Source organism: Penicillium coprophilum (genome assembly GCF_028826855.1).
Source record: "Penicillium coprophilum strain IBT 35676 chromosome Unknown utg000002l_segment0_segment1, whole genome shotgun sequence".
Classification (NCBI taxonomy): Eukaryota; Fungi; Ascomycota; class Eurotiomycetes; order Eurotiales; family Aspergillaceae; genus Penicillium; species Penicillium coprophilum.
Genome location: NW_026622722.1, coordinates 1 through 457,969, shown reverse-complemented (window position 1 = coordinate 457,969; position 457,969 = coordinate 1). Strand labels below are relative to the sequence as shown.

General features: G+C 48.4%; 172 protein-coding genes across 172 annotated transcripts; 83 read left to right on the top strand and 89 right to left on the bottom strand.

The window, feature by feature from the left end:
* Nucleotides 1-1,412: 1,412 nt before the first annotated feature.
* On the top strand, nucleotides 1,413-3,537 carry N7500_002226 (alkaline phosphatase; the record flags this gene model as incomplete). The annotated part of the gene is made up of 3 exons (XM_056673372.1): nucleotides 1,413-1,525; nucleotides 1,579-1,805; nucleotides 1,859-3,537. The coding sequence occupies 3 exons, from the start codon at nucleotides 1,413-1,415 to the stop codon at nucleotides 3,535-3,537; spliced, it is 2,019 nt and encodes a 672-aa protein (XP_056533897.1).
* Nucleotides 3,538-3,837: 300 nt separating this feature from the next.
* Nucleotides 3,838-5,604, bottom strand: N7500_002225 (uncharacterized protein; the record flags this gene model as incomplete). Its single annotated transcript, XM_056673371.1, has 8 exons — nucleotides 3,838-3,924; nucleotides 3,975-4,090; nucleotides 4,156-4,183; nucleotides 4,235-4,438; nucleotides 4,494-5,184; nucleotides 5,235-5,307; nucleotides 5,369-5,382; nucleotides 5,450-5,604. The coding sequence occupies 8 exons, from the start codon at nucleotides 5,602-5,604 to the stop codon at nucleotides 3,838-3,840; spliced, it is 1,368 nt and encodes a 455-aa protein (XP_056533896.1).
* A 2,080-nt stretch (nucleotides 5,605-7,684) lies between these two features.
* N7500_002224 (uncharacterized protein) lies at nucleotides 7,685-8,104 on the bottom strand (the record flags this gene model as incomplete). The annotated part of the gene is made up of 3 exons (XM_056673370.1): nucleotides 7,685-7,897; nucleotides 7,957-8,014; nucleotides 8,064-8,104. The coding sequence occupies 3 exons, from the start codon at nucleotides 8,102-8,104 to the stop codon at nucleotides 7,685-7,687; spliced, it is 312 nt and encodes a 103-aa protein (XP_056533895.1).
* A 956-nt stretch (nucleotides 8,105-9,060) lies between these two features.
* On the top strand, nucleotides 9,061-9,786 carry N7500_002223 (uncharacterized protein; the record flags this gene model as incomplete). Its single annotated transcript, XM_056673369.1, has 1 exon — nucleotides 9,061-9,786. One exon carries the CDS (start codon nucleotides 9,061-9,063, stop codon nucleotides 9,784-9,786), a length of 726 nt encoding a protein of 241 aa, XP_056533894.1.
* A 719-nt stretch (nucleotides 9,787-10,505) lies between these two features.
* Nucleotides 10,506-12,058, bottom strand: N7500_002222 (uncharacterized protein; the record flags this gene model as incomplete). The annotated part of the gene is made up of 2 exons (XM_056673368.1): nucleotides 10,506-11,786; nucleotides 11,849-12,058. 2 exons carry the CDS (start codon nucleotides 12,056-12,058, stop codon nucleotides 10,506-10,508), a joined length of 1,491 nt encoding a protein of 496 aa, XP_056533893.1.
* Nucleotides 12,059-13,352: 1,294 nt separating this feature from the next.
* N7500_002221 (NAD/NADP octopine/nopaline dehydrogenase family protein) lies at nucleotides 13,353-14,579 on the top strand (the record flags this gene model as incomplete). Its single annotated transcript, XM_056673367.1, has 1 exon — nucleotides 13,353-14,579. The coding sequence occupies one exon, from the start codon at nucleotides 13,353-13,355 to the stop codon at nucleotides 14,577-14,579; it is 1,227 nt and encodes a 408-aa protein (XP_056533892.1).
* A 765-nt stretch (nucleotides 14,580-15,344) lies between these two features.
* Nucleotides 15,345-18,117, bottom strand: N7500_002220 (Transcription factor; the record flags this gene model as incomplete). Its single annotated transcript, XM_056673366.1, has 3 exons — nucleotides 15,345-17,018; nucleotides 17,095-17,475; nucleotides 17,539-18,117. The coding sequence occupies 3 exons, from the start codon at nucleotides 18,115-18,117 to the stop codon at nucleotides 15,345-15,347; spliced, it is 2,634 nt and encodes an 877-aa protein (XP_056533891.1).
* A 414-nt stretch (nucleotides 18,118-18,531) lies between these two features.
* N7500_002219 (NAD(P)-dependent oxidoreductase) lies at nucleotides 18,532-19,263 on the top strand (the record flags this gene model as incomplete). Its single annotated transcript, XM_056673365.1, has 1 exon — nucleotides 18,532-19,263. The coding sequence occupies one exon, from the start codon at nucleotides 18,532-18,534 to the stop codon at nucleotides 19,261-19,263; it is 732 nt and encodes a 243-aa protein (XP_056533890.1).
* A 1,289-nt stretch (nucleotides 19,264-20,552) lies between these two features.
* Nucleotides 20,553-21,982, bottom strand: N7500_002218 (neutral amino acid permease; the record flags this gene model as incomplete). Its single annotated transcript, XM_056673364.1, has 2 exons — nucleotides 20,553-21,759; nucleotides 21,819-21,982. 2 exons carry the CDS (start codon nucleotides 21,980-21,982, stop codon nucleotides 20,553-20,555), a joined length of 1,371 nt encoding a protein of 456 aa, XP_056533889.1.
* A 1,669-nt stretch (nucleotides 21,983-23,651) lies between these two features.
* N7500_002217 (Homeodomain) lies at nucleotides 23,652-25,430 on the top strand (the record flags this gene model as incomplete). Its single annotated transcript, XM_056673363.1, has 1 exon — nucleotides 23,652-25,430. The coding sequence occupies one exon, from the start codon at nucleotides 23,652-23,654 to the stop codon at nucleotides 25,428-25,430; it is 1,779 nt and encodes a 592-aa protein (XP_056533888.1).
* A 111-nt stretch (nucleotides 25,431-25,541) lies between these two features.
* N7500_002216 (uncharacterized protein) lies at nucleotides 25,542-26,615 on the bottom strand (the record flags this gene model as incomplete). Its single annotated transcript, XM_056673362.1, has 2 exons — nucleotides 25,542-26,308; nucleotides 26,486-26,615. The coding sequence occupies 2 exons, from the start codon at nucleotides 26,613-26,615 to the stop codon at nucleotides 25,542-25,544; spliced, it is 897 nt and encodes a 298-aa protein (XP_056533887.1).
* A 616-nt stretch (nucleotides 26,616-27,231) lies between these two features.
* Nucleotides 27,232-29,499, bottom strand: N7500_002215 (putative diaminopropionate ammonia-lyase; the record flags this gene model as incomplete). The annotated part of the gene is made up of 1 exon (XM_056673361.1): nucleotides 27,232-29,499. One exon carries the CDS (start codon nucleotides 29,497-29,499, stop codon nucleotides 27,232-27,234), a length of 2,268 nt encoding a protein of 755 aa, XP_056533886.1.
* A 408-nt stretch (nucleotides 29,500-29,907) lies between these two features.
* Nucleotides 29,908-31,461, bottom strand: N7500_002214 (M20 family metallo-hydrolase; the record flags this gene model as incomplete). Its single annotated transcript, XM_056673360.1, has 4 exons — nucleotides 29,908-29,986; nucleotides 30,038-30,865; nucleotides 30,928-31,245; nucleotides 31,298-31,461. 4 exons carry the CDS (start codon nucleotides 31,459-31,461, stop codon nucleotides 29,908-29,910), a joined length of 1,389 nt encoding a protein of 462 aa, XP_056533885.1.
* A 3,211-nt stretch (nucleotides 31,462-34,672) lies between these two features.
* Nucleotides 34,673-37,021, top strand: N7500_002213 (acetate--CoA ligase; the record flags this gene model as incomplete). Its single annotated transcript, XM_056673359.1, has 6 exons — nucleotides 34,673-34,711; nucleotides 34,806-36,050; nucleotides 36,110-36,370; nucleotides 36,423-36,552; nucleotides 36,606-36,880; nucleotides 36,959-37,021. The coding sequence occupies 6 exons, from the start codon at nucleotides 34,673-34,675 to the stop codon at nucleotides 37,019-37,021; spliced, it is 2,013 nt and encodes a 670-aa protein (XP_056533884.1).
* Nucleotides 37,022-38,834: 1,813 nt separating this feature from the next.
* N7500_002212 (uncharacterized protein) lies at nucleotides 38,835-45,707 on the top strand (the record flags this gene model as incomplete). The annotated part of the gene is made up of 6 exons (XM_056673358.1): nucleotides 38,835-38,934; nucleotides 39,230-39,343; nucleotides 39,639-43,426; nucleotides 43,577-43,810; nucleotides 43,867-45,528; nucleotides 45,594-45,707. 6 exons carry the CDS (start codon nucleotides 38,835-38,837, stop codon nucleotides 45,705-45,707), a joined length of 6,012 nt encoding a protein of 2,003 aa, XP_056533883.1.
* A 1,289-nt stretch (nucleotides 45,708-46,996) lies between these two features.
* On the top strand, nucleotides 46,997-48,939 carry N7500_002211 (putative MFS transporter; the record flags this gene model as incomplete). The annotated part of the gene is made up of 2 exons (XM_056673357.1): nucleotides 46,997-48,177; nucleotides 48,246-48,939. The coding sequence occupies 2 exons, from the start codon at nucleotides 46,997-46,999 to the stop codon at nucleotides 48,937-48,939; spliced, it is 1,875 nt and encodes a 624-aa protein (XP_056533882.1).
* A 546-nt stretch (nucleotides 48,940-49,485) lies between these two features.
* Nucleotides 49,486-51,103, bottom strand: N7500_002210 (NADH-quinone oxidoreductase subunit NuoF; the record flags this gene model as incomplete). Its single annotated transcript, XM_056673356.1, has 3 exons — nucleotides 49,486-50,643; nucleotides 50,716-50,787; nucleotides 50,846-51,103. 3 exons carry the CDS (start codon nucleotides 51,101-51,103, stop codon nucleotides 49,486-49,488), a joined length of 1,488 nt encoding a protein of 495 aa, XP_056533881.1.
* Nucleotides 51,104-51,489: 386 nt separating this feature from the next.
* On the bottom strand, nucleotides 51,490-53,752 carry N7500_002209 (SET domain protein; the record flags this gene model as incomplete). Its single annotated transcript, XM_056673355.1, is given in 5 exon segments — nucleotides 51,490-52,694; nucleotides 52,778-53,037; nucleotides 53,111-53,282; nucleotides 53,297-53,658; nucleotides 53,736-53,752. The coding sequence occupies 5 exon segments, from the start codon at nucleotides 53,750-53,752 to the stop codon at nucleotides 51,490-51,492; spliced, it is 2,016 nt and encodes a 671-aa protein (XP_056533880.1).
* A 564-nt stretch (nucleotides 53,753-54,316) lies between these two features.
* Nucleotides 54,317-58,147, bottom strand: N7500_002208 (SAPS family protein; the record flags this gene model as incomplete). The annotated part of the gene is made up of 3 exons (XM_056673354.1): nucleotides 54,317-54,994; nucleotides 55,392-56,066; nucleotides 56,117-58,147. The coding sequence occupies 3 exons, from the start codon at nucleotides 58,145-58,147 to the stop codon at nucleotides 54,317-54,319; spliced, it is 3,384 nt and encodes a 1,127-aa protein (XP_056533879.1).
* Nucleotides 58,148-58,625: 478 nt separating this feature from the next.
* On the top strand, nucleotides 58,626-58,895 carry N7500_002207 (uncharacterized protein; the record flags this gene model as incomplete). Its single annotated transcript, XM_056673353.1, has 1 exon — nucleotides 58,626-58,895. The coding sequence occupies one exon, from the start codon at nucleotides 58,626-58,628 to the stop codon at nucleotides 58,893-58,895; it is 270 nt and encodes an 89-aa protein (XP_056533878.1).
* A 1,832-nt stretch (nucleotides 58,896-60,727) lies between these two features.
* N7500_002206 (Glucose/ribitol dehydrogenase) lies at nucleotides 60,728-61,816 on the top strand (the record flags this gene model as incomplete). The annotated part of the gene is made up of 3 exons (XM_056673352.1): nucleotides 60,728-60,970; nucleotides 61,029-61,532; nucleotides 61,610-61,816. The coding sequence occupies 3 exons, from the start codon at nucleotides 60,728-60,730 to the stop codon at nucleotides 61,814-61,816; spliced, it is 954 nt and encodes a 317-aa protein (XP_056533877.1).
* A 1,536-nt stretch (nucleotides 61,817-63,352) lies between these two features.
* Nucleotides 63,353-64,079, top strand: N7500_002205 (putative SNF7 family protein (Cta1); the record flags this gene model as incomplete). Its single annotated transcript, XM_056673351.1, has 2 exons — nucleotides 63,353-63,418; nucleotides 63,495-64,079. The coding sequence occupies 2 exons, from the start codon at nucleotides 63,353-63,355 to the stop codon at nucleotides 64,077-64,079; spliced, it is 651 nt and encodes a 216-aa protein (XP_056533876.1).
* A 278-nt stretch (nucleotides 64,080-64,357) lies between these two features.
* N7500_002204 (NRAMP family metal ion transporter) lies at nucleotides 64,358-66,207 on the bottom strand (the record flags this gene model as incomplete). The annotated part of the gene is made up of 3 exons (XM_056673350.1): nucleotides 64,358-65,174; nucleotides 65,240-65,511; nucleotides 65,569-66,207. The coding sequence occupies 3 exons, from the start codon at nucleotides 66,205-66,207 to the stop codon at nucleotides 64,358-64,360; spliced, it is 1,728 nt and encodes a 575-aa protein (XP_056533875.1).
* A 934-nt stretch (nucleotides 66,208-67,141) lies between these two features.
* On the top strand, nucleotides 67,142-67,435 carry N7500_002203 (uncharacterized protein; the record flags this gene model as incomplete). The annotated part of the gene is made up of 2 exons (XM_056673349.1): nucleotides 67,142-67,251; nucleotides 67,342-67,435. The coding sequence occupies 2 exons, from the start codon at nucleotides 67,142-67,144 to the stop codon at nucleotides 67,433-67,435; spliced, it is 204 nt and encodes a 67-aa protein (XP_056533874.1).
* Nucleotides 67,436-67,437: 2 nt separating this feature from the next.
* Nucleotides 67,438-70,145, top strand: N7500_002202 (uncharacterized protein; the record flags this gene model as incomplete). Its single annotated transcript, XM_056673348.1, has 4 exons — nucleotides 67,438-68,302; nucleotides 68,367-68,491; nucleotides 68,549-69,126; nucleotides 69,179-70,145. The coding sequence occupies 4 exons, from the start codon at nucleotides 67,438-67,440 to the stop codon at nucleotides 70,143-70,145; spliced, it is 2,535 nt and encodes an 844-aa protein (XP_056533873.1).
* A 567-nt stretch (nucleotides 70,146-70,712) lies between these two features.
* N7500_002201 (uncharacterized protein) lies at nucleotides 70,713-71,577 on the bottom strand (the record flags this gene model as incomplete). Its single annotated transcript, XM_056673347.1, has 4 exons — nucleotides 70,713-70,820; nucleotides 70,886-70,947; nucleotides 71,070-71,376; nucleotides 71,470-71,577. 4 exons carry the CDS (start codon nucleotides 71,575-71,577, stop codon nucleotides 70,713-70,715), a joined length of 585 nt encoding a protein of 194 aa, XP_056533872.1.
* An 822-nt stretch (nucleotides 71,578-72,399) lies between these two features.
* N7500_002200 (uncharacterized protein) lies at nucleotides 72,400-72,669 on the top strand (the record flags this gene model as incomplete). The annotated part of the gene is made up of 1 exon (XM_056673346.1): nucleotides 72,400-72,669. The coding sequence occupies one exon, from the start codon at nucleotides 72,400-72,402 to the stop codon at nucleotides 72,667-72,669; it is 270 nt and encodes an 89-aa protein (XP_056533871.1).
* A 3,744-nt stretch (nucleotides 72,670-76,413) lies between these two features.
* On the top strand, nucleotides 76,414-77,217 carry N7500_002199 (YdcF family protein; the record flags this gene model as incomplete). The annotated part of the gene is made up of 1 exon (XM_056673345.1): nucleotides 76,414-77,217. One exon carries the CDS (start codon nucleotides 76,414-76,416, stop codon nucleotides 77,215-77,217), a length of 804 nt encoding a protein of 267 aa, XP_056533870.1.
* A 797-nt stretch (nucleotides 77,218-78,014) lies between these two features.
* Nucleotides 78,015-79,668, top strand: N7500_002198 (3-ketoacyl-coA thiolase peroxisomal A precursor; the record flags this gene model as incomplete). The annotated part of the gene is given in 4 exon segments (XM_056673344.1): nucleotides 78,015-78,225; nucleotides 78,349-78,799; nucleotides 78,871-79,049; nucleotides 79,067-79,668. The coding sequence occupies 4 exon segments, from the start codon at nucleotides 78,015-78,017 to the stop codon at nucleotides 79,666-79,668; spliced, it is 1,443 nt and encodes a 480-aa protein (XP_056533869.1).
* A 283-nt stretch (nucleotides 79,669-79,951) lies between these two features.
* Nucleotides 79,952-80,984, bottom strand: N7500_002197 (RraA family protein; the record flags this gene model as incomplete). Its single annotated transcript, XM_056673343.1, has 5 exons — nucleotides 79,952-80,119; nucleotides 80,199-80,297; nucleotides 80,361-80,569; nucleotides 80,788-80,863; nucleotides 80,928-80,984. 5 exons carry the CDS (start codon nucleotides 80,982-80,984, stop codon nucleotides 79,952-79,954), a joined length of 609 nt encoding a protein of 202 aa, XP_056533868.1.
* Nucleotides 80,985-82,075: 1,091 nt separating this feature from the next.
* Nucleotides 82,076-83,145, top strand: N7500_002196 (arylamine N-acetyltransferase family protein; the record flags this gene model as incomplete). Its single annotated transcript, XM_056673342.1, has 3 exons — nucleotides 82,076-82,473; nucleotides 82,535-82,580; nucleotides 82,639-83,145. 3 exons carry the CDS (start codon nucleotides 82,076-82,078, stop codon nucleotides 83,143-83,145), a joined length of 951 nt encoding a protein of 316 aa, XP_056533867.1.
* A 151-nt stretch (nucleotides 83,146-83,296) lies between these two features.
* Nucleotides 83,297-83,825, bottom strand: N7500_002195 (NADH dehydrogenase [ubiquinone] 1 alpha subcomplex subunit 1; the record flags this gene model as incomplete). The annotated part of the gene is made up of 4 exons (XM_056673341.1): nucleotides 83,297-83,317; nucleotides 83,386-83,480; nucleotides 83,628-83,724; nucleotides 83,778-83,825. The coding sequence occupies 4 exons, from the start codon at nucleotides 83,823-83,825 to the stop codon at nucleotides 83,297-83,299; spliced, it is 261 nt and encodes an 86-aa protein (XP_056533866.1).
* Nucleotides 83,826-84,489: 664 nt separating this feature from the next.
* N7500_002194 (uncharacterized protein) lies at nucleotides 84,490-88,016 on the top strand (the record flags this gene model as incomplete). Its single annotated transcript, XM_056673340.1, has 4 exons — nucleotides 84,490-84,974; nucleotides 85,053-85,107; nucleotides 85,204-85,793; nucleotides 85,817-88,016. 4 exons carry the CDS (start codon nucleotides 84,490-84,492, stop codon nucleotides 88,014-88,016), a joined length of 3,330 nt encoding a protein of 1,109 aa, XP_056533865.1.
* Nucleotides 88,017-92,893: 4,877 nt separating this feature from the next.
* Nucleotides 92,894-94,821, top strand: vosA (the record flags this gene model as incomplete). The annotated part of the gene is made up of 10 exons (XM_056673339.1): nucleotides 92,894-92,940; nucleotides 93,033-93,100; nucleotides 93,194-93,263; nucleotides 93,314-93,459; nucleotides 93,516-93,600; nucleotides 93,655-93,701; nucleotides 93,756-93,864; nucleotides 93,920-94,262; nucleotides 94,341-94,484; nucleotides 94,558-94,821. 10 exons carry the CDS (start codon nucleotides 92,894-92,896, stop codon nucleotides 94,819-94,821), a joined length of 1,323 nt encoding a protein of 440 aa, XP_056533864.1.
* A 482-nt stretch (nucleotides 94,822-95,303) lies between these two features.
* Nucleotides 95,304-97,943, top strand: N7500_002192 (uncharacterized protein; the record flags this gene model as incomplete). The annotated part of the gene is made up of 3 exons (XM_056673338.1): nucleotides 95,304-95,441; nucleotides 95,503-95,943; nucleotides 96,006-97,943. The coding sequence occupies 3 exons, from the start codon at nucleotides 95,304-95,306 to the stop codon at nucleotides 97,941-97,943; spliced, it is 2,517 nt and encodes an 838-aa protein (XP_056533863.1).
* Nucleotides 97,944-98,122: 179 nt separating this feature from the next.
* Nucleotides 98,123-99,184, bottom strand: N7500_002191 (ribosylnicotinamide kinase; the record flags this gene model as incomplete). The annotated part of the gene is made up of 2 exons (XM_056673337.1): nucleotides 98,123-98,936; nucleotides 99,012-99,184. 2 exons carry the CDS (start codon nucleotides 99,182-99,184, stop codon nucleotides 98,123-98,125), a joined length of 987 nt encoding a protein of 328 aa, XP_056533862.1.
* Nucleotides 99,185-99,471: 287 nt separating this feature from the next.
* Nucleotides 99,472-102,110, bottom strand: N7500_002190 (DEAD/DEAH box helicase; the record flags this gene model as incomplete). The annotated part of the gene is made up of 2 exons (XM_056673336.1): nucleotides 99,472-101,519; nucleotides 101,564-102,110. The coding sequence occupies 2 exons, from the start codon at nucleotides 102,108-102,110 to the stop codon at nucleotides 99,472-99,474; spliced, it is 2,595 nt and encodes an 864-aa protein (XP_056533861.1).
* Nucleotides 102,111-102,313: 203 nt separating this feature from the next.
* Nucleotides 102,314-103,282, bottom strand: N7500_002189 (uncharacterized protein; the record flags this gene model as incomplete). The annotated part of the gene is made up of 1 exon (XM_056673335.1): nucleotides 102,314-103,282. One exon carries the CDS (start codon nucleotides 103,280-103,282, stop codon nucleotides 102,314-102,316), a length of 969 nt encoding a protein of 322 aa, XP_056533860.1.
* A 373-nt stretch (nucleotides 103,283-103,655) lies between these two features.
* Nucleotides 103,656-105,828, bottom strand: N7500_002188 (putative HMG box transcriptional regulator; the record flags this gene model as incomplete). Its single annotated transcript, XM_056673334.1, has 3 exons — nucleotides 103,656-105,164; nucleotides 105,218-105,363; nucleotides 105,492-105,828. 3 exons carry the CDS (start codon nucleotides 105,826-105,828, stop codon nucleotides 103,656-103,658), a joined length of 1,992 nt encoding a protein of 663 aa, XP_056533859.1.
* Nucleotides 105,829-107,339: 1,511 nt separating this feature from the next.
* Nucleotides 107,340-108,378, bottom strand: N7500_002187 (Esterase SGNH hydrolase-type; the record flags this gene model as incomplete). The annotated part of the gene is made up of 2 exons (XM_056673333.1): nucleotides 107,340-108,062; nucleotides 108,142-108,378. The coding sequence occupies 2 exons, from the start codon at nucleotides 108,376-108,378 to the stop codon at nucleotides 107,340-107,342; spliced, it is 960 nt and encodes a 319-aa protein (XP_056533858.1).
* Nucleotides 108,379-110,158: 1,780 nt separating this feature from the next.
* N7500_002186 (40S ribosomal protein eS6) lies at nucleotides 110,159-111,700 on the top strand. The gene is made up of 5 exons (XM_056673332.1): nucleotides 110,159-110,410; nucleotides 110,531-110,603; nucleotides 110,714-110,734; nucleotides 110,847-111,264; nucleotides 111,364-111,700. Exons 1-5 carry the CDS (start codon nucleotides 110,306-110,308, stop codon nucleotides 111,458-111,460), a joined length of 714 nt encoding a protein of 237 aa, XP_056533857.1. The 5' UTR covers nucleotides 110,159-110,305; the 3' UTR covers nucleotides 111,461-111,700.
* Nucleotides 111,701-112,711: 1,011 nt separating this feature from the next.
* tom1 (E3 ubiquitin-protein ligase TOM1) lies at nucleotides 112,712-126,834 on the bottom strand (the record flags this gene model as incomplete). The annotated part of the gene is made up of 9 exons (XM_056673331.1): nucleotides 112,712-112,865; nucleotides 112,925-113,197; nucleotides 113,273-113,645; nucleotides 113,710-113,801; nucleotides 113,862-113,941; nucleotides 114,481-114,527; nucleotides 114,613-118,809; nucleotides 118,859-126,725; nucleotides 126,787-126,834. The coding sequence occupies 9 exons, from the start codon at nucleotides 126,832-126,834 to the stop codon at nucleotides 112,712-112,714; spliced, it is 13,131 nt and encodes a 4,376-aa protein (XP_056533856.1).
* Nucleotides 126,835-127,636: 802 nt separating this feature from the next.
* N7500_002184 (peroxidase/cytochrome P450 family protein) lies at nucleotides 127,637-131,219 on the bottom strand (the record flags this gene model as incomplete). Its single annotated transcript, XM_056673330.1, has 7 exons — nucleotides 127,637-127,963; nucleotides 128,036-128,162; nucleotides 128,213-130,391; nucleotides 130,464-130,656; nucleotides 130,706-130,754; nucleotides 130,818-130,915; nucleotides 130,968-131,219. 7 exons carry the CDS (start codon nucleotides 131,217-131,219, stop codon nucleotides 127,637-127,639), a joined length of 3,225 nt encoding a protein of 1,074 aa, XP_056533855.1.
* A 1,676-nt stretch (nucleotides 131,220-132,895) lies between these two features.
* N7500_002183 (trans-2-enoyl-CoA reductase (NADPH) TSC13) lies at nucleotides 132,896-134,030 on the top strand (the record flags this gene model as incomplete). The annotated part of the gene is made up of 3 exons (XM_056673329.1): nucleotides 132,896-132,935; nucleotides 133,022-133,237; nucleotides 133,348-134,030. The coding sequence occupies 3 exons, from the start codon at nucleotides 132,896-132,898 to the stop codon at nucleotides 134,028-134,030; spliced, it is 939 nt and encodes a 312-aa protein (XP_056533854.1).
* Nucleotides 134,031-134,406: 376 nt separating this feature from the next.
* Nucleotides 134,407-135,510, bottom strand: N7500_002182 (putative alpha-1,6-mannosyltransferase subunit; the record flags this gene model as incomplete). Its single annotated transcript, XM_056673328.1, has 3 exons — nucleotides 134,407-134,637; nucleotides 134,707-135,140; nucleotides 135,219-135,510. The coding sequence occupies 3 exons, from the start codon at nucleotides 135,508-135,510 to the stop codon at nucleotides 134,407-134,409; spliced, it is 957 nt and encodes a 318-aa protein (XP_056533853.1).
* A 514-nt stretch (nucleotides 135,511-136,024) lies between these two features.
* N7500_002181 (carbon-nitrogen hydrolase family protein) lies at nucleotides 136,025-137,260 on the bottom strand (the record flags this gene model as incomplete). Its single annotated transcript, XM_056673327.1, has 3 exons — nucleotides 136,025-136,284; nucleotides 136,351-136,666; nucleotides 136,784-137,260. The coding sequence occupies 3 exons, from the start codon at nucleotides 137,258-137,260 to the stop codon at nucleotides 136,025-136,027; spliced, it is 1,053 nt and encodes a 350-aa protein (XP_056533852.1).
* A 308-nt stretch (nucleotides 137,261-137,568) lies between these two features.
* On the top strand, nucleotides 137,569-140,268 carry N7500_002180 (fungal specific transcription factor domain-containing protein; the record flags this gene model as incomplete). Its single annotated transcript, XM_056673326.1, is given in 8 exon segments — nucleotides 137,569-137,592; nucleotides 137,659-137,808; nucleotides 137,861-137,880; nucleotides 137,893-138,583; nucleotides 138,639-138,701; nucleotides 138,756-139,088; nucleotides 139,162-139,611; nucleotides 139,669-140,268. 8 exon segments carry the CDS (start codon nucleotides 137,569-137,571, stop codon nucleotides 140,266-140,268), a joined length of 2,331 nt encoding a protein of 776 aa, XP_056533851.1.
* A 313-nt stretch (nucleotides 140,269-140,581) lies between these two features.
* N7500_002179 (mitochondrial 54S ribosomal protein bL28m) lies at nucleotides 140,582-141,205 on the bottom strand (the record flags this gene model as incomplete). Its single annotated transcript, XM_056673325.1, has 1 exon — nucleotides 140,582-141,205. One exon carries the CDS (start codon nucleotides 141,203-141,205, stop codon nucleotides 140,582-140,584), a length of 624 nt encoding a protein of 207 aa, XP_056533850.1.
* A 343-nt stretch (nucleotides 141,206-141,548) lies between these two features.
* Nucleotides 141,549-143,123, top strand: rvb1 (RuvB family ATP-dependent DNA helicase pontin; the record flags this gene model as incomplete). The annotated part of the gene is made up of 4 exons (XM_056673324.1): nucleotides 141,549-141,692; nucleotides 141,772-141,991; nucleotides 142,049-142,596; nucleotides 142,659-143,123. 4 exons carry the CDS (start codon nucleotides 141,549-141,551, stop codon nucleotides 143,121-143,123), a joined length of 1,377 nt encoding a protein of 458 aa, XP_056533849.1.
* Nucleotides 143,124-143,633: 510 nt separating this feature from the next.
* On the top strand, nucleotides 143,634-144,508 carry N7500_002177 (v-SNARE protein VTI1; the record flags this gene model as incomplete). Its single annotated transcript, XM_056673323.1, has 3 exons — nucleotides 143,634-143,813; nucleotides 143,915-144,321; nucleotides 144,393-144,508. 3 exons carry the CDS (start codon nucleotides 143,634-143,636, stop codon nucleotides 144,478-144,480), a joined length of 675 nt encoding a protein of 224 aa, XP_056533848.1. The 3' UTR covers nucleotides 144,481-144,508.
* Nucleotides 144,509-144,794: 286 nt separating this feature from the next.
* N7500_002176 (DSC3 family protein) lies at nucleotides 144,795-145,802 on the bottom strand (the record flags this gene model as incomplete). Its single annotated transcript, XM_056673322.1, has 1 exon — nucleotides 144,795-145,802. One exon carries the CDS (start codon nucleotides 145,800-145,802, stop codon nucleotides 144,795-144,797), a length of 1,008 nt encoding a protein of 335 aa, XP_056533847.1.
* A 673-nt stretch (nucleotides 145,803-146,475) lies between these two features.
* On the bottom strand, nucleotides 146,476-147,250 carry isa1 (Fe-binding Fe/S cluster assembly protein ISA1; the record flags this gene model as incomplete). Its single annotated transcript, XM_056673321.1, has 2 exons — nucleotides 146,476-146,513; nucleotides 146,578-147,250. The coding sequence occupies 2 exons, from the start codon at nucleotides 147,248-147,250 to the stop codon at nucleotides 146,476-146,478; spliced, it is 711 nt and encodes a 236-aa protein (XP_056533846.1).
* A 768-nt stretch (nucleotides 147,251-148,018) lies between these two features.
* On the top strand, nucleotides 148,019-150,423 carry N7500_002174 (ARMH3 family protein; the record flags this gene model as incomplete). Its single annotated transcript, XM_056673320.1, has 8 exons — nucleotides 148,019-148,102; nucleotides 148,155-148,277; nucleotides 148,338-148,418; nucleotides 148,472-148,625; nucleotides 148,687-148,799; nucleotides 148,855-149,189; nucleotides 149,240-149,650; nucleotides 149,709-150,423. 8 exons carry the CDS (start codon nucleotides 148,019-148,021, stop codon nucleotides 150,421-150,423), a joined length of 2,016 nt encoding a protein of 671 aa, XP_056533845.1.
* Nucleotides 150,424-150,904: 481 nt separating this feature from the next.
* On the bottom strand, nucleotides 150,905-152,263 carry N7500_002173 (Chromo domain/shadow; the record flags this gene model as incomplete). The annotated part of the gene is made up of 4 exons (XM_056673319.1): nucleotides 150,905-151,056; nucleotides 151,138-151,525; nucleotides 151,641-151,872; nucleotides 152,106-152,263. The coding sequence occupies 4 exons, from the start codon at nucleotides 152,261-152,263 to the stop codon at nucleotides 150,905-150,907; spliced, it is 930 nt and encodes a 309-aa protein (XP_056533844.1).
* Nucleotides 152,264-152,969: 706 nt separating this feature from the next.
* On the top strand, nucleotides 152,970-153,557 carry N7500_002172 (Cnl2/NKP2 family protein; the record flags this gene model as incomplete). Its single annotated transcript, XM_056673318.1, has 1 exon — nucleotides 152,970-153,557. One exon carries the CDS (start codon nucleotides 152,970-152,972, stop codon nucleotides 153,555-153,557), a length of 588 nt encoding a protein of 195 aa, XP_056533843.1.
* Nucleotides 153,558-154,243: 686 nt separating this feature from the next.
* Nucleotides 154,244-154,693, top strand: N7500_002171 (Ctf8 family protein; the record flags this gene model as incomplete). Its single annotated transcript, XM_056673317.1, has 1 exon — nucleotides 154,244-154,693. The coding sequence occupies one exon, from the start codon at nucleotides 154,244-154,246 to the stop codon at nucleotides 154,691-154,693; it is 450 nt and encodes a 149-aa protein (XP_056533842.1).
* Nucleotides 154,694-155,770: 1,077 nt separating this feature from the next.
* N7500_002170 (4-hydroxyphenylpyruvate dioxygenase family protein) lies at nucleotides 155,771-157,137 on the top strand (the record flags this gene model as incomplete). Its single annotated transcript, XM_056673316.1, has 3 exons — nucleotides 155,771-156,444; nucleotides 156,499-156,663; nucleotides 156,753-157,137. 3 exons carry the CDS (start codon nucleotides 155,771-155,773, stop codon nucleotides 157,135-157,137), a joined length of 1,224 nt encoding a protein of 407 aa, XP_056533841.1.
* A 470-nt stretch (nucleotides 157,138-157,607) lies between these two features.
* N7500_002169 (Dabb family protein) lies at nucleotides 157,608-158,106 on the top strand (the record flags this gene model as incomplete). The annotated part of the gene is made up of 2 exons (XM_056673315.1): nucleotides 157,608-157,742; nucleotides 157,894-158,106. 2 exons carry the CDS (start codon nucleotides 157,608-157,610, stop codon nucleotides 158,104-158,106), a joined length of 348 nt encoding a protein of 115 aa, XP_056533840.1.
* Nucleotides 158,107-158,601: 495 nt separating this feature from the next.
* Nucleotides 158,602-161,559, bottom strand: N7500_002168 (putative GTPase activating protein (Gyp5); the record flags this gene model as incomplete). Its single annotated transcript, XM_056673314.1, has 3 exons — nucleotides 158,602-159,660; nucleotides 159,715-161,439; nucleotides 161,512-161,559. 3 exons carry the CDS (start codon nucleotides 161,557-161,559, stop codon nucleotides 158,602-158,604), a joined length of 2,832 nt encoding a protein of 943 aa, XP_056533839.1.
* A 442-nt stretch (nucleotides 161,560-162,001) lies between these two features.
* On the bottom strand, nucleotides 162,002-163,222 carry N7500_002167 (Rab geranylgeranyltransferase BET4; the record flags this gene model as incomplete). The annotated part of the gene is made up of 4 exons (XM_056673313.1): nucleotides 162,002-162,366; nucleotides 162,421-163,003; nucleotides 163,054-163,161; nucleotides 163,214-163,222. 4 exons carry the CDS (start codon nucleotides 163,220-163,222, stop codon nucleotides 162,002-162,004), a joined length of 1,065 nt encoding a protein of 354 aa, XP_056533838.1.
* A 316-nt stretch (nucleotides 163,223-163,538) lies between these two features.
* On the top strand, nucleotides 163,539-166,270 carry N7500_002166 (WD40 repeat domain-containing protein; the record flags this gene model as incomplete). Its single annotated transcript, XM_056673312.1, has 3 exons — nucleotides 163,539-163,791; nucleotides 163,817-164,458; nucleotides 164,628-166,270. 3 exons carry the CDS (start codon nucleotides 163,539-163,541, stop codon nucleotides 166,268-166,270), a joined length of 2,538 nt encoding a protein of 845 aa, XP_056533837.1.
* A 526-nt stretch (nucleotides 166,271-166,796) lies between these two features.
* Nucleotides 166,797-167,476, top strand: N7500_002165 (uncharacterized protein; the record flags this gene model as incomplete). The annotated part of the gene is made up of 2 exons (XM_056673311.1): nucleotides 166,797-167,077; nucleotides 167,224-167,476. 2 exons carry the CDS (start codon nucleotides 166,797-166,799, stop codon nucleotides 167,474-167,476), a joined length of 534 nt encoding a protein of 177 aa, XP_056533836.1.
* A 285-nt stretch (nucleotides 167,477-167,761) lies between these two features.
* On the bottom strand, nucleotides 167,762-170,305 carry N7500_002164 (WD40 repeat domain-containing protein; the record flags this gene model as incomplete). The annotated part of the gene is made up of 2 exons (XM_056673310.1): nucleotides 167,762-169,685; nucleotides 169,743-170,305. 2 exons carry the CDS (start codon nucleotides 170,303-170,305, stop codon nucleotides 167,762-167,764), a joined length of 2,487 nt encoding a protein of 828 aa, XP_056533835.1.
* A 2,055-nt stretch (nucleotides 170,306-172,360) lies between these two features.
* On the top strand, nucleotides 172,361-174,896 carry N7500_002163 (putative transcription regulator BDF1; the record flags this gene model as incomplete). Its single annotated transcript, XM_056673309.1, has 3 exons — nucleotides 172,361-172,464; nucleotides 172,518-174,510; nucleotides 174,564-174,896. The coding sequence occupies 3 exons, from the start codon at nucleotides 172,361-172,363 to the stop codon at nucleotides 174,894-174,896; spliced, it is 2,430 nt and encodes an 809-aa protein (XP_056533834.1).
* Nucleotides 174,897-175,536: 640 nt separating this feature from the next.
* On the top strand, nucleotides 175,537-176,869 carry N7500_002162 (uncharacterized protein; the record flags this gene model as incomplete). Its single annotated transcript, XM_056673308.1, has 4 exons — nucleotides 175,537-175,680; nucleotides 175,755-175,853; nucleotides 175,930-176,510; nucleotides 176,590-176,869. The coding sequence occupies 4 exons, from the start codon at nucleotides 175,537-175,539 to the stop codon at nucleotides 176,867-176,869; spliced, it is 1,104 nt and encodes a 367-aa protein (XP_056533833.1).
* A 383-nt stretch (nucleotides 176,870-177,252) lies between these two features.
* On the top strand, nucleotides 177,253-177,587 carry dph3 (CSL family zinc fnger-containing protein; the record flags this gene model as incomplete). The annotated part of the gene is made up of 2 exons (XM_056673307.1): nucleotides 177,253-177,447; nucleotides 177,531-177,587. 2 exons carry the CDS (start codon nucleotides 177,253-177,255, stop codon nucleotides 177,585-177,587), a joined length of 252 nt encoding a protein of 83 aa, XP_056533832.1.
* Nucleotides 177,588-178,432: 845 nt separating this feature from the next.
* Nucleotides 178,433-179,204, bottom strand: N7500_002160 (frataxin family protein; the record flags this gene model as incomplete). The annotated part of the gene is made up of 2 exons (XM_056673306.1): nucleotides 178,433-178,708; nucleotides 178,842-179,204. 2 exons carry the CDS (start codon nucleotides 179,202-179,204, stop codon nucleotides 178,433-178,435), a joined length of 639 nt encoding a protein of 212 aa, XP_056533831.1.
* A 3,699-nt stretch (nucleotides 179,205-182,903) lies between these two features.
* N7500_002159 (glycoside hydrolase family 128 protein) lies at nucleotides 182,904-183,701 on the top strand (the record flags this gene model as incomplete). Its single annotated transcript, XM_056673305.1, has 1 exon — nucleotides 182,904-183,701. One exon carries the CDS (start codon nucleotides 182,904-182,906, stop codon nucleotides 183,699-183,701), a length of 798 nt encoding a protein of 265 aa, XP_056533830.1.
* Nucleotides 183,702-184,580: 879 nt separating this feature from the next.
* On the top strand, nucleotides 184,581-186,295 carry N7500_002158 (uncharacterized protein; the record flags this gene model as incomplete). Its single annotated transcript, XM_056673304.1, has 2 exons — nucleotides 184,581-185,538; nucleotides 185,592-186,295. The coding sequence occupies 2 exons, from the start codon at nucleotides 184,581-184,583 to the stop codon at nucleotides 186,293-186,295; spliced, it is 1,662 nt and encodes a 553-aa protein (XP_056533829.1).
* Nucleotides 186,296-186,820: 525 nt separating this feature from the next.
* On the bottom strand, nucleotides 186,821-188,210 carry N7500_002157 (uncharacterized protein; the record flags this gene model as incomplete). Its single annotated transcript, XM_056673303.1, has 2 exons — nucleotides 186,821-186,871; nucleotides 186,927-188,210. The coding sequence occupies 2 exons, from the start codon at nucleotides 188,208-188,210 to the stop codon at nucleotides 186,821-186,823; spliced, it is 1,335 nt and encodes a 444-aa protein (XP_056533828.1).
* Nucleotides 188,211-189,652: 1,442 nt separating this feature from the next.
* Nucleotides 189,653-191,280, top strand: N7500_002156 (cytochrome P450; the record flags this gene model as incomplete). The annotated part of the gene is made up of 3 exons (XM_056673302.1): nucleotides 189,653-189,711; nucleotides 189,762-189,962; nucleotides 190,020-191,280. The coding sequence occupies 3 exons, from the start codon at nucleotides 189,653-189,655 to the stop codon at nucleotides 191,278-191,280; spliced, it is 1,521 nt and encodes a 506-aa protein (XP_056533827.1).
* A 120-nt stretch (nucleotides 191,281-191,400) lies between these two features.
* On the bottom strand, nucleotides 191,401-192,941 carry N7500_002155 (fungal specific transcription factor domain-containing protein; the record flags this gene model as incomplete). Its single annotated transcript, XM_056673301.1, has 4 exons — nucleotides 191,401-191,972; nucleotides 192,031-192,257; nucleotides 192,326-192,754; nucleotides 192,811-192,941. The coding sequence occupies 4 exons, from the start codon at nucleotides 192,939-192,941 to the stop codon at nucleotides 191,401-191,403; spliced, it is 1,359 nt and encodes a 452-aa protein (XP_056533826.1).
* A 1,710-nt stretch (nucleotides 192,942-194,651) lies between these two features.
* On the bottom strand, nucleotides 194,652-196,269 carry N7500_002154 (Major facilitator superfamily domain general substrate transporter; the record flags this gene model as incomplete). The annotated part of the gene is made up of 3 exons (XM_056673300.1): nucleotides 194,652-195,322; nucleotides 195,388-195,647; nucleotides 195,701-196,269. The coding sequence occupies 3 exons, from the start codon at nucleotides 196,267-196,269 to the stop codon at nucleotides 194,652-194,654; spliced, it is 1,500 nt and encodes a 499-aa protein (XP_056533825.1).
* Nucleotides 196,270-197,460: 1,191 nt separating this feature from the next.
* On the bottom strand, nucleotides 197,461-198,779 carry N7500_002153 (putative LPS glycosyltransferase; the record flags this gene model as incomplete). Its single annotated transcript, XM_056673299.1, has 4 exons — nucleotides 197,461-198,220; nucleotides 198,282-198,352; nucleotides 198,402-198,545; nucleotides 198,603-198,779. 4 exons carry the CDS (start codon nucleotides 198,777-198,779, stop codon nucleotides 197,461-197,463), a joined length of 1,152 nt encoding a protein of 383 aa, XP_056533824.1.
* A 1,292-nt stretch (nucleotides 198,780-200,071) lies between these two features.
* Nucleotides 200,072-200,923, top strand: N7500_002152 (Aminoglycoside phosphotransferase; the record flags this gene model as incomplete). Its single annotated transcript, XM_056673298.1, has 1 exon — nucleotides 200,072-200,923. One exon carries the CDS (start codon nucleotides 200,072-200,074, stop codon nucleotides 200,921-200,923), a length of 852 nt encoding a protein of 283 aa, XP_056533823.1.
* A 156-nt stretch (nucleotides 200,924-201,079) lies between these two features.
* Nucleotides 201,080-201,408, bottom strand: N7500_002151 (uncharacterized protein; the record flags this gene model as incomplete). The annotated part of the gene is made up of 2 exons (XM_056673297.1): nucleotides 201,080-201,218; nucleotides 201,350-201,408. 2 exons carry the CDS (start codon nucleotides 201,406-201,408, stop codon nucleotides 201,080-201,082), a joined length of 198 nt encoding a protein of 65 aa, XP_056533822.1.
* A 112-nt stretch (nucleotides 201,409-201,520) lies between these two features.
* On the bottom strand, nucleotides 201,521-203,358 carry N7500_002150 (MFS transporter; the record flags this gene model as incomplete). The annotated part of the gene is made up of 5 exons (XM_056673296.1): nucleotides 201,521-201,748; nucleotides 201,803-201,926; nucleotides 201,975-202,221; nucleotides 202,275-202,885; nucleotides 202,940-203,358. 5 exons carry the CDS (start codon nucleotides 203,356-203,358, stop codon nucleotides 201,521-201,523), a joined length of 1,629 nt encoding a protein of 542 aa, XP_056533821.1.
* A 2,340-nt stretch (nucleotides 203,359-205,698) lies between these two features.
* Nucleotides 205,699-207,651, top strand: N7500_002149 (PAS domain-containing hybrid sensor histidine kinase/response regulator; the record flags this gene model as incomplete). Its single annotated transcript, XM_056673295.1, has 1 exon — nucleotides 205,699-207,651. The coding sequence occupies one exon, from the start codon at nucleotides 205,699-205,701 to the stop codon at nucleotides 207,649-207,651; it is 1,953 nt and encodes a 650-aa protein (XP_056533820.1).
* Nucleotides 207,652-207,842: 191 nt separating this feature from the next.
* N7500_002148 (Cytochrome P450) lies at nucleotides 207,843-209,641 on the bottom strand (the record flags this gene model as incomplete). The annotated part of the gene is made up of 4 exons (XM_056673294.1): nucleotides 207,843-207,878; nucleotides 207,937-209,185; nucleotides 209,265-209,415; nucleotides 209,464-209,641. The coding sequence occupies 4 exons, from the start codon at nucleotides 209,639-209,641 to the stop codon at nucleotides 207,843-207,845; spliced, it is 1,614 nt and encodes a 537-aa protein (XP_056533819.1).
* Nucleotides 209,642-210,037: 396 nt separating this feature from the next.
* N7500_002147 (Zn(II)2Cys6 transcription factor) lies at nucleotides 210,038-211,654 on the top strand (the record flags this gene model as incomplete). Its single annotated transcript, XM_056673293.1, has 4 exons — nucleotides 210,038-210,326; nucleotides 210,381-210,664; nucleotides 210,740-210,864; nucleotides 210,919-211,654. 4 exons carry the CDS (start codon nucleotides 210,038-210,040, stop codon nucleotides 211,652-211,654), a joined length of 1,434 nt encoding a protein of 477 aa, XP_056533818.1.
* A 101-nt stretch (nucleotides 211,655-211,755) lies between these two features.
* On the bottom strand, nucleotides 211,756-212,326 carry N7500_002146 (SRPBCC domain-containing protein; the record flags this gene model as incomplete). The annotated part of the gene is made up of 3 exons (XM_056673292.1): nucleotides 211,756-211,989; nucleotides 212,062-212,211; nucleotides 212,273-212,326. The coding sequence occupies 3 exons, from the start codon at nucleotides 212,324-212,326 to the stop codon at nucleotides 211,756-211,758; spliced, it is 438 nt and encodes a 145-aa protein (XP_056533817.1).
* A 433-nt stretch (nucleotides 212,327-212,759) lies between these two features.
* Nucleotides 212,760-214,503, bottom strand: N7500_002145 (Major facilitator superfamily domain general substrate transporter; the record flags this gene model as incomplete). The annotated part of the gene is made up of 3 exons (XM_056673291.1): nucleotides 212,760-213,712; nucleotides 213,781-213,934; nucleotides 213,994-214,503. 3 exons carry the CDS (start codon nucleotides 214,501-214,503, stop codon nucleotides 212,760-212,762), a joined length of 1,617 nt encoding a protein of 538 aa, XP_056533816.1.
* A 1,198-nt stretch (nucleotides 214,504-215,701) lies between these two features.
* Nucleotides 215,702-216,370, top strand: N7500_002144 (uncharacterized protein; the record flags this gene model as incomplete). Its single annotated transcript, XM_056673290.1, has 4 exons — nucleotides 215,702-215,710; nucleotides 215,842-215,989; nucleotides 216,020-216,169; nucleotides 216,249-216,370. The coding sequence occupies 4 exons, from the start codon at nucleotides 215,702-215,704 to the stop codon at nucleotides 216,368-216,370; spliced, it is 429 nt and encodes a 142-aa protein (XP_056533815.1).
* Nucleotides 216,371-216,575: 205 nt separating this feature from the next.
* On the top strand, nucleotides 216,576-216,984 carry N7500_002143 (Aminoglycoside phosphotransferase; the record flags this gene model as incomplete). Its single annotated transcript, XM_056673289.1, has 2 exons — nucleotides 216,576-216,617; nucleotides 216,676-216,984. 2 exons carry the CDS (start codon nucleotides 216,576-216,578, stop codon nucleotides 216,982-216,984), a joined length of 351 nt encoding a protein of 116 aa, XP_056533814.1.
* A 567-nt stretch (nucleotides 216,985-217,551) lies between these two features.
* On the bottom strand, nucleotides 217,552-219,575 carry N7500_002142 (uncharacterized protein; the record flags this gene model as incomplete). The annotated part of the gene is made up of 7 exons (XM_056673288.1): nucleotides 217,552-218,078; nucleotides 218,132-218,186; nucleotides 218,248-218,764; nucleotides 218,821-218,970; nucleotides 219,022-219,141; nucleotides 219,195-219,393; nucleotides 219,443-219,575. The coding sequence occupies 7 exons, from the start codon at nucleotides 219,573-219,575 to the stop codon at nucleotides 217,552-217,554; spliced, it is 1,701 nt and encodes a 566-aa protein (XP_056533813.1).
* A 2,034-nt stretch (nucleotides 219,576-221,609) lies between these two features.
* On the top strand, nucleotides 221,610-221,897 carry N7500_002141 (uncharacterized protein; the record flags this gene model as incomplete). The annotated part of the gene is made up of 1 exon (XM_056673287.1): nucleotides 221,610-221,897. The coding sequence occupies one exon, from the start codon at nucleotides 221,610-221,612 to the stop codon at nucleotides 221,895-221,897; it is 288 nt and encodes a 95-aa protein (XP_056533812.1).
* Nucleotides 221,898-224,016: 2,119 nt separating this feature from the next.
* Nucleotides 224,017-226,059, top strand: N7500_002140 (uncharacterized protein; the record flags this gene model as incomplete). The annotated part of the gene is made up of 1 exon (XM_056673286.1): nucleotides 224,017-226,059. One exon carries the CDS (start codon nucleotides 224,017-224,019, stop codon nucleotides 226,057-226,059), a length of 2,043 nt encoding a protein of 680 aa, XP_056533811.1.
* Nucleotides 226,060-228,847: 2,788 nt separating this feature from the next.
* N7500_002139 (uncharacterized protein) lies at nucleotides 228,848-230,443 on the bottom strand (the record flags this gene model as incomplete). Its single annotated transcript, XM_056673285.1, has 1 exon — nucleotides 228,848-230,443. One exon carries the CDS (start codon nucleotides 230,441-230,443, stop codon nucleotides 228,848-228,850), a length of 1,596 nt encoding a protein of 531 aa, XP_056533810.1.
* Nucleotides 230,444-231,227: 784 nt separating this feature from the next.
* On the top strand, nucleotides 231,228-231,914 carry N7500_002138 (uncharacterized protein; the record flags this gene model as incomplete). The annotated part of the gene is made up of 1 exon (XM_056673284.1): nucleotides 231,228-231,914. The coding sequence occupies one exon, from the start codon at nucleotides 231,228-231,230 to the stop codon at nucleotides 231,912-231,914; it is 687 nt and encodes a 228-aa protein (XP_056533809.1).
* A 163-nt stretch (nucleotides 231,915-232,077) lies between these two features.
* Nucleotides 232,078-233,814, bottom strand: N7500_002137 (TPR domain protein; the record flags this gene model as incomplete). The annotated part of the gene is made up of 1 exon (XM_056673283.1): nucleotides 232,078-233,814. The coding sequence occupies one exon, from the start codon at nucleotides 233,812-233,814 to the stop codon at nucleotides 232,078-232,080; it is 1,737 nt and encodes a 578-aa protein (XP_056533808.1).
* Nucleotides 233,815-235,769: 1,955 nt separating this feature from the next.
* Nucleotides 235,770-237,090, top strand: N7500_002136 (Oxoglutarate/iron-dependent dioxygenase; the record flags this gene model as incomplete). The annotated part of the gene is made up of 4 exons (XM_056673282.1): nucleotides 235,770-235,857; nucleotides 235,951-236,052; nucleotides 236,111-236,271; nucleotides 236,329-237,090. The coding sequence occupies 4 exons, from the start codon at nucleotides 235,770-235,772 to the stop codon at nucleotides 237,088-237,090; spliced, it is 1,113 nt and encodes a 370-aa protein (XP_056533807.1).
* Nucleotides 237,091-237,828: 738 nt separating this feature from the next.
* Nucleotides 237,829-239,789, bottom strand: N7500_002135 (serine hydrolase domain-containing protein; the record flags this gene model as incomplete). Its single annotated transcript, XM_056673281.1, has 5 exons — nucleotides 237,829-238,654; nucleotides 238,705-238,939; nucleotides 238,993-239,019; nucleotides 239,087-239,200; nucleotides 239,264-239,789. 5 exons carry the CDS (start codon nucleotides 239,787-239,789, stop codon nucleotides 237,829-237,831), a joined length of 1,728 nt encoding a protein of 575 aa, XP_056533806.1.
* Nucleotides 239,790-241,343: 1,554 nt separating this feature from the next.
* N7500_002134 (peroxidase family protein) lies at nucleotides 241,344-243,019 on the bottom strand (the record flags this gene model as incomplete). Its single annotated transcript, XM_056673280.1, has 7 exons — nucleotides 241,344-241,674; nucleotides 241,732-241,906; nucleotides 241,971-242,291; nucleotides 242,347-242,496; nucleotides 242,552-242,582; nucleotides 242,635-242,753; nucleotides 242,806-243,019. 7 exons carry the CDS (start codon nucleotides 243,017-243,019, stop codon nucleotides 241,344-241,346), a joined length of 1,341 nt encoding a protein of 446 aa, XP_056533805.1.
* A 1,514-nt stretch (nucleotides 243,020-244,533) lies between these two features.
* On the top strand, nucleotides 244,534-246,233 carry N7500_002133 (putative integral membrane protein; the record flags this gene model as incomplete). Its single annotated transcript, XM_056673279.1, has 8 exons — nucleotides 244,534-244,632; nucleotides 244,694-244,829; nucleotides 244,888-245,072; nucleotides 245,132-245,168; nucleotides 245,234-245,301; nucleotides 245,364-245,746; nucleotides 245,804-245,871; nucleotides 245,947-246,233. The coding sequence occupies 8 exons, from the start codon at nucleotides 244,534-244,536 to the stop codon at nucleotides 246,231-246,233; spliced, it is 1,263 nt and encodes a 420-aa protein (XP_056533804.1).
* A 972-nt stretch (nucleotides 246,234-247,205) lies between these two features.
* N7500_002132 (GMC family oxidoreductase) lies at nucleotides 247,206-249,359 on the top strand (the record flags this gene model as incomplete). Its single annotated transcript, XM_056673278.1, has 3 exons — nucleotides 247,206-247,261; nucleotides 247,326-247,748; nucleotides 247,820-249,359. The coding sequence occupies 3 exons, from the start codon at nucleotides 247,206-247,208 to the stop codon at nucleotides 249,357-249,359; spliced, it is 2,019 nt and encodes a 672-aa protein (XP_056533803.1).
* Nucleotides 249,360-249,675: 316 nt separating this feature from the next.
* N7500_002131 (uncharacterized protein) lies at nucleotides 249,676-251,310 on the bottom strand (the record flags this gene model as incomplete). Its single annotated transcript, XM_056673277.1, has 1 exon — nucleotides 249,676-251,310. The coding sequence occupies one exon, from the start codon at nucleotides 251,308-251,310 to the stop codon at nucleotides 249,676-249,678; it is 1,635 nt and encodes a 544-aa protein (XP_056533802.1).
* Nucleotides 251,311-252,136: 826 nt separating this feature from the next.
* On the bottom strand, nucleotides 252,137-253,687 carry N7500_002130 (sugar porter family MFS transporter; the record flags this gene model as incomplete). Its single annotated transcript, XM_056673276.1, has 1 exon — nucleotides 252,137-253,687. One exon carries the CDS (start codon nucleotides 253,685-253,687, stop codon nucleotides 252,137-252,139), a length of 1,551 nt encoding a protein of 516 aa, XP_056533801.1.
* A 3,557-nt stretch (nucleotides 253,688-257,244) lies between these two features.
* On the top strand, nucleotides 257,245-258,333 carry N7500_002129 (telomere length and silencing 1 family protein; the record flags this gene model as incomplete). Its single annotated transcript, XM_056673275.1, has 2 exons — nucleotides 257,245-257,608; nucleotides 257,663-258,333. The coding sequence occupies 2 exons, from the start codon at nucleotides 257,245-257,247 to the stop codon at nucleotides 258,331-258,333; spliced, it is 1,035 nt and encodes a 344-aa protein (XP_056533800.1).
* A 1,010-nt stretch (nucleotides 258,334-259,343) lies between these two features.
* N7500_002128 (actin family protein) lies at nucleotides 259,344-260,915 on the top strand (the record flags this gene model as incomplete). Its single annotated transcript, XM_056673274.1, has 3 exons — nucleotides 259,344-259,386; nucleotides 259,484-259,979; nucleotides 260,039-260,915. 3 exons carry the CDS (start codon nucleotides 259,344-259,346, stop codon nucleotides 260,913-260,915), a joined length of 1,416 nt encoding a protein of 471 aa, XP_056533799.1.
* Nucleotides 260,916-261,734: 819 nt separating this feature from the next.
* Nucleotides 261,735-262,599, bottom strand: N7500_002127 (ADP-ribosylation factor-like protein; the record flags this gene model as incomplete). The annotated part of the gene is made up of 6 exons (XM_056673273.1): nucleotides 261,735-262,008; nucleotides 262,079-262,150; nucleotides 262,200-262,262; nucleotides 262,327-262,346; nucleotides 262,396-262,468; nucleotides 262,550-262,599. 6 exons carry the CDS (start codon nucleotides 262,597-262,599, stop codon nucleotides 261,735-261,737), a joined length of 552 nt encoding a protein of 183 aa, XP_056533798.1.
* A 951-nt stretch (nucleotides 262,600-263,550) lies between these two features.
* Nucleotides 263,551-267,355, top strand: N7500_002126 (DNA-directed RNA polymerase I core subunit RPA135; the record flags this gene model as incomplete). Its single annotated transcript, XM_056673272.1, has 2 exons — nucleotides 263,551-266,491; nucleotides 266,547-267,355. The coding sequence occupies 2 exons, from the start codon at nucleotides 263,551-263,553 to the stop codon at nucleotides 267,353-267,355; spliced, it is 3,750 nt and encodes a 1,249-aa protein (XP_056533797.1).
* A 358-nt stretch (nucleotides 267,356-267,713) lies between these two features.
* N7500_002125 (MFS maltose permease MalP) lies at nucleotides 267,714-269,342 on the bottom strand (the record flags this gene model as incomplete). The annotated part of the gene is made up of 1 exon (XM_056673271.1): nucleotides 267,714-269,342. One exon carries the CDS (start codon nucleotides 269,340-269,342, stop codon nucleotides 267,714-267,716), a length of 1,629 nt encoding a protein of 542 aa, XP_056533796.1.
* A 951-nt stretch (nucleotides 269,343-270,293) lies between these two features.
* N7500_002124 (glycoside hydrolase family 13 protein) lies at nucleotides 270,294-272,030 on the top strand (the record flags this gene model as incomplete). The annotated part of the gene is made up of 1 exon (XM_056673270.1): nucleotides 270,294-272,030. The coding sequence occupies one exon, from the start codon at nucleotides 270,294-270,296 to the stop codon at nucleotides 272,028-272,030; it is 1,737 nt and encodes a 578-aa protein (XP_056533795.1).
* Nucleotides 272,031-272,474: 444 nt separating this feature from the next.
* Nucleotides 272,475-273,914, top strand: N7500_002123 (Zn(II)2Cys6 transcription factor; the record flags this gene model as incomplete). The annotated part of the gene is made up of 1 exon (XM_056673269.1): nucleotides 272,475-273,914. One exon carries the CDS (start codon nucleotides 272,475-272,477, stop codon nucleotides 273,912-273,914), a length of 1,440 nt encoding a protein of 479 aa, XP_056533794.1.
* A 208-nt stretch (nucleotides 273,915-274,122) lies between these two features.
* Nucleotides 274,123-275,496, bottom strand: pre2 (proteasome core particle subunit beta 5; the record flags this gene model as incomplete). Its single annotated transcript, XM_056673268.1, has 6 exons — nucleotides 274,123-274,458; nucleotides 274,517-274,626; nucleotides 274,693-274,741; nucleotides 274,829-274,984; nucleotides 275,065-275,172; nucleotides 275,365-275,496. The coding sequence occupies 6 exons, from the start codon at nucleotides 275,494-275,496 to the stop codon at nucleotides 274,123-274,125; spliced, it is 891 nt and encodes a 296-aa protein (XP_056533793.1).
* Nucleotides 275,497-275,919: 423 nt separating this feature from the next.
* On the bottom strand, nucleotides 275,920-276,904 carry N7500_002121 (Eisosome component PIL1/LSP1 family protein; the record flags this gene model as incomplete). The annotated part of the gene is made up of 2 exons (XM_056673267.1): nucleotides 275,920-276,345; nucleotides 276,401-276,904. Coding segments are annotated over 2 exons (930 nt in total), but the record flags the coding sequence as incomplete, so codon positions are not given.
* Nucleotides 276,905-277,796: 892 nt separating this feature from the next.
* N7500_002120 (uncharacterized protein) lies at nucleotides 277,797-279,812 on the bottom strand (the record flags this gene model as incomplete). The annotated part of the gene is made up of 5 exons (XM_056673266.1): nucleotides 277,797-278,971; nucleotides 279,000-279,210; nucleotides 279,278-279,373; nucleotides 279,441-279,701; nucleotides 279,777-279,812. The coding sequence occupies 5 exons, from the start codon at nucleotides 279,810-279,812 to the stop codon at nucleotides 277,797-277,799; spliced, it is 1,779 nt and encodes a 592-aa protein (XP_056533791.1).
* Nucleotides 279,813-280,654: 842 nt separating this feature from the next.
* On the top strand, nucleotides 280,655-282,498 carry N7500_002119 (putative MFS transporter; the record flags this gene model as incomplete). Its single annotated transcript, XM_056673265.1, has 6 exons — nucleotides 280,655-280,850; nucleotides 280,913-280,946; nucleotides 281,015-281,179; nucleotides 281,268-281,739; nucleotides 281,804-282,131; nucleotides 282,191-282,498. 6 exons carry the CDS (start codon nucleotides 280,655-280,657, stop codon nucleotides 282,496-282,498), a joined length of 1,503 nt encoding a protein of 500 aa, XP_056533790.1.
* Nucleotides 282,499-283,590: 1,092 nt separating this feature from the next.
* On the top strand, nucleotides 283,591-284,662 carry thiA (thiamine thiazole synthase; the record flags this gene model as incomplete). Its single annotated transcript, XM_056673264.1, has 2 exons — nucleotides 283,591-283,936; nucleotides 284,016-284,662. 2 exons carry the CDS (start codon nucleotides 283,591-283,593, stop codon nucleotides 284,660-284,662), a joined length of 993 nt encoding a protein of 330 aa, XP_056533789.1.
* Nucleotides 284,663-285,027: 365 nt separating this feature from the next.
* N7500_002117 (inositol phosphosphingolipid phospholipase) lies at nucleotides 285,028-286,524 on the bottom strand (the record flags this gene model as incomplete). Its single annotated transcript, XM_056673263.1, has 1 exon — nucleotides 285,028-286,524. The coding sequence occupies one exon, from the start codon at nucleotides 286,522-286,524 to the stop codon at nucleotides 285,028-285,030; it is 1,497 nt and encodes a 498-aa protein (XP_056533788.1).
* Nucleotides 286,525-286,851: 327 nt separating this feature from the next.
* N7500_002116 (WD40 repeat domain-containing protein) lies at nucleotides 286,852-288,545 on the top strand (the record flags this gene model as incomplete). Its single annotated transcript, XM_056673262.1, has 3 exons — nucleotides 286,852-287,386; nucleotides 287,447-287,610; nucleotides 287,670-288,545. 3 exons carry the CDS (start codon nucleotides 286,852-286,854, stop codon nucleotides 288,543-288,545), a joined length of 1,575 nt encoding a protein of 524 aa, XP_056533787.1.
* A 1,184-nt stretch (nucleotides 288,546-289,729) lies between these two features.
* Nucleotides 289,730-290,308, bottom strand: N7500_002115 (uncharacterized protein; the record flags this gene model as incomplete). Its single annotated transcript, XM_056673261.1, has 1 exon — nucleotides 289,730-290,308. The coding sequence occupies one exon, from the start codon at nucleotides 290,306-290,308 to the stop codon at nucleotides 289,730-289,732; it is 579 nt and encodes a 192-aa protein (XP_056533786.1).
* Nucleotides 290,309-292,372: 2,064 nt separating this feature from the next.
* On the top strand, nucleotides 292,373-294,579 carry N7500_002114 (transient receptor potential ion channel family protein; the record flags this gene model as incomplete). Its single annotated transcript, XM_056673260.1, has 2 exons — nucleotides 292,373-294,209; nucleotides 294,278-294,579. 2 exons carry the CDS (start codon nucleotides 292,373-292,375, stop codon nucleotides 294,577-294,579), a joined length of 2,139 nt encoding a protein of 712 aa, XP_056533785.1.
* Nucleotides 294,580-296,195: 1,616 nt separating this feature from the next.
* N7500_002113 (Nucleotide-binding alpha-beta plait) lies at nucleotides 296,196-299,225 on the bottom strand (the record flags this gene model as incomplete). Its single annotated transcript, XM_056673259.1, has 6 exons — nucleotides 296,196-296,329; nucleotides 296,425-297,445; nucleotides 297,501-297,664; nucleotides 297,732-297,772; nucleotides 298,844-299,122; nucleotides 299,185-299,225. The coding sequence occupies 6 exons, from the start codon at nucleotides 299,223-299,225 to the stop codon at nucleotides 296,196-296,198; spliced, it is 1,680 nt and encodes a 559-aa protein (XP_056533784.1).
* Nucleotides 299,226-299,642: 417 nt separating this feature from the next.
* N7500_002112 (GTPase-activating protein GYP1) lies at nucleotides 299,643-301,901 on the top strand (the record flags this gene model as incomplete). Its single annotated transcript, XM_056673258.1, has 8 exons — nucleotides 299,643-299,663; nucleotides 299,734-299,749; nucleotides 299,823-299,832; nucleotides 299,912-300,028; nucleotides 300,086-300,570; nucleotides 300,622-301,505; nucleotides 301,557-301,649; nucleotides 301,706-301,901. 8 exons carry the CDS (start codon nucleotides 299,643-299,645, stop codon nucleotides 301,868-301,870), a joined length of 1,791 nt encoding a protein of 596 aa, XP_056533783.1. The 3' UTR covers nucleotides 301,871-301,901.
* A 47-nt stretch (nucleotides 301,902-301,948) lies between these two features.
* Nucleotides 301,949-303,357, bottom strand: N7500_002111 (dimethyladenosine transferase; the record flags this gene model as incomplete). Its single annotated transcript, XM_056673257.1, has 5 exons — nucleotides 301,949-302,642; nucleotides 302,723-302,787; nucleotides 302,840-303,061; nucleotides 303,121-303,158; nucleotides 303,216-303,357. The coding sequence occupies 5 exons, from the start codon at nucleotides 303,355-303,357 to the stop codon at nucleotides 301,949-301,951; spliced, it is 1,161 nt and encodes a 386-aa protein (XP_056533782.1).
* Nucleotides 303,358-303,556: 199 nt separating this feature from the next.
* On the top strand, nucleotides 303,557-306,541 carry N7500_002110 (U4/U6-U5 snRNP complex subunit PRP6; the record flags this gene model as incomplete). Its single annotated transcript, XM_056673256.1, has 1 exon — nucleotides 303,557-306,541. One exon carries the CDS (start codon nucleotides 303,557-303,559, stop codon nucleotides 306,539-306,541), a length of 2,985 nt encoding a protein of 994 aa, XP_056533781.1.
* A 567-nt stretch (nucleotides 306,542-307,108) lies between these two features.
* On the bottom strand, nucleotides 307,109-308,661 carry N7500_002109 (TADA1 family protein; the record flags this gene model as incomplete). The annotated part of the gene is made up of 4 exons (XM_056673255.1): nucleotides 307,109-307,779; nucleotides 307,876-307,984; nucleotides 308,049-308,323; nucleotides 308,454-308,661. The coding sequence occupies 4 exons, from the start codon at nucleotides 308,659-308,661 to the stop codon at nucleotides 307,109-307,111; spliced, it is 1,263 nt and encodes a 420-aa protein (XP_056533780.1).
* Nucleotides 308,662-309,001: 340 nt separating this feature from the next.
* N7500_002108 (FUSC family protein) lies at nucleotides 309,002-312,411 on the bottom strand (the record flags this gene model as incomplete). The annotated part of the gene is made up of 7 exons (XM_056673254.1): nucleotides 309,002-309,102; nucleotides 309,164-309,325; nucleotides 309,376-310,283; nucleotides 310,533-310,945; nucleotides 310,998-311,302; nucleotides 311,362-312,316; nucleotides 312,367-312,411. 7 exons carry the CDS (start codon nucleotides 312,409-312,411, stop codon nucleotides 309,002-309,004), a joined length of 2,889 nt encoding a protein of 962 aa, XP_056533779.1.
* A 337-nt stretch (nucleotides 312,412-312,748) lies between these two features.
* N7500_002107 (WD40 repeat domain-containing protein) lies at nucleotides 312,749-314,697 on the bottom strand (the record flags this gene model as incomplete). The annotated part of the gene is made up of 3 exons (XM_056673253.1): nucleotides 312,749-314,479; nucleotides 314,541-314,629; nucleotides 314,682-314,697. 3 exons carry the CDS (start codon nucleotides 314,695-314,697, stop codon nucleotides 312,749-312,751), a joined length of 1,836 nt encoding a protein of 611 aa, XP_056533778.1.
* Nucleotides 314,698-315,092: 395 nt separating this feature from the next.
* On the bottom strand, nucleotides 315,093-315,874 carry N7500_002106 (mitochondrial 37S ribosomal protein bS18m; the record flags this gene model as incomplete). Its single annotated transcript, XM_056673252.1, has 3 exons — nucleotides 315,093-315,299; nucleotides 315,394-315,629; nucleotides 315,736-315,874. 3 exons carry the CDS (start codon nucleotides 315,872-315,874, stop codon nucleotides 315,093-315,095), a joined length of 582 nt encoding a protein of 193 aa, XP_056533777.1.
* Nucleotides 315,875-316,111: 237 nt separating this feature from the next.
* N7500_002105 (uncharacterized protein) lies at nucleotides 316,112-318,538 on the top strand (the record flags this gene model as incomplete). Its single annotated transcript, XM_056673251.1, has 2 exons — nucleotides 316,112-318,318; nucleotides 318,370-318,538. The coding sequence occupies 2 exons, from the start codon at nucleotides 316,112-316,114 to the stop codon at nucleotides 318,536-318,538; spliced, it is 2,376 nt and encodes a 791-aa protein (XP_056533776.1).
* A 1,858-nt stretch (nucleotides 318,539-320,396) lies between these two features.
* N7500_002104 (uncharacterized protein) lies at nucleotides 320,397-321,925 on the top strand (the record flags this gene model as incomplete). The annotated part of the gene is made up of 3 exons (XM_056673250.1): nucleotides 320,397-320,658; nucleotides 320,734-320,843; nucleotides 320,909-321,925. The coding sequence occupies 3 exons, from the start codon at nucleotides 320,397-320,399 to the stop codon at nucleotides 321,923-321,925; spliced, it is 1,389 nt and encodes a 462-aa protein (XP_056533775.1).
* An 875-nt stretch (nucleotides 321,926-322,800) lies between these two features.
* On the bottom strand, nucleotides 322,801-324,627 carry N7500_002103 (cytochrome P450; the record flags this gene model as incomplete). The annotated part of the gene is made up of 5 exons (XM_056673249.1): nucleotides 322,801-323,258; nucleotides 323,338-323,910; nucleotides 323,963-324,342; nucleotides 324,411-324,474; nucleotides 324,543-324,627. The coding sequence occupies 5 exons, from the start codon at nucleotides 324,625-324,627 to the stop codon at nucleotides 322,801-322,803; spliced, it is 1,560 nt and encodes a 519-aa protein (XP_056533774.1).
* A 697-nt stretch (nucleotides 324,628-325,324) lies between these two features.
* Nucleotides 325,325-326,164, bottom strand: N7500_002102 (amidohydrolase family protein; the record flags this gene model as incomplete). Its single annotated transcript, XM_056673248.1, has 1 exon — nucleotides 325,325-326,164. One exon carries the CDS (start codon nucleotides 326,162-326,164, stop codon nucleotides 325,325-325,327), a length of 840 nt encoding a protein of 279 aa, XP_056533773.1.
* A 2,065-nt stretch (nucleotides 326,165-328,229) lies between these two features.
* N7500_002101 (MDR family MFS transporter) lies at nucleotides 328,230-329,988 on the bottom strand (the record flags this gene model as incomplete). Its single annotated transcript, XM_056673247.1, has 3 exons — nucleotides 328,230-329,261; nucleotides 329,318-329,462; nucleotides 329,522-329,988. 3 exons carry the CDS (start codon nucleotides 329,986-329,988, stop codon nucleotides 328,230-328,232), a joined length of 1,644 nt encoding a protein of 547 aa, XP_056533772.1.
* A 1,115-nt stretch (nucleotides 329,989-331,103) lies between these two features.
* Nucleotides 331,104-331,348, top strand: N7500_002100 (Carboxylesterase type B; the record flags this gene model as incomplete). The annotated part of the gene is given in 2 exon segments (XM_056673246.1): nucleotides 331,104-331,176; nucleotides 331,188-331,348. 2 exon segments carry the CDS (start codon nucleotides 331,104-331,106, stop codon nucleotides 331,346-331,348), a joined length of 234 nt encoding a protein of 77 aa, XP_056533771.1.
* Nucleotides 331,349-332,143: 795 nt separating this feature from the next.
* Nucleotides 332,144-332,572, top strand: N7500_002099 (FAD-binding type 2; the record flags this gene model as incomplete). Its single annotated transcript, XM_056673245.1, has 2 exons — nucleotides 332,144-332,210; nucleotides 332,394-332,572. The coding sequence occupies 2 exons, from the start codon at nucleotides 332,144-332,146 to the stop codon at nucleotides 332,570-332,572; spliced, it is 246 nt and encodes an 81-aa protein (XP_056533770.1).
* An 84-nt stretch (nucleotides 332,573-332,656) lies between these two features.
* Nucleotides 332,657-333,184, top strand: N7500_002098 (FAD-binding type 2; the record flags this gene model as incomplete). The annotated part of the gene is made up of 2 exons (XM_056673244.1): nucleotides 332,657-332,850; nucleotides 332,914-333,184. The coding sequence occupies 2 exons, from the start codon at nucleotides 332,657-332,659 to the stop codon at nucleotides 333,182-333,184; spliced, it is 465 nt and encodes a 154-aa protein (XP_056533769.1).
* A 661-nt stretch (nucleotides 333,185-333,845) lies between these two features.
* Nucleotides 333,846-336,312, bottom strand: N7500_002097 (Zn(II)2Cys6 transcription factor; the record flags this gene model as incomplete). The annotated part of the gene is made up of 2 exons (XM_056673243.1): nucleotides 333,846-336,015; nucleotides 336,077-336,312. The coding sequence occupies 2 exons, from the start codon at nucleotides 336,310-336,312 to the stop codon at nucleotides 333,846-333,848; spliced, it is 2,406 nt and encodes an 801-aa protein (XP_056533768.1).
* Nucleotides 336,313-337,743: 1,431 nt separating this feature from the next.
* On the bottom strand, nucleotides 337,744-339,620 carry N7500_002096 (cytochrome P450; the record flags this gene model as incomplete). Its single annotated transcript, XM_056673242.1, has 5 exons — nucleotides 337,744-338,189; nucleotides 338,315-338,466; nucleotides 338,529-339,326; nucleotides 339,386-339,449; nucleotides 339,500-339,620. 5 exons carry the CDS (start codon nucleotides 339,618-339,620, stop codon nucleotides 337,744-337,746), a joined length of 1,581 nt encoding a protein of 526 aa, XP_056533767.1.
* Nucleotides 339,621-340,224: 604 nt separating this feature from the next.
* N7500_002095 (uncharacterized protein) lies at nucleotides 340,225-341,336 on the bottom strand (the record flags this gene model as incomplete). The annotated part of the gene is made up of 3 exons (XM_056673241.1): nucleotides 340,225-340,695; nucleotides 340,759-341,209; nucleotides 341,284-341,336. The coding sequence occupies 3 exons, from the start codon at nucleotides 341,334-341,336 to the stop codon at nucleotides 340,225-340,227; spliced, it is 975 nt and encodes a 324-aa protein (XP_056533766.1).
* Nucleotides 341,337-342,207: 871 nt separating this feature from the next.
* Nucleotides 342,208-347,606, top strand: N7500_002094 (type I polyketide synthase; the record flags this gene model as incomplete). The annotated part of the gene is made up of 3 exons (XM_056673240.1): nucleotides 342,208-342,286; nucleotides 342,363-345,635; nucleotides 345,682-347,606. The coding sequence occupies 3 exons, from the start codon at nucleotides 342,208-342,210 to the stop codon at nucleotides 347,604-347,606; spliced, it is 5,277 nt and encodes a 1,758-aa protein (XP_056533765.1).
* Nucleotides 347,607-348,781: 1,175 nt separating this feature from the next.
* On the bottom strand, nucleotides 348,782-349,252 carry N7500_002093 (uncharacterized protein; the record flags this gene model as incomplete). The annotated part of the gene is made up of 1 exon (XM_056673239.1): nucleotides 348,782-349,252. One exon carries the CDS (start codon nucleotides 349,250-349,252, stop codon nucleotides 348,782-348,784), a length of 471 nt encoding a protein of 156 aa, XP_056533764.1.
* A 1,111-nt stretch (nucleotides 349,253-350,363) lies between these two features.
* On the bottom strand, nucleotides 350,364-352,514 carry N7500_002092 (threonine/serine exporter family protein; the record flags this gene model as incomplete). The annotated part of the gene is made up of 1 exon (XM_056673238.1): nucleotides 350,364-352,514. The coding sequence occupies one exon, from the start codon at nucleotides 352,512-352,514 to the stop codon at nucleotides 350,364-350,366; it is 2,151 nt and encodes a 716-aa protein (XP_056533763.1).
* Nucleotides 352,515-353,465: 951 nt separating this feature from the next.
* N7500_002091 (uncharacterized protein) lies at nucleotides 353,466-354,628 on the top strand (the record flags this gene model as incomplete). The annotated part of the gene is made up of 2 exons (XM_056673237.1): nucleotides 353,466-354,482; nucleotides 354,569-354,628. 2 exons carry the CDS (start codon nucleotides 353,466-353,468, stop codon nucleotides 354,626-354,628), a joined length of 1,077 nt encoding a protein of 358 aa, XP_056533762.1.
* A 312-nt stretch (nucleotides 354,629-354,940) lies between these two features.
* N7500_002090 (glutamate dehydrogenase (NAD(+))) lies at nucleotides 354,941-358,330 on the bottom strand (the record flags this gene model as incomplete). The annotated part of the gene is made up of 3 exons (XM_056673236.1): nucleotides 354,941-355,075; nucleotides 355,135-357,965; nucleotides 358,021-358,330. 3 exons carry the CDS (start codon nucleotides 358,328-358,330, stop codon nucleotides 354,941-354,943), a joined length of 3,276 nt encoding a protein of 1,091 aa, XP_056533761.1.
* Nucleotides 358,331-363,243: 4,913 nt separating this feature from the next.
* Nucleotides 363,244-363,465, top strand: N7500_002089 (uncharacterized protein; the record flags this gene model as incomplete). Its single annotated transcript, XM_056673235.1, has 1 exon — nucleotides 363,244-363,465. One exon carries the CDS (start codon nucleotides 363,244-363,246, stop codon nucleotides 363,463-363,465), a length of 222 nt encoding a protein of 73 aa, XP_056533760.1.
* Nucleotides 363,466-364,902: 1,437 nt separating this feature from the next.
* N7500_002088 (TFIIIC subunit 6 family protein) lies at nucleotides 364,903-365,864 on the bottom strand (the record flags this gene model as incomplete). The annotated part of the gene is made up of 2 exons (XM_056673234.1): nucleotides 364,903-365,748; nucleotides 365,799-365,864. 2 exons carry the CDS (start codon nucleotides 365,862-365,864, stop codon nucleotides 364,903-364,905), a joined length of 912 nt encoding a protein of 303 aa, XP_056533759.1.
* A 277-nt stretch (nucleotides 365,865-366,141) lies between these two features.
* Nucleotides 366,142-368,385, top strand: N7500_002087 (uncharacterized protein; the record flags this gene model as incomplete). The annotated part of the gene is made up of 3 exons (XM_056673233.1): nucleotides 366,142-366,301; nucleotides 366,522-367,870; nucleotides 367,927-368,385. 3 exons carry the CDS (start codon nucleotides 366,142-366,144, stop codon nucleotides 368,383-368,385), a joined length of 1,968 nt encoding a protein of 655 aa, XP_056533758.1.
* A 664-nt stretch (nucleotides 368,386-369,049) lies between these two features.
* N7500_002086 (WD40 repeat domain-containing protein) lies at nucleotides 369,050-371,030 on the bottom strand (the record flags this gene model as incomplete). Its single annotated transcript, XM_056673232.1, has 3 exons — nucleotides 369,050-369,201; nucleotides 369,269-370,625; nucleotides 370,695-371,030. The coding sequence occupies 3 exons, from the start codon at nucleotides 371,028-371,030 to the stop codon at nucleotides 369,050-369,052; spliced, it is 1,845 nt and encodes a 614-aa protein (XP_056533757.1).
* A 609-nt stretch (nucleotides 371,031-371,639) lies between these two features.
* Nucleotides 371,640-372,780, bottom strand: N7500_002085 (STIMATE family protein; the record flags this gene model as incomplete). The annotated part of the gene is made up of 2 exons (XM_056673231.1): nucleotides 371,640-372,293; nucleotides 372,358-372,780. The coding sequence occupies 2 exons, from the start codon at nucleotides 372,778-372,780 to the stop codon at nucleotides 371,640-371,642; spliced, it is 1,077 nt and encodes a 358-aa protein (XP_056533756.1).
* Nucleotides 372,781-373,715: 935 nt separating this feature from the next.
* Nucleotides 373,716-374,442, bottom strand: N7500_002084 (putative pre-mRNA branch site protein p14; the record flags this gene model as incomplete). The annotated part of the gene is made up of 5 exons (XM_056673230.1): nucleotides 373,716-373,816; nucleotides 373,886-374,013; nucleotides 374,080-374,136; nucleotides 374,244-374,267; nucleotides 374,411-374,442. The coding sequence occupies 5 exons, from the start codon at nucleotides 374,440-374,442 to the stop codon at nucleotides 373,716-373,718; spliced, it is 342 nt and encodes a 113-aa protein (XP_056533755.1).
* Nucleotides 374,443-375,411: 969 nt separating this feature from the next.
* jhd1 ([Histone H3]-lysine-36 demethylase) lies at nucleotides 375,412-379,683 on the top strand (the record flags this gene model as incomplete). The annotated part of the gene is made up of 2 exons (XM_056673229.1): nucleotides 375,412-378,741; nucleotides 378,802-379,683. The coding sequence occupies 2 exons, from the start codon at nucleotides 375,412-375,414 to the stop codon at nucleotides 379,681-379,683; spliced, it is 4,212 nt and encodes a 1,403-aa protein (XP_056533754.1).
* Nucleotides 379,684-380,745: 1,062 nt separating this feature from the next.
* N7500_002082 (uncharacterized protein) lies at nucleotides 380,746-381,450 on the bottom strand (the record flags this gene model as incomplete). Its single annotated transcript, XM_056673228.1, has 2 exons — nucleotides 380,746-381,101; nucleotides 381,300-381,450. The coding sequence occupies 2 exons, from the start codon at nucleotides 381,448-381,450 to the stop codon at nucleotides 380,746-380,748; spliced, it is 507 nt and encodes a 168-aa protein (XP_056533753.1).
* A 1,346-nt stretch (nucleotides 381,451-382,796) lies between these two features.
* Nucleotides 382,797-384,704, top strand: N7500_002081 (uncharacterized protein; the record flags this gene model as incomplete). Its single annotated transcript, XM_056673227.1, has 2 exons — nucleotides 382,797-383,799; nucleotides 383,899-384,704. The coding sequence occupies 2 exons, from the start codon at nucleotides 382,797-382,799 to the stop codon at nucleotides 384,702-384,704; spliced, it is 1,809 nt and encodes a 602-aa protein (XP_056533752.1).
* A 683-nt stretch (nucleotides 384,705-385,387) lies between these two features.
* On the bottom strand, nucleotides 385,388-387,550 carry N7500_002080 (uncharacterized protein; the record flags this gene model as incomplete). The annotated part of the gene is made up of 8 exons (XM_056673226.1): nucleotides 385,388-385,632; nucleotides 385,685-385,751; nucleotides 385,807-386,290; nucleotides 386,356-386,640; nucleotides 386,690-386,792; nucleotides 386,850-387,027; nucleotides 387,093-387,129; nucleotides 387,189-387,550. 8 exons carry the CDS (start codon nucleotides 387,548-387,550, stop codon nucleotides 385,388-385,390), a joined length of 1,761 nt encoding a protein of 586 aa, XP_056533751.1.
* Nucleotides 387,551-388,565: 1,015 nt separating this feature from the next.
* N7500_002079 (uncharacterized protein) lies at nucleotides 388,566-389,822 on the bottom strand (the record flags this gene model as incomplete). Its single annotated transcript, XM_056673225.1, has 1 exon — nucleotides 388,566-389,822. The coding sequence occupies one exon, from the start codon at nucleotides 389,820-389,822 to the stop codon at nucleotides 388,566-388,568; it is 1,257 nt and encodes a 418-aa protein (XP_056533750.1).
* A 29-nt stretch (nucleotides 389,823-389,851) lies between these two features.
* On the bottom strand, nucleotides 389,852-390,318 carry N7500_002078 (tetratricopeptide repeat protein; the record flags this gene model as incomplete). Its single annotated transcript, XM_056673224.1, has 2 exons — nucleotides 389,852-390,263; nucleotides 390,314-390,318. The coding sequence occupies 2 exons, from the start codon at nucleotides 390,316-390,318 to the stop codon at nucleotides 389,852-389,854; spliced, it is 417 nt and encodes a 138-aa protein (XP_056533749.1).
* Nucleotides 390,319-391,957: 1,639 nt separating this feature from the next.
* On the bottom strand, nucleotides 391,958-393,645 carry N7500_002077 (putative hexokinase Kxk; the record flags this gene model as incomplete). The annotated part of the gene is made up of 5 exons (XM_056673223.1): nucleotides 391,958-392,833; nucleotides 392,890-393,297; nucleotides 393,349-393,374; nucleotides 393,431-393,553; nucleotides 393,606-393,645. The coding sequence occupies 5 exons, from the start codon at nucleotides 393,643-393,645 to the stop codon at nucleotides 391,958-391,960; spliced, it is 1,473 nt and encodes a 490-aa protein (XP_056533748.1).
* A 389-nt stretch (nucleotides 393,646-394,034) lies between these two features.
* N7500_002076 (SIR2 family NAD-dependent protein deacylase) lies at nucleotides 394,035-395,174 on the bottom strand (the record flags this gene model as incomplete). Its single annotated transcript, XM_056673222.1, has 2 exons — nucleotides 394,035-394,994; nucleotides 395,052-395,174. The coding sequence occupies 2 exons, from the start codon at nucleotides 395,172-395,174 to the stop codon at nucleotides 394,035-394,037; spliced, it is 1,083 nt and encodes a 360-aa protein (XP_056533747.1).
* A 442-nt stretch (nucleotides 395,175-395,616) lies between these two features.
* On the top strand, nucleotides 395,617-398,116 carry N7500_002075 (Golgi transport complex subunit COG4; the record flags this gene model as incomplete). The annotated part of the gene is made up of 2 exons (XM_056673221.1): nucleotides 395,617-396,846; nucleotides 396,899-398,116. The coding sequence occupies 2 exons, from the start codon at nucleotides 395,617-395,619 to the stop codon at nucleotides 398,114-398,116; spliced, it is 2,448 nt and encodes an 815-aa protein (XP_056533746.1).
* A 746-nt stretch (nucleotides 398,117-398,862) lies between these two features.
* N7500_002074 (ammonium transporter) lies at nucleotides 398,863-400,692 on the bottom strand (the record flags this gene model as incomplete). The annotated part of the gene is made up of 3 exons (XM_056673220.1): nucleotides 398,863-400,128; nucleotides 400,192-400,523; nucleotides 400,581-400,692. The coding sequence occupies 3 exons, from the start codon at nucleotides 400,690-400,692 to the stop codon at nucleotides 398,863-398,865; spliced, it is 1,710 nt and encodes a 569-aa protein (XP_056533745.1).
* Nucleotides 400,693-402,883: 2,191 nt separating this feature from the next.
* Nucleotides 402,884-403,699, bottom strand: N7500_002073 (uncharacterized protein; the record flags this gene model as incomplete). The annotated part of the gene is made up of 3 exons (XM_056673219.1): nucleotides 402,884-402,940; nucleotides 403,001-403,519; nucleotides 403,571-403,699. 3 exons carry the CDS (start codon nucleotides 403,697-403,699, stop codon nucleotides 402,884-402,886), a joined length of 705 nt encoding a protein of 234 aa, XP_056533744.1.
* A 1,192-nt stretch (nucleotides 403,700-404,891) lies between these two features.
* On the top strand, nucleotides 404,892-405,671 carry N7500_002072 (uncharacterized protein; the record flags this gene model as incomplete). The annotated part of the gene is made up of 1 exon (XM_056673218.1): nucleotides 404,892-405,671. The coding sequence occupies one exon, from the start codon at nucleotides 404,892-404,894 to the stop codon at nucleotides 405,669-405,671; it is 780 nt and encodes a 259-aa protein (XP_056533743.1).
* Nucleotides 405,672-406,219: 548 nt separating this feature from the next.
* On the bottom strand, nucleotides 406,220-409,564 carry pmr1 (Ca(2+)/Mn(2+)-transporting P-type ATPase PMR1; the record flags this gene model as incomplete). The annotated part of the gene is made up of 3 exons (XM_056673217.1): nucleotides 406,220-406,794; nucleotides 406,850-409,346; nucleotides 409,454-409,564. The coding sequence occupies 3 exons, from the start codon at nucleotides 409,562-409,564 to the stop codon at nucleotides 406,220-406,222; spliced, it is 3,183 nt and encodes a 1,060-aa protein (XP_056533742.1).
* A 1,030-nt stretch (nucleotides 409,565-410,594) lies between these two features.
* N7500_002070 (kleisin alpha) lies at nucleotides 410,595-412,411 on the top strand (the record flags this gene model as incomplete). The annotated part of the gene is made up of 2 exons (XM_056673216.1): nucleotides 410,595-410,858; nucleotides 410,912-412,411. 2 exons carry the CDS (start codon nucleotides 410,595-410,597, stop codon nucleotides 412,409-412,411), a joined length of 1,764 nt encoding a protein of 587 aa, XP_056533741.1.
* Nucleotides 412,412-413,243: 832 nt separating this feature from the next.
* N7500_002069 (MFS transporter) lies at nucleotides 413,244-415,863 on the top strand (the record flags this gene model as incomplete). Its single annotated transcript, XM_056673215.1, has 11 exons — nucleotides 413,244-413,653; nucleotides 413,718-413,827; nucleotides 413,885-413,919; nucleotides 413,978-414,222; nucleotides 414,283-414,315; nucleotides 414,366-414,452; nucleotides 414,512-414,921; nucleotides 414,976-415,087; nucleotides 415,205-415,338; nucleotides 415,530-415,602; nucleotides 415,797-415,863. The coding sequence occupies 11 exons, from the start codon at nucleotides 413,244-413,246 to the stop codon at nucleotides 415,861-415,863; spliced, it is 1,716 nt and encodes a 571-aa protein (XP_056533740.1).
* Nucleotides 415,864-417,907: 2,044 nt separating this feature from the next.
* N7500_002068 (Zn(II)2Cys6 transcription factor domain-containing protein) lies at nucleotides 417,908-420,068 on the top strand (the record flags this gene model as incomplete). The annotated part of the gene is made up of 2 exons (XM_056673214.1): nucleotides 417,908-418,133; nucleotides 418,195-420,068. Coding segments are annotated over 2 exons (2,100 nt in total), but the record flags the coding sequence as incomplete, so codon positions are not given.
* Nucleotides 420,069-420,817: 749 nt separating this feature from the next.
* On the top strand, nucleotides 420,818-423,591 carry N7500_002067 (Riboflavin kinase domain bacterial/eukaryotic; the record flags this gene model as incomplete). The annotated part of the gene is made up of 6 exons (XM_056673213.1): nucleotides 420,818-420,934; nucleotides 421,022-421,234; nucleotides 421,324-421,600; nucleotides 422,013-422,402; nucleotides 422,499-423,185; nucleotides 423,251-423,591. The coding sequence occupies 6 exons, from the start codon at nucleotides 420,818-420,820 to the stop codon at nucleotides 423,589-423,591; spliced, it is 2,025 nt and encodes a 674-aa protein (XP_056533738.1).
* A 943-nt stretch (nucleotides 423,592-424,534) lies between these two features.
* Nucleotides 424,535-427,299, bottom strand: N7500_002066 (pseudouridine-5'-phosphate glycosidase/carbohydrate kinase family protein; the record flags this gene model as incomplete). The annotated part of the gene is made up of 7 exons (XM_056673212.1): nucleotides 424,535-425,861; nucleotides 425,933-426,233; nucleotides 426,287-426,517; nucleotides 426,575-426,616; nucleotides 426,672-426,771; nucleotides 426,822-427,030; nucleotides 427,107-427,299. 7 exons carry the CDS (start codon nucleotides 427,297-427,299, stop codon nucleotides 424,535-424,537), a joined length of 2,403 nt encoding a protein of 800 aa, XP_056533737.1.
* Nucleotides 427,300-427,464: 165 nt separating this feature from the next.
* N7500_002065 (dolichyl-diphosphooligosaccharide--protein glycotransferase subunit OST1) lies at nucleotides 427,465-430,339 on the top strand (the record flags this gene model as incomplete). Its single annotated transcript, XM_056673211.1, has 5 exons — nucleotides 427,465-427,925; nucleotides 428,029-429,070; nucleotides 429,130-429,251; nucleotides 429,306-429,335; nucleotides 429,490-430,339. 5 exons carry the CDS (start codon nucleotides 427,465-427,467, stop codon nucleotides 430,337-430,339), a joined length of 2,505 nt encoding a protein of 834 aa, XP_056533736.1.
* A 368-nt stretch (nucleotides 430,340-430,707) lies between these two features.
* cef1 (putative cell division control protein (Cdc5)) lies at nucleotides 430,708-433,257 on the bottom strand (the record flags this gene model as incomplete). The annotated part of the gene is made up of 4 exons (XM_056673210.1): nucleotides 430,708-432,682; nucleotides 432,735-433,075; nucleotides 433,147-433,180; nucleotides 433,232-433,257. The coding sequence occupies 4 exons, from the start codon at nucleotides 433,255-433,257 to the stop codon at nucleotides 430,708-430,710; spliced, it is 2,376 nt and encodes a 791-aa protein (XP_056533735.1).
* A 307-nt stretch (nucleotides 433,258-433,564) lies between these two features.
* Nucleotides 433,565-434,995, top strand: N7500_002063 (ribosome biogenesis protein NOP53; the record flags this gene model as incomplete). The annotated part of the gene is made up of 3 exons (XM_056673209.1): nucleotides 433,565-433,698; nucleotides 433,777-434,724; nucleotides 434,779-434,995. The coding sequence occupies 3 exons, from the start codon at nucleotides 433,565-433,567 to the stop codon at nucleotides 434,993-434,995; spliced, it is 1,299 nt and encodes a 432-aa protein (XP_056533734.1).
* A 294-nt stretch (nucleotides 434,996-435,289) lies between these two features.
* Nucleotides 435,290-436,245, top strand: rex4 (putative 3'-5' exonuclease; the record flags this gene model as incomplete). The annotated part of the gene is made up of 2 exons (XM_056673208.1): nucleotides 435,290-435,564; nucleotides 435,642-436,245. The coding sequence occupies 2 exons, from the start codon at nucleotides 435,290-435,292 to the stop codon at nucleotides 436,243-436,245; spliced, it is 879 nt and encodes a 292-aa protein (XP_056533733.1).
* Nucleotides 436,246-436,684: 439 nt separating this feature from the next.
* N7500_002061 (ribonuclease H2 subunit C) lies at nucleotides 436,685-437,453 on the top strand (the record flags this gene model as incomplete). The annotated part of the gene is made up of 4 exons (XM_056673207.1): nucleotides 436,685-436,847; nucleotides 436,938-437,012; nucleotides 437,102-437,319; nucleotides 437,397-437,453. 4 exons carry the CDS (start codon nucleotides 436,685-436,687, stop codon nucleotides 437,451-437,453), a joined length of 513 nt encoding a protein of 170 aa, XP_056533732.1.
* Nucleotides 437,454-437,871: 418 nt separating this feature from the next.
* N7500_002060 (putative mRNA decapping hydrolase) lies at nucleotides 437,872-439,006 on the top strand (the record flags this gene model as incomplete). Its single annotated transcript, XM_056673206.1, has 3 exons — nucleotides 437,872-437,953; nucleotides 438,012-438,692; nucleotides 438,765-439,006. The coding sequence occupies 3 exons, from the start codon at nucleotides 437,872-437,874 to the stop codon at nucleotides 439,004-439,006; spliced, it is 1,005 nt and encodes a 334-aa protein (XP_056533731.1).
* A 217-nt stretch (nucleotides 439,007-439,223) lies between these two features.
* Nucleotides 439,224-440,644, bottom strand: N7500_002059 (putative integral membrane protein; the record flags this gene model as incomplete). The annotated part of the gene is made up of 4 exons (XM_056673205.1): nucleotides 439,224-439,684; nucleotides 439,749-439,813; nucleotides 439,873-440,375; nucleotides 440,492-440,644. 4 exons carry the CDS (start codon nucleotides 440,642-440,644, stop codon nucleotides 439,224-439,226), a joined length of 1,182 nt encoding a protein of 393 aa, XP_056533730.1.
* A 459-nt stretch (nucleotides 440,645-441,103) lies between these two features.
* Nucleotides 441,104-441,489, bottom strand: N7500_002058 (uncharacterized protein; the record flags this gene model as incomplete). The annotated part of the gene is made up of 2 exons (XM_056673204.1): nucleotides 441,104-441,374; nucleotides 441,452-441,489. 2 exons carry the CDS (start codon nucleotides 441,487-441,489, stop codon nucleotides 441,104-441,106), a joined length of 309 nt encoding a protein of 102 aa, XP_056533729.1.
* A 271-nt stretch (nucleotides 441,490-441,760) lies between these two features.
* On the top strand, nucleotides 441,761-442,524 carry N7500_002057 (ubiquitin carboxyl-terminal hydrolase; the record flags this gene model as incomplete). The annotated part of the gene is made up of 2 exons (XM_056673203.1): nucleotides 441,761-441,809; nucleotides 441,857-442,524. The coding sequence occupies 2 exons, from the start codon at nucleotides 441,761-441,763 to the stop codon at nucleotides 442,522-442,524; spliced, it is 717 nt and encodes a 238-aa protein (XP_056533728.1).
* Nucleotides 442,525-442,837: 313 nt separating this feature from the next.
* On the bottom strand, nucleotides 442,838-444,763 carry N7500_002056 (Major facilitator superfamily domain general substrate transporter; the record flags this gene model as incomplete). Its single annotated transcript, XM_056673202.1, has 5 exons — nucleotides 442,838-443,221; nucleotides 443,301-443,633; nucleotides 443,684-443,840; nucleotides 443,902-444,411; nucleotides 444,549-444,763. The coding sequence occupies 5 exons, from the start codon at nucleotides 444,761-444,763 to the stop codon at nucleotides 442,838-442,840; spliced, it is 1,599 nt and encodes a 532-aa protein (XP_056533727.1).
* Nucleotides 444,764-455,371: 10,608 nt separating this feature from the next.
* Nucleotides 455,372-456,434, bottom strand: N7500_002055 (uncharacterized protein; the record flags this gene model as incomplete). Its single annotated transcript, XM_056673201.1, has 2 exons — nucleotides 455,372-456,141; nucleotides 456,197-456,434. 2 exons carry the CDS (start codon nucleotides 456,432-456,434, stop codon nucleotides 455,372-455,374), a joined length of 1,008 nt encoding a protein of 335 aa, XP_056533726.1.
* Nucleotides 456,435-457,969: the final 1,535 nt, after the last annotated feature.

Here is a 457,969-nt window from a genome sequence, read left to right as displayed (position 1 = left end):
CAGAATTGGACATCCTGTCACAGTCGGGTTAGGCTCTGGGCACTCAATCCATTGCTGTAGTAATCGGCCAATAGCTTGTCGCTTGCCGTATCTGAGAACATGGGGGGTAACGTTGGAGAGGTGTTGTCAAGATTGAAATTGACATGGTATGCACTTTGCTGTAAAAAGGGTGAGATTAATCCAAGGCCAATGGAGGGCATTGCTAAGTTCTCTATTTTAAACTCCATTGATTCAATTCATCTTAGTGGACATGTCAGGACTTATAGACCCGCTGCTTCGGACCGGGCTTTGGCTTCTTCAGAGAGTGCCATCAAAAGACAATGAACAAAGGGGTGGACTCGAGAGTATCGCCTTGATCAAAGTGCTAAATTTAAACCATACAGTGTCTAGGGGATAATACGTACACTGTTTGATTGGTCTCGAGTGTAGACTGCCGATCACAAATAGTAACATGTCCATGCTTTGAAGGATCGAGACAATGAAGATTCCACGGCCTTTGGAAATTCGTAAGCTATGTGGACGGAATTTCATGGGTTCTACTATCGACAATAAAGAGTCGACATGGTAACTTGGTAAAGGTGAGAAATGAGAACAATGAAAGCCAACGCCATGTGGGCTGCTGAGAATAGATTTTCAATGCAAACAGAATTGAATAGAACTCACTCGAGAATTTGAAATGATTTTCTCCGTATAGTCCGTGACAGATTAAATATCATATATTGAGATTGTCTTGGCCCCAAGTTACCCCCTCGACAGAGAGTTACCATCTCCAGCACAGGTTCTGATGGTAGTTGACTTTTTTTCTCAATTCGTTAATGCGTCCGACTACTATCACTACTATATCACACTAGGATTGGTAATATTGGAATTCTTGATCTTCGGGGCTCAACTTCGTTTCGGAGCAGACGACATAGGATATTTCAGCCGAGCACCTAACCCTTCTCTCGGCATCGGAGGGGTATAAACTAGACAGACACCTTGTAGCTCTACATTCGGTGCCCGTTAGGATCAGTCAATTAAACGTCATTCCACCCCATCTCTCATCCATCCCACGTGCAATGACTCGCCAAGCTCACCAATCTTGGCAAAGAACGGGGGTTGGTTGGACTTGGCTTGGCATTCCATTCCTTGGACTTGGCAAGGAGGTTCAAGCTTCCCAGGTAAAGCACAAGGATGACACACGTGTAAATCTTGCTTATTTCCTATTCGTTCTTACACAAGAATCGTACTATATAGCGATAACACTCTCAGAAGGGATTGGGATATTTCGGAGATTTGTGTTGCTATATCACTCTATATATTGTCTTGGAAACTCTTGGCAGTTCGCTTGTAATTAGCTGCGAAGCTCGTACTTAATGCAGGCACTTTCTCTCTAAATGTAACTTGCATTCATCACAATCAGAGCCACCAAGATGCGCGCTTCTGCAATCTCCGCGCTAGCGTGTTTCGTTGCGTTTACGGCAGCTCAGACCTTCCAGCGGCTGGGTGGTTGCCCTGAGTTGGGATGTATCTTCCCACCGGATCAGTATGTAATCTTTCAATTGCACCTGATGTCTAGCTACTAATGATCATTTGCAGAGTTGACTTCCTAGCGGGTCAATTCTTTGACATCCGCCTCGAAGTACACTCCCCTGTCAATGGCTCTGAAGCTCGCGTTGGAGAGCCAGACGAGAACTTCAAATTCACCATCGCCAAGAAAGGCCATGGCAAGGGCAAGGGCAAGGGCAATGCTCCTATCTCTGCAACGGAATACTTCAAGATTGATGAGCCTGAACTTGAGAAGTGGGACTTCACATGGTTTGAAGGTACTATTCTCCTGTCATTCCGTTCGTGGAGATATACAAGCTAACATAAACAGATCGGTTCGCCCAGGATGCAGAAACACCTTCCCTTGTCAACGTGACCTCCAAAATCTATAGAAGAATTGCGCTTTATGAGCCCGGCGAATATGAGGCTACTTTGACATATTACGGGGAACAAAAGACAGTGGCCAACTGGTTCGTTCGTGATCTTCCTACCAAGCGTCGCGCGAAGAACATCGTCATGTTCATCGGAGATGGCATGACAACAAACATGATAACTGCAGCACGTCTCATTGCCCACCGCAGCATCAACGGAAAATACATGACAAAAATGGCATTGGACAAGTTCCCCGTGCTGGGTCACCAGATGACACACTCCATGGACTCGTTCATTACTGATTCGGCCAATTCCGCGACTGCTCTTTACACTGGGCACAAGACTACCGTCAATGCTTTGGGTGTCTATGTAGACTCCTCTAGCGATGCCTTCGATGACCCGAAATTCGAAACAATCGCCGAAATCTTCCGCCGCAAGAACAAGAACGCCGGTGTTGGCATTGTGTCAACTGCGTTTTTGGCAGATGCTACCCCCGCCGGCTTGGCTGCTCACACCAGTGATCGCGGCGAATACGACCATGTCATCGGCTCATATTATGCAGGCGGTCTAACCGACTATGAATGGACAAACTGGGATGGCCCCGATGTGCTCCTTGGCGCTGGTGCGGAGGACTTCCTCAAGAGCGAAGAGACTCGTGATTACTACAAGCTCTTCGCCGAGAAAGGCTACAACGTGGCCTGGAACAATACTGCACTACACAGTGCCTCAAATAAGGAGAAACTACTAGGTGTTTTCCAGAAATCCAACCTCGCTACTTGGCTTGATCGCAACGTCTACCAGTCCAACCTTTACAACCAGAGCAACTACCCAGATGGCTCAGGCCGCGATGCAGACGACTTGCCTGGACTCAAAGACATGACCCTCAAGGCGATCGACGTTCTAGACAAGCGACACCGCAAAGATGGCTGGTTCCTGATGTCCGAGGCCGCTAGCATCGATAAGCAGATGCACACTCTGGACTACGACCGGTCACTTGGCGAGCTTCTCGAGCTCGACGATACCGTACGCGCGACTATCGAGAAACTCGAGAAGCTGGGTCAGCTCGAAGACACCCTTATTGTCGTCACAGCTGACCACGGCCATGGCTTCGACGTGACCGGCTCCGTTGATACGAAGTACATGGAAGCGCAAGAAGACGACCGCAGCAAGCGCAATGCGGTTGGATATTATGAAAACTCTGGCTTATCGCAATACACTGTCGCTGGATCCAACGCCTTGCGATACTCTGAAGGAGTCCACTTCCCGGCCCAATGGGACCCAAGATATACCCTGCACGCGGGTGTTGGTGCCTTCCCTGACCATCGGGAGGATTACCGGGTTCACAGCGAGGGTCCTCGCACGCCTGCCGTGAAGGACAAGAATCATGGCTATGTTGCTAACTACAAGGACGCGGTTAGTGGTTTCATGGTCAATGGAACCATCCCCCTTGACGCAGCGCAGGGTGTCCACTCGTTGACCGATGTGCCGGTCTTCGCACGCGGCCCGTGTCAGGAGCTGTTTGGAGGTGTATATAGCTCGATTGATATTTTCTTCAACATGGCTGAATGCCTGGGTTTGTCGGAGACGAAGGGACATGGAAAGCCCGGGCAAGGTGGGAAGCCCGGGGGTGGACATTAGTACCATTCTGGCGATGGCACTGTTTCACGGAAGTTTGGAATAATTTAAAGCTAACTCGTGAAGAGCTCAATCTGTACAAGAGAAAAGATCTGATACTGAGAATTGATCATGTTCGAAATAATATACATCCTTTAAATAGCAACACCCAGACGCAAGGTTCGTGATCAAGTTAAACACCAGTCTATTTACAATGGCCCAGCCAATTGAGGCGATATATCAGTCAACATCTATCAAATCTATAAAGCAACCGTTTGAAGCACAGGAGAACATATGATATGGTCTCCAAGATAATAACCGAGTCTAGGTGGCGTTGTTGGCACAGGTCCAGCTAGCCTTGGACGAGCTCTCGTTGATAGCCAAGCCCGAGACATAAAGTCCCAATCCACACTAGTCTTGTCAGCACCAAATTCACAGCCCCATAAATGGATAAAACATACAATAGCACAAGCAATTCCAAGAATAATCAAGTTGAGAATAGTCAAGGAGATCTTTTTGATTGACGAGAACCACTGTCCCTTGTTCATCATGAGCCAGAAAATAGCAGGGAGGCCGTCTATATCCTCAGTTAGCATCTTGTTCCTCATCAGAGGTTTCCAAAATTAGTCTCAAGACACTCACAGCTAAACCAACTTCCGAATAGGGCACTCTGCACAACAGATTAGTAGACGAACAGTGAAAAATGATAGGGAGAACATACAATCAAACTCAGCAATTCGTTGAACACCGGAATCGACTCTGCGATGACCCAAGCAATAGTCCAGGTAGACAGGCCGATCGCGACCCATGTGCCTGTGGCCAAAAGACTCTTCTGGTGCATGTGGTGCGAGCGATCACCGCGGAAGATTCGAACATAGATATACTTGCAAGCGACATGGCCGAAAATAACACCGGCAACAATAACCTATTCAAGGTTAAAATAGATCCCCAAGCAAACTGCAAGAAGAAAAGTAACATACTGTTGGGATGGCCAGACCGTAGGCAACCTTCTTCATCATAGGTCCAGCCGACGATAGGGCCGGAGACGAGACACCCGGGCCAGCATAGCAGTAGATGACCATGGCGGTCACAACGTACATGGTAGTATCGACAACCTGGAGCATGGCAAGGGCCTTGGGGAAGTCGCGAGGATCCTGCATTTCCGACATGATACCGAAGAAAGAGACGTGGGCAATGAAGGCGAAGACAATGTTGGTGACGGCCAAGAAACCTTCCTGGAAGGTCGGGGTCGTGGTGATATCGTTCTGGACATCATCGGGGGCCTGTACAGCGATGGAAATCATCGTAACGATAGTGGCGGTCAGAATACTGATGGCGGATATGATGGACATCCAAAAGACCTTCTCTGCTGTGCGAGGAAGGGCGGCAAGACAGCTGACGACCAAGCCGATGACTCCAAAGACAATAGTGCAGGTACCGTGGTTTGTGATGGTGTTGAATAACACGGAGAAGGTGAGAATATGACTGGCCATTAGGAAGATGATGAACAGCAGTTGGCCGACAAAGGCGATCTCGCGCCCGATAGGGCCTAGAAGAAGCTCGCCGGCATCACCCATACTGTGGACCTGAGGATATCGCTGCTTGAACTGGCCCATGGTGTATCCAGTGTACCACGAGATACCGGACAGAAACATAATGATAATAAATGCCCTAGGAAATGGTCAGATTTCTTCCTGGATGGAGGCGGAGATTTCTCTTACGGGACAATTCCGAGGGTTGCCACAGCTGACGGAAGAGATAGAATACCAAGCGAGATGTTTTCAGCAACCATCACTGGATGAAATATGTTAGAGAGTGGTTCCTAATTGAACTGGGGCTAATGATGGGCTCTCACGCGTTCCAGCTTGCCTGTATAAAAAAGTCAGAACTGTGCTATTTGATGCAACAATAACAGTAAACAGAGTGAGATACTAACCACCATGGCATGATACGGTACTTCACTTCCCCAGATTCTTCATTTCCAAAGGGATCATCCGTGGGCTCTACCGGGTATGACTTCTTCTCCATGTCGGTGGAGTCATTGTATACATCGTGGTCCTGAGTAGGACGAAGTGTGTCTTGAACACTCATGTTGAATGGTATATGGAGTAGTGAAGAAAGAGAAAAGGCCAGGGCGAAAAGAAAAGGTACCGAAAATTGTGGAGGCCCAAAAAAGAACGGTTGGCCCAGAGTTTTTGCTTGGCGTTGGCGATTAAAGTTAGAATCTTCTATTACCAGATATTTCAATCTAATACTTGAGATGACTGTGGGTGAACCAACTTTGTATTCCCGATCTCGCTCAATCACTAAGAGATTGGGGTAAAATTGCCGACGAGGTCACAACTTAGACGAAGGGAATCCAAGGGTTTAACCAGCGACCTCCCACACCGGAGATTACATAAACATATCTTCACCGGCGCGACCAGAGAGTTGTGGGGTATTTCTGTGTCAGGTGAGCCAACCCCCATACGTTTTGGGCCTTGGAAGATAGTTGATTCTACACTCCGGCGACAGACTCTACCGGCCCGGCGCACCCGGCCCGGCGTGACCCCAGATACTGTAGGCCCCAACATTGTCTCAGCGATAGCCATTGATTAAGTTTTAGTCAAAGTTTTATGTACTGTCCACATACTAGGTTTACCCCAAATTTCAACCCCAGATTGTACCATTTGTCTCTTAGCAACAAAAGCGTTCTCATCTGGAGTTGAAAAATTTAAAGTAAATTATGCATGATCCAAGGAAATTAGAGTCTGACTGTGGCGCATTTTAACTTTACTGCCGGAACTAGAATTTTCTCGAAGGCTGCCGAGGTCCCTTATCAGCCTGGGAAACCTCGTGGTCCGACCTCGGGATGTCGGGAGACTCAGCCACCTGGCATTACATGAGTGTTCCAAACCCCCGGGTTTTAGCCTGAATTCTAGTCCCGATTTAGGGAATGGGGTAGATTGATATCCATATCCTCGATTAGTATTGCGGGGTGGGAAAATGACGTTTAGCGTATAACTACGGGCTCTCTTCCTATTAGAATCTCGAAACTAGGGTGGTATATTCGTCAAGATGACATATGTATCTTGATCTGAGCGCCAAGCTAGGAACCGCATGAGGCGCAACATGAGGCTGTTGAGGAGCGCCACCGCGATTGTTGTAATTGCTTGGCGCTAGTCTTTTCTTCCTTCCGAACCGGGGCATCAGTGCGCTGCAACCTTACTCAATACCGGGTATCGTCTAAATTCTGATTGCCAAAGAATCGAGGAATCGAGACATGGAAGTTTCAGTTGAGGAGTGTATTTCATTCGCACTTAATTAACGAGAGTTGGGATGCTCTCGACGCTAACCTTAATTCGGCATTCTTCACGCCAAGTGATTTGAAATCCTATGTCGTACGGATCGAGATTAGCGCCTTCCACGCGAAATGGCATTTCATTTCAAACTGCGTTCAAATTACTCTATTATTGTTCAATACGTAGTACTTTGTATAGGGGGGGCACTCATCTCAGCAAGATATGAAATCTAATACTGTTGGTGGCCCAAGGCCACGCTGTTTGCATCCAGTTTCAGCACGTGATGCACCTTGCGAAAAAGGGAAGTGCGACCGGGGCGGGTGAACCCATCACCCGATTGACCACCTGGGCACACTAAACAAACGGTGGGTGGCAAATCAGGGGCCAATGGACTAAACAGTGGGGAGCCGACTCTTCGCCGCCAAACAAGATGCTTCGTTTGCATGGATTACTTCAATTGGAATAAAATGCCGGATATTCAATACACAACCTCTTAGATTGCATCAGACTACTCCGTAGTTGGTTCTCGACTAATTGACTGCAAATGGATATAACTGTACAGTCAATCAAATTTACTTGAACCGAAGTCATCTATCTACTCAACTCTCCCACGGATGACGACAATCCAAGCTTTCCAACTGCACCGCCTACATAAATGATTACTTCATCATACGGCCAGACCTTCCGAGCCCGAAGGTAGCTATCTCTCCGGGTTAGAATTATATTGGCGGGGGCTATTGCATATCTCTAACCACAGTAATCGAAGTAGTGTCAACAGGACACCAGGTTATACATATAGCACCACTCCTGAAGCGCAGCCCGAGCTTTGCAAATCTTATATCGCATCAAATAAAGTACAAAGTCGGTTCTGGCTGCTATTTCCAGCGTCCTCACCAGGCAACGCTGTCCCCTGCACCATTCTGGGTACAGTAATAGTATAATTCATCTCCTCCGATGTGGCTTCCCTGGGACTCGCAATAGTATAACAGGTCCTTCTCGTTCTTGAGCGTACAATCGGGGCATTGGTCCCATTGCTTGCTCCCAGTGTTTCGGTTTTTATAGGCACCACATGCCTTTTCAGTCGCAGCTCGATTGTAAACATCCTAGAATGCAGTTAGAGCTGGTTTTCTCCCGGTGGTGCAAATTTTCAAATTGTACTTACCACTCCTTTGCCAGGGGTATCGATGCAAACACCTTGAGTGTGGAGGTCTGCGAAAGCACTACACAGTATTAATGCTTATCTCAAACATGTCAACTTGGAGATCTTACCCAGCAGCAAGAGTTGCAGCAATAAGTAAAATGGATTTCATCTTCGTAGTAATATTAGGAGAGGTGGCTAGGTTTCTGAGAATTGGGCGGCCGACGCAAGTTTAAATGCTCGAAATGCTGTAGAGGAGGCACATTGAAAAGGAGACAAAAGCCTATGTACTTCTAGAGCGCGTTTGCCTGACTGTCAGTAACTCAGATGATACATTAGCCCTTTCTTGAAATGAAACAGGACAAAATTCCGAGGAATCTCCATCAGAACGATGATCTTTGGCCTTCATTTCTTTAAAGTATACGCCGTGTTTCACGGTGACTTTCGTCATTCCGCAAGGTTCCTTGGGCGTTGTTTCACCACCATGCCTACTTTAGATTTGATTTCCAGGAGCTTACCTAGATATTCAGAGTTCAAAACATGACCAGGTATAAACCGAAGCTGTTGACTGTAGCCTTGCTAGCATACCTCGATCATTGATGGTTCCGATCTTCATCTCAGATGAGTATATACTCGCCAGATGTATTCTCATTTTGAAGGTCGATATTCCTCTCATAAAGGTATTCATAAATGAGGGTTTGAAGAATGTTTTCACTATTCCGTTCTTGGAATGAACTGGGTTTGGCCCCCACGGCATGTCACGGTCCGGCCGTTGAACTCGGGCTCATCCATGGACCATGGATGATCTACATCATCCTTCAGAACTCTACCAAAAGCTAAATCCATTATTTCATCAGAGCTTGTTATCTGCGGTCTATTTCCGGTTAATTCTCGGAAGTATACAAGTGAAACACAGATTGTGCAAAGGAGCGTTCGTACGGGATAGTTCTGGGAGATCCTTGCAAATAATATATTTCTATATGGATATCTCTAGTTCAACGAAAGAATTTCCCTGAAAGACTCTAAATAGGATCTTCTTTCCGCTGCCGACTCGTTCGATACCCCTTTTCTATCTATTCCTGTCCCAAGATTCACGGGGCTTTGCCAAATATCTGCGTGTCTGGCATTATGAAGACCAACATCTTCCTACTTGCTTCGCTCTGTGCGAACAGTGCACTCATTTCTGCCCTGCCGGCCGATACGGCTCTTCTTGTTCTTCACGATGGTACCACAAAGACTGTCGACAAGAAAGACCTAGGGGCCAACCTACCTGGAGTCTCTCTGTCTCCACCTATCGATTCTGTCCCAAAGTTCTTGAAGACCGGATCTAATGATTCCACCCATTCAAACCAATTGAGCAAGCGCTCCGGTGCGCAGTTCATCATTCCTCTTCCTGACGAGAAATTCCTCGGCTGGGACATCCCAATGTCTACCATTGTGCATGCGAACGAAGCCGATGCCACCGCTTCCATGGCACAAGGCCAGTCCATCGCAAACAGCATCTCGGTTAGCACCTCATTTACGGCCACCGTGGAAAAGTTTCTACAAATCGGTACCACAATCAACTACCAGTACACCGAAACGGCTACTCTCACTGGCACGGTTACCATGACCATTCCGAAGAACAAATGGGGTGCCATTATCAGCAACCCCTTGACCTATCGCAAAAGCGGATACGTGTTCAGTGGAAAGCCCGGGAGTGGACAGTACGAGCACTTCCAGGCGGATTCTTTTACCCAGGACACTTATCGCTATGGACAGAATTCTTTGTCCTGGGTTAAGGGTGTTGTTACAACTTGCTTGGGAGACTCTTACCCTCTGAAACGCTGCCTTGGAGATGGTGAATTGGAGTAAGCCTTGCTCGGTTGGAAGGTCCAGGTCAGGTGCCGGTACCGATACTACACGGCAGACGTGGACGGCCTTGAGATATTGTTCGGTGGGAGTCTTTTGTCGTTCACCGGACTCTTAGCGGGTGTGCACACATTTCTGTGTTACCCATCAATACTGCACCTGGCAAAGACACTTAAATTCATTTTATAGCAGATCAAGATATAACTTTAATCAAGACCAATATCGATCGTACTACCAATCTTCGTCTACCAAGGCCAAATTTCCAATCATTTCATTGGTCAAACTTTTCACCCATCCGTCATGGAATACGTGTCTCTTGTATCGTCGATGCCCATATTTGTTTATTTCGCTATCATTTGAGTGGGAAGCATGAAAATCTACGCCTGTATTTGCTAGATAAATCATCTCAAAACTCTATCGTGACGCATGGGGACCCGGAGAAGCCTTGAGAGGCAACTCAAATGTTCTTTTAAAGTATCCAACAGGGAATAAATAGATATCAACCGAGCTCAAGCACGAAAAGGATCGCTCCTATAATTGCAGCCATGTCAATCCGGACTATCAGTCATGATAATGTGACGGTTTTCATGTACATTGTCGCGAGCCTCCGGCATCGTGCGGTCTTTGAGCAGCAAATAAAGAAGTTGATTGCAACTTTACGTGGAATTTCGCCTCATTTTGTTCTGGGGAGATATTTACATTGGCAAGCTGATGATCCTTTCTCATCCATCAGATCGCTCTGGTAAGTCCTTCTTTTGACGCCACATTCCACACAGCAACAACAGGAATGGAATTGTTGCTAGCAAGATAAATGCCACCAGTGTGAATGTCCATCCGCGACCCATTGCTGTCAGCATAGGATCGATAGCAGCCGAGGCCGCGGCCGAGAAGAAAGACCGAACCATGTTGTTGGCGGCAGTAGCGGCGGCTGGATTAGCGGTATGTAGATCGACCAGCAGGGTAGAGGTGGAGATAAACCCACCAGTCTGCCCTACGCCGACGAAGAACAAAAGCACCTCTGGAGCCGCAAGAGGCGCACCATACTTTAAAACCCAACCAAACGCCAGCACAGTGACACTGCCGAGAACAACAAGGGGAATAGTAATCATACTGCGGGCCTTCTCGACAGAGATTGAATCCTTTATTGTGTCTTGTTGGCGGGTAGTAGAATTGGTGGCGTCGTTAGCAGCCATGCGTCTGTAGTTCCAGTCCAGCAGGCGTCCTGTCACAACTGAGGCCACAATAGACCCAGTGCCCAGCGAGATATAACATAGACCAATCTCAAGCTCGTCTAGACCATATTGCTCTGTGTATATCTCTGTAATAGACGAGAGAACCGTCATGTTTCCACCCATGATAATTCCTGTTACCAAGAGAACGATAATCGAGTTTGGATGGAACACAAGTATCAGGGGTTTCAGTGGGTTGGGGAATTGGAGTCTGTGTTCGATGACTTTCTTTGGCGAGTCGCTGCTGTCAGGTCGGTCAAGACTATCCTTGTCGGAAGAATACTGCTTATCCTTATTATGGCGAGAGAACAAGTGAATCAAGGGCCGATTCCACGGCTGTGCAGGAGAAGAGCCATCCCCAACAACGTTCCGGGCCGTCTCGGGGAGAAAGAGGAGCAGAGGCAATAAAAATATGCCAGAGGCGATGGTGAGGAACCAGAAGATTGATCGCCAACCCAGATATTGGGCTAAAAGACCTCCGATGATCGGACCAATGGCAGGGCCCATGAAATTCCCAGCCATCACAAAGCCCATCATCGATCCTCGTTCCTGTTTCGTGCTGATATCGGCCACGGTAGCCGCAGAGAGTGCCACGCTACTGCTGATCCCAGAACTCTGCAAGCATCGCAATATAATGAGAGCAGTGTAACTGTCCTGTAAAGCTAGCCCGATGTTTGAGGCGATATAAATGACAAAGCAAATTATATACGCTGGTCGACGACCTGTTCTGTCCGCAAAGTCCCCAATAAACATTGGTGCGATTCCTTGGAAGATCTAATATACGCTATCCGTTAACTTATGGGCTGGTTGATCTTCGTCAACTGGTTTATCCTCACCATGTAACTTGTCACAGTCAGATTGATCATAGATGCTGAGACATTGAGATCGCTGGCGAGCGTGTTCAAAGCTGGGAAATAGATCTGGGCCGACAAAGAAGAAAATAGACCAGCCCCAGCGGCTGTAGCAACAATGTATCTTTTTTTGGCGGTGCTAAAAGCGCTGTAAGGTGGAGGCACAGCCTCTGCAAGCATGTTTTCGGAATTCATTGTTGCTCAATTTCTTCCGACATGTGCAGAGAAGTTGAAACGGACTGAATGAATCAGACTATTTGACGATGCCGATGTTCCCCTCGTCCCCTTTTCCATTGTTTAACTCGCGATGAACAAATCATCGTCGATCCAGGAGACAACATCAAAAAGACCACAGAACTCGGTGACGTCAAATTAGGAGAAGGGCTCCACTGTGGAAGTCGACAGTATTTGGATGATGTGATTCAAAGTCTCGAACAGACTGATCGGCTGCTCAAAAATCATCCATTGAATCGCCGATCATTGCTCGATGGTCTGTTCGGGGACAAATCACTTCGGCAATGTTGTCGTGCGGTTTTCGGCTCGGCAGCTAACGGAGGCATCATCTCCTAGGGAGTTGATATTCGGAACCCCCTGGACCTGACGATCTGCAGGGTCGACATGGAACCTTGTGGGCAAGCTCACATGGCTCTGACGGGATGATTTGATTGGTCCAAGTATCCCCAGTGGGATCCACTTCGATCTACTCAAGACCCACTTGATTCGGAAGCTTGTTGGTCCGAGAATTATCAGATCGAAGATTTGGATGGCGCATTGTATATGTTGACATATTGTATTCAAAAGAAACAGGAGAATTTGAATGCAAATCCTCTAAAGCTCAATACAAATGTTCAACCGAGGTGCAGACAATAAACTCAGAACATCCATCCCTTATCCTCAATCGTCATGTACTCACTTTTCTGGACTGAACTTCGTAGTGATCTACAGATTTCAATGTGTAACGAATTCACAGTACATAACCAATAAAAGCTATGGGCGGAAGGCTTGTGCCTACTTAAATTTGACGAGATGCTTACGCGGGTCCACACTGGTTTATTCGGTAGCAAGTTATATTGTAATATAAAGCATAGTGCAGAAGATCATAAAATCACATCATCCAGTGGATCTTCCACATGGTCCTTGTTAAGAATGTAGACCGGAGGATTTACATGACGCAAGCCTAGGAGACTTCACTCGGATGATCATGGGTACGTAACATGCAATATACAACGTGTACTGTAGATGGCGCGAGTCGGAAGGCAATTACACGGGTGAATCTTGCCTTCCTGGGCGACCCAGAACGTACAGCAAGATCTGTGCTTGATGTAGACCCATTGAGCCCTTATGCCAGCAATATTTAAACGGGTATGTTGTCTCGAATCAATTTAGCAATCATCTGAACTAAAACTCCCGGACACACTATTCAAGAGCCTTTCTTTACTTCAAGCCACACGGCAAGAATATACTCAGCGAAAAGCTTGAGACCTACATCATGGCTGCTGAAAACTTCGACTCCGTGCCAACAGTCACCATTATCGGCGCAGGACCCTGTGGCTGTGCATTTGCGGCCGACTTGGCCAGCCGCGGAAAGTCAGTCATGCTATACGCTCATCCTGATCATCGCGGCGGGACAGATATGATTGAAAGGAACAATGGCTGGTTAAATGCAGCTGGAGAGATCAGTGGAAAGTTCCAAATCCAAACCACCAGCGATCTCTATCTTGCCATTCGACACTCTCCTTTCATCGTTACCACAGTACCTTCATATGGGCAGGACACCATCTTAACATTGCTGAGCCAATTTGACTTGCGAAATCATACCCTCATCATCAACGTGGGCAATTTCTTCTACCTCTCCGCCCGCTCGAAGATCAACGCCCATGCAATCCTCGAAACCGATATCTCTCCCTACGCCACTCGCATTCAAGGCGACACGGTGTTTGTCAAGGGCTGCAAGAAGACTCTGTCAATATGGGCTGAACCACCAAGCACCACACAGGTCGAACGACTTGACCCCCAGGCCGAGCTGGGCCTCCGACAAAAGGTCGAGATGATCTTTTCTCAGAAGCTAGTGTGGTGTCAGAATCTGCTCGAGGTGGGATTGAACAATGTCAACCCAGTCGTGCATTGCCCTGCGGCACTCATGAATGCGGGATGGATTGAGGCTACCAAGGGTGATTTCTACTTCTACGCCCAAGGGATGTCACCCTCTGTTTCCCGCGTGACTGAAAAGGTGGATAAGGAGCGTCTGGCTATTTCCCACGCCTATGGACTCGAAATCACACCCATCACAGCCTACATGAACCAGAACTATAACAATGATCGGGAATACTCTGATTACCACGATTTTGCCTCCGGCTCTGTGGTCCACAACAAGACCAAGAGCTCCCCGACCACCCTGAATCATCGCTATCTGTTGGAAGATGTTCTATACGGCTTGGTCCCCTGGTATGAGCTCGGTCTTAAGTGTGGTTTGCCTTCGCCGACTATCAGAGCACTTATCGAGATGGCTGCGGCTGTCAGCGGCTTTGACTACTTTGAGCACGGACGGACCCTGAAGTCTGCTGGACTTGACGATGCCACTAGAGATCAGGTGCTTGATGCCTTGGGTGGACCAGTGGACAAGACCCCAAGTGCTCACGCACCCTGGTCAGACTCTCCTATTGGCAACACACTGGAGTTGCATGCTCCACTACAAACGGCTCGAGTCGGGGCGTGATGATCTGTCACATTATTGAAGAATAATCTCGCGTTTCAAGTTCTGATACTATGTGAATTTCCCTTGCTGATTTCTTTCTGTGTCTAGTCAAGTCCATTTTGTGATGATGATACTGTGGTCAAATAAGAGAATACCTATAGAGATAGAATTCCAAGATATAGAGTAAAATAACAGGAGAAATACAAGTTTCAGTTCGTCATTCTCAATGACCACGGCCCATCTTGAGGAATCGATTGATATCAAAATGGGTGCTATCTTAGTGCACACTAAGTTCCTTTTGTTCAGGAGCTAATAGTGAGCAGCAGCACCGGCCGGGGATGACCTTCGCAGGAAGCGTGGATCAATCTCGAATTCTCGTTCACCATCAGAGCCCTTTGTATATGGCAGTCTGCCAGCTTCGCCTCACCAGTAAATGTATAGTCGTGCAAGCGTTGACGGCCAAGTCTTCCAGTTGGCTCACCAGCGGATCGGACTGGGAAAGAGCGTCTACGAGTGTACTGCACTTGCCAACCTGGTGCGAAACGGACAGGGAAGGCACACATGCGGAATCTGGTTGTCCATAAAGGACACCCACCTGACAAGGTATTCTTCACACACGCAGGTATCCTCATTCTCATTGTTTTTCTTGGCATCCGTGCTTTGCAGGTCATGTCTCGGGTTCACAGACAGCACTTGGTGCTATCTTCTGTTACGAGATGCCCCCAAAATTGTAACATAGCCCGTTATCATTGGCGGCATGATGGGTGGTGAGAAGGAAGCAGTAGGCTAGAGTGGTCTACTGTTATAGTTTCCCCCGTCACACTCAATATCCTTAGCAGACGCGGCCCAACTGTACCAGTTCACCTCCTCGTCCATGCTCATGTTGCTATCGGCTTGGTCTTCAGTGCCAGTAAAATCAGTCGACATGCCCTCTTCAGACCATAGCCAAGGTACAACTGCAGGCATTGCAATTTGACCGTCGAATTGGGCTCCCGGCGCCATCGAGAAGTGAGATGATGGGGCAGAAATTCCGGCATCGAATCCAATTGCTGAAGTAGGACCCATGATTGATTCAAAGTTTACAGATTCAAGGCCTGACGCATCATATCCGGACTGTCGTTCCTCTGCAGCAATATACTCTGGTTCAACGGTGAAATCTGAATAGAATGGTTTGTGAGATGAATCGGGAGCAAGATGCGCACTTGAATGCGTCGTATTTGCAGTGTGTACCGGTGGATTCGACGGGTCAGTGACAGCGAGTGCGTCATGTATAATTTTACCCGAGTGTGCTACCAGCTGGCGCCATTGGTGAAGGAAGAGATCTGCAGGATTCGAATCAGATGGAAATGGTCCAGTGCTCGATGGGACTGGGGTAATGCAATAGCCCTGCTCCAGCTGTTGAGCAGCTTGAGGGTCGTTTCTTAGCCGGCTTAGCTCCATAACACGATGATCCCTGGCCTTGGTCATAAGCTTTCGGAGTGGAATCCAGATCCGTAGATTCCTTTCCATGTGTGATTGGTTCGGTATCAACCAGGGACTATGCAGGGCTACCCAGGCCCGTTCGGAAAGAGGCGACCAGGGGCGTCGAGAGATTTCTAGCATCATATAGACAATTGAGTACCAGTGGGTATAGGTCTGGAACACCCAGCGCCAGTGCCGGCATGCTTGCTCATCGCTCAGGGCATGATTGTACTCGGCGACCTCGATACTAGAAACCAATAGTTTTGTCCTCAGCTCCTCCGAAAAATCTTGATTTGGAGAGGAGAACAACAGAGGCAGGTACATGAGCAAGGTCATTTTGGCAATGACAAGCCGAACGACCCTAACTATCACCCAGTGTGTAATGTTTCCTGATTCGGTTGAGTACTGAAGAAAGTCTCTTTGGAATCCTTGGTATAGCTGTTGCAACAAGCGGTTTTGCTCTTCTACGCTCGGTGCTCCGTCTTTAAAATCATGAACCAACATCTTCCGTGTGATCTCACACATGCAAATGGACACGCGCGCAACGGACATATCAGTCAGGCCTTCGCGAGCCCGAGGCATTTCCCTTGAATCAGGATCGAGGTCGGTGTCATTGAGATTCAGAGGTATCTTGGTATCGAAGCTCGCTCTTGTGATCGTGTAATCAGTTCCTTGGTCTTCAGATGCTCTCGCATCCAACATGCACAGGGCCCACCAGACTCTGCGCCGCATCTCAATCTCATATGGACTGAGATAATCGAAATGTATGCCATCACGATGTAGCCCCAAAGCCTGACCCATTCGGATTAACAGCCCTGTCATCATCCACACAAACCTCGGACTGTCATGTCGGCGAACAAGACTAAGAAAAATGGCGAATGCCTGCACAAGAACAAAATCTGGTACATTCAAAAAGTCAGCTCTTGCAAGAGCATGTTCAAATCCTTGACGATATCTGAGATTGAGCTCGACTTTAGTTGCTCCGAAATTCAGTAATATCTAAATGTACCGAGACGTGAGCTTGGAACCATGCTTGGATCCGTCCGAAACTTGAACGTGTAAGGATTTGGCTTACATCTTCTTCTTCCATCGACGTGATGGCAGCGTAGTATATAGAGAACATCAAGGCCTCATTGGCTGGGGTGAGTCCCTTCATTTCACGGCGCCAATCGCGAACCATGTTCCTGACAGTGGGAAGGTGAACGATTTGAAAGATGACGTTCACATTTTCAGAGAACACGTCTAGAATAAATGGAATCTGAGAGGGGAGAGGATGAAGTTCGGTGAGATTAGGAGCGGAACGACCCAAACCGTGCCCAAACAAGAATCCGTGACGCTCTGCGGGAGTCCGTTCAAGTTCTTGTGTGGAAGGGGTCATCTCTGGTGATGCCTCGTCATCCGAGGTATCAGATTCTCCAAATGGAACACCACTAACATCTGCCCTGAGGCCATCGAGCTACAATCAAAGTTAGCCAGCCTTCCATCCCTGCAGCAATGCAAGCAAATCAAGGCGGGATACCTCGTCATTGACCCGAGACCAGAAACCACTACCAACATAACGACTTCGGCTGGAATCCTGAAGCACCAATCTCCCAAACTTGTTTTGCAAATTGGCCGTACTTATGGAAGATGGATTTGACTGTCGATCATGGGCGGAGCTTTCAGGCGAACCAACACCGGATGACCCTTCACCAGCAGAGTTAGCTCTTGATTTGGCCTGTTCCAATTGACTTCGTAGCTCCTGGACAAGGCTTTCAAGGTTGTGCAGTCTCTCCATCATATCTTCCCCCACTGGTTCTGGTTCCTGGGAGGCCTGTAGGTTGGATACCGCGCTGTTGAGGCGGTCGAGATGGCGGGCCCATCTTGGTGGTCGGTCTGTAGGTGGAAGAACACATGCGATGTTCGCTCGTCGGCAGTTGGAACAAGGTGCTCGCTTGTCGCAGCGAACCTTCCGGCTTCGGCATACTACACAGCTGCGTAGCTTTAGGGGTGGTTTGTTTCTGCCTGAGGCGTCAGCTCTCGCGTTTTTCTCGGCGTCCGAGCCCGACGCGAGCCCGCCCCCAAGCGCCCCTGAGGCTGTGACATGCTCTTGTGACATCTTGGCGCCGTTACGAGCTTGTTTCAACGAATTAACAATCATAAACAGGTGCAAAACCTTGATTGTCCATCGCCAGGTAGACGGCCTGGAAGAGTTTGCCGTCTGACTCAGGGATAGGCATAAGCGTAGAGTGAGCAACAGCCAACGAGAACACGCCATTTCCGCCTCACTTTGTTAGGCTCGGGCCTTCCCCTCCTTGTCTACGTCGCGAAAAAAAAGCGAGACCTTCCATGTTGACTCGGATAGCTTTCGCCTTCTTAATATAGTGCTGTTGGCCAAAATGTATATTATAAAGCCCATCATCCCATCCAAGGTAATTGAAAGAAACCATTCACATCTCTAGTATCAAACTATCAGCATCAGGTTATACCCTTCCAATACCTCGCTACTCGACAACCACAGCCCATTTAGATCATGACGTCAAAAACCAAGTCTGTCGCGTTCTTTGGTGCCAGCACCGGCGTTGGCCTTTCTGCCCTGAAACACACTCTCGCCGCCGGACACAAGTGCATCGCGCTGTGCCGTTATCCCTCAAAACTCACAGACATCTTTCCTTCGGGGTCACAACCCAATCTGAAAATCATCGAAGGAAACGCACACGATATCTTGCCTGTATTGCAGTGCCTCCAAACGGACGATGGCCACATCGTCGATACTATCGTGTCCACCATCGGCGCCAAGCCAACTGGATTCAGCGTCGAAGATCCGGACGTCTGCAAGAAAGGTGCGGCGACTATCCTAGATGCTCTCGATCAGCTTCGAAGCTCTGGCATCAGCGGGAAACCACACATAATTGCGACTAGCACGGCAGGCTTCTCCCGTTTCGTCCGCGATGTTCCTCTCGTTATGATTCCCGTCTATAAACTGTTCGTCAGCGTTCCCGGAGCAGATAAGGTAGTCATGGAAGACCGTTTCTCACAAAGCGGGGAATCATTCACAATATTTCGTGCTAGCCACCTCGTTGATGGCGAGTCGAAGAACGTTATCCCTATCCGCGTGGGCATCGAGGATCCGAAGACTGGCCCGGAGTGCATGGCTATTGGCTATACTATCTCCAGGGAGGATGCAGGGAAGTGGCTCGCCGAGAACCTTGTCTTGAAGTTAGACCCGAAGTATGTGAACAAGAATGTGACTGTTACATACTGATGGGGATGGCATCGGTGATAAATGAACTAGCTAGGAGTTTCGGCTTTCTGAGATTGTATAAACTGAGGATCAAACATTGCGATTAATAGAATGCATAGCAGAACGTACCATTTACTTATTGGAACCTCATGCCGTCAATATGTAATCTGGAAGCATCTAAACACGGATATTCAAGAAGGCCATCATCTAAAGGGCATTGCTCAAAGATCCTAGCACATTCCAATTCAATCTTTCCGAATATAAGTGGCGGCGGTAGCTTGAGATGTCTTGTGGACATCCTAAACATTCCAACCCAGCGTAAATACATTCATGCAGAATTCGATGTGCGATCGAGATCCAGCTTTAGAGGGTAACTGATTTACCCCGTCGGATTCCATAGGTAGTGCAACAAAGTGCAACAAAAGGCGCGCCTAAGTTGGGTCTCCTCTTTCCTGTTTATACATAGTCTCTCCAATCTGAGATTCTTTTGCCTTCTTGGTAAGATCGCCCAATGCTTTTGTGTCACAAAGGGTTGCATCAGGGGTTGAACAATCGAACAATGAAAGTTGTCTACGTACATAGCCTCTTCCATACTGAGCATTTTGTGGAGAGTTGATTACCGAGCTTCGGACCTTATCTGATGGTAGCAGGCGAGAATATTCTCAATGTCTTTCACGGTGTATGATTTCAAAAGTTCCATGGACTTGTGAACTGCATACACACAATAGTCACATTACTCAACATTGACTCCAGGTGTAAATATCATACCGTCTTCTGATATGGCATGGTTTCCCTTTCTTTGTCTTGGGTAATACATAGTTGATGGAATTGGAAGTCATGTTGATAGAGAGAGTAAGATGATGATCAATCGAGGTGGATGCCCATGGAGCTATCTATATAAAGCCCCTGGGTACGGAGGCAACCTTAGAAAGAGAAAGGTCGGAGTAATCTGCAGGGGACCTGCAGTGATTCCTCGGTCAAAGAATACACATAGAAAATCCGTGCGCACAGTTTATGCTCTTACTATTGTATCTAGAAACCCGACGGTTAAAAGAGATCGCAAAAAGAATATCTGAGAAGACCAGCAAAAAGATGCGCAAGCGGCCGATTATTCGTGTGCATCATTGATCTCAGTAATTACTATTAGTATGGACAAGCATATTTGAGATATTTCGATACATTATTTCTAATCCAGAGTCAACCAGTGCGCTCTTAGCATAATCTATATGCGATATATGTACAGTACATGCGATGCTAATAAGACGAACAAAATGAAGCAAATGAAGTAAAATGAAACAAGATGCAGTCATCTAAGTGTCGGTGTTGGCGCAGCTGAAGCTGTTGCTGTTAGAATTCTTGCTAATAGCCGTGCCAGAAGCATACAGCCCAAGAACGCACAGCGCCAAACCAAAGCAAGCAATTGCGATGTTGAGGATGGTAAGGGCGATCTTGCGGGGAGAGGCGAACCATGAGCCACGGTTGAGGTGAAGCCAGTAGATACCGGAGAGGCCGTAGCTGAACCAGGAAGCGAAAAGGGCACTGATCAAACTGTTCAGATCACTGAAGACAGGAATGGCCTCGGAGATGATCCACGCCACAACCCAGCAAGCCACGCCAAGACCAATCCAGAGACTGATGGAACGCTTGTTGTTCTGGTGTATCAAACCAGACTTGGAACCGAGGCGGAAATAGATGTACTTCAGGCCGATATGGCCATTGACGACACCGGCGCCGACAATGGTGGGGATAGCAATACCGTAGGCAATCTTGCTCATCAGGGGTCCTGCGGAGGTGAGGGCAGGAGAATGCACATCCGTGCCGATGTAGAAGTAAATCACAACGGCTGCGGTCAGGTAGAGGGAGATCTCGAAGCCCTGGAGCATGAACAAAGACTTCTTGAAATCCTGGGGCGTCTCCATCTCGGCAATCAAACCGAAGAAAGCGACGTGGGCGCAGTAAGCGAAGACGATGTTTGAAACAGCCTGGAACGCGGTGTACAGGTTGGTATCGACGGTGGCGTGAATGATACGCTCTGGGTGACTTTGAACTCCCACGGAAACCATGGTGATCACGACAGCGCTTAAGATACTGAGGAATGATGCAAACGAGATCCAAGTCATACCCTTCATCGTGCGGGGGATAGACAAGACGAGAGAAATAACCATGCCGATGACACTGAAAACAATGGAGCAGGTGCCGTGGTTGGTAAGGGTGTTCAACATGACGCGGAAGGTGAGGATGTGACTGCCCATGACAAAGATGCAGAAGAGGAACTGGCCAGTACCGAAGAGCTCACGGCCAAACTTGCCCAGTAAGATCTCGCCAGCATCGCCGAGGTTTTGAATGTGAGGGTAACGTTCGCGAAAGAGGCCGATGTTGTAGCCAGTGTATGTTGCAAGAACGCCGAGGCCGATAATCAGGATGATACCAGGGACGAGGCCGAGAGTGGCGACGGCTGAGGGTAGTGATAACACACCCAGTGACACTGACTCACAGATCATGAGCAAGCCACATTGCCTGGAGACACGAGGTGTTAGTACGACCGATGAGAGACTCTGTTGCCGAATGATACATACCACCACTTCAAGGTTTTGTACTTAATCTCAGCATACTCCTCGTTACCAAAGGCATCGTGCACCTCGCCAGCCTTGAGTTGGCCCTCCTCCACGAATTGTGGCACATCCTTGCGTTCAGCGATCTTATCCTGTTCATAGACAGGTGGTGCTGGATTGAGTTCCATTCTGTGTAGTTGAAAAAGCAGCGGAGTCGGGTGTTGAAGAAGATGGGGTACAAAGGTAAGTTCCCACGAGGAAACAAAAACTGGGCGATCTGGCCGTCTTATTGTTTCCCCATTTTCGCGTGCCAATTCTGTCCCATGGGAACAGATGGAAAGTTCCACACACTTTCGATGCAACCTGATGGATTCACCAATGACCGTTCTAGTTCCATCCGAATCCGGAGACCTCGACCACACTGTCCACGGGTCTGACCAATCCCCCTGCCGACTTCACCTTGCTGACTCATTCCAATTGGTGATGAAAATTGGTCGCTAAAGCTAATTGTGTCCCCGCCTGAGTCCCACCAGTTGCCTGATCTTTGACACATAGTGGCGATCACTATTCCCGTTGAGGATTCTATTATTTTACCTAGGTACACCTTAAAGGTTCAAATCATGACCTGTTGGGCTGTATAGCCTCCATATATTGTGGCTTTGATTTTTATATGGAATAGCCTTTCTTGCCGAGATCAGATCCTTCACCGGGACCCCGGTCCTTCGGCTACTCACATCAATTTTACATTCTCACCGAGCCGCCAGTGGCAAATGCGCCCCACTTGACCACCGGAGAACAGTGCCAACTCCGGTCCCACCTGTACCGTCACTTACCCCGGGTCTAATATCTTTCTCTATCTGCCGTTGATGCTACATCGGCCTCTATGCCTCTTCCAATTCGCCTATTGTGTCCTTATCCCCCAGACTATGTATCTACGAGGTACAAGTAAGGGGTTTCACTCGATTACGGAGTAGGATCCTGTCCAATCGGTATTGATTTCTCGTAATGCATGGACCGAGCTTTTGTTTTTTTTTTTTGGTCTGGTACATAACATAATATAAGCTTAATTATGATAAGCGTAGGAACGATGATATGCATGGATTCAACATCAGTGATTGGATCACATGGGAGCGTATACGCTCTATCTCAGACCAGAATATTCATGTTGCTTTCATTCAGGGTGATCTACCACTTTTTTTTCGAGGACCTTTTGGTTAATCTATCAGAGAGAACTGACAAGAAAGGTCGACTGCTTATGCAGCCATATTATGTCTGTTATTGTAGTATTTTTGTGTATGGATGGTCGCCTCTCCTCTGTTCAATTATACAAATATTCAAACAAAAAGGCAACGGTACCAGAAAGCATAAGCTGCATAACCTGTACAGATGGGTGCTTTTTTTTAGTATAACCAGGGATTTCGACCCTGGATCGGACCTCGGGAACTCTGAAAGTATGGACTACAGCCTCATGCATAAGCACGCCTTTGAGAATTTTAGGGAGGCAATACGGAAGAATCGGGAAGGATAACCTGGAGAAAGTCAGGCATGGCGAACAAGCAGGCACAGGTTCGCCACATATTGCGGATCCAACCTTTGGCCTCCCGAGATCGGCCCGCGGGCCTGGGGGGCAAATGGAGATTAGTAATATGTTCTCTACCGTTCTTGGACTAGTGGGGCGAAGAGCATTCGCTGGCCCAATATGGATTAGCGTGGATCACCCATCGATATCGGCAAGTTAACGGCAACGAAGGCGACGGGGTCTGGCCAAGCTACTCGTGGATTTTGGACTATATTCCCGACATTCAAGAAAACACTCACTATATACCGCGCTGGTGACTCTGTTCAGCGCTATATGGCATGACTCCACAGCCGCCACCAACCAACCCTTCATGGCCGTTGCCAAAGCCTCTATCGGACATAGAGCTGGAGGACATGCTGAAGACAAATGAGCCAGACCAATGGATGCAGCAGGACCTTTCATTTGACACTAACACTGGCTACGAATTCCAGCCATTTCCTTTAGACATTGGTGATTCGGAATGGTCGCAGTGGACAAATTCTGAGTCACACCTCGTAACATCCTCTGATGCAGAACCTGAACCTCAAGATCGCAATGGTGTAAAGGTTTCAGGAAGCATATATGATACTGCTCCGCCTCTAGCAGGGGAATATGTTGACCCATCCTTATCACAACCAAGCCTCACCAATGTGTCACAGTGGCTCGATGGGGCATATCGGCCTCCTGTATCATGTGCCCATTGTCGCAGACATCGGCTACAATGTCTGATAATTCGCACTGGGCCCGCCAATCCAAATCCCAAAAATTCCTGTTCAAGCTGCGTAGCCCTTTTTCGGGAATGCAGCTTAGCAAAGGGAGAGAAACGCCTCCCGTCGGGCTTTGAAACTTTTTCTCCGGTCTTGGGCCATCTCCACGGTGTACCGGAAAATGGAAACCCATTAGCCGCTATCAGTATCGACAATGGCGATGAACGAAAAGAACCTAAACAGTTCCTCAGAAAAGGGGCTAGAATTCTCCGCGAGTGGTTCTATCAGAATCAAGAATATCCTTATCCAACAGATGCACAAAAAGATCAGCTGGCCCACGAGACTGGCTTTTCTCAAAAGCGCATATCAACATGGTTTGCAAACGCCCGCCGCCGCCAGAAGCAAAAGGCCCAGGCTGCGGGACTCTCTTCAACATCCCGCACCCGCTCAGGTTCCCCCATGGTTACCAGCACGTTGTCTTCCCTAACTCCCATGGAGCGATGGCAGGCTTCCCCGCCAGAAGATGAACCTGTCCCAGAACTGGCAATCCAAAATGCTATTGCCTCTGGCTCGATGGAGTCGTACGACAGTATTGACCCGTTCCAGCTCGATGGGTCTTCCATGGATCTCTTCAATTTCGACGAAAGCTCATCGCATTTGGCGTCCTCAGTGTCAAGCATTGGGAGCAAGTTATCCGAGACATCTGGTAGCACATCTTCAGCGTGGAGCTATCATTCCTCAGCGGATATGGGGTTGTCGTTTCCACTGCCTCCAAAACAAACTAAACCCAAACGTATTCGAGGAAGGCAGCGAGCAGCAGTAGACTATCATTACCAGTGCACATTCTGCACGCAGTCTTTCAAGAAGAAACACGACTGGGCCCGCCACGAGAAAAGTGTCCATATCACCCTTGACTCCTGGGTCTGTACTCCAAATCTCAATGACGTCCAACAAGCGTTCGAACTCCAGTCTTCTGAATGCTCTTTCTGCGACGTGCTTTTCCCAACGCCCGCCCATTGGGAAGAACATGAATTCCACATCTGTGCCGATAAGCCTGCTCAAGAGCGATCATTTAGTCGAAAGGATTATCTATGGCAGCATCTGCGCAAATTCCACAGTTGCACGAAAACACCCGTGACTGACCTCGAAGCCTGGCGTGGATCGGGAGTCAATGTTGAAAGCCGTTGTGGATTCTGTGGATGTTCACTGTCCACCTGGTCAGCTCGGGCAGAGCATCTGGCGGCTCATTTCAAGAAGGGTTCTCGTATGGATCAATGGGAAGGCGATTGGGGCCTGGATGCATCTGCCTTAAGTGTTTTACGCAACGCTATCCCACCATCTCAGCGGGTCGTGGTAAACATGCCTGCTTAGCGTTGACCAAAAGTGGTATACGAATAATGAAATAATGATCACATAATACATGCCATTGAAATGCTCATACCGCGCTGATCGTTAAATAAACTATATGCTCAAGATATGCCATTATGCCGTAGTCTGCCATTCGCGATTGTACCAAGTCCCCATGCCCAGCATAAACAACAGGAGGCTACCATCCCTGACGACGTCTCTGAAAAGCTGCACGGCCAATCCCATCCCACCAGACTTCCCACCAAGCAACACCTTACTACCAGTCAACAGCAACTCGCCCGTCACAAAGATCGCAAAGGGATTCTGTGCCGTCGCAGGTTTTGGCGGGGGACTACCGAACAACGCGACCGAACTCCCAATAATGAAGAGTAGGTAAAAAGCAACCGACAAAGCAAACACAGTGTGCATCGTCTTCCAAATCCGAGCGCGCTTCTGCTCCTCCTCTGTTGGCGGCGTCGCTCCACCCAGCATATTGGCGATGAAAGGCGGCACACCAAGCATTGACGCAATAGCCGCGGGCGAGAATCCGGGTGCCGGTTGGTTCCCTGCAGCTTGGGGTGCTCCAGGTGGTGCATTGGGGTCACCGCCGGGTATAGCACCCATGAGAGAGTTCAGGAGTTTAATGGTGGGGTCTTCCGGGTCACCGGGCGGCTGGCCCTGTCCTTGGTCCTGTCCAACTTGTCTCAACATCGCGCGGAATGCTTCTTGCTGGGCCTCGAGACCGTTTGGTGCTTGCGGGTCAGGGTGCATGCCCTGGCCTGGTTCTGGTGCGGATTGTCGGAGCATTGAGAAGAACGCTTCCTGCTGGGCGCGGATCGCTTCTGGCGACTGCATGTCTGGCTGAGGAGAATTCGAGGGTCGGAATTGGGGGTTTTGCGGTCCTGGGGAGGGAGATGCGGAGATTGAACGCTGGGGTTGGGGGGGATGAGGCTTCCTCGCGCTCTGTTGCAGTTGATTTCAGTTAGCATTGTCTGTGCTGGCATGGCTGACGAAGTGGCATCTGCTTTGCTATCAGGAGCTCCTTGTCCAGTCCCGAGAATGCAGGTTGTATTTCGTACCAGTTTGAGGCGTGCGTCCACTAAGACTGGTAATTTTGTCCAGGCGCGCTGAGCCTCCTTCCTTGATCTTTGCCTCGCGGCGCTCGCGGCGCACTCGGGCGGCTCTTTGTGCTGGTGATTCGTCTGCCATCGTAACTGGATCGTCAAGAAAAGAGATCACAGTTGCTTGGATTATAGAACAACGAGGTGGATGTGCTAGGTAGTAGCGATTACGAGTGGGATGTCGTTTGGTGAAGGTGGTTGATCTGGATGTTGCCGATCAGCCCAGTCCCGTGGCGATAAGAACACCAGCCACAACACTTAATCTACGAGCATCAACGACGACGCCTGGATATCTCCGTTAAAATCGTTCAATTTGTCAATTGATGCTCTCTCTCTACATGTCAGATGTTTGAGTTTGGAGATCTCTTTACAGGAGTATCGGCTTTATGGCCACACACGAATAGTCGACCGCTCATGCGGTCTGTCCTTGACGGTATAAGACTAATAATCTGAAGGTCTTTAGCCCAAGAAGATAATAGGAGTCTTATATGCAGGAAACCTTTGATGTAGTCTTAAATATTCTTTCCATATTTAGTATAAAAACTGCCCGACTCGGGGTAATACTGCGCATGCACAAAGAGCTTTGCTTGATGACTAGGAAAGGTCCTATCCTTCGGTTGCAATTCTGTTGAAACCCAAGGAAAACGTAACAAAATAATTCAGGTATGTTTTTCCTAGTCATAACAATATACAGACATCTATATTCAATAACAAAAGTCCTGCACAAGTTGAGTAAACACCTTCTCAAACTGTTGAAGACTCTCAACTTCAACCCATTCCTCCTTGGCATGAAGACCCTCTCCTGCTGGACCATAGACAATGGATGGGATACCAGCAGCACCAAGCAAAGCCGCGTCCGTCCAAAATGGACCGGCCTTAACGGCAGGCTCGCTCCCAAGCACAGCAGAGGCACAAGCAATGGCCTTCTGCACGAACGGATGGTCAGCTGCCACCTTCTGTGTAGGGCGCGACATGGTGATTCGCGGCTCGGTGTAATTGAAACCAGCCTTTTGCTGAGAAATTTCTTCCAGTAGCGCGCTGATATCTTTTAGAATTGAGTGTTCTGTTTGGGCTGGGACGGTGCGGAATTCGACAGTGATAGTGCACTTGTCCGGGTAAGAGGAAGGCTCTTCGCCACCTCGAATCAAGCCACAATGTAGCGAACCCTGGCCCAGGAGATCGTCTACTGGTAGCTGAGATTGGTACTTTTCTAAAGCCTGCAGGAAGGATCCGGCATACATGATGGCATCTTCTCCTGATACAGGGTCGGACCCGTGTGCAGCAACTCCCAGGATGTCGACTTCCACCCACATAAATCCTTTGTGGGCAGTGAATATCACGCCTTGGGTTGGCTCGGGAAGCACAGCGGCATCAGCACGCCAGCCAGCCTCGATGATATCCCGAGTCCCTTGTGAGGCATCTTCTTCGTCCGAAACTGCAGCCACAATGAGATTACCCCGAGGTATGCAGCCGCTAGCTTTAGTTGCTGCAAGGGCAGCCAATCCTGCAGCCAGACCTCCCTTCATGTCGAGGCAACCCCGGCCAAAGACAACTTCTTTGCCATTCTTGGTTCCAATAGACCCGGACAGGGGATCTGCCTCATAGCTGGAGAGGCTGACGGTGTCTGTGTGGCCATTGAACATGAGAGACTTGCCATCTCCGCTACCTCTCAATACTCCGACAATAGATGGTCGTCCAGCGACCTTCTCAATCCAATGATATTCAATGTCTCGATGGGCAAACCAGGCGGCGAGATAGTTTGCAATTTCAGTCTCGCCCACTCCATCTGTTACAGACAAGGTCGGGTTGGAAGAATTGATTTGAGTAAGAGTTTGAGTTAAGCCCACGACATCCTCAACAGAGACATCTTTTGGAACTGAGTACTCACGCGCACCCTCTGTGCTGAGAAGAATGACCACAGAATCCTTGTTTAGAAGTGACGTAGCTTCCTTTGATGTAGCCAGTCGTCGCAGTGCAGCCAACGATGCACCTCCACATGGCCCAGCTGCCACAGATTTCGAAGTCAGATACTGCACAGCGCAGTGGCTCTCATAGGACGAGACGGTAACGCAGGCATCAAGCAAACGCTGCATATCCGGCCAGGCAGTAGAAGATACTGTGCCGCAGTCCATACCATCCATGATAGTGGAAGAAGTTTGAATGGTAACCAGCTTTCCAACAGCCAAGCTAGAAGATAGACATGCAGCTGTGTCAGGCTCGACAGCGACTACAGACATAGGTGTGCTCTGCGACTTGCAATGCTTCGCAACCGCATGTGCAAGGCTGCCCACACCAGCCGGTGTGATCACCACACTACCCGATAGACCTAACCGAGAAAGTTCATTCTGAACTTCATGCATCATGGTAGAGTATCCCTCCACAATCCACGCAGGAACATCCTCATACCCCTCAAATGCGGTATCCTGGATGAGAAGTACACCCTGTCCCGCACGGGTCTCATCAACAGCCTCCTGCACCGCCCGATCATAATCACCCTGGACGACCATTAAACGAGCGCCCTCCCCAGCGATGAGATCCCGAGTCCACTGGTTCAAAGACCGAGGAACGAAAATCCGCGCCTCAATACCGAGGAGGCGAGCCATGAATGCAACTGCCCGTCCATGGTTCCCCATCGACGCCGTCGTCAAAACAATTGAGGCTTCTTTGGCTCGGTTTGAAAGTTCATCGAGCGAGACCGTAGACGGCAGACCGAGTTGCGCCGCAATCGCTCGGAAACAGCCCCATGACGCACCTAAAACTTTGAATGATGGTAGCCCGAACCGGTTGCTCTCATCTTTCACAAAGACTTTACCAACACCTAGCTCGGCTGCAAGCTCTGGGAGTTGGACTAGTGGAGTTGGCGCATAGTTGGGGAAGGATTGGTGGAATGCTGCTAGGCCTGCGATTTGCGGGGAAGCATTGTGCTCATTTGCTGCCGCAGGGTTGAAGTAGATCGACCGTCGTGATGACATGTTATGCCTTTGTATATTCTCAATTGATCTGTGCGCAATGCAGACACTTTATTGTCGTGCCATTTCTGATAACTTGAGCCTTCTAAAGACATCGCGCCTTCTGACGACATGTCGAGTGGGGACTCCGCCTTCTCATGACACTACACATTTTTGGCATTTGATGAGTGCTTTTTCGGACATTTAGTCTGTTTAGTCCATTGGGCAGGATTCTACCTTGGATTCGGCACTAGCGCTTGTATGCGGGTTGGTAGAAATGTTCAACAGGCATAGTGTGGAGTTTATTGTTTCTTATATTTCTAGATATTCATTTTTTGTATGATGGGGGATACTTTAAAGCAAAATTTATATGATCATATAGCCCATCCAAATCTAGCTACGATTCAATGCCAATGGAGCCAGAAATTTTGCCTAATTTTGCCCTTCGGCCTGTAGCCGGAATTGATCGTAATGAACAACAGCTTCAAGAAGAACTTGCGTACCGAGAGCACTGCGACTGTCAGATTTTGAACGATCTCCAAAAAAAATGAGAGGCACTTACCAATCCTGTGGGCTGCAGTATTCTGTTGGGTGGTGGCTCACACCATCCCGGCAAGGGACAAAGATCATCGCAGAGGGACAGTGCTTGCTAGTATAGACAGTATCATGACCGGCGCCACTGGTCATGAGCATGGATTTCTCACGGCCAACCAGCTGGTCCGCCGCGGCCTGGATAGACGCCACGCAGTTGTCGTCGAACTGGACAGCCGGAGAGTCCGTATCCAACGTCCAGTCAAAGGACACACCCTTTCCATCTTGCGATGCGATAGCCTCAAACGCCTTCAGACATTCGTCCTGCACAGCGTGTACGACACTATCCTGCGGATGTCGGATATCAAGAGTGAAAGTTACTTGAGAAGAGACAGTATTTGTAGACGCGTTCGATGGAACTCGAATGATACCAGTTGAGGCCAGTGCGTCATGTCGCTTAGCAATATCATGTGAAGCGGCAATCATCCTAGACGATGCAAGCAATGGATCTTGACGGGCACTAAAAGGCGTCGTTCCGGTGTGAGCATCCTTTCCGTGAACGGTCATAGTCAACCATCTGTATCCCTGGGCACCCTGAACAACACCGATTGAGCGGTTGTTTCCTGGGAGAATTGGGCCCTGTTCAATGTGTAGCTCGAAATGAGCTCCGAGTGGGTATCCGGTTGCCGGGTCGCTAGAACAAGCAATGTCGCCCAGATATCCATGTCTTTCAAGCTCGGAGCGGAGAGTCACACTGGGATCGTGAATGTCGCGCAGGTCCCAAGCTTTTTGGATTGGGATGGCACCTGCCCAAACACCCGAGGAACACATTGATTTGGGAAATCGCGCACCTTCCTCACTGTAGATTCGTGGTTAAAAGTCTTAAATGGCAGGTACGACGGAGCAAATTTTGGTGCTTACTTGGTCCAGTTGACCACTCCGACATCATAGTTAGTCTGAAACCCGCTTTCCTTCATCGTCCGGAGGATCTCAAGCGCAGCCATAATACCGAGGATGCCATCATACCGACCCCCCCGAGGCTGAGTGTCGAGGTGACTTCCCATTGCTATCATTGGGGCAGCCGAGTTCAACCGGCCTGATTGCCGCGCAAACATATTTCCCATCTGGTCCACAGAAAGAGAGCAACCCAGCTTCTGGACTTCGGCGGCGAACCATCGACGAACACGAGCATCATCATCATTGAGTGTCAGACGGGCCATCCCTGTGTCTGTTGGGTTTCTGTTATGCCGTTAGATTGTATTCAACACATGACGGGCAAATTGGTACCTACTCGCCATAGCGATGCTCAGCACCCCATTCACAAGTCGCGTGTAGCGTGTTCCATAAGCGCTCCGAATTGATCTTGAGACCTGATGGTGCTTGTAGGCGCGTGGCAGTAGAGAACCGCCGTGCATTGGAATGCAGGGCGCGTGTTGCACCTTTTGTGCCGTACATCTTGCGGACAAAGTGACAATGGCCAACCAGCTGGTCTATTAAAATGATGTATGTGCGAGCAGACGGCGGGAGCTGGAGAACTGAAATATATATTTTTCAAAAATCGTCTTGAAGCCCAAGACTACTCGCCTATCTACTGTGACAGCGCCTTCTCGCAACAGGTGTGGATACGGTCGCAGCAATGATCAAAATGGCGAGCCAGGTATTTTGACTGGATACTTGAAGGACGAATGACAAAATTTGAGGCTATTGGTTCTTAGGTTAACGGCTCGGGAGCGACGCCTTCCCGCAACATCTGCCAACCCTAGATTTTTCAGAGCAATTAACCCTATTAAGCCCACGAACTCGAAGGAATCAGACATGCCAGAAAGGCGAAATGCAGACGAAACATATCTTGGCCTTTTTCTAAAACAAAATCTTCCCCTTTTGTTCACATTAAATTCGTACTGGTGCGGACTCGGGGATGGGACTAGCGTTTATACAACCACACCACACCGCTATAGACCCTAGAATGATCTTCGAGTCAACATGCATAAGTTTAATAAACCGTATATTTGAGGATACTCAGAACAATCAAAAGCAGGGATATTCCAGTAAATGATTCTTGGAAACCCTTTGTAGCCTGGTTTTTCCGCCTTTACCCTGATCACACGAGTTAGTCAATATACAACAGCGCCTGTGTACTCAGGCATTATCGCTAACTTCCCGAATTTCTTGACGGCTCCTAGAACCTGAGGGATGATCACCCTTTCCACATCTCGAAATAAGCTATTCGCTATTCTCTATTCGCCGTAAGTCATAGCAAGCTGCAGGTCCAAGTACATTTTTTATTTTGTTTAAGTCTTCCAGAAGGTGGGGTCAATGATCTGCTTACCCCACTCGAATCATTGAAAGATTGGAAAAGCTTCAAGTCTGTCTATAACGGACTATATTGAGCAATTGAGGCCGAAAAAGGCCGTACGATCGACATGAGTAGAATAAAACGGCGCACACAGTACTGAGGGCATCTAAAAACTATGTGAACAAGCAGTGATCTAGCGTTAGATTCTTTGTGTTGGGAACTTTGTCGCAACAGCCTCTAACTTCATGATATTTCGAGTCATCTGGGCCCGTGAAAGTTATGCAATCTTGTGGGCCGTTCGTCTAGGTAAATGTAACGACAGACAAGGGTAGCCGCATGATGGATTTGGCGCTTGTATTATTGTAAAGGAGCCGTACAGGAGCTTGACGCGTAATATATTCTCAACAGATTATATATTCAGGTTCTTTCCCCAGGGTGGAATTGGAATTTGCTATGGTCATTTTGTTGGGGACAATATCGAGTACAGATGGAATTAACACGGCGTTTTCTCGGTCCTCTTTCACTCTGGCTCGTCCCACAATAATCTTTGTTATGGAGAATTCCACTGTGCTCATTGGATAGTTGGGAATTCCCCTCCCGTTATAATTCAACGATCGTACTACTGTAAATAGTACAAAATACCGTTTGATACCCCGTCGGATCCCCCGGTGTAGCATATAGGTCTCGGGTGTGGGCTGGATCATCCCTCTTTTTTCTGTTGGGAAACGAGTGGGAAAAGGTGGAGTTGAAACAATATTGTCTGTAGAGCAGCACTGTGTTCACAAGGTGCTGCTCACGTTCATTTCGTATTTCACATTCCAGTGATCTTCCTGGTGCAGTAACAACATAGAGGGACGAAGATCCTATGTAATGTACGATGCATACTACCTGAGACTACCACCGGTAGGAAATACTAAGAAATCTGATCAACTCCCCTTGAACTGTTTCACATTGAAAAGATCATTTCTATAGTGGAACATTTCCACCAATGCAACTTTGTACTGGAAAAAAAAGTACCAGGTAAGATAGAAGAAACCCTGCAAGGAACCCCCCTTTCTGGCCCACACTCCCCACAATACAGGACCAGAAACGTAACGTGAGAAAAATGATAAGATGGGAAATTAAAGGTGGTAAATACAGTAAATAGTGGACCCATAAGGCTCTCATATCGACTATATTGGATATCGAGATATGTACCTATTGTAGTATACCGTGGGCGACTACCTTAGGGTGTTTGTGATCTCAGTATAAAGTTCTAAACTATTATGATCAACAGATCAACATCATACCGAAGGACACGGGGTCCCTAGTGGTTGTAGCTGACTCATCCCCGCAGTTGACTCCGGGAATCCTGTCCCGAGGTCTGAGGCGATGGCGAACTAACTTATGGGGGATGTTCGGTCCGAAACTGCCTTGACATCATTGCATCATAGTATGACATGCATTCAAACCGAATTCCAACATAGCCGGTAAAATATGGGGGGATACAAATGATCCTATGCATGTACAGAGCACTCTGTACGGAGACCTCAGATGTGTGATACTGGCACGACAAGGCCATTTGATTCAGAAGGGGCTCGAGCATACGCTTGTATCTCTGAATATCTGACTTGCAGGTCTCCTGTGGCCCGCCCTCCCCTGGCCCGCGACTATCCCCGGACCTTGGCCCTTGGCTAAGCCAAGAGTATCATCCTCCGCCTATTGGACTCGGACAAAGGGTTCAGTGCGGCACACCTAGGATGTGGCCGGTTGAACTAGCGTTTCTTTCCGACATGAAACGCCCCAATAGGATGACGGGCATGATCTTAGTCAAAATATTCGGAGGGGCAGCTTACCCCGGAGCAACGGAAGGAATGCCAACCCCCGCATGGCCGAATCCAAACTTATATGTTAATACTTGTAATGCGATGGAGGAGTATGTTTGGATTGGATTGTATTGAGATTGTATCTCATAGGCTCTGATTCAAAGGTGGATAAGATGCATATGTTCATACATTCGATGTAGGCTAGATAGAGTGGTATTTGGGGTATTTTATTGTAAGTGCACGGACCACGGGACATGGAAGGGCCAAAGAAATGGAAGTGGCACATCCACCCGGGAAAGCTGGACTACTAATATTGTCGTGAATCCCCTGGATCTTCTCTTCTTTTTTTCTCTCTCTCTCTAATTACTATAACGGGTTGCTCATAACACTTTATAACTTATAATCCTCAAGAGTAAGTTCCCATTATCTGCATTCTACAAAGAGCTCATCCCACCTTGCTCTAATTTTCCTATTCCGGACCTTTCGCAACTCATTTCTGACTCCGATCTCGCACAGAATTTGCCGTACACTCCTGCATTGATCAATCCTATTGGACCCTGGAATCATGTCGGACGGCCCTATTACGCCTCCCAAGCCTGCAGTGGTACGCATCATCTAGCTCTTAACTGGGATCATCAGACCCCGCCTAGCTCTGTTGACCGCAGCACCATGGGCCAAGCTAACAGTTGGTAATGTAGGTGCACGAAGCACACGAGGTCGATACTTTCCACGTCCCCAAGGCATTCCATGACAAGCACCCCACCGGCACCCACATTAAGGATATCGACGAGTACAAGAAGCTTTATGAAGAATCAATCAAGAGCCCCGATACTTTCTGGGCCCGCATGGCCCGCGAACTCCTCACATTCGACAAAGATTTCGAAACCACACACCACGGTTCCTTCGAGAACGGCGACAATGCCTGGTTCGTCGAAGGTCGCTTGAACGCATCTTTTAACTGCGTCGATCGCCATGCCCTGAAGAACCCCGATAAGGTTGCCATTATTTATGAGGCCGATGAGCCCAATGAAGGTCGCAAGATTACCTACGGAGAGCTTATGCGCGAGGTGTCTCGGGTCGCCTGGACTCTCAAAGAGCGTGGTGTCAAGAAGGGTGACACGGTCGGCATCTACCTCCCCATGATTCCCGAGGCCGTGATCGCTTTCCTAGCTTGCTCGCGTATTGGTGCCGTGCACTCCGTTGTCTTTGCTGGCTTCTCCTCCGACTCCCTCCGGGATCGTGTCTTGGACGCCTCCTCCAAGGTCGTTATTACCTCCGACGAGGGAAAGCGCGGTGGCAAGATCATCGGCACTAAGAAGATTGTCGACGAGGCTATGAAGCAGTGCCCCGATGTGCACACCGTGCTGGTGTATAAGCGCACCGGTGCCGAGGTGCCCTGGACCGCTGGCCGTGATATTTGGTGGCACGAGGAGGTCGAGAAGTACCCCAACTACCTCGCCCCTGAGCCGGTCAACTCCGAGGACCCTCTCTTCTTGCTCTACACTTCCGGTTCAACCGGCAAGCCCAAGGGTGTTATGCACACCACTGCGGGCTACTTGCTCGGTGCTGCCATGACTGGAAAGTACGTTTTCGATATCCACGATGATGATCGCTACTTCTGCGGCGGTGATGTCGGTTGGATTACTGGTCACACCTATGTCGTGTACGCCCCTCTATTGCTTGGCTGTGCCACCGTTGTGTTCGAGAGCACACCCGCCTACCCTAACTTCTCCCGCTACTGGGATGTCATTGACAAGCACGACGTCACACAATTCTATGTTGCACCCACCGCCCTGCGTCTGTTGAAGCGCGCTGGAGATGAGCACATTCACCACAAGATGCACAGTCTGCGTATTCTTGGCTCAGTTGGAGAACCTATTGCTGCGGAAGTCTGGAAGTGGTACTTCGAGTCTGTCGGCAAGGAGGAAGCTCACATTTGCGACGTTGGTTTTATCTTCCCTTGAACCTATTGGAATAATCTCTTAACGTTTGAAATCTACAGACATACTGGCAAACCGAGACCGGCTCAAACGTCATCACCCCTCTCGGTGGTATTACCCCCACAAAGCCCGGCAGTGCTTCCCTCCCCTTCTTCGGTATCGAGCCTGCCATTATTGACCCCGTCTCTGGAGAGGAGATTCTTGGCAATGATGTCGAGGGTGTTTTGGCCTTCAAGCAGCCGTGGCCCAGCATGGCCCGCACCGTGTGGGGTGCCCACAAGCGTTATATGGACACTTACTTGAATGTGTACAAGGGTTACTACGTAAGACGCTTCACGGCCTGACTTCATGAGATTGATACTAATCCAGAAACAGTTCACTGGAGATGGTGCCGGCCGTGACCACGACGGCTACTACTGGATCCGCGGTCGTGTGGATGATGTCGTCAACGTTTCTGGACATCGTCTGTCCACCGCCGAGATCGAGGCCGCTCTTATCGAGCATCGTAAGTGCACCCATTTCAAAACTGCCAATTGAGCACGAACTAACTGTAAACAGCTGCTGTTGCCGAGGCTGCTGTCGTTGGTATCGCCGACGAGCTGACCGGCCAGGCTGTCAATGCCTTTGTCTCTCTCAAGGAGAACCATCCTACCACAGAGCAGATCAACAAGGATCTTGCCATGCAAGTTCGCAAGTCCATTGGCCCCTTCGCCGCCCCCAAGGCCGTCTTCGTTGTGGATGACCTCCCCAAGACCCGCAGTGGCAAGATCATGCGCCGTATCCTGCGAAAGATCCTCAGTGGCGAGGAGGACAGCCTTGGTGATACATCAACGGTAAGCACAAAGCTTCTCAATGACACAACTCCCCCAGTCGTATACTACGAACAATTGCTGACAAACCTTCTCTTCCAGCTCTCCGATCCCAGTGTCGTGGACAAGATCATCGAAACCGTCCACGTCGCCCGCCGCAAGTAAAGTGAAGGTCTATGAATTTGATGATAATGACGTTGGAAAGTAAAATTCCTGGCGAGACTCTTGGAAGTAGCACGATGGTCCTCCGCGGATCATACGCCCCTGACTTCGGTCTAGTCGATTCATGGCGGATTTAGACTTGATCGTGCAGGTTGTTTTCTTTTATTTTCTTTATTTTTTTCCGGCCGGTTTCAGAATCACTACTTGTACTTGAGATTCCCTTGGCTCGCTCAGAAGCGATGTGAATAGTATTTTTTTGGCGCTTCATATATTTTTTTATGGACGTTCTTTTGGAGTTGGGTGCATGTTTACCGGGGATCAATCTCGATCCGAAGCATTTGTCTGATGCGTAGCCAAAGTCCAAAAAAAATATCCCGAAAAAGAGAGAGTATGCTATAGCTTAATTTTCCAAATGGTCTTTGCTCTTCATTGAATAAAGTAGCAGACATCACCCTTGTGTCGAATTCTGTGTTTCCCACTTAATGTAGAGCGGTATAAGTCACATCATCGTCCACGCATCCACGCATGTATTGACTATTGTATGTCTATTGGTCTAGTCAAGGCTTCTTTTCTGATATCAAGTATGACCTACCCAATAGTATGAATTTCTTATGTGACTTGCCTCGGACGAACCTGGGTATGCCGTGTATCATTAGTTTATGTCCAATGGGGTGCTACCTACCCACATCGTCCTGACTCTCAGTGGATGGAGTCGACATGGTGTTATGCACATACTATTACACATGTAGTACATAGTACTCGTCGTGTGTTTGTACCGTAAATATCCTCTGCGGTATCTCAACTCGGCTAATGAGTTCAAGCCATAGGGCCGGCTTGCGATTTCTTACCCAGAATACGAATCTCGTAGGAAACAAAAATTCCATTTTGTTTTTCATAGGTGCGGTACAATTTCTTGGTGACTTGTTTCGTATATTAGTAGTCCTTGAGAGGTCTAGAAGACTGCATGTAAAAAAAAATGGCCAATAGAAACGCTGTTTTATAGTATCTGGATGTAGGCATAACCTTGGAAGCCTCCGGCGCGTGGCCGTCCGGCGGTATATGGTCTCGAACTGCATGAGACCAGCTGATATGCGCACGTGGCTATAATTACTCTTGATTTTGAGGTTGACGACTATACAGAGCTATGATACCAACCATAGAATACTCGAATATACTACCGCTTATGGGTTACTAAACATAAACGGGCCCAGAACACTCCATCTACGTTTCTTCTGTGGTAGAAATCAATCACGTCGATATAGACGTGGGAAGTAAGATTTGGGTCGAAATTTTGTAGGCAAAACTCACATCGAGGATATCTTAGAAATGAAGGATAGCAGTGATGACAAACAACAAACAGAACAAATGCTTTTAGAGAGGAGGCTAGGCTACAGAGTAGGCTCAAGTAGATGAGTATACATCAATGGAGGGTGTTTTACTTCCGAATCACTTGTGACTGACCATGCTGGTCAACCAATGAAATATCTTGCCTAGAGCTGCACTGAGCATCAATGAGTCACTTATCACTAAACAGACCGAAGACAAGTCTATTGTCCTTGGTTTGCACCGCATTCATTAGAGACGTCCGATTTAGGCAGCTATCACGTGACGGAGCGTTGTGTCCCGGACCTTACCTAACACAAGTCTCCAGCCCTGAAGCAAACTTATCTCTTCCTTTTCTGTCGCGTCTTCTCCCTCTTTTCTCCATCCCGCGCACTCCTGCTCGCAATTCTTCTTCTATTAATCTGCACTCTCTTGAAACTGCGCGCAATCAACCTATGACTTCGTGAACACCCGACAAACTCCAACCGACATCATGTCTTTCGGATTTGGAGGGTTCGGCCAGAACAACCAAAGCAGCGGCTTTGGCACTGGCACTGGCTCTGCTTTCGGAGCAGGCGCCAACACTGGTGGAGGTAGGTCCTTTCTATTTCTTTCTCCAAATCTCCCATGTCTTTCCACCTATCCCCATGTTTCATCCTGCTCGTGTCCTCGGCTTTTCCCTATCTCGACAACCGGTGCTCCTGATTCCGACCCGCGATGGTGCCACGCGCAAGGCGAAAAAAAAACACCAACATAAGAACCTTCGCCGTGCGATCGAATATCATCTGCGGACAATTTGGATGCATTAGCGACACCACAACAAGATAAGGAATGCAAGGGCTTCTTCGAATCCAAGTCTCTCTGACCGCGATCCCCTCCGTCATCTAGGCTTTGGCTCGACAGCTTCCCCGTTCGGAGGTGCTACTGGCACTTCAGGTGCCTTCGGCGGTGGCGCTTCCAACACATCTACTGGCTTCGGATCTGGTTCCGGCACTGGCGGAGGTACGTGCTCAAACATCTGAGCTCTCTCGATTTTCCCTGGCGAGATCCCCGTCGCATCACACGACCTTGTGGTTCTGACGCTCCTACACCAATTACGCACCCCACTTTGAGTTTGGTCTTCCGTCCTCCCCCTGGAATGACTCTTGTGGGCCCTCCCCTGGAATTGCCACTAAACTGCGATTTGCGCACATTTTGGCCGACAGTGCACCCGAGGACCTTTTTTTGTTCAACTTGCACTTTTTTGATCGCTTCATTGAAGGTTTGAATGTGTTTGCTAACGTTTACTTGTCACTAGGATTCGGAACTACTCCAGCACAGCAACCTAATTCCCTTTTCGGCGGCCAAACTCGCCCTGGTGGATTCGGCACCACCAATACTTCTAACAGCGGATCTCTCTTCGGAGGCACTCAGACTGCTGGCACCACAGGTGGCTTTGGTACTGGTGGAGGATTTGGTTCCACCGGCACCACGGGCGGTTTTGGCGCTAATGCCAGTGCAGCTCCCACGGGTGGAAGCCTTTTCGGTAGTGCTAAGCCTACAGGCTTTGGCTCTTCAGCTACAGGCACTAGCGGATTCGGCACTAGTGGTGGCTTCGGATCTACTGCTGCTTCCACCACAACCCCCAGCACAGGCTTTGGCTCAGGTACTGCCTTCCAAGGAGCTCTACCTACCTGCGAAGGTACTGGCAGCACCCCGTTCACTCCATGGACCGAGAAGGATACCAGCTCAGCCAACACCACGAACCACTATCAAAGCATCTGCTTTATGCAACCCTACAATAAATGGTCTTTCGAGGAGCTGCGCCTAGCGGATTACCAACAAGGTCGCCGCTTCGGCAATGGCAGTGGACAAGCTGGTGGTTTTGGCGCTCCTGCTTTCGGTGGCGCCACTACTGGTGGATTCGGTCAGCAAAACACTACAGCTACTCCTGGTGGCTTTGGCGCTAGCACCACTCCATTCGGAGGGGCTGCCACGAGTGCGCCATCTGGTTTCGGTTCGACCCAGACCGCAGGAGGATTCGGCTCCACTGGTACTAACCCATTGTTCGGCGGAGCAGCCAAACCAGCAACTTCCCTTTTCGGTGGTGGAACTACTCCTGCAGCTTCTTCGGGATCTCTCTTTGGCGGAGCCACACAGACTACCGGTGGCTTTGGAAGCAACACCGGTACAGGAACCGGATCAGCTTTCGGCAACACCGGAGGGTCCATGTTCGGTGCCAACAACCAGCAACAAAACAAGCCTGCATTTGGTGCACCCGCAACAACCGGCGGTAGCGCCTTTGGTGGTTTCGGCAATACTCAAACAACTACTGCCGCCAATCCGTTCGGAGCTTCGACTGCCACAGCCTCGCCCTTTGGTGGCGGTACTCAGCAGCAAACCCCAAGTGCCTTCGGTGGTTTCGGTGGTGCAACCCAACAGAACCAGGCTCAACCCCAAACTAAGTCATTGTTTGGCGGCGGTGGATTTGGCGCGGGCACCCAGCAACAGGGAACTGGCACAGGTTTGCTCGGCGGCGGCGCTGGCACTACTCCAGCCACTGGATCTTCACTCTTCGGAGGAACCCAGCAGCAACCCCAGCAGCAAGGAGGTAGCTCACTCTTCGGTGGTCAAAACCAGCAAGCTGGTACCGGCAGTTCCCTATTTGGCGGTGCACAGAATCAGCAGCAACAAAAGCCGGGTGGTCTCTTTGGATCTACCCCAGCTCCTGCCGCAGGTGGTTTCTCTGGCTTCGGTGCCTCGCAGCCCCAGCCAGCCGCTGGAGGTAGTAGCTTGTTCAACACACAGAACCAACAACAGCAGAAGCCCGGTGGCCTCTTTGGCTCGACTACAGGAACCGGTGGCGGTATGTTCGGCGGTGGTCAAACCACCACAGGCCAGGGCGCCGGCTCTTCGCTCTTCGGTGGTCAAACCCAGCAACCACAGGCCGGTGGCCTAGGCGTTAGTTCTTTCGGCGCCTCTACGCCCGGACAACAGTCTCAGCCTGCCCCTGGTAGCTTCCAGGCGTCCCTCCTTGATGGAAATCCGTATGGAAGCCAGTCCATTTTCTCTGGTCTTCCTGCCCCTGGTGGATCGACTCCTGGTCCCCTTGCTACGCCACTGTCTTCCAGCATAAAGCAAAAGCAGCGAACCCCATTGCCGGTCTACAGGATCACTCCCAACGCTGCCAATCGCCTCATTACCCCTCCCAAGCGAGGATACGGTTTCTCTTACTCTACCTATGGCTCGCCATCTGGCAACACAGGTACCTCATCCGGTCTTGGTAGCAGTTTGTTGGGTGCTGGTGGCGGCAGTAACAGCCTCCGCGCCAGCTTCAATGGCAGCATCGGTCGTACCTTCAGCAAGAGTTACTCTACCAGCAACCTCAGCAAGAGCTTCGATCCAGAGTCGGACAGCATCCTTTCTCCCGGTGCCCTGCAGGCCGGCAGCGCACGTGGTAACAGCAACTTGAAGCGTCTCACTATCAATCGGGGTCTCAGAAATGAAATACTCTCGACCTCCGCTCGCACTTCCCCTGCCCCTCTTCTTACCAATGGAGAAGACGCCACTCAGTCTGCCGACAAGCTGAGGAAGAAGGTCAGCTTTGACGCTACTACTTCCGGTGTTAACGGCGGAGAACTTGTTCGCGTTGAACCTAGGAGTCCCGAGCCGTCCGCTGAGGAGCTTGGCTTCCTTCGATCTGTGCGCAAGAGTGGTAGCCTCAATGGTTTCGATACTGCTAGTACTACCGATCGTTCTGAGGAGTCTGACCGCCGTGACCTCGCTGCTGTCCCCGAACGCGCACCACAAACCACCAACGGTGCTACCGTCAAGCGCCTTACCTTCATCCCCGGGGGTGATCCTAGGCCTGGTGAGTACTGGATGCAACCTTCTCGCGCTGAGCTTAGCCGATTGAACCGCGACCAACTCAAGCAAGTCGTCGACTTCACCGTTGGACGTCAGAACTGTGGATCTGTCACTTTCAATGGCCCTGTTGATCTGACTACCGTTGACCTGGACAACCTTTACACCAATATTGTGGATATTGGTCTTCGCAAGATTACTGTCTACCCCGACGAGTCGGTCAAACCTGCCAGGGGCAAAGGACTGAACGTACCATCTACCCTGCGGATTGAGAACTCCTGGCCTCGTGGTAGAGATAAGAAGAGCAACTCGCCTGTCACTAGCGGTCCTCTGTTCGACAAACACATTGATCGTTTGCAGAAGGTGGGCGATACTGAGTTCGTTAATTACGAGACTGAGACTGGCACCTGGGTTTTCAAGGTGCCTCATTTCACTACATATGGCCTGGACTATGATGAAGAGGAAGGTGAGAGTCTTGACCAGAGCACCATGAGTGCCCAGGGACCTGACCACCCTACCCCCAGGGCTCACTTTGACCACCCCGCGAGTTTCGACCAGTCCACCAATTTCGATCAGTCCACTACCTTCTCCATCGACGAGTCATTCGTCGGTTCTATGATTGGTGTTGAAGATGATACTTTCGATTTTAAGAAACGCAAGCTTGTTCCTGGCTCTTTCGCTAGTCAGGCCATGCCTGTGGAGAACGATTATTTTTCTGAGGGTGAAACCGAGTCTTTTTTAGAGGAAGGCTCCACGGGTTCAACTACTGAGAATGACGATGACGTCGTCACCGAGAGCCAACAGTCTGGCGATTCGGTAGTTGGATCAGATGAGGCAGATGAAATGGATATGGCGGGTGCCTTTCCGACTCCTCATCGCACCGTGGAGCGGGACGACTACCAGAGCACCAATGGTGACCTGGATACCACTTACCCTATCTCAAAACACTTCGGCAGTCCTGCAAAGCCTCAGCTCGATCTTAGTGGCGATTGGGCCGAGCAGCTGCAGCGCACCATTAGCCCTCGCAAGCAAAACCGTGATGCCTTGCGTGAAATGCAGGCAAACGCGTTCATCGATCGCAACCTCGTGGAGGACGAGTCCCCCACAACCATCGCGACAGCCCCTCCCAAGAAAGGTTTCTCGAACAGCATTGATCTTATGAACTCCTTGTTCCAGCAGCCGCGCAAGCAAGTTGCCTCTTCTCCGCTAAAGGCTCCTAAGGCACCCCCAAAGGGCTTTGAGGTTAGAACTCCCTGCTTATGTTCACACTGATTATCATTCCCTTTGTTTTTCCCCCTGTGTCATTGTATCATGTATCTATGAAATTGCACATCACCCATCAGATAGTTCAACAATGATAACCTGAGCTAAAACTTTTTCTCTTCCTTGCAGTGGCCTTACAACAAACAACCCAAGACGTTTGCTGGCGATGCAACACAAATGAGCGAATCCGATGCCGCTTTCCATGACTCTTTCAAGCCCCGCTGGGGTCCTATGGACTCCCTCATCTGCGCGAAAAACGACATGGATACAATCTTAGGGGTCAACCAGACCTGGAAAGAAAGTTTCTCCATTTTCAGCGAAGAGCGTGACATTGCATTAATGACTTACAACCAATCTGGCGAGGTACGTTCAGTGGCTTTGTTGGTTTTTATATGAACTTGAAACTGATGATGATACAGGCCAGGGAAATGCTCGAGGTCCAACGGCTTCAGTCCTCCATCCAGCGCATCGATGGTGCTCCTTTCGTTCGTATGGCTAAGGTCGACCTATCGCAGTTCCCCCTATCACCTTCTACCCGTTCCCAGTCGGAGGAAGAACGCTTGGTGTGGCAGCTTCTCAACATCCTTTTCAATGACGATATCGAGGACGACATCTCGGCAGGTGTACCGGTGCGACTCCGACAGCAATTTGCGCACCGTATCAAGAAGGATCGACTCACACGTCTTTGGGAGGGAATCATCCGTGAAAAGCACTCTCAGAATCTGGATCTGATCCGCTCCCCCGTGGAGCGCGCCGTTCACTTGATTTGTTCGCACCGAGTGGAGGAAGCGTGCAAGATACTGATCGACAGTCAAAATCCGCACCTGGCCACGGTGGTCGCACAGATTGGCCGCGACGCTACCTCGCGGGCTGACATAGCGAACCAGATCGATGTATGGCGTCAGAGCAACATACTCTCGGAGATGAGTGAACCTGTCCGAGCCCTTTACGAACTGGTTGCAGGAAATGCTCTCCGCAGCGAGGGCAAATCGGGTGGTGCGCTTGAAGACCGGGCCTCCACCTTTGGCTTCACCGAGCGGTTTGATCTAGATTGGTTCCAGGCCTTTGGTCTTCGTTTGTGGTATTGCACTGCTGAGGACGAGCCAATTGAGGTGGCTGTTTTCAAGTTCCTTGAGGACTTGGCCACCGGACATGAACCCGCCTTCCCCTACCCGTCGCACCAGGCCAGTACACGTGCTGTTCCACAGCCTGGCTCTGATACCGTTGGGCGTGAATCTTCTCTTTGGGTTCTGCTTAAGGCCTTCTCGGTGATTCAAGGTCAAAGCGCCCAATCCATTGAATTCCCGGCATCTTTCCTTCCCGAATCCGTCTCTGGTGACCGTCTATCCAACCGACTCTCTTTCCAGCTACACCACGTTCTCGCTGCGACAGTCGGGCAAAACCAGGCCATAAAAATCGACCAACATCAAACTGACCAACTCGTCTGGGATTTCGCTTCTGAACTCAGCGCAGGTGGAAAACTTGACCAAGCACTGTTTGTCCTGTTGCACCTCTCCCAAGCCAAAGACCGCAAGCACGCCGTCCAAGAAACTCTCGCCCGGTTCGCCGCTCAACTGCCCGAGCCCTTCGCTGCCGATGGCTCCTCCCACCCAGCATGGCAATATCTCGTCACTGAGCTCCAGCTTCCCGAGCCCTGGATCTGGGTTGCCAAGGCCCTGCATGCTCGCGACATCGGCGACGCTGCCCGTGAGGTCGATTGTCTTATTCGCGGCAAGCACTGGAACGACGCCCACGCCACATTCTGTCGCATCGTCGGCCCAAGCACCATTATCGAGGGCGACTACCGCACCCTCGAAGCTCTGGTCTCTGGCTTCGGTGACGGACCCGAGCGTAAAATGCGCGGCTGGGCTTCTGGCGGTGGCGTTTACGAAGATTTCCTCCGCCTGGTCAACGCCACCAGCGGCCGTCGTGATCCAACTCGCCTGAACCGCCTGGTGGCTGCTCTTGTTGCAATGGGCGATCGCGTCCAGGGATCTAGCTTGGAAGGATTGGAGGAGCGTGTTGCATTTAAGGAGATGAGCCGGGCTGTTGCCGGCTGGATTACACACGAGGATGTTCACGTTAGTTCCCTCCCTTTTCCATCGATATATTGTTTTATTCATTGCTGACTTCCATGTTTTTACAGTGTGTTGAATCCTCCGCTGTTTTGGGCTTGCCCTTGACAGGCGATGCTCGCGTTTTGCAGACCGCAGAGATGAGCCGTCGGTACTACGGCGTCATCATGGCGGGTGGCCATTAAGTTTGAGACAAGGAAATCTTCCAGTTTGCATATGTTCATTGTGGAATTAGCGGGCACTAACTATCCAAAGCCCAAGCACCCTGATTTTTTTCTTTTGTTTTGCTTTCTTTCTTCCCTCTGTGTTTTGTCCCCCAAATGATTTCAAATGGTTCCCATGACATGTATTGTACTCTACCCTATTGCTGAAAACTACTATTTGAACCAATTCATTCTGTCCTTTTCTTTGTCTGGTGTAGACATTGTAGTATTCTAGAGAATATGTAGTTCGCAGTCATACCCTTGTGGTCACTTACGGCTCCGCTCATTGGTTGTAGCCCTAAGTACGAGCAAAATAGAAGCCATCACGAGTTCCATTGGGTTACGCTGTACTCACATATTCGGATCTTTGTCAAGGGTGGCTTGGTTCATGTGCTCATATATTTGATGCTTGATGTTGTCAAATTTCTACGTATATAACATCTTTCGTGTCTATTACGAGTAAACTGCAGTGACCGGGAGTTGGTTCCCAGCAAGGGTTTGGATGGATCATCAGCGAGCATTGTTCCTGCATTACTCTGGGTTTCTTTAATCAATTTCTTGACTAGGGTTGATTGACGTGTCTCGAGTTGTCGCCTAGACTCACGCTCCTGATTACCCAACTCGGATTCGGTATAATGGAAGACTCTATCCCAGGAATCTCACAGGTCATGTCGCATGTTCCTCGCCCGATCACAACATTGCATCATCCCCAAGGTATTTTGCTCGCTGTGTATGCGCTTTGTAGGGGTTAAAAGAGGTAGAGAAGTTGATACAAAGCGTAACTTTCAATGAGCTCGAGCTGAGAGGGTTCAAAGCTAGGGCTGAACGATGGAATCGGGCATTGTCAACAATGTCTAGTTTATTATGGGTCTTTCACCTGAGCTTTCCCCCTTGAGGGCTTGAGTGAAGTAGTTATGAACCTTAGGCCTGTAATGCTGTCTATTATGGAGAATAATTCACCCTCCCGTTTTCCCATCCAATTCTCGCATTCGCATGTAGTTCAAATTCTGAGCATATCTAGCACGGGGCCAACAGACCGTTGGTAGCAAGTAGGTTGTGGCCACCTCTATGGCCTGTAGTGTGGCCCTCGTATGCGATAGAAGTGTTGTGCGAAGTGTCCGGGGTTGTGCAGAGGGAACGTGTTGTCTGGGAAAGAGCTATGTAGATTCCTCTTCTTTCTCATTCTCTATCTCTCTATCCCTCTACCTCTACCATTCTCATATTTCCCTCTCTCATTTGGTATTTATTTTATCAGGCTATACCTTATTCAGATGGAGCTATACCAGGTCGAAGGAACTCGTGAGGGAGGGACTGTGACTGTACATGGTCCCTTTGAGCACGCCCCAGATCACAGTCTAAGAAGAGTCGACAGCGGATATGGCCCTGGCTTGACTGAAGCTCCTGTCGCAGCTCCTGTCTCAGCCCCAGCAAATTCAATCCCCGAGGCCAACAACGTCCATGATCACCCGGAAGCTGCTGCCGAGAACGGCTCAGGCTCGCCAGCCTCCGAAGCACACGCCGAGGCCACAGAAGCAGCACATGACGATTCTCAGCCATCATTCTCGGCATTTAGCAAATACGAAAAGTTATTCATCGTAGTAATGGTGACTCTTGCCTCGTTCTTCTCCCCTCTTTCCGGTCAAATCTACTACCCCGTCATGCCGATATTGGTACGAAACTACCACCTCACCCCGGAGTTGATCAACCTCACAGTCACAACATATATGATCTTCCAAGGCCTCGCTCCGAGCTTCATGGGCACCTTCGCCGACACAGGGGGCAGACGTCCAGCGTATATCATTGCCTTCGCAGTCTATACCGCTGCAAATATCGGGCTAGCATTGCAGAACAGTTTCGCGGCGCTAATTGTCCTCCGCTGTCTCCAGAGCGCCGGGAGCAGCGGCACTGTGGCCTTTGGATATGGCGTTATCGCAGATATTGCAACAACAGCAGAGCGTGGGAAGTATATCGGGCCTATGGCAGCAGGTGTTATGGTTGCGCCTGCGCTAGGCCCTGTCATCGGTGGTCTTTTGGCCAAATTTCTTGGCTGGCGCAGTGTCTTCTGGTTTCTAGTCATTGTAAGTGGAGGATATCTAGTGTTCTACGTGCTTGTTATGCCAGAAACGGCGCGCAAGATTGTTGGTAATGGTCACGCAGCACCAACTGAGTGGTGGCGCAGGTCGATCATCCAATGGTGGTCGAAGAGACAGGCACAGTCTGACGAGGAAGGAAACACTGGCGCAAAAGGATTCCAGCAGTCCCCGAATACCGAGAGGCTTAGTTTTCCGAACCCTCTCGAGTCCTTACTCATCCTGCTGGAGTGGGATGCCTTGATCATCATCTCATACGTCAGTATTGTGATGTTCTCGAATATAGCCCTGCTCACAAGCACTCCCAATCTCTTTGGTCCCCTGTACGGATTCAACGAGCTTCAGATTGGACTGTGTTTCTTGTAAGTTCCTGTTTTTCCCTTCTTTATCTCTCTGGCTCAGGATTATATTGACCAACACAACTCCTCAGGCCCCTCGGAGTAAGCTCTTGCCTCGGCGCAGTCCTATATGGAAAAGTCATTGACTATAACTACGAGCGAACAGCTCAAAATCTGGGATTCCCAGTGGACCGGAAGAAAGGGGACGACTTGCGCAGTTTCCCGATCGAGCGCGCTCGCCTGCAAACAGTCTTCCCAGTAATGGCCATCGGCGTTGCAGCATTCATCCCATACGGCTGGATCCTGCAGCAAAGAGTACACTTAGCTGCCCCGCTAGTGCTACAGTTTATCATAGGCTTCTGTTTCGTTGCATCCCTTAACTGTCTCAACACACTTCTTGTCGACCTGTTCCCAGATAAGCCTGCCACAGCTGCGTCGGCATGCAATCTTGTTCGCTGTTGCATTGGTGCCGTGGGGGCTGCTGTCATTAGCCAAATGCTGGGTGGCATGGGATGGGGATGGTGTTTTGTCTTCCTTGGTTTGGTTATGGCTGTTGGGATGGGGTTGCTATGGGTTGAGAATGCGTGCGGGATGGGCTGGAGAGAGAAGAGATTTCTCAAGATCGAACGGAAGAAAATGCAGAAAGAGGCGAGAGCTGCTGAGATTCAGATCGAGGGAAAGGCCGATGGGGGAGGGCAGAAGGATATTCACGTTCGAGAATTAGTTGCTGGTGCTGGTGCTGGTGCTGATATCACTGGAGGAACTGATACTCGCTCAAACCAGTGAAGCGAAAGTCAGGAGATCATCGCTCTGGGAATCTAGGGCAGTTGACATTGTTTTTGTCTGTTACCTGTGTCTAGAATTCTTCGCTTTGTGGATACAAGAATAGTCGACCGCCTTGCGGCTTGTGATGTCTGTGAGTAGTCTTTTTCTTACATATCTTCTCTCGCTTATCTGTTTTCCAGCAAAAGCATAGACTATGCAGACAACTTCTTGTGAATGTCATAGAATGGAGAAAATGGGAATATGCTACTTGGGCACGAATGAAGACATCAAATGCATCAAATTTGCTACCGACTGTACAATAAAGGGAAACCTAGGCGCGATAGATGAACACGAGGGGATCGAGCAGAGTAAAGAAAAGAGAAACGCCACCCTCCCTAGCCGGACCAGGCAAGCAAGAAACAAGAAAAGACATTACCGGCTAGGGAGAGGGAGATATAAGAGAGGTCTAGATGTGATAATCATCCCTGACCCGTTCCTGCTTCTTTTTGAGGGGACAACAAAGGAAGAAAAGGGTTGTAAATGGATAAGGAAAGGTGTGAGGTGCGTTTACATGCCAGGGGAGATCAGCTTGCCCTCAGCACGGCTGTTAGGGTGCCAGCCACCGGCGAAGGGGGCAGCGCCAAGCTCCTTCTCGTACTGGCGGATACGGGCCTCCAGCTCGGGACGGAAGTGGCGGATCAGACCCTGGATGGGCCAAGCGAAGGCCTCACCCAAAGCACAGATGGTGTGGCCCTCGACCTGCTTGGTAAGCTCCTGGAGCATGTCGATTTCGCGCTCGCGGGCATTGCCGGTCTCAAGACGCTGCATCATCTGCATGGTCCACTTGGAACCTTCACGGCAGGGAGTGCACTGGCCGCAGGACTCGTGCTTGTAGAAGGTAGACAGGCGGGAAATGGCGCGGACGATGTCTGTGGACTTGTCCATGACGATGACGGCAGCTGTACCCAGGCCGGTCTGGGAGTCCTTGAGGGCGTCGAAATCCATGAGCTGGTTGTCGGCCACGGACTTGGGGATGACGGGAGTAGACGAGCCACCGGGAATGACGGCGAGCAAGTTGTCCCAACCACCGCGGACACCTCCACAGTGCTTCTCGATCAGCTCGCGCAGCGAGATGGACATTTCCTCCTCTACTGTGACGGGGTTGTTGACGTGACCGGAGATACAGAAAAGCTTAGTACCAGCGTTACGCTCACGGCCGAAGGAAGAGAACCAGCTGGCACCACGGCGCATGATGGTCGGTGTCACAGCAACGGTCTCGACGTTGGTGACTGTGCTAGGGCAACCGAACAGACCGACAGCGGCGGGGAAGGGGGGCTTAAGACGGGGCTTGCCAGCCTTACCCTCAATGGACTCAATGAGCGAGGTCTCCTCACCACAAATGTAGGCGCCCATTCCTCGGTGAATGTACACGTCGAAGTCGTATCCGGAACCACAAGCGTTCTTGCCGATCAGGCCAGCCTCGTAAGCCTCGTTGATAGCCCGCTGAAGAACAGTAGCTTCATGGTAGAACTCGCCACGGATGTAAATGTAGGCGGCATTGGCGTTCATGGCACGACCAACCACCAAGCAACCCTCGATCAGCTTCTGGGGGTCCTTGCGCATGATCTCTCGGTCCTTGCAAGTACCAGGCTCACCCTCATCTGCATTGACAACCAGATAACGGGGGCGGGGGTCCTTGTCCCAATCCTTGAAGTTCATGAACGACTATCGAGTAGCGGGTCAGCCCGGGTATCCCAAAACACTCGCGTTCGTCGTAATTGCATGTAGGCCACTTACGTATTTCAATCCTGAGGGGAAACCAGCACCACCACGGCCACGGAGGCCAGATGCCTTGATCTCTGAGATGAGCTATTCATGGCATTAGCAATTGGTAATTTCCCAGCCCGTCAATTGTGCGACAACCCACCCAATCATCACCCTTCAAGATCATATCCTTGGTCCGGTACCAGTCACCATATTTCATTGATGACTTCAAATCCGCTCCATGGTGTGAGTAAAGGTTGGTGAAGATCCGATCTTGGTCCTTAAGTCCGCCATAGTGCTTCACGGGAGGCGCCTCCGACACAGATGCGAAGGAGCGGGCGGCCGCCCCCTGGGCGCGGAGGGAGCGGGTCGAGAGGTGGGAGAGGGAGGAGGTGGAGGGAGCCGCCGCTCTGGATATCATGATGACGGCGGGGGTGACAATGCGTGGTGAGGGTCAAAGGGTCGTGGAGATGGAGGGAAGGGAGTCGTGGAGCTCACGGCAATTCCTGCGCTTGCTGAATGATCCGCCTTTGGGCGCAATATGATTGGGTGGTAGCTCTGCACGTGACTAGGCCGCTGAGTCAGTTTTCCTATTTGGCCATGACGACCTCAAGTATGATCTGTCACGTGACTTGTACGCATTAAGGCATGGCCATTTAACTGGCCTCTTAGGCGAACACTAATGGTTATCGTTTCAGGCCTTCTCTTTTTTCATGTTATTTTCATCTTCAAGTTTGGAGGATAAGATGGCGGGCACAAAGCAAGTAGGAAACAACTCTTTCATTTCCATGTCTACTATCTCTTTCTTCACTCCTGTGGTACATAAAGGCACGCCTGCTTCAACATAGACAATGGGCCCTCCATCTTGAGAATCTCAAATGGCTCAAGAGGGATCATGACCATCTCCGAGCCTGCCACTGTCCATGCCCATTGAAGCCACTTCGAGTCCAACCACCCACTATCTTCAGTGAGCCAATTGACTCCATCACCAGGTGCCAATGAGCTCGGTTGTTCCGCAAGAGTGTATTTTTGAAATTGACGAAGTGTTTCACTGGCCTCATCGACAGAAGATCTGGAAGTGTCAGAAGGCAGAGGATATTGCTCAAGCAGGAAAGTAAACCATCGGTTGAGACGCGAAGACAAGCCCGCCCGTGCCTCTAGTGAATTGTATGTTGCAACTAGCAAGCAAATAACCATTGCAAACAGAGTCTGTGGATCTGTCGAAATACTTGGGACAGTCTGGCTCAACACTGCGAGGGCGTGCTGGAAGCATGTCTGGGCTGGGCCCTGCATTTCAGCCGGGAGAAGGCTAAAAAGCTCGCCTAATCTAAACAGCTCACCATTCTTTGAGATGAGTGACGGACGCTCCAGGATACGCACTCGGATTCGGGACATGACATCTTCTGAGAGGAGGCCGGCCGGGACGCGTGCCATTAGCTCATGTATGAGGACCTTCGTGTCCTCCCAACTTTCACCACGCTTGTGTTCCCTGCCCCGCGTGATGGTCCAAGTGGCAATAACCAAGGCAGCCTGGTCTAATGTAATTTGGCCATTGCGGTAGATTTGGGAGTGGGTCTGGTTCAAGGTGGTGGGTTGCAAAGGCAGATGCTCCGCACTGGCTTTCAGGTTTGTGGCATGGGCCATGAGCTCAAAGCTAATTTGACCGAGGGCAGCATAGATACTATGGCTGTTTCCGTATCCCGGGGGAATGCGAATGCAGTCCTCGGTGATCTCGAGCATTTTGCGCTCGCGTGCGTTTGATTCCATGACGGTCAGTGCGTCGAACAATGCTGGTGAGAAGATCGAGTGTTCCATCATAGTTTCAGGAGCCAGTAGTGGGTAAAATGGATTGAAGATATAGTAGTGGTCTTCGATATTCTTGGCAACCTGAGGGAACAGTTCTAGCTGGCGAACCTTGGCTTCGCCGAGCGGGCTGTCTGGCTTCACACCCAGATGAACAATGCGATAATCAGTTGGGTTGCCGGCAATGCAGAATCCATAGTTCATCAACACTATGTTATGGTCAGTTTCAGTTTCTGTAAGAGCTCAGATATTCAAAAATTGAATATCACATCATGACAAACGCGGTACGTACATTGTTCATTATTACGAGGGCCATAGTTGTTTGAAATTTCTTGACCTGCTGAGTGATCTTCAAGCACGAGAAGGCCAATATCCTTGTCGCCCGCTCGCCACTCAACCTTCGCCATTGGTCGATGGTTCGGAAGGTCAATGAGCGGAAGCAGCGCCGAGACTCCATCATCTGGAAGATCCTCAGGCTCGACAGCCCCAGATAGGACTTTTGACGAAAATGCCCGGGAAGTAATGATAGTTGAAGCCCAGAGATACAGCTCCCTGCATACAAATCAGCATAGTGTTTCCCCGGGCTGACTGGAAGGGACAGGAAGTAGTAGTCTCCCGTACTCACCACGTATACTGCTCACAATCCGGAAATCCAATTGAATCCAACTGAAGATAACCTGAATCATACTTTTGCTCCCAAATCTTAATCCTCTCAACGGCAGCCTCAGGAATCCCAGTGCCCTGGATCCAATCTACATCCTCTTCACCAAAGAACAAGGGGTGGTCAATTGACCCGGCTGAGGCAGGGTACGAATATATGGATACCAGAATCCCTCATTTCCCCGTAGATACTGGCCCATGAGGAAGAAGGCAAAAGTCTCCTCCGGCCCGACCTCGTCGATCCATGTCCGCGGGAGGTCAACACCGTGCTTAGGGAATGAGCCCCGTGGACACTCGTAGCCAACGGCATTATACCAGGACATTGAGACGTTAATTGGAGTGTTGATCACCCGGGTCTCTTTTGGGATTGCTTCTGGCCAGTCTGCTTTCACTTGCAAGTGCACGCCGCGGGAGGCGTCCTGTGCGATTCTCACGCTCTTGTCGACCGTGCCACCATGCTGAAGGAACCAGGTCAATAGCTCTGTGTGAGCTTCTAGCTTTGGGTCGACTTGCCTATTTCGTGTTAGGTATGTTTAATCTTCTTGATTTGCAAATGCCCTGGGAATGACGTATCTCCACACTGCACTTACTCCGAGGAAGCTGCCATTCTTTAGGAAAATGGGTAGATCTTGTTGGACCGATATATTTTTTTCTTGCAGGCCAGTTTACCGACACAGTTATTCAAGAATGACTGGACTTGGTGTATCGGTCAAAGTCCTGAGGAAAGAATTGATGCGGGATGGTGGGGCCCGCTTTTTTCTCCCAGTATGTAAAGAGTTGACGTTCTTTTTTACTACGCATCTTATAAGAATGATCTGTGAGATGAAACATTCTCAAAATCTACCAGAGTGTGCAGTTGCTCAAACTAAATCGACTCGCTTCTCCAGACTTCAACTATCGTACATAGGCGAATGCCAACAATCAAAAACCATCGACTCGTAAGCCGATCCCAGGTGACATGCGATACATGCAAGGACAATATAACATCAGATCAAAAAGCTCTCCATGTAGAACTCGAGAATCATTAATGCAGAACCCATGGCTACTCCATCGATGGAAAGTGTATATACAAACGCCATGCCGCGACGGCGACTCGCATAAAAAAATCCCACGGTTTCTCCTGGTGGGATGTACCGTCACGGCCACGCAATCAAATGCAAAGAGTCCAAGCTTAGTTCGAGGTCGAGGACTTGCGGCCAGGTACCACGATTTCCACCAATCCGTCATCCTCACCATCGCTGCTGTCGTTTTGCTCGTCATCATAATGGGAGCTCACGGCCCGGGTTCGGCGGAAGTTGTTGTATCGTCCAGGCCCCGAGAGGTTGGAGTAACCAAGAGATTCATTAATGATAGCCTCGTCTTCATCGTCGGAGTCCATCATGCCAATCCCACTTGGTCCGACCATCTCACCCATCTCGTCATCGTCATCCTCGACTTCGAGGGGGACACGAACTTGGCGCCTCACGGATTCTGCGTGGCCATCACCTTCATCTTCAGATGAGTTGGTTGACAGCGAGTCTGGAGGGCTGAATCCCGATTCTGGGAAGGTAGGTGAGTGTTTGGCATTGGCTGAGCCAAATTCACTGTTAGGGAACGCAGAGCTGCCTCCCTCGGCATCATCGTCGATCCCTGCAATTACAAATGGGTTGTTCGGCCAGTCCGACCCTCGGTCCGCGCTTTTTTCGGCCCCTTTGTCTTCCCCGTCGCCCTCTTCATTTTCTGATGATTGTTGCTTCTGGGCGGCAAGACGCGCGGCTAATTGACGGCGTGCCCGGGACGGACCGAGACTCAATGGAGCAGGTGGCGGGGGTAAAATAGGAATAGGCTGACTGGCTGAACTTGTCAACACCTATTAGAAAGTCCTGTCAGTAAAGGTGCAATACATCTGACAGCGCACAGTCTGTTAAGGGAAAGGAAACAATGCATAGAAGCCCAGTTCAGAAGAGAAGTGACACAGAAAGATACCCTGGGCTGGGATTTCACATAAAGGGACAATGTAAAACACATCAGCAAACAAGGTTCCAAATGTGCGGCTGGAAGTCGACAGCTCCATTGAACAAGCGCGAACGATCCATCACCCTACCTGGAACCTTGGGCTTGTTGCCTCTTGCTATAGGATTTCATACATTTGGGATATTGAGATCAAAAACTGGAAAGAGAAAGGGAGAAGGGAGAGGGTAAAGGGGGATAACGAAGTCGGTTTAAGAATCGTGGCCCAATATGCCGATCGGGAAGGGGTCACCTACATTGTCGGTGTCGCCTTGATCGACATTTCCGGAGTCTCGGTCGTCCTGGTCCTCCATTTCTTCGTCCTCGTCGTCATCGCTTGAGCTGGCAAAGCCACTCAAAAGGGAGGTGCCACCTCCACCGAATGCTCCGCCGGAAACACTTCCTTGGCTGAGATCAAAGCTCTGGAAGTTTGATCCACCCATTCCTCCATTCAATCCTGCGTCTGACAGCGCATTGGAGTTAGGGAAGCCTTGGCTGGAGTTGGTGTTGTTGAGGCTAGCCTGACGAGATCCAGACATATCAGGACGAACGCCGCCTAGAATGGCATTGTCCCGCTCGCGAGTCTCTGATAAAGTCTGTTCGACGTACTCAATCCAGTCAGGATTCAATACACTTTCCATAACGGCCCGTGAAAGCAACTCTGGTGGATGACGCTCGCTGAACTTGACAACTTCCTCTGCAACAAGAGTAAGATGACCCATATATCCGAGGCGGATTTGTTTGGTCCGCTGGGTCTCATCACTGCGCTTCTGTCCTTCAACAATCGCGGTGGTGATCCGTCCAATATCAAATACATTGACTGCGAGTGCCCGGTTGTAGCCACGCTCCATGGGACCGTTGAAGACTTGTTGAATCACATCGTAAACAACATTGTGAAGGAAATTATTCCATGGGAAACGAAAGAAGAAGCCCTATAAATTATTAGCATAGTTGTTCAACATTTTCCAAGGGTAATACTTACTAGGATCGTTGGGACCACTTTGTTCTCCACAAACTGAATCTTCAAATAATCACCGACGACAGGTCGCCCGTCAGTATCGAGTTGGATGTACTGTTCAGCCGAATCCTCATCGCCTCCGTCATTCAAGGTGCTTCTTTCCTCGGCCTGTGCAGTAGCACCAGATGCTTCTTCCAATTGATCGGCAGGGGGTGGGTTTGACTCCGATGTCGGTTCCTTCGTGAAGAGAGGAGCTGGAACATCCTGAGATGAAGGAGCCACAGGCTCTTGGTTATCCTTTTCGGGCTTTTTATGCTCGCCTTGCGGGTCATTGCCAAGGTTCATGCTCCCAACTTGGTCAGGCAAACCAATACTAGGCGACGAGGGGTCAGTAGTGGCTGCGCCGGAACTTTGAGACGGGTTTGTGGTTTGTTCGGAAGACACTGGCTCTGCTGCTGTGGCCTTTGATGGAGGTATCTCGCTGACGGTTTCCGTTGGCTGCGAGATTGCAGTGGTCGTTGTGTCTGCACTAGCTTTTGCGCCCACTAAAACACCTGATGCACCCACATCTTCAAACCCTTCTTCGTCGCCCGCGTGTGGCACTTCTGCGATCTTGATATCTTCCGGTGATCCTGAATCGAAGGCTGAATCGTTTACAAAATCGGCCGTCGTATCATTACAATCAACACCGGAGTTCTCGTCTCTGTGCGGATCGAAAACTCCTTCACGGATCAACCGCTCACGCTCCTCGTCTCTTTGTTTGACGTACTCATCACTACCTGGCTCATTCAGAAGGCCCATGTTACTGCAATGAAGCAGCTCTGCCATCAATTCACACGTCTTGAATCGGTCGAAACCAAGAGGCTCAATTTGCCCACCCCATGCAGAGCTCAGCTTTCCTCGCTCAACAGTCTTCAGCTTGTTTCCATCATGGATAGTGTGTTGGGAACTTTGAATGAGAGCCATGAACTGGGGAATATGTTTGGCGAAGAGACGCAGCAAGGTTCCAAGGTAGATTGGGTCATAAGTGGTGAGCATTGTATCGGGTCCGCCGAGGGACTCCGGATCATAGTCGGAATTGTTCTTGCGGATTACTTCGATGACAATACCAACGCCCACGGTTAGGGGATTACCACCCATGAGCATAGCATCGATGAGCTGCTGTACGCACCGAGTCGAGACAAGCTGGCGTGTCAGGCTGTTAGGGCCAATACATGACTGATCATTCGGGCTTGCATTCGCAGATATGGTGATGATCGCTTTCAGGAAGTCGCCTGCCGAGGTTTGAACAGATGCCGGACGATCGGGCGACAAGAAACACAGAAGATTAGGAATCAGGTCCTGGGATTTGAGCCAGTCAACAGTACCCTGGCCACCCTCTGCCTTCTCGAGGCTGATAATTTTCAGAAGAAGATCCATGACCATGGGGTTATCAACATGCTGCAACAATGCCGGGACGATTCCATCGAGGGACTTGAGAAACTCTAGCATCTCCTCGGTCTTTTTATCAAGCAAAGTCTCGTTTACTTTTGTGAAGTAGCTTGCTTGCAATGAATCAAGAGGTGGGGCTCGTCGCAGGAAGCCCCAGAAGTCTCGTAAGTATGAAGGGTTTGCCATCATAGATTCGAGGATGGACCAGGTCTCTGATGAGAGAATCTCACAAGCAATATAGGCATGCTTCAGACGGTTCTTCTCGACTTTGTCTAGGTCCTCCGGGTCAAGGATATCCCTCAGCGGATCCCCTTCCTTCTCCTCGTCCGTATCTGTCTGGTCCGCGGAAGCGGCAGCATCCTTGTCCTTCTTTGAAGCATCTTTTGCATCATCATCTTCATCATTCTCTTCGTCCTCATTCACTAAGCTCGGTGCAATGACATAATCCATAAGCCGTTTCAAGACATGATCCTCGCGCAGGTATTCAATGAGTTTCGTATTAAGCTGTTTCAGTTCTTGGATGATTTCGGGCTCATCTAGGAGTTCCTCAAGAGTGACATCGGGTTTGTCGAGCAGGGTATCGATGGTGGAGATATTCGCATATCCCCCAAAGCGCCAAAACATGATGGAGTATATAGCCGAGGGAAATGATTCATAAAATGGATTCGTTTCGTTCGTCTCCGAGATTTCGTAACGGAGCAGTCTATGGTACAAGGGGTGGTCGAAATATCGGGTTCCCAGGAGAAGTTGCGCGACAGGCCAATACACCGGCAAGCCAAGCGTGGTGTCCACACACAGAGACCAGGTCGCGCAGGTCGAGTGGGGTACGCTGGACCGTCACGGCCGATAAATGACTGGAGCTAGAGATTTAAATCGATTGAAAATCAAAGCGATCTAGCGCTGTGTGGATAGATAATGTATTAGCAATCAGGTTCACACGCTTGCATCACCCGGAGTCCCGATGAAGTGTTCCCGTGAAGCAAACCGCCTTCACCGAGTGGGTGCGTGCGACAGAGTTAGAGGATCTGGTCAGGGGGTTTTATGGGAGCTGACGAGCCATAAGATAGAGCCCTAGATATAACGTACCTTCAATCTCGAGGGAATGACGAAGAAAGAGAGAAATCTGGACCTCCCTGTGGGTTTGGGGGAGGGGAAGATGAAGAAATGGCGAGTGGAGTTGGAGAGTCAAAATGAGCAGACTCGAGGGGCACACACACAAACACAGACGAGAATGGCAACTCAACACCTGTCCATCAAGGAAGCAGTTGAGGGGGAGAAGAAAGAGAGGTTCCGCTTCGGGGAAGCTGTGCTGATCGATTACCGATCCCTGATGGCCACGAGCCCTGTAGCAGGGGCGGAAACACGTATGTAATCACCGCGGGGATAAAAACCTCCAGATAAGGATGAACTGACCAAAGATCCCTATATCTGACTTGATAGACATTCTTCTAATTATCTCTTTAATTTGAACTCATATTTATGAATGTGTTTTTTTGAATTTCCATCTCATCTCATCATGGGATCAGCTGCATCCATTAAGATGACGGTGGGTACGGAGTCCTGGGTACTCGGTACAACCCTTCCCCGCCAGATTTGTGTGCTAAAGAAAGTAGCCAATACAGAAAGTGTCCTGTCCCACGTAGCCCAACTTGACTGCCACAGTGAATACAAGGATCTCAATCCCAGGACGAAGTATCATCTGACAACCCCATCGGAAACACACAAGATGAAACAAGCTGAACTTGTTACGGAAATCAAATGAACTGAAACTTTGCATGTACTTTACGATCACGTGTGTGGTATGGCCTCAGGCATTCATTGCGCTATCCATGGTTCTAGAAGCTATTCTTTCCCAGTCCAACTCTTTCTCTCTTTCTCTCTTTCTCTCTGGTCTTGGTCTTAAAAGTAAAACACTTCTATAAGAATTCAGCAGATTGGTTGGTCCCAGCGCTTTCTCCTTTCCAGACAGGGCCCGTGCAGACATCTGCTCAGCCTCATCTAGTTTGTCTGAATCTTGATTCTTGATACTCCGTATAGGACTTCGAGATTACAAACAATATCCGTGGTTGATGGTACTTTTGATCCAAGTACTTTTTCATTTTCGCCTAACGCTTGTTTAGGTACACATATGCTAGCTCAGTTTTCTTTCAGGCAGGTATGAAACATGTGATACCTCATCGAATTGGTCAGGTAGAATAATAGATCATACTATTCCCAATCATGAATCGCTGCACAAGTTGTGTGTTCACGACCAGTTCAGCGGGCGTAAGTGATAAATGGAACAATTTGTATCAACTCCACTACTAGTAGTCGTATCAACGTATTGAACGCATACCAATAATATTCACGTGGCTGTCTATTGTCCCGTAAATGCCCATTATACTTGCTGATGTCTCAATGCAGTTGCATATAGCAATGTTTCTACTTGAAGTGCTCGAGGGGCAGTTCTTTTCTCCTTTTCAGCCCACAGATCTCCCTTTATTTTCTCACTTCCTTTCGGGGACGTGAATTATGTATGTTATGTGCCCCCTTTCTCTATACTTACATAGACTTACATAGACAAGCGTAGACGGTCGCTTCTGCGGCCTTGTGATGTCTTTCTTACAGGGCTTTTCAGTGGTCTTTTCAGTGGTCTTTTCGGCAGTCTTTCCAATAGCCTTCTCAGTGGGCTTCCCATTTTTTCTTAGATATATTTAAAATAGTTTTCCCTTTTCTAGCTTATTCAAGACGGCAGAAAAAGGCGGGAAAAGCATACTCTGTGCAAGCGACTTTTCTATGTATAACTTCTGATGATGATGATATATAGAACGTTGGACTGTTGGGGGAATTTCCTCCTCGTCAATTTCGACCATGATGCCTCTATCAGTCAAAATACGGGAGGTAGCTTGCTCAAGTTCACAGAGCTGCCCCCACCTGAACGCCTATAACCTGGGTATAGATCCAGAGATGAAGACAACGGGATATATACGTATATAATGTACGGAGATATGGAAGCATTGACCCGCTCGGGAGCCGAGCAACCCCAGAGATGGTCCTGACGGACGAATATGCGTTATCAACAGTCAGGATGGCGAATGAGACGCATTATATGTACACTTCCTCGTACTTTGTAATCTCCACCTGCTTATTAGAAATTAGCCCGGGCTAATTTTTAAGTCCACTGGCGTTTCTATGTCGCTCTTATAAACTGCAAGCATGAAATAAATGCTCTATATCACCCATAGGTATCATCTGTTGATCAAGGGAAAAGCATGGCGCCCTTCTCAAGCCTCCGCGCCACCCTTAGCATATCCCCCTGCTCCAGCATTCACGGAGGCAAATGCGCCGCCAGGCTCGCAAACTGGCCGTGTCTTTGTTGTGACTGGTGGAATTGCGGGTGTTGGGCTTGAACCATGCAGGATTCTCTACGCGAGCGGAGCAACTGTATATATGGCGTCTCGGTCCCAGGTCAGTCTAGAGAGTAGTCCTTTAGCCTCCGGCTCTAGTGATCATATTGAAATCGCAGACCAAAGCAGAAGCAGTCATCAAATCGATTACCAAGGCGTCAAAATCCAAGGTTACGAGTGGCAAACTGAAGTTCTTGCATCTGGATCTGAACGACCTCTTGGTCGTCAAGGCTGTAGCGAAACGCTTTTCCCAGCAGGAAGATAAGCTAGATGTGCTGTGGAACAATGCCGGCACCGGAGCTAATATGGTCACGATCGGCCAACGCACAGTCCAAGACTTCGAGCCCATGATAGGAATGCATTGCATTGCGACACTTCTCTTCACTAAACTTCTTCTCCCACAGCTGCGGGCTGCCGACACTTCTGACGAGAGCGGGAAGACTCGTGTGGCATGGACGCCGAGCGCTCTGGTGAAGGCGGGCTCACCACCCAACGGTCTGGATTTCGACCTGTTGGACAAAGGAACAAATAGACGCACCGATAACTACGGGACGTCCAAAGCGGGCACCTGGATCCTCAGCCGGGAAATTGCTCGTCGATATGCCAAGAACGGAATCGTCAGTGTTTGTCTGAACCTGGGGTTCTTAGACAGCCTCTTTCACTGGGACCCCTGCAGCCATCATGTTCGTCTTGAACAAAGTTCCTGGGTGATGAAATCTGCGGCGCGTACACAGAGCTTTATGCTGGATTTTCTTCCGATATCACGCTGGAAAGCAGCGGTTCGTACATCATTCCCTGGGGCCGGATCCGCCCCAACGAGGCTACTCCGCGACAGAACCTCATTAAGTCTGGCGATCCAAGGAGGAAGGGGCCTAGACTATGGGAACAAGCTCTGGGCCTGGTGTGAAGGGAAATGGAATAGTTATGTCTAGATAATTAAATTTTGAGTACGAGAATTGTACAGCACGGGCCAGAGAAACCTTGGAAGAGTTAGAACGTACATAGGCACATCCCACCAGTAGTAGGATATATAGATTGTGCAATATCGGTTCAACATACGACTATCATACCATTTACTCGGCACGCAACGCGGAGAAGTTGGCCATTCTATAGAGGGCTTTATTTCCTTAAGACAGCAGATGGTAGCCTAGAACGAATAAAAGGCTCTCGTCAGATGGTATAGAAACTAGAGTACATTATTCACTAAATATGGAAACCGTCGTAATATCACATCCCATTATTATCCTTCGTCCACAAATGGTTCTGAACGCCTTGCATTGATGCGGAACCGCAGAGTCAAATGAGTTCCATATGTTCATATGACGGTCGGTTACCATATGGTGCAGATATCCCCACTGTTCTCGGGGGTACAGCTAGAGTGGCATTGCAGAGTGGCCACAAGGCCGGTGAGCGACAATCTTGGTGGATAGCTGCACAGTATGGTAGATCTCGTCTTGTTGGATGGACACATTGACTAACGGTGGACCTTGATCTTCGAACAAAAAGACCTTGAGTAACGCAAGGGATGCTTCCCGCCGAGTCCAAGAACCTTCTTCTAGACCCCCAAGCAGACGCTTCTATGCCACGGGCCTAACGTTCCAAGTGCTGCGGTCGTCGTGACATCTCCTAGGCAGAGGCATCAAACATTTAGCCTCCATAGATCGCTAGAAGCTAGGGATGCAGAGCGGTGAAATTGGACTCAGTCCATTTTCAATTTTCACGTCAAACAAATAGCGCTGCTCAGTAATATGAATAGATGGACGGGCCTTTGGCCTAGCGGTTGAGTTGGTTTCGACATTTGGGCGCCCACTTGGAGCCCGTCCATCTTCAGCTTGAGTGCCGTTTGATCTCAAGTTGCCGGATCGCCTACGGGCGATGACTTTTTTATTTTTTGATTCCGATACATTTCCAATGACAAAAATGCTTCCAACTTAATGTCCTTCGGCACAGGTCATTTGCGAGCTTAATCAGAAGGGTGGAACTTGACAAGCCAGAGGAGCCTCAGAAGAATCCACTGCCCAGATGCACCCGGCCCTGGGGGCACCTGGCCCGGGCTCCGGGGCCAGAGCACTGGTCCGGGGGGCTGAGTGAGCTTAGATAAGAAGGAATCGTGCTCAGTTTTACTGAGAGAAAAAGCGGCAAGACCCGAGGACTAAAAGGGAAAGAGAAAGCCAAGAAGTGGCAGAAGCAAACCCGGCCTACATACTCCGTACGTAATACGTACTTGCATAGGGAACAATTTAAGGCTCGTTCCTTAGTATTCTATACTTCCCTAGCTCTTAGAAGCGTTCTATGCCAGTTATTGGTTGAATTACCACCTCGGCCCACCGACCGCGGTTTTATTGAGCACTGGCCACGCGCGGTCTGGAGTCGCTCTCAAGGCCGCTGCCTACTTACCCTCACCTTCACCTTTCACTAATAATCCCCAACACAACCCACCATCATGAACCGACTGTTTGGCACGAAGAGCACCGGTCCTAAGCCGACTCTTGAAGGTGCTATCACCAATGTACGCTGCCCGCACAAGCCTGTTCCAAGGCACCTAGCCCCCGCCCCCTCGAGATACCCCACTAACCATACAACAGGTCGACACTCGAGTTTCCAGCATAGATGTCAAGCTAGCAGCGCTCAACTCCGAACTATCCACATATCAAACCAAGATCGCCAAGATGCGCGATGGGCCCGGCAAGAATGCCCTCCGGCAGAAAGCACTCAAAGTTCTTCAGCGACGAAAACAATACGAGGCGCAGCGAGACCAACTCTCGCAACAATCATGGAACATGGAGCAAGCGGGCATGATGCAGGATAATTTGAAGAATGTGATGACGACGGTGGACGCGATGAAGACCACGACCAAGGAACTCAAGAAGCAGTATGGCAAGGTCGACATCGATAAGATCGAGCAGATGCAGGATGAGATGGCGGATCTGATGGAGGTTGGGAATGAAATTCAAGAAAGTATCTCTCGGGCCTATGATGTCCCGGAGGATGTTGATGAGGCCGAGTTAGATGCGGAGCTTGAGGCGCTTGGAGAGGAATCCATGTTTGAGAGCAGCATGGGCGAGAGTGCTATGCCGAGCTTCTTGCAGGATGAGGTGGCTCCACCGCAGTTTATTGATGAGCCCCCTGAGCAACATAAGGTCAAAGAGGCCGCAGGCGGACTTGGATAAGACTAATGTTAAGGCGTGCTTTTGTTTAGCGGCAACCAGGTGTTCTTCTGTGTCAAGGTACAGGCAGTGGAGTTGATTGGGTGTTGATTTTAACTTGGAATAAGCTACACTCATATTGTATTTGAAGCTCTCATTTCATTTATGTGTCATATCATATCAATTCGCACACGCATGATCAAGCTCCATAAACCTGTTTTCACTCTAATCACAGATCTGCTTGGTCATTGCCATCAGTCCCAAATACATCTGTCTCGCGTCATGGACAGCATCATTAGAGATTAAGACGCTTTTCCCATTCCCACCAGCACCAGCAGGGCCACATTCATCACAACGATGACAATCCACACAAGGACCGCAACCACCGAGGTGATTAGGTTGTTCCGCATCGGAACTGTTACCACATCAACTTCACCCTCTCGTTCGGAAGATTCTTCAGTTCGAACGGTCATGTAGCGGTTGAGACAAGTAAACCAGATGAGAGGCGCTGAAACAAATGGCAGAATAACACTCAAAACAACCTGACTCGCAGTCAAAGTCCTATCAAGGCCCTCCTTACCAACAGCCGCAGCAATGATGATGCTTGGAATGATACTGATCGAGCGGGTAATGAGTCTTCGGAGCCATGGTTTGATGGTCCAATTCAACATCCCCTCGCTCACCATTTGACCAGCGATTGTGCAGACTATTCCGGCGGAAATACCTGACAGTAGCAGTGCGAGAGCGAATACCAAGCCTGCAGCTGGTGCGATCGACTTGGAGAGCAGTTTGTGAATTCCGAAGAGGTCTGCATTGTCTCCGCCAGGAACACCATAGAGAGCAGCACCCGCGACAATAAGGATTGCGCTGTTCACAAACAGTGCAAAGGTAAAAAGTGAGAGCGACAACTCGATGATTGAGTACTTCATGCAGTCGCGGATTGCATGAATCGATGGGCGATATTTAACTTCGCCATCTGCGTTCCCTAGAGGCACAGTGGACTCCACGTAGCCAGAATTGACATCAAATTCCTTGAGACGGGATTGAACCACTCCGCTACCAAGAAACAGGGAGTGTGGCATAACAGTGGCACCGAGGATTCCACAGCTCTGGTAAAGACTGTACATGCGTTAGTAGCTGAAACAGTTACTGTGGCAGTTAAAAGGCCGAGGGGACAGACTTACCCTTCTGATTGAACGATGGCTGAAGATGGTAGGTATCCGCGGAACACCTCCCCTACTGACTGGTCCTTTATAAGAGAGAGCTGAATGCAAAAGCAAACGACAACACCTAACACCAAACCCATTACAAAGAACTCGAACAGTCTGAGTCCCCACATTTTCCCATTAGGTCGGTAAAAAATGAGAATGAAAAGAACATCCGCCAATGTGATAGCGCAACCAGCTACCAAGGGGAGATTGAACAGTAAATTCAACGCGATCGCTGATCCAACCACCTTCCAAGGTTGTCAGTATATCAATTGAGATCCTCTAGATCGAAATCTGGCACTCACCTCTGCAATATCAGTTGCAATAATGGCCGCTTCCGCGAGGATATAGAGAACAATCACTAGCCATTTCGGAAGGTGCTCTCGGCAATTTTCAGCCAGGTTCAAGCCCGTCACCGAGCCCAGCTTGATACATAGGGACTGCAGAAGAATCGCAAATAGATTGGAAATGAGAACGATGAACAACAAGGCGTACTTGAAGTCTGCACCAGCTGCGACATCGGTGGCGTAATTTCCAGGGTCGATATATGCAACCGCGATGAGGAAACCAGGTCCAATAAAGCGGCCGAATTTAGCCAGCTTTCGGGCGCAGTGCAGGGTAGAAGATGTCAAACAAGTAGAAAAAGGGCGGCGAGGTGATCGGCTGCTCCTCGGGGGTGAGTCACCTCCCGAGTCCGCAGCGGTCACCTCGCCGCTGGGGACCTTTTCTTTTCCGGGGTCTGGATCTTGACAACTATTCGGTCTGTTAATAGATATCGAATCATCTCCTGCTGCATTTGCAGAATTGGCATGTCTGCGATGGACTCTAGAATTGGCGAGACCATTAAAGTCATTTCGCATTGTAGTGTCTGGGCTGAAGGGCGGCGGGCTTTGATTCCATTTGGGATTTTTGAGTGTATCGTCAGTCCGCGAGGGGCAATTCATGGTTGTAAGCTTGAAGTTCACTTATGAGATGAGTCTCGGCAAGCTTAAGAGGCAAGCTTAAGAGGCAAGCTTATGAAGTGAAGATCGGGTAACTTGTGAGGCCGGAAATGCCCGATTTTCGCTGCTTCCCGCGTTCTGGGTCCAGAAAAGCTTATATAAATAGGAAGTGTCTCACATTCGTGGCCTCAAAAAGGATGTCCACTTAGGGGGCAATTCTACACATTCTTATGCCGTATGTGTTTGATGTTGGATCGCCTTAATTCCCCGGAAGTCGCAAACGGCTTGTTCATGGGTGGATCAAATTCCACCCTTCACAGTAAACGGTTCGAGGCATACATCTGTACCCTTCTATGCACAATCGGCATAAATATGATCAGAAGATCTTGGAAAAGTGACTTAGGAGTTACCCGACATAATGCATGTACGGAGTAATGAGTGTGTTTATTTTCAATTGGACTTCTCCCGACATTCGGCACACCTGAAGGTCATGACGAAATAAGAATTACACTCAATATCCTATAAGATAATTGGAATATAGACGTATCTTTTTCAATGTTTATATTTGTCGATAGATCAGGTGGGTGCCAATCAAGGATCTAGTCAATATATACGGAGTATACAGCTAGCCTTTAGTGATAACAAAAACAACAAAACAAAAGAACCATGTAAGGACTATATGCACATCGAAGAATAACCCCAAATGAATGGGCAATAATATGCAATATGACATGTCTGGCCACAGAGAAAGACTGCCCACAGTACTATAGAAGGCTAATCACCGCTAATAAACCCCATGTTCACCGCCAAGTCCATCCGTTGCCCCTCGCAACGTCTTTACCCGCACGTTGTTTACTCCTCCACCTTCAATCCAGCCAACCCCAAGGATCGTCTCATGCGCTAAGTCAAGGCAAGTGGATCAACATCTTGATACTCGATGACGGTTGCTGTTGGCAGCAAGACGCCGTTGATTCTTCAAATTCCCCAGCTTGCCCATCTGATCTTTTCTTTTCCTTCCACCAAGCCTATCTTCTTCCCCGCCTTTTTGTGCTTTAAAATTTAGGGGCTATACTTGATCATCATCCTTTTTTGTTTTGTGAATTGCGTTGCTTTTCTACTCTGCGTTTGCTTGCACAGATCCCGTGAGTTCGAACTGCAACTACCCGTTCCCCCCTCTTCACCCACTTCATCGGCTAACAAGATGTACTCAGTTGCTGGCCAAAGAGGATAGCAATGGCTGCGAGTACCTCTGGTCCCCAAATTTTCGACGATGCGAGCCGATCCCCTACCAAACAGTCCATGTTCCGGGCCATGATGTCGTCCAAAACCCATAAACGAGATCAGTCGGCTGACGATGCCGTGGCCCCGCGGCCTCTGCAGAGAAGCAAGCCAACCGAGAATATCCCTTTCTCATTCGGCGGGGAGTCTGATTCCATTGCCAGCTACCGCCCGCTTAGTGAGATTGTCCCCAACCGTGATGCCAGCGACCACGGAGTAGCCACGCCGAAGATGGGCAAGGACGGCAAAGGTGCCCTGCATAAAAAGACTAAAAGCGCAGTCTCATTGAAGTCTCTGAGAAATTATATGGAGCGGAAGGACGGGAAATCGGAGGAGACACCCGAGCAGAGTCAGGATCTGTCGCCCAAAAAGGCAAAATCATCCAATAGTCTTTCGGCCATACTCAAAAGGTCCCAACGGGGAAGAAAGGATGGCTCAAAACAGAGCCGCGATAAGGAAAATCGTAGTCCGACTGACCTGATTGATAATATGAATATGCCATCCCCGGTTATGTCATCCCCGGTCTGGTCACAGGACTCAGCCTCGGGACACAAAGAACCTACTGGTCGATCGAAGCCAGACTCGACCGCCGACATGAGGCGAACCATGGCGGACGAAGTCTCCCTCTATACACCCAAGGGCTATGGGCCAAGCCAGCAACGCAACTTCTATGACTACCACCAACCCTCCCTCGCCAAATCGAACGACACCAAGCCTCGCCCCAAGTCAGACATTTTGACAGGAAACCGCAAAGTGAAGGACCTTCTTGGGTTGCAGCGCGCACCTTCGGGAGAGAGCAACCCTGTCGTGCGATCTGACAGTGCTTCGTCTAAGAGCAAAGGGCCACCGAGTCCACGAAAAACATCCCCCTACCATGACAAAAGAAGAGCCCAAGCGGCTTTCTCGTGTGCAGGCTGCTATCTCGGTATTCAACGCAAAGGAGCGAGATGCTGAAGTGCATCAGCATCTGAACTCCAAGGATCTCGAAAGCGAATTCGAGAAGCTGCTGGTTTGTTGACCGCATCATATACAATCTATTGAAATAGCAAGGCTGACCTTTCTCTAGGATGCGAGGAATATCCCTCATAACATGCGAGACAAGATGCGCTCACTGGACACCAATATCAAGGCCGATTTTATCCAGAAAGATCGGACGGAAAACATCACCCCTCTCAGCGCTGGGACTGGTGATAGCCGTCGAGGACGCGGGAAGGAATCCAAGGAGGACTCCCAGCTTCAGGATCGCAAAGGTTCCCGGTCACGATCTAGGAGCCGCGGATTCACTTTCACTAAAGGCCCCTCGTCACCTGGTAAGAAGTTGCGGCGCGATAGCGAAGCATCAAGCCGTCGTCCAAGGTCCGTGGACCTCTCTCAGCCTGTTGGTGTCTACACCACTCTCTCGGCCAATGCTTCAACAGCGTCACTTGCTGACGCGGCCGCTGTCGATACCGCAGCGGATCCCTCCGACTTTGTGCATTATCTGAGAGAGATTCAGAAACCTGAAATGGTTGAAGTGGGAAAGATGCACAAGCTGCGGCTTCTCTTGCGTAATGAAACCGTGCAATGGGTCAATGACTTTATCACTGAAGGAGGAATGGATGAGATTGTACAGCTTCTCTACCGGATTATGAAGATGACCTGGCGGTATGTATCCTGTGCCTGTCTTCGCCCAAACTGTAGCTGATTTGTTTTACAGTGAGGACCATGAGGACACCCTTTTACACGAGGCGTTGCTCTGCCTGAAGGCTCTGTGCACTACATCTGTGGCTCTGGCACACCTCAGTGCCATCGAGGATCAGCTTTTCCCCGCTCTGCTACATATGCTCTTTGATGAGGAAAAGAAGGGCCCCAGCGAGTTCACCACTCGAGGGATCATTGCAAACCTGCTGTTCACGCAGCTCTCTACCGCTCCTGCTGGTGAACCGGCGATCAAGCGCGCCAAACAGATTCTTTCGTATTTGAAGGACCCTGCTCCACCAGTGGACAACCAGCCGCTGTCCTTCATTGCCAATATTTACCAGTCACGACCCTATAGAGTATGGTGTAAGGAGGTCACCAATGTAACTAAGGAGGTCTTCTGGATTTTCCTTCATCACCTAAATGTGATTCCCCTCCCCAAGTCGGAGGACCTTTTTGGCGACAAGACATCAGTAGACACTCGTCCTTACAGCGAGCGTCACTTCCCTGTCCCTCGCCCTCCTGTTCCGGCTGCCCCATACGTTGGAGGTGTTGAATGGGATGCGACTAACTATCTTGCGGCACATCTCGATCTTGTGAACGGCCTGATTGCCGTCCTACCCACCTCTGAAGAGCGAAACCAGCTTCGGGATGAGCTCCGTGCCTCTGGTTTTGAGAAAGTCATGGGTGGTAGCCTGCGTACTTGCAAGGAGAAGTTCTATTCTTCTGTGCATGACTGCCTGCGAACCTGGGTTGCAGCAGCAATTGATGATGGCTGGCCTTATACTTTTGTGCGCGAAGGCCCGCCCCGAGCAGGTGAGCATGGCTCGCCGACTAAATCCCCCAAGAAATCCGCGCCGGGTAGTCCTAGAAAAGGCCTGGTCGATGAACGGCCGCCCAGGCTGGAACTTGCTTTGGACTTCTCGGATAACCGTTCAGCTGCTGGTCCGACTACCCCGTCGAGCGACCTACGCAGCTGGCTCTAGAATCTGGGTGCGCTAAACCTCCCCTGGTTTTATCTAACGAATTTCCCATTCCTACTTTGTCTTTATTTCCTATCTTTCGTTTGTCTTTCACATTATCATGACTCGGCGTTAGGGCTGGTCCTCAAGCAGCCCCACCCCAACTTATCTTGTTGGTATTTTTTGTTTACTTGACCTTCGGAGTTTATTGATGGTCTGTTATTTCTGACAGGCGTTGGCATACTTGGTGTTATTGGCATGTTGGCTGCATTTCCTTGTCCAGAGAAGTCCTGCGGGCATGATGTAACGAAGCCAAATATTGGCACAGGCGACGGAGCAGAAGGTGAGAGAGAAATTGTTGATTTTGTCTTTTTCTCCTTCTCTCCATGGTACAGCGACGCCTGTTCTTCCGACAGGATTTCTTCATGACAAATGACCTATGAACAGATATGAGAACTGAATGAATCGTCGTTAGCTTTCTTATTTTCGAGATTTTCTAACCAAGGCGAAGGTGGGTTGTATATGCAAGTAGGGAATTTAGTTGAATATTGTACAGAATATTGATGCTAGACACACATCAATATGACTCGACTACGAGCTCTCCTCGGACACTGAATTATCCTTCTGATCCCTCCTCGGACCAGGAGGCGGTGCGCTGGAGAATACAGACCGGAGACCAGTGAAGAAGCTCTCCCGAATCTATCACGCATAGTCATGTTAGCCAAGATGTGAATCAGCATAGCCAAAGGAGAGAGAGCACTTACCGCATGGAACGGAGTATTATCCGACTCCCACTCCATGAACAGCACGGCATAAATAATGACAACTGTGCGGCACGAAAAGTCAGCATGCTTCCTCAAAATCCCTCCACATTATCTACTGCAGGTCTATACGCAATTCGCAATCCCCAGATTGCAACTACACCCGCCAATCTCAGGAACAACTCACATCCAATAACAACCCACTGGCCAATCATAGTAGCCTTCATGAACGTCGGCCGTGCATACTTCAGCGCCGCGCGACGACGGTACTTGCGCTCAAGCCGGAACTGGTGTTTCGGGGACAGCTTCGACATATCCGGTGGCCATTGGCGCTTTGGCTGGTAAGGGCTATAATATACATCTTCGAAGGAGGGCGGTGGGGAGGACTCGGTTTTGTTTGCGGAGAGGCGGAATGGTGAGGCGTCTTTGGTTGGTGGTGATGCTGTGAAGGCTGTGAACGGAGTGGTGGTGAAGAGGCGGGTGCTGCTAGGGCTCTATTGGTGCGGTCTTGCTGTTAGATTTTGCTTTGCTTTTTGACTTGACATGCGATTGCAGGACACTTTAGCCTGATTGCAAGGTGCGCGTACCATGTGCCATGATGGGCGGGTGAGTGGTAGCTTGCTGGAGGCGCTTGCCACTGTGCTTGAGGGTGATGCGCGCGCTGATGAGGCGGCGGTTAAAGCGCGTCGGAACATCTGTGTATTTGCTTGATTCAATTGTCCTGCTCGGTTGGAGTGGGTATGTATGTTATGTCCCGGATTTTCCCTAACGGGTGGGGATTTCCTATTTGGGCTGCCGCTTTAATAAGGGCGCTCTACTTTAGGTAAGTGATGAGCTCAGGATAGTCACGTGCATGATGACTGATACTGCGTAAATGCTTATGGATTGGACCACTGATTAGTAGACTGTAGACTATACCTAAAATGGAACAGCCCTAAAGGATCGTTTGTACTGTGATGTTTAGTTTGTAAATAGTATCGCACCCTCAGACTCTTGAACTTCCTTCAATTACTACTGTTTTCCGCCATTTTTTATTTTCCGCTTTCTATGCCACATCGAATGGTTGCTCCTGATAAATGTGTAGTCATATTTCAGTATGCCTGTGGTGAATTTCTAGTAAGACTGGTTAGTCCAGCTATCACCATTCGCCTCTTGTCAAGTATAACCCATTCTACCAGAGAGTTGCTGTCCATGAATAAAACCAATATGTAGTAATCAATATACATGTCGATCATCCTTGGAGGTTTCTATGTGGTCAGGGTGCAACGGGTCTTCAAGTCCAATCATATTTGATATTGAGAGCACTGTTCATCGGGATTCAATTGAGAAATGGACCCTCGCCAACTGCTCAGTCTCAGTCTCATTCCTCTTACTCACCCGCCTTCCAAGCTTTCATAAATCATCCTCTTGACTCTCCCGGTAAAAGTATGATTGCCCAGGTATCAAGCACATAAACCAGATCGAGAGTTTATGACCTATATATCCATTATATCTGGGTATATATCCCCGCATTGGTCATGTTTACCATCCGCTGTATCTTGATATCTGTTAAATTTGGCACACATATCATCCAGCCTATTCAACTCTGCATGCATAACGGTCGTGCTCCTCGAGAGACATTAATCCTCGAGAACCAGCTACGCAAGATCGCTCTTTACGGAGTGTTTGACACACTTCAAAAATTGACAGCAACAACAATGGCACTGCTCTTTGCGACAGCCAACCCAATCATTTTATCTGGTCTGTTCACTGCTAAATCCATAGGGCCCGTGTCCTCTGTGGACTGATACCTCACAAACGGTAGTGGAAAGCTCAGCCCGGGAGCCATTTGATACAACTATAGACTCAATTCCGCCATTCCCTTCTTTCTCGGGCGATCATGTTATTGGGGGTGACGATAAGTCCCGGGTGCATTTATGGAAGCTCTCGCACAAAGTCGTGGCAGTGTTCCGATAGATGAGCTTCTTAAACTGGGGAAAATAATTCAGCGTATCAGTAAGGCTCACGATACCATCAATAAAATGCGACACGCTGATCCTGTCATGTGTAATCCCTTCCATTTAGATCGCATCTCGAAAAAGGATGGGCGTGACCGTTCGTCTCAGGGTATTATTAGGTGATGCTCAGTTTTACTCAAAGAACAAAAAGTAGCAATAGGCGAGTACTCAAGCGGAAAGGGAAAGGTCTCGAGTGTCAGGCATTATCCGCTGTGTATGTTGGCTGGTGGTGCTTGAGAAGATGGATGGTTGACCAACCTTAATCTTCTGGTAAGAACGTTCATAACGTATAATAAGAGGCCACTGAATATATCCTCCCCTGATAGCTCAGCTGGAAGAGCGCAAGACTGTAATTGTCCTGTTCTTTCGAGAACCTGTCATCTTGAGGTCCCTGGTTCGATCCCGGGTCAGGGGAATTTTTTTCTTTTTCTTCTCAGCTATTTTGCATAGATAGTGTGGAGGGAGTGTCATGTATCTATCTGTCTTTCTAAAAAGCCTTTTGTTTTTTATGTGGGACTTTTTTTGATACCACCAGCCGTCTAGAAATGCCTACAGCATCTCATTGGAAGAGAACCGGAATGTACATCGTCTTCTTTACATTGCAGTAGATATCTACATATCCGCAATACAAGGACAGGTATACACACATGTCTTTATTTCTGTAATTTTCTGACCTCCCACCAATACATCGTATTATAACAACGCTCTGGTATACGAAGGATGCTTGGCTTCCGGCGCCCAGTGCCTGCTCGTCGAGTTACTGAACCACCGGCATTGGAGGTGGGTTCACTCGGGTCCAAATTTTCTAGTAGTATTGGCTCCACCGCCCTTCTGGCCATCAGCTCTAGAGTCATTTAGGTTATTCATGCCATGGAAACTTTCATGATCACTGCTACATCTTCAGCGACGGCGGGAGGGATCTCATCTATTGGTGTTGCTACGGCTGCTGTGAGGCTTTCGATCACTACAGCGCCGTTGGGAGCTTCCGCCACCGTGGCTTTTGCGGCTATGTCCTGAGCCTCGGGTACTGTTTCGCTACGTCCTTTTCATTCTGGTCTTCATTTGGTTGGGACTTTGGGCCTTGGGTACTCGTATATATATCCATTGAATGGATGCCATTAGTGCGTGACACTCATCACCCACCTCTGAAGCTAGGTGGCTCAGATAAACAACCTCCAGTCTGGCAAGCATACGTATATATCTGGTGAGTTGTGAGAGGAACGATCCAAAGGTACAGCCCCAGGTGGCGGTGAACATGTGTGTGGGTTGATGGGTTGAGGAGTTGGTCCACACTTCGTGCAACATATATATCCATGCAACTCACACATCCGAACGGCAATATTACAGAGCCCATGGAATGTTTCAAACAGTCACCGAACCAAATAGCCAAGAAGACCACAGGGCACCTAAAACACAGGGCACCTAAAACACAGGGCACCTAAAAAACCCCGTAGAACGCCTGCCAACGTGTGTATGCCTGGGCTAGTAGGTGAACGGATAAAGGCATCCGCCCGAAAGGGAAAAGCAGCAAAGTTCAGGAAATTCAAGCTAACGAAGGAAATAATAAGATCAGGAGATCTCAGTAAGCGAGGAACAAACTTGAAAATGATAGTGAATCATGTGCCTCCCAATGTTGATATCACAGGCGTTTCCTCAAAGCCTTCAATGATTGATACTCGTAGCACTCTGCCTAGGAACCTAGGGTATAGTCCAGAAACCTCTTATCTTCTTCATTTCCAAAAGGAGGAAAACAGGGCAAATTGCTCGTCCGAGTTACTGTCCACAAAACCATCGGAACAGGTGTTGGTATCGACCCACCGAAAACATTATCTCAAAGGCCTCACAGAAAACATATAAGTGTATCGCTGGGCTACCTTAAGTTTGTTAGAGGCTCGCAACCAGGGCCTAGTTTTGAATAATGATCGGCACGCTGGTAAAGAAAGGGGTAGAACCCAAGGTGCTACTAAGTGATAAAGCCCCAGGGAGTCTATACTGTGCCACCAACGCCCTCGCAGATTCCTCCCATGAACACGGACGGTCATCCACTGCATCAACCCTTGAAGGCCCCGTAGGTCGCGATAGTCGGCGAATGTCCGTAAACGCCCCGTTTACATAGCAATATCCGGCGATACCGACCAAATAGGGCCATAGAATATTCCGACATGACAGTGGAAACTTGCGTACCGCAAAAGAACGAAAATAGCTATCTAACCCGGTAAAACCTACGGGGAAGCATGGCGAATCAGATTTTGATCCCATATACCACTCAGAGCAGACAGTCTAGTCCAAATCCAACAATGGTTGCCCGTGAGTTTTGTCAGGCGATGCACTGGGAGACTGCATCTGGAAAACTAGGTAGTCGAAAGGATCAGCTAGCACCGACGCACCACTTAGGGATATTCAAACAAAAAACACAATTACTTCCAATCTGTTAGAGATAAATAAGCTGAGGGAAATCAAAAGAAAGGTAAGCGTCGAAAGTGGGGTTGTATTTCTCCTAGCGACGCCATTTCTTGCGAGCGAATGACCTGGATCTGTGGAAAAAGATCTCGAGTAAGAGGTTTTTCGTCTATAGCAATTCATTGGCCGTGAAACTTTCTTCCAAACTAGCTCGCCACTCATCACTTGTAATGGAAAGGTGGTACTCTTACCGGCCAAGGGCAAGAGCGAGACAACCGAGTGGAAGATACGGGTTATGAGCACTATTATCAAAAGTCCGGACGCGTAGGAAGAGAATGAGAGTCTACTCTTTTTCTCAGATAGAGCCCTATGGTATTGAGAGGTTTGACACTCGACCCCAGTCTTCATAATCGGAGTTGGAACCCGCAAAAAGATGGAAAATCTGGGAAAAGCCATATCAACCTGTTACTTGACGGCCGAGAGCTATAGCCTTTACCAGACGCCTAAAGACCTAAGGGATTGAGAGAATCATATCTGAGCGTATTGCCCAGGCAGGGGAGAACTGGACTCCCCTCAAGGCTAATATTGAGCCTTTTACATATACGGCAACGGGGCCGCGGTTCCCGGATGATAGCCATGTTGACGTGGATGCCATCACATGGTGTACGGGACTTTGATATAGTGTGCCCAAGACTGCTGCAAAGATTTTAGATAGCCCCCCAAGCTAGATTTTCAACGGTATCAGGAATGGCTTTTGACTATCAGGATCCCACAAGGACAGCGTTGATGCCGGAGCTCTTGAGCTTCTTGACACCCTCATTAGCCTACCTCTTAGCATCGAGAAGGTTCAGATACAAGGGCTGCAGCGATGGCATCTGGGGAATCGGAGGGGGTAGTTGTGGGCTGATGATACGCAAATATTTGAATCAGCCAATCACATCCCCTGATAGCTCAGCTGGAAGAGCGCAAGACTGTAATTGTCCTGTTCTGTATAGAACCTGTCATCTTGAGGTCCCTGGTTCGATCCCGGGTCAGGGGATTATTTTTTTATTTTCACCATATATTCTGGTAATACATCATTGCCTGTGCGGTGGGGTCGTTGGTCGTGCTAAGTAACGACTTTAATCCAACACAATGGCTGCAAATTCCGGTATGATTGCGGATATCAACCTCCTGTCTAAATTTCTCAGCGACAATCAAATACAAGATCTCTCCACCGCATCCCCAGTCGATTGCATTGTCATATGCGCCTCAGCCGTTCTCCACAGTGCCGAGGTCCTCTTTGAGACTCTTCAGCAAAGACCATATCTTACCAGGGCTCTCGTACTGTGCGGCGGTATCGGGCACTCGACCAAACTCCTTTACGATGCAGTGAAATCCCATCCAGTGTTTTCGCAGATCGCCGATGAGATCCAGGGTCTCCCTGAAGCCAAGGTTCTCGAACGAATACTAGATGAGTTTTTCGATCGATCTCTCATCACCAAGCAGGGGTGCCAAATTCTTCTTGAGCCTCAATCCACCAACTGCGGGCAGAATGCTTCATTCTCTCGCAAGGTCCTCGATGAAGCGGGCTTTCAGGCACCAACCACTTGCATTGTCATTCAAGACCCCACCATGATGCTCAGGACCAGGGCTTCGTTTGAGAAGGCCTACGAGGGTGTCCAACCCCCGGTCTCGCTTGTCAGCTGCCCGGTATTTGTGCCGCAGATGAAATTGTCCCATAACGGAGTACTTGAGTATTCAGACTTATCGCCGCCGTCAGAGTTGTGGTCACAAAGTCGGTTTCTGGAGCTGATCATGGGCGAGGTACCGAGGCTGAGGGATGATAAAGATGGCTATGGTCCTAGAGGATATGGTTTTATTGCTCATGTGGATATTCCAAGCCATATTGAGGCAGCTTGGTCTCGACTGCAAATGGTGGCCAAGAGCTCTAGATAGGGATATTCAGCAGAAGCAAATGAAAACAAAATAAAGCTGAACCCATCAAGTACGCCCAACTGTACAACAGCTTGAAGAGAGAAGCATACAACACAGGAGGAAACAATATCCAAGGCTCTCGGTTGGATACATAGAGAAGGATGCCATCAACTGAGATGTATTGTACGTATTGTTATATGGTATGTATGCATTGGGAGTTGTTTGACTCCAATGAGATGGGAACCGAGGCATCTCGTGCAGGCGCCTTCGACGCAAGGAGGGCATACATACCCGTGGACAACCCTACCTACCCTACCTACTACATTTATACAGCATTAGACTTCGATTCATCCAATTTTTTGTATCAAAAAACACATAGAAAATATTGAAACGAGATAAAAAATGATCCCCTGACCCGGGATCGAACCAGGGACCTCAAGATGACAGGTTCTATACAGAACAGGACAATTACAGTCTTGCGCTCTTCCAGCTGAGCTATCAGGGGATGTGATTATAAATGGTTGTTCATCGTTGATTTATGAATATCAAAAGAATCTAAGACGCGCCACTCCGAGGCCTTAAATGTGGAGTCCTATCAACATTATTTTGTGATACATCCTCGCTCTGAAGTAGATTTTATGTAGATGGAACCTGAGACATATTGGAAAAATAGACATCATGCCGAGCCGATCTACTTCCATGACGTCTCAAAACGTGAGTCCGACCAGCACATGCATGTGATATATGCAATCCCTCGATTTCACATGCCCCCTTGATCTCCCAGTCGGAGATCCCGTGACTGTACCGGGTCAACGATGATGCGATCAAACGGACCTCGGTACTTGCTCAGAATGCGACAGCGGCCAGCAACGGCCATCCAAAGGGGAAATATCACCGGTTCCACGGCCCTGATTTATAAACTAACTGATCCCCGGATTTCTGGACCATTTTCCTATCCTTCATTTCCCTCCATTCTTCATCCTTATACCTCTCCCATCCCCCTATCACACATTGACGTCATGTCTACTGGTGAGTGCTGTGCATGTGACAGTCCATGGCCATGTATTCAACAGAATACTTGGTTTCCGATGGCTTGTTGCAACGTTGAAGTTCTAAAAGAAACTGAATAAAAAAACTAATCTTTATCCATAGCCCAGCAACGTCTCAACCAGGTTTCCTCCCACTTCGGCCCTGGCGGCAAGAAGGGAGCCGCCGCCCTCCTCGAGAAGCACGCTGATGACATTGTGGTAACATGTGCCCTGCGCACTGCCCTCACAAAGGGTGGTAAGGGTGGCTTCAAGGATACCGCTGGCGCCGATCTTCTTGCCGGTGTCTTCAAGGCTGTTCTGAACAAGAGCGGCGTTGACCCCAGCGCTGTCCAGGATATTGCCGTTGGCAATGTCCTTGCTCCCGGTGGCGGTGCCACTGAGTTCCGTGCCGCTGCTCTTGTGGCTGGCTTCCCAGAGAGCACCGCTGTGCGGAGCTTGAACCGTCAGTGCTCTAGCGGTCTCCAGGCTATTGCCGATATCGCCAACGCCATTCGGTCTGGCATGATCGACGTCGGCATCGGTGCCGGTGTCGAGAGTATGTCGTCTCAGTACGGGTATGTTTTAAATATTATGTTTCAATTCAAGACCTCTCTCGTTCGATTGCATGGCTAACAAGTTGACATAGACCTGGTGCCGTGACCGAGTTCTCCGACCTCCTCGAGAGCCACCCCGAGTCCGCAAACTGCAAGGTCCCCATGGGTGTCCTGTCCGAGAACATGGCCAAGGACCGTGGTGTGACCCGTGCTTCCCAGGACTCCTTCGCTGCCAACTCATACCAAAAGGCCCTTGCCGCCCAGAAGGCTGGTCTCTTCAATGAGGAGATCGCCCCCTGGACGTGAAGTGGACTGACCCCAAGACCGGCGAGGAGAAGACCATCACCGTGAAGGCTGATGACGGCATTCGCCCGGGTATCACTGCTGAGTCGCTCGGCAAAATCAAGCCCGCCTTTGCCAAGGATGGCTCCATCCACGCCGGTAACGCCTCTCAGATTTCCGACGGTGCCGCCGCCGTTCTCCTCATGAAGCGGTCCACCGCCGAGCGTCTGGGCCAGAAGATCCTCGGCAAGTACGTTGCTGCCAGCGTCGTCGGTGTCAAGCCCCTTCTCATGGGCGTCGGCCCCTGGAAGGCTATCCCCATTGCCCTGGAGAAGGCCGGCATCACCAAAGATGAGGTCGACATCTACGAGATTAACGAGGCATTCGCTTCCCAGTGTGTCTGGTGTGTTAACGAGCTCGGCATTCCCGCCGAGAAGATCAACCCCAAGGGTGGTGCTATTGCTTTCGGTCACCCTCTTGGCTGCACTGGTGCTCGCCAGGTCAGCACACTGTTCACTGAGCTCAAGCGCACAAACAAGAAGATTGGTGTCACCAGCATGTGTATCGGTACCGGTATGGGTATGGCCGCGGTCTGGGTGGCGGAGTAAACGAAACTTTTGTTTCGATTGTACATTTGCACAGCGATTTGGCTTTTTAGCCCTTCTTTCTATTTGGATACACCGATTTCTCGTTATGTATTGAATACCTTCGGATACCAAAATATTGGAGCTACATATATTGGCTCTACATTCTATACCAAGATTGCTGTAGATTTCCTACATGTGCTATTGTGAGATATGTGCGGAGTACTTGGTCCAGGTCTTTCCGGTTCGCCGCTTAATATATCTGGCCATACGTACGCACTATATACATTCGGCTTGGAGTAGGCTGTCAGCGGAATTTCTTAAAAGCATCGGTGACGCTCATTCCCTGCGCAACAGCCTCCTTGGCGTTGCCATCCATTGTAGTGAGTTTCGGCATGAGCTCAAGCACCTGGCCGAGCAGCTCGCGAGGAATAGCCACCACTCCTTCCAAGGGGTCGCAGAAGATAATGTCTCCCTATGATGCATTACAGTGGTTAGACCACGAACTTTGCCATGAAGCAATCAGCGAAGTAAGAAAAAAAAAGCTAACTCACAGGCGAAACAGTAACACCCCCGATTGAGATTGGCACATCACGAGCACCGGCCTTGGCCTCTGCATTGGTGCCAACTGTAGAAGTGGCTCGAGCCCAGATCTATCAGCACGCGAGGAGCAATCAGTAAAGCCAACGACAAAACCGTAAGAGACCACAACAAACCGGAAGCCCAGTAGCCTGCAATTCCCTCAAGTCCCTAACACGGCCTCCCACAACGGTGGCTTTAATCCCGAGGGCTTTCATCCGCGTTGCCATGATCCCACCCGTCACAGCGCAGTACTGATTCTCAGGCTGCTCAATGACGACGATGGATCCGGCGCCGGAAGGATCTGAAGATTGGAATTCACCAACATGATCTACCCAGTGCTTACCTGGGGGAAGCCGTGCTTTTGGGGATTTTCTGTTGCGATTGATGGTGGGCTGGCATCTTTGGCCAGGAATTTGAATGTAGTTGCCGGGGCCGCAATTTTGGGCATTGTTTCATTCCGCCCTGTGGTGGGAGAGAATGGCACTGGTAGGGATATGTGAGAGAGATTCTTGGAGCTATACATAGATTATTTGACGAATTTTTCAAGTATTGATAGCTTACCTAGATCTGCAAGGTACCCTGCTCTTGCTGTGCTGCCCTCAGGCGTCTTTTGTAGCTTGATGAGGGCGTCTGATACCTAAGAGATTAGAAAGTTAATGTATTGTTCGATGGTTTAGTAAGGGAGATCGATGTCAGTATACATCACAAGGTGAGTAGTTATCAATCAACGTCGCGAGTTGCTCCTTTAGTGTAGCCATTGTGTTTAGATGGGTTCACGGTGGGAGGGGCAGTGTGCTCTTGTTACTAAATCTGTAAAGAGAGGTGCACTATACAAAGTGGAATTTGGACCATCAGTGATAGAAGGATATGATGAGCAAAAGGTAGATTGGCTGATCAGTTAAAGCACATGTCCGTAGGTCCGGATATCGGATGAATACTACATCATCGGAGATCTATAACTCGGAAGGTTTCAAGGCACATTTCACAAGATTATTGCTTATTTTCTAGGTCGTTGAAGCCTTAAAGTATACACTCACTTTCAATTGTCTACAAGCTAATAAAATTGATAAATCATGCCTGGATAATCTTGTTCCTTATGAGGGCCGATCATAGCCGAGGTGATATATGTTCCGCGTGCAAGCAACGTGGGGTAACGCTTGGGACAATCTACCTTAAAACACCAAGCAGAAATAGATTGTTTCTTAGTATATAGTGTTACAAGTACCGATATTTGTGTTTCTTATTGCCGATATTCCACTAATGTTTTATACCGGTCTGAGGGGTATATATGATGCAGCATTGTTCTATAATCTCAAATCAGCATTGCTCACAGTCTTAGTATATGTAGGTTAACCCTAATAGCATAAAATGGGCGCATTCTACGCAATATACAATGATAGCTATTAAGTATAATTATATGGATGTGCAACGAGAATAGTTGGCCATTTATGTGTCCTGTCATGGGGCTTTTGGGTAACCTTTTTGGTAGTCTTTTTGGCGGTCTTGAGATGTCTTCTGAGTTATATATTCTTTTTATAGCTTCAAATAATCGTCCAAGTATTCGAGCAGTTGTGTAAATATGAATTTTGCCCGAGACAGTTCTTAATAGAGCTATTGCCTAATCTAGCTATTGCCTAATATAGATCCCTAATACAGCCGCTAAAAACTGCCGGGGTCGCGGAGGCAACCTCGTGGGGAAAACTGTGGGGAGCCAAGGGTAATATTGGTCATCAAATTGACGATACTCTGGAGGAAATGGAATTATTCCGACCTCAGCGTTCTTAGCCGTGGATATGGGCATTTTATATATCACTCGTGCACAGAAACTCAGATAGTAGGAACCCTACCAATGGCACTCAAACCCACATATACCGATCAACAACTGGAGTCATACTTGAACCGCATCGGGTACTCCCACTTCGCTGAATCCAAGGGCAATCTTCAGCATCTTCGCCAGGATATCGAGAATGATGCATTTTCTGCGTTATGTGATTTGCAAAGACGGCATCTCACTACGATTCCATGGGGCAACTCAGGGCTGCATTACTCGCAACATCATACCATCTCTCTGAACCCACAGAGTCTCTTTGAAAAGATGGTGGAGCGGCGGCTAGATGGATACTGCATGGAGAATACGGGACTTTTCTTTATTGTCTTGCGGTCCCTAGGGTATCTCGTTTACGCCACCGGAGGTAGAGTCAGTCATGCTGCGGCGAGGGGATTGAATAATGGATTATATTTGCCATTGTAAGTTCCCCGACAGTTTAGCATTCTGAGCATTTGAGCTGACATCCTTGACCCGACAAAGTGGACATATGATTTTGATTGTGATTATTGAAGGGGAGAAGTACATGGTACGGCATGAAGATCAACTACGGCTACCGTATGAACCATACTTACGAATATGGACAGATTGATGTTGGCTTTGGAAACAATTGTGCCACTGCCCCGCTATTACTCCAAGAAGGTGCTACTGCTACGGCTATCGCACCATCTGAAATGCGCATTGTCAGAGAAAGCATTGCCGAGTTCACGGACCAAAGCCAAAAGGTGTGGATCTACCAAACAAGATACAACTCCGAGAGTGACTGGTTGCCAATGATCTGCTTTGCCGACGTGGAGTTTCTCCCGCAAGATTTCGGGGTCATGAACTTCTCCGTCAGCCAGAGCCGAACTAGCTGGTTCACCCAGGTCTTTGTCTGCATGCGAATGATTATGGACCAAAGTGGCACAGAGATTATTGGCCAATGCGTTATGTCAAGCAAAGAAGTCAAGGAGAGGCTGCGCGGGGAAACGAAGATTTTACAGGTGCTGGGGACTGAAGAGGACCGCGTCAAGGCCTTGGCCAAGTATTTCGATATGCACCTTCGTGAGGATGAGATCCAAGGAATTAGGGGAATGATCTCGGAGCTCAAGTAGACATGGCTGGGCAGACTACTAGGGAAACCTGAGAGAATGAAGGATATGGTACAGAATAGTTTCTAGAGGAATTGCAGTGGATATGTATGATCACGGTGTAAGGAAGGCGCAGACATTGAACGTAAAGGAAAAGAGGCTGCAATTTTTGAAACTAGTAGATCCGACTCTCGATCTATTTCCCTGGTCAGCGTTTCTGCATTGAAACTGGAATCCAAGAGACAAATGAGATATTATTCGTACCTTCCATGGGTTGCTGACTTCGAATCCGGTGGGCGCTTGGTGGTTGCTGGACTGCCCGCGGAATGAGCCTGTGATGCGCTGGTCTCTCTCCATCACTATTGTTGGTTGCGATTAGTTTCATATAATTCTTCCCAGGCACTTCAGGCTAGCCGATAAGCTAGTAGTCACTCACTTTGCTGTGAAATTGTTAGCCAATGTGCTTAATGCAAGTTCCGACCGCAGCCGATAAGGATGGAACCAACTTACTCTATCCCACAGGTCACGATTCCAGCGCGCCTTCTTGCCATCGTTGGCAAAGCGCTTGACATAGTGGAGGCCATAGCCAGTCACACCGAACATCTGTAGCAATTGGTGAGCTATAGTCCCAGAAAGCATTGACCAATAATACGTACGCCCATGATAATCCCGTAGGGAATCAGGGCCTCAAAGGGGACACCCATGTTGTGCAGTTGTATAGGTATGTAGATGATCGGATAGAGGTCTCAAGGTAGAATCAAGAGCCGTAAAGTCTCTCACAGACCGAGGAAAGTGGGTAGATCGCGGAGAGTATGGAGGGGAGTGTCTCTTCCAACAACGACAGGCTTGAGGTCTCCTCCACCCAAAGTGGTTTAGCCCACGCTGACTCAGCGCGCTGCAACGACACTCACAGGACAAGGGGCGTGAAGGCCGTTGCGGATCGCATTCGATTGTAAAAGAGACAGGCCCCGGTGTATGGACTGTCCTTCGACGCGTCTGGTACGCTTTTGAATCAGATTGTACTGGTTTCTCTTGGGGTCAGTTTCTGTTTTGCGACGCGCTTGCGATGTCTAGACACCCCAGCGGCGGACTGACACCTCTTGTTTGTTTAGCTTTCACTTTGCGCCTGGAAACTTTGAGTGTCGATCTCGAACGGTACTTCTGTTTGTAAAAATCTTCGGTATCACTCCACCCAGCCTCGAACCCGCTTTTGATCCAGATGCACCCCCGGATCAGCGCCGACGTCAGCGGGGTGCTTCTGTAACCGGATCGGTTCAAGCTTCTTTCACGAAAACGATACCTCAGTCTGCCTGAGCGCATACACAAAGCACTGCTGTGCTCAACCTGGCGGTGGCGGTAACTTTCACTATGGCGGCGACGGTGCCGCCAGCAAACGATGAACCGGGCAAACTCGACCCGCCTGTGGACCCGACCGACAGTGACCTAGATGCGGAGGGCGAAGAAGAAACAGACTTGTATGAAATGGACCAACAGCTTCAAGATGCCGTTCACAGAGCATATACCGGAGAAGTTGATGAGGATGGCCCGGAGGAAGCTGCAGATGGAAACAACTCGAGCATTAATGGGTTGAATGGAGAAGACGACGACGACAATGACGAGGCTGAACCCGTTGGAGCTGTCAAGCTACCTGACGACGACGATGCGGATTCCGAAGAAGATTATGCGGAGTCTGAGACAGCCGACGCAGATGCCGATCCCGGGTTTGAGGCAAATGACCGTGACGCCTCAGAACCCGAATCAAGTGACCACGAGTCAGACGCTGAAGACTGGGAAGCTGAGAGCAATGGCCGCGAAGATATCGAAACTGATATCCGTAGTGGCTCAAACTGCATGTAAGTAGAAAAGCTTGATGGAGCACTGGGCACAAAACTAGGGTCCAAGTACTAATAACAGACAAATAGATTTTGCAGTCAAGACGAGGAGCACGACCCGAGTGAAGATTTTGAGGAATGGCTCACTTGTATTGTTTGTGGTGATCACTGTACGTTTCTCTCCGTTTGGCGGGTGCCGAGCAGAATAGAGCTTAGCCCCGAGATAATCGCTGACTTGACACCCCAATAGCCCATTGCCAATGTGCTCGCGAACAAGGAGCATATGACGAAACGGAAGGTACGCAAACCCGCGATCATTGATTTCTACCTCATCACCTTTCATGTATTACACCCACTAACATTGCAACACCCAGACCCATGGCGGTGTCCCGGCTGTGTCCATAACAATCTACACCCCGACCCGATCACAGACTCAGCGACAGAATCAGGACTCGGAGTCTCAGCCCTCCCCAAAGAGCTTCTACCTGCGCACGCTGGCACGCACGACAAGGGATTCCACTCTATCTTTAACACAGGCGTCAACGACGAGATGCTTAACAGCTCGCGATCGTTACGCAAGCGAAAGGCTTCGTCAATCGAGGCTGAAGAGCACACACCTGTGCTCCGCAAAAGACTTCGACAAACATCTTTCCGCGCCGACCACCCGAGTCTGAATGATGCGGCCTTGGAGGGTGGACATGGCATTGCTGATGGTGATGTCCACTCTCCTGCTCGGACACGTTCTGTACGCGTGCGACGCACTCGCACAGTGGATCGAGAGCACTGTCGCGTGGTCACTAGGCAGTTTGGGAAATTGATTATTGGATTCCGACTGGAAGAGTCAAAAATGACCAAAATAACAGGCTCTCAAATTCGACCGCAACGCAAGAAGAAGAAAGCACCAAAGCCGCCACCTGTGGCTCCGGAACCCCAGGCACACTTCGTTCCCCTCCCCCCATATCCTACAACTCCATGACTTTGTTCGACCGTGAGACTGACGACGCCAAATCAAAGCCGTATGGAGGCATTCTGTCCGAAACCGAACAAGATACATCCAGAACCCTCCCCACCCAATTCGATCGCGACCGGTTCGAGCAGGCACGCCTGAAAGCCGAAGATGAATGGCAACAGAAAGTGAAAGAAGCTGAGCTGAATGGCGAGGCGACTCCACACGCATCGCAAAAGGTCTCTGGTCCTCCTTCAAAGATCAAATCCATCAACTTTGGTGGCTACGAGATCGAAACCTGGTATGCAGCACCTTACCCGGAGGAATACAGCCGCAACCGTGTTCTGTACATATGCGAGTTTTGTCTCAAGTACATGAACTCAGACTTTGTCGCCTGGCGCCATAAGCTCAAATGTCCTGCGAAGCACCCTCCAGGTGATGAGATCTATCGAGATCGGTCGATCTCAATCTTCGAGGTCGATGGACGCAAGAACCCGGTGTACTGTCAAAATCTTTGCCTTCTCGCAAAACTATTCCTAGGCTCCAAGACTCTTTACTACGATGTTGAGCCATTTTTATTCTATGTCATGACTGAGTATGACGACCTGGGCTGCCATTTTGTTGGCTACTTTAGTAAAGAAAAACGCCCAAGCTCGGCGAACAATGTTTCCTGCATCCTCACTCTACCCATCCATCAACGCAAAGGCTACGGAAACCTACTCATCGACTTCTCATACCTCCTTACCCGTATCGAAGGCAAGAATGGATCGCCCGAGAAGCCGCTCTCCGACATGGGTCTGGTATCGTACCGGAACTACTGGCGATTGATTTTATCATACCAGCTTCGTGATTTGAAGACACCCATCAGCATTGCAGATCTGTCTGATCGCACCGGAATGACGGCAGATGACATTGTGTCTGCCTTGGAAGGGCTGCGAGCCCTTGTGCGGGATCCAATCACCAAGACGTACGCTATCCGTCTCGATCACAAATACTACGACGAGGTCATCAGTGGCTGGGAAAGCAAGGGCTACGTCCAGCTCAATCCAGATGCGCTGCTCTGGACACCATACATTATGGGTCGTAGTAACCAATCTCATTTCGATCGTGCTCCTATGCATACTGTAGCCCCCCGAGAAGATCAGGATGAAGACGAAGATGAGACCGAGGCAAGAGCGACCGACTATGAGAGCAATGTCCGAATGGTGAATGGGTCGAACGGAGACACACTCGCAGATTCCGCTGGACCGCCTTCCACATTGTCCCTGCGGCCTCATGGTATCCACAATTCTGCAGCGAACACTTCTGAACCAACTGCAGTCCCGAACCCTGCTGCTGGAATCCCACCTTCCCGGTTCGAACTTTGGCCTCCGGTGCCTCCTGCAGCACCCCCCAAACGCAGACCTGGCCGCCCATCTGGTAGCACCAAACTCAATAACATGTCAATGACACCCACGGCCGCCCGTAATACCGGTCGCAACACACCTCGACGACCCTCCGGACTGGCAATGGCTACTCCTGGAGGCAGCATTCGTCGCGGGAGAAGTTCTATCCTCACGGACTCGCCCGCAGCTGAAGCAACAGTCAGCCAGGCTAACGGTGGACTGAAGCAAAGCGAAGTTGCCGAGGAAGAAGCCGTCGTTGATGAGGATGCCGAAAATGTGACACCTGCACCCAAGGAGACTGCAGACGCGAGCGAAAAAGAACCAGAGCATGTGAATGGAGATGCCGTCCCCAAGAAACCTGTCAAGACCAATGGTTATGAGGCTGCCGAGCCCGAGCTCGCACTCGAGTCGCCCGAGGCGAAAGACACGGAAACACCCAGGACTCCTGAGAAAAATACCAACCCCATCTCGCGCTCACCTGGAACAGCAGCCTCCCGTCGATCCAACGATAATCCCAAAACACCGCGCTCAGTCAACCGGAAGGCTCTGGTCGAGAAGGTCCACGTTGTGATTCCTGCCTCGCCAGGATCTGCTTCCAAGTCATCAGGCAAAGGCGAGGATCAAAAGGCTCTGGCCAATACCAATGGCACCGATGAAGATGCGGATGCAGATGCGGATGCAGAGATTGACGCCGAGTACGAAGTGGATGGGGATGTCGTGATGCAGACATGATAATCTTGAATTCAGCTCATGATTCGTGAAGGACTTTTTTCGCCTGCACAGCAAGGTACGCATGTGGACAAGGCGTTTGTTTCAACGAAATATCTCATTTTTTTTTCTCTACAATTTTCTTTCGCTCGTCCACGGGAACTGCATTGTCCCAATTTTCGATTTAATACTCTTTCCCCATTTTCTTTCTTGTTCAAAGGCTATGCTACGATAAATGGGTGCCTGGAGGCGATGGAAGTGTTGTGCGGCGCTCGTCGATCCTTTTTGGCCCATTTACTACTAGTCAGTTTCTAAGGGATTTCATCCAGCACGGAGCGGGGATGGGGGTGTCTGGAGTTTTTTTTTTGCTTGGGTGTTTACTCTTCTATCTAGTTGCGACGAATCAGTACAGTGTGTGATTAGCATGTCTTATGTCAGTGTATCAATTACTGGGTAGCTCTTTGCTTTAGTGTATATATAGCGTAGATCTGTGCCTTGAATGCGATATATTCGAGAACAAGTGTAATACCGCGCAGGACACGCTGACTAGGTAGGCAAAAATGATGCAACTGGAAATGATACATATTGATATCTTTCTCGCCCAATAACCAATTGTAATCCTAGGATCTCTTACAGTGTAGTATGCGAGGGAAACGCGTAATACTGATCTATACACGGAGTGGCTGTGGCTAATCCGCGGCTATCTGATGTGTTCCATAGGGGCGCCTCGGGGCACATCCTCAACATGAGTCCAGGATACTCCGTATAATCCTTGCAGTAGACCTGCAGTGGGTTGAGGCTACCGAAAATACACAGGAACATCAAGCAATAATCAAAAAATATCACAATCATTGCATGCGAGTCTATCGGTTATCACACAAGGGAAGTTTCAGACCAATCCTTTTTAGGAAGGTGAAACTTGCATTGGAATGGATACCCGCCCGTAAATAGTCCACGCATTAGGCTAGCAGATACGAATTACGAGTCATTTTGGGCATTGCTGAGAATCATATCATACAGATCAGAAAGAACACAAAATTGTCTTAATTTGCAACATAGTACCAATCATACGAGGAGTCCAAAGCGATGGATCGACATAAGATCGGCTAGGGCGCCAACGTGGACGGACAGCTGTCAGGGAGGGAACCCAACCATGGAACGGACCCCAAACCACCATGGAACCATCACAAGCCATTTTAAGCATAAACACAGTAGCGCCTCTTAGCAGCTTTTGACCACTGGTTCTCAATGGAGATTGCCGCTGTCAGATATGCGCCCCTGATTTTTGACTTTTGTCTTGTGCAATCCGCTGAGGTCCAGTAATTCCACGCCGATTTCAGTCAAAAAAAAACCCTATCCCGCCCCAGTACAGTGCTCCATTGGCTTTTCTTTTCCCTCCTTCGTGCCGAACAGGGGTTCGTCCTACTCTTTTTTTTTCTCTTTTTCTTTTGGATTGTTCTCCACGGGTCCCTTTTAGGCTTCTCTAGGTCCTATTATTATTATTACTGTAGTCAGAAGAACGACGTCGACATTAACAAGTTCCCAGTTTTTCCAATCGGGGCCGCAGTGGATTTTTGGCCAGGGTGTGCGCTGTACTTTTAAATTGGGAAAAAAATTCGAAAATTCGCTTCCTTTTTGGCGGTCACTTTTAATTTTTCGTTTTTCGCACTCGAACTTTCTTTTCTTCTTTTCTCTCTTCTTTTCCCTACCAGTTAGCGCCAGTATCACAGCCACCCTTTGCACAATTATTCCGTCCAGCGTCTGGATAGTCGTGCTAGGTTTCCACATCTGAATCATGACTACAGCAAAGGAAATGATGGCTTTCCCCCGCCATGACCAAGATCAAGACTTGGGAGTACTGCCCTGGCGCGGGAGCCAAGTTCCGGAAGTCAAATGAAAGTGACAGGTCGTGCTCCCAGCGCTGGGGGTTGCTTGTCGCATAATGATGTGCATCTAGGGCTGTGGGTTTTTTTCGGGCCTATCAACTGCATTCCCAGGAACTTGTTGTGGCATAATGCAATGGATAAGAATCACAGCTCAGACCCAGTCAGACCATTAGACAATACCTGTACCCTATGGTGTGTTTTCCGCTCTCACCCCCTCACTTCACTTTTTTCTGTCTTTCTTAGTTGGCCCCCCTTTTTGTCAGCTTCTACTTACCAGTCCAGCGAATCGCAGACGTTGTTCCCTTGGATCTGGGTACTCCGTACCCTGGCGCCGAACCCCCCCTCAGCGGGTCCCTTCTGCTCCAGTCACTTCAAGATGCCAACGCCGCTATCACTCTGGCTGCATGATCCAATTTTGGGAGCAGAACTTTTGTCAGGCTGATCGACGCCCTTGGATCATTTATTCCTGCTCACCCTTGCATATGATCGCTGTTATCCAAGATCCCATCATGCGGAGATAGATCCCATATGGCTCGGGTTAACTGTGACAGGAATGCTTGTCATAGCCAACTGCACCTGCAGCCCTCCGTATCACATGCTGGCGAGTGATATGGTTATCGCCGCGAGGCAACTTCCAACCCAGACCCCAGAATAACTGCATGCACGCTAGAATTTGGGATTTCTCTTCTCCGATTCCAATAACGGGCCCTAATAGCTGATAACGAAAAGCACAAACACATGCTCAAAGAGTGTGGAATGCTAGTACCTCGGCATGACGCGGAAAGAAACTAATACCTTAGGATGTGGGATCCACCTGTGCACTGCCGATGCAGTCAAGCCCATCTGGAAGGTGACTGAAAAGGAAGGGGGAAAGTACCGTACATCCACAGCCGCAAATCGAGGGTCAGCGAGTGTGGCGCAGAGCAGCCCCCGTAGTCCATACTAGAAAGTACCCGGTTTTTTTTTATCATGACGAACGCCCGATCTGCGGTATTGATGTGTTTTCTTTTGGCTGATGCATTCCTGGCCCTATAGCTCGCGGGGATTCTGGTCGCTGGAGCCAACCAGCGTCCATGGCCCCACTGCAGTCGACATACAGTAGCTTGCATGGGATCTCGGGCCTGCATATCTCTCAGGCAATGTGATCCGTCACGGGGGAAGCCCTGCGTGCAGTGATGCGCTGTTCGTGGTTGCATTATGCTCCCCCCCTTTAAACATCCTCTTCAAGTCCCGTTTGTTGGCTTTGTTGTTTTTCCTCGCCTTCGACTCCTTTTCCCCTTTTCGCTTCCCACTGTCGCATCATGACCCGGCATGTGTCGTTTCGTCGTTTTCGGTCAGAATAAGGTGCTTGACCATCGCTATTGGGATTTACAACGTGCTACCGCAGGCGATTGTGTCTGTTGAGATCGATTTCCTTGTCTGTGACAGTGCCGGACCCGAGTCTTCGAACGCGCATTCGGCCCTTTCACCTGGGGCTCCGACATCTCTTCGAGTGGTCGACCCCACAATCGAAGAAATCGCCCGTGATATTTCATTGGATTTGTCAAAACAAGCAGTATTCCGGGTATCAAGATCAAGGTATTGTCTCGATTTTTTTTTTGTTTGTTTAGGTGTCCAAGCGAATGTGGGAGGTCTAGGGCCTAAAGGGCATTCTTTGGTTCGGGATGACATAAGGAACTCAACTCTGGAACCAAAGTTGGAAAACTTTGGTTGACAGGCGGCAGCTATAACCGCCAGGAGATATTCCTTCGCATGTCTATCTTGGACGTTTGGAACATTCAAGCTAATTACAGAATTCAGATCGAGTGTGGAGACCAAGACCACGACCCCCGGACATAGGCAATGCGGCTTGATCGTGCATATCTCCACTTTTGACTGGAATGCTTAGACGCCGGACCAGGGCCCGAGTCCACCTGGCGTTTAGACCACCTTCTGCGGCCGACAAGAAAAAAACCGGGTCTGATCACCCTGCATAGCCGGCGCCAACTTTGTGGGCTTTTTGACAAAGAAACAGACGCGGACTTAAACTAGTTGGACTAGTCTCTATTTCGGAAAGAGAAAGCCAGAAGTTTACTGATCCGGATCGCCCCCTGGACCGTGGGTAGCTGAACCTATTCCACTTTTCTTCCGTCTACGGGTTTGATTTCCTTTTCTCTTTTTTATCGGTTGGGCTTTTCTTCCCCCTAAAGGAACGCTTGAGAAAAAAGAATCCACCTCAGCTGATCTCGTCTTCGAAGAGATTGTTACTGTGTATAATTTGAGGATCTCTTTTTGATTTCGATTTCAACAATTTCTTTTTCTTTTTTTTTTCTAAAAAAAAAGGTTTCTGTATAATTCATCGGGTTAGTTCATTTTTTTTTTTTTTTTGATTTGTGGGATTCTTTGAATCTGATTTGTTCAACACCGTGAGATTTTGGAAGCTTGTGGTCCAATTGATTTTGATCTTTTTTTTTTTTCCTGAATTTGAATCCTTTTTTTTCCCCCAAATTTATTGATAAATATTCTTTAGATTCACGGTCGGATCATCTACTTCCAATATATCGGGGGACCGTTATTACCCAGAGAGAGCCGCTTAAGGTTTTTGTCTGGAACCGTGCTCGGTTGGCTCTTTCCGCTTGCAAACTGACGACACCACTCCGTTTTCGTCACCTTTTGACCATCTCTCTCTCTTTGCACTTCGTGTCGTTCATTTGTCTTCTCTTCCATGGTTGAAGTTCAAGGAATCAGAAGAGAAAAAAAAATCCTTACCCCACTACAGCACCCCTCTTCGACGACATCGTGACTCGTCCAGGGTTCTCGTTCCCTTTATCTTCTTCTGACTGGATTTCTTCTCGGTCCAAAGACCCGTTCCCTTTTTTTCGCACTTTGCCTTGTAAAACCACAGATCACTTCTACCTGGTCTACTGTATTCCCGAGGATCGACCTGCGTATCTGGGTGGTTCACAGTCTTTCAAAGCAACCTCAAAAATTCGGGGTTCCCTCCACCTTTCCCTCGTTTGTTTGTGACTCGTCTTGATGAGTGCGACATTCTCCGACGCCTCTCTCTCGCGCGAAGCTCAGGGGTGAGTTTGTTCTTCCCGTGTCTACTTTGACAGGGTCGCAACTCTTACGCGGTCGTCCAGGGAATCCCACTGACAATGTTGAACAACACCAGTTCTGACTTTGACTTGATCATTCGCCAGCAGCCCAATCGGGCCCGCGTGGCGGGGGGTAAAGAAAAAGGTATGTTCAAGCTCTCTCCTGTTCCTAGTCTCCCGTCTGTGAAGCGGAGAGGGAACTGACAGGGAAGGAACCGGGATCTAATGGCGCCTGCAGAGCGCAAACCTATCGATCCGCCCCCGATCGTCCAGCTCCGGGTGCGAGAGGAAGGCACCTACCTCGCACAGTAAGTGTGCATTCACCGTGGCTTGGAGCGGGTGGCTGACTTGGGCACAGGCATTACCTGCAAAGTCCTTACTATTTCATGTGCTGCAGTCTGTACGATGCAACAGAAGATCGTCCGGTGCCCGTTGCACCGTCGACTGCGTTAGCAGGAACCCTAGTTTCGTCACTTCACCGGTTGAAGGATGTGGACAATAGCGGTTCGTTCTGTCTGGTCTTGAAATCGATGGGGCTTGTTCACTGACAGGGTTTGCAGACGGAGGGTTCTTCGTCTTTGGAGATCTCTCAGTGAAAATCGAGGGCGAGTTTCGCCTGAAGTTTACCTTGTTCGAGATGCGAAAGTGAGTAGCACGGTCGGGAGCCCATTCTGAATCTCAAAAGCTAAGAGCCCACAGGGATCGTGTCTCCTACTTGAAGACCGTAATTTCAGAGCGGTTCACAGGTAAGAATCTGCCGTGGAGAGAGCTGGCATAGTTAGGTTTTGACAAGCTCGCAGTGTCTCCTCCCAAGAGTTTCCCTGGAATGATGGAGTCAACTCACCTTTCCCGATCCTTTGCGGATCAGGGTGTGAAATTGCGCATTCGGAAGGAACCTCGGACCATGTTGTACGTGCGATGAACGTGATGGGAAATGTCAAGCGCGTGTAGCTAATAACCGCAGAAAACGAACGACACGGCCGGACGAGTTCCATCAGCCAGTCCCTACTCGATCCCCAGAGCGTCAGTCGGTGCAGATTCCTCCAGCAGCTAGCTACGGAGGCTATCCGCCGGCGGCCCGGGAGTATGGGTACTACGGTCAGCAGCCGCCGGTCAAACGTCATCGTACTTCGATCGACTATGGCAGACAGCAGAATCTCTATGATGTGGATGGTCGAATGGCCCGTCAGATGGATCCATATGGCCAACCAACAGCTGCCATGTACACTGGTCAGCCAGCAACTTATCAAACGCCTGGTGCTATGCAAACTTACTCCACGGGGCAGGTGGTGCCTGATTATGCGGCGGTGCGTATTCTCAACCCCTTGCCCCCCTCCCCTTTTTTGCAGATCTTGGGAACTCTTTGAGCTGACCTCCGTGAATAGATGTACCCGGGTATGCAAGCATCAGCAGGCATGCAAGCGTCAGCCCCCATGTCCCAAATTCCCGACCCTACCGGTCAAACCCGCTCTAGCCAGCAGCAAGCCACTGTGGGACAATTGATGGCGATGAACCAGCCTGGCACTCCTGTACGGCACCCCTCTGCGAACCAGTGAGAGTGTGGAATAGAATACCTAGCTAAGGATTTTGGACCCGAGACAGACCCCGGATTCGACTGGAGCGATGTTAGCTCAGGGATACACCCGGTCCGGATACCCTCCCACCTCGACTATCCTCCCTCCTCTGCAGCGGAATCGCGACTATCCCCAGGGAACCAATGGATCCACGCGAGGTTATTTCGACCAAACTCAGGCGAATACCCCTATTCTTCCATCTCAAATGGTCAACGAAGGCGATCGATTTGGCTCCGTGGCCGGCCCAGCAACCTTTGATCCCCCTGATTCCACGAATGGAACGCCCCAATGATTTGCTTGACGTCCTTGACGTTCTGGCTTTATGTTATCTTTTTTTCTCTCTTATTTCTTATGTCTTGATAGACTGGGAGGAGTGTTTCATTATTCTTTTTTTTTATGCTTGATGCTTGAACTGGGTGGCTAAAGGTTTTTATTATTTTTTTTTACAGGCGCTGGCGGATATAAAAGGGGGAGGTCTTTCTTTCATGGGATTGGGAGAAAAGTGAGACTATTATTAAGCCCTTCTTGTACATACAGGCCCTCTTTTCTAAAGCAGTATCACTGGCTTGCAAGTGCTGCTTTTATATTTTTTTTATTTGACGATGTATGAGGTGGAAATGCTATGGCTTAACTTGACGTACCTTCCTAGGTTTGCTACCTTCCAAGCTTCCCTTTTCCTCAACTTCTCTTCAATCTTCAACTTTCCTCTCTTGTATCAGTTTACATTTTCATTTCTTCATTCTCCCATTTCATCTTCACTGATTTCATCTCACTATGGAGTCTACTACGGAGCCTACGGAGACTACGGAAACCGCCATGAACCCTAATGACAGCCCTCTCAGCAATCTCGATTTGTGGTGCGACTGGAGTGGTAGCCCAGAGGATCCAGTCTCCATCACAATCGCCATGGAGGTAACACTGAAACATCAAGCCTAGAATCTTCTCTCTAGTGCTGACTCTCGTCTGAATTAAGCTACAGGCCCGCGATCATCCTAACCTGAACTTACCAGTCCTCAACGTTCAGTCGCCAACCGTCGTCAAAAGCCCGTCTTGGGTCATTCGGTTGAAGCCTGAACTCACCCAATATGACGACACTCCACCTGGAAAAGAGACTTGGCAGCCAGGCCAGGAATATGGTGTTGAGAGCGAGAGATATCCTGCCAATAATCCCTCCATCTCGAAATCTGGAAGTGTTGTTGTCCATGACGGTCCGCGGGATGACAACCCTGTCTCTCGCCATACTGCAGGTATCTTGACCCAGGTTGATGGCTCGGATATCTCAATCTCTTCCGACCCTCGCAAGATGCAGAGCCAGGTCAATAGATTCGGTGGACTGAATTCTCCGAACCCTCGTAAGAGAACCGCCAAGGCTGCTTCTCTGCCTGATTCAATCCCCCTGACGATGATTACCAAGGTACCAGGCACAAAGTCATGATGACCAAGACTGACCTACCGGAACTGGAACCTGTGCCACAGGATACTAGTACCAGTATCGTGACCTCCACCCCTAGTCCCATTCGCAGCCTTTCTCCCAGTTTGGACAAAACCAGTGTGACCAACGAGAACATCCCGCCTCAATATTCGGCTCCAGCTCTAGTGTCAAGTTCCCAGGTTACATCTGAGCGTCCTTCGCTAGACAGCAAGGGAGTGACTGTCGGCCTTCAAGATGTGCCCGATGAAATACCTCTTTGCCACAATGCAGAAATTCCCAGAAAGATTGACTTGTCCAGCACCGAACCCCTCACCGAAGCGAACTTGCGGGTGCAGAGTTATGATACACTTTCTACTCGTGTGTGCAACGGAAGCCTTTCTGATACCGAAAACAGTGACGAAGAAAGCGAAGATCTGCTTCTTTGCCTTGAATCCATCCGATCTTCATCATTGTTTTCGGGCCGTGATAAACTCCCTTTCCCCCGAACGTTTGTGGAAATTGCCAAAAGGCCCAAGCTCGTCTTGGAAAATGACATTCTTTGCATACAGACATCTCCCGGTGTCTACCCCGCGACATATCAAATCGCGATTTCGCTTAAGGTCAGACTGCAGAAAGGAAAATCGAAGGATTGGTGGGAGTTGGTTGTTAGTGGGCTGCCTCGACTCGCCCAATTTGAGTCTTGTTATCTCTACTTTCGAACACCCCCGGGCCAGGGAATGGAATTCATGACTTCATCTTTCAAACGACATACACTCGTGGAAAGTTGCTTGATGGCCCAGTTTGACGGTGGGAAAAGCCTCGTGATTTCGTTTCGTAAGTGCAATGCACAATTCTACGGGCCACTTAAGGACCATAAAGTCAATGCAGTCATACAAGCTGAGGTGGAGGAGGCTGATCCGTCGTCCTACTTGGTCAAATACAACGCTGTTTGTGCCATTGATCTCATCAATCACAACTTCTGGGCTGAGAAGTGCAAATTTTCCCTTATTGTACATGGCGGCCCGGAAGGCGAGTTCGAGGCCAATTTTGAAGCTCAGAAACCAGTGATCAACGGTATTCGACTCCAGCCGGCATCGGAACCAACATCAGATGTATATGGAATTGGACTCTCGCGCATCAATATCATCAGCACCCCTCAAGCTCTGGATATGTTCACGGTGTCATGGGAAGTCAAATTGCCACGAGAAAAGGCTCTCACCTGGTTGCCATGGATTAAGACCAGGCACAGTGATATTGAAACCGTTCTCTTAGAAGATTACGCCGCCTGTGGCCCCAGGCATGAATATTTCTCTCCAATGCGCCAGACTGGTCATACTAGGTGCCAATCTCCATGTTGTCTGGAAGCTGGGCTTAACCATTTTCAGCCATCAGTTGAGAAAACTCCACATCTCCATGATGGGACCGGCATTCACGAGCCTGGAGTGTTGAATCCATTTTACAAGGATCCAGCTTCGTATCTCCAATATGAAGATCTTCTGGGGTCTGAACTGACTGGGTCTCTATCCCGCAAAACGCAAGCTTTCAAGTCTACAAGTATACAAACCTTCGTTGAGGAGATTCCGGCCCCCAAGTCTGTAAATACCGAGGCTCCAGTCGCCCGGTCAGAGCCAAAGAAGCCACGCCGTGCTGTGCGTGGACTGTGGACTCTGATCAAAGTCATTTTCAACCTCTGTGCGTTCATGGCCTCTGTTCACACCCTCTACTGGTCACACTTGCTGCAGAATTGCGGGTTCCGTTTTGACTCCGTTGCTCTGCACACTTCGTGCCCCCAAAACGAAGTGTATGTCTATACGGACTACGTAGAGAATTACACCAATGCTGATGCTGAGATTGAGGCGAACGAGGCCCTGGAGGAGTTTGACCTTCGGCCCGCGCTGCGTCGACCTGAATTTCAGCACACACCTGCCGAAATTACCCCAGTGCCCCTGAGAGACCGCATCGATTATCTTCTCGGGTGGCGAGGACCAATTGCACGGGAGTAAATCTTTGACAATGGGGATAGCTCAGTATCTTTATGAAGGGAGATGACCGGGACGTGGATGAGAAACAGCAGCATTGAAGACATCCATGCAGTTAGCAGATCGCAAACATAGAAGACAAACATCTATTGCTTAAGCTCTATTGATACCTTGTCTCCTCCACCATTTAGATCATATATATGCTATTCTACCAAAGTTCGATCCAAATAGTATCTCAGAATTAAGTCAACAGCCCACTTCAGAATAACATCCATCCCTGCACTCCCCCAGCCCGGTGCAACCTCAACTCCAACATCAGTCCTTACTCTAGTCCCATCCCCAACCCTGCGAACTAGATCAGCCTCCCCCAAAGCCTGGTGCCCCTTCATATCATCACCTTCACCCTCAGTAGTCAACAACCAAGCATGATCCGTCACATAGCGCGGCCAAACAACATCATCCACATACCCAGGCGGGTCGACCCAGAAATTCTGCGGTGGACGATCATCCTCAGCATTGAGATCAACCTCCATCCCCGTCTCCCCATGTCCCCCCTCCCCAGTACTCTCTACTGGCGGTTCCGGCGCCGCCCCAACAGTGACATACCCACTCCTCCCCTCCCGTCTAGCCTTCACAAGCTCATACGCCGCAGGCAGGAATAAATGAAGATCTATAGCATCATGAACAGAACGGAGAACATGTTCCTCTTTCTCAGATTCAGACCTAGGAGGCGCGAACAGCAAAAACCCCTCTAAGAACGCAATCGTCTTCTCTTTGCGTTTCCCCGTCTTGTCCAATAATCGGGAACCAACAACACCCCGCAACTCCTGCACTAGCTCGTCCGACACGCCCGAAGAGGTCTGATCATTCTGGTCTTCCTTGCTGCGCAGTCGTGGTGGGAGGGTGCCTTTGTCGCGCACGTAGCGCAGTGCTTGCGAGAGGAAGGGGATGTCGATTGCGGCGGCTGTGTCCCAGTCTTGGATTTTGGCGCCAGAGCGGGTTGTTGTATAGGGGATTCTGGGGTTGTTAGTATGTAATATTGGTGTGAATGTGTAGAGGTTGTATGGGATGCAAGTCATGAGGTGTACGCACTTATCGTCTGGGAAATAGAAGTCATCTTCGTGGATTATGAACGTATTTAGACATTGGTCTTTTGGGTTGAGATTCACCCCGTAGAATACCCGCTGCAGTAAGCGTGCGAGGGTTGTCTTGCCACTGCTCGAGGGACCGGAGATCCCTATAATCAAGGCTTCATGAGACTTCATGGTCAATTGGAAATTTGGAGAATTGAAAGCTCAAGTGGGGTGTGGGGGGATTAGAAGCAGATTTGCTAAGCCTAATTGGGGTTAGTGCACATGTATGTCATCCACATGGATATCCATGCTTCCTTCGACTCTCTTTGCCTTTCTCTTTGGAACAATTTGTTGTGGTGTTCAATTATAATCTAGCAGGCGGGAAATGTGTCTAAATGGTCTACATCTAGAGTCAATGGTACACACATTCCGTTATCCAATGGTGTCTAGAGCTTTATGTTCGTAACTGCAGATATATATCACACGAATGGCCCAAACAACGAAACTCGTTGGTCAACACCACCTCCAGGAAAATCAGACAAGTGCGTCGGCACAGATTGCAATGGGCCAGATTCATCATCATCATCGTTAATAAAAATCGCACTCTCCGCCAAACCAGTCCGCGAAGGCCCAGACACAGAAACCCCAGCACCAGAAGTCGAATTCGACCTGGGCACAGCCTGCTGCGGCCCAGGTGGCGAAACCACGGCACCCTCACTCCTAACCTGATGAGGCCTCAAAAAGACAATCCGTCGCCGCTGGTCTGATGGCCCCTGGATACCAGCCGAATCAGAATTGGCATCTGCATCCGATTCCGGACCCGACCGCTGTCTCTTTTTCCGCTGTCCCCGCTGCCGCAAAGGCACGCGCACAGGGTCTGTCTCATCATCGGGAATCGGCAATTGATGTTGATCAAATAGCCCAATCGGATGTGTCAGCGGAGCCATGCTGGCCGAAGCCTCGTCGAGCATAGGCAGGAAGGGCTCATTCTTTATAATATCGCTCATGGTACTATCTTTCAGCGGGTTATCTCCTGCGTGCTTCGTCTCCTCGGCGGTCATGTTTTTGCTGCGATTGAGCATCCGATGTTCGAGGGTATCGCCTAGGACGAGGGTCTCGACGTAGACAGGTCTTTTCTGTCCGATTCTGTGGGCTCGTTTGATGGCTTGGCTCTCCACATTACGTTCCCAGATTGGGTTGACGATATACATCCGTGAGGCTTCGGGAATGTGGAGACCGTGCGAGGCTTCTTTGACGCTCATCAGCAGGACACGGACCTCTTCGGTTTGACGGAAACTGTTCAAATGTTCGGTTTTGAGATTGGATCCCATGCTTGAGGTACTGGCGTAGGTGCGGAAGTTGACTGCTATTAGATCCAGGCCTTGCTCGACCCAGGAAGCGACGTTGTCATGCTCATAGAAGATGATGATCTTCTCGATCTTCTGGAACTTTAGCACTTGCTCCAACAGGTATCGAAGCTTGGCCGATGTGACTCCTTCCAGTTTTGTTTGTCTCAAGGGCGAAGTCTCTGGAAGGGTGCGGAAGATGTTCTTCGTGAAAGTATGCTCTTTCCTTTTCCTTTTCGAGCTTGATGGGCTTGCAGTGGAACTTGCCGATTCGGGGGCACCACTGTGAGGAAGAGTAGCTATCTGGCTGTGTTTGACTAGCTCTCGGCGAACTTTGATCCCCTCTCCTGCGATACCTTCGGCGGGATCAAGTGTGCGGAGATGGTTCATCACAAATTGTTGCGCGCGACGCGCCTGTGTCATACCCATGAGTAGAGGCTCGTGGTCAGCGTCAAGGGGATCAAGGGCCCACATGTTGCGAGCATGCTCTGGGAAATGCCGAACAAAGACTCCCATCTCATGCATTTTCTTGAATCCATTCCAGCCGGGGGAGGCAATTGCCTTTCGTGCGATCTGGATTCCATGTCTTAATTGATTGAAATCTGCCACTGTCATCTTCTCTTGGTTCTCCTCTAGATATTCAAGAGCAATGTCAACAGTACTCTGGACATCATCAGAGCCAGCCCACCAGAATCCAGCCAGACGTAAGTTTTGTATCAACTCAGTGAGTTTAGACTTGCTGTCTTTGTTATCACCAAACATATAGTCGGGACCTTCACGTTCAGATGTAATGGCGTTGACAGCGAGTGTGAAAAGGAATATGTTGATATATAGCCGGTCGTAGAAGGTTGGCTCAAGGTATACCACTTTGTTATACAGTGGTGGAAGAGTGATCTCTTGTTTGACCGTTTCGTACGGGTGCCGCACAACAAGACTTTGAAGGGTCGCGCGTAGAGAGGGAGATTTTCGAGGAATTCTATCTTCACCCACCGTTCTTGTGTAAGTATCCCACTCCGATTTCCAATCCTTATTGCGATTGTTGGACCAAGGCTTTAGATCGAGGAAATCATGAGCCATCAAGCCTAATTTATCCAAATCTTTGATTTCATGCTTTAGGGCACCGCCTGCGTTTCTGGCTCTCTGCAAGATGGCGCGACCGTCGAGCGACGATTCGGTATCATCTGTGTTTACTTCCTGTGAAGCAATGCTGAGTTCCACTCCATACAATTCCGAGAGGGGGTTCCCGAAATGATCCAGCGGCGCTCAAAGTGTAGCTTTTTTAGCAAGTCGACCATTTCTGTTGTTCTGCCGGCAAGGTCATGTCCTTCATCAACAATGACTCGCAACCAGTGAAGATCGACAATAGGATAATGTCCAGATTTGCCTATTTTTGGGTTCTCTCTGTTGCATCGGCCTTTGGAGAAGAGCACAATATCGAAGTCTAAAAGTTCGTCCGTCGACGGTGTTTTGTCCTTATTTCGCAGAACTAGGACCCTCAAATCGCTAGTGTGAGTAGCGATCTCATGTTCCCAGTGGTCCACCAAGTTTTCCGGGACAATAACGAGTGTACCAGAACAGAGACGAATTTCCCTTGCCGACTGGGCATACTTTGATTCACGCTTTTGACGTTCATTTGGGGCCGGTATAATATAGGAGCCACTGTCGCTCATGCAGGCCTCTATACAGTTAATATGATGTTTCCCCTTGTCCTTCTCTCGGTCAAAGAAGTCCTTCCAGGGCAAGGAAAAACGACCAGCAGCAGAAGCGGCCATTTTCATTAATGTTCCAGTCTTGTTCCTGACGGGATTATTGAGTGTTTGATACTCCACCGGGATTTTAGGAAAACTTCCTCGTGTAGCTAATATCACTGCAAGGCTGATGAGGGTCTTCCCGCATCCCATGGACTCTGCCAAAATTCCTAGTAACAGTCAGAATATTTCACCAAGGTAGCGTGCCCCAATGTTCATTGCGAACATTAGCAGTGAATATATGACCACTCACCTCCACAGGCCTCGGGATACAATATTTTGTTTCTCACGATTCTCCCCTTCACCTTATCAAAATAGAACTCCAACCCAGTCGGACCCCGCCAATGCTGGAATCTCGGATCAAGAGCTAGCGCTGGTTGTGTCTCCCGCTGAACCATCGCAGCAGCAGATTCACGCTGAAAGTCATACAGCGTCGTTTCAAGACCTCGAACAGAATCATCAAGCAATTCCCTCATAACATTTCGCGAGTTGGGATCTTTTACAAGGTTCAAGTCTGCTTTGGGTTGTTGCAGCGTATTGTATATATAATATAAAGATTCTTCTTCTTCGCTATCGGGTTGAGGGTTGATCAGCAGAGAAGCATTGGCAGGAATCACGCCATACCATGCTTCGGCGGACCGGTCAATCTTAGACATGACGCGTTTGAGAGCGGATATGAGCTTGACCTTTGACTTCAAGTGGGTCCGCTGCGCGTCTGGTAGCACGAAAATCTGTACATTGTCGCTGTTGTTGAGAGCGCGTGTGCGAATCCATTCGTCTTTTTCTAGTATCTCTACATCGGAGTCCGGGAAACGGGGCATGAGGGCGGAGTTTCCCAAAACACCGGCTGGGATATAATGATCGATGAGATTATCCATTGCCTCTGGGGCGTGGGAGTCAAGAGGCTCGTTTGCCACTGGGTTGGAAAGGTTGAGATGCCCATCTATCGCTACTGTAATGTGGGAATCAATATTTTCATCTGTCAACTCTGTGATGTGGGAGTCGAGAAGCCCATCCGTCGCCTCTGGGACGAAAGGGTTGAGAGGCTCATCCATTGCCTCTGGCTCTTCAAGCTTCCCATTATGCTGAGGCCTGGGCGGGGCAACGGGAAATCGTGGAAGCCCCGATGGAAAGTCGCTCACAAGTATTGGTAGCCTGTTCGAGTTACCACAAGCGCATTGAGTGAGCTCCGGCATGGTGAATACTTGCAAGAAGAACGAGAAGACAAATGGAATCAGAAGATACACTAGATTGGCAGAAAGGGCGACCGCTTTTGATAAGCGGCTCTGCAATGTCGGGTTGGATGTGGATCTAGGGGGTCCAAGCGCCCACGGGTCGGCTTTTTAGGACAACGTCCCCTTCTCGATACGGAGCGCGTTTACATCTCGATTGTTGGATTAACATCATTACAGAGTCTCCACTATTAATATTATTAATTAAAAGTAGGATGAACCATCAACAATTTACCACGATCTAGTCTATCCGCGCCCCAATCAATGAACCCATGAATCGTTGAATGCACAAAATTCCCATCCAACGGTCTAGCCTCAGGCAGGCTTGAGCTTGAGCTTACTGAGTCAAAAAGTCCTCAATCTCAAAACCCATCCGCTTAAGGGCTTTTTCTTCTAAATCCCGCCCAACAACCTTCCTTAGCACGACCGTGCGTGCATCCTGTAGCCGCACCTCAACAGGATTCCCACCCATGCGGTCCAGCTCCTCCTTACTGCATTCACGAATGTAAACTGTGATATCGGGGCCCACACAGGCACGCCACAGTGATGCCATCCACTGCCAGTGATCGAGCGGCGCGTAGGAGTCGCCGATGGGCGTGGAGCAGGCGAATGCGTCTGCCGTGGTGAGTTGGTAGCGCGGGACGAGCGCGATCGGCACGACATAGTGACTGCCTGTTGTGATGGCGCTGACCTCGGAGCCGTTCTCGCTTGACTGGGCTGGGGAGTGGATTTGCATGCTTGCGGTCTTGGGGATGAGGGTACGGGGGGAGACATTTGGGGCGGTGGTTTCTTCGTCTGTTGTTGTGGAGCGAGCGTCGACGGAGCCAGCTCTTGAGGTTGATTTCACAAAGTTGACGACTTCGTCAGAGATCCGGTGCCAGGCTGAGATGGTGTTGAGGTAGTCGACTGTGGCGTCGCCCATTTGGCCTACTTCTGTGGAGGTGGGTCGGGGTGGCTTGATTTCTGGACCGTCAAATACCCGTACATTGTACTTTGTTTCCTTTTTAAGAAGATTGTTGAGGTATTCGACGGCTGCTTGGACGAGGTCGGGGTCTTGGCCGTCGACGGCGATGACGGGGCCGCGGGCTGGGGGGATGCCGTCGCGGAATGAGGGGAGGAGTGGCGGGGAAATCTTGGCAAGGACTTTGATCTTATTGAGGAAGGGGATTGTCATGACTTTTGCTTCGACACTGGTTCCTTCTTGTGAATAGGGAGTCATGGGAGTCATTGGTGTTGTCTGGAGTGGCGGTAGCTTCAGACTGGGATCGGGATGTGGCTGTCCCGGTACACTTTGATATGGGCGTTGTGGTTGAAGCATGAGGAGATGGCGTGGCGGCATATCAGGGCGAGCACTCCAAGGGGACATCGGGTGCGGTGACTCCGGTATGCTACTACCAGGACTGCGGTCCCGGTAGGAGGGGTGTAACGTCGGCTTGAATGAGCCGTGGGATACTCGGCGCCGTTTATTATCAGGAGATCGACCACCGGAATCCTCCCAGTGTCTTTGGCGAGAACGGGGATCATGGTCCACCTTTGCCGACTTTGGTACTGGATTGGGATCCTTTTCACGGACTTGAACGCTTCTTGGCGGCATTCCATTTGGGTGTGGTGATGATACTGAGAAATTTGATGGTGGCCGATACCCAGGCCCACTACTGGGTGTGAACGGGGTCATAGGGGAAGCGGGTGCATTCATCAGTCGGCCACCACATCTGTTGCAATGTGATGATCCAGATGGATTGTGCCCAATACCAGAGGCTGCACTTCGGGCGCTTCCATCCCGACCATACCGCCGAGGCTGGTAGCGGTAGTCAGGGTATTGTTGCTGGTGCCGAGCTTTTTCTTCCTGGCGTAATTGTCAGCATTCTGAAATCACCTTACTAGAGAGTTTGGTCCTACCTCTGCAAGTGCCTTCCATTTACTCTTATCATCCTCCGAAAGTGATCTCCACTGTTCTCCAATAATTTTGGAGATCTCGGGATTGGCCAAGCCAGGGTTATGAGCGACCACCATGGCCTGATAATGCTGACGATATAGAATAAAAGCTAAACGAAAAAAATTAGTCATGTCCATGAGTTCCGAAAGATCAGATCTGGCTAATGATGACCAAAAAAGAAACAATCGAAAAAGCACTTGCCAAGCTCTAGTGACGGTGCGGACAGTCTCGACTCACCATTACGAGGCCGGGGAATTTTCGGATCCGGTTGACAGAGGCAAAACTGCATGGCACTCTCTTTCTGTGATTTGACGGGACTGGTACTGCTAGCTGACGAAGATGATGATCGGTCTGATCTTTCCCGCATGGGCAATTCCTTGGTGGAGATGATGGGGCCGACAGGTTTGAGAGAACCATTTGACATCTTGTGTGCCTCTTTGGATGCAGTTAGGGAGATATGTTGATGTGTTTGCAGTACCCCGGTCGATCGAGGATCTTGATATCTGACGGAAGTGCCAACTGGACCATCCGGGTGTCTCATGGCCATGCCTGACTTGGACAATTCTTCGTTCATGATTTTGTGGTCGAGTAAATTGCTCGGTCTAGGCAAAGTGACTTGGGCAGACTCATAGCGTAGAGCAACAGGGTTAGGGAGAACTCGATCGTAAGACATTTAATACTTTTTAATGAAAGGGTGTCGAAGGCGAAGTCTGGATCAAAGGAATAGGGCGACAAGGGAAAGGTAAGAAAGTATAACCCTTTGAAAGAGGCAGAAGTGAATAGGTTTGGGGGGGCGACTGGGCCCCAAGAAATAAGAAAGAAAGAGAGGGGCTAGCGAAAAACAAAGAAAATGAATCCAAAAGGAAAATAGAGCAATAATAAGAATTGATTGAAAGACTGGGGGAATATCAGGGATCAGACAAAGCGAAGTATAGCGTTTGGACCGAAAAGCCCTAAAAAGCGCGGGTTTCTTTGTCCTGGGTTGGTTTTCCTCCCCGGAATCCCTGTCTAGCGGCTTATTCTTTGACAATAGTTCCAGATTGCCCTTGATGGTTTGAGCCGAGAAATTAATTAATGGAAAAAAAAAAAAGAAAAACACGTCTAGGAATCAAGTGGTTTTTTTATTACTCGGGAATATGAAGTCTAGATGAAATTTCAACTTATACTCCCAACGACACGGTGCCCTTCAGATATGAATCTCAACCAAAGTACAACCCCCAAAATATGAGGTGTCCAAAAAAAAAAAGTCCCCTAATTTCTAAATCTCTAGGGCCAAGGCACTAGAGTCATTGTTTTCTTTGTCTCCGGATGCGGCGACCCGCTTAAGCCTGTCCAACTATATCGCTTATATTGGTCGGATTTTAGTGAATCGGTTCCCCGTCAAATCAGACATGGACAAACACGTTAGACAATTTCTAGACTAGGCATTGTCTAGTGTATTTTTTTTTTCTGAATATCTGATAATTATAATCACACTACAATAAAAATACTCCGTACACGATTTCAAATCAAGATCTAGGATGATCTCATTGTCGATCTCCACTATGCGTTACAGTGACTTGGAACAATACCACCTTTTCCCGATTTCCTAGATATTGTCTCGGGTAATAGATTGTCTGGACCTTTCTCTGCAAGTTCCAGTTAGACATACTACCCTGCCCTTGAAGATCCACCTTTGAACACTGGAAATTGGGCACTTCTCACCCGCATCAAGTATAGGGCGTTTGACAGTCGGGTACTGACATTACTATAGACCCCTCCCTTTTGGAGACGTCATATTTGTCAATTTTTTTTCTCTTTCATCTCTTTTGAAGAATGGCGTCTCATTGAGGACAATGTCTAAGCTGGAAACCCCCGGCTGTGGCGCTTTGATGACACTCCCTTGGGGTTCAGTAGAATCCCATCAATTCCATGGTAGATCTCCATAGCCATAAGCCGATGAGCTGAAGGACCTAGATTCATTTCGTTCCTGGATATCAACCATGTCTCGATCAGCAAAAAAAGGCATTTTAACTCGTCGATCTCTCTTTCCTCCCCTCGATCCTGAAAAAGTGGCAAAGGAATGACGAGGAAGAAGAAAAGAACTTACCAGAACAGATACTTGTCTGGATGCTCACACTGTTCCTTCTCCTTTGACATCATGACCCGGAACCCACTCTCAACACAGGGCTCCTCGACATTTTCCCACCCATCCAAGTTCTTCCCTAGACCATTCTCCTCCTCGATGCCCGCCGCATAGAGCTGCCAGTCACGGATCCGGTCCATCATAAAAGCATTAGTATCAAAGAGATAGACAGTGCCATGACTCCACTCCCTAACCATCTCACGCAACTGCCCATTCCACTCTTCCAGGATCCGCACTGTATCCTTGTACTGATCACCAGCGAACTGAAACCCGGGCAGGAAAGTCACGTCAATCGTCTGCGTCAGAATGAGTTTCAGCTCCGTTGTGCCCAATTTCTCGGACAACGTGTCGAGTTGACCCATAAGCGTTGCAATACGCCGCTCAACTGATTTGCTCGCTGCGTCGTAGTCCTTCGTAATTAGGCTCCAGATATCCCAGACCCCAAAAGAGATAACAAAGATTGTGCGGTCCTGGCGGGACCGGACCGCTTTCTCAGAGAAATCCTTCGTTGCAGCTGACTCGGCAACTAGCCATTGCTGGAGCTGGGACTTCAAATCTGCGGTGTAGGTCTGAGACCCTCGGCCTAGTAGATCGAGTTCTTTGTTGTCGACCACTGCGCCGATATTCTTGCCTTTTAGAAGTGGATTCGTTGTCTGTGCTAAGTTCTCTTGGTGACAGGAGAGCTACTCGTGTTCCAGATTGTTTCAGTCAGATATGATGCTTGTGTTTCCGCTTCTGATTTTTTCCCGGGCGTTGTCATACCATTGAACAGAGCCAGTCCGTCCATAGTTTGCCCTGTGGCTCGCTGGATTGATTACCGCTCCATGAATCCCCAAAGACGACTAATCGCTGGTCAAATGTACTGGCTACCTGGAACGGGTCTGATACCAAAGGGGTGATATCGGGAACAGTCCGTGACTTCAAAAACCATGCTGATATGAAAATCGTGCAGACCGCGATAGCAGACAGTGCATAGAAACGGTTAAAAAGACGAATCATGGCGACCGTACGGCCAGGTTTTAGGATAGACCCAGTTGGGCAGTGTCGAGTTCGGATCACAGGTCTTCTGCTTGTTTCGGATTTTTTGGAAAGAAAAGTCGCCACAAATGACTCCGATGGCGAAGTGTAAGTCGTCGGACTATGCTCCCAGCAATGACAATGCAACGCAATACAATGAAGACAACCGTCGCTCAAATTCTGCGGGAACCACAAGATCATCCAACTCTGCAGAAATTGGCAACGAGGGAATCTCCACTCGGACAAGAAACCGGCAAGTTCGGATGTGTGGCGGTTTCTCCAGAAACGCTATAGGAGAATGTAAAAAGATAGAAGTGAGATAAAATAATCAGAACGATAGGCTAGAGCCACAATACACGAGAATTAGTACCGAAAAAGGCTAAAATCTCTATATTCGACGTGAATTCGTCACAATTGTAGATTGGCCGCGTGGCTCGGCAAGGGCCGAGTAGAGTATCAACTGGGCAAATTAGTCGTCAAATCTATTTTCTTCTTACATGGTCTGGGCCACAATTGCTTGATCTGGTCTTTTCGGTATCTAAGCCTCTTGATATTTAGGTTCTCCTGTTCTTTTCCCAAGTCCGAATAGTGGACCAGTCTGCTTGCATCACATATGAAGCCCATCGTACAAGGCCACGTCCAGTGGCATGCTGTTTTGCATTGTCTCAGAAAGTTGGTATGATCTTGGCCAATTGGCCGTCTGACATGCAAATTGTTTCTCGATACTATAGACGTGCCAAGACATTATATACTGCAGATCTTCAGAGCGGAGTACGGAGCACTGTGAGACACAATGCTTCTATTGGGGAATAGATGGACAAGAATAAAGTATGGGGAAATGATGTGGATTGAGGAACTAATCATTTTCATCTTTTTGGCTACAGCACCAAGAAAGTCATAGGCATCTAGAAAAGATACTCAAGGAACCTCCCCCCATCGTAGCGTTGTCTTGTGTACCTTCAAAGGCCCTTGAGACTATTGAGCCAAATAGATCGAATTTCTTCAACCCTACCTAAAATGTAAGAAACAGATCACGTAAGCGGCTGACGATTCTTATACATAATATGTATCTGAAATGGTCCTGCAATTAGCCAATCAATATTTGTCGTCCCTGAGTTTTCTACTCTGAACCCCAATTCCATATATCATTGTGAGATATTGAGTCAAAGGGTTGTTTGCATATATGGTACCGCGTCAATGATCCAGGCATTCCGGCGTTTGCAGGGTCTGACAAGCCAATGGTTCACATCATGGTCGGGTGCAGAAATAGATATAGTTAGTGGAGCCTATTCATTTGAAATTGTCGTACGAGTCTCGTGGTGGCTGTCAATGAGTCGCTTTGTGAGACCGTGTTCAGTCTTGATATATCAGAAAGTTGGAGTTCGGCCGGTCGGGGCTGAATCATGACCCGAAACATTCATTCATCATTCCGTTGGCAATTCCAGGTCGGTTATATTCAAAATTCGCATTGGGGGGTCTCACGTCTGAGTAAAAGGACACTGTTGGTTCATGGCGGAGAGAAACTTGTAATTGTTGGCGGTCCTAGATACGTCCTGTCTCTTGTATGCATGGTTGGCGGGGGCAAGATGCGTGTTCATCGTTGAAGATACTGCTGTTTTGGCGTTTCCGGCGCCATGCCGACACCTACACCACAACGTTCTGGAGGAACATGACTGACTTGATAGACGAAGAAAAGAAAATGCCTGGGTGCAGAGGCCAGGTCACATGACTAGCCACATGACGCTAAACCCCATCTAGCGGACTCAAGCCCTACTTCCCACACGTGACACGTGACTTGCACCTCGCTAAGCCGGCGAACTAAAAAATCCACAATACAGACTCCTTCGACGACAATCTCACAAATCGACAACACACGCGCTACCGTCTTGACCGCGCCGCCTCCGTCAAGATGAAGCTCAACATCTCCTACCCGGCCAATGGGTCCCAGAAAATCATCGAGATCGACGATGAGCGCAAGCTGCGTCCCTTCATGGAGAAGCGCATGGGCACCGAAGTCAGCACTCCCTTGAACCTCATCCTTCCCCGACTGTCCGACAAACATATCGACCAACATACACATACACACACATACGACTATGGAGAACGACTGGCTAATTAGGATTTCTTTGATTAGGTTGCCGGCGATGCTCTCGGTGACGAGTTCAGCGGTTACGTGTTCAAGATCACCGGTGGTAACGACAAGCAGGGTACGCATATCAATTCCCTCTATTTCTAGTGTCGGGAGAAAGAACTCGATGATGGAAAATGGAACCCAATGTCATAATGAGATCTACGATGCTGACGATTTTTTTTGCAGGTTTCCCCATGAAGCAGGGTGGTACGTACACATCCGCACAACAACCTGGGGAATGAACAAGAAAAAAAAATTATATTCAACCCCAGGGATACAACCATCCAGCCGCAGGATACTTATCGAATTATTTCTACAGTTCTCCTCCCCACCCGTACCCGTCTGCTCCTCGCCGACGGCCACAGCTGCTACCGCCCCCGCCGCACCGGTGAGCGCAAGCGCAAGTCCGTCCGCGGTGCCATCACCGGTCTGGACCTTGCCGTCCTTGCTCTGTCTATCGTCAAGCAGGGCGAGGGTGAGCTCCCCGGTCTCACCGATACCGTTGTCCCCAAGCGTCTCGGCCCCAAGCGTGCCACCAAGATCCGTCGCTTCTTCGGTCTCGACAAGAAGGACGACGTCCGCAAGTTCGTCATCCGCCGCACCGTCACCAAGGAGGGCAAGAAGGATTACACCAAGGCCCCCAAGATCCAGCGTCTGGTTACCCCCCAGCGTCTCCAGCGCAAGCGCCAACGTGTTGCCATCAAGCGCCGCCGTGCTGAGACTGCCCGCGATGCTGCGTAAGACCCCCCATCTTTTTGCTTGTGTGCTCCGATGAATGTTCTACGAGTGCATTGGTGTGTTTTTCTAAGAGAACATCTGAACTAACGGTTACATAGTAACGACTACGCCAAGCTCCTTGCCGGCCGTGTCCACGAGGAGAAGGCTAAGCGTGATGAGCTCCGCAAGCGGAGGGCTTCCTCCATGCGGAAGTAAACTTCCAGACCCGCGGTTTTATGATTTCGTTCTGCGGCGATGGGGTTTAATGGAGGAGCTTCACGTCTCTGGGATGATTTGAGGGGAATTCACAAAAAATGAATCACTCTCAGGGGCGCGGAGGATACATGTCTGATAAAAAGAAAAGGGAACAAGAAAAGAGACGGGGAACAGGTTTCAAAACGTACAAAGCAGGCTGAGTGGTTGATAACTCCATCTGTGTTGAGCCTACCTTTTTTTGACGACCCTTTTTTTTGAATGGAGTGCATGCAAATTTCAATACTCAGTTCTGTCAATTGCTCAAGGCTTTTTCAAGGAGTAGGCGTAGTTATATTGGGTATGGAGTAGTCTATTGTATCTCGCCTTGTTTCCCTTTATGTGGAATAATCTACTCCACTTGAACTCACTTATATATATACGGAGTACGGAGTACCCTAGTCATAATATCCATACTAGTATTGCCTTAAATTCCTGCTAGTATGTAGGTCACGTGCTCATACAGGCACTCGGGATGATGTTTTTAGGGCATGACTGCATATTGCGGTCAATAGCACATAAGGGGATAACTATGTTGTACAAGGAAGTCCCCGATCGGATGTGTTCCCGGTCATGATATCCCTTGTAACCAGGTAAGAGCTAGTATGGCCATCAAAGCCATGGCTATACGGCTCTGTTACAGTCCATGTCGTTGGCTTGGTGGCTGTGTAACCTGGTTGCTTCCCTTCTGTCCGCCCCATCTTGATGGCTAGTACCCAAGCCACATGAGTTCTACTATAAATCTGCATACTGCTGTGAGACCACAGTAATGTATCAATCTAAAACAGCCAAAGCAACACATTTATAGCAGCACTTCCACAGAAAAACACCATGTCTAATTGAATGTTGTAAGGCGGTCCCGAGACCTTGAAATAATCTAAATCAAATAGCAAGTACTCTGCATATGAAGAGCGCATGCACGATGCAACCGAACCCAGCCAAGGATAACCAACTTCCGCCAGAGAGAACTGCGTAAGTGCCAACATTTAAACGTCGGTCTCTCTCTTAAAGAAAAGAAGAAAAAAAAAAAAAACATAGAAAACAATAATAAAACACCCGGGGACTAACATCCTCGTCCGGCTAATAAAAAGGGTCATAAAAATCGTATTTTTGTTTCCCGCTCACTCCACGGTTTCGCAATCACACTCGTAGGTAATCACTTGGACAATCCATAGATTGAATCCTCTGTCTGATGTATTCATTTCTGCCTCTGATTTATCCCACAGTGTGCGAGAACAAGAAGCTAACAGACTCGCCGTTGTGTGTACGACGGCATGCCTCTGCCAATGTAGGGCTGATATCGATCGTATGGATCTTGTCACACTGCTCTTGCTTGTCGCCCAGTGGAACGGTGTTGCTGACAATAATGCTGCGAGGAGAGGGTTAGTTGAAAGTGAACCTGTCGCTAATATTCGGGTGTATACATACCGCTTGAGGCAGCTACCGTTCAAGTTCTCGATTGCCTTTCCGGACAAAATACCGTGTACAACGATGGCGTTGACTTCGGTGGCACCGTGCTGCATGACAGTTTCGGCAGCCTTGGCGAGCGTGCCACATGTGTCGGCCATGTCGTCGACGATGATAGCGACCTTGTCTTTGACATTGCCGACAAGAACCATGCGCGAAACCTCGTTGGGACGGGCACGTTCCTTGTGAATAAGCGCGAATTGCAAATCCAGGCGATCAGCAATGGCAGTAGCACTAACAGTAATCCAAATTAGCCTTCTTATATTCCCCCGCTATAGTATGTGTAGTATCGAAGTAGAAACAACTCACCGCTTAGCACCACCAGCATCGGGGCTGACAATGACACAGTTGCTGACATCGAGGTTCTCACGGATGTACTTCAGCATGCTGGGCTCCGCGTACAGGTTGTCGACGGGAACGTTGAAGAAGCCCTGGATCTGGCTAGCGTGCAGGTCCATGGTGATGACGTGGTTGCAGCCGGCGGTCTGGAGCATGTTCGCCATCAGCTTGGCAGTGATGGGAGCACGGCTCTTGTCCTTCTTATCTTGGCGGGCATAAGGGAAGTTGGGGATGACGGCTGTGATGCGGCGGGCCGAGGCTGTCTTGCAAGCGTTGATCATGATCAAGAGCTCCATGAGTCCATCGTTAATATCATTGGGTTTCGTCGATTGGAGAATGAAGACTGCAACAAGTCATATATATGAGTGGGGGTTCTTGATATCATGATTAGAGTGGGATGCACGTACCATCTTCATCCCGCACGCTCTCTCCGATCGTGACACTGGTTTCTTGGTTGGAGTATTGCAGGACCATGATCTTGGTCAACTCAATGCCGAGTCTAATTCATAGCGTTCTAATTAGTCGATTGTCCAGTCTTAACCTCGTCAGTTGCACATACCGGTCAGCAACCAGGTTGGCGAGTTCCGGGTGACTGTTGCCAGTCAAGAGCTTGATAGAGTTGGCCGACATGATGAAGGGCTTTTGAAATAGTAACGAGAGAGGGATTCAATCCAAAGGAGCTCAAAACACACTCTTCTCCAAGATGACCGTGTTCGGCTCAAAAATCGTTTTCCTCCGCGGCCCCGCATGTCTTTTTTTTCGATGCAGTCCCGTGACAGGCTCACCGCTTGATGAGATAAGCCCCTCTGCCAACCTTGGAAGTCCTCTCGGAGTACGGAGTACGGAGTATGAAGTTCTACAACATTATACAAAAATACGCATCAGGTTTGAAAGGGGAAAAATAAATGCGGCAATCTAAGTACATAAAGAGGACTCTAGAGAGAACACGGTTGACCTGCACTTCAACCGAATCCCTTGCCAGGCGCCTCAGTTTTCATCTTCTCGTAAAGAAACTTCTCGCTGGCCTATGCCAGCCTTCCATCATCTCCTCGTTCGTCCCCGATAAAAAGAAAATCCCGTAAGAATCGAGAAAAACGCCATACGATGCTTTTGACTTGATGGAACCATACCCATGCCGTAGAAAAGGACAACAATCTAGGCAAACCCGAAGTACTCACTGCCAGTCGTGACAGCTGTGTAAAGGCGTTGACGGAGGTCTTCGTAGCTTTCATACTCAGGAAGATCAAGCTCTGTTGTGGATAGTTAGTAATTTGCGCTAATGCAGCGAAGAGACCGGGGTAAAGACTTACGGTTGAAACAGGTATGCGAGCTGGGAAGGCGATCCTTATGGCCATAGTCGCGATGGATGTTGAACTTGCTCACACCGTTCATACCCTCAAGCTCCTTAAAGCCATTGAGAGGAACCTTACTGGTTCCAGTGACGAACTGCAAAAGCTTGGCACGCTCCTCCTTGTCGAATGAACGGACGGCACGCCAGAACCACTGGATCTGCGAGGAAGACGCGGAGTAGTTGTGATATTCGGTGTTGTTCTTCCACTCGTCCACGTCGATCTCAGGAAGACCAGAAATCAAAAGTTCCAGCTCTTGCTCGTTGAAAATGGAGATCAACTCGGGAGGGATGATTTCATGGAAGCCCTTGAGGAAGTTATCTAGTTGCTCGCGAACCGATTCCACGAGGCGATATTCGACTACGCGCTGAACGTACTCCTCCTTGTTCTCCTGTGTAACGGGGATGTCGCGACCACCGGGCTTCAGGTCGATGACCTGCTTCTCGCCAAAGGCATCGGTTTCAATGGCAAAGGTCTCGGTAATGATATCGGTAATGTCATTTTCGAGCATCCACAGAAGTGATTTGTAGTAGTCCAAGTCGAGTGTTTCCATATCCTTGATCGACACGGCTCGTCCGAGGATGTTCTTGTAGACTGCTCGGCTGAAGTGGCAGTCGAGGACACGGCCTTCGTACAATGCCTTACCAATAATGCGCCCAATGAATTTGAAGAACATGAGGTGCTCCGAGTTGACTCCACTGAGGCGGTTGGGGTGGAAGGTAGTCCGATCAGCGGCGACAGGGATGAACAAGGCGTAGTTGGGGTTGAACATGCCACGGGCAAGGACCTGGAACCATTCTCTGGTGACACCACCAGCATCGACACCCTCCTCACCGTGGAATCGAACGTTCAATTTGCCATACTTCAACTCATCTGCACTCTTGAAGTACAAGGACTTGAAAGAGTCAAGGAAAACCTCAGCTCTGCGCACAGAGAGCTGAAGAGGAGGATGAGGGTGGCGAGGCTCGGCACCGCGGGAGTGGACACGACGAGTGAAATAGTTGCGCTTGTTGTCGAATTCCAGGACCTTGGGGTTTTTAACCAATAGGGATAATGTACCGCTCATCAGGCGAGGGTTCTGGCGGACGAGCTCATTAAGAATCTTGCGATGTTCCTCAGTGAACTTGAAGAATATATTTTCCATGCTGAGACCAGCATCAGTCTGGGCGCTGTTGACTGACAGCTCACGGCTACCGCGAGACAGCGGCTGGTCCTTCAGCGTGGTGTTCTTGCAGACAACCATCAATGCCTCAATGAGAGGGAGGAGGATAGTAGCCACGTTCAGCATATTTTCCTTCTGCCGAATGACTGTCAAACAGTCACTCAGCTTGGTCCAAAGTGGGCCGAAAGTGGCGCTTTCATAGAGTTTCTTTAGTACGTCCTCCTTGGGAGCGGCCCCAGCCTCAACATCTTTGGACTTGTCTGCTCGTGCTTGGTCAAACAAATAATCGAGTGCGGTCAGGATACGTAGCAATTTCGCCTGATCGGAGCTGGCCGGGGAGAACTTGGCCAGAGCAAGACCTTGCATGTCGGTACCGGTCTTGGCCTGGTGGATATGAGGGAGAAGGTCTTCCAAATCACCCAAGATGGTATCACTAAGGGCCTGCGCTTGAGCAACCAATTCATTGCCAATCACGTCTCTAGCTCCAGGAACAGCAGATAGATTGTTGATGGTGGAAAGTGTATCACGGAATATCTTGCCATTGCACTCACGAGCCGCAAGGATCTGGACAACCAGTCGGAAGTTGTGATCCGGAACGACTGGAGGCTCGATTGTTCGCTTCTTGCGCTTCTCGTCCTCGGCGGGCTTTTTGGAGTCTTCAGATTTCTTGGCTTCAGCCGAAGTGGCCTCTTCGCCCTCCACGGTCTCTTGATCAGGGGCTCCAGGACTTTCCACAGTCGGTAGCGGAGCATCAGTCATAGATGTGTCCATACTGGAATCGGCAGCCTCAGCAGGTTGATCGGCAGAGGCTTCGATCTGAGGTCTCTCGGGTTTCTTGCCCTTGCCATCTTCCTGTCGCTCTTTTTCGCGACGAAGAAGAACAGTCAAGGGTTGTGTGATGCTGCTCAGGAGGCTGGACAGTTGCTCCATACAATTAGGGCTTTCCATTATCAACTTGCGGTCAAGAAGAGAAAGCAGTGCATTCAAAGCGAACTTGTTAGCTCGATTTTCTTTGCCTTTGCCCTTGCGCAATGACTTGAATTTACCAGGTGAGGCAGAGTCATGCTCCGTCAGGAAGAACCAAGCAATGTGAGGGTTGAATTGCGAAAGGAAGGACAGTGCGGCGATACACTGTTGAATGACCATGATAGGGGTCACTTCACTGCTGACGCTCGAGGCAGTTTGAATAGCGAGGGTTCGCTTAGATTGTGGAGTCTTCTGTGCTCCTGGTGCCTTTGCACGCAAAGAAAGATGAGAAAAGCTGCGTTCAATCGCAGTGGAATCAACGCTACCATCCTGCAAGATCGAAAGAAGAACGCTGATTACCTCACTCCGGTTCTGACGGTTCTCACAAACATTATGAAGAATATCGTTCAATTGATGGCGAGCGTTGCCCTGCAGGGGCATAAACATCAGGCGTAGAAGGGTTGCAACGCCAGCCTTGTCGAGCATTTGAACAATTTGACGTCTCTGCTCTTTCTTCGGCTCTTGGCCGGCAGCAGGCTCAGTTCTCTGTCGGTGATCAATGGCACCCATGTCACCAAACTGGGCCATGCGTCGGCCGCTACCACCCATACCACGGGCTTCAGTCAAGTACTCTGGACCCAAGGTTGCGAGAACATCCTCGGGCTGATCGGCCAGAACAGCCTGGCGCAAAGAGGGATCGAGAGTAGCAAGGAAACTGACAGCATCCATTTCTTCTGCCGGTTGAGTGCCAGAAGCTGTAGCGCTAGCACCGCCAGCAGTGGCCGCCTGTCGTCGCGCAGTCTCACGTTCTCGCCGGCGTCGATCGGCCAGCTCTTGTTGCAGCAATTCTTCACGGATCTCGGCAGGCAAGGCTTCAAGGAATTCTTGGTTTATCTCAGTGTCCTCCTCGCCCGCGGCGGCAGCCTGGGACCTATGTTCAGCAAGCTGTTGCATGATGACTTCCTCGCGAAGTTCTTCAGGCAGAGCCTCTAGATATTCTGAATCAATCTCCAGGCCGGTGATGTCAACCTGGCGGCCCCTAATGTTTGTGTAGACTCGGCGAGCGGGTTCAGTTGGCTGGGCTTCGAGTTGAGCAGATGGGCCAGCGGCTTCAACCGTAGTATCAGTTTCTTGAACGTCTTCCATGGGCTCATCGACCCCAGCAGCTTGGCGCTCGGCTTCCTGTTGTTCTTTTTCTGCCTGCAGTCGGGCCTTTTCTTCCTCCTCCTTTTGCTTAAGCTGGCGAAGTTCCTCTTCAGCGGCAATGCGATCTTGGCGCTCCTTTTCAGCTCTTTCGGCTTGAAGACGTTTGCGTTCCTCTTCCGCAAGCTTCTGGCGCTGCTTTTCCTCCTCGATAGCAGGGGGAACCAAGAGCCTCAGAATAGAGTTGACGATGCGCTGGGTCCGCTCAACATACTGGTTGCTGAAGATAATGCGGGCCTCTTCCTGCCAGCGATTTCTAGTGGTACCGAGACCAAACTTGACGGCAGTGTGAGGGTCATCGCCGCGAGTGCGTGTTGGAGGGCCTGCTCCTCGAGGGATTCCAAGCATATCCTGAATACGACCAGGCAAGACAGCCCGTCGGTCAACATGGACATGAATACCATCAGGGCGAGTCACAACGCCGAAACCTGGCGCCGCTTGTCCACCGATGGCTTGCATAATGGCATTCATGAAGCTGATGGGGCTATCCATGGCAACAACCCGGCCACTTGCAGGGTCAATAGACTGACCCCAATCGGCGAAAGGATCAGCAGCAGCCCCACGAGGTGGAACAGTAGGATCTGGGCGGTCAGTCCGGACAAGAAGAGGATTAGTGCCATCGTCGTTGCCGCGTGACGGGATTTGGGTTCGATGGACACGGTGATAAGGCTGGATAGGAACAAGACCGGATTGGCGACCCGGCATGATTTCAGTGACGGTAGCCCAGGCTGGTGGTGGGCCTCCGCGGAAGCGGGATTGGTGATTTCCTCGGGCCATTGGAGGCTCATCGCCTTCCCATCCCCATGGCTCAAGAAGATCATCGTCTTCTAAAGAAGTCAGTCATGATGTGAGGAAATTTTTAGTGATTGAACTTACCTTCCATATCCCCATAAGATCCTTGTTCCTCATCGAAATCGTCCATGTCCTCGTCAAGTTCATCCATATCGTCCTCGTCTTCAACTAGACTGTATGTCAGCAAGGCTGATTCTAACAGCGGCACTGGCAGTTGCCAAGGCAGTCTAAGGAGGGACAAACCATCTTCATCGAGATCATCAAGAATTTCTTCATGAATATCACCGCCTAGGGCATCTCCACGGAGATCATCAACACCTGTACCATTTAGGGCACGGAATAGGTCACCAAGATGTTGATCCTCACCTTGGTGTCGGGTGGATTGTCTCATGTCGGCCATCTCATCTTCAAATTGGTTCATCATTTCGACCTCCTCTTCGTCTTCGGTCATTTCTTCGCTTTCCCATTCGTCCTCCTCCCCATCTTCGAGGCTTTCGTTGTCTCTGTCACCCCCGATCTCTCCGTCATACATATCATCATGCATGTCCAAATGGTCGTGATCTTCATCATCATCGTCCTCATCCTCGTCGTCATCTTCGTCGAGGATGACTTCGACTGCATCACCAGAAAGACCTTCAATTGGACCCATGCCATCGTCGTCTTCGTCGCTGACGACTTCACCATCATCTTCAGCGACATCCTCGTCGTAGTCCATTTCTTCGTCATATTCATCATCGTACATCTCATCGTCCTCACCCTCCGATTCTTCGGTGCTACTCTCTTCCTCGTCATGACGAGGCTCTAGCATGCCAAGAGTAGAGTGACGGAAGAGGTCAGGTGTTTCTTCGCGTTCGTCTTCCAAGTCAGAAACGGAGGTGGCCGATGAGATATCATCATCCTCGTTGTCACCTTGGATATTGATATCCGAGTTCTCGCTCAGAAGTACGGCAGTCTGTGTAAGTTTATTCAATGGACGAAGAATATACTTGATGACACGCCGGGAGGACGGGAAATTCAAGTCGACATCGGCGACTGATGAAGTGAGCGCCGGGATAAAATTCTTTTCGAACATGGTTTTGGCGAGCTGCCTAGTTGAAGTTGGGAAGCCCGCGTCATTGGTAAAGGAGTAGCCGCTGAGCATTTTATCGAAGAGATCAGCAAGAGACATAAGCTTCGAATACTTGGCATCTAGAGGTTCGGTAGAGGCCATAGCATCTTTGTAGGTCCGGAGAGCATGCTCCAGCACAAAACGGCGCACAAAAGCAAGCTCAGGCTCGTCCTCCTCATACTTAGGGTCAGTACGACGCCTACCAACACCGCCGAATTCGCCGGTCTTGGTGCAAAGCGCAACAAGCACTTGCATAGTCCATGTGGAGGTAATGCTGCGCTTTTTGAATACCAAACTTTCATCGTGATCCATAGTACCGAGGGGAACAAGTACGTTCAACAAATAGTTGAGGACGCCAGAGCGTGGTTTGGAGGGCGTGGTGGCTAGAGGATCAGCCTTGCGGGAAAAGTTGATGAACTCGACCTTGGTTCGGTTGTATGAGGAAAGAAGTTCTGTCAAGCACTGAAGAAGCAAGCAGCGGTAGATGTAAATCGGATGGTCATCTGCCTTGAACTGAGGCTTCTCTACCTTCTTAGTACCGCGAGACGGAGGGGCTTCGGTAGTGCTCGAATTTGAAGGTGTTGGCTCATCCACAGCCATCTCAACATCAGTTTGAGTATCAGATTGGTCAGCTGCGTGTTCTGGGAATTCAGGACCGGCTTCTTTGTCATCCACATCCTTGTAGGACAAAAGCTCCGAAAGCAGATAATGAATAACGCCATCCGGATTCTCCACGATTGGGGCTTTGAGTTCGGCACCCTTGCTTTGGGACTTGGCCTTGTCCTCTTTGCTCTTGTCCGTGTCTTCGGTGGCATGTGCTTCGGCTGCTGCAGATGACTCTGGATCGTGCTCTTCGAGAAGGATACTGGGCCTTCCTCGCTTTTGTTGCCGATCTTTGTCGGCCTTCAATCCAAGAACCTGTGGACGTTGATGGTTATCATATCGGACCAACCGCAGCTTTTCATTTGTGACCTCCACAAAGATGTCTGGAGCTCTTAGCACGAGGTGATACAGCTGCCGTACATAGCCATTCGTGTCAATCTGACGTGCAGTCTTGGCCTCGAAAGCGGCAACAATTTCACTCCTCATGATCTGCCGTATAGTAGCTTCATCCTCGACGATGTGACGAAGGATGAGCATGAAGGCGCTTTGGAGTTTATCATTAGTAGCACTGGAAAGCTGCTTAACCATCACAAACAATCGCTGAAGATTTCGCTTTTCACCAAAGCGGGCGGCAATGCTACGCTCGCGGGTGAGAATGACCAGAACTCGGCAAATGGAGAGCGCTAGTGTATCGTCCTTGCCCACTCGCGGTAAGATCTCGACAAGAGCTTCAAATAGCTGGGTCTTCTCCCCGAGCGAGACAAGGGGTTCGTCTTTAAGGCGGGCTGGTTCATCGCCACCGGGGTTAGGATCATCAATGTTTGGCAGCTTCCAAGCAATCTCGGGAGGCTGACAATCATCAGACAGCAGCTTCTCGAGAATAAGCAGGACATGTCCAATCCAAGGGAAGGTTTCTTGGTCAGCCTTCTCAGGTGTTGGAAGCTTGATAAATCCAAGGAAAGTCAAAAAGCAATCTTTGAGCTCTTCAAGAGTGGCACGGTACATATCAACATCTTGAAGGGTCAATGCGAGAATATGTGCATATGCTGCAATCTTTTTGCCCGCTGTTTGGAAATTCTCCATCTGCAGGGAAACCAGCGATTGAACAAGGGTCTCTCCAATGTCACGACGGAAGTTAACGGGCTCGCTATGCTTCTTGATGGCGGAGGTGATCAAGTCAGACAGTTCGAACGAGACGTCATAATGTTCGTTTAGAATGTCCAGGGCCCGATCGATCAGGTTTGACCGAATGTTTTGCCTCTCTGCATCCAAGTCTTCGATCGTGACCATATGGCGACGTTTGACCTGTTCTGCCTGGGATGTTCCAGCAGGCTCAGAAGGGTTTGCCCCAGTATTACGACTCTCGGGCCGACGCTGGTTCGATGACTCGTCTTGGTCATCGCTATCCATGTCATCATTGTCGTTGAGAACATTGTCCAGAGCTCTAGCCAATCCATCATGCATGTCAGAGTCAATATCGCCTCCGGGAGCAGGAGGACGTTGTAATGCGTCAGGCACGGGTCGCCTGGTTGCTTGAGCTAGAAGCAACTGAAGTGCTGCAGAGCGGTGATCCAGTAGTGCATTAACGCCATGGAGATGCTGAACCTCTCCAATAGCATGATCCTCGAGGGAGTCGATGCCAGAAGCAGACTCTGGTACTCCAGTTTTGATATCGCCGGGACCAGGGGGGACTCTGGGAGGGGCTCGTAGCCATTGCTGCGCCTTGCAGTATTCTTCGGCGGCAACTAAAAGATTATTACAACGATAAAGGGCTTCTTTGTTAAGATCGACATCCATGTACCCTTTCTCAAGCAAGGCAGTAGCTCGTTCCGTGTGGACGACGAATGGTTTCTTGGACATCTCAACCAACAGGGGCGGGGTATCTGCTTTACGAGCCGCACCAGCCTCGTATTCACCATCCAAGGAGTACCGCATGATATCAATCAACAACCGGACAATCGGACTCGATGACTGGGTGGCAAAATCCGAGTTCCACATGTCTCTGGCCATAGGCAAAATCTCCATGCGAAGTTCCACCAAGAGTTGGCCTGGCTGGAAATAATCGGGACGGTCTCGGTCTCTTTCAGGATGAGAAGTCAAGGCTTGTGTTTGGCTAGAGTCCACGATGAACTTCCCAGAAGTGAGGTCTGCGAATAATCCAAGGATGATCTTGATTCCGCCATACCCGGATGCAAGCCGATCAGCAAGCTCTTTGTCCTGGTCGGGAATCGACTCCGCAGATGGAAGAGACTTGATGTCGGCCAAGAAGACATCACAGATGTCTTTCAGCTCTTTCAGACCTTTGATTTTATTAAACGAAACGAGGACTGAAGTCAAATAGTTTGGGCTGGGACGGTCTGCTGAGACTTCATAGAGAAGGTGCGAGAAGTGGGAAAGAATGACAATGAGATACGCGAAACGGTGCTTAGGGCTGTCACTCGAATTGGCAGGGTTAAAACGCAGTTGGCGGAGAACACCTTCAGCAATGGCGTCTGATACCAAAATAGCATTGGCCTTCTGTTTCTGGAGTGGATCTGTGCGTCTCTTGCCAATGATACCTAGTCCGAGGTTGTGCAAGAAGCCCGTAATCGAGGTTGGCAGAGCGCTTAGAAGGTAGCGTAGCGTACGTGCATTCTTGAAAGCGGGACTTTGCTCATCAACTTCAATGTCGTCTTCTTTCGGGATCTGGCCCGGCTGAGCCGGGGCAGTCTCTGGTGCATCAGTGCCCTCCCGTTGAGGTTCGGCGCCAGGCACTGCTGAAGCCCCCTGGGGGTTCCCAGTAACGGGAGCAGCCTTTGACTTTCCAGAGCCATGCTTCTCAGCAGAGGCCTGTGTGGCTTTTAGCCACTTCTCAGGGATGTTCTTCTCTAGCAAAATTCCTTCCCATACGCAAGAAGCAACGAGGTTGCTTAATGAGGAGATCAGGGAACAGTAGTGATCTGCAAGGTTGGCTTGGCCAAAGATCGAGGTAGACTGACCAGGTCGAGTTTGGTATAGTGGCGACGCGAAAACCTCGCGAAGGACGTCGGTGAGGAGAAGAACGGCGTTCAAATGCCTCACGAAAAACGTGCCAGATTTAGCAGCAGCTGTAGGCTCGAAAGCCGGCTTTTTGGAATTTGCTGGTATGATCAATTCCGTGAAGAATCCCGATCCAGTAGGCGCAGTCCAAAAGGCCGACAGGTTGTCCACTGCTGCCTGTGCGCGTCGAACAAGAGACGGGAGCACAAGGTGAGGCTTTGTTTCTGCAAGCATGTGAATAAGCACAGTAATCTCTTGATTAGCGTTGGTGCCGTGGAAATCAAATGCCAAGCTTTGGAGGGTCGCAAGATCCAACAAGAACTCTGTGCCGCCGGCCATAATGAAGGACGTGCAGTTCGTCTGGTTTTCGAAGAAAGCACCTAGGAATCGCAGAGCTGGGAACAGGTAGTCCGTAGCTGAAAGACCATGATCATCCTGATCTTTAGGCTCGAAGTCGGGGCCGGGCGAAGGAAGAACCTGGTCCAAATGCCCAACAACAAGCTTAGCGCCGTTAGGAAGGGTGTTCACGTTGAGCTGGGGAGCACCAAACGAGGCCGGGTCGTCTACAGATGCATCAACAGCTGTGCCGATTTCTCGGAACAATGAAAAGACATCTCCTGAAAGAGTTGTTTTGCCGTCGACGTCTTGAGTCCACATCTTCGTGCCCATGCCTAGCTCCCATGCCTTGACTCGCCCCAAAATGTTGACGCGAGCAGCCATTACGAGGACGGCAGACATGATAGACGTCTTCAATGCTGGGTGGTGTCTAACAAGCTCATCAAATGTTGTGCCTAACGAACGAACCAGTTCGGGGTCATCCTTTAGGCACTTGACATGCTCAGGGTTCTCGAAGATCTCAAAGAAGCTTTCTAGTGCATCGGAGGACTGGAAGAGGTCCAAACCGGAGGAATTCAAGCAGATGGCTCCAAATGCACCAGGGATACAAGCGAGAGCATCAGCGGCGGGCATTATGCCAGGTGCAAGCGGAGTGTTCTGGGGCCTGACGATAGCATACTCCCGATCTTTCTGCTTTTCCTCAGACTGGGTGGCGGCTTCAACGCTGGGTGGTTGAGTAGCGGGCTCGACCTCAGTCTCGGCATCGGTCTCGCGGTCTTCGGGCTCCACAGCCGCCGGCTTCTCCAACACGTGAAGTTCACGGCCCATCACGGCAGCAAGAAGGCTCTTGCTAAGGCCAGCCTCGGCGATGACAGCATAACTGGTAGGCTCATTATGGATGAAGCTGCTAAGAATATTGACAGCATTGCTCCAAACATGCGAGCCGAACACACGAGCATTTTCGAACACAAGCCGAAGAGAAGTCAACAGCTGAGGAGAATCAATCAAGTTTCGCAGAACTCGATCGAAACCTCCACCATTATGCTGCATGATATGATTGACGAAACGGAACATCCAGCGAAGAGTCTGCTGCTGGAAGTAAGGGATTTGATAGTCTATCGAAGGATTCTTGTATTGGGCAGGGAATCCAACCCCGCGATTGACCTTCTCAAACGCGGTCTTGGTCTCGTGGTCAATCAAATCAGACATGGCGTCAAAGCCCTTTGCTGTTGTCAGGGTACCCAGTGCGTCACGAACCGCGTGCACAAATGTATCGAGGAACTCCATGATTCGAGAATAGACCCGGCGGGATTTTTCAGTCCGCAGGTTCAGAATATCAACAAACATGGGAATCAGACCAGCTGCAACCAAGGTCTCCGGTGTACGTGTGCTCGAGCTTGGGAGAGTGCGCAGGAGTGCAAGTAAAGCATCTCGCCACTCATCGTAGTAGGCATCATCCGGATCGTTGTTGTCAGGGCCTAGTTCATTGACCATTTTACGGGTCAAGAACATAAGAATTCCATGATTTACATTGACGCTCAAAGCTGCACAGACGTCAACAGCACGAGCCTTGTGCTTGGCCAACGCATCCAGTGCCTGGATCGCCAAAGTCTGGACTGACCGGGAGACCTCGAGATCACCACTTGCACCAAGATGAACCACTTCAGCAAGCTGATAAGCAAGCTGCAGACGCTTCGGTTGTTCCAGGTCAGATTGAAGAACCTTTGATTGGAAGGTACTCTCCGGCTGGACATGGGCCAGGTTGGTCACTGCCAGTGCTTTGATGGAAAGGATCTGTTCTCGCGTTGTATGCGACTCTGTCAACGCCCTCGCGACTCGGAGCTTTTGGAGCAGCTCATATTTTGATTCAAGAGGTAGATGGGGCAAGTTGGCTGCAAGAAGATCTTCCAGTTTTGTCGTTGAAACTTTTGAATAGGGAAGCTCTAGAACTTTCCCCGCTCGCGTGGCCTCCTCTGTCTTCCCGCCGACGGCGGCTGGCGATTCATCTCCATTCGAGCCCAGATTGGAATGAGGAGTAGGATGTGTTGCACTACGTCGCAACGGAGTTGGCGTAGTTGGAACGTGGGAGCCCTGCTCCATCTGGCCAAATTCGGAGGTTGTTCTGGTCTGTTCAGAGCCCGAGGGATAGTAAAGAACTCGAACATCTCCCCATTCCTCCCAGCCTTCGTTATCACGCACAAGGGAAACCAATTCATTGGCGTTAATTTTTGTCTGGGCTGTATTTTCTTTCCCCTTGTTTAAAACGGCGGGAGATGCGACAAATGGCGTTTTACTAGCGATGACTGGACGTGGAAAAGGTGCTGCGATCTTCTGCAGCTTTTCAAGATCAAGAGCATAGTGGGACTGCAATACGGACTGTTGATGGGTGCCACGCTGACGAGAGTGGTACCGTTGGGCTAAGCAAAGAGATAGCCGCAATGTAGATTGTAGCAGAGAGAGTGAGGTGGTGTTCAACAGGTCACCTAGGCGATCACTGCTGCTGTACAGGCTTCGATTGCCACATTTCTCGAGCAAGAGACGAGAGAAATCAAGAACTGCTTCCACGAGCTCTCTATCTCCATCAGGGCCGTATCCCAGGGCATTCAGTTTAGCATCAACCCCTTCTGCGGGTTTCTTGCTCTCATCGGCTGAGTATGATTGCTCCAAAACACTTCGGGTGAACAGCTGGGTTTGAGGACCAGTATTCAGGAAATATTTCTCAACGGCCGATGCCAGAATCTCATCGAATCGATCCAGGACCTGGATCCAATGGTAGAGATCACCGCGTGGGAACGGCCATAGCTTAGGGAATGTGTTGAGAAGCGACGGGAGCTCTGGAACGGGAAGAGTTGTGGCACGCGATATGAATTCGTGCAAAAAAGGTGACTGTCATGAAAGGAAAATTTTTTAGTTGGGTTGCATATCAGGCCTCCGGAGAGTAACTTACGATTGTAGCCTCATGCTTTTGGCTAGCTACCTTCTTAATTCTCCCCATGATACCGATCGATTGACCAGCCAAACATGAGGGAGTTGAGAGATTCCAGGAGGGCTGTCTCCTAGAGAGGGTGGAGCGAGAAGGTCTTTAAAGACCGATGTCGCGGAGAAAGCGCGAAGATGCCTTATGACGTTTTTGGTGCTGTTTTGCTGCTTCAACGAAAATCGAATCAACTCAACGTGATGAACACCTGAGCAATGTTTCAACGTCAATAAAAAGCAAGCTAAAGAGATGCTCGATCGAATTTACCATTCAATGAAGGAACTTGAGTAAGAAGCTTCAACTCCGAGAGCTGAGAGAGGTGAGATATCGGAAGTCGGTCAAATAAGGGAAAACGGGTGCAGGTCGTTATCCCTCAAGATTTGACGTAGAGGTATTAAGGATGTCAAAACGAAAAGATGACAAGGAAGGTGTTGGTTGATAGAAGAGAAGAGGGAAAGGACGAGCAACGTGAAGAGAAGCTGCCGGCAGAAGGCAGAAGGGCGGAGCCGCTGATTTCCCCCGCTGGGCCTCAGGCATCTTTCGTCTTTCCAACTTCTAACTTCAAATCTTTGATATGATGCAATTGTTGGATTTTATCTCATGTAAAGAGAAAAATACAAGAAAGCCTGCTTTACTACATCCTCTCAAATATTTTTGAAAAATGTGGTACTTCAGATTAAAAGCCAGCTTCGATTTCATTGATGCGCGCTGAACCACCTCCCTGAGAAAAGTACATGCACACTATACAAACAACCAGCCAACATTATAGAGTTCTCTCAAACAAACTTCATGTTCTTGGCAATTCTCGTATATACGGTGTTTACTCCCTCCTAGCAGGCAGATCCCCGTCCCATTGGATTTTCATAGTCACTGGGAACGGAGAAAAGCTACTGTGCTGGGCATCCATATACATGGCGATTCCTCCTAGTCCATTGAGCCTCTTCAGGTGGCCTTGGGGTCCGGGAGCGCGACGGACATTATCCAGTCGCCCAAGAACCTTGAGCATGGTGGAAAGTGCAAGGGGGCACATTTTGACGCCCAAGCATTCATGGGGACCGAAGCCAAAGTGAGTGTACAAACTCATATCGCGGTCAAGACGGACCTTGTCGGGATCAGGGAATGCAATAGGGTCGCGCCCTGCAACAACCTATATTAAAACACGGGTTGTTAATATATGAATGCCGACGGGGAAAAAAAGCAAGGCTACCAAAGAACCTACCAAATTGCAAATGATCTCCTGGCCAGCTTTCAAAGTGACCTTCTCGCCGTTATCTTCGACCACCGTTGGCTGAGTGACAAATCGTGGCAATGCTACCGAGCATCGAAGTCTCGCTCCTTCCATGAAGCTGCATACCGTTAGTATAGTGTCTTAGATCCTAATTGGGAAGAAACTTACTATCGCACAAGAAGCTCGTCGGCCTCAGGGGTGTTCTCTCTAGACAATCGCTGGATCTCCACCAGATGCTCTGCCGCTTCTTCAGAGAGGTAGTAGTCGATACATTGAGAGAAAAGCTGGCCTTGGTTGGCAACCAATGCACCAGCCGTGGGAAGGATGTGCGACCAGACAATGTCCTTAACGGGCAACTCGCTGTCGAGCAAGCGTTGGATCATGTGAACACCATATTCACTCAAAATGTCATGGCGGTGTAGACGGTTGACCAGGTTGGAAATAAATCCAGTCTTAGAAACTAGTTCGACATTGGCTAGCGTCAACTCACCCAGCTTCTGTGCAACATTGCGAGCAGTCTGGCAAAGTTGGAAAGACTTGGATACGTCAACATCGTAGAAAATACTAGCGAAGATCACAGCCAAAATCTGGTACAACTCCTGCTCACTGAACACGCCTCTCGGATTTGACTCTGTCTTGAGAGACAGGGAGAAGACGTTGGCACAGAAGTGAACTTGGGCGAGAATGGCAACATCACGAACGATATCGACTTGGTTGACGCCAGCAACCTTGAATGAGTTTCGCTCGAGGAGTTTCAAAGTAATATCCTCGTAGAAGGCTTTCACTTCTGACTCCCACTTTTCACGGTGCAGAGCAGCACCGATCATCTTTCGCGAAGCTGCATTAGCAGGGAGATCGCCCGACAAGGCAAAATCTCGCCCATAAGGACGACCGCTGTTCTCCATCAAAAATTGGATCTTCTCACCCCACACTACCTTGAATCCTTCTTGGTCTTTCAAGATTTTTGTGCAAGCAGCGTGGGAGTTGATGAAGAGGGCCGGGGCTTTGTAAAATGGTCGGTCAAAGCTATAGGTTTTTACCTTACCAAGGCTGGTCAAGATCTTCTTGTTCTCATCCGGGACAACCAGCGGGAAGTGTGCGTAGACCGAGTCCCCTCGGAAATGATTAGGGAAGGCCTTCAGGACCAGTTTGTAGAAGATCTGACCGCCATCAACGGAGACGTCATTGTTGATCTCATTGAATGCCCAGTTTGTGAGATGCTTTGGTGTGAAGTCAACAGTGTAGAAGCGATCCCCACGAACCAAGGCGACTGCATCTGAGAGAATGGCCCGTGAGGTTGTAAAATTGGTGCAAAGACCGCTACCCGGGGTCATAGCCTGTTTGGCCTCTTCGACAATGAGGCCAGGGTACAACTCAACGAGGTCGGGGTGGTCATAGAAATGCTTGAGCTGGTTCGCGATATATGGGTCTGGGTTGATCTCTTCAAAGGTTTGATAAGAAGCCAAACCAAAGTATTGACGGAATTCGTTCAAGGTTGCCAAATTCCAAGAGCGTGCTTGTTTGATACCAAGAACCTCGATGCTCCTAAAGACATCCGGTACATTTAGAGCACCGAAAGCTCCGGCGGGATCCTCAACACTCTCCTCGAAGATCTTGACCAAATCATTATCGTCAAATTTCCCATCTGCTTGGCGTTGCAATTTGGCGAAAGGACGCTCTTGGGGATCTGCTGGGAGTTTTGATTCCCATTGGCGAAGACCACCCGTAAATTGCTGCATGCTAATATCCTTCGGATTCTGTCCATCAAATAGCTCTTTGTACAGATCCTGCGACCATTTGTCGTCCCGAGCCGAGACACAAGAATGCCAGCGATAAACAAGATTGAACTCGGCAGATACCTGGTTTCCGGTCGCCTGGGCAGGTGCCTGGCCGAGTAAGCCATCCCTGATCTCCGCACGGGGATCCAAACTCCACACGCTGTCAGTTCGGTTGACGTTGAGAATGGTCCGGACATAATCCTTCAGAATGATGTTAACATAGAGGCCACATGTAACCAGTCTGGCGGTCTGGAAAAGGTCGTTATCCCAGGTGGTATAAGCTTGAGTATTTGACTCATCTGGTTTTGTAAAACGGCCACATTCATTGATAGCTGCCAATTGAGTGGCAACCGAGTTGTGGAAACGGTTGAACATGATAAGAAGAACGCCAACGCCCGGGGGGAACCCCAAAACCCGCTTGGTAGAAAAGCAGTCAGGTTTCAACTTTCCGTCCTTGAATGTTCTGACTGTATCCTGCTCTTTCTGGTTGTTACCATAGAGTGGAGACAAGTCCAAGTACGAGGATGTCAAAGATTTTGTTTGGTCCCTGGGGTCTGTCTGGAATAAGTCTGAGAACTGTTAGCCTCGGTGATTCTGTCACTTCCTATTGCAGAGATCTCAGCCAACAGGCAATGACCTACCGTGGATGATTATAGAGGCAAGATAGAATAACACGCTAGAAATCTTGTTCGGGTGCTCCTTGAAATCTTTCCGAGCCAAGAGACTGTCGAAAAGAGCCTCGGGCTCCGGAAGAGCAGCAGGCTGCATAGTCTTCGGTCGAACAGACCGTGCATATGGAGTATTAGCAGCACCAATCTGAGGCCAAAAAGGGTTCTAGGGTTATTTAGCAGAGATTCTCAACCTATAAGGGCGCAGTTCATACGTTTCCAGATCCATCAGCCTTCCGGTATGCCGCATCGCGTCCAAGATAGCTGCATCACCAGTCAGTCACTAGACATTGTTCATACACACCGACAAGGCATTCCATGACTCACGAGGCAGGCGGGTGCTCCAGATCCCCCCACAATTGGGTGAGGAAGGTATTGGTCAACTCCTTGCCATTTCGAGATGTCGAAGGCAAACCAGCAGCAAGCTATACATGAATTAGAGCGGGAACATAGCCAATCTCTTGCGGAAATACGAACCTGAATCACGCGCTCCATGACATAATCTCTGTCATTTACAGCCTCCCCAGTCACAGCACTTTTGGCAACATCCGCCAAAGTTTTGGCATCTTTCAGATCAAAATGGAGTAGATCCTTGGCGAGGCCAGTCACAGTTGGATTCTGTACATAGCTACCATCGCCAGTTTGGGTGGGCAAGGGCCGCAAGGCTGCAGCCACAGCTTGCTCGACCTGAGCAATCTTGCTGCTGGAATTGGAATCGTTCTCAGACATGGTGAATTGAGATGATATGATACAATGGGAAACTATATAAAAAATTTGAGGGTAAACTGTGATGAATCCGTCAGCTTCAATGCCATAGATACCAGCGAGGTTGTACTTTGCGGCTCAGTGTTGAAGGGGACCTTGAGCAAGACCCAAATCATTCAATGTAGAGGTCGACCAAGGCAAACAAGAGAGACAAGAGAAAAAAGCAGTGTAGCGGTTAGTACGGAGTAGCTTACCGGTCTATGTCAAGCACCGTTGGGTAGATAGAAGTATCAAGGTAATAAGGTAATAAGGTGGACGGCTTAGCAACAACTCAGAGTCGCAAGCATGTATATAGAAAAACAGCAAGAGAGACAGCAAGAGAGGTTGTTAAGAAAAGAAGAAGAGAATCATCATGCGATCATTTCGGCGGAAATGGGATAGGATATTATTATAAGCCGTGGGCATCACGGCGTAATCCGAGAGCTATCAGCCGAGCAATGCGTACGGCTGAATGCACTTCACATCCCCAAGGTTCAGCCGCGCCTCCATTGATCAATGTTAGCGCAAGGTGAGCATCCTGGAAGAAGAGGGTTGCCCCACTGCTATAAACAATTGAAAATCTCTGATTCGTCCATGCTTATCCCCTGTCGAGTTTTATGGGGATTTTTGCCTAGCCACTTATTGGATGGACCGTGGCGGATGATCCGGAATACGAATGGCTAGCTAAACTAATACAAACATACGGAGGACGGAGTAGACACGAGCTATATTAGCACATGCAATAATAATAGCTCAATTTAGTTTCGAAAGATATGGTCTACACTGCGCACTGTGATTGGAGAAAATGACAGCCAAATGGGTCAGAGGATCTGCACAGGCTCTGGAAATCATATTTTCTCACAGAAAAAAATATAAGAACAATGGCAGGTACCTAGAGATCCTCAGTGGACTTCTAAGGTTTGTCTCGGTTGAGGCGTTGATTGGTGATGCTGTTTGGCCAATCTGGCCATGCAAAACAAAGCTGAGACCTCCAGGGCTAGACGGGTCGATATCATTAGATTCTGATTCGACATTGACATTGAAGATTGCAGTAGCTTGATTTTCTCAGCTTACGGAGTACACATAACCCAGCACTGCCCTGCCACTTTGTGCCCCACTGCGCCTCGTTGCCTTTAGCTTCTGGGAACGGGTTGCTCCAGCTGACAGGCGAGATGACTTGAAGGGTTTATAACCTTTGTTATCCCAATAGACAGTGGCACACAAGGTGGCTCTCTGAGGAGATACCGCATTGAACAGAATGTGCCATTGGCGGACAGGCTAGTCCAACCTACAAGGTGAAGTGAGTGCGGAAGACAAAAACCATCCGGAGTAAGAGACATAGCCCCGCGCTCAATGACCAGGATACAAAGATTGTACGACTTCCATTTTTTTTAAAAAAACGGTAGAACGGCCGACATGCCCCTGTTCGCAGTAAGCTGCCAAGGCAACCTTGCCCAGGTGGAGGGCCATCCCAGGAAAGCCCAAACATTGGATATTGGATAATTGGCCTCAGGTGTCAACACGTGACATCAACCGAGGTCTCAATTGTAGATTGTTGGGACTGCATTTTTTAGCCTGTCGCGATTTCAACGATTTATCTTCGTGATCGCAAATAAGCTCCATCATTCAAGCATTATATTTGCTCGAGCTCAGTATTCATCATGGCGGCTGATAAAATCACGCTGGTCGTTCAGCCAAGGGGTATGTGTACATAGCTATCGTTTACCCAAAGCTCTCAACAAGACGACAGCGAGAGTAGCCCACAAGCATCGCTAACCTAAAAGCAGGCAAACCCATTCGAAAGCTTCCTAAGGAAATTGAGATTCCTCTCAATGCCTCCAGTGAAGAATTGCACACTGCGCTCTCCGCAGCATCCGGTTGCTCAACCCACCGGATGAGAATCACCAAGGGTAGTGACCATAGCGTGGTCCCGAACTCGATCAACATGACCATCGAGGAAACTGGCATGCGCAATTCAAGCGTGATCTACGTTAAGGATCTCGGTGCGTGTTTATATCCAATACCATACACAGTGCAATTCCGACCCCTAGGATCAGCGCACTCTCCCCAGCGAATCGACATAATCTAACATCTAGATCCTTCAACCCAACAGGACCCCAAATCGCCTGGCGTACCGTCTTCATCATTGAATATCTCGGTCCACTCCTGATCCCTGCGCTTTTCCTCTTCCCCCTCCGACCCTTCCTGTACTTCACCTTCGACAAGCCCCTGCCCCCGCCATCCGACCTCCAGCTCCTAGTCTGCGCGCTCCTGACTGTGCACTTCCTGAAGCGCGAGTTCGAGACAATCTTCGTGCATCGTTTCAGCAGCGCTACCATGCCCGCCCGCAACATCGTCAAGAACAGTGCCCACTACTGGATTCTGGCTGGTTTCAACATCGCCTACTGGGTGTTCCGCCCCGACGCGAATGCCGCCACTAGTACACCCAACCAGGCTCTTGTGTACGCCGGACTGGCCCTGTTTGTCTTTGGTGAGCTTGCGAATCTGAATGCGCACTACATCCTGCGCAACCTCCGCCGGCCTGGTACTACTGAGCGTGGTATTCCGTCTGGATTCGGTTTCAGTGCCGTTACCTGCCCCAACTACTTCTTTGAGATCCTCGCTTGGTTGGGTATCTTCCTTGTCAGTCAGTTGAACTGGAGTGTGCTGTTCTTCGTTTTTGTTGGTGGTTTGCAGATGTGGAGCTGGGGTTGGAAGAAGGAGAAGCGCTACCGCAAGGAGTTTGGTGACAAGTACAAGAAGAAGCGCGCTGTCATCTTCCCTGGCCTTGCGTAGGAGGTTGGCTGAATGGCCAAGTCCAGGCTGGTATTTGGCATTCCCACATACCATGGTACTGGGCTCAGTAGTTGTGTGGGTGGAGAAGAGGAAGAAAAATACTGCAAGGCATCGGATTGCCTTTGTTGACGACTTGGAAGAAGTCCCAAACAGCTTATCGATCGACCCTACTTGGCATGATAGACGGTATGCGCTAATTACTGATATCATGAGGCGATGTATTATTTTGGTATGGGACATAGAAAAAGTTGAATGATTATTGTGTTCCTTTTGCAGCTACATATGCACGCCAAAACGCCATTTCCCTCATGTGGAGACAGTGGACTCCTAAATGCAAACGCCACTTCAAGAGCAAGGCAGTCGAGCCTCGGGCTGTCTAATCGCCCTGCGTCTTTTTCTCCCATAGCTTATAGTATGGCTCTAGTTCGTGGGCACAGTCCCGGCCCTGTGTATCATCGCACCCATGAAATTGGATCACGAAGTCTCCATCCTTGTAAGTACCATCCAAAGCAGCCCCCGGCGAGTCACTACTATAGGAGCTCAGAATGCGCTGAGGAACCAAGGTGGTTCGAGCGAGGACAGTTGGGTGCCACTGCATGATGTGATCCTAGCGGAATTTCGGTCAGAATCAAGGTTCTCGAAGCAATAGGGTAAAAGAGTAATAGATTCGGCTTACAAGTCCATGAGTTTCTGACTTAGCAAAATTGTAGATGCGGTAAAGCGGGTCAAACCAGACATCTAGGAAGAAACGGGCAAACTCTCCATTCCTCAGAATGAAGCTCCCGGGATTCAAATCCTCGCTGTCTTGGGTGAGAATGAGGTCCACGTCCTTTTCACTCTGGTGCGCAAACGTCTTGATAATACTATCTGGTGGCACAATTGGCACTTGCTTCATCATCAAGTCTTCAAGGCGGCCCTTCTCCAGAATGTGAGATTTGAGTGATTTGGTAGGGTTCATGATCAAAGCATTACTGGCGAGGTGGAAGAAGTATGCCGAGCGAGGATGTGTTGCCATGGCATGACGGGTGGCCGGTGCAACTGCCCAGCTCATTGGAGCATCGCCAACGGCATCGTCGTAATCCGATACTTTTGCGAAGAAGTTGGTGTAGCCTGTTTCCGCGTGAGTGTTTAGGTCCAGCTCATTAGGGAGGAATCTCTGCCGAACGGTTTCATAGAGGTGTTACTTACCATGGCGCTTGGCATAATCCTCCCGGTTTGCAACGATCTTCTTGAGATAGCTCTCGCTGAACCGTTGACGGTCTAACAGTGTGACAATCACCACACCAGAAGTACCCACCGGAGCTACCACGGATGTGGAGGCCGAGGAGTAGAGGTAGTGGAGGAGATAAATAAGGGATAATATTGCGAATACCAGAATGGCCGCCGACTTTAGTTGTTTCCTGCGATAGGATGACATTCGAGGGGAGCGGGAGAGAGGTAGAGAATGCGGGCTTCGCCGCGGAGGTAACGCGAACTGCATGAAGGCGAGTGTACTTGTCCCTATGTGAGTGTATACAAGGGACAGTTTTTCTGCTCAAATCAGATCATTAGACAGAAACCAAATCATAGAGCAAAGTCAAAGAGTTGAAGAAGCTGAAGTATGAGAGTTGAAGATCGACGCGGGTGCGAAGATCCCGACAGATGTGGCGTCCGAATCCGGCCCACCTTCTTGCATTCCAACGGGCTTAGAGATCCCGCATCCAGTTGGAAATTTATATTTGGATTGGAATTAATCAGAGACAAGATGAATGGTATGTCTTGATTGGCGCCATAGTGTTGGGTTTCATTGGACAATATTTACGAAGAAAAATCGAGATAATAACAATAGATGATATATTCAGTAGATCAGGTCTAGTGTATATACATGAACACCGCATCTCACACCACATTGATTGAGCACTCTTTACCTCTTCTTTTTCCCGATGGTCTTATCAATACACAAGGCTTCTTCATGTTATGACAGCTACTGCAACTGCATTGCTTTTACTTGCTCCCTAGAACGGAGGAGGGTTCAAGTCCAACCCATCAACTGTCAACCGGAATGCATCTCTCGAATAACTTCCCGCAACATCCATATCAAGTCGACCGCGCTCACAATCCTCCAAGTCGATATCAGAAATTACAAGCCCATTTTCGATACTAGAGCCATCGGCTGCATCGTCAGTGGAGACTTCCCAGATAGGCTCAGCCAAAACTTCGCCGAAGGGCCCGACGATGCAGGAGCCACCACGCGAGACATAGCGATCTGAAGCTTCTAAGAGACGATGAGTCATTTGAGCAACCACGTAGAAATAACATAGGATGACCATATACTACGTACCTTCTGTAGTTCTATTCTGCTCAGTGATCCAGGATGGTAATTCATTGTAGCGCACACACTGATTGCAAGATAACACGAAAGTTCGGCCTTCGCCACCAATAGTGCGCATGAGAGGGAGCCAAGTGTCGCGGCCATCAGCTGTGGGGGCGAGGTAGACGTTCACGTTCTGTGAATAAAGACTTTGCCGAAGTAAAGGCATATAGCTTTCCCAGCAGATAGCGGCGGCAATAGTAAGCTTGACTCCATTGAGCTCCGTAGTGATAGCTTTGAGTGTAGAAGGGGAGCCTTGGGCCCATACTAAACGTTCTGAACCAGTCTTTTTCAACAATTTTAGGTCAGCATTAGTCTATACCCAAGGTATCTTCCATACCCTGCCTTCATGAAGTCAAGTTGACTATGGTGGGCAGTAAAACTCAATGACCCATGTACTTACTGGCATGACCTTTCTTCTTTTCCCCAGAACACCCCGCAGTGGGTCGACATACAGCACGGAGCAGTACAGACTTCCCCCCGCTTTCTCAATCAACCCAGTTGCAATAAAGACACCCGTTTCTCGAGACAACCGCTCGAGGAACTCTCTTGTCCCATCCCCACGATGTTCTCGACCTTGAGCTACGGGGAGCTTGCGCTCGACCCAGTCATCTCCCGCTCCAGCAGGTGTATCGCCCAGGTCAACGGCAGCACGGAAGTATTCAAGGAATTGATCCCGGCCATGGGGTTCACGAGCGCCAAAAACAGTTCCAAAGTCACAAGTACGGGGATACCCGCCTAAATAAGCTTCTGGAAAGAGGATAAGATGAACACCCTTTGAAGCTGCATGCTGGGTGGTTTGCTTGAGAGCAGCGAGAGTCAATTCAAGTGTAGATAGAGTGCGGGCTTGCGCCACAGCGACAGTGATTTTCTGAGGCATTGGAGTGTAATCTTTTTCGCTGTGCAGTATTTCAAAACAAAAGGTTGAAAGGAGTCAGAATAAGTTGGTACCTCTCTGAGCATTAAGTACTCAATTCGGACTCTTTCCCGGGGCTGTTATGTCCGTCGGACTTTGACATGCCGATGAGCTTGCATGGTAACTTCACCAATAGTTTGAACTTAGGCTTGAATCTAACTGATCTGCTATCGCTATTTACTCACTCAAATGAAGCCAAAGATAGGATGACCAAGTATTCCAGTCCTGATCTTTTTGGCAAATCCCTAATCACGTGGATCGACGGAGTCAAAATGGAACTCTCGTCGGACATCTCAGTCCGATACACTCAGTGAGCTCACCGAATGCCAAGTCCGAATGGAAAGAAACAGAGTTCCCTCTAGGAAGAGACAGAAAGCACTAGCTTGCCGACGGTGTCGATCACGGAAGCAGAAAGTGAGTGTGCTCGATTACAGCCTGAGATGATAGAAATACCAACCAAAGCCAGTGCACAGGAAGCAGACCGTGTAATAATTGCACAGCAGCAAACCAGGGTAAATATGGATTTACAAAAACAACAAGACGATATTTCCTAATCGCATGTAGAATGCATCTCAAGTGAGCCAGTAAGCCGAAAGGCTCGTGTCAGTACCGAGTAGGTTGAGTCGACCAAACTACAAGTACCCTGCTAACTACTTTGATAGATACACTCGAGCTCTTGAAGACAGGATTGCAGACCTTGAGTCTCAAATTCCAGACGCGAGGCCAGGAAATATCTCTGCCAGCCGCAAAACAACTACGCAGGAATCTCCGCATCCAAGAGGCACTGAATCGGACCATGTTTCTCAGGCTTCACTTGGGTCAAGGCCACCATACCCTCGCGATATGAATCAAGCCAGGGCCTCGTCAGATTCTGTTTCTCTGCCAGTTTTAGCTCCCTGCTCATCATTAGCCTTAACATCCCCCTATGCAGTGGAAGGCTTGCCAGATCCTCCTGGCCAGTGTGGACATTCCAGCCTATTGATTAGCATCCTGGCTACTCTGACAAGCACCGAGTCCTCTGGACTTTCGCAACCACAGCTTGAAGGTCGGAATACCCACATTTTCTCGCAGACCACAGGTCAGACATCCCAGGCAGATCGTGTCTCGCGGCTTTCAAATGAGGCATCTGATCGCTTAGTTCAAATATATCTGGAACGAGTTAATCCACGATATCCTTTTCTTCATCTCACTACTTTTCTCGGTTGGTATGAATCGTGGAAGGCTCATTCGCAGATGGACAGGGCCAGGCATCAGCAGTCCCTATGGAAGGACTATTTTGTAACCATGGTATGGATCAAATAGTCATCGTTTCAAAATTATACTAACTTTCAATCCATTTTAGGTGCATGCTGTTGCCCTACTTCTAACACCTCGAGTCTCAGTCGATGACATTGCCACTTCTCAAGTACGTGCACGTTGGATGCTATATCTATGACTGAAGGGAAAGCTAATAGCTTAGTCTTTGTATAACACTGCCATGCAATATCTTATCCACGTCTTTGCGCAACCCGACCCTGTTCTACATGCTCAGGCATATCTCCTTCTGACTTTACATGCACTTCATTCTCCATCATCACATACAATTGTCACCATTGTCTCTGCAATGATGAGATACTGTGTCATGGCCCAACTTCATTTAGCTGAGAGTGAGCCGGTGGTGCCAAATCCCGCATTTTCCTTGAAGATCCAAACCCGCCGTCGCGTCTTTTGGTCTGCTTATGCATTGGATCGATTTACGAGTTGGATTTACCACATCCCAAACAATATTATCGATGAACATATTAGCGTGGAGGTGAGTCATTTCTCGATAATCAGACCTCAGGGTATATAAGTGGAAAAAAAATCGAAGATGCTGACAATACTAGCTTTTTTCAAACGTCGGAGACGCGGATCTTCACCATGAAGGATCAGAGGATAGTCGTATTCAAATAGAAACACCATCGCAGAAAACACACGTCTCACCGGCACTTCACCTATTTCGATGCAGACGTATACAGTCTCGGATCATCAGCACTATGATGAGGTCTGATTTCAAAGAGATAGATGCCTCAACGACATGGCGAGAACACATGTTGGGTGAATTGGACTCTTGGAGGTCTCAATTACGGCTATTGAGCGATGTTGCCTCCAAAAGCTACACGAGCGATCGTTGGGTTGGCATGGCTTACAATTACACGATCCTGCTATTGCACCAGCCAACCAAAGAAAACGTTTGCAGTGGCTTTGGGGATAGATCAGTCCCAGCTTGTGTTCAGATTGCTATGACGTTTAGGACCTTTCAAAAAGACCGACAGACGGCACAACTATGGCCTGGGGTATGTGCTCGGAACCCTTGTTCTTTCCCCCATCAACTGACACAGTCCGATAATCAGCTCTTGAGCCAAGTAGCCGTAGGTATTACTCTTCTATACTGCTTTTGGGCAACTCCACCTCAATATCAAACCACCGCCTACCGATCACGAGAAGTCCCAGAAGCATTACGCGCCTGCTCAACCGCGCTGGCTATCCTAGCGGAGCGATGGGTTCAAGCTGAGCCTTTGCGCGATGTATTTGATGTTCTAGCTAAAGAAATCCCACTATACGGAACGACGGAAGACCCACCACCGAGGTGCATCTCGGCGGAGTCTGCTACCTACATCGAGTCCCTGATGCCTTTGCTCACGTCGATCATCATGCATCGGGGTGTTTTGCGCATGATACGCGAGATGACTACGGAAGATTTCCCAAGGAGTTTAAATGAGGAATTTCACGACCAACTGCCGGCATCGCATGACCAGACTATGCTTGGCAGCTTGAGTAGTCACATGTGCACCGAACGGTGTCCGTTCTTCCGTGAGCCAACGCACCCTGGCTCGATGGGTGGCAGGGATGCCCAAACTTTTTCCTTACTTGAGAACGGAATTGGCAGTGCATATGAGGTTGATGACGAGACGCTCATGTTTCCACTCCTCTTTGGTTCGGCGGAATTTTGATCTCGGGGGAATGTTATATTCTCTTTGAACATGTTATAAACTTGGCATAAAATTGGAGTAAGATGAAACATTTTGATGATTGAACACAATGTAAGATTGGAGTATAAGTACACAGAAGACCCAAGATGCAAATTGAATAAAGAGACCGCACCCAAATTAGAAAGCTGTGGGCATCTTTTCTGCCACGAGAAACGTGATAGCGTAGAAAGATGGCACAAAGTCTGTGGTGCCCAAAAAACCGTCCATCGCTCTTAAGGATAGTGATACAAGCGCCTGTCCTTCCCCCTTGGTGCGCAGGGTCGTCCAAACTGCTCTATTGAGCATATGATCGGGTGCTCCGCGAATGCTTGCGAGGCTTGGTCATTGCGTCAATGTCCAGGTTGTCGATCTTGTTCCTGATTTCCAGCCTGTGGTCCCTCATCCATTTGCCCAATGACGGGGGCTCAGGGATACCGTGAGCCTTGCGCTGCTCTGCAAATTTCTCCTTGATCTTTGGTGTCTGCATAATCTGGTGTCGAAGGTTCCATCCGAAAGGACCGAGCTCCTTGAGGCGTGTTGGCCGATCAGACAGCAAATAATTATCCAGGCCCTTGGCCTTATAGATTGATCGCAAGGCGCGACGAGTGACCTTGATAAACACCGACTCGCCTAGAGCCTCGCTTTCGATCTTCTTTCGGCGCACGTTGGGCTTCCAGCTTCGTCGTGTCTTGCCTGCGTTGCGTCCTTTGGAGATCTTGTTACCAAATCGGATAGAGGCACCTCCGTAGAGACCGGAGTCAGCCTGCTTGTACCATTGGGATGGTCCGTAGGGGTAGACTGGGGCAGTGTCCGGTAGTTTCGGAACCGATTGCGTTGCCGGCGTCGTTGAGAAGGATCGCTTCGGTGTGGCAATGGAAAGGCTTCGGAAGGCCGCAGCCAAAGAGAAGGGGGCCGCCATTGCGGATCGTGTGTGTAAGCCTGCCATTGCTTTCGACAGGTATTCGACCCTCGCAGAGTGTCGAAAATGCAAAGAGCCGGAAAGTCGCTAATAGACCACGGGCGGAGGAGAGGTCCAGCAGGGAAGAATTTGGGGCAGTTCACCGCCCTGGGGGCGGCGTTCTCATTTGACGATCCCTAGCTCGCGAATTTCGGCCAGAAGCATATCTCTCAGATCGCGTTACCTTTCTTCTCTATCTAGGCTATATCCTTCAAGCTTTGATTGATTTTCATTCCCGCTTTCGACCGATTGACTCGTATTCCATCAATACCTGTGGCTCTACTCGGCCGCACCTCTTCTAAATATGGTCCAGATCAGCGAAGTGAAGGGCAACTCGCGCGAGAACAGAACTGCAGCGCATACACACATTCGGGGTCTAGGCTTGCGCTCTGATGGGACTCCAGAGAACAATGCCGATGGATTTGTGGGACAAGGAGCTGCCCGCGAGGTGAGTGGGAAGCAAAGCTGAATCCACCAGTGTATCTGGTTTACAAGAACGACAACTAATGGTTTGAATCATGGGGCAGGCATGTGGTGTTGTGGTGGACTTGATTAAGTCAAAGAAGATGGCTGGACGAGCTGTCCTGCTAGCTGGTGGCCCTGGCACTGGAAAGACTGCACTGGCTCTCGCTGTATCACAGGAGCTGGGAACCAAGGTTCCTTTCTGCCCAATTGTTGGCAGCGAAATCTATTCTGCAGAGGTCAAGAAGACCGAAGCATTGATGGAGAACTTCCGGAGAGCTATTGGTAAGCAATGCGATATCAAGAAAAACGCAATCAAAATCCCAAGCTAACGTATGACAGGCCTCCGTGTTCGCGAAACTAAGGAAGTCTATGAGGGAGAGGTGACAGAGCTTACCCCGGAAGAGGCTGAGAACCCACTGGGCGGATACGGGCGCACGATTAGCCATCTGATCATCGGTTTGAAGTCAGCTAAGGGCTCCAAGAAGCTGCGCCTGGACCCCAGCATTTACGAAGCCATCCAGAAGGAGCGTGTTACCGTCGGAGATGTTATCTACATTGAAGCCAACACTGGCGCCTGCAAGCGAGTTGGGCGATCCGATGCCTATGCGACCGAATTCGATCTTGAGGCTGAGGAGTATGTGCCTGTCCCCAAGGGCGAGGTGCACAAGAAGAAGGAGATTGTCCAGGACGTGACCCTTCACGACCTGGATATGGCCAACGCCCGGCCCCAGGGTGGACAAGATGTGATGAGCATGATGGGTCAGCTGATGAAGCCTAAGAAGACGGAAATCACAGACAAGCTGCGCCAGGAAATCAACAAGGTTGTCAACCGATACATCGATCAGGGTGTTGCGGAGTTGGTTCCCGGTGTACTCTTTATCGATGAGGTATGTGGAAAAGTTTATCATGTGCGCAAGTGGACCACGTTTTAACCCTATCTCTTCTCTAGGTACACATGCTCGACATTGAGTGCTTCACATACCTGAACCGTGCCCTCGAATCGACCATCTCCCCGATCGTCATTCTTGCCTCCAACCGCGGCCACACCGTCATCCGCGGCACCCACGAAATCAGCGCCGCACACGGTATTCCCCCTGATCTGCTTGCCCGCCTCCTTATCATCCCCACCAACCCCTACGCCCCCGAGGAGATCAAGACCATTATTCGGCTGCGCGCCAAGATTGAAGGTCTCAGTATCACAGAACCTGCCTTGAACAAGGTCTCTGAGCATGGCAGCAAGGTCAGCTTGCGGTATGCCCTGCAGCTGTTGACCCCCGCAAGCATTCTCTCACGCGTTAATGGTCACCCTGGTGCAATTGAGGAGGGTGATATTGCCGAGTGCGAGGATCTCTTCCTGGATGCCAAGCGCAGTGCAGTCATTGCTGATCAGGATAGCAAGAACTTCCTGCAATAAATGGCTCTGAGGCTAAAGTTTCATGATCTTGTATACCAAAGGGGTATCTTGGATGTTTATTGAAAAGGCGAATTGTTCTGTGTCGGGCCTGGTGTTACGTTAATGCTATGTATCAAATTTTATTTCCATATTATTTCAATTTCTAGAATATAAACGGTTGTAGATCAAAATAGTGTATAGATGTCATCTGCATATCGCAAATGCAACCCCGGGATGAATCACGTGTGTCTCACCGTCATCCGTTCCTGTTCCAGCCTTTGTTAATCCTATCAGCATCTTTGATTACCTTAACTATTTCTTTTTGTGCTCCCTATTATCCCCAAGAAAGACAGTCTGCATCGTTTGCAAAACAAAGCCACCCTAACAAGTTCCGTTGACCGAACCGCCACTCAACACTATTAACAGCGTCACCCGCCCCAGATAAAGGTGGAGCCTACATCAGCACATCAACCATTGCAGATAGCAGATCTTCACTTCCACATCAGTTAGAACACATATCATACACTCACCATGTCAAACGCGTTGGACACAGACGCCGGTTCGGAGATGTTCGCCAGCTATGAGAACGAGTTGAAGCTGGTGCAAGCCGATTTGAATCAGAAGCTGGACCAAATCGCCGAGGCAAGCGGTGAGCAACGGAAATCAGCAATCGCCAACGCAACACATGTCCTTGAAGAAGCAACAGAACTGGTGAGTCTCCCAAGCCTCTTAACCCATCATCATGCGCCACAATACGAGAACACCGAACAACGATAAGAACAAGAGAACTAACCCAACCAATTCTCATATAGCTCGACCAACTGCGCATGGAGAAGCAGAACATCCCCTCAGCAGCCCGGTCAAAAGTTAACATTCGTTTCCGCAACTACTCAACCGACATCGACGAGATCAAGCGCAAGCTTAAGTCCTTCTCGGATGATCGGCAAGCACTATTTGGCGACCGGTACACCGACGAGCCGCAGGATGAGCACCTCGAACAAAGACAGCAGCTGCTTTCTGGTACCGACCGGCTAGAGCGGAGCTCAGCGCGGCTGCAGCAGAGTCAGCGCATGGCGCTGGAGACGGAGGATATTGCTCGCGGCACGCTCGGTACCCTGTATGAGCAGAGGGAGCAGATCTCGAATGCTCGGAATAATTTGCAACAGAGTGAGGGTTATGTTGATACTAGTATCAAGACTTTGAGGGGCATGGCCCGTAGGTACTGACTCCCCTTTGTTTTGTGCTGATATAGATCCAGACGTGATCGCTGACCTCTCGTGTGTTGTTTAGGATGGCTACCAATCGGATGATCACTATTGCTATCATTACGGTTCTGGTTCTTTTGATTTTCGCTGTTATTTTCAGCAAGTTCCATTAGCGCTTGGGCTTCACGCTGGCGTTTGTATCCTCGGCCTTGTCTTTCATGTCTTTTTATTTTCTGCTCTTACATCCACACTAGCAAGGCCATCTTCTGTCTCTCCCGCGCGTTTCTGCCTCTATGTATGATAGCATCCGGCGAGTCTTGATACAGCTAGACCCAATTCTCTGGCTGAAGCAACGCCGGTCTCTAATATGACGGTTAACACAGCCCAAATAATCCCAAGTCTCTATCAGGTAATACTAAATAGCTTCAATTGGGGGGTATCTCATAACGCCGAAGAACAAAAATGAGACAAACAGATCTCAATACCCTCAGTTCATAATCCTCATCGCCCCGAAAACGACATTTACAATAACACCTACACAAACAGCAACCCCCTTCCTCCAGCTCCAGACCCCCTCCTCTCTTCGCAACCACATCGCACAACCAATAGGCCAGAAGAACCCCATGACAGCCCCCCAAAGCATATCATCCATCGCCCCACGCGATCCAGATCCAATCCCGCCCTCATCATCCCCAATCCCGCCCCCTTCCCCTCCGAGACCACCCTGCACCTGTGCCGCCGTCGACCCCTCATCCATCCAGCGATCCTCAAGATCCCGCAGCTGGTCGCCAGTAGGCATAGTATCCGGCGTCCGGGAGACGGACTGCACAGCTAGGAACTGGGAGCGCAGAGCGGTGACCTCAGCCGCCGTGAATCCCGCCGAGAGGAGGCGGTCGAAGCCGCGGGGTGCAGGTGTGGTGGTAGTTGACTGGGACTGGGCCTGGGCCTGGGTTTGGGAGGGGTGGTGTGGTTGTGCAGATGTTGGGAGTAGAGATGAAGCATCTTTAGCGGAAGATTTCTTGCCTGCGTTAGCTTGCTGCTGCTTCTGCTGCAGAAGGACTGTTGATGCCACGCTTGCTTCGCTGGCTAGGTCTTGTTTTGAGAGTGCGATGTCGCCGATCGAGCAGTGGATATAGAGGCGTGGGCGGGTATCTCGCACTGGCTGCTTTCCCTTGCCATCTTCGTCTGGTGTATCGGGTTGGTCTGCTACGGGGCGAGGGCTCCGGCTTGGTGATGGCGGGAGCTTTAGTGAGACTGTTAATGCGGCTGTGTCTTCGAGACCGCGGCCAGCATAAATGAGACGGATTCGGTTGGATGATAGGGTTTGGGGGAGTTCGGCTCGGATTAGTTGCTTGAGGCCTGCGCCTGTTGTGGTCTCGGGGTTTGGGACGTCTAGTTGGAGGTCGGGGATTGAGGCGGAGAAGCGGACAGTGATCAGGAGCGGGTCGGTGTCTGATTCGCCTACTGCGTATGGAGAGAGGAACGGTGAGGCCATATTTCAGATAAGAATTAATCTTGTGCTTTCATGAGGAATGGATTGAGGCTGCTCTGTCCAAGCAATGACTGGTGGTGTATTTCAAGTTGGAGATGCGGCTTACCCCATTCCGGGGCCTCGGACGATATCCCGTCAGGTGACGTAGGTATACATAGATACGTACGGAGTACGGAGTACTGTTGTTATATATAGATGCTGTCAATTTTATACAACTCTGGAAGGCTATGAAGGAAAGAGAGTTCGAGCATCGAGGTAGTGTTTATGGTAAGACTTTATATTTTTTTCTAGTATGTCACATGTCATCATCAATGTCCTGGGGACTAATCTATAAACAAAGATATCACATGATTGATCTTGCAAGAGTTCAAAATCATTTCTCTGCAGAAAAAGAAAAAAAAAATCATTGGCTGAGCCTCCGACCTGTCTATTGACATGGCCTGTCAACTTGTGAGAGCCCACAGAAACCCACAGTGACCACGAGACACAGTAGAAAAATGTAGAAAAGAAAGTGTGTAAAAGTATCAACTGGATATCAAGCGTATGTACTCAAACAGAAGGGTAGTCATGGAATCCCAAAACCCCCTTTGAAAACGCCGTCCGATGCACCGAGAAGAAAGACGCCGAGAGGTCCCGAATAATAAACATATCAAAAAGGAATGCTCAAGCTTTGTGCTTAAACCATGAAAGATTCACCGCAGCCACATTCTTCCTCTGTAATGATGAGTCAGTAAACCAAATCTATGAGGATGTTGGAATTTTAGTAGGGGCCACATACTGATATTGGGGTTGCGGAAAACAAATCGTCTGCTCAGCTTATCTTCTTGCCAGTCCATTTCGCTGCCGATGATACTGAACAGAGCCTTGCTGTCGATCAAGACCTTCACGCCATCCTGCTCGACTACCTCGTCGAATTTTCCTGGCTTCTCCACGTACTCCAGGTGATAGGCGAGGCCAGAGCAGCCACGGTTCTTGACGCCTACTCGAATGAACTTCGGCTCCGGCTGTGCCATCAATTTTCGAAGTTGCTCGGTGGCCACTGGGGACAACTTCATGGCTGCCTTTCTTGCCCGAAGTGGTCGACGGGGCTTCGGGGAAGTCTTGGAGGCGGACGGAGAAGCGGAAGTCGGCTTCGATTTTTGCGCTTCGCCTTCCCGTAAGCTCATATTGGACGATCTGCTTTGGGATGGGTTTTGGTAGGATTTCATATCGGAAGGAGGGAATTCAGCTGAGATAGAAGTGTCGGCGCCACCGGTGCTTCGGGGAGGCGGGAAGGAAGTTGGAAATGAATGAGGACGGTATGCGGTTGCGGTTTGCATATCCCGCTTGGAAGATAGGTGGGCGTTTCCATATGATGAGAACGTACGCAGGCGTGCTGCCGAGGGCTTTGCCCATCGGATCAGTGTGGCGGATGATGTCACAGGACGTTGCATGGCGGTACAGAAACTCATGGTCGAGGGGCAATCAGTGTGAAATGGGAGTGAGCCTCGACAAAAATTGCTATTGTCTCATACGATTTTGAGGGAGAAAGATGGTGGAAGGATTAACTGGTAAGGTTCAGAAGAAGAATCTCTGACTGTTTTGAGGATTCCCCCGTGGCCCCGGATGGATTATGTAAGGCAGTTGCATGACGCAGATCCAACCAATCAACGTCAAGTAATTTCTACACACCAGCAGTGGCAGCAGTGGCGCCATTCCTCGGCCTCGGGAGGCTCTTTAGCTTATTTTGTGACTCAATAAGCCGCCGAGAAGATATCACATTTCTCTATGCTCTATTCGGTTCACCTACTCTCTGGCCACCTTCAAAAACAACGCTGACCTGATTGATTTCCAATCTTTGTCATCTGCGTTTCTCGGAAGCTGAGTCATCTCATACCGCGGAGAATTCCGTTCCTCGGAGAAACCTGGCTCACCATGAGGGATGCCACACCTCCAAATGCAGTTAAGTGGCGGAAAATAGTAGAAAAATGTAAATGGGCTGTATAGATCCACCGATTGAATATACAAAGATCGTGGGAAGTGGTCCTTTGTTTTCAATCCCAGAATGTTAAAACATTGCCAAGTGTAAAGGACATGTGGCTGGATCGGCTGACAAAGTGGCTGGTGTCCCTTTTTCATGAACCTCGAAGCAATTGAATCAACTCGACTTGAAATTAACCTGACTGTTTTGGTTCCAATGCTGGCGATCTAGTCATTGCAGATCATCCTGTCTAAAGATCATGGACGCCTCACCCCTCACCCAGCAGAGTAGACCCGAGTCCTTTAAACCAAAAATTGTCCAGCTCTATGAGAATCTCTTCAACGTACGGACCGAAAACATCGCTTTGTGTGATATTGCTAACATACCCCTGATAGGCGGCGGATGATGCAGAACCCTCGGAGGGCTTTTGGAGAGAACTCTTCTTGCTGACTCCAGACCGGAACCAATTGCATGCTATCCTGGACCATTTGAGCCCAGACGATACAATCGGTTTACAAGTAAGCCATGATACTGGATGTATCCCAGAAACTAAACAAAATATCTGATGCCATTTCCAGATTCAAACCCGGCGTTTCTTTGTCCGTGCCATTCGCGAAGCGGCAGCTGGGGTCGCCCCGTCAGATTCTAATGCACTAGATGTAAGAACCCCGTGATCAATATCCGGGACATATCCACTAACCTTGTTTAATAGACATTGACTGTTTTCTTGACGAGCATTCTGAGCAAGAAATACACAAATCCCAGTTCGGATGTCATCACTGTCCTTGCAGGACTCGACGAAGTGGACCATGTTATTGCCGATTTCGTGGCCGTCTTGGACAGAATCATTCGCAATGGCAGTAGCTGTAAGACTTTATCTGTTCTACTCCTTACCAATATCATGGTCATTGATTCTAATTTGATCAGTCGATGTGCGGGTCAAGGCTATCAACACGGCCATTGCCATGACTAGCGGAGCATACAAAACTAGCCTGGTCTCTTATCTTACACATAGGGACCTTTTCCCATCGCTTATGAAGGTTCGATTATTTTATATTGCTTCTATGTATGGAAATAACTGACACTTGCCAACAGTATGTTTCTGATTCTGATACTCCACTGCAAGTGTTCGACCCATTCCTCCTTTTGGGGCTGTTGGCCAACTACAACAAGTTTGAATTCCAAAATCCCTACCAACTTCGCCTTGATGATTTTGTGAATGAGTCAAGCATCAAGAAGGTTGCCAAAGGGGTTGGTCTGGCCTGTAATCGCCTGCGAAACGGCTACATTGCCGTCCAGGATGATATCCCAGAAGGCTGGAGCTTGACCAACACATTGATTTTCTTTGGACTACGAGTGCTCGCTCCTAGCGCCAGGGATAAAGTGAACCCTCCTTCGACAGAAGAAGCGAAGGCCCTGTTTGCTGATCTGTAAGTACTCTGCTGATAATCCATTAATTCGAAACTCACAATCCTCGCAGTCCGGCACAAGAGGCCGCAATTCTGATGGCCACATACGACTTCACAAATGCCAATAAGCTCTTTGGTCATCACCTGGTTCATCTGGAGCCAGAAAGCAAAGACGAAGAATCCCCCTTCTCGAGCTTCCTCTCATTGTCTTCCTATCTTCTCCAACATGCATATCGATCCCCGCGGGTCGGGCACTATGCCGAACTAAACTTGTTCACACTTCGCATTCTGGTCGAAGACCCGACCATCTGCAAGCACGTTTGTAGCGAAGATGTCAAGCGGAAGGTTCGCATCTGTCGACAGAAACAGCCCTACCTTCCCCTCGTTAGCGGAGACCGGGTTCTCGCAACCGTCATCTTTGATATCGCCATCGATACTATTACACATAACCTTCGCCGGCGCCTCGACGTCAACATCTACAGGTGTGAAACAATAATCAAATGTGTTCAGTAGCCATGGTATCACTAACAAGTTTCCCAGCCACACAATCGCAATCACCCTCCGCCTCCTAACATACCTCTCAAAGAACAAGATCCGCCTCACCTACCACTGGTCCGAGCTCTGGCGGACTCTTCTCTCCCTTATGCGCTTCCTAACAACCTATGTTTCCGATCTAAGCAGCAACCCCAAGATCCAAACCCTCACGACCTCCCTCGCAGACCTAATCGCATTCTGCGTCTCAGGCGGCGACACTTTCCTCCCAGACCCAGCTTCCTACGACGATCTCTTCTACAAGCTTGTAGAAACAGGCCCCATCATCTCCAAATTCCGCAATGCATATGCATTGTCCCGTTCCAATACAGCGGTAGCGGGCATCTCAGCCTCCAAAACGGCAGATGGAATCTCGCAAAACGAGGTGCATTCAGCCGCAATCGACACCCTCCAATCTGTATCCACTCATTTCTACGCGCTCCTCTTCCAGTCAGATGGTACGGATGCAGCCCCCGCCGCTGCTGCTACTGCTGTTAGTCCTAAAACCGATGAGCCTACGCCGGTGGCGTTGCCGTCGATCAAGAAGAAGAATCTCTCCCCGCGCGAAGTCCACCGTATCATTAAGCAGGGCTATGATACGCTGAGTATCCAGCCGCCTGAGGGTCTAAGTGCTTGGACTAAGTGGCGTGAAGCGGAGTGGAAGAGTGAGTTGAAGCGTGCAGCGCGGTGTGCTGTTGATGATGCTAGGCAACTGGTTGCTTAAGTGTGAGCTTTTTGGGGTTTTTTATTTCATTTTTTCATTTTTATTGATCTTGGATCATCTGGGTTCAATATACGTATTTGTGGCGGTGCTGTAGAGGTAGATCACTAGGTAGTAGTGGTGCTATCATTGAGGTTTCTATCAAAATATCCAAATGAGAAATCGATTTCCTCCCTTCTCGGTGTTAAGTTGTTCTTGTTGTCTTGCATCTGTAGTAACTACCAAGTAATATCAGGGGTTGGTCTCTTTCAATATCAGTACATCCTACAAGAACCTGAGAATGCTCTACGTCGTCTTAGAGATTTAGACATCATTAGGCGAAATATTTTGTATTCCAGGCCCTCGCTTCTCAAACCGAAATTTTAAAAACCCCCAAGTTGCTGCTGGAAGGGTGGCCACCTCCACCCCAGCGCAGACAACAAAAAAGAGACAGAAACCCCCCTCCCCCTTCCCCTACCCCTACCCTCCCAAGAACCTGCCGCACTCAGTGAGTGCTCTCTGCCGGCAGGTAGCTGGTAGCGAAGTACTTCTCGGAGTTCTTGCTCAGCCACATGGACAACTTCGAGATCTCCTCACGCAGGCGGTTTGTGGCCTGCATATCCATATTAGTCTGAGCAATCAGCTCAGGCATGGTGCCTACAAAAACGCAACAATTAGCACCATTCTCAACCCTCACAATTGACTCAGAAGTGAGGTGAAGCGAGACGGTATACATACTGAACAAGCGGATCAGGTGCTCCGCTCCGTAGACATCGATGGGGCCCTTGTCGGCTAGGTCCCCGGTGGCAGCCTCAAACTTCTTACGCAGCCCGCGGTACTGGGGGCGCTCGTGGCGGTAGAGAAGAATCTTATCCAAACACTTGTCAAAGTACTCCTGGATCCCGGCGACAACTTCCTCAAGCACGTCCTCGTCTGCTGACGAGCCCGACCGCTTTGGAAGTTCTTCTTCGTGCCAGTCTTGAAGGATCTGGCGCACTGGGTACTTCGCTGGCAGAGAGACGACGCACTGGTTCTTGGTCACCTGTTCCCAGTCATCGACAAGTAGAGACTTCAAGTTGTCTGGCATGAGAATACGGACTGAGGGGCGGATGTTGAAGCTTTCCTCCTGTTATGGATTGTTAGTATTGAATCATACGTGCTGTAGTTCCTTTGCATTCTTGTTTTTCTTGATTCTGTCCCCATTTGATCAAATTTAGGAGTTAGATGTGGGAATTGCATACCTTTTCAATTTCGCTGTCACGGGCTCGCTTTGTGCCACGGCCGGGCACGGAGGCGCCGCGCTCTTCGCTGTCCCGCACAGAGTCACGGTCGGAACCGGCACGCTTCTTAGCAGTGACCTTGGTGTTCTTCAAACGGAAAGAAGCTTCAGCTTCGCGACGCAGATTGTTGGCCAATTCGCGGTTGTCTTCCGTGTGCTTGCGAAGACGGTCCTCTAGGACCCAGTCGTCCCAGCTGTTGAAATGTCAGCGAATCGTTCCACATCGAATGGTTCTGAACATTTTGATTTCTGAAATTTCTGAATGCATATACAATATAAAACAAGACACATTCTTCATAGCTGAGAGTGTATAGATCAAGGTCCGGTCTTCCGTAGTGGCCCGGCAAGCTTTGGAGGGGACAATAACATTGAATCTCAACACAGCCAGGACGTTAATCAACTAGGAAATAGAACAATCCAGACTTACGTATTCTTCCAGCCCTTGTAGTGAACTTGGTATTCAAAGGGACTCTTCTTGTCATTGGCATCCTTGTGGCGAACATCCAGGATCTTGGCATCGTAAAGGATCTCATGGTGGAAGCAAAGGACCTTCTCATCCTTGCTATACATGGAAATAGGAGCCATTTTTGTCGGAGAAAGATTGAAGGTGTGCGTGTTTCAAGTTGATATGACTGATTGCAGGTCTTTAAGCTCCAAGGTGTAGAGTCTGGAAGATGTTTCCTGTCTTCACGGGAAAAGACCCCGGGGAGTGATACAGGCGGCAACAGCCACAATGATGAGAAGAGCTTTCGGGATTCTTAAGAGACTCCGATGAACTGTGATACTGCAAGTAGATGCAGCCTTGTGCAAATACAGGAGACGAAGATGCACAAAGGCACTACAAGATGGGTTTGATAACAGCAAATTTGATCAAGGTGGATGAAGGAATCCACAAGATTAGATCAAACGAGAGACCAGCTCAGGAATACTCCTAGAAAATATGAAGATTTCAAAGAAAAAAAAGGAGGTTGTTGTAGTGCTGGCGATGTAGTAGAAGTGGAGTGCAAAGGAGAGGAAGGGAAATCAAGCGAAGATATGAGTGGCCCCTTGAGAAGAATTAGGCGCGGCACTTTGTTCCATTCACCTTGACTATTCATACATCTTTTTATTTAGTCCTATTCATTACTATACATCAATTCAACTTTCCAATTCTGATTCATTCTCTTTTCTTCATATTGTCTTCGCGTGAATATTGCCAATCTCGATACGGGAAAACAGAACTACACTCTGAAGAGGGAAAAAAATTACTATACTCATATCGGGGACTACTACACACCACTACACATCCATCATGGCTCCCTCAGAGGAGTCCATCCTAAGCAATTTCTTGCTTTCTCCAGCTCCGCTGCCAATAATCATGTCATTGCAAAAGTTCACAGAGCTCTTTCCAAAGCGTTTGAGATCTCATCCGCACATCAGGACATTGTATCGGGAGTTGCAGCAGGTCCGAGAACAGGACATGGACCGAGTTAATGAGAGCATCGACAACGAGCTCAAGCAAGGTGAACTGCAGAGAGCAGAGCTCCGAAAAGCCATCCTAGCCACTGGAGTCGAAGCCTCCAATCCTGAAGAGCAGCGTGAGATAGACATGGATGTTCATCTGTTCGGCCAGCCACCTACTGCACCGGGAGATTATCACTCGGTGGCTAGTCTTCTGGCTGAAATGGAGAGAGCTAGCGCTAATATTGAGCATGAAATTGATGGGGTTGATCAAGAGGCTGCGAAGATTTTGGCTCAACTCAATACGACTGTGGGTGAGATGAGTGATCTTCGTTACGGCAAATTACAGGGTCCCGCTGGGACTGCGGAAGATGTGGCTGGTGAGGCGATCAAGGGCCTGCAGAACCTCGAAGATGTATGCTACAAGACTAGCACTTAGTTATGCTTGTGGCTCATGGTGTATTGTGCATTGTTCCCTGTTATTCGCAAATGCAAGTGTCTAGTGGCTACCCCTCAAACATTGGTATGTAGTTTGATTCTGGGAATGAAAGGACCTCTAACATCTTTGTCTGCAGATGGAACGCAAAATATCACGGGCGCTTTGGTGCCTAACTCCTGATTTCGAGCGTTGGCAGTTGCGCAGGTATCGAGCTCTTCACGGCCACGTTCCTATCTTGACCGTGTCGCCACTTTCTGCCAGGGTTATATTGCAGAGAACTGCTCTTTATGGCACGAAAATTGTTCTCTTGGAAAGGAATCTATTACACTCTTTTGATATCCAACCCTGGCATATGGCCGTGAAAGAACAATTTTGCGTCAAAGCTGTCGACCTTGGGTCCAAACCCTTGTAGCAAATCTACATTGTTACCAATTCAGACTTGCTTTCTGGAGCTTTCTGGACGCTTTGGACCGGTTGCATATTCCCAAAGACAGAATATAGTGGACTATTGAGGTTGTATCTAAGCTATCTAATCTCAACCCCGTAAATTCCACAAATATTTCTGTACGTTATATGTACGTTGGATCTTTCTGCTCCCATTTCGAGTGATAAGCAATGTGGGGAATTACTGAACGCGGCACGCGTTCGCGTTTTCCTCCTTTCAACAATTGAACGTCAGAGACATTATGCCCTCCATAAAACTGCACCCACACTGTTCAAGTCCAAAAGGGACTGCGACTGCCTCAACGCCAAACAATCCTCTCCCAGCACTCCTTCAAACACCCGCGGGCTTAGCCCTGCTCGAGCTCCAGGGCACAATCAATGTCCCCTCAGGGAATGAAGACATAGATTACTCTACCCCTACGGAAAATGCGGCCACCTTTGAAACTCCGATCGGAAAACTCATGTTCCCTGACTACTCGGTCCACAACCCAGATGACACAAAATGGATGAAGCGCGCATACATGTATGTTGGCCGGTACCAGCGGATGACTGGGGAGGTCAAGAAGCTGCCACGCCCGATTGCCGTGCTACAAAAGCGCCAGGCATCGGAGCACGAGGAACTCGAGGTTGTGGAGATTGTGCGCTACAAAATCTTCTTCAAGAGTCGACCGGAGCCCGTAACTGATGTTTGATGGGCCCGAGTTGGAGGTTTTACTTTCTTGCAATGGAATGAGACAAACTGAGATGGAATCTTCTGGATGTGACATTTGTTGTGTACAACGTATACTCAAGCCGCAGGACTGGACTGGAGGTTACGATGTGCATGGCCAATCCAACTGACAATGGACTCGCGCTTTGCTACAGAGAGTAACAGCTTTCTCTCTACGGCATTGACTTCTGATGTTCAAACATATCAATTCAGCTTCCTCCGGGCGTACAAGCTTGGATTCGAATTTCCAGCAGGTTTTAGATGCCATCGCGCCAACCACGCCCAAGTTTTGACCAGCAGACCAACTAGGCACAACCGGGCCCCTTCCGACACCCCGGGGGCCAGATTACTCAAGAGCTGGAGCCTAATCTCCTATGAATGATATAGAATAGATGTTTGCTCATCAAATTTTGGTATCACTACAAAGGCTAATAATTCTCAACACCGCGTAAAAGTACTAGTCTTACTTAGGTACATATAGCCTTGGAGAACCTATACAGTTAGGTAACTAGGTAGCCATTAACATCAATAGATTTTCATAACCTTTGAAACTTTTTGACCGGTTTTATTTTCTTAGGCTGCGTAATTTAGTAGCTTCTATAGCCCTAGAACTTCCCTGATTTATGATAAATATAGATCAAGGCTGCACGAGAAGCTAGAGAAGCGTATAGGTCTAATTACAAAGGCAAGAATAAAGCGCTGACTCTAAGACCTGCCATACCCACGAAGGTTCACTAAAGAACAAAGCTCTGCTTTATCAGAGGGCCGCATAGGCAGCAGGGCACCCAGGAAGGATGTGGAAATCATGGATGACTTCAGTATTGTCTCATATGTAAGGTCATCTAGCCCTCTATTGATCCGGACATGCGGGCTTGGAATGTGACGCGTTTGGACAGGGATGCGGCCATTCTATTTTTCCCCTTTTGGTCCAGCTGTCTTCACCATTCCTCAATAACTCTACCACAACATATACCGGCGCCAACGGCTGCGGGAGGGATGACATGCTTTTCAGTCCAAACCTGCACCCTTACCAGCGCAGCCACAATCAATAACACCAACCATGACCATCCCCAAAAATGAAGATATCTTTCCCGCCAATATGGGGCCTGAATATGTCGGCTTCGATCATATCCATTGGTATGTCGGTAACCCCAAACAAGCCGCTTCGTATTGGATCACTCGCATGGGTTTCCGCCCTATCGCATACCGCGGCCCGGAAACTGGCTCGCCCTATCTTGTGAGCTATATCGTAGCCAACAGTGGCGCTACGTTCATTCTGACAGGGCCAGTTTCTGGCCCGCCAAGCGAAAGCTCAGAAGACGATGTCTTGCGTCAGGCTTCGCAGTATGAGCGGGCGACGCTGACTGAGATCCATAAACACTTGACTATTCACGGCGATGGGGTGAAGGATGTCGCATTCCAAATCACGGGCGATATACACGCTGTGTGGGAACGGGCTGTACGGAACGGCGCTCGTTCCATCACCGAGCCGCAGACGTCTGCTGTCGAAGGACATGGATGGATCGTCTCGGCAACTCTTGGGACGTACGGGGATACAGTACATTCTCTGGTAAACCGTGAGAAGTATACAGCAGGTGCTCCCTTCCTGCCTGGGTATCGAATGGTCGACAGTGAAGATCCGATCACACAGCTTCTGCCACCAATCAACATTCTTGAGATTGACCACTGTGTCGGGAATCAGCCATGGGGAGGGGTGGACACCATTGTTCAATAGTGAGTAGAGTTAATGTCGTTGTTGGACTCGTCGCTCTAATCAATGAGCTTTAGCTATGAGAAATGCCTCGACTTCCATCGCTACTGGACAGTCGACGATAAAGACATGTGCAGTGAGTACTCGGCGATGCGATCGATTGTCATCGCTTCACCAAATGAAACCATCAAAATGCCTATGAACGAGCCTGCAACTGGCAAGAAGAAATCACAGATTGAGGAGTACGCAACCCCCTTGTTCTCTCTCTCTCTGTTTCTTTTCCCTCGTCTCCTCGACCTTACACTGATATCCACGATTCTAACTCTCACAGATTCGTCGACTACTACCACGGCGCCGGAGTGCAGCACATAGCCTTCCGCACGCACGACATCGTCGCTGCCGTGACTGGGCTCCATGCGCGCGGTGTCCAGTTCCTCAGTGTACCGGCTACATACTATTCCGATCTGCGGAAACGGCTGACACAAGTGTCCTGGACACTAACAGCCGATGTCGACGTACTCGAGCGGCTGAATATCTTGGTTGACTTCGATGAGCGTGGATACCTACTTCAGATCTTCTCCAAGCATGTCGGGGATAGGCCGACGGTGTTTATCGAGGTCATACAGCGGAATTCGTTCAATGGGTTTGGTGCTGGAAATTTCAAGAGTTTGTTCGAGGCTTTCGAAAGGGAACAGGCACTGCGTGGGAATCTCTGACCGATGGGTCATAGAGCGTGGCATGATTGAATTGGTATAGGAGAGGTGTCATATCCAATCTAGGACTCTGATCAACCACCTGGACATCACAGGTGAAGCAGATAAGTTCCTCGGCACGTAAATGTCCATCCTAGACGGCTACATACCATTACCCTTCAGTATCCCATTCCGCACACCAAATACCCGAGCGGAAATCACGCGCTCTCCAAGCAACACCATTCCGCTCAGTCACCAAGCAAAGAGAAATGATTTCAATTCAAGAGACAGATATAGCAGATATAGATGATGCAGAGAATGAAGGTCAAGACCAATACTCAGCTGGAAAAACCCCGGATTAATTGAACAAATCATCAACGGATCTACTCCGGCTCTTCACCCCCACCGACGGAAGTATCAGGAACAATATCATTTGAGATTATTAACCAACCCCGCCATAGAAGCCCATATAAATCCCCCCGGTAGCCCCCCAAATGTCCAGGTTCACCCTTCGCACTATCACAAAAATGGCCCCTATCGAGCGAATCACCCTCTTCAAGATCCCCAACGAGGCGGATCGCGACCGCGTACTGGAGCAGTACAAGGTTCTTGCAAAGACTGCTACAAAGGTGAGTGCATATGCTACACGCATAGTCCTATGCATTCCGTGCTGGCTACATGCGTGTACTACGTTATACTGTCTATCCATTCGGACAAAGAAAGCAGAAGGGCAGAGTCGGAACACGCAATTGAACGGTTACTGACGGGTATTTTCTTTAGGACGGCAAGCCCTACATTGTCGCTGCGGCTGTTGGCGCTTCGATCCCCGATCCTCGCAATAAGGGATACAACTTGTCTGTCAAGACGACTTTTGCTTCCCTGGAGGACATGAAGTACTATGACAACGAGTGTGAGGCGCATAAGCTTCTCAAGGCTTGTGCCGGGCCTGTCAAGGAAGATGTGTTGACGAGTTACTATGAAAATATTCTGTAATTGATTTGAGAGTTTAGAGACATTGGGATTGGTCCATGTTTGAACGTAGTGTAGAATATAGAGCGAAAGGGAGATGTAGGGTACATGTAGAAGCTAGATAATAAGAGAAAAAAGTCCATTGATGATGTACATTGCATACGTCTAGTACGCCCTGCCCGAGGATCGGAGATAGACATATACACTAAAGCAAAGATAATTCAACAGGCAAAACACCGATGCCTTCCAAAAATGGCATGCTGAGAGCTTGGAGAAACAGGAAAATACCAAAGAGGGTCGTAAAAGGCGCAAATCATGATATTGGCTCAAAACAGGGGAAAGCAGGTACAGCAAGGAAAGGAACAAAAGCAAATGACCTGTCCCATAAACATGGTTCAAATGCGCAGGATAGGACGTGATCACAGATCCTCGCTATCTCATCTGTGCATTTCAAATATACAGAAACCGGAAACTCCTATTCGGAGTCGAGAGGTGGAGTAGATAGAAGCGACGATGTGATCAGTCAAGGGCACGACGAAGGTCACTCCATTTCTGGCGGAGGGTCTCGTGGTTCTCAGAAATCTGTCCAAGTTTGTCAGTCTCGGCGTTCCACGTTGAATATTGAAAGATCTTTACCTCTGCCCACTTCATCTTAGTGGCAACCAACTCCTTCTCCATCTCGCACATTGATTCTTCCATCGCACGGTTCTCGTTTTGCACTTCGATATTTCGTGTCATGATCCGTTCCATTTCTAAGCGGAGCTTCTCCTCCACTTCGGCCGGCTGCTTATCTACCACCTTCTTGAGTTCGGCAACCTGAAGTTGCAGCGCTTCGTTGAGGTCGCGCAGCTCCTCGTTATCGACTTTGACGTGCACCAGCTCAGACGCTAATTGCACATGCTCCTTGTCTGACGCTTCGGCACGCTCCTCAAGAAGTCGGACACGCGTGCCCTGCGTGCTCACAGTGTGCCGCAAGTGTTCCAGCTCGACCTCGCGCTCTTTCTCACTTCGAGTCTTCTCCTCCCACTCGGTGGTGTACGTGGCAAGCATCTCGGACGTGAGAGGAATGGAACAGGCGTCCTGCACCATGATGTCGGATCGGTAGATCTCCTTGTCAGAGGCACCGGAGCTTCCGAAGAAGCCTGACTCCAGAATTGACGAGGTGGATGGCTGCTTGTCGATGTAGGCGTCAAACAAACGTTCTTTCAAGAAAGTAGTGAGCACGCTCATGTCTTTCATTTCGAGCAGCGCGTCTGCATTTCGTCGCATGATCGCAATACCAAATTTAAGGATAGTAGTCTCGAGTCCCTCTTCGAAAATCAGGTCATAGATGCGAAGCACAAGTTGCAGCGGGAACCGGTAAGCAAACAGAGTCAAGAACCACTGGGTGGCATAGAGCTGAGGAGGAACTCCACGGCGCCGGAGATGGCAGTAGAGAGCGGGTTCCAAGTCTTCTAGAAGCCGCTCGAATTGGTATAGGCTTCGGTGGAGCCCAGGCATATCCTGAATGAACATATCTCGTAGAGAATACTTGTTCATCAGCTTGACCATCATGGCGAAAGCATCAACTTCGTCCATCTAGATGAAACGTTAGCCTATGAGCTCAGTCAGCTTGAGTGAGGCGGTACTCACATTGAACAACAATGGCATAGCAATAAAGTTCATGCCTTGCGCGTATCCAACTCCAGGATCATACAAGGCGTATGCCTTACACAACCCGAAGAGGCCTTCTTGGCTGCCCTGGGAAACAAAATACTTCGCGTAGCTGGTACGAGCACCCAAGTCTCGCCTGATGACCTTCTCCAACTTTTGCAGCGCAACGGCGTCTGTCTTTGCTTTCTTCAGACGGTCGGCATCATTGGAGGCTTGTTCCTTGGACAGCTTATCAATGTCTCCTTCGTAAGACGGGCTAGGGGCAGCGCTGCTAGACCGTGATCCAGAACCCGAGTGGTGGGAGCGGACTGAAGAGCGCGATGATGTGGTCTCGGTCCCATTTATTGTTCGTCCATCTTTGTCCTGTGCCGTACCACGCGCCACAAGCTCTCGGTATGTGTCTTCCATATCAGCAGTCTGGCAATCCGCCAGAATTTGCCAAATAACTCCTCGGATCGTCTGAGGGATACCTTGTTTGATGGCAGCATTTAGTTCCTCTGAGCTTGCCAAGGCCTGGGGTCCATTGTTTACGAGGTGCTGCCACATCTCCCAGTCCACTGGGATGGAAGCATCAGCCGCGGAGCCCGTTCTCCCAGGAGCAACGGCCCCCGGGGTTGAGGTTGCTCCTGATGCTAAGATGCCCTCCTCTCCTTCCTCTGGGATTATAGGGGGGCTAGCTCCGGACTGGCTAATGCTGGCCTGGCCAGATCTCACGCTCGTTTGATCAACCTCCAGGACGTGGCTCTCCTCGCGCAGGCGCAGCATCTTAAACTGGTCCTTCAAGCTGTTGCGTCTCGGCTTCTTTGAGCCGATGCTCGAGAGATCGTCGCCATCACGAGCGATTTGGTCTAGGTTGCTGGCAAGGGTCGATACGGAGGTGGCAGTATTTCGTCGGCTGGCGGAGGATGGTGGGGATTTGATGTCCTTTATATTGGTTGAGGTTGAGCTTCGAGAAAACCACGCAAAGGGGCCACTGGGCTTTCGAGCAGGGGCTGGCGGGGGAATGGGTGGACTCTTGTTCACTGGAGGGGCCGCCCATGGGATCGAGGGCAGACTACCCGACAGACCCATCAGACCGGCGCTCGTCGGAGGGGTGGGATTGTCCTTAGGAGGCAACGGAGGCGGTTCCGTTTTGTCTCGTGGGCTCTGGGCCTTGTTTGTCGGTTCATCTTCCTTGTTGTTCATCAGGTTTACCTCGTCGAGGGATGATGATGTTGATAATCGGTGGGATGTAAGTAGAGGCGACTTCTGCAGTGGGCTATGATCGTGATTTCCTTCGTTCTTCTCTACCTCTGTCTGCGTAACCTTAGGCCCTTGCTCCGGCTTCTCACCCTGGGTGGGCTCATCGGTCGCGGTGTTCACCTCGCCGTTGGTGTCATAGTGAGTCCCATCCTTCGTATCTATTCCTTCATCCTTCGTATCTATTCCTTCGTCCTTCTTCCCCTGTCTCTCGTTTGGAATCATCTTGTCATTTTGTCCATCCAGCCCCTCGCCATTTGTGTCCTGCTCCTCAGTGGTCTCGTTCTTCTTCTCGTCCTGCGATTCAGAAGGAAACGGAGGTTTCTCCGTCGATTCTGGAGACATATGTGAGCCAATTGGAGGACTATCGGTCAATGAGCGGGTGGAAGTGGACTTGGGAATTGCGACGTTGAGCTTGTTGTTCTCCTGGATTGGGGCCGTTTCCAGGGCGTCGTCAAAAGACTCCTATTCAGACGGTGATGAGCTCGTCTCAATGCAGGCTGGAGTTTTGGAAAGTTATGAGTCAAAATCACTTACCACTTCGTATTCAGGACTGTGTTTTGTAGGCGTAGACATATCGGTCATAGTTATTAGATGACCTCACAACAATCAGAAGACGGAACACTCCATAGGATCGCAAAAAAGCAGAGGCGCAAAAGAGCTGAGGATCAAAAATCCCAAGGGAGTGGAATTCACGAAAAGGGAAAAGAAATATGGAATGAGAGAGGAAAAGGAATTTGGCGAGTTTCAAATGATTGATTCGATGGCCAGGTACACTCGCCGCTGATTGGCGCCTCAGGGCGGAGCAAGAGACGTTGCAAATGCATTTACACATTCGACATGTATATATGACCAGCCTGGAGTTATTATTCTTATTATGTTTAACATGCGATTTAATATGAGAATGTCTCGATGGCATTTTTTGGTCTTTCTAAGGAATTCAAGATGTGGTGGCACTACATGATGGGCAAAGGGGTCAATAAACAAATAATCCACGGTATATGCATACGTATGTAACTATTTATTTTCACAACGTCTTCTCGAAATCAAGCCATCTTTCTCGTCGCAATGGATCCAGCTTCTTCAATTCTGAGAGCCAGCTCAGAATCTGGTCCCGATCCTCGGAAGATAAGCTGCCTTGCACCTTGGATGCGAGAAGGGTGCACTCAATTAAGGACTGATAGATGTATTTGCAGTCTTCAGCTCCATCTAGCATCTCCTGGATCTCTTCGATCTCATTTCTAATGTATTCCAGCCGGTCGGACGCGCTCAAATTGGGAGCCATAGTTCGTTGAGCCATCGATGGGTCAAACACACTCATCAAATTTTGGTGATAGAACCAAAGTGACTGATCGTAAGGATCAATAAATGCTTGGTGAATAAGAGATAGTTCTGACAAAATCCAAATTAGCAGAATCCAGATTTGGCAGGGTATGCTAGACCAACCATCATCCAACATTCTTCTCCGGTCGTCATCGCTGGCAGATTGCTCATCCAAAAGCGACTGGATAAGCTTGGTCCGGTAATGCCACGCAGAGAAGTTGGAAAGATTGGCGCCAATCATCTTGGTCGCATATTCGAATTCCTTCTGGGTCATGCTTGTTGCTTCTTCAGCAGTGCCAAGCTCCTTCAAGGTCTCAACCACGAAGCGGCGATAACCCCACCCGTGGAAATTCCGGCTATCAAGAGTCAACATCTTACCCACAAGGGCAAGCTCTTGCTGCCAGATTTTCCGGGCTTCTGGAAGTGATAGTAAACGGCGAGCCTCGTCCAATAGCCATAAACGATAGTTCCAGATCCAGTAGCACTTGGGGAAGCTCCGGAGAAGGGGGATGAGGAATTGTAAATCATTTATGATTAATTGTGTAATTGAATGGGCAGCAGTATCATCACCCGAGCCTTCTGCTTGGGAGAATTGATACTGCAGCACCTGCCGGCGATAGTTCCAGGCTGTGTAGTATTCTGGGTTGCTAGACAGCAGCTCGGCAATCTTCTTCAAGGTCTCGATTGTGTACTCATGCTCAGCCACCTGTCTTGTGTCAGATTCCGTTTAAAGATCAGATATATAGGATGGCTCACCCTTTTTGATACTGAAAGCTCGAGATCCTTGTAATTTTCTATCTTCTGTAACTCTTGCTGTCGTGCCTCGGCGGACTTCTCAACTGGTTTGTACCGTGGCACACCATGCTATCGTAATTGTCAACCCGGAGCGGTACAGCCATGGAAAATTTAGTCTTACACTGGGCATTTTCACTCTTCGTTTGACAATAAGAAGTAAACCAAATGTGTTAACTAAGTTGCTTCGTGTTGATCAGATGCCAACTAGAATTATCTTATTGGCGCATGAGGCGGTGGGGTAGCTTACGTAATCACCGGCATTCCTTCCCTGAAGGTTTGTATAGCTTCACGTGATCCCTCTTTCTTTATATGTACTTGGCAGGCTTGTCTCTGCTTCACCTTTTTTGTCTTGTGGCTATGCCTTGAAAGAGAGGTCTCCTTATACATTCCTTTTCTTAGCTCTAGGTCATTACTCATATACAGCTTATCCACCTACATTCAGAAGAATGGTAGATATGCAACGTCACTCCTTCGAGGAAACGTCTCCAGGCAGTCACAAATACTCTCGATCCGAGTCCATCAAAGACAAAGGGCCTGTTCAATTGACTGAATTTGCAACTATCAATTTGCCATTCTTTGAAACACCTTCTTCTCAATCATTGCCGGGGAAACCCAAAGATCAAGCTGTTCTGACACCCGTCCCTCGTCACAAAGAAAATCGGGTCTTACCACCCAAAAGAGGTCGCAGCAGAGTCAAAAGTACAGGAAATACAGCAGTAACAAGAGCCACCCTCCGAAGCCCACTCTCGCCTGATAGATTCATCCCAAAGCGAGACTTGGTGGAACCCACATCAACAACATTTCGTGTGGCCAAGCATCCGCAGCGTCTTTCGCCCCAAGAGAGACTGTTTCGACGACTTCCCCCGGGGGGATGATCCATTTCTACCCCCGAGCCTGCGTAGAACTCATGCTGCCAGCGGACGCCAGCAGCCAACTCGACTCCAAAGGATCCCACATCAACGACCTCGTCTAGTCACCGAACCCAACATCGTAGGCAACAATATTGCACATGAACCTTTGAGACAAGTTAGTGCCGGTGCAGTCTGGAACGTGGGTGGGACTTCTGCAGTCCTCGGTGGTTCCGTTATTGGGGCTCTTGATGACACACCGATCACTTCGACCAATGGATCATCAACTGCCCCGATTTTTGTGGCCCGGTTCTTGCCCAAGAAACCCAAACACAGTGAACAAGAAATCCATGAGTCAAGGCTTGCGCTTGCTTTGGGAATCGACCCGACGACTAGACAGTTAGGTACTTGTCTACGGTATCTGGGTGCTCCCCTCAATCCAGCATCTCCAGATTTCGAGCGCCTCTCCCCATTTGTATGGAAGGACAGTGCTTGGAAGAAAGTCGAAAAGGAGCGTTGTAAGTGCAACTGTAGTTTACAACAGCCACCCCCAGTTCGACCTTTGGAATAAATTTACCATTTACAGAAAAAGCATATATATGATTCTTCAATCAAACTTTTGGAAATTGTGAGACTGGCAATATGCACAGCCTTCTTGGGGTATCGACTGACTCGGATTGTTTTCAGGGCCCAGACCTCCTGCTAGGAAAGAGGTTGTTCCACCAAAGCCTTTTCGAATCCTCGATGCTCCATTCCTTCGGGACGATTTTTACTGCAGCACTCTTGCATACTCAACAACATCCGGGATATTGGCTGTGGGCCTGGGCCATCAAGTATATCTTTGGTCTGAAGGCCATGGAGTGGATTACCCTCCCTTTCCAGATTTGCACCCCTCAAATTATGTGACCTCCCTGTCTTTTTCTTCTGAGGACGGCGAGCGAAGCATTCTTGCAGTGGCTCGTCGATCTGGCCAGTTATCTCTATGGAGTACATTCGAGAAGCAAGCCCGGTTTGAGATCAGTCATCCCAGTACCCTTACGTGCGTGGCATTCAAGCCGAGAACATCACGACGACCTTCAGAGCGGTTCATTCATGTGGAAGTCAGCGTGGAAGAGCTTGTTGTCGGTGATGAATTTGGAAATGTCTGGTATTATTTGGTTGAGTGGTCTGACAAGGAAGACCAAGTCAAGTGGAAATGGAACGGGTCCATGACGCTTCTTGCCAAGATCTGTGCACACACTCAACAAATCTGTGGACTGGCCTGGTCACCCGATGAGAAGTACCTTGCCACCGGTGGTAATGATAACGTCTGCCTTCTGTTTGAACTGGCCGAGATACTTCCTTCACGGCATTTGGATTATACGGTCGGTTCCACTACGCCCCCGGATTCTCCTAGCAGCTTCAGCCTTGGTGTATTTCCATACCTTGCTCTTGGCACTGCAGCAAGACGACTATTTCTTAGGCGACCTGCTCTTCCATCATGGCTTGCTACTCCGATTAAGCCTCCAGCCGCGGCCGCACTTTTAAACCATGCAGGCACTCTAATTTCCGGTGGTGGGCGAACGATTCTAGTCCCACACGACCGTCAGAAGCATCGTTTGACACATTCCGCTGCGGTCAAGGCAATTGCATTTGCGCCATGGCAGTCATCCCTGCTCGCGACGGGAGGAGGTACCAATGACAGATCTATACATTTCTATCACACCCGGAGTGGAGCCTGTCTCGCAACCATCAACGTCTTCGCGCAGGTGACGAGTCTTATATGGAGCGAAACTCGACGTGAGATCGCCGCGACTTTCGGTTATGCACAGCCCGATCACCCATTTCGAATCGCCATTTTTGCTTGGCCCAGCTGCGCACAGGTGGCTGTCATTCCTTGGGGGCCCTATGGAACCACCTGGGATGGCCCTGAAACTCGAATCAACAACTTTGACTGCGGAAGAGCACTATGGGCAGTGCGATATCCAGGAAAAGTCTCTCGTTTCTCCGGTGGACACTCTGGTAAATCGGAGCGTCGGTTATCTTCCCCTTCGTCGTCGTCGTCCTCGTCAAATCAGACTCGGTCACCAGAGCAAGAAGCCCCGACCCGTGGCCGCAAGGTCGGTTCTCGGATGTTTACTCCCAAAGAAAAAGAGGGTGGAATGTGGTGCACGCGAACAAAAGAGGAGGGATGCATTATTGTCGCGTCTAGTGATCAAACGGTAAAATTCCATGAGGTCTGGACGGGAAGAAGGACAAGTACTAGCTCTGCTTATGGACTCTTCGGCGGAAGCGACATTCTTGAGGGCCTCGAGGGTATTGAGAAGTCTGGTGGTGAAGTCATTCGTTAGTATTATCTGTCTTCTTGGGTCTGGGTACTGGGTACTCTCGCTATCATTAAGCATTTATATTTTTATCGGTTAAGTACTGCAAAGAGAGAATTTGGCTAGGTTGATTGTTCTCTGCGATGAATTAAATTCTTGTGTTGTTTTCTACAGCTCTCAACCTCTTTTGGCCTCAGGCCTTGACGGACACCAGACCAGACCTGTATGAAGAGATTCCAATCTATACCTCTTGCACAGTGAAACATTTCATAAAACATCCCCAGCGTATCGTATCTCCATCTTGATCTAGGGCAATATCATTGGAACTAAACCAGCCACCTCTGGCAATACTCCGAATGATAAAATCTTACATTCCAAATACATAGGTAGTACTAGTACGGAGTAGTATGCAATGTATTGATATCCGCGTGAGTACACTTTTATGGGCTTATAAGGGACGATCCTACTCCTCTCTTCACCCAGAACGGATTTCAGCTCTCAGATCTCAGTACTTAGATTTTCTTCTTCTTCTATCTTTGCTAGTACCGTCAAAATGCGCCTTCAAACCCTCATCCAATTCACCCTCTCATCAACAATCCTCGCCCGATCCCCCGATCCCTCCCTCGGCTCCACCCTGAACATAACCGTCCTCGGCGCGCGCCACAATCGCTCTACCCTAGAGTGCTGGGCTCTTCAGTCAGGATTTGAAACTTCTGTTCAGCCCGGGCAGGTCGGCAGCGCCGCGCTAGATTTGGGCACTATCGGCGGGAACGCGTCGTTTACGGTCTTGCCGGCTGGGTTTGATGGAGGTAGACATAACGCGCCTGCTTTGCAGTAAGTTAGATCCTCCTTTCTAACGATTCCTTGATAAAGATGTCTTTTGCTATTTCAAAATTGTATGCTATGTACATGTTTTGTTTTGTTTTATACTCCGAGGTGGGTTCAACATTCTTGGCTAAATCTCCACTTTGTTCCTATAGATGGGTGGTCTTCCTGTCTGGTTTAGCGCATATCACGCTCCCTAATTCGACTACCGAGGCCTGGATTGAAGGTGGCAAGAATGGAGTCATACTGGCCCTCGACACTGCTGATGTCAGTTCATTGGGCCACTTCACCACGTACCCCTCGCAGGACCAGACGACATCCGTGCTAATCCCCCTTGGAGAGAAAGGGGTGCCGAGTCATCAGGTCCTGCACAAGGGTCCCTGTCAGGGCGAGGAGTTGCTGGTATAAATAGGAAGAATACTTGGTGACATATCTGCATGGTTATAGCTACTGAGGTATGAAGTACTCTGTACATGAAAGATATCGAGACACCAAGGTAGAATTCAATAGACATTGATAGAGACGCAAGAGGCGCTCGTTAGAGGCACAAGATATCGAAAACAAAAGATAAAACAAAGAAATATAAAATGCAGACCCGTCGGATGCATCAAAGGATAAAAAAATATGTTCTTTTATAGACCGTAACCCCCTTCTCCCATCTCTAATTCGTACAAATTGAAAATAGAGACACGCTTATTTTCTACCGCCCTTGCTCTTCTTGCCGACAGAAGCGGAAGACTTGCTCTTCTTTGATGGCGGGGGCTGCACCTGAGCGGCATCGTCGGACTCGTCGTCCTCTGTGTCGGCAATGAAATCAACCATCGAGCCATCACTGTCCTCGTCATCGTCTTCATCCTCGTTCTCCTCCAGCGATTCCTCGGCGTCGGAAGAACCGACGGACTCGGCAGCCTCAATATCCAAAAGGGGCTCTTCGTCGTCATCCTCATCGTCACTTCCATCATGCTCGTCGTCTTCAGATTCATCGACGTTCATCATTGACTCATCCTCATCGTACGCCTGGTCGCGTATTGACTTCCGCGGCGTCTTGGCCTCGGTCTCACTGTCCTCGAGATCATCCTGGCCCTCCACGTAGATGACATTATCCTCATCCTCGCTGTCCATGCCCTCATCGCCACCGCGGATGGATTGCCGCAGTGCCAATTGGGCATCGAGCATATCAAGCTTGCCCTTGAGGAGCAGGAGGGATGGCAGGGTAGCAGAGCGCTGGTCCATGACCTTGTAGAGGGAAGTCATGCGCTTCAGAAGATCGGGCTGGCCAGCCAGGGCGCCACCGTGGGCGACACAGGTCCACTGCACCCAGACGAGAAGGTGGCCGTAGCGACCAGGCCGGGAGGCGAGACGCTCAGCCAGTTTTTGAAGCAGAGTTGCGGCCAACGAGGAGTCGAGACGCTGAATAGTAGTGCGGATGATGGAGGTGTCACCGGTGTGGAAACAAGACTCGAGCATGCCATTGTCGTTGGTCTTGAGTGACTGTGTGAGAACAGTGGCAAGGGAAACACCAGTGGGAATCTGTTGCACTGCAGCCTGGGGCTTGCCGGGAACCAATGCGCCCAGGAGGACATCATCATCAAGCTCGGCCTCAACGTCGACTTCCTGGCCTGCGTTTGCGCGCAGGAGTTCTCCGAATGATGGCTCTGCACCCTCTTCCTCTTCCTCTTCCTGCTCGGACTCGGATGCGTTCTGCATCTCAACATCCTCGTTCACTGCGACTTGCTTGATGGGCTTTGTCTTCTTCTCGTTTGAAACCTTGGACTTCTTGCTGTCCTCGTCATCTGAGTCCTCCTCGCTGCCAGAATCGGATGCGTCTTGTCTTGAATCCTCCATCTCTACATCATCATCTACCAGGTTTCCCTGCTCGACATTCATGCGAGACTCGTCAACACGGGTCTCGCCTGCGCTCTTAACTCCATTTGTTGTGACGGAAGAAAGTGCTGAGCTGGACTTAGTCTTCACCACAGTCTTAACTCCGGTGAACGAGAGCTCATCAGTGTTCTCATCGAGGAATTTGACACGCTCAAAGACAGGGATCACACCACCCTCGGTGTGTGCAACCACGAGGGTAGGGCCCTGGAATGAGATAGCAGCCACGGGAACGCAGGTGCTCGAGGACTCGGTGTTGGTGATTTTGAGAGTTGCGTCCGCCTTCTGGGTCATCTGTTTCCGGTTGGCCTTGGCACTTGCGGAGGGCGCACTTTGAGGCTGAACAAATGGCTTCGTGAACAGTTCGATGCTACCGTCTGCGGTGACTGCAGCAAGCACTTGCTTTTCCGGGGTGGTAGCGCCGTCGGTTTGCAGTGTAATCGACGAGACCTCCTGGTCTGCGACAAGGTTGCGAACAAGCTTCTGGGTAGTGGCATCAAAGACGTTGACGAAGCGGTCGCCATCGGAAGCAAGGAATGCACCCACACCAGCAGACTCGGAAGAGGACGAAATAACGGTGTGGATAGGATTGCGCATGGCAGGGAACTGAGCCGGCTCGTCGGCCTTCTCGGTATCTATTAAGTACGGGGTCTGGGAAGCGCAGATAAGAGGAGGGTTCGATGGGACGGGACGGGAAAGGGCAGTGAAGACTGAGGATGCGGGGAGGTGGATTGTCCTAAGGATATATCATTAGTTAGGAGCTCGGTATAACGCAGCATGCAGAGAAACTTACTTGGTGCTTTGTCCGGTGCGCAGATCCCACTGGACAAGCTTATTGTCACCACCGATACTCCAAGCCTCCTGAGCGGGCCGATCGGCCGTGAATTTGAAGTCCTTGATACCCTTCTCATGCGCACCAGTCAAGGTGCCGACGATCTTATCTTCAGATGGCGAGTACATGCGGATATCGGATGTGTTTGTACCGAATGCAACCACGATATCGCCCTGGTCCAGGCCATCGGCCCCATTGACATCGGAGCCACGCTTGCGCTTCTTTTTCGACTGATCACGACCCTTGCCGGAGCCACCGTAGTATCCCCAATCCAAGGAAGTCACTGTTTCCTTCGGCCCCAGAGCATGCTCGCACTGGAGGCGTCCTGTCTGTGTGTCGTGAATGCGAATGTGCTGGCCATCGAGGCCTTGGATAACGGACGCAAACAGGGCCAATTGGTACTCTGACGGAGAGAACGCAGCGCGCAGAATGGACGACTTGCTGCCCGCATATGTCATGCCCGATGCCGGCGATGCAGCGGCCGAGGCGACCTTGGTGGATGGGCGAGTCGTCTTCTTTCCCATCTTGGCTGTAACTTTTTTTCTGGTCCTTTTTTCTTCACAGTCGAGGGTGTGGTGATGTGAAGATAAATATCAAAAGAGCAGGCCAAAAAAAGACAGCAAAGATTCCGATAAGAGTCTATTTTTTTCCGCCCCTAAGGAAACAAATGGGGGTTTTGGCTGGTTGTTTCGCAGTTGATCCGGACAGGAAAAAAAATGTTCTGTAGAGCCTTGACAGTCTAGTCCTAAAGGGGTTTAGACTGTCATATGTTCTTATCTAATCATATCATCCCGTGACCTCGGGATACTTCCAAGGTTCCAATAATATCAGTTGAGTGTCTACAACATCCATATATACATAGGTAGGTTCTGGAGTGTCTGTGCCACTCTTTGAATCACTTGAGTACTCCGTAGACTCTCCAGCTTTCCGTGCCGTGAGGTCTGCGAGGGCTTCTTGCTAGTCACATATCAATTCTCTTGATGGAATTTTCAACATGCGCATGTCTTTGAGCGAAAATATATAAACCATGTTTGCAGGCCAACGTGTACTTCCTGCCGGCATCCCCCATTTCTATAAAGCCAAAACGATAATATCAAGTGTTTCCGGTTCATCTTATAACCGAAACTAAATTTAATATATATGAGAAGCAAGAAAGTAGCAAGATATGAGCCCTTGTTACAGCGGTTACAGATAAACCTGAGCCATCTAAACTGTGCAGCACTAAAAATCATATACGGAGTAGGTATAATTGTATACTTCAAAGCACATGGACTCCTATTGGGCAGATCTTCGAGCTCAAAAGTACCTAGGTATCCAGGTACCCCCAACTCCCAGATCATGTGACATGTGTATATTTGCCCAACCTGTAAGGATCGAGGTGCAGTCCTCCATTTCAGTAAATGCAACATGCCGATTTGGAAATGTCCAGGATACTTAGTGGGAAACTATATACTGGCCTCTTCTATGACCTATACGGACTAGATGCTTCGAGATTCTATAGCATATTCCCCTAGGTTGAATGCATACAAAGAACATTGAAAGGTGATGGTCTTCTCAATGTACTATACGTGTACTCATCATGATTTGATCACGTGAAAGTTCGAGTGGTGACGTGACTCAGACCCATCACGGCCTAACCCGGATTCAGCCAAAACCCTAGGGTTCTGAGTCATCCGAGAGACGCACCCGGCGTCCACTGAAGGGGTTTTATACAGTCTCTTATAGGTGAAGGAAGAAGAAAGTGAAAAGATATAATGTTTTTATTGTTTAAGAGTAAGGTGTTCCGGCTTAAGAGAAAAGTTGACAGAAAAGAGAAGAAGAAAAAAGATTCCAGGGGTATATAACCAATCAAGGGGTAAGAAAAGTGAACAGAATCGGGACTAGTGTGGCTGGTGGAACTGGGTAACAGGAGAGTGCAAGGCGGCCGTTTGTACTTAAGGATTCTGGCATCCCCTCCCGACCATTTTTCTGCTTCCGTCCTGGTTTCTCCTATTTTTATTCTCCTGACCGCCTTATAAGAGAAACCCATAACAAACGCGTCTTCGCGTCACGTTTTGTCCCCCCTTTTCCTCTTTTAACCGCCTTCAACCCCCTCAATTTCTTTTTATTTTTCTATTTTTTATTTCTATTTTTATTTTCATAATTCCCTTTTATCCTGATTCTGCCTCAGGCATCTACGGGAACTTTTTAGCTCCATATCTTACCAAGTCATCTAGACCTGGCTTCAAATCTACTAAATCACGTGAGAGCTTTTATACCGCCTTGGCAGTATAAATACCTCGTCTCCGATCGCATTCTCCACTCTTCCTATCTCTCGATCATCTCTGACCTCACTTCCGCCTTCCCGCCCGCGTTTTCTTCGCGACACGTTTGATATCAAGCCTCATCAACCGTTGAGTCCACACTACGTGCCCCCGGTTGCCGCTAGTGTCTGTTTACTCGAGATTGTTTCGCGGCGAGAGCCCCACGGGTGTTTTCAGTTGATCACTAGCTTTCAAAACACCTCCCCATAACTCTCACATCTTGAACACCCTCACCCTTCCCTACCTTGTATTTTTGCTTCTCCCACGCGACCACCAATGGCGACTCCGCCTCCCGAGGTTCCTCCTGTCACGAAGGAGGACAAGCCTCAATTGCCTCCGTCGCCTACTGGCCCTTCTGCGCCTGACTATCCACCCAACAGGTAAGTGCATCAGCTTTAGTATCTGCTCTGTTCTTGATCTGACTGGTGCACAGTGCGCAAAATGTCGCAGTGAATCTCAAAAGTGATGGTCCCGTAGATGCCGAGGTCAAATCGCCTACGCTGAATGGCCACACTCCTGTCGCGTCCTCGAACACCAATGGCACAATCGTTGCGACCTCACCGCCCAAGTCCCCCGATCACCAAATCCCTTCAGAAAAAATTCAAAACAAGCCATCACCTGCTGCGGAATCCTCTGCACCCGCGGAGACACAGCCGACCGAAGAAAAGAAGAGTCCTTTGCAGGACCAGCAATCTACTGCTCCTGCTGCAGCCAGCTCTGTAGTCGAACATGTTGTTCCGTCCGCTCCCCAGGCTGTGGCACCCCCTATAGTTCCTGCATCCGTAGATGGCCCCAATGACACACCTGAGCCAATGGCCATCGATACCAAGCAAGATGTCTCCACTGCCGTGAAAACTGACCTGCCACATCATCCTACCCCGACCTCTGCCCCGCTTGCTCTCACCGCACCGCAGCCCGTTGACCAGGAGATGAAGGATGCATCCGAGGCCCCGCTATCCCCTTCCAAGATTTCCCGGCAACGAGATGCCGATCTCAGCGAAGAACCAGCTCCCAAACGTACGAAGGTCGAGGGCGATGACTCGGTTATTAACTTCCAGACACCGGGATTCAATACCCCGGCTGCTGCAACACCTGGTCCAAACCGCACCAGTGGTGGACCAGGGCTCACCAAAATGCAACACAAGTTCATCTCAAAGAGCCTTACAAGCCTCAAGCGCATGCACGATGCGCGTTTCTACAAGGAGCCTGTGGATGCTGTCAAGTTGAACATTCCGCAATATCACACAATCGTTACCCATCCCATGGATCTGGGAACCATGGAAAGGAAGCTCAGGAACAACCAATATTCTTCCCCCCAGGCAGTCGCAGATGACTTTGCATTGATGGTTAATAATACCACCATCTTTAATGGCCCAGACCACCTGGTCACCCAAGAGGGGATCAAGCTCAAGGCGACCTTCGAGAAGCAGATGACTAACCTTCCAAAGCCCGAAGAGGTTGAAGAGAGGAAACCGAAGAAACAGACCGAGAAGACGTCTGCTGCTCGTCGGGAGCACCGGACTTCTCTTCCAAGCCAGCCCAAAGCTGCCTCTCCCCAGTCTCAGACATTTGCGTTAGGACCCGAAGGCCTGCCCGTCATCCGTCGTGATTCTTCCAACCCAGATGGCCGCCCCAAACGCTCCATTCATCCCCCGAAGCGTGACCTCCCGTATTCTACCAAGCCAAAGAAGAAGAAGTTCCAATGGGAATTGCGATTCTGCCAGGAAGTCTTGGATGAGCTGCACAAGCAGAAGCACTACAGCTGGGTGATGCCTTTCTATTATCCTGTGGATCCTGTTGCTTTGAACATTCCCACATATCACAGCGTTATCAAGAAGCCCATGGATCTGTCGACCGTTCAAAGTAAACTCAAAGCCGGCCAATATGAAAATGCCAAGGAGTTCGAGAACGATGTCCGCCTCATTTTTAAGAATTGTTACCGCTTCAACATTCCTGGTGATCCTACTTTCGTCTGTGGCCAGCGGGCTGAAGAGATCTTCAATGCAAAGTGGGCCCAGAAGTCGGACTACCTCGAAGCGCATGAACCACACCCCGAGCAGAACACGGATTCTTCTGATGAAGACAGTGACGAGGATGCAGAAGAGAGCGAAGAAGACGATGAGAAACTCACGCAGCTTCAGAAGCAAATCGCTGAGATGTCTCGTCAGGTCGAGGCTATCACCAACAAGAAAAAGAAGACCCCTCCTTCCTCCAAGAAGGTTGGTAAGACCAAGCTCGGCAAGAAGGATTCCAAGAAAATCAGCTCTGGAAAGAGAGACAAGAAGAGCAAGAGTTCCCAACCTGGCAAGACCCGTGCCATCACCTACAACGAGAAACAGATCATCTCGAATGGCATCAGTAGCCTTCCGGATAAGAGGATGCAGCAAGCCCTCCAGATCATCCAGAACAATGTTCCTCAACTTAAGGTATGCTTTACACATTATCACTATGCACGAACCGATTCTAACCGATCTCATAGGGCACCGATGAAGCTGAAATTGAATTGGACATTGATGAGCTCCCTAACGATGTCTTGCTGAAGTTACTCAACTTTGTGAAGAAGCACGTGCCAAATCTGATGGATGATGAAGATGAAGACGACCTCCCTACCAGCAGTGTGGCACCTTCCAAACCCAAGAAGAACAAGCCAATGAGCAAGTTTGAGCAGGAAGCGCAGATCAACATGCTTCAGAGCAACCTTTCACGTTTCCAGGGTGGTCCTCACTCTCCCGACCCGGTGGCCTCGGTTGAGCACAACGAAAGCAGCGATGATGACTCTGATTCGTCTGAGGAAGAGAGCGAGGAGGAGTAAAGAGAAGACTCTTCCGATTCGATCCCGCCCTTCTTTCCACGGGGGATGGTTCTTCACCCTGACTTGCGTTCCAAGCGTCGTTTTTCCCCAGTGCCTTTCCGAACAATTTCTCGCCATATCTTTCTTTTTCAGTCATACCGCTGGATCCTGGCGGGTTGCTTGCAATATGTTATGCAATACCCGCCGGCAACGTCTGTACATACTTTGATCTCGAATATCCCTGCGCCCGGCAAGGTTTCCGCTGCCACCGACGAACCTTATGCTCAAGATTGGCCGAACAGGATTTCATTTACTTGACCTTTTGAATTTCCCTCCCCCTATGCTTCAGTGTACACTTTTTTTCCCCGTTTCGTTTCACAGCTAGGATAGGTGGATGAGGTTGCTCTGATTTCTCCGATGACGTTGCGGATGGAAGAGGTGAATCGAAGCTTTAGCTTCAACTTGTATGATTACGAAAGAAACGCGGAAATGCAAAATGAATATGTACTTGTAATAGTAAGGTATTTTAGTCCCATTAGTTGCTATCCAGATGTAGGTTGTATGTATGAAGTACATTGTACTGCATCTCCCTCCCGATTATGCGGCCGTGCGTCGGGTCTTGTTCGGCGGTGAACTTCCCCAGTTTCTTTGCATCGTCAACATGATCCCTCCTTGTGACCCCTCGGTTCTTGAGCACAACCCTCAATTCAAACGACTATATGAGAACTTAACAGCCTCTCTCCTTAATCCAGATGCCTCAACGCGAGCTCAAAGCGCGAGCCCAGCACGCACAGCTGTGGTGGAAGTGAGTAATCGCCATTGCGAAGCACATACCAAACGGACCCAGACATGAATGGAGCCCTGACACTGCACCACTAGGAGCTGAAGCAATGCCAAACTCAAAATACTAAAAAGCGAATCAAGGAGCAAATGCTCCGGAAATTGGCCTTCGCCCCAGACAGCAACCTACCCGCGGAGGTCAGTACAACACCCGCTGCAGGCCACCAACCCATCAACAAGAAAGCCACATCTTTAACGAATCTACTACCTCCAGTGCCATGATAACCTCGCTATAATCACCCTCTACCTGGAGACTCCATCCAGCGTAATCGAACTCACCGACCCAAAGCCAGAAACCGAGCCCAAGAAACTAGACGAAGCACTCTCCCTCCTAGCACCCGACATCGAAGCCTTCTACACCAATATACCCGCCTTTATCCTGCCTTTCTCCAAATCCCTTTCATCCGCTGTTCAGGACCTACGCGCTCTGTCAACCGCAAACACAGACCCGGTCACCGCGCCCGACACCGACGCCCTCCCACAGCACTCGAACCACAATGCACGCGCCCGAGCGCGCGACCGACGAGTCCGTACCTCGATGGCACCCACCCCACCGTTATCGTCACAGCTACAGGCGCGGGTTCGTGCGCTGCGCCACACACAACTGTCTGAGCTGCCAATCGCTCGGCGCAAGATGGCTGCTACGGCGGCGGAGGTAGTTGCCGTACGAGCGCAAGTCCTGGAGCGCACTGTCGTGATTCTGGAGCGGGCAAAGCATGGGGCTTTGGCACGTGCAACGAAAGCCAAGGCGGAGCATCTGGCTGTTGTTGCTCAGAGCGTGGAGGGGAAATTAGAGTAAGTTGTTTTTTCCTTCCGGTTTTCGAATCTTGCTGCTTTTTTTTTTGGTAGAATTTGTCTTTTAACGATTGGGCAGGGTTACAAAATTAGAAATTGCGGCTACGCTCTATACGCCAGAAACACTTGCTGCTCTTGCTCGGTATAGGCAGCATTTGAGACAGACTAAGGAGCGTTTACACCACCGTCGGAAGATGACAATCCAGGAGCTGAGAGCTTTTGGTGATGTGGAGATGTCTGACTTGGCTACTGATATTCCCGTGGATGAAGGGACTTTCGAGGATATTGCTCGTCGGTATGGGGTTTTGGCGAAAGAGGTTGAAGAAGTAAAGATGGAGATTGCGCGATTAGAGAGATGAGCTACAATTACTACCTCACTTGGGATATATAAATCATGATACAGCTTCGACATATGCGGTTTTAGAACTATAGACCATGAGACCCCTGGGTCGCATTGGTACGTTCTATGATGTCCACGAGGCGCATACAAAGATAATGGTCCGGACTGGGGTCTTCGTATGAGACAGGTGAAGTGAAGACCGAGGACCATAATCAGAATATAGCATCACATAGATAAGTTAAGACGACAGTTCATAGTTCATCGGTGTCTTAAATCCGGGGATGTCCCTGCCTTAACCCCGCGTGTCACATGACTGCGCCAAACTTTTTTTTGCCTAAGAGTCAACGCTACAAAGATCTATTGATTCGCCACATCCGTTGAACATTTCAGAAATTATTCAAAATGGCCGACGAAGGACTGAACATTTATGATGAGATCGAGATCGAGGACATGACCTTCGACCCAAATATTCAGATCTACACATATCCTTGTCCATGTGGCGATCGCTTCGAGATCGCAATCGACGATTTACGCGATGGTGAAGAAATCGCCGTGTGTCCAAGTTGCAGTCTCATGATCCGGGTTATCTTTGACGTGGTATGCTTCCCTATCATAAAGCCAGACAGAGGTCGCTTTGTATGTTCAGTTGGTTGATTATATGCCCTGCGGGGTATCTACAGGCCGATCTTCCTAAAGCCGATGCGCAGAGTACGAGCGGAATGGCTGTTCAGGCTTGAGCATGTCAAAGGAGATGATGCAAAATATCCTCGAAAATATCGAGTCAATCTCAGCCCGAAGAGAAGAACAACGCTGCTGATCTTTGGAAATGGACTTCCGCCAATCCTCATCACTTTGGCACAAGTGGCTTGAGAAATTGGATATTTTGCTATTTGCTAGCTGCCAGCTACGGCTGCTCGTCGTGGGGTGCATCATGCGCCTCGCCGAGTCTGGGCGGCTTTGACCCACCGGTCCTCATTTCGAATACTGCCTCGCGCGAGCATGCTCCATGTTCTGCTGCGATTGTCATCTATATGCATCTTGCCATTTTGCCAAATGACTCGGTATCTTTGGGGCTATTGGTCTCGGCGACTCGCTCTGAGGCACCCGCTGTACCTCAATTCAACACATACAATGTTGACTCGGGCTTCGTTGATTTTGTCTCTTGTGTGAGTTTTGCCATGGACAATATCATTTGGCCAGGGAAACAACGCTTCATATATGGGGTTGAGACTGTATTTTGGCTATGTAAATCTCGCATTCACTCCAAAAGAAAGAACGACACTTCGATATACTCCTACAATTGGCGATCAGATGGTTTCCCCTCCTTAGCATTGCGTTCTTTGTCACATAGTTATCTATACCACCTGTGCATTTACCTCAATTGATACCCACAACTATGTTCTCAAATTATTTGGTCACCTACACTTTACGAGAAAGGAACAGCACGTGAGAGATTTCAATGCAACCGCATCATAACAATAGGCACTAAACTACAATATGTAACAAGATCCCAAGTGAAAACTGGAACGACACGAATCTTCTTCTTTCTAGGTAATCGATAGCCCAGCAAGACGACTCAAACCTACTCAACGATTTCACTGTAGATATCCTTGGGCAAGCGCAAGGTCAATTCGGTGTTCAGCAACTCGGTCAGATTAGACCCATCACGCAGGTAGATCCACTGCCCACTGACGAAAGGCCGCGAATCCTGCTTCTCGTGCATATAGTCACCCTCGACAATCCAGTCGTACCGCTTTGGCCCGGAGATGGGCGAGCTGAGCCAGATCTGCTTATTGGGTGGTTGCTTGTTGAGTACATAGGTGCCGATTGCGGGAACAGAGACGTTCAGAACACCAGCCTGGAGAAAAATATGTTAGTAACCTCCTAGATTTCTATGCTATGGCGACACAAGGTATAGGCTGAGGAAGATATGAAAAAGGAAGTGAAGACCAGGTTAGAGATGATATAGGGAAGAGACTTGAAAAACATACACTGTACTCAGCCTCAACATCTGATCCCTCCTCCTGTGCTTTCTCCAGGTGGCTTTGGAGCACATTGAAATAATGCTCCGAGTACTCATAGTACTCCTCTGGTGTCAATGGCGAGGGCTCAGTGACATGGGTAGCAGCTCCGGCAACAGAGCCCGGCTGCGGGTTCGGAGCTGGGGGATCTGCTGATTCTGGGTGGATGCCTTTGCGGATTACCGGGGAGGACTGGAAGGAGCGGGTGAACTGTGAGGCGGAGCTGGGGCGAATGGCGCAGGCGCGAGGAAGGAGAGTTGAAGTCGTGGGTGGTGTGCGGATGGATGGGCGCACGGAGGCAAGCAGAGCTCGAGGGGCTATGCGGGAAAGCATGGTTGTATGAGTGTGATTGGGATGTAGGTTATGGAAGATTATAGTAATTGAAGATTCCAAGGTCGGGGGAGCTGTTCTGATGCGGGAGAGATGGGATAATTTACATCATCGGTGTCCACCGCCTTCCACTTTGGCATGATTATGGGCAGTACTTGTGATTGGATGGAAGTATAGATGAGTTGCTCGATGTGGTATTGTATTTATAAACAGTGGACTATGTATCTTGTGTAAGTATGGTGATTTAGTTTGTCAACTGGTTTAATTGATTTATAGACATCTAATAGTTGCCTGGATTGAGAACACATTCATGCAACTCGTAGGTCCCACCAACAACCTTCAAGACTACAGCATTTAGGGACTTTAGAAATAGACATTGTAGAATGTATGTTCAAATCTATTCCCTCGCGACAAAGCAGGAGGGCTCTTTTTGAAAAAAAAAATCTTGTTGAGGTGAGATGTGAAAGTTGCAAATGACTGTCATAGTTTATTCCAAAGCCTTGACGACTTCGTCTTCCGATGATACCCTCCCATACTGCGAGGGAGTCTAATTCGTAGATTTTCATATGAGGACTCCCTCGTCATTTGGTAATGTATGTGATTAATGAACTCACAGTACAGATCCCTGTATGTCTTGGATGCTCCTGTCTACCTACATTTTCGATTACATGTTTGGCAGACCCTAAACAATATTGATGCGACAAGCCGGACTTAGTGCATGCTGGATGAGACCCTCAGATGCACACTGAGAAAAAGAATTTTGCCTAGGGAGCCATGTAGGGTTCAGGCAAGGCTATAGATGCTGCCGTCTAGGTCGAAACGGTCACAACCAAGAGCCTAATACGCACGAGGAGGATATTTTTTCTACGAGACAGCCCAACATGCGAGGCCTCCAAGTACGCGCGGTTTTCCGAAATGAGCAGAGATAATGTGCCAATAGTAATACTAGCACCAATACCGATGGCGATGTGTCCGGTGCCATTGACGATGACCCCAAGAAGACTCGCATCCTCGCCTTCATATCAGAGGAGAAGAAGGCGTGATAGGTAATATTCCATAGGAGCACTGGTTGGACTTATCATATCAACCTCCCACAGGTATGCATCATTTCGTACTTGCTGAAACCAATGAAATACACCCATGAAGACATTATCGTATTGGTAAACATAGCTGCCCAAGGACTCGTCCGGTGTCTCCGGTATATGCCCAGCACGATGAGTGCCTGGGGGCCAAGACCACGCGTCACAATCCAAAAATGGTCCTCGTTAGTTAGGCTGCTTGATTGTTGAGTTTGGGGACTAGTCGAATCCGGTAAGAATCTTAGGAGACAGTTTGAGCAAGAGAATAACGAACCTCGCGTTTACCCCTATTCATTTCCGGAGTTCTGAAAGTGTAGAAGGTACAAATCAGCAAGCCTCCAGGGCTGCGCAGTAGGATGACGTGGGCAGGGCGCTGGGAAAGTGGGAACCGGGGGGGTAAGAAGCGAGTCTATGAAGACAAGCCACATTAATTGCCAACACGGCTACAACCTCACTATGATATTTTCTTTTTTTTTTGGAGAAAAAAAAATGATAATCATAGTGCGGGAATTAATGGCTCGAAAGTATGCTGCATAGCCTTGAATGACAGCAGATTTAGAGCCAAGGTCCACGTTGAGGAGGAAGATCGGTGGGGTTAAGTCTGTTTCAAATGAGAAGAACCCCGGTCTCGGTCATTAGATTAGAGATAAAGGCATGCATGAGTCTCGGAACTATTCCCGGGATCTTGGGCTGCAGAGGCGGGTGACTGAAGTCTGATCTCATCTTTACGATTCTCGTCAGTGGCCACTCTTAGTCCGGGAGAACTATAATGAAATTGAAAAATGAGAGAATTCCGTAGAGTGAGTACCACGGGGCTGGATGATATGAATGCAATTTCAGAATTCGACTTGGCGTGTAAAATTTGTGCTATCCGCATCGTGCAGGGTAGTAGATCACTCTGTCCTTGTGTATCGAGTATACCCTGACAGCCTATGGGAGAACCAGGAATAAGAGCATTGATCCCCACTCATTATCACAAGGGAGAGACACTACAATTAGCAAGTCCTTGAGAGGTAGCGTAGCACAAAGCAACCAGAACCGACACAGAATATATCGGGATATACCTATGCTGGAGAACAACCGAGGCATAACCTCAAAATGGGGCGCCCAATACAAACGAGAGGTAGGATTCAAACACCGGCGTGTAGTCCGGTAAGGCTTGGCCGTTTTTCGCCAACCGATGGGCCACCCCTGTGGGGGCTGAAGAGGGGTTGGTTTCAGACGGCGAGCCCCTCTTCCTTCTAGCTCTAGAACAACGCCTCCCCCGTCGATCCAGGAGTAAGGAAAGCACGCTGGGATACCGGTGAAAGGGAGCGACAGTCTAGGTCTGATGTTGGTGAAACATGGCGTCGATCGGAGGTGTCACGATGAGTGACCGATTCGATCCACAGTTGCATTGTGGTGGCGCCTTCACGGTGTGTCATATTAGTCAGTTTCAGTTGACGCTTGTGATTGTGATGAACGGTATTCTTTTGGAGTCCGATGTTTTGGAATCCGAAAACATTCGAATTCATAGCCCTAAAAAGCCTCACCATCAAAGACTGGAGCCCAATCTAAAGTGTTTAGTGCAATGTTGTGTGTTTCTGTGTTCCTGAGTTGATATAGTAACGCAATGATATGATTGGTGACCCGAGAGCTGAGATGGCAATGGATCTCGGGAACACCTATCACATCGACTCCCCTGACTGCGCGCCAGGGAACCGCGCGGTGGACTGCATGGTCAACCATTGGATGATGCAATTTTGGCCGTGGTACGTTATCAGCCCCCCACTGCACTACAATTTTTGTCATTTCCGTCATTTCCCTCATTGGGCTTCAATCATCCCTGTTTCTCATTTGCTTACCAGACACATTCTGCCAGGGGGAAGCCAATTGTTATTTTACTTGATAGACTCAGTTACAGGTATCAGGAACAGGGGTTCAAAGTGTGTATTCCCAATTCCCAACATCCAATGTCACAATCCCCCATTATGGTCCAGGCTATTGTGGATTCTATAGATCTTGGCTGTGGAGTGAGACCCAGATGTGAACCAATTTGATACCGAAGAACTGAAAAAATTAGTGTGAATTAGCGCCTTGGAGGGTAAAGTTCTTTTGTAAATTGTAAAATAATGTAAGAACTGTAAGAAATGTAAGAAAAAGACGCTCGGTTCAAGCCAATCACCATGGTTCCAGCTTCTATCAACGGCCCAGCCCATTGAACTCCATCTTTCGTCTCCCCCTGCAGCGCCAATGATATTCTGCATCCAATGTTTAATCCAGTCAAAGGTATGATCTTAATGTAGATCCACCTCGTCTGTCTCCGAACATCCAATACCCACTTCCTACCTGCACTCCACCCGTGAAGAAACATGGAACATCCTCCCAGTCAGTGGGTTAGGCTGGTAGGTTTGACACACTGATGCCTGGGGGATTTAAAATCTCCGCCTCCCCCTTCGTTTTCTCTCTTCATCACCTATCTTCCTTCATTTTCTGGTCTTCTAGTCCTGTGCCGTGCACGGTCTGAGCCTCACTTTCCTTCAAAAATCTACATTCCTTTTCAGGTCGAGAACAGGTTTCTCTCTTTTCCCTTCCTTTTTACCAAGTCTATCCTTTTGTGACCGATCAATCCTTCGACTTCAAAATGGTCTCTTTCACCAAGCTTTTCACCGCCGGCTTGGTTGCCACTTCGGCTATCGCCGCCCCCGTGCAGACTAAACGCGATTCCTCCAGCAAGCGTGGTGCTGCTTACAACGATGTCACCACCGTGTCTGCTCTGACCAGTGGTGGCAGCATCTCCTGGGCCTACAACTGGGCCGGATCCCTGTCTGGCCTGCTTCCCCAGAATGTCGAGTTCGTCCCTATGCTTTGGGGCCCCAAGATGTTCGGTGGCTGGGTGACCGCCATCGAGACCGCTTTGTCCAGCGGCAGCACCTACATTCTGGGCTTCAACGAGCCCGACATGCCTTCGCAGGCTAACATGAGCCCCTCGGATGCCGCCAACTACTACAACACCTACATCACCCCCTGGTCCGGCAAGGCGAAGCTGATCTCGCCCGCCGTTACCTCCTCCACTGAAGCCGGATTCGGCCTTGACTGGTTCGAGTCTTTCATCGGTAGCTGCAGCAGCTGTGGTATCAGCGGTCTGGCCGTTCACTGGTACGGTGACGATGCCGACAACTTCAAGTCCTTCGTCACCAAGGCTGTCGACACTGCTGCCAAGCACAACCTGGCCGAGGTTTGGATCACCGAGTTTGCTCTCAACTCTGATGTCAATGGCTCTTTCGACACAGCTGCCACCGCTGCTTTCCTCAACGAGGTTCTCCCTTGGTTGGATTCCCAGCCTGGTGTCACTCGCTATTCTTACTTCATGTGCGCTGAGAACTACTTGCTCAGCGGCAACACTCTCAACCAGGCCGGCCAGGCTTATGTCTCCGCGTAAGACTGTGCTTTGACATACTGAAAATAGAATAAAAACATGAATTTACACGAAAATAAGAGGGCGGAAGTTCTGGGAGCAATTGTCATTTCTTCTATGGGTTCTACTGGCGATTGGTCGCCTTGGGAGGTTCACATCTATCTGTTCATATTTTCCAAGTTGACGCAAATATCCACCAATGCCATCTGATTTTTTGTTCTATTCAAAACAAGTGTAGATGGCCGTTTATGCGGCCCTATAAAGTCTTTCTTATAGGGATTTTTAGTGGTCTTTTCAGCAGTCTTTTCAACAGCTTTCTTGGTGGGCTTTTCAGTTTTTCTTAGATATCTTTAGGATAGTTTTCCCCTTTCCAGTCTATTGTAGACAGCAGAAAAAGGCGGGAAAAGCATACTTTGTGCAAGCGACTTTTCTATGTAAAACTTCTGATTCTCGCGTAATCTTAATTGGTCCGTATCAGATCTAGAATATTGATGAGGATGCAAATGTCGCCGTTAAATGAGGTGGCGGGTTGGAGATAGCCACAATGGCATGGCAAACCAGGTCCGCCACAATATCACCTCACTGTAGGAATTCACTCTATAAGTGGCGACAATATTCAGCTCAAAGATCTCATTGTTTGTCTAATAATATCAATCCTTGACACTTCTATTTCATACGGTCTATTCATTCATTCTAATTTGGTATACACTCGTTCTGTTCTTTGTTCCTTTGTTCTTTCAAATATCAACAATGTATATTGAGATATCGAGATTCAATACTACAATGCATAATAGTTCATCACAAAGAGAGCCTTTTGATTATTAAATGGTGGGCAGATTCCTCTGATGACCCTTGGTTTTCTAAAACATTCAAGCATTCACAGTTCTCATTTTCAAAGCTAACATGAACGAACAGCCGCTGCCGCTCAAGAATTGGCCGCATACCTTTGACCAGGGTTATGTGTTCAAACGTCTTGGTATAGCAGGTAGCCCCGAGGACCAAAGGACTGTCCGCGAGGTGGCACAAGTTGTCTATAATGTTGTAGCGACTGAGGCTCTTAGAAAAGGCGTCATTATTGGCAATATTTTCCGATCGAGCTCTTCGCGCACTCAGATTCTATTTGAGTGGCGCAGGCGAATACTGAGGTTACCAGTGGCTGTTAGAAATCACGTAACTGACATTAGCCTTCTCTCCGGGGCGTTGTATAAATACCTCACTTGTATCCACGATGAGTTGCAAGAAGACTTTGAAAGACACCAACATGAGCAGGCAACCGCAGCAAAAAAATCCTCTGGAAAGGCAGCGAAACAACCACAGACAACACAACCGGCAGGACCACAGCCGGCACAGGCGCCATCGGGAAGCTCAATACCGAATCCAGCAAGACCACCAGACCCGGACAGATTCGAATATCATCGGCCCTTCATAGTGCCCAACGGTGACATCCAGATCATTCGAGCAGATCAACCAGAAATGCCAATTGCAATTAGAGTAAGTGACCTTTTGAAAGACAGATCAAACCCGAAGGATATATGCCCGGATGGGGATTGGATCAACATCGCCAACATTCAATTTGACTATTTCATGCAAAACCTCATCAAAGAAGGATATATGCTAAATGGGGACACAGTCTGGTTGTGCCATCTCTCTCTGGATCAAATTGACCGAACGCTGATTGATACCCCCCAGCCTGGGGAGTCACGACTAACTTCCTTCAACCTAGCATCTACACTTTTGAGAACTATCCGTGAGCATTGGCCTAAGCTTCGAAATCCCTCCCCTGAGCCCTTTAAAAATTCAAGGCGCTCACCATTACCCAGACCTAATTTGACTATTATTGTTCGAAGCGGTATCCCAGCAGGTAAGTAATCCTTTCCAAGTTCGATTATTGATCGCATACTAACATTCCTCTAGGAGGCGCTCTATCTGCTAAACAGCCAGCATTAGCTCGCCCTGCTGAGCAATTGGGTGGTAATGCGATTACTCCTAACCGTCGAATGGAACAGGTAGCTCGATACGCGGCCCAAAGACACGCCAAAACCAAACGAAAGAGAACACTAGCGGAGGCGGAGGCGGGCGCAGGAGACACAGGAGAAGAAACCGAGTTGGATGAGAGTGGCCCGGCGGCCCAAAGAAGAAGGGGAATGCCCAAAATTGCCGCTGGGCCCGCTGCTGGCCCTTCCACTGGTCCTCCTGCTCGGACTTCTGCTGGCCCTGTTCGCGGTACTTTTTCTGGCAGTTCTGCTCGCACTTCTGCTGGCCCTGCAGTCGGTACTTTTTCTGGCCGTTCTGCTCGCACTTTTGCTGGCCCTGTTGTTGGCCCTGTTGCTGGCCCTGTTGCTGGCCCTGTTGTTGGCCCTGTTGTTGGCCCTGTTGCTGGCCCCTCTGCTGCTGCCGCCCCCGGCCCTTCTACTGACCCTAATCTTACCTTAGCTCCCGCCGGGCAATATCCCCCAGTACGGAATGATGATGAAGCTGCTTTCTTGGCCAATTTAGATCCTACAATGTTTAACGACGAGGGACTTGTGGGTGATGATGCCGCCTTGCGTGACGCCTTGAAAGCATTCCTCGAGCAGAACGAATGGGGTGGAGATGGAGGGCCGATGGAGGAGGACTGAAAGGAGAAATGATGAAAACAGGTAAAAAGGTTAGCGAGGTAAACACTAACAAACTTCAATATGATTGTGTGTTCTCAAAGATAGGTCACGCCAAGTGTGGTCTGATCCATCTAAACTACCCTTCTCTGACGTGCAGGAATAAACCTATAAGAGTACTTCTCCCCTTTGTGAATCTAATCACCTAAGAATTGCATATGAACTAGCATAATTTTGGGCCTATCTGATAGTCTCGGACTATATATCTATAATTGTAGTTCTGACATAGGATAATCCATTTTCGTAAGTTCCGCTTCTAATGACTTTTTCTTTAAAGCTGGATGCCTTGAATCTAGTTCCTTCTGAATATATCCATGAAACAGGATGAAAAAAAAAGAAAGAAATGTCGCTAGAGTTCTATCGGAGTAAATGAAAGTGAAGAGTCGAATTTCATAGAAGCAGAACTACAGATCTCGGGACCCGAATCCCCACAAGACTGTATTTATCGAGAAGACAAAGAGGCAGATATAACCACACTGTTGCCATATCTCAAGCGCAGGTAAATGGCTTACTTACTGACCCAGACTCAAATTTATCAACCTATGAAACATAGAGTTAGCAATATCACCGGAAGGTGAAGGGAAGAAGGGCTTACCAGTTCAGCGATACTGGCATAGGTACCGCATCCAAAAATTATCATGCCGACCACGAATACCACGCCATTCAAAATTGCAGGCTTCAAATTGTGCTTTTCATACCATGCGCCCTCTTTCAAAAGCACATACCACATGATTGGTGGGATATAGAAAGACAGGCCAGACACGAACAAGGAAGAAATGATGGAGAGCAATTCGGAAAAGATAGGAACGGCCTCGGCAATGATCCAAGCTAGGATGGTAACAACGAACACAAGGCCAAGCCATGTACTCCAACCCTTCGCGGTGTTGACAAAGCGGACGACCGAGTCCCTGTATATCTTTCCGTGGATATATCGGCAGACGACTGTTGTATTGATGGATCCCGAAATGAAGATCACTGGAAGCGCTATGCCAAAGACAACCCTTGAGATGACAGGGCCTGCGGACAGCAAAGCAGGTGATTGCACCTCCTGCCCAACAAAGGCATAGATGATCGACCCTGTCAGGGTGTAGATAACAACTTGGATACCTCCTAGCCACCATAAGGTCTTGACATAATCCTCGGGGGTATGCATATCTTCCATGAACGATGGTAGACATCCAGCAAAGGAATATGCAAAGACAATGTTATTGGTGGCTACGATAGCCGCGGAGAAAGAGAGACCAGGCTTCGGCCAAGCAGACCACGGCGAGTGGTCCGCAGAAAAGTCACCTGAACCATTCGAGCTTTGAATACCAGTCGCAATCATCGTAACCCCAATAGCCAAAATAATCGACGCAAAGTCAATATAGCCCAGTATCGCAATCTCAGCAAATGACGGAGGAATAGCGAGCAACATCAGAATCGCAGCAGATGCCACGCTGAATATGATAGAGCACGAACTGCTTTGAGTGATATTCTGGAATGCAATAGCGCCTGTCAGGCAGTGGGACCCAATAACGAAGACAAGGAGAGCAACAAAGCTGCCCACGAAGAGCTTTGATCCCACATTCCCTAGCAGAAGTCGGCCGACATCTGCATAATGACCGACTTGTGGATACCGCAGTTTGACTTCGCCAATGTTATAGCCTGCGTAGATCGCAACGAAGCCAAGGCCAATTGTGAGGATCACGCCTGCGACCATTCCAAGAGCGGCGAATGCAGATGGTAGCCCTAGGCTCCCTAGGGCGATGGCCTCGACTATGGAAATGATAGTGAGCCGTTTCCAACCTAAACGGCGGAATCGGGCATTCCCTTCCAATATTCCTTGTATTTCAGGGTCGAAAAGGTCTTGATCCTTGGGGAGAGCTTCGCTGGCCATTGTGTCGAGATATCGCGGGAATTCGAGCGATTATTTGGCAAATTGTGCGCTAGACCGATATACATGTAAGTTTAGTTAGACAAAGGTAAGGACGAAAAGAAGGAGAAATCAGAATGAAGAAGAAAGGCGGATCAGATAAGATCAAAGAGTTAAAATCGACCGATGGTCGGACCTGCAGAGTGGAGTAACCCCCTCAGCAACATGACAGTCTACCCTTATGAAGGGTACATTGCCTGTTCAGATGTGGAGTACTGTGGATTCTGCTAAAGCAATATGTATCAATCATATTGATTGAGACACGAGGAGAGACTACTGATTCGTGTAAGATTTCTGGCGCTAGATATTGTCCAACTCTATTCTGCGGGTAGTACGTGAGTTGTGTCGGGCCAAGCCGCAGGAACAATGAGACAATGGCATCCGCTAGGCTTGTACTGGATAAGCACCTGATTCTCCCAAGGCTGCTAATGAAAATTTCGAGGTCCTAACCCCCAAAGGTTGTACGTAATTGTCTCGCGTAAATTCAGCTCGTTGAAGAACCTGTCTTGCTTTCCAGGTCATTTATGGGGTCGAGGATTTCGTTCAGATGAGATTGCGCTCTACATGTCTTCGTCAAGTATGATGTCCCTGGGGATTTTTTGTCTCCAGTTTGTCTGTCTTCTCCAGATCTCGAAACGGGCGATCCAGAACAGATAATTGTTTTCTGGCTCGACATAACGAGTAAGTAAGCGATTTTGGTGTGTACAGAGATGGTAGCCCGACAATATGCCAACTCCGATAATTGGACAAGAAATCGAGTACATCGTACTCCGTACAGACGAACCTTGGAAGCCCTGTAGGGCGGGTCGACGGGGTCCCGGCCCGCATGATTACGTGATCTGTCCTTCCCGTGTAAACTAGACCCAAATAGGCCTAGCAGAGTGGCCTTGGCCGATTAGAGAAGCTGTCGGTAGAACTGTGAGGCAGTCAGTTTGCAGCGCGGAAACACTCATTTTCTAGTGGCCCAGAAAGCCATGCCCAAGCATATACCAGCTAATGAACTGTTTCCCTGAATGCGACTATATCCCCATAGAAAATTTGTTGGACAGAAAAGTTTTGATAAAAAGACATCTGCGAGAGCGGATATTTCCGTAAACAAAGATGCCGTCTCATGGCCGCGTATCCCCACCGACAATCGAGAAGAGTCCTCGAGTTGACTAAAGAAGTACGCTCAAAATCTACGCATTTCCTTGCGAAAGATTTGTGGGGTCAATCATCTGGAGGTTCTTTGGTCATTGTGTATCGATCCCGCACATCGGTCTCTCGTCTCCGACGGCGTTGCTTGTGCTCCGTCGGACGGATAATGGGCATGTGAAATATCGAGTCCAACAAATTTCATTTAAAAAAGAGGAAGATGATGAATTGTTTAGTTCTTCAATTGATTCAGCTTTGATTGATTTTATCAAATGGCTATTCTATCTCTTCTGCTCTCGCCATGGGTTATGGCTGTGGCCATCACCGTATGGTTCGCCTTCTATTACATATACCCCTACTCAGTATTATATGGGCACTTAGCTCAAGTCCCGGGTCCTTTTTTGCCAAATTCAGCAACATATGGGTCGGTCTAAGTGCCAAACATGGCCAAAAATATGCAGCAGTCGACGCGGCGCATCGAAAACACGGCAAAGTCGTCCGTATTGGTTTCAACCATGTGTCCATCGCCGACGAACGGGCATTGAATATTGTTTATGGACACGGAAATGGGTTCCTCAAGGAGTAATCTACATCCACTGCCCGGATTGAGATATACTAGCGTTAACGGAAGAAATCTAGTCATTATTACGAAGCATTTGTGGCGCGAACCCCGGGCATGTTCAATGTGCGCAACCGAGCCGAACATACACGCAAGCGGAAGATTATATCTCACGCCTTCTCCCCGAGATCAGTTGCTGCGTTTGAGCCGTTGATGGCGGAGAACCTACAGCGATGGACAAGCCAGCTGGACCGGATTGCGGCTTCCCGGCCACAACAAAATGAGAAGAGTTTTGCTCGATACAACGCAATGCCCTGGTTTAGCTACCTTGCTTTTGACATAATAGGAGATCTGGCATTTGGTTCGCCATTCGGGATGGTAAACAAGGGAAAAGACGAGACTGAGACGCAGCTCGTGACTGGAGGACCTATTTCATATACACCGGCAGTCGATGTGTTGAACAGACGAGGCGAGGTCTCTTCGACATTGGGTCTTCTTCCAGCACTACGTCCATGGGCTCGGTACCTTCCCGATCCATTTTTCACCAAGGGAGTAGCGGCCGTGGAAAATTTGACAGGTATTGCTGTCGCCGCTGTGTCCTCACGCCTGGATGCCGCAGAGAAGGGAATGGAAGACTCGCGCAATGATATCCTTTCGCGCTTGCTACAAGCAAAGGATGCCAATGGAAGGCCGATGGAGCGAGATGAGCTCATAGCAGAGGCTCTAACGCAGCTTATCGCTGGCTCTGACACAATATCCAACACTGCCTGTGGGATCTTTTACTGGATCCTGCATGGAGAACGCAGTGCGCCGGGCACAATAGTTCCTCGACTGCAAGAGGAGCTAGACCAGGCAATTGAGCCCGAAGCAAAAATCGCATCTTATTCTCAAGTCAAAGATCTCCCATTCCTGCGAAGATGCATTGATGAGGCGATGAGACTTCATTCTACATCGGCAATTGGTCTGCCACGTTTGGTGGCAGATCATAGCCCAGGTGTCGATTTTGACGGCTTCCACTTCCCTCCTGGAACAGTACTTTCAGTGCCTTCTTACACTATCCATCATATGAGGGATATTTGGGGAGACGACGTGGAAGAGTTCAAACCTGACCGCTGGTTGAATCTGACTGCTCGACAGAAGACCGCTTTTAATCCATTTTCATATGGCCCCCGGGCATGTGTCGGACAGAATGTCGCCATCATGGAGCTGCAACTGATTATTGGAACATTATTCCATAGGTATGAGTTTGCCTTGTATCAGCCAATCCTGGAATCGCACGAAGGATTTTCGAAAAAGCCCAAGGAGTGCCATGCTGGTCTCAGATTGAGAGAGTGCAGTTAATCTCCCGCGTTGCTTTGCCTTTTTTTCTTGAACACATATTTATATATATATGGGTGACTGGCAGGAGTGCATGGATTATATTTACATTTGGATCAAGCATGTCGATATTTGTTACCCAATTCAAATCACATTACCAAAGAACATATCCTCAAGGGATGGAAACTCCTGCTCGATACCCCATTCATTGAAAAGCCAGGGCTCAGTAACATTCTGAACTGACTGTGGCATACAAATACCCGTGTTCTCTCCCATTGAATTCACACAATCTTCATGCTCAACCTTATCCGCAACATGTTGTTTCATGATGTTCAGAGACCACCGGCTCACCGGCTCGGCTTTTCCTCCGCATTGAATATGTGAGACGGCTTGTTCCATCAATATGATTATACTTCCGACGTCATCTAAATGAGTCACAAACTCGGCCAGTGTCACCATTGCAAAGGAACAAAGCACGTTTTCGTAAGTAGGGTGGATGTAAGTTGTCAGATCCGACATGGAAACAAACAGATTCAAGAGTTGATGCGATTGGCTAATGGCAAATCGAATTAACGGGAGTGCTGGTCTCTCTAGGGTAATTCCGGAGTCGCTAATTTTCTCCGTTTGAGTGTCGCCCATATGTTGGAGTGTTCGACGTGCTAAGATCAGGTAGGCGCATGAGTATGCAAACCGTAGTGGCTCAGAGGAATCGAGCTCTTAAAAGGTAGAAATTAGTGTGTATCAAAATTCTGCGACATAAAAACGGTCACTCACTATAAATGTTCTCCTGGGACGTTCGCAAATTGTCGATCTCGGGCCAAACAGCCCTTCCATTTTGTATCACGTTTGAGCTTATGATCTCCCAAAGGAGTCGGTATAACCTGACTCCAGCCAATACAAGTTCATCACGCGCATTGTAGGATGGAAAGTCGAGGACCTTGATGCATTCGTCAAAGTACTGACTGGATATGATTGGTGGGCGACCAGAGCCTACAGAAAACCTTTGATCGGTGTTAGAATTTCTCGAAATAGACCTTGGAAGGATCGGGTTTCTGTTACTGTAACGCACTGTAACTGGCAGAGGCAAATTAGATTCCACGTGCGCATGATTTCCTGCGCTTGCGCTAGTTCACGTCCATCAGCATCGCTTGTCTTTGAAAGCTGCCCAAATGTAGTAGTCATAATCACCCGCATAGCCGCCGTGCCACTAAGAAGCCACGAGCTACCATGGTCAGGGCCCAAAGTTGGTCGTAGATCCCACATGGAGAAAATCAACATGGACTGTATTGTGTCGAGCGAGGCAGTGGAAGAAAGATGTGCCTGGCCCAGCAGTCCGTGAATATGGCGATATAAAGCTTGATGCGTTGATGACCCGTGCAAGGAGGGAGTGATATGGAGACCAGCTAGGATACAAGTACCAAATAAGAGTGGCGATTTTGCGCGTAATTGGACGGGATCTGTACTCATGAATAACCAGCGGTTGGATAATTTTGAGAACCTGAAACGTCAGCCCCAGAAAAGCTCCTAAGAGAACATTGATCAAGAAGTACTCACCCTTTAAGAAGCATGGTAGCAAGTTCTTCGGAAACTATGCCGTTGATTATAATGTCTTCAGCACTATCATCGCCAGTCGAGGGTTGTTCATATAAAGTAATGTTCTGGCGGATCTCTTGGATAAGATTCATGGGTGCATCGCGTGCAGTTCGTTCAATAATAGATGACGTTTTCTAGAATAATGAATCAATCGTGTTGTCAAGATTTCCCGTAGATGATCGAAATTTACCTCTGTTCTATTCCCGCAGTTGCCAGAACCACGGACAGATAGTGAGGCTTGAAGTTGAGTCAAGGTAGCTTCCACAGCACAAAGCCTGTTTCACATTACTACACCGATCGAGTGTGACAAGATTGCGCATGGCGGGGTATACCGTATATGATAGTCATCGCCGCTTGTCCTAGAATCGACATCGGCCTCCAGCAGCGGTTCGGGGTGAGCACGGGCAGTGGTTTGGAAAGAGCACTTAATCCTAGAAGTGGTTAGATTTCTTAGTAACCCAGTTCTTCCTGTCTGGTTTTTGCTACCGGAGAACACTGCAACGATGACATCGGTCAGAGTTGCCCGTTTCGCATCGTGTTTTCAGGCGCCGGCACGACTCGCAGGATCGCGTTTTGCTCACTTTAGGAGTGCTTGCAGCGTTTCTATTTCGTCTTCGTTTTCCGATAGATTGCTCAGAGAAAGACATGACTGGCTGGTAATATGAACGTTAGACAGACGGCACGGAGCAAAGGGGGATGGAGATAGTGTGTATCCCACTCTTGCAGATGGAACTTCCAAGGTTGTATTTACTTGCAGATGCACCTTGTTTGTCAGGCTCTTGGCCTAGAAACCTACCTATAACTATGACTAAAATTCGGAGACACTGATTATCCCATGTGTGTAATATTGAAATCCCATTTAATGTACATATTCATGGAAATACCTATATAGCTGACTTGCCTCTCCATAGCAAATAGCCAACCTCTCCTTACCATATACCCTTATATTAAGACTTTGCTGCACTTGATTGGGGATTCGATGAATTCGTAGAAATTTCAAGTGCATCACCGCAATCCGCACACAAATCCTTGAGATCATCCCTCAAAGCCTCGAAGGTCCAGCGAAAACTCATCGCACCCCCACCTTTGACTTGCTATCACGCTGATAACCTCCACTACTTCGCTGAGAATTGTCAATGAGAACCAGATCCTTCGAGTAAATTTATTAAGTTGTAATAGGTCTTTCCACTACGGTAAATTAAAAGTGAGCTAAGAACAGAGGATTAAAGTAAAATGTGCAGAGCAGGACTTCCGATCCCGTCGGAACAGAACAACTACCTCACTTATGTTGAATATAAATTCAATAAAAAGCGACGGAACAAATTCCAAGACACGTAACACCTCACCTGATCCAAAGAAGAGAAGAAGACCCGACCTAGGCCGTATTACCTGCTGGATCACCGAGATAATTATCGGCGAGGGCCTTGAACACATTTGATGTCTATACTTGGCTAAATAATTTGTCAAGACCAGGAGGGCGCACGATAAGGCATTCGAGTTCATTATCAAAAAAGGAGAAGGAGGCCTATAACGAAAAGAGAAAGAAGGAAGAAAAAGCAGTATAGTTTTATACCATCTCGGTACTTATGTCGTATAGGTGATGGGACTATACATATTGTTTGCCTTTGCCCATTCCATGATTCCATTTTTGGCTACTTAAAGTGTGTTGTACATTTTTTCTTTTGTTTTGGCCTTTGTGTGCGTTTATCAATACATCCCATCATGTGTCCAATATGAGGCAATTATCAGTACCATACTATATATTCATAACAAACGTATAACCTCACAAATTTGGAAAAGGGTTAAGCCGAATATACCTCACGAAGCTGAAGCTCAGGGCACTTGAAGTTTGGGTCAAGGTCCTTCTCAAGCGACTGATCAATTTCCTGTCCGTGTTGAAGAAGTCGAGCGACTTTGACAGCATCCAAGACACCCCGCGAAAGAGCGAAGATCTTGTCCATTTCCTCGAGACTACGACCAGCGGTCTCGGGAAACAGGTAATAGATGATAGGTATCATCATTGCATTCAAGCCAGCAAAAATGACAAAGTATGTCTGGCCCATACTGTTGAATGCGATGGGCGTGACACTGGTGAGTATGATGCTGACCGCCCAGGATATGCTGATACTGAAGCTGTTGATAGTCGTGCGTAGATGTAACGGCGCAATCTCCGTGGCGTAGAGATAGGGTATCGCGCCAAATCCAATGATGTAGCTGAAATGAAATAGGAAAATGAAAAAAACCGCACAGCGCATCGCAAGTGGGTTGTCGGCCTGGGTTCCGAGACCAGCTACCAGAGCTAGACAGACGGTATTTCCGATGGCACTGCCTAGAAGCAACACACGGCGACCAAGACCGTCAACTTTGAGAACACAGAAGGCCCCACCAAGGGGACCGACTAGCTGATAAACTGCTGCCAGGACCGTGGATGTGGAATTGCCGAGCGAAAGGTTGTTCTCGAAGATTGCGGTTGCTGAAATCGTGTGGCACCGGTCAGTACAATGTGTAAATAGGAAATCAATGACTTGCAATACGTACTGTAAAAAGTGATGACTGTAGATCCAGTGAGTTGCAAGAACAACATTGCCAAAGCAGCAAGTATAGCTCGGTGGAAGGTTCTTTGGGGACCCATGTGGAATATTTGTCCAAGTGACTTTTCTTTGAAAAGATCCAGTGATGTCTGGACATCTTTGATTTTAGCTTCCACAGCTTCATCCTCGACAGATGTATCCTCAAGAGCTGCCAGGACTTCACTAGCCTCAGAAAGTCGGCCTTGTCGGATAAGCCACCGGGGGATTCTGGTAGCGCATAAATGGAAACCAGAACAGCGATGGAAAGTAACAACACGAACGCGAAAGGAAATCTCCAGGCAACACTGCCTTTGGTGAATGACATTCCAAAGTCCAGGAAAAGGGCGAGAGCGCACCCAAAGCCACTGAATATTCCCTTCATGCCGACATGAGCACCGCGCTTTTCGGCAGGCGATATCTCCGATTGCCAAAGAGGGATTGTGGCCAACAGAACACCAGTTCCTACACCAAGGATGACCCGAGATGTGAAGAGCTGCGCGAGAGAGCCTGCACTCGCCATCAAAACAGCGCCAAGGACTTGGATCACTGACCCTGCCATTATTGTCCGTCGGCGGCCAAATACATCACCTAGCCATATACATGAGAGAGTTCCAAAAAATCCTCCTATCGTGTAAGAAGCCACAACAAGGCCTTGGACTGTTGACGCATGTGATTTATCATGGGCAGCGGCAATGTTGATTTCGGGGAATTGTTCTTCAAAGTTCTTCAGTGTCAAGACACCGCCGAGTAGTGATGCGTTGTAACCAGTTGTGAGGATTCCAGGCATGAGGACCCCCAGAATGGCTACGATGTTGAGGCTATTGCCTCGAAGGCCGAGGAAGCGTGGCATGTGTAGGGCTGGGCGAGGATCAGTGGATAATAAAATTATGATAGATCGGCAGGGCTGGGATCGACACTGATCAACAAATGGATCGACGGAGTCTTCTGTGCAAGTTCAACTGATCGGCCGCTGTCAACTTGATGAAGTCCCTGAGATTTAAAGAAATTGGAGCCCGGTTATTTCAGCTCATTGGGACCAGGCTCTAGGCATTCCATTCTCTTGTGCATTATCTTCTCATCGCCACCAAACCCAAATGAGATGTTTGAGCCACATGCTCAAGAGGAGAACATGCAAGGCTATTGGACTCATTCTTCTTGGCTCGCTCTAGAACCGAGGGCGTCTGGTGGCCAGGCCAACAATATTTGGAGGGGAAGAGAAAGACCGATCAGAAGATGCCCATGTGACAGGGTCTAAGAATGCACAGAAAGGGAGAGTAACAGCAAAGGGAAAGACAGAATTGGTAACGGCTTGGTGGAATTGTTGGAAGAAAACCCCGGAGTCTGGAGTGAATGGAACCCAAGAGCCGACGCAAGGAGAATGCTCGCACATGAGTAAACTAGACATCTCCAACTGAACGTGCTGAATGCTTGATGTGCTACACTGTACAGAGTGGCTGTGTGTTGGTAGGTTGATACTGGGGCGACACTAAGGGTGAAAAGCAAGGCTGTTGCTATTGCAGATCTTGTGTGAAGCCCCTGACATTAGTCGAGTCAAGCTAGTGAACAACGATATTGTACTCCATACACAGGAACAGATCATCCTTCAAAACCAACAATATTCCGATGTAAGCTCGGGCCGACCCTAAGGGACTGCAATGTGGCGTTGTTCCAAGCTATGGAATAGAGCATACAAGCCCTAACCTTGATCACTGGAAGTGCATAGATGCCAAGGGATTAGGAATTTCCTGTGGAATGATACTGTGCAATTGGGTTACAATTTCTATGGCACCGTAGCCTCTAATTCGTCTCTTACTCATTGAAACTATACCATTTGCTGCAACCCCTTTGGGGAGCAAGGAGATTTGAAATAATTCAAGAGCCAAGATCCAAACATAAGTCCCAACCCTCTCACTATTCAGATTTGAGATGAAAACACTTGAAAATAACGAAAGTAGTATTGAAATGTTTATATATATGTTTAAAGATCTTTTTCTTTTCTTCTTTTTTAAAGTGAACAAGCACTTTGAAAACCGAGGGAGGGTTAATTGACAAGGTATCCATCAGGATAAACAAACTCCCTGCGGTTAATTGCCTTACTCGACCATGGCACATCTTCATCCTTCCATTGTGAGTACACAACTTCCTCACTAGCAACCAATTGTTGGATATTACGCCTGGTACTGTATACCATATTCCAGGCCTGTTCTTCGTGGAACACACTCTCGTCGTTCTTCTCAATATCTGAATCCCGGGAAGCCGAGCCGGCCTTTCTATACGTACCAATCAGGTTGGGAAATGGGGCCCAGCATTCAATCTTGTGACGCCCTTTGACACCTGCGCACAAGTCACTCAGGGCATTGTCTACCGCCTGGTCCAAGCGATCGATAGAAAGAGCGGAAAGAATGTTCCTAGCACCCCTGGTCGTGACTGCGTATCCAAACATACAGCAGCCCATTTCGGCCCGGTAGATAAATCGCGTCGAGTCCTCGGCCAATTCTGGATATTGTTGCTTCCAATTTTCGGTGGGTCCGCCCCAAGTAGCTCGGTGGTGGACCCTTGAAACTGTGGGGTCCATCGGGATAGCGTAGAAGCTTGTTTCGTTGACGTTCGGGCCCGAGGCACATCCGCCGATCCAGAGGAGATCCCAATCTGTTCCGTAGGGAGCTTCCTTGGATACATGTTTCGTCCCTTTCAAAGTGTGCAGCCCGCGCGCAAATTCCGCCAGCTGGGACTTGAGGCTCACGTCCCAGTCTGCGTCATCTTCCAAAATCAAAGCAGTCGAATAGTCATTGCTTATCACGCTGTTATTAAGATGGTGTGTTAGAATAGCCTCTGGACAATGAGAATGAAATGGGACCGTACTTGACCAATGCATTCATGTGCGCACGCCAACATGCCACAACAGTGGGTTTCACGAGTGAGGGGTCCAGTCCCTGATACAGCATAAGAAAGTTGTCTAGGTTATTGAGATAGAAGGCATACATCAGGCATGGCTTTGGGAGCTAGATCGTCGGGTCGCACTCCATCGAGCCATTCCACATTGAACCCCGATACCGAGGCTGCTAGTGTGAGGAAATCGCGCTTGTCGGTCCGTTCCTTCATGCTGATCGCATAGATATGTTCAAACTAAAGATCGATACCCATTCAGTAATTGATTCTATAAGATGGTAGACAAGGTCTTACCCCGAGAGTGCGGTTCCGAATATGTTCAAACGCACTATCACTCATGTATTTTCGAGAGAGCTCGGGAAGCGAGATGGACCACGATTTATCCCCAAGGCTTTTGATCATCACTGTACAGAGGACATAAGCAGCAACGGCCGCCGTGACCACCTGGAGGAGTCTTTTTTTGGCGATCATGATGAACAGCGTTAACAAACAATAGGGATTGATAAGAATCAAGTCCTTAACACCACCTCAGAGGGATTAGGGTCCAAGTCAAATTTTCCAATCTGCGCCGCAGGAAAATTATGGCGATAAATATTTTTCTTTGCATTCCTTGAGTTCCGGGAACAGCTTGCTATGGACGCATCGCGGAGCTCGTCCAAACGCGGATATGCATGGGCGTTCGTTGCCTTATTCGTAAGGCCCCAAAAGAGTGTTAACGTATTTCACAAGCGAGTGGTCCACCCAAGCGAGTGGTCCAACCCAAAACACCATAGTAAATGCGATAAAATACAACTTAATATCTCAACAACAGCGGTCTATAGGGACATTTCCTTATAGCATACTGCTTTATAGGTGACATCGAGCATATCTAGGGGATTTTGGGAGTTTTCATATCTATATAACTGCGTTATATAAGTTTCTAGATTTTAGGCATGTAATTTTTGGTAATTTTTGAAAATGGTAGTCAAATAGTATTCTACTCTCCTTGAGATTGATATATAGTGCTAATAAGTCTTATCAATTACTATCGACAAACAGGGGCATATAATGAACATATCGTTGTTAAGATATAGATCTGGGATATATCGCATTTACTATGGTGTTTTGAGGTGGTCCACTCGCTTGTGTGGACCACTCGCATGTGAAATACGTTAGCGCAGTAGCCCCCTAGGCTATAAACAGGAACCTTGGATTTTGTTATGGTCTAGTGGTAGAATACGCTCTATTTGACTCGACAAAGAGCAACCTGTGTTTGAAAGTACCCAGCACAATGGACGCCTACTAGGTGTTAGCCCACCCGTAGTCTGATACAAATCATTGATTATAGGGACAGGTCGTACAAAATACGGAGTATGTCGGGCAACCATTCGTCTTGAAGAATTAAGTAGGTAGAATCTGGCAAGACAGGCATCTCAGGGATTGACAGGCAGCTTATCTGTAAAAATAGAGCTCCTACAGAGATAAGAGCTACAAGTGACGTTTCAAAATCACACCAGACAAGGGGACTCGGAACAACTTTAGGTGGTCCTTGGAATGGAATTTAGTTACCAGGGGAATATCACGTGCAGCAGGATGCGAGGCGAAGACACCTTCTGTTTAGACATCGTGAACTTCACATCACCTGCTATCGCTCCCCGTCGAAGAATTTCTGTTCCCACACTATTCTTGAATCATCAATTATGGACTAGACTTGAATATCTGATAATAAGCCATACAGACTAGGAACGCAAATTGCAAGCAATAGTTTTCCGAACATAATCCGGATGTCGTCAAGCCAAACCGTTCCCTCTTCGCCATCCACTGCTTTGCCGGGCGCATCTAAAGCAATCAATGGGAACGTTTTATATCAGTGGGTGACACTCATAGCGATAAAAACCCTTCGGCGTATTCGACCTCGAAAAGGGACTGTTCTCATGTTGACGGACCGACTATGCGTCAAGTACGGGAGCCGTGTTCATTTATCTGAAGCATCAACAATGCAGTTCATATCACAGCATACATCTATCCCAGTACCAAAGGTTTTATGTGCATTTACTCATTCTGGGCAGACGTACATTGTGATGGAAAGGATTAAGGGAGACATGATTGGCAAGGGCTGGGTGAAACGAAGTGAAGAGTCAAAGGCGAAACTTCTCTCTCAAGTTAGAGAAATGGTCCTTGAGATGCGAACCCTCGAGCCCCCAGAAGGCACAAAGATCGCTTCTATTGATGGCGGATCCCTTTTTGACTGTCGTGTTCCGGGCACTTCCTTGCGCTTCGGCCCCTTTGATACCATCCAGGACTTCCATCGTCATTTACGAATGGGCATGGAATTTGATTCAAGGCTTGGCCCTGAACCCCAGGAACTTATCAGACAACAAAGCAAGTCCTGGCCTTTGGTATTTACCCACGGCGACCTGAGCAGCCTCAACATCCTTGCTCGCAGAGATGATGTTGTTAGTATCATTGATTGGGAAACTGCTGGTTGGTATCCATCATATTGGGAATACACTACTGCCTACCAAGTCAATCCACAGAACTCTTTTTGGGTTAATGAGATTGATAAATTCCTACAACCAATGCCCGAAGAGCTGAAAATGGAACGGATCCGTCAAAAATACTTTGGAGATACTTAGGTTGTCCTATCTCCTCATTTTACAGTGATCTCCTCCCTCTCCATCAAGTCTTATGTTGGAACCGTTTCCATATCTCCATCTCGATATTACACTGGCCGTCAAAATAGTGCCACTCTTTCTTTGACTGAAATCCATCGCCACGGTGCACACCCTTCTTCATTCGTAGATGCTCGCATCCAGAGCTTTATGATTGACCTGGGACGTTTTCACGGCCTCATCATCATCAACCAGGGTCGCTTTGCTAGCTTCCCTCCAAGTTCCTTCCACCCATGGCCCAGCGCGAGACTTGTCAAGCCTAGGTAGAAGCTAATTATTAGCGATGAATGTCGAACATCACAATGCAAGCCGGAAGAGTGAGGATAACTTACCAGTGCTAATGATAGGGGTCTTTCTACCTATGTACGATCGCTAATAGCAAAATTAGACGTGTTCGGAGGGTCATATGTCGTTCTGCTCTCCGTTCCCTCGCATTCGGTTTGATCCATGAATTTATTCATTGGTGGTAGTTTTCCTACTACTTGCTATCAAGAAAGGCAAGTTCATCAAAACTGCAGTGCAATGATACATAACTTTTATTGTGTGGCATAATCCAACGGATTAAATAGCAACTGAGCCGGCACCCAGTCTATCTTTTGGCCCAATACCTTTATGCCGAACCGCAAACAGGCCGATGATCAATCCAAGCCCGGCCAGACCAACAGAACACCAGAGGCCAGTAGCGTATTGCTCTGCGATAGTGTGTCCTTGTTGAATGTCGACGGCGTCGGTAACAGCCGCTGAAATCGCCAATGCAACGCCAGAGCCAATTTGGAAGGCAGTGTTGAGCTAGTTTAGAATGTTAGCTTATGAAAGTTCACATACGGGAAATTGGAAACTGACCATTCCGCCAGCAAGACTCTTGACTTCGACTGGTACACTTGTGAGTACCACAGTGCTCGTCGTGACGAAGATGAAAGACACGGATGAGATACTGATAAGGGATGTGGGAAGAACATTGAGCCAGCTGTCATAGTTAGTATGGGTTTGTTCAAAAGCAAATGGTGATACATACAAGCCTGCTTCAGGATTGGAAGTCAAAGCACTCGAGATGGGGGCGACCACAGCCAGAACCAGTCCGGCGATGAGGAGGTGCTTTCCATTCATAAATTCGAGAAGTTTTCCTGTTCCAAGAGACACAATGAAGCCTATCGCCCCCATGGGCAAGAAGCGAAGGGCTGTATCGCCGGCAGGCAGCTTGTCCACTTCCTGTGCCACAAGAACGATATAGTAAATAACGTTTTGGTAGGTGCCATAGCCAGCTAATGATGATTAACCTCGATGAATGTACAAGTTCAGAAGCCAGACAACTTACTGAAACCAATAACCCAAAGGCCGGCGAAATTGCGGATTTTCCACAAAGAAAGTGGCATGATAGGATTTGTGACGTATTTCTCAAAGATTGCGAATCCAACAAGAAGACCAACCGCCAATATCAGTAACACAATAATGAACGGCTGGTCCCAGCCGTAGGTTCCGCCACTGGAAAGGACAAATTGGAGCAGTATCAGGCCAGCTGTAGACATTACCGCACCAACGTAGTCCATTCTCTCGTGCTTTATTTCAGAAGGAACATCACTCGGGAGGACGATAAAGCCTAGAGTTCCCAAGGACCCGGTGATTATGACGATCAAATAAAAGATGTATCTCCAGCCAAGCGAAGAGGTCAAGAAACCACCAAAGATGAGACCGGTACAGAATCCCAGGGTTCCCGAGGCTCCATAAATCGACAGTGCACGGGTGCGATCTACACCACTGAAGTAGGAGCTGATGATTCCGATTGCAGATGGCACGGTCATCGCGGCTCCAATTCCTTGAATGCCACGGAATATCGTCAGCTGAATAAAAGACTGTCCAAATCCAATGGCCAAAGTCCACACCGAGAGCCAGCCAAGACCCAAACAAAGAACCTTCTTTCGTCCATAGCTGTGCAGGTTAGCATGGTGTCAAGCCTAGAGACAATGGAAGAAAGTGTCATACCGATCAGACAAAGCACCTGCTAACAACAGAAAGCCACCAAATGACAATGTGTATGCAGAGATCATCCATTGCAAATCTGTACTAGACACGTCGAAATCCCTTTGAATTGACGACAGGGCAATATTGGCGCTTGTCATGAAGACATTGTCGAGAAACTGAGAGCCGGAGGTGACAAGCAAGATCAAAGACCCTTTCCAAGAACCCAGGCGGCCAAACTGTTGCGGGATCTTTTCGAAGATAAGAGGGTCATCACTACCAGCCGGTGAAGATAGCATGTGGGCAGGTGTAACAGCGCCAGACGACTCTGGACTAGAGATGATAGTAGGCTCAATTACTTTTGGGGCTTCCATAGTAGGTATTTCGTCACCAGCATGTGCCTGGTGGCCACGCGGTCGCGTGAAATAGTCAACAATGCGCATTGTGATTGTGAAAATGGAATAAAAATGGAGATGAATGGCCAGGGCAGCACTGACGGCTACTTTTATACTGATACAGGATTTACTATAGAAGAGAAAAGAAATCAAATTCTTCAATTGATCCAGTTTAAAAAGTGGAGTGAAGCCTGTCGGATTACCTTTTCAAGTAAGATCGTGAACTGGAGCATGTTCTTTCGGGTTACCTCTTTGAGATGCTGAAGACCCACGAGGTACCCAGTCCCAGAAGTGGAGAGGATGAATTACAGGTCCTGTCATTCGCATATGCAAGCCTATACGGAAGTACTATGGGTTTGTGATTTTGCTATCGCAATACATAGCTGTATGACCCTATGCATACTTTTGTAAATTCAAGGCATCAACGGCATCTTGCGAATATCAACTTGAAATCTTCAAATTAAAATTTAGCCGCAAACGTTATCGGGCCGAGCGCTAAGACCCACGGCATCCCGGTAGCCTAGTAGGGCTCGAACTTTATAGGTGTCTAGGGCTTGATTTTCTCTATGCTGTACTATGTGCGTTAGGATCATAGCGCTATATAGAATTCAGCCCTCTTGTCTTCGCTTTATAGACTGTATGCCTATTTGCGATGTTTTTCAGATGTCAAAATTTGAGCATTCGCCACACTAGGTTTTCCTCTCCCCGATTACTCTCCACTTTCACCACAGGCCGTCTTATGGCCCTTGGGTTCCACCCACAGTGGGGATCTTCTAGAAAAATTGAAATCTCTTCATGGTCCTGTCGGTTGCGTCCGTACTTCACACTCCGTCCAGCCTCCAACCAAGGCACATTTGCTGATCCCCACTCATCCTATAGGGTATCCATCAATGATTTCTATCTCCTGAACTTGTCACATTAATTCATAATGGATGAATTATGACATGCGCCCTACAAATTACCACGGGCGATTATTGGAACCCATGATACATAATTCTCTTATTGATTAATATTGCCAGGCAGTATTCAGACCTACTCTCACATTAATCCGTACAAGGACTAATAATGTATGTCGTTATAAACTTGAAGCGAATCAAATTAGAGTATCAATTCGAGTTTATGAACCGAAGATAGAGATCAGAATCGATTATGTTTTCCAAGCCAGTATACGTCCTTCCTGACTATATAAGTTCTTACGGTATATATTGTATCTCGATGTCTTGTATTTCAATTTGGACTTCAATTTTATGTACTATATAGAAACAGAAGAGAAGCTAGAATCAGTGTACGTGTATGCTCCAAGGCGGTAAGGCAATGTCCAAAGGGTTATCGCTGGACCCTCGGATCGCTACTGCCAAGCCAAACATGAGCAATAAGAACCCTCTCCCCTGTGCCAAGCTGATCGCCAGTCAAGCAAAAGCTTTGACCAACGCCACACTGATGAGATTGACACGGAGTCATAAACGAAATCTACTCCCTAACTGTCATCGCATAAAGTCATGTAGAATTCGCAGGTTTTGGCGCTTGGTATATATTTCTTGCCACGGTCCATATACACATCTCCCCGCTATACGATGCCTCAAAACCACATGCATTTTACCCTTCGCTGTCCCTAGGTTGTATTACTATACTGAATTCTATGCCTTTGCACAATGACAAAGCATTAGTCTGGTATCAACCCTTTCAGCCCACTTCTCGTTCGTAACAATTATGAGATGCATTCTAGTCAGGCTACTTGTTAAAGACGATATCTCTCGTAGGTCATTAATAAATACCTTGACCTCTGCTACGGTTGTTAGAACACTATGTTGATTACAGCAACTAGGCATACTTCACGGGCATTTCAACCTCAAGTCATTCAATATCGGACAGAAAAGCAAGATCAACCATGCATGAAGCTCAATAATGTAAAAACAGGCAAAAGAAGCACCTTTGAAAAGGAAACTTGTGAAAACACTGTAGATATCCGAGGTCCTAACTCGGCTAACTGAAGTTCAACCCTTAATGAACTCCCGAAAAGATGACGTCAATCCCGAAGAGCCAAGCATTGAGGGTCACCTCGCTAAGGACATCACTCCAGGACTCTTGCCAATCACAACAATTTGGAGAATACTTCCCGCTGATTTGGAAGTAGATCGAAAGGGGGGATAACCCGCAATGACGTACAGTATTTAATATCGTCATACTCTTTTGTATGTCTTCATTGATTTTTGGTGTTATATAATCCGCATATGGGCCGTAAAATTGGGTAATTCCCATGCGGAGCCTCATCTGCCATGCGTGCTCGAATTCTTGCAGGTCATACATAAGCAATCATCAAACAATCTCTATCGGCGCTTGGGTTTTCTTCCATTGATTTGGAAGAAGCGCGGCGTCTCGAGGGAATAGATGACTTTCACTTTCAATCAAAATGTCTCGGCACAAGAGCTGGCCGACATCCTACCGAACGGCGTCGCCATCCTCACCCACCGGTATGAACTAGCGTTCGTAAATCGCCGCTTCCGGGAACTCATCCCATACCCCAGCGTCAACTTCTCCGAGTGCTGGCTACGCTCGGTCCACCCAGACGACCATGACCGGGTGTCCGCTGGGTATCGGGAGGTCGCAACCTCCAAACAACCGCTGCGTCTCGAATACCACACCCGTGACCCGAACTCGATTTGGTGTGTTATGACATTGGAACGGCTGAATGATAAAGATGTACAATGCTTTGGACTAGGCGAAGGCGGGGTTTTCATATGTACAATCGCAGATATCACCCCGGAGAAAAGGGCTGAGCTCGTGCAGAAGCAGGCTGCGGAAGAAGCACAAGAACGGAAGAGGCAACAAGAGCGATTCATTGATATGATCAGTCACGAAATTCGCAATCCTCTATCCGCGATAGTACACTGCACCGAGGATATTCAAGAGGCGATCTTCAACAAGAAACCGGAGGAAATCTCGGCTATGGACATCACCGAGGCGACCGAGACTATCAGTCTCTGCATCAGACATCAAAAGAAAATTGTCAATGATGTTCTCACCTTTTCAAAACTCGACGCATCGATGCTGCCGCTGTCACCACGAAAGGTCCAGCCACAGCGACATCTCACCATTCCGATGGCAATCTTCCGACCCGAGCTCCGAAAGCAGAGGATACATTTTGAATACAAGGCCGATGTTTCCTATGCCAAATGCGGCATAGACTGGGTCATGGGAGATCTAGATCGGATGGGCCAGGTTCTGGTCAACATACTCTCCAACGCTATTAAATTCACCGCAAAATCGGAGAGTCAGCGATCGATCCGGGTCTCAGTGGGTGCTTCGCTCGAACGTCCACCTTCATATCCGCCAAATATAGTGTTCTTCGATTCAGGCGAATCAGCGCTCCGCCAAGATGCGACTCACAAGCCCGAGTGGGGAAGTGGCGCAATTGCATATATTATGGTCGCCGTCAAGGATTCGGGTATCGGGGTCACTGAGCAAGCCCAGAAGCGGCTCTTTGAGCGTTTCAACCAAGCAACTCCCAAAACTGAGAGCATCTATGGCGGGTCTGGCCTTGGGCTCAACGTGTGCAGGAAGCTCTGCCACCTCCATGGGGGCGAGATTGGGGTGAGCTCGAAGGAATGTCAAGGAAGTACCTTCGGGTTCTTTTTCAAAGTACGCAGAACAACCAACGAAGGTGGCGAAGTAGATGGAAGTCCCAGTGTGTCTGCTATTGATAAGCTCTGTGTTGATATCCAGTCACTGGGCAACAAAATGCGTGGTGTCGATCAAACGACGCAAGAGCCCCACATCCCGGAATCCCCCCCTGAAGATAGCGTCTTTGCGGCACAGCCAGGTGGCCTGAAGGACGGATACACAGTGGATACCCACAGTATAGCCGGTGAGGTCAAGAACCATGAAATCAAACGGGCGAAGCCAAACCATCCATCCCATCCCAATGACGAGAAACTAACTGGCGACGGTCAACGCATTCTCTTGGTTGAGGATAACATTATCAACAGGCGAATTACATCACGGAAGTTGAACACTCTCGGGTTTGACATATCAGAAGCGAGCAATGGGAAAGAAGCGGTGGATGCGAATCAAAATAAACCATTCGACTGCATTCTCATGGATCAGCAGATGCCTGTTATGGATGGGAACTGTGCCACGAAAGCCATTCGTGATATTGAAAAGGAAAGCGGAGGGCACGTGCCAATCCTGGGTGTCACAGCAAATGTCAGGGAAGAACAGCAACAGGAAATGATGGGCGCTGGAATGGACGATATCATTTACAAACCCTACGGGACTCAAGAGCTCGTGAAAAAGATCAATTACATGGTTTTGAAGCGTGATGCGGCAGGTAAAGGATCGTGAGCGTTTTGCACATTCTGGAAGCATGGGAGATGTGTCCTCGTACCATAGACTGAGAGATAATATACCAACGTGATAAACCCGACTGTACATGTCAAAAATCCCATAACCGCCATCACAACAGATGTCCACCCACAATGAAAGAATCCAGAATCCAGAGACTCAGCTCTACTCCGATACTAATGAAAACACCTCTATGAACGTTCCGTAAAAGTCAATGGACATCCATCCTGTGTCAAAAGTTAGTAGAGTTTAAGAGTTGAGCATTGAGTTGATAGTGGTACTAACCATTGGAAACAGCGTAGCGAAAACTCGAATCTCTTCTGATCTCTCCGTGGCATGGTGCTTCCAGTCGAGCTCCAGTGCCGCTTTCCCAATCATGCCAGCCATAGACAGCGGCACATATTTCCTTGCGAGGCAATCGTGTGGTCCCGCACCGAATACTAGCCAATTCTTAGTCTTGGACTCGGCGTCCCCGGAGATCCAACGCTCGGGATCGAAATTATCGGGATTAGGGTAAACATTCGGATCATGTAAAGCTGGATAACAGGACGGGATAATCATCGAGCCCTTGGGCACGGTATAGCTGGGCGTGACAGGGAAGTTCTTCGTCGCGAGATATGGAACCATGATAACGGGTGGACGGTGGCGCAGGAGCTCTTTGATGACTGCATTGGTGTAGGTGAGCGACTCTAGCATGGGAAGATCGAAAGACCTGTTTTTATCACCACCGCGAGCAGCTAGATTTTCTGCACGCAGTTTATCGAGTACGTCCGGCCGCTGGGCGAGGATTTGAAATAGCCATGTCGTGGCACTGCTCGACGCATCTTGAGAAGCAAAGAGAAAGGTGAATAATGTCTCACCGATTTCCTCATTCGTGAACTCGCGGATCATGTTCGTCGGCTTCTCGATGTCTGTCTCCCCTGCGGCGATTCTTTCGTGGTATCGCTTGGATTCCATCATATGAAGTACCCAATGGTCTACGATACAACTCGGTGTCGCGCCAGTCGCCATGTTTGCTTTGCATGCAGCTGCGCATCTTGCAAACTCTGCATGAACAGCGTCGGCTGTCCGCTTCCCGAGCCAGGGCTTGGTGAATGGAATGTAAATTGACAGAGGCACGTTGACTAACTCGAGCGCGGCTGTAGCAAGGTAGAAATCATCCGCAATCGTCTTGACTGCGGCTTGAGATATATAATCCCCGAAGAATGTGCGGCATGAAAGTGCACAGTTGATCTCGCGAAACATGGTCATGAATTCCCTTGGCTGTCCTTGATTCGCCTTGCTAGTGGCGACAAACTTAGCGAAATAATCGGCCAATACCTTTTTTTGCACAGGCAAGTACGTAGCCATGGCCCTGTTGGTGAAAAGGGGAGTCAGGCCTCTGCGGTACTCGGTGTGATCTTTACCCTGAAGGAAGACCCATGCTTTGTGGCCTAGAATGTCCTTTGCGATCGGCACTATACATGGTTCGGCGTATGTGGGCGACTTGAACACTTTGTGGGCTATGTCTCTATCGGAGGCTAGAACGACAAATCTATAACAGATAGTATCAGTTTTGACAGTATGATAAGTTGATCTAGTCCGGCGAGACGACAACAGACGTGAGCGCGTACTTATGAAAGACAGATACACAGCTAAGTGGCCCACTTGCCCACTGTGCAAGATAACCTTCGAATTTCGGGTGTAGGGCCTGTATGAATGGCCCCATGAGTGGTATCTTGAGTGCAGGCCCTGCTATAGAGCCTTTTCGTATGATGTACATCGCTAGAGATGGGATTAGTATACTCGTATGGCCTTGAAGACTCTGCCTACCTTGATCATAGACTAATACGGCAATCAAAAAAGTCACTGCGTAATGCCATATTGAGAAGCTCTTCAAGGAGGCCAGCAGGTAGCTTTGAAACTGTGAATGGCTGGAAGGCCATTTCTGCGGCAGTTCATCCGCAACGATAGAGATGTTGGCCATATCAAAGGCCATGTTGGTGTCCATGATGATATATGGAAAAGCAAAATTTCAAAAACTGCTTTGAGAAAGACAGACGATATTTACAACATAGAGGGTTTGTAATGGCATGATATACTGCCCAGATATCTGATTATAGATTGTACCCGATTAGGACTAGACTCCGATGCCAAGCAGGGACGAAGTGGAGACTAGTCCTATTTTGATTTAGGCTCGGGACATTATCCTGAGGTCCACATATAACAGAACAGTTGTCTGGGTTCAATATTGAGCCGAGCTTCTGTCAAAACTCAAGGTCGAGACGCTCCAACTCTTCGATTCACATTGTGATCCCCAAAAGCGGTGTAGAGCTCGAATTTGAACGATTCCTAGAGCTAAAATATCCCCCCACCCCCTTTGGATGCCCAACAACACTCTTTCAAAATGCGCCAATCTCTCCGCCGGTCCTGTACGGCATGTGCCAAATCAAAGTCTGCCTGTGATCTCCGCAAACCGCGCTGTTCCCGCTGCATCAAGCGCCATGTCGAGTGCGCCTATGTGAACGAACCCTCGACGGGGCCGGCAACTCCCGGATGGCAGAATGGGGAATCAACGAACCATCTGAGTGGATCCAGCACTTTAACTAACTACAGATTCGGGTCTCTTGATCCTTTTGATTCGTATCCACAGACTAGACTCCCCCGGGAACACGTTCAACGTCTAATATACGGCTGTATGTAGCCTTTCCATGAAGCACTGTCGATGAGACCTTCGCTTACCCATTTAGTCCTTCACAAAATCGCTTTCCAATACTACCCTCTTGACCTTAATGCGACTTCAAATCCGTTTTTGATCTCTTGGTGGCCGTTGGCCCTAGGGGATCCCGCACTATTTCATGTCTCTCTTCAGACAGCATGTCTTGACGAAGAGCTGTTGGCTCAGAAAGGCTTTCAGACCTCTGAACTTCTGATGGCAGATTCGGTGGCTTTACTACGACGCAAGGTTGAATATATGTCACTAGCTGTTCAAGATGGGACTATGAACTCAGTCATTACCTTAGCAACCATCGAGGTGAGATACTATCACAAGCACACTCTTTTCCTGCTGTTTTAATCCGAATCAACCCTGATTATATATGACTCTCAGTTCGGCAAAGGGAACGTAAAAACTGGCCAAATGCATGTCAACGGATTGAAAAAACTGGTCGATATGAGAGGTGGCATCAATGCGGTAAGGCAAACAAGCCCACTCACTGCGAGAATGATCAGTTGGTAAGCCAACCACCCATTTACAAGCCAGAGGACCGCTATTCACATGTCTCAAAGGGTATCGATGCTTATCATGGGTCATCCACAATTCGAGACTCAAGATGACTTCGGTATTGGAGATGGCATCCCTCCAATCCCGGAATGGCAGTTTGACTCGACCGCGCATGACGATAACCTATTTGATCTCAGCACCATTGAAGTAGACTATGCCGTCCGCAATGTTTTCAATCGCCTGCGCAACATGTTCCAGCGAGCACGTGATATACCTTTTCCAGTCACACAACTTCACGACCTTACTTGTTTTGTTATACACCGACTCTTGTTGTCCACCCCAGGTACAATACCCGCGCTCTCACCCATGACGGAATCCATCCGCTGCGGAATAATGCTCTACATGTTCATCGCTCAGGGACCTACGTATTACTCGCATGCTGTCATACTGAATACGATTGTCATTCGATTTATGGAGCACCTCGAGCATCTTGCGTCAACGCCTCGAGTGTATGATTCACTGGATGTCTGGTTTGCTGCGGTCGGCATGGTGGCTTCAGCTGGCACACCTCATCACCTCTGGTTTATGAAGAGGGCACAAGATACAGCTGCTTCTCTACAGCTAGACAACTTTACTGACACCCTGATCCATATCAAGGCTGTCTTGTGGTTGGAGAAACCGCAGAGTGAAGATCTCTTTCGATCTCATTGGGATACTATCTTCAATTGCACGGATCAATCGGTATTATCAGATCTCTCGGTATCAGTCTCATCATACAGCAGTAGCGTGGAATTTATATGAATTCCAGTTCCATACAACTTGACTGTTGGCCGTAACAGGGATCAAATGTGCGTGCACAGAACAATAAGAGTGCGTGTCCAACAAAACCAGCCCCCCTCAAATCACGCCAATTCAGCGCGGGCCTTGAGATCCCTGTGGAAGATATCGAAGTGAGCACGCATCTTCTTCCCAAGCAGAGAAGGGCTCATAATGAACGCAAGGAGACCTTTGAGATCCTCAGACTGCGTGAAAACAGTCGAAGCACCATCATTGGCCGGTTCGATATGGAATTTGTGCAATCCAGCAATGGTAAACACGGGCGGGCCTTGCCAAGAAAACAAGCTCTCAGTGTTCTCCTTTAGCATTGGAAGTCTTCAGCTTAGGTGTCTTATTTTTAAAATCTCGGGAAGAGGTTATATTGTTCTCACCCTGACTTCGGCGACAAACTTGAAATTCTCAATGTTGACCTCAATTTTGTCCCCTGAGGAAAGCTGCTGCGGGGTCTTGGTGGTGTCCTTGAGCTCAATCCCCTTCAGCCATTCCGTATGCCATTCCGGGTATGCTGAGAAATTGAGCAGCTATGGAAGGGTTAGCTGGTCAGCTTGGTTTGCCAAGAATTCAAGCCCAAGGGTTATATACAATGTCGCGCACTTTGGCGGGTGGTGCCGCTATCTCAACCGTGCTTGTGATCATTTTTTGTCGGTTGAATGGTTAAGGGGGTTGGTTGGAGGCATGAGAAAGGGGAGTCAAATAAAAGATGCGATAATATGGGAAGTGCGTGCGTATAGACTACTGCATATCCTTGCTGTATTCATCGTGTCCTCCCCAGCCTCAACATTTGTTGGTCATTGCACCTGTCACATGTTCAGATCATCCCTATGGACACCGAATCAATGTACTTTGGAGAAATAAATGTGAAAATAACATTGTAAAAATTTAAGTCTATTTCATCCAACTTGCAATGAGAGATAGAACAAAGTCCAACTCCAAAATTATATAGTGGTCATGACGTGGTCAATAACAAGGTCATCAAGAATCCTCGATATACACATGACAAGTCATATATACATAACAGGGAAATATATACAGTTTGATATGCTTCAGATAGTGCAGCTGCACGTCTAGATCAAGGCTCAACGCTGATCCTGCTGACACGGCGGCCATGGTTTTGTTCTCTGTCGGCAGCAAGAGTAGAGGCGAACTTACTCTTCGCGCGAAGTTGAGGTCCCTTCCAGTAGAAGATGTAGATTGGAGTCACAACAAGACAGGAAAGACAGGCGAGAATGGTGGTTGCATACTCAACATGCCACTTATTACCGATATTTGTGTACATGGGCGTCGCGTACATGGCCGAAATACCAGCGAGCAGATCACGCGCGAAAGCGTTACCACCGGTCGCGGAAGCAGAGTAGACACCATAGGACGCGACCATGTAATCAACGGAGGATAGGTAAATGGCAAAGTTGGCGATACCGACGCAGCCGGAGAAGATCATGGATCCGATCCAGTGGACGTTCCTTGAGTCGCCGAAGGATGTCCAGGCGAAACCGAATAGACCAATGGGCTCAAGCGGCGCAAGGAAAAGCAGCCACTTGAGACGACGCTCGGGCGGGATGGCAGCATCGCCATGTCTGAGTCGGAGCTTTTGGTCGCGAAGGAACCATGGGAAGTAACTGAAGTAGGCAATGAAGTAGGCGGCGTTGATGGGAATAACTGCCCACGCTTGTGCGAGGGTACCGAAGCCCCATCCTTGCTTGTAGACGATGGCGAAGCTCTCCAGGAAGGTGAAAATCAGGGCATCGGAGAAACCGGACAGAAGAGACAAGCACAGGACGATAGGCTCGCGCAGAAGCATGTAAAATGGACGCGCCCAAATCTTGCCAGCTTCCTTAAGGGAGATACGGGGAGACTTGAGCTCGTTGGGTCCATAGATGTTCGGATCCTCTCCGGTCTTGCGGCGGCGCTTGGCTTCCCGGTCCATGATAATGGTCGAACGACTCTCGGGCATAAAGAAAATGATGAGCTGGGTGACTCCTCCGAAGATCAGCTGGATCCAAAAGAACCACTGCCAATCGAGGTCTAGATATCAAAAATATGTCAGAAGATGCTTCAACTGGCATAGGGTGGAGAAAAGGTGATTTGCTTACATCGCGCAATTGGCCCTCCAATCACACCACCGATACTGGTACCGAGACAAGATGATAGAACGATGAATGCGAGAGGGAATTGTTGCGTCTCGGGCTCATAGATATCTGCAATGAGACCGAGAGTGACACTACCACCAGCAGTAGAGAGACCACCCTGTAATTTGTTAGTTTGCCAAGTTATCAGAACGGCTGATTGTCGACGGAGAAACTAACCAATGCACGAGCTACAACGAGACTGCCCCAATTAGGGGCAAGGGCTGCAGGGAGTTGCCATATGTTGATAAGGAACATGGAGAGCTGGAGGATAGGCCAGCGACCGAATTCCTCGGACCAAGGAGCCCACAGCTCACAGCCGATAGAATAAGTAACCAGGTAAGCCATTTGGCCTGTACGAGCATGTTGCTCGCTAATATGGAAAGCCTCGGAAAGGTTCTTTACAGCCGCAGGGTAGACCGAGGTATTGAAGTTCATAGAAACCTGAACGAATGCGACCGCGCATAGATAGGTCCATTTCTTCCATCGTGGCCAGCAGTATCCTAGGATCTCGTAGCAATCTCCTTCCTTAAGCTCACGTTTTCCGTCAGAGCGTTCGCTCGCTTCGCTCTCCTTCTTCTCAAGCTCGGCGGAGATATCCACGGGAGTAGTAGATTCACTGTCGGTGCCATTGGTAGACGGTCTGACTTCTCTATGAACAGGAGCTTCATCTTGCTCTGGGGGCGACATCCTTGCGTGCGGGGGGGTGTAGCAAAGAGCGTGAGAAAAAATATTTTTGTGGATCTTCTCCAGGTATTATATGTACGGATGAATAGTGTACCTAGCTATGTATGCGCAGACTTTTTCTTACCTCGCACACCACCATGGGCTGAAACCGGATTTATAGTGGATTTATAGTGGATCTACACTGCACTCAGATTAGGGGTGTGGTGGCGGCTATGGCGCACAACGCATAGTTCGATATAGAAAGAATAACGACAGTAACATGTAGACATATCTATTTGTATACTTTGATTATCATAATATTGAGAATTTTGCACTCTACTCACAGTGTTTCTCATGTCTCATGTGTGAATATCTTCAGAAGAAGAAAAGAAAAAAAAAGAAAAACCAATTTTCGATCCCCTGGCATTCCCGACCCACTAAGAGCCTGACGTCAGACGGCTTTCTTCTATTGGCAGCCCATTAACATGTCAGAATTGGGTATATGGAGTGTACGTAGTAGAATTTTCGATTGTTCTGGTTGCCGCCAAGAGAACCAAGGGTATATCTGGTTCCTAGGCAGTCTTGGCTGATGAAATTCGGCACGTGGAAAAGTTGTCGCCTTTGGCCCTATGTCGTAGAATACTCTGAACTCGGTATGGAAAGAGTGCGGAGAGGTATGATGTATGTATGAGGAGAAATATGGGGTGAAATACGGGGTGAAACTGCTATGCAAACAGATGAATTTATAAATAATGCTGTACAAGTATGTTGTACATACTCCCCCTTCTGAGTCAACCCTGCTGCATAAGCAATAATTGTGTACAATATAGCCGGGAGATCTTCAGTCATCAAACCACAGACCTAGAACTCAAGCATTGGATCTTCACTGATCGCCACTCATAAACCTGGTATAAGCGCAGATGCACTAAATTAGTGCACAAGAATGACATCATCTCTCCACCGAGGCAGGTACAAAGTACAACAAATAGACAATATAAAGCACCTTGTACTCTGTGCCTGAAAGAGTGTGTACCAGTATGTTAGATTGTCTCTTACTGCGGACAGTCTTAACTTGAACTCGGGAAAAAGCGATGCCGAGGAAAGGGATAGAGAATGAAAACGAGGAAGACTTCCAACCTTGGAAGGTTTCCCGTGACACATGTGATCAGCACGATAAGGATATGTTCTGAACGCCCGTGCTTGGGAACTTCGCTTCGACAAAATGTACTCCGTACGCAGGGGTAATGAAATCCTCCAATCCAGGGCTCAGTCATCCCCTTACAAATCTCACCCTTTCCTATCATTTATTTGCACTTTGATACACACAATATAGTCAGGTTCTGATGGCGGACCTCGTTCCAGACCCACACAATTTCCACATTCCGCTTCCGCTTCGGTCGCAAACAATCCCCACCATACAAGGAATCTCCACAACAGATTGTGATGAGGATGGCCTTTATCGCTACACATCCAGAAGATAGCTTTGGAATGAAAAGGAACTCGCCGCTATGTCAAGTTTGATTTGGCGAAACTTGTCAAGATCGCGACCCAGGCGATAGGGTCTACGTCCTGCGTCGAAGTGCAGAAGCCTCCAGGGACAAAGTCTTTCTTCTTACGATGAACGATGGCAAGGAAGTAATCGCAACGCTCCCAAATCCTAATGCCGGAACTCAATACTTTGCCACAGGTAGTGAGGTGGCGACGATGAACTATGGGAGGGTTGCTTGGCTTCATGTTGCTGGGCTATATGATCTAATCCTATCTTTAAGTTCGGGTCGTACTCGATATTCCAGCCCCGGTGGTGTACGCTTGGAGCTTCTCTACTGAAGACATTGAAGCCGAGTATATTATAATGAAGAAGAGCCGGGGAGTGGAACTTAGCAAGCTGTGAGATGATATATGTACCGGGTCCTGACACGTTTGGGATCATTCAAAAATTGCTGTTGAGAAAGCACTTCTATCCACTCAGTTTCCTATGTACGGGAGCCTGGTTTATGAAAAGGACCTGTCCAACCCAGTGGGTCGACCTCGGGACTGAAAGGAGCAATGCTGGCTTAGATTTTGTGATGCGTCCATTACGAATCGAACATTTCTCGATGACGGTAGAAATGCTGTCGATGCAGGTCACTAAGGACCTTGTAAGTGTCTCTTTATCCGCTCCTTGGAAGACAATTCTGATGATTTTCTTTCTAGTAGAGGCATGTGCTGACGATTACGTTTCTACTCGTGTTATTTCTTCAAGTCCGTCATCTAGCTCTGATTAGATCTGATGGGTTCGTCCCGAAGGGCCTGTTATCAATCGGACTACCCGAAAACTTTGATGAGCTCAGCGCGGAAGAGCAGCTTGAGGCGAAGAAGCTTCGTGCTGCCCAGTTTCTCTATAAGCTGTATGATATTACGACGATCAAAAAATGCCTTGACATTGCAGCCACATTGCAGTTCAAATATTCACTTGCTGGACAATCACGGGCCTTTCGGGCTTTATCTTCACCGACGATGAACTAGTCGTTCAAAGTATGCTCAAAAAATTACAGGAAAAATGGGTGACTTATATAGGATCGACCGTCTTATGTCCGCTTTCATTCACCGAGGACAAGAAAATGCAAAGGAAGACGAGAAAAAGTGGACCACTGGCGCTGCACTATTGGAGGATTTCTTTGATCAAATTGGTGTATACCGAGGATGGGATGGCTTGGTGAACCGTAGTAGTTATGAACACTACAAAATACGTTTGGAAGAGTGTCAGCATAATTTCTTGAATTCTCAATGGACGAGTGATGAGAGAAGTCAGGAGGAAGCAGTATGGCCATTCAAAGGCAAGCAATCATGCTGATATATTACTAACCTACCTCGGGATGTTTGAGCTGCAAGTGAAATAAGAACAAAGCTACCTCGGTCCGACTTCGGGAGTGATTCGGCAGAGGCAAAGGGACTCTACGTGGAAATTTCACGTGTGTTTGGCCTGTCAATGTCTACACGGATGCCTGATTATGTTCCTGGATCATTGTATTACTCTCCGTTCTTGTTGCGACCATCTCCCCTTGAGAAGAACCAGAGTCTATTTCTCAAAGTTTAGGTCGCATATCCCCCCCCATTGAAAATATCAAAGAACGCATCTCCCTCAACAGTCTCACGCTCAGCAATGAACTTCTCCCACCTCTCTGCGGAAAGTATTGGAGCTGTGAGATAAGGTTCCATCTTATCCAAGCGATTCAAAATCTCGCCAATCCGCGGCAGAACAGAATCAGCTGCCTTGCATTCCATATCAAATAAATCTGCCCGACTAAGCCCCAGATTCTCAACGTACCAACTAAAGTCAGTCTTGATCACACCGACTTCGAACAGAGTAAGCAGATCCGAATCAACTCCGGCATTCACCGCCGCCTCGTATGCCATGCGATGGCCGATGGCTAGGACTATGGGCCGACAATGAGGGAGGATTCGATTGTTAAACGCCTCGCTTCTGTGCCCTTCATTAATACTCCTCTGCAGTGTCAACATCTCTGCAATGTAGCCTTCTTCGTGCTTTGCTATCATCGAATTTGGCTTGGTGGCTTTGGGGATCTGGTATCGACCGAGAAGGATCTCAGTGGCCAGGCCTAGAATGTGTGAGTCGTATTACATGCACATTGTGGAATTCTGGGGACCTCACGAATGCAGAGAACTAAGATTTCTCCTTCTGCTATACCGTTGCAACGATTGAGATCCTACAATGGCTGTCAGTACTTCACCATGGGTGATATTTCAGTTGTTCTCAAATCCACTAACCTCAATTTCCGCGAGCTGATTATGAATAAACACGCCCTGGGCACCACAGCGCTCGAGTAGATCTCCAAAGCTCGTCTGGGTGTATTGCATCACAGCTCCCTTGAAGATAACTGCCAACGCATGTCTGACAGGAAATTCCAGTGAAGTATCACTGAATTGAGCTGTGATCCAGTGTGCAAACGGCTCTAGAACTGTGCTCTGTGCCAGGGCATGCATAATGGGCAGCTGTTGAGTACGGAAGGAAATGATCGGCTTCGGAAATCCTTGAGCGTCAGAAACCATTCGACGGAGGCTATACTTGCCAGCTATAAGCGTGGCACTCCTCAAAGATGGTACAGCGGCCAGGCTTAAAGCCAGTGTTCCAAATCCTAGCCGGTTGATTGCTGTCAGGAATTGAGATCGCATGTTGGCGGGCTTTTTGGGACTGCCTAACATCGCCGTTGATGATAGGCAGACTTGGTCAAACGAGGTGATGGCGTGGTCGAGAGTCCTTCCACAGGCAATGGAGGGGAGTGTTCTAAACGTCTTTAGTTGGAGTTGAAATACTTAGGCTTGCTCTTCTCTTCCACGCACGTTGATTTTACCCCTTTGCACATCTCCTTCCCATCCCCAAGTGCAACTATAAAGGGGCGAATCCCTCTATCGTCTTCTCCAACCATGAGACGTGCGAATACGATAGCAATGCGAGGGATTCCTGCTATGGGCATTGACGGGGGCATAAATCTGGAGATATTAGTATAGTATCCCTTCTGCTGTCATTTTGTTTCGACGTACTTTGCTGCCCCGGGCGTAGGACTGTGAAGAACGAAACTACCATCGGACTGTAAGGTTGCAGTGGTTTCAAGGTTCTTGGCATCGCAGCCATGGTCAATCTCGTTGAGCATAAAGCAAGCACTGTACAATGATAAGTGGGCCGATTCCCTAAGATATTATTGCTGAATTCATACGAAACATCAAAGCTCAAGATTTTCTCCATCACTGGTCGCAAATCTGGCCTCTTCATGGCATAAGGGCCAATTGTGCCTGCCACCAGGTTATATTGAATTGTAAAAAGAAGGTGAGCCACGATATCCCGGATGACTATAGCATCCATATGGGATTGCCAGAACTTCGGGGTGAGAGAGAGGATGTCATCAATAGTGAGCCCTATGATCATGTTAATTCCCTTCGAGTAGCTTCATGCTGTTTCACTGACCATGATGTCTGCCGATTGCTCTGGCTCGGTGGTAAGAACGCTCTAGGCTTTCATGTCCTGAAGCTTCATACCCTTCTGATCGAAAAAGAGAAGTTGATAAGAGCTGGAGACTAGGTTCTGTTTGGGGTGGCATTATATATGACGGAGGTAAATAATCCCAAGGATCAAATGATACAAAATCTAGATATTTAGCCGTGATGTAACAATTTATATACTTTGAATGCAACCGATGATCTCATATGCCTATATTCCATCTTCCTGGATATGCACCTCACCTAGATTCCCAATTCATGGGAACCCTAATTTTTGCCTCTATTCCTAGCAAGGAACTACGCACTGCCTCTCTGCAACATGGTGGCACCGCATGTAATCTACCCAATCATTATATATCCCGCTCATCCATCATATGGAGTGGGTTTTCTACAGGAATTGTGTCTCGTTTTGGAAATGCCTATGGTCTACTAGCCCATCGAATAATTTTATGTGAGAGCTAGCCTTGGGCCGTGACTGATTTGTATATGGCATTAAGATGAATGAATGAGTTAAGTCCTTGATCGGATAAGACCCGTATTTACACGTCGAGGTACTCGGAATGGGAATGGGATTTTGTGACTGGTACGTACTCGTAATTGATATCAAGTTGTAAGTCAAATATTACCCCCGGTCCTAGTTTGCAGTAGCACAAATGCGCAGTATTATATTCCATAGCGGTGAATATAAACTTTGTCAATGTTCACAAAGAATGCAGGTGGAGACCTGTTGATATGGATCCTATCGTGCATTGGTCGATCAAGCGGGCTGCTTTACCCAGCACAAAACAAAATATTCTCATCTCGGCTGCAACAATGTGGGTTGCTTCATCGGATCGACGTATTGAATTTAACACTGGTTAGATTACGGCTTGGAGTATCCTGGTGAGTCACGCCACACCTTACTTTTCAGGAGTTACAAGGCACGGAATAAGCTGGAATGACATGCCTCACATTTGAGGTGGAAGGATTGCCGTAGTACTACCCGTACGAACTGGAAAGGCTTTTGCTTAAGACTTAGCTCGGAACAGATACAGTAAACACTTCGTTCAGTTACAAGAATCAACTAGTCTAAAGTTTGGTCAGGTAGGGATTTGAGATAGACAAGAACCACAATAGTAGTCCATCGCTCCAATCCACACCGATGGAACTATTAGGGCTGGGCTTTAGCATACCTTGTTCGAGAAATGCTGATAGTGATAGACAAAACAATCTCTCACTTTTTATGAAAGTGGGTTATTGTCTTGTTTCTAGTGACCAGATACGCGGACCTGAGCCTCCCGCCAATGGCCACGACAGATTTTTGATATCTATCACGCCAATAATGGGATAATCTATGACCAGTAGGAGTTTTATCAAGATGGGTACAGCCGGAGTCTTCCCAGACCCCGGGGGTCCGGCAGCCTGTTACCGCCAGTGTACCACTTCGCACTTTACTATAGTTGATTTTCAACCATTTGCTAGCTGATTATCCGAACGTCAAACTACTAGCCTTATGCCCAGCAAAAGCCCGGTTGGCGCGGTAGTGGTCAAAACCTGCCGAATGACCCGTTCAACAAAGAAAACGCGCTAAAGCCTTAGCGGTGAAGCTGTAACCGAGCGACTGAATGTAGACTTGTTCAACCACTCTGTGCGCAATACAATAATCATGTGAATGTATAGGCGCTACGGCCTGTTGAGGGTGTTGATACACCCCTCCGAGCTAGCTAGCCAGTTTTGCTTCAAGCAGGGCTCGTAGGAGACAGCTGTCTCGGATAGGATTGGTCTCTGAAGTTTGTCTGTTAAGGCTGGTTGTTGAAGCTGGCTGGTCAAGTCTTCTCATTAAACAGTGCACTTTCCAGAGTAAAAAAGAAGTTTCTTCAGCAGCGTAAGCAGAGCGCAAATATTTGAATGAATTCTGATGACAGAGAAGATGATAATATTCTCTATCTAGAAGCAAGACTGAGAGAGAGAGAGAGGGAAGAGAAAGCAAATATAATGAGACCCTATTTATACTGCCAAACATGATGGCATATCATGCATGTTTGATCTATATGCCTGGATACCTATGACATCCGACAGCCTTTGACACAATTTGCTATGCTGGGTCGGCTCATATGGTCGACTGGTGTCACTCATCTTATGATGAGGGAGCCAAGATGGTCACCACTATCCCTCACCCCAAAGCCTTGAAGTGTTTTGCAACAAGGGCGGACGACTTTACTTTTGATGGCCCTAATGGCAGGGTCACATATCCTGCTAGACAGGAAGATGCTGCGCGCATTTCCAATATTTTGAAATGGGCAGTGGAGAACCTTCGATCCCTCCAGGTGCCCACTGTACGAACGGTTGTTGGGAACGATGCTGCGATTGAAGCTATCATTCAATCTGCTGAGGGGGGTGTCAGCTTCGAGAAAATTGTTGTCAAACACACTGCATTGGAATAAACAGCACCGACTTGCAACTATATGTTCACTTTCCATGATAATATGAAGGCTTTTCTGGAAACCTTGCTTCTAGGATGAAATAACAGTTTTTTCCTTTCTCAATACTCAGGACACGAGCCCAAGATAGCGAATTTGATGCAAAACCAACTTAGATTGGAAGATAAATAAAGAAAATACTTGGCAAGGCTACAAATGATCGGTTTAAGGGTCATGAAGGGATCTATCTGTAGAATAAAGCCTATCACTACCAGCCTTCTTGGGGGCGTTTTTATATAAATCATAATTTACTATTATACAGCCACATCTGCTGGAACTAGTGATTCGCTCAGCGCTAATATGAGATACAGTGCTCAGTTCTGGGTTTTCTTCACGCATATACTGTAAATTTGTCGCTTTTTTCCCATTGACTCAAATGGAAAGGGCCTTATACTACTAGCTATACAACTAGCGCTATGCCGTTGATTTCCAACAACGCAACATTGAACGTGAAGCATAGGTCGGGTCGTGACTATTGCATCGATACCCAGTCGGCATCTGATTTACCCTAGTTTATTTGGGAGTGAAACAATAAAGCGAGACAACAAAAACTTACTCTTTATGCTAGAAAAGCAACCGAGTTTCAAATCGATCCAGACGACCCAGCAAATCCTTCACCGGCAAAAAACCATCGAATTCTTTAATAGAAAAGACGACATCCAACTGGCTAAACTGAAATTATGGGGGGCGCACAAATTTGGTATCACTGATAGTTCTGTGTTGGTTGCTGCAATTACCTTCCGGCTCACTTTTGGTTGGCATTTACAATTGGGACTTGGGGTTTGTTTGGAGTGCTAGAAAATAAATCGACAGTAGCAGCCCAGGTTTGACTTACAAAGTCCGGCTTGCGCATTCAAGTAGTCTGGGTAAATATAGAGAGGTTATAAACTAGAATCGAGGCAAAGTTAAGTAATCATTCAATCTCTTTGGGCCCTGACAATAAATTGCAGTGCGACAGGGACGACTATACAGCTCTGTTCACGTGCTACGTCTGTAGATTGAGATTAAAGCAATTCAGGTCTATTTATACCACTTTTCGGGTCATATTTGCATGTAGCTGCATGCCAACGAGCATAATTCGTAGAAGCGTATTGTCTGCGAGCTTTTACTCTTCTTCTGTGTCTTCTTCCGTAAATGTCTGACGTGTACCTATTGAAATGAATGACTGTGTTGACCTCGCAAATCAATACTAGCCCCGAGATAGAGCTGAGTTCTGGTAGCTCGTCTTCTCTTAGACAATAGAACTTTTTATTGGTGGTATTGGTGGTTTTGAAGTTTATCTTCGTGGAGACCTTATTGAGATCGCATATCACCACTGTCGTTTGCTCCTAGTCTGTCTCGTCCTAGTTCCACATTTCATAGTTCTTTCTCTGCTCAATGTACTTGCTACCCCTCGATTCTGCTATCTATCTCGAGATCTGTCTCACATTAGAGCTCTCTGCACCCGACAAAGAGCCATAGGAATCCATCTCATTGATTGCATCAATCCTCGTGGCTCTCACTTGGCATCTCAGTCGAACAGGCAAATCAATTTCCGAACTGTCACACACACACACATACACCTCGACTTCTCAAACTTGGGCTACATTGTCAAATCATCTAAGCAGTCATGAAACTTGAAGCAGGTAATCAATGAAATCCTTTCTATCCCCATGAAGCCACATATGCTAATGCTATTCCTACAAATGGCATAGATGAAAACGTCGTCGACGCTAGTCATAGCCCGATTCCAGATACAATCTCTCTCGCGGATGCTCGACAGGAGGCTGACACAAGGTCAGCTATCGTGTTTACTACATATCATACCTTAAACAATATCCTCCAGCATCATGAGGCAACAATTCATCGGCGATGGTTAAAGAAGGGTCGCCATCAAAAGCTCAAGATCCTGTTGGGTGCTTGGCCCAACATGCCAGCAATACATCACCCCGATTTGGAAGCTTTCTTCGGCCGAGATCCAGCTCTCAGATCTCGGAATACATACCTATGACCGCAAATCAATCAGCACGACCTGTTACAGACAAATATCCTGCTGTTGCTTCTAAATGCAAGAGGCCGATATCCTCCCTCCAATTTTGCCGCTATGGACTACGATACTACGCACGTGGGCCGAGTCACTGATGCCATTCAAGTCGTCTTTCTGGACCACCACGTGATGATCATGAGCGGCTTCACTGAGAATACCAAGAATTATGGAAATATTGTGGGCTTGGATGAGTACTCAGATACCTTCGGATGGATGGGTAGCAACGAGATATATCCTCCTGGGGAGGGCCTCCTTATACTGGAAATCCAGGCAGGGATTTTGAAGTTTCTCTACCAATGCTGTACCCAAATCTTGCACGATATTTCTGAATCAGATCTGATGAGCGACTCCCTCCCGCTGTCGCCAGAGCCGCCCCTTTACCCCGAAAGTGAGACGAGCGGGTTCGAGTCCTTGAGCGTGATGGCTTCAGAAGCACCTTACCGCGTCCCAGCACAACTCAATCTTATTCTTGTTGAGTCACTTCTCAGTGCAAGGGCCTCTGCTGCGGAAGACCATCTATGGGATTTACGCGAGGATCCTGACTATTTTTCCAGAACGCTTCTTGAGGCCAAGGACCATTACCAGGAGGCTTTGAAGGACAGTAATAGCAGCTTGCACCCCTCTTTGAGCCGTGATCTATCAGAAAGCCTATGGGCACAAGTCATTTCCTATGCCTTATCAAAGGCATACATTGAGCTGGAGTTGTTCACTGAGCTCAGCAGGCAAGCTAGGAACTTGGTATTGCTGCAACGGCAGTATGCTAGCGATGTGGATCCCTCAAAGGATCTACCGGATGAGTACAAAGAGGCACTTCTCAGATTTCGTTATTACCTTGGTCGTGGGGCGGAAGCGCCATTGTCCAGTCTTAAATCTGCAATTGTGGCCTCGCCCCCTTTACGGAGATACTTTTCTCGTCAACCATCACCCGACTCTAACTTGACAGATACCTATCGCGCTTCTCGGAAACTACTCATGAAGGATAAAAGTGCGCAGCAACTCTTACAGCTCCTTTACGTACTTTGTGAAGACAGCAATGCTCTCAGGGTCATCGGAATGTCCCACGTGACGGACTCAATTGAACGACTGCTTCAATCGGACAAGAAGGCGCAGCAACTGCTCTCTTCATATCTCACGACAGTCTTTGGTGACATCTCTATCATTTCTCAGTGTTTAAAACAATTGAACTCATATTACCCATGGGCCCGAGGCTTTGATGTTGAGACTCTTGAGCATGAGAATGAATTTGAAAAGGATTATGCAGAGAGAACAAAGTCATGGGACCTTATCATTGCCACAATTCACAATCAAAGTGTCTCGGGCCAAGCTGCGAGTCTCGGTGAACCTTCAGGTGACAAGTTCTTCTATCCCGTTGAAAAGCGCCGTACCAAAAAGATTGCGGATGCACTCCGGCGCGCAGAGCACAATTTGGATGATTTTTGGGCTTATCTTGATAACAAAATGTCAAACAAAGCCGACTATTTAAGTGACACGGCTTCACGAAGCCTCCTCTCCCAGTCACGGAACTTACTCCGTACTCCAGAGTGGATTGAAGAAGAAGACTCTTCGACTGGGAGAGGAGGCTTGGCACAACACGAATCGACCGGTTCGATACCAGGCCCAGAAGCTCTGTACCATCATTCTTCTGTGGTGAATTCATTCGAGCCAGCCCCACGAAAACAAAAGATCAAGACAAGAGGGCAACCAAATCCATATGTTCCTATCCCGGAAATGGAAACCTCTATTCAAGCCAATGATCCAGATTCTCAGCCCACCTTCTTTCTTGATCCACGAGCTCTCAAGGTCTTCCAGACTCTGTTTTTTAGCCCTGGTATGAAATCTCCGCCGGGCGAAGTCTCCTGGTGTGACTTTGTGTATGCTATGACCTCGGTGGGCTTTACAGCTATAAAGCTGTACGGTTCGGTCTGGCAGTTTCAGCAAAGTAAGCTGGAAGTTCACCAGAAAATCAACTTCCACGAACCTCACCCAGAGAGCAAGTTGACCTACAGAAATGCCCGTTTGTGCGGCCGCAGGCTGAAAAGAGCGTTTGGTTGGCATGGAGAAATGTTTGCTTTGACCCAGAAGTGTGTAAGAAGTGAGTGAGAAGTGAGTAAGATCTGAGTGAGAGAGACTTATCACTGAGGCGGTCATTCGACTATTGAGATAGTCTTTAGGATGGGGATGAAAGTGGATATGACTTGAATTAATCATCTATCATGTACAAATACGAAAATGAATTGAGAAATCACAAAGATTGCGAACAAAGATATGAATGAAGACGCACATAGAAATGACAATAAAACGATTTTAGAGATTTCACATCTCTTAGACCTGTAAGATATATATATTACCAAAGGCAACAATATCTCAATAAGTTTAAAACCCCTGGTCGGAGCTGATGGCCTATTCTGAGCTGCTTGGGTGTATTACATGGACTTTATTCCCTGTTCTAGTGACCTAGATCTATATTAAGTCCCGAGGAAGATTCACGTCCCCATTGAGCGGGGGGTTTCGCGCCGTTCGCGGGTTGTGAGAGACTGTTCCATATCAAAGAGATCAGACTGAAGGGCCATTTAATAGGTGGCAGACTTGGGTGTTACTTTTGCTATGACTCATTGACAATGAGGGATCAACCAAGCTCCCAGCAGGCCTTTCAGGCCTGGTCCTTAAGCCCACCGGGCTCTAGACGGGGGCTAGCAGGGCCCAATAAGCACCAAGCAATACAAAAATTCTAAGAAACGTGACTTTTGTGACTTTTAAGTTGCATTTTGATTAGATCACACTTCTAGCTTTTGGTCTAAGTTAATATTCTACTTTTTTAACTGATGTATTAGTCTAGGATTTGGTTTACAATTAGCGTATACACTTATAAGGTAGATGTCACTGTAAGATTTGATTTAATTTCTATATGATTAGTATGATCAGTAAAAGGGCTAGGATGCGGCGATTATAAGATCCTGGTTGAGCCACCTACATGAGCTACAGTAGGGGCCGTATGAGCTATCCACGAATTGGCTGTGGGTTGGGCCTTGGGCCCGCAAAGCTCTCGAGCGTGTGGGCCGTCTAGCCTACAAGCTAGACTTACCTCCTTCGTGGTCCATCCACCCAGTCATAAGCGTGGAACACCTCGAACCTAACCCACCCGGCGAGGACCTATGGCAAAGAACACCAGAACCAGCATAGCTACCACCTATCGGTCTAGACTCAGTGCAATCTATCTTAGACAAAAGAACCAGAAACGTCGGCCGACCACGAGTAGACGGTACAAGAGCAACCAAAACGGAGTACCGCGTACGCTACACTGGGCGTGGTCCAGTAAGCGACGTATAGGTCGACGCTAGGTAGGAACGTTACCACGACGTTTTTGAGGCCTATAAGAGGAGGGCACAAACACCTTAATCATAGCTTAGTTAGAAAAACTCCACGCTATACTTAATATCACTATCCTTACTTTATATGACCTCGTTTTATCTTCCTATATAACTCTCACATTATCTTAACTCTTACCTGATTCACGTACTATTATTCTTATATCCTCTTTCTAACACCTATATTTACCTTACCCTATTTTATAAACTTTCACTTTCTTCTTACCTTACTTCTACGTTACACCTCAATTACCTCGTACACTTCTAACTCTTTCACTCTCACTTTAATCACTAAATTGACTCTTGATTCTCCACTTCCTTATTGACTTTCACTACCTTGTAAATAATATAGCGCCAAAACGGTCTAATCCACGTTTAGATAAGAAAGCCAACGGTTAGAGGGCCAAATCGAACCTCTCAAACTCCGCCTACTAAGGACGAAGCCGTATACAGCGTGATCATCGCCAAATAAATTACTGAGGCGGAGAAACGCGCTTATGAGGAAGACTGCGAGCGACGGAAACAGGAACACACGGAGGCCGCATTACATAGCTCATCTCGGACCTAGACCCCGAACCGCTTAACGCTCCATTACTCCCACAGCAAGCTGCAGAAGCTCTATTAGCTAGGGACACAACGTTCGACTCTGACAGCAAATGGGTTCAACCACCTAACGGCGTGAAACTCTCCGACGAAAGTGTCTACCTCGTTACCAAGGTCATGACAGCAGTCGGCCTTGGGCCCGGACCCCGGGCCCATTTATCCATTTCGTGGGCGGGGCCAGAAGACTCGCATTACAAAGAGATCCAGCAGACTTTGTTTTGATGCTGAGGGGATATTCAAGTCGTGGAGACTCAAATCAGCTCTTTCATGTCCCAGGACTTTTGCAACCCTTGCTCATTTGTTTTGGAATGTCGGGACTTGATACAGCGATCGGTTGGATGTTTGGGGGCCGTGTGCCTTTGGGAAGCACAGACAAAGCGGATATTTTGTTTTCAAAAGTCTCGCAGAGGTTCGTAGTGATGCGAGAAACATAGGGAAGGAAATACGTAGGCACGACAGCTCCGCAGTATGCAGCGGTATACGGAGTATAACTATCAGGATTAAGATACCTCCGCTTTGAAGGGAGTGCCTGGATCCTGAGAGATGGTTTCGAATATTGAATGGATCTTAAAGGGGTTGTATGGGTGATGGTGCTTTGGATAAGTGATGACAGAGAAGATGATGATATTCTGTATCTAGAAGCAAGACTGAGAGAGTGACAAAGGAAGCAAGTAGGAATAGGATCCTATTTATACTGCCAAACATGATGCCATATCATGCATGTTTGATCTATATCATGCATAGATACCTATAGTATCCAACAATAAGCATTCTTGATTGCCCAATGTCTATTTGATGCACATTTCAGGGGGTTAGAGCCTATTTTTGGAAAAGATGAGACTTTGATTATTTTTTCTACAACTGCGTAGGGTTGAATTGAGAGTTCGACCCTAGATCACACTATTTCTGGCCGTATCTGATCAATTCAAGTTTCCACATTTCCCACGCGAGTCACGCACAACGTGGAAACGTGCGACCCCGTCGTTCGCCAATTGTGCAATAAGGCCGTATTCCCAGTCAAGATACCCCTGCATATCCTTGCGAGCGTTGCTTGTTCCTTCATAAGGCCGTTTATACACATCGATTGGCTGCGATAGCCACCGCGGTTCGGTCTCAAGGGTATGACCCGCAGCCACCCAGGCTAATGTTCCTCCCACCAGGTAATAAACTTCTCGCGAAACTGCACTTCGTGCTTCGTCAATGTTCATGGCAGCAACCTCACCATCGGGTGAGGTCAAGACGATAGGGCCGTCGCTGCCGATAGTCCGCAAATCTCGGGCAAGTTCAGGTCCGGAAACAAACCATGCGCCCGGAATGTGGCCTTTGCGGTAGGATGGACTACGGGCAAGATCGATCACAATTGCTCCCGTGAGGTTTTGCAGTTCGTCGATCGTGATGGCGCCAGCCTTTGAGGGATTCCATGAAGGGACTTTCGACAATGAAAAACCATCAGGCACTGGGGACCGGTCTTCAAAGACATACACCTCCCATCCGAGTTGTAAGAGCCAACTAGCTGTCATACGTGCTCGCACACCGTCCGTGTCGTATAAAACAATGCGAGATCCTCGAACACCAACCCATTCATCGGTGGCTTGTACCAATTGACCACCGGGAGCATTGGAGAAGCCGGGCGGGTGCCCAAGGGCGTACTCCTCCGGGTCTCTCACGTCTAATAGGTAAAGAGTTCGATATTCCGACTCCGCGGCAAATCGAGTAAGTTGATCGCCATCAACGAAAGGAACACCAACACGGTTTGCCCACGAGTGAGCGTATTGCCGTGCCCTTTTGGATGCCTCATCTGAAGGCCGTGGAACCCGCTCGGTCTTTTTCCTCTCTAGTTCCAAACCTTCCAATGTCCACCCTATCGTCCCATTTCGAAGCGCCACCACTTTGTTCGGAATTCCAGAGTTGATCAAAGACTGGGTTCCAACAATACTCCGCGTCCGACCTGCACAGTTGACGACGACTGTGGTCTCCGGGGAGGGTACAGCCTCGAAAAAGCGATACAGAAGTTCTCCTCCTGGACAGCTGCGGCCATGGGGAATGCTCATTGTGTTGTATTCTTCAAACCGTCTGGCATCCAAAACAACCACATCCCCCTCACCCTCCAGCATGTCCTTGATATCCCGCGCAGATAAGGATGGGGTATGATTTATGGATTCAACGAGCTCGCCAAACGCCTTCGATGGCACATTGACATCGCGATAGACTTCTCCAACGAGGGCATAGCCCGAAAGCCCACCTTTGAGGATCGCGACATCCCGGTACCCCAGGGCTAATATCCGACTGGTAGCTCGATCAACATAGCCTTCGCCATCGTCGTAGACGACAATCGGGGCCGTGAATCGAGGGACTAATGGAGGCAACTTTTTTTCAATCTCCGAGACTGGCACACTAAGTGCGAACAGAGGATGGGACTTGGAGTAGGGGCCTTCTTCGCGTACATCAAGGAGGGCAATTTCATGCTGATTTACCCAATGCTGGCGCAACTCGCGTGCCGTTATATATTTGGCCATCTTTTTGCCCAAATTCCAAGAAAGATGTTCTCTGGGGGAAATCAAGGGAAATAACGGCCAAGCGGAACTACACGAAATCTCGGTGGATATTTCTCGGAGGTTTTTGGGAAATAGACGAAATGCACTACAGCTAGCATTATTCACAGCAAGCAGTGTCTATTCTTTGCTACTCGAATTGATGCCTTCTATAAGGAAAGACATGAAATGCAGAAGTTGCTGTACCCCGCTCGAAGCTTTGACGCCATGTCGCAGGATGGGATGACCAATCGTGACCTGAACTTCCGATCTCGGTCCTGTCCTCAGTCCAAACTGACAATATGAATTCCACTCGACAGAGAAGCTCCTGTGAGACATGTCGTATGTCAAGCCATGCAATCTCGTAAATGAGTACTAACGATACATAGGCTCACGGAAGCTCAGATGCTCAGGTGAAAAGAGCGGCTGCTCTCGTTGCAGAGGCTTGAGATTGACATGTAAATTCAAAGACAAAGGAGCTCCTGGAAGGCCAAGAAAACGCGTCCGACAAGAGGAACAAGATCGCGCTGTGCCAAATGGACAGAACCAAATAGCATCCCCAACCTCGCATTTTCCATCTGCCCTATCTCAATCGGGTTTTTGCCCTGACCAAAATGCGGACGTGTTAATCGGAAACGGTGGACTTGACTCGCTACCATACGAGCTGCCTGGGAATTGTGGGCTTGGCCCCTCCCACTGGGAGATGCTCGAGAACGGCGATATTTGTTCTTTTCCCATTGAGTTACTACAGACATCATGCCAGAACGCAATGCACGACCCCGAAATACCCCCAATAGCCTCGGATGCATACATCTCTCCCATGTCGTTTTCACAATCTTGTAAATGCGACGAAGAGGTTTCCGATCTCGTCCGGAACCTGAGCCGCGCCAATATGTCGCACGATATCGTTCCGATGCTTCGCACAGGAGTATCACTCACAGAGAGACTATTGACCTGTCCTACTTGCTATGACGTATCCAAACCGCCTCGATTGACGGTTCAGAATGTGCTCCTCATTGGTCAACTCATGCTTGAAATAACATCCAGCTACCAAAAATACATCCGGTGGCTGAATGAACACTGTACTGAGCTCGATATTAGGAATGAAACGAGGACTGTGTATCTTGACTCCGGTCTCGGACTCCCATCAAAGCTGAATTTGGAAGTCAGTGGCGAGAAACTCCGAGATCTTGTCGTGCACGGCCTCCTGACAGATGCCGAGCGGCTCTTGATGCTTGGGAGACACTTTGCGCAACGACAACGTAATCGTCATATGGTCGGCCACGAAGCTTGCCCCAGTCCGGAAGGACGCTGTCGGCGAAAGGAGGATGCTGCTGATCACGATCCGCTAGATCTCTGTCCGCATGATCCGGTAGCACGGAAGCTGGTGCCTTGTTTCCGTATCGTCGATGAAGTCCGGGGAATGATCAAGCAAGTCGCAGATGCCATTGTGTGACACCGCTGTTTATGGATTCTTTCAAGATGTTCCTGAAGACCATAAAAGCCCAAGATGGTACATTTTCTGTCTAACTTTGATGGGCACAGTCTACATTCTATGAATTTCCAGCATCATAAACGAGTAGCCAATGGAATAATGCTCATTTCATCAAATTGTTCATCTAGCCCTTACACTTTGACTCCCCACTGTGGCAAACATTTATTTTAGGCTTTCCGCGAGACAAAGACAATTTCCCAAGTCGGCAAAAGCATGAAGATGTGATTTCGACATCTGCCTCTACAAGAGCGAGGGAAAGTTGCTTTTTTATGATGTTTCCCTCGGCGTGGCGACCCAAAAGTTGAAGGCACTCGTGATAACCATGCAAAGCCCAGACGTTATTTGGGTGTTGATGAGCACGTTTGGGTGTTGGGGAGAGCCCCAAATCTTCAGCGTACGCCTGTGCAGCCTGCTCAACTCTGCCCTGTTCCAATGAGAGGGCTGCATATGCATGCCGAGCTGGAAGCATCCACCCCCATGGCTCTGCAAAAGGCAGCTCATCTTCCAGATTAATTGCATCCAGTAATCTGCCGAATGCTTCGTCATAATCGCCTCTTCTATACCCGATTTCGCCGTCTAGCATAGCAGATGCTACTTTCAGAATGTCAGTTATTTTGTTAGGGAAGTCGAGGCGTGTGGAAGGAACAAGTTTCGAAGCAATTTTGAAGAGTTCTCGCTCTTTGTCGGCTTCCTCAAGCTGAGACGTCGCTGCATACGCAATGGCCTTTCCATAGTGTCTTATAACATTCGTGACACAATAAAGATTTTTATCTTTAAGGGGGTCGAGCCTCTTGAGTTCTTCCCACATTCCAAAGCGAATGAGCACATGGACTCGGACAGCTTTGAAAAATTCCATCCAGTTGGCAAGCGCAGGCGTTTCAACCCGAAGGATTTCCTCCGTGATAGTCGCCTCCATTCGGTCTGTCGCTGACAGTGCCGCCTTTGATTTTCCACCTAACATCGCAGCGTATATGAGGGAGTGATAGTCATGCAGGCGATAGTAGCTGTAGAATGTCAAGCCGCCATTCTGCTCAAAGTATTTGTCATCTGCGATGGTCGCTTTAAGATTGTATTCGACAGCGCGACGATAATCACCCACGAGAACATCGATATGGGCAGGCATGTGGAAGGTGTGGCCTGTATCGGGAAACATTTCGCGGATCATCTCCGCTGCCGGCAAAGCAGCCTCGGGAGTCGCGGACATTTCCATCAAGTGGATATACATGTGTGCGGGGCCTGGATGAAATTCGACGTTCGGCATCTTCAAGGCCCGATCCAGTAGATCTTTCACTTCGAATACCGGGGAGGACGCTATCGGGAGCCCCGTAGAGGCGTCGAATAGCTTTCGCGGAGCACAATTCATCAATGCATCGGCGAAGAGTGTGATGATGTCAAAGTCTTCGCGACCGAAGCTCTTGTACACCTCTCTCATAGAATCGGCGTACGCTTGGCTACATTCCGCAAGATCCCTACTTGGATCATCGTTGGGATAACGTTTCGCAAGAGCCTTGATGAGCGCTTGCTCCCAATCTGTCGCATTGCTTGCCCGTCTGAGAGCCTCTTGCGAAAATATGTAACACTGTTTGATCGCATTCAGTCGATCTTTTTCATCAAATAACGCCCATGTTTTGTTGTAATTAGACCCCGAGCAGAAGGATATCCCCCAATAGGCCATGGCGCAGTTCTCGTCGTGCGCAATTGCTTGCTTGTAGCAGGTGATTGCTTCATCATGATTAAAGCAATATGTCCAAACAAGTGCCCTGTCGAACCATATTTGTGCTTCCTGGGAATTGGTACTGACTTTGCGACTCAGTGTTCCCAAATCAAAGTAGGAATCGCTTGAAGCTTTTGGCGGTTGCATGAAGGGTTCCATCGCATAAACTGTATGAGTCAAATACCAACCTGGTCAGAAACTCCGCGAATAGATAATATCGAATCTAAGAGAGGACGAAGTTCCCACAAATTGGGAGGGGTATGTATGGAGTCGGAGGGTTTTCTTTAGCGGTTAGATCGCTCGGGTGTGATTCGACTCTCGGACCTTTTTGAATACGTGCTTGCCTCGGAGTGATTCAACCTTGGGGTAAGTCACAATCATATACGGAGTAGTGAGTAATAACTTGGAGGATGCTTTGAACAGAATGTATGGAATCTAGCACGTTCATAATTAGCGACCCGACCCTACACCTAGATCTGGCCTTAGTCAAAATTTTACACAACAGAGAAGATATTATACTTGTTAGTTGAATCTGGAGCTATATTACAATATTTTGAACGTTCCCTTTTTCACCATTCGAGTATTAGATGACTGCGATGCTGTAACCTATGATTGAACATCTCCTGGGTATCTTTGACGGAATAGCTGAGCATAAGAACATCGTTGCTTTCGAAATTCTCAAATATGAAGACAATTGAACATATTTTCATTGATTGCCAGTTGACCTGAGATAGTAGCTTCTTCTCGGTATTGTTCTACCGCTCGTAGGCTCCAGATCATAGCCATCAATGCTTTGCTAGGTCGATGAGATTTCTGTGACAGCCTCACTACACCCATCAAATGAAGCTCATGATTAGGATTGCTACGACGGGTTCTAACAATAGAAGTGGCTATGATTATACTCAAGACATTGAACGGAGTACGTTTCTCGGTCTGTTATTGTTGCGAGTTTACTTTCAATAAAACAATATCAAAAGTCACAGTTGACGATCCCAGTTAAAACGAACAGTCGTTACGAGATCTTCATGCCTTTGTTTGATCAATCTAAAACCCATTTGTTTGTTCTTTTCATTGAGAATTTTCTGGTAAATTCTAGTGGTTGATCGGTCTCATCATTATGCCTCTCAAATAAGTCGTTCTTTTGAATACCTGATAGCAGCTTCCAAAATCTAATATCATGTGTTTTGATAATCTGAAGCAACTGTCGAAATTTGTAATTCAGTAGCGGTTTTGGTGTTGATCACGCGAACGGGGAATCGAATGATGAGGTCCGAAATCTAGAGCTTCTGCATTCGCGAGCTATTAGTGCAATCTAGTGGAAGATCGACCGATCAAAATGGTTTCATGCATTAGAGAGCTGATTCTTAGTGGACGACAAATCCAGAGACACTCACTTTTTCCCTCGCTTTAGTCCTTAACCAGATTCCCTTGGGGTTGTTGGCCTGTGTCACTCGAAATATAAAGGTATATTTAGCACGAAGTATAGGATACTCAGGGAATGGTACAAGAGGCAAAACGCCTACATCGCCACAACATTATATATTAGCAATAAGACTTGACCTCAAAATTCAGAATCCCTGTTTCTTTGATATAAGTCTCTTTTCGTTAAATGAAAGATCTTGAGTTGTTGGGTGAGAATTTCAATGGGCCACCCCTTTTCGTGATCACTCAAGATGATAGTGTTAAAGCCTCTTCCGCGACCAAGACCCTGAATACTAATGATCTATAGGATATGCGCCCTTGGAGATACACAAATGGAGGTGGAAGAACCGCAAACTACTTTCTTTTTCTGTGTATAAAGTTATGGTTGATATATAAGGGATTTACACAATGTACCTTATACAATGTCGTCCTATGTAGAAGGTACATTTCTGTGTTTTATGTAGTACAGCCCAACAACCCAAAAGGGTTGGCCGTGCCTTGAGGCTAATATGAAAAATGTCGATCTTTATAAACCCCCATCTGTTTTTCATATATATATTGTACTACACTCCAGATTATTTCTGGTATCCCTGGTAACCTATTTTTACTCCAGCTTATTGGGATCATATTTTATTCATTTTTATATTTTGTATATTCTATTACATCACTTTGCACGAGCCATGGCATCTTTGACTCAACCTCCAGTCCTAATCCCTACAGAATGTAATATCCCGACTTACCATCAGGCCCCGGAGACTACTTTTGACCGTAAGTTTCTCGCGTCCTCCGCTCATGGTGCATGGTCCAGGGCCCTGGTGAGGCCGATAGGTGATGCACGACTAACTTCTGACTTGCACGTAGTGGATTGGGCGGACCTTGCCACTTTGGACCTGGCTCTGTTTGACCAACCTGGAGGTAAAGAGCAGTTAGCCAAGCAGCTTTTCGAAGCTATCCAGAAGATAGGTCAATAGTCAAGTTCCAACTTCCAGCCTCCATGCTTGCAATACTTATTTGGCTTTAGGCTTCTTCTACATTACCAACTTCGGCCTCTCACAGGAAGAGGTCGACCGTCAATTCTCTATTGGCGAGGCGATCTTCAAACTTCCAATCGAGGAAAAGCTCAAATTTCGTGCGGAGCTTGAGAAAGGTGCTTACAATGGCTACAAGCCAATAGGTCTCCAGGTAAGTTAGAAATTTGATAATATATGAGGAAATAAAATCATTGATATTTTATCCTAGGAAATCATTCCGGGTGTTCGTGACAAGACCGAGATTTATAACATCCCCAAATTTATCCCAGCCCTCAAGCTTCCCCAGCCTGATATTGTAAACCACAATCGTCCCGTCATCGAGAGCTTTGCACGCCATATCCATGACAAAATTGTGGGCAAACTTCTCACACTCTTCGCCATTATCCTTGAGCTACCAGAGGACTGTTTTCTTAAGGTGCATCGCTACGACGAGAAAAGCGACTGTCACTTACGATACATGAAGTATCACAGGCGTACCGACGAAGAAAACGAGAAGGCGAAAGGGATTTGGATCAAAGGTCATACTGACTTTGGGAGCTTAACGTTGCTATTCCGCCAACCCATTGCCGCGCTGCAAGTTCGCACCCCGGACGGCGAGTGGAAGTGGGTCAAGCCGTATCCGGAGAGCATCACAGTGAATCTCGCAGACTCGCTCGATTTCCTCACCAACGGCTTCCTCAAGAGCAGCATACACCGTGTCGTTGTGCCGCCGCCGGATCAGAGGAACGTAGATCGTCTGGGTGTTCTGTACTTTGTTCGACCAGAGGATAGCCTCGAGCTGCGACCGGTTGTGAGCGAAGTATTGCGTCGTCTGGGGTACAATCAGACATCTGAGAACAGTGCAGTTGGTATCACTGCTGGTGAGTGGGTGAAAGCGAGGGTGAGTAAGGGAATTGGCAGAGATTTTGCTCGGGGTGAAGTCGGCGATCAACCGATCATCGGGGGCGTGGTGACTAAATATTATGATTAGTTTATATGTAAATAGTCTTCTTGGTTTCTTTTGTGCTTTGGTATCTTTTGTATTCCAATATTCGATATGTGAATGAGTGATGACTTGAACAGCGTCTGTCTTTTTAAGGAAGGAACCTTAACTCACCATATTTTCGGGCTACATCCCAGGCTATTTCTCTTCTCTAGCCTTCTCAAATCACTTTGACTATATGGTCAAGGCAGACTAGGACAAAAATCAGAGCTAATGTAATGGGATAAGAACAAGAATGAACTGTATGGAATGAATTTGCTTATCCAAGACATACCATTTCCGGCCCAGAATGATCGTCAATACACCATAATCTGAATGTCCGAATGTCTCTGTTTGACGTGGCTGCATATAATGGCAGTGGAATAATTGGTGGACTCTTTAACTTGAATTATTGCCATTCCTTGGCCTACTAAGTCAGATCCTTCCTCTGTCGTACTCTGCCGATTAGATCTGGACACTACATGTTTGTCTTCGGGGCACAAAGATTACAATTGCTTTCTTGAAGTTTTGAAGTTTCACTTTGAGCTGAATACATAAACTTAAACTTATCACTACGACGAGAGTCTGAAAGCAGCTGAATAATACCGGTATCCGTAGCAACCATTTTATTTTTGTTAGCTTGACTCATCGCTCCCGGATATCCAGGCATAGCAACTTAGCATCTCAGTCCTAGTATGTAGGGTAGCTCTATACAGTAAGAAATGAAATACAGCCCTACTCAAAATTTCATGGGAACTCAAGCACAGGTGAGATCTTGTCGGCCCGGCAAACCCTAGGAAGAGTGATGCGCAACGCCCGAGGGGATAAGCTCGTTGCATCCCCATCCTGATCCAGTGTAAACACGAACTCTGGAAGACCCACATTATCATACACGATAGACTCGAGCAAAATCCAGGAGAAACACGATCCAACAAGGGGTCCATCATCTTCCGACACAGCAAGACTATAGATAACAGCCAAGAAAGAAATCTGATCTCGAGTTTGAAGACCGCTAGGCTGTAGACGAATGCTTATTGCAGAGCGATCATCCACTTTTTGCAACCCCATCAAAGTCTCAATCATATCGACCGAGTTGCTGGTCCATTCTGACACCACTAGGCCGGCCCCGTCATCGGCCGTTATGGTAATTGAGGAATTGGCGGAGCCTTCCGCGAGGGCATATGTACCCCCGAATCGTTCGAGAGCTTGGTTTCTGGCGACTTCGTCGAGTGTGGGAAGGATAATATCGGACACCATCTCCGAGATTCTCGATGTCATCAAGTGAGAGTTGTTACCAGCAACTAAGACAGTGATACCGGCATTGTGATCTGGTGAAAGGCCCATAAAACTAGAGTACAGTCCGATATCCCCAGCTTTGGTGTACAGATCGACCCGACGAGGTGTCAAAAATGTATAGATCTCCCAGGGGGCTCCCACAGAGTGTTTCAGGGAGGATGTGTGTGTTAATGGCTTCAACCACCGTCTTGTCACAGCAGGGTCAACAAGAGAACTGGAAAGAACGGCACGGCCGAATGTGGCCATATCTTTTGCGGAAGAGAAAATGCCTCCGGCACTAAGAATGCGTAAGCTCTTGTATAATTCAAACACTTGATTCGCACTCACGGAGCTTCTTCGCCAATTTGATAATCAAACCAACTGTCAGTCTCGTTTTGGGGAATCACGGCCAAGCTGGGGTCGGGGACTTGAAGACAGGACCGAGTCAAGTTGAGTGGTTTGATAATACGATCCATCAATATGTCTTCGAAGTTGGAATTCGCGATTGACTCCAATACATAACCAAGAATTTGATATCCTGCGTTCGAGTATACCGGTGTTTGTGAGGTCGAAGTCAATGGATCTAATAGGCCTTGTTAGGGGTATGTCTCAATTCAGCTCATTCACCCTACTCACGCGTTTTGAGGATGCCACGAAAAAATTCTTGAAAGTATTCCGTCTATTAGCCAAGCAACTCTAGTTACGATGTGAGCTGGCACAATTGACTTACCTTTCCTATCACACGGATACTCCTTTCCACAAGACAGCCCCTCTGCTTTTGGAAGCGAAGGGAATCCAATCGTTTGCAAGAGTTTCGACTGGAACCCGAGATCTCCAAATGCATCTAGGATATGAGTTCAGCCTTTTTTTTCATTTGATGCTCGCGGGTCATTTATGGTCATCGTACAGTCTCTTGCAAGACCGGCTTGATGACTAGCCAGTTCCCCGATAGTCACATCGCTCCATTGCAAATAATTAATTTTATCCTCCGCTTGCGCTGGGCTGTATTCTGTTCGCAATTCAGGAACGTATTTCGAAACGGGCTCGTGGAAGTACCGTGTTCCTTCAAAGGTCATGAAAAGAAACATAGTCCACAATTTTGAGATACTCCCAATGCGAAACATAGTATCTTCGTCTACCTCTTGAACACCCACAGACCCAACTGTGATTGGATGATCTGTGTGGTAGAAATCAAATACCGAATCGTCCTTGTCGGTGTTGTAAACTTGCACTGCAAACGATATGGAAGAGAGATTCCCATCTTCGATAGCTCTATTGAGCTTTAAGGTCAACTCTTCAGCTTTGTTGAGGAATGTTGGATCGTTTGACAGAGCAGTAGGCGCTGGGAACGCCGGCCCCAAAAGAGGACATCCTACTGTGTTGCTGGCTTCGACTGAGAGAGCCAGTGCTGATAACAACCATAGCGAGCGCATTATCAAGAGAAGTCAATAGACCGATAAATAAATTAGAATCCGAACATTTTTGGTCGGAAAATGCATCTTTATATGTAGGGACAAATTGATGTTACAGATGGAAAGAATGCGGATTACCGATTTCCCATCTAAGTTCAAGGGTCCTAGATTACAGCCCCGTCTAGGAAGACTCAGAGGACTCAGGGTTCAGAACCCCCTTTGAAGGCGACTTGATGCCTGAATGCCTGAATTTACAACGCCAGAAAACGTAAAATACCGGAATTTCTATTACAAGGGCCTAATAGTACCCTGGCTCCCTGTCGTGTTGATCAATTCACCCTACGCTTTACAGAGCGGTATAAGAGGCGGTGCTCAAGAAGACACCAAGGCATCAATTCCTACTTACGAAGGGGGTTTTGAACCCTGAGTCCTGTAAGCCTTGATACCCGTCAATCTTACGATCCATTGGACTGGATTATTCTGAAGTAGAACATAATAAGCTAGAGCTGGACTCAGACCTAACTTAGTTAAATCCCTGTGCCGCCCTGGTGATCAAGGCCGTGTACTCCTCGCACGCGCACTACTTGGTCGAACCAAGCCTAAGGACCTTGGCATATGGGATTTCTTTGTTTACTATTCAGGGGTCTGATCAAAGAACCTCCTTAGCATTCCAAGGAGATTCAATTGAAAAGCCAAAATACTTATCATATTACGACAAGTGCAGCCATCAATGGAATCGTGATATCTATGAGATCGTTCGCATATGTGGACCTCAGAAGTTAGAACCTCATACACTGTGTTTTTATCAAAGTGTCATTGTCACAAGACTTGATCTGGAATATCCTCCATAATTGAATGTTTCAAAGCAAAAGATATTATAATAATCGGCTCGAACACAGCAATAGGTAGATCTAATTGACATGGGGAATGTCACCAAAATACAAAAAAAATGGGGCTCAGCCGGGAATCGAACCCGGGACCTCGTCTATATTAGGTAACATTTGAAACCAGAGATTTCTCCCGAAAGACGAATTATCCCACTAAACCACTGAGCCGCATTACGATATTGTTGATTCCTCTGCTATTATAACCAACTTGCTAGACTACCAACCTAGGTAAGACAACTCCAGGACTGCTGCAGGTCATGGAATGCCAACATCCCTGCATCTTCCCGAATTCCAAATCTGAGAACCTAGGTTCCACTTTGCATACCGTCCTTATTCTTAAGATTAACAATCCCACATTTCGCGTTCTCACAGGACAAGTCGAGGTTTATACGTATTTGACGAATACAAGGAATGTAGGCTCTCAAAGGAGGATGATAAAGTGTAAGGTCTCTGAATTCGGGCCTATGGAATACAGAAGAAATCTTCATAGAATCTGGATACAAAATACAGGTAGGCTCAGGGAGGAATAGGATCATAGCGGCGAGCAGTGATTTGGGCAGTAAGCTGCATCACAGGCCAGTTGAAACTGTGATATTGCAAATACAGGTGCTGTAATGTATTGTGCATGCATACCGCGATCCTGCACCTCGAAATTATTTAATGATACCCCCAATCCAACTGAGAATATCTAAAGCGAACGGTTGCTCTTCAAAGCACCGGGGAAATCGTCACGAAGCGCCTCCCATAGCGGCTTCCCTCCCATCTGAAGGTCTTGGAATGCCGGACAAGTAAGATTGAGCAAAGGCACAGCAAGAATGTTAGTGACAAACTCCAACGGCTTAGCTACAGTCGAGTATATCCCAGCAAGCGCGTTGGGGCTGGCGAACTTCAGAACCTCAGTCACAAAGCACAGCAAGTTGTTATCCTTCAGCAGGCCAGCCAGGTTCAAGACACCACCTGTCAGATCGCCTAGGTCAACTCCAGCAAAACTGTCCACTTCACCCAAATTCCCTCCAATGCTGTAATCAAATCATTGTTAGGGACTGACCAATATGGGGGCCGGAACGGTCTCTTACCTTCCAAGTTCCGGATACTGCAATACGAAGCCAATTACATCCAGGTTGAGTGAGATGAGTCCGTAGTCAACAGGAGTCTTGTACCAGTTCTCGGGAATTCTTTCCCAGCCTTCACGGTACGTCAAATTGTGCTCCGGGCCGTAGATGCCATAGAAATTCCGGAGGTGACTCTTAGCTATGATGGGGTTAGCGAATCTAGCATAGTTAGGCATATATAACCATCTCTTATATCAACTTACTCAGTGTTCCCTCTGGGTTTTCGTGCGAGTGATTTCGGAAGAGCCGACCTGCGAAAATGTAGCCAGCGTTGCGCGCAATGAGTCCTGTCACAGGTCCGTAGTAGAAATCTGGATTTGTATGGATAGACTGCTCCATTCGGATTTTTGCGCGTTTAGCCATGAGCCTCATATCATAGGTACCGTCAGAGGACATATTATACCAAGTCATGAACTTGTCCATGTTCAGTTTCCAGCTGTTGCCTGTAACGTAGAGATCATCACGCGTGTTAGAAGAGTCTGCTTCGATAAAGTTATGCGAGCCAATAAGACCTTGGGGTTCGCCTGTAGGTAGTATTAGCAGTCGATCGGAGCTTGCAAGACCGTTAGAGGGTCTGACCGAGAACACCACCCAAGTTATTCAGGAGGTTGTTAACTCCAGTATCGGGGCCCCCGATTGAGAAGCTGGGCTCGAGGGACAGCACATCCCCCGTCCAGACGGTGCCCATGATCGCAAGGATAGTGGCCAAGTCAACACCCATACCATACACTGTAGGATAAAGATCAGAATGTGCCGTGTCATTAATTAGATGATGCACCCGTACCTTTGTTGATTGCCGCAATCACATTGACGAACTTTTTCATGCTTAGCTTGTGAGTTGATGCCATTTACACGGGAATAACCTACCGATACCACTCCACTCCGTGGGATATATCCATGATTTGCAAGTGCATTGAGACCTGGACAGGGGCCTCGCTGGTCACCATTCTCGAAGTTCGGGGGCTGGAATGCATGTTCGCCGGTAACTATAGTTTTTAGTTACAAATTTTGACACTGTGAGGGAAATTTTTGACATACTATCAACAGGCGATTTCATCAAACTAAAGAGAAACCTCTTTTCATGTTCCGTCTTCGGCTTGGCTTGTTCCTGGGCATTGGCATATGGGCAGGGCTTGTGCGTGCCTCGATGGCCTGAGTGGGCATTGTGGTCATTCATTGACCCCGGGAAAGCAGATACTAGGGTAAAAAGCGACAATAGCCAGAGCAATAGCCCTGAAGTAAAGATTCTCATAATGAATAAAGGTGTTGGCTCTCCACTCGAAATGCCAGTTTTCCCTTGGGGTCGAAGGAACGATAATGTACCAGGCGACTGAAAAACGCTGTTCCAGAAGACTGGAATAATGTATCCCTGAGATATCCCGCGGCAACTCTGTGCCTAGGTAACTCATAATGATACACACGCTGATAAATGATGATCATCTGAATGGCCCCCTATTCGCACATGAATACATTGTAGAATACACGTACGCAATTATGGCCCGGGGTTACATAGTAGAGACAATTCCCCAGCCGTACCACAGTTGTATCGCATAGTATATATCGTACTAGGTAAAGTAAACGGTCCACTTGATGTTGACATCCAGATTCAAGGCTCAGGATCAGGCTCTCTCGAATGATTCTATTGCAGATCCGTTTCGGCACCCCTGTAAAAAGTTGCAACATTACGGTGTAAGCCCCTGATCTCTGAATGCTAATCCGTGTAGCTATACTCCGTACCCTGTCCTGCAGTTTGTTTATGGACATATTTGTAAGCTGATGCTGATCAGGCCCGATTTGAGAAATGTTCGGCCGTCTTTCTCGTGAACATGATTCTTAGCGCACGCCTTTGCAGTGAAGTCGTATCTTATTGTGGTTCAACGAAAGCGCCGATCATGGCACTGGGCGTTTATGCTATGGGTCGAAGGATGTACTTTGTGTGCACATCGTAATATTGAAGCGATCTCTACCTCAAAATAGCAGGACTGTAAACCCACTTCGGATTTCGGATCTTTTCCGGAGGGTCTGAACAATGACAGGCTAGCAAATTTTCCGGAGCTCGCTTTTTCCCCCTCTTTGGTGAGAGTTAGGGTCAATTTATAGAACTGGAACACATAAAGCCGTTCCGGGTGGGGCGAGGTATCAAAGTCCCAATGTAGATCATCGGCACATCAAGCTCTTCGGCTTGCTTGGTGGACGCTCAGGCCGGTAATTGTGGGCCCTAGAGCGTCTCGGTTAGGGCCAAGAGGAATTCGGGAAGGGCTCGTATGGATGCAGATCCTCATTTTCTAAATCAGCCACCATGTCAGAGAGGCCAGCGAAGGGAACTTCACAATGGATCCCCGGGTAGGTCTAAAGTTACCGAATGTGTGGCTGTGTGTTATATGCAATTGGTATGTATCTATCGTGGTCATAGCAGAAGCTCAAGAAGCTGCGATCTATCTTCAGACGAAAATTTGAGGTCTGTCAGGACATTGAAACAGTTTCCAAATCACCTTTAGTGACAGATCTGTTCTTAGTTTAGTTTAGATACCCGTGTAACTGGGCAGTTCTTGGTGAGAACGAGCGCAGAAATTAATCCTGATGTGTTCATACGCTAAGATTCTCGAAAGGGGAGGCATATCAAACTCTTCTATTCCAGCCAAGAGATCGTCACGAATATCATAAGGTTACCCCGTAGAGTCTCCTGACTCCCTTGGTCAAATTCAGCCTAGAGCTCCTCTTATCGGTTTCTTGATCACGAATGCATCATATGCTGCAATCTTCACAATGCGTTTGTTCAGTACAGCAGCCCTCGTGGCCGCCTTGTTCGCAATGAACGTGATAGCAGGGATGGAACAGTTGGCGACCGTCTTACCCTCTTGCGCGGTAGGTAGTGCAATCTTTGTGCCCCTCTTTGACATGAACTCGATAAATTGACCTTTCGAAGCTGGATTGTATGGTGACTTCGGTATCACAATCGTCCTGCCAGGCAGCTGATCAAAAATGTCTATGCAATGATGCACATTACACAGCCATTCTTCAGGAGTGCGTTCTCGCTAGCTGCACCGTTCAACAGTCCCTAAGTGAGCCATTGCGTTTATCTTCCATCCCGAATTGGCCATCACTACTAACATACACAAGCTACAAAAAATGTCACGACATCGGCGTGCGGGGACCCTATCCGGGATCGCACAAATATTGTTTCTCATACAGGGGTTGCCGGTGGAGTTATAGCTCTTGTGGCTTTTATTCTTCGTATGACTGCTCGGTTGAGATGTTGTGGTGGTGTATTTGGCGCGGATGATTGGACAATGATGTTGACGATGGTATATACAAACTTTCTCGTTGCTCAAAGTCGGATTTCCTTCTCACTGAAAATCTTCAGGCCTTTCTCATTCCACTTTCAGCACTTTCAGTCGTTCGTATGATTCACTTTGCCGCCGGTTAAGCCTATATTCACTCAACTAACCGTTCTATTACAATATAGTGGCCAACGCAGGGTTGGGAAAGGACATGTGGACCCTTCCATCCAACAATATTACCCATATCCTCTATGTAAGTGACCTTAAGGTGTTACTTCATGCGCTTTTCAAGGCGAAGTGATCTAATTGCTCCAGGTTTACTTTTGGGATGAATTGATCTATCTGAGCATCCTCCCGCTGACCAAAATATCAATTTGTTGTTTCTACCTTCGTATCTTCCCTGATCGGAAGTTTCGGAATGCAACTTACATCACAATTTCATTGAACCTCTGCTACTGGATTGCCTTTATCTTGATTTCGGTGTTCCAGTGTCGGCCTATACCCGGAGCGTGGCACCGCTGGTATGAAGAGGAAAACTACAAGTGCAACCATATCAATGCACAGGGCTGGGCAGCAGCAGCTCTCAACATGGTGCTGGATATTATTGTCATGATACTTCCACTGCGCCAGCTTTACGGTCTAAACCTTTCCGTAAAACGGAAATCATACGTAATGTGCATGTTCAGCCTAGGCATCTTGTGTGTTGTCTCTATCTAGTCTGTGCCCAAATTTCAACTGCTAACTACTGAGCTTAGTGTCACCCTTGTGAGCATCCTGCGACTCAATTCACTTATTCATTTTGCCTCTACCACTAATCTAACGTGTGAGTCTTCCTTTCTTTCTTTTGTTTTTTCCTATTTTCTTTTTCTATATGTGCAAGTTTTTTAACGTCTATTAGGGGATTACGTGACTGTTGGGTATTGGAGTACTATCGAATGCGATGTTGGCGTTGTCTGTGCATGTCTCCCTGCCATTCGATCGTTACTACGCCGTGTATCTCCCGGGCTCTTTGGGGATACCGAGCACGCCAAATCATCATATGGTCTGAACTCCCATTCTCGTGGGACTGGATCTCAGTTCGCAGTGGTCCCGGTCCAGAGCAAGAGTGATGATCGCCAATTCTACCCACTTGGTGATATGGACAATTCTGATGAAGCCCGCCTACACCACAAACATCCGGTGTAGTCGAAAGCTAGAATGGCTGGGCGTTTCTTTACGTGGAGATATGTCTGTGTCTTCAATTTCTATTATTACATTCTACTAAAACGACTTTCTTATTCAATTTTTATATTAAGTATTTCACATGAAGAATCACCGTGTAACAAAAGTCTCCATGTACTTCTTCAAAAGACTACGTCGTAGTTTCCTTTCACGCAAATTCCATCCTATATGATATATGATACTCAGAGGCTTTAGTGAAACGGGGAAGCAAAATAGGGAGCAAGGGAACTTCGGCTTCCAGGCGCGGAGTACTCCGTACGGAGCACAGATGGCCTTAACGCCCGTTTCCACTGGAGAGTGGATCAATTACCCAGTGGCGTTTGAGTGTCACTTCCAGTACGGAGTATGGAGTATGGAGATAACCCACTTATTTTGCGTAATAACGCCCCTGAATCTGTAAACTGCACCTTGATTACGAAAAAAAAAAAAAAAGGAAGAAATAGAAACATTTGCCAAAGAAGACTAGCTTCACCATCGTCTAAAGCTATGATCGGCGTGTCAAATGGAGAAGACATCGACCCGAAATTCAGCATTAAAATATATCGACACAAGATATCAATATTGAAGATTCGTGAGGTTAAGACCAAACATTTGATTTTCAGTTTCCTTTGTGCAAGGAAACCATGTATTTACAAAACATAATAAACGCAATTCAACAGAGATTCACTATTCCCTGGGAGAACTTCTGTTTATCACAGCTGGATTGGTGTACGGGACACCCATGAGGCTAACTCAGAAAGTGGAAGCTCATGCCGATCACATCCACAAGGAATATAGCACAGTTAAAAATTGAATATATGCCCATCGTGCTTTTGCTTATAACAGAGCCCGAGCCAGGAGAATACTTGGCCATTCGTATACCCTAGGTCACTCCTTTTTGCCTTGAGGATTTCATTTTTTTGCTTGCTTTGGGAGTACTTGTCCTTTTTCTTTGCTATGCGCTTTACCACAGCAATTGGGTTATTGTCCGCCCTTTCAATTGTTTTGGCTAGGTATATCTCCAGCTTCCTAGAGCCCACCCGGATCTTGATGACACATACTGACGCCGTAATATAGTGAGAGACCGGATCATCGATATCATGATACGCACAAGCGGTCTTCAGATAACGAGAACTTCATCAAGTATGATTATGTCGTCGTTGGCTCTGGTGCTGGAGGTGGCCCTGTAGCAGCACGATTAGCAATTGCAGGCTACAAGGTGCTTCTTCTGGAAGCAGGAGATGACCAGGGAAATGCAACCAAGCAAATCGTCCCCGCTCTACAGCTCCAGTCTACTGAATATGAGCCGATGAGATGGGATTATTTCGTGAATCATTACTCGAACCAAACCCGCCAGAAAGAAGACACCAAGATGACTTACCGGACACCTTCCGGTGACCTCCACGTTGGGAGTCATGCACCCAATGGCTCCGAGCCCTTAGGAATTTTATATCCTCGAGCAGGTACTTTGGGTGGATGCACTGCTCACAATGCCATGATGTGAGCAATATCCTCTCCCCCGTATTCTTCGAACCTAGGTTGCCATCATATACTTACTGATGTTTTGATAGCACCATCTACCCGTATGAGAATGACTGGGAGCAGCTGGCGAGCCTCACTGGCAATGATTCGTGGTCTGCCTCGAATATGCGTCAGTACTTCAAGAGACTAGAGCGCAACCGATATCTCCCCAGCAGTTTGCTAGGCCACGGATTCGATGGATGGCTTACAACGAGTCTTACAGACTTGCGTCTAGTCATTGAAGATCAAAAGCTTCTGTCCTTAATCCTGGCCGGTGCGGCCGCCGCAGGTCAAACACTGTTGGGCAAACTGATCACCACCGTTGCAGGTCTTGCAGGAATTCTGCTGCGTGACCTGAACAACCCGCTCCCCTTGCGCGACTACGAGGAGGGACCATACCAAGTCCCTCTTGCTGTGGACGTTCCTGAGTACAAACGCACAGGTCCTCGAGAATTTCTAATGAAGACAGTCAACGCTGTGAACTCGGATGGTTCGCGAAAATATCACCTTGATATTCAGCTGAACACTCTGGTAACTAAGCTCCGATTCGATACTACCGGGGCCAAGCCACGGGCTATCGGGGTTGACTACCTACGGGGACAGAGCCTTTACCGCGCGGACCCCCGGGCTTCCCAGACTTCTTCTAGTGGGAAACCAGGGAGTGTGAATGCTGCTCGTGAGGTTATTCTGTCGGCAGGCTCGTTCAACACTCCCCAGCTGCTGAAGCTGAGTGGTATTGGCCCAAAGGAGGAGTTATCCAAACTTGGAATTTCAACCTTGGTGAATCTCCCCGGTGTTGGTCGTAATCTTCAGGACCGGTACGAGATGGGCACAGTGGGCAAGTCACCCACCGATTTCGTCCTCACATCCAAGTGTACCTTTATGTATTCCCTTCCCGACCCCTGTCTGGAACAATACGAAAATGATCCATTCTTCAAAGGTACCTATACCACTAATGGAATCGCCATTGCTATAATTCGCAAGTCGTCCGTCGCGGAAGATGAGCCTGACCTATTAATTTCGGGAGCGCCCGTCAACTTCCCCGGTTACTATCCTAACTACTCTTACGATGGTCTCAAAGATTCCCAGCACTGGACCTGGATCACGTTGAAGTCGCGCTCCCGCAACAATGCTGGTACAGTTGAGCTGCGATCTACCGACCCGCGTGATATGCCCATCATCAACTTCAACTCGTTCGATACCGGAGTTACTACAGATGGTGCAGATGAAAAGGACCTACACGCTGTGTTTGAAGCAATGCAATTCTCTCGCACAATCTTTGATGACCTTATTCCCCTCGATGGCGGGTTTGAAGAGGTCTGGCCAGGACCTAATGTCACTACGGAGAGTGAGATGAAAGACTTCATCAAGCAAGAGGCATGGGGCCATCATGCCTGCTGCACTGCTGCTATTGGAGATGATACGGATCCTCAGGCTGTCCTGGATGCTGACTTCCGTGTTCGTGGTGTTGATGGGCTGCGTGTTGTGGATGCTTCGGTCTTTCCCAAGATTCCTGGGTACTACATCGCGCTGCCGATTTATATGATTAGTGAGAAGGCCGCCGAAGTCATCATTGCTGATGCTGTATAATACTTGCGTTCATACCTAATACCTTGCTTGCAATCTTCATGCCTTTTACTGTCTTTTCTTTCATTTTGATTATCTTCGCTATTCTTGTGAGCATGAATTCTTTGTCTGGCCATTTCTGAGAAATTGCTGGAAGGACTCGGCTTCAAACATTGCCCGTGTCAAGCTACAAGTTACTCTTCTTGTGTGGCCAACCCAACTGATGATTATTTTTTGCTCACAGAATTATCTATCTACTGTAGAAGAGAATTGAAACTTCATAATAGTGAGGTGATTTCTAAATAAGACTAGTGGATGCAAATAATCAAACTTATATAGCTCATGCAGCTGTGGCCACAGCAACTGGCTCACGAACAATAGGCTCCATCACGAATCGCATCTGCGGATGTGTCGCAGTCGACCAAGTTACAATCTTCGTGATCTTCATTATTCCCCTAGGAAAGGACGATAGGACAAGACAAGCCATTGATACACCCAACCGTGTACCAAGGAGCTCTTGATACTCGACGCTACCATGTTCAAACTCATAATAATCCTGCCGTCCTGCTACCAACCACTCAATGCCGAGTCTAGGGTATAGCTCATAGCGTATATACGGTCCTGTTTGTTCATCTGTTATATCGACAAACGCAACATGTCTCAAGGTGTCTATGTTATAATCAACCGAATATTGAGCCCGGGCGGCCTCACACCAATAAGGACCGTCTGATCTGAAAATTCTCTCCACAACGAGAATGCCACGACCAACATGATGCTCATATTCATTAACCTGGTACGAATTTGGCCCTGGGTCTCTTCGGAGATATGTGTAATGGTAGTTTTTACCGCCACGAGCAATATTCATCGATGAGACACCGCCACCTCTGAGTGCTAGGTGCTCAAACTGGTAGTTAGAATCCTCGATTACCCAAGGGTATGGCTGTGCATCGTCAATCATCTCTTCTAGAGTCAATGTAGCTGGTCGAACGTTGCACCCTGGCGCGTCAGGATCGTCTATCCATGCTTGGTATTTTGCTCCTTTGATTCGGTACCTGTAGACCTCCCGCGAGCTTGGTGGCACGCCAAGTTTCCGTTTCTGCTGTTCAATATCGACGAAAACATCACTGGATAGGCGCCTGCGCTTGGTGCTGCTACTGCTGCCGTCGGATCCATGAAGGTCTCTGTATTCAGCATCAGCTCGATCTTGACTCTCTAGGGAACGCCGGCGCCTCCTGTCACTAGAATGACTCGCAAATGATCGGATGTGACGTTCCGATCCTTCGTGCTCGGTCTCATCATTGTACATTTCTTCGTCGATTGGTTCGAAATTAAAGCTGTCCTCGTCACCTGCATTATAGCCCTCTTCGTCAGTGCTAGGCATCCTCACTGGCAAAGAACTTCGTTCTGATTCTGGGAACGAAGCATACTGGGACTCATCAAGGTTAGCATCACTCATCTCGGGAGTAATGCCTGTGTGTGAATCTTTTGTTAAGATGGAATAAAAGTCATCATCAGATGAACTCTTCTTGGAATTGGTGTCACTTAGATTGAGCGGGCAGTCTGCGGGATATATTATTGAGGGGGACGATGTTTTATCGCCGGACGAAGGCTCATGTTTGAGATCTTCCTCGCTCATTGGGGGGGTGTTTCCTGTGTGAGAAAGCTCAGGAGATGGGAGAAACTCGCCGGCGAGGGGGGCAGCAGAAGAATCATCGTCGCTATACTCTTCCGCTTTGGCTTCTACATGTCTTTTGTCCCCGACAATATCCTTCTTGTCCTCAACGATGTTTTTCTTTTCCTCGATGATGTTCTTTTTGTCCTCGATGATGTTCTTCTCGTCCTCAACGATATCCTTTTTGTCCTCGATGACATTGCTCTTGACCCCGACTTTACGTCTTAATGGCCTGATCACATCCACGAGTTCTATAATCTCTTGGTCCTCATATTCCATACTGTCTTCATCCTCGACCTCCATACTGGCTTTATCCCTGTCTTCTTTCTCTTCACCTTCATCACGGGGTTGGGGCTCAGCTGGCGCTGGAAGTTTTCCCACATTCTTAGGAAGTGGTTGGCGCAGGGCTTGCTTTGGTGCTTTTGCCCGCGGGCGGTTAGGCCGGCTCCCCCGTCGGCGGTTAGGTTGGACCGGAGAGTCACTGTCGTCACAATTGCAATGGCATCTTGGAACACACCGCAACGCGTGATGAAATCTGCTGGGCATTTTACTGGTTTTCGAATAAATAAATCAAATCAAGTCAGATATACTTTGGTAGTGATCTTGGAATGAAGACCGAGAGACAAGCAGAGGGGAGTTAAATAGGTGGCTTTACACATTTGAATGATCTTTGTTGGAGCTATTATTATCCTTATCCTGACCAAGCACAAAATTATAGAAACAAGGTCATAAAAAAAGACACAAAAGGGTAAACAATTGACAATATCCCAAGGTGGGTGCCAAACATAGCCCCAGAAGACAAAGAAACTCGTGGTGATAACCTTGAGAAAACAATGAGAAGAATCTGTCAAGGACAATGGCATGTTGGATCAACTTGAAGACAGTAGGCTTGAAAAATTGAGAAATTCCAAGAATAGAAGACAAAGAACTTGACTTGAGGTTCCTCGAGGGATAATTTACTTCAATCGCATTTAGGCTGTTCAGGGGGCGTTTCAGGGGGAATTATACAAATTCGATAGTCTTGATACTTTCAATATAATGATCTCATGTATTTTATACAACCCATTCTATCATCATCGTCAAACATGGTATATACAGTTGGCAACGCTCAACAAATCAAATCTATATTTTATGCATGCTCCTTCTGGTCAATCTGACGCTTCTCCTCGGACTGCATCCACATGTCCACCTCAGCAGCCTCACCCTGGGGCAGGTGACGAGCCATGGATACAATATCCCATGGGGTTGCGGCATCGCGGAAGACATGGTTCAAAGCCTCCAGGTTGCGGTTCATCGTCTCGGGATAGAAGAAGTAAACCGAGACTGGGATGCAGGCAGAGATGACAGCGTACACAATGTAGTACCTATAGCCAATGGTATCGAGGGCGACGGGAGTGATCATGACAACCACAAAGTTCCACAGCCAGTGGTTCGCAGTCGAGACGGCGGACATGGCGACACGGAGACGCATAGGAGCGACCTCGGTACAGTAGAGGAAGTTACCGCCAAGGAAACCGATAGGATAGAAGGAATTGAAAAGGAAGATGAAGACAGCCGAAACAATCGATGCGGTGTGGTTGTCTTTGAAGCTGTTGGTGATGGTGAGGACCGTCATGCAGACACTCATGCCAGTACCGCTGATGATGAAAATCTTTCGGCGTCCGAGTCGGTCGATAGCGAAGAAGGAGATGAAGCTGCAGATGAACTTCCAGGTCATGGCACATGAAGACAGAATGCGAGCTAGATCACTGCTCATGTTGAGGTTCTCTTCGAAGATTGTGGACACGTATGTCGAGATCAGGTTTCCACCACACATTTGCTGGAAGAATTGCAGTGCAACACACAGACAGAACCGGTAGAGAAGACGCTCGTCGTCGGGCTTGCTGAAGTTGAAAATATCCATGAGCGAGGTGCTGTCGACAGTGCTCTCAAGGGAGGTCTCGATGCCAGCGATTTCGGTGCGGACGGCCTCGTCATCGTCAGACAGACCCTTGTAGGCAGCTAAACTGCTGGTAGCCTCCTCGATCCGGCCAACTCGCACGAGCCATCGAGGAGACTCGGGGAGCAAGAAGACTGAAGCGATGACAACGAGGGAGAAGAAGAAGGAAATGGCCAAGGGAATACGCCACTGCAATGCTCCATCGATTTTGCTCAACCCAAAATCAATCCAGTTACAGAGAACATAACCCAGACAGATACAGATACCATCCACAACGACGTGTTGACCACGATGTTTGGCTGACGTGCACTCGGACTGCCAGACGGGAACGGCAACACTCAATTGACCGACACCAACACCGAGGACGATACGGCCGACAACGAATTGTGGCAAGCCATAAGCCGCAGTCTGCAGCAATTGACCAACGATGGTAAGAATAGCACCCAAGAAGATGGTCTTGCGGCGACCGAGCCGGTCACCCAGGAATGTACACGACAAGGCTCCCAATAGAGCACCGAGCTGGAAGGATCCGATCACGGCACCCTTGCTTGTAGAGTGTTGTGCGCGCTCGGCACCCTTTGTGTTGATTGTGTCGATTTCAGGGAAGATGCCCACCCAGCTCTGCAATGTGGCCAAAGGGCCCAAGCCGGACTGGTTATAACCGAAGAGGATGAAGGCTGGTGCTACAATGAGCAGCGCCTGCGCTATGCTCAGCGCTTTTCCTCGGAATAATGTGACCATGTTGAGCGTGTGTATATAGAAGGTCACTCTGAGGGATGAGGGAAACAGAGAAGAAGTCCCAGGAGACCGGGCCCTCGATGGGTTTATAGCCTCCGGTCAGGGCTTCTCGTGGAGACCCCGCAATAGAAAAAATTAAAATTCTGTGCCTGTGGGATGGAGAATTCCACAGTGGATAGGCGACTATAGAACTATCCACTGTGGTGGCACCAATTTAGTCAAATTTCGAAAATCTCGACTGTGACTCGACCATATCGCCGACTCCACGGGGTAGCTTTGGTCCCGGTGTGCCAGAATGCCGTACCTTCGCCACACCCGAAGCAGAAGCGCTTAGATCCACGGTCATCAGGGCCGAAAATCGCAGTCAAGTGGCGGCAGGATCTGGGCTGACCAAGGCTGATTGGATGAAATGCCGAATGATAATATATACCCGAGGCCAGGTATCCGATCCTCCCCCATGATTCCGGAGTTTGTATGAAGCATCTGGATGCGTATAATGAATTATAATACCTAGGAAGTCCTTTTCAGGAAAAAAATTATTTTCCGAACAAATGCCGGCCATAAAAATCTCCAGTTGAGGTCCTGAGGTCGCTACTCGGGCCGGTCTCGGCATTCTAAAACTCGGGTGCGTAAAAAGGCTTGAGCTAGCCTTAAAGGCTTAAGGCTTGTCCACTGCCAAGTGCCAAGACATAGTAAATTCAACTTCGGATTTTGACCTGGGGTCTTCGAATTTTCCCACTTTTTTCTCTCCGGATTTGCCCGTGGGGTAAATTCATTCTAGAGCTGGTACATATACGAAAAAGAAAAGGGAAGTCTTGATATCCTCGGCTATATAGGTGGCCACCTACGTTGTTCCCTTGTTCCCTTATACTTTGGTGGACACCTTCCTTTCTCCGAGAGATGTCCGAAGCATGAGAGAGAATGGAAGACCTCCACACCGTAGACGTATTCGGCTCACCCGGAGTCAGAAAATTCAACCTTTCTTTTTGCGGGGTCTAGCAGATGCTTCAAGATAAGGTGGAAAACCTGACCAATCAATCTTTGGTAGAATTAAGAGATCTGTCAGCGCATTTTGCTATGGAAAGAATATGTTTGTATCCACACAGCCTGGGGTTTTTGAAAATTCACCCTGAAGGTGGATGGGATATTTCTGGCCCTCTCTTGTACTGACACGCTTAGCAACACGTTCCACCTCCTTTCCCTTCGATCATGTGCCTTATCAGTCAGATCCTTCACCCAGATCATATTCCAAAATTCTTATTCACTCAGCATATTATGCACATTGTATTATGTGCACATATGTGCACAAATAGATCAACGATATGAATTAGCTTGATCCGGAGGACAAGTTCCCGGTTCATATGATTAATCTAATTAGACTAAATGATGGCTATATTAAGCGCGTCATACCCATTTTCATCCGTGTGACCCAGTTTTCCCGCTGCTAGCCGACAGGGTATATGTGTTGGGCACTTGGCACAATTATGGAGCTTTAGGGGTTCGGATTCTCTCCACGATTCGATATGTTTCATTTCATTTCGCTTCGACAAGTAAATATACCATGGCCCTAATGCTTTGACCTAGGTATGAACGAACGCCAGTCTTCCTATTCTTGGGAAGCTAAGTATACTCTGTAGTCCAAACTATGATCAAACTCAAAAGCTAATCGCCATCCGGGGACCACCTGGGCACCCCTGGGGTCTCAAGTAAACTTCCAAGGTTGGAGCTTGTTCATTCTGTATGGAGTTACCCCGAGTAACACACGTGGCCCGGGTAAATATAAGGGAGCTAGAACTACCCAAGACTATCCAGGTCGGCAGGAAACGGACCTCGGGAAGAGATGAAATCCTCATGGCAGGCCAGACTTGCAGGGTCCAATCCTTCATTCTCCGGTCATATGACGTACCTTGTAAGTAATGATTTTCAAGTACAGTCTGCTCTTTTCCGGAGACTTGACCGTGGAACAGTGTCCTGTCGGACAAGATGGGCTGACCTGTAATCTGACAGGGGTAGTGGATTGGAACTTGGAAGAGCCCAGGGTGGGTAGGGTCTGAATCGAACCTTCTCGGTATCATTCCCAATTCTACTGGCTATACCCCGTACATGTCTTGGCTTGACGATGATAATGGCCTGGAGTGGTAGCACCATTGGGGATATCGCTTTGGTTGCTTTCAAGGTTGGAGCTGGGCATTCTTGAAAGCCCTACTACGGGCGACTATTGGGACCACGATTCATAATTCTGTTATTGGTTAATATTGCCAGGTAGTATTCAGATCCACTCTCATTTTACAAGAACTATTTATGTACAACGTAGTTATCAAATTGAAGCATAAATTGAAGTTCATGGAATAGAAGTACACCGAATTGTATTACATCAAATCAGAGTATATAAAATCAAAGCATAAATTCAATTTCATTATATTGGAGTTCATAAGATTGAAGTACCAGGCCCTATGTATGGCTCAATTCCCCAAGGGGTGATTGGGGCCGCACGGGTTGAATGCAAAAAGTACATTTTCTATGGGATACACATACAAAAGGTACTTTGTAAATATATACATATCTTGCCTATATCGTTATACTTCTGTCGAGCAGACATAGACTTCAAATAATAAAGCCTATTCATTGTAGTATAATAGAACTCAACCAGAAATAAGATAGGGGGTTCGAAGAAAAGCTTATAGAAGAATTTGTATGTATTACACTTCTGATAGCGGTTCTTCATTTTTCTTTTTTGAATAACAACAACAGGATCCAGTGATTAAATCTATATTTCTAGATTTAAGTAAGTAGTTTCTTAACATCGATATATCTTCCTACAATTGAATAAGATGGTCGAGAGATGAATGTACATATATATGTAAATTAAAGTACCTTTGTATACTCTAGCTATCTCTAATTAGCTTTGTCTAGCTCAGTCATAGATATAAACTTAACTGCACTACTAGTAACATCTGAGCAATTAGATATGGGCTAACCGCTGGTGTATGGGCAGTTGATAACAGAGAAGATGATGATATTCTCTATCTAGAAGCAAGACTGAGAGAGAGAGAAGAAGAAGAAGAAAGCAAGTATGAATAGGATACTGAGATCCTATTTATACTGCCAAACATAATGGCATATCAAACATGTTTGATCTATATGCCTGGATGCCTATGGCATCCGACAGCAGTGTACTATTCTGTGCAACCAGCTTCATCATGTTATCTCGTAGGCTCTGACCGCCCACTTCATCGCTACTATCGCCACATGTTTGGATTATCAGTATAAGATAATAAGATAATGACGCCCATGCGAGCTGTGAAAAGACTGAATCCAGACTTAAAGAAACTTGCAGATTGATCTTTGTACGTCATGTTCAATCAAATTTAACTTGTAGTGAAGCTTGCTTGCAGATGTTGATTTCATTTTGTCGTCTTTCCATGAGCGAGAAAACAGGCAGAATAAAGGGCGGTCTGGAACCGACGAATTGCAGTCTGTCTACTGAATGACCTCACCTTGACAACTAATTCCCTGCTCGTCTTTGCTCTGCCACCAAAATCACGCTGTCGCAAATCACAATGGACACGCAAGAAGATATTGTACCGACCGAATCTCTGTTTCGCCCCGCAAAAAAGCGCAAGTTCATGCGACGACGTCCCGAGGTCCCGGACACCGAAGAAGCCGATAATCAGAATGACAATCCTGACGAATCACGAGCCCTAGGGAGCAATAATCTTCGGCGTCCACGCGCCTTACGGAAAGGCGGTATTGGGTTCTCTACCGCGTCACGACTTGGAGATGATCAGGGCCAGCAACTAGCGCTAGTACCAGCGGCCGGAGAAATTGAGGATGAGAAGATGCGAGCAATGAACGAACGTTTCACGGGATATACCGGTCAGACAGTTGATGTTGACAAGCACATGTACGATGGCTTTCCGATAGGTGATCCTCCAGTTCGATTGATATAGACTAACGAGATAAGGATGGCATTCATAGATTCCGAGATGGCTAAGCGCTACCAGCCCGAATCAAAGCGGGACCAGTCAGGTTCTATCCAACAAAACCAAGAAGAAGTCGCTGCGGGGCTGTCGCTACCTGGACACCAGACACGCGAGCCTGCGTCGCTAGGCAAACTCCATGAAATTGATCTCGGCCATGAAGCCACATTGCGAAACATTGCGCGGACAGAAGCTGCGACGCGGGAAATGGCCGAGAAAGGAAAATTGTCGCTATCAGCGGGTCATGCTGCTCCAGAAACGGGTCGTCCTGGTCCAGACAGCAAGTCATGGCGCAATCGCAAACAGAGGACAGAGGCAGACATCGCCAGAGATCGTCTTGTCGAAGAGGTACTACGTGAGAGCAAATGTGGGTCGTATTCCGAAGTGAAATACTACTGGATTTTTGTCTTTGCTAACACTGTTGTTATAGTGGAAATTTATGATGAACACGAGGAGGAGATACAACTCGATGATCAACAGGCTGCTGATGACCGAGTTGCTGAGCAATTTAGACGAGACTTTATGGATGCCATGCAGACTCGTCGTCGAACTCGACCCACAGCAAAACCGGCAGCCAATGTTGAGGTGCCTCGGGGTCCGAAGCTTGGAGGCAGTCGCAGTGCAAGGGCTGCAATGCGGGAGAAGGAAGCACAAGCGGGCAGGAAATGACTGTCGTTCTCATCTAACACGGGAAGTTTCCTTTAATATGGACTTTATGTACTTGAGCCTCTACGGCATGTGTTTTTAATTGATATGCATACGATACCATAATGAATTTGCGCCAATGCTATTTCTGACTGCCTTTTCAAAGAACTGCTACGCCAAAAGCTTCGTTTGACCGCAGGTGATCAGCGATTTGCGGCCAATTGTCTTTATCCTTCTGATTTCCAGATACTAAGGAGCAAAGATATTGTCGTATTACCTCAAGTGTAAGCTCTATAGTATCTTCTTGGGCTGATTGGATATTCTTTCCATTCAAGTCCTGCGTTGTCAGGGACAAAGGACGTTTAACTAGGTGACTATTTTTGGTATATATATATTTAGATACATGCTGGGTTATTCATGCAGATACTTCATTGTCAGTACACTCAATGACTATTCTTGCCCAGACGCCGAAGGAAATATAATACACATATGTAGAAACCGAAACACATATACAAAAAAGAAGTGAGAAAAAGGAGGGAGGGGAATGATACCTTGTTTGTTGGGCGTTGGCAGTATTTTGTTCGGTATAGATCCTTCATTTTGCTTCATTTGGGTTATACTTAGGTACACCACGCCGTCATCTTATTTTTGCTTTTTGATACGGTCTTCTCTTTCAATAAGCTCTGCACATCCCTAATACCACTCATCAAAAGAATATAAAGTGAAGGATGACCACATATATTTACCTGAAGCATACCCATCTAGGTAGGACGGTACCTGATTAGTCATCAACACAGTTCACGGTGACTAAGCCTGATCTTGAACTGCCTGTTTGGGAGCCAAAGCCAAAGCCAAAGCTACACCCGCACCAAAAAGACCCGCCCTTCTCCTGCCTCCGACCAGCCCCTCTGATTGTCCGTCTGATACGCATGGTCACGTTTTGATTTGTCTTTAAGCGATCGTATCCAAGATATCCACATAACCCTTGTGACAACTACGACCCCTTTCCCGGATATACCTGGACAACTTTGACGATGAACCCTTCCAACCCACCTCAAGCTGCTGAGTATGGTGGAGGTGTGTGACCCCCTTCCAATTGCGCTCGCCGCTGCGACCGCAAATCACTCTTGGCTACTATTCATTGCGCAATATACTGATCATGGTATGATTATAGATGAGGTGTCGGCCATTGTCCTAGACCCGGGATATTCAACCACTCGCGCGGGCTTTGCCGGTGAAGATGCTCCCAAGTCATTGATCCCAACCTACTATGGAAAATACAACGCGGACGGCCAAGAGAAGCTCGTATTTGGCGACGACGTATTCGTTACCCCGCGACCCGGTCTGTCCATCCACAACCCGATCGGCAAGGATGGAATCGTCGAGGATTGGGATATGGCAGAGAGAGTGTGGGAACACTCATTTATGTCGCGACTCACCGGCACGAAAGCGGGCAACCCATTCCAGAACGGACTAAACGACGTTTCCGCAGACGAACTCCCCACAGAAATGGAGGTGGAGTCAGAGGAGAAGCCTTTGTCGGATAGTCCGTTGTTGATGACGGAGCCTGGATGGAACCCAGCAAAGGCACGTGAAAAGACCATTGAAATCGCAATGGAGAAATGGGATACTCCGGCCTTCTATCTCGCTCGCACCGGTGTTCTTGCTGCGTATGTACCACCATTAACCATGATAGGTTGAACATTTGCTGATCCAATTGCACGTACAGTTTCGCCTCTGGGAAAGCCTCAGCCCTAGTTATTGACATTGGAGCTTCCAACATCTCTGTTACGCCCATCCACGATGGCATGATCCTGAAACGGGGTGTGCAACACTCTCCGCTGGGTGGTGATTACATCTCTTCGCAGATCAAAGCAATCTTCAAGGCCAACTCGCCGCAACCCATCACAATCACGCCGCATTACCTTATCAGCTCAAAGTCGGCTGTCGAAGCTGGCCAACCGCCCCAAGCGAAATACAAGACTTTCCCCGCAGACAAGGCACCCGATGCGTCGTACCGTGCTCTGCTCGAGGAGCGCACACTGTCCGAGTTCAAGGAATGTGTCGTTCAGGTGTGGCCTGGGCCTACAAGGCTCTCGGCCCCCAGTCCTACGGGCGTCTCCAATGAAGATATGGCTCGAACCGCCCCCGGTCGCCCATTCGAATTCCCCGATGGATACAATCAAGTTTTCGGTGTCGACCGTTTCCGCGCGGTGGAATCTCTTTTCGATGCCAAGGCTGCCATTCCAGACCCCGACTCATCTTTCCCTCCCCCAACACCCGCCCAGACTATCCCAGAACTCGTCAAGGCTTCTTTGGCCGGTGTTGACGTCGACCTCCGGCCCCACCTTCTGGCCAACGTCGTTGTGACGGGTGGATCCAGCTTGCTTTATGGCTTTACTGATCGCCTGAATCACGAGCTGATGCAGATGTTCCCTGGCCCTAGGGTGCGTGTGACTGCTCCCGGTAACACTTCCGAGCGACGCTTCGGCTCCTGGATTGGCGGAAGTATCCTGGCTAGTTTGGGAACTTTCCACCAGATGTGGATCTCCAAGAAGGAGTACGAGGAGCATGGGCCAAACATTGTGGAGAAGCGTTGCAAATGATTCAAAATCTTTGCATCTCCTGTTGGGGGTTTTTTTTATGTTTACAGGCGTTACTGTGCTATCTTGGGCGCTTGAAAGGGGGTTTTGAGCAACTCCGGATCTGGCCTGTCTGCAAGGAAGGACCTACAAAACTGATCTAGATATTTTGTGTACGACTAATGCCACTTGATTTGATTTGTCCGAGAATAATATGCAGACATGGAGATGCACAACAGTGTATATATTTATGTAAAAGAGATGTATGGAGTAGTGGCAAGTCATGGTATCCTTATGTACCCCGTACTTATGAAGAATTATTTTTCCGACTTTCATACAATTCTTCATCTAAAAGATGAGACGTTTAATGTGAGATATCCATTGGCGGGGATTTCCACCTGCATGCGTTGGCAGCCAACACATCAGTGCAGCCCCCGGGGGTGGTCCGTGTTTCACTTTATTTATGTTGGCCATGTCCAGGTCTGTCTGTCAATTTTTCTTCACCTACGAGCATAACCGAGACTTTCTATCACACATCAATTCAGGAAAGTGGCCTGGGAAAGAAAAAGACAAGGGGAAAAAAAGAAAAAGAGTCAAATGAAGCGCACACGAACATTAACAATAACATACATCACCACCATGAGTTCGAGAATCCATGACTGACCAGAAAGAAGGAAAAGAAAGACTACATCGTCAACGTCGTTACACTCGAGGCTGCGGGCCAAACACGCTAGAGTCTACTAGAGATGAACAAAATCAAAATGCGAGACGGTCATGGGTATGAAAACGAAAGGGAAATCATGAGTCGAGGGGTCAAAGCTGGCAAAACAAGGGGCAATGTTCTCATCGGCTAGCTCGGGCGATGAGCCAATGCAGGACGGCGTCGAGATTGGTTTCCTCCTTGGCACTGATACCATAGCAGCTTACTTCACGATGGGTGATGGATTTCAGATCCATAGCTTCAATGATCTCATCAACAGACAACTTGTCTGGAAGATCGGACTTGTTCCCGAGGACTAGGAGGGGGATGCTATCCAGCGTGGGCTTTTTCATCAGATCGTGCAGTTCTTCTGTGGCTACTGGGAGTGCAGCGCGATCTGCTGCATCCACAATATACCTTTATTGACCTTGGTTAGCATTTCAAAAGGAAGAGAGGATCCAAGACATGGAAAATAAGCAAGTCTTACACGATCGCGTTGACGCCTCGACAATACCGTTCCCACATCGGCCGGAACCGAGGCTGCCCGCCTAAATCCCAGCTGCAGAGATATATTAGCGCCGTACTTTGGTCGGGAAGGATGAACGTACCATTTCAAGGTCACATGGCCCTTTTGGACTCTTTTGGTGTTGAACCCGATGGTCGGGATGGAACTAGAAGATATTTTAGAACATGGCGGGGATGGAAATGATAGCCATGAGACCATCTATAACTTACTCAACAGTGAACTCGCCACCCTATTATGGTCAGCAACCGCGAATGAAAACCTTATCAGATTCGACTTACGGCCAACACACGCAACAGGGAAGATTTGCCGGCATTCTGAAGGCCGATCATGGTGACATCCATCTCACTGGCCCTATATGGAGATTAGCAGGGCTTCATCTGCGGGGACGGGCCGTGGTCTCCCGGGAACTGCATCTATCAACGGCCCACTTACCAGAACATCCTCAGAAGCCAGTCATAGATAGCACGAAATATGCCGGCCATAATGGGGAGATCTTGCGGTAGAAAAGAAGAAGAGAGAAAAGAGATATAGAAAGAATAGAACCAAAACAAGAAAGCCAGAGAGATTAAGAGCTGGGAAGTTGCTTGTGTGTGGAAAAAGCTCAGGATGACAAAAGCCAGAGAGTGGGGTCAACCTAACTGCGCAGGTTCAACTGTTTCTTGATATCAATTTTCTTATATGAAGAGGTCAAAAAAAAAGGGTAAGGGAGAAAAGAAGGAAAGGGAAAAAACAAAAAGCAAGATCGTCACACCGTAACAAGAACCAGAAGCAATAAATTTCAAGGCCTATTATTAGAGAGCTGTTTTAAGGGGATAACCGCCTGCGGCAGATGTTAATAGAAAAAAAAATGGATATTGAATCTAGTTTCTATGGAGGATTGATGGATCTACCTACACACATGACCCCAAGGGCGCTTAGGCTCCATTGGCCTCAAATTGGAGGGGGTGAACAGTGTGCATCTCCAGCCCGTGTGGCGTACGTTACGAATTTCCAAGTTGCGGCTTATTGTAAGTGAAATCAAGCTAGAGTTGACTAGGACTAGGGGGTTCAAGATCCAGGCACTTGCAGTTGAACTAGAGTTTTAGTAGTACTTCATAGGGATACGGGATCAACGGCATCGAGTGAACGGCCGAACTTCGACATGCCCAGGTGGGAAAGCCTCTTGGCGCCTCAGGCCAGAAATGCATATCACCACGTGATGATAACCATCCGGCTCCACCCTCGAAAAATTTCCCCAAGCAGAAACAGACCTCTCATCTTCGTTTGGCAGCTGCCATTGTCGGTTCAATTCCTGTGGTCTCGTGGCTGATACAATCCTGGGCGGAGGAATCGAACCGATCTTGTCGTGCTTCTATCCTTACATTGTAGGACACATTTAGTGTGCCGTTCAGTTCTTTTTCATATACATCTTTTGAGAGCTGCGAATTTCCATCATGGCGCCCGCAGCCACAGAAACAGAGTGGTCAGTCGAATACGACACCCTGCGACGGGAGAACTTGTTCAAGAATCCTCCCACCGATCACACGGCTTATCCATCGCTGGCCGAGTCGATTCGACCGCATATTGATTCCTTCAATGCTCTCTTCGACGACAGCAAGATCCTGGAGGCAGGCTTGAGGGATATCGGTACCAAGACGTTCCTCGATGGTGAACTTGAGACCTACGAGCAGAAGAAGGCCCGCCAAGCAGAAGGTGTTCGTCCGCCGAAGCGAAATCGCTTGAACGTCCGCGTGCGTGAAATCTTCCTCGAAAAGCCTACCCTGCCCCCCACCAACAAGTACACCACCCGAAACCGTGAGATCTATCCCTCGGAATGCCGAGAGCGCCATGCGACGTATCGTGGTAAGCTCCGCGCTCGCCTCGAGTACCAGGTGAACAACGGAGACTGGATGGAGTCTGTTCGCGAGCTGGGTAATGTCCCCATCATGGTGCGCACCAACCGGTGTCACCTCGAAAAGGCTACCCCCCAGGAGCTTGTTCAACACAACGAAGAATCGGAGGAGCTAGGTGGTTTCTACATCGTCAACGGAAACGAGAAGCTCATTCGTATGCTGGTCGTCGGCAAGCGCAACTACCCCATGTCCATCATTCGTGGTTCTTTCGTCAAGCGTGGCCAGACCTACACAAAGTTCGGTGTTCAGATACGATCGGTCCGTCCCGATCAGACTTCGCAGACCAACGTGCTTCACTACCTCTCTGATGGAAATGTTACCTTCCGTTTCTCATGGCGCAAGAACGAATACCTCATTCCCGTGATGATGATTCTCAAGGCACTTGCGGAAACCAACGATCGCGAAATCTTTGAGTCCATTGTCGGTGGCGCTTCCTCCAAGGGCATGAACAACACTTTCGTCACGGACCGTGTTGAGCTTTTGTTGAGAACCTATCATGCATACCAGAAGCACAGCCAGTACGATTGCCGTTCTCACTTGGGCAAGGCTTTCCGACCTGTGCTCGGAGTCCCCGCCGACATGCCCGACGAGGAGGTTGGCACAGAGTTCCTCCGCAAGGTTGTTCTGCCCCATCTTGGAAATGAGAATGTCACCGAGACACAAGACTGGGACAAGTTCAAGTTGATCACCTTCATGATCCGCAAGCTTTACTCTACAGTTGCAGGAGACTGTGCTCCCGATAACCCCGATGCTGTCTCCAACCAAGAAATTTTGCTTGGTGGCTTCCTTTACGGAATGATTTTGAAGGAACGTATTGAGGAGTGGCTTCGTTCATTCGGCCCCATTGCCAGAGACTGGTCTATCCGTAATAACGGCGCAAAATTCACCGATGAAGCATTTGAGCGAGACTTCCTCTCTAAGATCGTCAAGCGATCAAACGAAAATATTGGTAATGCGCTCGAGTACTTCCTCTCCACCGGTAACTTGGTCAGTCCTACAGGTCTTGATTTGCAACAAACATCAGGTTACACCGTCATTGCAGAGAAGATCAACTTCTACCGTTTCATCAGTCATTTCCGCATGATTCATCGTGGTAGTTTCTTCGCTCAGTTGAAGACTACCACTGTCCGTAAGCTGCTACCAGAAAGTTGGGGTTTCCTTTGCCCCGTTCACACTCCTGATGGTTCGCCTTGTGGTCTGCTCAACCATTTGGCGCACAAGTGTTTGATCTCTACGGACAACCTAGATGTGTCTCATCTGCCTCGGACTCTGGTTCAGCTTGGTGTCCGGTCTGAGTCTTCTGTGGCTCTGGACGAGAGCGTTGTCGTCCAGTTGGATGGCCGAATCATTGGGTACTGCTCCCCCAAGCAGGCCCAAAGAATTGCCGACACCATCCGGTACTGGAAGGTCGAGGGCAAAAACAACATTCCTCGTGAATTGGAAATTGGATATATTCCTAATTCAAGCGGTGGTCAATATCCAGGTGTCTACATGTTCTCCCAATCAGCGAGAATGTACCGCCCCGTGAAGTATCTGGCGCTGGATAAGCTGGATTACGTCGGACCATTCGAGCAGCCCTTCATGGAGATTGCTTGTGTGGAGTCCGACCTGATTCCCGGTCTTTCAACCCATATCGAGTTCACACCTACCAACATCCTCTCCATCGTCGCGAACATGACTCCCTTCTCCGACTACAACCAATCTCCCCGTAACATGTACCAGTGCCAGATGAGCAAACAAACCATGGGTACGCCAGGTACCTCGATCGCTCACCGTACCGACAACAAGTTGTACCGCATCCAAACGGGTCAAACACCAATTGTGCGGCCACCTCTTTATAACGCCTATGGTCTGGACAACTTCCCCAACGGTATGAACGCAGTTGTGGCTATTATCTCCTACACCGGTTACGACATGGACGATGCTATGATTATCAACAAGTCCGCCCACGAACGTGGCTTCGGTCACGGTACAGTCTACAAGACCAAGGTCGTCACTTTAGCCGAGAACGACTCCCGCCGGAACAAGTCCAAGCGTGAGGTTACCAAGCTGTTTGGATTCGCCCCTGGCGACGAGGTCAAAGAGCAGGTGCGCAACATCATCGACGAGGATGGAATGCCCCACTTGGGTGCTCGCGTCAAGGAGGGTGACAAGATCGCCGCCTGGCACAATGTCCGCTTTGATCCCGCCTCTGACTCGTACGTTAACGTTGATGGAGTCACCCACTACATGAAATACAAGGATGCCGAGGAAGGTTACGTCGAGAGCATCCGCCTCATGGGCTCTGAGTCTGGCAATGAGCCCGCTCAATCGCTCAGCGTCAAGTACCGCATCCCCCGAAAGCCCGTCATTGGTGACAAGTTCTCCTCTCGTCACGGTCAGAAGGGTGTTTTGTCTCAACTCTGGCCTGCGGTTGACATGCCCTTCTCCGAGAGCGGCATGCAGCCCGATCTGATTATCAACCCTCACGCTTTCCCATCCCGTAAGTTCATCGCTTTGAAAAGTCAAATGTATTTACCCATCTAACATATCCCCAGGTATGACAATCGCTCAAATGATTGAGTCCATGGCCGGTAAAGCTGGTGCCATGCACGGTCTCCCGCAAGATTCCACTCCCTTCCAGTTCTCCGAAGAAAATACCGCAACAGACTACTTCGGTGAGCAGCTCCGCAAGGCCGGCTACAACTACTACGGCAACGAGCCGTTGTACAGTGGTATCACGGGCCGCGAGTTCTCCGCCGACATCTACATGGGCCTAGTCTACTACCAGCGTCTGCGTCACATGGTTAACGACAAGTTCCAAGTGCGTACCACTGGTCCCGTCAATGCGCTAACGGGCCAGCCCGTGAAGGGTCGTGCGAAGGGTGGTGGTATCCGTGTTGGAGAGATGGAGCGTGATTCGCTCATTGCTCACGGTGCGGCCTTCTTGCTGCAGGATCGTCTCATGAACTGCTCCGACGCCCAGCACACCTGGATCTGTCGCTGCTGTGGTTCCTTCCTGTCCACACAGGTTGCTGTTTCTGGCTCGTCCCGCAACCGTACGGCTATCAACCCTGGTGCTGCCGCCGCTGCTGCCAAGGCTGCTCCTAACCAGCAGAGCACCAATGCTCACGCTGGTGCTGCCATTGGTGCTGTTGGCGGTGTCAACGGTATTGTGCGCTGCCGTCGCTGTGCCCGCGAGGCTACCTTTGATGATTCCCGTGCCGAGGTCTGGGAAGATGGTAGTGGACAGCGCTACGTGGGTGGCGACAATGTTACTATCGTTGCTGTGCCTGGTGTGCTGCGGTACTTGGATGTCGAGTTGGCGGCTATGGGTATCAGAATGAAGTTCTTGGTGGATAACTGATATATCAGTCTCTAACTGGGGATCTCAAAAATTGTTTCCTTGTTTCAATGTCATAGGTGGCGTATACCTGGTTTTAATGATTATACTCATCTGCTTCTTGTCTTATTTTGCTTTTTTATTTTTATTTTTGCAAATATTCATTCGTGTTTAAACAGCATTTTCTATGAGAACCAGAGGGTTTAAAAAGAAAATCGTCTTCGTATATGGGTTACTTCCTACAATCTTCTTTACCAAGCGTTTCAAAGATCTGTGGATTCAGTTACAACAAGATGAGATATTCATTTTATTGATCCATATTACATACTATCAAGCTCGCCACTTTACTATACCCCCACTACTAAATTCCACATATTATACCTCAAGCCGAGCCTTTCTCCCCCTCGAGCTCACTCTGCACCAAACCGGTCTTCGCACGTGGGAACTCCCTTGTGCGCACCTTGTTCTCAAACAGAACATCCAACTCAGCATAAGAGCGGCCCCTGGGCTCAGGAAGTCTGAAGAACGACCAAACAAGACAGAGGATGCACAGTCCACCCCAGAAGAATCCAGACTTTCCCCTCCAATTCCACGCATCCACATTCAGCATGTAGGGAATGATAATGCCGGTCACCAGATTGAGGATGTTATACGTGTTTCTAGCCAACACAACTGTCTTGGTGCGAAGTCTCGACGACGGCATTTCCGAGACCAGCGAGAAACACACCGGCCCGATAGTCGAGTCATAGATGAACGTATACACAAGCAACATGGATCCAGTAGTCCACGAGAGCGCACTAGTCGATTCCGGAATGGACACAAAGCCAATCACAAACAGAATGGCAGCCAAAACAGCCAGACCACCCACATATAGCGTGCGGCGACCCAGGTAGGACATGAACAGCCACGAGCTGAACGTACCGACAACTCCAATCGCATATTGTGCCAGCGACATGGTAAACGACATTGAGTCGGCAAGTCCAGCACGCTGGTAGAAGACAGTCGAGTAGCCCATCAGACCACTGCCGCACAGACTTTGTACCGCCCAGACACAGCACGCGATCTCCGTGCGTCGCAGATCAGTCCCCTTGAAGCAGTCCAGGTACGAGGCGCCCTGCTCGGTGCGTTGTTCCATCGCATTCGTATACACAATCATAGAAACGGTTTCCTCGGCGCTGAAGTTAGGGTCGGCACGCGTGAGTCGTTTCACAGCCTTGATCGCATCTTCGCGTCTGTCCTTTCGCACAAGCCACCACGGGCTCTCGGGTGCGAAGTATACTCCAATAAAGATTGGAATCGGCCACACCCACTGGATGGCAAATGGAATGCGGTACGCCCACTGATCAGTGCGCTCGACGAGACCCTTTAGAACGCCTGAGGCGATCAGCTGTCCAAATACCCAGCACAGGTTGACGTAGGTGGTCAGGTATGCGCGCAGTGCGACGGGGCAGACCTCTGACGCGTATGTGACTGTGAGGGTCTGGTAGACGCCGAGGGGGATACCCATAAGCAGCTCGCCGGCGACGAGGGTCTGGACGTTTGGAGCGAAGAAGAGGATGAAGATGAAGCCGACGGTGCTGGCGAGACAGGCCATAAGGGTTTTGCGGTAGCCGTAGCGCTCGGACACGATACCGTTAACGAAGAGACCGATGATCTGACCGACGCTCATTCCGTTGGTCATGCCTGCTTGCCAAGATGCGTCGAGGCCGTATTTTCCATCGGACATGAGGTGGCCGTACTTCATGTTGAAGGCAGGGTAGGCGAAGAATGAACCGATCAGGACCACGTCGTAACCTTCCATGATGATGGCACAGGAGAGGAGAAGGGACCAGGCAACGGCCTTGGGGTACAGCTTGAGAGCTTGCAAGGCGGTCATGTTGTGCTCTTTTTCGATGGCGGCGTGAGCTTCGGTGGTGGTTTTGAGGTCTGTGAAGCCATCTAGGTCATTGCCTACTGGTTCGATTGAGTCATGTCTCTCGACATGGTCGCTGGCTAGCTTTTCAGAAGCCATTTTTGGGATCGGGGAGGCAATGAAGGCCCTCAAGGTGATGCCAGGTTGGGTATGAAACTGAGTAGAAGAGAACTATTCCCGGGTGTTGGAGACTTATATACCAAATTTGCGCTCCAGGTCGATGGTTTGTCCATAACGAGCGAGGACGGGACTGGGGTTCGATTGGCCCACTCGTCCGTCTCTAATAATCCTTGTTTTATCCTCTGACAAGCGGGAATAGTGGCGTGGAGAAACTTTCCCCGGTTTATCTGCACGGGGTATTAGGGTCAGTCCACTATCCCCGGATTTTCTGTGTGAGTCATGATTGGATTGATGTCGGGCCGGAAAAAGATGAAGAGGCATTTGGTGACCTCCCATTTGCCTGACCATTGCCTTCTAGTCCTTCGCAGCCGTTTTGCTCGTATTGGCTGTCCTAGGGCTCGCTTCTCTCAAAGTAGTTAGAGGAAGTCGGGGGGAACATCGTGGCTTCATTGGTGAACTGTCGGCCCGACATACCCCTTTCCCCCTCATTTTTGTTGGATCTAACGAAGGTCAGTTAGACTCGGAAAAGAGACGAATCGGCCTAGAGATCGTCGGCATTTCGCATTTCACATGGTCAGTTGGAATGTTCGGTATGCTTTCCGGGTCGTGTGATTGAGTGGAAATAAGTGGAAATCAGCATCGGACTGAAACATCGCCCCCGAAAGCGAATCCCGGCCAAAGGATGAGTGGCACAGACTACGGTTGATAATGGGCAGTCGGCCCGACTTCGAGTCAATGGGAGCAATGGCCCTCCCTACATGGACATGGGAGAAGCCTGGACTCCATCGTCGACAACTGCCCAAGTAGGCAGTGCAATGATTATCTAAAATTGAATGCTGTGGGCATATATATAGCCTTGTTCTCTTCTGTAATGAAGCTGTATTTTCTCTTCTTTTACCCTTTCTCGGTAGAATCCCTCACACATTCACCATGTCTCCTGCTATAGTGGGCGAAAAGTGGTGGAAAAATTCCATCATCTACCAAATATACCCCGCCAGCTTCAAGGATTCCAATGGCGATGGCATTGGCGATATCCCAGGGATCATCTCGTCTCTCGATTACATCACAAGCCTTGGCGTCGATGTGATCTGGCTGTGTCCCATGTACGACAGCCCACAGATTGACATGGGCTATGATATCTCCGACTACCAAAGTGTTTATGGCCCATACGGCACTGTCGAGGATATGGAGACCCTCATCGATGCATGCCATAAGCGAGGACTTCGGATTATTCTGGACTTGGTGGTGAATCATACTTCAGATCAGCACCAATGGTTCAAAGAGTCCCGCTCTTCAAAGACAAACCCCAAGCGCGATTGGTACATCTGGAAGCCCGCAAAATACGATGCCAACGGAAATCGTCAGCCGCCAAATAACTGGCGCAGTATTTTCGGAGGCAGTGCTTGGGAATGGGACGAGAAAACAGAAGAGTATTATCTCCATCTGTTCTGTGTTGAACAGCCCGATGTCAATTGGGAGAACGCCGAGACTCGCAAGGAGATCTACGAGTCTGCAATGGAATTCTGGCTGCAGAAGGGCGTGGATGGTTTCCGCGTCGATACAGTCAATATGTACAGCAAGCACCCCGATTATGCCAATGCTCCAATCCTTGATCCAAAGTCCGATACACAACCTGCTTTCGATCTGTTCACCAATGGTCCTCGCATCCACGAGTACATAGGCGAGATGAACGAGGTGCTTTCCAAATACGATGCAATGACCGTTGGCGAATTGCCAAACACACACACCGTGGAAGGTGTTCTGCGCTATGTATCAGCAGCGGAGAAGCAGCTGAGCATGGTCTTCCAATTCGACCTTGTCGACCTCGGTCAGGGCAAGGACTACAAGTTCCTGACCACTTTCCCAGGCTGGAAGCTAGGAGAATTAAAGAGTGCCATAAAGACCACCCAAGATCTTATCAAGGGAACCGATGCATGGACCACGGTGTTTATGGAGAACCACGACCAGGGCCGCTCTGTGAGTCGGTTCGGCTCTGACAAGACACCCGAGTTCAGAGTTCGGTCTGCGAAGATGCTCGCCATGATGCAAAGTACACTTTCCGGCACACAGTTTATCTACCAGGGCCAAGAGATTGGAATGGTGAATGCGCCCCGGGAGTGGACGATTGATGAATACAAAGACGTTGATAGCACCAACTACTATCGCATGACGAGCAAACTGTCTGGCAACGATCCAGCCGCGTTGAGCACGGCTATGGATTCTCTGCAGCTCTTGGCAAGAGATCATTCCAGACTCCCCATGCAGTGGAGTGCTGACGCTAATGCGGGCTTTTCACCGGCCTCGTCGGCAAAGCCGTGGATGCGCCCGCATGATAATTATCCCGAGATCAATGTGCAGCTCCAGGAGAAAGATTCGTCTTCTGTTCTTTCTTTCTGGAAACAAATGAATGAGCTGCGCAAGGAGTATGCCGATCTCCTCGTCTTTGGAGAGTTTGATATTCTCGACGAGCCAAATCAGCATGTCTTCACTTATACCAAGACAGCTCGCAACCAGACTATCCTGGTGGTCCTTAACTTCTCGGATACAACACAGAAGTTTGAGAAACCGGAGTCGGTGAAGAGCGAAGATTGGAAATTATTGGTTGGCAATGTAGATGGGGCCAAGGAGGACTTACAGGCGTTTGAGGGAAGAGTCTACTTGGTTTAGGGCTGGGATATACTACTGGCTAGATACCCCCATAGTCAAAGTCCAATAGAGGACATTGTTCCTGCAGATTACAAATCAAATTACACTCATTGAATGATTTCAGTCATTTTTTTATGTATTCAATCTTCTCCGTAAACCTCATGACATATCGCTCCCTGGTATAAGCCACTATGCAACCCCAGACTCCCTAGTCCACCCTAGTTCACCCCGGATTCCCATTTTAAGCTTTTAATTAATGCATTCCATTACGAGGTAGACCTACCTAGATAAGTACATGTTCATAGGATATATTTTCTATATTGTAGTTCCTATAGTCCGCGGAGGATAGGCCCGTGGCGCTAAGAGTCTGAATTGCCAAGGCCTCAACAACGCGGGGAAAAGAAGTACATGTTTCGACTAAACATCAACAGATCTACCCCTGACCATTTGAAACCCCCAGAAAAAATGACTAGTCCACCTTCCCAGTCGCGAGTTCCCAAAGCCTGTGACCCATGTAATCGTCGCAAAGTTCGCTGTAACGGCCAACAAAGATGTCAGCAATGCGAGCACCTCGATCTCCTCTGCACCTACACAGAGAACCGTTCATTGAGATCAAGAAAGCATTCACTACGCCGAGGAGCTGTCATCTCGAAATACAAAAGCGCGAATACCAAAACTACCGCTCTGACACCACTCCTCTCTCCTCCACTGGCACCTACAACCTCACTTCAATTATCAACCTCGTATTTTGAAAGTCTCATCCCGGCCTACATGACCTATGTCTACCCCTTCAGTCCACTCATCACGGACAAAGAAGTGCGTCTGTCAATCACGAAAATGAACGAAAGAGAGCACGCAGCCTTCATTTACGCCTTCACCGCAGTAACCCTGGACCTGACCCGGTCCTCTCAGCTCACCACCAAATCCGGCACTCCACCAATCTCAACTCAAATAACAGACCTAATGCGCCAGTCAGTGGAAACTCAACAGCCGCTAGTAATAGGTTTCCGGCCCTCAATTCTCCGCGCTACAACAAGCATCTTCATCCAGATGTGCGCCATGAGCCTGGGCCACTACGATCTAGGCTTCTTCTACCTCCGCGAAGCAATCAGCATGATCCAGATGCTTCGCATCAACGACAAAACCATCAACGCAGGCCTCAGCACGGCCGAGCGAGCCCGACGCCAACGACTGTACTGGCAATGCTTCATCCACGAGCGATTCATGTCAATCGTCAACTTCACACCGGTGACGCTGCCCCCGCACACGCAGTACCCAGAAGAAGACGAGTCCATAGGTGCTGACATCCAGCAGGGCTGGACGCAGGTGATTAAGACCTTCTGCATGTTGGATGCGTCGTTTATCAGTTTGTGGATTGGGGACCGCACGCAGGTGACTGCGTCCTGGGTTGAGCGGAAGCACCGCGAGCTGGATGATGCGCTGTGGGAGGTGGAGGTTTCAGCGCTGTCGGAGCTGCAGCAGGCAGATTTGGTTATTACGAGGCAGTGGATGAGGACGCTGTTGTGGCAGATGGCCATGTCGAATTGCTTGCTGAGTTCGCATGCGTCGTGTCCGTCGTTGGAACTGGAGATGCCGTTGAGATTGTCCAGTCAACTCAGGCAGTTTTTGACGAAGATCTCGCAGAATACGATTCGTGTGCATGGGTCGTCGATGATTAGCAAGCTGTTGGAGATTGTTAATACTATTGCTGATGTGGTGATTCACGTGCCACAGGCGACTAGGGAGGAAACGACGAGTCGCATTGATGATATTGTTTTTATGCAGGGTGTTGTGCTTTCTTTCCATAATTTGCAGGTTATGCCGAAGGATATTCTGTTGGATAAGTTTCGATTGATTAGGGGGAGATTTCCGCATATTGAAGTGGCCATGCAATTGGCTGTTTAGTTGGAGACCAGAGATATTCTGTGAAAGGGCCAGGGGAGAGATCTGGCGAGTACTAATTTGAGACAAAGGCAACATGTCCCTAGCAGATTGCCATACATCTGAACAGCAGCATATAAGTTGAACCCAGCATCGTCACTTGAGACCTAAGCATAATCCAATGACATATTGATATCGATATTACACACACAAATCATTTCTCTAGAACCGTTTACAACTCAGATGTCACATTGGAGAACTCGCCCTTCTCGAGCTTCGTCTTCCAGAAGATAGGGTTCATGTCATCGAATCCGTGGTGCACCCATCCTTCTTCCTTGACGTGGTACAGGTTAATGAATCCACCGGAGTAGGCATCACGGTGCATGGCAGCCAGAATAGCCCGGCGGCCAAGGTTCAACGCCTCCTCTTCAGTCAGCTCGTATTTGTACTCGGCGTCCAGCACACCATAAGCAAAAGTCTGACCAGATCCAACACAGAACAGGTTACCGGCGAGGCGGGTGCCGTCGGAGTCGATGTAGTACAGGGCAGGTCCTTCTTGGGGCGTCATCTAGAGATCATTGTCAGTCTCTGAATCTCATGGCTATGAATGATGCTAGGGGACATACTCCTGCTAACATAGTTCCCATGCTAAGTCCATATCCCTTGTAGGCGTAAGTGAGGTTGGCAAGAATCTTGGACGCGGCCGCAACAGTGATACGGCGCTTGTGTCGGATTTCTAGATGGAATTTCATCAGCAATGTCCTTCCACTCCCTAAAAACATCAAGAATCAAGATGACTTACCATGCAGAGTGCACTGCTGACTCAAATACCGCAGCCAGTATTGACAATCCTAGAACTCGCAACAACCATCAGCAACCAACATCCATCACACCATCACACCATCGCTCGTCATCATCACTTGCGGTCCAGGACTTACAGCTGCACCACCGGCCATCGTTCCCAAGAGACCTGGTGTCGGCTCATTCGTCTTCTTGTCCTCACCCCGGCTCAACCGCGATACAGGAATAACCTTCTTGACTGTCTGACTAGCAATCCAGTTGCCGGCTGTTGCTCGCGAATCGGTACACACGATCTAACCCAATATATCAATCAGCACAGCATTCTCCAAAATCAGACCAACAATGGGATAAACGAAATATAGGAACAACGTACGATACCACCCTGGAATCGGAAGGCCAGGGTTGTTGTGCCGTGAGCGAGCTTGATGGGACAGCTGGGATTGGAGTGGTCATCGGTCATAGCACGCAGAAAAGCAGAGTGCTAGATATAAAAACCAGTGTCAGTCTATTATCCGCATTTATTTTATTCATAGATAGGTTCTGGCTGGTAGTTCTTTTTGGAATAGCTGTGATGACGGCGCAGCTTAGATTGACGTCAGGATGGACATCCATCCCTCAACCAACCCACCATCCAGATCAAAGAGAATGAGCAATAGTATCCATCAGAACTCACGTTGTCAACAGGAGGGAGGCTGAACTTCAGCGAAAGTGGAGGGACGCTCGCAGTGAGGTCCTGCTGCTCTTGCTCTGAGTACATCTCATTCTGATGGGGAGCGCGCGAGTATTGGGCGACAAGCTTATCCATTGTGTGCTGCAGTGAGAGAAAATAAGGGGAAAATTAGAAAAAGATGCTGGAAAGACGTGAAAGGGATTGTGGTGAGACAGTCGAGCGATGGTTGAAGCTCCGCTGGAGCTCGGGGTTTCCGCGTCACTCTGGCGCCTGCGGTCACGTGAATGATCTACTACTACAAATGGCAATTTGAATATCATCTTTGATAGTATTTTTGGAAGAAAAAGAAGAAGACAAATCGATCAATGAATTAAGGAATTAGTGAATTAAACTTTACAATACACAATTTGCATATTTCGTGAGTATAGACCCCCATGTTCAGTGCCAACGCCTTCCCGAAAACACCTGCACCTTTTGGTGCCCAATCTGAGGCGAAGAATCGAGTTTACACATCACAACTGAAGTATGTCCGTATCGAACTAAGAAAGATTGAATAGATCAAGCAGGGGAAGGCTCGACCACCATCTTCGCAGGGAGAGCACCGCTTCCCACTGGTTCAGTGAAACCCTCAGTCACAGAGACATTGTCGAGAACATCCGACTGTTGTTCCGACACATCGTCGAGTCCATTGACGCTAGCGCCGTTGATGCCATTAGCCTGGGCCCGAGAATCCTGCTCCACGGAGAAGCCAATAGGCTCAACGCTGGGCTCCCATTCACGGAGATCACTCTCGGCATCTTCGAGAATCTGGCGTGCCGAGAGCTCATGATCATACGCCTGGCGTGCATCACCAGGAACAACAGGAGTGTCGTCAATGTAGTTCAGCAGACGACGAGCGTGACGAGCCAGAATCATCTGCTTCTCGGCGCGCTCAATAACGGCCGCCAGATGAATATCATAGGCCTCCTTGAGCTTTTGCCGGGTCTGTAGACGCGATAAAACGTTAGCCAGTCCAAGCAAAATTTAGTTTCGAACGTACGATATTAGACAGCTGCGCCTCGGCAACCAAGTTCTGAGCCTCAGCCCGGACAAGCTCATGCTCGAGCGTGACCAGACGCGGGCTGCTAGGGTCCTTGTACTTGAGCTTGGCAATCTCGTCGGTGACCTTCTGGCGTTGCTCGCGCGACGGCTGGACCGAGGCCTCCATGTCGCGAATCTGCTTCAGGATACTGCGGTAGTCCTCGAGGTTCTGCGCAAAGCTGTCTTCCTGCTCGCCTATCTCGGCAAGCAGAACACCGAGCTTGTCGGAGATGTCAGAGACATTGTCGTCTTCAGTTGCCTCTCCCCATTCAGAGAGCTGGGCAGCGATCGAGACGCGCCCCCGGCCGGCAGCTTCATGGGCACCGATAGCAGTGTTCTCGCTTTTGATCAGCTTGGTCATCTTGCGGCTGAGCTCCGGCGCTTGCATCCCGCGCAAGGTCGAGATGTTGAACCGCTGCCGGCCGGAAGGCTCTCTGCGCGATCGGAATGAAAGGTTGCGATTCCTGATTCATTTAGTCAAAGCGAGTGTATAGAATGTAGAGTACGTACATCTTGTCTCTTGCAGTAGAGATATGGATCAATACAAGCTATTGGGGGAAGATGTTAAGATGAGAAAGAGAAAGCTGAATATGAGGGAGGTAAAGGAAAGTCATGTGGCTCCTTCCTATAGATGACGATGATCGAACCCTATTCTCTTCTCTTTTGGAGAGGAAGTACAATCCCGGCTGACGTCATGAACGGGGAGAGGCGGAAGTCGAGTTTCATGCACATCACCTGTCCGATTGCGGAAATACCAAGAGTATTACTGTAGAATAGTCGTTGAGTGGTGATGGTATAATTGAGTTATTGGAAGTATCTAGGGCTGATCGTCATTCTCAAGCATCATATCAGAGTACTAGCACTGGAATTAGCCCTAAAAGACTATTATTTAATGATGATATTATATCTATTTCAATCACTTCATACCTAGGTACCTAGGTACAAGTACATGATATAATCATACAAAGGGGGTTGGTGCCTTTTTTCTCAGTTTCTGGATGTGCGTGGATGCAACTACTACCTTCCTAATTGGGAGATATCTAATTCGATCCAACCTACACGAAGAGAACCTACAAGAAGATATGTATGAAAAATAGGGATTAAATTTATGAGAGATCCCACCCTCTATCCTCTCAATTCGAAGCGAGGGAAGAAGAAAAAAGAGAGATTTGCAAAACCAGAGGAAACAGAGAATATCCCCCTGGCCAATCTTATGATACACAACCAGCTAAATCATCCAGCATAAATTCAGACCCAAAACAGTAAGCCCCGCAACGCCTGGAGTAGACCAGAAGGACTGATCCACAGAATAATTCGTTAAAAAAAACTTTCATATGAAAATGACTTAGAGAAGACTAGGAAATGTCGTCCGTATCGGGGTTGTGCGAGTGTTCGTTGTCAGATGCATGGAATGCATCGCCAAATGCCGAGTTCTCCAGGTCTGGCAAGTCAAGCCCATCGTTCTGCTCGCTGTAAGCGGCCAAGGCATCTCCGGCACTGTCAATGTTGGTAAAGTCGAAGTCTTCACCAACTGGCCCATGATCTTTGGCCTCATTGTTCACCATTACCCAGTCATTAGTCTGGCCATTGGTAGCACCGTGGAGCTGGTCGCCCAGATCCATGTCAACATCACCGGACATATTAGCGCCATGGATTGGCTGTCCATTGACAGAAACACCTGATACTGCGCCTGCGCCAACCCCTGGGCTGCCAAACTGGTTGAGTAGGTGGGAATCGTCGTCCATGACCATATCATTGGTAAATGAGTCAGGCTCGTCTTTGTGTTCGGGTTCAATCTTCTCCAACAAGCCACCCTTCTCGACACAAGATACCTTGGGCTCGGCAACGATTTGCTTATTCCAGGCAGTCTCAACCTCCCGAACTACCTCGTCAACTCTGTATTTGGCCTTATCTTCAATGTAATCCAATTGCGGAGTTTCATCCTCCGTTGGAATAACCACTCGGCCCTCCAATCTCCAAATCTCTGGGCCCTTTTCGGTCGGGTCAGCGGCAGACTCTCGGAGGCGCAACTCAGCATCCTTCAGCAAGGAGGTTCGGTTGAAACGTTGCATCCGGCGAGCATGCTGTTTCTTCAAGTTTTCGATTTCAGCGGTCATGTCCGCCACCTTTTTGGAGACCCGCTCGGCGAACTCCTCTGCTTTGGCCGGCTCCATCTTGTTAGCCTGCGGGGCGTCGCCCGCCTCCTGGCCTTCCCCACCGGAGGTTCCAACAGGAGCATCGAAGAAGCCTGCAGTCAGGGACTCGAGCTCTCCCTTTCGGCCTAGACCCAAAGAAACTGGTGTAATTTGTGAAATGCTGTATGGCGACGCGAAAATTTCCTCCATCCACTCGTGATGCTGCTGGTATCGGATCTTGCTGACATCGCGGGGCGTCAAAAGATCCATAGCATCACCACTGGAAACGTCCTCATCTTCAATAGCAAAATCAGCTGTTGCAGAAGCGAGAGCAGCTGATGGCGTACGGTGTCCGCGCGGCCCTTTGGCCACGGGGGCATTGGGCGCAACTGCACCTGGATGACCCTGGGGGGGTATAGAAACCAGGTCCGCGAGGGGCAGCAGCCGGGTAAGCGCCGGGTTGCGCAAAGTTCTGTGGGGTCATTTGCGGGAAATTGATAACTGGCCAGCTGTTGCGATCATGAAGCAAAAAGTCCTTGCGGGCCAATTGTCCTTGGCTCTGAAGGAAGCGGCGCTGGCCCATCATGCCCTGGATCTGGGGTGTAACTTGGATACGGTTTGCAGGGGCATGATCCTGAGGCGCCGCGCGGGTGTAGTGCACAATCCACAGTGATGGGTCAGGCTGGGGGGGCGTTCGGTACTTTGGACGAGGTAATGCGGTAGCGCTTGCGACAGTGTGTCGCCACGGGCTCATTGGGAGGATGGAAACCACTTCGGTGAAGGTACATTTCGACGGTCTGTATTCTCAAAGATTAGAATGGGGTCCACATCCAGCAAGGGAAGCTTTATTCGGGGGAGGCATACATAGCCGCGGGATTCAAAGGTAAAGGCCTGTTCCTGGTCGGCCCAGATATAACCATCACTAGCAAAATTATTGCCTAGGTGGTTCTGTGGCTGCCAGGTAAGCATGACAGTACCGTCCGGGGGACCATCTAGGAATGTCCAATGCATTGGCTGGGTTTGGCAGATCCGGGGTGCGCTCGTCAAATACTCGACAGCGGTCTCGGAGGGCATCATGTGCATGCTAGGGTATCGGTTGCGCGAGACCAGATGCATGTGGGGGAGCTATCATAATTGCGACAAGATTAGTTGGGGGTTACAGAATGGAACAATCAACATAGGAAGTTGTTGGGGTCTTACCAGCTGCCCCGGGATGCGTGTGGCCGGGTCATCCATATTGGGGGCTTGATTGCCAAGTGCAATCAACTCTGGAGAGATATGAGTAAGTTGGGTTCAAATCAACTAAGGCAATTGGGATGCGATGGATGTAGACAGGGTAAGAGCAATGAAGGACGAAGGTGTTCAATGAACGCGACAGTACGCGGGAGATTTTTGATACGGGATTCGATACAGACCTGATATGCATAACACCTGAATTTACAGGCACCAATCCACTTTGATGTGTTTTCTCGTTTTGAAAGGCTCATTCGTTAGATGTCCATGTAATTTGATGTCAGAAATAGATATTCAATAAGTGATGCTACTCATTTTAAATAAGTAGATTTAGTACTGGTAGATAGGGAAAAGGTGTACTCTACAAAGTTCTATGATTGACAAACTAAGACTTTTTTACTATCCAATGGACAAATATATACCCCGGTTGACACTTCAGGCCAGCAAAAGTAATGTATATTGTACATCCCTTGAGAGGAAGATATCAATCAGGTACTTTGTATAAAGTACGCCTGTATGTTGTACTCCAACCTCGAAAGCGGCAGCTCCACCTAAGCTTTTTGCCAATTCCTCCGCATTTTATTTCTCCACACAGAACTTCGTACTTCAGGACCAATAGATCTCAATCGTTTTTGCAGATCCCACCAATAATTAATCTCAGAGCTGGATTACCCAGGATCCTGTGCTACAATACAAATGCCTTTGCCGATCCTGGCCCTTTTTTCTCCCTTTCACCCCGCGAACATGCCTCCGAACCCCGGAGATCTGTCCGGGTCTTTTCTCTTCTCCCCTTTTCATCTTCAGACTAGTATTTCTACTGTCCATTGTAACATCTCCAATTCACCATGGGCTTTTTGCAAAAGCAGCAGCGGCCAGAGGATGTAATCCAAACAGCCCCAGATGAAGATATTGAGAAAATTGCTGTGCCCGCTCACGAGGAGAAATCGCCCACTGCAATCTTGCCGGCGATTGACCCTGAGTTAGAGCGTCGGGTGGTAAGGAAGCTGGACTGGCGTGTCCCAACGTTACTGGGATTCTTATGTATGCTTTGAACTCAGGAGATTAAACGAACTTATACCCTAACCAAGTCTTTCCATGACTAGATCTCCTCGCTTTCCTCGATCGAAGTAACATTGGGTTTGTCTACCATGCCATCTTTGAACTTCAAGCCCAATAACATAACCGCTGATAATGTAAAACCACAGCAATGCCAAAATCGCCGGCATGGAAAAGGACCTCGGCCTTAATGGAAAAAGCTACGCCTGGCTCTTGACAATCTTCTATATTTCATATACATTGTTTGAATTCCAAGCCCTGATGTGGAAGATTGTCAAACCACACCAATGGGCTGCCTTTGTGGTGTTCTCCTGGTACGGATCCCACGTGCAATACGGTCAATTGGCGAGAATTGCAAATGTTCATGACTCTATGAATTCTGAACTGACGAACGATTGAAAGGGGATTGATGGCAACGTGTCAGACAGCGGCCACTAATTGGCAAGGTATGATGGCGCTCCGGTTCCTGATGGGCGTCTTCGAGGCTGGCTTTGGTCCTGGTGTGCCCTATTTGCTGTCATTCTTCTACCGCCGCCACGAGCTAGGTCTCCGATGCGGTATGTTTCTGTCTGCCGCGCCGCTGGCAAATACTTTCGCCGGTGCTTTAGCCTATGGTATTACTTCCCGACATGCTGCGTTGGCAAACTGGCGACTGCTGTTCCTGGTAGAGGGTGTTCCTGTGTGCGCGGCTGCGGTGCTGGCTTGGTTCTACTTGCCGGATAGCCCACTGGAAGCTAGGTTCCTGACCAAGGAAGAGAAAGATGTTGCACGCGCTCGTGCACTGCAACAATCTGGTGAGCCGCATCGCACAGGCAAAGTCCAATGGAAGGAATTAGCCATGACGCTTCTCGATGTAAAAGCATGGATCACAGCAGTAAGTCGAACCTTGGCATCAAAGTGTATTCGAACAATTTGCTAAAATTAAACCGTGTAACTAGTTAATGTACTTCAGCTGTAACGTCAGTTTCTCTTCTCTCCCCGTGTTCCTACCCACCATTCTCAAGGAGATGGGCTTCACGGCCATCAACGCTCAGGGGCTCACCGCACCTCCATTCTTCGCCTCATTCCTAGCGACGATCGCAACCACCTGGGTGGCAGATCGCATGCAACAACGTGGATTGATGATCACGGCTTTATCAATGGTGGGTGGTGTGGGGTACATTCTATGCGCAACTTGCACATCAGTGGGTGTTCGATACTTCGGTGTATTCTTGGCGGCCTGTGGGGTCTTCCCCTCGATCGCCAATATTCTGCCATGGGTTTTGAGTGAGTCATCTATGTTTACATAGAATGTCCTTCCACTGACTATGTGACACATTGTACAGACAATCAGGGCTCCGATACTCGTCGTGGTGGCGGTATCATTCTGTTGAACCTGATCGGCCAGTGTGGTCCTTTCCTGGGCACCAATATTTTCCCAGATAGACAAGCTCCAAGGTATATAACTGGCATGGCCATCTGTGCTGCTTTTATGTTCTTCACTGCACTCCTCGCTTTATGCCTGCGTGTGCTCCTGGTATGGGAGAACCGGTGTCTTGACAAGAAGTATGGGCCTCGCGAAGACCCGACAAAATGGGTGGACACCCCGGTAGCGGAGGATAATTACGGTGCCAATTACCGTTTTGTGCTATGATCTATTTGCATCCAATAATGGATTATCACTGCACGTTCTCTTTTGTCTGCTTGTGTTTTCGAAAATATGCCCCAGTCGAAGACTGTGATGACTATGATGTCAGAAAGCCCAAAGGGTCTTCAAATCGAGAAAGAGATAGTATGCATATTTCCTGTTGAGTTCATAGGTTGTAATTGTAGGTGGATCTCTTACAAACTACTTCCAGTCTGCAATGCTGCCCCAATCTGCGATGCTGCCCAGGTGGCTCTTTGATCCCATCGTCACCCTTACGTCGATGTACCAAGTGCTACTCAAACACCCAATATGTCCCAATAAGACCGTCACTACACAGTGTAGTAGTCGTCAATGTACTAGACTATACTATATTCTCATTTAATCTAGAATTTATGTACAACATACTTTATGTTGCGCTGGAAATTTACTCCTGTGCCGTGGGGCGAAGTGTAACTAGCCGGGACAGAACGCTCCGGTCAAGTTAAAAGTTAAGAAAAGTTAAGAAACGTCACTATCTGCATCTCATTCGTGCATCGTACACCGAGGGAAAATAGCTCACCGAGGAAACCGGAGGGAGTCGGAGAAATACGACCATAGGCGGGATGGGATGGTGGGGAATCCACGATGACTATTTGCATATAAAGAGCCTATATCCCCTGTTCTTTTTTTTTTTTCTCTCTACTCATCAATTTCATTGACAAATTCACATTACAGTAACTATCTGCCACCATGTACTTGCATATCCCTCGGGCTGACACTCGTATAGATCCAAAATATGTACATACTGCCCTTCCTTTGGGAGTCATGGATGCTCTTTGGCTAGGCATATTATCCCTCGGGAATCAAGGTATCTCAGGTAACTTCTGGGTGATGAGCCGGTGTTCGTTCTTGCGTCGGGGGTGAATCCAATGTCTATCTATACATCTAGATATCGGATTCATCCTCGGCGTGGGTTCGTTCTGAGATTATACGGCCTTTAACTTGATCTGGATAATACCAGCGAAAGGATCATGCCCTCCCCCTTCCTATCCCCTAAACTAGAGTAGCAAAACTGACCAAGGCTCAAAGTCAAATCTCCGACTTGATCTCTGAACCATTATGTCTCCTCCCGCTGCCATGTTTGAGCCTGCTACTGTTGCCCCTACCGGCATCAAGGGCAAGGTCATCGTCCCCGAGTCGGTGACCACTACCCTAACCGGCCAGGGCGAGTCAAAGCTCCTTGAACAATTTGGCAACAAATGGGATGAGTTCAAGTTCGCCCCGATCCGCGAGAGCCAAGTCTCGCGCGCCATGACCCGACGCTACTTCCAGGATCTGGACAACTATGCCGAGAGCGATGTTGTTATCGTCGGCGCTGGTTCCTGTGGCTTGAGCACTGCTTATGTGCTCGCCAAGGCCCGCCCGGACCTGAAGATCGCTATCGTGGAGGCCTCTGTGTCGCCCGGTTAGTCTTTTCCCATGCGAGCGGACTCTTGTAGACTTTCGCCCTCAATCCAACGCAGTATCACTAACATAATATATAGGCGGTGGTGCTTGGCTAGGTGGGCAGCTATTCAGCGCCATGATCCTCCGACGCCCCGCAGATGCCTTCCTGACCGAGCTCGGCGTGCCCTTCGAAGAAGAGCCTACGAACCCTAACTTCGTGGTCGTCAAGCACGCCGCGCTCTTCACGTCGACGCTCCTGTCAAAGGTTCTCGCCTTCCCTAACGTCAAGCTCTTCAACGCAACCTGCGTCGAAGATTTGATCACTCGCCCAGACGGTGACGACGTCCGCCTCGCCGGTGTCGTCGTCAACTGGACTCTCGTCACCCTTCACCACGATGACCACTCCTGCATGGACCCCAACACCATCAATGCCCCAATTATCGTCAGCACTACTGGCCACGACGGGCCATTCGGCGCTTTCTGTGCTAAGCGTCTCGTCTCCATGAACGCTATTGATAAATTGGGTGGCATGCGTGGCCTTGACATGAATGCGGCCGAGGACGCTATTGTTAAGAACACCCGTGAGGTTGCTAAGGGTCTTATCATTGGTGGCATGGAACTGTCGGAGATCGATGGCTTCAACCGTATGGGCCCTACTTTTGGCGCTATGGTCATGAGTGGTGTCAAGGCTGCTGAGGAGACTCTGCGTGTCTTTGAGACCCGTAAGCGCGAGTGTGCCGAGTAAATTTGCACACTTGCGTGCTAGCTCACTTTCTCGTTTCTGCTTGCTTCTTGCTTGATGCTGGTGGACTCGGTGGAGGCTCATGTAGCTTTGATGATGACGATTACTTAACAAATGCACCTCACTCATTTCGTGCACATTCTCTTCCGCTTGAATCCGTAGACAGTATCTTGCCACAGGAAGTACTTTTGAATTATGAATTAGTTTTGCCAGTCCAGGAAGGACTAGCTTGGCATATAATATACTACACTTTCAGCACTAAATATACATCTACGGATATGTAAACAGACAAACAAATCATGCAACCTAGCCCCGTCCCCTAAGAATGATCAACTCATTTTTCATAAAACAGCTCGCAGGGAGAACGATCACTTGTCTTTGTGATTTCTCTCTGTTTCTTTCGACGTTGCGCCTGCGCATGCACCTGCCTCGGCGGCAACCACCAAGCTCCTAGCATTTCTGACCTCCCACTCAAACTCTTTCAAGGCACGCAACTCACCCGACATGAACAGTCCACCAATCAGACCGTCCAAAATACCAGCGCCGAAGTTGAGTGTGCTGACCAGGACGAGAATGAATCCGATGTATGTGCGGCTGCCAACCCACCACACGCCGATCATGCAACCAATAGAAACCAAAATAGAAATCAAGAAATGCGCCAGACGCCAACGGCGCTGAGAGCGTTCACGAGACACGTATGTGTGAGTCATGTCAATGATGTGGTCATATGTGTCTGGGGAAAGCGCGGCGTTGGGGGAGACGGGCTTTGAAGTTGTTCTATGCAAGGTAGGGGAGTCGGGAGAGACTGGAACAGAGTCTAAGGACTGAGAAGGAGGGTATATCGGTACCGAAGAACGGGTGATAACAGCCTCAACGGCGAAGTGATCGCTCAGAGAGCAGAGAAGAGTGGGATGACGCTGTGTCATTGAAATTTGAACGGACTCGACTGACCATCTAGACGGCGGGAATGCGGGAGGGTAGCCACCGTCGCCAACAAAGATATAATCCAGGCGTTTGCCGCGCGGGTCCGGGGTTTCCTTATCAATGACAATATCCTCGCCCTTTTCTAGGCGCTTGCGCATGGCCTCAGTCCAGCGCCAGGTATTGAACGACCCGTCGCATGTAGCTCCATTCTCGGCAAGGTTAAACTCTGCGGTGGGAATAGGCAGATTCCGTGCCTTTTCAACCGGATCAATCGCCGCCGCGAGGGACGAGTCTGGGTGTAGCTCGCGCCAGGCATCGCGAACAGGGCTCTGTGCAGTGATGAGGCGGTGGGCGAAAGAGGAAGGAAGCATGTTGAAGTCACCCAGGCCGATGACTAAATGGCCACGCTCAGCCGCGCCACGCATTAGCTTGGAGATCTCCCATGCCTGGGCGGTCCGGTGGCAAATATATGAATCATTCGGTTCGCGCTCATACGGAGCATGTAGATGAGTGCAGAACACCTCGGCGACATCGGTTGTACCAGGGCCAAACCGCACGCGTGCGCAGGCGACACCTTTTCCCACGAACCAATCTCCTCGGAAGAATGCCGTTGGTCTGCCGTTCAACGGGTAGCCGAACATGCTGCTTTCCTCGATCGGCCATTTTGACAAGATCGCCAATCCCGCGCCAAATATGCCGCCATAATAAAATTTCCCATACGGCAGGATGTGTCGTGTCTGATCGCGAATGCTTTCAAAGTCCTGCTGTGTCCAACATTCTTGCAGTCCGACTATCTCCGCCGGCGGGTTGGCTATTGCCAACTGTCGTCCAATCTCCGACATGCGTTCATGGCGGTACTTGGCGATGTATTTAAGACCCCAGCAGTTGAACGTGAGAATGCGGATGTCGCTTGGAGCTTTGGAGGGAATAGGGCAAGCCATTAGGCCAGATATTGACCGAGATGAGCTCTCGAGACTCTAACTGTGTTTAGGATGGACCGAGAAGCGCTCAATAAGTGCTCAACAAAGATCTGAGGTCGATATTCCACCTGAGCGACCATGGGTCCACGTGCTTGTTTAGTATGACGCAGGCCAACAAGAGCTTGTCCCCGAGCTCACCGCCTGGAAAATACGACACCGCCTTGATATTGTGCTTCGCGGCGCCGGTATTGATTTTCAATTTCGAGGCTCGAAATTGGCATTTGTTGACCAATTCCGGCGGCGTATTTGCATCGTTCGTTGGATGTTTTTGCATGTATCTATTGTAAAATGGATCATGTAAACCCAAAGCCTCGGCGCCGAGATCCTCGCGCGCAATCACCTGCTGAGTCGTCCTCTGACGAACTCGCAGCAGGCTCCGATCACGAAGAAGCTGAGCGCCGCCGAGCCAGTTGGACCATACAAAAGGCTTTTACCCCTCAACGCCCGCAGAAGACTGGACGCCTCTACAGCGAATCTGAGAGTCCTGACGAGCTAGCTGTGGACGCTGGCGAATACTGGCGCTCTTCACGCATGCGCAAACGTCACCGAATCCCTTCTCCGATTACCCACACCAACATGCGTGACGACCATTCCCAAGGCGGATCGGATGATCTTCCTGACAACAAAATGCCTGCCTCAGACGTTGAGCAACCTCGCGGCGCCGATGACTGGTCCAATCGTTCTGGCACCTCAGCTCCTACTCCGGCGGCCGCTTCCAATCCCGTAAATGTGGACTACAGAGAGAAATTTGTCATGCACGGTCACCTACGCGGAGTCTCAGCTGTGCAATTCTCGCCTGATTGCTCCATGATCGCTAGTGCCGGTAAGTCTTTTGCTCATAATTTACTTACTACATGAATTTACCACTGACCTTGCACAACAGGTGCCGACGCAGCTGTCAGAATCTGGGACACTGCGAGCGGTAGACTTATTCATGTATTTGAAGGACATCTAGCTGGTATCTCTACCCTTGCCTGGGCCCCTGACGGTGAATGGATTGCCACCGGCTCCGACGACAAAACAATTCGTCTGTGGAACGTGAACACTGTAAGAACCGCATCCATTCTTTTATGCTTCTAGACCCTATTACTAATGTTTGACTACAGCTCAAAGCCCACACCAAGGTCTTTGATGGCCATCAAAACTACGTGTATCAAATCGCCTTCGCGCCGAAGGGTAACATCCTTGTCAGCGGTTCTTACGATGAAGCCGTGTTCATGTGGGATGTGCGTCGCGCCCAAGTCATGCGCTCCCTTCCAGCCCACTCTGATCCTGTCGCTGGTATTGATGTTGTACATGATGGAACCCTTATCGTTTCATGCGCCCTGGATGGGCTTATTCGTGTCTGGGACACCCACAGCGGCCAGTGTCTCCGCACCCTGGTCATGGAGGACAACCCGCCTGCAACTTGCGTCAAGTTTGCCCCCAACGGCAAGTATGTCTTGGCCTGGACCCTGGATAACTGCGTTCGGATGTGGCATTATGCTGAGAGCCGCGTCCTCAAAACATTCCAAGGCCATGTCAACACGAAATACAGCTTGTCAGGATGCTTCGGTACCTATGGGCCCAAAAATGTGAATTTCAACCCGCCCCTATGTTTCGTCGTCAGCGGCAGTGAGGATGGTTATATCTTCCTCTGGGACCTTGTGAGCAAGCAAGTATTGCAGCGCCTTGATGGACATTCAGGTGCTGTGCTTTGTGTCGACACTGGTATCCTACACGGCAAGCGCATGATTGTGAGCTGCGGGGTAGACAAGACGGTTCGTTTGTGGGAAGAGGTAGGCGAAGACGAGGACGACGAGGATACGTTCAGCGATAGTGCCACCCCTACCCCAGAGACCCACTTGCAGTCTCACTCGCAAACCAACACCCCTGTGCACGATGCAGATGGCGATAATGCCATGACTGATGTGTCTGCTGTGCCTTCCACTGCCGCCACCCCGGCGGAAGATACGATGGCGGAGGATGTGACGATGGCATGAGCTGATCTCTGCCATCATCTAACGATTTTCTTTCTTTCTGCATAGGCGGTTGCTTTTCGGGAAAAGGAAAATACCCCGGCGTCTGGTGTTGTTCTCATATGGACAATTTGTCTTTCCCAGCTGTTCTTGCAGCTTGGGATTTTTTTTAACAGTGGCATATCGAGCGAATGTAATTACTCAGAATCTGATAATACATTTCACTCCTGATATTCAGAGGTAGGGCTAGATTCATATTAGAATCCGTAAGAAGCCTTCCATCTCTAGATCGGTTTACCCAAAATACAAATTCTCATTTGATTGATGGGACGGTGAGAGCTTCTAAACGATTAAGGGAATTATAGGCTCTGTGTAAAAACAACAAAGGCTGCAAGGAAACCTATCTACATGACCTGATAGCGTTGTTTGCGACAATATATCAACTCATCTGAGAGGATACTTGCTTACTTTCACTTTAAAACAAAGACGAACCCCATAGAAGTGTATTGGTCAGTTCCCCTGTCCATCTAACAAGGACTTATTAGGTGACTTTCTATAAAACAAACTCGAAGCCCTATGTACTCAACCCCCCACTATCTTTCCCTTCACCTAGTAAGTGTGTATGAAACACCTAGACAGGTATATCTAAGAGCAAATTCAATGAATCGCCGCTCATTTGTAACCATTTACAAAGCGGGTTTAGAATGTGGACTCTATCTTTCAATGCGAAGCAAGAACCTAGGAATATTCATATCAAATTCCATTCTTTGGTCCGCAGGACACAAAGATCACACCATATCAAGATGATATATGCCCGAGGCTTCGGTTTAGGATCACAAATAGTCTATTTTGCGGAAATGTTGCCTGTGACCTCTTTATATATCCAAGACCATCCATGATATATGATACAAACGAACTGCCTGAAAACAATGACCTGACACAGACCCCGGGATCATGAATTTACGTAGGCTTCTAGATCGATGATACAGTAAGTCAACACAGTGTACGGGGTGATTTAGAGATTTCGATCCAAATTGAGACCAATTGTGCGCAATATGACATGGAAGTATCACTCAAAATGCTCTACATATCCTGTAGCTTATATTTGTCACGATAAAGAGAATGTACTTGGTTGGGTCATTGAGCAGCCAACCCCCAAATGAACGCGCAACGCCGAAAATCCCAGGGTATCTCTTTCAACAAGTCATCTAATTGCTGACAATCTGGCTCGCTGCAGCAGATGCAGGGTCTGACTCGCTGGGTGCTAGATCAGATCTGAAATCACCAGCCCAGCCAGCGGGAGGTGTGTCATATGCCTGAACAGCTTGAGTCCGATCAAGTTGGTTGGTAGCTCCTTTCCCAGCCAAAGAAGACCGAACAGGCGTCTGTGTCTTTCTCAGCCCGTCATCATTCAAGAACCGACGAAGTGACTCCTTGCCAACTTTATAATTAACCACCACAAGTAGTTCATCGTATGTGATTTGAGGGTTCGCATGAAAAGCCTCACGGATTCGGGTTCGATCTTCGTCCTTCAGCTTTGACGGTCGGCCGGAGCGGGCCTGTGAGTGGTTATTGACACGATTGTTCTCTCGGAGAATGGTTGATTTGATAGTTGAGAGTGGAATATGTGGGTATTCGTTCTGGATCTGTTTGTAGGTCCATTTGGCTGTGGTTCTGAGCACACAGAGCCGGGTGCGAAGGAATGGATCGAGTTCGGCCCCACGTCGACGAGATCTTTTCTCGGGTTTATCTGGGATCTCGGGCTTCTCAAGCCCCTCGGGCCCCATGGTAGCGAGCTTGTGCCTGGAGAGAGACGTGACGAGCGGCTAGGAGTCTTTGGTTGTCAGTCACGATATATTAGGCGGTATGGGTAGTACATTTTCTGCCACCTGGCCCGAACAGGAAGGTCGTACGGATTATATATCCTCACTTCTCTTTCCTTTGACCTCTTCGCCTCTGTATAAATCACAGGCTACATAGAGGCTGTAAGCATTATGCTTAATATGATGAATGGTCTGTTGTGGCCATTATCATTTCAATTTCTGGTGATAATACCGGAGACAATATCTGAACTTTGTATTGAGGCATTCAAAAGTCTCTACGACATACGATTCACCTCGATCTTTACTCCATCCTCCATATTGAGCTCTTACGTAGAAAGCTTTTCTGATGTTGTTTTTTTAAATAGAATCCTTTGGCGGGACTCTTTCGTGAGACGCGGGATCAGGCCCCTATTTTGTATTTGCTCCATTTGATAAGACCCAAGGAAAGGGTTTTTCCTTCAATGGCAACAATCAACCTGAAACCAAAATCCTTTAGACGTAAATATCTCCAAATAGTAAATTATAGAATATTCTGAACAATATAATTATTCTCTAGTACATAACAGGCTGGGTACTCTATATAGAGTTCACAAATTATGTGCAGACAACTGGTAAGCATTGTGAAGGAGGCGTAGTGATCACAACAATTGGTGTCCCATAGGCTATCGAAAGTGATAAGAATAGATATCTGTGATATAGGGTGGCACCCTAGCGCTTGACCCTGTCTCACATTGATGATGGGATAGGGTGAACCCACATACGCCCCAAATTTCATATTTTACACATTGACAATGTCCAAGGTATGTGGGCAATACACACAAAGTGTGATTTTTAGGACTTTGTTCTGTAAGCTGGATTGATGTGCTCCGTACAGAGCACACATAACACGATTTCCACCAAGAACATTATGTGTCCATCCAAAAGCCTGTAAGGGGGGTCCACAGGTAAGCCTAGAACTAAGATAAAGCGAGGATCTTCGATCCATGCTCCAGTCATAAGCCCTACAGGTATGTCTCCTATGCGACACTTGTCCAAGGAGTACACGTCATACATGAGATGTACTGTAGGGATATTTGATTTACGAACAGGCTACTCTGTACGGAGTATGTATATTCAAATGGGGGTCTGCAGGTACCGTTATTCCCAAGTGCCTGAATTAATTTGAATGGTCGAATCACCTTTGTAGAAGCAGTTGACATCCCGTGTGGCTGGTGTGGCGTTTATGTTTTAGTGCAATCCTAGCTCAGAAACTGTAATGTTGTTCCATGGGTGGTCGAGCGAACTTTAGCGCCACTTGGGCTGGAACCACGGTAACCCGGAGGAAGAAACCTTGGGTCAAGTCTGGAGGAAAGCTTTACCTAAATAATAGCTTCCACCTTCCTGGAGGTTCTTCATACCTTCAGTACTAGTAACTCCTTTTAATATAGGCCTGAAGGTTTAGACGACATTTTTGGTGATAGTCAGAAATAATTTAAGATAGACCAAGTCTAATGAAAATAGTAACATACCGGTTGTTGGGCCTAGACTGAAACGGAGGGGGGGCCAATCAGTCCCAAATTCAGGGGCCAAGTTTAGACTAATCGGTAATATTCTCTACTCCGTACGGTCGAGGCTCTCCTCTCTTTTCTTCTTTACAACTGATTATCGCATTGTGAGAGGGGGAATTTCATTCACTAATCTCCAATCACTTCCTCTCTCCTACTACTCTCGTTTGTATCCTCTTTGCGGCTCCCGGTTGTCTCGAAAACCGGTGTCTCACAATCCCACCTCGTCCTTGCGACCCTTTCGACTCGTTTATTATTTATCTCTTGATTTCTTCTCTATAGCGGGTTGATCCTGCTTTGCCTTTTTGTTTTGTTTTGTTTTCTGCCCTGTGACTTAACCCCCAGTCATTCCTATATCACCACTACCCGCCCGATCCTCGCGCCAGTCGATCCCTACATCCTTGATGAATACGCGCCTGCTTGGTTCGAACCGTTAGATTTTGGATTGGTATAACGTAACGAACATCAATCGTGCTCGGCCAACATGCAGAACTACATCTGGGCTCTGCTAGGCCTGGCCTTGGTGCCTCAAGCCCTGGCAGCCGACACTCTATCCACGAGCGGATTCAACCTGTGCATGACCAATTCGGCAATTAATGTCCAAAAGATGGATGTTACCTACACTCGTTCCACTGGAATAGTTGTCTTCGACGTGGCTGGTACCAACGCGATGGAACAGAAGGTGCGGGCGGCCATCACCGTCACTGCCTACGGTAACGAAATCTACAAGAAAGAATTTGATCCCTGCGGCGACGAGATTCATGTCGACCAACTCTGTCCCGTCCCCAAGGGTACTTTCAAGGCCAGCGGATCCATGGAGGTTCCGTCCGAATATGCTAGCCAGATCCCTGGTATCGCATTCAAAATTCCCGACTTGGATGGCCAGGCAAAGCTTGTCCTGAAATCCAAGGAAGACCAGAAAAACGTGGCGTGTATTCAGTCACAACTATCCAATGGCCACACCGCCGACGTCGGTGCGGTTAAATACGTCTCGGCTGGAATTGCGGCAGGCGCTCTAGCACTGAGCGGTGTCTCTGCCCTCGGCTCGGCGGGTTCTGTTGGATCACCGTCCTCCAGCCCTGGATTTGGCGATGTGATGGGCTGGTTCCATTCCATGGCCACCAATGGCATGCTCAGTGTTGCTTACCCACCTGTCTATCGCAGCTTCTCCTCAAACTTCATGTGGAGTACTGGTTTGATCCCATGGGCTGGCATGCAACAGTCTATCGACAAATTCCGGGAGGCCACTGGCGGCAACTTGACCACGGAAAGCTACGAGTACTTAAAGAACTCCTCTGTCACGCACAGTAGCTCAGCATCCACCAACACAACGAAACGGAGCTGGGATTACACAATCGAATTCGGGCAGATGGTCCCTCGCTCGGTTGAGGCATCCGCCGATCCCAATGTTTCCGATAGCTCCTCGGATAGTGACGAAAGTGACTCTTCGAGCACGGTTAGCGACCTGAAGGAACTCGCTCAGGAACTGATGGTTCCTTCCGCCAACATCTTCATGACTGTTCTCTTGATATTTGCCATCGTCATTGCCGTGGTGGTCGTTGGTATTCTTTTACTGAAGGTTGTTCTGGAACTGTGGGCGCTGTATGGCAACTTCCCAAACAAACTCTCTGACTTCCGGAAAGATTATTGGGGCTTGATGGCGCGGACAATTACCAACATGATTCTCGTGCTTTACAGTATCTGGGTGCTATACTGTGTCTACCAACTACGAAAGGGTGACTCGTGGGCAGCAAAGACGCTGGCCGCCATAACCCTCTCTATCTTCACAGCGGTTCTTCTTTTCTTTGCCATTCGCATTGTATACATGGCTCGTAAGTACAAGAAGACCGAAGGAGATGCTTCCAGCTTGTACGAGGACAAGGAAACCTGGAAAAAATACAGTTTGTTTTATGACAACTACAAGAAGGACTTCTGGTGGCTCTTCATCCCCGTCATTGTGTACGCATTGGTCAAAGGCTGCATCATTGCTGGTGGTGAGGGTCACGGTTTGTTCCAAAGTGCCGGCCAGCTCGCTTGCGAAATCCTTCTGTTGGGACTCTTGGTATGGAGTCGCCCATATGCCACCAAGGCATCGATGGGAATCAATATCGCCGTCCAGGTCGTTCGTGTTCTGTCCATCGTTTGCGTCCTGGTCTTCGTCGAAGAACTTGGTCTTTCCCAAACAACAAAGACCGTCACTGGCATTGTCCTCATAGTCGTGCAGTCCACCCTCACTGCAGTCCTCGCTATCCTCATTGCAGTCAACGCCATCATCAATTGCTGCCGTGAGAACCCGCATGCTAAGCGGAGAAGAGAAGCTGGTAAGTGGCAGCTACTTTGTGATCCAAGCTAGATCCCAAGATGTAAATTTTCTAACAATTCCCCATAGAAAAAGCGAACCGCGACCTTGACGACCTAACTCCTTTGGATGCCCGGGACTCCCTCCTTATGGACCACCCGCAACGCAAGGATTACGCTGAGATGAGCAACTTCAATTTCAACGGCCCATACGAGTCTTACCGAGATGAACCCAAGCGAGCCGGACCAACTGGTAGCGACGAACGCGCTGGTTTAGTCCACAATGACTACGGTGTGGCGTACGGGCGCAGTGCAAGTCCCGACAGCCACCACTCGCGAAGCTCTCTTGAAGGCCGCCGTCCTGCAGCTCCGGGCTACGGGATGGCATATTAAAAAAAAAGAAACAAAAATCAACAAAAATCAATCGACGAAAGCGTCACAGACTCGATATGACGTTACAACTCTTCTTGCTTCCATATTCTTACCTTCTTCGACATTCTTAGATCAGGCACACGCGTTGTGACTTCGGAGTTATTTTTTGACGGTTTTTAGCGTGTGCTTGAAATGGCGGGCATTGATTGATCTTCCCGCCTTTAGATGCATCTTCTTGTGTGATATCACTTACATCCATTCTTTTTTCATCTTGTCCCTATACATACCTCATTCATTACAATATTTACCCTCTATCATTTATATTACAGCTTGCACTTGGTGAGCATTTCTTCTAAATCGAGCTTTTTGATATCTTTGTCTTGTTCGTAGTCCTCTAACCTAGGCGAGATGGGTATGTTGCCGCCAAAGAATTTCTCGTGGTAAGAACTCTTTGAAGAAATGCTTGCAACATTAGTTATAGGCTAAATTTGAGTATTTTGTCTTTTTTCTTATACAGATCTACAGACAGAAACGTTGATATGCATGGCGAACAATGAACAAAATGACCAGGAGAGGAGAATCATCTCTCTGAGCAAGTCCACAAAGAGAATCTTTAAAAAGCCCGTATAATATGTTCCCACCAAAGTCTTGGAAGTTGGGTGCTTACATTGTATGGTAGCAAACCTTTCGACAGATCTGTGAACATCAGGCCGTTTTGATTGAATGCCAAAGTATCAACATTCTTCAGGTTCTTACACTCATTTGAGAAACGATAATTACACGTTTGTACAAAACTATACACTCGATATTGAAGTAAGCGTGAATTACAAAGGCTGTGGTGCCAGTGCAGTTTGGTCATGAACTAGGCAATCCTGTCCACGTCACGTGTACTATGTAGCCCTATCTCAAAGACAACCCATCCATTTGACTTTGGGCAATACGACATACGAACAATGATTCTGATTTCAAGATGACATATGTGTTTATACAAAGGTGTCTTAGGTCTCGGGTCTCAATTTGAAATGCCCCGTGTGGGCTGGTTAGGCTGCGTTGCGCTAGCTCCCACACAGACACCATAGGTACCACGACTTGGAGAGCTCGACCCCCCTGGTTACTCAAGAACGAAGACCCTACACTCTACGCTATACGCCATACGCCCTTCATCCTATGCCCTGTCTCCTACAATATGCTCTACAAAATAAGCTCTCGGATGAACACTTTTGACTCTTGATTGTGAGGCTAACGCCACAACAAAGTAGTGTATCAACGAATTTGAACGAAGGTTAAAGACTAGCTTTCACCGATCGCCGAACAATTTCCCTCCCAGTTAGCACGGAGAACCTCGACGCAAGCCTTGATTCCCAGGGCCCTGGCAAGTAAAAGCTCCACCCACGAAAGCACCGAACCAGGGACAGCCTTGAACTTAAGACAAAGAGTATGGAAATCGCCAATACAACCAGTTCGCCAGGCCCCAACGTCGCCTTCGCTGGCGGCCGCACAATTATCAATCCTTGAGGCCCAAATTCGCTGGCCCCAGGTAAAAAAAAGAGACTTAAAAAACACATAAGAGAAACGAAATCGGATCTGAAACGAGAAGAGACTAGATGCGTCACATGAAGGGGGCCACAGCAAGCAGCTTAGCGCTGGTAGGGGTGGTAGGTACGGTGTCCACCTCGGCCGCCACCACGGTAGTTCGCACCAGGCTTGCCAGCGTTACGGGGTCCAGTAGGAGCATTTGGAGGAGCAGTGCCCTGAGGTTGAGGAGTAGTTCCTGTTTGGGAGAAGCGTTAGTCAACGGAGCAAGAAATAGGAACGGAATTGAGATGAAGGGGACACAATATGCAGAAACTCGTAAGAATCACATACCACTACCCGAACTTCCAATGCGTCTCATACCTGCTGGTCCGGTTGGGACATGAGGTTGAGGGACTTCATCGTACATGCCCTCCCACGAAGTCGGGCCACCCTGCTGCTGGTAGGGCGAGAAACCGCGAGGGTCCATCGAGCGGTTAATCTGCTGCTGTTCATACTTTTGCTGCTCGAAAGCAATCTGCTCGGTGGCATTGTATCCAGGTCCAGTTTGTCCTCTGGCTGGGGTTCCAGCGCCGTTGTTGTAGTTGGCGGCCATAGCAGCGGCGTTGGGAACGGGACTAGCACAATCACTGCCTGTACCGCCGGGTACGTTGGGTTGGTTAGGCTGCATCATAGCCGGGTTCATCATGTTGGGCATAGCTTGCTGGGAGCCAGGACTCTGAGGGCCAGGGCTCATAGTACCTTGCTGCTGGGCACCCATTTGCTGCTGCTGCTGCTGGCGCATCTGCATCTGCTGCATCTGTTGCATTTGCGCGATCATAGCGGGGTTCATGTTCATGGCGTTCATGTTCATACCAGGCATCCCTCCTTGACCGGCAGCCATCGACTGCTGCATCATGGTAAAGTATTGTTGCATGCGTTGCCAGTACTGTGCCATCATCTGAGGAGTCATCGAACTGCCCTGTCCCTGCTGAGCAGCTTGCTGCTGACCTCCATCATTCTGGTTTTGGTCGCGGTATCCTCCGTTGCGGTGGCCGCCGCCACCACGTTGATCGTTGTTGTCACGCAGGTTACCACGGGGCTGGGCCTTCTTGACCTCAATTGGCTTGCCCAGGATTTCAAGAGGACGGGAGAGAGCCTTCTCAACAGCAGCATCGCCGTCGAAAGTGACAAAACCGAATCCGCGGGGTCGTCCAGTGTCCTTGTCCATCATAAGAGTGGCATCAACAACACGGCCAAACTGCGTAAAGAATTGCTTGAAATCCTGCTCGGTGGCCTCCTGGCTAACGCCACCGACAAAAATCTTAGAAGTCTTCTCCTGTTCATCGCGGGGAATAGCACGCTTGGGATCAATCTTGGATATTTTGTCAGCAACAGTTTTCTTTGCCCATTTGCGAGGTATTCCTTACAATCTTTCCATCCAGATAATGCTCCTTCACCATCACAGTATTGACAGTCTTGGCGTCACGGAAAGTCAAAAAGCCAAAGCCGCGAGAGCGTCCAGTGGCGCTATCACGCATGACAGTGCACTCCTGAACCTCACCGAATTGAGAAAAATAGTCACGAAGGGACTCTATATGAGAACCAAGTTGGGTTAGCCAGATGACGGCTTTCCGTGCAGCAAGGATATACGCCCATACCGTCTGTAGTTTCCCAGTTCAGCCCACCAATGAACATCTTTCTAACAATCACATTTCATTGGTCAGCAGGGACTCATCGCAGGAATAAAAACAAAACGGCCCAGGTAATGATCTTCAGTGAACAACATGATGGTGGAAGGTAATGTAATAGTGATGATAAATGGCACGACAAATGAAGCAAATCAATACACAAAGGCGGGTGGCCAGGTATCGCTAATCATGGGCTAGTCGAGTGTGCGAAAAGCCTCGCTATTCTGAGCACGTTGCCCTATAACAAGTAAGGCACGTGCTAGGTCGGTACATGATCTTCGGTACCTCGTAGTCACTGTCAATGTATACTTGTACGGTCCTGAGCTTTTCATGTTCACAGGATTTAACGTCAAGCCCACAGGTTTACATGGGCTTGGATGCACAATTCATGTCCCTCTCTTTCTGGATTGCTCAAGCCGGAGATAGGCGAGATGAGAAGCGTGGAGGTGCAAGTATTTCAGTCGTAAAAAGTGAATTGTCACTGTCTGTCTGTCTGACCCGTGAAAACCTTTGCCTTGTCTAACACAGAGTCCCAAGCTAGATAGCTACTTCTTGCTCTGCCCTATCAAGGTATATCGACAGGAAACTATATAGTATCGGCTGTACTATATATGAATCGTTTGTGACAAAGGTCCGTGGGTGGCGTGTTTTGACTTGCGCAAGCAATTGTCTTCATCAAGGGCCCCAGCCAATGTGTCTTTTGAGCCTCCGCTTGACTCCGTGGAGCAAATGCTGGGGTATCCCAATATGTATTGGAGATGCCTTGTGGTAGTGCGAGGAAGAGAGGTGCTGATTGGTCGCCGAGCCCGCTGTTTGTTTTCCTCCTTTGAAAGTGCATGCGCCACCCAACAACAGGCAATTTTTCTTGAAACAGCCCACATTCCACAGCCCAGAGAGATAGTTGAAACCGTAGCTAGGAGTCTCCTTCCGGGACCCGAATAGCAGTCGAAACCCATGAATAGCAATTGACACCACCCAGATTTGCACCGAGGTAAATCCCCAAGCCAGACAAAAGAAATGCAATTGGGGGTATGGTCCAAACATGAATATGAAAAAAAAAAAAACACGATGAGTCGACTTACCCGTCTTCTTTGATCCCTGTTCCGTGAGATTCGGTCTCAGCAGGAGGGGGTGCCTGGGTAGTGGCAGGGGCGCCATAAACGTTTCCGGAGCCATTGTGATAGCCTGGGTCAGACTCTGAAGGCTGGGCGGGGCGCGATTCATATGTGCCAACAGGGGCAGGTGCAAAATCCTGTCCAGCAGAGTCTCCAGCAGGTGCAGGGTTGGTCGCGCCTAGATCAGTGGACTTTGGCGCCTCGACCGCTGCAGTAGTACGGTTGGTGGAGTCGTCAGCATCGTAGCTAAGAAGAAGAAGGCAGATTAGAATTTCATTATTCAATGTAGAATCAAGTAGAATACATACAGATCAGCAAAGAGATCATCTCCATCCTCTGGGTCAGCCATGGTGAAATGAGCGATCAATAAAATCAATAAGAGAGGTAGTCACTGGAGCACGTGTAGATCTAGTCAGTCACAATAGAAGCAAAATCAAAAAAACAAGAATCGTTCAAAACGTGAGAACGAGCGGATGAAGAAGTTGAGAAAGTCCACCGCGGGAATCCCCAAGTGGGTCGATTACATAATACGTCGCTCGCCCGCAGGACTCGGGGGTGACAGCTAAGTATTTTGTATCTATAACGCTGAAACCTACAATATTGCTTTCATTTGCCTTTCATTTCAAGTCTCTCTCAAGTATGCTCTATTGATTTTCTATCTTCCTACATGGCCTGGCCGCAGGACGGGCGTTCATCCTATTACAGTGCCACCCCGCACGTGTGTTAGACTCCCGCATGAGCACACCACTTTCAGAATCTCCATACAATGGCGAACAAAAAAGGGCAGGTATGTTGAGCTCCTCAGCCCGGAGACTATGTTGAAACTGTCTGGGACAATGAGCTGACTGCAACCTCAGGAAATGGTCCAGGTTGGTTCGTATCTATTGCCTCCCCTTGCATTTTAATCGCAGCTATAGCTTACATGGCCTTTTGTCCCATTTCACAGACAAGTCGGAGTGAGTGAAGCTCTACATGTCCTCTTCTCCAGCTATGGAGACAGCTGTAAGGTTTATCAAATGCTAATGTTTTTTCAAGACGCACCGAGTCTCCCTTCTGGGCTGGCCGAAGCACGTCCCTAAATCAGGGACCATCGAAGTTCTATGGCTCGAATACTGTGGTTGGCGCATCATACTCACATGCCAATATTGTACAGTATGTAACTATACATTCCATAGATCCAGCAATTGATCAGGAACAATGACTGACAAGTGTCCTCTTTGGCAGACCTACCTCCTCCCACCCAGGCCCGAGAACACCACCGAAACCGTCGGCTACAAATGTTGCATCGAACCCAGCTCGCAGGCCAGGAAACCCAGTCGCCTCACCTCCCCGGCAACTTTACCCCGGCATTATGACCGAAGGGGTCAACGAGTGGGGTCGTGACCCCACTGAAGAAGATGATGATGATGATGACGATGACGAGATTGTGTACGATGATGATGAAGATGAATTTGGGCTTCCTAGTCTTGCTAGTATGAGGAGGAAAAGGTCCGCGCCTTTGAAGGCCCAGAATATTGATTTCAGCAGCGGAGCAGCAGGCAATCCCTCAACACTTGGGTACGGATTAGGCGCCGCTAACAGGCAACGTGCGAATAGTTCAGATATTGCGGAAGAGCGTGGTGCCCCAATGTATCCGACTGCTCGCAAGGGAGATGGGAAGATTCTTCGGCCTCAGTACAAGGACATTCTACAGGGTATGTATGAGCTGACGACCGAACAATCTGGACCATGACTGACAGTTCTAGACCCTGCTAATGCTTTGAACCTTATCAATCACTCTCCACCTCCTATAGATGCTTCACCCAAAGAAAGGGAAATCCATTCGAGTCGTATTACGCGAATTAACAAGTTCAAGCGCATCCTGCAAGCAAGTACGGTGTCTCCCACCGAGCTTCGGGATCTCGCTTGGTCAGGGGTTCCAGAGGAAGTGCGGCCAATGACTTGGCAACTTCTTCTTGGCTATCTTCCTACTAATAGCGAACGACGCATCTCCACTCTGGAACGGAAGCGCAAAGAGTACCTTGACGGAGTCCGGCAGGCCTTTGACCGAGGTAGTGGAGTAAGCTCTGCAACCGCCTCTTCTTCGACCAAGGGCCGCGGCAGAGGACTTGACGAGGCGGTTTGGCATCAGATTAGTATTGATGTACCACGCACCAGCCCTCACATTCCGCTGTACGGCTATGAAGCCACCCAGCGGTCTTTGGAACGCATCCTTTATCTCTGGGCAATCCGACACCCAGCAAGTGGTTACGTTCAAGGTATCAATGATCTAGTCACACCATTCTGGCAGGTCTTCCTAGGTGTTTACATAACCGATTTGAATGTCGAAGAAGGCATGGACCCAGGTCAATTGCCTCGAAGTGTGCTAGATGCAGTGGAAGCAGACACCTTTTGGTGTCTGACGAAGCTGCTGGATGGTATCCAGGACAACTACATATATGCTCAGCCTGGTATTCACCGGCAGGTCAGGGCACTGCGAGACTTGACAGTGCGCATTGATGCAACACTCGCGAAGCACCTGGAGCAAGAAGGTGTGGAATTTATGCAATTCAGCTTCCGATGGATGAACTGCTTGCTCATGCGGGAAATGAGCATCAAAAACACGATACGCATGTGGGACACGTACATGGTTCGTTTCCCCCTAGCGGACTGCTCTGTGTGATACTGATTGTCATTCTAGGCCGAGGAGCAGGGCTTCTCTCGATTCCACCTCTATGTTTGCGCTGCCTTCTTGGTCAAATGGACAGATCAATTGGTCAAGATGGATTTCCAGGTATGATTTTCTACTCGAATATCACTCCTATTAAACAGGAACTAACGTTTCCCCAGGAGGTCATGATGTTCCTTCAAGCATTGCCAACGAAGGGTTGGACCGAGAAAGATATTGAGCTCTTACTTAGCGAAGCATTTATCTGGCAGAGTCTGTTTCAAGACTCGCGTGCTCACCTCCGGCCGGCTGGTGATGAACCTCCTGAAAATGGTATCTTTTATTGATAGTAATCATAATTCATGATCCGAATTTCCAACTCCTATTATCGGATGCTTCCCCGGGGCAGACGTGGTCTTTCTCGCTCAGTTGAAATGAATGCCCTTTTGGTTGAATGCCCACAAAAGCTTCAAGAAATCATTCTCATCACACATTCTCGCGCGCTTCTCTGCGAGTTCAGTGTCATCCTCCAGAACCTGGCGCACCTTTTCACGGACAAGTTCTGCGACCTTGCCACGCTTCTTGCGCGAAGCTCCATTCTTGAGTGCTGCCTCAAGACGGGCATTTGTGTCCGCCTTGAAGAAATCAGGCACATCGTCATCGTCATCCATATCCATGACTTCGTCGGCCGGTTCACCAGCAGCTTGTTCCTCCTCCTGCTCGTCGCCCATGTCCATTGCCATCGGGTCGTCATTGGCGACTTCAACCGGGCCATCCTCAACGGGAATGTCGTTTTGCGCACACCATGTCCGATAGTTTGCTTCTAGCAATTCCATGATGCTTGCCGTACCAATGAAACTGGATCGAAGAGTCTTGTTTTTCCGCACAAAAACGATTCGCAGAAGACCATCCCACTCTTCGTAGCTGATCTGTGGCCGTGGGTTCTTGGGGACCATTCGAATAACGCTTGACTCAACCTGCGGCGGTGGCTTGAAGTTGTTCTTGCCAACCTTCATGATATGATCGATCTTGGCCCACATTTGCGCATTGACTGAAAGTCGACTGTAAAGTTTATCGCCAGGCTTGGCGAATAAACGCAGAGCGAATTCACGTTGGAACCTGTTTGAGACATTTATATGTAAGCTTTCATTTACACAGAACGCTTCTGCAAACTTCCAGTCTTGCAGGCGGGGACTTACATGAGAACGCAGGAGCGAGGTGCCGGAGATGTAGCCAGGAGCTTGAATGTGAGAGGGGAAGAGATCTTGACTCCGTTAGACGAAGAACATTTGGAAAGGATCTGGGACTGTACATACCTGGTAGGGAGTATTACTGATGCAGACATCGAAATATGGGAGCTCCGTCTTCATTACATCTCCAAGAATGACCTCTAAGCGCTTTTGGTATGGAGTGGACTGGAAGCGCTTGGTGACTTCTGCAGCCATACGAGGATCCAGTTCCACGGCAATGCACTTCTTTGCCTTTTCCAAAATCTTGGCTGTCAGGTTACCAGTACCAGGACCAATTTCGAGGACAATCTGTTGATTCACACGCCTTTAGTATTCATTCAAGCCAATCAATGCTTTTTGTAACTCACATCACTTTGCTTGAGCTCGGCCTTTTCCACAATTGCAGCTATAAATCCACATTGTTAGATAGAGACGGCATAACGCAGTTAACGCCAGTACTTACCAGCGATACCAGGGTTCTTCAGCACGTGCTGGCCAATATCTGTGTTCATTTTGAAGATGCTGTGAGCAGCTTTTGTCTTGGCAGCAGCATCTGACATGCCCTGCGAAGCGCTATTGCGCTTCGGCTTGTTAACCTTAGGCATCTTGTACCAATGAGCTTCTGGAATTCGACAACTATCAAAAGAAATTAGAGAGAAGACCTGCGGCAACAAAGCACCGACTTCAATGTGGGCGGAACTTTTTTTGCGATAAGATTGTCGGAACCGGAGATACATTCTTCCGAGCCCGCCTTCGCCTTCTGCGCCGTCGATGTCGAGCCCTTTGAGTTGTGCTGTGCCCAATATGGCGTCTGGACGAAAGGATTTCCTAAGCCAGGCAGCGCCTGAGAACTACGTTGCTGGTTTAGGTCGAGGTGCGACAGGATTCACTACTCGTTCTGATCTTGGCCCGGCGCGTGAAGGACCTACGCCCGAACAGATCCAAGCTGCCCTGACCAAGAGAGCTCAGCTCCTCGGAGCAGCTGCACCCACTGCTTACGGAAACACTTCACGCGAGAAGGGTGGAAAAGAAGACGAAAAGGAGGAAGAAGATGAGCGATTTCAGGATCCTGACAACGAGATTGGGCTGTTCGCATACGGACAGTTTGACCAAGAAGACGATGAGGCAGACCGCATCTACCAAGAGGTAGATGAGAAGATGGATAAGCGCCGGAGAGCTCGCAGGTTAGTCATTTCCCTCCCGCCCCCTCTCAGAAACCATTTGTTTATCGGGTTAGCCCCGGTTGTTTGGACAGAGTACCGACATAAATCGCTCGCCACCTACAGGGAAGCTCGAGAGAAAGCCGAACAACAAGAATACGAACGCAATAATCCGAAGATACAACACCAATTCGCCGATCTCAAACGCACACTAGCCTCGGTATCTGAAGAAGACTGGGCCAACCTACCGGAGGTTGGAGATTTGACGGGCAAGAATCGACGCGATAAACAGAATGCCCGACAGCGGTTCTATGCGGTCCCGGATAGCGTCATTGCTGGAGCGAGAGACTCAGCTCAGTACGGCACGACAATCGCCGAAGATGGCACGCAAACGAATATTGCAGAAGGAGAAGCCACCGAGGACTCTATGATGAACTTCGCGGATATCGGTGCGGCGCGTGATAAAGTGCTGAAGGTCCGACTAGATCAGGCCGCATCTGCTGGTACATCCGGAACCTCTACGAATATCGACCCGAAGGGTTACCTTACTAGCTTGACACAAACAGAAGCCAAAGCTGGTGAAGTTGAGGTCGGCGATATCAAGCGAGTTCGTACCCTGTTAGACTCTGTCACCAAGACTAACCCTAAGCATGCTCCCGGCTGGATTGCCTTGGCTCGTCTGGAGGAGCTTGCTGGTCGGATTGTGGCTGCTAGGACTCTCATCGCTAAAGGATGTGAGCTCTGCCCCAAAAGCGAAGATGCATGGCTGGAAAACATTCGACTCAATGAAGGCCACAATGCAAAGATTATTGCAGCCAATGCTATCAAGAACAATGACCGTTCCACAAGACTTTGGACCGAGGCAATGAGACTAGAAACGGATACCCGTGCCAAGAAGAATGTTCTTCGTCAGGCTATTTTGCACATTCCCCAATCGGTGCAGATCTGGAAAGAAGCTGTCAATCTAGAAGACGATCCAGCCGATGCGCGCTTGCTGTTGGCAAAGGCCGTTGAAATCATTCCTCTGTCAGTTGAGTTGTGGCTTGCCCTTGCTCGCCTTGAAACCCCAGAGAATGCACAGAAAGTCTTGAATGCTGCTCGCAAAGCGGTTCCTACTAGCTATGAGATCTGGATTGCTGCAGCTCGGCTCCAGGAGCAGATGGGTACATTCGCGAAGGTCAATGTCATGAAGCGTGCTGTTCAGTCTCTGGCCCGAGAGAATGCTATGTTGAAGAGAGAGGAATGGATCACCGAAGCTGAGAAATGCGAAGCCGAAGGCGCTGTCCTTACATGTGGCGGTATCATCCAAGAGACTCTTGGATGGGGCCTCGATGAGGATGATGACCGAAAAGATATCTGGATGGATGATGCAAAGGCCAGTATTGCCCGTGGTCACTACGAAACTGCCCGGGCAATTTACGCTTACGCTCTCCGGGTCTTTGTGAATCGCCGATCAATCTGGCTAGCAGCAGCGGACCTGGAACGCAACCATGGCACCAAAGAAGCTCTCTGGCAGGTTCTGGAGAAGGCAGTGGAAGCATGCCCCCAGAGTGAGGAGCTCTGGCTTCTTCTTGCCAAGGAAAAATGGCAATCTGGAGATATTGACGATGCTCGACGAGTCCTCGGCCGTGCCTTTAATCAAAACCCCAACAACGAAGATATCTGGCTGGCTGCTGTTAAGCTAGAGGCCGATGCTAAAAAGACCGACCAAGCGAGAGAGCTTTTGGCCACCGCTCGCCGTGAAGCCGGTACAGATCGCGTGTGGACCAAGAGCGTTGCTTTCGAGCGGCAGCTCGGCAATATCGACGACGCGCTGGATCTAGTCAACCAGGGCTTGCAACTATTCCCGAAGGCCGACAAGCTCTGGATGATGAAGGGCCAAATCTACGAAGCGCAAAAGAAATTCCCGCAGGCGCGCGAGGCATACGGAACAGGCACCCGAGCTTGCCCCAAGTCCGTTGCGCTATGGCTGCTTGCTTCGCGACTGGAAGAAAAAGCAGGCGCCGTGGTCCGAGCCCGATCCATCCTCGACAAGGCCCGTTTGGCCGTCCCCAAAAGTGCAGAGCTCTGGACTGAAAGTGTGCGCGTTGAACGTCGCGCCAACAATATCGCGCAGGCCAAGGTCCTGATGGCGCGCGCGATCCAGGAAGTCCCGACATCAGGGCTTCTGTGGAGCGAAAGTATCTGGCATCTCGAGCCTCGCGCCCAGCGCAAGGCGCGCAGTCTGGAGGCTATCAAGAAGGTTGAGAACGATCCTATTCTGTTCATTACTGTCGCGCGTATCTTCTGGGGCGAGCGTCGGTTGGAGAAGGCCATGACCTGGTTCGAGAAGGCGATCGTTTCGGACAGTGATTATGGTGATGGCTGGGCTTGGTATTACAAATTTCTTATGCAGCATGGCACTGAGGTTGGTTGCTCCTTTCTTTTCACTTATCATTTGGGCTCTATTTTATCATTGGAACATCCAGCTGACATGCATGTACAGGAAAAACGATCAGATGTCGTGTCGAAGTGCATCTCGATGGAACCCAAGCACGGTGAATTCTGGCAATCCATCGCGAAGGACCCGGCCAATGCCTACAAGTCCACCGAGGAGATCTTGAAGCTCGTCGCAAATACAATCAACTAACGGACGTATTCTTGGTGTATTGTCTACAGGCGTTTCGGGGGCACAGCGTCCATGGAATTCAATCTTCAACAGGGATATACGTCTCTGTCCGACTCATGTTTTATGTAAAAATTCAGTCTCCTAATGTGTAAGTATGTCCCAAGATAACCAAATTGTAAAGTAGAATTCCTGGGTATTGAAACAAGCTTGACCTACAACAGGGGTCATGGCCATGCGAGTTTTGAGGTCTGTTCGTTTTGAGATTTCCCATCATCCTCCAGATATCGACCGCTTCGCCCTGTCCCTTAAAAAGTACTGTACATGGCCAAGATAGGAAGGTGAAACATAGGACAAGACAGGCGGTCGAGAACGGATAGGACAATATCTTCAAACTCCAAATCAATATGCAAATCATGTGGCGCCACAAATAGTGATCACCTCCCTTGGTAGTACCCAGACGCCTTGAGCCACCATCCAACCCGTGAGTGGAAACCAGAACAGATATAAAAAAATAAAAGAGAAAAAAGCATGTAATGTAGCATGTATGACAAACAGTGAAAAAAAAAAGGACAGGGGGGTATAAAATTCTCATGCAGCCATGGACAGACACTCGTCGAGTACAGAGCTCAACTGATCTCGATCATCAAGTGTGCCGCCTTCCCAGTCTAGCAGAGAACCGTCTTCATCATCGTCCAAGTCCATCTCGTCTTCGTCGGCTTTGATTTCCTGATGTGGTTCACCAACGCCATTCTCCAACCGATCGTGCCTTTCAGTCTCGAGTTCGTCTTCGAAGTATCCGTTCATGATCTGGTCTACGATGAGCGGCATGTGCCCGAGGACACCGCCGCCAAGTTCCAAGGTTAACCGTAGGTCTCTGACGCCCAATGGTTTTCGAAGGTTGGCTTCTCTCGCTTCAACGGGGAGTAGGCCTGTGGCAGCGTCTTTCGCGATCTCTCCACGTGTGTATGCAAGTTCTTCGACTTCTAGTTGATGTCGGTACTGGCGCATCATCATGTTATTGATTGTACCGGACGGGCCATTCGAACGGGTTCGCGAAAATACCGCCGATAATACTTCCTTCACGAATGTTTCTGTCGCAATTGCCATAAACTCAGCACACGGAAGCCCGGCACCGCTGGGTAGAGACTCTTCATAACATATGGGAACCATGCGGGCATGGATGGATTCGGCATCAGGGAACTCGCCTGTCTCTGCGGCGAGGGGTTGGGCATATCGTTTTCGGATTTCCAGTTCCCAGTCTGTAACGGAGGAGGATGGTTAGGCAATTTTTCCTGACAAGGGACCACGGGAACGGAGAGGATATCTCGAGTTCGATGGGAAAGGTGTCGCCTTACTAGTCTTGTTAAGCCCGCCTGCACTTGCGGGAACCTGGCTGGGCAATTTGAATTGCTTAGCTAAATAGCTTTCTTCGAGCTCCGTGGGCACCTTTTCATTAGGGTCTCGCTGGTGACCATTAGCTCTCTGTTTCTGGGGGTGAAGGTTTTCGTCATCGTTTGCGACTACGTACTTCTGGTATTCCCTTTATGCGCCGACGATCCCTTGGAGGTAATTTCATGACCTCCGTCTTCAGTCTTTGTTCAGCAGCATCTCCGGAGACGGGCTTTGACACTGTTGATGGTTTATCATTGGCCGATACCCAATTTGCGACGCCATGATCGGGGAGGTCGCGCGTGAGGTTTCCGATAAGCGCGCATACGAAATTGTTATGTAGATGTTCGTTTTTAGGATCGGCGCACAAGAAGTAGTCGACCCGTGACGCGTATTCACTCTGGTTGTAATGTCCTATAATCGGCCAAGCGGTCAGGAGATGATCGAACCGGGGGCCAGTATGTAGAGGAGAAGGGGGAAACAGCCTCCGCGGAGCTCAAGCATTCGCTTTCTGACCAGGAATTCCATGCGCATCACGACGTACCTAGTAAGAACAGAGCTGTGGCCTCTTTGTACTCGGCCCACTTGTCTCCGATGGCGGTCTTCAGGTCCGTGTAGGCATGTTCCAGCTCCAACCTCGGCACCGATATCAGAGCTCTGGAGGTCTTTGCGGATACTGAGCCATTGAGCACGGCGCCCTTTGGATTTGAGACAGAGTCACTCCGACTCAGAGCTGCCGGATCAATCTGCATGGTTGCTGGACTTGCGAGAGCGCGACGGTCGACGCCGAAGGGCAGGGAATATTGGCACCTACGCCTTCATCAAGGAGGATTCTAGGGTTCAAACTAGAAAAAGATGAAGAGACGATACTTTCATAAGAGAATCTGGGGAACTGAAGATGAAAATTGATGGAATGAAAGAGATGGCGATGGGTTTGGGTGGAAGGGAGGTTCCGACTTGCGGTTCCCCGCCAGAAGCCAGAAACGGATACATCGATGTGCGCCAAACTTGTGCCCTTTCATGTTTGAAGATATTACCTTACTCTACGGCAATGGCTATTTTAGATGTTTTTCAAATTCATTCCCTAGGTTTTTATGCTAGCTGCACTACATCTTCATTTAATACTCCAAAGAGTTGTCCAATCTCCGCAATGATCTCCGTAATCTCATTCGATAATTGGCCTGTTACCAAAACTAGAAGTACATGGGTCAGTACATCCCACAGAATATAACGAGAAGCCAAACAAATACTCACTATAGGCGTAAAGCAAAGCACAGTCCTCATCTGTGGTCTGTTGAGATGCTTGACGATCCAGGCGATAGCGATAGATGCGAGCAAGCAACCGGTCTCGGGCATGCTCAATGCTAGGGAGCACATCACTCAAAGGGTACTCGAGTTTCATTGACGAAGCAATCACTAAAGGATAGTCAGCACAGTATCAAGCCCACGGTTGCAAAAGAACGGACCTGTTAATAGATGGCTCACGCGAGCAGATAGCTGGTGTCGTTCCGATTTTGTGTATTGAAGAAGGCTGATTTCACCTTCAGTAGCCATGTCGTTCTTCATCAGCTCGATGTTCATGGTATGGAAAGAATTCACCATGCTGCGTGTACGGCGAACAATCCTGGCATACGAGACTTCAGGGAACGCACTCTTCAGTTCAAATTCAGAGCCTGCTGCAGCCTGAAGAGACTCCAATCGCGACAAAAATCTTTCAATCTCAAGCTTCTCTCGGGGGTTCATGTATAAAATAGATCTTGTATCCTTCGCCATAGTGGAGAGTGGGTCACGCTTCCAGATAAGGCTCAAATGCAGCCAGAGAAGACTCAGACTATCCTTGAGCCTACGTCTTGCGCTGACGGGCCAAATCATTCGAGTGATGATGACCCCCCAAATGCACCCAGAAAACACAGCAACAACCCGATGAAGTGCAATTTCAGTCATGATTGGATTAGAACCGCCTTCGTCTTCATCGAAGTTTGCCCCTTTCTGAGAGAGGGAATAGGCGTATAGAACGGAGAGGTTGTAAGTGAGCATGATGAACCGGCCCATGGGCCCATTTCCACGAACAATAGTGATGTATCCAGTCCAGACGGCCATTATCCATCCCAAGAATGCAAGACCGAATACGTTCCCAGCGGTGATCTTCCATGCCACAATAGCAGCGACTGCCCCCAAGCAAGTGCCAAGAAACCGGGCATACCCCGTCGTGTTCGAAGCCCCGATTGTCATTGAGCATACCAGCATGTAGGACAACAGGCCCCATTCTCCCCGCCAACGTCCGTAGAACGGACGGGTTGAAGGAAGGAAAGCAGGTAGAGCGTAGATTGCAGCTCCTGCCCCAACCTTGATCGCGTATTTCGTATCATCTCGCCTGAAGAACCCAAGACATTTCCATAAACGGTAACCGAGTCTTTGCTTTGTTGTTTCTTTTGCTGAAGGGGCTTTTTGTATCTGAACACTGACAGGGAGTCTATCATGTGCAATCAATCCATCTGATGCATGTCTAGCATGACTATGGAGGTCCTGCTCGGTAGCGGGTAAATCGAAATACCTGGAAGCTGGTTCTATGGGGCATTAACGTGATATCCATGGTCGCAAGGATTGCTATGTGGAGACATACGTACCAGCACCAAAGGAGGCCAATTTAGCAGCCTCTGTAGTCCTTGACCACTGCCACACTTTGAGCCATGACCAGGTTCGCCCATTAGGCCGCTCTTCGACTTCCAGCTGCAGCTCATCCAAAATGGAAAGCATCTCTTTGAGCTGCTCTCCAAATTCGAGGAGTGAAAAACTAAAATGGCTACAGCTGGCTGATACTTCCTCAAGATCGGCCTCGGCTTCGCGGGTCTTAAGTTTCATGGTTTCTTTCTGCTGATACAGGGATGCGAGCGTGGCCTGGCGCGATTCTTTGTAAAGATCAAGCGCCCTGTCAAGACTGATTCGCAGTCGACCATTCACTGAGACCCTGTAGTTCGGTGCAGGCCCAAATGGAATCTCCTTGAAGATCTCTTTCAATGTAAAGGCCAACGATCGCTACTTCCAGTCAGTCCTGAATTGTGTCAAATACTTCTTGGGTTCAACTTACCATTGATGGACCCAAGTGAGAGATGAAGATAGTGAAGATATCCGCCGGAAGAAGTGTGGGCCTGGGTGTCGATTCACCACTTCCAAGCTGGTGAGAACGTATAGAAGCGCCTGGAGATAGTTCCTCCTCTGGTCTCTCAACGATGGGCTCCAAAAAGGACCCATCGGGGAATGACCAGGATCGTTCGAGGGGTGTGAAATAATCAACATGAGTCGAGCTACCCTGCTGATCTTCCGGAGAGCCAGATTCACGGGCAATTGTCTCACGAATCAAACTAAACTGGAGAGCAGCTGCATTACGAAGGCCTCCCATGTTATGGGTGATGTCCTGCACCCATCGGACGAGATTCTTTTCGAGTCTGTACTCTTTTCGGTGCCTGCTACATAGTGCTCAAGTTTAGCTTCTCGCACGAGCCTGTCGAGCTGGCTATAGGCTTTGCGATGCCTTGCCTCGGCATCAACAAATTCAGCCGAGCTAAGGACTTCTTCAGTCCCGCTCAGGAAGCTTTCTGTGATGAGTGCCATCATGAGGGCCAATGTATCAGTGACCGTGACGAGGTTCGAGCGCAGCTTTTGACGCGCTGATATGGGGAAGACGAAAAATGAAACAACCATGACGGCTATCACGCCCATTACGACCATCTTTAAGACCTGGAAGATCTTGGCAAGGGACAAGTCGCCGCTTTGCACAGCACCTTCCTTGGTCAAGATGGTGATTGTTGCTAGAGAAGTGAGTGAACAGGCAACGTTCACCAGAGGATCTCCCAGTCGTTGCTTGGTCCAACCCACGAAGCCAAGCCCACCGCCACAAAATACTATCAAAACCACCGCGTGGCCAAGAACAGGCAGTTCCAATGTGTCCTGAAAAAACATCTCCACGAACATGCTGGTAATAGTCAAGAGGGAAGAATAGCAGAACGCCAGGAACGCGCAGATTAATGCCTTGAACATCCCACCCTGAGACCTGGCCGGATGAAAGTAGACCGTCACCGTAGCCACCATGTGCTTCCCATCCTGATGGCCCAGCAAGGCTGAGACTGCAGGGATAAAGGTTGCAAGAGATCCGGCCAAATAGGCAAGACTGTACTTCAAGATCCCAATCCCCGGTTCTGACCTAATGAACTGATTTGTTTGCATCCATTTATCGTGTGTACGGCGTTTTAGCGCGTCAAAATACCCCTCGTAATGTTGGATCTCGTTTGTGAGGAGGCCGCGCCTTTCATCGTTCTCGTCGTCGGGTATGGGCGTGGGGTCTCGGAGGTTAACGAGGCCTCTCAGGCGTTGGCCTGTTTTGGGAAGAACAAATGTAGCATTGCGGAGCTTCAACGACGATTAGTATATCTCTATAGTCGGAGAATGCTAGTACATACCGTTGGGCGCGAGCGGCGGGAGCTGCTGGGAGTTCCAGCCGGCATCTTCGAGGTTTCACGTACTTCACGTGGACTTAGGGCATTGTACAAGCCCCATGGCACAAATAAGATGATTCGCCCTTGGTCAGGCTTCCAATATTTAAACCAGAGAAGGTTGTGCGGAGACGCAGAGAGCTATGCAGGTTAATGTTGGCGGCTACGATTGGGCAATTACGGCCACTTCCTACTTTCCATTGCCACGCACCTCTTTGTTTTGCTTTCTTTAGCTTGTCTACAGAGTACAATTCGGGAGACTTAGTATTAATCTCAAATTTCCGGTAACAAAGCAAAACTCTGAATGTTTGTAACTCTGTAGCAAAACAAAATCACAGCCACTTGAAAATTATTGCAAGCCTTCCACTTTCCACACCTTCACCGCTGCATCAGCACCGGCTGAGATGATCTTAGAGCCTCCTGCAACCCATCCGACACCATGCACACCCTCCTTGTGGGCGTTCTGCAGCTCAATCCAGTCGCCTGGCTTAGCTAAGCTCCAAACAAAGATATTTGTGTCCAACGATCCACTCACAACATGTGAGCCAGCCTCGTTCCAGGCAAGTGATGTGATTCGTGCAGTATGCGCCGTCCAGCGGTCTGTCACCAAACTGCCATCGGCGACCTTGAAAACCAAGACACGTCCCCGCAAGTCACCAACGGCCAAGTGGGAGGCGTCTGGGGAGAAGGCAAGAGCAGAGATTGGATTGCGAGAGGCATTGATGTCTGCCCGGGGAGAAAGCCGAGAGCTGGAGATGGCACAGATCTGGACAGATCCATTCTCACCTCCAATGGCTGCTTGAGAGCGATAAGCAGCTACAGTTGTAGCCACAAAGTCTGTTTTATATTCTCCGGTCTTCTTGCCATCCTGGAAAATCTCGACGGTTTCGGCTTCGCCCACAAGCACGGTCGAGTCACCAGCCGCAACGCCCTTCGGCTGTCCATTGAGCTTTGAAGCACTGCCAGTATATGTTTTAGCAGCGGCATCGACAGAACGGAGAGTGTCGTCCCAGCCGACACTGTATATTCTACCGCTTCCCTCTGCTGTAGTTGCAAGTCCGGCGACGTAACCGGGGTGGGCGTCTCCCTCGATCTCCTCGGCCTTCCCTGAAGCTACATCCCAATTGCAAACTCTTCCGTCAAAGCTGCCTGTCCACAAAGTTTCCTTGTTATCCACAGTGGTCTGTGTCAAGGAGGTGATGCTCTTCTGGTGGCCCGAGACAACCTGCCGGGGCTCGGGAGTTCCCTCAACCAGGTAGTTCAAATCTCCGCTGAGAGACAAACTGATAAGCAGGTTATCGCTTCTTCCCGGGGGCCAGACCACGCCAACTTGGTGGTCGCGAACAGCCATGGCACCCTCTTCTCCTAAGGTCCAGGTCTGTGTTGCTTTGCCAGCCTCCACGTCCCAGATCTTGACGGTCCGGTCCGCGCTTGCGGTAACAAACTTTCGAGAGTCCTTGGCCCAGGAAACACCAAAGATACTGCCATTGTGTTCTCCTTCGCCGATCTGACCCTTCGTTTCGCCTGTTTTGCCGTCGTAGAGCCAGATCTTCCGATCTGCGCCAACACTGACTAAGTGCGAACCATCCGGGCTGAAGCCGACTCCGTAGATGTAGTTTGAATGCTTGTCGGCAATTCCGTTGTTGAATTTGAACGGCGCTCCGTGGTAGAAGACCGTCTTCCTGTCATCACCAGCAGTGGCAGCGCGCAGAGGCCGCTGCTGCCTAATAGACACAGTGTTGAGCTGTTGCGTATGGCCGTGAATCTCGCCAACGGTGTTTCCACTATCCCACGTGATACAGTGTCCATATCGCTGCTTGCCATCACCGACGGCAATAATCCGCTGGGAGTCACCGTCCCAAGCTAAATCGTTAATTCGACCATTGACAATGCTGTATTCACCCTTGGTGATTCCTTCGCCGACACAATCCCATACTCTCACAATTCCAGCAGCGTCACCACTTGCAACGTAGAAACCGGAGGGGGCGAAGCGTGCGACAGTTGTCTGCGCCTTGTGTTCGGTGTACTGCCTAGCGACTGCGGGGTCATCGATTGAGCGCAGGAAGATGGATTTGTTGGACTATGATTGCTTTTGTCAGAAGAAGGCAGTGTTATTACAAGATTTTCATCGAGCCGCATACTGCATAGGCCAATCGCTCGCCTTTAGCATCAGAAGAGAGTTGGGTGGGCTGGCCGCGGGTGGTAGAGGGGCTAGGAGCCCAAATAGACTCTTTGGATATGTTAGACTGATAAAAGATAATATGAGGCTGTTGAGTTCTCACCATTCGTTAGTGACATTGCTAGGGTGTGCACACTCAAGCTGAGAAGTTGGGGGAAAGCAGAGGAAAGTCCTGTAGACTAGTCCACTGTTTATCGACTGACGTACTCGGGCCACCACAATTAATAGCGGGGAACACAGCCACCTCTTGTCTACATCAAACAAGCATTGACAGGAGAAAAGAGAAATATGCGTGTCAATACATATACAAGATAATCTGATGGGTTTAAAGTATTCCGGCACAAAGGAAGTCAAAAGTCATAGCTCTCAATAAAATCAATGCATAACGCTAAGAGTAATAATACACTAAGTCGTGCCCCTTCCAACTTCCAACGGCCTTACTTGTACAAGAGAATCTCCCAAAAATATGTTTAAGATCCCAAAAACAATGACTCCAAAGTGATATGTGCTCAGCTTAGAAACCTCCAGGGCCCTCCATACGTGCCCGCATCTCAGCTGCGATAATTTCGGGGTGTCGGTGAACACTAGGCATAAGGCCCATGCCGATGGCTCTCCGGAGCGCCTTAGCAACTTTGCGTTGGTTAACAGGACGAAGACCGGTGATAGCTCGGGGCTTGATACGGCCCATGCTGGTCATATATTCGGACATGACAGAGAAGTTCTGTGGTGATAAGAGGAAATGTCAGTTGACCGTTCATCATGCTATGTGTGCCATACCGAAAAAAATTATATCAATTGGCTCGAGGGCTCCATACCTTGTACAAATCAATAGGATTCAGGTTCAATGCATCGAAAGCATCTCTTGAAGGGTTCTGACGCTTTCCCCATTTCTTCATCTCGGCAGGGCTAAGATCATGAGGGGAGTAGATGTCTCCAGCCTTGAAGTCCCGGGTTTGGTATCTTTCAAGGGCTCGGCTCTCGCCTTGCGCCTTCTGGTCCTCGAGGAACTTCAGGCGACTTGGTAAACGGCGTCGCTGGACCACTTGGGAGGCTATCGCAACACGTTAATCGTCAGTCACACTCAAACCAGTACGGGGTCATATCATAGAATGAGACAACAAATGAATCATATCAGTGTATCGGGTACCATCACATACTCTGTGAGCTTGTGCCGCGCTGGGAAGTGAAGGCGCTCATGGCAGCGGTCGAGCTCCAGCGGCAGAGCGACAGGCCGACATTGGCTGTAGTCGCGGCATTGCGTAGCAAGGATGACGAGGAAAAGAGGTTCAAAGACATCTTGATCTTTCAATCCCTGATTGGTTGTAGATGTCGAAGACGGTGATAGGGAGACCGGGCAACGCGGAGATGAGATCTTTTTTTGCCAAGACTTCTTCCGCCTCCAGATCTCGCCGCGTCGCGAGCCCCCATTTTTCACGATTTCATGCAGATTGCGAGTCAAATTGGGACTAAGCCTTTCTATCCATCACTTTTTGCTTAATCTGAGCTTGTAAAGCTTAGTCCACATTATTCATAATGCAGTCCCATCTCACGAGACGGGTCTTCCGGGCAATCATCAACAATGAACCGCTTCGTTTCTCCCAATGCCATCGGAACCGCCTATTGCACAATATCACCCTTTCCCGTGTACGACCGGCCATGTCAAGCCTTCCTTATACATCGCGACGCAACCTCTTTGTTTTCAGCTCAGACCCTGAGCGGTCACAATCGACTCTGCCTTCTGAAAAAGGCCTGAAACCAATGGCTGACTTGATGAGGGCACTCAAAGATAGAAGCAGAGCTCCCCCGAGCGATATTCTCGCAAAAGCATTCCAAACCTTTTTCACAATGCGACTTGAAACACCAATGCTCATCAGCCATTTCCAAGCCCGTGCGCTGATCGTCACCTTCAAACATCTCAGGGCTCAGCAGGGCGAGATGGAAGAAGAAGATTGGCAGAATGTTTTCTCGATTGAGAACCTCGAAAAGGTGTTAGATGTGCTCTCAGAGTCTGGATGTGTCCCGCAAGCTCGTGAAGTTGTCATAAACCTTGCCCGATACGCATATCAAGAATTGAACCTTGATCATGGATTTGGTACAGGGAAGATTAGCCGGCCGGCCCTTGGTCTTTATATCAATATATTGGCTATGAATGGCAATCCCGAGGATGCTAGACATACCTTGTTGAAGTTTTGGGGTCAAATGAGTAAAGCTGTCCCATCGCCCTGGCTCACAATTATGAAAGGATTTGCCATGAAGGACGATCTTCGACAGGTGCGGAAGATTGTCGATGAGTGGGGAAACCATGGCAACAAGTTTGACCAAGCCTCGCACGGAGAGCTAGTTAAATTTCTCGTTGGCCACGGTCAGTGGAAAGCGGCCCAAACTGTCTACGATTCCCCAATTACCGATGGCTCAGAACCGTCCATGGCTGCGAGAGAGGCTCTCATTAAGCACTATCTTCTGAATTCCCGGGTCGAATTGGCGGAAGAGATATTCAAGTCACTCCCCGATGAGCCCAAAGAAGAAACCATTGGCATCCTTTTACTATGGGAAGCAGCAAAGGGCAGCAATGCTTCTGCTCTTGCACACAAGGTTGATGCGTGGACTGCGAAGAATTCTCAGCTCAAGGGACACATCAACATTGACATTGTCAATAACCTTATTCAGTATGCAAACGCTTTGCAGAATCCGCAGTTGGCTTCTGATTTCATGGCACTCACGAGCCAGTGGGGTCTCGTCCCAGATAGCCAAACTCATGTCTTACAATTGGAGTCCCGCATCCAGGCCGGCGATGTCGATGAGACTTTGAAGATCCTTGAGGAGAGGGTTGACCCGACTTCCCTCACGAGTCACAACCTGCCAATTGCAAACAAGCTCATCGCGATGCTCTGTCGATCCGAGGAAAGGGACACCTTATTCGACCAAATATCCTCCTTGCTAGACCCGCTCTTTCAAGAGAACGTGCATCTAGAATCTACGACGATTGCCGCATTGACACACATGCTTCTTTACCGCCACGATCTTGAGGCTGTTTCAGAGTTGCTACGTCCACGACTAAGCAGTTACAGCGACGAACAGAAGATGCCGGTGCGCAATGCGCTCGCAGAGTACATCATGGACAAAAGCCAGTCCGATACAGATGTGTGGAATGTATACAAGCTTTTGAAGATCGCCTTCCCGGAAACGTGGGTCTCGGTCCGTACAAAAATCATGACTTCCTTCTTCAACCGGAAACGCAGCGATCTTGCCGTATTGGTATTTGGACATATGCGTCAAGCCGACGAAGCCAGTCGGCGCCCTAGGGCAGACACTTATGCACGCTGTTTCCAGGGCCTCGCTCGCACGGCAGATGCGACTAATCTGGAGCTTGTGCACAACATGCTGAAGCTGGATCTTGAAGTGGATCTCAACACCAGAATCCTCAATGGTCTGATGATGGCGTATGCCGCATGCGATATGCCCGAAAAGAGCATGGAAATCTTCCGACAGATTCTTCAGTCGGAGGAAGGCCCTTGTCACAAAACTATCACTATTTTCTTCAAGGTCTGCGAGAAGCATCACAATGGTGCCCAGGAGGCTATAAAGATGATGGGTAAGGTCAAGAAGCTGGAGATCACTGCGAACCGCCCGCTCTACTCTGCGTATATGGAGGCCTTGGCAGCGCAGTGCGAGTTTGATCTGGCCGTTGAGGCTATCAACAATATGGAAGCCGAAATTGGGATCACCCCCACCAGCAACACGTGAGTACATACCCTCTCCCATTGTGCTATCATGGCTAACACGGGTCCTAGTATCGGGTTGTTCTACAACGCCATCCCATACCAATACTGGAAAGACGAGGTGGAGAAATGGGCAAGTGAGAAGTATCCCGAGCATTGGGAGCATCTGATGACGATCAAACGCACTGATCAAGAGGATGGACTCGAGTTTGATGGCATCTCAAATGAAGTGTCAGTGTAATAATCTTTGTATCTAAGTAGCAAGCCAATATATCATAATTCTCATAACGGGGACACCGGGCAATACCTCCTGTTTGACGATCTCCCTCCTTTTTCAGCTGTTTCTGCAGGTAAAATATACTTACCACGGATATTGTCGCATGTTGCTTCCTTGTCACGCCGGAGGGACGAGTTGTGGTTAACCTTATAGATATGGGAGTGCTCAGACTAGGCTCTCGAACTGGGTGAGGGCTCAGGTACTCGAGCATGCCACTTCGCAATGACTTAACTTCTAAACGCGGTCTATGGGAAACTAAGAGGGAAAGGTGAGCTCACAGGGAGACAAATCAGAAATGACAAAACTAGAGTTATATATATATTTAGTTGCATATCTTGCCTTGAACCTTTCTATTACGTCTACATTATGTCGTAGCTTCAGGGCACCTCTCGGCCTTGATATTTCGTCCACCAGTGCCTTGCTATATCTTACCTAGAAATACAGTGGATTTTTTTCCACCGAGACCGTCAAATGCAAGTGATATCACTATGCTCTCGATTTCCGGCTTTTGACTCGGGCATCTCACTGTCTGACTCAGCAATTTGAAGTCCACCACTCCAGGCTCTACTTTTGAGCGCTGTAACCTGTACCCCGATTGATGCGGATGTCGAGGAATTGGAAGGCCTCGTGGCCAAGATCAGTAGAGTGATATGACAATAAGATTTCCTCATTTGATATACAGTTACCGGCTGCTTCCATGCAAGGCGTACGAAGAAACCCTGCAGGTTATCCCACGTAACCACGTTGAGCGATGGGATACTCTGCACAATCTTCAGAAGCAAAAGCACCAAGACAAGGCATTATCTTTCATCAAGGACTGGTCGCAGTTCCCCGCAAGCCACGGGCGGAGCCTTAATCTTGCAAGTACCAGATTCCTTTTGCACTAGAGATCTGCAGTTCTAGTCAAGTTGCATCGTAATTGGTTGTCCGTGTTTGTCGTGCATTACCCGCCATATTCAGACTAGGTACCTAGGTAACGCGGTAGTTCTGACTCAGCAGCTCTATCCAGTGGATGTCTATCGTCGACAGCGCCAACTACTCCGTTAGAGGGAGGAAATCACTACAGTCGTAGACGGGGACGGGGACCAGGAAAGGCGTAGCAACTAGTTAATTTGATAGGGTATGTCAGTGTAGGAATCAGGTTATATAGACTTTTTTATGGATCAAAAGGTACGGAGTAGCATCACAATATAATCCAGAAGAAATAAGGTAGGCAAAATATATTGTAGACTATTAATTGGGACTATTAATTGGGGAGGCGATAACTCAGGGCAGGGTATACCAATTCCCCCAAATCGCTACGTTGTATACTTTTATCAGATGGTCAGATTTTTGTTAATCTACATATAACTTAAATGAAACACCTCCAAGTTACATCACAGCCTCTCGGGCCGACAATAGACTAATATCATCACTTAATGCTGTATTGGGAGTATGATTGACGTTGGACTAACCATTTTAACTCCAACCTGTGTGCAGATCCCCCACCCCCGAGTCCCAGGGGCCGCGGGTCTGAACACTGCCCCGGCTTTTCTCCGGGGGGGAACTGTCGGCCTATTATCGGCCAGCTAACTGTATGAGGAGAGATTGTCACGATAGATGCAATATATTGGAGGGAAAACACATTTGTGAAGGATTGGCAACCCGTGCCAGGGGCCATGGCAAGTAATGGCAAACCCCGGAGTCCGACTATGAAGAAAGAATATCATGGGGATCTCGATATAAAAGGAGGGGAGCCTCTCCGATCGGTATCGCACTCAAAGCATTCAGCGCAAGCCTACTAGAGTCTTCAGCAATTCGAGGTATCACTTTTGCCACAATCATGAAGCTGTCCCACACCCTAACAGCCCTTCTACTCCCCCTGGTATGCACTGTATCAGCGGCGGATGTGAAGGCATGGAAGTCCCGCAATATTTACTTTGCCCTGACTGATCGCATTGCCCGTGGAAGCGATGATACAGGTGGAGATGCTTGCGGCGACCTTGGAAAATACTGTGGTGGAACTTTCCAAGGATTAGAGTCCAAACTTGACTATATCAAGGGAATGGGCTTTGATGCAATCTGGATCACCCCTGTTATCGCTAGTGAGTTTGAATAGTTCCGCAGGCAGCTCTATTCTCGATGACGCAACTTATCTGATCGCGTTCCCATTCTTATAGATGCGCCGGGTGGATACCATGGATATTGGGCACAGGATCTCTACAGCATCAATGAGAACTATGGCACCGCTGATGATCTCAAAAGTCTAGTTGACGCTGCTCATAAGAACGTAAGTACAACCCATAGCATTTCCTCCGGTCCATGTTGAAAGGTACTGACCGGCTTCAAATATAGGGAATCTATGTCATGGCAGACGTAGTTGCGAACCACATGGGAGGCCCCATCAGCGACAACAAGCCGGAGCCATTGAACCAGGAGAGCTCCTACCATTCCGACTGCAAAATCGACTACGACAGCCAGGATAGTATTGAAAACTGCCGTATCGCATCAGACCTACCTGATGTGAACACACAGAGTGAAGAGATTCGGGCTCTCTTCCAGAAATGGGTCAAATGGCTCGTCACGGAATACGGCTTCGACGGCCTGCGCATCGACACCGTCAAGCACGTCGAGAAGGACTTCTGGTCGGCCTTCTCTTCCGCTGCCGGGGTTTACACCATCGGCGAAGTCTGGGACGGTGACCCAGACTACCTTGGCGGATACGCAAAGAGCATGGATGGCCTGCTCAACTACGCAGTCTACTATCCCATGAACAATTTCTACCAGCAAAAGGGCTCTTCTCAGGACATAGTTGACATGCATGATAAGATCGACACCGCTTTCCCTGATCCCAGCACCCTGGGCACGTTCCTAGACAATCATGACAATGCACGATGGCTGAGCGTTAAGAACGACAAGTCACTTCTGAAAAACGCACTCGCCTACGTGATTCTCGCCCGAGGCATTCCCATCGTCTACTACGGCACAGAACAGGGCTACGCGGGTGGCAACGACCCCGCGAACCGCGAGGACCTATGGCGCAGCAAATTCAGCACCGACGCGGACTTGTATAAGGCCATATCCCTGCTCTCTGCGGCTAGGAAGGCTGCTGGTGGCCTCGCTGATAATGACCATGTCCATCTGCACGTCGCGGATTCGGCATATGCGTGGAGCAGAGCGGGTGGAGACCTCATTGTCGTCACGTCCAATGGTGGATCTGGGTCTGATGCTGAGATCTGCTTCGATTCTAAGAAGCCCAATGGGACGTGGAAGAACACATTTGGAGAAGGGACAATCACCGCCGATGGAGACGGAAAAATCTGCGTCTCTATCTCTGATGGTGAGCCTGCGGTGCTGGTTGCGAGCACCTAAGTGGAATTGGCTAGTTCCCTCTAGTCGGGTCATCTTGATCGCTTAGCCGCAGTGAACTTAGGGCTTTGTTCTATTCAGTCATACGATAGTTCCTACCATGTTGTCAAATCTGCTCCCTACCAACAATATTGCTCTATTGGCGCAACGGCCTTCTGTTTGGGATATCCTTGTCATCTTTCAATTTTGTATTCAATGTAGTTGTCTAAATCAAAGATTCTATTTAGCTGATGACTGTAACACTTTGTCCCAGTATATCTCAATCTCCGCCTCCACACTGAGACTCATTCGGCTTAGAAGCAGTTGATTGGGTAAATCTACTGTCAACTATTCAAGCATCCCAGATATGGTTCTTGTAGAGAGTATTATGGGGACGTAGTCAAACAGCGCAAATTTGTCCTCGACATATTTTTCGATTCGAGCACTATCAGCACAGGTCAGAAAAAAGGTCACAGGAGCGGGAGGCTCAGCCTTTCAGCAAAGAGGTCGGGGGAAGGATGCAAGCCCTTGATTTCACAATTGCGAATTGGAAAGAATTCATTTCAGATGTGCCTAGTAAACCCCTAAAGCTATCCCTATCAAGGATGATCCCAAATTGGCTATCCAAATATTGCCTATATGGATCGAGCATATGTGGATCGACGTTGCTGCAATTCCAGAGAGAACTACGCCATTGATGTTGAGACACAGAAACAGTGTATAATTCACCGCCAAAAGCTATACAAAGCCGGAACGAAGTTAGAGAGCGTTTGAATAAAACAGTGAATAAAAAAGCGGTCGAAGCCAGAGAGCCAACAAAACGCTTTGAATTGTCCTCCTCCCTCACCACAGCTCCCTCCCTCTTTCAAGGATTTGATTCCGGCTGTCCTAGCCCCGAACTATCCCTCAGTAAACCGGGAAAACACATCCGCAGTCGCAGTGGCGTATTCCTTCTCAATTGTAGCTCGGATTATCTCATTACGTACTACCGGCCGACAAGGGTAGTCCTTGGCACAGTAAAGGAAGCCGTTATGGTATCCATTCACCGGATCACTATCCATGGGGCCCTCTGCTGGCTGGAACTCAAATGCCCACAGCAGCTTGGCAATTGCCAAGAACATATTGCGCTCAGCCAGATGGATGCCAGGACAGATCCGGCGCCCAACCCCGTAGCCGTAGTGGTCACGACGCTCCCATGTCCCGGGGACATAGTCAGGAGCCAGCTGAGGATGCTGCGCAAAGCGCTCAGGAATGAAAGCAGCTGGATCATCAGGTTGGGACGGATCCATGTGCATTCCCCAAGTGTTGACCATGACTATTGTGCCTTTGGGGAGGAATTTACCGTCGACCCAGTCGTCTTTAGGGGTATAGAGGTTAGAAAGCTTTCATTGCCTGAAACAAATAATGAAAAGAACGAGAGAAACAAACAGCCTTACCTTCTCCAAGTGCATGTGGAAAGCAGAGTGGAAGTATCGGCCTCCACCGGTGACCTTCCTTGACAATCATGTTGATGTAAGGAAGTTGTTCGAAGTCCGACCAAACAGGCGACCGATTGTGGCCTACCACGGCATCAATCTCAGCATGTGCCTTTCGCTGGACATCGGGGTTTTGGATCAACGCTTGCACGATCGCCAGGGTGAGACTGGAGCTAGTGTCTGAGCCGCCTTCCATCAGAACACCACCGATGAAGGCCAGTTGGTGCCAGGGTAGATTATGCTTCTCCTGGCCATCTAACACCTTGTCCATGAAGGTGCCTTTGTTTTGACCATCTTCCCGCCGCTTGATGACCTTTTTCAGAATGTCGACGTAGAGAGTCTCCATCTGTACGCCAATGGCCTTGGCCCGAGTGACGTAGTTGTTAAATAGCCACTGTGGTAGCAGTTTCATCCAAGGGAACAGGTCTACTGGGGGTGTTGCGCCAGTTTCCATCACCTCTGACCATTCTTCCATGAGTTTGTAAAGTCGCCGCATGTTGGATCCCTCTCGGTTGGCCGTGCGGATTCCAAATACTATGATGTGACTTTAGGATATTTTCAAGGGTGATCAATTTGGGTGACCTACCAATAGAGTTCGTGATACTGTTACTGTACCGCTTGGGATGGGCCATATGGTGCTCCGGATCGACCATATAGTCTCGCACTAGCTGTATGGCTTCGGCGTTGACTATCTTAGTGTGCTGGCTTTCCACCATGGACTCCATCAGGTGCTGGTGAACCAGTCTCCGGAAGGTGCGCCACTGGTCACCGTAATGCATTACGAGTAGGTGATTGCCCTTGGTGATGAGATCATGCGATACATAGGAATGAGGTCGATGGCTGTAGATGCCACTCTTGCGATCGAGAACTTCTTTCACAAGTCGACGATCGCTGATGACAGCCATGTTGCCATTTCCGATCTTGAGCATGTACAACCCGCCATACTGAGCGGCCCATTCAGTGAACCTGGACGCCACAGGACATGGGAGGTGAGCATTTCCTATCTGTTGCAAAGGGAAGGAAAGCAAACGTACTTGATATGGGTGTACTTCTTGGTGATCTGGTGAATATTTCCAATGAAGGGTAGAGTAGGGGGACCTATAGCATATGAGTAACTCACTATCCCTCAACTTCGTAGACAAACACTCACCGGGGGGGCATAGTACTAGTCCGATGGCCGTAGGTGAAGGCACATCGTACAAGTACGATGGTTGGAAACAAGATCAGGAGTAGCAAGATTATGGGTTCCATATTTAATAGGATCTATCGAAGCTGTATCATGCAGTTGAACTTCAATCATCGAGATGATAGCGAAGTACCTAGTGGGGTATGCTGACTTATAGATCGACAAAGCGAGGGGTCGATGTCCAAGTACTTGGGATTGGTCGCAATCGATGGAATATCAGTTACCCAAAGGAGTGCTTACCTGGGCTAAGAATTCCCCAATGGAGGAAGTCGCCCTAATTCCCGCAGAGTTGGTCAGAGAGTACATGAAAGTCGGTGATATCAGTTATGAAAGGGTAAAGATATGATATCCCAAAGAGGGCTGCTATTCCCCAAATAGCTGATCTCTTCAGGGATCTAAGGTAATCTGATGACATGAGCAAACAGACCCGGAGTTCCAGTGCCGTCTATCTGGATAATGAAGTTCATGGTCATCTGGGGAAGAAGAATGACTACGTCATCCAGAGAAATGACAAGTTGGATGATTTGGGTGCTATAGATGGAACATGATGAAGATTGTTGGGAGTGAGAAATTAATACTGTTCTGACAGAGGGTAAAAAGTTTCCAATTGAAAATTCACAGATACAGATAGATCGCTCTATGTGGCCGAATCCATTTTACGATAAATGAATATCAGATCATTAGCGATATCTTTCTCAGGTACTAGCTCCAAAGTTCTTCTAATGGCTTCTTACGTACAGCCAGTATGGATCCCGCCACATTTCAGAGCCTCGCTCTATCAGGGGTCTCCTTGAGTCTCGGAAACAATTCCAATGCCGCCCCACTATCAACCTGTCGCTTGGTCTCCTCCGACAGGTCATAGGCCTCTAGAAAGTTGGTGAAGCGATGGATCGCATCGGGCGGGGCATTGGGGAAGTCACTGCCAAAAAGCACATGGCCGGGCGCAGCGAACTCGAAGAGCGCTTTCAACGTGACCGGGTTTGATGAGATGGCCGTGTCGAAGTAGAAGGTTTGGGCAGCCTCCACCAGCTGTTCCGTGGACAGACCGAGTGTGTGTGGCATCAAGGGAAGCATAGTAGCCGCCCGGTGAATGAGATACGGCAAGGTCCCGCCCGCGTGGGAGAGGATGATTTTGCATCCGGGGTAGTCTTGCAAAATGCCACTGGTTAGCAGATCCATGGCGGCCCGGCCAGTCTCGTGTGGATAGTCAAACATTGGCTGTGGTAGCCAGTGGTTAACGAGCTGGGTATCGACCGGATGTGTCGGGTGTATGAAGACTACGGCGCCGCGGCGACTGAGATCGGCCCAGATGGGTCGAAAAGCTGCATGGCCCAGGTAATGGGGACCTTTGCCGTAACGGGTAAATAGAGTGATTCCGTCAGCATGGAGAGTGGAGTAGGCGTAATCGATTTCCTCTAAGACAGCCGCCGTATCGAACAGGGACGGCACCGATGCGAAAAAGCCATACTGGTGTGGCTGAGCGTCCCGGATGGCGGCGGCAGACTCATTGCAGTTACGGGCGAGGGCGGCAGCTTTAGCAGCATCGGACTCTATTGCTGGCCCCGGTGCAGTGACAGAGAGAATGGTGGTGGTTACCTTCATACGCCGTGAGATGTCCTGATCTAGCTCCAGCGTCCACGGGGGATGTACCAGCCCGAAGGATCACCTCCCGCGCGATCCAGGGCTAAATAAGGTTAACCAATCGGGTTCTCACATTTTCGTATAAGACCAACCTTGACGCATGGCCGGGGGGTAGAAATGATGGTGCACATCTATCTTTGCCATGATTGCCATTGGGAGCACTTGTAGTACTGATCGTTAGGCGGACCAGCACTTGATGGGCTTTGTCCCTTCAAATACGTCTCTCTGGCAATCATGCGTTAATCATGTGGTCTGTCTCAGAATAACCATCAGTTTTCCTGCTTGCATATATTGATCATCCTTAATCCTGATTGGATACCGGTTCAGGACCTTTGTACGCGAATTAGCCATGATGATTGAGTCCTGCAGGAGTTAACGGAACACTCCTATGAGAAATTAAGAGAGAGAGGGGTTACATATTTGTGATACACATGGTTTCGATGGAGCTTGCTTACGGAATCTATCTGGATGCCTACCTAGAGGCTACCTAGGTATGCCTGCCCAGGTGTGTGCGCTTGCCAACTAGTGAAATTCATTTATAGGCGCTTATTCTTCTTAGGCTAGCCCTTCTTTAGGGGCTTCCGAATGAGCAGATACTCCTCCGAGACTCCTTCGGGCGACTATGACAGCGGTGGATTCTTAAGGCTCGAATCATTGGAGTTTGGGCCCTGCGTGTGATTGATGTTTTGGCCTTACCGTTCCTACCACCAGAACAACCCCGGTCCACGCTTTGTAAATCTTCGCCCCCCCTTGTAAATATGTTATGCATGCCTCTTCAAATAATATATGCCTAAACCTAAAGAAGATGCACTAGCAGAGAAGATCGCGTGTGCGACAGTTAGGGCAACTGGGAGGGAACGGCGAGTATCCAATCCAAATACAAGGGAAGATGAAACATACTTCGCCAACTATAACACAAATGAGAAGTAAAGACTCAAGCTACCGCTCTTTTTAAGCTATCGCTTATGCACAGACTGCCAACATGACAAGTAGAACGGAATTTATCCCTCATATGTCCTCTAATACTTACTGCATGGTGATTTTAGCACGGACCCGCACACTTCCCTCAACTATAGCCTTTGTAAAAGTAGATCATCCCGCCAGAGACGAAGATCCGACCAAACAAAACAGATTCTATACCACACTGCTGCACTGTTCTGAGGAAGTCCCACTCACACGCTAGCACCTCAATACCACCATCTTTGTCAGCAGGTAGGGAAATCGGCATGAGACACAACGCCTACTGGACATCCACAACTTCCCCCATCACATCAAGGCCCTGAATCGGTGATTGGATGATCTCCCGGACAGGAGCCGTATACATGACCAGGAAAGTACCTCCCAGCTTTGCAATGCAGTGGCGCGATCTTCTTTACTAGTGTCAGTGTATTCATGTCACATGTGCTCCCGACCTCCGGACAAATGACTCCTTCTCGAAGATTCATCAAAGCGCCACGACGCGGTAGATAAACTTACTCGTATACTGGATCGCTAAATGTTCAACTACTCCATCTCCCATATCTAGGAAAATCCCTTTTCTCATACCACGCAGCTACCTGTTCAGAGCTTTAGTATGCAGCCGTATCAGAGGACAACGTCTTTAGAATTTAGGGAAAGGAGAGATACCGTCGTGCCCCCACTGATCCTTTTCTTTCCGAAGAGTCTCGCCCTTCCCAGTGGTGGCCACTCGTTCGGTAATCTCATGATTAAGAACAAGGGGCCTGTGATAGATCGGAAATTAATCGGAGTTCCGGAGACTGCCAAATTGGTACATTGGGTTCAATGAAGGTGACAACCCTCTCGGCTAGATAGAAGCTCATCTGCCGTATTAGCAACGTTCAAATTTCTCTATTCTATTCAAGGTCTTAAAAAATGTATTTTGATTCTAGCAGCTAGTTATATTATGATTTATAAACAAAATAAGCGAAGGACACACCCGGAGGCTCCCCTTGTGCTCGAGAAAGAAGGGAGAAAGAATTATCACCATTATCAGACGCCATTGCTACCCCTCCTCCCCGAAATGAGTCTAGAACCGACGGCGAGGCAGGAGGCAAGATGCAACCACATAGAGAGCCCCTGCCGAAATTGCCATTACATAGACATCACTGATCGAACTCACAATCACCTCCAGTGCTTGCTCCTTTAAGCCCGGGGGCAGCCGCTCCATCAGGGTGCTCTGAGCGCCGGCGACAGCACCTTGGATGTCCACGTTGGAGTAGCCCTTATTCCCCAGCAGGGCAGTGAGACCGTTGAGGGTCCTAGACTGGAAAATGGCACTTGCGATGGCCAATCCCAGCAGCTGACTCTGGCCCTGGCCAATATTCATGAACTGGAGACACTCGGCCACCCGGTCGGGAGTCACAATGGTCGGGCCCACTGCGTAGGCGGCCTGCGTGGTGGTCATACCCAGTCCCATCAGAATAGAGTACCCGTAGACTTTGGCAGCACTGGTATCTAATTTCACAGTGTACATCAACACGGATCCAATGAGCATGAAAATGCCGCTCAGCAGATACCAGAGGATAAAGAAGCCGGTTTTGGGCATGACATATCCGCACAGCAAAATGGTAGCCACGTAGAAGCAGACAAATGGCAGCAGCCGCACTGCCGACATGATGCCGGAGTCGCCGTGGACAAACTGAAAGTATAGCGGGATGTAATAAACCGCCACGAAGAGGGCAGCACCGCCACAGGCCATGATGACATAGAGTAGGATCATTGTGGGGTCCCGCAAGAATTCTCCGGGGAACAGTCGGTTCTCTTTGTTGGTCCCCACACAGTAGTACTGGCTGAGAACGAAGGCAATGGTGCAGACTGCGGAGACCACGTACAGCGCGATATTCCGCCCATCCGTCCAGGACCATTCGACGCCACCAAATACAATGAACAGGATAATGGAGATATGCATCCCCGCAGACAGGACCGTGCCCACCCAGTCCAGCTCCACAAGCTTCTTAATAAAACTGCGGCCTTCACCTGCTGGGCGGGGCAAGGAGGGCAGAAGGAATACATAGATGGGTGACATGACTCCAAAAATGACCAAATTGAGGTAAAATGACTGTCCACTGCGGTCAGTACACTCTGCCAGAGAATTGAGAAATGGATACCACATACCCATCGCCAGGTGGCTGAACTATCAGAAAAAGCACCACCAATGATGGGACCCAGAATACAGCCAGTGCCATAGATCAATCCAACTAGCCCCACATACACGGGTTGCTCCGTGGGAGTTGTCAGAATGGTGATCAGATTCAGATTACTAGATTGTCTGGGTTAGTCTTTTCTCTCTCTGTTTTTGCCTTTCATGATACAACTTACCCTAGGTACATGCCCGCCCCACCGGCTCCCGCCCACACGCGACCGACAATGATGGCATTCATACTGGGGGCTGCGCCGCAGAGGGCACTTCCGGCCGCAAACATGGTCAAACAGCCAAGGAAGAGCCATTTCGTATCGAAAATGGCGTAAGCTTTGCCCAGGGGAAGAATAAACACCACCGATCCTAAGGTAAAGCCCACCCCGAGCCAGCCCAGCCGCGTGTACTCGTTGAAGTCACCCGCAATGGGACCCTGGATGTCTGCTACAATGGTATTGTCCAAGCCATAGAGCAGATTGGCTGAGAAAACTGCAATGCAGACGAGCAGCCAGCGGAAGCCCGTGATTCCCCGCCCCGGAACTGCATCCTTCTCGGCATCCCGATCGGAGATCGGGACTGACTCCTCTACCTGACCTGGGGTTTGACTTCCGAGCACGCTCTCACTTGGCGAATTATCGTCTATACTCATGGTGGGAAGCGAACCGAGCGGCACTTAGTCAGCTCTTCAGAGGCTATCTGGGTGTTTACCCAATGGAGTTGCAATAGACCGAAAATGGAAAGCAGAAGTGTCAATATCCGCTTAGGGACAGCGAAAGTCTTGATGTCCATATTGCTTGACCATGCCTAGTTATTTAAATACGAGTAGGGCTAGAAGGAGAGATTTTGGTAACAATCCATTACTCCTTTGGGACATTCATCTTTGTCAGGTTGATATCTGACCAACCACAGCTTACTATTTGGCTGACCAACTCCGAATCTCCTTTTGGACTCCGAACGGGAGTTCCCGAGCTCACCAAATCTATTGCTAAAGATCGTCAAGTGGGTCCACATGCATCCATGGATGAGCTCTAGAATCTCTAATTGTATCCAAGATTTTTAAGGTGCAACCATGGAAGATGATAAGCTATCCGTGGACACAACCTTGGAGCGCCCGTGGACCTGGGCAGGATAGATTACTTGGCAAGCGGAATTTATATGGCACTCGTGGTATTGGTTCTACTTTGGCTCTGGATAACAATATGCTGCTGCATTGCTGCATATACCGAACTGTAGCAGACTGAAAAAAGAAAGAAAAAAAAACAAGTATCGCAATACAAGAGACTCTTGAAAACTCCATATGCTCATTGTCCATAACCAATGCCCAATCCTATCATTTATTTGGCCTATCTGTTAATAGTCGCATCGAGGATTGCCGTAGCAGCTGATTTGCCAAATGTGGACCTGGGCTATCAGCAGCATCAAGCCATTAATTTCAATATGAGATTAGCACACGTGAGCCGAATAAAACGCTTAGAAATCACTCTGATGATTATGTCAATGATATCCCTCGTCAACCGGTCTCCATTACAAATTCACCAATATCTGCTATGCCGAACACCCGCTGGCCCCATGGTGGCTGACGCTGCTCATCCCCACACCCAATCGCAGCCACGGGATTAATTGTCAATGGCAAAGGATGTGGTGATATCTGGTCTTCAGTTTCGGGCCTGTTAATTCAATGTGCAGGGACGATTTGTCAGTGCCCTAACTCCGGGCTCTCATTTTGATTGCAGCGCCGCGCGTACGACCAGGTTTATTGACAAGATGGCTGCACCGAACTGCGGCCCGTCGCAGACCAAACGCCACCAGAGTCTGAAGACTGCTTGTTCCTCGATTTGTGAGTCCCAGACGAGGTGGTTGCCAAACATCAAGGCAGAAAAGAAAAGCTCAAGCACGGTGCGCCCATGGTGGTGTGTTTCCAGGAGGGAGCTTTTGTCTCCGGGTCCAAGTCAGACCAGGATCCCTCAAGGTCGATTACAGCTAGCAAGGAAATGGGTTTCTCGTCATAATCTATGTGTGAGTTAATTATCGAATGTGTCGTCTCCCTTTTTTCCATGCACCTCGCCCCCTTCTCTTTCGGTGGTTTACTCAGGACTGGCATTCACCTACTGGAAGTATTTGGAAGCTTTCAAGTGAGAGATTCCAGTTGACAGGTGTAGTATCAGATGCTGGACTGCATCGTGGGCTTCTGGCGCTGCAATGGGTGCAAAGCTATATGAGGAAGTTTGGTGGTAATCCCTCGCACGTCACTGTCATGGGCTTCTCGGTCGGGGGAAGCTCAATTACGATACACCTGAAGGCTTCTGAACGTGCCAACTACTTCTCGCTTTCCCAGATCATTTTACAAAGCCCGATCTAGAATCTAAAGATTCTAGAGAGTACGATATTTCCAGCAACTAATGGCTACGTGTTCCATAAAATCCTAGAGTTGCTGGATATCAATACCGTTTGAGGTGGCACGGCATTTGCTGTCACATCTATGAGCTAGTGGCATCCTTTCGGTATGTCCTTAGCTTGTTGAGGTCAGTGACTACCACGGGGAGCTATTTGTCGCCCTTCGTTTTTTTTTCGTTTGAATACTGACCAGATGGTATTCCCTTCATCACGATAGGCCATTGATGGAGATTCTGTGACCAATGATCGCAAGTGACTGTCAGTGGAGGGAAAGGTCAATCCCTTGATCTGAATTGTCATTACAAAGTGGACCAAGCCAGTACTCCAGTAGGTCACCCAGTTCCAATGAGCTCCCTCGCCGGTCCGTTAAATGAACCCCATTCGGCAGCGATGCATTTTCCTCTATCATCATGACAGCAGCCGTAGGTAATGCAACCTGTGATGCCTCTTGCCCTCGATCAAAGTCCTTCAAACCGTGTGCGATGGTGTGCTATGCATAAAATGTTCTCTTGCTAGTGATACAGTATGTTTATATCCGGGAGTCAACGGGTGCAGGCGCACTATTGATTCAGACCCATTAACTCAAGGACATTGACTTTCTGAACTACACTGGCCCGCGCCATACAAGCCCAGCTGTGCGGATGACTGCATGAGTTTGAGCTGCGGATATCAACGAGGCCACCCTCCGACAAGGTGTGGTGATAAAAGTTTATAAATGTGCCACTCTGGGCCCCGTCGGGAGTTACACGCGAGGGAAGAATGACTCGGCTCTGAGCTCACCATTTGGTCTTGAGGCAGACCATCTCTCACATTTGGAGGTGATCAATAAGATGGGGTGACTAACCACAACGCCCACCAAGGACACGAATTTACATTGGGCTATCAGCAGAGGCCGGAGAGGCACATATGGCGTCTTATACGCCATGACCGTCAAGGCGTTTCCCGACTTCCCCGTCACAGGCGTTGTCCTCCAGTTTGAGAGCAGTAACTTCCTGTCACCTCATCTCTTTGTATCTGTGGACCAGTGCAACCGTCATCTCCCCATATACACCGCGGCTGGCGGCATGGCGACTGCACAGATCACACACGCGTCGTTCCTGCTTACCCCATGGGCATCGTCTGGTCCTATTGCAATCGAGGCCAAGAAGTTCCTGGTACCATTGCTATAAGGCCTACACAGACTCAACATCTTCTACACCCTGGAATTTACCCGTTCGCCCTTATATTTCCGACATTATATAAAAACGTTCGAACTCAACCCGACGCAACTGGCACTGAACGTGCAATATGGCGGCCGTCTCCTCCAGCTGGGCCTCATCCATAATGATAAGTCGCATCTTACGGATGCGGTCAACAGCGTAACTGCGGATGGGGTTACTTTCGTGAACATTGGTATAAGTGCCGAGTCATCTGAAACCAGCAATATCTGGAATACAGTTCTACCCACGTAGATACAGCAGCAATGACTGTCATATCAATACATGCGTCATCTTCGCTGAGATGGCATTCAACGACCTAACTTACGTTGGCAAGCGGAATGAGGACTGCATTGGTCCCAGTCTTGACAGCATTGACTTCAGATTCAAGATGTCATATGAGCGAGCCAAGGGCGAGAAATATTTATGACTTGGAAGTCAATAGCTAACTATACAGAAAGGCGGACCGCCAACAGCCAAACGATAAGCAGGCCTTCTACGGTAGCAACTACAATTAGCTATATGCGATCAAGAGTAAACTTGATCCATTCAAGACATGTTGTGCTCCAACGGCGGTGGATAGTGACTCTGAGCAATGGCAAAGGCTGATGGTTGTCTATGCTTTCCACATAACCAGCTAATGAGCCAATGTGCGAACCATATAGAAACTGGCCTACAAATGTCCCCCAAAGACAATATATGTCAATTCACTGAATATGTATACATTAACCTGCAAATCCAGTTTGTATTTGTTCTAATGCTCTCCACCTAGCAGATCCCGCTGCCTATTTAGGGACTATGGATTAGAGTTAGGGAGGGTAATACTCTACGTCGGACAGAATGAAAAAAAAGAAAAAGAAAAAGGAAAACAGCAAGGCCAAAGAAACGAGAGAAGTTCAAGGAAATACATGGCCAATCATGAGTTCGTAGTCCAGGAGTCTAGTATCATCGAGCTCGCATGTAGCCACTGAGCTTCAGTGCCGGTGACCATGTCAGCAGAGCTTACCGAGGGCATCACACCAGAGAGAGATTCTGTCGTTCCCATAGAAGGGGATAGTTCTGGTAATGAACCAATCGGCATCATGTCCATTAACTGCATGCGCGCTTCAAAGTTAGGCATGGGCTGATGGGGTGACACCTCCATGGGTGTCGGTGGCAACGCGCGTTTGAGCGAATTAGATTGGACCCCGGGTTGCCCGGGCGTAGCGAACGAGGTCTGATTCGACGGTGGCCTGGAATTGTGGGATCTGGTAGACATGGCCTGGCTAGCACGCGGCGCTTGTCGTCGGGTCAGACCTTGTTGGACGTTGGCGATGAGCCGATCGGCCTGGCAACTGACATCGCGGACAACCTGGGCCGCGCTTTTGGCCGCCAGGAAATGATCACTTACAAGGTCCAGTGTGCGAACCGCCGTCTGCAGCGACTTGCGTGCAGAAGGAGTCGGAGGACACACGGCATTGGCGAGCACAAACCCTAGAGTACACAGGATGGCATCCCACTGGTACTGGAAGATGGGCGGCCAGCCGCGCAATAGATCCGTTTCGGACAGTACTTGATTTAGGATACTTGTGATTGCCATGGCATGATTCAAACAGGTTATATTGTGCCCGTCGGTCCGTGGGGTCACGGAGGAGCTCCCAGGAGGGAAACGGATAAAGGGACGTAGGGTAGAGATCACAAGATGGTGATAATGGAGCTCTAGGAGGAGGCGTTGGCGCTGCAGCCAGAGTGGGCTGTACGGAGACAGATTTAACGCGTCCCGATTGGTGGAGAATGGGTCCCCCGCCCCTTTGCGAGGATTACATAGCGACTGCGGCACATTTTGAACCCAGTTATGAATAGCTGTCATCTCCCTTTCCAAAAACTCGGCTAAATTCTCGAGGAGGGGGAGGTCATCATATATATCCTTTGACCTATCCCCGTTCAACAACTGAGAACATTTCCGGTGTAATGCTGTCTGTACGCCTTGAACAAGAAATGTGAGCTTTGTGCACTGGACATGGAAGCTGAGCCAGCTGATGTCCTCATGATTCGAGAGAAGGACTGTCCCAGATAGCCGAGCATGCTCGAGATCATCTCCGGGTAGTCCGCAGCTGACATGAGACAGCTGGATGAGTGGCGGCCTATCGAGGGTCATCGAGAGCTGGCTGTCGATCCGGTAGAGCGTCCACCAGATCCGGCGCTGCAGCTCCTGTTGTTCGGGCGAAATTCCGTCCAGCGGGCGGATATGCAACCGCAATGCGTGGGCAATTCGCAGCGTGGCACCCAAGTTGATATGCGCCGTATTCAGCAGGGAGGTGTTGTACAAGTAGACAATCGAGTAGATGTGACTCTGCACGAGCATGATGGTTGGGTGTTCGAGGTCACCCTGCAGAAGCCTCTGGGCCCTCTGATAGTAAGTTCGACTAGCTGAATTCGCGTTTTTGACCTGCCATCCTGCATCCGCATCCTCTTGTTGACTGTCTCCGCTGACAAAGAAAGTGCTGCTGTACTGCATACACACTGCCAACAGCACATCGACCAGGGCGGATGGCTTTCGTGTAGACATTCCATCAGGCGTGGAACTAGACCATAATGACTCATAATGTTGGTGAAACTCGCGTTCGGAAAGAATAGGATAAACGCAATGAAAAGATTGCCAGAGCAAATTGAGAAAGTGTTCCTCTTGTGACCGGGTCAGATCCTCGGCCTCTTCGTTTCCGTCCGGATGCTGATCCGCCTGGCTATCCGGGCTGGCAACCCATCCAGACGGTTGATGGGTAGGGGTCACGTAATTAAACCGTGCCATGCATGCTTGTAATTTGGCATTTTCCAATGGCTCGTTGAGTGCTTCGGAGAGATAGCGAGTGATTCGGGTGACAAAATATGAGGACGACAAGGGCCCGTAGTGAATCTGCCCCGTCTGGTGGACCCCTTGCCATCCCTCTGTAGTATTGGTGAGTTCCGCAAAGTCAAATGAGCTGTGTGTTGCATCCGACAGTGGAGGCGTTGCGAAACTCGTCTGTGCTTGGATTTCCGCTCTATCTTTGAGTTTCTCGATCTGGTCTTGAAGGTCCTTAACTTTATTTCGTAATCGTTGCATCTCTCTGTTTTGATATCTCAGCAAACCATTTATACTCCCGATGTGAAAGGGTGGAGATTGCCTACCGGTTTGCAGCTGGGAGTGAGGTGGCCTCCTGTGTCTTTGTATTGCTGCAAGTCCCTCCTCGATTCTGGCAGTTCTGGCATGGCTGCTTATCATCGCATCGGACACGATTGAGCCGACACCAGTCACAGGCGCGAGCCACCTGGTTGCGCTTAGGGCGTGGGACTGAGGGTGTGGCTGACCTCTCACGGGAGGCATCGATCGTGGTATCGAAGTTGGCGGAGAAAGTGGAGTACATGGCGGGCCGTGTGGAAACGATTTAGGTCAGATATTCATTTAGACCAGTTCGACTCCAAACGGCGATCGGATGTTTAGAAGTAATTTCTCTCTCTATCGATGGAGTGTATTGTGGAAGATTTGAAGAGCTTCAAGTTGTGTTGGCGTTCGGATGCCTGAGGTTTCATATCTTGGCCTGGATAACAAAAGTACAAAGAGAATACAAGGGAACATAGGCTTTCCTGCACAGAATGAGACTTGCATAAACAAAATGGGAAAATTAAATGAGAAATAAGCCGGATGATACCTAGGCGCCCATAATACCAGTGTATCATCTCGTCATTGTGGATTTTGCCACTTCTCTTTGAAATCGGGAAACCCTGAAGAGGGAATAATAAGCGTGGAAGCGCTATTGCGCCATTGGCTCAAGTCAGACAGATAGGATTAGGCGACTTGAGATGAGAGCTTCCGAGATGCCGAGTGAACAGGAAATCCCATCCTGCCCTTTCGTGGTATATAGAAGCAGGGCTTATCAACATTCAAGCCGCATCTCGGCCTGGTCCAAGTATTGGATTTTGCTCTATAGAAGCGGACCTGGTGCATTCCGTACAGGATCTTGGTATGTCAAAAATGGAGACTCGTACTTCTTACAATCTATTATCCCGGACATGATCCAGGTACAGATCGAGTGACATGTGTAGAAACCGGATTATCAATAAAAACAGACACCCCAGGGGCCTGCATAGCGAAGAAAAAAAAGACAACCAAATTGAATTAATTTCCTGCTGGGATCCGATAATACTATTCCGTGCACGGTTTCTTCACAATCATCCACCCCTGCATCCTATCCAGAGACTCCATGAACTCCAACTAAACTCCAACTAGACTCGAACCAAACTCCAACTAAGCTCGAAGGCGTGCTGAGTCGATCACTTTATCTTACAAATTTAGCTCTAATCAGTGAAGAAATCGGAGGAAGGTCCGCTGTTCCGTTGTTCCGCTGCTCCTCTGGGCGACATGCATCGGCTGCAGCGACGGAGTTGCTGTTTTGTTGTTCTTAAATACGAATTGCATCGATGTACAGGGATCAAATTCGTATTTCATTGGAGTAAAAGGGCCCAGATTGTTGATTCAGCTACCGGATTATGTACCTCTAGGGCTAATTACGTAGTACCTTGAGAGAAATGTACGCATTGCAATGGAAAGTCTGTAAGATCTTACCAAGCAAGCCAGACCAATCACGGATTCCACTCTATATTAAATGTACCCACGGAGAGAGAGATTGCATTGATTACGGATGATTTGCAAGAAATGAAAACTTAGGGTTTCGATGTTGCTGGCAGATGCATACAACGTACTAATGTGAATGCTTTCACTGGACCATCAAAAGGTAATCCCCCAATGAAGAGAAGAGGGGTCATAGTCACATTCTAGCGCATATTCTCTAATCTAGCTAATCAAATCGAGCGAACACCTCTTGTGCCTCGGCAAATTCTCGCATAATGGTCGCTCGCTTGTCCGAGGAGCGGAGACGAATGGCACATCCATAGTCCTTGGGACAATGGAGGAACCCTTTACTAGCACCGGAGTGAGCTGAAATGTCACTGTCGCTTCCAGGGGGTTCAACAAATTCAAAGGCCCAGAGCAGCTTGGCGATTCCTATGATTAAGTTGCGCTCCGCTAAGTGGATGCCCGGGCAGATACGTCGGCCCGCTCCGTAACCAAGGTGATCTCTCCTTTCGGACGCTGCGTAGGTTGAGGCTAAAGCTGGGAAATCGGCAAAACGTTCAGGCTGAAAATGCTCTGGTTCCTGCCATCGATCACTGTCATGATGCATTCCCCAAACATTGAGAACAATGCTCGATCCTCGCGGAATGAGCTTCCCATTGATGTGGTCATCTGCAATACAATATTAGCTAATTGACTTCTTCTCACTTTGATGTTTCATCGATATTTCATCAAATCCGCTCGCATAATCTGCGATCACAGGCACGACAGAGAAATATCGCATTTGTAAGACAGACCTTCAGCGACGGCGTGGGTAACGCCAAGAGGGCTGACTGGACGCCACCGGTGAGACTCCTTGATGATCATATTGATATAGGGCAGCTGGGGCCAATCAGACCAAGCCGGAGAGCGGTCATTGCCGACAACAGAGTCGATTTGTGCATGGGCCCTGCAATACCACTCCGTCAGCTTTCCCACTTGAGCAGATAAAGATAAATTATTTGAGCGTACTTCGCTTGCACTTCAGGATACTTGGTCATCGCCTGGATAATGGTCAAGATAAGCGAGGACGAAGTATCGGAGCCTCCTTCCATCAGAACACCCCCTAGGAATCGTAGCTCATTCTCGGTAAGCGGTGTCTGCTTGAGCGTATCCAAGACTCTGTCCATAAAGGAGTCACGCTGAACACCGCGTTGGCGGCGCTCCTGCACCTGATCTAGCACGGTCTGGTAAAGGGACTGCATTAGATCACCCACTTCAACCGCCCGGTCCCGCCAGTTGCCCAATAGCCATTGTGGCACGTAGCGCAGCAGAGCAAACGAGTCGACAGGGGGGGTGGCGCCTAGTTCCTGCACCAAGGACCACTTTTCCATCAGATAGAAGAGCCTTTGCATGTACTCATCATGAACGGTTTTGGTGCGGATACCGAAGACAAGCGAGTTGGTGATACTGTTACTGTATCGCTTAGGATGTAGCATGTGATCCTCTGGCATGGTCAAAAAGTCGTGCAGCATCTGTTTGGCTTCGGCCTCTTGGACTTTCCAGTGCTCGCGCTCGCAGCGCGGCTCCATGAAGTATTGATGAATGGTTTTACGTAGCATGCGCCATCGCTCACCATACTGCATGACCAACAGATGGTCACTCTGCGTGATCAAGTGGGATACCAGTGATGCGGGTCGATGGGAGTATATGTTGCTCTTTTTGTCCAGCAGTGCCTTGATCAGTTTATGGTCGCTGATAACAATAGTGGTGTTGTTATATCGCTTCAGTGAGAAAAATCCGCCATATTCCTTAGCCCACTTGGAGAACCTACGCAAACTACTTAGCACAATACCCGAATATATCAATTGAAAATGGTTGGCCTTTACTGGAAATGTGCATCCCACTTTGGCACCTGCAGCTCGTTTCCAAAAAGCGGAACAGTTGGAGGGCCTGTGCACCAGTCAGATATGAAGTCCCGGCTCTTTCCTGCAACCACATACCGTCCGGGAGCTCTGAGGGTCGATGTCCTGCACGGAGGAGGTATGTTACAATGAACAATGCGCTGGTACTGGTAAACAGTACCGCCAGAAGATGCGTTGATGTGAGCTGTAGAAAGTCCATAGTGTTGATGGATGGCCAAAAGTTGTTCCTTGGGGCAGACTCATTATCTATACTTATGGTCCTCATCAACGCGGGGAACGGGCATGATACTAGGTTTGCAATTGGGACTCACCTAGAGAGGCGACGATTCAGAGTTCCTAAAGGAGAATCGGAGTCAGCTCGTATGGAGATCTAACCTAGGTATATTATTTGCGGATACATCCCATCCTACTCATTGAGATATCATCGATGAGGCCTTTTGTAATCCTGTAAAGTACAATCACGATCTTTACAGAATGAGTTGTCGGACGTCGAGTGTATGTTACAGTCCGTGACAATCCTTAGCGAAGGGCGTTGATGTCATAATAGTCTCCGATTGAGAACTGTCCCTCTATATCACATAGTCTACGTAAACAGCGTAACTCATAAGCACGCCGTAATGTACTACGTGGGGTCATGCGTTCTCCCCAAGATGAAGATTACCATGATCTTCCTCTTTTACACTGTCCACAGGTTCAATATAAACAGACTTCACTGGACAATCGATTAAGGGTTCATCTTGTACTCGCCCAACACGAGAAGAAGGGGGGAGAAACAACGATCAAATTCAACTATTGAGATATATCTATTTGTCTGCATCATCGACCACTGCGCGTCGCTGTGTCCAAGACCCCAACTGCTCCAGCTTCCTCTCGACCCCTGTGGAGTGACCGTTGGATCCATTCACTGGCCCAGGTCGTGCGCCGGTGAACTGCCCCTGCTCATAGGCCACTGGACCCAGGGCCAATGGCGTGGGGGACATATCCTCGGTCCATTGCTCGAATTCAGCATTTTCAGGCTTAGCCGTGGGTTCCAGCTCTGCCTGTTTGGCCCAGGATTTCTCTTCCTCGAATGCAGTGTGCACCAGATGCCGCTGAAAGAAGGACCCCTTCATCTTGGCGACAGCGAAGTCCCAATCCGTAGTGTATTCCCGGAAGAAGGGCTTATAACCTAGCAGTCCTCCAATCCATCGACCGACAATCACACAGGTCCAGTATCCGACCTGCCGGCGAAAGGGCACCCATGCGGGAGCGGGGGGTATAGGCATCTCCGCCGTCTTGGATCTACTACCATATCAGTTCATGGCAAGAAGAATTTTGCACGAGAAATAGATCATTACCGCGAGAAACTGGATCCAATCAATCCCTCCGTCGTGCAACAAAGCATCGTGCCAATAGCCATACCAATTTTCGAAGAAGACTCGATCGAGCTGGTAGTCATTTCCGGAGTCCGATGCACTTAGGTAAACCGTCATGGTCTCGGGGGAGTCCGGATGAATGAAAAAGTTATGCACGCTGCCTGCTTTGACGGAGATCTCGCCGTCTTCCGGGGTGATGCGGCGGACGACCCCATCTACGGAAATACCGAGTACCCCATTTTCGACGCGAAAGTACTCAGTCTGGAATTGGTGGAAATGCGGCGGTGGGCCCTTGGGTCGATCGGCGCTGTTAATGAGCTTACGCAGATTTTCCGGGATCGAGCCTTCAACGGTGTGGCGGTATGTCTGACGGAAGAGAAAGCAACGGCCTGGTGGAGGTTCGAGAAATTCGGTAGTGAGAAGACCGCCAAATCTGGAAATTATGTCTATGTCAGTAACCCAAAGGCTTTTGACCCAGTAGCTTGGGGGAGATAGGGGGCTTATTACTTGACAATGGTCGACTGGCCGGCTGAGTAGTGGTAGGGCACAAATGGAGCCATTGTAACAAGACACTTGCGATAGATAGTTGACTAGCTAGTAGATGTCGAATTATACAGCAAAGGCATGAACATTCGAACTATTCTCCCAAAGATCACCTAAAGATACCTTCGTGTCCCTCTCAGCACATATATATTTGTTATCGCATTCACTGTCCTCTTTGCATGCAGAGTCCCCCCATGGGCTGCCTGCGTGACAAGACATGTCGAAATGGCCTGATCAAAACTTGAAAGGTTACGATGAAAATTCTCCTCCGGGATATCTACACGGAGTTTCCGATGAAGATCCTAAAGGGTGAGATAGCTCAGCGGGCACCTTTTGAAGAAGTGAATCCCGGCACTCCTGGCACTCCTTTGGGTTAATCAGCATGCATCCCGTTCAGGCTTAGGGCTGACGGCCCTCAACGTCTCAAAACCCTGACAAATGTCAAGATCGCCATCGCCACTGCTTACGGGCGGGAATGCAATAATTCACGGTTATTCCCGTTGGTCGTCAGCGTCTAAATTGCGAAGCTTGGCTGCATTATGTCGGAATCCCGAACAACCCCCGAATGGACGAATTGACGAATGGATGGAGATAAAGATGTCCCAATTCGGAAATTAGACAGCGGCAGCCACTATCTTGGTTGATACTGCTGATGCTCAAGGTAACCTTGTGAATGTTCGGGATGTCGGTCTCACCGAGGCGATAAGAAACTGCTATGGAGGGGAGGCCCAGAGGAGGCCCAGAGCAGGTCCGGACGAATGGGTTTCTATATCTTGTACTAATGGACGAGATATATAAAGGGGAGTCAATGACCAACAGCTGTCATCTTTCCATGAAGAAAGCTTGACCTTGCTAAGGGACCGAGTCTCTTAACTGCTGCTGACAGACATGCATTCTGCTGCAACTTCTACATATCCCTCTGGGAAAACATCCCCAGCACCAGCTGAAACCCCTGGAACTGAATACAGTGAATATGTCTGTGGTCCCTATCCCCGGCGTGCTGCATCGTCCATCACAAGCGTGCTTTCACTAACAATCAACAGGAATTCTCCAACGACGTGGCGGTGGTGGGCATGGCCTGCCGCGTAGCGGAGGCAACCACAACCCTGAGCTTCTCTGGCAATCGCTTCTCAGCCAGAAAAGTGCAGTGGGTGAGATTCCACCAATGCGATGGGAGCCTTACTACCGTCGGGATCCACGGAATGAAAAGTTTCTCAAGCAAACGACGTCGCGTGGGTATTTCTTAGACCATCTAGAGGACTTTGATTGTCAATTCTTTGGTATCTCTCCAAAGGAGGCCGAGCAGATGGACCCCCAACAGCGAGTCTCCCTCGAAGTGGCATCTGAAGCTCTGGAGGATGCCGGCATTCCTCTCAAGAGCCTGTCTGGCAGTGACACAGCGGTCTTCTGGGGTGTGAACTCGGACGACTACTCCAAGCTAGTCCTGGAAGATCTGCCAAATGTTGAGGCCTGGATGGGCATTGGTACTGCGTACTGTGGTGTGCCCAATCGCATTTCTTATCACCTCAATTTGATGGGACCCAGTACCGCCGTGGATGCGGCCTGTGCGTCGTCTCTCGTCGCCGTTCATCACGGAGTTCAGGCCATCCGGCTAGGGGAATCACAGGTGGCTATTGTTGGAGGCGTCAATGCCCTCTGTGGACCAGGCTTGACCCGCGTCCTCGACAAAGCCGGAGCCATCTCGTCTGATGGATCTTGCAAGTCCTTCGATGATGACGCCCATGGGTATGCCAGAGGCGAAGGTGCCGGCGCTCTCGTTCTCAAAAGTTTGCACCGTGCATTGCTCGACCATGATAACGTCGTGGCGGTCATCAAGGGCAGTGCAGTATGCCAGGATGGCAAGACAAACGGCATCATGGCTCCCAATGCCAAAGCACAACAGCTAGCAGCACACAATGCTCTCGCCGCTGCGAACGTTGACCCTCTCACCGTGCGCTATGTGGAAGCACATGCCACATCCACACCTCTGGGAGACCCAACTGAAATTTCTGCCATCGCAGGCGTTTACGGTGCCGGCCGTCCCGCTGACGATCCGTGTTATATCGGGTCCGTCAAGCCTAACATTGGCCATCTGGAAGCCGGTGCAGGCGTCATGGGCTTTATAAAAGCAGTCCTGGCCATTCAAAAGGGCGTCCTGCCACCCCAGGCCAACTTGACAAAACTAAATAGCCGGATTGACTGGAAGACAGCTGGCGTGAAGGTCGTCCAGGAGGCCACCCCGTGGCCCTCCTCGGACTCCATCCGTCGAGCAGGTGTGTGCTCATATGGGTACGGAGGTACCGTTTCCCACGCAGTCATCGAGGAGTTCAGTCATATCCTGCAGCCAGATCCCCTGGACGACGGGGCAGCCACCGGACCAGGCATTTTACTATTGTCCGGCCCACAGGAAAAGCGTTTAGCACTTCAAGCCAAAACATTGCGGGAGTGGATGACTGCTGAAGGAAAAGATCAAAATTTGAGTGATATTCTCACGACTCTGGCTACGCGACGAGATCACCATGACTACCGAGCAGCGCTTGTGGTTGATGACCACCGTGATGCGGAGCAGGTCCTTCAAGCACTGGCCAATGGAGTTGACCATATTTTCACGACCCAGAGCCGTGTATTGGGCGCAGACATTAGCAAGGACGTTGTCTGGGTGTTTTCCGGGCACGGTGCGCAGTGGCCGGACATGGGCAAGCAACTCATCCACAATCCTGTATTCTTCGGAGCCATTCAGCCACTTGACGAGTTGATCCAAACTGAGATTGGCCTGTCACCAATAGAGCTGCTCCGAACGGGCGACTTTGAGTCATCTGATCGGGTACAGATCCTAACTTATGTCATGCAAATCGGGCTTAGTGCTTTGCTCCAGAGCAATGGTATCACTCCGCAGGCCGTGATTGGCCACTCCGTGGGCGAAATTGCTGCCAGTGTTGTGGCTGGAGCTTTATCCCCAGCAGAGGGCGCGCTTATTGTCACCCGCAGAGCATTGTTATACCGACAGGTTATGGGCAAGGGCGGCATGATCCTTGTCAACCTCCCTAGTGGCGAGACAGAAGAGATCTTAGGCCCCCGATCAGACCTGGTTGTGGCCATTGATTCATCGCCTTCTTCCTGCGTGGTGGCTGGAGACAAGGATATGGTGGCCGAGACAGCAGAGACCCTCAAGGCACGAGGCGTGAAGACATTCACTGTCAAGAGTGATATTGCCTTCCATAGTCCAACCCTGAATGGCCTTGTGGATCCTCTGCGTGATGTGCTCGGAGAGACACTGTCCCCCATGAGTCCCAGCATCAGATTATATTCCACCGCACTAGTAGACCCTCGCGGTCAGGACCTGCGGGACGTGGAATACTGGGCCGGCAACATGGTCAATCGTGTGCGTCTCACCTCGGCCGTCAAAGCCGCTGTTGAGGACGGATATCGCCTCTTCCTCGAAGTTTCAACCCATCCAGTGGTGTCTCACTCTATCAACGAGACACTAATGGATGCAGGCATGGAGGACTTTGCGGTTATCCCAACTCTCCTTCGCCAGAAGCCAACTGAGAAGCATGTCTTGCATAGCATTGCACAGCTTCACTGCCGCGGCGCGGAAGTGAACTGGGCAGCGCAGATGCCTGGACGCTGGGCCACCGGTCTGCCCACCACTACCTGGATGCATAAGCCCATCTGGCGCAAGATAGAGACAGCGCCCCTCCATACTGGCCTCACACATGACGTCGAAAAACACACGCTTTTGGGACAGCGCATCCCGGTGCCCGGCACCGACACCTTTGTTTACACTAGCAGGCTGGACAACGAAACTAAGCCCTTCCCCGGCAGCCATCCCCTGCACGGTACCGAGATCGTTCCCGCAGCAGGTCTGATTAATACTTTCGTAAAAGGCACCGGTGGCCAGATGCTTCAAAACGTGGTGCTCCGTGTTCCCGTTGCTATCAACGCGCCACGGTCCGTCCAGGTCGTAGTGCAGCAGGATCAGGTGAAGGTTGTGTCCCGGTTGATTCCAAGTGAGCCCTCGGCGTTGGATGACGATGCCTCCTGGGTCACACACACCACTGCCTATTGGGATCGGAAGGTGCTGGGTTCAGCAGATCGCATCGACCTCGCCGCCGTCAAGTCACGACTGGTCACCAAACTACCAGACAACTTTTCGATTGACTACTTGGACAAGGTGGGCGTCTCGGCCATGGGATTCCCCTGGGCGGTGACAGAGCATCATCGCAATGCAACGGAAATGCTGGCGCGTGTTGATGTCAATCCCGCCGTCCTGGGAGATGCCCCCCCTGCCATGGGATTCATCCTCCTGGGCTCCGGTTCTCGACGCTGCCACCTCCGTTGGCTCAACTATCTTCTCAACAGCTGCACTGCGGATGCCAGCCCAGATCGAGCGTGTGGAGATCTTCACCTCGGAGGACCCACCCAAGATCAGCTGGCTCTACGTCGAGGAGGCTTCGGATACAGTGCCCACCTCTCACGTCAGCGTGGTGAGCGAAACAGGCGAGGTCCTCGCGAAGTTTACGGCCATGCGGTTCTCGGAGATTGAAGGTACCCCCGGCGTCAGTGGCAGCATGGAGAGTCTCGTTCATCAAATCGCCTGGCCACCGGCCACCCCAGCCGAGGAGCCCTTGCCCATTACGACGGTGATCCTAGTCTCCCCTGATGCTACGACCCGGGCTCAGTATGCAGCAACTCTGCCAACCGGGATTCAATCTTTCCAGTACTCCACCACACAGGATTTCTTCAGCGATGCTTCATCCCTTCCCCTTGAGAAGGGAACTGTGGTGACCTACATCCCCGGTGAGGTCGCCTCGCTAGCGGAGGTCCCCAGTGCATCCGAGTCGTTCACTTGGAATCTGCTCGAATTGATCAAATTCATCGTCAATGGCTCACTGCCTATCAAGGTCTTCACCCTCACTGCGGGCGTGGGCGAGGGTCAAACCCCCACCGCCCTGGCTCAATCCCCATTGTTCGGCCTGGCGCGAATCATCGCCAGTGAGCATCCCGATATGGGATCCCTCATTGACGTTGAAGAGCCCACGATCCCCCTGTCGACGATGCGATACATTCAGGGGGCCGAGATCATCCGAATCAGCGACGGAATCGCTCGCATCTCCCGGTTCCGCAGCTTACCGCGCTCCAAGCTGCGCCCTGTCAGCGACGGTCCTCGTCTCCTTCCACGCCCCGAGGGCACATATCTGATCACCGGTGGCCTTGGCATACTCGGACTCGAGGTCGCTGACTTCCTGGTCGAGAAGGGTGCCAGGCGTCTATTGCTGATCTCGCGGCGTTCCCTCCCCCCTCGCCGGACCTGGGACCAGGTTGGCGCGGATCTCCAGCCGACCATCGCCAAAATACGCCTCCTGGAGAGTCGCGGCGCCTCGGTTCATGTCCTCCCCTTGGACATCACCAAGCCGGATGCGGCCGAACACCTGTCGACGGCGCTGGACCGCCTCGCCCTGCCTTCAGTCCTGGGTGTCGTTCATGCTGCCGGTGTTCTGGATAACGAGCTTGTGATGCAAACCACACGCGACGCCTTCAGCCGGGTTCTCGCGCCCAAAATCGCGGGTGCACTAGCCCTTCATGAAGTCTTCCCCCCTAAGAGCGTGGATTTCTTTGTCATGTTTTCCTCTTGTGGAAACCTGGTCGGCTTCACTGGCCAAGCCTCTTACGGCAGTGGCAATGCCTTCTTGGATACACTGGCGACCCACCGGGCGCGTCTGGGTGACTCAGCCGTATCCTTCCAGTGGACGTCGTGGCGGGGCCTGGGAATGGGCGCTAGCACAGACTTCATCAATGCAGAATTAGAATCCAAAGGAATCACGGACGTGACCCGCGATGAGGCTTTCGCCGCATGGCAGCATCTCGCCAAGTATGATATGGACCACGGAGTCGTTTTGCGAAGTCTCTCCTTTGAGGAGGGGGAGCCGGTGCCGGTACCCATCCTTAATGATATCGCAGTGCGGCGCGTGGGTACGCTGTCTAGCACCGCGCAGCCGGCTGCAGGTTCGAATGGCAGTGATGCGGTGCCTACATCAGGACCAGAGCTCAAGGCGTATCTGGACGAGAAAATCCGGGGCTGTGTGGCCAAGGTGCTGCAGATGACTGCTGAGGATGTGGATTCAAAGGCAGCCCTGGCCGATCTGGGTGTGGACTCTGTTATGACAGTCACTCTGCGTCGCCAGCTGCAGCAAACGCTGAAGGTCGCGGTGCCCCCAACGTTGACCTGGAGTCATCCAACTGTCAGTCATCTAGTGGTGTGGTTTGCTGAGAAGATTGGTAATTGAGTGATCTCCAATTCAACGCGATTGGCTGGTCGAGGCGAATTGGACGGTTCGATTCTTGTTCTTGAACTTAGATTGGGACGATTGTGTTTTCTTGCCGACTTCTGAGAGTTGTTGTTGCGTTCTCCATTTCACTGATTTACGTAGAAGGCGTGTTATTGTGTATTCTCATGAATTTCAAGAGTGCTAGGTACTAGAGAGTTGATATATATATATATTTTTTCTTTATTCTTCATCTGCACCTCTAGAATGACGCTTTCGGCCAAAAGAAACAGAGCAAGCACGTGAAAGTCTCCGGGTCACGTGTGACATCGTCGCCTTCCTAGATTGGTCCATCTTCCTCGACCTTCCCCCTATAAAAACCTATATAGGCGCTAACAAAGTGGATTCCATAATCGTTTTATTACAACCTTCCACCGATAGTATAAGGTTTAAATTGAGAATTTATAATAAAGAAAATACTATAAGTGTATATATCAAATTCCAACAGAATCCGATGCTTGGGGGTTAAGATAAAACCGAAAAGGTGAAGAATGCTATTTTGATACTAGATATATTATCAGGTTTCTCAGGGAAGCACTACCACTTTCTAGTGAGCCTATGTAATTTTAAAACTTTCTTAGTTGATGTGCGCTCTGAATGCTAGTAATTGATTCTAAATCATTAATTTGGACATATTATCACCTTAGGGATTAGGGTAAGAAAACGGCATAAAACAGAGGTAATTAAATTATCCTGAAAGGGGGGGTTCAACTTTTATGTTTATATTGCTTAGGGCCGATCTGGGCTCCTGTTAGCCCGCAGTGGGCTCGAGGTATAAGCCCGTAGCCCATCATCGATGGGCCTAAGGACCGGGCCGAAAATCTAACCTATTTGCGGGTTAGGTCGGGCTGGACTGTGGGCTTTATGGGCTTTGGTGAGGTCTACATGATCTTCTTCCTGTAACCCACTATCAAAAGGAGTTATGGAAAGGTTCAGGGCTACAAAATACCGATAAATCAAAAAGAAAAAACATTTTGTTATGCTCCATCTATCAGAGGGACGTACTCGAGAAAAGAAAAGTATTGAGAATCTTCAAAATGGCTTCATCTCTCCCCCAGAAGACCAAAAGGTAAACAACTAAATTTGTCTCCATCTTGCCCACACCAGTCCATGCCAAGCCCCCATCTAGCCCCCATCTACCTCGCACCAGCAAAAACATCAACAGCATCATCTGAAGAACTAGCGTATCCGTCCTCAAACCCAGAGTCCTCAGAGTCCTCAATCAATTCACGTTCTAGCAGCATGGACTTCATGTTCCGCAGATCAAACTGCACACGTTCGTTCACTGCCTTGATAGCCGCATATGCAATCAAAGCCGCTGCAGGGTCACTCATGTGGTACACAGCAGGCTCTTCTAGCGGTGAATGATACCACGCGTAGTCATACGAAAGTCCATGGCCGGGTTCCACAATGTGCGAAGTTGGGAGGGAGCGATCAGCCTTCTTTTTCTTTGCAGAGGTGGATGTGCCAGTGTCCTCTTGTTCGTTTGGAGTAGGAGCCGCCGTGTCTCCAGCCGGGGTGAATCGTGTGGTATCATCAGGCTGGCTACCATCGCATTCATTCATATATTGAGCCTCTGTTCTTATTTCCTGTTTTAGTTTCTTCATGGGGTACATAGATACCAGGGGTCTGATGAAGATAGGAAGATTCTTCAAAACATGCTGATTTAGGGAGGAGAAAACCATACAGAGGGGGAGTGGAGAGGGGGCTATTGATAAAGACATGTAGAAGCAAACAATATATTAATTGTCATCCTCTTGTCTCCTTTGTCTCTTGCTCTTTGTTCTCGTCTGCTTATCTCACTGTACGTCATAGTTGGACCTTCTATGCTGTTGTTACAGATTTGCGCAATATAACATGGTGTTGTTGAACCCTCATAAGACAAAAAGACGATTCGTACCAGCTAGGCCGCCCAGGTTGCTAGGCTATCTAATCTTCAATCCGTGGAGGAAAAAACTCGAAAGGAGAAGAATAATCTCCATTTGCTAAGTTAAACCTGCGCGAAAAACAAAGAAAAGCCAATCATAAAGAAAGGTATAAGTAGGACTGAGTAGTCTACAAGCGCACCCCATGGACCATCGGATACGGTTATATTCAGACCTTCTTCAGTCGGAAATAGTGGCTGTTTGTCGAGATTGAAAGATATTTCGGCACAAGCCGGGCTGGGCTATTCATCGGGTGTTGTATCTGACTTAGTATAGTTCTTCGGCCCGGGGGAAAGGGGGGGGGTTCCATTAAATTTTGCCCATAGCCTGTAGGCCAAGCACTGAAACAAACAAAACCAGAAGACACCCCTTGAAACCTGCGCCTTGCACAAACGGCAATTCCCTTCAAGCAAGGATCAAGCCAGTAGTTTGGAGGTTGATGGGGATGAGAACATGAGCATGAACTGAGAAAATCTTTATAGACACCTCAGACACACCTCTCAATATTATACAGAAAAATAGCGCCAGTGAACTTGTATCAAGCGACTTTGCAACTATGTATAGTCCATTGGTTTGAATCCTTCGGCTTGAGTAGCGTTTTTTGAGGGCTTTCTTGATGCCTTGCTTCTGGGTATTCGGATTGGTGACCGTGTATATAGTGAGTGGTTAGATGGTGTATGTGGTACAAGCGGCACGCCTTTATCGCTCTTTGGGAAACAAAGACGCTAATGTAAATGATACAATATGAAACAAACAAGATTAATCGCTAAATCAAACAAATGCACGCCAGATTTTACAAACTGAAGATTCCACTCCGCTTTTTCCCATGTGGATAAACAATCAAAGCGGAGATAAACAGGCCAACAGAAATGCCAATAGCTGTCTGGATCATACCATACCCCAGCGAGGTAAGCGAGCTATTGGAGGTCGCACTAGAGGCATTACCAGACGCAACAGCCTCAGCGTACTGCAAGCCAGAGATAATTGACCCACTAGATGCAAGACCCGACGGGACGAGGGTAAAGATACCCGGGATAATAGCAGCGGCCGCATGACCATGCCACAACCGACTATACAGATTAGCCAGGAGGCCGATCGTGAATGCGCCAACAGTATTAGCAACCTGATTCGAGCCGAGCTTCTTCGTGCTGAAGTAATTTGTGACGTAGCCACAAACACCCATGAGGATCGTAACCGGCAACTGTTTCGCTTTCGACTGATTGATCAATGCAGCGAAGCAACAGAACAGCGCGACGAAGGGAAAGTGCTGGATATATTCGTTTCCCCAGACCTCCGGCAAATTTGAACAGGTCGACTCTTTCGTAGCGTTGTGGTCCATTAGTCCGTATATTGTCGTACCGACAGTAACACCGTACCCGAGAAAGAGTGAGTAGATAATCGTAAAGACCAGCCGGATCGAGCCTGCATTCATCTGATGCGACTGTAGCTCGAGACTGCTGCTTAAAACGGCGAAGCCCGGAAGGATCATTGCGATGGAGGACTGCGCCATGGCCGAGAAGCAGAAGACGCGCTCTCCGTTGTGCTGGATGCTGCCGAAAGCGCGTGCGAGGAAAGAGGTGAGGACCGCGGCGGTGACTTCTAGCACGTTTGAATAAGTGGCTGAGTTTGGTGCCACGACATGTTGCATGAAGCCTACTAGACAGCCAAGTACGAAGATTATAGGGAGATCAATGGGTCGGGCACTGAAGGAGTATGGGCCAACGGCGACGCTGGCGCAGCCAGTTAGGAAGATGAGGAGCCAGCGGTTGTAGCGTGGCTTGCGTTGCATAATCTCGTCTAGGTCGTGAATTGCCTGTTCGACGCTGATGACGTCGTGAACAACCTTTTTGTAGATGTTGTGTGTCTCTGCGAGACGAGAGAGGTCCAGTCCCTGGACTACGCGGATGATCTTTACCTCCGCAGTACGAGTGAGCGGGTCATCGAAGGACATTATCATGCATCCGGGGATGTACATGAACTGTGCTTTGATATCCAGTACATTGGAGGTCATCATCATGTACTCCTCGAGGCGGTGGGTCGGGGCGCCGTATTTCATTAGAGCGCGGCACATCTGCATGATGTATTGTTGGCGGGCGAGGATGGCGGCAATGTGGACGGTGAGCTTGATGTTTTTCTTGCTCTTACGCCTTTGCTTCTTTCGTTCTTTGGGATTCACAGGAGGGGGGCCTATGGCACCGGGAACCCCAACCCGGCCCAAATCCATGGATGCGTTGATAAGTGAGGAAGTGTAGCTGTGGGTTGGTTTGTTGGGGTGATTGCCATGGTTATACCATTTCAATTTTTCTTTCTTCCCACCCGGTGTCACTGTGCCGGATGGTGGGAGGCTTTCTATATCTTGTTCCGTTTCTGAAGCCGTGGAGACAACACTCATCCGACTCGCAGTGTGGAGGTTGTTGGCGTATACACGAAGTAATTGTGACAAGAGTCCTCCGGGTGGCCCGCCTGGTGTTGCCGTCCCATCTGTAGTTCCTGGGGTTGTCGAACCCGAACGTGGTTCTTCGATGCGTGGAGGCTGTTGTCCGGACTGTAGCCCCATTCGTTCCACCAAATGCCGAGCTTGTGAATCATAGTCTGTTCCTAGAAGCCGAGCTTCTTCATCGATTGCCTGACGAGCCTCAATTCCTCGGATATCGTCTATTGCTCCATACTGCTCTGGTAACATTGGCGAATCCAAACCATCGGCCTCTCTTTCGGGGGGTCGTCCGAGCTTCTCGGCTATCGTCGCAGCGCCAGTCCGCACCCGTTGGCTTGCTGTCCGCCATCTTTGGATATTCGATAGACGAGGCTTCAGGCTAGCCTCGTCTGACCGAGGAATTTCTGGGTCGTGATTGACATTGTGGTCATTGTCTTCGACTGGGTTGCCCTCGGCTGTCTCCGCAGAAAGATGTGGAGGGCTCGGAAACTTTTCCTGCGCCTCCGACATCACAGCACACGTTGAATATTTGGAAGTAGAAGTGCGCTTGACTCTTTTGCCTTTTCTAGATGGGAAATATCCGAGGAATAAGACCTTCAACAGACCTTGCACTAGAGGCAAAAGCGGCAGCTAGTAAGGGAATGCCCCACAAACGGTCAGATATCATTTTCAAAAGAGAGAAAATGAAGGTGGATTTCTGTCTAAGATATGGAGAACCCGATTCATTCAATTTAATGAAATTTATGCATTGAACACGCGTAGGATTTGTTCCTGGCCCGACCCAAATAGGAAATAGACACGCTTAAACCCGTCCCGTCAACCCCTGACAGGTTTAATTTATATCCGACTTCTTCCTGACCCTTAAAGATGATATCCGAACACGCCTAACATAAAAAAAACTTCTTAATAGAAACATTTCACCACATACAACTCTATTCATATTTCTTCTCCAAATTCCCTCCCAAGCAGAATTTTCTTTCGGTCTGGACTACGCCTCTAGCATTGGCATGTGTGGACCATGGTTCCACCTGAGTGGAATCTTCATAGGATTTTGTCTCAGCCTATAGAAGTTGAGATGTAGAGAGGGTTAGAAACGTGGAATCATGAGAAGTATAGGTCTAGACGGCAGTCCATGTACTATCCATGTCAAACAGTGAAGCCAAGTACCTATGTCCGGTATTTCCGGTAGTCAGGCAATAAGTGCTTGGAATAGTTATGCTCTCATATATTCCTACTTTCTTATAAAAATCGGAATCCACAAATTCTTATTCATTCCACTAGATGCATATATATACGGACATACATATTGTACTCTTAAATGGCGACCATCTCTAGACTTATCCGGCACTCCCGACCCCACCATCAATCTCGTCATTTCTCCAACTCTTCCTCTCTTCCTATATCTCTATACACAGCCTCCATTGTAATTGAATGCATAAACATCAACCTACCCTAAGCCCAATGTCCAAATCCAAATCCAAATCCAAATCCAACCCTCTCATATCCCCTACAGCACCGATAGCCCTCCAACCCCACCACCTCCTCTCCCCGCCAGCAGATCTCCTAACCAATACTGCAACGACCCTGACAATCACACCCACCCAAGACAGCAAACAGCTCTGCCCCGCCTACACAGTCTACCGCACCCGCCCACACGAAGCCCCGGGTAGCCCAGACCGCGACGTCCTCCTCTACACCGTGTTCGGAAAACCATGGCCAAACACGAGCCGCGTAGTCTGCGACACGGAGAACGTGCCGGTGCTCATAATACGCCGTGTTTGGTTGTCAACCATGCGGAAGTGGAGTGTGAGACTTCCGAAGCAAACTCCGGGGACTGCGGATTTATTGGTAGCTTCTATACCTTGGGCTGGCGACGGGCCTGGGTCCAGAGTTGGGGTTGGGGGTGGATTTGGGCTTGAGGTGCGTTTTGTGAATGCGCTTGCAATTAGGCTGGAGTCTGGAGCTGTAGAAAGTGAAAGTGGGAGCGGATTGGCGGTGTCGGACGAGCCGCCGCCTTATAGTGCTGTTTCTGGGGATGCGGGTGTGGCGCAGAGGAACGAGAAAGAGATACATCCACCACTCCCCGATTCACATCCACATACTGCTCAGTCCATTCTCCCCTCCTACGACTCTGTCCGCCGAGACTCGCCTAATTCCCTACGAGATCTGCTCGATGCAATCGAGCCGCCGCAAGAGCCAGCGCCGGCTTCACCATTCCCTTCATCTTCATCGCTGAATGCCAATCAAAGTTCTAGTCCCAGTCCTGGACTAGGACATATTGCAGAAGTCGACGCACCCCCCAACGCAAAGGTTGAGTTGAGAGTGATGCAGCTAGCTGGGTCCGGTACGGGTGTGATGATGGGTAATCAGAAGATCATGCATATCACGAGACACAATGTGATAGACTACAGTAAATCCAAAGTGAAGTCGAGGCCGAGGTGGGAGGTAGAGGTTCGCGAGGGAGTAGATTTGTTACTGGTGTGTTTATCCTGGCTTAAATCCGGAGCTTGTGGGCTTCCTAGGGGTGTTACTCAGTTGATCTGATATACTGACCTTCTATGTAGGCTGTGAATATCGTGTTGATTATGGCTGAGACTTTGTCGTCTCAGATTAAATGGAGGTAAGATGAGGGAGACAGGGAAGTTGATTGGTGTAATATAATAGAATCTACATGCTAGTTATGTAGGATAAAACTGCTAGTTTCAATGGGTAAGAATTTTTGATTCTAACGGATCATATTGCCCAAACGGCCTCTCTCTTCTCTCGCTTGCCAAACTTTTTAAACCATACATTCGTCAAAGGAACAGATCTTCTTTTGTTCCGTATTAAGTATTTCGTGGACTCCGGAAAGTCTTTCTCTCGTCAAAGGGGAAACATAATGTCAAAACAGAATCAAAACCAACACTTTCGCAACAGGAATGTTACATCCCAAAGGCTTACGACTGAACCTTAGCCAGGCGCTTGGTCATGAAGTCGAAGAAAGAGAACTGGCTGGGCTGGTTGCCGTACTCATACACGAAGCGGCTGGCCAGGTGGCTGCCGAAAATAGCACGAAGGTAGTTCTCAGGGACCTGGGACTTATTAGCGGGAATTCAAAAAGCAAGAAAAAAAAGGATTTAGGGAGACATACACGTTCCAAGATGGTCTCCAGGCCGATCTTGTCCAACAGACGACGAGGAAGAGCGTCACCAAGCACAGAGCGACGGAGGGCAACGTTGTCCCAGAGCTCGGTCATCTGGAGTTCCTCATCAAGCTTGGTGATGGCCAAGCTGAGACGGTCACTGAGTACACTGCGAAGCACACCAGTCTGCTCGTGTTCGCGCCAGATGGCCTCGAACTCGAGAGCGGCGTTCGACTTGATGACCTCCTGCACTTCGCGGACGTAGGCCTGGTAGAATTCGGGGACGGTGCCGTCCTCGCGAACACACATATTCTCAACGAACTCCTCGTCGTTGAAAGAGAGCGAGGCCAATACTTCCAGAGAGGAAGATGTCACACCGCCCTTGTTGGCAGAAGCATCCTTGTACAGGATGCAGCCGGCCTTCTCGAGGCGTAGCTTGGCGTCCTGGGTGATAAACAAGTTGGCACCTTCAACGATGAAGGGGACGATAGACTTGTTGTCCTTGATGAGCTTGCCGACGGTAGACAAGTCGATGGACTCCGGGCGGCCACCGCAAGGCACGAACACGTCAAACTTCTCTTGTGAGCGCAGGTGATATGTATTACGGAAGATCATGCCGTTGTGGACAATCTCGCCGCTGGGAAGCTTGATGTTCTTCTCGTCCACGAGGATGCGGTAGCCCTCGGGAGACAGCTTGGTCATGTCAAACTCTGAGATCATAGCGCGCTTCTTGGCCAAGCGGATAAGCTCTTCGTGGTTCAGACCGTTTGGATCGTAAATCACACCAGATCCATCAACAATGGCTCCATACTTCTCATTGGAGAGAAGGATCTCGTTGGATCCAAGATCACCGTCAGGACCACCGGTCTGCAGTTTGAGCTGTGTGGAAGGATCGATATTCAGCTTGCGCTGGATTCCGAGTACGTACTGGCGGACCGAGAGGGTGGTCATGCCGTAAGCATCGTGGGGAATGCCGCCCAGCTTAGTGCTCTTGCCGGTGAAGAATGACTTCCACCAGGGAGCACCACGGCTGCGAGCGTGCTCGGTGGCCCAGTTGACGAGCTCAGCGGTATTCTCGTCGGGACCCATGAAGAGGATCTCGTCCTTGCCGTGCAGATCAACGATCGGATCCTTAATACCGGGGCTAACCGGGGGCAGGAGCAGATCGAGGATACTGTCAATGTACTTCTCGAAGGCGACCCGCGCCTTGTCCTGGTGGTCAGCATCCAACAGGATGACACCCTTAGCACCGCCTTCGGGGATATCCTTGTTCTTGCGCTGTTGAGTGTTGGCCAAGTTGTAATTCTCATCGAACAAGGAGCGAGCGTTGATATTATATGCTTCGCTGTTTCGGCTCTTGACGATACGGATACCGCCACGAGCGATGTCGCGGAAACGCAGGTGGAAACCGCGGAACTCGGAGCTGATGACTAGGAACATGCCGTAGAGGGGCTGGGGATACTCGTGCTCTGGCAAGAAGTCCGGCTTCAAGCGGAAGCTGAGAGCCACCTTGGTCGGGGTGAAGAAGTTGGTCTTGAGGATGGAGGAGTTGAACACGCGGAAAGAGGTCATCACCATCTCATCGTGCTCGTTCATGGCGGTGCCCCGAATGAGCTGCTTCAGCTTGGGGCCGTCAAGGACCTCGTCAACCTGCAGACGCAGGTAACTGAGGGTGGGGAGGAAGTCATCACCAGACTCGTGGGTCTGAACGTAGTGGGTGTTGGCGAAGTCGAGGTAGAGCTTGTGGATCAGCTCGGGGTATTTGTTGATAATCTCAAAGATGTAATCAGCAGTGAAAGTCTCTGTGCGCAGACGCTTCTTGATCTTTGATAGCAACTCTGCGTGAACACTGTTGTTGCTGTCCAACAGTGCGGACAACGAAGTGTATTCAGAGCCCAGACGGTTAAGGAACTGCTGTACAAACACCCACGCGCAGTGAGCGTAAATTGTTTCCTGTAAGCTCAGACGACCGGTGGCGAAGTGGCCCTGGAAGCGGTTCTGAGGGATACAATACAAAAGAGAGATCTCCTTCATGATTTGGTGGATAGCAGCCTCGATCGGAGGGAACTTGGCAGAGATCCCGGACTCGTCCGAGGGACGGAGGTATAGCGAAATCACAGTGATTCCGTTGGAGAAGTTCTCCAGGTATTTGCGCGAGCTAGTCAAGCGGTAGTAGTGGTACAGATCCGACAGAGCACTGAACAAGCCCATAGCGGATCCCTGGCGATAAGCAATCACGAGACGCTTTTCACGGCTTCCCTCGATCTCGAACATCTCGATGACAGGGCCGGAGCGACCAACGGCCGTAGTGATAATTTCCTGGTAGATCGCCTTGGTGTTGGGGGTGGCCTTCTGCAAGAAACGCTTCTCGCCAATGATATCGATGTTGGTCTCATTTGGTGAGGGGGTGGGATTGGCGAACTGGCACTTGTACACGAAGTAGCAGCGGAGCTGCTGGCCATTGTCGCCTGGCAGAGGGCTAGGCGAACGGAAGGTCTCCACACGGTAGCTGTTGGCACCCTTGGAGTGATTGACGTACTTCTCGTCGATGCGCTGCTCGTAGCGTGGACCATCGATAGAAGCCATACCGGGCCTGCTGGTATCGATGTAGACAGCATGGTCCTCGGCCTCTTTGTCCAGGCGAATCTCCAGTTGTTTATCATCGCGGGCGTAGGCGGCGACTTTGGCGGCATAGAGGGATAGAATTTGAGTCACGATGGCATCCACCGTCTCAGTCTGGAAGTAGGTATCGTCGATGCCAAGCTTGTTATAGAACCAGGTGGTTTCGGAGATGACAAAGTCACTAGGGAAGAAGCCCTTCTCCTCCAAAATGTCCATCACTGCTGGTAATTAGCCAATTGTGTCATCTCAATGTCATCAATCACTTCTACTGACCTTGTTCCATCTGTTTTTGTTTGCCCTCAAAGGTAGCCGCAATGTAGCCCGGGTCCTCCTCGGAGAGTACACGGTGCGGGGTACCGGGAATGCCCAAGTGAGTGGGCTGCGGGGACGGTTGTCGCAAGGCACTTCCAACGGCATGATCTAAGTGCTTATTGTGGGGAGGATAGCGCTGGAAGCCGATGGGGGTGCCGGAGCCGGAGCTTCCATCTTGGCTCGCAAAGGGCTTAGGCTGAGGCCGACTAGGCAAGCTCACGCCATTGCCATTGGGAGTCTCCGACTGTGGGGTAGATGCGGGAGACGACATGATTGAGTATGTGAGGTAAACCTCTTAACACGTAACAGTGAGAAGATGAAAGAAGCTATATTAGACAAGAGCATGAGCTGAGATGAATCATCGACTGCGGCACGTGTTGGGAGATAAGGAACACAAAGAATGTTGTTATCTCAACTGGGAAGTCGAGATAACAAGCAAGGAGAAGAGACAAGAAGACTTACTGGGAGATACAATGATCACCGATTGTCGCCATGGACTGAAGGTGATAAGAAAAGGGAATGGTTTTTTGGAATTAGAAAATCCGGGGAACCCTGGACTTTATATACAAATCTTGATTCTCAACTTTTTAGTAACTGTCTTCAATCTCTATTAATATCTTGGTTTTATTATTATTACATATATCCCGCAACACCCTTGACCAGTTATAACCGATGGTAGGCGCGAGGTCAACCGTATAGAGAGTCTCGAAGTCCATTGAGGTCCGCAGTTCCACCTTAGTCCTCCCAAAACGGTCATTCTCTGTCCACTTTTGACTAAGAGCCGGCGATGCATTGCACGCTGATTGGAGCTCACCTCCCCTCCTTCCGAGCTCTCAGGCCGAAGGAAAAAATCCCGCTGCGTCATGCGGGCCGATATGAAGAGAAAAAAAAAAAAAAAAAAAGAATTGCCTCAAAGCCTGGAACGTGGCTGAGGCGTACAGGAACAGGGGCAAAAAGACGGAAGCAGGTGACCTGAAAAAGACTGTTGAATTGAAAATAGAGAGATACTCTGGTCACCTGAGATGTCTTACTATGTCGAAGTATGATGTATATCGAAAATGATGTGATCTCTATCGAACATCGTGGAATGCAATGTGTCATGGAGAACCCACTCAGCTAGGATCAAAAGCCCCCGAGTTGATCTTTTTTTTTTTTTTTCCACTTTCTAGCCTACTAAATGCCTCATTTTTAACGTTCCAGGCCAAATGGCGCCCCCCCAGATCGCATCGTGATCGACTACCCTCATTCAGATCCACTGGTGGCTGTTTCGGTCCGGGGGATTTTCGCCATTGGGGGGTTAGTTTGATGCGTTTGACAAGTTTGACTAAGGTCAATGGCAATTTGATGCAAATCTTAGTCAAATGTCCCCGGCCCGGTGATAAAACAGCCGGTGCCAACCTTGGACTGTCTCCATTTCTCCATTTCCCCAACCAAAGGGGACTCTAAGGGCTCTCGGGGCTCTCGGGGCTCTCCAGGGCTGGTACCTGGATAGATTTGCGGGGTAACGTATCATCTTTTATCCTCTTTTGCACATGGCCACAGATTGCGTGAGATTACATGACCCCGAAGACATACACATATGATCACATTTTTCACGCCTTAAAATCTGGGCGGGGCCTTTACGTGATAGCGGGCTCTCGGCGGGCTTGCGATTGGAAGATCCCGCCGCCAACGGGAGAGATGAAGTAATCACTATCCTCTAGGGGAAATGATATTCCGTCCCCGTGACGTAAATAGGGTCCATGGATTGCCTCAGGCAATTCCAAGGTTATCTTATTTTTCTCAGTCTGGGGAGACCACTCCCGCTCGGATGGGCCTTCCGAATTCCCCCCGGTACTTCTTCACTTTACCTGGTTCACGGTTCACTGGAAACATAGAATGGTTTCCCCTTTCTCAAGGCTTGCCAGGGGTGTGTCACCATCTAACACGAGCTCAGACGCTAGCCACGATCACGGCTACTGTTGGCAGTTAGGGAGACCCTTGTGCATTCAAGTGTCAAGTCTCAAGACAGGACACGGGCACCAGTAGGTCAGAAGATCATCTAGAAGATAAGTCAGGTCGCGTCTTCGAAAGTATATTCTCTGCAAGGTTGGAAATGGCATAGAGTTCAGAGTTGCAGGTGCAAAGTAGGGCACTCGTTCCTGAAAGATTTTAGTAGCCCAAGACTTATAATTAGATACAGATCTTCGAAAGACGTGCAAAGGCCAGAATAGATCGCGATTCCCAACCGATATTCGTCAGTGCCAATATATAGATCGGGCATCCTGCCCGGTAGAGCGAGGTCGATTGTCTGGTCTCGATCTTTTGCGATCCCAGTATCCCCTGCGTTCGCCTTATCATTTGGCTTGGGGGGTACACCAAGGTACCCATTGAAAGTATGCCTAAGACTATCTCTGCTATCCTCCTACCAGAAATCTTGAAGGTCTGGCACCTACAAGGATATCCCATCTGTAAATAAGGCAGACGAGTTGATCTGACGTATTGGGCAGACCAACGTTGGTCTTATGTATGTTCAAGTAGTCCGAATTGTTAGCTAGCAGCCCATGATCACGTCAGCTCACTGTCATGCATAATATGTGTTGTACATCTTGTACCTGATGAATCCATCCCACACTTGGCGCCACAAATGCAGACAATGGTGTGGTTATCTAACACACTGAGCAGCCAACTCATCGGTTCCCCTCTTTGACCTCTCTCTACTTTCTATCGAAAAGGAATACATAGTCAAAGGTATCTTTAAACGAGCGGTGAGCAGGACAGGTCACCACGCCGAGACCTTATCTTACGTGTTCACAAAAAGAATGCTATCTACGACCGTTTCATGAGGTACATGGTGCACTTCGATATGCAAGTATACCGGACATAGCATAGAAGTTGCTGATACCACGATAAGATACTCCCTCGAATGTATTAGTGTTGCTATTATGATACTACAAGGAAATGTGAGATCGAAGGGGGTCCAAAATTCCCGGGAAATGAGCCCTGATTCACCGTCGGAGACCCGGCACCCAGGAAATCAGTGGAATGGACATTCTAGAGATTCTAGAGTAGCACTCGACCCCCTCCCCCTACCTTTTCCCCCAGATAACGATGCATTGTGCGTACGTATGTGGCAGAGAAGTGGAGTGCATTGCAGATTGAAAATAGTAAAATCACTACGCCCCTTGAATCTGGGGGAGAAAGATTGTGGAGTTCCCTATTCGGACGTCGATCAACGCCGTTGTAGAACGGTCAAGGGGATTTTGGTACTTTTGTAGCTCAACGTTTTTGTACCCCTGAATTTACCAAGGAGGTCGACTGTGAATCGTAATTCAGAGAAAGACTAGATTATGGATCGTAGCCCTGCTTCGGACACATCGTACTCCGTAAACCCCGTGTCATCTAGTCCGTATACGGTGTAAACACATCTTAAACAAAGGATTGGATATGCGCCCCAGACTGTTTCGACCCCTGGCGTGATCCACTCTCCCTTGAGATTTAAGCGAAGCTCCTAAATAATTACGGAGTACGTAGGTAGACAGGTTGGTTTGTGGCGTTGTGCAATATACTATCTCATCCTGGTGAATTTATGGGGTCATACGGAGTATTATAGGCGGGTATACCGGTAGGTCAGCCGTCCTTGTTATGTGATCCAACCGAGTGTAGGTAATTATGTCTCAATCTTTGGAGGATCATCCTAATTAACCATGCACCTCGGAATTCGATGAACACGTCAAAAGAGCAAAGGTTCCCGATTTGAGCACTTTCAATCAACGGTGAAAACGCCAGTTGGACTATCATCGGAAAGTCAGGGTAATATCTTTCCCCGGAACAGTATATTACAGGGCATATCAAAGAGCTCCGATTCCTTTCGCCACCCTCAAGCCGATCTCCTACACCGCAATAGAGAAGGATCCTTAGATAGCCCCGGCAATTTGGTCGATGGGTCCTTTTCTCGAAAGGATCGCCGTATCCGCTTGCCGAGGTCCAAAAGTGAGCTCGAGGAAGGACGCTAGAAGGTGTAGAATCATGAGAAACACTGTTAAGTCTTTAGCTCTCAAGGGGCCTTGCCGATTCACCTGGCTTGATTGGCTGTTCTAGCCCCCCAAGCTAGCTGTTTCTATGGCAAATAATATCAATAACACAATACTCCGTACATATTGGTTGATTGATCAGTTTCTCACCCCTGGTCTTCTTCCCCACACACACTAACGCGTAAGGCTCCATCTCCTTTGTTCAATCTAAGATGTTTAATATATTTTTTTTCTATCTCCCCGACTGGGTTTCGGGGGTTGGGCTCCCGCTCTTCCGACGAATGTCTCCCTCGATAATTGGGTTGTTGGGCTGTTTAGAATGAGGCGGTTAGGCTTGGCGGGCAGATCTCCAGGGAGTAAGCATTAGGTCCAGGTATGTACTGGGTACTTTGATGCTTCCCCAGGGAATGTATACCTCCACACTTTTACGGGGATGGCTTTTTCTTGATTTGATTATCTTTTTTTGGGGGTGTCTCATATCTTTTTTTTCTTTTTTTTTTAACGATCATTATTTATGGTCTGGAAAAAATATAAACGACCCATTGACCCTGAAATAATCTCTATTACTTTTCTAGTTCTGTTCATACACTACAACTATTTTCACATACGCAGCATTGTCGACAGTGTTGCTATCATCGTTCGCTCTGATCATCTTCAAGTCTTCTCAAACAAAATTATTATCCCAATCAAGTTAATTGGGCCCCCCTTCGCCATCACAACTACATCCTATCATCTCATCACAACCAACTCACTTATCACCTCCTACATTACTCGGGCATACCCGAATCCACTTCCATTGATCCTTGTAAGTATAACTCCCGTCACTACCCATATCACATCGCTCCGACCCGATCCCCCGAAACCGGGGGTACTCGGGCAACTTCGGAGCCACAAGCTCCATCTATACGGAGCATATGCCAGATCCCAAGTACAAAGCACAAGCACTCTGCACGAATATCAAGCTGACATTCAATCTTGTGAATCCAGCTCAAAAATAATTCAACCTTCTCAGCTTCGAGCTGAGGTTGTCGATCACCATCCTTTCCCCAAGTACAAAAACCCAACCAAGCAACAACTTCATTCTTCAACCTACTTAGCGCTTAAACCTCAAGAGTTTTGAACTACCATTTCAATCTCTACACCTCGAACCACGAAATCCAACCCCAAAATAATGGCCTCCGTCGCAACCAAGACCGCAACCCCCGTCATGCCTCCCTCCTTCTCAATGTCGCAGGATCTCTCCCGCGCCATGATGACAGCCTCGACCCAAAAGGCAGAAAAGACCCGCTCAGTCCTCATCGATGGCATGCCTCCTGCGCCTCCACCATCGCCCGTTGCCTGTGCCAAGGGCAAGGCTTGTTACAATAACATCCCCAACTTGAGCCTGGAGTGATTAAACCTCTCTTCTCTTTCATTTTGGGCTTCATTCTCGCCATCGCTCTGCGATAAATCCCCTTCTTGGGCTTCTTTACTTGAAGAAGTTATTGTACCATCATTCAATATCCTCGGATAATGGTCTTGCGCACATGGACATGTGAGACTGTTTGGCGGATTCGCCCATCCTGTCCGTTTGTGCTCTTGGTTTCTTTTTCACTACCCGTCTTTGACTTGATATCTGCGATGCTTGTTAGCCTCATGTCTTGTTTTGGTTTTCATCTTTCGTTTGCGTGTAGCTTGTTGGATTTAGCGTTGCATGACGGCGCGGGACAATTATTATCTGGTTCTGGTTTCAGGTGTCTGGGCGCCTTCAAAAGTCTGGGGAATTGGTGTTTTCAGTAATGTTTTGTTCTTTTTTTTCCCCTGGGCTTTCAAATCAGAAATCAGAGAATTGATGTTCTTATTATACTATGCTTTTGTGTGACCTTGATGGGGTTGATAGGCACTTTGCTATGCTTATTGCCCGGTATATAGTACACAGTGACTACTGTACTACCTTTTGCTACTGAGGAGTATAACTATAGAAGGCAGTACGATATTTGCATTCAACCTCGGAAGTCCGAGATACGATGTAATTGCGACTCACGTACGGAGTAATAGAATACAATCTAGTACTTTCATGCGCCCAGAATACAAATTACCCAGTACATTATACTCCGTACAAGATATCGGTTAGACTAGGAACCTACTGTCCGACGCGAATCCCAAACCATCTGGTTACTGCATGTGAGGATCTGCCGATCACGTCACTAGTCTCGCATTCAGGAAATAGATGTGGCATAGCCTGCTCTGTGATCTATGCAGATGTTCTGGATGCTGAAAGGGGAAACACTATATATAGCATACAATTGGTATGAAGTGAAATTTATGTTGTAGACGGTATATTCTACATATTGTTGGATTATTGCGAGATCGGTGATTTTGTTCAATGGAAAGGATGTCATTCCCTTGGGTTTGGGGATGACGTTACCATCTGGATCCACCTGGGTGGTAAACTGGCTAAGATGGCTCCATCGATGGGGCCATTCGAGTTGGGTGGGCCATGTCATTCCCAGTGGTTGCTTGAAATGATTGTCCCGGGTCGTGATACCATTCCTCCGGTATTATGTAAAGTAAAAATCGGCTGTCTCTCCATCACGGTAGTAGCCTGTTTGGCTCCAGCAAGGGTATCAATATCTCCTCATCAGTGCTGCTCCTCGGTTCCTGGTTCCTGGTTCCCGGAATGATTCCATGTGACAGCACAGCACGGCTACGTAGTTAAAGCGTAGAGACTACGGCATAGATTTAGTGTGGTTCTGAGACCCGGTGGCTTTTTTCAGGCGATAATTGACTGAAAACACAGAAGTCAGAACCGGATTCTGTGTCCATGTCAGCACACTATCAATCTGCACATTCATGAGGTAAGATCATCACTGTCAGATGTCAAATCCGAGTCAGAATCAGACTGTGACTCATCAGGATTCAGCTCTTGATTGAGTTCTTGAATCAGCAGCTCAAGGGTCGCCTTGGCCTCTAAATCCCCCCTCGAAGCACGTTCGTTCAACCGCTCGATCTCGGCGAGCTGTGCCTCGGTGCGGGCCCAGCCTTGCTGTCTGTCCGCCATATTCACCTGCCGACGTGTACTCATGACTGTGCGAACGGTATCACCCTCTCCTTTGGCGTTTTTGATCTGCTGCAAACGGTGGAGGAACTGCGCCTGGTGGGATTGCCCTGTGGGACGTCGGGGTACGCCGAGGTGATCGGCTCCTTGAGAAGACGCGGACTCTGGGTCAGGGCCTGCGTTGGGTCCTTCGGTAAAGCCTTGGGCTATTGTTGGTCCAGCGCTGGGGGCAAGGTGTGCCTTCCGACCGAGTATCTTCACGCTGTTGGCAGCTACAAGTTCGTAGGATGGTCCACGGTGTAGCGATGGCGGGAAGTGATTTTCTGTGTCGGTTTCTGTTTCTGGGCTGGCAAAAACTAGCTCAGTGCCAATTTGATCAGCCCAGGAGCAACTGAACATTTGGTTGTAGTATGAGATGATTGGGTTGGTTGTGTGAAGGTCGAGAATTTGGATCCGCTCGTTGGGGAGGCTGCTTGTCTCGGCGCTCTCGATCGGATGGTAAGCTTCGCTTGGAAATCCTTGGCTCATATCGTCTGCGGGGTTCTGTGTATTCTCCAAAGATGCTGCTTCCTTTGGACGACGACGTGGGGGGCGCACTGGGCCATGGTGGGCGGTCAGGTCCAGGTTGAGATAAAAGGTCTGCCACTTGATTAGCAGCATTATGAGAAGACAAGGTGAATCATTCCCACCTCAGTCTCTGTGCCATATTCATATTCATATTCTCCATCGGATTCCGACTCAACCATTGTATCCATCATGAATTCATGCAAGGTCAAAGTCGGGGCCTGGAACGAAAAGCCCGTAGAGATAAGATACAGCTGAGTCAGCTATCTGCAAGCGGTGAGGCCAACCAGGTACCCCAGGAGCTTCATGAGTTCCCCTCTCTTCCACATCGGGTTATAATCAACACATAAATGGGACATAGTGGCAAATATGGCATCAAATTTTGCTTATTTTCTTTTCGTGTTTCAGATGGAGGGGTTATTTTGTAGATTGGCTGTTTTCCCTCAAATACAATGAACATCTAAGCAAATGTTATATATCATTCATCATACAGCCTTGTCTGGAACCAATCTTGCAAGTAAAGTTATACCCACTCCTGCTCCTTCAGCCTTATGGGGGAAAAAAAGAATCTCACACTATTTCCTCACCGCAACAAGTTGGACAACTGGGACAATGGGATCATCTCTTCGTAAGTTCCCGCCTCTTCCGCTCCGGCTCTGGACGGATGAGCTGTTATATGCATTCGGTATATCGCATCCGGCTTGGCCATGACTTCTATGCATTTCCGCAGGCTCCCGGTCTGGCCATTTCGAGATATTAAATTATCCTTGCCGTCTCTCTTTCCTTTTCTTATACGTTTTTCTCTAAAATTATCAATCGGGATTTAAACCCCAGCTAGACTCGGAAAGCCGGGCTAACAAAGGGTTGTGCATTTTATATAGGTAACCTCGCGGTCCTGTTGTGCGCCCTCGTTCCAACTCTCGTTATCTCTCGTCCCACCATAGTTCCCGGGGGATGCCCAACCACTGCAGCCCTATCACTTGACTCCCACTGCATTGAACCCTTAGCCTCGACTGGAATTCCCGAAATCACAGTCTATGAACATACCCCACATAGGTATTCGGCCCTGACAGTCTATGTCGACTCGCTCCAGCAGATGACCCGGAAGGCCAAGGCAACCATTGCTGTTCTCTCGACCCTGATTGCTTATGTATCCATCAACAGCATACTCCACGTAGTCCGGCCGGCTGCTTTTGTCTGGTCTGCCGAGGATCGGGAGGAGCGGAGCTGGATTGCGAGCTCGCGCTCGTGGTTTGACCGCAAATCCTGCCGATGGCTCGGCATCTGTGGTGCAGCCCATTTACAAACCGCACACGGCGAATTTGGACATTGTGATCCAGCGGAGTGGGTAAATGCGCAAGATGCCGAGCCAGAGGCATGGCGCTCTTGGTGGCTTAGCGGGGCTAGTGAGTCCGAGTGGGATGCCGAAGAGCGGGCTCGGCGGCAGATCCCGGACTATGTTTTTCACTATGCCCCACTCGTTCACCTTTACTCTGGCGAGCAGTTCTGGCCTGGGGATATCGCAGAGCACTTGCATCACACCACTCCAACCCTGAATTACACGCCAATTGAGGCCGAATGGAACCATCCGACGCTGGCCGATTTGGATGAGTTGAACAAGTGGGACAGGGGCAGGCATGTTTTCTTGAAGAGCAATGATGATGTAAAGACGCGACCACCGTGGCTGGAGGGTGATCAAAATATCCCGCAAACAGATGCAAACAACAAAAAAGAGTCCTGGGCTGATTGGGATGGTCGGATCGATGGTGATATTCCGGGTGACACGGAGGAAGATCGTGCCAAGTGGTATGATTTTCAAATGCAACAAGAGACTGTCGCTGCGCACCAATCCAACACCGATGAACATCTTCAAGCCCAGCAAATACTCAAAGAAGAAATCCGTAAACGTTATGGCGGAGAGAAAATCTACAATGAGGGTGCCGGTGGTCGAAGCGATGCCCCTGCAATCCTGGTGGTGATGGATAAAGGCAACGGAATCGTCGATGCGTTCTGGTTCTACTTTTACAGCTTCAATCTCGGTAACACTGTTGTCAACGTGCGGTTTGGCAATCATGTTGGTGACTGGGAGCATTGTCTTGTTCGATTCCACAATGGCAAACCGAAAGCGCTCTTCTTCAGCGCCCACCAGGGCGGGGAGGCTTATAGTTATGAAGCCGTTGAAAAGCTCGGGAAACGGGTGAGTCCCGAACGACATCAATAGTAAGGATTAACTCACTAACTTGACTTTGCCAGCCCGTCATCTACTCTGCCGAGGGTAGCCATGCCATGTACGCCACGAGCGGAGTGCACGAGTATATTCTCCCCTGGGGACTGCTGCACGATGTAACCGACCGCGGTCCACTGTGGGATCCCCTCCTCAACTCGCAGGCCTACACCTATGACTTTGCCAACGAGAATCTGCGGGCATCCACCTTCACTCCCTCTGCCCCAACGGAATGGTTCCATTACAGGGGTCACTGGGGTGACAAGTTCTACCCACTAGGTGACTCTCGTCAGTATCGATTTGCAGGCCAGTATCATTTCGTGAATGGTCCCCTTGGCCCAAAGTTCAAACATCTCAACCGTCACAAGGTGTGCCAGGGCCCCGACCGTGCTCCTTGTGTCATTAAAAACTATATCGACCGAGGGAAGCGATCTCAGCGATGGGGCTCGAGCGGGCCAGGGGGTAGCTTTTCGTGGGGATCTAGTTAATTGATCGCCTATCTGTCACGGTCAACGACTTATTTGCCCAGTCCCCCCCTATGGTCGGATTATCCTCAAAATTCCCAAATTTATACCCATTCCAATTTAGCAAATCACCATGGAGACGACTTTTGCTGATATATCTTTTTTTTTTCGGCGCTTTATTTCACGTTTGCCCCAGATACCCCTTTTGCTACTGGAAATCCTTGACCAAGGCCAACAGTATAGAACCCTCTCACGAATCAAACTATGACCTTCATTTGATTTAACACAACCTGCAAGTGCTACTGTGTGTTTACTGGCTTCTGGTTTCCCGCCCTACTTGCTTTCGGATGCCGGGCGTTCTGCGAGTTGCTTTCTCTTTGCTAGAAAGCTACCAACAATCTCCAAAAAAAACCCCCATTGGCCTCCTATAAAAGTACCATTGCGTGTTTATTTGGTTAAACGTCAGCTCCTACCTATATTTAATTTATAGCCGCAAAATAGGTCCATGGGTGATTGGGATCCAGGTCTAGGCAGCGCCTGATACCAGAGACCACACTGGAGTGTATAAGGTAGAATGACCATACTGATTTATGGCTGTGACTGTACAACATAATGGAAAGCATGAGCCCTTATCAGGGTAGAAAATATATGACAAGAAAACATAAATATTTTTATCAGTATAGGACCTCTATCCCCGAATCTCCCAGAGTCGAATGCTACCTTGCTCATTACCGACAGCCAACTGCTCCGAATTCGGTGAAATAGCCACGGAGGAAATACGGCCCAATGGCGTGTTCGAAGTAGGCCAATTACGGTATACCGTGCAGGTAGGAAGGTGAACTATGAAAAAGAAAAATCGTTAGCAAAGAACACATGCAAGAAAAAGCTCCAGAGGTAGAAAACATACCAAGACGCAGAGCATCACGCTTCCACCGACTCGCCATAACCATCATCTGCCCATCAGGCGCAAAGACCAAATGGCTAATGGGAGTAGTGAGCTGGTCGAGCACACGCACAGGGTCAGGGTTGCGCGGAATACCAGACTGAGCCGGAGAATCCTTCTCAGCAGCAGAAGCGTTCGCATACGCAGCCGCCCAATCGCGACGATCATAAACGTTCACAATACCACTCGAAGAACCAATCGCCACCCAACGATCACCACCAAGCTGAGTACGGCCAGAGCGACCACCAAGGCTGAGCACGGTCGTACCGACAGCACCAGCATCGACCCAGCGCGCCACAACACGGCCTACACGCCCATCCCACTCGGAGACCTCACCATTCTTCGACACGACCGTCATACCTTCGCCATCAGACCACCAGGCGAAGTCTGCGACACCACCGCGGCCGTCCACACGCACCTGTGCGATCCACTGGGCGGTGTTGGCGTCCAAGACGTTGATCAAGCCGCCGCCCTTGCGGGCTGTGCCAACAAGGCCGACGAAGCGGCCGCATGGCGAGAGCTTGAAGCGCTCCATAGACTTTTGTTCTTCCTTGCGATCGGAGGAGCCGTTGACTTTGTCGATTTTGCCGGTATCCAGATCCCAGATGTGGAAGTAGCGGCGGCGGCCCGAGGCAAAGATCTTGTTGCCTGTGGGTGCGGCGAAGGCAGACGTGTGAATTGGTGTGCGCTTGATGTGCAGGGAGGTGAGGAGGGGATTGGGAGCGGGTGCGGAAGGAGAGATGTGGTGCAGGAAAAGGGTGGAGGCTGGTCCAGAAGAGAGCAGGAGCGGGTAGTGCGGGTGGAAGTTCAGAGAGTCGACGGATGAGGGTTGGGATTTGCCGATGTCCTTCAGTCTCTGAATGTCAATGACTTCCTGGCGCAGCTTGCGCTTTCCGCCGGAGCGCGCGTTGTCTTCTATGCGTGTCAGATCGGAGGCATTTTGGAGGAGCTTGGCTAGAGGCTGCATGGAGAGGTTCTCGTTCTCGTCATCCGAGTCGATATCGCTGTCTGCATCCAAGTCCGAGTCCGTCTTGCGACGCTTGAGTTCAGGCGTGGCCCACTCCGGTGTCGGGTGCAGGCTTGTGAACTGTCTGCGCAGTCGTCGGATGTATTCCTTACCGCTGACTACATCTTCGGCTTCGGTGTTGCGCAGTTTGCGCAGCCTGGCTTGGCTTGCTAGCGACACAGCGAGGCGCTCGTCGTCACTGTCGTACCATACTGCGGGCTCGTCCTCTTCTTCGTCGTCCTCAACATCGGACGGGGTTTCCGGCGATGGTATGAAATCAGTGGCGGGGGGTGCACCGGAGTCAAGGAAGAAAAGCTAGATGAAAGTGGAATTGTTAGATCGAAAGGTTGAAATCTGTGAATGCATGGGGACGGAGTCGCATACGTCTGAATCGGCTAGAGCAGCCAAATCCTGGCCCTCACCTTCCTCATCATCTTCGCCATCATTGCTCTCCTCATCACTGTGCAGAGTAAGAGCCATACCGGCTTCGCGAGCCTGTTGGTCCTTCAATGCGCCCATGAACCCTTCATCATCGCCAAAAAGCATACGCTCTAGCTTCTTCTCCGCCTCATCTTTCTCGGGTATATCGTCTTCATCAGAGCTCGTTTCGTCGTCCATCTCGACATCTGAGTCCTCCGGGCGGAAATTGGCCGTAGTGTTCTCGAACGGAGACCGGGCGGTCGTCCGCTTGGGCTTTTCCTTCAGCCCTACGTTAGGCATGGTGGTTCGTGTGGAGTTATCTGCAACTCAAGAACAGCCGCTTGCAGACACGATCACCAAGTCGATATTGGAACGCAATAATGCAATTGTAGGCTGCGAATGTCCCTCAGGCGGAGCTTGAATATTTTTCTTCTTTGATTTTTCCAGAATCGGCAGAACATGGCGGTGTAGAAGGCGGCCTATGGTATGCTGCCTAGGCTTTAGGGCATCAAACAGGGATAACTAACTAACTACTTAGTTAACTACGGAGTAGTTACTAGTGCAGTAAAGTATTTTCCCTTTCGTGGATGAAAAAAAGGCGGCAAGAGAATATTGGGTGAAGACAAGAAGTAGACTGCGGAGTAGTTAGATCTAGTTGCTTCAATATTCTTCTGGATACGAAGTCTCAATATAACTGTAATATATGATTCAACACCAAGGGATACGAATAGCCGGTATACAAATGCACAGCCTGGATTTGTGTACACAAGGTAGCAGGATAAATGATATTTGACAATGATACTAATATGCAAGAGCGAAATAATCGTGTACACGTCAAAAAAAAAATCACCAGCAACACCACAAAAAAAGCAAATATGAATTTCCCAAAGCCTGAACACAAATGAATATTTAGTGATATGTTGAACTAGCCTTTGGGTCAGGCTCATCTCCACTGCTACTCGAGCTCGGAGGTTCATATGGAGGAACAGGATTGTGATCCTCAGGAAGTAAGTGCTCGGATTCTTGTAGAGCGAGAGCGTCTGCAGTAGCCTTTGGCTGCGAGGTGGTTCTTGAAGATTTCCCAGGTTCTTCATCATCGGAATCAGATGAATATGTCTCGTCCAGGCCGGCAAGAAGAGCCTCCCGACGGGCAGCATCATCGTCTGTGGTAGCATGTTCAATCGTGTCATCCACCGCGTACTGTGAGACTGGTTTCTTGATGAATATGTCGATGATATAATATTGTATGGCGTTCATGATGACTGGGAAAAGAAGCATGACGAAAAAGATCTGGACAGCAGTGTTGCCTTCTGTCCATCTTAGAGCCCAGTCACCGATTTTGACAATGAAAGGTAAGAGTTGGATGAGGAAGAAGACACATATCTTCATGCCAAGCAATCCCATAAAATAAACTATGGCCTGTTTGAGCCACCATGTTACCCGTGGGGGCTGGCCATAATTTCCCGACTCTATCGATTCTGGGGGGTTCGCAAGAGGTGTGTAGGATGCCAAATAATTGAGCACACGGAGAAGCAGGATTAGAATGGGGATACCGAGCGTAGTCTGTTCCACCAGTTAGCCAGCAGCTCCTCAAAAGAGATCAAAACAAAAACGTTAAGAGACGCACGTCGATTCCCAGGTTCAGTAAGTAGAACGAGCATGGGTTCGGCTTGTATGAGTTTCGAATCTCCAGCTGACCCGCAGAAAACATCGACATGACCAGATTTAACATATGAAGCATCACCGATCCGAAGACTTGTTTTGAGACGTCAAAGGCCCAGACCTTCACCGGGCGTTGTGGTCGTTCTCTCCATCTCTTGAAGACTAGAGATAATAATGCGAGACCGCCAAGAGCAATCTGCACAAACACAGAGAATGGACCAAGTAACTTGCATTCTCCTGCCTCTTCATTCGAGTCCTGTCCTGGACTTGAAGAATTTGCTGCATGATAGTATAGTGTGTGAGAGGGTGTTGGAATAGCTAGGGTACCAGTAGCAGCGATAAGCGTGGTCGTGGCTATCGAAGCCAACGAGCCGGTCGTGTCGCTCATTATTTCTTGGTCTAGTGAAACCAGCAAGGTAGCGAGAAAGCGTAGTTGAAACGCAACATATGCTGGAAACCAGATAATAACAGTAGGCTAGTAACCTAGGAAGGTTGGTTGAAGGCGGAGACGGCGGGCTGAGCCGGACGTCATACGCGTGACATCGAAATGAGTGGCAATAAGGTGAATAAATGGGTACCAGTCTGAAGTCAAAAGCAGTTCTTGGGTGTAGTGAAAATAAATTACATGGACTTGTGAAAGAGAAATGAACAAAGTGAAAGGGTTTCCACTTGGGGTCCTAGGCGGTGTCCCCGCAGCGGGATCGACAAGGCTGATAACATTTCCCAAGGTTTTTAATGGCACAGTACGGAGTACATTCAAGGGTCTTGGCATGATATTACTACTTTGCCATCTGCTTTTGATCCTGATCTATTCTTGTAAATTAAGTCGATGGCAAGCTTAGAACCCCTTAAAATGGAGTAGCAGTGGTACGCCTTAGGTAGATAGACCCTGGATTTAGCTTCATATTGTAAATCTCAGATACAGAAGCTCGAAATACCTCCAGATTCGAATCATTCGTCACTTCCAGGAATGTGGTATTCAAAAGGTCTTTTGCATCTAGCACCTGGCTATAGCATAGAGATTGTTGGAGCAAAGTGGAGGATCGAATTGACGAAGAGAGTAATAGTAGTAGTGGTTAAATAGAATAGACATAAGAAGAAATCAGATCTCGCCGGCGTGTTGTTCACATAATTTCTGGGTCAATATATGATACCCAGAACCAGCCTCGCCCACCATCAAACCCTCTGAAATAAGAAAAAAAACCCCCAGGGAATAAAAAACGCCGGAAACCCCTCAACCAAGCCGCGGTTGAATAGTAAAGCCGTTGCAATACCGTGCGCAGCTAAATGCTAGCAGAGGGAAGAGAAAAGGAATTCGTCACATCATTCTATCCCATGTTGCTGTTTGAGCCGTTCTAAATTCTCCTGCCGTTCCGTAATGTCCTCTTTCGTGCGGACCATCTTCTCTGGCTGATGATACAAGACTATAATATAGGAAATCAGTCGCTTCCAAATGATTCCCGGTGCTCATTTGATCAATGTGCAATACGTACCGACCAAGTATCTGTTCTGGAAGTTGAAACCATTAAGCTTATCGCATGCCTGCTTGGCGTCGTGAACGTCCTCGTAGACAACGAATGCGGTCCCTTTCGAGGTATTGGCAATACCCTGGCGAATTTGCCTGCAAATGAAATGGTATTAGATCTGGTTCTAATACAACCTTGGGAGACCATGGATGACTATTTACCGGATGGGGCCAAATTTGCCAAATAGGTCGAAAAGTTGCTCGGCTGTTACGTTATAGCTGTTGAAAAGATGTCAGCGATCCGATCACGATCGCAAATGGCGAGTTGCAGGGCTGATCGGCCGGAAAAGCGAGCCGGTGCAAAGCGGCGAAATTCAGGTACATACTTGAGGTTCTTGACGAAGAGAATCCTGTAAAAGCAGGGGCATAAGATTAGCGCTAGTCACTTCAAAGTTCCAGGGATCTCCTAGACCCAACAATCAAGCATTCGATGGTGAAATGGAACTTGTGCCGAGAATCGGGGGAGGGGCATGGAAAAAGTATTCTCACATACCGATTGGCTTCGGGGGCGAGCTTTCGGCTCATTCTCAGAGGTGAGAGAGTCCTAAAAGATGTTGAATGAAAGTTTTGACAAGAAAGATACGCGAGGTATCAGTTGCAGGTTGGAATAGCGAAGGGGCAGAAGATCAGAGCAAGGCACAAGAACAACCACGAGGTTTGTCTTGGCGGTGCGCTTACTTATCCCGGTTTAGTGGAATTTGGTTCTTAAACCGTATGTGACCAGGTCATGTGATCTCAGCGAGTGTGGTGATCTGCCAAACTGAGCACGTGATGGTATCGTGATGGTATCGGACCGTATCATCGAGACGGACGCTCTCGGCGTCGCCAACTTCCTTTGGACTACAGAGAAATGAGCACGGGGGAAAACAACCAAGTAAACACAATCGTATGTTGAAATGAGTGCCTTTTGATCTTTATGTTTCATATATACAGTCTAGACATTTTCCCGTAAAAGGTTAGCTGGACATGAACGTAATGTAGGAGCCCGTAGCTGTACCGTATACATACCTTCAAAGTTGCTACTCGACTCCCGCTTCCTCCATCGCCTCAACACCTCGCGCTCATCCACTCCTCTCTCGCTCTTGGCGCTTCATCCATTCGCATACTTGTCACTTCTCATCCAGTTGACGGGAAACGATTCCTGGCTACTGGATCTCATTCGATTCCCTTCCTTATCTGCCCGCAGGTTGCGGCGCGACTCTCGGCGCCTTTGTCCTCCCGCCGCTCGATTCGAACCCCCTCAACGCTCTGCGACTACCGTCGACCTCCTACTTCGCCCTCAATCTTTCATCAAATATCAATCATATACCTGCGGTCTGTCTTGCGCATGTTCTCCTGCCAGGAATGACATTCCCTTCGCCTGCGCCGGCCTCTCGCTAGCCCGTGTGGTCCAGTATCCCCGCTTTGCACCCACCTACCGCAAGCGCATCTTTTCGCACCTCCGACCCTTCATCTTCAATTTTCTTTAGCCTATACTTTCACCGCGTTGCGAAAATGATGAGCGCGGCATCATTCGCGAATCCCATCGGCGGCCGCCCGCCGCAGTACCGTACTCCGTCCCCTCCTCTCCGCGCTGTCGAACCTATCACTCCATCCACAACCGCCGATTTAAACTCCTCTTGGGCCAGCCGCGGCCCTCCCCGAGCTGCCAGTCTTGATCGCGACCAGCGTCCTTCGAATCACAATCGACATGTTGCCGCAGAAAATGGCTCGAACCAACGATCGGGCCATGGCCGCTCAAGCTCGACTATCGACACACTTGCGACGATCGCCCTCGCAACGAGTCCAACCTTCGCATCACTCCCTCTCAACCCGCCTTCCCCCAACCTTCGATCGACAATACCCTTATTTCCACCCGATTCCGCGGAGTCTGAACGACCAGCCAAGCGGGCACGGTCGGCGAGACATCCCTCACCCTACCGCCCGGGCCCAGGAATGCTGACGGAGAACCCACACCCAGCTGGGCTTGAAAGCATGACAACTGATGCAGAGCTTTTACTCAATCTCGCGCGACCTACCAATTTTCACCCGAGTAACCACCCAAAACGAGTCAGCATCGACGAGACCTTCCACCACTACGCAGGCGACGCGATTCGTCAAGCTCGGGTCGGGTTTTCTGCCGTTGGACATCCAGGCCAGGGGGATGTCAAGATGAGCCACAATTCTGAGGATGTACCTTATGCCCGCATGCGCTCTCGCTCTGACGGGTCGGCCTTCATGTCCCGCCCTGCTGTTCGTGGAATCCGCCCAACTACTAGCTCTGGCACTCACCCACCAATTGTTTGGGAGGACGAACTCGAAGGCAAAACCTTGCATCCACCAGCCGATACGCCTCATCATACTGCTTACGGGATCCATCCTTCGGCGGATTCCCAGGAACCCCAATTCTCGCAGAAATCCCTGCCAATTCCACCAAAGACGAAGGAGGAAGAGAGTGATATCAATCAAGCAAGCTGCGGAGCATGCCATCTAGTGCGAATCCCAGTTGAGACCGAGGAACAGGACGAAGACACATGGATCAGTTGCGATGGATGCAAACGGTGGTTTCATATCGTCTGCGCGGGCTTTAAGAATGATCGAGAGGTCCGCACAGTCGACAAGTTCATCTGCCGGCAATGTCGATCAGTTTACGGTCAAACAACTTTTGTGCGCAAATCCTCGCGCGCCCGAACAGCCATTGACTACGCAGGCCTGAACCAAGGCCTCGTCAAAGCTGCCACTGACTCGTTGGAACATCACTATCTCGAGCCCATTCGTCAAGGAAAGATCCGATTTCAGCCCGAAAATTTCCCTCGAATGAAGCCTGAGCTGGTCACAGCGGAATACTTCGAACGAGGAAATGGGTGGACGGAGCCTATTGTTATACCTGCCTGCTGGAACTCCCGCGAGCCTGTTTTCTCGGACCATCCAGAGTTCGAATCTCTAGTACAGGAGGCTTCGTCTCAAGAGATGTTCGATGACCTTCTTGAGAACCACCCAGAACAAGAGACTTGTATTGAAGAAACAGTCGATTTTGGTCAAGACCTCTTGGGTATGGTCATTCCGCGAGGTCTCACTGTCCGTGCTGTGGCAGAGCTTTACGGACCCGATGAACGAGTCGAAGTGATCGATGTCAAGTCTCAGCAAGGGGAGGACAAGAGGTGGAACATGCAGAAATGGGCCGATTACTACGAAAGTAATGAGCAGGACAAGCCTGTTAGGAATGTCATCAGCCTGGAGGTATCGCAGAGCAAACTTGGCAGACTTATCCGGCGACCGAAGGTCGTGCGTGACTTGGATCTGCAAGATGCGGTGTGGCCAGAGGAACTGAAAGCAATTGGCGAATATCCCAAAGTCCAGTTCTACTGCCTGATGTCTGTTGCTGATTGCTATACCGACTTTCACATCGATTTCGGCGGGTCTTCGGTGTACTACCATATCCTCAAGGGCAAGAAGACCTTCTTCTTCATTCCCCCAAAAGACAAACATCTTAAGAAGTACGAGGAGTGGTGCAACTCTCCTGCCCAGGACTCGATTTTCCTTGGAAACCAGACCAAGGAATGCTACCGCGTGGATCTCTCGGAGGGAGATACCATGCTCATTCCGTCCGGCTGGATTCATGCAGTTTGGACACCGGAAAATAGTTTGGTTATCGGTGGCAACTTCTTGACCAAGCTGAATTACGGGATGCAAATCAAGATCCTCAATATCGAAAAGGAGACCAAAGTCCCTAAGAAGTTCCGATATCCTTTCTTCCAAAAGATCCAGTGGTATACGGCTCAAAAGTATCTGGAGGATGACCCCGTCCCGCAAAATGTGATGGAAGCATTCATGCAGGATGAGAATTATCGATTCCACCGTCATTATCCAATTTATTACGAGTTTGGAGAACGTGCCAACCAGGAACCCCCAGGTTCTCCCCATCACAATGCACGTTTTTATTCACAGGCGGAATTGGAGGGCCTACTTGAGTTGACTAAGTATTTGCTACGGACCGCACTCATCGCGGGTGGCTATACCGTTGATGGAGTCGTCTCAATGGACGTTCGAAACGCAGTCAGACGCTCCATTCCCAAAATCACGGGAGATCCCGTGGACATGATCAGAAAATTCGGAATTTGGGTCGCCTGGAAACGTGGTAACGAAAAGGCACCCCTCTGGACTCGACCTGGCGTCATAGAAAGCAACCCCAAGGTTTCCATTGCAGATAAAAAGCCGGCAGGACGACCGAGCCGCCGATCCGAGCGCAATGCCGATAACCAGCGCACCTATGCAGAAAGACAAGCGGTCCAGTGGCCTTCAGAAGAGGCCCCTACAACCCCGAACCTCCCAGCCAGCGGCCTTGCTTATGCACAGTCTGATGGAAGTGCAACACCAGTGTCATTCAGTGTTGCTCCAGAATCGAGTATCAAAGATATCGCCACACCCAAGCCCCGGGCTATGCAACGAGCCTCGGGTCTTGGCCCCAAGCGAGTTGCGTGTGACGCCTGTCGCAAACGGCGCATTCGATGCCGACACAAAGATGAACCTGGTGATCTAGTGCTCAACGGGCAAGTCGCAGTCAATGCCTTCACACCTGGCTCCGGGGTGAGCACGCCCTCCTCATTGGCCCAGGATGCTGTCTCTGCCTTGAATTCTTTGGCGGCGATTGCGTCACAAACCGGGTTCCAAAACAATGGACATCTTGTTGATCTGGAACGATTCGAGAGCTCTGCAAGATTCCAATCTGCGGTCATGGGCAATTCTACAATAGCCGCCAATCGTCTCATCGATATGAGCCCTGACGGAACGAATGGAGGGAAAAAGGGGCGCAGCAAAGCGTGTGACGATTGCCGGAAGAGCAAGGTTTGTGGTTTACCCGAAAACCTCTTTTCGCTTCTTTTCATGTTACTAACCTAATACTAGCGCCGTTGCATTCACGATGAGTACGGTCGGATCGATCCAATTAAGGCTCAAGAGCGCTCTAAACCTCGTGCGAATGCTTCGGCCAAACGAGCACGCCTTGCTGAAGAAGATGACGTGCCTGTTACAGTCAAAAAAGCGAAGCAGGAGAGCACATCACCTATGACGCAGCCTGCAGTATTCTTCGATCACGATGGCGATGAGTTGATGACGCAAGGTGATCTAATAGATGCTTATGATCATGAGCCTCTCAGTCAAATTGAGCCAGGTAAGCATCTACCAGTGGCAGATGAGGCACCTCAAAATCAACCTCTGTACGCATCACCACCACCTGCTTTCCAGACCGAGTCTGCGGATGCAAAGGATCTCAATCCCGTGCCTGTGCCTTCGTCTAAGCCAAACACCTCCTTGGTGTCGCCGCCTACGTCGCTGGCCGACGAGATGGATGGGGTCCAAGAGGGAGATGCCGTACAGTCTGTGGAAGGGGAAGTGTCCATTGCTCTCCACACACCAAACTCTAGCTCTCGACACTCGTCTCGCCAACCTCGACACGTCGATCGGTTTGCGCCCGATGCAAGTACAGCCCGGGCTCCGAAGTCAGCGGCACGAGCCACGTCTTCGACCATCGGGGATCGCAAGACCACTCCTGTTCCAGCCTCAACAAGAAAGCCTTCATCGCGCCCCTCGTCTTCACACGCGAAAAAGAGTTCTCCGATGTATGAAAAACACTTCCATCGTCACGCCCCTACATCACTATCTCCGCATCAGCACAAGCATACTCATCACATCACTGGAGACGAAGGTGCAGACGAGGAAAGTCTTCGTTTGATACGAGAGCTACAAGAACAAGAATTTGGTCTGCGGAAACGATCGACAAGAGTTTAGTTTTCGCACAAGGCATTCGGTATGAGAGATGTAGAATGGATTCTGCTTAATGTTTTTTTTGTTCGGGATATCAATTTACCAAGGGCTTGGGATGGGTGATCCGGTGTTTATTTTTCTTTTTTTTTCGAGAATCATGCTCTCCATGTTATTTTTTGGCGTTTTCTGGGTCTGGGAGAACTGGGGGAGTTTTGGCTTTTGATATCAATTGTCGCATCCAATGCTTTTCTTTGTCTTTGCTTTTTCAGGTCTGATTTCGACTTTTTTTTCTTTATTCAATCTTATTCCCTGTGAATTCTTTTTTTTATGCCGGGGCCTCTTCACAACCAACACTTTGCTCGCTAATCTTTTGTTGGGCTTTCACTCCCCCTTCGGCTGCGCACAGCAACGAGGCGTTTTATGCGACAGTCTCGTATATGTACTTCTTTTCCGTTTCTTTGAGACAACTCTGCGTTTCCCTCATGCATATATATCAGCAATAGGGTTATGTAGCAACTTCTTGAATCTATGTTCTTTGATATGCTTGCTATTGAGTACTCACACCAGTTGCCTAATGATCTAGTGGTTGATACCTACGTACCATAGCGGTATATATATTCACATTCCATTATTTTCCTGCTTTTTATCACAATAACCAGCGATCTCTGCTATAACTTGAAATCCAAAATTCAACTATATATTGTTGTAGCTCCAAGGCAAAGCATCAATGCTCAAGACATCAATATTTCCAATTGAACTACTTTGGAAAATTAGAGAATACGGGACTTTCATGTTCTAGAACTAGCGAGTGCATGCTATATGTCATATATAGTGTAGTAATCGCTTGGTCACCCCTGTATCCCCCTCCCCCACATTGCCGCTAATGCAGCAGACACAGATGATACGAGATAGCGCGTTACTAGCTGCATGATAGCACATTAAACACAACCTTCAGGTAAACAGAGCCGATATCGATTTGCGTAGGCCGCCAACACATACTGTCCTGCTTCCTACATGTATGGAGACTCCGTGCACCACCAAAATCCAGGACATTTACCTGGGCAACCTATCTAACCCCAGCGCAGCTCAGGTCAGTACAGACTCCGTTGCCGGCTCAGTAGTCCTCAGTACTAGCGGTATAGTATCCGTCATCGCCTCAGCTGAGCTACTCCAAAGCACAGAGTACAAGCCGTCCTCAGTCTGTCGCGCATAAAAGTTGGCCCCGCTCACACTGACTAGCACGTAGCTTCCATACAGGGACCACACATTGCTAAGCTGGTTCGTCTGCTCCCTTGATGACGATCCAGTGAATCCGACTGGATTGGAGTCTGTACTTCCCTGGTCTAGACACAGATTATTGGTATTAGTCGAGAGCGTGGCAACTCCCTCAGTGGGACTGGGATGTGCCGTGAAGATGTTCGACCCATCAGTGGAGGCGGTGACTGTTACATAGTTAGCTGTAGATCCTTGTGGTTTTTGCATCAGACAGAGATCTTGGGTTCTTACAGTTGACTGGGGTCATTGCGGCCATTGTCGTTGCGCTTACTTTGGATGTATCTGCAACATGGGCAGTACCTATCGTGAAAATGCCGTGGATTAGCTAATGCTGCCGGTTTGCAAGTTGAGTAGGCCTAAGTTACCGTTCAAATAGAAGATGGGCAGTCCACTGATGTCTGGGCCATACGCATATAGTTTGAAGGAGGTGGTATTGGTTGACTGCCGCTTTTCAAGTGGCTGCGCAGAGCAAATGAGCCCAAAGGCTAGAAGCGGGAGAATAGAAAGGGATATCATCTTGCAATGAACAAGTCATATGGGGTGTATACGGCAGTGTATTGGGACAGGATTGAGCAAAACTTATAGAAACCAGAAAGAGTCACGAGGGCACAGTCGAGGAGATGAACAGTTGATGTAATTAGAAATTAGTAGCAGGCAGCGCAGTAGAAACTACCCAATGACATATGTGGTTTCCAGCGATGGGTCTTCTTCTTATTTCCCGAATATTGCGATCCAAGCCCTGTTTTGTGATTCGGACTGGCACGAGCTGACGATGAGACTAAGATCCCAGTCAAAAATAAATTGTCATCGTCTGGTTGTGTTCCATATCAAAATCCAGATCCCGGCTATTACAACCCCAATGGTCAGATCAATCATCCACTGATCATCAACGCGCTGCGTCAATGCTCGCAAGTATTGACAATCCTGGACAAACCAGCTGATTTCTCAAGATAGAGAATAGAGACATATATGAGAGATTAATTTCCGAAACACACACGTGGGATACCTACGCTCGTATAAACATGCAGGCTGAAAGCGCTTACAACATAAAACAGGGCTGCGTGTCGGGGAGCATAACCCTAATGTAAGACCTGAAAGCCAATCTGACCGCGATCGAACTAGAGAATATTTCCGATACTCAGTCTCCCTCATTGGCTCTTTCACTGGTTTACTTTCGATGATCCGAGAAATATACAGCCCTAGTTCGGTGGAAACACAGGCTATCGATCTTCTCCATAGTACTCTTACGAGAGAAAAACAGCCACCTACAATATCTGCAAATTCCAAATGAACAGTGCACACGTGTTCTGATAGACAATGTGACACAAATTCAGCCACTGGGAAGACCCCTGAGCCGAGCACTTTCTGACAGTTTGAATGGCGGACGGCCCCTGGCGTGGGTACGAGGCATATTGAACTTATTATTCGGATATCCACTGAAGACATAGCCTCAACACCCGAGCTGGAGGATGACGATAACTCTTGGACATGATAATTCGTCTGTCGGGTCATCATGCGTAACACAAGATCCTGTCTCCTACGGCATCGCTGGTAGGGCTGCCTGGCATATCCTGGCAAGGTATACCAGCGAGGTACGAATGCAGGACACCTCGTGAAAAGAAACATGGCGTTTTTTGATCCTAGTCAAATCTCTCCCCTCGTGCCGTGCTATACAATTATCATATATAAGATAGTGACTTAAATAGAGGACATGTCTCTTTCTTGTGTATCAGCAGCAAGTCTCATTCATTTTCTTAAACCCAAAGCTTTTGAATCTCTCTCAAGCTCCATATAGAGCTTCATCGTGCCGCAAAGAGAATTGAGCGTCATAAAGCTACCCTGAGTGGGTAGACCTGGCAGCTATGAAGCTCCAAGCTCTTCTCCTCCTGGTGTTTGGCCTGAGTGCTTCTGTTACTGCCATTCCAGGAGATCCAGTCAGTGAAGTGAATGTCCAGCCACAATTCCACAGACCCACGACAACAACCAAGGGCGGGCACACCACCAAGACAACCAGTACCAAAACCAAAACCACCACCAAGATCACCAAACCAACAGGAAGACCCTGTGCAGGAAACACGCGCCAAACACGGTCCAAATGGTGCCAATACGATGTTAACACCGACTACACCCAGATAGTACCAGACACAGGCGTAACACGGGAGTATTGGCTCAACATTGATGAGCTGATGGCCGCACCAGATGGGTTCCGCCGGCCTATAATGGCCGTGAACGGTACAATCCCCGGCCCAACGATCTTCGCCGACTGGGGCGACTGGGTCGTAATTCACGTTAAGAACAGCCTACACAAGGCCCAGAACGGGACGAGCATTCACTGGCATGGGATCAGACAGAACTACACGAATGGCAACGACGGCGTGGTGTCCATTACGCAATGTCCCACCGCGCCGGGCTCAAGCATAACCTATAAATGGCGCGCCGTGCAGTACGGTTCGTCATGGTACCATTCGCACATTGGACTGCAGGCGTGGGAGGGTGTTTTTGGCGGCATTGTGATAAATGGCCCTGCTACGGCCAACTACGATGTCGATAAGGGCAGTCTATTCCTGACAGACTGGTCGCATCCCACTGTCGATGAGCTATATATGGAGGCTCAGACGATCGGTCCGCCAACTTTAGATAATGGCTTGATCAACGGGACCAACGTCTTTGGTAATGGCACCAATTCTACGGGCCAGCGCTTCCATATGAAGGTCAACCAGGGTACTTCGTACCGGCTGAGGATTGTCAATTCGGCTGTTGATACACACTGGAAGTTCATGATTGATAATCATACGCTTACAGTTATTGCGGCGGATTTTGTGCCGATCAAGCCGTTTACGGCGGATCATATCGATATTGGAATGGGTTCGTTGCTCTTTCTACTTTTTGATATCTTAAATCCCAGCCCTAACTCCAACCCTTAAAAAAAAATCCCGAACAACAACTAACAAAAGAATCCAACAGGACAACGTTACGACGTAATTGTAACAGCAAACAAACGTCAAATCTCCGACTCATTCTGGATTCGCGCAATTCCCCAAGAAGCATGTTCGGAAAATGCGAATCCAAATAACATAAAAGGAATCCTTTACTACGGCAACCGCCCTCGTACACCCACAACAAGGGCCTACGCCTTCACAGATGAATGTGTCGACGAGCCCGCCTCCAGCCTGATTCCGCAAGTTTCCAAGCAAGTCTCAACCGCAGACTGGAACAACTTGACGGACGTGACACTCGGACGCAACAGTGCCAATCTCTTCCGCTGGTACCTCAACAGCACAACGATGCAAGTCCTCTGGGAAGACCCAACCTTACTGCAGCTCTTCAACAATGAAAATACGCCCAACTTCACTGCATCAAGTGGAGTGATTGAGCTGCCGCGGGCGCATGAATGGGTCTACCTAATGATTAACACGAGTTTCCCGGTGACGCACCCGATTCATTTGCACGGACATGATTTCTTTGTGCTGGCGCAGGGGACAAATCCATGGGATGGGAGTGTTGCGACTAATAATCCGCCGCGGAGGGATACGGCGATGTTGGCTGGCAATGGATTTTTGCTTATTGCATTTGAGACGGATAATCCTGGGGCGTGGCTCATGCATTGCCATATTGGGTGGCATACGGATGAAGGGTTTGCGTTGCAGTTTTTGGAGAGGGAGAGTGAGATTGAGCCATTGATTGATCGAAAAGCTCTCGATGATAACTGTGCTTCGTGGAATGCTTATGATGCGGCTTTTGATATTGAGCAGGAAGATTCCGGGGTTTAGGTGGTTTATGGAACACATTTCTAGATAGGTTCGGTGAGTTTATATCGTTTGGCTAGGGGTATGCTTCGTATGTAGGTAGGCCGTGCTCCCGTGTTCTATATCGCCAATTTATCGTCTCCAAATGTGTATTTTATATATTATTCCTTATCTATACATTGTTTGGTAGTGGTTTCCAGCTTAGTAGCTTGGGTACAGTCTTTGTTGATCTTAGTAGTACATATAGACCACATGAGAAAGACCGACCAAGAGATCAAATACAGTTGACTAGATTGCTTATCAAAACGTTACTATAGAAAAGAAGAGAATTTCCCATATATTCCTTATTTAAGACATTTTCCCTCTCCCTTTGCCGCAGCCAGTAGCTGCAACAGAGAGTATCTCCATCGAGATCAAATCTACAAGCAAATAGGGACACACGACTGGGTACCATTCTTCACAAATACTGGATCTACGATCGTAGTTCCAGAAAGAGAAGAGAAAGTGGGTTATGTTTTGGAAAGCAGACAAATTTCCCAATCTATCTGAAAGCTTGATGTCCGAGGCACAAGGATATCAATAACAACAATAATCGCCATGAGGACGATTGGCACTTAGATACATAAAACAGTGACGGAATTGGATGTTGAATGGATTCCGCTGGACCCTCAATCCCAGATCTGGATCCATGTTGACTACTCACTGTATCACCTGGGTGAATGGGAATATGGATTACTGACAACATCAGTATTGGGCGTGTCCGTGTCGCAGCACTGGCTGTACAGTCCGCTGCGATCCTTCAGGCAGTTATCAGAGAAGTCCAGATCACCGTAATCGCGAGGCCATGTTGCCATAATCTTGCAACCAGGTGTCACTTGATCAAGCTCATTGTCGCCGTCGAACATGGCATAAATAGTAGCGGTACTATTGGCAGTGTTTTGATCCGCGACGTCTAGGACTGTCAGTCTAGCTCCTCCCTGGTGAATGAAACGGATACGACTTACTGTAGGCTCCGCCCCAGGTCTGGCAGCGTTTTGCATCATTGATCACAATGCAACCCCTGCTAACATGCTATTTCCTGAATCAGTTGCGGATAGGAGTAAAGGAGGTTATTCAGCAGACTCACAATATTGGTACCAGTGCTGGTGTACCCCTCGGGGTTTTCACAAGGGAAATATGGTGATCCTGTGTCCCGGTTGTATACTATATTCTGAGAGGCGACGCCACCATTTATACATACCGGTAAACTAAAGAATCCAGGAGTTCGGACACTAGGGACAATATCCCCACCGAAGCTGGCCACGATACCATCAATATTGGCCCTTGGATATCCATTCGTCTGGTTGTTATTAGACCATCCATCAATGCTGCTGATCACAATATCTTCAATCGTAATTCCACCGAATTGCTTTCCGTCCAGAGTATCACGGGTTCCACCCGGAAGAGCAGTGGCAGGGAAGCCAGTCCCGCTTTTTTGGTGGGCATTTAGCAAGTAATGCATCTTCCCTTTGTAACAAACATTGATCAGAGCTGACACGGTGTTTGGAACGAACACGCCGGCACTCTCTGGGATAGTCTTAGTCTCGTTGTCGCATGCATCTTGACTCTGCCTTTAGCCGGTGCGAGTTAGCCCCTGTTGCAGGTAGAGGGAAAGAAAGTGATCAGACTAACTTACCAGATAAAAGGGCGCGCCTTATCGGGAGAAACACTCCATGCGTATGAGATCATCTGACCGTAGAGGATCTTTTCCACGTCGGTGTTTGTGTGGGCGAGGTCAAGCCTGTCCATAGCTGCGGCAATAGTACCATTGTTGATTGTGGCATAAAGAGCTTCGAGACCACTGTCGGAGGTCCCAGCAAATATACTATCCAGATAAGATGTCTCCATATTCTTCCAAGATGTCATAGTCACGCCTACAAACGAATCGATGGTATTCTGGACTCCAAGTCCCTCGATCGCACTATTAATTTGTTAGGCTAGGGTTCATCCACGTGAGGGAGGAGTAGTACCCTTTCATATTTGTCTTATAGTAGGAAACAGAAGTAGCGAGGATAGTGCCCGTCATGTCAGCGGCAATGGCCCTAGCGATTACATTCTCCATCGCTTGAAGGACTAGTAGACGTTAGATCTCATATGATATCAGCTTAGAGGCTAAAAGGAGTGACATACAGACGTTATACAGCAAAGATACGCCAAGGCTAACGACTATCATTGCTGAATCGATGATCATCTTGATCATGTTTCCGTTATCTTTAGGCTGTGGGGCGAATGCAGACGCGAAGGTGCCAACGTTGTTTGTCACACTGGCCTGGGCAAGACCAATGGCCTGGAAAACTGATGCGTGGAGCTAGACAAGTAATCAGCATAATTCAAGTGAAGGTATGACCGTTCTCTAAATAGTTTGTGACCTACTTGATGGACACCCGCAAACCCATTCAGAATCAGAGCACTACCTCGTTATCAGAGATGCTATATGGTAAGTGGCAAAAGATAGATGAGGTGACTTACCCGGCTGGGATAGTATCATCAGTGCACTCAACAGGCTGGGAGCAACGGTTGTCAGACACAATGTCGTTACACCTCATACCTTGAGGCCCATGAGTATAGTTGCTGAAGAACTGGGGGAAGCCATGAGTGTTTGACTGCTCCTTCCAGGCTGCAATAGTAGCATCCCAAGCAGATTTGGCACCTGCCTCCTGCCATTGGGTTGCAGGGTCACCGTGGATCTGGGAGCATTGCATAGTCCTCCAAGCATCTCCGGTAGGGGAAGACGAAGGAACTGGCCCGCGTGCCTGAATGATACGGCCAACGGTCAAACCGTTGATTGAGATAGCAAGATTGATCAAAACGCCAAGGTTTAGGACTCGCATGTTGAAGTAAAGATCAAAAGAATGAATCTTCATGAAACAGAAAAGATGAGATGGACAGACACACTGGCATGGTTTCCTTTATATATGTTCCTCTTCAGACAATAACACCACTAATCGAAACAGGTGAAAGGCGTGAAGTCACAGTTTTGCATCAAGGTAAAGCATCAGACAGAACATCTACAACATGAAACTACCCAAAGCGGCAACTGCACCCAAGGGCTTATATACCGATCTAATTTCCGTCACATCCGTTACATCGTTGGATCATTAACTTGATCTGGTATGGTTTGATTTCAGTGGAAATGCTTAAACAAACACTATGGACAAGCCAATATCTGGCGATCCCTAACTTCCCTACGCAATACGGAATACTGATTCTAATCATGAAATAGTTTTATTCCACAGTCTCTTATTGTTCCAGTTTATCTGTTTATCTGATATCTCAAGGTGCCAAATTGAATGTGATCAAAGGCGACTTCATGGCGACTTTCCATGTAAACTAGATCTCTACGGCACTACGGCATCTCACCCCGAATTCTGCTCTTAGACATGCTTTCCCCCGTATCAGAATCCATGCACAAATCATCCTTGGGTATATTACAATTCTGTCAAAAGAGTCCATTCCTTAGCTTCGGACTTGGATTCCATAATCCGAATATGCTGTCCCAGAAGTCTATGCCCCACAAAGAAATCGTTTGTCGGGGTTTTGTCTATAAATATACATATTAGCTGCAGGCATATTACCTGTAGGCCACAAGCAAACCTGCAGCCTTTTAGGAAAATAACAGTGATCTCAAGTGGACTTTTGATCCTTCATCCAGGATGTTTCAAGGTTCAATTTCATATGACAAATTGTGAGAGATATCCGTTAGTCCGAGATACTACATTGTGGCGAGCAGGGATAATCAAAATCCACACATAGTCAATACGCAGTAGCTCTACGATCTTTTCTTTTGATGGGAATTGAAGATGTTCTTCTTTTCTTCCTGAGAACTAAACAAGTATAAAACCAGAGCTAACAGCATCCGCCCTTTCCAGCCGACGTTCGACAAAAGCACGACACACTCACTGGAATATCTGCTGATGCTAAAGCAATCTCGCGTGCAGATTCAATAAAAGCCACTTCGGTACTCTTTCCAAGGCGAGTGAGACATTCATGTAGGCCATGCAGCCCCCACACATTGTTGAGCTTTGCCCTGCGCCGAGGATAGTCTAGGGCAAATCCCAGATCCTGTTTGAATAATACTTCTGCCTCCTCGATGCGGTTCTGCTCCAGGAGTAAGCCACCGAGGGCATGACGGACGGGCTGCATCCAGGGGGGTGGGTCAGAGTACGCAAGTCTGTCCTCGCGCGCAATGGCTTCCCTAAGGAAAGAAAATCCTTCCTCAATATTTCCTTTCCGGTACTCCAATTCTCCAGCAAGCATAGCTGAGGCTACCCCCAGGACATCTTCCTCCTTGCATGGAATACTATTGAGTCGTGTACTAGGGACTGCCCTACGCGCCGTTTCAAAGTCTTTCTGGGCATTTTCCGCTTCGGCAATCCGCCCAAGTGCGCTAAATGCAAGCCCACGGGCGTAGTGAATGGTAGCTACGGTTACGTAATATGTATCAGGATCTGCGGGGAGTTCAAGGTCAAGAACCTGCTCCCAGCGACCAAAACGCACCAGAACATGTGCCTTGCTCCCCACAAAGCTCTCAATAAAGTCGGCCATCGGAGGACTTTTGATCGCCAGTACTTGAGGATATATAACTTCTTCGAGTTTTTCTGCGGCAGACATTGCGTCCGAGAAGCGGCCGGACATCATAGCGGAATACAATTTCGCACAAATATAATGCACCCGATAGGCTGTGTACATGACTGTGCCCGTCTCTCGGGCAAAATAAATGTCGTCGGCCAGGATGGCTTGATGGTTGGATTCGATACCCCGGCGGTAGTCGCCCACCGCTGCATCGATGTGCGTCGGCATATGCAACATGTGGGAAGCATGCGGAACCATCCCACGGAGTCGATCCGCAGCCGGTAGAGCCAATTCTGGAAATGGGGACATCTCCAACAGGTGGATATACAGATGACAAAGTGCCGGATGATTATGACCAATAGTCTGCTGCAGCCCCAGCTCAATGACATCGCGAGCCTCAACCGTGTGATCCCCCGTAGGCTTGCCAGTATCCAAGTCCCACAGTCCGCGTGGGGTGATACACATCAATGCCTCAGCGAATAAGGCAGCAACGTCTATATCGCTGCTAAATTTCTGATACACAGGGCGCATGGCATTTGCGTATGCGTGGTCAAAGGGACTCAAGTCGTCTGGTATGTCATGAACGGGGGAAAGCGGGCGCCAATGGCTTCGATCAATGCCTGCTCGACCGGGGTGGCATTACTAGCCAGCTTGCGTGCCCGTGCTAGGACATCATTGACCTTTGCAATAGAAGTCCGGCGATCTTCTGGATCAAAAAACTTCCAAGCCTTATTGTAATTCGGCCCAGTTGCGTAGGCGACTCCCCACAACGCTATGGCGCAGTTGGGATCACTTTCCGCTGCTCGTTGGAAACATCGCGCTGCCTCGTCATGGTTGAAAGAATACGCCCATATCAATCCGCGATCGAACCACAGTTGGGTTTCTGTTGAAGAGGTAGTCACTGATCGATGATGCGAGCCAAGATCGTAATAGGTCTCTTGGCCAACTGCGGCAGCATATTTGGACTGATCCCTAATTGAGGGTTAGAGTATTTGAATTATAGAAATCACTCCAATACTCACTGCATATTGGAGTACTAGGCTCTTGGTACTTGGTACTGGGAGGATATTGGGTCGGATTGACTGATCACACCGTGGTTCGCGCTACCAAAGGTCTAAATAGACAGAACAGTCAAAACCCTAGTTTCCTCCAATCCAATTTCCTTTCACTCGAGAACAGATATTGCAAGTGACCGTAGGAAGATTCGTCTCGACGGGACTTGGAACTGATGAAAGAATGAAGCATCAATTGTAGTCGATGGGCGATGAAAAAGGAAATGCAGGATGAAGATCAGTGAGGGGCTTACTTGCCAACGAGTACCTGGTCTCGTGTTCTCGTGTCTATATAGGGTCATGTGATAGTATTTGGTGTCCATACATAATAGGTATACCTCTCGAGATCGAGCAAGGTCTTTCTTGCCGATTAGTCAACCCTCGTTCTTAAGGTTGCCTCTATGGGCTATGTAGATAGCTCTATGGCGGTAGTGGTTTATCTATATCTATCATCAATCTTTCTAGGTCAGTGGACATTTTTACTTCTATCGTAGTCATCGTAGTATGTATATCTCGTTAGGTTGTATCCCCTCTCTTTTACAACCTCGGCACAATGATTATATAGATCTATGATTTATTTATAGTAGGTAGGTAGGACTAAAATTGGTACTAAAGCCATTCAGTCAAATATTACGCATATCTTACTCTGATTTTTCTATTGTCCACTTCGAAGGGGTAAGATTTTTTTTTACCGATCTAATAACTGTTGTGCCTTTATATATAAATACGTCCACTATAAAGAACTCCTTGTACGCCTTTTTTCGGTCGTCCACTTGGAAAATCGAAAAAGGAAATATCCAAAGCCATGACATCGAAATAGACTATACAAGCATAAGATGATTCTCGTATGCTGTATACCTCATTTCATCCTGCGAAACTAGTGGGGCACAAAAACTAGGAAGGTGGCGCCCGCGCTCATAGAAGATTTTCCCGAGGTACTCCCGTGGTCCACTCTGCGTCATTGACGATACATAGTCTAAATACACCAATGTCATATTGGACAGACGGTTAGAAGCAAACCTCACACCAATGGATAGCTAATGTAAAGCGCCACTTCATCATCTCAGGGGTTCCTTCCAGCTCATTGTTCTTCGACACGGTAAACAGACGCATCGCTCAGTTGACGTGCACCAAGTTCACCACTTTCATACATTTGGATGAGAGTTTCCACATCTCACACGCTGTACTTGGCCAATTTCTATTGAAAGACAATGCTTCGGTGATCTGATTCTTTCTGCAGATTGAAATACCAAAGCTATAGGGCAGACGGCACTGAATACGGGCTGTTAATCGGCCATTCTGAAAAGTGGACACAGGGGTGGAGAAGAGAGATGATAGATGTCCACTTGTGGAGGCAGATGATCCAGATCACGTAAAATAGCTACAGTGCACGGTTGAGGGAGTAATGGCACTAGATGGTATTCTATTCACGAGCCTTCCGAGGCTAAACATACACAGAATCGATATATCGTTAAATCTTTCATCAATTCCCCCAAACCCAAGTAGCACAAACCACTATTTCAAAAAGATATACTCCATCCCACCGGTAAGGGACTTGTTTTGTCATGAATCAGACGATAGTAACGGTCATGACCATTCCAAGGTCAACCCCACTCAAAGCAGGGTCTTCATGTCATCCATGTTGCGGACACCAACGAGGTTGCCAGCCTTGATACGCTTGAGTGTCAGGGCGGCAATCACGGCGGCACCAACACCGGAACCATCCTCGGCAGCCATGATGGAGACCTTGTCCTTCTCGGTAGGGGCCCAGTCAAGGATTTCGCGCAGGGCCTGGGCACCACGCGCCTTGAAGTGGGGGTACTTGGTGAAGACGGAGCCGTCAGCACCAACGTGGCAGGACTCGATGTTCTTCTTGGTACATATGGCTGCGACTCCACAGGCGGACAGGCGAGCGGCACGGGTACCGATCAGTTCAGCGAGACGGCGGACTAGCTCCAGCTCTGGCTGGGTGGGGCGGATGTTCAGCGTCCGTTCAAAGAGATCCAATGTCTCTGTGAGGTTCTCATAAGGATCCTCTTCGATGTTGGCGAGGAAGGAGGCATCGAGCAGATAGGGCTTGCGCAGCTTGGAAACATCCTGGCCACTGAAGATCAGACCGGGCTTGTTGTCGATCAAGTCGAGTAGTGCGAGACGGAAGATTTCGCCCAGGTACAGACCAGCGGTCATCTTCTCGAAAGCTTGCTGGCCCGGGCGGGGTGAGTCGCGGTCGATGATCTCATCGTATTTAGTGAGGGGGAGTACCACGTGCTCATTATCGAAGGCCCCGTATTCGCAATTAATGGCGACGGGCATGTCGGGAGGCAGGTTCATATGGGCGAGCTTGGGTACAGACCCTGCGTTCTCCATGTATGCGGCATTGACGCCGGTACCGAAGATGCAGCCAATCTTCATCTCGGTGTCGGTGTAAGAGGAAGCAATGAGGGTACCGGTGGTGTCGTTGATCAGGGCTGCCACTTTGATGGGGAGGCCCTGTAGCCTTGTGAGTCTTTTGAACCTGCATGGGGAAGGTGACATCTCAAGCATACCCGCTTCTTCAAGATCTCCTCAAGAGGGGGAACAACATCGTGGCCCTCGACACCATCAATGTCAAAGCCCTTGGTCCAGCGCTGCAGAATACCGTGATCGATGTATTCCTGAGTGGCGGGGTAGGAGAAAGTGAAGCCGAGGGGCAGCTTGGCAAGGTTCCCGTCGTTGTGGTGGGTCTCGATGAACTGCTGCAAGCAGTCGGCAATGTACTCCCACAACTCCTCTGCGGTTCCAGTCCGCAACTCTTCCGGCATCTTATATTTGGATTGTGTGATATCGAAAGCGCTCTTCTCCTCGGTCAAGGTAATTTCGCAAACACGTAGGTTGGTGCCGCCCATATCGAGAGCCAGGTAGGTTCCCTGCTCGTTTCCATCGGGGAAGTCCAAGACCCAGGTGACATTCATGGGCTATTTTTCTAGTGTTAGTCCATGTTGCGATCGGGGGATTGTCGTTCTCACAATATTACCACCCTCAACGGTCAGGCCTGTGTTTGTTAGAGATGCGGAGAATCGGAGAGTTACGGATGGCTCTCAAACTCACCTTTCTCGAGCTCCTTGACGAAGTGGTTCACAATTTGCTTGAGTTTGGAGCGATCCACTCCGAAAGCCTTCTCGAAGTCCTGAATAGGTCCTAACAAGTTCTGGGGCAGTTCGTGCATGGACCCTGTACGACATAGTTAGCATATTAATCAATACAGGGGTATAAAGAGCCTCACCCTTCCGGGACGGCGGGTGCTTAGGGCCAAGTCCAACCATGATGACTATGAAATTGAAAGGTGAGAAAAATAAAAGAGGAAGAAAGTTGGGAAGGGGGGGGGAATGACGATATGGGAAAGACGTGGGGCGATTTGTAGATGTCTTGTTTTGGCTATCGGAGAGAAAGTAGAAAGTCAATTGGAGCTAAGGGGAAAAATATGGGGAGGGAAATTCTCGGGATCTCGGTGGACTATAAATATTCGTAATTTTACAAATTATACAACCTTGAATCCTCTGTACGGTCTTGATGACTTCCAACGTTGGATCGACATCCATTCTCTTGGCATGACTAGGATATCCACGACCTTGTCTACGGAGTACGTAGAATATAGGAACTCCAATAACATGAAATATCGTATTTCGGCTTATTAAAAACATTGCATAGTATCTCACAATTTACGCGCCAAATGGGGGAAAACATGGTCGAGACCCTCAGACTGGCGGTGTGCCTTCTCGTGTGACTCTAGCTTTTCGCGTACTTTATTTTGATACGCATCTGTCAACCCCAGAGTTCGATCGACCTCCTCCGTTAGTCGGTCCACTTCGTCTTGCAGACGTTCGTCTCGAGTCTGTAGCGGGGCATTCTCCTCCGCCCTTTGTTGCGGGTCGGGGTTGGTTTCCTCCCATAATGCCTCCAATTCCTCATCCCATCCCATAGCTTTTGCAAACTTGCGGACTCCAGCATCACAGTCTCCAATCACCAAGACATCATCACTCCGCGATCCAAGGCCACCGACACGCTCCATATTGATGAGCAAGCGAGGCACGCCCTGACTGACCATCGAAGGTAGACTGGCAAATGGCTGGACGGACAGACTAGTTCCCATGACAATGCAGAGATCAGCCTCTTCTGGTAGAGAGCGGCTTTCAAAAAAGTCCGAGGGAAGAGATTCACCGAAGAACACAATATCTGGCTTGACGAGGCCGTTACAATGGTGGCAGCGGGGTACTTCGCACTTGGATACTATCTGGTGCATCTCTTCATCTGGGAAGGTCTCCTTGCATTCAATGCAGCGCTGTGACGCAAAACTGCCATGGGCCTCGACAATCTTCTCGCCTGGGACACCTGCCTGGCGCTCGAGGCAATCAATATTTTGGGTAAAATGCTTCAAGAGTATCCCTTTGTTGTAAAGCAGTTTAATGAATGAGTGCACAATGGTTGGGCGATAGCGTCCGGGGTACAACTCGTGCGCCAGCGCATAGAAAGGTTTGGGGTTACGCCGGAAAAAACCGATATCAAAGACTGCCTCGGGCTCTGGAAGGTCTAGCTTTGCTAGATTGGCGTAGATTCCCGTATCAGGTGAGCGAAAATCTGGAATGCCTGCCGAAGTGCTGATGCCCGCTCCCACCTGTATGTCTAGTCAGCTCTCCGATGCACAATTTTATGGGGACTTCATAGTGCATACCATCACCACAACTTTCTTTACATTGTGCTGTTTCACATACTTGGCGAGTGCCTCAATGTTGCGAGCCTCAAGCACCGAGGGGATCGTGGATTCATCCACCTGGACTGACGATTCGTTACCCATGGTGCGCCGATTTGGACGTCTGGGTTTGCGACGTCCGATGATGGCGGCTGAGGACTTGACAAATCAATAGTCAAGTCTTGAGAAGTGTAGATAATATTAGTTAAAAGATCAACAGGGAAAGGTTCACAGAAAAGAAAAAAGGCAACTGAAAAAGAGCAACTGATATGGAATGTGAAGCGTGGGGGAAAATGACGTCGGCCTGATTCACAACCACATGGAAACGCGTCTTAAGACGCAGAAAATAAAGATTGTAAAAGGAATAGAAAAAGAAAACAAAGGCACGTTGAGACAATTTCTATCTTTTTTTAACAATTTGAAGTTTGGGAATCCCAGTCTTGACGTAGCACAGTAATTTGAAGCTTGAAGCTGTAAAACCCACCCTCACCGCCCGCAGCCCCCCCTACAACTGGCGTGGCATCAACAAACCAACTTGCGACAACCAATGGCGCCCAGGATGGCTGCAACCGCCAATGGGCATAATTCTATGCCTCAAAGCCCTCCAAACACCAATGCCTCACCAGAGAAATCTCCACCCCCACCGCCCGATATCTTCAATGCCAGCTCCGTCGCCGAGATCAAAGCCACGTTGTCCCACCTGCACACCCAAGAAGCGTCTGTGACCGCCCGCCTCGATGCCCTGGTAACATCCCAAAAAGATCTCTCGCGGGAGCTGGGCAGGCTGGACCTGATGCGCGCCAACATTGGGACTCACGCCAGCACGACCCGCTCCATCAGCCATGGAATGCTCTCCGAAGCCGCCAGCACCGCCGACCGGATCTCCAGCGCGGTTCGCCGGCTAGATCTCGAGCAGGCTCGGGTGAAAGCCACTCTACAGGTCGTCGAGCAGGTTGCCGAGCTCAAGGCGTGTGCGCTCGGCGTGGCAGGATCGATGGGTGCGCCTCAGGACTGGGAGAAAGCCGCCAGCTACCTCCACCGTGCAGCTCAGGTCCCAGCGACAGTCGTCAATGGTGCGTTTGCTGCAGAGATGGTTCCTACGGCTGAAGTGCCTGACCCCCCAAGTGTAACGCTGGATAACGCGGCAGAGTCGCTGTGCGGGCTGTTCCTGCGTGAGTTTGAGAAGGCGGTTAAGGAGAATGATGGGGCCAAGATTACGCGCTTCTTCAAGCTTTTCCCGCTTATCGGACGGTCTGAAGTCGGACTTGATGTTTATGGTCGTTATGTGTGCCAAGGTGTCGCGGCCAAGGCTCGGGCTAACCTTAACGGGGCTGCCGGGGGTGCTCAAACTAAGGATGGGTTCTTCTATGCCAATGCGCTTACCAAGCTGTTTGAACATATTGCGCAGATTATCGATAGTCATGGCGGGCTCGTTGAGCACCACTATGGCCCCCGCAAGATGGGACGGGTCATTGAACGGCTACAGGTCGAAGCTGATGTACAAGGTGGTATCATTCTTGATACCTGGAGCGACGAGCGACATGTGGATCGCAAGTTGATGGATATCAAATCTTACGCTTTCACTTTCTTGGTGCAAAGCTTCCTGCCCGCACAGCGACCAGGCCCGCCTCGCTCACAGTCCCCTACCATGGGGGCGAGCACTGCTGCCGACGATGAGGGTGTGGATATGAAAGAGATCGATGGTGTCTTGAATGAAATGGCTATCATGTTGGGCCGGTGGTCACTGTACTGTCGGTTCCTGGCTGATACATGTAACGTGAGTCGCAATATCCGCCTCTTCTTTGATACCGGCACTAACAACTTCTCAGTCTCCGAGTGAGGGTGATGCAGAGGACGATAATCGCTTCGAGCTCCCCAGCTTCGTGCGAGAGTCACCTCTGGCCCAAAAGATCAACGATCGTCTGGTGGCCCCCTTCAACGCAATGACAACCTTCTTCTTCCGTCGTTCCGTTGAAAAGGCCTTCCAGCTAGATGAGTCTCCATCAGGCCTCACGCTAAATCCCCAGCGTCCACTCAAAGCCGACCCACCACACATCACCTCTGCCGTCGACGACATCATGTACATCGTCAATAAAGTTATCCAGCAGTCGCTCGCAACCTCCCAAGAAGCTGTCGTGACAAACGTAGTCCCGACCCTCTCACGCGTTCTAGGCTCCGATTTCATTGGTATGACGCAGCGCAAGATGCGTGACGAGTGCTACCCACGCTCTATACAAGGCGGTCAACCCGCAGAACAAACCACAATCTCCTTCCTAGTTCAAATCAACAACCTCGACCTGGGAGTAGACTACATCCGACGAATCGTGCAAAACAACACGGGCTCGAAGACTCCCCTCCCAACAGATACCAACACCAGCACACCAGCAACCCCACACCTCCTCTCCATTTTCGCAAACCCAACCACTGCACAGAAAGTGCACCAAACCCTCCAAACCCTCTCCACAACCTTCGAAAGCAAAGTAACCGACCTCCTCACAGACGGAATCCAAGTAATCTTCAACAACACCATAAAACCACGGCTCCGTCCGATCCTGGCAGACACATTCCGCGATATCGAGTACGCCCCGAACCCCAACACCGAAGCTGACAGCCCCAGCTTCGACAACAAAGAACTCGTCAAGCCCCGCTTCACCACACTCTGGAATGACCTGCTGACACCATACGCACGGATCCTCACGCCCTCCGCCTTCGACCGCGTCCTCGGCGTGACACTCGCGTACCTGGCTCGTCTACTTGAGAAGAGACTCTGGTCTTACGGGGCTCGGATTAACGCGCTGGGCGCGGCACATCTCGAGAGGGATGTTGCGGGGCTTGTTGGGGTTGCTGTTGATGTTGGGTATGTTCCTGGTGCGCCAGGAAGATATCGGTATCGGGAGTGCTTTGCGCGTTGTGTGCAGATGACGCTTGTTATGGGGATGGACGAAGATGAGTGGGATGAGGTTAGGAGGGGTGGAGTTGCGGCAGAGGTAGTTGAGAAGCTTGGGAGGGAGGATTTGATTAGGGCAAGGGGGATGGTTAGGAGGTAAAGGTCTTTGTTTTTAGGGCTTTTGATTGGAGGTGATTTTGTATAGATTGGATTGTTTGTTGTGTTTTGTTTGTTTGACTAGTTTTTTTGTTTCCCTTCTCGTTTTGTACCATCGAGGATCTCATTCTTATCTACGGAGCACATATCTACAATCTACAATTGTAAGCGAGCTTTGAGGGGAAAATGATCTGGAGAATAGATATATTTCAACTTAGTCAAGTCAGGCTGTCTCGCTCTATACTGCAGACAAACAGAAGACAGAAGACAGAAAACAAGATATTTCCTTTGCAATTCAATGAAGCAGTTTATATACACGTACAAAACCCAATTTGATATCCCCGTTTGGCCATTTTCAAGCCATAAAAAGACATAGAACAATAGAACGCCAGGCCAGATTAGACAAATTCAAGTTGCTTTTCCCGAGGAAGGTGTAGGTTGGTTTAGTGGTGAGGTATGCTAGTAGCGTGAGGGTAGATTGTGGTTTGTATGTGAAATCGGTGGTATAGAGTTGGTGGTGGAGGTATCGAGAAAAGTCGGGAGGTTTAGGTTGAAGATATAGCAAAAGCCCCAGGCCTTTGGTTGCAAGAAAAAAAGCACGCTCAAGGGATATCGAGATAAAGAAGCGAAAACGCGAAAAATAATCAAAGCTTGCTGGACGGAATGGCGTATGCGAGATGTATGCCATGCAAAAGAGATGGAGGAAAAAGTTGGAGAAGAGGAGAGGACAGGAGAACGGATTGAAACTGATTAGGTCTCCGTCTTCTCTTGGACCGGCGTCATCACAACGGGTTCAGCGCCCTGTGTATTCGGAGGATGTTGTTCAGCAGCCTGGCGAGGAGCGGGAGCGATCTTGACTTCGTGCATAGCCATGTCACCCTCACTGCCACCGCGGCTGCTCTGGCTGATCTCACCATTGGGTGAGTGGCCTTCGAGCATCATCTCACGCGGTGGGCTACCAAGCATCATTTCGCTGTGTTCGCCGATACCGTAACGCTGCGCGGCGGGAATCTGGTGGCCATCTGCAAGCTGGTCGTGATTCTGGGGGGTCCAAGCGAGGTAATCACGGCGAACTTCGACGTAGTCGTAGGCGAACTCGCCCAGTTGGTCGTCGTCCATACCGAGCAGCTCGGCTTCTTCGGAGGCGCGCAGGTTCAGGCCTGGAATAGCGTTGATAGCATAAGCGATGAGGGCTGACATAACGAAAGAGTAGGCGGCGGTAGCAACGATATACGCGATCTGAATGTACAGCTGCTTGTAGTTGTGGATGACCCAGCCGCCGACACCGGTGCCGGTGTTGACACCGTCCAGGCCGACGATGGCGTCGTCACCGAACAAGGCATTGAACAGCAGACCGACAATTCCAGCGATGCCGTGCTCTGCCAACACATCCATAGAGTCGTCGATTCGGATCCAGTACTTGATCTTGGTGGAATAATTGCAAACGATACCGGTCACAACGCCGAGGATGACACTGGCCCAGGGAGAGATAAATCCGGAGGCGGGTGTCGCAGCTACCAATCCCGAGATGGTACCGGAACACCAGCCGACCATTGACCACTTGCGAGCCAGGCGCCAATCAAGCAGAACCCAGGTGATGGCGGCGAAGGCCGCAGTCAGGTTGGTGTTCCAGGAGGCCATGGTTGCACGCAGGTTAGCTCCAAACGCAGAACCACCGTTGAAACCGAGCCAGCCGAACCAGAGGAAGACTGTGCCGAGGAGGATGAGAGAGACGTTGTGTGGGCGGAAGTTGAGCATCATGCGTTCCTGTCGGCGACCGAGGACCATCGAGTAGGCCAGAGCTGTGAAACCGGAACCAATTTCGACGGGGCCACCACCGGCGTAATCCAGCACGCCGTACTTGAATGCCCAGCCGTTGACGTTCCAGACCCAGCAGGCTATTGGGCAGTAAACGATGGTAGCCCAGATGAAAACGAAGACCATAGCAGGAAGGAGGCGACCGCGTTCAGCAACAGCTCCCATAACGATAGCTGCAGTGACACCACAGAATTGCATCTAGAGATCGATCAAGGTCAGCATTGGCCTCAGAAGAAACCAGATCAATCCCCCGTAACCTACCTGATAGAAGGCATAGAGCAGATTGGGAACCAATGGAGAACCGGGGCTCGGATCAGCCAATGTATTCATTAAACCGAAGTTGCGTAGGTTGCCGATATAACCGTTGGTCGCGGTCGGAGAGAAAGCGAGTGAATAACCCCAGAAATACCATTGGAAGGTGACGACGGACATGGAAGCCATACAGGCCCAGATCATACTAAGGGCCGACTTTCGACGGGCCAATCCCGAGTAGAGAAATCCGAGACCGGGAACCATGACCATGACCATGGCCGAGGCCACGATGATGTAGGCCTGGTCACCAGATTGAAACCATTTGTTCACATTTTCGGTTCCTACAGAAGACCGATGTTAGAGCATACCGCATGACGCTGTAGGAAAGGTAGACATACGGGAATCGCCGCCCAAGTCTTTGTTGGTCGCAAGATCATAGTTGGAAGGAGCTCCAATCCAGTTGTAGGAGGCATAGTCCGGGGCGTACGGGGCTTTCCCGCTGAACGCCATTATGTGAAAAAAAAAATGGGAAACTCGAAGCTGGATGAAGTGAGGTAGAGAAGTTGAAGAGAAAGAGAAAAGGCGGTATATTCCAGAAAATAAGGAAAAAGGAATTCGCCACGATATAAAATAGAGGAAACCCGGACTTCTCGAGCCAAAAATCCAGAAGATAAGTCGGATCGACAGTGGGTCCGTATAAAGTCGAAGGGAAAAAAAAGCAATTCCCAGCAATTCTCCCCTAAAAAAAGATGCCCAGAGATGAAAAAGTTAAACGAGATTCAGCTTGAAACAATATCAATTTTGGACAGGAAGGCGCGGTTAGGAAAAAGGAGGGAGAAAAGGAAGATCAGGAGATAGGTGAAGGAAAAAAAAGAAGGTGGTAGGTTTGGTCAGAGATTGTGACAGTATCAATGGGATAATGCCCGAGTTATCCCCAGACCAAGGCTGCCCAGGTCTTGCCTTCCATGTTCTTCAGATTCTTGAGAGTATGTAGAGGATTTCTTTTTTTTTTTTTTCATTAGATTGTTTTCTGTATACAAAAATTAACATCTTGTCATCTCGTCATGCTCGGCTCAAACAACCGCAAGATAGTGGCCAGGGATGAGTATCAACAATTCCACCAATTCCAAGACCTTTGAAGGCTCTTGGCCCTTGGACATCATGATCAAACCATACTCGACGCGGGGAATAGTTCCTAGGAAGTTTCGGCAGTTCCACATGGACTTGAGCCTTATATATCTTTATTTCTCTTCAGGGCTACACCTCCATACTGGAGATTAACTACAGATAGCTTATCATACCAATATCCTGCAGGTCCCTGTGATTCTTCTAGAAGAATAGGGTCGTGGAGTTCCAATTTCTGGAGATCTAAGAACGAGAGGCAGAGCTTATCTCTCTCTTTCGGATCTCAAAGCTGCAAATTCCTTCAAATTCCTATCCGCCACCAGCAATTGGACAAGTGACGCTGTATCTTACTACCTCTGATTGGCTACAGATAAAGCCCAAGTTGCCACTGGCGCTAAGTGGGGCTCGGCCGCATGCCAAGCCTTTCCCTTTCGGCATTAGCGTATCGAAGTGGGAACGAGCCAACGATTGGCGACAGATAAGGTCCCGTTTTGCCTTTTCGTTTCCGGATTTTCCCGATTCCGGGTCGGGCAGGGATGAGTTTTTGCGTTCGGGACCGATGCCGGAGTCTTGACCCTATCTACACACTCCGAACTCCGTACGCAGTTCATAGGTATGTTATACATGTGTTAGGAGTACATGTACACGTGCAATGATTCAACTCTATTCAACTCTATCATATCGTCATGTTGATATATATTGTATGTGTCTTTGGTCCTACAGTATACGGAGTACAAATTGACCCTTTGCCTTCTGCAGCGATCCGCTAGGGTCATCCGCTCCCGCGGGACTGGGTCTCACCTGGGCCGAGAACGATTTACATCGGAGTATTTATAGCCATGGGAAAATTTCTATTCTTTGGAGTATCCATGGATGGACCAGACCCTCTATAGCTTGATTCTATATTACGGAGTAGGTATATACCCATCCCACTCCGTGGCAAAAACATCCGAACTACGCGCATAATATCGCTCTTGTACATACCACACCCACAAAAATTCATTCAAAAATATCCTCCTTCTTGTATCAACTTGAAACTTGTTAAAAAAAAAAACAAAATCGCCATGCTCTATAGCGGATAAGAAACAACTGGGTTGATTGCTAATGCACAAATGAGAGTTAGTCCAAGGCTAATTGACTGTCATGGCTCATAATGCACATCATGACCGACATGGTACATAACAAGGCCGGCTGGCCCAATGGCAAGGCGCTTGACTACGATTCATACTATCAAGAGATTGCAGGTTCGATCCCTGCGTCGGTCATTATTTTTTTGTTTTGTAATTCTTTTGGCTTCGTGGGTAAGGTAACCAATCACACATACAGGTGGTGTATTCTACATAGTACAGAGCAGCCATATTTTACGGAGATTCAGTAGTTTCCCTGACTTTACCATAGACTATGTCGTATGCAGTGGGATTGGACAATGACTAACAAAGAGTACCTCCTGGGACTCGGAATAAAATTGCAATAGCTAACAGCAGCAACAATATGACAAAAGTATCTATCCGCTAAAAAAAAAACATTATTCAAGAAAGTGATGAGATTGAGAGGCCAACACTACGCCTCTGAGAGCTCACTCAAAATAGATCGACCGCGTTTCTTCATACTTTCCCAGCTTATAATCTCTGTCCTGTATTGCAAAAGAAGTCAGCCAGAAAGTTAACAGTCGAATGGGGATTGGCGAAACTACCAGTGCTTCAACAAAAGCATCCATGAATTCTCTTTCCTGGTCAAAGAATCTGGGGTGCTCTGAGTGCTCTGGATCAAATATCTGGGCAAGTTCGTAGTCGATCCAGAGTACTCGATCGGAATCACCCTGGATTAGCATATTTCGGGGATAAGGATCAAGGTGTACAATCCCAGCCTCATGAATCTCGAATAGGAGCTGCCGGAGCTTATGAGCTCTTGTCTCTGTGTAGTTAGAGAGCTCAAGTATGTTCACATCGGGAATGTATTCCATCAAAACACCGTTTGGTCGAGCCTTGGGATCAAGACCTCGAGGAAATGTTTTATCATGAAATTCCTTGAGCTGTGGTTGCCAGCCCTTCGCCTCAGGGTCAATATTCTCAACTACCCCATAGAAATCAGGCACAGATCCTCGTTCGCAAAAGCCTCGAGCCTTCAATCGACTGTATGCCCGACTTTCATTTTTGAAAAGATCAATCGAACGAAACGGTGGGTGGATCCTCTCCCATTTGTAGGGAGGAAACTATCGGGGCTGTTAGAGATCGCAGGCACAATGTGTAACTTCATCATTTACCACTTTCAGCACGCAGTCTTTGTCTTGCCAGCGGGCTCGGCACAGAAACACATTGTTGGTCTGTCTAATAATCTCAACAAATTCCAGATTGGTAATGTCAATATTTGGTGGATCAAATTCTGCAACCATTTTGGTCTCAAGGCAACAAATTTCAAAGGTAAGTGGAACACTGAGGGAAGAACTGGGGTAATGTGATGAATATCTTTATAGAATAAGGCGGTGGCACAAGGCAGAATGGGATCAATTGTATCTCTCCCAAGGTCTCGAATAGCTCAAGCTACCTATCGAAAGCGTTTTTAGTATGTTTGTTCCGGCGTTTCGCTTTGCGTGGGTTATGCTAGAATTACCAATGACATTCTCGATTTACAAGTCCTGAAAATAGTCGGCCGTATATGTGATCCTGTGATGAAGTGTGAGTTGACAAGGACTCAATACTTGAAGATCTATAGCAACGGCGCTTCTAGTATATGTGTTGGTCACAGCGTTACTCAAAGCTATACCCAAGGAAGGCGCCACTACCATATATACTGGTCATATTGTTTCATCTTAAGTGTGTTGTGTTAGCTTTGCTACCGATTTTTTAATTCATATACTATAGTTGGCGGTTCATGCGGCCTTGCGATATCTTTTTGGTCTTTTTATATGCCTTTTTTGGTGGTACTTTCTCAGCCCTTTCGGCTTATGACTAGATAGCAAAGAAAACAATACAAATGTACATGATATAGACAAGTGTCTTATACATACATATCTAATATCCATATAACTACAATGGTAGACGGCCGGTTATGCGGCCCTATAATGGTTTTCTTACAGGGCTGTGAAGTGGTCTTTTGGATTTCCAGCGAACTTCTCAATGGGTTTCTCAGTGGGCTTCCCAGTCATCCTTCTTAAATATTTTCAAGGTAATGTTCACCCTTTCCAGTCTGTAGGTAGACAGCAGAAAAAGGCCCGGAAAGCATACTTTGTGCGAGAGACTTTTTTACGATATAATTTCTGATGGAAAGTGTGACTGAATTCTTTATCACGCAAAGCTATACAGTGCTATCTAGTATACGTTTCAGTTTGCCCCAGCGCTTAGCTTGGAGTGAGCATTGCCAATGATAACTACCTCTGTCGTTATTCAATTCAACTTATTGGCTCGATTTAATTTCTGCCAATGGTTGTAATGGCAATTTGGGGGCGTGCGCTCAAGGTTGGTTTGAAGGAGGACGGGTGTTATGCTGTTCGCTATGCTTGCCTCGAAGATATATAAGAAGCTCATCCACAGAGAGATTCTGTTTTGAATTTTAATCTCCCAACCTTTCCAAGGCTTTTTTTGAACATGGCAAACCAAGTTAGTTTACTCGCCTATCTACAACAAGGACCACCAAGCTTCGAATTCATCGATGTCGGCCAATCTAAAACCAACACAACAAATGCAAACTATGGACCAGGTGACATTCGCAACATTGATGACTGGGAGGACTTCAATATAACCACCATCCTGCAAGAATTTGGCCCGCTGCTCAACATGATCCACATGGAGTATGATCCTATTCGACATATGACCCCAGAACGAGGGATAACTTCTGAAAGTGGTCTGCATCTCGCATTTGGTGAATACTTCCATGCTAGAATCCGGCGATCGCTTCGGCATACCTTTGAACACCTCGAGGACCGCGCCAGGCAACGTGTTGCTCCCCATAATCGCAATCCAAGCCGACCGGAAGATATTGCTTTCAACCAAGTCCTCGATCGAGTCCTTGATCACGGGCTTCCCGAACGCACTACTGTCTTGATGGGGGTAGGCTCGGATGCTCTTACGCCGGATCAATTCACCCTAGATCTTTCGCTCTATGCAGCTGGCGAAGCTGGCAGTCAAAGACGCAGCTTGGGTCCGAACCGCCTCCCAGGTGACATGAAGCCCTCATGGAAATGGTCCCACAGCATGAAAGACAATCTGCTTCAGAAGATGGAATTCCGCAAAGCATTGGCACAAGTGAACTGGTACATGAAGCAGCATAGCACGCAGTTCGGCTTCATCCTTACTGAGCAAGAGCTTGTTCCAATTCGTCGACTCAATGACAATGGGGACTTAAGACTGGCCAATCCGATCCCCTGATCCCAGAGTGGCACATCACGAGAACCGGAGCTCACAGTTGCGCTTGGCTTATGGTACCTGGGAATGATGGCTGCGAATGACCGTCTATATCGTGCACCCTGGTGATACCACGGCTTTTGCCTAGATTGCAAATTTTAGGATCTTTTCTTTACAGTCGACTAATGTGGGAATGGGAGGAATTTCCGAGGAGTGTCTGTATGTCTATATAGTGTGATAGACCAAGAATCCAAGGGAGTGAAGCAAAGTTTTATCACCGAGCGTCTACTTTATTTAATTATAGAGCCTCATATATAAGTCTCTTCTATATAAATCGTGGGGTTCTCATGAGTATGCAATCTGTGAAGACCACCAGAAAGACTGCCAATGAGACTTGACTAACATGGCCGCATAAGTTATGGGAGTACACAAAACGTATGCCGACAACCGACAATTCTATTATGTATATGGGGGATATCAATCCAAATATGATAAGCTACACATGCCTATACTATGGACACCTCTAAAATCGTAACAGGCAATCCAAACCGTGCACTCGTCGCAACGGCAGATCAGACATTGACGCTATAACCGGAACCCATCCCACGCCGACGACGGATCGCATGCAAATACTTGCGCCCTTCATCCACCCAGAACACCGAGCTGGCAATGCAGACTAGCTTGAATAAGGACCCAATGCTGAGGGGTTCCGTCTGGAAGATGCGCTGCAGGAACGGCAGATAGATCACGCAGGCTTGGCCGGCCAAGGAACCGAAAACAGCGTAATTGAACATCTTGTTTCCAAACAGTGGCATTTCACCGCGCAGGACAGACTTGCTCTCGCTGCGGCAGGTCAGTGCATTGAACATATCGAATAGAACGAAGCAGGTGAATGTCATGGTAGTGTCGTGCGCGGTGACGATGCGCGAGCGCTTGTCGACCGGGCTACCGTCGGTGATATCGCCCATTTCACTGATGTAGATTGACAATGTGCCGACCATGATGACCATGGCGGAAGTGAGGACGCGCTGAATCAGAGGCTTTGTCAGAACACGGGCTGTCTTAGGTCGTGGTGGGCGGTTCATGATGGTAGGGTCGACGGGCTCGACGCCTAGAGACTGGGCGGGCGGGCCATCCATGAGAATATCTGTAATGATTGTTAAATAAAGACAGGAGACGGTATCAGATGCAGGTGTACTCACTGATCCACAAGATCTGCATAGCATTCAGTGGATTTTTGAAGCCAAGAGTGGTGCTCAGCAGAACAAGACTGAGTGCAGCCACACTTGTACTAAGCTGGAACGTAATGAAGTTCTGAATGTTATAGAAAATGCCCTTGCCTTGTTCAATTGCCCGCAAGATGGTCGAGAAATCGTCGTCCGTCAGAATCATGTCCGCTGCCTCCTTGGCAACATCGGTCCCAAGCTTGCCCATGGAAATACCTATGTCGGCTTTCTTTAGAGCAGGCGCATCGTTGACGCCATCACCGGTCATGGCAACTACATCGCCGCGGGCTTGAAGTGCTGTCACAATCTTCATCTTGTGATCTGGGCTTGTGCGGGCAAAAATCGAGACTGTTGAAATCGCCTGGGCAAGTTCAGCAGCAGTCATGTGGTCTAGTTCATCGCCTCGGATGACAGAACGTGCACGTGGTGAATCGGTGACAGGCATTCCAAGCTTCTTCGCAATGGCCACAGCTGTTGTCTCGGCATCGCCAGTAATCATGATGACCCTGACACCTCCAGTCATCAAGCGTCGAATAGATTTGTGCACATCTTTACGCGGTGGGTCGTTCATACCCATCAGACCAGCGAAGACCAAGCCGTTATATCGCTCGTCATCATCACCCTGAATAATTTTCGGGGACGACCGACTGCCAAAGCCTCTGCCACCTCTAGACATATCACGAACAACTCCACTGCCAAAAGCGAGAACTCTAAGACCATCTGATGCCATGTTTTCTGCTGCTTCCCGGATGATTTTGCGGCGGGGCTCATCAAGAATTACTTCTCGACCATCCTTGGTGAGATACGTATCCGATCGCGCGAGGACCTGTTCGAGAGCACCCTTGATATAGGCAACATGGGAGCCTCCATTTGAAGTACCAGAGCTGCCTATAACAACGCCCATCCATTTCCTTTCGGAGCTGAACGGGGTTTCATGGACGCGAGCACTGATACGATCGCGTACATCATCTTCACCCAAAGTATCCATTAGATCCAAGATTGCCACATCGGTGGGTTGGCCTACCCACCGACTCTTGGCAGCAGCCGAATCACTGTTGATGGTCGAAGAAAGTACTGCCGCGGAAGATGCGCTGGCTGGCGAGTTTGCATGCATACGCGATAAGCGAGAGTTGTTCGCAATGTTGCCAACGCGAAGGATTGTCTGCGCTGCGGGGCCAGGAGGTATCACCGAAGTCATTTCTCTTTGCACCTCGAATGGTTCTGGGCAGTCAAAATGCCACATTTTGGTAACTGTCATGTGATTGAGGGTAAGAGTGCCGGTCTTGTCCGAGCAGACGACATTGACAGAACCCAGAGTTTCAACGCTGGGGAGTCTTCGCATGATCGCCCCCCTCTTGGCCATGCGCAGGACACCGAGAGCGAGCGTAACGGTGACAATGATAGGCAAGCCTTCTGGGATTGCTGCGACGGCCAGCGAAACACCGATTGTGAACATTTCAAGGATCTTACGACCTTGTACAAGACCGATAATCACGATCAATCCGATGACACCGAAGGAGATATAACTTAGCTCTTGGCCCAAACGATCCATGGACAGCTGCAGCGGTGTTCGGGGACTCTCAATTTCTTGTAGCGAAGCTGAGATACTGCCAAACTCCGTCTTGGCACCGGTTGAGATCACGATGCCCTGGCCGTAGCCTGAGCGAACTAGTGTGCCCATGAATGCAACGTTGTGTTGTTCGTTCAATCGAATGTCAGCACCAACAGCACCGCTCGCCGGTGCATCGTAGAACGGAGACCGAGGGGGCTCTATTCCTTTTGACCCTGGAGTGGCCCCGCTAGATGTGCTGCGCAGAGCTTCCGCATACTTCACCACAGGTTCGTTCTCTCCAGTCAGGTTCGACTCGTCAATGCTGAGATGTGTTGCAGCAGTGATTCGAATATCGGCGGGAATACGGTCTCCGGTAGTAAAAAGAACCAAATCCCCGGGAACAAGTTCGTTGGCGGGAACGGTTGATGAAGCCTTGACCGCGGCAGACGCCGAGCCTGGGCTTTTGGACCGGATTTCGTCCATTTCCATGTCTGCGCCCAGGGGCGGCGTACCGCCATTCTCGGCTGTCGCAGAGAAAGCCGTTGGCAGATCACGTATCAAATGGGCATAATGGGGCACAAGCCGGCTTAATGCTTCTAACGACTTCTCCGACCGATACTCTTGAACAAAGCCAACAGTCACAACAATTGTTACCGCAAGAGTAATGCTAATGGCGTCATCGTAGTTGCCCATCACAAAAGAGATTCCAGCAGAGCCGAGGAGGAGGAGGATCAGCGGTTCTTTGAATTGTTTAAGGAACCGCAGCCAGAGGGGTTCCGGCTCATCGTGGGGAAGCTCGTTCGGTCCATCTCTGGCCAAGCGTATCTCCGCCTCGGCAGGTGTTAGGCCATGTAAAAGGGAAGTTCGTAGTCGCTCGGCAGTTTCATGAGGTTCGAGCCACGAATATGTTGATGTGGATGTCTGGAAGAGAACAAGACCGTACGTTAGAAATACCCCTGTCCAACGGCACCAAGAAGTTGACATCGGGACGAGATAGCACACATGGTATGTGTATTATTTAAACTTACCGACGGTGGAGCATTTGACCGTCCAGTCATAGATGTTGTGGAGGGAGGTTGCAGAAAGTCGATGTTTGATGCATTATGCAACGGCAATGAAGGTGTTGCAGACCTTGACATTGCTCATGCTTTGGAGGATAAGTTAGTAAGGGCGATCAAATAAGACTTAAAGTACGTCGGGAAGTAGTGTTCATCCCGTCTCGACAAGAATTGGCTACGCTTCGACAATTCACGTTAGATGCGATCTGGCAGCAGCTGCACACGGGGGCTAGACTAACAGCTAGATTTGCGGAGTTGGCGCAAGTGGGTCGACGACAAACAAGGGACCGACAGATGGCTTTACACCAAAAAAATCCAATTCGCTTGCGCAAGGAATTTTGTTGCTATAATCCAAACCGCAAAATGATCCCATTCAGAGCAATAAATCCACTCAGAAGAGGCTGAGTCCCATGATGGGTGATGCTTTACCCGTTGTGGCCTAGTGATTCCGGGTAGGGAGTTTATCCGACACTACATCTAGACTAGCGTAAAGTATCACGTGTAGGGCAGACAGAGTATACAATGTTGATTTTGTACAAGTTGCTTTAATTTTCTGTGAAAAGAATTTGAGTGTCTTCTTTGGTATCCTATTTCTCCATATACTTGTGCGCTAGCAAGATTATCTTCTTTTTCGCTACCAAAACAAATGGGCATTGTTGTGATACATTGTATGGAGTAGGTAACGTTGGTATTCCTTTGTGTACCTTGCACGTGACTCGCATTCCCAGCCCCCTCAATTACATCAGCAAAAATCCCGCCCAGGCCCACGGCTGCCGCCTGATATTCCCACCGACGCGCATCTTCCGTTCCTTTTTGGTTTCTCAGCCAACTCCAGGATATCCCTCGCGCGCACATACCCTTCCCATCTTCATCGTCTTCGATGTCTTGAACTCACGCGATCGAGCGGCAAACATTTTATCCTTTTAGTCACATATCTACCTTTCCATACAATTATCGAGTGCGAGCCATCGCACAAGTCATTGTTTTCCCGGCTTCAGCGCGTCGTCCTTCTACACCTCCCCCGCGCCGGGCGGGTCTTTTCACCTACTGGATTTGTTAAGATAAATTTTGCTGTTCTAAAGTATCTCGTTACCACACACACACACACACCATGTTCTATTCCGAGACCCTCCTATCGAAAACCGGGCCGTTGGCTCGCGTTTGGTTGTCCGCTAATATCGAGCGCAAACTTTCGAAGTCGCATATCTTGCAGTCGGATATCGAGAGTAGTGTCAACGCTATTGTTGATCAGGGCCAAGCCCCTATGGCTCTGCGATTGAGTGGCCAATTGCTGCTGGGTGTTGTTCGAATTTACAGCCGCAAGGCTCGTTACCTCCTCGACGATTGCAATGAAGCTTTGATGAAGATTAAAATGGTACGCTCTCTTTTGAACCAACGGTGACTTGCTTGCTTCTAATCATATATCAGGCTTTCCGTCTCACAAACAACAATGACTTGGCTTCAACTGTTGTCGCTCCAGGTGGCATTACTCTTCCCGATGTGCTCACTGAATCTGATCTTTTTACCAACCTTGATACGTCTCTGCTATTCCCTCAGACCCTCGACCTGGAGCCTGCTGCCAAGCGCCCTGGTGGTATGGATTTCGGAAGCCAATTCCTCCCAGACAGCAGCTTCCGCCGCTCTGTCTCTCAAGAACCCGCACGCCTCGAAGACCCCTCCCTTGTCGATCTTGACTTGGGTGAGGATGAATTGCCTCTTGGAAATGACCCGACTATGGAAATTGGTCGAGATGCTCCCGCTCCTCGTCCCGTGGAGGAAGATCTTTTCAATGATGCCCCAAAATTCAACGACGACGACGATCTGGGACTGGACCTTGGAGATGATGACGCTCTCGACAAGATGGATCTTGGAGATGATGTTCACGACAATCTGAATGACCTTCTTCCAGATGTTCCCATGGACTTCAACAACGATCACGACTTTGGTGGTGGCGAGACACCCCGTGCTGCCGACAACCGATTTGAACGTGACTCCGAAAGCCCCCTTTCTGATGCTGGATCCGACCAGATGAATCAACTGGAAGAAGAATTTAACCGAGATGTATCGGCAACACCTGATGTCGTTAGCGAACAGCAGGGGCAGCGCACCAAGCGCCAGAAGCTTATGGGACTCGACAAGGAAGTCGCAATCTCCAGCTCCAAGATTAAGGACCAGCAGAATGATCGTTCTGCGATTCTGAAGCCCGCATCATTCTTGCCTCGCGACCCCGTCTTGCTCACCCTCATGACCAGGCAGCAGAATGGCAATTTTGTGTCTAGTGTTTTTGGCGAGGACCGTGGACGCGGTTGGGCACCTGAGCTGCGTGGTATGCTCTCTTTGGATGCCGTCAAGAAGGCCGGTGAGCTGAAGCGCAAGCGCGACAGCGGCATCTCCGATATGGATGTGGCTGCCGTCGACGTTCCTGCCCTAGAGCTTGGCGATGAGGAAGCCATTGTCCCGATTGACGAGGGCATCGCTCTCGATACGACTATGAACCAGCGCTCTGAGATTGAATTCCCTGGAGATGATGAAGACCACGTCTTGCATCTGAGTGAAGACGAAGGCATAAACCAGCCCATGGACGAGCTGGACGATACTAGTGCGCATCCCGTGGATACCGAGCCGGTCTCTATGGGCACCAAGCACGCTGTGCACATTCTCCGCGAGAAGCTTGGTAGCTCAGCCACCCAGCAGAAAAAGAGCGTGTTGTTCCAGGACCTCCTTCCCGAGCAGCGGTCCAGCAAGGCTGATGCCACCAAGATGTTCTTCGAAGTCTTGGTGCTGGCCACGAAAGACGCTGTCAAGGTTGACCAGGGCGCCAAGTCTATTGGTGGTCCCCTCAAGATTGCTGGGAAGCAGGCACTCTGGGGCTCTTGGGCTGAGGAAAACGCTTCGGGTGCCATGAGCCAGCTTAGCCAGGCTCTGTAGAGGTCCTGTCCTCTTGACCAAAATGTTGGAGTCTATTGGCGTATCTTTCTCTTGTACAGCTCAAATTTGGGATAGTTCTGTGGAATGTCTCGATTTTGAGATCCGGTGTTTTCTTTGGGGATAGCGTTCAATTGAATGACTATCAGGAGTTCAGGCTTGGAGACATAGGACTTTGATTTTCACTTGTGGTTGGAGTTTTTGTTTGGACTACCTGGTCCCATTGGGAGCGACGTTGATGAATTGTTTCTGTTGTGTAGTAGTGTTAGCTCTAGCTTAATCGAACATATCTCTATCTCAGAGCATATCTTATTCTCCTCTAGATATTTTCAGACTGTGAGCTCGGAGAATTATATGTACCTACCTACATACATCCATGTCACTCTGTACCGCATGGTGCTTGCGTACATAACGCTCCCACGTGTTTGCTGTCTTGGCATCAGATAGTAACCTAACAATGTACATGTATCTTATAGAATCTAAGCTGAATTATTGACATTAGAATTATAAGGTCAACTATATTGTTACATTGTACGCCTTCTAATGGAATAGTGTACAAGGCTATGATTAATTGACATGGGGGATCACTTCCGAGGTCGGCTTTAAGAAACGGAAATAAACACACCGGGATCGCTTGATTGATCAGCTCGGACTTCGCAATCCTTTAGACGCTAAGAAGAATTTCTTCCAAATTCTCTCACAAGATAGCGAATCACATATCTACCTAGCCAGTCCCATGTACCTTGGTAGCCTCGGACCGTTCTTCCTGTTTTCTATGACTTCATCGCCAACACTTAAAAATCCTAGATGAGCAAGTCTGACCTTCCTTTTGACTATGTCTCCGAGTTCAAGTACAGACGTGTCGCACGCAGACCCCGAAGAAAAGGCCCAGAAAGCCCCCGAAATTCCCTCTAGCAATAAGAGCGACGACGAACTCGATCGCAGCAAATCTGAGGATGTGACTTATGCTCCGATTACCTCGCCCGGTACCCACGACGAAAGCAGCGCACCACTCCAGAGACAAAGCTCGAATGCGTCTAAATCAGTGAAGTCCCTGGAACGCAGTTGGTCATTGAATGACGGCGTTAGTATTGGCGGCCATGAAGTCAACGAGGCTGCGGTGCCGAACGATGATGCAGCGTATATTGTGGGCTGGGAGGAGAACGATCCTATGAATCCGCGAAATATGAGCAAAGCCCGACGGTGGTTGATTACCATAATTGTTTCCATGGGATCACTTTGTGTGTGAGTATATAACTGCTTTAGGTAGTTTCTATGCGCCGCGCACAAGCTGATCTACTGCATGTAGGACTTGCACCTCTTCGATGTATACCACGACATATGCCCAAATGATGAGTGAATTTGGGTGTTCGCAGGAAGTTGCGACTCTTGGATTGTCGTTTTTTATCTGGGGTCTTGGTTTGTCTTGATCTGGTCGTCTTTCCCGGGACTATGTGTTGACCCTTTTCGCTCTAGGAATTGGTCCGCTGTTTTTGAGTCCGTTATCTGAGGTTTGTTTGTTTGTGACTTTTGCTGCTAAATTTGAGTTAATGATCTGACATTGCTTAGTTTTATGGCCGCAGAAACATTTACATTGTTTCGTTCTCGCTGTTTCTCGTGTGGCTGATTCCAAGCGCCGTGGCTAAGAATACCGAGACCATGCTTATCTCTCGGTTCTTCAATGGACTGTCAGGCAGTGCCTTTTTGAGTGTTGCTGGAGGTACCGTCGGTGACATGTTTGATCGCCATGAACTTGCCTTTCCTATGATGCTCTACACTGCGAGCCCATTTGTTGGGCCCGAAGTTGGTCCTCTGTAAGTTATTCTTTGTACTTGGGGTACCCTCTGATATCAACACTAACAGTAAACCAATAGGGTTGGCGGCTTTATCAATACATTTACCACATGGTATGGGTCCCTTTTATTGAATTTCTAATGATTGAAGCTTACCTTCCTAGGCGATGGACGTTCTATGTGCTTCTGATTTGGACAGGGGTGCTGCTTGTCTCAATGATATTATTGGTCCCGGAGACGTATCACCCAGTGTAAGTATTTCCCCGATCCTTTCCCTGATCCTGAAATAAGAACGCTAAGAAGGTTCTAGACTTTTGAGGCGTAAGGCGCAAAAGCTGCGCCAGGAAACCGGAGATGACCGGTGGAAAGCCCCAATTGAAAAAATGCAGCGCTCTGTGGCACGGACGGTTGTGCGCTCGATGTATAGACCCGTATTACTCTTGACATTGGAGCCAATGTGTCTATGTCTTTGCATTTTCTCAGCCATCCTATTGGGTATTCTGTATCTCTTCTTTGGTGCTTTCCAGCTAGTCTTCGATGAGGTGTATGGGCTTGTAATGTGGCAGCGTGGTCTGTGTTTCCTTGGTATGTTTGTTGGAATGGTTATCGCCATCCTGACAGATCCGATCTGGCGCCGAAACTACGTTCGCTTGGAACGCAACCACGAGAAAGCCACGAACAAGGTCGATGACTTCCAGCCGGAGTGGCGGCTGCCCCCTGGTAAGTTGCCGAACAACTTGCCCTCAAAAACGATGGCTGACTTTGATGAAATAGCGATCCTGGGAGGACCGTTAGTTACTATAGGTCTTTTCATTTTTGCTTGGACAATTTACCCCAATGTCCATTGGATTGCACCTATCATTGGGAGTGCTGTTTTCGGTGCAGGGTAAGATGAATATTGGAATCTCACCTGACGGACTACCATCCGTTGGTCCTATGATCCCTGTCTACTTTGTGGCTTTTTTTTTTGCCGTGTAATGCTAATAGATCGTGTTACCACTAGGACAATCCTGGTCTACTCCGGTATTTTTACATTCCTGGTTGATGCATATCCAACTTTTGCCGCCAGCGCCCTGGCAGCGAACAGCTTCACTCGGTCATCTTTTGGAGGCATATTTCCACTTTTTGGAATCCAAAGTAAGTTATACGCACTAGCTCGCTGCTGTAACAAGTATTGGAAGTCCGTGTTTTGCATGAAGCACATCTTTCCAATGCTAGTCGATGCGTTGTGTTCTGAACAGGCCGATCTGTAGCTCTTAAATGCTTGACAGCTATATTCTGGCCTGTACACAGTTGAGACGTAACGATTATAGCTAACGGTTATGCAGTGTACAACAACCTCGGATATCACTGGGCAACTTCCTTGTTAGCGTTCCTGACCCTTGTCATGACCCCCTTTCCGTAAGTGTTGATCTTGACATTCTCGATTTTCTCTTACGCCATGGCCTACCTGTTTACTTCCCCTACATTTTGAACCTCGACCTACTTGCCTCACGCATGGAAGTTTGATAAACCAGTTGCATGTGACTCTCGCAACAGACAACTCAACAGAGGCTGTTACAGCCCATTGAACGTTGTACTGACATTCATGACAGGTACCTGTTCTTTCGGTATGGAAGCTGGATCCGGAGTAAGAGCCGATTTGCGAAATCACAGACGTGATCGATAGTTCTGTGCATATATGATACCCCATAAAATGCTTGCATTTCAAGCGGGCTGGTTGCTGGCTGGCTTTTTTACGAGGTCAGCGTCAGGTTTACCGGTGCCATTGCATCTAAAGAGTTGACCGACTTGGTCTGTCTTAATACGGCGTGTGGTGGACGAGGAGCGCGGTATCTCATGATCATATATTGGCAACCGCCTGGGCTGAGACGTTTGGCTACGGGTGATAGTGTCAGCACCTGACCTACTATCATGGATAAAGACTTAACGCCTTCAGCTGCTGTACTACCTGTGACTCAGAAGCTAATGCAGAAGAATCATAATCCATTGTGTATACGCACGATCGGCAAGGATATATGTTTCATAACCTACCTCTACTTGATGCTATCTGTAGACATCTTGCATATTCGATCTGGACGTTCCTGGATCCAAACAGACGATGAATCCTTCCATCCTACTATGCTTGAACACACAAAGAATAAATAGATACCGCAAATTCTATGAGTATACGTCTATTGGACAGACCTGGTCCGGGCTTTAATTCTCCGACGGCACCCCCCTCAGTCTGCCAGGCCAGTTGCGAAGCATACGAGCGTCATGTGGTCTTGGAATTTAGTCACCAGCAATCATCCCCAATCGAATTTACCCCGATTGCAGGCAGAGATCACAATTAATAGCAAAGCAAGCGTCATAACTGAGCGATGCATTGGGAGCCTTCTAGCCTCGGCACAGCACGGTACTCAGCCTCGGAATAAAACGGAACCGAGGTGGAAAGTCTCGGTGACTTTCGGGAACCGGCTGTAGAAGAATAATGACTCAATGGAAGATACTTGCATTCAACGTTTTATAATTCAGAATCGAAAAGGATGGACATGTTATGCAATCGACAATGTTGCACGTGCGCAATTGCCCCCGCGTTATATAGCTCATCCGGTATGCGCTGAACCCGATCTGGTGCAGGATTGTAATTCAGCCAATCAGAGCTCAGCTATGGGCTTACATTACCTTCTGTTTCCGGTCATGCTCTGAAAGTTGTAAAATTGGTAATGAACTGCCAGTTGTCTGAAAGCATGTACATATATCGGCCTCGGGTTATATAGTGAAGAACTATAGGATGTATCTGAGAGAGGTAAATAGACACGCCCAACATGTACGTTGGGTAGCAAAGAAAAGAAACAAAAAATAAAAAAAGAAACCATAGAAAACGCCAGAGAAAACGCCAGCAAATTAATTAGGTAAAATGGGTGTTTTACGAAGTATAGTTTTGCGTCTTTTATGACACCCAGCGCTAAAATTCTCAAAGCGAATCCATTAAATTTTTGTTCTGATTCTTATTTTGTTCTTTACAATTGGACTGTGAAGTCCTACTTCGAAGTCACGGGAACACTCTTCTGAAAGTCCTCATCTTCCCTTCTTTGCCTCGATTGCTTCAATCTTTTTTTTTCTTTCTCGCATCGGCACCGCTCTCCTGAGAAATCTCGTTATCTTCCCCGCGCAAAGTCCAATCCGTCATACAGCCCCCGAATCCATTGCGGGATTTTCTGTCAGCTTTGCGCCAATTTCTCTCCATCTACAAACCACATTGAAATCCTTCAATGTGTCAGATCATTCTACATCCGCCGTATCTCCAGTCGATCGTCCCCCGTTACACCCGTGACTCGACTCCCCGTGATTCCGCTTCCGATTCCCCGCCAACTGTAGTCGCAGACGCGCGATTATAGGAACCAAGGACCGGAGATCCCTCCGACCTTCGAGAGTTGATTTGCGTGGATTTTGAATCCCAATACAGACGACTAGCAATTTGCGATCGTTTCTTTTTTTCTTTTTCACAAGCTGGACTGAATCTCGTGCACGTGAAACCGCTCACCCGCCGAGATCGAAGCGCGGATGGTCTCATTGGTATTGTCGCCACCACGCTTTGTCTCTTTAGGTCAACACAGGAAGGCACGAAAAAGTAACCCACGGGCCACGGGGGTTTAAACACTCAGTGATCTCACTTTTGTGGACGTGTCCATAGATAATCGTCCTCGGGATACATGCCGACATGAATATGGAAGCCAAGAACGGATCCCCGGTCCCTGCAGAGGACTTCAGTGGGGATCGTGACTCTGCCGATATCACAGAACACGAACAAATGGATGTAAAACATAAAACAAATGGCGATACCAAGGCAGACCGCAAAGCAGCCAATGCCAAGGATCCCTCCCGACCGCGACGGAAGAAGGCCCGGCGAGCTTGCTTTGCCTGCCAACGAGCTCACTTGACTTGCGGTATGATGATAGACTGATCCCCGCCCTTGTTAGATCTCTGACTGATATACATCGGGTATAGGCGATGAACGACCTTGTCAACGTTGCATCAAACGTGGCCTCCAAGATGCTTGTCATGATGGTGTTCGCAAAAAGGCCAAATATCTCCACGATGCTCCCGATGGAGCGTTGATGCCAGCTGTTAGTAGCAACAACAACACCAGTCTATACAACTCCACACTCCGGAATAATATGCCTATGTCTAGGAATGGCGCAAACGCTGTCAGTTCCAATCAGCAACACAGCCACCAGCACAGCCATCAGCACAACCAACATAACCAACAATCAACTAATGCCACGAATAACAACTTTTACCCTACGCCCCAGACGCAGGCATCTTACAACCAATACCAAGAATCTTCCATGAGCCAAAGCCCCTTCACCGCGCAATCACCCGTTTCACCTACTTTCAATATGAAGACCAGCGCCAATGGTCGAAATCCGAGTCTTTCCTCGACTGTCAACCAGCAGCCTACTCCAAATACTGCTCTTTCTGGGGATACAAGTCAGTCCCAGAATCCCTTCGCAGGCCCATTTTTTGATCCCAGTGATCCAGCCCTCTTCAACTTTGATCTATCGAGTATGAACTTTGAAAATCGATACGGTGCTCTGGAATTCGGCATGCTTGGGCATATGGCCACTGGGGCGGCCGGTGACTCTCCCACTGATTCCGCAGGACAGCGGGGATCGATCGGCCGCAGTGGATCGGCCCAATTCTCCACACCAGCTCCTGGATTTGGAGAAAGCCCAGGGAATCAACCTTTCATGTTTGGCGATCCTCTCCTAAACGATTGGTCAAGCGGGTCGGCCTCGGGCCAGCATGTGAATGTTGGAGGTGTGTTTGGGCAAAATGGCATGCTCCCCGAACACATGAAAGCAAATGCACCACACGCATTTGCGATCGAAACTGGGCCAGCTAGTTTCACTAGTCCTGGCTCGGCCACAAGTCCGAACATCACAACGGCTACATTCGATGATGGCCCATTTAACAATATCGCTCCTGCTGCCAAGGCCAAATCCAACAGCCTGGTGCAGAATGGACAGCGTCAGGTGACGTCAGCGTCGATTTTGAAGCACCCGAATTTGCAAGTTGGTCCAAAACGGCGCCACCGCAATCCTTCCTCAATATACGAGAGCGTGAAGGAGCCATATGCCTACACAAGTGGTTTCCACAATCTCACTGCTTTCATCCAACGTCGCTTTACACCACAAAAGACTGTGCGAATTGCCAAGGCGCTCGCATCTATTCGACCCTCTTTTATCGCAACTACTAAGACCCTTAATCGTGATGATCTCATATTCATGGAAAAATGCTTCCAGCGAACGCTTTGGGAGTACGAGGATTTCATTAATGCATGTGGAACGCCAACCATCGTTTGCCGACGCACCGGCGAGATCGCCGCAGTAGGCAAGGAGTTCAGCATCCTGACTGGATGGAAGAAAGACGTGCTTCTAGGGAAAGAGGCTAACCTCAACGTCAACACCGGTGTTTCGGGCGCACCCCAGTCGGGGACAACGTCGCGTGGTAGCTTCACGCCGCGCGGCTCGACGTTAGAGCATTCCGGCAGTGGACGCCCCCAGCCGGTATTCCTAGCTGAACTTCTGGACGATGACAGCGTTGTACAATTTTATGAGGACTTTTCGCGTTTGGCATTTGGCGATTCTCGCGGTAGTGTCATGACTCGGTGCAAGTTGCTCAAATATAAAACCAAGGAGGACATGGAGGTTGCACAGTCTGATGATAACGGAAAGTGGAACAATCATCTCCGCAAAGGTGGCATTGCTGGCGAGGCTGGCATGAATCAGCTCGGCCTCAAGGACGGAAAGGTTGACTGCGCGTACTGCTGGACAGTGAAACGCGATGTGTTCGATATTCCGATGCTCATTGTGATGAATGTAAGTCTAAAATCACGCAACCCCTCATAGTTGGTCTCATGCTAATCCTTCATTTTTTTAGTTCTTGCCGTGCATTTGATTTCTTTTTTTTTTTTGAATTTCGATTTTGCATCTGTTTCAAATTACCCTTTCATACCCTCGACAAGGCCCAACATTAGGCCTGTCTCCTTTCCTTCTGCTGTTCTTACCCTGGTACATATTTCTCGGTTCTGGGATTGTATGTCCCTTTGAGCTTGATTTCTTTCGGACCACTGGCCCACGAAATCTTGTCTTGCTATTATTCTCGTATATACGTTATGTTTCTTGGATTCCTGGAACTATATCCAGAATTGTCGATATGCTTTGTTTTTCTTTTCGGCGCTCAAAAGGGACCAAAAATTTATCTCTGGGACGGGATTGTTAGTGTATGAGCACAATGCCATGATATCGAGTGGGGTCACTTCGTTGAGCCCCGAACCATTCAACTTGAACGAAGAATTAAGCTTAATCCAACCTCAAATCCGATAATCCCGATCGTATGGGAATTGGTGCCTGGCGTCTCAGGCGACCGATTATGTCCATAAGGCGTCCTTATCGTGATAAACCCCACCAGGGTTGATCCGAGGTCGTATTCAGACACACCCAACAGCATCACGCCAAATCATTCCTATATCACACAATCGGCACTTACTCCACGAAACAACGCTATCAGCAGATCTGTCTGTATCACTATCGACGCTTCATCGTATTCTCACCCGACAGAATCCATCATGGGCTCGGACAAGCCGCGCGACCCGGTAGCCGGTCCCGACACAGGCCCGGAACCTCCTTTTCCCGTGCGATTGTCAGGGCCAGTGATTAAGGGATTTGGCCGCGGTAGCAAAGATGTATGTACATGAATCTGGAAATCTATAACAGCCCAGCCCAACGGCCACAACAGACATCCACTGACTCGCTCTCCTGGATGGCTCTAGCTCGGAATTCCCACCGCTAATATCCCCGCCGATGACCTGTCAGAGAAGCACCCAGAGCTGACAAGCGGTGTCTACTACGGCGTTGTAGCGCTTGACCCAAAGACATACCAACATGAATCTCCTCAAGCTGCTGGCACATCCACTGCGGTGGTTTTGCCTGCTGTGTTGAGTATCGGATATAACCCCTTCTATAAGAATACTGTGAGATCTGTGGTATGTGACACATACCACTGGGCAAAATGCCGTCAAATGTTGAAGCCTGATTTGGTAGGGCATATATCTGACGTGGTTGATCACTACAGGAAATCCATATCATGCCACCTCTTACGGAACCATCGCCCACTGCTGCGGGGCAGGAGGGTCAAACTAAATTCAATCGCTTGCCGGATTTCTACAAAACGCGACTCAACCTGCTCATTCTGGGTTATATCCGGCCTGAGTTTGATTATGTCTCGTTAGAAGCCTTGGTGGAGGATATTCGGGTTGATTGTGAGGTTGCGCGGGCGAGTCTGCTGCGCGAGGCGTACAAGTGCTATCTCGTTGACAGCGTTAAAGCACCTGAAAAAGTCAACGAGGATCGTGGGTGGTTGGTGAGCTTTGAATAAGTGGGGCTAGAAACGGCCTTCAGGATTGGTGAGATGATTATCCCGCATTGTAACTATGTTATATTATACAGCGCAGATCATTCCTAGACATAGAAGAGGTATAGCTTTGTTGACTCATGTCATATTCTATAGATGCATTGCATGGATATGTACAGCCCTATGCACAGCCCTATCTTATCGCGGAAACATCAACGACGTCACAGAACTGGTCATCCGTTCCGACCAAGAAACCCTAAGCATTGGCATTTTCTCGGCGGCCATTTTCACGTCTTGACATATGTAATACCAAGAAGAGCAACCCGAGGGTTCCGAATCTGGAGCAGATACTTCATAAAAGACCACATGTTCATCCAAAGTTCCAACATACAGTTTCTCTAATCAACCAGATTACATTCAGATCATGGTCAACGTATTGCAGCGCTTCACTCGACGCCGAGCACAAAGCTCTAGCAGTCAAACACCAGATCAAGGTGGAGATACCACGGGCCCCAATTCCGCAGCATCCCATCCACATGGTTTACACCGGGCAGTGAGCACGAGCTCCGGCAAACGCAGCTGGCGATATGAAGAGCCAGCTCCTCGACATCTCATTATGGTCTCTGACACCGTTGAATTTGATACCCATGTAGTCCACCGCTTTCAATCAGAAGGATTTGATGTGATCTATATCCCCTTCCCCGGCACCGGAGACGAAGATAAGGACCGAAAAGCGCTGGAGAATGCGATACACGCACAAGAAGACGAACTCGAGAATGGAGAGCGATATGCGATAGTTGGTACGTCTTCTATTCGACTTTCTTTGCCTTTGTATTCATGGCAGACGTCTTGGCCTTAGAAAGCCTAACAAAAGCCCGGCTAACCATACATTCCAGCATACCACCGACCCGCCTATCTCCTCCTAGCCTCACACCACACAGTACACACAAACACAAACCCATTCCCACACCTATGTGCCTTGATAGCATACTACCCCATTTCATCAACAGACGAATTTACCTACAGACAAAGAGAAGACTGCTCGCCCCCAAGCTGCTCAGACACAAGTTCAATCTTCGGCCCAGTCTCCAAATCCACATATCTCCCGATTCAAGTCCACGTCCCAGGCCCACGAGTTCAGCCCTGTGCACTGTGGCCATGGATAAGTCTCAGTGCTTCAGAAGGCGACGTCACCTACAAGAAAAAACACCGGTGCTACGTGTACTCGTACCCGGGGTCCAGATCTGGGTTCGCGGAGCGGGAAGTTGCAGAGGAAAAAGAAGGAGAGGTGGATGTGGACTTGAATGCGGAGGATGAGATCGGCTCGCAACTGGCGTGGAGTCGGGCGCTGGCGTGTCTGCGGCGCTCGTTTAATGTCGGGAGTCACTGGCCTGTTATTGATATCGAGACTGTTTGGGAAGAGTACTGGGATAGTGTGGTTGGAGAGCTGGAGACACGCAAACAGAATCACAAATGTGGTTCTGAATGTACAGTTGGGATGTTGACTGATAATAGCCATTATGGCGAGGTGGGATGTCCTGCTGGGGAGGTGCATGTGAAGTGTATTCCTACCCAGACTGGAGGTGAGTTTTTTCTTCTCCTACTTGATACAGTCTGATTAGGGAATTTACTGATACACCTACTACAGGCTCGGATATCTCAAGCCTGAGAGACTTTTTCGCTCATGCGTATATCCCTGCTGGACCAGTTGATCAGCACGTCCGCCTCTTATCGCGCACTGTGGGTGCGGATCGGATCGCGGATGAGATGTTGTTTTCCTGTCGGCATACTGCTGAGGTTCCATGGCTACTACCCGGTGTCTTGCCGACGAATCGAGAAATCAGAGTCATCGTCGTTGTAGTGGCAAGCTTCAGTGCTGGTCAGATTACACGTCAGAGTCTTTATTGGGACCAGGCCGGTGTGCTTGTACAGGCTGGATTATTAGATCCGGGACTTGTGCCGTCGGCAAAAGCCATTGAAAGTCATTGATTGTTGGGGGTCTTCGTCTTGTATTTCTCTGTCTTCATTACCCACATACATTGATAGGGTCTACGAAGCCAGTCTATTCATAACCAAGCACCATCATGACTCTGATATTTTTCTTGGTATTCGTATACACAGACTTTAAACAGCACCATGCTTGGGCTTTCCAAGGAGCTGAAGGTCCCAAGGATGTATGGTTTTGACGATAAAAATATTGATGATATTCTCTAGCTAAAAGCTAGACTGGGGAGAAGGAGAAAGCAAGAAGGAATAGGGCTCTGACAGCCTATTTGTACTGCCAAAGTATGGTCCCATGTCTTACTGTTTGCTATGGTTTATCTATGTCAGGCATGGATGCTTATGGTATCCAACAGATCTGCTTGTCTGAGATAACTGCTTCCAAATTGTCCACTCGAATGCAAGATGTAAAAGAACATTCCTAGACGAATGCCTTCAACAGTATACTTTAGAGCGCGGAGGTGAGTGCAGTCATTACACAAAGCATTCCGCGCGCCAGAACTAAGCTACAAGGTAAGAATTTTATAAGTATCCTCATAGCTGATGGCGTATTTGAAGCCATTCTTCTCGTTTCACCCTCCATCTCAATCTGTACTTTTAATCCCAAGAAGTAGCATATATTTAGCAGCATGGCCTACTTATTATGCCTCCTGAAAGTGCTTAATCCCAAGAAGAACAGCCTTAAGATATAAATCAAGTCAGTTCATAGATTCAGCACTCAAAGCCAAGCTATGCTGATCAGGCCAATGCTTCGAGTTTACTCGTGGATTTATTGATCGCCCTAGTAAGTACGAAGTGCTTTTCTCCGGAGCTTTCTATATCCCAAAATCAATCCAAGGAGCCTAACGCACCTCAAGACACCCGATTCATATCGAGAGCTTCATACTTCGGGGATCAACGTCATGAGTACTAGGATGTCACAGCTACACTATTACAGCCCCAAAAGGCCACGTAGCTCACCCAAATCCTTGCTCACGCCTCCGGCGCTAGCCAATGTTTTCCGGCTCGCCTTCTGAGCAATAGGAATGACATCCTCAACGCGAACGGAAGGGCTTCCGGCCAAGCCAGCCACCACAACACCTAGCAGCGTATCACCCGCCGCATTGACACTGACAATGTCATTTGCACCTAGAATAGTAGCAGGTGAGAACAGACGCATGTAAACACCACCAAAAGGCACATCCGAGTCAATCGGTGCGCGAGCAAGAATGTATGGCGCAGACTCCGGATCCGTGAGACGGGGATCACCGGGTGGCAGAAGCTGAGTAAGAAGAGCACCTGCACCACCCAGCTTGGTAACAATACAAGGAATGAAAGGAAGAAGTTGAATAGTTTGCTGCGGGAGGCCCTCGTCAACGAGAGACTGCGAAGTGATTGCAATGAGGCGCTCACGCGAACCCGTTGGAGACATATTCATAGAGTTTATGATATGCCACCACCCCGCAGACTCGAAAAGAAGCGATTCCCGCGCAGCGGTGTACATAGCCGTCAGCTCAAGGCGGTTTGGGCATGCAAGACTGATAGCATTATTTGGCACAATCTGATCAGGACCGATAGTGGCGCCAGTGCTGTTTGCACCGCTACCGAACAGACGTCGAGATTTGGCAGTTGAAACAGGCTCAAAGGCTACGCGTGCGCCGTGTTTGTGTGCTACAGCGCTCCACTTGGCTATCACGTCGGGCCGCCAGTTAGCGTCGACGACGACCCAGTTGGGTTTGGTGCGTTCGAGAAGAGGCTCCCAGAAGCCGTCGAAGTCGAGCTGGGATTCGGGTAGTTCGACGATTCCCATGTCAGCCATGGCTACTACGAGGTCTTTTTTGATGTCGTTGATTGCGATATATTGCGCTGTGCGGATGCCTGGCGTCGCTGGGAGGACTTGGATGCCTGCGATGCTGAGGCCTTCTTTTTCAAGGGTTGATAGTGCGGCGCCGCCGCTAAGGTCGTCTGCAACGACGCTGCAGAAGAGGACATCGCTGCCGATATAGCTGGCGGCAACGGCAACGTTGTGGCCAACGCCGCCTAAGCTTTGTCCGATAATTGCTGGGTTAGATGTATGCGGTACCGGTGCAACTTGAGTGAGTTCGTCTCCGAATGGGGTATAGTCGCAGGAGAGATCGATGGCTAGGGAGCCGGCAACAACGACATCTGCCTTTAGTGTCGGTGTAATAGGTGGCTCGGTATTGGCTGGCTCGGAGGCATCTTCAACTCGCGAGGCAACTTGACTTGGTAAAGCTACACCTGGGATTGATGGCATGTGTCTATAGGGAAGGAGATCTCGGAACTTAGCATTGATTGCATCTCGTATCTGGTATCTAGAAACAAAACTTACCGAGACCCTGTTCCTAAGTCAGCTTGTTCAAGCTTGGCAAGTTCCACAGCTACAAGGGTTGCACGCTTGACATTGGACTCAATCAAGGCCCGGTTAGCAACTACGGACTTTCCACCGCTGAGTTCCTTGATCTTAGCAAGCACAAATGGCGTGTTGTCACTGCCGTGGTAGCCCTCTACATGGGAAAGGCGGACAGCTTCTTCAATCACAAGATCCATCTCGGCTTTGGGGACTGAGTACTCCAGGGGGACGGGGTTGGCAAAGTGGATGCCGGAGGATACTGGAAGTTTGGATTGCGCATCTGTGGACTCTGTCAACGATACTGTAGGTTTCGACGCAGGGGGGCAAACTTACAGACTATTGCAGCAGCCTCAGCTTCATTTCGAATAACTCGGGGGCTGCGGATGCCACTCTCTCGTGTGAAGAAAGCAGGGAAATCCACGGGGCCATCCCGACCATCAGCGAATGTACCCACACAGACACCTTCGGTCTCGAGGTATTCGAGCGTTCGAGGAATGTCCAAGAAGCTCTTGCATCCAGAGCTAATTACCGTTACCGGGGTACGTCCAAGCTCAGTAAGGTCGGCTATACAGGTTTGTCAACAATTGGGGATGCTGGTTTTGTTTCCACAGTTTGCCCTACCAGAGATATCCATTGAGTTTTCTCCCCCACGATGCACACCACCTAGAGCAAGTTAGATAGGTTTCATTTCCCAGTGAAGTGTGGTCATCATGTTTACCTAGTCCACCGGTACCAAAAATCTTGATACCAGCCAATTCTGACAGGATTATAGTGCCGGAGATTGTGGTACCGCCATGCATCGGCTTACCGACCATACCCTAATATAGATCAGTTTCGGTCATCTGAGCTACTGGAGCAGCTGTCTCACCATGCCGCAGATATATCCGAGATCCCTACGAGACACTTTCAGAGCGCTCTTGTCTTGAGCTGTTGAGGCCAGCTCGATAAGCTCTTCCGTACTCAGTCCAACTTTGGCCACACCATTAAGTAGTCCTATAGTTGCAGGAACTCCGCCGTTGGCTCTCACAACAGACTCTAACAATGCGGCGAGAGCAATATTATCGGGGTAAGGGAAACCTACAGCCGTTCAGTCTTGGCTTCCCCGCTTTTGAGAGAAGCTCTTCAATCCCAAGAATTCACATAGCAGACTCACCATGTGTATAGATTGTGGTTTCGAGTGAGACGACTGGCTTCCCTGTAGCAACTGCATCACGCACCTCTTCCGACACCTTAAACAACTTGCTCTGGGCAAGGCCATGGTAACGACGAGCAGATGAGAGCGAAGCTCCCCTCAAACAGCCAGACCTCAGAGCAGCTCGAGAGGTGAGCATTGTGTGTGACAGCATGGTTATATTTGAGGAGGAGATCCAGCTATCTCCTGCCAATTGATCATGCAAAACAAATATGCAAGAAGTAAAGATGCGAGATGAGGAGAAGCTCCGGGGATCACCACTGTTATCAGCGATAAGCCGGAGTGCGCGATGTGGCCGCTTCGGCGACCCTAGTATACAATGGGGACCACGTATCATCAGCTTCGCAAGCTTCCCAAGGTTCATCGACCTGACACAATCACATCTGGGATTCTTGAACCTTTTCAACCTTGGAGAAATTGTGTCCTCCAGGTACTCAGAATGAGGTTTTTCACCGCCACGGTGCTCGGGCTGCTCGCGCCCAGCCTGTGCGCTGCAACCAACCTTACTACGCCTAGTCGATTGGATCTTCCGTCCGGCTTCAAACCTCCGCAGGTTTTCAAGAACACAAATTTGGTTCGGAATACCAATTTAGAAAAGAGCTATGTGCGGGAAACTATCAATGTTGTTGTGGAGAACATCGACAAGCAGCCCCATAACGATTACTACATCCCCTTCCCTGCCGAGGTGTTTGACCGCGTTGCAGGCTTCGAAGTGAGGGATAAAAAGGCCCTGGAGAAGGGACGCTTTGATGTGGACTATACTGAAGCTGTATCATCTGAGTGAGTACCAATTGGGAGGCCAATGGACATGCTAGACGTCCAGCCATGTAATGGGCGAGGTACAAACACCGTGACATCGAGATTCTAACATCAATTGAAATAGCGGCAACCAGTACTTCGTCATTCACCTTCCCGAGCCTTTGGCCCCAAAGTCGCAGATTACTCTTGGGATCTCGTATTCGGTGCTTTCCTCTCTCAGCCCACTTCCTGCGACCATTGGCCAGGCGGACAAGCAATACCTTACCTACTCCTTCTCCGCTTATATGCCATCCGCCTACACGACTAATACCCAAAAGACCAAATTGAAGTTCCCCAGCACAAATGTGCCGGATTACACAACCACTGATGGTCTCAAGTCCGGATCGGACCCCGAGCGCAAGGGTGCCACATACACTTATGGCCCGTATGACACGGCCAAGGTGGCACCAGGCACCCAACACCCGATCACCGTCCGCTATGAGTTCACTAAACCTGTCATTTCTATAAGCCTTTTGGAGCGCGACTTGGAAGTCTCACACTGGGGCGGTAACCTTGCAACCGAGGAAAGGTATTGGCTGCGCAACAACGGCTCAAAGCTGACCAAGCAATTCTCACGTGTCGAGTGGACTTTCGCCAACTACCAGCAAGCACCTACTTCAGCAGTTCGTGAACTGACATACCCACTTCTTCCCGGCTCTGTCGACCCTTACTTCATTGATGATATCGGCAATGTCTCCACCAGCCGCTACCGTCCCAGCATTGGCAAGAGTGCAGGTAGCTTGGAGCTGAAGCCCCGCTACCCAATCTTCGGAGGCTGGAACTACAGCTTCCGTATTGGATGGAACAATGATCTTGCTTCTTTCCTACGCCGTGCCGCGGGTGTCAACTCCGATACCTATGTCCTCAAGGCCCCGCTCATCGAGGGACCTAAGATGGCCGAGGGAATTCAGTATGAGCGTGTGGTTGTGCGCGTTGTTCTCCCCGAAGGTGCTCACAATGTTCGCTTCGAGATCCTCGAGGGAACCAACAGCAATGGTCTTCCCGGCGTGAACCACATTCACGCTCACTTGAGCTCTCTCAAGACTTACATGGATACTCTGGGCCGGACCACCTTGACCCTGGAGGTTGACAGTCTGACCGACGAAGCGCGTGACTCGAAGTTCGTGGTATGTAATGATCTGTATTGTCACTTGGTCATTTCGCAGTTATGCTAACACTCCAGTAGGTTACATATGATTACTCCATGTTCGATGCCCTGCGCAAGCCTTTAACTATCTTTGCGGGTATGCTTACAGTCTTTGTCGCTGCCTGGGGCATTGGAAAGATTGATATCAGCATTAAGAAGCGGTGAACTGCATGAAACGGGTTCCATGTCAATATCATTTTGTTACTTTTCTATAGTCGTTTCCAAGGGATTTCACCAATCGACTTGTATGTTTACAATGTTTTCCCAGCTTCGCATCTTCCCAACTTCATTCCAACATGGACGCTCCATGGAATCTTCAAGTTTAAGTCGCTCTTTCCTCTGGACGTACCTTCCTTGGGGTATACACCATCAGACAATTGTAAACAAACGCGTATCAAGGTATTTTCTTCGTTCTACATTTCTCCATCCCTCCCAGGCAACTCAGCAACTCATCGCCATGCTTCAAATCAAGCAGTCGCCGGACAAATCTCGTCCACCCCCTGTTGAGGACAACACTCATGAATCCCCATCCAAACTAAACCTGTCTCCTCCACGAAACCCCCTCGGCCCAGCAGTGGTATACATCGCTCGCGCAACGAACAAGGATGACCACAATTACAACCGTTCGACTTGGAACAACGACGAAATGCACGCATACCTACGTGGACTTCTTGTAATCGCCATCGCCGAGCACCGCAAGCGATTTGGTATCCTGGGGCTCCGTCCTCCTAAGATGCAGACAATCATCCAACCCGCCCACACCCGAATCTCATCTGTCAGCCGAATCGGTAAGTTCTTGGCTTTGGCAATGGAGGAGGCTCGCGCATCCAAGTCTGAGTGCATCTTCGTCCTAAACGGCTGGGATGGCTGGACAACCGACAAGATGACCATTGTCGAGCTCTGCGACCAATTTCGTGACGTCCCTTTGACTCTCCACGTTTATGCGAACCGAGGCACGCCTTGCGAGTTCTTCGAGGTCAACGCTCACAAGGTCAATGCGTACCTCCGAAACCTTGTTAGTGCGGAGGATCCATCTATTGTTGGTGATCGTGCGACGGCGCTTTACATTCGCATACTGGAGGCTCTGCCTGCTTTGCACAATGCCAGGTATCACCCTGCTATTTCGCAGCAGGAAAAAGATGCTCTTGCCAAATACGATAAGCGGTTTGCTGGGATTTACGAGTTGGACGAATCAGAGATTCCAAAGGTTGAAGATGCGGAGCCCGAGGCCCCAAAGCCTGGCGTTTGATATGGTATCGGTAAGTCCGAAAGTCATAGTGAAGTTACATTTTTACCAATAGATCTTAACTTTCTATCTCTTGTAGAGTTTGATATCTCCAGAAGCATTTATGTGGGAAGGATAACATTGATCCAGAAGGCTCTGGGCCGTTTACAAGTCGGACACTATCATGCGAATTAAGCAAGCAGCTAAATCAATGATCGTTATTAAATTGTTCATGGCACACTATAACTTGGATTTATCGAGGATATCAAATATTTTCCATCAAGTAACCGCGTACGGTTCGTCAAATTAGACTGAGGTAGTAATTGTACAAAAGAGTAAGATATTGTGAATGTGGTCATGACGCAGAACAAAAAAAAAAAAAAACAAACTACCTAGTGCCATCCATTGACCGTACCTGTCCCAGCAAGAAGTTCATCAAGCTCATCTTTTCTCTTTTTGTACAAATCCTGAGCCTCTCGCTCACGCCGCAGAACCAATGCCACTGCATCGCGGAGTCTCTCAAGTCGCCGGGGTACAGCTGACTCTTCGGAGATCTGGAGTGTACGGAAAGCGTCTAGTTCATTTGTAGCAGCGGACAGAGCAGTGCTAGCCTCCACGATCTTAGACCGCAGCGTCTTGGCACGATTCTGGTATCCACCGTAGTGCAAAGACAGTTTCTTCTCGAGCTTGTTTCCGCGCTCAGCAGTAGCAAAGAGAGATGTCTGAACTGTGTCGAAAGCCGCAATCATGCGCTGTTCTTCCTGGAAAGGATCGTGCTCGTCATCCTCGTAATTCTCAAGACCGGGAAGAGACTTGGCGCGAACTGACGACCAACTGTCGTCAAATTTATCTTGCCACTCCGACTTTTGTGCTTCGGCGGAAGCAATCTCAGCGGCAATAGAAGCCCGCGCTGCGTCCAAGAACCGGTCGTCCAATTGACTCAACTTTGGTGCTTGGCCCTCGACTTGTGCGCCAGGGACAGGGAATTTGCGAGAGTCGTGTGCAATAAGGATGGCGGCTTCGTTGGCAATCAAGGCTTCAATCGTGTCGGTGGCCTGGGAAGCACGTTGCAACATAACGTTTATGTCCAGAACGGCGGGACGAGGTAGGCCTCGCTGGTAAACTTGTGATTGACGTTTAAATTCAGCTTTAGCAGCCTTCTCCCGTGCCTCATTGTTACGGCGATCACGCTCGGCCGCATCCTCTTCGCTAATCTCAGCAGCTGCGGTGGGCTCAGCGGACTCAGATGGAATATCTTCCAAGTCCCACTCGGTTTCTTTGGGCTTGGGAAGCGAGGCTAGCTTGCTGCGCATCTGTTGGCGAATGAAGTTCTCGTGCATTTTGATGTCCCGGGGTGTGCTGCCAATGAGCTGGCTCCCCTCTCCCTCCCGGTTTAGAGACAAATGGTCTCGCGGGGTGCGCAATGGCGTAGCACCGGGCCCAGAGCCACCAGGCATAGGTGTTGCACCCATACCATTCGCCTGGCGGAATGGCGTGGCCATGGGGTTTGGAGTAACAATTGCCTGCCTCCGAGGAGCAATTCCATCAAATCCAGTTGATGATCCCCCCTCGTGAAGAGGTGTGTTATCCCCTCCTAGAAGGGAAGACTGCGTTTCGGTCAAAGCTCGAATGTTCCTGATTTCATTGGCAATATGATCGTCCTCCGGGGCAGCTCGCGGGGTTCTGATAGGAGTCCCTCCAACAATAGCCGAGTAATCTCCAAGGAGTTCCCGAGTACCTTCTTCATCGGCGCTCATTCGACTGGCTTTATCGCCGGCCATTCCCATCTTGATGAGTTCTTCCATTTCGCTTTCGCTGATTTGCGGTGTTGGCAAGTTCAAGGCCCGTCGCTTGTTGCTCTGTTCAGCTTCGCGAATCTTCTGCATTTGACCTGCTCGTGCAGCTGCAGCAGAAGCGGCCGAAGCGCTCCCTTTATCGTTCTTGCGCTTCTTGCGCTCTGCATCATCGTCTTGGTCGCCCTTTCTCTTATTCGCGAGTTGCTGTTTCCGAGGATCGAATGCTTCGCGTTGGCGTTCATTCATATCTTCCTCTTCAATTGTATCATAGAAACCAGGGGCAGCTGGCTTTTCGAATGGAATATCTGCATTATAATCCATCTGGCCGGGCTTCCGCGTGACAACCTTAACATTGATACCAGCGTTCTTAAGTTCGCGGCGCTTCTGGAGAACAGCAAGTCGACGTGACTCTTCTAATTGACGCTCTCGGGCCTTTCGCTTGGCCTTTTTACCCTGTGTGTTCGCGAGACGAGCACGCGCTTCGCTCAGCATTTCTTTCTCGTCTTCATCCAGGTCGATAGTATCGGGACGGGCAGGCTTGGACTCTGGATCGGGATCGAGTTCACCGGGTCTACAATATATCAGCCACACGAACATCATCACGTTCAGTAAGATACACAAACCGTAGACGGCGGACATCGTCCGCACTAGGAGCGGCGCTCTCCTCGCCGGGTCCTCCCAGGCCGAGCTCGTCGTTTTCGCGAGCTTCAGCTTCATCCAAGAGCTTCTGGTAGCGTTCAAGACATTGTGTGGCAGTGCGTCCGACGATGGGGGCAATGGTGCGCCATTGAGTGGGCATCAACTTCGCGAGATGGAGCAGTTTCTCGTCCTCTTCCCGCGACCACTCGGTTTTGCGAATGCCCGGGTCCAGCCACTCGACCCAGCGCGCCTTGCATTGCTTTGGTGTTTTCCGCGCGAGTAGGGAGGAGACTCGGGCCCATTGGTTGAGGCCATATTTGGATACCTGCGATCGGTCAGTTTTCGCTCCATCTGACATTAACTAGCGAAGTTCCTAGAGAGTTCAAAATAACTCACAGCTGCCCGAAGAACTTCATCCTCAATGTTGGTCCTAAGAGTCATTAGCGACGAAAGCTCGTGGGCGGGTTTCAATGCCACTTACCAGACACCTCCTTTGACGACAGGCATGGCGTGTGATGGCGCTAAGCGCAGTGTCGACCCTTCGAAAATCGATAGTAAAATAACAAATGTGCCACCAGAAAGATGGAGAATATCAACCCCCAGGCATATGGGGAGTTCACGCGCTGTAAGTGATGACAGCTTGAAGCGGAAGAAAAGCGAGTTCACAACCCAAACGCGGTAAACGTGATAGCCGAGATCACCGCCCCCGCGCGTGCTGAGATAAGCAGATCCAGAATTTTTTTGGCTCAGAAAAAAGATAAGCCAATATTTTCATACTATCAACTCTGACTATTCGTCTCTGTTGTTTTCCACAATGTCGACCTCCGTGGAAGCCCCAAAGCAATTTAAGCAACCTTCCCGTAAGGGTAAGAAGGCGTGGCGCAAGAATGTCGACATTACCGCGGTGCAGGAGGGTTTGCGAGATCTGAAGGACGCCGAGATCACAGGGTAGGCACATCCTTGCTCTACTTCTCTTTTTGCTCTCTACTTGTGAATTGAGATTCTAACTTGACCTCTCTCCGGCAGTGGTCTTATCTCTGAAAAGCCTTCCGATCAACTTTTCGTTCTCGATGCTGTCGGCAATGAAGAAGTACGCAAGTCTATCGCCAAAAAGCAGAAGAAGCCCCTCAAGTCAGACGAGATCCTTGCCCAGCGGTCAATGATCCCCGCCCTAGATGGCCGGAAGCGTGTCAACCCGAACGTCACCGACGGAGTCATTGAGCCGAAGACGAAGAAGCCCAAGAGTGACTGGGTTAGCAAAAAGGAATATCTCCGCCTGAAGCAAGTAGCGAAGGAGGGAAACCCTATGGGCAAGAAGACCGACAATGAGTTCTATGATCCGTGGGCAGAAGATACCGAACCCACGCTCACGTACGACGATCCCCGCTTTGATTTCCTGCAGAAGCCCAAGCCCAAAGTTGAGCCGACCACATTAAAACACGCCCCGATTTCGCTTGCTGCCAATGGAAAGCCCGTTCCCTCTGTTAGGATGCCTCACGCCGGAACCAGTTACAATCCTGTGTTCGAAGAGTGGGACAAATTATTGGAGACCCACGGTGCCAAGGCGGTTGAGGCCGAGAAGCTGCGATTGGAGGAAGAGGCCAAGGAAGCCGAGAAGCAGCGTTTGATCGAGGAAGCCAAGAACGACAACGGCGAGGTGAAGTCGGATGACGAGAGTGCCTGGGAGGGCTTTGAAAGCGAGTACGAGAAGCCTGAGTGGCTGAACAAGAAGCGCCCTGAGCGTAAATCCAAGACGCAGCGTAACAAGGTCATCCGACGCAAGGCAGCAGAAGGGAAAGCGAAGTGGGAGGCTCAGAGGGTAAAGAGAGATGCACAGGCTGAGCATATTCTCAAAATCGCCGAGCAAATCAAACAACGGGAGCTTGAGCGTGAGAACCAGTCAGATGCGGATGAGTCTGATGATGATGATGTTGAGATTGCTCTCCGCAAGAAGACTTTCGGTGGCAAGAGACCGTACGTTTTTGATCAATTTCCTATACCTATGCTGCGACTAACAAATTATCTTAGTGTACCTGCGCAGCCGTTGGAGCTGGTTCTTCCTGACGAGCTGCAGGATTCTTTACGACTCCTGAAGCCGGAAGGTAATCTCTTGGATGATCGATTCCGAACATTGATCGTTCAGGGTAAGCTCGAGTCCCGCACACCAATTACCCAGGCACGCAAGGCCAGAAGACAGATTACAGAGAAGTGGTCGGCGAAGGATTTCAAGACTGGATACGAGTAATTCTGCATATTCCCTCTAAAAGCGCGTGCATTTTGTTATCTGGACATATAATGTGGTCCTTCGATAAGTTAGGATCAGGTTTCATCTCAATATTCTTAAGCACAAAGTAAATCAAAATACTTGACACTCGATTATACAGTAAGTTGTACCTCCAAGGACAATATAGGGAGGGCTGTATCAAAGTCGCTACCTGGTCAACTATCAACCCCCAAATAAAAAGTGGGTCCCGAAAATTTACTTGCTTATCGCCTTTTTTTATCTTTCCCATCTTCTCTCTCACCAACAAGACACAGAATGGACAAGACAGCGCTTTCCAGTAACTGGAAGAAGCTGCAGGCAACACTCAAGAAAGATCCTGTCAAGCGCAAGCCCTCCGAGCTCGAATCCGGAGATGGCATCGTGAAGAAACGAAAATTGACCGAGAAGCAAAAACCATATAACCAAGCCGCCAAACCAATCAAGCGCAAGAGAATGTCTGTCAAGTCAGAGGCTGGCGATTCCGCGGATACCTCAACTTCAACGATTGAGACGAGTTCGCGTCACAAGGAAAATGAAGGCCGTTCATCAACGTAAGTGCTAGCAGATTGCCCCGCCGCACTATTTAAACTGTCCTATCGCTATATCAGCGACTAACTATCCGCCCCAGCGCCGAGCTAGGAAAATATATCGCAATGGATTGTGAAATGGTGGGCGTCGGACCAAACCCCGACAGCGATTCTGCACTTGCCCGTGTCAGTGTCGTGAACTTCAACGGCGACCAAATATACGATTCCTACGTACGTCCGAAGGAAATGGTCACAGACTGGCGCACGCATGTGAGCGGGATTGCTCCGAAGCACATGGTGGAGGCACGAACCCTTGAGCACGTCCAAAAAGAAATTGCAGATATCATGAAGGACCGCATTCTCGTCGGTCATGCCGTCAGCAACGATTTGGACGCTCTCCTCCTCTGTCACCCCAAGCGCGACATCCGAGACACGAGCAAGCACGCGCCATATCGGAGGATCGCAGGCGGTGGATCACCACGCTTGAAGATGTTGGCCGAGGAGTTCTTGGGAATCAAGATTCAGGACGGAGCGCATTCTAGTGTGGAAGATGCTCGGGCTACGATGGCTTTGTACCGTCGGGAGAAGGATGCGTTTGAGCGGGAGCATTTGAAGAAATGGCCCGCTCGGATGATTGCCGATAACAGGGAGAAGGGCGAGGGCCAGAAAAAGAAGAAGAAGAAGAAGACCACACGCAAGCGCTGATGTTGAATATTCGATGTAGCTTTCGAAGAGACATGCTTAGATACTCTGTACATGTATACCCCGATCATTGCCAATTGAATTTGCATTTCCACAAGAATCTAGAAGTCTGTCTTTCTCTCCCTTGCTTTAGGACTTCAAACGTCTTAAAACGTCTACAATATAGTTTTAGATAGCTAAATAGATGTTTTCTGTCTCGATTCCTCGGATTTCCACTTAACGCGGAGAACGGGAGAACGCGTCGCGCCTCACCTCCGATCTTTTACGAAAATCAACGCAACCATCCAAACAGCAGAACCCACGCAATACCTCTCCAATTCCAGACTTTAGACGGCATAAGAACAAATCGACAATCAATTGATCCCATTCAATATCCTGGAAAAGACCATCACTGCGCCACTAATCCTCAACACAGAACCATCTGCGAAGAGCAACCGACACAATGCCCGACATCTACACCATCCAGCCTCGCTCAAAAGCGAACTCACAATCTGCGAAAGATGACTCGACTCTAAAATGCATACCAAATATTATCCCATGCAGAATACACCACGATGGGCCAATTGATTCCTTGGATCGGCATTGGACAGTGAAAGATGAAAAAGGTACGCAAGACAGACAGCTGTGGCTGGACAAAATCTTGTTGGACTAATCTACTGCACAAACAAAAACTGACTTCTTCTCTTTATACACAGATAGTACACAAACGACGCATTTCCGAGGACGTAAACTTCGGGGCCGCCGCGTTGCCCTTCCTGAAGGCTATCAAGGTACGAGAAAACGTCCAAATGAACCTCCCAAGAATAAAAAAATCTGCGATTGAATCACGTTTGGCTGAGTCTATATTGGAAACATAAAGGTGTAGTCGCAACACCCACAGACCGTGTGCTACCTGCGACTCAACGGGCAGACAGTGATGACGCTGAGGATGCGGAGACTGAGCCCGAGGAACCAGTGAAGGTTATGGAGATGCAGGGAACTTTTGATGAGTTTGTAGTATGGGGACATGAGGTGCTTCCTGCAGCAGATGACACTTTTGTCAAGGGAGTGGAAGAGTGGCTGCAGTTTGCGGACGCGGTATGTTCTATTTCCCCTTCGATGATGGTTTATCCATGTTCCTTTCCTCCCTTGGGTCTTCTCTGATTGTCTATCAGATGCATACAACCCCAACTTCAGCGACGAATGGAAACAAGGAGTCTGCTGCTGCTTGAGGAAGGCTTGTTATGTCGGTTACGATGGAGTTGAGAGACGTTTCTGTGGACTCTAGACTGTATATCAATGCATTCGATAGTCTAATTTCGTGATATACACCTACTTTTGCTTGACTACTGAGTATCAAGATCTCCTTAAACCTTTATCGGACGGGAACTACGTGTTGAAGAAGGCTTGAGAGCAATTATTTATGGTTTATGTCATCAATAGATGCACTTGAGGCTCAATGTATCAGAATATCATAGTAGTTCTACGGTAATATGTAGATATCTAGCAACAAAATGAATTCTGGCAATGCAACAAAATCCCATAGATCTACACCAGAACGATAAACCTGACCGCCCCACCCGATAAAGCTGGATAAATCAGACAAAACATCTTGAATTCCCTACATTCCAACATTGAAAGCTTCCAAACATGGCCGACTCCCCAGACACCGACAAGATTGCCCCAGAGGCACTAATCACCAAATTTCAAGTGAGCAAGCTCCTCAAACAAGGTACGACTCATCCACCCCACTCCCCGTAGCAATCAAGAAACTAAAGAAACCCCTCCAGACCAAAATGGCCGACGAATCGCCCTGCTCGGCACAATTGATAACACGCAAGGCATCCTAATTGCGGAGAGAGCGGCATTCGCAACCGAATCCCTCGCCGTACTCCAAGCCTTCCACGCCGCAATCTCCCGAATCAACAACCTAGGCGACAACGACATCTACCGCTGGTACCTAGCCTCATCAAGCGGCAATACCACGGACCCAACCCCTGCCGAAGCTGCTATCCACCCGCAGCAGGATCTCAAACTCAACCTCATCTGGCCATGTACAGCACAACACATCAAGAAGTACTCGGACCAGCAGCTGCGAATGGTAACCGAGACGGCGGAGATATACCGCACACACGTGCGACCATACATGCAAGCGAAGCGCGAGGAAGAGCGGCTGAACTGGGTGTTTAATATTCTGGAGGGCAGGACTGAGCAAGAAGATGTGATTATGCGGGATGAGGGGCATGGGCCTGAAGATGGGTTTTTGATGCTGCCTGACTTGAATTGGGATCGAAAGAGTATGGGGTCGTTGCATTTGTTGGCTTTGGTGCAGAGGAGAGATATCTGGAGTTTGAGGGATCTTAAGAAGAGTTTCGTGCCTTGGCTGAAGTATTTGAGGGATAGGGTGCTTGAGGCTACGGTTTCTATGTATCCTGGTTTGGAGGAGGATCAGATCAAGCTTTACGTTCATTGTGAGTTGGTGTTTGGACTTGCACTACATTGCATTAAGGGTTTTTCTTTTGGCTGACTTTTGAATCCGGCAGATCAACCGACCTACTACCACTTCCATATCCATGTTGTCAATGTTATGCTCGAAGCTGGTGCAACGCAGGCAACGGGTAAGGCTTTTGGGCTGGAGAACTTGATCTCGCAGCTTGAGACTATGTCCGGAGATGGGGATGCTAGTCTGGCCGATGTTGATTTGACATACTTCGTGGGTGAGGCGAATGAGCTGTGGACGGATATTTTTGAACCATTAAAACAGGGAAAGCAGCCTAGTCAATAGAGGTGTCTCAGGTACATGTTGGTCAAGAGTTCTAATGACTAGAATGGTACAAGCATAACCCATTCTTCACGGCTGCAATGCTCTACATCTAGCCACGACTCGTCTTTGGTATATTGTAGCAAACATTACATTATACAGCCCCGAAAAGAATGAACCGATTTATGACAGTAGGATATTAATATACATTTTTTTGATGTCATATATATACGTTGATCAATTATACACGCTCCATCGCAATCCTTTCAGCATCATGCCTATCCGTCGAAGTCTGCGTAACCTCAAACGTGCGATGAATCCCCAACCCTATATCATTTGGCAATCGAGGCGAGGGTCGATCGATAGTCAACCTCTCCTCGCTGCTACTCGGGCTCGTGCCAAAGATATCATCATGATCCCTTTGGCTCTGGATAGTCGTAACAGTGACAGCAAGCTTATCCGGTCTTAAGTGAGACTGCGCGCTCTCATCCAACGAGCCTAAAGGGAAAGGACGATTTTCAACGCCGCCCAACTGGCGCGAGGCAGACCGTGAGCGTCCCCCCGGAAACCCAGAGTTGTAATCTGGGTCTGAGCGAGACCCCGTCCAGATGCGGAGGAGGGGGCGAAGGGTTGCGAGACTACCAGCTGTAATGCCGAGGCCTGCTTCGACGTTGGACCAGATGGCGATTTGGAATGTTGCGTCTAGGAGGGGGTTGGTTAGTTTTATGCTCATGTCGTGGTCTATCATTTGGGAGTAAGAACATACAGAGGAAATCAGGGTCCCGGAATGATCCGACAAAGGGAATCCGGACGATAACCGCCGATGAAGCACTGTAAACCGCCTTGTCAGCAATCTGGAACTAGGACGGAGATACGAAACAAGAACATACATGCAAGCCATGCTCAAAATGCCCATGACGGCGATCTTGGTCTGGCGCTTCATGTGAAGTTTGCGCACGAGGAAGATGGGCAACAAGCCGACGGTGAAATCACACAGTGCGGCAAATGCACTGTACACATAGGTCATGTTGACGATGATGCCCATATCGATGCAGCTACCTTTGATAGTAGGATCGTCGGAATACCGAGTCCAGAAGTATTCCAGTGGCTTGCACTGAAGGAGCATGAGGAACATGAAAACCAGACCTGCTATGACGGTCAAGGCCATGACGGTATAGAGGATGAAGGTATGAATAGGTTTGATGGTGATGCGCATAAGGAAAATGCAGACGGAGATCTTGCATCCCACCGAGGCGAAGCAGTAGGCGATCTCGCAGAGCCACCAATATCTCATTGCTATTATACGATTGGCGGCAGCGAGGTGTTTGAACATATAGCCTGTGCCATAAATCGAGCCTCCAAGCATTGTCCCGCAGAACATGGCATAGAATAACTGTGGTGGGGTTTTAGATATTTGTTATAGCGGGAAGGATCTTGGATCGAAGGATTCAAGGTTGAAGGATCCAAGGTTGAAGGATCCAAGGTTGAAGGATTCAAGATCGAACGTACCAGTGCAATTACCATAGTTCCATCATCCCATCCAAATGCCTTTACGATCCAGCCGCGCACATAGATACGCAGCATCACCGTGATGGTGGCGATGGGCAGAAAGACCGCGGGCACGATCTGAACCGCCGTGCTTCTTTGCTTTTCGTCTGTCATATCGGCAAAAGCTTGACATTGCCGGAAGGATTCAAATGTGGGGGAGAAGGATTCTTAATAAAAACGTTCTCCCTGACAGGACCCGCAGAAAAGCTACAAAATACAGGGGCAAAGGTAAAGAACTAGAACCTTTTAGCCTTTTCCTTGTCCAAGGCGCTTTTTTTTTTTAGTCCGGGAAAAAAACTTTGGACTCACGCTAAGCCAACAAGATGATCGACACGGCTCTCATGAATTTGTCCGCGGACGCTGGATTGACTCAGAGCGGATTCTATTCCCTGTCGATCTATGTGCTATACGACACAACATATAGACGGGATATAAATTAATAGGAAGGTATTCAAACTGCCGAGTATGCATGTGGTGGATGTGGATCGCCAAGAAGACGGACTTTTTTTTTTTGTGAAGAAATCCGCGTGTAAGATTGGGCTTTTGGCAGTTCTGGGCAGGGGTTTGCCAAAACTAGTTCACACCGTTAGGTCTAGCTTCATTCGACTTGGCCGAGTGTCCACTTTCCTGGCAGGCCGAAATTGGCCATGGGTCCGGTGTGTCAATCACTGCCGGGACTGGTTGATATTTAGAGCAAGTACGAGTGGCGATCATCAAGGTGACGCTAATGGCGTGTACTAGCTCGTCTTGGAAGGACTTTGCTGCCATTGCCTTACGGGAGACCTCGGACTTTAATCTCCCTGTGGACGATTTGGGACGCTGCTCGACTTCTGCGTGAAGATTCCTAAATAATATTTAGGGCTCGGATCTGCTGCCCAGGGCTATTAATATCATGTCAAATACTGCAAACAGTGCAAACACATTTCTGAAACAGCTTCGGGCTTGGCCATGTGTATCATGTTGGAAATGTAAGTCCAACTAGGTGTTTACTATTCTTAATTGAATTTTCTAAGACCTAATCAGTAAATTAATTCAGCCGTTGAAGCTCTCGATTAAAGCTCGATTGAAATGGAATTCGATTTAATTTGATTTAATATACGAGCACGTGGAACACTCCCGGACCCCCGCAATCCCCGACTTTATCCTAAACACAGGCACCATCATCACCACCATCACCACCGTCACTACCGTCAATACCATCACTATCATCACTACCATCACCATACCACAATGGCACATGTCGATGTTCCACACACCCAAAAGGCCTTTGTGCCACTAGGTTCGACTCCCAATTCCGTGCCAAACCCCCAAGGCTAACCCCTCTAGAAAACAACCCCGAAGTGATGTCACACCTAGTGCACCAACTCGGTCTCGCCCCGACCCTAGGCTTCACCGATGTATTCTCCATCGATGAGCCAGATCTCCTCGCCTTCGTCCCACGCCCCTCCCAAGCCCTCCTGCTCGTCTTCCCCGTCTCACAAACCTACGAAGCATCCCGTGAAACAGAAGACGCCTCAAAATCAAACTACACCGGCTCCGGCCCCGCAGAGCCTGTAATGTGGTTCAAGCAAACCATCCGTAATGCATGTGGGTTGATCGGCCTGCTGCACGCTGTCTCGAATGGCGAGGCTCGGAAACATGTTATTGCCGGTTCGGATTTGGATACGTTGCTCCGTGAAGCGGAGGGGTTGGAGCCGGTGAAGCGCGCCGATTTACTCTATGATAGCAAGGCGCTGGAGAGTGCGCATGCTGATGCGGCGAAGTTGGGGGATACGGCGGCGCCGGAGGCGGAGGATAATGTTGATTTGCATTTTGTTGCTTTTGTTCGGGGGCTTGATGGGACGCTTTGGGAATTAGATGGAAGGAGGAAGGGCCCATTGGCTAGGGGGGTGTTGAAGGAGGGGGAGGATGCGCTTAGTGAGGCTGCGTTGGAGTTGGGAGTAAGGAGGTTCCTGAAGATGGAGGCCCAGGGGGAATCCAGATTTGAGGTTTAGTTTGGTGAGTTTGGGGCCTTTGTTTGATTAGTGTGAGATGAGGATGAGTTGGTTTTTCCAAGGGTGTTTCTGGATCTGGTATCTGGATAGAGAGCATGTCTTTCTTGAGCTGCCTTGAAGGCAATGGTATGTTATTAAGTACATTGAATAATATGTGTCTGTGTTTGGGACTTCCGTTGACGAACAATAGGATCTACCGGGATGTGATATATTTATAGACCAGGTATATCTAGTGTGTTCGAATATCGCACACATCTTGCGCCTCAATCGCAATGCCGACCCGCTTCAGGGAAAAAAAAGGCAGTCCACTAGGCTATCTCTTCTTGTGCTCCGTGATATCAACACCAGAAGAAATCACAGGATTAGTAGTGGCAGTAATGCCGGTCTTCTCGCTAACCTCCTCGCCAGTCTCATCGCCGGGAATCAACCGGGCGTTTTGTGGGACAGAGTTTCCTTGTTTACCAATACTCAAAAACGGCACCAAAATCAAAGACGCTCCCGAAGCCGCAGCGGCAAACCAATAAACCGAGAGATAAGGTCGAATAGCAGGTGAGGAGGCAGTCATGCGAAGAGCGACCGAGCTTTGCACAGACGTAGCAATACCAAGACCCAGGTTGCTGCATAGCTTGTTGACAGTATTGAAGATACCACCAGCGATAGATTGTTGGGAAGGTGGGAGGGTGGACATCACATACATCTAGACGAGGTTAGTCAATCCCACAAAAATATATCGCATAAACTCGAGGAATAGAAAGGATATTGGGGGCTGAGTGTACATTTGTGACGTTAAATTGAATGTCAGCACCAACAACGACAAGAACTAATGCTGGGAAAATAAATGTCCAGTAGGACGCTTCTTGTGTCATGAAGCTCAGGATAAGGAACGAGGCCGTATATGCCAATGCTCCGATGCCGGTCAAAATTTTGTTGCTTACGCGATGCAGAACCAGACCGCAGACGACATTGACTAGCACCCCGCTGACAACCATAGGGAGTAGCTGGACGGTGATCTCTAGGGCAGACAGATGCTTTAGGTTTTGAAGATAGAGAGAGAGGAAGAAGCTGACAGCAGAGAACCCCATGAAGCCAATGCAGCAAGTTCCAATGAGCTGAACAGTCAATTTCGATCTATGATTCCAGAAGAAGTGGGCACACTTACCAGAGAGAAGTTACGGTCTCGCCAGACCCAAAGAGGCATCAGAGGGTGCGTAGCAATGGACTGCCAGTAGAGGAACGCCACGAGGAGGAAAAAGCCCACAATAAACAGAGCAAGGACATATCCCGTTTTCCAGCCATTCGGTGCATCTGCAGCAAGACTATGAAAGTGGTCAGCGGGAATCCCATGAACTTGTCGAGCACATCAGAGAGAAAACATACGAAAGCGAACTCGAAAAGAACGCAAACCCAACAATAACCAACATCATTCCAAGAAGATCGAACTGTTTCAAAGCATTCACGCTCAAAGGCGCCCTATCAAACCCATCAGCCGGCACCGTCCACACGGTCAAAATGGTGAAGATAGCATAGACAACAGCGAGAGCCCAGAAAGAAGCGCGCCAGTTATACAACTGCGCCGCGACACCGGAGATGATCATGCCGCCGACAAATCCAAGCGGGTTTCCCGCGCTGAAGCAGGCAAAGGCAAGGTTCTTTCGCTTCGAGGGCTTCTCGTAAGTCGCACCCAGGGTGCCAACCGCAGGTGGGACGACAGCGGCTGCAAATAACCCTAAAATTCCCGAGAAGACATTCATATAAATGGCGTTTGTTGCGAAGCCCGCGATGAGGAGCGAGAAAGTGAAACCGGCCATGCCGATGATGAAGAGCACCTTCCGTCCGAACATGTCGGCCAACTTCCCGAAGGTAAGTAGAAAGGCGCCGCTGGTGAGACTATCCGGGGATGCATGGTTAGTTGTGTATGCTGTGTGATATACGTATATGATGTATACGGGGAATGGGACGAGATCAAAGTCGGATAACCCCCGGGAAAATCCTGGAGAGACATCGATATAGAAAATTGTACGTACGAAGCACCGGCATTGATCCAGGTGATTTCAGCGGCATTCATGTGTAGATCTTTGCCAATCGATGCGGTTACTCCCACGATGCAGCCCTGAAAGAATGACTGCTGGCCAATGGCCATTGTGGCAGTCAAGACGAAGAGAACTTCTTGGAATGTGCTGTTGAAACATTTGGGACGCTCCGAGTCGACTTCGGAAGCATTTTCTTGATCTTTGGCCATTTCTAAAGAAATTTTACTTGACATAGAAAATCAGTTGGGGCCGAAAATTCTGTCTATTCGACCGGTTTAGGGGGGGTCACACAGGTCAATTTGTCTACAGAGAGACTTTTTCGCCAGTGGACGTTTCTGGGCAATGATAATTGATCTGTTCTTTCATTTAAATCAAAAGTCACCAAAAGTCACTAAAAGTCACTAAAAATCATATACATCGGATTTTAGGCCGCGGGACATGGCTTTCCCTTTCCGTTTTAGTGCTCACCCCTTGCCGCTTTTTGATCACTGAGTAGAACTGAGCACGCCTATGAGTATTCCGCGTAATCAACAAACCCCTAGAGTCACTGAGTATCACGGGTTTTGATCCCTGCACCCCAAAAATCAGCAATTGCACCCTATTAGTAATCATGTGATTATAGGGTGTACCCTATCGGAATAAATTGGATAAAGGTCACATGACTGGTAACCTTATATATTAGATCTCCTATAGTAATATATCATATTTATATACAAAAGCCTCAATTTATCCGCATTGGGTAGTTTTTAAACGTATGATTCCTCTCCCCATAGGCCGAGCACCTGCTTGGGGCCTTCTACCTCTTGATTAGGCGCTCCTCCTGCCTAAATAGGCAATTCGTGTCCCGTTTTGGCTACGGTATCCTTAGGGGGAGGATTGGGACCAATTGACTACCTAGAATCGTTTTAATATACCAAAATAGGTCGATATCGCTAAATTGGATAGGCGTATTTAATCTGATAAGATTAGATAAGTAGTGCTTATATAGAAGCCCTATAGAGTGAGTGAAATACCTAGAATATAGCCCAATTCCGCTAGGTGAGAGTGCTAATTCACGTTGGGTATAGATTAATCTAATAGTATAATTAGATATATAAGCCCTAACTAAGTTATATAGCTAGAATATTACTATCTTTAGTATAAGGATCTTATCAGATTTAATTTTAATCTTAATCCCTACTTACTACTATATAAATACCTTATTAACTGTATTAAAAATAGTTAAAAGGTCTCTATTTACACTATTTAGCTCCGCTTTAAGCTAAATATAAGAACCTTTAGAGCGAGAACTTACTAAATTACTAAAATAGGTAATATCTTTCACTAGAAATCGGATAAATTTCTATTTATAGGTTAGCCACGTAGTAAATATGTAAGCATAATAGTAATTATGAGCACTTTAGCAGAAATAATATTATAGCCTAATAGTAGGTTATAATATTTTGTAGGGGAAGGTGTATTAGGTAAGCTTTATCTTATATAATATTGTATTATATAAGATATAGAAAGGTTTATACTTAGCTTAAGTAGATAATAATAGGTGAGAGGTAAGAAAAGTTGTATTAATTAATTATTTTCTAGCTAGGAATCCTTCATTCCTTATATAGGCAAGCTCTAGCAGTATAGAATATCATAGAAAGTCATTAATAATAGAATGACTTTATTATAATATCCTAGATTTATAGCGATATATTGTGAGTTATAATATAGTTTACCGTAAATAATATATCTAAGGTTCTCTTAGGTACTACCGGTAAAATATATATCTTATCCTCACACACTATAGTATATAAATATATATCTTACAATTACTATTATACTTACACACCCCCTTAATCCTTATAATCTTTATAAGGATTATAAGTATAAGTATATAGTATAAATATATATATATATATATATATATATATATATATTATAGGTCTTTATATAGTATCTAACTTAGCTAGATCTGTAAAAGCCTTATATAATATATTATTAACATTTTTTGTTAAAAAATCTACTAGTATATATTTAGAAGGTATTTAATTAATAGTGATTTTACCTTCTAATAAAGCTTACCTTATAAAATAGTATATTATTTTAATATATTTTAATCGTTTGTGGAATTCTGGATTCTTAGCTAGTTTCTTAGCTAATTCACTATCAACTAAAATAGTAGGTATACTATTTGTATATCCTAGATCTAGCTCTATATTTAATAAATTAAATATATTAGCTAGATATATAGCTTCTTTAGTAGCTTCTTTTAGTGCTATATATTTAGCTTTATAGCTACTAATTGCTATTGTTTTTTGTAGTTAAGAATTCTAACTAATAGGGTTATTAATCCCTATATTAGGGCTTAGGCTAAATATATAGCCTAACGTAGATTTTCGTTGATCTAAATTATTACCCTAATTAGTATCAGAATAGCCCTTTATATATAGGTCATTACCTAAGTAATTATATACTAATCCTGTAAGCATAATAGTAATTGTAAGATATATTATGGTGTGTGAGGATAAGATATATATTTTACCGGTAGTATCTAAGAGAACCTTAGATATATTATTTACGGTAAACTATATTATGACTCACAATATATCGCCATAAATCTAGGATATCATAATGAAGTCATTCTATTATTAATGATTTTCTATGATATTCTATACTGCTAGAGCTTGCCTATATAAGGAATGAAGGATTCCTAGCTAGAATAACAATCAATACAACTTTTCTTACCTCTCACCTATTATTATCTACTTAAGCTAAGTATAAACCTTTCTATATCTTATATAATATAATATTATATAAGATAAAGCTTACCTAATACACCTTCCCCTACAAAATATTATAACCTACTATTAGGCTATAATATTATTTCTGCTAAAGTGCTTATAGGTTATGAGCCCGGCTTGCTATATATTTCCTAAATAGGAAATACCGATATATTGCCGAGCCTTCTCCGAATAATTTCCGAATTACTATATTTAGTAAGATACTAAATATAGTAATATACTATATTACTCAATATAGTAATATACTATATACTCTTAAGTATATAGTGATATATTCTCACAATTATATATAGTATATATTACTATATATAGTGAGTTATATATATAAGTATACTATTATATATAGTATACTATATATATACCTGATCTCCGATATTTACTATATATCTTACTATAGCCTCCCTAGATAAGATATATCTCCCTAAGCTTAGGGGCTCGGAGAACTATATTATATGGTCTATTAGGGTCAAAGCAGCCCTAATAAAGGATAACCTATATATACCTATAGAAACTCCTTCTATTAGTGTTAAAAACAATAAGGCTATATCTGTTTTAAAGCTTTATTGTGATAATAGGCCCCTCCTATATCTAAAAGATATAGAGAGTGCTAATAAGGCCTAGCTTCGCTTAGAAGCCCTATATAACCCTAAGGGTTTTACTACTAAATATTTAACCCTAAAAGATTTCTTTAACACTAGATTAAATGATTTTAATTCAATAGAAGAATATCTTAATAAGGTTAAAACCTTAGTAGATAACCTTAAGGGTAAAGGTATTAATCTACCTAATTAGGTAGTGATAGCCTAGGTTCTTAATAGTCTAAATAATGACTATAAAGGGTTTATTCAAAACATAACCCAGTTATTGAGAAATGACCCTAAATTATATACAGTGGAAACCTTATTTTCTAGCTTAATTGATAAAGCTAGGGGTAGGGAATCTTCTATATATAAAGGTAGTCATTATACGAATATTATAATGCTTAAATATAAGCATTATAAATCGTATAAAAATAAGCCTTTTAAAGGAAAATACTACCAACACTATAAGGTTATTAGTTATAATACTAATACCTACTAGCTATTATTTCCTAATCTAGCTCCTAAGGGCTGGATTCCGAAAGGTAAAAGGGCTAAAAAGACTATTAAACCCCCTATTTCTACTACTAAGGAATCCTTTAGGGCTAAAACTATAAATTCAATAAGCCCTAGGACTCCTAAACAGCTAGAATCACAAGATTAGATTATATCTAATATAGTAGATACCCCTAAATCTACTAAAGATATAGATATACTATCTAATCTATCTGATTTACCTAAATCAGATAAAGAGCTATATACTAGTATTGAAAATCAGCCTAATAATCAAACTGATAATCAAACTAATAATTAATTACTAGATATAGATAATAATATAGAAGAGGTATATCCTCTATTATTATATAGTACTAAACTATAGACTGAAAAACCACTAGATAATATAGGATTAAATCCTATAAAAGAAAAAGTGGATTTTATTCTTGATAGTGCTGCCACTATTAGTACTATATATAAATTGCAATATCTTTCTTCTGCTGAACCTACCACTACTATAGTAAAGTAGGGTAAAGCTAATACTATTAAAGCAACCTATAAGGGTGATATATATATAAAATCTAATACTGGATATATATACTTATTAAGAAATATTTTCTATATAACTAATCTAGGTATTAATCTTATTAGTATACACCAGTTATCTAATTTAATAGCCCTATGTATAAAAAATAAGGTATACTTATATACACCTTTAAAGAAAATAGTTACTATAGCTAATAAGAGAGATAACTTATACTATATAAAAACCACTATATTACAAAGAACTATAAATACTATAGTAGCTACTAGGACTAATCAACCTAGTATACCTACTAATAGTAATAATAGCTATATTCCTAAAAGGACTATAGATAGTAATATAGTGGATAATATACAAAAGTGGTATATTAGATTAGGGTATATTAATATATAGCCCTTAAAAATTCTATTAAAGGCCCTAGGGATTAATATAACCCTAGAATATATTAAGGCTTTCCTTAATAAAAAATGTAAAGTATATCTTTTATCTAAAGATAATAGATATATATATAGGAAGTCAAATAATCCTACTAAATTTAATATTTTAGATAGGATATATAGTAATTTAGGTAGTCTATTACCACCTACCTATAATAAATATAGGTATTATATCACCTTCCTAGATAAAAAATCTCGATATCTTTGGATTAGCCTATTATATTCCAAAGATAATACTTATAAAGCATTCGAAGATTTTAAGGTCTTTATAGAAAATTATACAAAAAGAAAAATTAAACAGTTCTTTACTAATAAAGGTAGAGAATATATCAATAAGCAATTTCAATTAGCCCTAAATAAATATAGTATTAGTTATATAACTATTCCTAGTTATACTAAGGAACCTAATAGGCTAATTGAAAGAATTAACCTTACTTTATTTAATAAAGTAAGGGTAGTGCTTATTCAGTCTAAAAGCCCTAATTATCTATAGGGAGAAGCACTCTAAGCTATAACCTATATATATAATAGGACCCTATATAGGGCTTTAGGATTCTTAACCCCTTATGAATCATTAAAGGGGGTAAAGCCTAATATAACTAATATTAGGACTTAGGGCTCTTTAGCCTACTATTATACAAATAAATATAAGACTAAGCTATCTCCTAGAAAGGAAGAAGCTATTTTAATAGGATATAGTGATTATAATCACTATAAAATATAGGACTATAAAAGGCAAAAATGCCTATGGTCTAGGGATATTACTATATATGAAAATTAATTCCTAAAAGAAATATCTCGAGATATAGATCCCTATAGGACTAAATTAATTAGTCCTAAATATCTAAATCCTAGTAGTTATAAAGACTTAAATTCTAGGGAAGTTAGTATAGATCCTAATAATCCTATTAAGGATAATATAAGTAATAATAATAGAGTATTAACTAGAAGAGAAACCTCTAGAATTGATACCGACCCTAAATATAGGATCGAAGTTCAAATACCTATATTATATACTATTAAGGATACTATACTAACTAATTATATTAGCTCTATTAAGACTAATATAGATAATAGGTTTCTATTAACCGCTTCACTATTAACTGAACCTAATAGCTTTGATAAAGCTATAAATAGTCCTAAAAAGGATAAATAGTTTAGGGCTTGCTTAGCGGAAGTCAAAGAACTTGAAAAACAAGAAACCTATAAAATAATAGATATACTACCTAATATAAAACCTATTAAGGGTAGATAGGTTTTTAAGAAAAAACCTATTAATAGTCCTAATCCGGATAAGGACTATATAACTAATAGTAATAAAACTATTAGATATAAAGCTAGGTAGGTAATTCAAGGATTTTAGCAAAAACTAGGTATTGATTTCCTAGAAACCTTTTCTACTATGTGTAGAACTGAGTCTTAGTATCTAATATTGATAATAGTAGTTAATAAAGGCTAGTACGTACTATAATATAATGTTAAAAATACCTTTGTATATACTAATATAGATGCTGAAATATATACTATCCTACCTATAGGAGTATATAATAACCCTAATAAGTGCTGTTATCTAAAGAAAGCACTATATAGTCTAAAATAAAGCCCTAGGCTTTAGTATAAATATCTATCTAATATATTAGCTAAATTTAACTTTAAGGTATTTATATACGATAAAGGTATATATATAAACCCTAAAGATCAATATATACTAATTTGTTATGTTAATAATATATTAGTAATACACAAAGATTTAAGCTATATTTATAATATAGTAGCTAAAATAAAGCACTATATAAAGATAGAAGAAATTGGTATAGTATCTACATTCTTAGGTAATAGTATATCTATTAACTATAAAGATAAGATACTATATATAGACCAAAAGGGATATATAGAGAAACTATTAAATAAGTTCTCTATTTATAATAATCCTAGTTATAAGCCTATTAAAACACCGGGTAAACCGGGTTTAAAGCTTAAAAAGAATACTACAAATATAAGCCCACAAGATATTAAAGAATATCAGAAATAAATAGGGTCTTTACTCTATTTAGCCCTAAAGACTAGGCCTAATATAACCTTTGCTACTATATACTATACTAGATATATAAGCAATCCTAGTAAGGACTATTTTATAGCCCTAAATAGGATTTAGAAATATTTACTAGTATATCCTAATATAGGATTAGTATATAATTACTTAGGTAATAACCTATATATAAAGGGCTATTCTAATACTGATTAGGGTAATGATTTAGATTAACGAAGATCTACGTTAGGCTATATATTTAGCCTAAGCCCTAATATAGGGATAAATAACCCTATTAGTTAGAATTCTCAACTACAGAAAATAATAGTAATTAGTAGCTGTGAAGCTAAATATATAGCACTAAAAGAAGCTACTAAAGAAGCTATATATCTAGCTAATATATTTAATTTATTAAATATAGAGCTAGATCTAGGATATACAAATTGTATACCTACTATCTTAGTTGATAGTGAATCAGCTAAGAAACTATCTAAGAATCCAGAATTCCATAAACGTTTAAAGTATATTGAAATAATATATCATTTTACAAGGCAAGCTTTATTAGAAGGTAAAATCATTGTTAATCAAATACCTTCTAAATATATGCTCGTAGACTTTTTAACAAAGAATGTTAATAATATCTTATATAAGGCTTTTATAGATCTAGCTAAGCTAGGTACTATATAAAGACCTATAATATATATATATTTATATATATATATATTTATACTATATGCTTATACTTATAATCCTTATAAAGATTATAAGGATTAAGGGGGTGTATAAGTATAATAGTAATTGTAAGATATATTATGGTATGTGAGGATAAGATATATATTTTACCGGTAGTATCTAAGAGAACCTTAGATATATTATTTACGGTAAACTATATTATAACTCACAATATATCGCCATAAATCTAGGATATCATAATGAAGTCATTATATTATTAATGACTTTCTATAATATTCTATACTGCTAGAGCTTACCTATATAAGGAATGAAGGATTCCTAGCTAGAAAATAATTAACGAATACACCTTTTCTCACCTCTCACCCATTATTATCTACTTAAGCTAAGTATAAACCTTTCTATATCTTATATAATACAATATTATATAAGATAAAGCTTATTTAATACACCTTCCCCTACAAAATATTATAACCTACTATTAGGCTATAATATTATTTCTGCTAAAGTGCTCACAAACTTTATAAAAAGATACCCTTTTTTATCCTCTAAATTCTTAAGATACTATAATTATAAATATATAAAATATAAAGATCTTAAGATTATCTAGGAGTAGTTTCATCTTATCTAAAAGATAATCCTCTAGTTTAGAATTAACCCTAATAATATTTATAACTTTAATAAGATTAGTTTTACTATAGGCTTAACTATAATAGTAAAGGTAATTATAAGGAGTAAATTCTATAGTTAGCGTTTACTTTTATAACCTAGAAATTATAAATAGGTAACTACTATTAAATATATTAATATATTAGGTTAGGCCCTCCCTCTATATATTATTTTTAAAGGTAAAGTCTTTATTAAATTATAGTTTAATAGTTTTCTAAATAATTAGCGATTTAAAGTTAGTCCTAATAGCTAGACTTCTAATAAAACTAGACTTTACTAGCTTAAAAAGCTCTTTATTCCTAATATTTCTTTATATATAAAGGGGAGATATTAGCTTTTAATACTTAATAGATATAGAAGCTATTTAACCCTAAAATTTAATAAGATCTATAAATAAAATAAGGTTATACTAATCTATATACCTCCTTATTTATCTTATCTTTTATAGCCTCTTAGTATTAGTTATTTTATAGTGTTAAAATAATTATATAGATAGCTAGTTAAGTTAAAGATAAGAAGTAGAATTAACTATATTAATAAACTTAACTTCCTTAAAGTATATCTATCTACTTAAATTAAGACTTTTAAATTAGAGACTATTAAAAATAGCTTTATAGTAGCTAGTTTAGTACCTTTTATATCTAATTAAGTAATTAAGAAGCTTAATATTCGACTTTAAACCCCTACCCCCCTTTAGTAGGGGGAGCGATTAAGACCTATTAAACTATATATTATTATAAAAGTAAGTATCCTTAATTAAAGCCTTACTTTATATATATTTATATAGCCTACTAAGTCCCCTAAATAAAGCGATTAATTAGATCTTAAAGGCCTATTAAATTATAATATAGTCTACCGCTTTACTTAAGAAGGAAGTAAGCGAGCTATATACTATAAATAAGAAGTAAAAGTAAAAAAGGACTTAATCCCGGAAGTAGATACCCACTAAGTAAGGGCTCTTAGTTTAAGAAGCTTCTTAGTTAATTACTAAGCTAGTAGAAGTAGATAAAGTACCCCCTCCCCTCCACAAAGAAGCCCTTCGCTAGGTTTATAACCACGTACGTAGGCCCTACTAAAGTGTGGTGGCTATAGAGAAATAGGGTATAAAACCAATAGGTATTTAGCTAGATAAATCAATTTAGTTGAATTAATTTAATAGTGTTTTGGTTAAGATAAATATAGTTGAATTTAATAGGTGGATATAGGTACGTAGCTCGCTTGTGTGCGTAGCTCGCTTGTGAAATACGTTATAAAATATTATAACCTATTATTAGGCTATAATATTATATCTGCTAAAGTGCTCACAAAATAAATATTAGAGGTACTATTTGCTATTTTTAATACTTATATAGAGCTAAAAAGGATAGCCTTCCCTTTTTGAGCTAGTTATCCGAGGTTTTTAGCTAATTGTAGGCTTTTGATCCTATCTTAGCTCGCCTGATTCGATACATTGTATAGTCACAGATCTACCTAGATTACTCCGCTTGATAGTAGTGCAATAGCCCTGTGATAGGGCATGCTTCTGTACCATTTCGAGTAATTTATCGCGAGTATCATATACCGCTTCCGGGGGGGAGAAGTGCTAGTAAAACCATTGAATTAGTATAAAAGATAGGTAAGGTGGAGGTAATATGCTTACCTAGAGAGGTGGGGTTGATTGTAGCCAATTTTGCAGCGGTTGATTGGATCAGATCAATAGATATCAGATGATTTATATAGAAACTAGGGTGAAGAGAGAGAGAGAGAGAGAGAAAGAGAGAGAATTGGGAAGGGGGGAGGTGGTATTTATATCGTATACAGTGGTTGCTATAGGGTAGTGTTAGCTCCACAAGGATCGGACGTGGCTAAGCATCTCTTGGTGCTGGTACACAGCCTTGGCCACTTCATCGTAGGTCAAAATCTCGGAGGCTAGGGCTTTCCCCGATAACCAGCTGGTTCACCAACGCCGTGCGCTAGGCACCAGTCAGGCTCGCTTTGCCCAGTCCTCAAGAAAAGGTTGGCTTCATGCACGTTCAGGTTGAACTTGATTGTCATCTCACAGCCTATTTTAAAAGATGCATGGAGTGGCTTCTGGAATGGATTCATAGGTTGTGCAAGAAATCATCTCCTAAGTTCCACCTGGGGTACGTGGTATGATTTGTTTCTGTTGTGATATGAGGCTAGTGCAGATCAGGAACAAAGCCGCATCGTCGGAAATAATTCCGAGGTTTCTTTACGAAGAACGAAGTTGATTATAAATCTATTTGGTCCTCTTGCTGTATCATAAATTCACGTATTCGCTTGAAATAACAACTTACTCAATTCCTCTGAATGACAACAGTTGTGACCCAACACGCGACGAGCTAGGAGAAGAGTGGGGCGATTAACGGAGAGGCCAATCACAAGGGATCGTTTCGAGGGTGTGATGGACTACACTGCAGATAGGGATGAGTGGGCGAAGTTATGACAGAGCACGCGATATGTATTACCACGTAGACCAATAGGAGTGTAAAGAATTCCATTGGGGGCTTAAGTTGACTTGAAATAGAGTATAAAGAATTCCCGAATGATAATCTTACCCTGTGATTACACGCCCAAAATTTCTTAAACCCGAGGTCAGCACGGATTTTTCGAGCGAAGGAAGCCAAACAGTCCATGTTCCTCTAATTCTCGAGAAAGTGCTTCCTTAGACGCGCCGTTTCCCGTTAGATTGCCGGCATTTGACTCACATCTATCTGTCGCTAGCGTGACGTTGACTTCCTCTTTGACGGCTTTGCTTTCTTCACCGCTACATCTCTTGTTGAGCAATGCCTTTGTAGCCACGGCTAAGCTTGCAATGGTGGGAAATTGGTTGTGCCAGCACTTTCGAATCAGTTCGTCGACCATTGGATCACAATCCAAGACTGGGAACTGCATGGCCTGTAGTAAATCCCTGAGCGCTGGACCACGGTCATGCGGAGCGTCCGTGAGCCTTTTATCCCCGTATACTTCCATGCCGTAGTTGATGTAATAGTATATAGAGCCAAGGGCGAATTGCTCGGTTCGAGGTCCCAGGAGCCCGGCTGCACAGCCAGGCACATCATATTCCGGCTCACTCTCCCTCAGCTCCCTTCCCCACGGCTCTTGGCAAACCGTGAACGGTGTTCCAAATGACGCTGCATTGTCAAAATCTGTCACCTTGATTCTGTTGCTGTCAAGGAGAATATTCTCTGGTCGGAGATCACCATGAGCGAGATTAAGGGATTCAAGGAAAGCGATGGCTTGGGTAACATCATTCATCCATGCGAGTTGTAGATGCAGCGGTTCCAATCTATCCACATGGGTAACCACCCAGATTTTGCGATCGAAGGTGTGATTGGCTTGAATTCGGTCGGCAAGAGATCCATCTATTCAGTTGATCAATAGAGATGTTCTTGTAACCATAGATCTCAGGAGTATCACCTCTCATATGCTCAAGGAAGATCCCGTCGTCCGTGTAGTAGAAACACTGCACAATAAATGCGCAGGATGCTTGTCGGGAGAAAGTTTTATAGATCTCAAGTTCGTTACAAAATTGCTGTCTCGCGAAATCGTCGGTGTGTGGGACTTTGACCGCAATACCAGGGCCGACCTGGTAGATGAAGGAGATGCCTCCGAACGCAATCAGATGCACGTTCTGGAATTGGTCTCTTATCTCCATGGGTCCTGAGCTTCGCAAAACGTGATGATATCAGGAGTATACAGATCTTTGGAAGATCGAGCACTTAGTGAGGAAAGAGTCAGAATCAGCGAAGGGTTGGATGGAAGGGTCTTTAAGCGCTTTGTATGGATTATATAATATAAACACTTATAGTTTCCACTTCACCTCCTACATCCCTAGCTATATAGTTACCTTTATAGATAATATCTTAATCTATAGTAAGAATATTAAAGATTACTAGTAATAGGTTAGAGAGGTACTCTATTATCTATAAAAAGTAGGGTTATAAGTTACCTTATTAAAATCTAAATTCTCTATAAAGAAGACTAAGTTCCTTAGATTTATTATAAGTACTAATAGTATAGCTATTAATCTAAAAAAGATTTATATAGTCTAGTTATAGATAGTACTAACTATAGTAAAAGGAGTATAGTTATTCCTAGGATTCTATAATTTCTACTAATAATTTATTTAAGGATATAGTATAATTTTAAAGTTATTATATTAGTTAATAAGATAAGATTATAACGATCTGGAAGGTAAATCTTTGCTACCGAGAAGATTTCCGCCGAAAAGATTCTACTAGATATTTCTATCTTAATAGAGTTTATATTGTTTATATACTTAGTGGTAATAGGACCCTATAAAGGATCCTATCCTAGAGTTTTCTTTCTTCCTTTTCCTTCTCTCTTTATACTTAGTATTCTTATTAAAATACACTCTTTTATTCAAAGAACTAGCTGGTAATATATTAGGTATAATAATAGGCTACTTACTATAGCTAGTAGATAGGTTTCGCTTTAATCTAGCTATTCTAATTACGGCCATTGACCAATATTCCTCACTGCTGTACATAAAAGCATTGGGTTTTTTTCAGACCCAATGTGGTCGATCAACTTTCCAGTTACGACTACGGTTTATTGCTAGAAAAGTCATTACCTTTCCTACTACTCACCGAGATAAAAATTATCATCTTAAAGCGGTAATTAAACCTTTGGTTATAAGGGATTTTTTCCCTTACTTTAAGGTAGCCAATTTATCTTTTACTCACCTGTACACCACTACTACTTAATTTACTATTATATAATAATTTTAAACTAATTAGTCGTTCGATTAGCATGTGTCAAGTACTTGGACAGTGTTCAGTTAGAGCCATCATCAAACTCTCTATTTTATTTTTAATGCATACATCACATCTATATTGTTTTATACATAACTATAAAATTATCAATTTTAATGTTATTATTTAAAGATATAATTAAGCCAGTTTCTGTTTAATTTTAATAATTCTAAATAAAAACTTAACATAGGATTCTTGTTCGCTATTATTTTATTATTACTAATTAGTATTTTAGAATAATTTTAGTTTCTGTTAATATCCTTATATTTTTATAATTATTGAATAAATATATTCAAGTGTATATGCCTAATAAGTATTGGACTTTCCTATTTTCATAAAATTTTTATATCTCTAAAAAAAAAAAAATTATTATAATATAAAACTATAATAATAATATAAATTTTTATTTTTTTTT

Bases quoted from the DNA above. Each gene is read 5' to 3' on its own strand.
- N7500_002186 (XM_056673332.1), top strand. From the start codon at position 110,306: ATGAAGCTCAACATCTCCTACCCGGCCAATGGGTCCCAGAAAATCATC. The intron at 110,411-110,530 runs GTCAGCACTCCC...TTCTTTGATTAG, and splicing joins AGAAGCGCATGGGCACCGAA to GTTGCCGGCGATGCTCTCGG. The intron at 110,735-110,846 runs GTACGTACACAT...TTATTTCTACAG, and splicing joins TTTCCCCATGAAGCAGGGTG to TTCTCCTCCCCACCCGTACC.